Below are 576716 nucleotides of genomic sequence, written 5' to 3'. Positions count from 1 at the left end.
TCTTGCTACTCTTGTCCTTCTAGGTGGTAGAGTTTGCAGCTGCCAGGAGGTGTGTATAATACATTTTAGAAGTTAACAAAGGAAGAAATTAAATTCAGAAGACGTACCTAGAAAGAGTTTGCCCCAAACAAGACCCAGTGGAAACTGATAGGGAAGTCTAGGACCCAGATATCCTGGTTCTTGGCCTGATTTCCAGGCATTTAGCCATACATCTACCGGGCTTACAGTGAGAGTGCACTGGAAAGGCCATGGATTTTCAGTCCCTCAGTCACTGAAAACTAATTATGTTCTTATGCATCAGTGCAAAGCAGTTGTCATGTTTTACTCAGTTTCTGATTAATGTTCCTATGTTTCTACAGGTTACATTTGCAGGTGCTATTAAAAGCAAAGCAGGGTTCTTGGCCCTGGATAGTTTGCGATTCAATGACTGTGAAGTGCCACTTTTACCAGAATCCTGCCCGCCTTCAACATTCACTTGTGGAACAGGTCACTGCATTCCTATGAATTCAGTTTGCAACTTCCAGACTGACTGCTGTGACGGTGCAGATGAAGAAGACGCAGTCTGCTGTAGGTCACTCGTTTTTCTTTGGTCAGATATTATATTTTTGCTTTTTGTTGGTTTTAACATTTCAACCCATGAAAGTATGTTTGAATGCTTTTCCAGGATTGTTAGGATTAATGTAGGAAAAATCTTAAAATGTACTGGTTACATTTCCATCTCTGAATCATGCAGCCTTCTATCCACGGAAGCATTTGGAGGCAAATATTCTCCATGGGCGCATTTACTGATTCTTCTTCTGTACATTCATCCATTCATAAATGTGTTGCTCATTAATGCTTTTTATGAATTTGTTAAAAGTAATGTACAGAAAAAAGTATCGGGAATTAAATTAATTACTGAAAATTCATTACCATTATATTAATGTCGGGATATGGTTGATGCAATGGGCTTTCATCTATAGGATCTATGTTCAAATTTAATTTGGATTGCTGGAAAGCCTACTCCTATGATGGCTATAAGGGTTCTAAGCAAATAAGTTTGGTCTACCAGGCTTCTTTCTGTGCTTGTTATGGCGTGATTTTCACTTTGAATACACACCTCTGCTGTCGTAAATTCACTGTGCATATTTGAAGAGAAAACAGCTGAACTGCAGCTCAAGTCAGTTGCTCCACCTCTAGTGGGACCCATCCAGCAGGCGTTGTGGAACTGGGCTAGCACTCTGTCAACCCCAGTATAAAAAGTGAAGCCAATCTGTGTCATAATGCTATTAATTGCATTGAAACTGCTACCTCAACTGCACATATGTAAGTAGGTATACACTAATATCTGCCTGTGTATATACAGAAGTGAGTATAGGAAAATAGAACTTAGAGGACAGGAAAAGACTACACAGCCCATCCGACCAGTCCCAAAAATCATTCGCTCCCCCCCAGCAAATATCTACTTAATTTCCCTTAATTTTCCACCCCTGCCTCTCTGGGCACTCCATTTTACATGTTCACCACCCTCTGCATAAATAACTGAATTTAATGGCTGTGCACTGTCCCCTCTTCTACGTTTGAGCCTGTGTAACCTGGTTCTAGAATTTGTGGTGATCTGGAATATATAATCTCGCCCCTGAATCTTCTCTCTAGAGCAAACAATCCTAGGCTCTTTACCCTCTTCTTATAACTCATGTGTTTTAAGCAATGTATCAGTTGGTTGCCCCTTTTTACACTGCCTCCAACACCTGGATATCCTTGCTGTAGTGCTGTGGCGGAGCCACTAAGGGACTCAGACCAACTGTATATAATTCCCTTTAACAATATGTTAGCTACAGCCTGAGTCTGTATCTTTGTTTTTACTGTTTGCATGTACAGAGCGCGGTCCCTTTAAGAGCGCGGGCAAACGTGATGATGTCACGTCGTTCATCACGTGATCCCCACCGGCGGGAAAAATGTGATGACGTCATAATGCCAACCACGGGACCGCCCGAGCAGTCCTCGTGGAGCTTCCGAACTGACTAGACCTGTATACGTAGTTCTCTTGCATTTTGTTGTTAAACTCTGTTAGTTTTTCATTAAACATCGTTTGTTTGATCGCCTGAGTCGACCTCAGTCTCTTGATAGGAACTAGACATTCCTACATTGGTGACCCCGACTTTTGCGAACGTTTTTCGCAGAAGGAGCGAAGCATGGAAACAAACGCCGTTGTATTGAAGCTACCGCAATTCTGGGAACAACAAGCAGCCTCGTGGTTCATCCAGGTCGAAGCCCAGTTCACACTACGAAACATCGTTGCGGATTAGACCCGTTACCTTTACGTGGTCTCTGCGCTTGACAGCTCCACCGCCTCGCGGATCGTCAGCCTGCTCGAAAACCCCCCGGACGACGGCAAGTATGAAACGATCAAAGTGCGGTTGCTGCAGGTCTTCGGACTCACGAAGTTGGAGCGCGCCCGCCGACTGCTCGCTATGCCTGGCCTTGGGGACTCCAAGCCGTCGGAACTCATGAGCCAAATGCTCATGCTCCTTGGCTCCGAACCGCAATGCTTCCTCTTCAGGGAGCTATTCCTCAGTCAGCTACCGGAGCAGGTACAGGCTGCCCTGGCCCGGCCCGAAGTCACAGACTGCGCTGAGCTTGCAGCCGAAGCGGATAAAATTTTTGCGGTGACGCAGCAGTACTGCGCTGCCATGAGGCGACCATCCCCACAGGCGCCGCCCCAGCCCCTCAACCTGCGGGGCTGTGCTTCTACCATGCGCGGTTTGGCGCGAAAGCCCGATGTTGCCGCCCTCCCTGCAACTTCGCTCCCAAAAAAAAAAGAATCTCCAACTGCAACCCTGGCGACAGAAGAGCGGGTTTGACGGGTGCCCCGCGGCTGCGATGGCAATCGGAAATTCTGGCAAGCTGTTGTTCATCACCGATTCCATCTCTGGTCGACGATTCCTATGTGACACCGGCGCACAGTGCAGCATTATTCCCGGATTAACTATGGATGTTCAATCTGGGAGGCTCGGTATCTCACTCGAAGCGGCTAATGGCGGTGCTATCCGGACGTTCGGCAAACGGCGGGTCCAGGTGTGTTTTGGCGGCCAGCGATTTGTTTGGGAATTTGTTACGGCCAGGGTTTCACAAGCCATCCTCGGCGCGGATTTCCTGTGCGCCAACGGCCTCCTGGTTGATGTGCGGAACCAGCGGCTGGTCAACGCGGCCACTTTTAACTCCATTCCCTGTCACCGGGGCAACACCATGTCGCGCACCGTCTCCTGCGCTTTCCCAACTCCGGACGAGTTCACTCGCCTGCTCGGAGAATTTCCGGACCTGACCAGGCCTACGTTCTCCTCTACGGCCACGAAGCATGGTGTGGAACACCACATCACCACCACCGGCACCCACGCGTGGGCCCGGCGCCTCGAACCCGGCAAACTGGCGGTCGCGAAGGCGGAGTTCGCTATGATGGAACGCCTGGGAATAATTCGCCGGTCCAATAGTCCCTGGTCTTCGCCTCTCCACATTGTACCGAAACCTGGCGGCGGATGGCGGCCATGCGGCGACTATCGACGGCTTAACGATGCTACCACTCCTGATCGATACCCGATTCCCCACATTCAGGATTTCTCTGCCCATTTGGCTGGGAACACCGTGTTTTCAAAGGTGGATCTGGTCAGAGGATACCACCAGGTCCCAGTACACCCGCAGGACATGCAGAAGACTGCAGTCACCACCCCATTCAGCCTGTTTGAATTCCTGCGGATGCCCTTTGGTTTGAAGAACGCTGCCCAGGCCTTCCAGCATCTCATGGACTCTGTGCTGCGGGACCTCAAATTCATTTTCATCTATTTAGACGACATCCTCGTGGCCAGTCGGAACAAGGAGGAACATATTGTGCACCTGCGCACTCTCTTTCGTCACCTCAGCTAACACGGCCTGATTCTCAACCCGGCCAAGTGTCAGTTTGGTCCACCGCACATCGATTTCCTGGGGCATCGCATTACACCGGAGGGAGCAGTGCCTTTACAAGCAAAGGTAGCAGCGGTGACGTCCTTTCCGCGCCCACAGACCATCAAGGCCCTGCAGGAGTTCCTCGGGATGGTAAATTTTTATCACCGCTTCGTGCCCAAGGCAGCTCTGCTCATGCAGCCCCTGTACGAGGCCCTCAAGGGCAAGTCTGGCAAGGATCCGGTTTGCTGGACGGTCGACATGGACCGGGCGTTCGTGGACATGAAAGGCGCCCTCGCCAACGCGACCATGCTGGCACACCCGCTGCCAGGTGCCACCATCGCCCTCACCACCGACGCATCAGACTACGCCATCGGTGCAGTGCAAGAACAGTGGGTAAATAGTACGTGGTAACCGCTGGCGTTCTTCAGCCGTCAACTACGGCGCAACGAGCGAAAATACAGTACTTTTGACCGGGAGTTGCTAGCTCTTTTCCTGGCCATCCACCATTTCCGGTTCTTGCTAGGACGTCCCTTCACTGCTTTCGTTGACCATAAGCCCCTGACGTTCGCCATGGCCAAGACCGCCGAACTGTGGTCAGCCCGACAACAACGTCACCTTACGTTTATTTCGGAGTTCACCACTGACATTCAGCACGTGGCCGGTAAGGACAACCTGGTGGCAGATTGCCTCTCCCGCGCGACCGTTCATGCAGTCCAGTTTCATGGCTGCAGATCAAGCCTCAGATCCAGAGGTGCAAGCTTACCGGACCAGCCCCTTCAGCCTCCAAGCGGCCGACGTCCAATTCCATGCCGCGGGCACCACACTAGGAGATCCTCGCCCTATCGTGCCGGTTGCCTGGCACCGAAAAGTCTTTGACGCCATACACGGGTTGTCACACCCGGGCATGAAGGCCTCGCAACGGCTGATGTCGTCCAAATTCGTGTGTCGGGGCATGCACATGGATGTCCGCGACTGGGCCAACACCTGCGTGGTCTGCCAAAAGGCCAAGGTGCAGCGTCATGTCAAGGTTCCATTGGCCACCTTCGCTGTTCCGGAACGTAGGTTCGATCACGTGCATGTGGACCTGGTGGGGCCACTTCCACCTTCGCACAGGTTTACTCATCTTCTTACGATGGTGGACTGCACCACTAGAGGGCCAGAGGCAGTTCCTTTGTCATCCACCACTTCCGCGGACGTAGCCAGGGCATTCATCTCCACTTGGGTCGCCCATTTCGGGGTACCGGCGGACATCTCTTCCGATCGTGGGCCGCAGTTTTCGTCTGAGCTCTGGAACACAGTGGCTCAAGGGCTCGGCATCAAGCTACATCGCACCACAGCCTACCACCCACAGGCGAACGGCCTGTGTGAGCGATTTCACAGGTCGCTCAAAGCCGCACTGAGAGCCAGCCTCCAAGGCGCTGGTTGGGTGGACAGGTTACCATGGGTCATGTTGGGTCTTCGCACGGCACCCAAGGAAGTTCTTCGCTCGTCCTCGGCAGAGCTCGTCTATGGCCAGCCGCTCCGCGTGCCAGGAGATTTCCTTCCGACTCCAACAGAGACATGGTCCGCATCCAAGCAACTCATCAGCCACCAGGAGGCTGCCAGGTGTTTTGCACCAGTACCAACGTCACATCACGGCTTTCAAAGCTCCCACGTCCCAGCAGAGCTGAAGAACTCCGAATTTGTGTTCATACACCACGACGCTCATCGGGATCCGCTCAAGGCCCCTTACACTGGGCCTTTCCACGTGCTAGAGCCGGGAGACAAAACGTTCTCGTTGGACATCAGGGGTAAACCAGACCACATTTCGGTTGACCGGTTGAAGCCGGCTCACTTGGACCTTGACCGCCCGGTTGAGACCGCACAGCCGCCAAAACGTGGCCGACCGCCCACAGTCACCGTGCCAGATCAAGCGCAACCGCCCGCCAACCCGCCCGCCGTCCTACAGGTTCCACTTCAAACGTACAGAAGTCGCTCTGACAGGCTTGTCAGGCCTCCTCGCCATTTCACTTTTTCTGCTAAAGACAATTCTGGGGGGCGCATGTGGCGGAGCCACTAAGGGACTCAGACCAACTGTATATAATTCCCTTTAACAATATGTTAGCTACAGCCTGAGTCTGTATCTTTGTTTTTACTGTTTGCATGTACAGAGCGTGGTCCCTTTAAGAGCGTGGGCGAACGTGATGACGTCACGTCATTCATCATGTGATCCCCCACCGGTGGGAAAAATGTGATGACGTCATGACGCCAACCACGGGACCGCCCTAGCAGTCCTCATGGAGCCTCCGAACTGACTAGACCTGTATATGTAGTTCTCTTGCATTTTGTTGCTAAACTCTGTTAGTTTTTCATTAAACATCGTGGCCTAGAAATTCACTGGCCTTCGCGCCGCTTTTGAGGCGCTAGAGGGCCTAGCGCCGAAGTTATGGCCAGTTTAGAAATTGACAGGGGCCCTAAATCGGCGTTAGGCCGGTAGCGCTGCGCCGGCACCGATGATGTCATCGGTGTGCGCAGCGTCCCGGTTGCCATGGTAACCCGCCCGAACTCGGAAATTGAGTTGCGGCCGCCTCGCCCGTGGCAGCCGCAAGCAACGTTCTGGCCGAGGTGCCTTACAGAACTTTGCGCCGGCGCATTAAAGGCCCCGCGGCGGCCGGCCACTTTCCCGCCGGCCGCCTGGCCGCAGCTCCCTCCCCGGACTTCCCCCCCACCCCCCCCGGAACAGAAGCAAGCCCGGCACTTGTCCGAGGTGCCGGGCTCATTTTTAAAAAGATTATCGCGGGCCGTGGCCGGGTGCAGGCAGCTCCTCCTTAACGGAAGGAGGAGGCCTGCACTTCCCGAGCCTGCCGCACCGCAGCGGGCGCCGCAGCGCCGGAATAGCGCCGCAATGCAGCGCGTGGCGCCAGTTTTGAGGCGCTGAGACCCCTCAGTAGCGCCAGCAGCCGTTTGGGCGCGGCGCTACTGAATTTTTGGCGCGCGCAGGGGGACTTAGCGCCGGCACTAACTTCCGGCGCTAAAGCCCTCGCTGCGCCAAAACCGAATTTCTAGGCCCGTTTGTTTGATCGCCTGAGTCGACCTCAGTCTCTTGATAGGAACTAGACATTCCTACAGTACGATGATTGGAATTCTGTACATTACTCCAGCTGTGGCTGTACCAGTGCCTTTTACAGATTCATTAGCCCCATTTATAACTCGGGGCGGAATTTAGGTGGGTCGGGGCTGAGGCAGGTGGCAAACAGTTTTGATTTTGGCAGTGTGATGCCGAGAGATTTTAACTCCCAGGCCTTATCTGCATGCTCTTGGCCTGTTCCTATCCAAAACCAGTGGGAAGCAGGAGGCCACCACCAGAGACTGAAAGAATGGTCCCTGGCACACAGATAAGTCATGGGGAGGGTTGTTCAGGAAGGCCTCGTGATCAAAGGGGTGGGGGGAGGGGGGGTGGGGAGGCCAAGCCCAGAGCAGAGGAGGCCTCAACTTTCCTTGTGGAGCACTTGTGCTCCTTCTGTCCATATACAGAAATTTAAAAAAAGTAAAAACACTTACCTTTTTGAACCTCTTCTGGCTCCAACTCCTCTTCCAACATCCACGCTCAGGCCTAGCAGTCGATTCCTTCTATGTAATTGGAGCAGAATTTGCATATTTAAGGAAGGATTCCACCAGTTTCTGGTGGGTGACTGCTAGGCCTGAGCGCGAGTGCCCCACAAGGAAAGTTTTGGCCACCCCCCCCACCCCCCCTTCCCCCTCTTTGATCGCGAGGCCTTCTTGAACAACTTCCTGGTGGGTGATTCGCCTGATCAGAAGAGAATGTTTAAATCACAGCCTTTTGGGATTGGTGTGGGATGTCGGCAGCGAGTCTTGTAGACAGTTTTAATCGATGGTTTCCACTGGGTGGGCATGGTTAAAATTGCCCCGTTAGCTGCTTTTAAAAGTGTACCATTTCTCCTCCAAGCTTTGTCCCTCTAACTGTCTATTCCAGTCCAGCTTCATTAACTGTTTTCTCATTCCCCCAAAGTCCCACTTCCTAAAATTGACAAACTTATCATGGATAAGGGGAGAAAAATAGAGATTAACACCAAACTCAGTTATATTTCCATCTCTGTTTCCATGATGTTCCCTAACCTTAACTTGTTTAATCATTTCTGATTTGTAGCATAAAATCAGATCTAGAATTGCTTCCCCCTCCTCATGTGCTCCTTAACCATCTGGAAAAAAAGTAGTCCGTGGCAAGAAGGTGAATCTCTGCTTCTGCTCCCACTATAACTGGAAAAATTGCAAACACATAGCTATTTCAAAAAAATAAGGACAAGGATTACTAATGTGCCCATCTTTATTATCTTGCAAGCACAGCCAGATTCATTGACAGTGGTACACCTCATTAACCCCAGTGTTAGATACGTGCACCTGCAATCCAAATAAATGTATATCTTAGTTAGTACAATAGACACAATTCGCTATGTTGCTGTCAAGTTCGACTACTTGTGTAACATAAGCTGCATTAGAAAGATCGTCTTTGTTTTTAGCATTTCTGTTTGTTTATGGATCGCTACTCATTTTTCTATTGGTCATAATTTCCATTATGCAATATTTTTCATAGAATTGGTTTTTGTGTCCTTTAAAACCATCAGTAAAGTTTTTACTTGAAAGTCCCTGCCTCTTCCCAAAGGCCTGGGCTTGGCCTTGATATTTTTGCCCAGCGTGGTGACTCCTAGCTGGAAGCAGGTCCTGCAGTCTGAGCACGTGCAGTGTGCGCAATTTCCCAGAATCTATCAATAGCCTTTAAGCAAGCCAAATGAAAAAATGCATCTCTGTGACAAAATGTATTGAGTTGTTTTCCAAAATTATTTGAAGAAAAGCAAGGAGATATTTCAAAAGCTTCTTTCAGGTGAATTTATATTGCATTTCTTTTAAACAGAGAAGCTGTCTGTGTCTCAGTGAAAGAAAGAAACAAGCACAGCAGGCTGTTCTGATTGCTCTCCTGTTGTACCTTTACTTGATGCTTAAAATAGCTATATTTCTATAGTATATTTGAAATCTTACATTTGCACACACTAATTGTCATATTTTCCACAATAAATTTTTATATCTTTATTTACAATGGAAGATGCCTATTTGAACTTGTCATACTGTAATTGTACTCTCCCACCAGTAAGAGTTGCACCTCCCAGCTCTTCAGCTTATACTGCAGAAAAACTCGTATGGTCTAACCAACTCTGTTTCTGTGCTTCCCAAATTCCCATAAATGTTGCTATTTAACTATTAATGATATCAATTCAAAGTGTCATATAAAAATAAGGACTGAATGTATGATTTAAAATGGGGACTGAATTAAATTTGTGTGGCCTAGTCTAATTATCTCCTGCTCTCTCATTGTTTTTCACTTGAAGACTACATTTGGTCTTGACTCTTTGGGCAGGATTTTCATTGGGTCGTGGAGGTGGGATTGGAGGCGTGTGGGTGGTTAAAATTGCAAAAAATGGCAGGCAGGCCCGACCCCGACTCCATCCTGCCGCCAAGAAATTTTCAAAAATTTGTGTCTAATGGTCCCGACTCCGTCCCGCCTCCAACAGGCGGGATAGGCCGTAATTGCCTCTATAATGCCATTTTGAATGGCCATTGCGTTTTTAACCCTTTTCCCACGTGAAACACGCCTGGTGGGAAACACGACGGTGAAACCTGGCGGGAGCACAATTGGATTGCTGACTACCAGCTGCAGCTCAGCCATTAAAGAGGAGATTTAATCAGCCATCATTTGCAGGTGGCAGGACTTTGTAGTCTCAGGTCTGGGGGAACTTTTAGAAGGCATAACCACAGCTGTGGAAGTTTGGAGACTGACACCCATCTCCACTGTGACCTCCTAGGAAACCCCTCTCGCCACCTTCACTGAGCGCTTCCTCAACTGAGGCATCTACCAGGAGCATGGGAGCCATTTATTTCCTTCCCTTCTGGATATTAGATGAGGCCAAAAACCAGCAGCAGCAACAACAGCAGCAGCCCCAACAGCAGCAGCAACAACAGGAGCGCCAAGCTGCTGCTCACCCACCTGAAGATGCACAGGCCAGAAGGGGCCAGCGCTTGGAAGCCCGTCAGCGCAGGAGATACCCCCCAAACAGGGTCTACAGACACAGGGTCAGCTATCTCAACATGTCTGAGCAGCAGTGCCAAAGGCGGCTCTGACTTTCGCGAGAGGCAGTGGGTGACATCTGCGCAATGCTGCAACAAGATCTGCAGGCCAGAGGACCAGGTGGACAACCCTTACCAGTGGCCGACAAAGTCACCACCGCACTCAACTTTTTTGCCTCAGGCTCATTCCAGGGATCAGCAGCAGACATCAGCGGCATCTCCCAGGCGGCCGCACACACTTGCATCACGCAGGTAACTGATGCCCTCTTTGCCCTCGTGCACAATCACATCCATTTCACCAAGGATCGAGCAAGTGTCACGGCGCGTGCGGTTGGATTAGCTCATCTGGCAGGCTTTCCAAGGGTGCAGGGCATCGTTGACTGCATACATGTGGCCCTTAAGGCACCCCATCGCAATCCAGGTATTTTTGTCAATCGCAAGGGCTTCCACTCCCTTAACATTCAGCTGGTGTGTGACCACAAGAAGGAAAGTTTGCATGTTTGTGCCAAGTACTCTGGCAGTTGCCATGACTCCTTCATACTGCGCCAGTCTAGTGTGCCTCTGCTATTCAGTCCACCAGACCAACTTAACGGATGGCTACTTGGAGACAAGGGCTATCCCTGAGGATGTGGCTAATGACGCCGTTGAGGAGACCATCCAACGAAGCTGAGGAGAGCTACAACTCCAGCCACATGTTCACCAGAGCCATAATCGAGCAAACCATCGGTTTGCTGAAGATGCGCTTCAGATGCCTGGATAGATCAGGTGGAGCCCTGCAGTACTCAGCAGCCAGGGTCTCCAGAATCATCGTGGTTTGTTGTGCACTTCACAACATGGCACAGCGACGTGGCTTGCAGATTCCCGAGGACCAAGTGGCTTCTCACATCTCCTCCTCCTCCTCAGAGGAGGAGGAGGAGAGCGAAAACAATAATCCTGCAGAGGCCCATCAACCAGCGGCAGCAGTACGCAAGAACATAACTGCCCGGGATGCAAGGAATGCACTCATGTTGGCCAGATTTGCTTAGCCTAGCCGCTCAAGCACTTTTGCCTCGCATCTTCTTACCTGAGCATCGACAATGGCCATGAACCAGCTGATTCCAAGCAATTTGACCACCATACTGACAATTGCAAGTAATCCTAAGCCATCAATGTGGAAGTCCCATTTGCGAAATGACACACGTCACAACTACAGCAGTAGCCATCAGATATTTTATGTACATGATTCATATGATGGCTTTTACACACAAAACATCAAATTTCACCCAAGTGACTACCCTTGTGACTATTTGTGCAGTATCTTTCTCTTGCACGTGCTCCTGCGTGGTGCTTCCCCTGTGGCTTCAGCAGATGTAGAGGCCCCTTGCTCACTTTCCTGCTGCTCCTGTCTCGACACCTTTGGCGGGCATCCTCTGGGGTTACGAACCTGTGAGGGCTCGTCAGCAGTCTGCTGCTCCTGCGGCTGTGCAGGGGTTGAGACGCCTATCTCACTTGGGTGTGTACTCCGGTGGGTCTCTGACCGAGGGCTCTGCAGTGGCATGGAAGTGTGAGCACTTGGAGAGGAGCCCCCATTTCCTTGATGTCTGCCACCAACTTCCCTCTCATGGGTCAGGTGCCCCTCAGCGCTTGCAAGTGGCTTGAGAGCACCTTGCTGCACATCAGGGGGGCCATGGGGACCCGTATCTGCACTGGCAGTCCTACTCAGAGGGACTGCCATGAAGGTCTGGTTTCTCTGTTCAATAGTTGACCATCGCTCCTCCAGAGATGTCAGTCTATTCTGAACACTCACCATGTTTTCAGCACTCTGGCAACTTAGCTCCTCCATGGCCGTAGACATCCTCTCGTCTACTGTAGCCATCCTTTTCACGGAGGTTGCCATCCTTTCCATGGTGATGCGTTCATGCGCCAATGACTCCACAAAGGCCCTGCTTATGCTCACTATGGACTCCTCCATTCGCTCCACACTCGCAGCGACCCTGGAGACAAAACCTGCCAGAGACTCCTGCATCTTTTCCTGGAGTGCCATCACTGCTGATACTGTGGATGGACCCAGAGGCAGAGGGTCGACATGCAGCTGAGCCGAACTGGCAGAGTCCCGCGCCCTCCGACTAGGACTCTCCAATGCTGTCCCTGTCTCCACAATCTGCTGATGCTCACTTGTGAGCTGTGATACACCAGGTGACAACACTACTATATGTCCCGAAGGTCCCACCGAGGTGTGAGTGGCTGCGCTGATGCTGGGTGCGCTGAATTTTGCTGACGCTGCGCCCTCAGAGGTTGCAGCTTCCTCTGAGGAGTCTGGAGGCTCAGCCTGTTCCTCCTGGCTAGTGGGGACGGGTGCTTGCGATGGTCCTGTGGGGGAGTAAAGGAAAGAATCAGAGATTTGATGCCAAGGTTACATGCACATTGCATATTGCAGATGATCATTAGTCCATCTGTTAGAGCTTCCGAAACATTATCAGCGACTCATGCAATGTCAATGAGAGAGATGGAAAACTATTCTGTCACCAGCTTGGTGTGATGCACCCGTCTGTCCGTCCCCCACATGAGCGTCCTCCTCCACTCCTGCGATCTCCAGGACTGCCTCCTCCCGGGGGTGAGGTGGGCTACTGAGGGTGGCCCTCCTCCTGTCCTCGCTCATTCTCTTTTATTGTGAGCTCTCTTTTCCTGCAATGAGGGAGACAAGTGGAGGCTGAGTGAGAATGAAGGAGTGAGTGTAGAGAATCCATAACATAGATGCTTAGAAGGAGACAAAGATGGAGTAAGGTGGCAAGATCAAGGGCCCTGCCTGTGTGTCGTCAGTTGTTTTCATAGCATCAGAGTGGTAGGGAGTGTGAGGGCTGCATAGTCGAGTAGCTAGGTGAATGTGACCATAGAGAGAGAGGGAATAGGTAAGGGTGCATGGATGTCAGTGTCAAGTGGGATGTGGAGGAAGAGATTGCTAAAGCTGAGTGCTGGTGAGGAGAGGCAATGGGGATCAGATTGAGAGTGATGGGAAATTCATACTCACTTTGCCAGTGCGCTGAAGGTCATGCAATCTCTTCCTGCATTGTATCCAGGTTCTGCGGGTAGACGATAAGGAGTTGACCTCCTCTGCCACTTGCAGCCACACAGCCTTTGTCTGCTGGGGAGGCTTCTTCCTCCCTGATGAAGGGACGAGCACCTCCTTGTCAGCTCTTGCTCCGTCCACTAAAGCCTGCATAACAACGTCATCGAACCTGGGAGCAGCCCTAGGTCTGTCACTGGCAATTGTGATTCCAGGTTCCTCTAACAGTAAATGCCAAAAGGTTGGCAGCTTGCAGAAAAAGCAAGGCTGGATGCAGACCTTAAATGCAGCTGCAATAATGACATCATATGCGACTTTCTGACTGGAAATACTCATTTGTCAAGGGTTCCCACATGCTGGAACTCAATTGGGCAATTAAGTTAAAATTGCTGCAATCTTCCACATCGAATTAGATTTGCGTGGATAGCACGAAATGTGGATTACACGACACCAACCCGCACCTGAATGAAAATCCAGCCCTTCATGTACAATCCCACAGAAGATTAACTTGATATATATTGAAAATCTTATGTCTGTGTGCACTTCCTGTCAATTTTTTTCCATAACATATAATAATGTCAACACTTATAATGGTAGCTTCGTATGTAAACTTCTCATGCTACAATTGTAGTTCCATGGGTTTGCATCCTCCAGTTCCTCAGCCTGTACTGTACCCAAACTCTTATACTCCAACTAACTCTGCTTCCCAAATTCCAAAAACTACAAGGCCTCGATGATGGGCCTGCCAAAGCCCAGGAACATTGCCCAGTACCACCAAAACCCAGAACCACCTCCAGTGCAGCTAAAGCCCTCTCTCCCCTTCCTGGTACTGCTAAATATAAGGGATCTGATTCCAACTGCTTTATCTTGCATAACATCTTGCTGTGTAATCTCAGCTTTAGAGCGTGTTTGGGGAAAAAATGAAATACTTGGGTAAAGGAATATATCATATAGATAAAATATATATCTATATATATAAATCGGTACTTCTGTCTGTCTGTCATTCTGTCTGTCATCGCGTGTGCGTCTGTCGGGTATGCGCTCGAAAGTTACAAGGCGTACCTACGCGCGCGTTACCTCCAAAGAAAGCTTACGCTTCCAAGACGGTTTTAAGCGTATTTACGTTTCGGCCGGGCTAAAATCGCGCCCGCGGTATCCCAAAAACCTTCAACGTTCCGCTCATTAGCATCTCATTATCCGCTCATTAGCGACAGAGTGACCTCGAGCTCGACCAATCGTACGCCGGGTTGCTGGCGTGTGCCGCCGGGCCAATCGGTGCGTGTGTGGCCGGGCCTTATCGTTCTGAACCGAGGTGAGTCGCCGCCATCTTGATTCCAAACTTTTCCTTTCTTTTTCCCGCTTTCTGCGTCTTGAAAAAAAACGTTGCTTTTAAAACACATATTGTTTTAAAAAAAAATGATTTAGAAACGAATTAACTTATCTAATCTCATTAATTTTCCTACCTTTCCCCGTTTTTCCAGGTAAGCCTCGAAGCCTCGGCTTCTCCTTCGCACCCACGCCCGAGCTAGGCACCTCCCGGCCCCACTCGAAGGCTGGAGGGCCGAGCCTCAGCCCAGCGCCATTAGGGTGCGCGCGCAGCAGGAGCTGAGACGCGGCGTCTCTCTCTGGCTCGGCCGGGGGGCGGGGCTTGCTGAGCGTCAAACGTCACCCTGGCAACCGGCCCCCCGGCCGTCTCGCACAGCCGCAATTGGCGGTCTTCACCTCGGGGGGGAGGCGCGACCCTCGGGGGGGGCCGCGACCCTCTGCGGGGGCCACGACCCTCGGGGGGGCGCGACCCACGGGGGGGGCCGCGACCCTCTGGGGGGGCCGCGACCCTTGGGGGGGGCGCGACCCTCGGGGGGGGGGCCGCCAAGCGTCACCCTGGCAACCGGCCCCCCGGCCGTCTCGCACAGCCGCAATCGGCGGTCTTCACCTCGGGGGGGGCTGCGACCCTCGGGGGGGGGGCGCGACCCTCGGGGGGGGGGGCCGCGATCCTCGGGGGGGGGCCGCGACCCTCGGGGGGGCCGCGACCCTCTGCGGGGGCCGCCACCCTCGGGGGGGGGGCACGACCCACGGGGGGGCCGCGACCCTCTGGGGGGGGGCCGCGACCCTCGGGGGGGCCGCGACCCTCGGGGGGGGGTGCGACCCTCGGGGGGGGGGGGCCGCCAAGCGTCACCCTGGCAACCGGCCCCCCGGCCGTCTCGCACAGCCGCAATCGGCGATCTTCACCTCGGGGGGGGGCTGCGACCCTCGGGGGGGGGGCGCGACCCTCGGGGGGGGGGGCCGCGATCCTCGGGGGGGGGGGCTGTGACCCTCGGGGGGGGCCGCGACCCTCGAGGGGGCCGCGACCCTCGGGGGGGGCCCCCCGCCCTCCCTACCCCCCCCGCGCCCCCCTCCCCCTCCCCTTCCCCCCTCCCCCCCTTCCCTTCCCCCCCTTCTCCCCCCTTCCCTTCCCCCCCATCTCCCCCCTTCCCTCCCTCCCCCTCCGCCCTCCCTCCCTCCCCCTCCGCTCTCCCTCCCCGCCACCCTCCCTCCCTCCCTCCCCTCCCCCCACCCTCCCTCCCCCTCCTCCCTCCCCCCTCCCTCCCCCCCTTCCCTCGCCCCCTCCCTTCCCCCACCGCCCTCCCTTCCCCCCCTCGCTTTCCCCCCCCGCCCTCCCTTTCCCCCCCCGCCCTCCCTTCCCCCCCTCGCCCTCCCCCCCGCCCTCCCCCCGCCCTCCCTTTCCCCCCCGCCCTCCCTTTCCCCCCCCACCCTCCCTTTCCCCCCCCGCCCTTCCCTTCCCCCCCCGCCCTCCCTTCCCCCCCCGCCCTCTCTTCCCCCCACCGGCGCTCTCTCGCATCCCCCCAGTCTCTCTCTCTCTTCCCCCCAGTCTCTCTCTCTCTACCCCCCCAGTCGCTCTCTCTCTCTCTTCCAATAACAACATGCCCTCGAAAAAGCTTCGGCACCGCCGGGCACTTCAGCTAGTGTCTATATATATATATATATATATAATAAATATATATATAATAAATATATATATAATAAATATATATATATATATATATATAATGTGTGTGCATAATGATGATGGGTTGTCCATCATTGTCGACGATGGCCTAAAATTTATCTCTAATTAACACAGGTTGTGGGTTCTCCTATGATTGTAGAGTCCGATTCTCACGAGGAATGTTTTCCCACACACAGAACATCAGATGTCAGGTTGACCTAAGAGCTGATCTTTCCTTGATTTCCTTTGGGCTTACTTTTCTTCAGCTAGCTGGATACGACTTGTTTCAAACTTTGTCGAGTCATTGGGAATCATCTTTTGCCACTTTTTCATGTCACAAGCATCATGCTCCCATGTGTCAGTTGCGATGGCACATTTTTTGATTGGTCTTTAGACAATCCTTATATCTTTTGAATTGACCACAAGAGCATTTACCAAACTTCAGCTCACTGTAGAATACCTTCTTGGGTAATCTAGTATCAAGCATTTGGACTCAATGACCAGCCCACCTTAGCTGTGTCTTTACTCTACATTGCCTCTATGGCTGGCATATTTGTTCTTCTGAGGACCTCAGTGTCTGGAGTATTGAGCTAGTTGCTGTCGTCCAGCTTGATATATCTCAGCAGGTATAGCATCGAAACCTGGTGTCTTGCCACTGAGAGAGACTTGATAGCATTAATGGTCTCAGGCAATGAAGGTTCTTTGAGGTAGTTGATCTATGACCTAAATTTCTATGCTGTACTTCCAGTTTAGTAGATTTTTAAAATGGCTATCCCATCTGTCCAAGATTTGGGTCTTGTCAGTCAACAAGGTGGAGCCAGCAACACTCATTAGGGGAGTAATGCCTCTAGACAGGCGAACATAGATGGTTTGTACTGCCTCATAGAACTTTTTCATATCATGCATGATGGCATTCATCTTGATTTCCTCAGCTTTGTCACTTTTCTTGCATGGCTGTCAGCTTTGATTGAAGCTTACTACACTTATTTATATATGCATCTCTGTTTGATTTTGATGACATGTCTTTCAGCCATGCTTGGTGAAAGGTGCGTTTTTTTTATTATTCATCCATGGAATGTGGGTGTCGCTGGCAAGGCCAGCATTTATTGCCCATCCCTAATTGCCCTTGAGAAGGTGGCGGCGAGCCACCTTCTTGAACTGAACAGGGTAGTTAAGAGTCAACCACATTGCTGTGGGTCTGGAGTCACATATAGGCCAGACCGGGTAAGGACGGCAGATTTCCTCCATTAGTGAACCAGAGGGGTTTTTACGACAATCCAATAGTTTTCATGGTCACCATTACTGATGCCAGTTTTTTATTCCAGATTTATTTAATTAACTGAATTTAAATTCCCCAGCTGCCGTGGTGGGATTTGAACTCACGTCTCTGGCTCATTAGTCCAGGCCTTTGGATTACTAGTCCAGTGACATAACCACTATGCAATTCAATGATTTCTGTGTCGTTCTCATCAAACCAGTCTTGGTGCTTTTTTTTGTTTTGGCCCAAGGGTCTTATTGGCTGCTTAGTATAAGGCATCCCTTAAGTTGCTCCAGTCCATTGCGATGATGTCAGAATCTGTGTTGACAGTGCTGAGATAATCTGCCACTGTTTGACAGAGCTGATCTTCTACTCCCGCTACTTTAAGTTTGGTGACATTTAATCTGGTCGGGGATTTTTCACTCGGTGTGGTCTGGAGATCAAGTTTTGCTTGAATGAGTCTGTGGCCCATCCAACACTCAGCTCCCCTCATTACTTGTATGATCTTAACATCTTTGGCTACATAATGGTACAGCAGAGAGATGTCAATCAGGTGCCAATGTTTGAAATGAGGGCTGCATCCGTGTAGCTTTGTATTTGCTTGGAGTATGTTGTGATGGTCAGATGATGTTCTGCACACATCCTACAGAGCAATGTTCCATTACTGTTATACTTCCCTATGCCATATCTACCTATTACTTCCTTCGAGGACTGATGATCAGTCCATACATGAGCATTGAAGTAGCCCATGATGATGAGCTTGTTCGTTCTAGGAAACCATGAGACGACTTGCTCTAGATCTTCATATAATTCATTTTTGGTTTGATCGGAGTTTGCCATGGTTGGTACATAGCTACTAATAATGGTGGCATATTTCTTATGAGACAGTGAAAGCCTCATTGTCACCGGGTAGTCACTGACTCTTTTAGGAAGACTTCCAAGCTTAGATAGCATGTTGGATTTCACAGCAAAGCCAAGCCCAACTTCTCAATGATTCTCTTTGATGTGCCCTATCCAGAAGAAGGTGTATGCCGCACCAACCTCTTTCAACTGAACTTCTTCAACTAAATGGGTTTCACTGAAAGCAGCAAAGTCGATATTATACCATCTTATTTCCCTACTGATCAGCGCATATCTCCTTTCAGGTCTATCTGTTGACTCAGTGTCGTGGAGTGTTCTCACATTCTGAGCTGCTATATTTCGTTGTTTGGTTCTATTATTGTTTCGACCGCTTATGTGGGATTCCCGTCAGCTGCGGTAAACTGACCAGGTGTTAGTGAAGCAGGTATTGTTTAGGGTACCTTTTATAACCCCTTCCTCATGCTATGGAGGTGAGCAGCAAGATCCTAAATAGGACTGAAAATCAGCCATGATCTTATTGAATGGCAGAGAAGGCTCAAAGGGCTGTATGGCCTACTCCTGTTCCTAATTCTTATGTTCTTATGATTGCTCAGTCACTCGGGGCTGCTGAACTCAGCTGTTGCGGTCCGGTGAGCAGTGACCCTATGCCCTGAGCCGCCTGTGCCCAGATTCGTAACTATAGCTTCCAGTGAATCCCCACCAGCTGCTTCACCACTATCCCATCGTCACAGGATTTTATCACCTATATTCATCTTCTACCCTCCATAAACTTAAACCAAAACTCTGCTGCCTGTATCCTAACTCACACCAAGTCTCATTCATCCATCACCCCAGGCTTTCTGACTTACATTGGCTTCTGGTTGAGCAACATCTTGATTTTATAATTCTCATCCTTGTTTTCAAATCCCTCCATGGCCTCGCCCCTCCCTATCTCTGTAACCTCCTACAGCTCTTGAGATATCTGCACTCCTCCAATTCTGGCCTCTTGCGCATCCGCGATTTGAATAGCTCCACCATTGGCGGCCATGCATTCAGCTGCTGAGACCCTAAGCTCTGGAATTCCCACCCTAAACCCCTCCACCTCTCCATCTCTCTTTCCTCCCTTAAGATGCTCCTTAAAACCTACTGCTTTCATCTGCCTAATACCTCCTTATGTGGCTCAGTAAGAATTTTGTTTGATAACGATCCTGTGAAGCACCTTGGGATGTTTTACTATGTTAAAAGCGTTATATAAATGCAAGTTATTGGTGTTGTGGAGATGAAAATGGATTATAGTGTGAATTGGATTATAGTGAAGAACAACATGACTGGGTGCAGGCCAATCAGCATAAAAAAAAATTTTAATCCCAATTTTCATCCATGCTGCTCTGTTGCTGGTTTGTTGACATCCACATGGCAATCAGTCTAAGAGAGATTGATTACTGTTTGGGTATGACATTGTGGGATCCACTTATGGCCCTGTAACAGCAAGTAACATCTACTGGCCGTACTATAAGCAGAACTGGTGTTGTTTCGGGGGGAGCCCAACATCCCGCCAGTCTTGTCTCCAAAAATGACATCATGATGTGAGGATAAGCACCTGCTACCCACCCCGGAGATCTCATTGTCATGCTGGAAAGGGGTGGGAACCCAGGAGAAGCAGGTTCCGCCACAAATTACTGTCCCTTCACTCCCACTGCACAAATTACTGTCCCTTCACTCTCACTCTGCACAAGTTACTGTCCCTTCACTCCCACTCTGCACAAATTACTGTCCCTTCACTCCCACTCTGCACAAATTACTGTCCCGTCACTCCCACTGCACAAATTACTGTCCCTTCACTCCCACTCTGCACAAATTACTGTCCCTTCACTCCCACTCTGCACAAATTACTGTCCCTTCACTCCCACTCTGCACAAATTACTGTCCCTTCACTCCCACTCTGCACAAATTACTGTCCCTTCACTCCCACTCTGCACAAATTACTGTCCCTTCACTCCCACTCTGCACAAATTACTGTCCCTTCACTCCCACTGCACAAATTACAGTCCCTTCACTCCCACTCTGCACAAATTACCGTCCCTTCACTCCCACTCTGCACAAATTACTGTCCCTTCACTCCCACTGCACAAATTACTGTCCCTTCACTCCCACTCTGCACAAATTACTGTCCCTTCACTCCCACTCTGCACAAATTACTGTCCCTTCACTCCCACTCTGCACAAATTACTGTCCCTTCACTCCCACTCTGCACAAATTACTGTCCCTTCACTCCCACTCTGCACAAATTACTGTCCCTTCACTCCCACTCTGCACAAATTACTGTCCCTTCACTCCCACTCTGCACAAATTACTGTCCCTTCACTCCCACTGCACAAATTATAGTCCCTTCACTCCTACTCTGCACAAATTACCATCCCTTCACTCCCACTCTGCACAAATTACTGTCCCATCACTCCCACTCTGCACAAATTACTGTCCCTTCACTCCCACTCTGCACAAATTACTGTGCCTTCACTCCCACTCTGCACAAATTACTGTCCCTTCACTCCCACTCTGCACAAATTACTGTCCCTTCACTCCCACTCTGCACAGATTACTGTCCCTTCACTCCCATTCTGCACAAATTACTTTCCCTTCACTCCCACTCTGCACAAATTACTGTCACTTCACTCCCACTCTGCACAAATTACTGTCCCTTCACTCCCACTGCACAAATTACTGTCCCTTCACTCCCACTGCACAAATTACTGTCCCTTCACTCCCACTGCACAAATTACTGTCCCTTCACTCCCACTCTGCACAAATTACTGTCTCTTCACTCCCACTGCACAAATTACTGTCCCTTCACTCCCACTCTGCACAAATTACTGTCCCTTCACTCCCACTCTGCACAAATTACTGTCCCTTCACTCCCACTCTGCACAAATTACTGTCCCTTCACTCCCACTCTGCACAAATTACTGTCCCTTCACTCCCACTCTGCACAAATTACTGTCCCTTCACTCCCACTCTGCACAAATTACTGTCCCTTCACTCCCACTGCACAAATTACTGTCCCTTCACTCCCACTCTGCACAAATTACTGTCCCTTCACTCCCACTCTGCACAAATTACTGTCCCTTCACTCCCACTGCACAAATTACTGTCCCTTCACTCCCACTCTGCACAAATTACTGTCCCTTCATTCCCACTCTGCAAAAATTACTGTCCCTTCACTCCCACTGCACAAATTACTGTCACTTCACTCCCACTCTGCACAAATTACTGTCCCTTCACTCCCACTGCACAAATAACTGTCCCTTCGCTCCCACTCTGCACAAATTACTGTCCCTTCACTCCCACTGCACAAATTACTGTCCCTTCACTCCCACTCTGCACAAATTACTGTCCCTTCACTCCCACTGCACAAATTACTGTCCCTTCACTCCCACTCTGCACAAATTACTGTCACTTCACTCCCACTCTGCACAAATTACTGTCCCTTCACTCCCACTCTGCACAAATTACTGTCCCTTCACTCCCACTCTGCACAAATTACTGTCACTTCACTCGCACTCTGCACAAATTACTGTCCCTTCACTCCCACTCTGCACAAATTACTGTCCCTTCACTCCCACTCTGCACAAATTACTGTCCCTTCACTCCCACTCTGCACAAATTACTCTCCCTTCACTCCCCCTCTACACAAATTACTGTCCCTTCACTCCCACTGCACAAATTACTGTCCCTTCACTCCCACTCTGCACAAATTACTGTCCCTTCACTCCCACTCTGCACAAATTACTGTCCCTTCACTCCCACTCTGCACAAATTACTGTCCCTTCACTCCCACTCTGCACAAATTACTGCCCCTTCACTCCCACTGCACAAATTACTGTCCCTTCACTCCCACTGCACAAATTACTGTCCCTTCACTCCCACGCTGCACAAATTACTGTCCCTTCACTCCCACTGCACAAATTACTGTCCCTTCACTCCCACTCTGCACAAGTTACTGTCCCTTCACTCCCACTGCACAAATTACTGTCACTTCACTCCCACTCTGCACAAATTACTTTCCCTTCACTCCCACTCTGCACAAATTACTTTCCCTTCACTCCCACTCTGCACAACTTACTGTCACTTGCCTCCCACTGCACAAATTACTGTCCCTTCACTCCCACTCTGCACAAATTACTGTCCCTTCACTCCCACTCTGCACAAATTACTTTCCCTTCACTCCCACTCTGCACAAATTACTGTCCCTTTGCTCCCACTGCACAAATTACTGTCCCTTCACTCCCACTGCACAGATTACTGTCCCTTCACTCCCACTGCACAAATTACTGTCCCTTCACTCCCACTCTGCACAAATTACTGTCCCTTCACTCCCACTCTGCACAAATTACTGTCCCTTCACTCCCACTCTGCACAAATTACTGTCCCTTCACTCCCACTCTGCACAAATTACTGTCCCTTCACTCCCACTGCACAAATGATTGTCCCTTCACTCCCACGCTGCACAAATTACTGTCCCTTCACTCCCACTCTGCACAAATTACTGTCCCTTCACTCCCACTCTGCACAAATTACTGTCCCTTCACTCCCCCTGCACAAATTACTTTCCCTTCACTCCCACTCTGCACAAATTACCTTCCCTTCACTCCCACTCTGCGCAAATTACTGTCCCTTCACTCCCACTCTGCACAAATTACTGTCCCTTCACTCCCACTCTGCGCAAATTACTGTCCCTTCACTCCCACTGCACTAATTACTGTCCCTTCACTCCCACTCTGCGCAAATTACTGTCCCTTCACTCCCACTGCACAAATTACTGTCCCTTCACTCCCACGCTGCACAAATTACTGTCCCTTCATTCCCACTGCACAAATTACTGTCCCTTCACTCCCACTCTGCACAAATTACTGTCCCTTCACTCCCACTCTGCACAAATTACTGTCCCTTCACTCCCACTGCACAAATTACTGTCCCTTCACTCCCACTGCACAAATTACTGTCCCTTCACTCCCACTCTGCACAAATTACTGTCCCTTCACTCCCACTCTGCACAAATTACTGTCCCTTCACTCCCACTCTGCACAAATTACTGTCCCTTCACTCCCACTCTGCACAAATTACTGTCCCTTCACTCCCACTGCACAAATTACTGTCCCTTCACTCCCACTGCACAAATTACTGTCCCTTCACTCCCACTGCACAAATTACTGTCCCTTCACTCCCACTCTGCACAAATTACTGTCCCTTCACTCCCACTGCACAAATTACTGTCCCTTCACTCCCACTCTGCACAAACTACTGTCCCTTCACTCCCACTGCACAAATTACTGTCCCTTCACTCCCACTCTGCACAAATTACTGTCCCTTCATTCCCACTCTGCAAAAATTACTGTCCCTTCACTCCCACTGCACAAATTACTGTCCCTTCACTCCCATTCTGCACAAATTACTGTCCCTTCGCTCCCACTCTGCACAAATTACTGTCCCTTCACTCCCACTGCACAAATTACTGTCCCTTCACGCCCACCCTGCACAAATTACTGTCCCTTCACTCCCACTCTGCACAAATTACTGTCCCTTCACTCCCACTCTGCACAAATTACTGTCCCTTCACTCCCACTCTGCACAAATTACTGTCACTTCACTCCCACTCTGCACAAATTACTGTCCCTTCACTCCCACTCTGCACAAATTACTGTCCCTTCACTCCCACTCTGCACAAATTACTGTCCCTTCACTCCCACTCTGCACAAATTACACCTTCCAAAACTTTGGAATTTTGGAGGTTTTTTTCCAGGAACCAATCTAAAAATGCTTTATTTTTTCTGAGAGATCTCTTACAAATGTCCTTCCAAAACCTTTCAGTAGAGACATGGGGGTGGGGGGGGTGATTGTTTGCCCTAACTTCGACAGAAGAGCTACATGAACCCCAGGAAAATGGCATAAACACCGCTTACATAATTCTTCACGTGTTTTCGTGGCCCTTCTGCTGAAGTTGCAGTGGAAAATCGGGAGAACTCCCCTTGGAAGTTCACCCCCAATGAACACCACCCTCCTCCCCTCCTCCCCTCCTTCCAACAACATAACCTCTGACTTACCATGCACAATGTTGAATCCACAAGTGTTATATTACACTATTAAGACATTAAAGTTATGCCTTGTTACATTTCACATTTCTTACTTGACTGGGCTTAAACTTCAACCAATTTTAGCATGAGCACTGAAATATATGTGACACAAATGAGTGAAAAGCAGTTATGTAAATAGATGACAAGGCAGTAATTCAGTCTAGCTGTTCTAACCTTGTCAGAACCCTGAGACTAAATTACTACCTGAAACGCATTGCCAACTATTAGTTCATTATATTACAGTCCATAGTTTATTCGTCATTAGATAACACATGTTTTGTGTTTAACTTTGTACTGCAGAGCCTTGCACCACCAGTGCAATATTGGTTAATGGATAATGATATGGCATAATATTGCTGCTCATATAATATTATGAGGACCTTAGAGCTGACAAGAAATAAACTATGCCCTCTATATGATCCAATGGTACTGGAATATACAATGCTTCAAGTCTAACAATCTAATCCATGAATAAAATTTCTATCTCTCATTAAAAAATAAAAGGCAAAATTTTGTTGCATTTGTTTCATGGCAAAATTGTGTTTGTGCCACATTTTAAGGATCAAATGCTAAGATAGATGTAATTTTAATTGTTCCTCACTTTAATTTCCCATGGTCCATCATTTTTACAGTGTACCATAACAGTGGAGATGGAGACCTCCTCGGTGCAATGCTGAGAAGCTACTGAATATGTTAACGTTGTCCCATTCTCTTGCTGTTTGTTTTCCAGCCAATTATAACTTGTGCAGCTTTGAGTCAAGTTTCTGTGAGTGGAAGCAGCTGAAATCAGATGGCTCTGGGTGGATTAGAGGACAGGGCCAAACATCCTCAGGGTCAGGATTACCTATTACAGACCACACAACTAATACCAACCAAGGTGAGTACTCACTGCTATCACTTTGTTACTCACTGACATCTACTGGGAAACTGAGCATCCCAAAAGCTTGTCAGTCATATCAACACGATCACAGGTAACTCTCTGAACTACCAGTATTGTGGAACATTTCAGAGTACTTTAAAAGGAAGAGGGAATAATGGAAAGCTGGAGATGGGGAGGGAAGGGTGCGGTGATGGGAATGTTAAAGAGAAAGGGAACTAAAAACATGGTTGAGGAGATATATTTTCAAGAGACTTTTATAAGAACATAAGCAGGCCACATGGCCCCTCGAGCCTGCTCCGCCATTCAATAGACCATGGCCAATCTTCTAACTCAACTCTACTTTCCCACCCTATCCCCATATCCCTCGATTCCCTTAGTGTCCAAAAGTCAATCGATCTCCAACTTGAACATACTCAATGACTGAGCATCCGCAGCGCTCTGAGGTAGAGAATTCCAAAGATTCACAACCCTCTGAGTGAAGAAGTTCCTCCTCAGTCTTAAATGGCCTACCCCTTATCCTGAGACTATGCCCCCTAGTTCTAGAATCTCCAGCCAGAGGAAACATCCTCTTAGCATTTACCCAATCAAGCCCTCCAAGAATTTTATACATTTCAATGAAATCACCTCTCCTTCTAAACTCCAGATAATATAGGCCCATTCTACTCAAATCTCTCCTCAAAGCACAACCCTCCCATCCCAGGAATCAATGTAGTGAACAACTACAACAAAAAATTGTATTTATATAACGCCTTTAACATAGTAAAATGTCCCAAGATGCTTCACAGGAGCCACATAAGGTGATATTAGGGCAAATGACCAAAAGCTTGGTCAAAGAGGTGGGGTTTAAGATGTGCCTTAAAGGAGGAACGCAAGTATATCCTTGCTTTTGAGACTGTGACCACTGGTTCTAGACTCCCCAGCCAGGGGAAACATCCTCCCTGCATCTACCCTGTCAAGCCCTGTAAGAATCTTGTATGTTTCAATGAGACCCCCTCTCATTCTTCTAAACTCTAGAGAATATAGGCCTAGTCTACTCAATCTCTCCACATAGGACAAGCCCCCCATCCCAGGAATCAGTCTGGTGAACCTTCGTTGCACTCCCTCTGTGGCAAGTATATCCTTCCTTAGGTAAGGAGACCAAAACTGTACACAGTACTCCAGGTGTGGTCTCACCAGGGTCCTATATAATTGCAGTAAGATGTCTTTACCCTTATACTCAGATCTTCTTGTAATGAAGGCCAACATACCATTTGCTTTCCTAATTGCTTGCTGTACCTGCATGTTAACTTTCAGGGATTTGTGTACAGGGACACCTAGGTCACTCTGAACACCAATCTCTCATCATTTAAAAAATACTCTGCTTTTCTATTTTTCCTACCAAAGTGGATAACTTCACATTTCTCCACATTATATTCCATTTGCCATGTTCTTGCCCACTCAATTAGCCTGTCTATATATCCTCTTGAAGCCTCTTTGCATCTTCCTCATAACTTGCATTCCCATCTAGCTTTGTATCATCAGCAAACTTGAATATATTACATTTGGTCCCCTCATCCAAATCATTGATATAGATTGTGAATAGCTGAGGCCCAAGCACTGATCCTTGCGGCACCCCACTAGTTAGAGCTTGCCAACCCGAAAATGACCTGTTTATTCCTACTCTCAGTTTTCTGTCTGTTAACCAATCCTCAATCCATGCTAGTATATTACCCCCAATCCCATGAGTCCTAATTTTGTTTAATACCCTTTTGTGTGGAACCTTATCGAATGCCTTCTGAAAATCCAAATACACCACATCCACTGGTTCCCCCTCATCTATTCTGCTAGTTACAACCTCAAAAGACTAACAGATTTATCAAACATGATTTCCCTTTCATAAATCCATGTTGACTCTGCCCAATCCTATTATTATTTTCCAAGTGCCCTTAATAATAGATTCTAGCATTTTCCCTACTACTGATGTCAGGCTAACTGGTCTGTAGTTCCCTGTTTTCTCTCTCCCTCCTTTCTTAAAAAGTGGGGTTACATTTGCTACCTTCCAATCTGAGTGAACCGTTCTAGAATCTATGGAATTTTGGAGGATGACAACCAATGCATCCACTATCTCTATAGCCACCTCTTTCAAAACCCTAGGATGTAGGCCATCAGATCCAGGGGATTTATTGGCTTCCAGTCCCATTAATTTCTCCAGTACTATTTTTTTACTAATACTAATTTCTTTCACTTCCTCATTCTCGCTAGACCCTAATTTCTTGACTATTTCCGGAAGGTTTTTTGCGTCTTCCGTGAAGACAGATGCAAAATATTTGTTTAATTTCTCTGCCATTTCCTTATTCCCCATTATAATTTCTCCTATGTCAGCCTGTAAGGGACCCACATTTACTTTCGATAATCTTTTCCTTTTTGCATACCTATAGAAGCTTTTACAGTCTGTTTTTATGTCTCTTGCTAGTTTACTCTCATATTCTATTTTCCCATTCTTTATCAATTTCTTGGTCCTCCTTTGCTGAATTCTAAAATCCTCCCAATCCCCAGGCTTACTATTCATTTTGGCAACATAATAAGCCTTTTCCTTTAATACTAACTTTAATTTTGTTTGTTAGCCATGGTTGGACCATTTTTCCCGTGGTGTTTTTATTCCTAAAGGGAATGTATATTTGTTACGAATTATGAATTATTTCTTTAAATGTTTGCCATTGTTTTTCTACTGTCACATCTTTTAATCTAGTTTCCCAGCCTGCCTTAACCAACTCGCTCCTCATACCTACGTAGTTTGCTTTGTTCAGGTTTAGGACCCTAGTTTTGTACTTAACATTTTATGTTGAGTTTGAGAGTGACTTAGTTATCATATTATGATCACTGCTCCCCAGAAGGAGTACAGAAGGAGGCCATTCAGCCCGTAGAACCCATGCTGGCTCTCTGCCCTTTCCTTGTAGCCCTGCAATTTTTTTTTCTTCAAGTGCTTATCCAATTCCCTTTTGAAAGCCATGATTGTGTCTGCCTCCACCACCCTTCCAGGCAGTGCATTCCAGATTCTAACCACTCGCTGTGTAAAAATGGTTTTCCTCATGTCGCCTTTGTTTCTTTTGCCAATCAACTTTAATCTGTGACCTTTGGTTCTCGACCCTTCTGCCAATGGGAACAGTTTCTCTATATCTACTATGTCTAGACCCATCATGATTTTGAACACCTCTATCAAATTTCCTCTCAACCTTCTCTGCTCCAAGGAGAACAATCCCAGCTTCTCTAATCTATCCACATAACTGAAATCATTCTCGTCAATCTTTTCTGCACCTTCTCTAAGGCCTTCACATCCTTCCTAAAGTGCAATGCCTAGAATTGGACACAATACTCCAGTTGAGGCCGAACCAGTGTTTTATAAAGGTTCCTCATAACTTCCTTGCTTTTGTACTCTATGCCTCTATTTATAAAGCCCAAGATCCCATATGCTTTTTAAACCACTTTCTCAACCTGCCCTGCCACCTTCAATGATTTGTGCACATATACCCCAGGTCTCTCTGTTCATGCACCCCCTTTAGAATTGTACCCTTTAGTTTATATTGCCTGTCCTCATTCTTCCTACCAAAATGTATCACTTTGCACTTTCCTCCTCACTGTTCATTATACTTCCAAGTTTTGTGTCATCTGCAAATTTTGAAATTGTGCCCTATACACCCAAGTCCGAGTCATTAATATATATCAAGAAAAGCAGTGGTCCTAGTACTGACTCCTGGGGAACACCACTGTATACCATCCTCCAGTCTGAAAAACAACCGTTCACCACTACTCTCTGTTTCCTGTCAATTAGCCAATTTTGGATCCATGCTGCCACTGTCCCTTTTATTCTATGGCCATCAACTTTGATGGCAAGCCTATTATGTGCCTATAACCGCATTGCCCTCATTAATCCTCTCTGTTTGTACTGGTCTCACTAGATGTGCTCCTATCTAGTTATCCAGCCAGCTAAACACTCATTCAAATAATTCCTCGACAAGCGGGTTTGCTGTTTTGAAGCTTTACTTGAACAAATTTGTGAAACTGTAAACAAAGACAAAGTATGTTTTGTACATAGAACTGAGTACTATACATTAGATGTTACATAAGATATAAACATATTTATAACAACAGAATAGACTAATTGTATAACTAAATGGCACCGGACTTAAACTTCTGTAGCTAACAACTACTAACTTCTTATAAACAAAGTATTGTCAAATACTACACTGACAAAGTTGCTATCATGTTAACAAACAAAGATACTCACAGACATTGCGTCCTGCCTAATGTATGAGAAGAGATGGAACGAGATTGAGAATCTCACATGAGGGATTCTCCATAACTCTGCCAGGTTCTTCCTGGAATACTACTTCTGGGTTGAAACAGGAAGGTCAAATGACCTATTGCAGTATGCTAACACTGCTATACACTAACTACCACTAGAGGGTGCTATCTGCATGTAATAAGTCCAGAACACTCCCTGTCTGGGGTCGTTAGCGACACCACATGGTCCTAACTTTACTTGTCACTGGAGTCCTCTGGCGACAAACGAAGGACCACCTCAGAGACGTCCGTCGGTGTCGACGATAGGATGCAGCTTCTGTAGACTGCTGTGAGGGGGTAGGTTGCGTTCTGCTGCTATGCACTTCAACTCTTCTGAGTAACACTCGTGTTGGATGCTCTTCATCACAAGGATTTTGGCTCTCTTGAGCTCCTCTTCAGAGGGACTCTTACAACAGATGTGCCACCCATGGCAGCCACTCTTTTGAGTAGACTGGGAGAAAGTATGAGCTATGTGGGTTAGGCGTACTACCGTCTTTATGAGAGTGTTCTATTTGGAGAAACGCTCGAAGCGTTTGGTGCTCATCAGGTCCTTAGAGATTTGAATAATGTTCGCTGTGACTTGTGGGCATATCTCGGAGTCAGAAACAGGGTTGAGGAGGTCGAATGACTCATTGAGTTCAGAGGAGTGCAGGGACGGATCCTGAAGAAAAGCAGGTCCTGACAGCCATGTCGTGCTGCTGAGAAGGGACGCTGTTACAGATCTAGACCCATGGTCAGCTGGGTTCAGGTCTGTGGGGACGTACCTCCACTGGTCGGGGGATGTGGACTGCCGTTTACGTTGGACCCTGTTGTTCACGTATACGTAGAACCGTCTACTTTGGTTATGTATGTATCCTAGCACCACTTTGCTGCCTATATAATATGTGATGCTGTCGAACTTCAGATCAATCTCCTCTACTATGAACTCTGCAATCTCAACTGCTAATACTGCTGCGCACAGTTCCAATCTGGGTATGGTGAGGTCTGGCTGGGGTGCCAACTTGGCCGTACCAAAGACGAAGCCGACTTTGCTTTGTCCATCTTGAGTGGTGACCTTCAGATAAGCCACACCTGCAACGGCCTTAGCGGATGCGTCTGCAAAGACACAAAGCTCTTTGAATTGGGCACTTGAGGGAGAGAAGGATGTATAGGAGCGAGGTATTCGGATCTCCTGTAAGTCTTGAAGTGAGTCTCTCCATCTGTCCCACTCTGCTTCCATCTCTTCAGGGAGGGGTGAATCCCACTCTTCAGCGCGTGTGGAGAGTTCCCTGAGGAGCAGCCTGCCCTGTATGGTGACAGGGGCTAAGAAGCCGAGAGGGTCGTATAGGCTGTTGACTGTAGAGAGCACTCCTCTCCGTGTGAAGGGTTTCTTGTCATCTAAGGCTTGGAACGTGAACGTGTCTGTTGCTATGTTCCAAGACACTCCTAGGCTACGCTGTAGGGGGAGGTCATCAGTGAAGAGGTCTAGATCCTTGACGTCCTTAGCACGATCTTCAGGGGGGAATGCCTCCATCACTGCTGGTCTGTTAGAGGCTATCTTATGCAGCCTGAGGTTGGATAGTGCAAGTAGTTCCTGAGCTCGTCCAAGGGTACTGATGGCCTCTGCTTCGGTCGGGAATGACTTCAGTGCATCGTCGACATAGAACTCTCGTTCGATGAACCCTCTCACATCACTGCCAAAGTCGTCTTCTTCTTCCTTGGCAGTCCTCCTTAGTCCGTATATGGCGACAGCAGGGGACGGGCTATTCCCGAAGACATGGACACACATTCTGTAGTCCACAATGTCTCTGTTGGGGTCGTTGTTGCGATACCACAGGAAGCGGAGGAAGTCTCTGTGGTCTTCTCTCACCACAAAGCAGTGAAACATGTGCTGGATATCGGCAGTGATGGCGACAGGCTCTTTCCTGAATCTCATGAGTACCCCCAAGAGGCTGCTGTTGAGATCGGGCCCTGTGAGGAGTATGTCATTGAGAGAGACTCCCTGATATGGTGCACTGGAGTCAAACACCACGCGGATCTGTTCCGGCTTTTTGGGGTGATAGACTCCGAAGGAAGGGAGGTAACAACACTCTTGGCCTTCCTGGAGTGGAGGAGCTATCTCTGCATGATTGTTGACAAGCATTTTCTTGACAAACTCTAGGAAGTGTGCTTTCATCTTCGGCTTCTTCTCTAGTGTGCGACGGAGTAAGTTAAGACGATTACAGGCATACTCCCTATTGTTCTGCAGCTGTCGTCTGGGGTTCTGGAAGGGTAAGGGTGCAACCCAGCTGTTAGAGCTGTCACGAGAGACCTCATTGTCCATAATCTGGAGGAATCTCATGTCGTCGATCGATGGAGCAAGTTTGTGATCATTGGCGGTGCGACAGAAGACTGACTGACCCGGGTTCTCTCCAGTGAGCATCATCTGTGTGCTGTCTGTGGAGATCAGCGCTGGGGGGTTCTGAGGCTGGGCCGTATGACTGAACTTCTCTGTCACTCGGATTTGACTACTGCAGGGGTAAGGTAGCTTGGACGACCATTCTCCAAGATGGAAGTCTTGAGTGTGCTCACCTGAGATGGCTTGTGAGCACCCTTGAGGCACACGTCTCCAACAACAACCCAGCCGAGGTCTAGCCTTTGGGCGAAAGGGGCGTCATTTGGACCGTTGATCTGTTTCCTTATCTTATGTACCCTCAGGATGTCCCTTCCCAACAACAGAAGTATGTCTGCATCTGGATCAAGAGGTGGGATCTCGTCTGAAATGCGTCTCAGATGACAGTGGTGATGAGCTGCATTCGGAGTGGGAATCTCAGAATGGTTGTCGGGGATTTGATTACATTCGATGAGTGTCGGAAGGGGGAGACTAATCTTCCCATCGGCTGATTCAACAACATAACCGCAGGCCCTCCTGCCAGCTGTCTCTGAAAGTCCAGCACACGTCTTCAACGTGTAAGGCGACAGACTTCCTTTGACCTTGAAGATGTTGAAGAACTCGGATCTTGCTAGAGAACGATTGCTTTGTTCGTCTAGTATGGCATACATCTTTTCAGATTCCTGGCGACGTCCTACAGGGTACACATTAACGAGGCATATCTTGGAGCATGCTCTTGCGCTCACTCCTTCTCCAGACACCTCGGTGCACTTGGATGTAATCTCTGGACCGGCAGCTCCCTCTCTTTCCCCGCCGTGCTCTGAGGCGGGAGGAGGCGACTCTGACTTCCAAGGAGCTGGGCCTGGGTGGAGTGCTGAAATGTGCCGATCACTTTCACATCCTGTGCATTTTGCATCTACCTTGCAGTTCTTGGCGAGATGGTTCGTGGAAGAGCAGCACTTGAAACATATAGAGTTCTCTTTGAGATACTGTTTGCGGTCTTCCAGGGACATCTCCCTGAAGCCTCTGCACTTCTTTAATGGATGGGGCTTGTTGTGGATGGGGCATTGTTTGCTCATATCCTCAGATTTCTTCTGATCCCTTGTGTTCTCGGTTGAAGACACTTGCATTTTGTGGACAGATATTGGTGTCTTTCCATGTCTGTCAAACTTGCCTCTTCTGGCAAGTGCTGTGTGGGAGGAGAAGAGATTGAAGCTGGGGTCAGTCCTGGCTTTGGCTTCTTTACGGATGAATTTGGCAAACACAGAGAATGGAGGGAAGGTAACGTCGTGCTTTAGCTTGAACTCTGACCCGAATGATATCCACTTCTCCTGCAGATTGAATGGAAGCTTCTCAATGATGGGACTTACCCCTCTGGAAGTGTCTAAGTACGATAGGCCGGGTAGGTAGCCGTCCTGCTTTGCGGCTTCGAGTTCCGACAGCAGATCTCCAAGGTCGCGGAGCTTCTGGGGTTCCTTATTTGTCAACTTCGGAAAGTTCCCCAATCTGTCAAAGAGAGCCCTTTCAATGGCTTCGGGCGAGCTGTAGCTTTCTTCCAGCCTCGCCCAAGCCATCTTCAACCCCGCTGGCGGATGTCCCACATTGACCGCTTTTATCCTGCGTGCCTGTCCGGCGGACTCTGGGCCGAGCCATTTGATAAGGAGGCCGAGCTCTTCTCCTGCCGACAGGCCTAAGCCCGATATGGCAGCGTGGAAGGAGGACTTCCAAGCCCGATAATTCTCTGGCCTGTCATCAAACTTGGCTAACCCTGTAGTCACCAGCTGGCTGCGTGCGAGGTATTTGGCAAGGTCGTAGGTGCTGGGACCTGTGCCGGGGTTGCCTTGAGTAGGGCTCTAATGGGGGTCTCAAGGAAACGAAAGGGGGTCTGCTGCTGACTTTCTCTCTTCAGCGTTCTATTCCTCTGCACCGTGTCCTCTGTTTTGCAGGGGAGGGTCCTACTACTTGAGGCACGCTGTCTATTTTGACCTTTGTTGTCGACTTGGGGCATGTTATATGAAGCGATTGCGTCTGTTGAGATGTGCGGGTCTTCATCCCTCTCTCACGTAAACTGTATGTCGGCATGGTCGCTCACGTAATCTCTGGTGCGCTGTCGTCGACTCTGCCGTGGAACGGGAATTAAAGGTTTGTTAGCTGTTTCGGGATCAGCTTCCTCTAAAATTGCCTCGAATACTTGTGCCTCAGCTAATGCAGCATCTATCTCTTTTTGTTGCTGCAGAGCGTCTAATGTGGCTTGGAGATGGGCCTGTTCAGCCTGGCGTCCAACCTGGTGATGGGCCTGGTCAGCTTGGAGTTCAGCTTGGAAACAGGCCTGGTCAGCTTGGAGTTCAGCTTGGAAATGGGCCTGTTCAGCTTGGAAATGGGCCTGGTCGGCTTGGAGTTCAGCTTTGAGACGGGCCTGTTCTACTTTTATTTCTATTTCTCTGTCGGCATGCGTAGCTCTGGCTTGAGCTGCTTCTAGCTTAGCCCGTGCTTTGGCGATGGCCATGCTTACCCCAGAACCACCTGATGACTGTGAACCAGCTTGCGATCTAGAACCAGCCGATGACCGTGAACCAGCTTGCGATCTAGAACCAGCTGATGACTGTGAACCAGCTGATGACCGTGAACCAACTTGCGATATGTAGTAACCAGAGCTTATAGACTGATTATCACATTCTACAGTTTCGTCTAACTGTTTAAGGTCTTCTACTCGCTGAGTAGCGTTTTCGGTATTATCTTCTGACATGTTGATGTGAGGTAAGTGTGGTGTACAAGGTGAAGACTTAAGCTGGCTCTGTCGTGATGGCCTACTCTGAGTTCCTGCTGCTCCACTCTTCACAGCTAGCCGTATTGCTGTCTTTTCACTTTACTGGTCTCGCTAGACGTGCTCCTATCTAGTTATCCAGCCAGCTAAACACTCATTCAAATAATTCCTCGACAAGCGGGTTTGCTGTTTTGAAGCTTTACTTGAACAAATTTGTGAAACTGTAAACAAAGACAAAGTATGTTTTGTACATAGAACTGAGTACTATACATTAGATGTTACATAAGATATAAACATATTTATAACAACAGAATAGACTAATTGTATAACTAAATGGCACCAGAGTTAAACTTCTGTAGCTAACAACTACTAACTTCTTATAAACAAAGTATTGTCAAATACTACACTGACAAAGTTGCTATCATGTTAACAAACAAAGATACTCACAGACATTGCGTCCTGCTTAACGTATGAGAAGAGATAGAACCGGATTGAGAATCTCACATGAGGGATTCTCCATAACTCTGCCAGGTTCTTCCTGGAATACTACTTCCGGGCCGAAACAGGAAGGTCAAATGACCTATTGCAGTATACTAACACTGCTATACACTAACTACCACTAGAGGGTGCTATCTGCATGTAATAAGTCCAGAACACTGTTACCTCATCAAAAAACTTGATCAAGTTAGTTAAATACGATTTGCCTTTAACAAATCCATGCTAGCTTTCCTTAATTAATCCACAATTGTCCTTGATTAGTGTTTCTCAAAGCTTCCCCACTACCGAGGTTAAACTGACTGGCCTGTAGTTGCTGGGTTTATCCTTGCACCCTTTTTTGAACAAGGGTGAACATTTGCAATTCTCCAGTCCTCTGGCACCACTCCTGTATCTAAGGATGATTGGAAGATTATAGCCAGCACCGCTGCAATTTCCACCTTGACTCCGCCTCAGCATCTTAGGATGCATCCCATCTGGTGGCTTATCTACTTTAAGTACGTCCAGCCTTTCTAGTACCTCATCTTTATCAATTTTTATCCCATCCAATATCTTCACTACCTCCTCTTTCACTATAACTTTGGCAACATCTTCTTCCTTAGTGAAGATAATGCAAAGTACTCATTTAGTACCTCAGCCATGCCCTCTGCCTCCATGCGTAGATCTCCTTTTTGGTCCCTAATTAGCCCCAACCCTCCTCTTACTACCTGATGTGCCTCAATAAATCCGAGACTCAATGTTAGCGGAACAAAACAAGGCTTTTATTAACTTAGAAGGTAACACACAGTGGAGAGGTATCTTCCATCCAGAGGTCTGCTGTACTGGATGTGAGGCAGGCTGGGCCTGCTTACATAGGGGCCAGGTATGGGCGGAGCCCTACACACAATACAATACAATGGTGAGGAAACGGAACTGAGGTAAGGGAAATGAAACTGAAACCAAACCACAGTCACAGGCAGAGAATACCGATGAGTGATGAATGGCATATTTCATCACACTACCCATTTACTATTTATATGCCTATAGAAGACTTTTGAATTCCCTTTTCTGTTAGCTGCCAGACTATGCTCAACTCTCTCTTTGCCCCTCTTATTTCCTTTTTCACTTCCCCTCTGAACTTTTTATATTCAGCTTGATTCTCACTTGTATTCTCAACCTAACATCTGTCATACGCATTCTTTTTCTACTTCATCTTAATCTCTATCTCTTTTGTCATCCCGGGAGCTCTGACTTTGGTTGCCCCGCCTTTCACCCTCGTAGGAATGTACTTCGACTGTACCCGAACCATCTCCTCTTTAAAGGCAACCCATTGTACAATTACAGTTTTGCCTGCCAATCTTTGATACCAATTTACCTGGGCCAGATCCGTTCTCAACCCATTGAAATTGGCTACCCTCCAATTAAGTATTTTTACACCAGATTGCTCCCTGTCCTTTTCCTTAACTAATCTAAAGCTTATGATACTATGATCACTGTGCCCTAAATGTTCCCTACTGACACTTGACCCACCTCATTCCCCAGAACCAGATCCAGCAATGCCTCCTTCCTCTTGGGTTGGAAAAATACTGATCAAGAAAGTTCTCAACACACTTCAGAAATGTTTTCCCATCTCTGCCCTTTACACTATTACTATCCCAGTCTATATTAGGATAATTGCAGTCCCCCATTATCACTATATAGTTCTTGCACCTCTCTGTAATTTCCTTGCAAATTAGCTCCTCTATATCCTTCCCACTAGTTTGGTGGCCTATAGAATACACCTAATAGTGTAATGGCACCTTTATTATTTCTTAACTCTAACCAAATAGATTCTGTCCTTGATCTCTCCAGGACACCCTCTCTCTCCAGCACTGTAACATTCTCCTTGACCAATACTGCCTCCCCACCTCCTTTCTTTCCTTCCCTATCTTTCCTGAACACCTTATATCCAGGAATATTTAGTACCCAATCCTGCCCTTTTTTGAGTTAGGTCTCCATTATCGCCACAACATCATATTCCCATGAGGCTATTTGTGCCTGCAATTCAGCAACCTTTTTTACCACACTTCATGCGTTTACACACATGCACTATAAACCTATCTTAGACCTTCTTGTATTCTCTCTTAGTCTGACCCCACCTAATAGCTTGCTATTTTTTATTCTAGTGCTATCTGTCTCGCCCAATCCTTTGTGCACATTGTTTCTCCCTTCTAATGCTATATCCTGGTGCCCATCCCTCTGCCAAATTAGTTTAAACCCTCCCACACTGCACTAGCAAACTACCACCCCCCCATCCCGCACGAGGACATTGGTCCTGGCTCTGTTGAGGTGCAACCCGTCCGGCCTGTACAGGTTGTGAAGGAATAAGCAATATAACCTATTCAGAAAAATACACCATCCTATGAAAGAATTCTGGCCTTATTAAAACATGATAAACTGGGTCGGGAAATCTAGAAACCTAACGATGAAAAAGCTGTGATAGCATTCTGGCTATTGAGAAAAGATAAGTTGTTGACACTGAATCAATAACCTTATTGAAACAGAAGGTTAAAGGCTCCTGAAGTCTGAACCTTTGGGAACAAGACAATAGTTACCCGGTACAAGTTGTTCTAATTTACACCTCGTAAAGGAGCACATAAAAGTAACAAACATCTGCCTTCATAAAAATGATACCAAGTAAAGCGCACCTGCTGTTACGCCATTTTTTATGATAAATTTAGAACACCTAGACAGGAGACATGGTTCTGTAGTGCTACCAGCTGAGGTGACTGAGAACTGCAGGGGTCAGCAGAAAAATGACAAGATAATTAGCTTACATCAGCAGAAAACCTTAAAGGAAATACTACTGGAAAAGGGTATAAATATTGAACTCTCAAATGGGATAATAGACTCGTTTAAAGGGGCAAAGCGATTCTCGGCTTCAGAGCTAGCTCTGTAAGTCTACAACTCTTTGTACCTCGGGGATCAAGGTACTGTATTTGATTTTGGTGGATATCCTGAATAAACTTAAGAACTGTAAAACTGTAGCGAACTTAAGATTTGAGAGTAAGGATCTCTGGTAAGATTGTAAAGCTTTCTCTTTTTGGAACTGTTAATGTTGCGATTGACTCACCAACTGTAAATTATATGTCAGTGCTTTAATAAATCCATATATTTTTAGAATTGTCTCACATAATACTTCTGTATCAAACTCGCAAACTCAATCTCTGTACACTCTTTGGGTGAGGAGAATTCTGGGTGAGTTTTCCGGATCTTCATAATATCCAGAACGTTACAGTCTAGCTAAACTTATTAAAAGTGCTATCTGGAGGATGGTAACATTTTCAGGTTGTTCCTTTCCTTTAGGGAGAGATAGTCCAGACCTTTAGACCCAATTAAGAGTCTTTAGGATTCGGCTACCTCAAACTTTAGTTGAAAGTGAACATTTGAGGAATACGCCTTATCTGGGGCTAGGACTAGTAATAATCCCTTCAAGGTCCCACCTTCTCCAGAATAGGTCCTAATGTCCCAGGAATCTAAAGCCCTCCCTCCTGCACCATCTCTCCAGCCACGCATTCATCTGCTCTATCCTTCTATTTCTATACTCATGAGCTTATGGCACTGGGAGTAATCCGAAGATTACTACCTTTGAGGTCCTGCTTTTTAATCTCTTTTCTAGCTCCCTAAAATCTGTCTGCAGGACCTCATCCTTCTTTCTACCTATGTCGTTGATACTGATATGGACAATGACCTCTGGCTGTTCACCCTCCCCCCTTAGAATGTTCTACACTGCTTAGTGACATGCTTGACCGTGGCACAAAGGAGGCAACATACCATCCTTGAATCACCTCTGCAGCCGCAGAAACACTTATCTGTTCCCCTAACTATCGAATCCCCTACCACTATTGCTTTCCCAATCTACCTCCTCCCCCCACCCCACTCTACAGCTGAGCCACCCATGGTGCTTTGACTTGGCTCTGGCTGTACTCCCCAGAGGAACCATAGCCCTCACCAGTACTGGTTAGAGAGTAAGATGCACTCAAGGGACTCCTGCACTACCTGCCTGGTCCTCCTTGTCTGTCTGACAGTCACCCATTTCTTCTCTGTCTGCACACTCTTAAGCTGTGGGATGACCACCTCCTGAAACATGCTATCCACAAAGCGCTCAGCCTCACAGATGCACCGCAGTGACATCGGCCGCTGTTCAAGCTCCGAAACCTGGAGCTCGAGCTCCTCCAGCTGATGACACTACCTGTACACGTGGTCATCCAAGACATGGGAAGCATCCTGGTGTTCCAACATGGCACAATATGTGCATTCCACAGGACTGAGGTGCCCTGCCATGCCTCTATTTAATAGACTATTAACTAACTTACAGAAATAAACTTAAGACAAAGGGCTAGGAATTCATTATAGCCAAGGAATGGAGGGTATCAGTAAAAAAGTTGGAGAATTAGCGCCAGGTGCTAATGCTTTAGACTGCACACAAAATTCGTGCTCACTGCTCAAAAAAATGATTGGAATTCTAATTCAAGTCTTAAAGCCCAAGCTCATTAGCATTATACTCAAAGGGTGGACCAATATCAGGCACAGTCTAATCCCAAGTCATGATAGCCACAGACATTTTCCAGCACTTAAAGGGGAGGTTCATTGATGCTGCAGAACCTCATTCTCAACATTGCTAGCTGTGCAGCTGCCTCAGTAAGTAGAAGCAGGACAAGGAGGAGGAGCCGGAGGACTGAACCAGGTGTACACATGGCAGACCTATGCCCCAGGGAGAGAGCCTGCATATTCTGTGATGAAACATTGGAGGCATTGACTTTCGCTTTGGAGAGACGGAGGGTGGTGCTCTACCCGCCAAGTGGCAGGAGGCCTTTGCCACAAGTCTTCCACACCATGTAGAGGGAGGTAGCGCAGCACATCTCGGGCAGCACTGTGGTCCCCAGGACCCACACACAGTGCAGGAAGAAATTTAGCGACCACACTCGGGAGAGCAGGGTAAGTGAATGCTTCAACAAACACTACATACCGCCATCTGAAGCACACTCTTCACCCACTGCCCAAAACACCACACCCCAGCACTCACCCACTAACAATCTCTACCTACCAACACTCACACCCACATCTCACACTTTGTACACAATGACAGCTATTCAACTATGGGAGGAACATCACCCAAACACATTGCTCCACACTCACTCACACGCTTTCCTTTCTCTTACAGGCCAAAGTGGCTCACAACAGGAGGGAGCAGGAGTGCACAGGCAGGGACAAGCCGACACCCAAACACTGCCTGTGCTGGAGAATAGAGTGCTGCAGATTATTGGGCACCAGGTAGTGGGCACCGTGGCCACTGGCGATGTTGACCCCCTTGGGGACAACAATGGTATGTTCATCCCTACTCCTTCTCACATCCCACTTCCCCCTCACCCCACAAGCATTTCACACTTTCCAGCTAATCATGCTGTATGCATGCATTTCTCCCTTCCTGCACCCTCCCCTCACCTTAACCTGACTCTTGTGCCTTTATGCTTTCAGATAATGAGCAAGCACCTGAGCAGCCTGTCCCTGAGGGCACCGTAGAGAGCGAGGCGGAAGAAGAGGAGGACGAAGAACACACCATGTCACTGCATGTCTCTGCCGCAGGCACCAGCTCAGATACTGGCACTACGCGTCCTTTAGAGGCTAGTATAGTAGTGGGATCTGCACAGGGTGAGGCACTGGGGACGAGTGGGCTGCAGCAAGGCCAGGGGGAAAGGGTAGCTCGGGGGCCAGCTCCCCGGAGGGCGAGTTCGCGCGTGGGTTTTGCTGCATTGGACTCAAATGAGGACCTCGATGGAGAATAAGGGTGACGGGCGTGCACATGGAGATGATAGGTGTAATGGCAAGGGTTCCCGAGAGCCTCTCGGCAATGATAAGGAACGTGGAGGAGTCCGCCTTCAACATTGCACAAGGCTCTGCGCACACCATGGAGCCCATCATTTCCAGTCTGCAAAGGATGGTTGACTCCCAGAGAGACTGTGGCAACCCAGACCTGATGCCGCGTGTGATAGGTGATCTGGCAGCTTCCATTGCAGTACAGGCGGAAGTGACGCAACGTCTTAGTGCTGTAATGCAGTCTATGCTTGGTGGCATCGAGTCTCAGACTGCTCTCATGCAGTCTCAGCTTGATGCTACGATAGCTCTGACTGCTGCCATCACGGCTGTGTTTACCACCGTCGACCGGGTCTTTCATGGTGTCACAGCAAGCCAGCAATCTGTGCTCCAACAGATTGCTAGGGATGCTGAGGTGCTGCTCTGGAGGGAGTGTCAGTAAGTCAGGAACCTGCTGTCCTCTCTCAGGATGACAGCATTCCTGCTGTCCTCCACAGCCACCATTGCCCTTGTCGCTGCCTGTCATCCAGCCAGCCCAGACTGCTGCCACCCATGATGAGGTGCTGCAATCTACAGCCGGGCCTTCCAGGCCCAGAGCAGGTTGAGGGCGTCCTGCAAGGCCATCTGAAGTCTCCCGCACGGACACTCAGCAGCCTTCCACCAGCCCTGCTGCAGCCACTGGGCCAACACTTCGTAGGAGCAGTAGAGTTGGCAAAGACACAGTAATGACAGGCACTAAGGGATTGCACAAGGGTGAATAGTTAATATTTTTGTTGTAAATATGTGTTTGTTGATTTTTGATAAATTTATTAATTCACTTACCATTCTTTTGTACTGTCTATCATTTCAGCTTTGCAGTGTGAAACTGCCTGCGAGAGGGATGGAATGATGGGGATGTGGTGAGCAAAGGGAATCTGGGCTTTAAGTCTCCTGGTGTGAAGCTGAAGGTCTGTTTGGAGGAGGTGGCAGAGTTCTGTCACCACCTCTTTGGTGAGGCAGAGCCATCTAATGCACAGCTCCTTGCTTCATTGAAGGTAGGAGAAGTGCTTTCCGAATATCCTTGGAGGGTAAGGCCTCCTGGTGAGAGCCCTGATGTCCCTCCCCTCTCTGCACATGTTCCCATCATTCTCGTTGCCTATGCTCCCTCCGCTGCAGATCCTGGAGGGCAAGGTGGCATGCCAGTACAGTCCCCATTAATGTTACCAAGTGTAGCAGTTTGATTTTTTTTAAGAATAAATGTAGCTACTTTTTAGTTGCCACAACACTCCTGATACAAAAGAACCTTGAAATTACTGAATGAAACTATAGAAGTAAGTGACACTGACAAGAAACAACTGAAACTGCACTAACCTGACAGCTGCGAGTCATTACAGATGATTCCTTTAAATAACATCCCTGGAGCCAGCTTCCTGGTGCTTCACGCCAGCTCTCTCTGTCAGTGTTTACTCCAGGTGCTAAGGTAGGTGGTGACAATCAATTTTGCAGATCGGGTGCTCAGTGAGTGTTGCATACTCACTGACATCCCGATCCACCTGGCGTTGACGTTCCCGGCAATAACTCTTACCAGCGGTGTTATGGTGGGGGGGAGGGGGGTTGGATTTGGTGTGCGGCGCTGGATTCGCCTTGCCCCAGCGATACTGCTCTAGTGTCCCCTTAGCATCATCTGGTGCTAACGGGAGGTGGTAAGGGAACGAATTTCCCCCCCTAAGAGTCTTAAAAGTTGGGTCTACCTTTACCTCTGGCCGCTTCTCTCACTCTCTTAGTTAAAGTCTTTATTTAAACGATTATTTACAGTTATATTAATTAGTTTATCTAGTTAAGTTAGAGAGAAAAAAAGCTAATACTCACCCAACAATCACCTTCCTGCTGTCCTGTGACGTCACTACTTGGTTTTTTTGCTGTTCTTTTGGAATTCACCAGATTTGTACTGCCTCCTCTGGTGCCGACTCCTCTAAGGACCTTCCCCCCCCCAATCTGCCTACGTGAGTCATAGAGTCATAGAGTTATACAGCACAGAAAGAGGTCCTTTAGCCCAACGCGTCCGCGCCGGCCATCAAGCCCTATCTAATCTAATCCCATTTTCCAGCATTTGGTCCGTAGCCTTGTATGCTATGGCATTTCAAGTGCTCATCCAAATGCTTCTTGAATGTTGTGAGGGTTCCTGCCTCTACCACCCTTTCAGGCAGTGAGTTCCAGATTCCAACCACCCTCTGGGTGAAAAAGTTTTTCCTCAAATCCCCTCTAAACCTCCTGCCCCTTACCTTGAATCTATGCCCCCTTGTTATTGACCCCTCTACTAAGGAGAAAGTTCCTTTCTATCCACCCTATCTATGCCCCTCATAATTTTGTATACCTCAATCAGGTCCCCCTCAGCCTTCTCTGCTCCAAGGAAAACAACCCCAGCCTGTCCAGTCTTTCTTCATAGCTGAAGCGCTCCAGCCCAGGTAACATCCTGGTAAATCTCCTCTGCACCCTCTCCAAAGCAATCACATCCTTCCTATAGTGTGGCGACCAGAACTGCACACAATACTCCAGCTGTGGCCTTACCAGCGTTTTGTACAGCTCCATCATAACCTCCCTGCTCTTATATTCTATGCCTCGGCTAATGAAGGCAAGTATCCCATATGCCTTTTTAACCACATTATCCACCTGTTCTGCTGCCTTCAGGGATCTATGTACATGCACACCAAGGTCCCTCTGATCCTCTGTCTTTCCTAGGGTCTTACCATTCATTGTGTATTCCCTTGCCTTGTTAGTCCGTCCAAAATGCATCACCTCACACTTTTTCAGGGTTAAATTCCATTAGCCACTGTTCCGCCCATCTGACCAACCCATCTATATCGTCCTGTAGCCTGAGGCTTCCCACCTCATTTAAATATATTATACTGAGGGACAGTAGTTCTGCGTTACCTGCTTTTGCACTCACAAAGCACTCGGGGTAAGTTAGACTGAGAATTATAAAGGACAGCTGTTACTAGGATCAACTGAAACAGGCCGACGTGAGGAGTTTCTGAGCCTGAAGAGTGATTTCTGGAGCTGAGAGCAACTTTTTGCAGCGACCTTTTTTGGCATTCTGCCTACACAGACCTGAATTTGCTTCTCACTGCTTCTGTTAGTGTGAGACCACCAGGAGAATGTCACTGCACCCCCACCCCACCACACCCACCCACCCTCGCATCCCCTGCCACCCACAGTGACATCTTTTAAGAAGCAGGTTTGGCATTCCTATGGACATACTCTGGTATAAAAAAGAAAAGAAAGATAGCATTTATATAGCGCCTTTCACAGCCTCAGAACATCCCAAAGCACTTTACAGTTAATGAAATACTGTTGTAATGTGGCAAACACGACAGGCAATTTATACACAGAAAGGTCCCACAAACAGCAATGTGATAATGAACAAATAATCTTTTTTATTGATATTGGTTGAGGGTTAAATATTGGCCGGGGAGAACTCCCCTGCTCTTCTTTGAATAGTGCCATGGAATCTTTTACGTCCACGCAGACTCAGCCAAAAGACGGCACCTCCGACAGTGCAGCCCTCCCCAAGTACTGCACTGGAATGTCAGCCTAGATTTTTGTGCTCAAGTCTCTGGAGTGGGACTTGAACCTACAACCTGACTCAAAGGTGAGAGTGTTACCCACTGAGCCACTGTTGACACCATTATCATGGAAAAGGAGCAGCACCAGATGGAGCTAAGGAGAGTCAGGCAGCAATAAAGGTGGATGCACCTCACTAGATATTATTGCATCCATAGAATATACAGATAACATGTGTCGTATGAGGATCCTAGTGAAGAACTCAATTTTTATGGCATTACTCATTTCAGGCAACCACAGGAGATCTCTAATATCAGCTAGGGTGCAATATGAGAATGCATTCACTAGCTGACTGCACTTTATGAGTGCTGGTAAATTCATTGCCGTTGGCATCACAGTAAGGCAGCAGTGAGATAGTTTTACAGGGTTGCTGACTTTCCCAAGGACAAGGGTGCAACACATCACTTTGTGAGCTCCTACAGGAAAGCCCCTCAACTACTTCAACAAGAAGGGCTTCCACTCCCTGAATATATAGATTGTGTGTAACAACATGCAAAGTATCCTGCATGTCAATGCTAGATGTACTGGAAGATGTCACAGTGCATTTATCCTTCAAAATTTGGCTCCATCTGACCTTTTCAGGGAAGGCAATTATGTCAGTGGATGGTTTGCAGGTGACAATGCCCACCCTCTACTCACACAGATAATACCTCATTAAATGGCCCAAACAGCAGCCGAGGAGCACTGCAAGGAAGCACGTGGCTCTACTAGATCAGTCACCGAGAGCACTTAAAGGCATGCTGTCACTGCTTAGTCAGGTTTGGGAGGGGTTCAACAATATGCTTCAGATCGTGTCACACATACTTATAGTTTGATGTGCCCTGCACAACTTCACCATACATAAAGGTTTGAACTTGTACATTGCTGGGAAAGTGGCCGTAGCTGCTTTAGAGCCAGAACTAGAGTAACACTGTCAACCTTTGACAACTGTGTCTTACATTCTCTGTCACCTTCAAATAAAGAAAAATTCCCTCAATTTTAGAACATGACAACACATCATCACTTTTTGCCCTGACATGAGCTTGCCAATAATCATCACCTGACTGAATAAATCAGCACCAAATAAGTACACACTTTCCTGTATAGCTAACAACAACAACAACTTGTTTTTATATAGTGCCTTTAACGTAGTAAAATGTCCCACAGCGCTTCAAAGGAGTGTTATAAGACAAAAAAATTGACACCGAGCCACATAAGGAGAAATTAGGGCAGATGACCAAAAGCTTGGTCAAAGAGGTAGGTTTTAAGGAGTGTCTTAAAGGAGGAAAGAGAGGTAGCGAGGCGGAGAGGTTTAGGCAGGGAATTCCAGAGCTTAGGGCCTAGGCAACAGAAGGCACGGCCCCCAATAGTTGAGCGATTATAATCGGGGATGCTCAAAAAGGCAGAATTTGAGGAGCGCAGATATCTTGGGGGGTTACAGAGATGGGGAGGGACGAGGCCATGGAGGGATTTGAAAACAAGGAAGAGAATTTTGAAATCGAGGCATTGTTTAACCGGGAGCAATGTAGGTCAGCGAGCACAGGGGTGATGGGTGAACGGGACTTGGTGCGAGTTAGGACACAGGCAGCCGAGTTTTGGATGACCTCAAGTTTACGTAGGGTAGAATGTGGGAGGCCAGCCAGGAGCGCGTTGGAATAGTCAAGTCTAGAGGTAGCAAAGGCATGGATGAGGGTTTCCGCAGCAGATGAGCTGAGGCAGGGGTGGAGCCGGGCAATGTTATGGAGGTGGAAATAGGCGGTCTTAGTTATGCCACGGATATGTGGTCGGAAGCTCATTTCTGGGTCAAATATGACACCAAGGTTGCGAACAGTCTGGTTCAGCCTCAGACAGATGCTAGGGAGAGGCATGGAGTTGGTGGGCTTAGGGAACAGAGTTTATGGTGGAAACCGAAGACAATGGCGTCAGTCTTCCCAATATTTAATTGGGGAAAATTTCTGCTCATCCAGTACTGGATGTCGGACAAACAGTCTGACAATTTAGAGACCGTGGAGAGGTCGAGAGAAGTGGTGCTGAGTTAGAACTGGGTGACTTCTTTGACTAACAAAGCATGATATAAGTGCACATTCTATTTTATTACAACAAAGTCCAAAGTGTACACAACCCAGCCTATGGTGTCAACCTTGACTCAGTGGTAACACTCTTGCCTATGAGTCAGAGGTTGTGGGCTCAAGCCCTGCTCCAAAGACTTGAGCACATAATCTTGGCTGACACTCCTATGCAAATTGAGGTGAGTTGTACCATTGGAAGAGCCATCTTTTAGATGAAACGTTAAACCAAGGTCCCATCTGCCCTCTCAGGTGGGCGTAAAAAACCCCGAGGTACTATTCAAAGAATAGCAAAGAGTTCCCTTGGTGTCTTGGCCAACATTTATCCCTCAACCAACATCCCAAAAATAAAACAGTTTAATTGGTCTTTCATTTCATTGCTGCTTGTGGGACCTTACTGTGCACAAATTGGCTGCCACATTTCCCTACATTACAACAGTGACTACTCTTCAACAATGCTTCATTCGCTGTGAAGAGCTTTTGAGATGCCCTGAGGTCATGAAAGGTGATATAAAAATGCAAGTTCTTTCTTTCCTAGCACCATGCTGCCCTTGAGTGGCTATATGTGACTTTCTGTCACCTATTATAGTGCTTCTTCTAGGTGCAACCAGAGGGCCAGTATTACCAGAGCTGGTTGGCTGATTATGTTGTGCAATAGGGTCATGGGACTAAGGTGGCCCTTCTATCATGGAAGCTGTCTCCTGGTGGGGAGCTGCTGCTTGCTGCATCCCTGGAGCTTGTAGCTGGGCAACCAACTGTTGCCTCCTACATTCCAGTGACATGAATCTTTACCTAGGAGTCGGGTTGCGTGCGTGTGTGCCATTTAGCGGGTCGAGAACCTGAAGGTGTGAACAACGCGTTCTGCAGTGCGACTTTTACTTAATGGCCCCAATTAAACCAGTCATGCGCGTTTCCAAGCTCAATTAAATGGAGCGGGTCTGATGAAGTCATCGATGACTTGTTTCCAGCGCAGATATTTAAAACAGCCTTGCACACATCTCATTTGAAGGTTGATGTAGGAGTGAATAAGTTGGTATCCAGAGGTCTGAGTAGCATCATAAAACTGATAAAAGTGTGATCGTGGAGACAAGACAGAGGGCCACCCCAAGATTCAACGATGCCTCCCTCGATGTTCTGGTGCAGGCAGTGAGAGCACACAGGGAGGTCCTCTTCCCTGGTGATAGATGCAAAAGACCACCCAAAGATACAAAAAGGACATGGTTGGAGATCGCAGAGGAGGTCAGCAGCAGGGATGTTGTCAGGAGGGCGTGGATCAAGTGCCGCAAAAGTTTCAATTATCTCATGAGGTCAGGAAAGGTGAGTGAAATGCCACACTCACCTATATTCTGATGTGCCTGTCACCACAACCCCATCACTCTGCCTTCCCAAGCCTACTCCTGCACATTATTTCTCACACCAACATATCTTGCATGTCCACCCATCAATCTCTATCTATGTGCATACTCACATCCCCATCTGACTAACCACAATTGACACTCACCCTCATCCTAATGCAATCATAGCAAGTAACACCACAAAAGGATGCCATTTGGCAATGTCATGCCACTCGCTCATAATCACCCTCTACAGATGTAGCCCATCCATTCCTTACACTCATTCCATCACTCTCACTCAAAGTTCTCTTCTTTCCCTCCTTGCAGGAGAAGAGTGCCCAGAACAATAGGGAGAGGCAGAGAACTGGTGGTGGCCCTCCAATATTCACTCAATTGACTCCGGCAGAGGAGGAGGCCCTGGAGATCTCTGAAGTTGCAGAACTGCTGGTGGTGGGAGACGGAGACAGGGGGACATCCCGGCAACCTGGTGACAGAATTACATCTCATACAGCTACATGGTATACAGCAGTCACTCATATGGTGACTGATGCCAGCAGCCAGTGAAATGTCATCATGTGCATAATGGTAACGTTACCATTCTTAATATAACACTTCTAATTCATCTTTTTACTCTCCCACAAGTCCATCAAGTGCCGCCCCAACCCCCCTCAACTGTCCACCCAAAGGAGGAAGATGACTCCTCAAAGGAAGGTCCAGCCTCTGAGGGTGCACCGTCAGCAGACCCAAGCACAGCCAGCACCAGCACAGAAATGGACACCTCGGTGGGTCCTGTGCGAGATAGAGTAGTGTTGTCACCTGGTGTCTCTCACATCATAAGTGAACAAGAGCAGATGGTGTTGACAGGGACAGCAGTGGAGACTCCTCGCCGGAGGGTGCAGGACACTCCCAGCTCTGCTGATCTGCATGCAGACACTGAGCCTCGGGGGCCATCGAGAAAGAGGGTGATCTTGGAGGAGCAGCAACAATTGCCTGAGGCTCTGGCATCTTTTGTAGCTGTGATGTCTACAAATATGCAGAGAATGGAGGAGTCCATCTCCTACATGAGCACCACCATCTCGTAGGTGATGGCGACGATGTGCTGTTCATTGGAAAGGATGGCCACCTGCATGGAGCTGAAAATGCGCCAGTCACATGAGCACATGCTTACTGTGGACAACAGATGTCAGACGCTCACAGACCTCATCTTGAGGAGGGATATAAACATAGACTTGGGCATTCATTGCCCCACTGATGTGCAGCAAGTTGCTCTCCAGCTCCTTGCTAGCAGGGAAGTGTGGGTGGCCCATGAGAGGGGTGATGGTGAGAGGGGACATGGAAGTGGTGGCTCTTCTCTCCCATTGCATCCCCCTCAGTCAGGGCCCCACATGCTTCCTCAGATCCTGATGGCCGAGTCTGCCCCTGCACAGTCGCAGGGGGAGCAGACTTTGGTGGGTCCCTCACAGGCTCCAAAGCCCAGAGGACATTCGGCAAAAGTGTCTACGCAGTCACTGCAGGGAAGTGAACAGTCTGCCTCTACCTCTGCTGAAGCCACAGGGGTTGCACCTCGTAGAAGCACTCAGAAAAGAAAAAAGATACAATCCTAGATGCACAAGGGTATGCACATGGGTGTATGAACAAATGTTAGTGATAAGTCTCAGTTATATTTATGGCACAGATAAATTTATTTGCACCACTTTTCATGTCCATTTCTGCCTGCTACCTGGGAAGTGGCTTTGTCACTTGGAGTGAATGGTGAGTCATTACTTAACCTCGAGCACTGGGGGTTTGGGTGAGAGGGATGGCTTGGTCATTGTAGGCCTGCTTTATGGTGTTGTTGGGTGGTGGGGGGAACTTAATACAGCATGTGGCAACCATGTGGGTGCATTGGAGCAAGTTAAGTGAACCTGGCCATGATGAGGCCATCCCGGGCAGCAATCTGCACCGCTGCGGTGCCATCTCCACCTCAGGTTCCTCCTCCTCCTCCTCCTCATCTTCCACCTGCTCCTCCTCCTCTGAAGAGGCTGTGCGCTCAGAGCCTTGCTCCACCTACAGCTCCAATCCTCGCTGCTGCGCTATGTTGTGCAGTGCGCAGCAAACAATGATGATTCTGGAGAACCTGGCTGGTGCATACTGAAGGGCTCCTCCAGACCTGTCAAGGCATCTGAAGCGGATCTTCAGCATACCGATTGCTTGCTCTATGAGACATTTGGTGGGCATGTGGCTCTCATTATAACGCTCCTGGGTCTCACTACTTGGCCTCCTCAAGGATGTCCTGAGCCACGTCTTCAGTGGATAGCCCTTGTCGCCAAGCAGCCAGCTGGTAAGTCTGTTTGGAGGTGTGAAGAGCTGAGGGAGGGTGGACTGGCGCAGCACGAAAGAGTCATGGCAGCTGCCAGGGAATCTGGCGCACACATGCATGATTATCTTTTTATGGTTGCAGATGAGCTATGAGGGAGTGGAAGCCCTTGCGGTTGACAAACACTCCTGGGTGATGATGGGGTGCCCTGATGGCCACATGCGTGCCGTCGATAACACCCTGCACCTGTGGGAAGCCAGCCAGAGCGGCAAAGCCGAGTGCCCGCTCAGTAACACTGTCTTCATCAGTAACAAAGTTGACATAATTGGCTGGCTTGTCAAACATGGCATCGGTCACCTGGGTGATGCATCTGTGGGCAGCCGATTGCGAGATCCTGCAAATGTCTGCTGCAGATCCCTGAAAGGAGCCTGAGGCGAAGAAGTTGAGGGCGGTGGTGACTTTGACAGCCACTGGTAAGGCGTGTCCACCAGATTCTCTAGGCAGCAGGCCTTGTTCCAGCAGGTCTTGTTCCAGCAAGCTACAAATGTCTGCGACGACCTGCGATGTCCAGGAAGCTCATCCTCTGCCTGTATACCCTGTGTTGGGGGTATTGCCTTTGGCACGGTGCAGCCCTGTGGTGGCCTCCTCTCTTCTGTGGAGAATCAGGTCATTGAGGAGAAGGCTGCTGTTGCAGCTGCTGCTGGTGTGGCTGGTGTTGTTGGTGCTGGGGCTCATCTTGGTCCGATTCTGAGGTCCAAGGTGAAACCGCATAAGCGGCACCTATGCTGATGCAATAGATGACAGGTAAAGTGGAGATCAGAAGCCCAATCCTTCAGTGTTCTGATAGTGACTAGCAATGTGGTGAGAGTGGCTTCTGAGGTTGCAGAAATAACCTGCAAACTGCTGACTGCTAAATCTCTGCACAAAATGGAGTCAGCAAGAGCCTTTCCATTCGGCAAGTAATCAGGTGTGATGCGGGAGTATTTATGTGTTTTTCCCAGCTCTCAATTAATCCACTTGCACAATGGCCACTGAGCTTCCGCCTCCCCTTCACAGGCGAGGTTCCCGAGGTGCGTGAATCCTGTGCTCCTGAAGTTAAAGCCAAAAGCTGCTGTTAAAAAGCCCCTTAAAAGTCTCTCAACAAGCATTCAAGTACTTCAATGAGGTTGCCCTCCTCTCCTGAGCGGGTCTGTGGCGCGCTGGGAAACGCGCCCGAGTTAAATGCGGAAGTCGGCGGGATGATGGTGGGTTCCCGACGCGTGGGCAATTTCAGTGATTTTTACAGCCGACCCGCCCCCAAACCCGCATGCTCGGGACTGGGAAAATTCCGGCCATGGTGTTTCGAGGGGATAGGGCAGAAAGCTGGCATGTGATGCTGTCCAGAGTGTAGAACATCAGAGGACAGGTGTTTTTTCTAGAAGGAGGCAATGATAGCATGTGGGTGGAAATGGTTCCAGAGGTTAGAGAAAGGTTGACAATGTCAGTGAGCAGGGACCAAGGACAGGTAGTTTGTGAAATCAACAGCTGGATAGTGGGCTTACTGGAGGAAATTGCTTTGATGAGGTTGGATTACAGATTAAAGTCATAACTGAACTAATATCATCATCATCTAAATTACAAGCACATAAGTTTACAACATTGTACCCAATATTTAAAATGAGATAAAGTAAAGTTCATAAATATAACTGTATATACAATTATGTGGGCCCGTGTACAATGCTCAATGCATTTCCATGAAACTGCTCTGTTCATTATTTTAATGGAGGTGTTAATCCATTTTTTTAGATGCTCCATTAAAATACAATTGAAGGAGTTTCAGAATGCATTAAGCACACACTGATATCACACAAAGGGACTTCAAAGTCACAGGAATAGGAATAAGAGATACCTGGGACTATTATGAGGCAATAATCTCATCAAAGGGTTCAGATGGCGGAGTAGATTTTTTAATTAGTGCTGCAGGCATAGATCTTCCAGCAAAATAAATGGACAGAAAGTCATGCGGGACAGCTGAACTCCACGCTTGACTTCCCAATATGTGCTCCCATTGTGCAAAGCTATGTGCCAGAAGCTCTCATTCGTAAAATCTACCCCCAGTCTTTACACTGAAAATGTGAATACCTTTAATTTTTTACCCTAACATTAGGCCACGGGGCGAGTGTGACTATTATAAAAGTCTATGCGACTAGACTGAGCCTTGGAAAAAAAAGGAACTAGACATTATGTAATCCTGATGGATGTTCTATTTATTTTATCTGCTGTGGGAGCCAGTTTAGGATAAACTACTTGAACAGTGTCTCTTCTTTCCTCGGCTCAGCAACTTAAAACTGAACAAAAAGTTTCAGTCTACAGACACTGCTCTCAACACACTGCTGGAAAAAGATTTTATTCAGTCTGAAAGACATCTTCATAGCAATGTTTTACAATGACTGAATAAGCCAAGGTCCATTTTTATTACGTGGAATTGTGAGATTTTTTTTCCATAATTCCGTCCATTTATAATTATGGCCATTAGTTATGGTGACTGAATAAGTTAAGCTCTATTTCAATTACATGGGATTTTCCAGATTTCTACTAGGGTTTTGGGAATTGTATTCTGCAATTCCATCCAATTTTCTATGAAAATCGCAAATCAATGACCTTTGGGCCTAGAAATTCAGTATAGCCACGTTCGGGGCGCTACAGTCGGGCGGCCGCTAAAGTTTGCGCCCGGCGCAAGTTCGCGCCACCTTCGCCGATATTCAGTCGCATCGCCCCAAAAGGTTGCTGCTGCGCTAAAACAGGCGATGCATGACTATCATTAGGCGCTAAGCCGGCGGGCTGGGGCGATACCCCCGAGGGCGGGCGCAGCGCAGGTGCGGCGAGTTGCTGATTGACGGCAGACACTCTGGCGCCGGTGAGCTCTTAAAGGGGGAGGGTGGATTTGTTTGACTGCCACTCTCTCACGGCGTCTGTGAGCCCTTTGAATGCAATGGAGAAGGCCAACGTTTGCACCCATTGCAGCCCCCATTATATGTTTGCAAACAATGATATGACACTGAGGGTTAAGACAATTGGAAAGCTGTGGCCTGAAGCCACAAGTACCTGTCCGAGTGTTGAGCCAAAGCAGAAAGCTCTCTACCTTTGTCTCTCTGCAAAGATCCGTCTCTCAAAAAGAAGGAGTGCTGCAAAATGGCTGCCTTTTCTACTGCAGGAGGAGTGCCCTTTAATTTGCGCCCCCCGCGCCCCGCATCGACTGAGAACCGTTCCCCTCTACCAGTCGCTAGGGGCGCCAGGCGCACAATAGGGCGTCGCCACTGAATTTCCGGTTTGGGGCGCACAAAGGGCGTTGCACGATGAAATGACGTCAGGATCTGCGCGCGCAGCTGAGCGCGCGCAAAGACTTTGCGCCGCCGCTAAATCTTTAGTGAAGTTGGGGAGAGGCGCAGATCGCGCTGCGCCCGGCCGCTAGCCGCCTAGCGCCCAACATCTCCTCCTCCTAAGGCGCTACCGGCTGGCGCAAACAACTGAATTTCTAGGCCTTGGTGTTTTCAGTGGTTCCGGCGGATGTCATGCCCAAGTTGATGAAGTGCTGAATACTATTAGGAGTAAAATTCAACTTTGTGGGTGCAAAGCAGGCAGTGGTGGATCAGCTGCCCGTTATACACGCCACCTCATTTTCCTTTGTAATGCTGATGGGGAGGCGGGGCCTGGGTTCCTCCATTTCCCTCCCATTCGCCACCTCTTAACACCAATATCCAGGCCACCTTACGATAGTCCCTGGAGTAACAACGGGAAAGTCCCAAATTCTCCATTTCAGCCCAATCTCTCCCTTGATGAGGGCCTAGGTCTCAAAAAAAAATTAGATGTAGCCTTTGGGGATCTTCTGCCTCTTTAAGTGGTCTCCTGCCTGTTTTGGTGCCTCAGCAGTGATTCCACTGCAGCAGCAGCAGAATTATTTGCCGTGGCAGTGTCAGGCTCCCACTTGCTGATGGGGATTCTACTGGGAGCCCACCCTGCATACATAATAACCCTTGACCAAGGAAGATGGGTTGGGTTCCTGTTGGGGTCAGGGTGGCAGGCGGAAGTCCCTGGTCCTGGTGCCTAGTACAGTTTGGCACAGTTTCCCTGGTGGTGTGGGAAAGTTGCTGAAAATTCACACATCTGTATGCAAATAGAACAAATTGTACAGCATTTGGAAACTCATAAACCTTAATATTAGATACTGCTGTCTGCTTTTATTCTGGTATTATCTCTTGGTATTTGGTTCCAGATAGTGGATGAAAACATCACATTAACTCACTCACTGAATAGCAAAGAGTCAGCATTGGTCCTGGCTTTAAAATGAAGTAAGTAAATAATTGTTTTTGCATTCTCTTATATGGCAGGAATGTTCATCTATTTCAAAGCAACCTCACAACATAAAGCAAAGAATACACTTCAACTTGGCAGTCCTGTTTTAAAGAATCAATTAATCAAGGGTTTTCCATGTCAGGTAATTATGTATCAGTTATTTCTAGAATGCAATTTGTTTAACTATGAAACCTGACAAGAAGAAAATAAAACAAATTACACAAGCAATTAAGGCGCAACCAAAACACTCAAAAGTTGTAGTAATTAATAAGCCAAATCACTGCAGCATGTAGAATTTTGAAGAGTTTGTTACCTTGAGCTGGCCCTCACAGATTTTGCAGCAGATGGTGGTGGGGATCTACCTCTCATATCTTTTGCCATTCCCTCTGTTATCTGGTGCCCCAGGTCTTGTTCCCACCCCATTCATGTTGGCTATGGGTGTGAATTCCCTTGGGACTTCTCCGGTACAGCAGCCGTAACGTTGGCGGAAAATCATCCATAAACGGGGTTTCTGCTTACTTTCCGGAAAAGTTACCAAGTCAGTGCGGGCGAAGCCCCGAGCAATGTTACACCCTATGTGTTTTTCTCCTGGAGATAAATGTGCTCCATGGGATGAAGATATGTCTCCCATGATCTGTCATGAAATGAAGTTAGTCATACCAACCAACCTGTTGTACAAATTCAGTCTCCCTCTAGCACTCTGTAGACCAAATTTAAAATGGCTGTATGTATTAGGGCAATGGTCCTCAAACTTTTTCAGATTGAGCTTCACCAAATAATTTTCATTGCTTTTCAGGCCCCTCTAGTAAGTCTGCAAGCAAATATGTCTGTAATGCTGACATTGTCACTACTCTTACTCTTCTCCGTTGCTTCCTTTCTCACTGTTCTCGTTCATTTCTATTTTAATTTCTCCTTTTCTTAGCTCCTACTGTCTTTACCTCTTACCCTTGTTTATCTACAAAAATTTTCCTCTATTTCTTTTAACATTTGTGCTGCCACATGGGAAGAATGCAGAGGTGCAGAAAGGGCAGGATGTTGAAGGTTGTCAGAGACCGAGATGTTGGAGGAGTCATCAGTAGCCATCTGAAAGAAAAAAATAACAGCCTTGAAATTATGCCCAGTCTTCTTTGGCAGTCCCTCGGAACCGAGGATGACTTGCTTCCACACTAAAAATGAGTTCTTAGGTGACTGATGAGTCCAATACGAAACCTACAGTCTCTGTCACAGGTGGGGCAGATGGTGGTTGAAGGGGCGGGTGGGTGGGGTGCTGGGGTTGATGTGCGCTCCTTGCGCTGTTTGCGCTTGGCTTCTGCTTGCTTCCGGCAAAGAGACTCGAGGTGTTCGGCGCCTTCCCAGATGCTTCTCCTCCACTTTGTGCAGTCTTGGGCCAGGGATTCCCAGGTGTCAGTGGGGATGTTGCACTTTTTCAAGAGGCTTTGAGGGTGTCCTTGAAGCGTTTCCTCTGCTCACCTGGGGCTCTCTTGCCGTGTCGGAGCTCCGAGTAGAGCGCTTGTTTTGGGAGTCTCGTATCGGGCATGTGGACAATGCGGCCCGTCCATCGGAGCTGATCGAGCGTGGTCAAAGCTTCGATGCTGGGGATGTTGGCCTGAGCGAGAACACTGACGTTGGTGCGCCTATCCTGCCAATGGATTTGCAGGATCTTGCAGAGGCAGCGTTGGTGGTACCTCTCCAGTGCTTTGAGGTGCCTGCTGTACATGGTCCATGTCTCTGAGGCAGGGCGGGTATCACTACTGCTCTGTAGACCCAGTATGCCTAGTAATACTAACCTAGAAACATTTAATGTGTTTGTCTGAAATTACTCTCTTTGCTATTTTAGCAGAGGGTTCAACACATTGAGAGGATTTTGAGACAGAAGTGACGAGTGCTTGTGCACCATTATCCCACAGCACAATTTAAGAACATAAGAATGTAAGAAATAGGAGCAGGAGTAGGCCATACTGCCCTTCGAGCCTGTTCCACCATTCAATAAAATCATGGCTGATCTTCTACCTCCACTCCACTTTCCCGCCCGATCCCCATTTCAAGGCCAACTTTTTACTTGACCACAATGTGCATCAAATAAGTCATTAGAGGCTTCTAGCTAAAACACCTGTTGAGCTGTCAAATGTCTGAAGATTATATTTAAATATAAGAATAGTACAGCTGCTGGACTTTGTAATGTTATCTTATATCGTAGTATTAAGAGGCTTACGAGTAGATATCGTTGAGTACTCTTTATTACGTCTTGAGTCAGTGCCAGCTCGTGTAGTACTGCCGCATGGCCTAGATGGCTTCCTATTTATCCGACTGCCGTCAAGCAGCTGTCTTTACTACAGCTACCGTCAAGCAGCTGTCTTTACTACAGCTACAGTTATCTGTACATCTTTCCCCCCTCAACAATGACATAAACAGTAAACACCATAACATAACATAACACATAGAACACATATTAACAACATATAAAAACAGTCAGTGTAACTACTATTAATTACTATTAGCAACATGTAAAAACTGTCAGTGTAACTATACCTTGCAATAGCTGCCGGTACATATAAACACTACCCACACCCAGAAGTCCATTAGTTGTTTACAGTCTTTCCCTTGTCTACAGGTTGAGTCTAACGACAGGCTTTCTGGTGCGCTGTGACCTGCGTAGCTGAGCGGGTATTTGCTGGGCCAACCCAGTTGTGCCCATTAAGTTCATGTCTGTACCACACGGATCCCTTGTCTCATTGTCACCCCTGTGTACTTCATCACTTTGTGGCATTGCCCTCGTCTCCTCATCACTCTGTCGGATTTCCATCATCAGCTCATCAGCTCATCCTCTCTGTCCTCCTGCAGCTGATAGGTCTCGGTGGTTTTCAGTAGGTGCCTCCTGTTTCTGCGATACACATTGCCATTTTCTGTCATGACACTGTATGACCTGGGGGCTACCTGTTGTAGAACGGTGGCTTTTTGATTCCATGACCCAGGCCCTTCAATGCGAACTACATCCTTCTCCTGTAGAGGCACTAGTGCAGTGGCTGTGCGGTCATGGAGCATTTTTTGTTTCCGCTGAAGTTTCCGGGTCTTGTCTGCCCATACCTCATCTCTGTGATCAGGTGTGACATGCCTGGGAAGTCAAGTACGGATTTTGCGACCCAGTAAGAGCTCAGCTGGAGACTTGCCACTTTCCAGCGGGGCCGCCCTGTACGACATCATGGCCAGATATGGGTCAGTGTTGCTGTGTGCTGCTTTCTTTAATAGTCTTTTCACAATCTGCACCCCCTTCTCCACTTTTCCATTGGCTTGAGGGTAGAGCGGGCTGGAGGTTACATGCTTAAACTCATACCCTGTAGCAAACGACTGAAACTCATGACTGGCATAGGGAGAGCCATTATCAGAGACCAGAGTTAGAGGGATGCCCTGCCTGGAAAAGATTGACTTCAGGTGAGTTATCACAGCTCTTGACGTGGTGCTGGGTAGGAGAGCAATCTCAGGATAATTAGAGTAATAATCAATAACTAACAAATAGTCTTTTCCTTTGTAGTGAAAAATATCAGTTCCTACCTTTTCCCAAGGTTGTGATGGGAGCTCTGTGGTAATGAGGGGCTCTTTTGTTTGCTTGCAGTGATACTCCTGACATGTAGCACACTCACTGATCATCTGGTCAATATCAGAGTTCATGTTTGGCCAGTAGAGTGCCTCACGTGCTCTCCTTTTTGACTTTTCCACACCCAGGTGCCCTTCATGTATCCTGTTAAGCATTTCTCGTCGCATACATCCACGTACTTGTGTGTTATAGCATCATGCTTTATATTTGTACTGTCTTGGGGGGCACTCTGCACACAGTTCAGTTCATTAATAGTATAGACTCATTTTACCAAGCCCAAATCCACACATGCCTTATCCCCCAACAGTGACTCATGTCCTTCAGGCACTATAACAAACGTCAATGGGTGAATGCGATTTTTTACCTTAACATTCAGCCTACATGTTCCTTTTGTTTCAATACTTTGTCCATTGTACGCCTTCAAAGCCACTGTCTTGTTCAGTATTTTTGGTCTCACTTTGAGATTCCGTGCATCACTCCAGCTTATGAGGTTTGCCTTAGCACCTGTATCTAGCTTGAAGGGAACAATGGTGCCATTTACCAGCAAGGGGGCTATCCAAACTTCAGTCTTTAGTCCGACGGAATGTACTTCCTTTTCCATATCTTTACCCTGTTTTAAGTCATTTTGCACCATTCCAACATACAAAGTCTCCAATTCTGTGTCTTCAGTCTCAATAGCATGCACTGTCTTTTTACCTTCGGTTTTCTCTTCCCAAAAGCACATTTTAGCAAAGTGATTCCTGCCTTTACATTTTGCGCAGTTCTTCCCATAAGCTGGACACTGTCTTGCCACGTGTCTATTGCCGCACCCTCTGCAATCGTATGGTGTCATAGTCCTGAACTCTGTGCGCCCTCTTGTGTCCCTTCTGTGTACTACATCCACTGGTAGGTTTCCAGTCCCAGCGCTCTCACGCCCGTTGTTGTAGTTCTCCCATCGAATTTTTGCATGTGCATGGCTGAGAGTTCACTAGCATGACATATTTTTACTGCAGCATCCAAAGTTAAGTCATTGTCCCTAAGCATTCTCTCCCTCACCTTCTTGTCAAGTATTCCAAAAACAACCTGATCGTGTATCATCGATTCCTTCAAGTCTCCAAAGTTACATGTTTGTGCTTTTGTTTTTAAATCCGTCAGAAAAACATCAAAGGATTCTCCTTGCTTTTGCCCGCGGGAGTGAAAAACAAATCTCTCGAACGTTTCATTCTTTTTAGGTGTGCAGTATTTATCGAACAAATCTATCACCTGGTCCAGATCATTTTTGTCACCTTCAGCTGCGAACGTAAATGTATTATACAGCTCGATTGCCTGCGAGCCAGCCACTGTTAGCAACAAAGCTACCTTACGTGTTTCAGAGCTAGTCGTGGTGTCTGTTGCGTCCGTGTATAATAAGACACAGACTGCGGAGAACGGTACAACAGGTGTTTACTCAACATGGCTCACACTGCAACTGATCTGTACAGATTACTACTCAGGGCTATATACAGGTGTGGTCACTGCCGGTACTGCAGTATACATGAGCTGTAAAAGACAGTTCCCCACTTAAAGGTATATACATTACAATTCCTCCCCTTTTAGATTAACAGTACCATAACACTCATTTAACAATTAAATATCAAACTAATTACAATTAACACTTTTAACATGCAACATTAGCTGAAAATAGTCTATTTATATATTCAGTCTTTGGGGAGGCTTCCTGATCCTTTCTGGATAGCGCCTTTCCCGAGCGTCTTGCTCTTGGTGCGGAGGCGATTCTGGCCCCCTGTCGTCGGTTGGTTCATCAGCTTCCGATGCTACTGTTTCTGGGGTAGATGCGACCTGTACGTCGGGTTCATCACCAGGTACGTATGGGCGAGGCATGGGGTTGACTTGTTCCTGTGACTCTAGGATCTGGTCAGCATGGTGCCTCACGATGCTCTCCCCAACGTCCACTGTGTACATTAGTGGGCCCTGCCGTGTGCATATCGTTCCTCGCTGCCATTTTTCTGTTCGGTAGTCGCGGGCCAAGACTGGTTGCCCTACATTGAAGCTCCTTGTTGGCTTCTCATGAATGTGCTGGAATTGCTTACTCTCAACATCTCTTTGTACGTTTGGTCTGAGCAAATCCAGGTGAGATCTTAACCTTCGGTTAAAGAACATCATGGCTGGGGCCTGGTTGGTGACTGCATGTGTCGCATTCCGGTAGGCGAACAGGAAATTGTCCACCTTGTGCTGCAGCGGAATGTTGTCATTGTACATAGCATTTATTGCCTTCTTAAAGGTTTGTACGAACCTCTCAGCCAATCCATTTGTGGCTGGATGATACGGGGCGGATGTGTAATACCTTACCCCATTCTTTTCAAGAACCTCCGGAACTCTTCGGACACAAACTGTGGTCCGTTGTCGGAGCAAATCTGTTCTGGCAAGCCATTCCTGGCAAAAATGGTCCGTAGGACTGCAATAGTTTTTCTCCGTGGTGGTGGAGGACATTTTGATGACCTCAGGCCATTTCGAGTGCGCATCCATGGCTATTAAAAACATTGAGTCCATGAATGGACCAGCAAAATCAATATGCACCCGTTGCCATGGAGATGAGGGCCACTCCCATGGGTGTAGAGGGGCCTGTGGTGGTGCATTTTGGACTTTCTAGCATCCTGAGCAACTCTTGGTCGGGTCCTCGATTTGTTTATCGATTCCCGGCCACCACACATAAGCCCTGGCTAGGCTTTTCATTTTTACCCCTCCCAGATGACCCTCATAAAGCTCATTGAGCACTCTATCCCTTAACTTGGGTGGAATTACCACTCGGGATCTACACATCAAGGTCCCCCGGCACACTGACAGCTGTTCTCTCCTTGTCGAGAATGCTGGCAACAGTGAGTCGCCATGTGCTGGCCATCCCTTCGCCGTCAAATCATATACCTGAGACAGTGTCGGGTCATTTCGGGTTTCCTTTTCGATACAAGCGTTAGTTACCGGTAGGTATTCAACTATAGTCGAATGGAATATTTCGACAGGATCCACTGCTGGTGCTTCCTCCGCAGTAGGCAGTGGCAGGCGTGATAGCCCATCAGCATTTCCATGCTGTTTCGTGCCCTGATATTCAATCTCATAGTGGTGCGCCCCTAGAAAAAGTGACCATCTTTGTAGTCGTTGCGCAGTCATCACCGGAACGCCCTTCTTTGGATTAAAAATGGAGACAAGAGGCTGGTGATCTGCCAGCAAGGTGAATTTCTGCCCGTGCAGGTAGTGATTGAACTTTTTCACTCCCCACACTAGGCTGAGGGCCTCCCTGTCAATCTGGGCGTAGTTACGCTCGGCTGAGGTTAGTGATCATGACGCAAAGGCTATTGGCCTCTCTGAGCCGTCCGAGAATTTGTGCGACAGCACCGCTCCAATGACGTAGGGTGACGCATCACATGCCAACCGAATTGGTAATGCTGGGTTGTAATGGGCCAATACCTCTTTCGATGTGATTAGTGTTTTGCTCTTCTGGAAAGCTCATCTACATTCGTCACTCCACTTCCATGGCACCCCAGTTTGCAGTAGGGTGTTCAGTGGGTGTAGTATTGTAGACAAATTTGGCAAGAACTTATGGTAGTAGTTTACCAGCCTGAGGAACGACCTCAATTGTGACACATTTTCCGGTGCTGGAGCCTTGACTACTGCCTCAATCTTCTCTGGGGACTTATGTAACCCCTCTTTATCGATAATGTGGCCACAATACGAGATCTGTTTTCTAAAAAACTCGCATTTGGGGCGGTTAGCTCGGAGCCCATATTCCTGCAATCTAGTGAGCACCTGCTCCAGGTTGGCAAGGTGAACATTGTCATTTTCGCCCGTGACCAGGATGTCGTCCAAATAACACTGGGTCCCTGGGATTCCTTGCAGGACTTGTTCCATTGCCCTCTGCCAAATAGCCGGAGCTGATGCTACCCCGAATACCAGCCGGTTGTATTGGTAGAGACCATTATGGGTGTTGATTGTGAGGTATTTTTTTGATGCTTCTTCGACCTCCATTTGCAGATACGCCTGGGCCAGATCAATCTTAGTGAAGCGTTTCCCTCCAGATAGCGAGGCGAAAATATCTTCAATCCGCGGAAGTGGATATTGTACGGTGTGAAGGACCGGGTTCACTGTTACCTTAAAGTCCCCACAGATGCGAACCTTCCTTGGTTCCCCAGGCGTGCTGCTCAATGACTTTTTCATCACAGGGACGATGGGTGTAGCCCACTCGCTCCAGTCTACCTTGGACAGTACACCTGAACGTTCCAGACTTTCCAGTTCTGCTTCGACGGCTGGGCGGATCGCACAAGGTACCGGTCTGGCCTTTAAAAATTTTGGGCTTGCGTTTTCTTCAATTTTAATCGTCGCTGTCATGCCTTTTAGTGTTCCGAGTCCTTGCTGGAACACTTCTTTCGCGTCAGTTAGGAACTTTGACAGTCGCCCAGGTGTGACGTCGTCATCCTTTTTGTCAGCCACAGTCAGTGCCTGTATGGAATACCAATCCAGTTGTATTTTCCGGATCCATTCACGTCCCAGTAATGGTGGTCCTCCATCTTGCAATACATACAGGTCTAGTTTTGGTGTTTCCTTACCGTTATATATAACGGTCACCCTTATTTTTCCTTTGGGGTAGACTTTTTGCCCCATGTACGTCTTCAAAATAATTTTTGTGTCTCTCAAGGGTATATGTGAGAATAGCCGCTCATAGTTCCGTCGGTTTATGACTGTTAGGGCTGATCCTGTGTCCAATTCCATCTTTACCTGGACTCCTGCTATCTTGAGAGTGACCCAAATGGTTCGGTGATCCTCCGTTGTGATCACATTATGTAGTTTCAGACAACTCAGTTCCCTGCTTTCGGAGTCGTTATTACTCTTTTGTTCGCCTGAACTATTCTCCGTTATCTTATGTACCTTAGAGTCATAGAGTTATACAGCACGGATAGAGGCCCTTCGGCCCATCGTGTCCGTGCCGGCCATCAAGCCCTGTCTAATCTAATCCCATATTCCAGCATTTGGTCCGTAGCCTTGTATGCTATGGCATTTCAAGTGCTCATCCAAATGCTTCTTAAATGTTGTGAGGGTTCCTGCCTCCACAACCCTTTCAGGCAGTGAGTTCCAGACTCCAGCCACCCTCTGGGTGAAAAAGTTCTTTCTCAAATCCCCTCTAAACCTCCCGCCCTTTACCTTGAATCTATGCCCCCTAGTTATTGACCCTTCTACTAAGAGAAAAAGCTCCTCAGCATCCATCCTATCTATGCCCCTCATAATTTTGTACACCTCAATCATGTCCCCCCTCAGCCTCCTCTGCTCCAAGGAAAACAAACCCAATCTGCCCAGTCTCTCTTCATAGCTGAAGTGCTCCAGCCCTGGTAACATCCTGGTGAACCTCCTCTGCACCCTCTCCAACGCGATCACATCCTTCCTGTAGTGTGGCGACCAGAACTGCACACAGTATTCCAGCTGTGGCCTAACCAGTGTTTTATACAGCTCCATCATAACCTCCTTGCTCTTATATTCAATGCCACGGCTAATGAAGGCAAGTATCCCATATGCCTTTTTTACCACCTTATCCACCTGTTCCGCCGCCTTCAGGGATCTGTGTACTTGCACACCCAGATCCCTCTGACCCTCTGTCTTGCCTAGGGCCTTACCATTCATTGTGTATTCCCTTGCCTTGTTAGTCCCTCCAAAGTGCATCACCTTGCACTTTTCCGGGTTAAATTCCATTTGCCACTGTTCCGCCCATCTGACCAACCCATCTATATCGTCCTGCAGACTGAGGCTACCCTCCTCGCTATTTACCACCCTACCAATTTTTGTATCATCCGCGAACTTACTGATCATACCTTTTACATTCATATCCAAGTCATTAATGTAGACCACAAACAGCAAGGGACCCAGCACCGATCCCTGTGGTACCCCACTGGCCACAGGCTTCCAGTCACAAAAACAACCTTCGACCATCACCCTCTGCCTTCTGCCACTAAGCCAGTTTTGTATCCAATGTGCCAAGGCACCCTGGATTCCATGGGCTGTTACCTTCTTGACCAGTCTCCTGTGCGGGACTTTATCGAAGGCCTTACTGAAATCCATGTATACCACATCCACTGCATTACCCTCATCCACACACCTAGTCACCCCCTCAAAAAATTCAATCAAATTAGTCAGACATGATCTTCCCTTGACAAAGCCATGTTGACTATCCCTGATTAATCCTTGCCTCTCCAAGTGGAGACAAATTTTGTCCCTCAGAATTTTTTCCAATAATTTTCCTACCACTGATGTTAGGCTCACTGACCTGTAGTTCCCCGGTTTTTCCCTACTTCCCTTCTTGAATAATGGTACTACATTAGCGGTTCTCCAGTCCTCTGGCACATCCCCTGTGGCCAGAGAGGTCCTGAATATATGTGTTAGAGCCCCCGCAATCTCTTCCTTTGCCTCACACAGCAGCCTGGGATACATTTCATCCGGGCCTGGGGATTTATCCATTTTTAGGCCAGCTAAAACCGCCAATACCTCTTCCCTCTCGATGTTAATATGTTCGAGCATATCACAGTCCCCCCGCCCTATTTCTATGTCTACATCGTCCTTCTCCATAGTGAAAACAGATGCAAAAAATTCATTTAGAACCCCTCCTACATCTTCCGGCTGCACACACAGATTGCCACTTTTGTCCCTAATGGGCCCTATTTTTTCCCTAGTTATCCTCTTACCCTTAATATACTTATAAAACATCTTAGGATTTTCCTTTATTTTGCTCGCCAGTGTTATTTCATGGCCCCTCCTTGATCTCCTAATTTCTTTTTTAAGTATCCCCCTGCACTTTTTGTACTCCTCTAGGGCTTCCTCCGTCTTTAGCCTTTTGTATCTGCCAAAAGCCCTCCTTTTTTTCCTAATCCATTCTCGTATATCCCCTGACATCCAAGGTTCCCTGTGGTTTTTGGAACCACCCTTGACCTTTACGGGAACATGTTGCCATTGTATGATCTCAATCTCCCTTCTGAAAGCCTCCCATTGCTCCGATGCGGATTTTCCTACAAGTAGCTGATCCCAGTCCATTTTGGCCAGATCCTGCCTTATCCTATTAAAATCGGCCTTCCCTCAATTTAGAACCTTTATTTCCAGCCCATCCCTGTCCTTTTTCATGACCACCTTAAATCTCACCATATTATGGTCACTGTCACCAAAGTGCTCACCTACTAGCACTTTTTCCACTTGGCCGGCCACATTCCCTAGAATTAGGTCCAGTACCGCCCCCTCTCTTGTAGGACTTTCTACATGCTGGCTCAAAAAGCTCTCCTGGATGCACTTTAAGAATTCTACACCCTCTGAGCCTTTCACACTCTGACTATCCCAGTTAATATTGGGGAAGTTGAAATCCCCCATTATTATTACCCTATTATTTGTACATTTCTCTGAGATTTGCCTACATATCTGTTCCTCTATCTCCCCCTGACTGTTTGGAGGCCTATAGTACACTCCCAGCAAAGTGCTTGCCCCCTTTTTGTTTTTAAGCTCCACCCATATGGCCTCATTAGAGGAACCTGCTAATATATCATCCCTCCTTACTGCAGTAATTGACTCCTTAATTAATATTGCGACACCCCCTCCTCTTATACCTCCCCCTCTTGTAAAGTCTGTGGGTTGTACTGTTAATAAATACACAGACTTCAGGAGTAACAAACAAACAGGTCTTTACTATTCGAAGTTCAGGGCGAATCTGCCCCAGTTATCCTGCCACAACACTTATATACTGGTGTGGTCACTGTCGGTATTACAGTATACAGAAGCCAAACAAATAGTGCCACACCTAAAGTAGTTCTCTTAAAGGTGAACGGTTACATTCAATAGTTCCCTTAAAGGTAGACGGGTACATACACTACAATCCTCCCTTTTTAGCTTATTACTTACAGAGTCCCTGTTAAACATACATATCTTCAACTTCATATAAAACAATTTACAGATATAATCTCGGTGGGAACAGTTCATAGATTCAGTCTCTGATCTTGACTCGTTCCGAACAGCATCTCTTTGGTGTAGCCGGTTCACATGGCTAGCGTGACTCCTCCATAGCCTTTTTCTTGACGTAACAGCTTGAACTTTCGTCCTGTTGAACCAGCAGTGCGGACTTTTACAACCAGCTGGCTGTCTTGATAATTTCCGGTTTTTCAACTAATTTAGCTCCTTTCGTAGTGTCCCGCCTGAGATGGTAGAAGTGATAATATTTTAGACGGTTATTATCTTCTGCTTCTTCTTTTTCTTTTCTGCCTTTTTGAAACTCTCGGAGCTCCTTTCTCGGCTGCCAGCTGTAGCGCCACCAACTCTCTATGTTCCTTAGACCTTAAGTGCTTCATCCGGATTTCAGCACTTTGGGAGTTTTCATCACAAACTGAGCAGACCAGATCCTCGTAATATTCAGTGTCACTCAACAGGTCATGGTAATATTCGGGGTCGTCCTGAGTTAGGCCAGTGAGAGACCCTTCTACTTCCTTCTTATCCATCTGGACGTTAGCCGACGGTGGTTCCTTCCCTAACCATCTTTCTTGAAAAGACTTCTTCAAACATTCATATTCATCCCGCTCTTCCTGGGTTGTCTGCCATTCCTTCACTGCTGACCTCATTTGTGAGTTCAATACCTTCCCTTCCATCAGGGATTGCGTTATCAGGCTATTTAATCCTTCTACTGAAGCAGCTGTTTCAACATTCTTCTGTTCACATTGACGTGATTCAACGAACTCTTCATAGAGTAAACTGTAATACAAAATCTGTGTTGCCACCTCAGTTATTTCCGTAACTTTTGGGAGCTCCGAATTCCTTCCCTTTGAAGATTGAAGCTCGTGTTCCCATTGTGGAGTCTTGTCTCTCAGCATGTGAAGGAGTTGGCTGACCGTTAACTCTTCCACGGGGACTCTGTGGATCAGAGTCTTCTCCATTTCATCCACCTTTCCCTCCAATGCTTTCACCTTCCTTTCCTCTTGTACTTTGGTTTCAAGCGCTCGAAGAAGTTGCGCCTTGATGCTCCCTAGCTCATGTTCAGGGCCCATTCTTACAGTCTCTGTGTTTCTTACAGTTTCCTTTCCTTCCACTGAAAGGATTCCCAGTTGAATTTGTTCTTCAAGTCGTTGAACCTCGGTCATTGCCGCCTCATATTTGACTTGGGTTTCCTTCAATATTTTTATGAGTTCTTGGACATCTTGGCCTAGAAATTGAGTTTTGGCGCTGCCAGGGCTTTAGCGCCGGAAGTTAGTGCCGGAGCTAAGTCGCGCTGGTCGGGCCCAAAATTCACTGGTTTTGCGCCCAAACGGCTGCCGGCGCTGCTGAAAGCTGTTAGCGCCTGAAAACTGGCGCTATGCGCTGAATTTCGGCGCTATTCCGGCGCTGCGGCGCCCGCTGCGGTGCGGCAGGTTCGGGAAGTGCAGGCCTCCTCCTTCCCTTAAGGAGGAGCTGCCTGCACCCGGCCGCGGCCCGTGATAATCTTATTAAAAATGAGCCCGGCACCTCGGACAAGTGCCGGGCTTGCTTCTGTTCCGGGGGGGGGGGGGAAGTCCGGGGAGGGAGCTGCGGCCAGGCGGGCGGCGGGAAAGCGGCCGGCCACCGCGGGGCCTTTAATGCGCCGGCGCAAACTTGTGCAAGGCACCTCTGCCAGAACGTTGCTTGCGGCTGCCACGGGCGAGGCGGCCGCAAGTCAATTTCGGCGCTGGGGCCCGTCACCACGGCAACCGGGACGCTGCGCACACCGATGACGTCATCGGTGCCGGCGCAGCGCTACCGGTCTACCGCGGCGGAAGGGCCCCAGGCAATTTAGGCGCCGGCGCCAATTGCAGGGCTAGGCCCTCTAGCGCCGCAAAATCGGCGCTAAGGGCACTGAATTTCTAGGCCTTTGTCTTTCATGTTCTGCCATGTCTTTCACCTCTAAATTCTCATCTATGGATGGAACTTCTACCGATGAGTCTGTCTTGGCCTTGAGCTCATCAAGAATTTCCTGCAGCCTTTGGACTTCTTGCTCATGTTCAACCTTTAGTTGTTCATATGCTTCTACTGAAACTAGCTTTTCGGAGGTTGCCGAGTTAATCCCCTCCAGAATTGTAGCCTGGGCCTGTTCATACTGTTCTTTCAACTTCTCACACTCTGCTTGTAAGGAGTCGTAGAGAAGAACTGGAATAAAATCCTGGCTTCCTGAAGATTCCTCTTCATTTGCTTCTTTCGCAATTTCCTGTTGGAGTTCAGCCAAGGCTGCTATGCTATCTGCCTCTTGAAGTCTCACTGCCATCAAATCTTCTTTATTCTTGCAGTCTATCTCAGCCATTTTCCGTTTACTTTCATTTAACTGAGTGAGTAGACCCTTATTCTGGGCTGAGAGATATTGCACCTTCTCATGTAGACCATAGCACTCCTTCTCTGCTCGACATAGCTGGTTACTGCTGATTTGGTTCTGTGTTTCAAGTTCCAACATCCTTTGCTTAGCTTCTTTCAGTTTCGCCCCTATAAGCTCCTCTTGCAACATGGCCACATTATTCACATCAGGTAAAGAAGCGTTTCTCTTTTCCATGTCCAAGATTTTTTTCTGCATCTCTTTAAGTGCACACTGCGATTCAGCTTCTCTTAACCTTGCCTGCACTAGCTCCGTCTCCAATTGCAGAACAAAATCCTCAGTGTAGCGTGGTTTGCCTTTATGCTGTATCTCTAGATCATGCAAATATTCTAACTCCTGAACATCATAAGGGAGATGTGACCGGTAATTGGTCACGATGGCTCTATGGTCGCTCTCTGCTTGAGCCAGCAGGTTCTGTTGTCTTTCCAGACTCTCCCATTCGGTGCCATAGAACTTTTTCATTGTTTTCATCTCTTGTACGAGACGGTAACTTAATTGTTCTAATTGTTGTCGTACTTTGAAATAACGTTGAGTTCGAGCCCGGTGTTCCTCCGTAATGCATATGTCTGTAACTTGAACAGACTCAGAATTCTCTGTCTTTATGCACGCCATCGTTTTTCCAACCTTAGTCAGTGAGTTCATGTTAACCTTGTTTTTCATACGTGGGCTGGACTTATCGTCTTCCGGCTCAGAGTCTGAGCTGCTTGTCTGCACCGAGTCCTCACTCGTCATTGCTTGTAGGTAGTGCCATTCCATGTCTATTTTCTTGATCCACTCCCGTCCTAGAAGTGGTGGTCCTCCCTCAGGTAGTACGTACAAGTTCATTCTTGGGTGTACTTTACCCCTATCTCTCACCTTGACTCTTATTTTTCCCATGGGGTATACTTTATGCCCCGTGTATGTCTGCAATACGAACTTGGTATCTCTTAAGGGTATGTGTGGGAATAGCCGGTGGTAATCCCTTCGATTTATGACTGATACAGCTGATCCAGTGTCCAACTCCATTTTCACTTGGACTCCAGCTATTTTTAGCATGACCCAGATAGTTTGTAGGCCAGCTTCCTTACTCACATGGTGGATACTCAGACTACCCAGCTCCTGGCCGTTTGGATCTGAGTCTGGATTCTGTTCGTCTGAACTCTTCTCAGCCCCCTTGTATACCTTGTTGTACTTTTCTTGTGATGGCTTCCTTTGGTTGTTGGTCTTCTTCCCTGACCGGCATACCTTAGCGATGTGACCCAGTTTGCCACATTTCCTACATTCTTGGTTCTTAAACCAGCATTGATTCTGGTCGTATGTTGTCTTCCCACAACGATAGCATTTTGTTGTACTCGAGGTAATTTGGTCCACCCCGAGTGCCGCCGCCTTTAGTTGCATTTCCGCCGTTCCTTTCGCTGCGGCTTCATGTGATGCGGCTATAAGGACAGCCCTGTCAAGTGTAAGGTCGTTCTCTTCGAGTAGGCGCTTTTGCGTCCCTTCCTTGGACAATCCGCCTACGAACTTGTCTCGCAGTGCCTCTGTCAGATTCCCTCCGAACTGGCAGTATTTCGCTAGCCTACGCAGTTCGACCAAGTATTCTGCATTGCTTTCGTCTTTCCGTTGCGTTCTTGCATAGAATTTGAATCGTTCAGCCAACATCAACGGTGTGGGGTTCAAGTGGTCCTTCAGAACAGCCACAATCTCTTCGAAAGACTGATCCGCCGGTTTAGCTGGTGCTAGTAAATCCTTCAAGAGCCCATATGTCTTTGCGCCCATCGAGTTTAACAATGTTATCGCCTTGTCGTCTTCCTCTATTTTGTTGGCTTCACAATAGATCTCGATGCGTTCCACGTACGTGGCCCAGTCTTCTATCTCAGAATTAAAATCGTTAATATTCCCTCGCTTAGGCATCTTCCTTTCCTTGGAGCAGCACAGTATTTCTTTAAGTATTATTTATTATCTGTTTATTTCTAAAATGGCGGTTTTCCCGCGAAAATGGCAGTTTCCCGCTCTTCCCTTCTCTCTCTCTCTCTCTGCCCACTTCAATGGCAGTTAAGATGGCGGTTTTTCCCGCGAAAATGGCGGTTTCCCGCTCTTCCTTTCTGTCCCCGCCCACTTCAATGGCGGTTTCCCGCCTCTGTCGTCTTCTCCGCCTAATGGCGGCTTTCCGCGTTTCTTCCTGGTGGAAGCGGTACGCTTTCCTCACAGCGGACAGGTTCAGCCGCTGGGCTGGCTCTCGCACAGCTCCCCTTACTCGGCTCTGTCTCTCTCTCCCGCCCGCACGGCTCTACCGGCGCTGGGTACACCCCGTTAACGGAGGACAGTTCAGCCGCTGGACTGGCTCTCGCGCAGTCTCTCTCTCCGTACCCGGCTCTGTCTCTCTCTCCCACCCGCACGGTTCCTGTTCGCCTCCCAGCCCTCTCGCAGACCGGTATTTCCCTCCCCGGCTGCGGCTGGGTTTCTCTTCCCGCGCCTACTCCCAGTCTCAGCGCTTCGTGGCTGCGGTCGCTGCCCGGCTTTTCCCGCCGATCGAGGTCCGACTGTCTCGCGACGCCGTTGGACCCGACTTTCTGACCGGCTCCGTTCCCCCTCGACCGTGGTCGAGTGCACAGCCCTTATCCTCCGGATATTCTCTACACCTTCCCCTACTCACAGTCTCCGCGGCCGCCTTGTTTCCAGCTGATCGGCTCACTCCGCACCGTGGTAGAAGGGTAGTCAGTGCCTGTTGCTAATGGAAGCTTTTGTTGCTAAAGTCTTCCTCCTTCCTCCTGCTGCAGCCTCGTGTTTTCTTTCAGCAGCACGACGAGGGTGGTTGCCTCTCTTCGACGCTCTTCGTTGCTTGGGTAGTCTTGCCGCAGGGTACGATCGGACTCGTCGCCACTGTAAAGTCTGTGGGTTGTACTGTTAATAAATACACAGACTTCAGGAGTAACAAACTGATGCGCTATCAATTCTAATAAAAGGCTAGGCAGAGTTCAGAACAACAGGCTTTTATTAACTACTGAATTGCACTTCAGACAGATCAGGACTATGCCTCTAGTGGACGACCGAATGCCAGGAGCTGCCATGCGGCCGCTCTTATACTCGGTAGCCCAGGGGCGGAGTCAGCTGAGGCATAGTCAGGCACAACAGTGAAACAAGAGTGAACGACAACAACAACAACAACAACAGTGAACACAGTGAACTACAGTGGTTTACCACATTCACCCCTCGTTTAAAATTAAGTCCGGCGGGGTGAAGTGTATCAAAAGTTCGAGTAGGCGAGTCTGTCGGGCGGCCTCGTTTGCCGTCGAGATCTTCGTGGCGACGGTTGCGATGGTACAGCTTCCCACGACGCGTCTTGAGCGGGGTCCAGCACCGGCGTATCGTCCCCTTTGGTGTTGGGTGGGCGAGTGGGCTCCGGCTGGTCCTGGGGGCACGGCATGCCGTCTACTGGGGTGGAATGGACAGGGGTGAGAATTGGGTCTACTGAATTTTGGGCCGTGTCGGAGGGGGTCGTGGTGGGGGGCAATGGTGGCGGGTCAGTGGACCCCGAGGGTGCCAGATCTCTAATGGAGACTGTGTCCTCCCGCCCGTCCGGGTATGCCACGTAGGCGTACTGGGGGTTGGCATGGAGGAGGTGAACCTTCTCTACCAGGGGAGCCGTTTTGTGGGACCTTACATGCTTCCTCAGCAGGACGGGCCCTGGGGACGTCAGCCAGTGTGGTAGTGAGTTACCGGATGTGGACCTCCGGGGAAAAACAAACATTCGCTCATGGGGGGTTGCGTTGGTGGCTGTACACAGCAGTGACCGGATGGAGTGGAGCGCATCGGGTAGGACATCCTGCCAACGGGAGGTCGGAAGGCCCCTAGATTTTAAGGCTAGGAGGGCCGCCTTCCAGACCGTCGCGTTCTCTCTTTCAACCTGTCCGTTCCCCCGGGGGTTGTAGCTGGTGGTCCGGCTTGAGGCAATACCTCTCATGAGCAGGTACTGACGGAGTTCGTCGCTCATGAAGGACGAGCCCCGGTCGCTATGAATATAGCTGGGAAAACCGAACAGAGCAAAGAGGTTGTGCAGGCATTTAATGACCGTAGCAGTGGTCGTGTCCGGGCAGGGGATGGCAAAAGGGAAACGGGAGTACTCATCAACTATGTTGAGGAAGTACACATTGCGGTCAGAGGAGGGGAGGGGCCCTTTAAAGTCGATACTCAGGTGCTCAAAAGGGCGGGTGGCCTTGATCAGGTTTGCTCTGTCAGGCCTATAGAAGCGCAGCTTGCACTCTGCACAGACTGGGCAGTTCCTGGTCATGGTCCTGACCTCCTCGATGGAGTAAGGCAGGTTGCGGCCCTTAATGAAATGGAAGAACCTGGTGACCCCCGGGTGGCAGAGGTCGTTGTGGAGGCCCCGTAGTCTATCGATCTGCGCGGTGGCGCATGTGCCTCGCGATAGAGCGTCTGAGGGTTCGTTGAGTTTCCCTGGCCGGTACAAGATGTCGTAATTGTAGGTGGAAAGTTCGATTCTCCACCTCAAAATCTTATCATTTTTGATTTTACCCCTCTGCTTGTTGTTGAACATGAAAGCAACTGAACGCTGGTCAGTAAGCAGGGTAAATCGTTTTCCAGCCAGGTAGTGCCGCCAGTGGCGCACCGCCTCCACAATGGCCTGGGCCTCTTTTTCCACAGAGGAGTGTCTGAGTTCGGAGCCCTGGAGGGTTCGTGAAAAGAAGGCCACGGGTCTTCCCGCCTGGTTAAGGGTAGCGGCCAGGGCGAAGTCAGATGCATCGCTCTCCACCTGGAAGGGGATGGACTCGTCTACCGAGTGCATGGTGGCCTTGGCAATGTCATCTTTTATACGGTGAAAGGCTAAGTGGGCCTCCGCCGTCAGGGGGAAGGAAGTGGACTTGATAAGTGGACGGGCTTTGTCCGCATAATGAGGGACCCACTGGGCGTAATAGGAAAAGAAGCCCAGGCACCTTTTGAGGGCCTTGAGACAGTGGGGCAGGGGAAGTTCCATCAACGGGCGCATCCGGTCAGGGTCAGGACTGATGACTCCGTGTTTCACCACGCAACCAAGGATAGCGAGGCGGGCTGTGCGGAATATGCACTTTTCCTTGTTGTACGTGAGGTTTAGGAGTTGGGCCGTGCGGAGGAACTTATCAAGATTGGCGTCATGGTCCTGCAGGTCATGGCCGCAGATGGTCACGTTGTCTAGGTAGGGAAACGTGGCCTGTAACGCATTCTCGTCGACCATCCGGTCCATCTCCCTCTGGAAGACGGAGACACCGTTGGTGACGCCAAAAGGAACCCTGAGGAAGTGAAAAAGGCGGCCGTTTGCCTCGAAAGCTGTGTACTGGCGGTCCTCAGGGCGGATAGGGATTTGGTGGTATGCTGCCTTGAGGTCAATGGTCGAGAAAACGCGGTATTGCGCTATCTTATTAACCATGTCGGCTATGCGGGGGAGGGGGTATGCGTCCAACTGGGTGTACTTGTTGATAGTCTGGCTGTAGTCGATGACTAGGCGCTGCTTGTTGCCAGTCTTAACGACTACCACCTGGGCTCGCCAGGGGCTGGTACTATCCTCAATAATCCCCTCTTTCAGGAGCCGCGTCACCTCAGATCTTATGAAGGATCTGTCCCCGGTGCTGTATCGCCTGCTCTTTGTGGCGATAGGCTTGCAGTCGCGGGTGAGGTTGGCGAACAGGGGGGGGGGGGTGATTTTGAGGGTGGAGAGACTACAGGTGGGGCGTGGCGGGCAATTTAAAAACTGCTGGTTGCAGACAGTGAGTGGGGGAAAAGGTCCACCGTATGTCAAGGTGACACTCTTAAAGTGACAATGAAAGTCCAACCCCAGTAGAACGGCAGCGCAGAGATGTGGCAGGACGAAGAGCTTTACATTTTTATATACGGAGCCCTTCACCGAGAGGGTCACTACGCAGTAGCCGCCGACGTCTGCTGAGTGGGATTTCGAGGCCATGGAGATCCGATGGCGCGTTGGCCGGACCGAGAGAGAATAGCGGCGTACTGTATCAGGGTGTATGAAGCTCTCCGTGCTCCCGGAATCAAAAAGGCAAGTTGTGGCGCGGCCATTTACCTGGATGTCCATCGTGGACCTGGCTAGCTGATGGGGTCTGGATTGATCCAGCGTGATGGAGGCCGCTGTGGAGTCGGTAGCGTCGCTGTAGAACCCCGGTGAGGCGGCGGTGGGTGAGTCGGGGGCCTGTTGGCAGAATGGCAGACAAGATGGCGGCGTCGGAGAGGAAGGACAAAATGGCGGCGCCCATGACGATCCCGATCCCCACGAGGCTGGAGGGAGGCAAGATGGCCGCTCCCACGAATCGCACGCGGCGCTGCTGGAGGTAGGGGTCTTCTGGCTTCTGCAGACGCCAGCGTAGTGTCCCTTCTTACCGCAGGCAGAGCAGACCGCGTTTTTCGCCGGGCAGCGCGCCCTGGGGTGTTTGGTTTGGCCACAGAAATAACATTTCTGGCTCGGGCGGGACATCGCTGCAGCAGTTGAGGCCAGGGCCCGTGGCGGCGCCGCGTCCCAAGGTGGCGGCGGCTGCGGCATCCATGAGGCGGCCGCGCGGTCCGGGGAGTAGGCCTCCATGTTCCGGTGGGCTACGTCCAACGAGAGGGTGAGTGAAATCGCCTTCTTCAGGTCGAGCTCGCTACTTTCCAGCAGTCGCTGCCGTGTGTGAGTGGACCTGAGGCCCGCCACGAGGGCGTCCCGGATGAGCTCCTCCGTATGTTCCGTGGCTGTTACTTGCTTGCATTCGCAGGCTCGGCCGAGTTCCTTCAGCGCCCGTATGTATGTTTCTGTGGGTTCCCCGGGCTGTTGTTTGCGAGACCCCAGGAGGTGTCTTGCGTAAACATAGTTGACCGGGCGTGCGTATTGCTCCTTCAAGATGTCGATAGCCCCCTGGTAGCTCATAGCGTCCCGGATAAGGGCAAAAGCTCGGTGGTTTACTTTAGAGTTCAGCACCCTGAGCTTGTCGGCATTGGCGGCGGCGGTCTCGCCGGATGCAGTCAGAAAGGACTCAAAACAGTGCAGCCAGTGCGAGAACTTAGCAGTCGAGTCCGGTTCTTGCGGGTCGAGTTCCAGGCACTTGATCTTAAGAATCTGCAGCATCGTTTTTTTTTTTTTTCAGTAGTTAATAAAATTGATGCGCTATCAATTCTAATAAAAGGCTAGGCAGAGTTCAGAACAACAGGCTTTTATTAACTACTGAATTGCACTTCAGACAGATCAGGACTATGCCTCTAGTGGACGACCGAATGCCAGGAGCTGCCATGCGGCCGCTCTTATACTCGGTAGCCCAGGGGCGGAGTCAGCTGAGGCATAGTCAGGCACAACAGTGAAACAAGAGTGAACGACAACAACAACAACAACAACAGTGAACACAGTGAACTACAGTGGTTTACCACACAAACAAACAGGTCTTTACTATTCGAAGGTCAGGGCGAATCTGCCCCAGTTATCCTGCCACAACACTTATATACTGGTGTGGTCACTGTCGGTATTACAGTATACAGAAGCCAAACAAATAGTGCCACACCTAAAGTAGTTCTCTTAAAGGTGAACGGTTACATTCAATAGTTCCCTTAAAGGTAGACGGGTACATACACTACACCTCTGTCTCGCCTGAAGATTCCGTACCCCGGAATATTGAGCTGCCAGGCATGCCCCTCCCTCAACCATGTCTCCGTGATAGCAACAATATCATACTCCCATGTGTTTATCAACACCTTCAGTTCATCCACCTTATTTGCAAGACTCCTTGCATTAAAATAGATGCCATCCAGCCTTGCCCTTATATGTTTGCCCTGTCTACCAAGCTGACTTGTTTTTTTCTCTATAATTGGCAGCACATCACCCCCTATTTCAGCTCCCCTCTGTATCCCATCCCCCTGCCAAGTTAGTTTAAACCCCCCCCAACCGTGCTAGCAAACCTCCCCGCAAGGATATTTGTCCCGCTCTGGTTCAGGTGCAACCCGTCCGACTTGTACAAGTCCCACCTTTCCCAGAAGCAGGCCCAGTGATCCAGGAAAGTAAAACCCTCCCCCCTACACCAACTCTTTAGCCACGCATTCATCTGCTCTATCCTCCCATTCCTATACTCACTAGCATGTGGCACTGGGAGTAATCCAGAGATTACAACCTTTGAGGTCCTGCTCTTTAATCTGTTACCTAGCTCCCTAAATTCTTGATGCAGGACCTCATCCCCCTTCCTACCTATGTCGTTGGTCCCAATATGGACCACGACCTCTGCCTGCTCACCCTCCCCCTTAAGAATGCCCTGTAGCCGCACAGTGACATCCATGACCCTGGCCCCAGGGAGGCAACAAACCATCCTGGAGTCACGTTTGCGGCCACAGAAATGCCTATCTGTTCCCCTTACGATAGAATCCCCTATCACTATTGCTCTCTGTTAAATCTGTGAGTTATCTAGTTAATTAAGACACAGACTAATTAATAACAATCAAAAACAGGTCTTTACTGGTTGGAGGTAGGGACTATTCTGAATACAAGATTACTACACAGTGCTTATATACCGGTGTGTTCACCCCCGGTATTACATCTACAGCAGCCTGAGAAAGTAGTAGTACATCTCTTAAGGTGGAACAGGCTTAAGCTCTCTTAAGGTGGAACAGGTTACATACACAACACTCCTCCCTTCTTAGCTTTATAGTCACCCCCCCATTTAACATAACGTAATAACATATATACATATATAACTTCATGTTTAACGTAACATATCACAGATTCAGTCTCTGCGGAAAACAGTTCACAGATTCAATCTCTGTGGTGTAGTCGGTTCACGTTACTCATTCAATAGTCCTTTCATGGATTTAACAGCTTGAACTTCCGAACTGATTTGGCTCCGTTCGGAGGGACAACGTGTGTGATCTGGTAGAGGTGATAATGGTTCAGATGGGTCATCTTCTGTTTTTACTTTTCCTTTTCTGCTTCTTGGAGACTCTCTGGGCTCCATTGTCAGCTGCCACAGCTGCCAGCTGCATGCGCAGTTCCTCCTTCTCTTCCTCCTGTTTCCGTCGTAGAGCCAGCTTCTCCCGATGTTCCGTAGACTTTTGGTGCTCCTCCATGATTTCTGCACTTTGGGAGTCGAAGTTACAAGCTGGGCAGGACAGGACATCGTAATATTCGGTGTCGTCCACCAGGTCATGGTAATATTCGGTGTCGTCCTGAGCTAGACCAGTGAGAGGGTCGTCTATTTCCTCCATACCCAGCTGGACGTTAGCCAGCTCTTGTTCTAAATCCAGACATCTTTCCTGAAGAGACTTCTTCATGTGTACCTCTGCATCCAGCTTTTTCTGGGCTTTCAGCAAGTCGTTTACTAGTGACCTCATTTGTGATTTTAATACTTCAACTTCCTTTGGAGATTGATTGATCGGACTATGCAATCCCTCTACCGGAGCAGCTGTTTCAGCGGTCTGTTGTTCTACATTGACGTGAGTCAGCGTACTTTTGGCATCCAATGGCTGCTCTGTTGCAGTCGTTTCAGTCTGTGTCATCACATCAGCCATCTCAATGACTTTTGAGAGCTCCGAACCCTTTTCCTTTGAAGATCGCAGCTCGTGTTCAAGTTTTTCCCATTTCAGAGTCTTGTCCCTCAGCATATGAAGGAGTTGGCTGACCGTTAACTCTTCTGACACCAGATTATGGCACGCACCTTCAGAACCTGAATCAGCTTTGATTCGTTCGGCCTCCTCGCGCAGATGGTTGGTGTGCTCCTGCTCCATTTTCTCCATCAGTTGCTTCTGTTGCCTTTCCAGATTCTCCCACTCTGTAACAAAGAACTTTTTTATTTCATTCATCTCTTGCTCAAAACGGCAAATCATTTGTTCTAATTGCTGTTGTAGTTTGAAATGGAGTTGAGTTCGAGCCCAGTGTCCCTCAAAAATGTGCATATCAGTAGACTTGACAGACTCAGAATTCTCTGTTAAACTATGTTGTTGTTGCTCAGTGGAATTCTGTGCTGAAACTTTGTCTTTTGCACATGGGTTGGTCTTACCATCATCAGTTCTGGAGTCTGGGCTGATTATCTGCACCGAGTTCTCACTCTTTATGGCTTTTAGCGAATGCCAGTCCATATTTATGTTTCTAAACCACTCCCGGCCTAGTAGTGGTGGACCTCCCTCCGGTAGCACATATAAGTCCATTATTTGACTTCCTTCGCCCTTGTTGGCCACTGCAACCTTTATTGTCCCGATGGGGTACACTCTCTGCCCCGTGTAGGTTGTCAATATAATCTCCGTATCCTGTAGGGGAATATGTTGGAATAACCTTCTGTAATCGTTCTTATTCATGACCGACAATGCCGATCCAGTGTCCAATTCCATTTTTACTTGGACTCCTTCTATCTGAAGAGTAACCCAAATTGTCTGGAGGTCTGCACCCTTACCAACGTTGAGTACCCTTAAGCTAGCCAGTTCAATACTGCTTAAGCCAGCCAGTTCATTACTGCTAGCGTCTGAATCGGACTCCTGTTCGGCCACCTTGTGTACTTTTGCGTATTTTCCTTGCGGTGACTTCTTGTTGCTGGTCTTCTTCCCTGACCTGCATACTCTAGCTATATGTCCAAGCCTACCACAAGTTCTACATTCTTGGTTTTTAAACCAACACTGGTTCTGATCATGCGTTGTCTTTCCACAACGATAACATTTGCCAGAACTCACACCCAATTTGTGTGCACTGAGCTCCGGTGACCGTAGCTGCATTACTGCCGTGCCTCTCGCTGCGGCTTCGTGTGCTGCTGCCATAGTGACCGCCTTCTCAAGCATCAGCTCATTCTCCTCGAGCAGTCGCTTTTGTGTATCCTGTTTAAATAAACCACACACAAATTTGTCTCGTAGTGCATCTGTCAGTCCCGTTCCAAACTGGCAATATTTCGCTAATTTACGCAATTCCAGCAAATATTCAGCATTGCTTTCATGCTGTAGCTGCCTTCTGTCGTAAAATTTAAATCGTTCCGCTAGCATCAGCGGCGTGGGGTTTAGATGATCTTTCAGGACAGTAACAATCTCATCGAACGTCTTATCCGCCGGTTCATCTGGTGATAACAGGTGTTTCAATTGCCCGTATGTCTTCGCACCCATTAAATTTAATAATGTTAGTGCTTTATCAGCCTCACGAATTTTATTGGCCTTACAATAATTGTTAACTCGTTCAACATATATGGCCCAATCTTCGATGTCACTATCAAAGTTGCTAATATTCCCGTGTTTAGGCATTGTAGTACTTTATCAGATTTGCAATTTCTCAGATTTTTTTTTTTTACTGCTATCCAAGATGGCGGCTTCCCGCTCTTGCCGTCGTCCTCCGCCCACAAAATGGCGGTTTTCCCGCGCTTGGCGGTCTTCACCCGTCCCCCGACGCCGTCTCCCTTCAGCCCCCGAGTGCGGCCCTTATCTTCGCCGCGATCGCCCGAGTGCGGCCCTTATCAGCGGATGCGATCGCTGGATCGCGAAGTGGCTCCCGACCGAAGCGGCTCTCGGCCCTTATCTGGAGATGCGATCGCTCTCGCGGCTCTCGGCCCTTATCAGGAGATGCGATCGCTCTCGCGGCTCTCGGCCCTTATCAGGAGATGCGATCGCTCTGTTGAAACGCCTCCCGCTCGAAGCGGCTCTCGCGCCCTATTCCTCCGGCTCCCCCAGCCCCGTTCGTGCGGCCAACGCGGTCGACTGCCTGTCGCGTCGCTGCCCGGCTCAGACAACGGCTTACCCACCACCAAGCTGGAGAAGAAGCTGACGGTCGCCGATGGAGGCTCCGAGGTCAGGATGTCTTCCAGTGGGGTGGAGAGGGTGGAAACCTCTCTGCAACGTCCTGGCTGTGGACGAAGCTGCCGTGGAGTGACTGCCGCAGGGTCCGAATCAGACTCGTCGCCAGTGTTAAATCTGTGAGTTATCTAGTTAATTAAGACACAGACTAATTAATAACAATCAAAAACAGGTCTTTACTGGTTGGAGGTAGGGTCTATTCTGAATACAAGATTACTGCACAGTGCTTATATACCGGTGTGTTCACCCCCGGTATTACATCTACAGCAGCCTGAGAAAGTAGTAGTACATCTCTTAAGGTGGAACAGGCTTAAGCTCTCTTAAGGTGGAACAGGTTACATACACAACACTCTCCCACTCTTTTTCCTCCCTTTCTGAGCAGCAGAAGCGTCCCTGGTGCCAGGAAGCTGGTTGCTGCTGCCTTCCCCTGGTGAGTCATCCCCCTCAACAGTATCCAACTTGGTATACCTGTTTGAAAGGGGGATGTCCGCAGGGGTTCCCTGCACTTCCTGCCTGCCTCTGTTGCTCCGCCTGATGGTCACCCCCTGTGCAGCCCTACCCTGAGGCGTGAACAACTCACTAAACGTGCTATCCACGACCCTCTCAGCATCGCGCATGCTCCAAAATTCATCCACCCGCAGCTCGAGCGCCGCAATGCGGTCTACAAGTAGCTGCAGCTGGATGCATTTCCCACACACATGGTCGTCAGGGACACTGGCAGCGTCCCTGACTTCCCACATGGAGCAAGAGGAGCAGAACACGGGTCTGAACTCTCCTGCCATGACTTACTCCTTTAATTAATTAAAAAATTTATTCAATACCCCAGTTACAGGTACACTCTAGGGCGCTTTATTTACCAACTGTCCCCACTACACCACAGAGACCCTAGAAATTTAACACCACAGAATTCAAGCTTGTATTGAAAAGAGAGAAATACTCACCAACCAATCACTTACCTGCTTCCTGCTGATGTCACACTTGGATTACTTTTTACCTCTCTCCTGGAACCTGGATTGGTATGCCTCTGACTGCTCCCTCTTATACTCAGCCGCCTCGGGCTGCTCCCGCGCAGGTCTGCTGCTTCTCCGGTCTCGGGGCTGTGGGCCTCGGTGCCTCTGACTGCTCCCTCTTATACTCAGCCGCCTCGGGCTGCTCCCGCGCAGGTCCGCTGCTTCTCTGGTCTCGGGGCTGTGGGCCTCGGTGCCTCGGGCTGCTCCCTCTTATACTCAGCCGCCTCGGGCTGCTCCCGCGCAGGTCCGCTGCTTCTCCGGTCTCGGGGCTGTGGGCCTCGGTGCCTCTGACTGCTCCCTCTTACACTCAGCCGCCTCAGGCTGCTCCCGCGCAGGTCCGCTGCTTCTCCGGTCTCGGGGCTTTCCTTTGTACTTTCCTTTTGTCGGTTTCTTATTGCTGGTTTTCTTTCCCGACCTGCAGACTCGTGCTATGTGTCCTACTTTTCCACACTGTCTGCACACTTTGTCTTTGAACCAGCAATCATTCTGGTCGTGTGTTGTTCTGCCGCAGCGATAGCACTTCTCTGTTCCATATGACATTTCGTTTGTGCCATATTCTTGCGGTCTCTGTTGTATCTCTGCAGCGCCCCGTGCTGCTGCTTCATATGATACCGCAATGCTGAAAGCCTTTTCCAGCGTAAGGTCCTTTTCAGATAAAAGCCGTTTCTGGGTTCCTTCACTTTGAAGCCCACACACAAACTTGTCCCTTAAGGTATCTGCCAGTCCCGCTCCAAACTGGCAGTGTTTCAATAGTTTGTGCAGTTCTGTTAAATAATCAGCATTGCTTTCATCCTTACGCTGGTTCCGTTTGTGAAACTTGAATCTTTCTGCTATCAGCAGCGGTGTGGGGTTTAAATGTTCCTTTAGTATCGTTACTATGTCTTCAGAACTCTTTTCCATTGGCTTCATTGGGGTTACTAGATTTCGTAATAAACCATACGTCTTTGCACCCGTTAAATTTAACAATACCGGCGCTTTCTTGTCATCTGACACCCCATTTGCCTTGCAGTACACCTCTATTCGTTCGACATACATAGTCCAATCTTCGACTTCATTGTCAAATGCGGTGATACTGCCACTCTTCGGCATTTTGGGTGTGGTTTAAAATGGCGTCTCCCAATGGCTTAAAATGGCATCTCCCGCGCTTTCCTTCCTGCCCCGCTGCTGCCGATGCCGCTCCCGGCAGTTCTTGTGGCAATGGCGGCGCCCTGTAGGTTTCGCGCGCTTCTCCTGCGCTGCTGCCAACACCGCTCTCGGCGGTCCTCGTGGCAATGGCGGCGCCTCGCGGGTTTCTGCGCATCTCTCTCTCCCTCTCTCCGACGCTGCTCAGCCCCTGAACACCGGCTGCACCCTGTGCGCTCTGCCCTCTCTCTCTCTTCCCCATCGACGCTGCTCGGCCCTTTGCTGTGCCGCTCGGTCGGGCTCTAGCCCGCCACTGTCCGGGAAGGGTCTGCGCACTACCTGTTGCCAGCCCGTTTCACTGGACCACCTCGACTGGAAAGCCAAGCCTGGCTCTCGACAGCCTCCCCCGCAATTCTCGAGTCTTTGCTGGATGACTGGGCGGTTGCCTGTGGTCGACGCCCGAGTCTCTGGCCTTGACCTCCAATCCACTGATCTCCAGGAACGAATCTCCGGGAGGTGATGCAGAGTTGCAGGTAGGTTCGAACCTGCCTCGTCGCCAATGTTGCGTCCGTGTATAATAAGACACAGACTGCGGAGAACAGTACAACAGGTGTTTACTCAACGTGACTCACACTGCAACTGATCTGTACAGATTACTACTCAGGGCTATATACAGGTGTGGTCACTGCCGGTACTGCAGTATACATGAGCTGTAAAAGATAGTTCCCCACTTAAAGGTATATACATTACAGCATCGATCGCTGTGAGGTAGAGAAGAAAGCATTGTTTGAATTCGCGCCTATTTTCGTCCAGATTTCCTTCAAGTTGCAGGCTAGTCGGTGGTTTTATCCCTTCCATTGTTGTGGTATGCCCGTATCGTGCGTTCTATAAATCCTGGTACCATGTAATGTTATCTTATATCGTAGTATTTAGATGCTTACGAGTAGATATCGTTGAGTACTCTTTATTAGGTCTTGAGTCAGTGCCAGCTCGTGTAGTACTGCCGCATGGCCAAGATGGCTTCCTATTTATCCGACTGCCGTTAAGCAGCTGTCTTTACTACAGCTACCGTCAAGCAGCTGTCTTTACTACAGCTACAGTTATCTGTACAGACTTCAGCTACTTTAAGATAAAGAAGCAGGCAGTGTGGGTGAGTACTTGCTGCACAAAAGGATTGTTGAACACGTGCAAGAAGGATAGTTGTCTGTCTTGCCACTGACATCCCCAATAGTGCATTACAGACGGCCTTCCACATGCTTGTTAGCACTATTGCTTAGATTAAGTATATGGACTGCACATGCACCAAATTATCTAGTGTCAGCATTTAGCAACATGAACTAGAGTGCCCAGAGAAGGGATAGACCTAGCCACATGGCACCCTATAGATACCAGCTTTGGGCTGCATTTGCTAAACTTGTGCAAAATTCTTTTTACTTTGTTTTAGTATCTGTGCAGCCAGGGATCGTTACATTCTAAACCATGGTTTTGTTTGACCCTACCCATAATCCTTCTTCAAGCATTCGACTGGAATGGGGATGTTCTCTGCCATCATGGGCAGTAAGCTCAATCTTTGCTAAATTAGGCCTCAAGTACAGTAAAAGTGCATAACAAAACATGAGAGTAAGGGACTCTTATTAGAACTGAAAAATAAAGCTGTGCAATCTGATATGTATGAAGTGCTCCCTTCTTAAATTCCACCTTATTAACAGGACAGTTTTGGATAACAGTAGCTGTAAGAATGATAGAACTTTTCACTATTGGGGGGCAAAATTGGGTCACGCCCCCTGTGGGGCACTAACTTTGCCGGGGCGCAACCCGAAAAAGTTAGCACCCCTGCGCCCAAAATTCACTGGTAGCGCCCCAAGAGGGAGGTGGGGCACTACTGGAAAATCACCCCGCCTCCCTCTTGGGGCGCTACCAGTGAATATCGCGGCGCTACGTGCCGCAATACTGCAGGCCTTCCTCCCCAGCTGGGCCACCAAGGATTCAGAGTGCCAGCAAAAGAGCCCAGCACTCAAGAGGAGTACCGGGCTCATGGAGCGCAGCCAACACCCCGCGAGGCGGGGGCTTCACAGGAGGCTGGGGACAGCAATGGGTGCAGGTGCTGGCAGGCGGCCAGCAACAGAAATGGCCGCCCGGCACCTCCCCTTTAATTTGCGCCGCCCCGGCCGCAGGTAGGCCCCCCTGACCCTGTTGGATATAGTGTCCAGCAGTAAGTCAGGGGGCGCTTCCGAAGATCGCGGCCATGGTGCGAGCGGGGCGCCTCGCACGGCACTGATGTCATCGCCGGAGGCGCAGCTCCACGGGGTGCTAACAGTTACCGCCGCCGCAAACCTCCCACTGAATTTCGTGGGAGGTGTTAGTTGCGCTGCTCCCGGACGCGAGTCGCTTTGCGCCCTGTTAGCGCGCTAAGAGGGCGGTAACGGAAGGCGCAAATCAACCAAATTTTTCCCTTGGAGTTTTGAGTACTCTCAAACATCAAAAGTTTCCTGTTAAATAAGGTGGTGTGTTTCATTTGAAACTGATGAAACATGAAATTGACAAAATAAGAACATTCCATGGCATACTCCATCTAATATTTTTTTAACTAGTTTCAAATTGTATCTTACGATATTTGAAATCATTTTCAATCACACCTTGCAAAAAATGTCTTGGTTTTACTGTTGTCCGAGGCCAGTTTCACAGTGAGATGTACATGTTCAATGGTCTATATTAATTCTCTCCAGCTCAATGTCATGCTGCAGTAAAAATGTAATATGGACTTCATTCATATCCAACAAAAAATGACTTTTATACAAAAGAAAATCCAAATGAAAAGTTGGTTTGTATGCTGCACATGTACAATTGTAAGAAAGATTGTGGAGAAGTGAGTTCATTATAGTTTTCCAAAATAAAATTAGGGTTAGCAAGAGTAGATTTACAATGTAAGCCAATTACTCAGTATCCACGATGATGATATCAAATTATCATTACCTTATTATCACATATTTCCTGAAATATATTTTTTAGCTCTCCTGCCCAGAATCTAATACTCGATCCATAAATTTCTGAACATAATGAAACTGATTGTTTGATCTCAGTCGGCCAAAGCAAATTTTGATCCCAATCTCTTGCCAATGGTGGAATGATTGTATAATGAATGGGAAGAGAGGTACATCTAAAACGCTCAAGTCTTGGAAGGAACATTAATCAGTGATCTAGTGTAGTATGCTCAGGTTCACAAGTAAGGACATTCCTTTATACCAGATGTTCCCAATGTATTATTAATTGTAGAAACAATTACTCCAAAAAGTCAGAAGAACATGTGTTATGTGGATCAGGAATTTTTCGACACTACAATACATAATTGATTTTTTTCCCCCTTATTTATTCTAAGAATTCTTTTTCATTTTGAATCAGATAAGGTTCTGGTACCAAATGTCAGAAGGAGCTAACATGTCAGTATATACAAGGACCACAGCTGGAGGGCATATGAAAAGAGTTGCTGACCTCACTACGCCTACAAGCAGAGGTTGGACTATATTGGAGATTCCTGTGGAACCAAGTGTAGCAGAGACCATGATACCGTTCCAGGTGAGGAGATCAAGGTGGTGATAAAACAAAAATAACAGTAACTGGAATATACTATTAGTTTTCATTGCTACTGCGTTTAATGTACTGGACAATCTGAACTTTGCTTTATTTATACAATTCAAAAGTGAGGCAGTTAGGTGTAAGAAGGGAGGTCAGGTGGAATGATTTTCTACATAAAATATAATAGAGCTGTAGAATAAGGTACCAAACAAGGCCATTGAAGCAGACAGTATGTGTTCCTGAAGAGAGGAAAGATTGAGGGGTATGGTGAAATGGACTTCTTGAACCAAATTGCTTTTCCTGTTCTTATATATATATTCTTCTTAAATTTTTAATAACTTGTTGCAGCTAACAAATTTCACAAGTTCACACTAACCTTCATGCATATACCTGCATGTGTTTTTAAGTATCTGTATTGAGTGTCAGCTCAGCTCAGTTGGTAGTATTCTAGCTTCTCGGTTCAAACCCCATATCAGGGTTTGAGCTCATAATCTAAGGCGTCAGTCCAGTGCAGTACTGAGAAAGTGCTGAATTGTTAGAAATACTCTCCAGTGGATGAGACATGAAACTTGTTCCAGCTCAGGGGGTGTTAAAGGTTCCATGGCACTATTAGAAGAAGTGTTGTGGCCCACATCCCTCCCTCAACCAGTGTCACTAAAACATATTAACTGGTCATTCACCTCATAGCTGTTTAAGGAATGCTGTTAGCGCAGATTGGCTGTGGCATTTACTTACATAACAATAGTTCTTGAACTCCAAAGTCATTCATCGTACAAAGCCTTTTGAGACATGATAAGATGCTATATAAAGGCAGCTATTAATTTATTCTCTTCTCTTATTTAGTTTCTGTATCTAGCAATCTTCTCTCCAATGTAAAAAAAAACTTCAGCAACTATAGAGATTTTTAGCAGCACTTAAACACTGCTGTGTTTGTAGAAGTAACATACCACTGTATCTCTTGTAAAGAGAGACCATAAGAGCATCATTATTTTTTTAGGAACAGAGAAAGGGTTATTAGGTGCAAACAAGCTATTTTCCATTCGATAGGTCATAACTCCCAAGGTTGAGAGGAGATTTGATAGAAGTATTCAAAATCATAAGGGGTCTAGATAAAGTAAATAAAGGGAAACTGTTCCCATTGGTGGAAGGGTCGAGAACTAGAGGACACAGATTTAAGGTGATTGGCATAAGAACCAAAGGCAACATGAGGGAAAACCTTTTTACGCAGCGAGTGATTATGATCTGGAATGCATTGCCTGAAAGGATGGAGGAGGCAGACTCAATCGTGGCTTTCAAAAGGGAGTTGGATAAGTACCTGAAGGAAAAAAATTTGCAGGGCTACAAGGAAAGGGCAGGGGAGTGGGACTAGCTGAAGTGCTCTTGCAGAGAGCCGGCACGGGCTCAACAGGCCGAATGGCCTCCTTCTGTACTGTAACCATTCTATGATTCTACCTGACATATCACCATATCCCTTAGTCTCTTCTCTCTCCAGAGATGCATCCAAATGCTCTCAAATTGCTTCATTTACCTTTCCTTGTAAATTATTCCAAGGTCTCTTATCCTTTAGATTTAAAAAAAAATTGCTGCTTACTCCCTAAAGTTTAACTTGTGTTCCGAGGTATTTGCACCTTTCACCACAGTGAACAATTTGTCTAGATCAACTTCGATAATCCTATTTGTGCAAGGAAGCAGGAATCCTGTCTTGATTTTTTATTGATTTAAATGTGTAACTGGAACCAGCAAAAGGCCAAATAGATTCGATTGAACATTTGTGAATTGGGATGTGGGAGATTATTAAGAGAATTTTTTAATGAAATGCTTGAGTTGTTGCTATTGAGCCTGAACAATTTTTTTTTATTTGTTCATGGGATGGGATGTGAATGTCACTGGCAAGGCCAGCATTTATTGCCCATGAGAAGGTGGTGGTGAGCCGTCTTCTTGAACCACTGCAGTCTGTGTGGTGGTACTTCTTTGTAGCAGTTTGGTACAACTGAGTGACTTGCTAGGCCACGTCAGAGGGCAGTTAAGAGTCAACCTCATTGCTGTGGGTCTGGAGTCACATATAGGCCAGACCGGGTAAGGATGGCAGATTTTCTTCCACTACAGGACATTAGTGAACCAGATGGGTTTATTATGATAATCCAGTAGTTTCATGGTTACCATTACTGATACTAGCTTTTTATTCCAGATTTATTTAATTAACTGAAGTTAAATTCCCCAGCTGTTGTGGTGGGATGTGAATTCACATCACTGAATCATTAGTTCAGGCCTTTGGATTGCTAGTCCAGTAAAATAACCACTATGCTACCGTACCCATATTACTACACCAAAAAAAACCAGAAATGGATGACTCAGTGGACCAGGGCTCCTGCTTGCAATCCTTACTAAGTTTCCAATCTCAGTTGCATCATTCTGAAGTAGTGAGCAGTGCATCCACACAAAAGTGGGTAACAGAGAAGTGTAAAGAATAGAATAACTGAAACTTAACTGAGATGCACCTTAGCAAGTTTTATTACTTTAAAGGTGCTATATAAATGCAAGTTGTTGAATAAGGAGTTCTACTGTAAAAATTGTGATTTTGCAATTTACTGTGCTTCATAGTTAGAAATACAGGTTTGACCAATTGTTGCTTATGTTCTTTTATTATAGATTATTCTACAGGGCAGTGTCTTGGCAATACCCAATGCATTTTTTGCTATTGATGACATTAGTTTAACTCCAGAGTGTGCTGTATCTAACACAATGCTCCATACTTCCATCACAGAATGCAAAGGCAAGTATTTAAAGATAATTCATTTTAAGTATTTAATTAACAATCAAGTCGCAAAAAAAAACAGTTAAAGCTGTCATGTTTCTTTTGTTTTGACAGATTATGGCAAGCTTCTTTTCCTTGCCAAGAGCCTGCCCACATTTCAAAATGGCTTAGCAGTAGATGTCAACAATCAGGCATTAAAGGAATCAAGGACTATGGGGATAGGGCAGGAAAGTGGAGATGATGTAAAAGTTTAGCCATGATCTTATTGAATGAGCAGGCTCAAGGGGCTGTATGGCCTACTCCTGCTCCTGTTTCTTATGATCTTATTTTTGAGTCAAATCATTGATGACCCTTCTGCTGATTTTACACTTTACTCACCTGGCATATCAGAATATTACAGAAACAACCTCCCTTAAATCCACTTTAAAGAGTGACTTTTATTTATTCCATTCGCAGACGGACTCATCCACTGAAATAGAATTATTAGTCAAGCAAGCTCTATTCAGTAGCACAGATACAATTCAAGCCACATTTTGGGTACTGAAAAATAAATGTTTTGTGGGGTATGATGCCCTAGAAGCAGACAGCCTTCCAGGCCATTACATCCGACAAATACTTGCATCTTATTAGCACAGGATGATGGGTGAAAGAGTATCAGAGAGGAGTCCAGCTGGAAAATCCAACCAGGATCAGTTTTACCTTTGTTGTTTTTTCTTTCCTATTTTAGTTCCATTTTTTTTGTTCTCTATCACTTAATATTTTTTCCCATGGTAATATGCCAAATCCATTTGCTGCTAATTAATAGAGGCCTTTGAGTGATCCTTGGCCTATGCAGACTGCCGGCTTGTATATGATCTGTAGAATTCTCTGGTTATCTGCACAGCATTCCTAGATGGTTAATCAATAGGATGGTTCATCTTTGGAGAAGCATTGAACATATGAATTGGATTGCGTAATACTTTGTTCTTTGACATTTAAAAAGACAATAGGGTAGACTTTCCTTTGGAGCTAGGCCCGGTGTAACTCTAGCAAGCGGGTGGTGGGGGGAAGGGGGGGTGGAAGAAAAATCATGCGGGGAGCTGTTCTGCACCTCCCTATCACTCGACCCCACTTCTGAGATTTCAAACTGAAAGTGACATGAGCATCTGTGCAAGTGTGGGTTGACATATTGCATTGAGATTCAAATGCCAGGAATATGTCATACAACGTTTTTCCCATGATTTGTGCCATAGTAACACTGGGCGCTAGGAATGCCATCGCAGTCAATTCACCTCCCCGGCTTTCCGATTTTCATTTTGTTTTGGAGAAAATCCTCCTCTCTCTTCAGCCACTTCCCCCTACCCCCACCCCGCCTCCCCACTCCCGGAGACTACTGGCCATGAAACGCTGTGACTGGTGCCCAAAGCCCAATGCAGAAAGTCTGGGGTGAGTGGGGTCCCCCAAAAGAAACATTTAGGTGTCCCTGAGGAAATTAATTCTTTTAATTATAAATTTCTCCTTATTTCCCAATTGAATTTATTAGTAACTATCTTGTATTTATGGCCACTAGTTTTGGATTCTCTCACAAGTGCAGTGCTGAGGGAGCGCTGCACTGTCAGAGGTGCCGTCTTTCAGATGAGACGTTAAACCGAGGCCCCGTCTGCTCTCAGGTGGACATAAAAGATCCCAGGGCACTATTTCGAAGAAGAGCAGGGGAGTTATCCCTGGTGTCCTGGCCAATACTTATCCCTCAACCAGCATAACAAAAAACAGATCATCTGGTCATTATCACATTGCTGTTTATGGGACCTTGCTGTGCGCAAATTGGCTGCCGCGTTTCCTACTTTACAACAGTGACTCCACTTCAAAAAGTACTTCATTGGCTGTAAAGCGCTTTGAGACGTCCAGTGGTCAGCGCTATATAAATCCAAGTCTTTCTTTCTTTTCTTTCAAGTGGAAACATTCTCGTCATATCTACCCAGTTGAACATTTTCATAATCTTAAAAACATCTATCAGGTCACCCCTCAGTCCTCTCTTTTCTAGAGAAAAGAGCCCCAGCCTGTTCAATCTTTACTGATGGGTATAACCTCTCAGTTCTGGTATTATTCTAGTAAATCTCTCTTGCACTTTCTCCAGTGCCTCAATATCCTTTTTATAATATGGAGACCAGAACTGTTCGCAGTACGCAAAGTGTGATCTAGCCAAGGTTCTATACAAATTTATCATAACTTCTCTTTTTTCCAATTCTATCCTTCTAGAAATGAACCCCAGTGCTTTGTTTGCTTTTTTAAATTGACCTATTAACCTGCGTCGCTACTTTTAGTGATTTGCGATTGTTTGGGATTAAACACATGTCCATTCAGCTTATAAATATCATGGTTCTTACTACACAAAACAGAAGACCTTATTGGGTTCAGGTGGCTACATAAGTGCACCTGTGTTTATGCAGTAGAAAGGGGACCTAGTTGCATCCATTTTACAGAGATAAGAGAGACGCAGTAGGGCCAAACGTCCTGCGCTCCAAAGATGCATGAAAAATATCTGACCCATAATTGAGTCGGCCATTTTTCAGTCGTCCGGGGCGACCACCTAAAACAGGCATTACATTCATTGCATATGCTAACAAAGGGTCTAACACCTGCTTTAGGACACCTCTGCCAAGTTGGTCTGCTCTGAGTGCAGCAGGCATTGGGCCTGCTCTGCTCAGGTTTTCTGGACAAGGGAGGGTGCGACCGAAGCAATGGCTGCTGCCAAAAAGGTAAGTTTAATTATTTTTTTGCAATTGATGTGGAGCCAGGAGGAGCAGGAATGAGAGGAGCAGGAATAGGAGGAGCAGGAATGGTCCTCCCAGCACTCCTGCCCCCTACCACACCACCCCCCCTCCCCCCGCTGTTGACCCTACTCCCTCCCCTCCCCCCACCCAGAATTACCTGAGAGTTGCTGGCAGCCAGGCAAGTGGACCAAAATTCTTCAGTCAGGTGAGCTGCCTGTGGAAAGGCGACAGGCACCGACAGCTCCTCACGATCATGTGGGTGAGGCCTGAGGATCAATTTGTTGTGATCCTCGGGCTTCTGTCTTCGAGAGCAGGAATAATTTCCTGCAACCATTTGGCACTTTAAATCTGGCCTAAGCTAATTTCTAGGCCAAACTGTTCATGCGATGAGAGGTTGCAGTTTTTCCCTATGTTCTTCTCTCATTCCTGGTCCTCAAGTTCCAACAGTATGGCCTTGAAACTGGATCATACGGCACCTGTTTTACAGCCATAAAATAGGCACCTAAGGGTTAAGTATGATAGCAGCCTGCATGCGCTCGTTCCGAGCTAGAAGTGCGCTGCCTGCCATATTGGTAAAGGCTCCTTGCTAGACGGCTAAGGTATGTGCCTAAGACGGGCGTTAGGCCCTTCACATATGCTTAATGCCTTTTTGAGGCCCCTGTTGCAAACCCAATTGTGCGCCACTGCGTCATGTGAGTTTCTTCAGGCGCTTGGCAGCCAAATCAGTGGGCCTTAAAGGAACTGCTGGAGACTGCCACCGGAAATATAAGTTTGAACTTTTTTACTTACCTGATTGTGGAGCCGAGAGGAGTAGGAATGTTCTTTCTGGCTCCACATTAAATCCGTGGGCCGCTGCTCGCCCCCTCCCGATTGCCTCCCCCTCATTCCTGAATCCAGACACCAGCTGATCTTGCTGCCCCCCATGGTCAGATTGGGTTAACTAGTCAAATATCCAACGTGACCCCAGTCTTGGATTTGGGCTATCTTTAAAAGAAATATTGATGTTCTTCCACACAAGGGATGATTTTACGAATGTGCGCTAGCAGTGAAGAGCCTTGCCCACCTTGAACATTTTGCGAGATTATGGGCATGCTGCCAACTGTTTTCTGTCCATTAAAAATGAAGGACAGAACATTGTGGACCACACTTAGGATTTCCTGATCTTCACAGCCAGCAGTTAAGTCTCCACAGCCAACAACGCACTTTCATAAAATTAGCCCAAGGCCACAAACTGTTTTTTGTTGCATGTACAGCAACAATCTCTATTACCCATCACAAGCTTCCCCACTATCTTAACAGATGGCAGGTCAGCTGCTAGTACAGAGTTGGACTTAGACTGATTTAGGTGGGTGTCTTTTAAAACAACTTTTACTTGTCTTTTTCTTTATTCATTCACGGGATGTGGGCGTCACTGGCAAGGCCAGCATTTATTGCCCATCCCTAATTGTCCTTGAGAAGGTGGTGGTGAGCCGCCTTCTTGAACCGATGTAGTCAGTGTGGTGAAAGTACTCCCATAGTGCTGTTAGGGAGGGACATCCAGGATTTTGACCCAGCGACGATGAAGGAACGGCGATATATTTGCAATTCAGGATGGTGTGTGACTTGGAGGAGAACTTGGAGGTGATGGCGTTCCCATGTGCCTGCTGCCCTTGTCCTTCTAGGTGGTAGGTGTCGCGGGTTTGGGAGGTGCTGCCGAAGAAGCCTTGACAGGTTGCTGCAGTGCATCTTTACATGGTACACGCTGAAGCCACGGCGCGCCGGTGATGGAGGGAGTGAATGTTTAAGGTGGTGGATGGGGTGCCAATTAAGTGGGCTGCTTTGACCTAGATGGTGTTGAGCTTCTTGAGTGTTGTTGGAGCTGCACTCATCCAGGCAAGTGGAGATTATTCCATCACACTCCTTACTTGTGCCTTGTAGATGGTGGAAAGGCTTTGGGGAGTCAGGAGGTGAGTCACTCACCGCAGAATACCCAGCCTCTGAGCTGTTCTTGTTGCCACAGTATTTATGTGGCTGGTCCAGTTAAGTTTCTGGTCAATGGTAACCCCCAAGATGTTGATGGTGGGGGATTCGACAATGGCAATGCCGTTGAATGTCAAGTGGAAGTGTTACTTGCCACTTATCAGCCTAAGCCTGAATGTTGCCCGCATGCAGGTATGGACTGCTTAATTATCTGTGGAGTTGCGAATGGAACTGAACACTGTGCAGTCATCAGCGAACATCCCCACTTCTGACCTTATGTTGGAGGGAAGCATTGATGAAGCAGCTGAAGATGAATGGGCTTAGGACACTGCTCTGAGGAACTCCTGCAGCGATGTCCTGGGTCTGAGATGATCAGCCTCCAACAACCACAAACATCTTCCTTTGTGCTAGGTATGACTCCAGCCAGTGGAGAGCTTTCCCCTGATTCCCATTGACTTCAGTTTTACTAGGGCTCCTTGATGCCACACTTGATCAAGTGCTACCTTGATGTCAAGGGCAGTCACTCTCACCTCATCTCTGGAATTCAGCGCTTTGGTCCATGTTGGACCAAGGCTGTAATGACAACTGGAGCCAAGTGGTCCTGGTGGAACCCAAACTGGGCATCAGTGAGCAGGTTATTGATGAGTAAGTGCTGCTTGATAGCACTGTCGGACACGTTCCATCACTTTGCTGATGATTGAGAGTAGGCTGATGGGGCAGTAATTGGCCGGATTAGATTTGTCCTACTTTTTATGAACAGGACATACCTGGGCAATCATAGAATCATAGAATGGTTACAGCACAGAAGGAGGCAGTTTGGTCCATCGAGCCCGTGCCGGCTCTCTGCAAGAGCACTTCAGCTAGACCCACTTATTTTCCACATTGTCGGGTAGATGCCAGTGTTGTAGCTGTACTGGAACAGCTTGGTTAGAGGTGCGGCTTGTTCTGTGGCACAAGTCTTCAGCATGACAGCTGGGATGTTGTCGGGGCCCATAGCCTTTGCTGTATCCAGTGCACTCAGCTGTTTCTTGTTTGTGGAGTGAATCGAATTGGCTGAAGACTGGCTTCTGTGATGGTGGGGAACCTCAGGAGGAGGCCAAATTGCATCATCCACTCGGCACTTCTGGCAGAAGATGGTTGCAAACGCTTCAGCCTTGGCTTTTGTGCTCGCGTGCTGGGCTCCACCTTCATTGAGGCTGGGGATGTTCATGGAGCCTCCTCCTCCCATTAGTTGTTTAATTATCCACCATCATTCATGACTGGATGTGGCAGGACTGCAGAGCTTTGATCTGATCCATTGATTGTGGGATCGCTTAGCTTTGTCTATAGTATGCTGTTTCCACTGTTTAGCATGCATGCAGTCCTGTGTTGTAGCTTCCCCAGGTTGGCACCTCATTTTTAGGTACGCCTGGTGCTACTCCTGGCATGCTCTTCTACAGTCCTTATTGAACCAGGGTTGGTCCCCTGACTTGATGGTAATGGTAGAGTGAGGGATATGCCGGGTTATAGATTGTGGTGGAATATAATTCTGCTGTTGATGATGGTGCACAGTGCCTCATGGATGCCCAGTTTTGAGCTGCTAGATCTGTTCTGAATCTATCCCATTTAGCACAGTGGTTGTGCCACACAATACGGTGGAGAGTGTCCTCAGTGTGAAGACAGAACTTTGTTTCCACAGTGACTGTGCAGTGGTCACTGCGACCAATACTGTCATGGATAGATGCATCTGCGACAGGTAGATTGGCGAGGACGAGGTCAAGTAGGTTTTTCCCTCGTGTTGGTTCTCTCATCATCTGCCGCAGGCCCAGTCTGGCAACTATATCCTTCAGAACTCAGCCAGCTCAGCCAGTAGTGGTGCTACCGAGCCTCTCTTGATGATGGACATTGAAGTCCCCCACCCAGAGTATTTCTGTGCCCTTGCTTCCCTCAGTGCTTCTTCCAAGTGGTGTTCAACATGGAGGAGTACTGATTCATCAGCTGAGGGAGGGCGGTAGATGGTAATCATAAGAACATAAGAAATAGGAGCAGGAATAGGCCATTCGGCTCTTCGAGCCTGCTCCACCATTTAATGAGATCATGGCTGATCTTCTGCCTCAACTCCATTCACCGGCCCTATCGCCATATCCCTTGATGCCCTTACTAGTCAGAAACCTATCGACTTCTGTTTTGAATATACCCAATGACTGAGCCTCCACAGCCCTCTGGGGTAGAGAATTCCAAAGGTTCCCCACCCTCTGTGTGAAGAAATTTCTTCTCAACTCGGTTCTGAATTTGCCTACCCTTTATCCTGAGGTTGTGCCCCCTGGTTCTAGACTCCCAGCCAATGGAAACATTCTCCCAACATCCATCCTATCAAGCCCTGTAATAATTTTGTATGCTTCAATGAGATCCCCTCTCATTCTTCTGAATTCAAGAGAATACAGGCCTAGTTTATTCAATCTCTTCTCATACGACAGTCCCACCATCCCAGGAATCAATCTCGTGAACATTCGTTGAAACCCCTCTATGGCAAGTATATCTTTCCTTAGGTAAGGATATACTTCAGTTGGAGGTTTCCTTGCCCATGTTTGACCTGCTGCCATGAGACTCCATGGGGTCCGGAGTTGATGTTGAGGACTCCCAGGGCCACTCCTTCCCGACTGGTGGGTCTGTCCTGCCGGTGGGACAGGACATACCCAGGGATGGTGATGGAGCATCTAGGATGGTGACTGAAAGGTATGATTTTGTGAGTATGACTATGTCAGGCTGTTGCTTGACCAGTCTATAGGACAGGTCTCCCAATTTTGGCACAAGTCCCAAGATGTTAGTGAGGAAGATTTTGCAGGGTTGATTGGACTGGGTGTACCTTTGTCATGTCCGAATCCGGTGTCTAGGTCGATGCTGGGTGGTCCGACTGTTATTTTTCTTATTATTGGCTTGCCAGGCCATTTCAGAGGGCCGTTAAGAGTCAGCCACAATGCTGTGGGTCTGGAGTCAATTATAGGCTAAACCGGATGGCAGATTTCCTTCCCTAAAGGACATTAGTGAACCAGATGGTTTTTTATGACAATCGGGTAGTTTCATGGTCACCATTACTGATACTAGCTTTTCATTCCAGATTTATCTAATTAACTGATTTCAATTAATTTAATCGACTGGAATCTAATAAGGACACTCAGTTCCTGGAGGCATCAGTGTATACTCAGTCGCTTTTTGGTCTCCATTTTTAATTCTTTGAAACACTCTGTGCTGTTATGCACATTAATTATCAGCTGAGGGTGGCAGATGGTCTACCATTGGTCCTCTGCCAAAACTGCTCTGCCACTGTTAGGTTTAATTGCCTTTGTTCTTATGTACTAACTTAATTAGTTTGCCCAAGTGTAAGTACTAAGTGTAACTGCCTCGTGCTGTGTTTAGCAGGTGGTAATCTGGCCTCCATAGATCGGTCTCAACCATTCATTCCAGAACTAGCATTTGTTTATACAAATTTCACCACTGTTGTAACGTCCGACTCAATTGTGTATCATGGTTGTATGTTAAACTGAGAAACTGGATCGGGTGAAAGTGGTGGGTGCTGCCTTAAGTCAGCAAAATATTACCCATTGTATTTTTATTTGGCAATGTCTTTAACAAGAGTCTGCTTTTCTTTCCCAAAGAAATTAAGGGGTTGAATTTAGTTACTGGTTCTCCAAATCAATCACCATAACTTCGGCAGAAGATTCCCACGAAAACTAATTGTTCAAGTGACTAAAATGTGGGTTTATCTGTAGATTAGTTGGGGGTGAAATTGGACCTCTGTCCGCTTATTTTCCAGGCAGAAAATGAGGACACAGAAGTCCAATTTAGAGGGCCAACCTCCTGCACCGCTCAAGAAAACAAATGTCAGTGCGTTTAAGAAGCAAAAATGCAAGTGAACCCTAAACCGTAACACATTTTCACCTGTACTAAAAGCCATCAACGAGAATTACCATTAAATTCAAATTACCTTCACACTGAGAGTTTGCAGATCTCAGTTTAAGACTCTCTGAAGCCAGATCTGGACTTGACGTTCAAAGTAAACTGAGCAATTATTTCTACTTGAAAGAATTCTGCCAGCTCCTAGATGTCTGTATTGGTTCATAAGGGCTCCACAATTTCAAAGAAAAAGTCCTCTTTGCATTTGAGTTTCAGAATGGAAATTCTGTGCTGCAGTGTCTTACCGACTCTGAGTTTGTTGGGAAGGATCCAGAAAAAAGATTAATTTGAGAGATCATGAAATATTAAAGAGAGTTATTGTCAACTGAACAAATGTGCTGTGCTGCAAATTACAGCTCAGTGTTTGCTTAGTTTGTTTTTGAGGCGTGGCCAGAACATTTTCTATTTTCCATTAACTGTTGCACCACTTTCTGTGATGCCGTGAAGTTCAGCTGTAACAGATTTTTTTTAAACGTATAGTCGTAATGAAAAAATATTGGCCAATGTATTTTTAATAGTTTATAAACATATGATGCAATAATGTACATCCCAGAAATACTGCATCTCCATTTCTTTTATACGGTCAGTGAAACTGTGTTCACAGCATTGCATGTGGCTGATTTGGGGCCTGGGTTGCAACAACAACAACTTGTATTGATATCACACTGTTAACGTACAAAAACACACCAAAGCACATCCGAGGCACAATCAGAAAAATTGACACTGAGTCGAAAAAGGAGAGATTAAGAGGGGTGATCAAAAGCTTGGTCAAAGAGGTGGGTTTTAAGGAGGGTCTTAAGGGAAGAGAGGGAGGTGGCGAGACAAACTGATTTAAGGAGGGATTTCAAGAGCATTGGGTGTAGGTGGCTGAAGGCACAGCTGCCAATGGTGGGGCGAAAGGAGGAGGGAATGTCAGAGGAGTGGAGAGATTGGGGGGAAGGTTGTAGAACTGCAAAATGTTACAGAGATAGGAAGTAAAGAAGGGATTTAAACGTGAGGATGAGAATTTTAAATTGGAGATGTTGGGGGACCAGGAGTCAATGTAGATCAGCGAGGACAGGTGTGATGGGCAAGTGGGACTTGGTGCAGGATAGCATATGGGCAGCAGAGTTTTGGATCATGTTAAATCCGTGTATGGTGTCCTTCAATAAATCGACAGAGACTGCAGAGGAACAATCAACAGGTGTTTACTGGATGAGGGCTACTCAAAAACTAAAGTACAGATCCCTACTCGGGGTTTATATACAGGTGTGGTCACTGCCGGTACTACAGTATACAGGAGCTGTAAAAAGTAGTTCTCCCCTTAAAGGTACATACACTACAATTCCTCCCCTTTTAGATTAACAGTACCATAACATTCATTTAACAATTAACGCTTTTAACATGCAACATTAACTGCAAATAGTCCATTTATAAATTCAGTCTTTGGGGCGGCTTCCTGACCCTTTCGGGATAGCGCCTTTCCAGAGGTTCTTGTTCTTGGTGCAGAGGCGATTCTGACCCCTTTTCATCGGGTAGTTCATCAGGTTCCACTGCTACTGGTTCTGAGGTAGATGCTACCGGTATGTCGGGTTCATCCCCAGGTACTCGAGACATGGGGTTGACACGTTCCTGTGACGCTAAGATCTGATCGACGTGGCGTCTCACAATGTTCTCCCCGACATCCACTGTGTACATTAATGGCCCCTGCCTTGTACATATCGTTCCGGGTTGCCATTTCTCTGTTCGATAGTCACGGGCCAAGACTGGTTGTCCTACAATGAAGCTCCTTGTCGGCTTCTCATTGATGTGCTGGAATTGTTTGTCCTCAACATTTCTTCGCACATTTGGTCTGAGCAAGTTCAGATGAGATCTCAACCTTCGGTTAAAGAACATCATGGCCGGGGTCTGGTTGGTAACTGCATGTGTCGCGTTTCAGTAGGCTAATAAGAAATTGTCCATCTTATGCTGTAGTGGAATTTCATCATCACACATGGCCTTTATCGCCTTCTTAAAGGTTTGTACGAACCTCTCAGCCAATCCATTTGTGGCTGGATGATACGGGGCGGATGTGTAATGCCTTACCCCATTCCTTCTCATAAATTTTTGAAACTCTTCGGACACAAACTGTGGTCTATTATCAGAGCAAATCTGCTCTGGTAAACCGTTTCTGGCAAATATGGTCCGTAGGACTACAATCGTTTTCTCTGTAGTGGTTGAGGACATTTTTATCACCTCAGGCCACTTCGAATGAGCATCCACTGCTATTAAGAACATTGAGTCCATGAATGGACCAGCGAAATCAATATGCACCCGTTGCCATGGAGAGGAGGGCCACGCCCATGGGTGTAGAGGGGCATGTGGTGGTGCATTTTGGAACTTCTGGCATCCTAAGCAGCTCTTAGTTAGGTCTTCGATTTGTTGATCGATTCCCGGCCACCACACATAAGCCCTAACAAGGCTTTTCATTTTCACTCCCCACAGATGACCTTCACGTAGCTCATTTAGCACTCTCTCCCTTAACTTGGGTGGAATCACCACTCTGGATCCACACATCACTGTCCCCTGGCATACTGACAGCTGTTCTCTTCTGGATGAGAATGCTGACAACAGTGAGTCGCCATGTGTTGGCCATCCCCTCACCGTCAAATCAGATACCCGAGACAGGGTCGGATCATTGCGGGTCTCCTTCTCTATATCCGCGTTCGTTACTGGCAATCGTTCAATTATTGACGAATAAAATATCTCGATAGGGTCCACTGCTGGTGCTTCCTCCACAGTAGGCAGTGGCAGGCGCGATAGCCCATCAGCGTTCCCATGCTGTTTCGTGCCTTTATATTCTATTTCATATTGATTCGCCCCTAGAAACAGGGACCATCTTTGTAACCATTGTGCAGTCATCACTGGAACGCCCTTCTTAGGATTAAAGATGGAGACAAGTGGTTGGTGGTCAGTCAGCAAGGTGAACTTCTGCCCATGCAGATAGTGGTTGAATTTTATAACTCCCCATACTAGGCTGAGGGCCTCCCTGTCAATCTGGGCGTCGTTGCGCTCGGCTGAGGCTAGTGACCGAGACGCAAAGGCTACTGGCCTCTCCAACCCGTCTGGGAATTTGTGTGACAGCACTGCTCCAATACCATAGGGTGGTGCATCACATGCCAAACGAGTTGGTAGCGCTGGGTTGAAATGGGCCAACACCTCTTTTGATGTGATCAATTCTTTACACTTCTGGAAAGCTCGTCTACGTTCGTCATCCCACTTCCATGGTACCCCTGTTTGCAGTAGGGTGTTCAGTGGGCATAATGCCGTAGACAAATTTGGTAAGAACTTGTGGTAGTAGTTTACCAGCCCGAGGAACGACCTCAGTTGTGACACATTTTCTGGTGCTGGAGCCTTGACTACTGCCTCAATCTTTTCAGGGGACTTATGTAACCCCTCTTCATCGATGACGTGGCCACAATACGAGATCTGTTTCTGGAAAAACTCGCACTTGTGCCGATTAGCTCGTAGCCCATACTCCTTTAATCTGGTGAGCACCTTCTCCAAGTTGGCGAGGTGATCACTGTCATTTTCGCCCGTGACCAAGATGTCGTCCAAATAACACTGGGTCCCTGGAATTCCTTGCAGGACTTGATCCATTGCCCTTTTCCAGATAGCCGGAGCCGAGGCTACCCCGAACACCAACCGATTGTATTGATAGAGACCTTTATGAGTGTTAGTCGTAAGGTATTGTTTCGAAGCTTATTCTACCTCCATTTGCAAGTACGCCTGGGCTAGATCAATTTTGGTGAAGCGTTTACCTCCAGATAGCAAGGCGAAAATATCCTCAATTCGTGGAAGCGGATATTGTACCGTGTGAAGGACTGGGTTCACTGTCACCTTAAAATCCCCACAGATGCGGACCTTCTTTGGTTCCCCAGGCGTATTACTCAATGACCTCTTCATTACAGGAATGATGGGTGTAGCCCACTCGCTCCAGTCCACTTTGGACAGTACTCCTGAACGTTCCAACCCTTCCAGCTTTGCTTCGACAGCTGGTCTGATCGCATAAGGCACTGGTCTGGCCTTAAGAAACCTTGGGCTTGCATTTTCCTCTATTTTAATCGTTGCTGTTATGCCTTTTAGTGTTCCTAGTCCCTCCTGGAACACTTCTTTTGCGCCAGTTAGCATTTTTGACAGTCGTCCAGGTGTGATGTCGTCATCCTTTTTGGCCTCTACCTTCAGTGCCTGTATGGAATGCCAATCTAATTGTATCTTCCGCATCCATTCACGTCCTAGCAGTGGTGGTCCTCCATCTGGCAATACATATATATCCATTTTAGGTATTTCCTGGCCTTTATATATCACTTTCACCCTTATTTTTCCTTTGGGGTAGACTTTTTGCCCCGTATACGTCTTCAAGACAATCTCTGTAGCTTTCAAGGGTATATGTGAAAATAACCGCTTGTAGTCCCTTTGGTTTATGACTGTTAGGGCTGATCCTGTGTCCAATTCCATTTTCACTTGGACTCCGTCTATCTTGAGTGTAACCCAGATAGTCTGGTGATCCTCCATTTTGGTTGCCTTATGTAGTTTCAGACAACGCAGCTCCTTGCTTCCGGAGTCTGTGTCACTTTTCTGTTCGTCTGAACCACTGTCCATCACCTGGTGTACCTTTTTGTACTTCCCCTGTGGAGATTTCTTACTGTTGGTTTTCTTCCCAGACCTGCAGACTCTTGCTATGTGTCCTGCTTTTCCACACTGTCTGCACACTTGGTCCTTGATCCAACAATCCTTCTGGTCATGTGTTGTTCTGCCGCAGCGATAGCACTTCCCTGTTCCATAGGACATTTCATTGGTGCCATATTCTTGCGGTCTCCGTTGTATCTCTGCAGCTCCCCTTGCGGCTGCTTCGTGTGATACTGCCATACTGAAAGCCTTGTCCAGCGTAAGATCCTTTTCTGATAGAAGCTGTTTCTGGGTTCCTTCACTTTGTAGCCCACACACAAACTTGTCCCTTACCGTATCTGCTAGTCCCACTCCAAACTGGCAGTGTTTCGATAGCTTGCGCAGTTCCGTTAGGTACTCAGCATTGCTTTTGTCTTTGTGTTGGTTCCTTTTATGGAACTTAAATCGTTCTGCTATCAGCAGCGGTGTGGGGTTTAAGTGGTCCTGTAGGATTTCTACGATGCTTTCGAAATTCTTGTTCACCGGCTTCTCTGGGGTTATTAGATTGCGCAGTAACCCATAAGTTTTTGCACCCATGGAATTTAACAAAACCAGTGCTTTACTAGCATCTGGCACTTCATTCGCCCTGCAGTACACCTCAATACGTTCCACATATGTCGCCCAATCTTCGACTTCATTGTCGAACATAGAGATACTGCCACCCTTCGGCATCCCTGGGTGTGATTTAACTGTCAAAAATGGCATCTCCCGCGCTTCCCCTTCTTCTCCGCTGGCACAAAATGGTGTCTCCCGCGCTTTCCTTTCTTCCCGCGCTCGCCCTTCTTCTCCACTGCGGCTTCTAAAAATGGCGTCTCCCGCGCTCTTCCTTCTTCTCCGCGGCTCAATGGCGTCTCCCGCGCTCTCCCTTCTTCTCCCCGTGGACACTGTTCAGCCCTTGAGCCCTGGTTGTGCTCTGCGTGTTCTTTTTTTTTTTTTTCTCGACGCCACTCGGTTTTCAACCCCCGGCTGTGCCCTGTGCGTTTCACCCTCTGTCTTACCCCGTCGACGCTGCTTGGCTTTCTCTCCGCCGTTGGTCGGCTCCAGCCGCCGCTGTCCGGGAAGGGTCTGCACTGGGCCTGTCGTCAGTCTCTTGCTGATCATCGTGGCTGGGGAACCAAGCCCGGCTCTCCACAGCCTCCCCTGCGATGTTCACTCTCTGCCGGACGACTGGGCGATTGCTCATGGTCGACGCCCGTGTTGCTGGCCTCGACTTTTTTTTTTTTTGTTACACCGCCCTCCCGGAGCGACTCCTCAAAGGGAAATGCAGAGTTGCAGGTAGATTCGAATCGACACTCGTCGCCACTGTTAGATCCATGATTCTGAGAGTATGCTGTTTTTCAATAACCACACGGATGCTGTAACTTAACAATAAACAGGTATTTACTGGAGGAGGGTAGTCTCAAGACTGGGGATACAAAGGCATGCGCAAGGCTTATATACAGGTGTGGTCACTGCCGGTACTACAGTATACAGGAGCTGTAAAAGTAGTTCTGTCTTAAAGGCACATACACTACAGGCTTGCATTTTCCTCTATTTTGATCGTCGCTGTTATGCTTTTTAGTGTTCTGAGTCCCTCCTGGAACACTTCTTGTGCATCAGTTAGCATTTTGACAGTCATCCAGGTGTGACGTCGTCATCCTTTTTGGCATCTACCGTCAGTGCTTGTATGGAATGCCAATCTAACTGTATCTTCCGGATCCATTCACTTCCAAGTAGTGGTGGTCCTCCATCTGGCAATACATATAGGTCCATTTTTGGTGTTTCCTTGCCGTTGTATATCACGTTCACCCTTATTTTTCCTTTGGGGTAGACTTTTTGCCCCGTGTACGTCTTCAAGACAATCTCTGTATCTCTCAAGGGTATATGTGAGAATAGCCGCTTGTAGTCCCTTCGGTTTATGACTGTTAGGGCTGATCCTGTGTCCAATTCCATTTTCACTTGGACTCCGTCTATCTTGAGTGTGACCCAGATAGTTTGGTGATCCTCCATTTAGATTACATTATGTAGTTTCAGACAACCCAGCTCCTTGCTTCCAGAGTCTGTATCACTTTTCTGTTCGTCTGAACTACTCTCCGTCACCTTATGTACCTTTTTGTACTTCTCCTGTGGAAATTTCTTGCTGCTGGTTTTCTTTCCCGACCTGCAGACACTTGCTATGTGTCCTACTTTTCCACACTGTCTGCACACTTGGTCCTTGAACCAACAATCCTTATGGTTGTGTGTTGTTCTGCCGCAGCGATAACACTTCACTGCTCCATATGACATTTCATTTGTGCCATATTCTTGCGGTCTCCGTTGTATCTCTGCAGTGCCCCGTGCGGCTGCTTCATGTGATACTGCCATGCTGAAAGCCTTGTCCAGCGTAAGATCCTTTTCTGATAGAAGCCGTTTCTGGGTTCCTTCACTTTGAAGCCCACACACAAACTTGTCCCTTAAAGTATCTGCTAGTCCCGTTCCAAACTGGCAGTGTTTCGATAGCTTGTGCAGTTCCGTTAAATACTCAGCATTGCTTTCGTCTTTATGCTGGTTCCTTTTGTGAAACTTAAATCTTTCTGCTATCAGCAGTGGTGTGGGATTTAAGTGGTCCTGTAGGATTGCCACTATGCTTTCAAAATCCTTTTCCACTGGCTTCTCTGGGGTTACTAGGTTTCGCAGTAAGCCGTACGTTTTTGCACCCATGGAATTCAACAATACCAGTGCTTTCCTGGCATCTGGCACTTCATTCGCCTTGCAGTACACTTCTATGCGTTCTATATATGTCGCCCAAACTTCGACTTCATTGTCGAACGCAGTGACACTGCCACTCTTTGGCATCCCTGGGTGTGGTTAGACTGGCTAAAAATGGCGTCTCCCGCGCTCTCCCTTCTTCTCCGCTGGCTCAAAATGGCGTCTCCCGCGCTTTCCTTTCTTCCCGCGCTCTCCCTTCTTCTCCGCTGGCTCAAAATGGCATCTCCCGCACTTCCTTTCTTCCCCCGTGGACGCTGCTCAGCCCTTGAACACCGGCCGCGCTCTGCGCGTTTTCCTGCGCGCCTCTCTCGTTGACGCCGCTCGGTCCTGAACCCCAGCTGCGCCCTGTGCGCTTTACCCTCTCTCGTTGACGCCGCTCGGTCTTCAACCCCGGCTGCGCCCTGTGCGCTTTACCCTCTCTCTTACCCCGTCGACGCTGCTCGGCCTTTTTCTGTGCCGTCGGTCAGCTCCAGCCGCTGCCGTCCGGGAAGGGTCTGCGCCGTACCTGCTGCCAGCCCGCTGCGCTGGATTGTCGCGACTGGAGAACCAAGCCCAGCTCTCCACAGCCTCCTCTGCAATGTTCAAGTCCTCTCCGGATGGTCGACGCCCGCACTGGTGGAATCGGCCTTCTTCTGCAGAGGTGCAGGTAGGTTCGAATCGACTCGTCGCCAATGTTAAATCCGTGAATTTTGATGTATGGTGTCCTTCAATAAATCGACAGAGACTGCAGGGAACAATCAACAGGTGTTTACTGGATGAGGGTTACTCTAAAACTAAAGTACAGATCCCTACTCAGGGTTTATATACAGGTGTGGTCACTGCCGGTACTACAGTATACAGGAGCTATAAAAAGTAGTTCTCCCCTTAAAGGTACATACACTGCAGATCAGCTGAAGTTTACGAAGGGTGGCGGATGGGTGGCCATCCAGGAGTCCAGTCTGGAGATGAAAAAGGCGTAGCGGAGGGTTTCAGTGCGGGTGGACTGAGGAGGGGGCATTGTTATCGAGGTGGCAGTAGGTTGTCTTTGTAACGGAGAAGATGTGGGGTCAGAAACTCAGCTCAGGATCAACTAGAATGTCGATGTTGCAAATAGTCTGGTTCAAGCTGGGAAAGTGCCTGGGGAGGGAATTATTGCTTATGTAAGACTGGATGTTAGACAAGCAGCATGACAGCACAGGGACGGTGGAGAGTGGTGGTGGGCAGGTAGAGCTGGATGTCATCAGCGTAAATGTGGAAGCTGACTCCATGGGCTGGATTTTACCAGGTCCGAGGAGGCGGGATTGGAGACGTGTGAGGTATTAAAATCGCAAGAAATGGCAGGCGGCTCTGATCCTGCCTCCATCCTGCCTCCGAGCAATTTTCCCAGAATCGGGGTTTCAGACCCCGTTTCCATCCTGCCTCCAAGAGGCGGGATATGCCCTTAAGGTTCTTAACAACCAGTTATTTGCCTCTATAATCCCATTTTGAGAGGCCTTTCTGATTTTAGCACTTTTCCCCCGCCCTGCACGTCTCCTCTGGAACACGCCAATTAATCCTGGTGGCCTCACAAGTGGCTTGCTTTCTAACAGCTGCAACTCCACCATTAAAAAGGAGTTTTCACCAGTGATCATTTGCAGGTGGCAGAACTTTGTTGTCTCAGGTCTGGGGGAACTTTTAGCAGGCCTACTCATTGTTGTGGAAGTTTGGAGCCTGACACCCATTTCCAGTGTGACCTCCTGGGAAACCCCTTACCCCACCTTGACTGAGCACTTCCTCAACTGAGGCATATACCAGAAGCATGGGAACCATTTATTTCCTTTCCTCCTGGACATCAGATTCAGACGAAGACAAGCCGTGGCAGCAGCAGAACCATGAACAACAGCAGCACCAACAGCAGGAGCGCCAAGCAGCTGCTCACCCACCTGAAGCTGCACAGGTCAGAAGGCGCCAGAGCGCGACCACATTGCTGCCTGGGATACAAGGGACGCACTTATGTTGGCCAGATTCGCTTAGCCTGCACAATCAAACACTTTTGCCTTGCACCTTCTTACCAGAGCATAGATGATGGACAAGAACCTATGGATTCCTATCAATCTGACCACCATACTGACAATTGCAAGTCGCTCTAAGCCCTCAATGTGGAAGTTCCATTTGCAAAATGACACAGGCCACAACTTCAACAGTTTGCCATCAGAATTTTTTATCACACAAGCAACTGATGGCATTTCAAAAATAAACACAACATAACTCCCAAGTGACTACCCTTGTGACTACTTGTGCATTATCTTCCTCTTACGCATGCTCCTACGTAGTGCTTCCCCTGTGGCTTCAGCAGATGTGGAGGCCCCTTGCTCACTTTCTTGCTGCTCCTGTCTCAACACCTTTGGCAGCTGTCCTCTGGGGTTGCGAACCTGTGAGGGCTCGGCAACAGTCTGCTGCTCCTACGGCTGTGCAGTGGATGCGACGCCCATCTCAGTTGGGTGAGGACTCTGATGCTGCTCTGACCGAGGGCTTTGCAGTGGCGTGGTTGTGTGAGCGCTTGGAGAGGAGCCCCCACTTCCTTGTTGTCTGCCACCAACATCCCTCTCATGGGTCAGCCCCACTTCAGAGCTAGCAAGTGGCTTGACAGCACCTTGCTGCACTTCAGGGGGGCCATGAGGACCCGTTTCTGCACTGGAAGTCTTACTCCAGAGGACTTCCATAAAGGTCTGGTTTCTATGCTCAATAGCTGACCATTGCTCATCAAGAGATGCCAGTCTATTCTGAACAATGACCATGTTTTCAACACTGGCGACTTAGCTCCTCCATGGCCGTAGCCATCCTCTCCTCTACCGTAGACAGCCTTACCACGGAGGTTGCCATCCTTTCCGTGGTGATGCGTTCATGCGCCAATGCCTCCACAAAGGCTCTGCTCATGTTTGCGATGGACTCCTCCATTCGCTCCACACTCACAGCGACCCTGAAGACAAAACCTGTCAGAGACTCCTGCACCTGTTCCTGGAGTTCCAGCACCGCTCTCCTTCTGGATGGACCCAGAGGCACAGGGTCGACAAGCAGCTGAACCGAGCTGGCAGAGTCTTGCGCCCTCCAATGAGGACTCTCCACTGCTGTCCCTGTTTCCACCATCTGCTGATGCTCACTTGTGAGCTTTGATACACCAGGTGAAAACACTACTCTATGTCCCAAAAGTCCCACTGAGGTGTGAGTGTCTGCGCTGGTGCTGGCTGTGCTGAATTCTGCTGATGCTACGCCCTCAGAGGTTGCAGCTTCCTCTGAGGAATCTTGAAGCTCAGGCTGTTCCTCCTGGACAGTGGGGACGGGGGCTGTCGATGGTCCTGTGGGGGAGTAAAGGAAGGAGTTAGAGATGTGAGGTGAAGGTTACATGCACATTGAATTGTGCAGATGATCATAAGTCAATCTGTTAGAGCATCAGAATCATTATCAGTCACTCATGCAATGTCAGTGAGAGAGATGCCAAACTATTCTGTCACCAGCCTGCTGTGATGCGCCCGTCTGTCCGTCCCCTACTTGCGAATCTTTCTCAACACCGGCGATTTCCAAGGCCGCCTCCTCCGAGGTGGTGAGCTGGCCTACTGAGGGTGGCCCTTCTCCTGTCCTCGCTCTTTCCCTCTTATTGTGGGCTCTCTTTTCCTGCAATGAGAGACACAAGTGGAGTTTGAGTGAGAATGAAGGAGTGAGTGTAGAGAACCCATAGCATAGATGCTTAGAAGGAGACAAAGGGCCCTCCCTGTGTGTTGTAAGTTGTTGTCATTGCATCACAGTGATAGGGAGTGTGAGGGCTGCATGGTCGAATAGTTAAGTGAATGTGACCATAGAGAGAGAGGGAATGGGTAAGGGTGCAGGGATGTAAGTGTCAAGTGGGATGTGGAGGAAGAGGTTGGCAAAGCAGAGTGCTGGTGAGGAGAGGCGATGGGGATCAGATTGAGGGTGATGGGAAAGTCATACAGGAAACTTTGTGCTATCCGGCACCGACGGGACCAAGCTGTTGCCGTTCCCTCAAAACTGCCGGACACACCAGCGTTAATGTTGAAGCATACGGAGCTTTTCATCTCCGTATCTGACAACAAACACTGTTGCTTAGCAACAGCTTCAGAGAGACTTTCCAGAGCCTGACTGTTGAAAAAAAAGCCACGAGAAGAAAAAAAAGCCACGAGAAGAAAAAAAAAGCCACGAGAAGAAAAAAAAGCCACGAGAAGAAAAAAAAACTAACAAAACGGCTCCTGATTTTTGCCGGTGGCTCGAGCTTGCCGGACACTTAGCCTCCGGATAACACAAAGTTTCCTGTACTTACTTTTCCTGTGCGGAGAAGGTCATGAAACCTCTTCCTGCACTGCAGCCAGGTTCTGCGGCACATAGACATTGAGTTGACCTCCTGGGCCACTTGCATCCACACAGCTTTAGTCTGCTGAGGAGGTTTTTTCCTCCCTGAGGAAGGGAAGAACACCTCCTTATTTTATTTGCTCCCTCCACCAGAGCTTGGAGGGACGCTTCATCGAACCTTGGAGCACACTTTGGCCTACTGCTGGACATAGTTGCTGAATGAAGCGATCACAACAATGGGCATAAAGTTTAATGTTTCCAGAAGAAGCAAGGCTGCTTGCAGACCTTAAGTCCAGCAGCATTGATGACGTCATCGGAGGCAACTTTCTGTATGAAAAGACTCATTAGGCCAGGGGTTTCCACACGCTGGAAATTAAGTGCCCAATCAGGGCAAAATCGCACTTTTTTCCCACTTCACATCGGAGTCGGGGTCCTGACATGAAAACCACCTGACATGCCCCAGCCTTCCCCCAATGGCAAAATCGAGCCCCATATCTGCCGATGATGTCAAAAAGGGGTAGCATATAGAAGAGGAAGAGGAGGGGCCTAAGGATAGAGCTTTGGGGGACTCCTAAGCAATGTTCCCTCTAATTTTTTTTGTGCGCCGTCCCTTTAACTGGCTGCACAGCTTAACGGGAACGTTGCTCCTAACAGTGCAGGGGCAGAAAGAGATTTTGCGGTTCCTAATCCTCACCAATATCTCACAGCAGCCTAGACATGACAGCAATTAATACAGCTAATTTACTGAAGCAGTTTCTTACATGACTGAGACGTGCTAGACATGTTACTGATCCTGAAATGTTCAGGGGCTAAATTCGATAGCATCCGAAAACAGGTGCGGGGATCGCGATGCATGATTAACCCACGCCCGTTGGTTCCAATGCAGGCAGCACACAAACTTCATGCTGCCTGCTAATTTAAATGATTGCAGCGTGCAGCCCAGTGCTAAATGTGCTGCTGAGTGGCGGCTTGCCTCAGCAGGGAGCCCACGTTCGTGCAAGGCTAGCACCACTTAAAGGGGAGGTGCATTCTGGCTGGAGCAGGTGCTGAAAGTGGCTGGGGAAGAGAGTCTGAAGTGGAAGAAGAGTGACTAATGGTGCAACAGGGGAGAGAGCGTGCTCCAAGGTTCTCAGACACTGCACTGGAGGCCTTGGTGGAGGAGGTGGACAGGAGGAGAGAGGTCCTCTATCCACAGAGGGCCAGGAGGCTCTCCAGACAAACTCTGTGAAGGCAGTGGGACCAGATAGCCCTGGTGGTCAATGCCAGGACTCAAGCCCCGAGAACCTGGATGCAATGCTGCAAGAAGTTTAATGACCTCACACAAGTGATTAAGATCAGTGAATTCATCTTCAAATGCCATATCCCACCAACTACACCACTAACCTTACATACTGTTCAATGCACCACATCCCCATCACTTACCTACCAACAATTTCTATCAAACAGGACTCATAACTCACATTCCTAGCTTCACCTCATCCTCGCACACTTACCACTGCTGCAAGCCTCACACCCACATCTCACATCTCGCACACACTGCCAGCTATTCAACCATGACAGCCACATCACCCAAACACATTGCACCACACTCACTGACACACTTTCCTCTCTTTTACAAGACAAGTTGGCACACAACTAGAGGCAGCAGGAGCTAACCGGTGGGGGAGAGACACGCCTGCACCACCTTACCCCGACAGAGGAGACAACGGTAGCCATCATTGGAGTGGCCATCGGTGAGCCCATAGCCAGCGGCAGGGCTGAAACCATCGAAGATGGCGGTATCCTCATACCTAACCCTCCTTCTCGCATCCCACTTCCCCCTCAGCCCACAATGTCTTTTGATTTAAAAGCTGCAGCTGGTGTACGTATGCACCTCTTACTTTCCCCCACCACCCCCCGCAATGCTACCTACCCTTGTCTCTTTCCCCAATCAGACACCCAAGAACTGCAACCTGACCAGGCAGTGGTGGAAGAGCAACAGGTGGAAGAGGAAGAAGGCAGCGATGATAAAGACACAGCACGTCACTCGATTTCACACTCGCAGCCACCAGCTGAAATACGGACACTCCGTGTGATTCAGAGGATAGCCTGAGTGCAATGTCAAGGAGCATGGAGGAATCCGGCACCAACTTGGCACTGAGCTATACGCAGAGCTTGGAGCATGGAAGTGGTGGCCAACTCCATTAGCACACTTGTGGACCCAACCATGATGCAGCATCTGATGACCGATGTCTCAACTTCCATTGCAGCACAAGCAGAAGCCACCCAATGGCTGGATGCTGCAGTGGAAGCTCAGACTGCTCTCAAGCAAGCTCAGCTTACTGCCATGCAAGCTCAGACTGCTGCCATCATGATTGCGGTCACCAGTGTTAAAAGGGGCTTGCAAGGTGTCACATCAGTCCAGCAATCTGTCCTCCAACAGATTACCAGGATTCCTGAGGCTCCACCCCGGAGAAGTGGCAGTGGCTCCGTGGAGCACAAACCTGCTGTCCTCTCTCAGGATGACAGCATTCGTCCTCCCACCCCTGCCACTCCGCCAGTGCCCTTGTTGTAGCCTGTCAGATTGCCAGCCTAGACTGCTGCCGCTCATGCCGAGATGGTGCAGTCCGAAGTCTGGCCTTCTAGGCCCAGAGCTGTTCGAGGTTGTCCTTCAAGGCCTTCTGCAGTCTCCCCCACTGAAAGTCAGCAGCCTTCCACCAGCCATGCTGCAGCCACTGGGGTAGCACTGCATAGGAGCACTAGGACAGGCAAAGGCACAAGGAAGACAGGCACTAAGGGAACGCACAAGGGTGATTAGTTGACGTTTGTATGCAATATGGCATGATTTGATTTATAAATTTGGTTTGGAATGTTTATTTTGTGTTGGCTTTTATTTTTGCATTGTGGTCAAGCAGACACCGTGATGGTCAGTGACCGAGGGAAGGTAAGGTGTGAGATTGTTGGTGAATGTGGAATTGGAGTTGCATTTACTGGTATCACAGCCGGATGAATTAGTCACAGACAGCTCGGCCAGAAAGGGGCTGTCTGGGTTGCTTTCTCCCTTCCCCTTACCGCTGGCTACCGTATAGCATGGTTTGCGCACCGGAGTCATGTTGTTAATGGATAGCCCTCATCGCCCAGTAGCCACCCTCTGGTTTGTCATGGTGGCCCTTCTCCCCCTCCTCCTCCTCCCTCTTCCAGCAGCTTGTCCTGCTCTGTGTCACCTCTACTCATTCTCCCTGTCATGCCGTAGGCCAAGTCGAATGTCTACTAGTGCACCCATGTCTTGGAGAAAATGGTCTGTGCAGAATCCTTGAAGTCAGGACAAAGTCCTTCAGCACCTGCCACACCACTCTCAGTAGACTTTAGCAACTTTAAAGAACTCTAGGAACCAACAAACACTTCTACAACACAGCAAGAGCCAATAGAAGTCAATCAGCAACTAACCTGTAAGTAGTTGATGATTCCTTTAAATAGTGCTGGTGGGGGGTTCTTCCTGCTGCTGGATGCTTGTTCAGCTGTGTGAGCTTAACAGTGGTTGTTAGCTGGAGTGTTAAGCTCCAAAATGGCAGGGCTGGCGTCAATTCAGCATTACACACTGATTGCCTACTCTGCATACTTCTGGCACATGCTCACTGCACCCGCACTAATGCCCTACTCAAGATGGCGTCCAGCGCAGCCCACACCAGAAGTGTGCGTGTGCAGTGCAGGTGCCATTTTGGAACCAAGACGGCAACTGTAGCACCGAAGAAATGGGCTCTAAGGAGCCGAACTTTGTGGCCTCAGAGTCTTACAGGTACAAGGGTATATTCTTCGTTTATCTGGGGAAAGCTCAGTTCCGAGGCGCAGTGAAGCAGAAATGAGGGCAGAGACTCGTGTCAGGTTTCTGTTACCACAAAGCTGCCTAAGGATTTCTGGAAATTCTGAAAATGAGTAGGATTGCGCCTGCATTCCTTAGAACGCTAATTAAGCAGGACAATGCTTTTCTGTCTCTCCCACCTCACTTTCCTCACATTGTGCCCCTGGGATACCCAAAGGATGGATACTGTAAAAAGCTGGTGGTGAGATTTACAATGGGAATCACCACATAACCAAAGGGAGAGCAGGGGTCCTGGGACCCCCCCCATCCCCAAAGATCAAAGGAGACAGCAGGGGGATTTTCTGTAATTTTTTTGTACATCATTGATTTTGTTGGCAATGTTCTCCATTCCACAAGTGAATTCTGACTTCAGTGGCATCTTCCCACTGGCGGAGGAGTCATTTTGAACGGTTCCCTGCTGCCTGAAGCCACAGAGCACCTTCCCATTAAGGGCTACAGGCTGCCTTTAGGTGATGTCAGACAAACCCAATTTCCTGCTCCCATAAACAGACACGCAGCCAGTAAGCAGCACAGGTAACATTGGCTGCACGCCTGGTACAGGACAATGAGCTGCCAGCACCAATTTCGTGGTCCCCGTGCCCACATGAACAGGCATGTGCAGTGCGCACCCCGACCCCTGCGTACTCGATTTTCGGGTGCAATCAAATTTCTTGGCCAAAATGTAGTGGTAGGTAACACACATAGAAATAAAAATACCTACCTAATCTATATTCAAAGGTAAATCACGTTAAAACATTTTAAAATGTGATAATTAGGACATTAATCAAAATAAATCCAGGTAATTTTATATATAGTATATATTTCCTTTCATGGCTCATTCCCTGCTCCAGTACTAATAGTTCTGTATTGTACCCTTTTGGTCTTTAAAGCAAGGTTCCCGTTCTGTCCCCGTTGTACTCCCACATGGAGTAAACGGAAATTAAAAAGAATTAACCGAGTACAGTACAGTAAAAACGACTGGTGCAGTTCCGAAGAAACACGTTTCCTGTTAATCGAATGTGTTATGTTAAGCGGGGTCTGTGGCCTACAATAATCCTCCTCCTTGGATACTGGAGAAAGCAAACCTGCCAAGGACTAGAAAAGAAAAGAGGTAATGGAAAAAATTCTGCTAGGATTCAACCTGAAGTGATATGGGTAAGGAAGAATGTGTTGAACCCCTCTGTTACAATTTTTCCCTTGAATTTAGCAATTGTGATGGGGGACTTAAAGGAACTGTAAATATTATATCATAAATTGCAATAGTGGTTTGCACAAGAATATAACGTTCCTGAACTGTTTGTGTGTTGCAGCTTCTACATGTACCTTTGAAGAGAATAGCTGTGGTTGGTTTGAAAATGTATCTAATGATAACTTTGATTGGATCAGAAGCTCAAGCAGTGCTTTACCTTCAACTATCAAGAATCAGGCCCCAGCTCAAGATCACACCACTAACACAACTGATGGTAGGAGACTGGAATTCATTGTGTGAGATCTTTGAACTTTAGAGCTTTTTTGCTGTGCAATAATTCAATTGACTCATATCCACAACCCCATCCCATGTACACCCAGTAGTCTCTCAGAGCACCCACTGGACAATGCTTTGTCATTCCTCATTATTTTCACTTTTTTTCCCCCAATTGCAGCTGAACTATAGTAAAGCAGATGATAGGACCTCCCAAATTATATTCAATTAACAATCCTATGAAAGGGTAAAACCTGAGATTGTTCCACTTGTTTTCTAACCATTTTATTTTACCTGGTTTTGGAAGCCAGGTGGAGAGATGTGGCGGCTTCTTCCAAGAGTTTTGAGTTTGTCTTACGGTAAAAATTGGAAACATGACCCTTTTCCAAGTCTTGACTGAAGCAATTTCTGCCATATTTCTTTTGAACATTTTACTACGTCTTCCATATTGCTCTTGCAGCACAGGCAGAGTGTAGCTTCGGATAAAATCCTCATAGCCCTCCTCTGAGTATCAGTTGCTGTTGGAGACACAGGCTACGCTGTGGTCAGACAATTCTGATGAAGAGTTACACCCAAAATATTAATATCTTTTCTCTATAGACACTAACTTATCTGTTGTGGATTTCTAGCATTTTTGTTTTTGATTCTAAAATCAGAGTTTGTCTGTTTCTATTGGGCAACTCCAGGGTACACATATTTGAATGTGTATGGCGCACAATGGACCACATTAAGTATTACTAGGTCCTGCTCTCCTCTGCTAGAGCTGCTCACTATTCCAGGATCAGCCTGGAATGCAAAGATAAACCCTAGCCTCTTTTCTCCACTACCAACCGTTGTGTATGTACCTTTAAGAGAATAACTGGTCTCAGACTGCAGTACTGGCAGTGACCACCCCTGTATAAAAGGCGCTAGAGAGCCTCTGTTTTGTTAGATTCGTTTATGCCTTTCACCAGTAAAGTTCTGTTTGTTTCTCTCCTGCTAGTCCGTGTCTCAATCATTCACGGACTTAACACTGGCGACGAGTTAGAAACGAACTTACCTGCAACTCAGCAGCAGCTCCGACGACGTGTTGAAGGTCGGAGCCAGAAGAAAGAGAAAAAAAAAATAGGATATTGAAACTCGAGAAACGGGCGTCGACCGTCAATCATCGATTTCAAAACTTGCAGGAGAGACTGTCCAGAGCCAGGCTGGGTTCCTCGGTCCGTGGTTTCCCAGCTAATCGGGCTGGTGGCAGTTAGTGCTCTGATCCTTCCTGGGCTGCAACGGGGCCGGGCAGTGAGTCGGGAAGCAAGGAGAGAGAGAGAGAGGGTGGAGCATACAGGGCGCGGCCGGTGTTTCGAAGCTGGGCAGCGTTCAGACCTCAGAAGAGGGAGGGAAGTGTCCCAGAGGGTCCGCTCCACGACGGGAAGATAATAAAAGAAAACGAATTAATATTTAACGCGCAGGAAACCGTGGAAAGCAGCGCTAACAACAGCAGGGAAGAAGGAAAAGCGCGGGAGGCGCCATTTTGTTAAATCGGAGAAGAAGGCAAAGCGCGGGAGGCGCCATTTTAGATTTGCAAGATGCCAAAGACTGGCTGTATCACTGCTTTTGATAATACATTAGAGGACTGGACCACGTATGTGGAAAGAGTAGAGGTATATTTCGAGGCAAACGATATAGCGGAGGGGAAAAAGGCATCGGTATTGTTAAACTTAATGGGCGCTAGAACGTACGGCCTATTGCGGGACCTGATTACTCCAGCCAAACCGAAGGCGAAGAGTTTTAATGAAATTGTTGCTGTTCTACAGGAGCACTTAAACCCTGCACCGCTGTTGATAGCAGAAAGATTTAAATTCCACAGGAGAACTCAGCACAAAGATGAGAGCAATGCTGAGTATCTTACGGAACTACGCAAGCTATCAAAGCACTGCCAGTTTGGAGCAGGACTGGCAGATACCCTACGGGACAAATTTGTCTGTGGACTCCTGAGTGAAGGAACACAGAAGAAGTTACTCGCAGAAAAAGAGCTGACGCTAGATAAGGCTTTCAGTGTGGCAATGTCGTATGAAGCAGCAGCCAGGGGAGCTGCAGAAATTCAACAAAAACCAGAGGAATACGGCACCCACGAAATGACACGGGGATTTGCAAAATGTTATCGCTGCGGCAGAACTAACCATGACCAGAAGGACTGCTGGTCCAAAGACAAAATATGCAGACAATGCGGAAAGATTGCACACATTGCATGAGTTTGTAGGTCTGGGAAGAAGACCAGCGACAACAAAAAGGCTACTAAGGAACCGTACAAGAAAGTACAAAAGATGACGGACAGTAGTTCCGAAGACCAGATGAGCGATAGTGAATCCGGAAACAGAAGACTAAGCTGTCTCAAACTTCACAATGTAATCGCAAAAGAGGATCACCGAACCATTTGGGTCACTCTCACGATAGCAGGGTCCCAAGTTAAAATGGAATTGGATACAGGATCAGCGTTAACCGTCATGAATCGACGAGACTACGAGCGGCTATTTTCACACATACCCTTGAGAGAGACATCCATCGTCTTGACGACGTATACGGGGCAAAAAGTATACCCCAGAGGAAAAATAAGGGTGCCTGTTGAATACAATGGCAAGAAAATACGGAAATTGTATCTCGACATACTGCCAAATGGTGGACCACCATTATTGGGACGGGAATGGATCAGGAAGATAAACTTAGATTGGCATTCCATTCATGCAATGACGGTGGATGGTAAAAAAGATGAAGACGTCACTCCTGGACGATTGTCAACAATCTTAGCTAACGCCAAAGAGGTATTTCAACAAGAACTGGGCACGCTTAAAGGCGTAACCGCCTCGATAAAAATAGAAGAGAATGCAGTTCCCAAGTTTTTCAAAGCGAGACCGGTACCATATGCAATTCGCCCAGCCGTCGAGGCAGAGCTGGAGAATCTGGAGAAGGCGGGCGTGTTGTCTAAGGTCGACTGGAGCGAGTGGGCGACACCCATCGTTCCTGTCATGAAGAAAACGTTAACCAATAAGTCCGGAGAGCCAAGGAAGATTCGCATCTGTGGGGATTTCAAGGTGACGGTGAACCCTGTCCTTCGCACAGTACAATATCCTCTTCCAAGGATAGAAGACATCTTCGCCTCGCTGTCTGGAGGGAAGCGTTTTACAAAACTTGACCTAGCACAAGCATATTTGCAGATGGAGGTTGAAGAGTCCTCTAGGAAGTATCTCACGATAAACATTCACAAAGGTCTTTACCAGTATCATCAATTGGTATTCGGAGTAGCATCGGCTCCGGCAATATGGCAAAGAGCGATGGAACAAGTCCTGCAAGGGATTCCGGGGACTCAGTGTTACTTGGACGACATCCTTGTAACAGGTGAAGATGACAGTGAACACCTTAACAACCTAGAACAGGTGCTCACTAGACTACGGGAACATGGGCTGCGAGCCAACCGCCACAAGTGCGAATTTTTTAAGAAACAGATATCGTATTGTGGCCACGTGATTGATGAAGAGGGGTTACATAAGTCCCCTGACAAAATTGAAGCGGTTGTTAAGGCCCCAGCGCCTGAAAATGTGCTGCAGCTGAGGTCATTCCTCGGGTTGGTGAATTACTATCATAAGTTTTTGCCGAATTTGTCGACAATTCTGCACCCACTGAATGCCCTGCTACGAACGGGGGTAGCATGGAAATGGAGCGATGATTGTAAGCGTGCTTTTCAGAAGAGTAAGGACTTAATCACTTCAAAGGAAGTATTGGCTCACTACAACCCAGCACTGCCAATCAGGCTGGCGTGTGATGCGTCTCCCTACGGCATTGGGGCGGTACTGTCACATAAATTCCTTGATGGTTCGGAGAGAGGCCGATAGCTTTTGCGTCACGCTCGTTAACTTCAGCCGAGCGTAACTACGCCCAGATTGACAGAGAGGCCCTCAGCCTAGTGTGGGGGGTGAAGAAGTTCAATCACTATCTGCACGGTCAAAAATTTACTCTACTAACCGATCATCAACCTCTTGTCTCCATTTTCAACCCTCAGAAGGGCGTACCGATAATGACAGCACAACGGCTGCCAAGATGGTCCCTTTTCCTAGGGGCACACCAATATGACATCGAGTACAAAGGAACTAAACAGCATGGAAATGCTGATGGATTGTCACGTCTACCGTTGCCGATGGTGGAAGAAGAAGACCTTGCAGTGGATCCAATGGAGTTATTCCACTCGACCATAGTCGAATGTCTCCCTGTGACGAATGCAAACATAGAAAAGGAAACACGGAATGACCCGACACTATCACGGGTCTATGATTTAACGGTGAAGGGATGGCCAGCACATGGCGAACCACTGCTGCCAGCATTCTCGCCGAGAAGAGAACAGCTGTCAGTGTGCAGAGGAACCTTGATGTGTGGATCCAGAGTAGTAATTCCACCTAAGTTGACGGATAGAGTGCTCAATGAGCTTCATGAGGGTCATCTGGGTGGGGTAAAAATGAAGAGCTTAGCCAGAGCGTTTGTGTGGTGGCTGCGAATCGATAGAGAAATCGAAGAGATGACCAAGAGCTGTGCAGGATGCCAGAAGGTCCAAAACGCCCCACCACAAGCTCCTCTGCATCCATGGGAGTGGCTCTCATCTCCATGGCAAAGGGTGCACATTGATTTTGCTGGTCCCTTCATGGACTCGATGTATTTAATTGCGGTGGATGCACATTCAAAGTGGCCAGAGGTAATAAAAATGTCCTCAACCACCACGGAAAAAACTATCACAGTTTTACGAACCATATTCGCCAGGAATGGGCTGCCTGAACAGATTTGCTCTGACAATGGACCACAGTTTGTGTCTGAAGAGTTCCGGAGGTTCTTAAAGAACAATGGTGTTAAGCATTACACATCTGCCCCATATCATCCAGCCACTAATGGATTGGCCGAGAGGTTTGTCCAAACATTCAAGAAGGCTATCAAGGCAATGTGTAATGAAGATATACCCCTACAACACAAGGCGGACAACTTCTTGTTTGCCTACCGGAATGCGACACATGCGGTTACCAACCAAACTCCAGCCATGATGTTCTTCAATCGAAGACTACGATGCCGCTTGGATTTGGTTAAGCCAAACGTCCGAAGAGATGTGGAGAACAGGCAGTTTCAGAATATGAATGAAAGGCCAACCAGGAGTTTTAAGATAGGTCAACCAGTTTTGGCCCGGGACTACCGCACTGAGAAATGGCAGCCAGGAATGATTTGTACACGACAAGGACCTCTCATGTATACCGTGGACGTTGGGGAGAGCATTGTAAGACGACATGCTGACCAGATTCTAGAGTCACTGGAAAACGTCAACTCCACACCACGACCTGATACACCTGGTAATGAAATCGACGTTCCAATTGCAGCTACCGCAGACCCGATAATATTGGAAGCAGATGAACCAAACAATGACATTGATTCCGACTCAACATTGCCAGAAGAACCTGATACCCCAAAGAGGCGTTATCCAGACAGAATCAGGAAGTCTCCTCAAAGACTGAACTTATAATTGCTTAAACTTAACCAATGTATCTAGCAACAGTAATTGTGATTGTAATTCGTTATCATTAGTTGTTAAATGAATGTTATGTACTGTTTATCTAAAAGGGGAGGAATTGTTATGTATGTACCTTTAAGAGAATAACTGGTCTCAGACTGCAGTACCGGCAGTGACCACCCCTGCATAAAAGGCGCTAGAGAGCCTCTGTTTTGTTAGATTCGTTTATGCCTTTCACCAGTAAAGTTCTGTTTGTTTCTCTCCTGCTAGTCTGTGTCTCAATCATTCACGGACTTAACACCAACCATCTCCTCAAACCTCTCTTCCTTGCCCGCTCCACCCTCACCTCCAACAATGAGGAGCTCATGGACTTCTTTGTCACTAAGTTTGAGACTATTCATTCAGCTGCCTCTGCCGCATGCATCCTTTCCCCTTGCCCACTAAGCCCACCCTTCTCGACCTGTCTGCAGCCTTTGATATGGTTGACCACAACATTATTCTCCAAAGACTCTCCTCTGTTGTTCAGTCTTCGTCTGGTTCCACTCTTACCTATACAGTCTCGCCCCAGATCAGTTACCTCTGGAGTCCCCTAAGGACCTATCCTTGGCCCCCTCCTTTTCCTCATCTGCATGCTGTCCCTCAGCGACATCATCCGAAGACACAACATCAGGTTTCCATATGTATGCTGATGACACCCAGCTCTACCTCACCACCACCTCTCTTGACTCCTCCACTGTCTCTGTGTTGTCTGTTTGTTTGTCTGGCATCCAGTCCTGGCTATGCCAAAATTTTCTCCAATTAAACATTGGGAAGACCAAAGCCATTGTCTTCAGCCCGTGCCACAAATTCAACTCCCTAGCCATCAATTCCATCCCCTCCCTAGCCACTGTCTCAAGCTGAAACAGACTGTTTGCAATTTCAGCGTCCTATTTGACCCTGAGCGAAGCTGAGCGTCGACCCCATATCTTCTCCATTATTGAGACCACCTACCTCCACCTCCATGACAACGCCTGTCTCTGCCCCTGTCTCAGCTTATCTGCTGCTGAAACAGTCATTCACACTTTTGTTACCTCCAGACTCGACTATGCCAGTGATTTCCTACCTGGCCTCCCACCTTCCACCCTCCATAAAATTGAGCTCATCCAAAACTCTGCTACACATATCTTAACTCTCACAAAGTCCCACGCACCTATCATCCCTCTGCTCACTAACCTACATTGGCTTGCGGTCCACCATCGCCTCGACTTTAAAATTCTCATCCTCGTGTTCAAATCCCTCCATAGTCTCACCCTTCCCTATCTCTGTAACGTCCTACATTCCTCCGAGAAGCCTACATTCCTCCAATTCTGACTTCTTGTGAACCCCCCACTTCCTTTGCCCTACCACTGGAGGCCGTGCCTTTAGGTGTCTATACCTTAAGCTCTGAATTCCCTCCCTAAATGTCTCCTCCTCTCCACCTCTCTCTCTTCCATCAAGACGCTCCTTCAAACCTACCTCAATGAGCAAGCTTTTAATCACCTATAGAATCATAGAACAATACAGCACAGAAGGAGGACATTTGGCCCATCGTGCCTGTGCCGGCTCTTTGAAAGAGCTATCCAATTATTCCCACTTCCCTGCCCTTTCCCCATGGCCTTGCAAATTTTTCCCCTTCAAGTGTTTATCCAATTATCTTTTTTAAGTTATTATTGAAACTGCTTCCACCACCCTTTCAGGCAGTGCATTCCAGATCATAACAATTCGATGCATAAAAGAGTTTCTCCTCATGTCGCCTCTGGTTCTTTCTCCAATCACCTTAAATCAAATCAATCAAATCAAATCAACTTTTATTGTCATTGTTAGTGCACATGTGCAGTACAACGAAATGTAGGCTTGCGGCTCCCGAGAGTGTACAATTTGGATTAGGACACTTAAATATTCAAAATACATTTATACATTTGGCTTGCAGTATATTAGCATAAATATGACCATAATAAAGTGCATTGGCAGATGTGCAGGCTTTAGTGTTTATTTGTGGAGTTCAGTAGGGTGACAGCCCTGGGAAAGAAGCTGTTCCTAAATCTGGTCGTACGGGTGCGAATGCATCTGTAGCGTCTTCCAGATGGTAGGAGGGCGAACAGACTGTGGCTGGGGTGGGTAGGGTCTTTGATGATGGACCGTGCCCTCCGTAGGCAGCGTTTCTGATATATATGCTCTACTATGGTCGGTAGCCGGGTGCCAGTAATGCGTTGGGCAGTTTTGACTACCCGCTGCAGGGCTTTCCGGTCATGGTAGCTACAGCTGCCATACCATACCGTGATACAGTTTGTCAGGGTGCTCTCTATAGTGCAGCAGTAGAAGTTAGAGAGGATCAGGGGTGACAGATTATATCCCTTCAGCCTCCTCAAGAAATATAGGCGCTGCTGGTCCTTCTTCACCAGAGAGGAGGTGTTGAGGGACCAGGAGAGGTCTTCCGTGATGTGGACTCCGAGGAACTTAAAGCTGGCCACCCTTTGTGTCCTCTGGTTACCAACCTTTCTGCCATTGGATACAGTTTCTTCTCATTTATTCTATCAAAACCATTGATGTCGAGTTGAGGTCGATGATCAGCCATGATCTTATTGAATGGCGGAGCAGGCTCGAGGGGCCGTATGGCCTACTCCTGCTCTTATTTCTTATGTTCTTATGTTCATTCATGATTTTGAACACCTCTATTAAATCTCCCCTTAACCTTTTCTGCTCTAAGGAGAACAATCCAAGCTTCTCTAGTCTTACCATGTAACTGAAGTCCCGTATCCCTGGTATCATTCTAGTAAATCTCCTCTGCACCCTCTCCAAGGCCTCGACATCTTTCCTAAAGTGTGAGGTCCTGAATTGGACACAATACTCCAGCTAGGCCTAACCAGTGATTTATAAAGGTTTAGCATAACCGCCTTGCTTCAGCCCGATTTTAACTCCAGGTGAATTCTCCATTCAGGCCTGAGTTAAAATTACAGTCGGGTCTCAATGATGTCATCGGGCCCCAACATGCATATGTAAGGAAGGACCCTGTTGATTCCGGGCATGTGTCATTGCTGCCTGCTCGGGAGAGCAGGTTAAAATTGCAGATGTTGCGATTGTGGCGGCTTTCGGACAGGTAAGAGCCAGGGCGATTGTAACTGCCCATCCGCCAGGTTTCTGCTGAGTGAGTAGGGTTAAAATCGCAACTTTGTTTATAAAGCCAAGGATCCCGTATGCTTTTTTAACAGCCTGCTCTGCTTGTCTTGCCACCATCAAAGATTTGTGTGCAGCCACCCTCAGGTCTCTCTGTTCCTGCATCCCCTTTAAAATTGTCCAACTATCTCCTTCATTGGCTCGGTGTCAATTTAAAAAAAAATCTGATTAAGCGCCTGTGGAGTACCTTGGGACGTTTTACTATGTTAAAGGTGCTATATAAATGCAAGTTGTTGTTGTATTGCGTGGTCAAATAAATGATTATTTTCAAATGCAGTTTTGGAATTATCTGCCTTTTTTTGCAGGACACTTCATGTTTATTCTGAACAACGGTAGCAGCTTTTCTCAGACTGCAAAACTGAACAGCCCTCAATTCAGTCAGTCAGGAACCGGATGTACAATGTCCTTTTGGTAGGAAATAATTTCTTGTCAGAATGTGGAGATGATTTTTTTGAAAGGATTCGGCAGATGCATGGCAGATGCAGTATAATGTGGATAAATGCGAGGTTATCCACTTTGGTGGCAAAAACAGGAAGGCAAATTATTATCTGAACAGCAATAGATTGGGAAAAGGGGAAGTGCAACGAGACCTGGGTGCCCTTGTGCACCAGTCGCTGAAGGTAAGCATACAGGTGCAGCAGGCGGTTAAGAAGGCAAATGGTATGTTGGCCTTCATAGCGAGAGGATTCAAGTACAGGAGCAAGGATGTCTTGCTGCAGTTGTACAGGGCCTTGGTGAGACCACACCTTGAGTATTGTGTGCAGTTTTGGTTGCCTTATCTGAGGAAGGATGTTCTTGCCATGGAGGGAGTGCAGCGAAGATTCACCAGACTGATACCTGGGATGGCAGGAATGACGTATGAAGAGAGATTGGGTCGATTAGGCTTGTATTCACTAGAGTTTAGAAGAATGAGAGGGGATCTCATTGAAACTTATAAAATTCTAACAGGACTAGACAGACTAGATGCAGGAAGGATGTTCCCGATGGCAGGGGAGTCCAGAACGAGAGGTCACAGTCTAAGGATAAGGGATAAGCCATTTAGAACAGAGATGAGGAGGAATTTCTTCACCCAGAGAGTGGTGAACCTGTGGAATTCTCTACCACAGAAGGCAGTTGAGGCCAATTCATTAAATATATTCAAGAAGGAGTTAGATATAGTTCTTAAGGCTAAAGGGATCAAGGGATATGGGGAGAAAGCAGGGACAGGGTACTGAATTTGGATGATCAGCCATAATCTCAGTAAATGGCGGAGCAGGCTCGAGGGGCCGAATGGCCTACTCCTGCTCCTATCTTCTATGTTTTTATGTATCAGATCCCGCTACCACACTTTAAGCTCATTTTTTAATGTTGTTGGCACTCATCCTAAAGCCCGATACATTTTGAGCTTATTTTATGCACATCATTAACAAATCTATAGTAGGAGGGAGAAGCTTTAAGGGTAATTTTTTCACTTGCACACTCCCAGCTTCATCTGAAAAATGTACCCATTCATCACTGGAATAAAATTTATTGCATGGTAATTACTATAATTTTAAACAGCTATTTCTCCCAAACCAGCTTTTTTTTACTGACTTTAATCCTAATGTGATACTTGAGCCACTGCTGAGTGGATACTTTTTGAACATGTTTAACGTCTGAACAAATTACCTGCCGTTTTATATATGCTACAGGTATTATAATTATGGACAGGCTGTAGGGGCAGCGAAAATGTACCTGAAGGTCGAGGGGGCCCAAAGACGTACTGTGGTATGGTGGACTTACAACACTCAAAGCAATCAATGGCTACAAGGCTCTGTGCAGCTTGGGCGCCTAACACGACCCTTCCATCTTACACTGGTGAAAGTCAGCCTGAGCATTTATAATGGTGTGGCAGCAATGGATGACATCACGTTTGCCAACTGCTCCCTCCCACAAGCTGCAGAGAACTGCGAAGGCACAAAACGGTTTTGGTGTGAAGAAACCAGAGCTTGCATTGACCGGTTACTAGTATGTGACCTCGTGGATGACTGTGGTGATGGTTCTGATGAAGACAACTGTGGTAAGTGAAACTTGAGAACGGATGTTGTTTGCTCATCCAAGAAGTTTATGTTTAACTTGAAAAGAATATTTGTATTCATTATTTTACATACACATGCATAAATGTCCAGATTTATCATTCTTTAGCTTAATCACTATTTTCTAATGATGTTGATTAATATTGGCTAATGTGCTACTTGCCCAAAATTCTGTAAGTCAGGCAGCTGTATGGCTTATGGGTTGGAAATTAGGCCAGGATCCATATATGATATGCTGGGTCCTGGACTTTCCCACCAATTTCTGCAATTTCTCTTGTTTAGGGTAGAGCCTTCAAGCTCCCTCCAACACCACGCCCCCCTCAAAAAAAATCACTCATGTCAGAGGAGGGAGAGGACTCCCAGACCAGGAGTTTCCTCAGCCCAGCCTGGTGGCCGGTATGCTGAGCGAATGAAGATGTACCAGCCTTGCCCGTGGTTGAAGTGGGGCCCATCTGGAGATGCAAACCTAGGTCTGAACCTCCAAACACCCTGGCTGCCAGACTTCACAAATTTTGCCAACCACCACCCCCCCGCCCACCACCGCGACCATTTACAAGGGGGCTGATGGGCCTCAACCACAAAGTTTCTGGGGCTGGAGCTGCTGGAGTCCCTTGAAGCATTGAAGATCTGTCTTTAGTTTTTCCCCTATGCTATGGCACTCAAGTTGCACTCCTAATACCCTGGGCACCCACTGGTTATATTTAAGTTGGGGAACCACCTTTTGATTCCAAATACTCTGGTGGGGTCAATGGAAATAAAAATCCAGAGCGATGTATAATGGACAGCTGAATCGATATCACCCATTTTACACCATCACTCAGAGTCAAAATCACACATTTACCTATAGAAGGGCAGGAAGACACCTGCAGAACCTTTTCTCAGGAAGTTGAAGAGGTTGGGTGAAGTTCACGATAGAGTGTATTACACACAATGTGGAATGGCAGTTTCACTCTGTGCTTCCAGTGCTTTTAAGTTGCAGATGATTCCAGCCATGCCCTCTTATGCTGGCTGATATTAGAAAACAATTTTCAACTTACAAGTGTCTGTGGATGATTATACATTCAAAGATAATCAAAGATATTTTTTCCTGCCCTTGACAGCACATGATCTGCTCTGTAATTTTGAAAACGGGTCGTGTAACTGGCAGCAAGCTAAAGAAGATGATTTTGACTGGACAAGAAATATGGGACAAACATCAACAGTCAACACAGGGCCATCAAAAGACCACACATTGGGAACAGCAGATGGCTACTACCTTTACATAGAAGCATCTGACCAACAATTTGGAAATACAGCTGTTCTCCTCAGCCCAATCCTGGATGCCACAGTCAATCATGTCAACAAGACCTGTATCTTCCGTTTCCATTATCACATGTTTGGAAAACAGATTTTTAAGCTGTCCGTGCATAAAAGGACATACCGGAATACGAAGGGAGAGCAACTTTGGGAAAAATATGATAACCATGGTGACAAATGGCTAAGAGAGACTCTGTTTATTAATAGTTCTCAACCATTCCAGGTAAGCATACAGAATGATACAGAATCCTTCAGGGTAAAAAAAACAATGGATCACGTATAATCAAGTGCCTAGATATTGCTTAGTTTTAAGAATCAGAAATGAGTGATGCAGTTTTGTTATATTGTGAATTTTTGTGGCTGGAGCATGTGTATTTAATACAATACTCTTAAAAAGGCCTTTGAATTGCATCATTACCTCAGTAGAAAATCACTACCTCAAGAAATATATTGGCCCAGAACTTGGTGTCGGGGGCTTGCCGCGCGTGCAAGCCCCCGATGTGCACTCACCCTGCGCGCCGACATCTGAAACCTGGCCCGCAGTGGATTTCCTTTCAGTGGCCAGGTTCTGATGTCGGCGCGCTGTGCTAACCTGACCCAGCGGCGTAGTTAGTGCGATGTGCCGGCTGGGATCAGGTGAGCACTGTTCAGCCAATCAGGGGAGGGGAAACTTCATTCATAAGTTTGAGAGTAAGAACTGTCAAACTCATGAGAAGTACTGCACCCCAAAACACTAGTTAAACTTTAAATAAAATTTAAAAAAACATCCCAATCATTAAATTAAGTATAAATAAGTTAAAAAAAATAATTTAAACAATAATTTTTTTTTGAAAAAATAAATTTTTAATAAAAAGGGTCTAAAACTAAACTTACCTTATTGTAGATTCTTTAAAATAATAAACCTGTGGAAATTTTTTTTCTAAATTGCACTAAAACACCACTTACTTGTAAAAATAAATACTTACGTGTGCTTTTTACAAGCGTAAAGACCGGAGGCCTTTACACATGCGCAAATCCCCCAAAACAGAGGAAATCCAAGACGCACGTGCTGCCCCCTACAGCGCACGCGCTAGCCTCTTCAACTCTTGGGTTAGAGGAGAGGAAATGCCGGTTTTCAGCGCATGCGCTGTGCATGCTGAAAACCGGCATTTCCTCCGGCCAGATGCGTGAGTACCCCTTCCGTACTCACGCGTTTGGGGAGGAATTACTGCCCCAATAAAATTGTTATTAAATTAAATAAAGAGTTAATGTATACATGCTGCAGTGGTATCACTAGCTGTTTAATTGTTTTTTAATTGATTTGTCTGTATATGAGAAGAAGTGGAATATTTCAGAGCTGTCCCTATCCAGTCCGACATCATTTGTAAGATCCAACAACAACTTGCGTTCATATAGCGCCTTTAACGTGGTAAACCATCCCAAGACGTTTCACAGTAGCATAATCAAACAAAAGTTGACATCGAGTCAAAGAAAGATGCATTAGGACAGGTGATTAAAAGCTTGGTCAAAGAAGTGGGTTTTAAGGAGCGTCTTAAAGGAGGAGAGATGTGGAGAGGCAGTGAGGTTTACGGCGAGGGCTTGGGGCCCAAATAGCTGAAGGCATGGCCGTCACGGTGGGGCAAAGGAAGTGGGGTTGCACAACAGGCCAGAGTTGGAAGAACGCAGAGTTCTCAGAGGGTTGTAGGGCTGGAGGATGTTACAGAGATAGGGAGGAGCAAGCTCATAGAGGGATTTGAACATGAGGATGAGACGTTAAATTGAGACATTACTGGACCAGGAGCCAATGTAGGAGGAGTGATGGGTTAACAGGACTTGGTGCGAGTTAAGATATGGGCAGCAGAGTTTTGAATGAGCTCAAGTTTATGAAGGGTGGAAGATGGGAGGCCGGCAGAGAGAGCATTGGAATAGTCAAGTCTAGAGATAATAAATGCATGGATAAGGGTTTCAGCAGCGGATGGGCTGAGGCAACTGCAGAGACAGGTAATATTACGAAGGTGGAAGCAGGCGGTCTTGATGAGCGAGATGCAATTTTATATAATTTAAAGTCTCACAGCTATTGTGAATTTACATGGGAAAGATGCTTAATAGTCATCAAATTAATTTTTTTCATATTTTGCTTCATGAGGATATATTGACACTGGTACTGTATCACACATACCAGTTTGAACCTGATATTGCTTTCGAATGGTGAAAGGAGGCAGCACTGAGTGATACGTTTTGATTAGTTCTTGTGATGGGGTCAACACTGGCAAGGTAGTATTTATTGCCCATACCCTGGTTGCCCCAAGAGCATTAAGAGTCAATCACATCGCGGGGGGGAATTTTAACATGGGGAAGCGTGTGGGATTGGGTGTGGGTGAGGGGTTAAATGGGGAAAAGTTACAAGCGCGTCGGGAAGCCGGCTCCAACCTGCCAACTTCCGGGTTTTACCGAGGCGAGACAAGGGGCAGGCAGCCAACCCACTCCCAGGAGGCGGGTTGGCAATTTAAATATGTTAATGAGGCTGGAAGCCTCTGATTTAACCTGCTTTGCATAGTACATATTTAATATTAATGTTTAAAAGCTATACCACAGTAGTATAAAGCCTATGTAATGTGAAGTTAACTTCTTCAGGTTAGTTCACCTGAGATGGAAACTCAAACAAAAATAAGTTTGGCTTCAATTATTTTGTTACTGCTGTGAAGTGAAAACACATAAAAAATGTGCTCTATAAGACAATGTGGTGCATCAGGGGCACAAAGAACTAAAAGTATGTTGAGCTCGTTTATTTAATCATATCAAGAGTTCTACACACCATCAGGGTGACCCTCCATCTAATGCTCAGAGATCCACTATTGAACATTTTTGTTCTGCATAGCCTCATAGAAATCAACGTAAAAGATAGGAGCAGGAGTAGGCCATTCGGCCCCTCGAGCCCGCTCCGCCATTTAATGAGATCATGGCTGATCATCCAAATTCAGTACCTTGTCCCTGCTTTCTCCCCATATCCCTTGATCCCTTTAGCCTCAAGAAATATATCCAACTCCTTCTTGAATATATTTAATGAATTGGCCTCAACTGCCATGTATGGCAGAGAATTCCACAGGTTCACCACTCTCTGGGTGAAGAAATTCCTCCTCATCTCAATGCTAAATGGCTTACCCCTTATCCTTAGACTGTGACCCCTGGTTCTGGACTCCCCCACCATCGGGAACATCCTTCCTGCGCCTAGTCTGTCTAGTCCTGTTAGAATTTTATAAGTTTCAATGAGATCCCCTCTCATTCTTCTAAACTCTAGCAAATATAAGCCTAATTGACCCAATCTCTCCTCATACGTCATTCCTGCCATCCCAGGTATCAGTCTGGTGAATCTTCGCTGTACTCCCTCCACGGCAAGAACATCCTTCCTCAGATAAGGCGACCAAAACTGCACACAATACTCAAGGTGTGGTCTCACCAAGGCCCTGTACAACTGCAGCAAGACATCCTTGCTCCTGTACTCGAATCCTCTCGCTACAAAGGCCAACATACCATTTGCCTTCTTAACCACCTGCATGCTTACCTTCAGCGACTGGTGCACAAGGACACCCAGGTCTCGTTGCACTTCCCGTTTTCCCAATCTATTGCCGTTCAGATAATAATCTGTCTTCCTGTTTTTGCCACCGAAGTGGATAACCTCGCATTTATCCACATTATACTGCATTTGCCATGCATCTGCCCAATCACCCAACCTGTCCAAATCATACTGGAGTTTCTCGGCATCCTCCTCACAGCACACATGCCCACCCAGCTTTGTGTTGTCTGCAAACTTGGAGATATTACATCTAGTTCCTTCGTCTAGATCATTTATATATATATTGTGAATAGCTGGGGTCCTAGCACCAATCCCTGCGGTACCCCACTAGTCACTGCCTGCCACTCGGAAAAAGACCTGTTTGTTCCAACCCTTTGCTTCCTGTCTGCCAACCAGTTCTCTATCCAAGACAGTACCTTACCCCCAATCCCATGTGCTTTAACTTTGCACACTAATCTCGTATGCGGGACCTTATTGAAAGCCTTCTGAAAGTCCAAATATACCACATCCACTGGTTCTCCCTTATCTATTCTACCAGTTATATCCTCAAAAAATTCCAGTAGATTAGTCAAGCATGATTTACCTTTTGTAAATCCATACTGACTCTGTCCGATTCTGTCACTGTTTTCCAAGTGCTCTGCTATTACATCTTTTATAATGGACTCTAGCATTTTCCCCACTACCGATGTCAAGCTTATCGGTCTATAATTCCCCATTTTCTCTCTACCACCCTTTTTAAATAGTGGGGTTACATTAGCTATCCTCCAATCCATGGGAACTGTTCCAGAGTCTATAGAATTTTGGAAGATGACCAGCAATGCATCTACTATTTCTAGGGCCACTTCCTTAATTACCCTAGGATGTAGATTATCAGGCCCATGGGATTTATCGGCCTTCAATTCCATCAATTTCCCTAACACCATTTCCCTACAAATACTGATTTCATTCAATTCCTCCCTCTCATTAGACCCTATGTTCCCCGACATCTCTGGGAGGTTATTTGTGCCCTCCTTTGTGAAGACAGAACCAAAGTATGTATTTAATTGGTCTGCCATTTCTTTGTTCCCCATTATAAATTCCCCTGATTCTGACTTCACCAATCTTTTTCTCTTCACATATCTATAGAAGCTTAAACACAAAAGGTGTCTGTTTATCCCATTGTATCTGTGCTGGTGTTAGCTCTTTCAACCAGAGTTATCTATTCTATTGTTATTTCTCCGTGTCCTTTTATTGCCTGGAAATTCATTTTAATGGCCAAAAAATAGGGAGCACGGTGAATCTGGCTCGCTGACACCTTTGTTTGATTCTCCTATTAGCGCTCCTGTTGAACAAGAATCCAGGAGCAAAATGTTGATGTTTTAAGACTATTAGATCAGCCAAGCAGTTCACTGACAGTTATCCAGTGTAGTATAGTCACTAAGCCCAATTACATAAAGAAGGCATCTTGTGATGGACTTGGGTATTTAACACAAGATGTTAATGTGTGCAGGTATTTGCAATGTTCAATACATTGTGTGAGCATGTTACAAAGGCCCATTGAAACACTTTATTGCAGTGGGATTACAACATGAGTCTTTTCAAATTTGACGTTAATAACAGGAATATGTCCTGCAATGAAAAACTCTCAATCGTATCATTGGTGTTGCCTCAATATCACATGGTTTTGGATCACAATTGTTTCTGAGTATGCTCAGGGAATATAGGTAAGTCCAGTGCTTGGATTAAGATAGCATATAAAGGCTGAGACCGACTACCTAGCCCTTTTGTAGTTTGCATGCTCTTTGTACTCGAAAGCAGCGATGATATTGGACTTGCTATATATGTCTGTCATTTACAAATAGCTCAAGAAATTGTGTTATAGTGCAATAATAAATCTCACAGGGCAATAGCAATACAAATTGCTACGCTTGCAATGAGCACTCCTACTTCAATTTGACTGCAGTAGAAAATCAATTACAGAACAGTTTCTGTTCATCGGGAGAACAAACTCATCTGTAATGTTTCTTTGAAATGAGTCATTCTGCTCCCTATCAGATTTATTTGGAATTGCCTTTGTTCCAGTAATAGCAAATTGTGGCTCATTGTCTTATTATTTCAGTGTGATCCATGAATAACTTTATGATTACTCCTGCCCTTTCCTCTTAGGTTCAAAGAAAAAAATACATCAAGGATAAAGGGCACCCACAGTTACTACAAGATAAACCTGAGCAAATTCTGGTTAATCTTTCTGATCTAACTAATTCTTTAATTTTCAAATCTGTGCACATTAATAATATGCTTTTAAAATACATCTTACACTGAAAATACTTGCTAACTTCAGTTTACCAGTAGTTTGTTGTACAGGGGTATTGTCCAATTGAAGGGCAATTCGGACATATAATCTATCTTTTGCTGTCTATAGGACCTTGTTGTGTGAAAATTCACTGCATTGCTTGCCCACAAAACAACGACAAAAGTCATTAATTGATTGTGAAGCACTTTGGGCATCCTGATGACATGATAAGGTGCTACATAAATGCAAATCTTTTTTACCTAACCACTATCAAAAATCCCCGGGCACATACATTTTCAGATCAATCGCATTTGTACATTCCCTCCTTAATCTTGCCTGAAGTGAACAAAATTGAGTTCTGTAGTGTCATTTACAAAGTGCCATCTTAAACAAAGAAAAGAAAATTGCTTCATTCATTAGTAATTTTGGTAAGTGTATCAACAACTCTTTCCATGGTCGGTTGCTCAAATGCTACCTGATCTTAATCTATCATTATTGATCCCTTTCTAACTATTTCTAACAGTGTCCTGTAATGGTGTATCGCATACATGGTTATCTGTCTAGATATGATCAAATGATTCACTACACACAGTGTCGACAAGTATTTGGCATTACCCAAATACAGTAATGGCCCACAATGAAAGCAAAGTTCTGATGTGAAATCCTGACATTTACTATTCTAATTAAAGGTCTTTATGGTTGTTCCTGTGCTTTTGCCTTGAGCTTAATGGGGATAAAAATCCCTCAAGCAAAAGAGCACCAACAGTCTCACCAATGGTGTTGATTTCTGAAGTATCAGTGAGTGTGCGAAACAGCAGGGTATGGCTTATCTTTAGATCTGGATTTCCACAAAGGACCATGAATTGAATAATCTATTTATTCCACTCCATTTCCTCTGAGTAAAAGTATTTTTCTTCCAAGAAAAAGTTTGCTGAAATGCCATTTCTGAAGTGTGATATGTTTGTTTCCTTTACATTTGTTTTGAAGGAGAGTTAAGAACTGTAAATCAAGGGTCAATAAAGTAGTTCACATAAGAATAATGTTGGCTAAATTACCTGTAATAATACAGAGGCTGTTTTCCCAAATGTCAATAATCTCCTCTGGTTTCTTTGAATGTGTAAGGCCTATAACTGGGTCAAATGATGCCTGATCCCACAAGTTTTATCCTTGCCCCTATGTAGCAAGATTTACTGCCTGAGCACCATAGTTTTAGAAAAAGATGGCTGCAAGATAACTCCAGTGTCAGCACTTGCTCAGTGGGTAGCACTCTCGTCTCTGAGTCAGAAGGTTGTGGGTTCAGGTCCCACTCCGGAGACTCGAGCACATAAATCTAGGCTGACACTCCAGTACAGTGCTGAGGGAGCGCTGTCATGGTGCCGTCTTTCAGATGAGATGTTAAACCGAGGCCCTGTCTGCTCTCTCAGGTGGATGTAAAAGTTCCCATGGCACTATTTCGAAGAAGAGCAGGGGAGTTATCCCCGGTATCCTGGCCAATATTTATCCCTCAACCAACATAACAAAAAAAACAGATTATCTGGTCATTATCACATTGCTGTTTGTGGGAGCTTGCTGTGCGCAAATTGGCTGCCGCGTTTCCCACATTACAACAGTGACTCCACTTCAAAAAGTACTTCATTGGCTATAAAGTGCTTTGAGACATCCGGTGGTCGTGAAAGGCGCTATATAAATGCAAGTCTTTCTTTTTTTTCCTGAGGAAAGCACCAATAATTCATGAGGTATTGCAAATGTAATTCTGTAGTAGATTTATTGGGCAAGAGAAACATTGTATTGTGTGCTGTGTCATAGACCGCAGTGATAGTCAACCTGTATGATCCTTCAAAAATATGTCTGAGGAGACAAATAGAATCAAACCAAATGGAAGGTTTTTGCTAATGAAACTGATAAAGTGTCAGTGCATCAGCAGTAAAACCTTTATGAGGACAGGTAATAGCCTTCACCAGTTAGCTGCCTAAGCAGTGAATTTTGTCACATTGCGATTTAGTGGACAAGCTCCCCAATAAATACAACCCACAATTATAATCACTTGTCTGCTGTGAATCCTGTAAACTAACATGCTTAAATTAGCCACTTTGAGGCTTTGATTCATTTTGATGTGATCAATCCCTCGGGTGATAATGTTCTTCTCAACTACCCTGATATGATTTGCAGTTAACTTAAGGCTCTTCTGCAGTAGATCACGAAACAACAGCATCGGGCAGCCACTCCAAGTATTATGGGGTTTGAAGCAATGTCCCCTGTAATTTTTTTTGGTGCGTGGGCCCTTTAACTGGCTGCGTGGCCCAATCAATTTTTCGCACATGCGCAGTTATTTACATTGAAAAGCCCATGAGCAGCCTGTGCGAGACTTCCAGACCGCTGTGCGGCCACGCAGCTTAGCAAGAATAACAGAAAATGCTGGAAACACACAGAAAGCCAGGCAGCATCCGTGGAGAGAGAAACACTGGGGAGACCAAACACAGATTGGACGACCGCTTTGCGGAACACCTCCGTTCAGTCCGTAAGGGTGACCCTGAGCTTCCGGTCGCTTGTCACTTTAATTCTCTGCTCCACTCCCACTCGGACCTCTCTGTCCTCGGCCTCCTACATTGTTCCAATGAAGCTCACCACAAGCTCGAGGAACAGCACCGCATCTTTCGATTTGGCACTTTACAGCCTTTGGACTCAACATTGAGTTCAACAATTTCAGACTATAACCCCTGCCCCTATTTTTTCACATGGCAGCTGTTGATGATTCTGCCATCCCCATTTGCAACATTTAATCTCTCCTGCCTTCCACCCTATCACAGACTGCCCCTTTTATTCTTTCTTCCCCTGCCCCTTTCCCTGCCTCTGCACCTACTTAAAATCTGTTGCATCTCTAACTTTTTCCAGTTCTGATGAAGGGCCACAGACCTGAAACGTTACCTCTGTTTCTCTCTCCACGGAGGCTGCCTGGCCTGCTGAGTGTTTCCAGCATTTTCTGTTATTTCAGATTTCCAGCATCTGCAGTATTTTGCTATTATATCAGCTTAGCAGGAACTTTGGTTTGAAACCCTGAGACCTTCACTGCCCTTTGGGCTCAGTGCAGCCTAATGTAGCTGGTTTGCTCAAAGGGTGCTGGGAGCCAGCACACAAAACCGTATGCACAGCTCATTAGGACCGTGAAAAATATTAAAATGCATCTCCATCATGCGAATGGAGCACCAGAGCAGTGTCCAGGGGCATTATGGGGAGGCCACCCCTCTCTCCTTCCCCATGGTTCATTCCCAGTTCTCTACAGGCGGCCAGCAGCCCTTCAGTGGCTATCTCCACCATCTGTGTTTCAGAAGACAGGCTGTCACAGAGTTGTGCCATCTGTTGCACTATAGCCTGCACATGACATCGGGACAGCTCTTCCATCGAAACTAAGGTTACTACAGTGTGAAGCTTTCATGCTGCTGGATCCTTCCAAGCCACCCCACGAGGCACCTGCAACATTAGATGCTATTCCAGATCCTGTTTCCTCATGCTCCCAACCCATTATGAGCAATGTGTTGGGACTGTCAGAAAGATATTAGCTGGCAAGGTCAGTTCGATGTATGCAGGCGCAAATAGTGCCGGAAGGGCAACAATCCCAGTAAATGTTCACTTTTGCTACCAATCACAAAAGAATGTCTGGAATATTGAGTTTCTTCAGGTGATAGTGATAACTCTGGGGAGAAATCTAAACTTATTGCTCAGTTTTCTCAACTAGCCAGAGGTCCATGACAAAGGCATTTCTTTCACAGACACTGCTACCGACTAGCTAAGTTTAATCACTTTCTTGTAAATATTGTATATTTATTATGTTACGGACCTTGGGGTTGGTAAAACGAGCCCTGTGCAACACCGACACTAAGATCTGACCTTAGAAGCATAGTGGTTGTCCATTTCCCTGACACATGTCTGCCCAATGTGGTAGATACTTCATGGAGTGGTTGGGAAGGATCCAGCAGATTGAAAGCTTCATGCTCCAGTACCTTTCACTTCTCCAGATGCTACATGCAGGTCGTTGTGCAGCAGATCACACAACTCTATGGCGTGGCGCTGTGGAGGTGTCAAAGACATGTCAAAGTAGACGTCCCAAAGTAGTGACAGGTGAGGCCAGAACATCTCACATCTATCCATGGCCCCCCATCGCTCTCTCCTCTCTGCTCCACGGCTGTGGCCTGGTGCGGCAGGCCTTTCCTGCTGTTAAAATCGGCATGACCTCCGGGAAACCTGTACGTCCGGGATTCCCAGCCGCTGCACCTCATCCACATTCCCTCTCTGCCTCGGGGCCTTTATTCAATTATCCTTTATGACCCTCAATGAGTCCCTTGAGTGCTGCTAGTCTTGTCACAAACAAAGTTGCCTTGCTCTACCTCTTGCCACCCATGTAAGAATACATGCCTAAGATTCTCACTCCAGATTGCCATCCAGTATCTTCTACTGGAAATAGAATGAGGACATGGTTAAGCTTAACTGTGATGCCAACATGTTTAAATAGCATGCTGACACCCACTCATTTGGTTGACACATTAAGGGCTGGATTTTTCCAACCTCGGCGGGTCCGTGGTAGGCGATGTTCATGATGTGTGGGGACCACATCTGTCTTGATCTCAGCCTCCAACAAGATTTTCTATTGATTGGCCTTGTTAAGCCCACCCTGTGAGGTTCCCGGCCAATGAATAGGAAGTGGGTCTGATGACGTCATTTGATGACGCGTCATCAACCCGTTTCCTTAAAGGGGCCATGTCCACAATCATTTTGACAGTTGTGCTGTCAGTGTTCTACAGCAATGAGGTGTTGCAAACACAGACAAGCACAGCACAAAGGTGCATGGCTGCACCCCGGCTCTCCCATTACCTATGGAGGGACTCACAGCACGCAGGGAAGTTCCCTTCGTTTCCAATGGGTGGAAGGCATCTCCCCAGGAGACCAACATTGCACAGGAGGACACGAGCAGGGATGTCGTCAGGGGTCCCTGGCTGCAGTGGCACAAACCTTTCAATGATCTCAGTAGATCACGAAACATTACTGCAAAGCCTCATCTTGCTGTGCCACTCATCACATCCCCATCACTCTGCCTTCCCTACACTATTCCTGCACATCCTTACTCTCACCAACTTACCTTGCACCTCCACCCATCCCACTCTATCTACATAATCACATCCCCATCTCAATAGCCACCGCTCACACTCACCCTCATCCTTGTCCAAACATACCAACTAACAACACACAAGGGTAGGCATTTGGGTTTTATCGCCAATGTTCATGTAAAGTTTCTGTTCATGTGTTGTCAAACATTGAAATCTTTATTTTCAGCACGTTGCCTTCTTGGACAGATTTGTGTGCACCTTTGGAAGTGGCTTAGTGAGTTGCAGTGAATGGTGAGACATAAAGGAACCCCCCCCCCCGCCTCTGCCAATGGTGATGAGTGTGAAAGGAATGGCTTGGGCATTGTAGGGAAGCTTTATGGTGTTGGTGTGAGGTGGTACCAACCTGGCACATCACATGGCAGCCAGAGTGTACAGCGTCAAGTGACGTAAATCTGGCCATGATGATGCCATCCCTGGCATCCCGGGCAGCAATGTGCTCGGGCGCTGATGCCCTGTGTCCTGTGCAGCATCAAGTGATTGCGGAGAAGATTGATGTTGTTGGTGCTGCTGGTGTGCCTGGTGATGCTGGTGTGTTTGGTGCTGCTGATGTTGGGGCTGATCGTGGTGGGATTCTGAGGACCATGGGGCGATTTTTTCAAGGGCACCGATGCTGATGGAATAGATGGCAGCTGAAGTTGAGATGACAGAAGCAATCTGTCAATGGTGAGAGAGGTTGTTCCAAGGAGGTGACACTGGATAGAGAGTTTGCTCCATACACTTCAAACCTCCATAAAGCTGAAAAGTGTATTCCAAATCCTGAAGGCTCCATCTTCTAAGATTGGAAATTGAACAGCTGTGAAATGGTAGCTTTTATACCACTTTTGCAGCTATCAACTATTCACAGCAATGGAGAGTCATTGAGAACCCAACACACTTACTTGACGTGATCCCTGAGCACCAGGAATCTCGTAAAAAAACATGCAAAAATCGTTAGGACCTTGTAAAATGCTGCTTATATACCTTTAAGCAGCTTCTTAACTATCTCAATTGCCGGACCTGCTGCTTAGTGCTGGTCTGCAAACCGCAGGCAGAGCCGGCACTTGGGAAATTAACAAGGAGGCAGGTTCAGAGCGGACTCCCGCCCCGCTGTCAATCACTGCCATTTTGACAGAGGACCTGCCTCCAAACCCACCCTCTGAGCGCTGGCAAAATTCAGCCCTAAGAGTGGCCATGAGTGGGTTTGCAGAGGGTTGTCATTGTCACTATCCATGGATCCATGCCCCAGCATGAGTCAGTTCCCGGAAGAGAAAAAGACAGATTATTCAAAGGGGAGAAATGACAACAAAAGAACATTGAAGTAAAAGAAAATCGCTTTTAAGAAGATAGCATTTACATTTATCTAGCGCCTCATTACACCTCATAAACATCCCAAGTGTTCCACATACAGTAATTACCTTTTGAAACGCAGTCCCTATTCTTAGGTAGGCAAACCTTTGTTCTGATCTTTCTACAAATGAAACGCAACATTCAGTCTTAGTGAGATCTCAAACCATTCCCACTGAAATCCATTCCCTGAAATCCTAAATGTAGAGTGCTGTAGTGAGGTATGTGTTTGCGCACTTTCACTTTTCAGAGCATCAGAAATGTAGCAGCATCTATTGACCAAAGGAAATCTAATTTTGTTCCCATTCAAGCTATGTGGGCTTTCAGTGCTTGGAAATAATTAACTTAGAAAAATGGACTAATAAATTCTTAAAGTTGTGTCCTTGGTACGGGCAATTTATTGTGCAACCCCTGACTTTCAGAATCTATAAAAATAATCATCTACCATGCATTCAATATAATGTTTCATCCTTAGATGTACAAAGTGCAACTTCAAAATTAATCTGTTCAATTCTATACCATATAAACCCTTTCATGAACCTACGGTATTGCAGTGTCCTTTTGAGGTTAATGAAAAGTCACAATCAGAGGAGTAGTAAGTCTAACTACGTACAGGAAACTCTCTTTTTACCGGCACCTAAATAACCGGAAATCTCTCTTAACCGGCAAAATTCAGGAGTAGGTTCAGGTAAGTTTTTCTTTGTAGGAACGTGGGTTCCTAACTAAAAGACTGAGTTCTACTCAGGCGATCAAACAAAACGAACTTTAATGAAACAAACAGGCTTTAACAAGAAACTGCAGGATAACATCGAATGTAGGTCTGCTCTCTCTGGAGGCTCCACGAGGACTGCCCCTGCAGTCCCATGGCTGATGTCATGACATCATCACGTTTTCCCGCCAGTGGAGGATCACGTGATGAACGGCGTGACATCATCACGTTTTAGCCGCGCTGTTAAAGTAACCACACTCTGTACAGTTAAACAGCATAAATAAAGATACAGACTCAGACTGTAGCTAACATGTTGTTAAAGGAATTATATACAAACGATCTGAGTCCTTTGGTGGCTCCGCCACATGCGCCACCCCAGAATTGTCTTTAACAGCAAAAGTGAGACATCGAGGAGGCCTGACAAGTCTGTCCGAGCGACTTCGGTAACCCTGCAGAGGAAGCTGATGGACGGTGGTCGAGCTGACGGGCGGTTGTGGTTGAGCTGGCGCGGCGAATGTTGTTGATCTGGCACAGCGGCTGTGGGCGGTCGGCCACATTTCGGCGGTTGAGCGACGACGACTGGGCGGTCCAGGTCCAGGTGAGCCGGCTTCAACCGGTCCACCGAAATGTGATCCGGCTTTCCTCCGATGTCGACCGAAAAGGATTTGTCTCCTGATTCGATGACGCGGAAAGGACCAGCGTAAGGGGGCTTGAGCGGATCCCGGTGATCGTCGTGGCGGATAAATATGTACTCGGCGTTCTTCAGCTCCGCTGGCACGTGGGAGCTCTGTAGGCCGTGATTTGACGTAGGCACCGGAGCGAAGCATCTGGCCACTTCCTGGTGGCTGACGAGTTGCTGGGAGGTGGACCATGGCTCTGTGGGAGAAGGGAGGAAATCCCCTGGGACTCGGAGTGGCTGGCCATAAACGAGTTCGGCCGAGGATGATTGCAGGTCTTCTTTGGGTGCTGTACGAAGACCCAAAAGGACCCATGGGAGTCTGTCCACCCATCCCGCACCTTGAAGACTGGAATCGCTCGCAAAGGCCATTCGCCTGTGGATGATAGGCGGTGGTTCGATGAAGTTTGGTGCCAAGCCCCTGAGCTACAGCGTTCCAGAGCTCCGAGGAAAATTGTGGCCCACGATCGGAAGAGATGTCCGCCGGTACCCCGAAACGAGCAACCCAACAGGAGATGAAAGCTCTAGCGACGTCTGCCGAAGTGGTGGAAACTAAAGGAATTGCCTCTGGCCACCTAGTGGTGCGGTCCACCATGGTGAGGAGATGTGTATAACCATGAGAAGGCGGAAGTGACCCCACAAGGTCCACATGCACGTGGTCGAAACGACGCTCCAGAGCAGCGAACGTAGCCACTGGAGCTTTTACATGACGTTGGACCTTGGCCTTCTGGCAGACCACGCAGGTGTGGGCCCAGTCATGGACATCGAGGTGCATACCCTTCCAGACGAACTTCGCCGACATTAGCCGTTGGGAAGCCTTCATACCAGGGTGCGACAACCCGTGTATGGCGTCAAACACCTTCCGGCGCCATGCGACTGGCACGATAGGTCGGGGAACGCCCATGGAGACGTCGCAAAGGAGCGTGGTGCCTGCGGCCTGGAAACTGACGTCGGTCGCTTGGAAACTAGAGGGGACGGTTCTGTATGATTGGACCTCTAGGTCCGAGGCCCGATCCGCGGCCATGAGGGCGTAGTCAATCCCAAGGTGAACCGCATGGACCGTCGCGCGGGAGAGGCAATCCGCCACCAGGTTGTCTTTACCAGACACATGTTGAATGTCCGTGGGAAATTCAGAAATAAACGTCAGGTGACATTGTTGATGACCGGACCACGGTTCGGCGGTCTTGGCCATGACGAACGTCAGAGGCTTGTGGTCGACAAAAGCCATGAAAGGACGTCCTTCTAATAAGAATCGGAATTGGCTAATGGCCAGAAAAAGGGCCAGCAACTCTCGATCGAAGGTGCTGTATTTTCTTTCATTTTTCCGTAGTTGACGGCTGAAAAACGCCAGCGGTTGCCCCGTGCCGTTCACCCACTGCTCCTGCACTGCGCCGATGGTGTAGTCTGACGCGTCTGTGGTAAGGGCGATGGTGCCACCTGGAAGTGGGTGCGCCAGCATGGTTGCATTGGCCAAAGCGCTCTTGTGTTGACGAACGCCTGGTCCATCTCGGCCGTCCAGCTGATTAGATCCTTACTGGACTTGCCCTTGAGGGTCCCGTACAAAGGCTGCATTAGCTGAGCCGCCTTAGGGACGAATCGGTGATAGAAATTGACCATCCCCAGGAACTCTTGCAGGGCCTTGACGGTTGGCGGGCGCGGGAAAGAGGTAACAGCTTCCACCTTCATCAGTAAGGGGACGGCGCCGTCTGATGTTATGCGGTGTCCCAAGAAATCGATCCGCTGCAGGCTGAACTGGCACTTGGCTGGGTTGATGATTAAACCGTGCTGGCTGAGGCGTGTAAAGTGGGCACGCAAATGGCAGATGTGCTCTTCCTTGCTAGCGCTGGCGATGAGAATGTCGTCAAGGTAGACAAAGATGAAGTTTAGGTCTCGGAGCACGGAGTCCATTAAGCACTGGAAAGCCTGTGCCGCGTTCTTCAAGCCAAATGGCATCCGCAGGAACTCAAAAAGGCCGAAAGGGGTGATGACTGCGGTTTTCGGGACATCTTGCGGGTGCACGGGAACCTGGTGATACCCCCGGACGAGGTCGACTTTAGAAAAGATAGAATTTCCCGCCAAATGGGCTTAGAAATCCTGAATATGCGGGATCGGGTACCGATCAGGAATAGTGGCATCGTTCAGGCGTCGGTAGTCACCGCATGGCCGCCAGCTGCCACCCGGTTTCGGAACAATGTGGAAGGTGGCCGCGTTGATCAACCGGCGATGCCAGACATCGACGAGGAGGCCGTTGGCACACAGAAAATCCGCCCCTAGGATGGCCTGCGAGACTGTGGCCGTGACGACTTCCCAATGGAAGCGCTGACCGCCGAAACAGACTTGGACCTGCTGCTTTCGGAAAGTTTGAATGGCTGCGCCATTAGCCGCCACGAGGGAAAAGCCGTGGTTCCCAGCTTGCATATCGAGATTCAACGCAGGTAGGATGCTACACTGCGCCCCGGTGTCACAAAGGAAACGTCGACCCAATAGGGAATCGGTGATGTAAAGAAGTTTTCCCGTAGATCCGATGGCCATCGCAGCCGCGGAGTGCCCATTAGACCCGGTCCTCCTTCGCCAGGAACGCTGCAGGAGCTTTGTTTTTTATTGGGCGAAAAGCTGCAGGGACAGCGGCAGCGTCGTGCTTTCGCGACAAAACGGGCGTGGTAGGAGCACCAGCCCGCTGCAAGAGGAGCTGGAGCCACGTCTGTGGGGGATGGGCGCCTCATGGCCGCGCAGCACTGCTGGGTTACTGTGAAAATCTTATTTGCTTCGGCAGCAAGCTCAGCGCAGTCTGTAATCTCGGATCTGGCTAGGGCAGCCTGCACCTGCTCCGGCAGTTGGCAGAGGAATAGCTCCCGGAAGAGGAAGCATTCTGGTTCGACACCTAAGAGCATGAGCATTTGGCTCATGAGCTCGGATGGTTTGGAGTCCCCGAGGCTGGGCATAGCGAGGAGCCGGCGAGCGCGTTCTGACTTCGAGAGCCCGAAGACCTGTAGCAACCGTGACTTTAACGTATCATACTTGCTGTCAGTAGGAGGACTACCGAAGAGGCTGATGATCCGCGAGGCAGTGGCGCTATCGAGGGCGGAGACCACGTAGTAATAACGGGTCTCATCCGCGACGAAGTTCCGGATGGCGAACTGGGCTTCAGCCTGGATAAACCACGCGGCTGGTTGTTGCTCCCAGAACTGTGGCAGTTTCAGAGTCATGGCGTTCGTGTCCATGCTGAAGATCTTCCGCGAAAACCGTTCACGAAAGTCGGAGTCACCAATGTAGGAACGTGGGTTCCTAACTAAAAGACTGAGTTCTACTCAGGCGATCAAACAAAACAAACTTTAATGAAACAAACAGGCTTGAACAAGAAACTGCAGGATAACATCGAATATAGGTCTGCTCTCTCTGGAGGCTCCACGAGGACTGCCCCTGCAGTCCCGTGGCTGATGTCATGACATCATCACGTTTTCCCGCCAGTGGGGGATCATGTGATGAACGGCGTGACGTCATCACGTTTTAGCCGCGCTTTTAAAGTAACCGCACTTTGTACAGTTAAACAGCATAAATAAAGATACAGACTCGGACTGTAGCTAACATGTTGTTAAAGGAATTATATACAAACGATCTGAGCCCTTTGGTGGCTCCGCCACAACTTCATATTAGTGGCCGTGTAACCGGGGTTCCTGGATCTGTGGCCATGTAACCGGGGTTCCTGCACCTGTTGCCATGCAGCAGAGATGCCTGGATCTGTGGCCGTGTAACCGGGGTTCCTGCACTTAACAGGGACGCCTGGATCTGTGGCCGTGTACGGGGTTCTCGTACCTTAGTAAGTATACTTCTCTTTAATCCAGACTTTTTGATCAACCGGCACCATGCCGGTCCCGTCGATGCCAGATAAAAAAGAGTTTCCTGTAATACATTTTGAAGAGGCAGCATTATGATTAAGTCAATAGTACTAAACTAAGCTGTTTGAGAACAATAAATTGCTTGTATTAAGAGTAATTGTACCCAGTAAAAGGATGTCGCCAATTTCCATTGTGATTACATTTTGTAAACGTTGTTCCTACTGCTATTCACATCTATTAATTACAGTAATTAAAATGTGTGGCACCAGTTAACACGACCTTGGCCTCAAGTTACATAGTCATATAATTGCATAGTGAGAAGATTACTTGAATTTCAGAGAGGTTGGGGTTACTATATGTGCATATTTACATAGCATTTTAGATAGAATCACTGCCTGGAATTTCCTCGGAGCTGCTCCCGCTCTGCCGTCGCACCTTTGCCGGAAGGGTAAAGGAAACCCCGTTTACACATGTCAATGGAGTTTCTGCTGCACTTCAGGTTACAGTGGTAGAGTGGTAGAAGTTATGAGGAAATTCCGGGCCTTGGAAGTTTACACCCCTGTAGGAGGCCATTTGGCTTATTGCATTGGCTCTCTTAAAGAGCTCTCCACTTCCTCCCACCCCTACTCAGTCTTCATATCCTTTAAAGTTTTTATCTTTCAGAAATGTTATCCACTTACCTTTTAAAAACTGTTATGGATTATGCTTGTACTACTGTTCCTGGTAGGTGATTCCATGTCCTAACAAACCACTATGTAAAACATTTTTCTTAACCTCTCTCTTCATTCTTTTTGCTGATGACTTTAAATGCTGGTGGCACAGGGCTTTTCAAAATATACATTTTATTGTTTTTAACCTGGCTTATACATTAAATAGATAAACTGGATTACTGCCACACATCTGGGAGTGACTCCAAGGAAATTCCTGGCACTAGAAAAATGCCAGAGGGACAAGGGTTAGCACGTAACAACAAGGGTAAGCAGCAGCAGATGAGTGTGAGGTTGCATGCTAAGAGTGCACGTGGTGTGTTTGAGTTAAATTGAAAGAGAAAAGGAAGGGATGATCCAAAACACAAAATGCTGTGGTCCCTCTGTCTACCAGTGAGGTTGATTGCTACCTCCTCCATTGGTGTCAGGATTTGCGGTGTAGTGGGACCTTCTCTTGTTCTTGTACTCGCCCTTCGATATTGTGTCAGCTTGTCCTGCAAGAAGAGTAGAGTTTGCCCTGTTGAAGGGATTTGAAAATGCATCGGCATCTTGGCATAATGTACATACTGTGAGGAAGAAGCAAGTGTGGGCAAGGTCAGGGAGCAGTTGAGAGGGCAGATCTTGAGGTTTTGAGTGCAAGCAGAAGCAGATGTAATGATTGGAGGTGAGGCATGGGAAGCAGTGGAGGGGAGGATTGATAGTACCTGTATTGGGGCTAAGGTGGGATGATGCAGGGCTGTTGAAAAGTAAGAGATGTTTAATCGTTCCATCATTGCCGGCTGTGCTTTCAGCTGTGTAGGCCCTAAGCTCTGAAATTCCCTCCCTAAACCTCTCCACCTCTCTATCTCTCTCTCCTTCTTTAAGACACTCCTTAAAACCTACTTCTTTGACCAGGATTTTGGTCATCTGACCTAATTCTCCTTATGTGGCTCAGTGTCGAATTTTGTTTGATAACATTTCTGTGAAGCGCCTTGGGACATTTTACTATGTTAAAGGAGCTATATAAATGCAAGTTGTTGTTGTGAGATGGGAGCCGTACCATGACAATCCTTGTCAAGTTTTCCTCTTGCACTACAGCCAGTTCCTTGGAACAGTGCTGCTGGCATTCACCTGCACTGCCAGCTCTTTCCATTACTGCTGGCTAACTTCACAGAGCAGCCATCGCTCATTGGAGGAGAAGAGATCCTCCACCCTATTGCTCACTTGCTCTATGAGCACCTCCATGACTACATCAGAGATACATGGGGCCTTGGACGATGTCATGCTGCGTTCTCTTCAGACACTTTGGCCTAGAAATTCAGTATAGCCACGTTTGGGGCGCTACAGCCGGGCGGCCGCTAAAGTTTGCACCCGGCGCAACTTCGCGCCACCTTCACCGATATTCAGTGGCATCGCCCCAAGAGGTTGCTGCTGCGCTAAAGCAGGCGATGCACGACTATCATTAGGCGCTAAGCCGGCGATCCGGGGCGCTAACACCGAGGACGGGCGCAGCGCAGGTGCGGCGAGTTGCTCAATGAAGGCAGACACGCTGGTGCCGGTCAGCTCTTAAAGGGGAAGGGTCAACTTGTTTGGCTGCCATGCCCTGCACACTGCAGCCCTGAAGCAAGGCCTGACCAATGCTGGTTCATCAGTTCTACGCCCTCAACCATGGGGAAGCCCGCTATTCTTCCAAAGCCAATTGCACGCTCTTGCTGCTTGTCCAGGGTCATGGGGAAGGAGATGTACTGACGTCTCCTTCTGAAAAGGGCATTGTTCACCTGGCGGATGCAGCAATGTACCGCGAACTGGGAGATGTTGGCAATGTCCCCAGTAGCGGATTGGAAGGAGCCAGTGGCATCAAAGTTGAGAGCCACCGTCACCTTCACTGCCACTGACAGAGACGTCCTGCTCCTCAGCTGTGGCTGCAGATATCTGGGAAGCAGGTGGCAGATCTCAGTGACCACCTCCCTTCTGAATCGCATCCTCCGAACACACTGCTCCTCAGACATGTTCAGATATGAGAACTGTTGGCGGTATACCCAGGGTGGGTAAGGCCTCCTGTGCCGACGCCTGTTGGCCAATCTCCGTCTGGCCATGACTGGCACTCTCTCACGGCATCTCTGATCCCTTTGAATGCAATGCAGAAAGCCAACGTTTCCACCCATTGCTGCCCCCACTATATGTGGCGACTCAAGGCTATGGCACTGAAAGTGAAATCCAAGTGCAAAGCTCTGGCCTGAAGCCACAAGTACCTGTGCAAGCGCTGAGTCAAAGCAGAAAGCTCTCTGCCTTTGTCTCTCTCCAAATATCCATCTCTCACACAGAGGGATTGGCACAAAATGGCTGCCACTTATACTGCAGGAGGAGTCCCCTTTAAATAGCGCCCCCCGTGCCCTGCAGCGACTGGGAACCGTTCCCCTCTACCAGTCGCTGGGGGCGCCAGGCGCAAAGAAGGGCGGCGCCACTGAATTTCCGGTTCGGGGCGCACAAAGGGCGTTGCACGATGAAATGACGTCAGGATCTGCGCGCGCAGCTGAGCGCGTGCAAAGGCTTTGCGCCGCCGCTAAATCTTTACTGAAGTTGGGGAGAGGCGCAGATCGCGCTGCGCCCGGCCGCTAGCCGCCTAGCGCCCCACATCTCCTCCTCCTAAGGCGCTAGCGGCTGGCGCAAACAACTGAATTTCTAGGCCTTTCTCTCCATTGACCACCTTTGAAAAGTTCACTTACCCTTGAAGAGGATGCCGACTGCTTTTAATTAGCGGCTGCCTTGGCAATATTTTCTACCCACTCAATCGGCGAGCTTTCTATAAGGAGCGCGGTTAGCGCCGGAAGTGGGTCTGTCAGTGTGAATGATGCTTGACAGTGAAAATTGATTGGGTTTTCCACTGACTCCATCAGGCAGGCAGAGTGGACGCCCTGCTCACCACTCGCTAAATATTTTTTGGAAACGCAAATCACCCTCTAGTAATCAAGTAACCGTTGAGTAAAAGTCAATGGGCTGGATTTTCATTGAGGAGGTGGGTAGGAGGCGGGACTACAACTTTTTGTAGTCCCGCCTCCATTGAGTTCTAGCCAACCCATATGATTTTGACTTAATTGACCTTGTTGAGCCCGCCCAGCGGGCTCAGCAGGCCAATTAAGGGCCACCCGGCAACAGGTGACATCACAGATTGAAATTTCATCTGTCAAGACCTTTTGACAGATGAAATATCAGCGTTTCACAGCTGTTTGAAGCTGTCAAACACTGACAATCTGTACTCCAAGTTAATTTCTTTCTCTCAGGATGATTTAGAGATCTCCCCGGAACAGAAAGCAGAGGCTGCAAATTTTGACAGCTGGCGGCCATTCTGCTTTCTGTGCCGGTGAGATGAGGGACTCCTGAGACCTGAAGGAAGGAAGGCTGTAAAGGTAAGAAAAGGTTAGTAGAACTTCTTTAAACACTTTACACTTACCTCTGCACTCATGCACCCATCACTCACCTGAACACCGGACACCTTGACCCCTCCAAGCCCTTCATCCCGACGGCCCAGCTCGCTAACTTGTCGTGGTTTGGAGCCGTCGGGAATCCCACATTTCAACAATGAAAATAAGGATTAGGCTAAAAACTGCCTGTTAACTACCTGTTAACAGGCAGTTAATTGGCACTAATCCCCTTCCCGCCTCGGGGAAGCAGGTCCCAGTACGGGGCGGGTACCCGCCTCCTTTGAAACTGGCATGGAGGCGGGTTGGGGACGGGATGGGATTGGGACCCCCGATTTTGGGATTTTAACCCCCCACACGCCTCCAATCCCGACTCCACGGCCCAATGAAAATCCAGCCCAATGAATCTTACAATAATGAAGAACAGCGATTTACTGCAGCTCCCTGCTTGTCATTGGGAGAAATATCTGTGCCAACAATATAACTGGTTTGTGATATCTCACAAGTGCATACTAGGGTAAGTGCTCTAGATGCTCACCAGTTAACTAGGATTTCAGAAGTTAACTACTTATGAGCCATCTATTTCCCTCTTTTTTTAATGAGACACTTGGATGAAATGCCAAAGGGTTGAAAAGAATAGGAGACAAGAGAAAATAAATCAAGCAGTGGTTAGGTGCTGCCAAGCTCGTATGTAAAAGCTTGTAGATGTTGGAGGAAGTGAAGACTGATGGAGGTTAGGATTTACACAATTGAGGGTTTATGACAATACTACAGCTATAACAGAGGAAATCACCTCCCTCCATTATTGTGAAGATTGTCAAATTTGACAAACTGAATTAATATAGATCATAGTCAGTCAGAAAAGTAAAATTTATAGAGATCTCTTTTTTTCAATTGATTAATGAATGTATCTCTTTATAGTAAGATTTGGTAGTTGTAAATGAACAATGCATTCCCATGACTGATATAATAACATAGAAAAGTTGGTATCTGGATTAGTATAAGGATGATGTTTCTGTTTGTGTGTTTTGTAACAGATATTAATCGAAGGTACTGTGGGAGATAACTTAGGAGGAGACATTGGAATTGATGACCTGTCCTTCATGGATTGTGCTCTCTATAATGGTGAGTGTATTATTTATTGTTCAATTATAGAAGTAGTTTCATTGGCATTTATTAACATTGAGGATTTGACCTCCTTTTAGTGCCCCTTGCACTGTTACTCTTAGAACTGAAAGATAATATTGGAAAGAACATAACTGCAGTCTGGCGAAAGGGAGCGGGCAATATGCCATCATTCATTGTATGGTTAATGGTCAAGGAATTTATATCCCGAATAGAGACAGTGGGTAGAAAGATTGTATTTAATGCCACATAAAGCTAAAGGAAGAGTTAAGCATGGACATTGCACAATATTTCAAAAAGTAGGGTTGTTAGAAAATAAGATGTATCAATCGAAAAACCAAAACCAGATAAAACAACAACAATTTATTGCAGTTAATTGTCCCAAGGCACTTCATAGAAGAGTAATCAGACAAAAATTGACATCCAGCCAAAAGGTATTAGGGCTAATGACTAAAAACATGGTCAAAGAAGTGGGTTTTAAGGAGCATCTTAAAGGAGGATGCAGGGGGAAAAGGCAGAGAGGTTTCGGGAAGGAATTCCAGAGCTTAGGGTCCAGACAGCAGAAGAAAGTGGAGGATGTAGCATTCCCCCAGAGGCCAGAGTTGGAGGAATGCAGAGTTCCTGGAGGGTTGTAGGGCTGAAGAAGGTTACAGAGATAGGAGGAGCGAGGCCATGGAAAGATTTGAACACCAGGATGAGAATTTTAAAATTGAGGCATTGGTGGACTGGGAGCCATTGTAGGTTAGTGAGCATAGGGCTGATGGGTGAACGGGAAACATAGAAACATAGAAGATAGGAGCAGAAGTAGGCCATTCGGCCCCTCGAGCCTGCTCCGCCATTCAATGAGATCATGGCTGATCATCCAAACCCAGTACCCTGTCCCTGCCTTCTCCCCATATCCCTTGATCCCTTTAGCCTTAAGAAATATATCTAACTCCCTCTTGAATATATTTAATGAATTGGCCTCAACTGCCTTCTGTGGTAGAGAATTCCACAGGTTCACCACTCTCTGGGTGAAGAAATTCCTCCTCATCTCAGTCCTAAATGGCTTACCCCTTATGTTTAGACTGTGGCCCCTGGTTCTGGACTCCCCGCCATCAGGAACATCCTTCCTGTGTCTAGTCTGTCTAGTCCTGTTAGAATTTTATAAGTTTCAATGAGATCCCCTCTCATTCTTCTAAACTCCAGCAAGTATAAGTCCAATTGACCCAATCTCTCCTTAGACGTCATTCCTGCCATCCCAGGTATCAGTCTGGTGAATCTTCGCTGCACTCCCTCCATGGCAAGAACATCCTTCCTCAGATAAGGCGACCAAAACTGCACACAATACTCAAGGTGTGGTCTCACCAAGACCCTGTACAACTGCAGAAAGACATCCTTGCTCCTGTACTCGAATCCTCTCGCTACAAAGGCCAACATACCATTTGCCTTCTTAACCGCCTGCTGCACCTGTATGCTTACCTTCAGCGACTGGTGCACAAGGACACCCAGGTCTCGTTGCACTTCCCCTTCTCCCAATCTATTGCCGTTCAGATAATAATCTGCCTTCCTGTTTTTGCCACCGAAGTGGATAACCTCGCATTTATACTGCATTTGCCATGCATCTACCCAATCAACAACCTGTCCTAATCATCCTGGAGTTTCTCGGCATCCTCCTCATAGCACACATGCCCACCCAGCTTTGTGTTGTCTGCAAACTTGGAGATATTGGCCTAGAAATTCGGTGGGCTGCGCCACCAGTTAGCGCCTAAAGAGAGCACTCAGTGGCTTTAGCGCCACTGGCCACGCCTCCCGCGAAATTTAGCGGGGCGCTAATGGTGGTGTTAGCCTGTAGCGCTGCGCCGCCACCGATGACATCATCGGTGTGCGCAGCGCCCCGCTACCGCCCCGAACGCAATATTGGGTCACGCCCCCCCCCCCGTAGCGCCGGTCGCAATTCGCGACCGGTTCAGGGGGGCCTACCTGTGGCAGTAGTGGCGGAAATTAAAGGGGAGGTGCGGGGCGGCCATTTTTATCGCTGGCCGCCTGCCAGCACCTCCTCGCGCCACCCTCCCCAGCCTCCTAGCCGGCACTGCCCGGGCAGTGCCAGCTGTGTCCCAAGACCCCGGCACGTCTCCTCGGTGCCGGGCTCTTTTGCTGGCACTCGCGATCAGAGATCGTGCTGGTGCAGGTCCCTCCCCTTTAAGAAGGGGTGGAAGGCATGCAGTACCGCAGCGTGCCGTGCTGCAGTGTGTGGCGCTGCGGCACGTTGCGCTGCGATATTCAGTTTCAGCGTCCCAAGAGGGACGCAGGGCGCCTCGAGCAGCGCCCGCTTCCGTTTGGGGCGTTGAAACTGAATATCCCGCTGGCACTCCCGGCTCCTTCCGGGGCGGGACTTCTGGCGCCCAGGCGAACTTGGTGCCCCAAATGGGGCGCCACCGAATTTTTAGCCCATTACATCTAGTTCCCTCATCTAGATCATTAGTATATATTGTGAATAGCTGGGGTCCAAGGACCGATCCCTGCGGTACCCGACTAGTCACTGCCTACTGTTGAGTCTGAGTGTTCCAGATATGCTTAATATAAATCACGGGACACAGACAACAAGAATAACTAAAACAGGTCTTTACTAATCGAAGGTCAGGGCTGAACTGCTTAGCAAATTACTACACAGAGTTTATATACCGGTGTGGTCACCACCGGTACTACAATATACAGTAGCCAAGAGAAAGTAGTCCATCTCTTAAGGTAGTCTCTTAAGGTGGTACAGGTTACATACACAACAATTCCTCCCTTTTTAGCTTAACAGTATACATCCCAATTTAAACATAACATGGATAACATATATACAACTTCATGCAAATCTGTTCAAAGATTCAGTCTCTGAGGAGGCGGATAACATATATACAACTTCATGCAAATCTGTTCAAAGATTCAGTCTCTGAGGAGGCCTCCTGATCCGAGATGGATAACGCCTTTCAGGGGTCTCCGGTTCTCGTTGCTGGGGTGACTCATCTAGTTGATCTCTTATGGATTGGACATCATCAGATACATTGGCGTCTGAGGTAGATGCTTCAGGTTGACTAACTTCTTCCACTGGTGTCTCTGTCGCAGTCATGGGTTCGACCCTTGTTCTCGATTCTACAAGTTGGTCAGCATGACGTCGTATTACGTTTTCACCAATATCTACCGTGTACATCAGGGGTCCTTGTCTGGCACGAATTTTTCCAGATTGCCATTTCTCATTCTTATAGTCCCGGGCTAACACTGGTTGTCCTATTTCGAAACTCCGAGTGGTCTTGTTATTTATATGCTGGAACTGTTTGTTTTCTACTTCCCTCCGCACATTTGGTTTTAACAAGTCCAACCTGGACCACAACCTCCTGTTATAGAACATCATGGCAGGGCTTTGATTTGTCACTGCATGAGTGGCGTTTCGATATGCCATTAGGAAATTGTCCACCTTGTGTTGTAGTGGAATCTGCTCTTCGCTCATGGCCTTTATCACCTTTTTCAACGTTTGTACAAATCTCTCGGCCAACCCATTTGTAGCCGGATGATATGGGGCAGAGGTATAATGTTTCACCCCATTCTTCTTCATGAATTTCTGGAATTCATCTGACACGAACTGCGGTCCGTTGTCTGAACATATTCGTTCTGGCAATCCATTTCTTGCGAATATCGTTCTTAGCACTGCGATCGTCTTTTCCGAGGTAGTGGTCGCCATCTTAATCACTTCTGGCCATTTAGAATGTGCGTCTACCGCAATTAAAAACATGGAGTCCATGAATGGACCTGCGAAGTCAATATGTACACGTTGCCATGGGGTTGAAGGCCATTCCCATGGATGCAGCGGTGCAATTGGAGGTGCATTTTGAACTTTTTGGCACCCTGAGCAGCTTTTAGTCAGATCCTCTATTTGTTGGTCGATGCCTGGCCACCACACATAAGCCCTAGCAAGGCTTTTCATCTTGACTCCCCCCAGATGACCTTCATGCAGTTCCTTTAGAACTCTCTCCCTTAATTTAGGAGGAATAATCACCCGTGTTCCATACATCAATGTTCCTTGACAGACGGACAGCTGTTCTCGTCTGGCTGAGAATGCCGGTAACAGTGGTTCACCATGAGCTGGCCATCCTTTCACTGTCAATTCGTAGACCCGAGACAGTGTCGGGTCGTTCCTGGTTTCTCTTTCAATACTTGCATTGGTGACTGGTAAACATTCGATGATGGTCGAGTGAAATAACTCAACAGGGTCAACTGTCGGTGCCTCTTCCGCTGTAGGTAGTGGCAGGCGCGACAGCCCATCAGCATTACCATGTTGCTTTGTACCTTTGAATTCGATCTGATATTGATGTGCCCCTAGGAAAAGGGGCCATCTCTGGAGCCTCTGCGCTGTCATCACCGAAACACCCTTCTTAGGGTTAAAAATGGAAACCAACGGCTGGTGGTCTGTCAGCAGCGTAAACTTTTGCCCTTGCAGGTAATGATTAAATTTTCCTACTCCCCACACAAGGCTGAGAGCCTCCCTATCTATCTGAGCATAGTTGCGCTCAGCGGAGGTCAATGATCTGGATGCGAATGCGACTGGTCTTTCCAAGCCATTTGGCAACTTATGTGAGAGCACTGCCCCAATACCATATGGAGAAGCATCACAAGCTAACCGAATAGGCAGCGTTGGGTTAAAGTGAGCCAACACTTCCTTAGAGGTGATCAATGCGTTGCCTTTGTGAAAGGCCCGCTTACAGTCCTCGCTCCACTTCCATGGCACTCCCTTCTGCAAAAGAGCGTTCAGCGGGTGTAGCACTGTGGATAAATTTGGCAGAAACTTATGGTAATAGTTAATCAACCCTAGGAACGACCTCAACTGGGATACATTCTCCGGAGCGGGAGCCTTCACAACAGCTTCGATCTTGTCAGGTGAATTGTGAAGCCCCTCCTGGTCAATGACGTGACCACAGTACGATATTTGCTTCTGAAAGAACTCACATTTCTGGTGATTAACTCGAAGTCCATATTCTTTCAATCTGTTGAGCACCTGTTCCAAATTTGCAAGGTGTTCCTCATCATCATTTCCTGTAATCAGAATGTCGTCCAGGTAACATTGTGTGCCTGGAATTCCCTGTAATACCTGCTCCATGGCCCTTTGCCAAATCGCTGGAGCCGATGCCACTCCAAAAACCAGTCTATTATACCGATATAAGCCCTTACGCGTGTTGATCGTGAGATACTGGCGTGACGCTTCATCAACTTCCATCTGTAAATACGCCTGCGCCAGGTCTATCTTGGTGAAGTGTTTCCCACCAGCCAACGAAGCGAAGATATCTTCAATCCGTGGAAGCGGATATTGCACTGTGTGAAGCACCGGATTAACAGTGATCTTGAAATCGCCACAGATGCGAACCTTCCCCGGTTCCCCCGGTTTGTTACTCGATGAACGCTTCATGACGGGAACAATGGGCGTGGCCCATTCACTCCAGTCCACCTTTGACAGTACTCCGGAACGTTCTAGTCCTTCCAGTTCAGCTTCCACAGCAGGTCGTATCGCATAAGGTACCGGTCTGGCTTTGAAAAATTTCGGGTTTGCATGTTCTTCAACTTTGATGTTTGCCGTAATTCCTTTCAGTGTTCCCAGTCCCTGCTGGAACACCTCTTTAGCATCGTCCAATATTCTGGACAGTCGTTTAGGTTTGACATCTTCCTTTTTGCCGGAATCTACAGTTAGTGCTTTTAAGGAATGCCAGTCCATATTTATTCTCCTGATCCATTCCCGTCCCAGTAATGGTGGACCTCCCTCAGGTAACACATACAAGTCCATTCCTCGGCTTTCTTTATCCTTGTGGACCACCTTTACCTTTATCTTTCCAATGGGGTATACTCTTTGCCCCGTGTATGTTTTCAAAACAATCTCCGTATCCCTTAAGGGAATGTGTGGAAATAACCTTTTGTAATCTTGCTTATTCATGACCGTCAATGCCGATCCAGTGTCCAATTCCATCTTCACTTGGACTCCTGCTATCTGAAGTGTGACCCAGATAGTTTGGTGGTCTGCTGTGTTACCCACATTATGTATTCTTAGACAACCCAGTTCCTTACTGCTGGAGTCTGAATCCGTCTTCTGTTCATCCGAACTGCTCTCTGTCACCTTGTGTACCTTTTTGCACTTTTCCTGCGGTGACTTTTTGCTGCTGGTCTTCTTACCTGACTGGCATACTTTAGCTATGTGACCGAGCTTGCCACATTTTCTGCATTCCTGATTTTTGAACCAGCACTGGTTCTGATCGTGCGTTGTCCTTCCGCAACGATAACACTTTACTGCACCCAATGCCATTTGATTGGTGCTGAGTTCCGATGACCTTAGTTGCATTTCCGCGGTGCCTCTTGCTGCGGCTTCGTGCGATGCTGCAATGGTGACAGCTTTCTCAAGCGTAAGGTCCTTTTCTTCTAGCAGACGCTTTTGTGTTCCTTCTTTTAATAATCCACACATGAATTTATCTCTCAGAGCATCTGCTAGTCCTGTACCAAACTGACAGTACTTTGATAGCTTACGCAGTTCAATTAAAAATTCAGCGTTGCTTTCCTCTTTCAGCTGCGTTCTGCTGTAAAATTTAAATCGTTCCGCTATCATCAGCGGCGTGGGGTTTAAATGTTCTTGCAGGATCGTAGCAATTTTCACGAAAGTCTGATCCGCCGGTTTATCTGGTGTTATCAGATGCTTCAATAACCCGTACGTCTTTGCCCCCATTGAGTTTAATAATGTTATTGCTTTCTTATCATCTGGTACTTCATTTGCTGTACAATAAACTCCAATGCGTTCTACATACGTGGTCCAATCTTCAACATCACTGTCAAAAGCAGTGATGTTACCGTGTTTAGGCATCCTTGAATTTTTATTTTTATTTTCCCAAGATGGCGGCTTCCCGCGCTTGGCGGCTTTTCCCGCACTTGTCTTCTTCCCCCGCCGACTACAATGGTGGCTTCCCGCGCTTGGCGGCTTTTCCCGCGCTTGTCTTCTTCCCCCGTTGGCTACAATGGCTCTGACCGCGCTGTTGCCGTTCTCGCCTCCCAGCGGTTCTTACTTTCCCCCGACGCTGCTTTTGCTCGCCCGCGGTTCTCGTGGCCTCAATGCTTCCCTCATTGCTGCGCTTCTCAGCCCCAATTGCAGCCCAGCCCTTTACACCGGCTGCGGTCAAGTTCTCCGCGGTTCTCGTGGCCTTAACGCTGCCCTTGTCGCTGCGCCTCTCGGCCCCGATTGCAGCCCGGTCCTTTTCACCGGCCACGGTCGAGTTCTCCGCCCTTTTTCCTCCGGTTTCCCTCCCCTTCTCCACTGACAACGCGGCCGACTTTCTGCCCGTGTCACTAGATCGGCTTACCCACCACCGTGGTAGAAGGATGATCACTGCCTGTCGCTGATGGAGGACTTCATGGTCAGTAATTTCCCCGGGTTCTCGATGCCTCCCGTGCGAATGCGGTGCTCGGCAGGGTGATGAGGGCGGATGCCTCTTCTCGACGCCCGTTCTGGGGACGAAGCTGCCTTGGATGCAAACTGCCGCAGGGTAAGATCGGACTCGTCGCCACTGTTGAGTCTGAGTGTTCCAGATATGCTTAATATAAATCACGGGACACAGACAACAAGAATAACTAAAACAGGTCTTTACTAATCGAAGGTCAGGGCTGAACTGCTTAGCAAATTACTACACAGAGTTTATATACCGGTGTGGTCACCACCGGTACTACAATATACAGTAGCCAAGAGAAAGTAGTCCATCTCTTAAGGTAGTCTCTTAAGGTGGTACAGGTTACATACACAACACCTACCACTCGGAAAAAGACCCGTTTATTCCAACTCTTTGCTTCCTGTCTGCCAACCAGTTCTCTATCCAAGTCAGTACCTTGCCCCCAGGTGCAATGTGGTCAGAAGCAGCATAAAAATAAAGATAGAAAGCCACTGTCAAAGTAATTTCTACAAAGGTATTTTTACATATATTAATTTTGTATAAGCCATACTAATTGCATTTTCTGCTAGTAGTGATCTGCCAATTATTAATGGATAAGCTTTAGTGATTACATCCTACCACTAATTCTTCAGTGTGGATGTCATGATGGATCAATGACATAATGGCCCGTAATTTCCGGTAGGAGGCTTCCTGTGTGCAGATGCCTCCTATCGGGAAAAAATCTACGCCCTAACCTGAGGACTCCCGAGGTGTGGCCATTTCCGATCCTGGGCCTGTCCACAGTTGAAATGCGCAGGGCCCAGGTATCCCAGGGGCGCAGGCAATTCGCAAGTGTCTCTGGGACCACGTGGGCCAGGCGAGCCAATGGGAGAAGGGAATCTCCCTTCATACTTTTGACAGATAGACCTGTCAAAAGTACGAATGGAGATCACCCTAAAAGCACATCAAAACATTAAATACATTTTTAAAAAACCATCACGTTTTTAAAATGAGTTAAAATTACATTAAATTAAATATTTTAAACAAAAATTTAATTTTTTGAAAAAAATAATTAAAGTTTTTTACAGGGCTAAAAATAAACTTACCGTTTTTAAAAGTATTTTTTAAATTATAAATGAGTGAAAAAAAAATATTTTTTTTACTTTTTTAAACTCTTATGCTGGTAAAAGCAGGCCTTACACCTGCTTTTTTTTTACCAGGCGTAAGATTTTTAAGTGATTTCAGCGGGCGGAGGTTCTGCAGGAAGCGGAACTCTCCACCCACAGAGGCCCTTCTCCAGGGCAGGTGGAGGATCTGTCAAGACCATTCGTGACAGACCGGAAATGCCGGTTTTCAGCGTATGCGCTTCGCATGCCTGAAACTGGCATTTCCGATGTCCCTACGGGTGGGTACACAGCGCGTACCCACCCGTAGGGATCGAAAAATACAGGCCAATGACATTAAGCACACTGGCCATCACAGGCCTGCCAGGACCATTGCTTCCAGCAAAGAATATTATAATAGTACCCCCATTGTGAATTTCACAGTATATACCACAAATTATTCCCTCCTCAACGTTTCTCCACTTCTGGTTTTGCCAGCCATATGCTTCCCACCAAAAAAGGTTGAGTGCAGGATCCACTCTTGGACCTCTTCCGATTAACTGACTCTTAGGAAGTACAGAACTGCAGTCTAGAGCCATCCTCTGGTATCCATCGCCCTTTTCCCCAGTAGGGGAAATAGGGAACTGGCCCCTGCTCTTTCCACAATATTGCACCTGAGACAGGATTAGCTGCTTGCTATGGTGAAGTTGTATGCCATCACACTGCCACAACCTGGAGTCACTTCAAGACTGAGACACATCTTCCTATGACCGTTCTTATTGTCTATTTTTCAGCTGTCAATTATCCTTCATTAACCTATTGCCATTCAATACTGTATTGTAACCCATAAAGTTACAGATCCAATCTGTACATTTGGGGCTAGAAATTTATTATAACCCAGGAATGGACGGTATCATTAGAAAAGTTGGAGAATTAGTGGCAAGTGCTAATGCTTTAGACTGCACGCAAAATTCATTCTCACTGCTCAAAGAAATGATTGGAGCATTAATTCAAGTCTTTAAGCCCAAGCTCATTGGCGTTACGCTCAAAGGGTGGACCAATATCAGGTGCAGTCTAATTTCAAGTCATGATGCCACAGGCTTTTTCCAATTTTTAAAGGGGAGGATCATTGATGCTGCAGAACCTCATTCTCAGCATTGCTGGCTGTGCAGCTGCCTCAGCAAGCTGCAGCAGGTCAAGAAGAACGAGCTGGAGGACTGAAGCAACTGTAGTCATGGCAGACCCATGCCCCAGGGAGAAAGCCTGCAGATTCAGTGATCAAGCATGGGAGGCGTTGGTGTTTGCTGTGGCGAGACGGAGGGCGGTGCTCTACCCAGCAAGTGGCAGGAGGCCCTCGCTGCAAGTTCTCCACACCATGTGGAGGGAGGTAGCGCAGCATGTCTCGGGCAGCACTGTGGTCCCCAGGAACCACACAAAATGCAGGAAGAAATTTAACGACCTCACTCGGGAGGTCAGGGTGAGTCAATGCTTCAACAAATGCTACATGCCATCATCTGAACCACAGTCTTCACACACTGCCCAAAGCACCACCCCCCCCCAGCACACACTCATCAACAATTTCCACCTAACAACACTCACACCCACATCGCACACCTTGCACACAATGACAACTATTCAACTATGGCAGGCACATCACCCAAATAAATTGCTCCACACTCACTCACACACTTTCCTTTCTCTTGCAGGCCAAGGTGGCTCACAACAGGAGGGAGCAGGAGCGCACAGGCAGAGGACAAGCCGACACCCAACCACTGTCTGTGTTGGAGAATAGAGTACTACAAATCATAGGGCGCCAGGTGGTGGGCGCCTTGGCCACCGGCATCATTGATGATGTTCATCCCTACTCCTTCTTCTCACATCCCACGTCCCCCTCACCCCACAAGCGTTTCGCACTTTCCAGCTAATCATGCTGTAGCATGCATTTCTCCCTTCCTGCACCCTCCCCTCACCTTAACCCGACTCTTGTGCCTTTATGCTTTCAGATAATCAGCAAGCACCTGAGCAACCTGTCCCTGAGGGCTCCGTAGAGAGCGAGGCAGGAGAAGAGGAGGAGGAAGAACACACAGCGTCACTGCATGTCTCATCCATAGGCACCAACTCAGATACTGGCACTACGCATTCTTTAGAGGCTAGCATAGTAGCGAGATCTGCACAGGATAAGGCACCAGGGATGAGTGGGCTGCAGCAAGGCCAGGGGGAAAGGGTAGCTCGGGGGCCAGCTCCCCAGAGGGCGAGTTCGCGCACAAGTTCTGCTGCATAGGACCTAGATGAGGACCTCGATGGGGAGGCAATTAGAAGAAGGGTGATGGGCATGCACACGGAGATGATAGGTGCAATAAAAAGGGTTCCTGAGAGCCTCTCAGCAATGATAAGGAGCGTGGAGGAGTCCGCCTCCAACATTGCACAGAACTCTGCGAACACCATGGAGCCCATCATTTCCAGTCTGCAAATGATGGCGGACTCCCAGAGAGACCATGGCACCCAGACCTGATGCCATGTGTGATGGGCGATCTGGCAGCTTCCATTGCAGCATAGGCGGAAGTGACGCAACGTCTTAGTGCTGTAATGCAGTTTATGCTTGGTGGCATCCAATCTCAGACTGCTCTCATGTAGTCTCAGCCTGATGCCACGTAAGCTCTGACTGCTGCCATCGTGGCTGGGTCTACCACCGTCGACCGGGACTTTCACGGTGTCGCAGCAGCCCAGCAATCTGTGCTCCAACAGATTGCTAGGGATGCTGAGGTGCTGCCTCAGGGGAGTGGCAGTGGATCAGTGGAGCAGGAACCTGCTGTCCTCTCTCAGGATAGCAGCATTCCTGCTCCCACCACTGCCACTCCACCATTGCCCTTGTCGCTGCCTGCCATCCAGCCAGCCCAGACTACTGCCACCCATGCTGAGGTGGTGCAGTCTACAGCCGGGCCTTCCAGCTCCAGAGCTGGTCAAAGGCATCCTACAAGGCCATCTGAAGTCTCCCGCATGGACACTCAGCAACCTTCCACCCGCCATGCGGCAGCCACTGGGCTAACACTTCGTAGGGGCACTAAAGTAGGCAAAGGCACAGTAACGAGAGGCACTAAGATTGCACAAGGGTGAACAGCTAATATTTTTGTTGTAAATATGTGTTCAATGATTATTGATAAATTAGTTAATTCAGTTTGGATTATTTTGTGGTGTATCTCATAATCCAAACTGAATTAATAAATTTATCAATAATCATTGAACACATATTTACAACAAAAATTCTACAGATTCTGGAACAGTTCCCATGGATTGGAGGGTAGCTAATGTTACTCCAATATTCAAAAAAGGTGGTAGAGAGAAAACGGGGAATTATAGACCGGTAAGCCTGACATCGGTAGTGGGGAAAATGCTAGAGTCCATTATAAAAGATGTAATAGCAGAGCACTTGGATAACAGTGACAGGATCGGACAAAGTCAACATGGATATACAAAAGGTAAATCGTGCTTGACTAATCTACTGGAATTTTTTGAGGATGAAACTGGTAGAATAGATAAGGGAGAACCAGTGGATGTGGTGTATTTGGACTTTCAGAAGGCTTTCGATAAGGTCCCGCATAAGAGATTAGGGTGTAAAGTTAAAGCACATAGGATTGAGGGCAAGGTACTGACTTGGATAGAGGACTGGTTGGCAGACAGGAAGCAAAGAGTTGGAATAAACGGGTCTTTTTCCGAGTGGCAGGCAGTGACTAGTGGGGGACCGCAGGGATCGGTCCTAGGACCCCAGCTATTCACAATATATATTAATGATCTGGACGAGGGAACTAGATGTAATGTCTCCAAGTTTGCAGATGACACAAAGCTGGGTGGGCATGTGTGCTGTGAGGAGGATGCCGAGAAACTCCAGTCTGATTTGGACAGGTTGGGTGATTGGGCAGTTGCATGGCAGATGCAGTATAATGTGGATAAATGTGAGGTTATCCACTTTGGTGGCAAAAACAGGAAGGCAGATTATTATCTGAACAGCAATAGATTGGGAGAAGGGGAAGTGCAACAAGACCTGGGTGTCCTTGTGCACCAGTCGCTGAAGGTAAGCATGCAGGTGCAGCAGGCGGTTAAGAAGGCAAATGGTATGTTGGCCTTCCTAGCGAGAGGGTTCGAGTACAAGAACAAGGATGTCTTGCTGCAGTTGTACAGGGCCTTGGTGAGACCACACCTTGAGTATTGTGTGCAGTTTTGGTTGCCTTATCTGAGGAAGGATGTTCTTGCCATGGAGGGAGTGCAGCGAAGATTCACCAGACTGATACCTGGGATGGCAGGAATGACGTATGAGGAGAGATTGCGTCGATTGGGCTTATACTCGCTGGAGTTTAGAAGAATGAGAGGGGATCTCATTGAAACTTATAAAATTCTAACAGGACTAGACAGACTAGATGCAGTAAGGATGTTCCTGATGGTTGGGGAGTCCAGAACCGGGGGTCACAGTCTAAGGATAAGTGGTAAGCCATTTAGGACAGCGATGAGGAGGGATTTCTTCACCCAGAGAGTGGTGAACCTGTGGAATTCTCTACCACAGAAGGCAGTTGAGGCCAATTCATTAAATATATTCAAGAAGGAGTTAGATATATTTCTTAAGACTAAATGGATCAAGGGATATGGGGAGAAGGCAGGGACAGGGTTCTGAATTTGGATGATCAGCCATGATTTCATTGAATGGCGGAGCAGGCTTGAGGGGCCGAATGGCCTACTCCTGCTCCTGTCTTCTATGTTTCATTTCAGCTTTACGCTGTTATATTGCCTGCGACAGGCATGGAATGATGGGGATGTGCTGAGCAATGGAGATCTGAGGTTTAATTCATTCGAACCGCAGTCTGATGAGGCAATCATGGACCTCCCGTCTGGAAGGTCGATTGAATGGCTGCCTTCTCCCTCACTCCTGTTCTTCCTCCTCCTCGTCCTCCTTGTCGTCCTCCACCTCTCCCTCTTCCTCCTCTTCCTCCTCATCCTCCTCCTCCTCTCCCTCTTCCTCCTCCTGAGGTGGTCCCGCAATCCCTGGTGGCAAAGGCTGGGCCCTCATGATGGCCAGGTTGTGGAGCATGCAGCAGACCACGATGAAATGGGACACCCACTCAGCCAAATCCAGAGCGGTCAAGGCAGCAGAACCTTTGCTTCAGCAGCCCGATGGTCTTCTCAAAGATGTTCCTGTTGGCAGCATGGCTCTTGCCATGAATCAACTGAGCGGCCTGCCGGTGGCGCTGTCCAGGGAGAGTATAAATACTCGGGCACGGGCTCAGCTTGCGCAGGACATTCTTAACAGGAACTAGTGAAGGACACAACTAGACCTCCATGTTGTAAAACAGTTGATTAAAGCTTTGTTTAACGCTTAGACCAAGTGCCTAGTAGTTTTTTTACATCAACTCTCATTATATGAGTGCTGGGCAGGAATTTTGGTGTTCCGGAGGGGAGTCATGAGCCAGGTGGAGAGCGGATAGCCCTTGTCACCGAGCAGCCAGCCATGAGCTTGACGTGGTGGCTGGAAGAGTGCTGGCACACTGGTCTGGCGCAGAATGAAGGCATCGTGGCTGCTGCCAGGATAGCGGGCATTGACATTGAAGGTTCACTGTCTGTGGTTGCATAGCAACAGCACATTAAGTGAGTGGTAGCCTTTGTGGTTACGGAAGATCTCAGGATTGTTATGAGGTGCCCGCAAAGCCACGTGGGTGCAGTCAAAGGCGCACTACACCATGGGGAATGCCGCTAACCTAACAAAGTCATGTACACGCTCGTCCTGCTTCTCTCTGGTGATGGGGAAGGAGATGTAGTCCCTTCTCCTAATGTAGAGAGCCTCTGTGACCACCCGGATGCAGCGATGGACGGCGAACTGTGAGATGTTAGCTATGTCTCCTGTTGCAGACTGGAAGGATCTACTGGTGAAGAAATTGAGGGCGACAATGACCTTGACTGCTACTGTGAGAGCAGTGCGCACCCTGATCTGAGGCTGGAGGTCTTGTTGCAGGAGGTGACAGAGTTCTGTGACCACCTCCTTGGTGAAGCGGAGCCTTCTAATATACTGCTCCTCACTTAATTGAAGGTAGGAGAAGTGCACAGAGGGTTTGGCCTCCTGTTGAGAGCCCTGATAGCCCTCCTCCTCCCTCTGGGCACATGTTCCAGTCTTTCTCGCTGCATCTGCTCCCTCCACCATAGATCCTGGAGGGTGAGGTCAACTGCGAGTACAGCCCCCATTAATGTAATCAAGTGTAGCAATTTGAATTTTTTAAGAATAGATATAGGGGGAAAAATTTGGTATCGCCCCATTTGGGGCGCCATTATCGGCTGTGTGCAAAGTTTACCGCCTGGTGCTAATTATCGCCTCCGACAGCAAACTTGGCTTTTATTGCCCCTGGAGGTGATTGGAGCGCTAAATCAGGCGCTTCACACCTGTCTTAAGGTGCAAAGGCCGAGGAGCGATGCGTTACCTCACAGTGCTGGCGAAGCAAGGAAGGACAAATCAAAATAAACCTGCAAAGTGCTGCTCAGTACTCAAAACTCCTTCACACAGTGTTGAATCTCTCCAGAAGTCTCTCTCTCTCTCTCAGAATGCGTGGTGCAAAAATGTCACCGACAAAAAAAGGCAGGAAGCGGTCGCCTTTAAATAGCGCTCCCCTAGTCCCTTTCTGACAGCATAACGTTCCCCTCAACCTGTTGTTGCTAGCGGTAGGCAGTAAGGCAGGGGGCGCCACTCAATATCCCGTCCGGGGTGTTAACGGGGCATTGCGCACTCGACATCGCCGCGCCCGGGCACTAGTTGCTTTGCGCCCCATTAGCGCCCTCTTAAGGCGCTAACAGGAGGCGCAAACAACTGCATTTTTCCCCCATAGCTACTTTTTAGTTGCCACAACACTCCTCATACAAAATAACCTTGAAATTATTGAATTAAACTGTTGCACTACATGAAACTTTTCCACTGAAACTTGACTAACCTGACAGCTGTGAGTCATTACTCGTGATCCCTTTAAATAACGTCCCTGAAGCCAGCTTCCTGCTGCTTCACACCAGCACTCCCTGTCAGTGTTTACTCTAGGCACTAAGATAGGTGGCGGCAATCAATTTCGCAGATCAGGCGGTAAGTGAGCACTGCACACTCACTGACATCATGATCCAGCTGACGTTGAGGCTCCTGGCGATAACTATTAGCGGCAGCGCTATGGGGTGGGGGCGGGATTTAGCGTGTGGCGTGCGGTGTTGGATTCGCCTTGCCCCAGCGATAATGCTCTAGCTGCTGCCATCTGCTGCCGCTAACAGGAGGCGCTAATGTACCGAATTTTTCCCCATTGGTGCATGATTGTTACTTGACTCTCACAGAATAAAAAAAAGTCAAGATTAAAAAAACTCAGATTAATCAATTTACCACTTAATTAATGTTGAATGAAGGCATCATCATTATGTGTCCTATATTATAACATTTTTAAACTACATGGCTCTTTCATAATAATTTTTCCAAAACACAAATTGAAATCTATTTACTAATCTCTCATTAAACAAAAAATCTCCCAAGGAAATTTTTACCTCTTCTGCAATGTTTGCAAATGATTTTTAGTTTCAGACTTTGCTCATGCACGAGATTAAGGTTTGTGCTTTATATCACTTCAGCTGTCAGTCATTGTGAAGTGTGGACTGGTCTGGAACATGTGCTTCAAACATGACTGTGAATGTCAGAATGAAAATCAAGGTTTTAACCTTCAGTGTGGAATTAATAAGACGAGTATAATAAATATAAAGAACTGAGATGGCAGCAGTGAGAGAGAAGATCACTGAATCTGACACTATTCAGAGGCAGTTTGCAGGCCTTTGAAGAGCCTGTGTTATTCCATCAGCCACCTTGAGCTATTGGGTAATGTCTGGAACAGGCTGGAATGACAAAAATAACAACAAATTGCATTTATATGGCACCTTTAATGGACAAAAGAATCCCAATGCGCTTTACAAAGGCGTGAGGAAAATGTGCAGTGAGCCAAAAAGAAAAGATCAGGAGGGTGTCTAAAATTCTGGGGTTACTGTATCAAAACAAGCAGAGCAATTTTTAGAGTGAACCAGGTTTGCAACCCCATATAGAAACATAGAAACATAGAAGATAGGAGCAGGAGTAGGCCATTCGGCCCCTCGAGCCTGCTCTGCCATTCAATGAGATCATGGCTGATCATTCAAACTCAGTACCCTGTACCTGCCTTCTCCCCATATCCCTTGATACCTTTAGCTCTAAGAAATATATCTAACTCCTTCTTGAATATATTTAAAGACTTGGCCTCAACCGCCTTCTGTGGTAGAGAATTCCACAGGTTCACCACTCTCTGGGTGAAGAAATTCTTCCTCATCTCTGTCCTAAATGGCTTACCCCTTATCCTTAGACTATGACCCCTGGTTCTAGATTCTCCGACTATCGGGAACATTCTACCTGCATCTAGTTTGTCCAGACCTGTCAGAATTTTATAAGTTTCGATGAGATCCCCTCTCATTCTTCTAAACTCCGGCGAGTATAAGCCCAATCGACCCAATCTCTCCTCATACGTCATTCCTGCCATCCCAGGGATCAGCCTTGTGAATCTTCGCTGAACTCCTTCCATGGCAAGAACATCCTTCCTCAGATAAGGTGACCAAAACTGCACACAGTACTCAAGGTGTGGTCTCACCAAGGCCCTGTACAACTGCAGCAGGACATCCTTGCTCCTGTACTCAAACCCTTTCGCTATGAAGGCCAACATACCATTTGCCTTCTTCAGCGACTGATGCACAAGGACACCCAGGTCTCGTTGCACTTCCCCTTCTCCCAATCTATTGCCATTCAGATAATAGTCTGCCTTTCTGTTTTTGGCCAAAAAATCCAATGCCATGATACATTATAAATAAAAATGCTTAATTTTTGTCACACAGTCCCTGCAACACCTGTCTGTTTTCTTCCAACTCTCATCTTCTGGTATCAATAGAACACCGTTATGTTGAAAGTTAATATGAGTTCTCAACAAAGACATGTCAATGGTTTGTTGAAGAAGAACTCTAAGCGGATCACGGTTTTGCATGTATTACCGTGCTTCTCTTTTCACCTGGCATTGTTCAATGACTGCTCAGACTTGGTGACTGCCAGAAAGTTTAACGGTGTTCTTTATTCCAGAGCTAGAATTCTGAGATGTAGAAACAGAGAAAACAGAAACAGTAGTTAACAGATATCCAGTGTATGGCCAGGATAGGATGGGATTCAGAGGGGCGCGGAGGGGGCTTCTTTCTTCTATGCAGTTTACACATAAATCCATTTCAGAACCAGGATAACTGTAACTATCGATCTTGTTCAGGTGATTTACCAGCAGCAGTTCTAACAACACCTTCAGGACCACCACGACCTTCCACACTTCCGCCCAATAACTGCACAGTGAATGAATTTATTTGCAAAACGAACGGGGAGTGTGTTGACATCATCACGAAGTGTGATTTCAGGGAAGATTGTTCTGACAAGACAGATGAATTGCTCTGTGGTAAGCATTCCATTTGTTTTCTATACATAAATTATATACAGAAAGATAACATGGGAGAATTGAACAATAAAATGTTAACCTCAGAAAATGCATTTAAAATGGAGAGTTACAAAAATACAGATGATAGCAAAATAATATTTTGAGACAGAAATCAGATGATGTCCATATCAACAAATTCATCAGCACTTAGATTAATACTGTTGGAATCTCCTATATAAACCAGCTTACTATTTTTCCCTGTTATGAAAATTTGAATGTAAACAGGTTTTCCATACGATTTTTATTCTCTGCTCTTTCCCTTAGTCTCACACTGATTTTTATCTTTTTCTTTCTTGTTCCTTTCACTCTATTTGTCTTATTATTGTTACGTCCGTGTGTAATTGAGACACGGACTGCAGGAGTTGGTTATAACAGGTGTTTACTGAATGGAGACAAAACTGGAACTACTATACAAAGTTACTGCACAGGCTTATATACAGGGGTGGTCACTACTGGTACTGCAGTATACAGGGGCTGCAGAATATAGTTCCTTCTTCAAAGTACATACACTACAATTCCTCCCCTTTTAGCTAAACAGTACATAACATTCGATTAATAATTAAATAACATATTTACAATTACAGTTGCTATATACATTAGCTGAAGTTAAGCAATTATAAATTCAGTCTTTGAGGAGGCTTCCTGATTCTGTCCGGATAACGCCTCTTTGGGGTATCAGGTTCTTCTGGCAAAGTTGATTTGGGATCAACGTCGTTGTTTGGTTCGTCTGCTTCCAATATCACCGATTCTGAGGTAGATGCAATTGGTACTTCGGTTTCATCACCAGGTGTATTGGATCGTGGTGTGGATTTGACGTTTTCCAGTGACTCTAGAATCTGGTCAGCATGGCGTCTTACAATGCTCTCTCCAACGTCCACGGTATACATTAGAGGTCCTTGCCGTGTGCAGATCGTTCCTGGCTGCCATTTCTCTGTGCGGTAGTCCCGGGCCAAAACTGGTTGACCTACCTTAAACCTCCTGGTCGGCCTTTCATTCATATTCTGAAACTGCCTGTTCTCCACATCTCTTCTGATGTTTGGCTTAACCAAATCCAAGCGGCATCTTAGTCTTCGATTGAAGAACATCATGGCTGGAGTTTGGTTGGTAACCGCATGTATCCACCTTGTGTTGTAGGGGTATGTCTTCATTACACATTGCCTTGAAAGCCTTCTTGAATGTTTGAACGAACCTCTCAGCCAATCCATTGGTTGCTGGATGATATGGGGCGGATGTGTAATGCTTAACACCATTGTTCTTTAAGAACCTCCGGAACTCTTCAGACACAAACTGTGGTCCATTGTCGGAGCAAATCTGTTCAGGCAGCCCATTTCTGGCGAATATGGTTCGTAAGACTGTGATACTTTTTTCTGTGGTGGTTGAGGATATTTTTATTACCTCTGGCCACTTTGAATGTGCATCCACCGCAATTAAAAACATCGAGTCCATAAATGGACCAGCAAAATCAATGTGCACCCTTTGCCATGGAGATGAGGGCCACTCCCATGGATGTAGAGGGGCTTGTGGTGGGGCGTTTTGGACCTTCTGGCATCCTGTACAGCTCTTGGTCATCTCTTCGATTTCTCTATCAATTCCCGGCCACCACACAAACGCTCTGGCTAAGTTCTTCATTTTTACCCCTCCCAGATGACCCTCATGAAGCTCATTGAGCACTCTATCCTTCAATTTGGGTGGAATTACTACTCTGGATCCACACATCAAGGTTCCTCGGCACACTGACAGCTGTTCTCTTCTCGGCGAGAATGCTGGCAACAGTGGTTCGCCATGTGCTGGCCATCCCTTCACCATTAAATCATAGACCCTGGAGAGTGTCGGGTCATTTCGTGTTTCCTTTTCTATGTTTGCATTCGTCACAGGTAGACATTCGACTATGGTCGAGTGGAATATCTCCACAGGATCCACTGCAGGTGCTTCTTCCACTGTCGGCAACGGTAGGCGCGACAATCCATCAGCATTCCCATGCTGTTTAGTTCCTTTGCACTCGATGTCATATTGGTGTGCCCCTAGGAAAAGGGACCACCTCTGTAACCGTTGTGCTGTCATTATCGGGACGCCCTTCTGAGGGTTGAAAATGGAGACAAGAGGTTGATGATCAGTTAGTAGAGTAAATTTCTGACCGTGCAGGTAGTGATTGAACTTCTTCACCCCCCACACCAGGCTGAGGGCCTCTCTGTCAATCTGGGCGTAGTTACGCTCGGCTGAAGTTAACGAGCGTGATGCAAAAGCTATCGGCCTCTCTGAACCATCAAGGAATTTATGTGACAGTACCGCTCCAATGCCATAGGGAGACGTATCACACGCCAGTCTTATCGTTAGTGATGGGTTGTAGTGAGCCAATACTTCTCTTGAAGTGATTAGGTCTTTACACTTCTGAAAGGCCCGCTTACATTCATCGCTCCATTTCCATGCTACTCCAGTTTGTCGTAGGGCGTTCAGTGGGTGCAGAATTGTGGACAAATTCGGCAAAAACTTATGGTAGTAATTCACCAATCCGAGGAATGACCTCAGTTGCGACACATTTTCAGGCGCTGGAGCCTTAACTACCGCTTCAATTTTGTCAGGGGACTTATGTAACCCCTCTTCATCAATCACGTGACCACAATACGATATCTGTTTCTTACAAAACTCGCACTTGGGGCGATTGGCTCGTAGCCCATGTTCTCTTAGTCTAGTGAGCACCTGCTCTAGGTTGGCAAGGTGTTCACTGTCATTTTCACCTGTCACAAGGATGTCGTCCAAGTAACACTGAGTCCCCGGAATCCCTTGCAGGACTTGTTCCATCGCTCTTTGCCATATCGCCGGAGCTGATGCTACTCCGAATACCAGTCGATTATACTGGTAAAGACCTTTGTGAGTGTTTATCGTGAGATACTTCCTAGAGGATTCTTCAACCTCCATCTGCAAATATGCTTGTGCTAGGTCAATTTTTGTAAAACGCTTCCCTCCAGATAGTGAGGTGAAAATATCTTCTATCCTCGGGAGAGGATACTGTACTGTGTGAAGGACTGGGTTCACCGTCACCTTGAAGTCCCCACGGATGCGAACCTTCTTTGGCTCCTCAGACTTATTTTTTAACATTTTCTTCATGACAGGAACGATGGGTGTCACCCACTCGCTCCAGTCTGCCTTAGATAACACGCCTGCATTCTCCAGATTCTCCAGCTCTGCCTCGACGGCTGGGCGAATTGCATACGGTACCGGTCTTGCTTTGAAAAACTTGGGAATTGCATTCTCTTCTATTTTTATCGAGGCGGTTACGCCTTAAAGAGTTCTCAGTTCTTGTTGAAATACCTCTTTAGCGTTAGCTAAGATTTTTGACAATTGGCCAGGTGTGACATCGTCATCCTTTTTACCAGCCACAGTCAGTGCCTGAATGGAGTGCCAGTCTAAACTTATCTTTCTGATCCATTCACGTCCCAATAACGGTGGTCCACCATCTTGCAGTATGTACAGATAAAATTTCTGTATTTCCTTGCCGTTGTATTCGACAGGCACCCTTATTTTCCCTCTGGGGTATACTTTCTGCCCCGTATACGTCTTCAAGACAATGGATGTGTCTTTCAAGGGTATGTGTGAGAATAGCCGCTCGTAGTCTCGTCGATTCATGATGGTCAGGGCTGATCCGGATCCGGATCAGTCATGGCCCTGTGGGTAGCGGAGTGGGCCCTGGGGCCATGTAGCCTGATCCTGCTCCTATTTCGTGTGTCTAATTCTGTTAGATTCAGGAGATGGTTCTGTGATAGTGGATTGGCGGTTAGGATCAGATCAGCCATGATCTTATTGAATGGCGGAGCAGGCTCGAGGGGCCGATTGGCCTAATCCTGCTCCTTTTTCTTATGTTCTTATGTTCTTATGTATCCAATTCCATTTTGACTTGGGACCCTGCTATCGTGAGGGTGACCCAAATGGTTCGGTGATCCTCTTTTGCAATTACGTTGTGAAGTTTGAGACAGCTTAGTCTCTTGTTCCCGGATTCACTATCGCTCTTCTGGTCTTCGGAACTACTGTCCGTCATCTTTTGTACTTTCCTGTACTGTTCCTTAGTAGCCTTTTTGTTGTCGTTAGTCTTCTTCCTGGACCTGCAAACTAGTGCAATGTGTCCCATCTTTCTGCATTGCCTGCATATTTTGTCCTTGGACCAGAAGTCCTTCTGGTCATGGGTTGTTCTGCCGCGGCGATAGCATTTTTCAAATCCCCGTGTCATTTCATGGGTGCCGTATTCCTGTGGCTTTTGCTGTATTTCCGCATCTCCCCTTGCTGCTGCTTCGTATGATACTGCCACGCTGAAAGCCTTATCTAGCGTCAGCTCTTTCTCTGAGAGTAACCTCTTCTGGTTCCTTCACTCAGGAGTCCACAGACAAATTTGTCCCGTAAGGTATCTGCCAGTCCTGCTCCGAACTGGCAGTGCTTTGATAGCTTGCGTAGTTCCGTAAGGTAATCAGCATTGCTCTCATCTTTATGCTGATTTCTCTTGTGGAATTTAAATCTTTCTGCTATCAGCAGCAGTGTAGGATTTAGGTGTTCCTGTAGGATATCAACAATTTCGTTAAAACTCTTCGCCATCGGTTTGGCTGGAGTGATCAGGTTCCGCAATAGGCCGTACGTTCTTGTGCCCATTAAGTTTAGTAGTACCGATGCCTTTTTCTCATCGGCTACTTCGTTTGCCTTGCAACATACTTCGACTCTTTCCACATACGTGGTCCAGTCTTCTATTGCATTATCGAAGGCAGTGATATTGCCAGTCTTCGGCATCTTGGAGATCTAAGATGGCGCCTCCCACGCTTTGCCTTCTTCCCCGATTGAACAAAATGGCGCCTTCCGCGCTTTGCCTTCTTCCCCGCTGGATTAAGATGGCGCCTCCTGCGCTTTCTGTCTTCACCGCTGCTGCTAGTGCTGTTGCTGGTGTTTTTATGCCTTGATAGCGACGCCCTATGGTCTTCGCGCACTTCCCCCCTGCGCTGCTGCTAACGCCGCTCTCCGCGGTCCCCGTGGCAAACTGCAGCTCCTCGCGGCTTTCTGCGCTTCTAATTTCTTTTATTTTAATTACTGTTCCCGTCATCAGAGCAAACCCTATGGGACACTTCCCTCCCTCTTCTCGGGTCTGTACTCTGCCCGACTTCGTAGCACCGGCCGCGCCCGGTGTGCTCCACCCTCTCTCTCTCCTCTTCCCGACAACGCTGCTCGGCCCCGTTGAAAAGCCACCCGATCGAGCTCTAGCCCGCCACAGCCCAGGAAGGATCAGTGTACTACCTGCCACCAGCCCGATTAGCTGGAACACCATAGACAGGATAACCAAGCCCCGCTCTCGACAGCCTCTCCTGCAAATCTTCGAATTCGATGAATCAGAGGCGGTTGCCCACGGTCGATGCCCGTTTCCTGTGTTTGTTTTTTTTTTCTTCCTTCTGGCCTCGACCTCTAACAACTTCGCTTCAGGGATGGATCCCCATGAGGTAGTGCAGAACTGTAGGTAAGTTTGGATCTGTTCGTCGCCAGTGTTACGTCCGTGTGTAATTGAGACACGGACTGCAGGAGTTGGTTATAAAAGGTGTTTACTGAATGGAGACAAAACTGGAACTACTATACAAAGTTACTTCACAGGCTTATATACAGGGGTGGTCACTACTGGTACTGCAGTATACAGGGGCTGCAGAATATAGTTCCTTCTTCAAAGTACATACACTACAGTTATGCCTAAATTATTTTTTTGCTTTAACTTTCTTTTCCCCACTCCATTTTTTAAAACTTATTTTACATTCTCACTTCCCTTTTTTCTTCCATTTATTTTATTGTCCCCATAAACTTCAAATCTTTGTGATCTGCTTTCTCCATCAAATAGCTATCCCTGTATTCTCCCAGCACTGTGAAAATTGGCTTAATGGGGTAGAAAGTGGTATGCATTACACCCATTTTTCAGGTGTAAAACGGGTGCAAAGCATACCGATTTAGCAATGGGAAGGCCTGAGGTAAATCTGTGCAGGCGTTGGTCCAACTGCTAAATTCATGGGGGCCTTTTTTTAGGCGTCCCAGGCAAACGCCTATAACAAGCTTTATGCCCCTTAAACATATAAATTAGAGACTTAACACTTATTGAAGGACCCAATCAAGAAGTATGTTGTCAATATGCGTCGGGCCTGCCTCGCTCAGGATTCTTCAGTGGCCTCCGCGCCACCAATGAAAGGTAGGTTTAAAGCAAAAAAAATATTTTTAAAAAACACTCCCATAGAGCTCGGAGGAGCAGGAGCTTCTCTGATTCCACAGTAGTTGCAATGACCCCCTCCCCCCCAACCCCCTGTATGCCTTCCGGGACTTGCCTGACATTGATCTCTTTGCTCGGGTGAGCTGCCTGTGGAAGCGCATCCAGCGCCTGCAGCTCTTGCCCAGTATGCTGACCAGGCCCGAGGACCAATTTACATCGATCCTTCAGCCTCTCGGTTCGGGCACACGCTGATTCTAGGCCCAAAAATCTACTCCTATATGTCTTTACTGCCCCTGTTATACCGCAGGTATCTGCTTAATACTGGTACGTACTTTTAAAAGTGTTGCAAACCTGTAACACCGAGTTGTACTGATGGTTTTGCACTGCTTTAGTGAGGGAAAATGAAGCTTTGGGCATGTATACTTACACACATATGCAAAGCTTCACTCACCAGCATCCCACCTGTTGTGACCTTTTTACTGTGTAAAAGTCAGTTATTTCCTAACATTACCAAGGTTGAAAATAAAGTTTAATATACACTTCACAGTTGTGTGAAATCAAAACAGTGGGAGACTGCTTCCTCGCGGTAGTTTCATACTGCTTTTGCTGAAGTGAATCATACTGAGATTGCTCCACAAATCTACAGCGCGACTAGATTTATTCCAAAATCTACGATAGGATCCTGCAGAATGTTGCAATTAGCTGCATTAGAAATATTTTTGTAAGCTACAATGGAAAAATTCTGATATTTTCTTTCTACAGTTAGTAAGTTCTGTGATTTCGATAATGCGATCTCATGTGGTTGGAAGCAGCAGATAGATTCGTCAGAAACTGAAAATATCTTTCAGTGGTTCACAGGACAAGGTTCTGCTATACATCCAGGAGAAGAGGGTAACAGACCATCTGCAGATCACACAACGTATGGGCTATATTTTGTTTTGGCTTAACATTGATATGAAACCCGATTCCATGCTTTGATATTTTTATTTTACTCAGAAACCTAAGTAAAGACCAAAGCCAATAGTGCACCAGCGTTATAAAGAGCAGGAGAGGACACAAGGTACCAGCAACAAGTTGCACTTATATGGAATGTAGGAAACTGTCTCAGAGTACTTTACAAAAGAGCTGAAAGAGGACTCGAGCAGGAAGTGGAGAATATTGGGGTTGATAGGTTCCCGGGACTCTGTCAGAGAAAACAAAGACTAACTGCAATTTGTGGAGCAAAATGGAGGGGATGCAGCGCAGAAAAACATTTGAGAAATCAAATCTTGAGGCAATGAGGACACGCATGAGAGTTTTAATAGTAGAAGGAGACATAAACATTGGCACAAGCAGCTGATGGAAAACTGGAGTCCATGTAAGTGGCTAGACATGTCAGCACACTGACCTCAATGCTCCACACCGACCTCAATGCTCCACACTGACCTCAATGTTCCACACTGACCTCAATGCTACACACCGACCTCAATGCTCCACACTGACCTCAATGCTCCACACCGACCTCAATGCTCCACACCAACCTCAATGCTCCACACCGACCTCAATGCTCCACACTGACCTCAATGCTCCACACCGACCTCAATGCTCCACACCAACCTCAATGTTCCACACCGACCTCAATGCTCCACACCGACCTCAATGCTCCACACCGACCTCAATGTTCCACACCGACCTCAATGCTCCACACCGACCTCAATGCTCCACACCGACCTCAATGCTCCACACCGACCTCAATGCTCCACACTGACCTCAATGTTCCACACTGACCTCAATGCTCCACACTGACCGCAATGCTCCACTGACCTCAATGCTCCACACTGACCTCAATGTTCCACACTGACCTCAATGCTCCACACCGACCTCAATGCTCCACACCGACCTCAATGCTCCACACGGACCTCAATGCTCCACACTGACCTCAATGCTCCACACTGACCTCAATGCTCCACACTGACCTCAATGCTGCACACTGACCTCAATGCTCCACACCGACCTCAATGTTCCACACCGACCTCAATGCTCCACACCGACCTCAATGCTCCACACCGACCTCAATGTTCCACACCGACCTCAATGCTCCACACCGACCTCAATGCTCCACACCGACCTCAATGCTCCACACCGACCTCAATGCTCCACACCGACCTCAATGCTCCACACCGACCTCAATGCTCCACACCGACCTCAATGCTCCACACCGACCTCAATGCTCCACACCGACCTCAATGCTCCACACCGACCTCAATGCTCCACACCGACCTCAATGCTCCACAGCGACCTCAATGTTCCACACCGACCTCAATGCTCCACACGGACCTCAATGCTCCACACCGACCTCAATGCTCCACACCGACCTCAATGCTCCACACCGACCTCAATGCTCCACACCGACCTCAATGCTCCACACCGACCTCAATGCTCCACACCGACCTCAATGCTCCACACCGACCTCAATGCTCCACACCGACCTCAGTGTTCCACACCGACCTCAATGCTCCACACCGACCTCAATGCTCCACACCGACCTCAATGCTCCACACCGACCTCAATGCTCCACACCGACCTCAATGCTCCACACCGACCTCAATGCTCCACACTGAACTTAATGTTCCACACCGACCTCAATGCTCCACACGGACCTCAATGCTCCACACCGACCTCAATGTTCCACACCGACCTCAATGCTCCACACCGACCTCAATGTTCCACACCTACCTCAATGCTCCACACCGACCTCAATGTTCCACACCGACCTCAATGCTCCACACTGACCTCAATGCTCCACACCGACCTCAATGTTCCACACCGACCTCAGTGCTCCACACCACCCTCAATGTTCCACACCGACCTCAATGCTCCACACTGACCTCAATGCTCCACACCGACCTCAATGCTCCACACCGACCTCAATGTTCCACACCGACCTCAATGCTCCACACCGACCTCAATGTTCCACACCGAACTCAATGCTCCACACCGACCTCAATGCTCCTCACCGACCTCAATGCTCCACACCGACCTCAATGCTCCACACCGACCTCAATGCTCCACACCGACCTCAATGCTCCACACCGACCTCAATGCTCCACACCGACCTCAATGTTCCACACCGACCTCAATGCTCCACACCGACCTCAATGCTCCACAACGACCTCAATGCTCCACACCGACCTCAATGCTCCACACCGAACTCAATGTTCCACACCGACCTCAATGCTCCACACCGACCTCAATGTTCCACACCGACCTCAATGTTCCACACCGACCTCAATGCTCCACACCGACCTCAATGCTCCACACCGACCTCAATGCTCCACACCGACCTCAATGCTCCACACTGACCTCAATGCTCCACACCGACCTCAATGCTCCACACCGACCTCAATGCTCCACACTGACCTCAATGCTCCACACTGACCTCAATGCTCTACACCGACCTCAATGTTCCACACTGACCTCAATGCTCCACACTGACCTCAATGCTCCACACTGACCTCAATGCTCCACACTGACCTCAATGCTCTACACCGACCTCAATGTTCCACACTGACCTCAATGCTCCACACTGACCTCAATGCTCCACACTGACCTCAATGCTCCACACTGACCTCAATGTTCCACACCGAACTCAATGCTCCACACTGATCTCAATGTTCCACACCGACCTCAATGCTCCACACTGACCTCAATGCTCCACACCGACCTCAATGTTCCACACCGACCTCAATGTTCCACACTGACCTCAATGCTCCACACCGACCTCAATGCTCCACACCGACCTCAATGCTCCACACCGACCTCAATGCTCCACACTGAGCTCAATGCACCACACCTCTCGGCTAAGGAGGTTTCCAGAGCTGGAGCTGGAACCCGACACCTGTATCCATTATATCCGTTTTGCTTCTATTTAACTTAAGAACATTTAAACTCATCTAAGACTTGATGGGGGCAATTTTCAACTGTTGGCCACCCGTTTCTTGCCTGTAAAGTAGAGGGCCAGCACTTGAAGATCGTGGGGCGGGCAGTTTGGCCACCCCATTAATGCCCAAGGCCTGCCCATTGTAAATGTATGAGCAGCCCGCCTGCCCATCTGAAAAGCTGGAAGGCTGCTTAAGTACACCAGTTGTAGGACTCCAATTGCAATTTTCAAGTCCAAATGGGAAGAGCAGTTTTACTGTGCACATTTTGCCCATTTGTACCAGACAGTGAGCGGCCTAACTAGCGATCCATAAAGGGTCCACTGAAGCCCATACAAAATATAGCCCAGGAAGCCTGTAATTTTGTTTGTTTTGTTGCCCCAGAAGAAGCAGGATTTCTCGTCCTGAGCCTCCAAAGATAAACCCAGCCAACTGCTGGTCCATTCAAGGCCCACAAAAGTATTGCCTCTCCCCTCCCTCCCCCAGTCTGACCTGCTGACTGGTTCAGCATATGAGCCAGACAATTTCTCATGCTCCCAGAACCAGAACTGCAGTGGGGCAGCTGTTTGGCACCCGCAGCTTGCCACTAAGGCATACCACTGAGGCCTGGGCCGCTAAATGGCTTGGGCGTCAAGCCGGCACAAATGGAAGGGCGGAGCAGCTGCTCCACTGACTTTGAGCCCATTTCAGGTGCTACTTTAAATTCACCTTGATATCTGACTGACAGCTGGATAATATGGTAACAGCCTTGGAATTAATGGTGGTGACAATCAGGTATAGTTGGGTATAACAACAGAAAATGCTGGAAAAACTCAGCAGGCCAGGCAGCATCCGTGGAGAGAAAAACAGAGTTAACGTTTGTTGTTATTTCGGATTTCCAGCATCCGCAGTATTTTGCTACGGTATAATTGGGTGTTGTCTGATAATGCTTCTGGACAATGTCACTGACCGGTAGCACGTAGAAGATAAATAAAAGGGAGGGGAAAAGATGGAACCCTGGGGAATGATGCAGGGGATTGTATGGATGTAGCAGGAGGAACCATTCAAAGAAATGTAATAGCAATATTGGGACAGATAGATGGGAAAGAAGTATTGATTGTAAGATGAAGGGAAGACTTGAGAAAGGTAAGGTGTTTAACAGTTTTGAGGTCCTGTGAAAAAATGGGTTAGAGTAGAGATATGTTGAAAGATAATACAGGTAGACTATCCTTTATCCGAAAACCTCGGGACCAGCCGTGTTTCGGTTTTCGGAAAATTTCGGATTTCAGAAGGTATTTTATAAGACTGGGAAATTTGTCGGGGGTGGGGGTCAGGGTCGGCAGGGGTCGGGGCGGGGGTCGGCGGGGGGGTCGGGGGTCGGCGGGGGGGTCAGGGGTGGGGGTCGGCGGGGTCGGCGTCGGTGGGGGGGTCGGGGGCGGGGGGCGGCGTTGGCGGGTGGTCGGGGGCGGGGGTCGGCATCGGCGGGGGGGTCGGCGGGGGGTCGGGGTCGTGCACACGACTTACGCTGAATGAAAAAACTTTTGGTTTTCAGAGGATTTCGGTTTTCGGAAGTGCGGATAAAGGATACACTATCCCTTATCCGAAAGGGTGGGGGTCGGGGGGGGAGAAAAGAATATCGGACAGGCCGTTGCAGCTATCGGACAGGCCGCTGTATTGTTGGGTTCACTCTCCCGGTACCTCCTTCACACTGCCCGGCTCGGCCTGCAATCTCCTACCCAGGAGGGAACTCAGTGACCCTCTGCCCTGCTCAGCGTAAGTCGTGCGCCACTCTGGTCATGTCGTGCGCACGACTTACGCTGAACGAAAAAACTTTCGGTTTTTAGAGTGTTTCGGTTTTCGGAAGTTCGGATAAAGGATAGTCTACCTGTAATAATAATGTGGATTGAAAATATCAACCATATGGCTCTGACTACTTCCCATCACCAGTAATCTGGTAAATAAAAGCTTGGTTAAGAAGTAACAGCCATTTTCTAACTCATCGAATGGCCTGTTCCAATAAGATAAGGAGTGATTCTACTGCAGCAGCATACTCGGCAAAGGCCCAGATGCTATCAAGTTACCAGCAAATTTACAAAAATCCATTTCCCAATTATTTGACTGGAGTCTAGAGGTTCTCAATTTGAAATGATTTTTTCAGTCAGTAATTGCTTCATAGCTTCCTTTTGTCTGCTGGAGCAATTCCAGTAGCCACAAAACCTCCATGAATATAAATGTTAGTGAGCTTATCGTGATCAGCACATTGAAGGGTAATTTCAGGTAGTGTACTTCCTGCATTTCTCTAATTGAAGAAATCTGTTGTTGTTTTCTGAGTCTCAGTATGATGAGATGAACTGACTTGCCAACCTGTAAGTTGCACATTTAAAAGGGCTATACTGAGAGGCATTTTGGGATCACTAGGTGGACCCTTCCACAATGATATTTACTTTGGACATATCTTATTATAAGTCCTATTCAGTTTTGACCTCTGGCAAACTAACATTCATAATTTATCACTGAAGAAGCAAGCTGAAATGTTGAAGCTGTCCCAGCTCACTAACCTTCACAAATGTCGAAGGAAAATGTGGTATCTTTGAAAAAATTGTAATTCTCTTGTTTCCATTAGGATGCTTTGCATAAGGCAATTATAATGATGTCATATATATTTATAAAGCATCTTTGAAACTGTTTGGCACTGAAATAAATATAACTGTTCAAGGACTAAAGGGTTTTTTAAGTTTTACGTTCAAAAGACACTGTTGTGGCGGAGCCACCAAAGGACTCAGAGCGGTTGTACATAATTCCTTTAACAGCAATGAAGTTACAGCCTGTGTATGTACCTTTAATTACACTGTTTAACTGTACTATGTCTAGTTACCTTTACAGCGCGGTTTCAACGTGATGAATTCATGACGTCAGCTTTCGGACCAGAGGAGCGGTCCTCGTGGAGTCTTCAAAGAGAGCAGACCTGTATTCGATGTATTCCAGCAGTTTCCAGTTAAAACCTGTTTTGTTCCATTAAAGTTCGTTATTTTGATTGCCTGAGTCAAACTCAGTCCTTTCGTTAGGAACCTCCATTCCTACATTGGTGACCCCGACTTTCGTGAACAGTTTTCACGGAAGATCTTCAGCATGGACACGAACGCCGTGACTCTGAAACTGCCACAGTTCTGGGAGCAACAACCAGACGCCTGGTTTATCCAGGCCGAAGCCCAGTTTACCATCAGGAACATCGTCGCGGATCAGACCCGTTATTACTACGTGGTCTCCGCCCTCGACAGCGCAACTGCCTCACAGATCGTCAGCCTCCTCGGTAGTCCTCCTACTGACAGCAAGTATGATACGATAAAGGCGCGGTTGCTACAGGTCTTCGGGCTCTCGAAGTCAGAGCGCGCTCGCCGGCTCATGTCGATGCCTGGCCTCGGGGACTCCAAACCGTCCGAGCTCATGAGCCAAATGCTCACACTCTTGGGTGCCAAACCGGAATGCTTCCTCTTCCGGGAGCTTTTCCTCTACCAAATGCCGGAGCAGGTACAGGCTGCCCTAGCCAGATCCGACATTACAGACTGCGCCGAGCTTGCTGCCGAAGCCGATAAGATTTTCACTGTAACCCAGCAGTGCTGCGCGGCCACGAGGCGCCCATCCCCCACAGATGTGGTTCCAGCTCCTCCTGCAGCGGGCTGGTGCTCCTACCACGCCCGTTTTGGCATGAAAGCGCGACGCTGCCATTACCCCTGCAGTTTTTCGTCCAAAAAAAAAACAAAGCTCCTGCAGCGTTCCTGGCGAAGGAAGACCGGGTCTAACGGGCGCTCCGCGGTTGCGATGGCCGTCGGATCTACGGGGAAACTTCTTTATATCACCGATTCCCTATTGGGTCGACGTTTCCTTTGTGACACCGGGGCGCAGTGTAGCATTCTACCTGCGTCGAATCTCGATATGCAAGCTGGGAACCACGGTTTTTCCCTCGTGGCGGCTAATGGTGCAGCAATTCGAACTTGGCGGGTCCAAGTCTGTTTCGGCGGTCAGCGCTTCTGTTGGGAATTCGTCACAGCCACAGTCTCACAGGCCATCCTAGGGGCGGATTTTCTGTGTGCCAACAGCCTCCTCGTCGATGTCCAGCACCGCCGGTTGATCAACGCGGCCACCTTCCACTCGATTCCGTGCTACCATGGTACCACCATGGCGCGCTCTATTGCCTGCGCTTTCCCTCCTCCGGATGACTTCACTCGGCTCCTCGGAGAGTTTCCGGAGCTGACAAGGCCCACTTTCTCCTCCTCGGCCACGAAGCATGGTGTTGAACATCAAATCGCCACTACTGGCTCCCGGTTTATGCGCGGGCTAGAAGGCTCGAACCTGGCAAGCTCGCGGCTGCAAAAGCGGAGTTCGACACGATGAAGCGGCTCGGGATCATTCGCCGATCCAATAGTCCCTGGTCTTCACCTCTCCACATTGTTCCGAAACCGGGCGGCGGCTGGCGGCCATGCGGTGACTACTGCCGCCTGAATGACGCCACCACTCCTGATCTGTACCCGATTCCGCATATTCAGGATTTCTCGGCCCATTTGGCGGGAAATTCTATCTTTTCTAAAGTCGACCTCATCCGGGGGTATCACCAGGTTCCCGTGCACCCGCAAGATGTCCCGAAAACCGCAGTCATCACCCCTTTCGGCCTCTTTGAGTTCCTGCAGATGCCGTTTGGCTTGAAGAACATGGCACAGGCTTTCCAGCGCTTAATGGACTCCGTGCTCCGAGACCTAAGCTTCATTTTCATCTACCTTGACGACATTCTCATCGCCAGTGCTAGCAAGGAAGAGCACATCTCCCATTTGCGTACCCTCTTTCCGCGCCTCAGCCAGCATGGTTTAATCATCAACCTGGCCAAGTGCCAGTTTGGCCTGCAGCAGATCAATTTCTTGGGACACCGCATAACATCGGACGGCGCTGTCCCCTTAATGACGAAGGTGGAAGCAGTTTATCTTTCCCGCACCCGCCAACCGTCAAGGCCCTGCAAGAGTTCCTGGGGATGGTCAACTTCTATCACTGATTTGTCCCTAAGGCGGCTCAGCTTATGTAACCCTTGGACGGGGCCCTCAAGGGCAAGTCCGGTAAGGATCCAATCAGCTGGACAGCCGAGATGGACCAGGCGTTCGTCAACACCAAGAGCGCCTTGGCCAACGCAACCATGCTGGTGCACCCACTTCCAGGTGCCACCATCGCCCTTACCACAGATGCGTCAGACTACGCCATCAGCGCAGTGCAAGAGCAGTGGGTCAACGGCACGTGGCAACCGCTGGCGTTTTTCAGCCGTCAACTACGGAAAAATGAAAAAAAATACAGCACCTTCGATCGGGAGTTACTGGCCCTTTTCCTAGCCATTTGCCATTTCCGGTTCTTATTGGAAGGACGTCCCTTCACGGCTTTTGTCGACCACAAGCCTCTAAGGTTCGCCATGGCCAAGACCGCCGAACCGTGGTCCACTCGTCAACAACGTCACCTGACGTTTATTTCCGAATTTACCACGGACATTCAACATGTGTCTGGTAAGGACAACCTGGTGGCGGATTGCCTCGCCCGTGCGATAGTCCACGTGGTTCACCTGGGGATCGACTACGCCCTCATGGCTGCAGATCAGGCCTCGGACTCCGAGGTCCAATCATACAGAACCGTCCCCTCTAGTTTCCCAGCGACCGACATCACTTTCCAAGCCGCAGGCACCACGCTCCTTTGCGACGTCTCCATGGGCGTTCCCCGACCTATCATGCCGGTCGCATGGCACTGGAAGGTGTTTGATGCCATACACGGGTTGTCGCACCCTGGGATGAAGGCTTCACAACGGCTTATGTCGGCGAAGTTCGTCTGGAAAGGTATGCACCTCGATGTCCGTGACTGGGCTAATACCTGCGTAGTCTGCCAGAAGGCCAAGGTCCAGCGTCATGTTAAAGCTCCAGTGGCTACGTTCGCTGTTCCGGAGCATCATTTCGACCACGTGCATGTGGACCTTGTGGGGCCACTTCCGCCTTCTCATGGTTATACGCATCTCCTCACCATGGTGGACCGCACCACTAGGTGGCCAGAGGCAATTCCTTTGGTTTCCACCACTTCGGCAGACGTCGCTAGTGCTTTCATCTCCTGTTGGGTTGCCCGTTTCGGGGTACCAGCGGACATCTCTTCCGACCGTGGGCCACAATTTTCCTCGGAGCTTTGGAACGCTGTAGCTCAGGGGCTCGGCACCAAACTTCATCGCACCTCCGCCTATCATCCACAGGCGAACGGCCTTTGCGAGCGATTCCACAGGTCGCTTAAAGCCGCCCTTCGGGCCAGTCTTCAATGTGCAGGATGGGTGGACAGACTTCCATGGGTCCTTTTGGGTCTTTGTATGGTGCCAAAGAAGACCTGCAATCGTCCTCAGCCGAACTCGTCTACGGCCAGCCTCTCCGAGTACCAGGGGATTTCCTGCCTTTTCCCACAGAGCCATGGTCCGCCTCCCAGCAAGTCGTTAGCCACCAGGAAGTGGCCAGATGCCTCGCTCTGGTGCCTACATCAAATCATGGCTTACAGAACTCCCACATGCCAGCGGAACTGAAGAATGCTGAGTATGTATTCATCCGCCACGACGCTCACCGGGATCCGCTCAAACCCCCTTACACTGGTCCTTTCCACGTCATCGAACCAGGAGACAAATCCTTTTCGGTCGACATCGGAGGAAAGCCGGATCACATTTCGGTGGACCGACTGAAGCCGGCTCACCTTGACCTGGACCGCCCAGTTGTCGTCGCTCAACCGCCGAAACATGGCCGACTGCCCACAGCCGCCATGCCAGATCAACCAAAGCCGCCCGCCAACTCGACCACACTCGCCGCGCCTGCTCAACCGCCAGTCATCAACTTCCTCTGCCAGGTTATCGAAGTCGATCAGACAGACTTGTCAGACCTCATCCTTCTCTCACTTTTTCTGTTAAAGACAATTCTGGGGGGGCGCATGTGGCGGAGCCACCAAAGGACTCAGAGCGGTTGTACATAATTCCTTTAACAGCAATGTAGTTACAGCCTGTGTCTGTGCCTTTAATTACACTTTTTAACTGTACTATGTCTAGTTACCTTTACAGCGCGGTTTCAACGTGATGACGTCATGACGTCAGCTTTCGGACCAGAGGAGCAGTCTTCGTGGAGCCTTCAAAGAGAGCAGACCTGTATTCGATGTATTCCAGCAGTTTCCCGTTAAAACCTGTTTTGTTCCATTAAAGTTCATTATTTTGATTGCCTGAGTCAAACTCAGTCCTTTCGTTAGGAACCTCCGTTCCTACACTGTCACAGTTTCCTTTGTATCACAGAATCATAGCTTCCTGATCATAGCTATCTCATCTAATCTCATTTCCTTGCAATTTCCCCATGTCATGTAAAAACATAGTACTGAGCCTAACTAACTGTTGGAGTCATTGGGCTGGATTTTCATTGGGCCGTGGAGTCGGGAATGGAGGCGTGTGGGGGTTTAAAATCTCAAAATTGGGGGTCCCGACCCCATCCCGCCCCCAACCCGCCTCCATGCCAGTTTCAAAGGAGGCGGGTACCAGCCCCGCACTGGGACCCACCTCCCCGAGGCGGGAAGGGGATTAGTGCCAATTAACTGCCTGTTAACAGGTAGTTAACAGGCAGTTTTTAGCCTAATCCCTATTTTCATTGTTGAAATGTGGGATTCCCGATGGCTCCAAACCACGCCAAGTTAGCGAGGTGGGCCGTCGGGATGAAGGGCTCGGAGGGGTTGAGATGTCCAGTGTTCAGGTGAGTGATGGGTGCATGAGTGCAGAAGTAAATGTGTTTGGTCTGTGTAAAGTGTTTAAGAAGTTCTACTAACCTTTACTTACCTTTACAGCTTTCCTTCCTTCAGGTCTCGGGAGTCCCTCATCTCACCGGCACAGAAAGTAGAATGGCCGCCAGCTATCAAAATCTGCAGCCTCTGCTTTCTGTTCTGGGGAGATCTCTAAATCATCCTGAGAGGAAGGAATTAACCTGGAGTATAGATTGTCAGTGTTTGACAGCTTCAAACAGCTGTGAAACGCTGATATTTCATCTGTCAAATGGTCTTGACAGATGAAATTTCAATCTGTGACGTCACCTGTTGCCGGGTGGCCCTTAATTGGCCTGCTGAGCTCGCTGGGCGGGCTCAACAAGGTCAATCAAGTCTAAATCACGTGGATTGGCTAGAACTCGATGGAGGTGGGACTGCAACCCCAAAAGCTGTAGTCCCATCTCCTCAGCAAAAATCCAGCCCATTAGGTCAATATGGGCATTGAATGAAGCTCTCCTTGGGTCCAGGAGTATTGGGAGATGGATGTCATCCAAAGCAAAGCATTCAGTAGGCAGCTCCTCTCTTCCTTCATGAAAATTATATTTTAAAAACATAGCTGTAGAAGCATTCTGATAGCACCAATGCAAATTCTTAACTTCAATTACTGGAGTAATTGTGGCCCCACCAGTCCAATGATGGGTGCATCTTGGGATTATTGCTGAGATGTGTCTATTGCAACATTCCACCAGTGGCCCTGGGGCACTTTCCAGGTTCAAGTGGAGGTTTCCTGATTTGGGTCTCAGTATTGAGCACCCATACCACTAGGGGTACATCTGGGATGCACCCCGTCCCCCAAAGACGCTGGGAAGATGGCCGAACATGGTTTGGCTGTGGCGGGGGAGGGGGGGTTGCCAGAGAGGTGCGTTAAAATGTTAAAAGAATTGGCTTTCTTCTTCTGTGGTCCAGGACACAATCATGAGCTGGACTTCCAAGTGGTCCCCACATCCCAGACTGTGAAGGCTCGAGGTGTGGGACCTCCTGACATAGGGAGTCCCCACCTCAACCCCACCCACCCATGAGAATGTCCAATGTTCCTCCCCAACAAGCCATAGAGAAATCCCCAATGTAAGACTGGAACCCAGCATAACCAGCTCCCTGCCTAGTTTGCAGCCATTCCAACAGGCTCCTGCAGAAGAATGGGAGATGATCCAGAAGAATGAGAGGTGATCTTATTCAAACATATAAGATACTGAGGGGGCTCGACAAGGTAGATGCAGAGAGGATGTTTCCCCTCGTGGAGAAATCTAGAACTCGGGGGCATAGTTTTAGAATAAAGGGTCGCCCTTTTAGAACTGAGATGAGGAGGAATTTCTTCTCTCAGAGGGTCGTAAATCTGTGGCATTCTCTGCCTCAGAGAGCCGTGGAGATAGACAGATTTTTGCAAGATAAGGGAGTGAAGGGTTATGGGGAGTGGGCGGGGAAGTGGCTTTGAGCCCAAGATCAGCCATGATCTTATTGAATGGTGGAGCAGGCTCGAGGGGCCAAGTGGCCTATTCCTGCTCCTATTTCTTATGTTCTTATGTAAGTTACATTAAAAGGGCCACAGATTTACAGGGCTACAATCCAAGGTTTTGAAGTAGCTCCAGCGCTAATTTGGAGCAGCACCTGCATGGTTGCAAGTAAAGGTATATTTACGCACTAGATCAGAGATTAATAGACACATTGCACATGTCCTTATTTTATGACACTGGGAAAATATAGAAAGTTCAGAACTTTATTATTTTGGGTGCGTTGCAAATATACACCTGCAGGCTTCCCGTGATATATCATTGCAACGATTGATTTTTATGGTCACAAGGGGGTTGTAGTTCCTCTTTTGATAAAATATGGGAGAGGTGCTTTTTAAAAAAATTATCATAAACTGCTAATGAAAACATGGGAACATACAAACCAGAACCGTGCAGTTCCTGTGAGAAAGATTTTGTGAATGGTAATGAACAAATGTTAGCCATTCACAATACTCCTGCACTAATGATCCTTTAGCACTTCTCAAGCAGCTATATGAGTCACTTAAGTGAACTGGCACTCTCCAATTTGTTAATCCAGCTGTGAAATAGTCAATTGTGTCAGAAAATGGTTAACGTGCAAGTAAAAATAAATGGTGTTTCACTGACAATGTGCTGCAAGCACAGTAATGGAGCATCACAATGACATTTTGCTGGGAAAGAAGGGTTCCAAATATGCAGAAGAGATGTGAAAGTGTGAGGGACAAAAAATGTATGTATTCAGCTAATGCTGGAGGTCCCATTAAGGTGGAGTGCAGGTTGGGTTGGAGAAATGCTAGCCCGATATTAACACGGGGGACAGGAACGGGGCAGAGGGGGCGCCGATAGTGGGCAATGGACGCACAACATCGTGGGCCATTTCAAGGGGGATGCCTTATTACTGTTTTACTTCCGGGTTTCGCACCTCCAATGCGCGTGAGCGGGCATGACATGGACCCATATGACGCGATTTCACCTCGACTGTTTAAAGGTCCAGTTGACAGATGCAATGGAGGAGGAGGTTTGAAGGTTGCAACTTTGGATTTGAGGGACCAATGTAAGAGCCATGGATAGAAAGAGAGCAACGGCTGTGCACATGTTTAATGTGCTGCCCCTGGATGTTCTGTTGTGTGTGGTAAGGGTCGGGAAGGAAGCCCTCTATCCTAGCAATGGGAAAAAGAAACCTCCTGCCACCACAAGGAAGGCATGGCTGGAGGTGGCCCAAGAAGTGAGCAGCAGGAGTGTGATAATGAGGACCTGGATCCAGTACAAGAAGCATTTTAATGGTCAGGAAAGGTGAGCAAAGTTGCCGATTCACCTATAACCTGTAGTGCACCCCTCTCTCTCTGTCTTATCAAACGTTTACCATTTTCCATTCACATCATTCCTCACACCCATTTCACTTTCAGCAGCACCCATTGTTCCATTTCAATCCACGTCCTCACCTCCCCCTTTCTCCATCCACCACTGGCGGTCGCCCCAATCCTCATGTAATGTGATACCACCAGCTTCCTCGATTCTCAGCACACATCCTCAAATGGCACTGTCAACACGTTCCTCAAATGCATGCCAGTCCCACTCGTGACGCATCTACCGGATTGTCACCCTCCCCGAATGCACTACATCCATCGGATGCACACGCTAGCAGGAGAAGAGAACACAGAATGCCAGGGAAATGGCACGAACCTGAGGCTGACCACCACAGATTATAGAGCTGAACCCAGCCAAAGAGGAGGCATTGGAAATAAGTGGAATCTCTGCCTCCCTCAGCATCAGAGATGGTGAGATTGGTCGTGCATTGCAGCAGGGTGACAGCATTAATCTCTCAGACCCATATCTCCCGCAAGGCAAAGTCGCCTTGAGTGGTCTTCAGCAATTAATGAAATATGATCACCTTAATCATATGCATTTCAACATTTTTACAGTCCCATGTGTAAATCATATCCGTCTCTCTCCTCTAGGGCCATCACACGAAGAAAGCAAGCCCCTGCCCAGAGATGAAGAGGGCTCCTGAGAGGAGCTCATTCCTGCTGAGGGTGCGCCATCACAGAACTCATGCGTTGCAGGCACCAGCACAGATATGAGCATATTAGTGGGCCCTCTTAGATAGTTACGTGGGATGTCACCAGGTGAATCGCATGTCAAGCAGAGAGTAGTGATAGGGACAGCTGTGGAGAGTCTACATTGGAGAGCACTGTCCTCTCCAAGCTCTGCTCAGCTGGACAGAGATGCTGAACCCAGAGGGCAATCAATGGAAAGGAAAATGATAGAGGGTCAGCAGAAATTCTGCAAGGTACTGGCAGTCCTGAAGAACACACTCTCCACAATGGCACAGAGGATGGAGGAACTAGCTCAAACATTTGTGGAGTGATGTCGCAGGGCCTTTCGAAGATACAATGTTCCATTGAGAGTCTGGCCACCTCTAAGGAACTTGAATCATGGCGCACAAATGAGTCTTTGCAGGCCCGACGACGGCACTGCAAGCTTTGTCCGCCGACATTTCTACCAGCTTCCACATGCTGGCAGATAGATTAGACGTGGGCTTTCAAGATGTCACTGAGCTCCTCCATTTTCTTTTCTCTCTTTATTCAATTTCTTGGAGATGCTTCTACTCCCAATAATATTGTGAAGCAGGCAGCATACTATAATTTTGCTAATCACCTCTGCCTGCCCCACTCCTGACCTTTCTAAGCAACTCACATATCTGCTAAATAAGACTCCTGGTTCACACACGTAATGTTCTCCACTGAGGTATAGGGGATTGTGCAGCGATGTCATTACCCGTGGTTGCATTACAAAACACATATCGCCATGGAGATGGACACATCCCTATTTCTTCCTTGAAAAGCTTCCTGTTACATCTGATTGCCTCAGAATGAAAGCATGATGAGCACCCCCGGGAAACGTTCATTGACATGCATTATATTCTGACAGAAAAAGCACATCATTTACATTGATGGAATAATGTAGGAATGCCATAGGATTGATGATAGGCACATGAATGGTTACACTGACACGGCCAATGATGCTCTGTACCTTGGTGAAGTCAACAATTTAGAACAGTTGCTGTGTGTGCAGGTACTGGTCATTGCTGAGATGTATGCAGGTGGATGCATGGTTCAATACACAGCAAACTGGTCAGGAGCAAACACAGAAAAATCCTTCTTGCTGTACAATTCCATGGCATCTGTAATGACACTTTTACAGATCTCCATTAACTAGCTTCACAGAAACCACAATGCTATGTAATTGTGCAGAAGCTTTTCATTACTGGCCTTTAGGGAAGCTGTAAAAAGCACAAAACATGTTTTCCAAATTGCTAACATTTAATAATCCATTTTTGAAAGGGATCGTACCCCTCACAAATGTATTAAACCAATATCCAAATAGGCTTTTAACTCTTTCTTTGCAGATTCCACCACGCCCCACTCGTGCCTACATTTTTATTAGTTCAACAAAATCCCAAAGTACTTCGTGTAATCTTATCTGCAGTGCTGTGGTCAGGTTTTCAGTTTATCCAAATTCTAATTTAGATATAAAATATTGTGTAACTGTATTGTTTTACAGTTCAAAGTCAAAAGGTATTAATTGAACCATTAGATAATAATGGGAAATTATAATGCAGCATCTGTATTGTATACCAGAACCATTGATCAATTTATGTTATATGAAAATGGATTTATGTCATAGAAAAAACACTTAAAAACGCATGACAGTGGAAACTTTGAGCAAACTAGCATTAAACATTTAACTTACACCTGCAGGGACACAGAAAAAGGCTGGTACCTTTACGCTGATAGTTCAAATGGAAAATTTGGTCACACAGCTGACATCCTCACTCCAGCAATATCCCTTACCGGTCCAAAGTGTAAATTGGTCTTTTGGTATCACATGAATGGAGTTACCATTGGGTCATTGCAGGTATTACTTTTCTTACTGTAATAAATCATTCTTTTTCTTCAATATTGTTTCCAGAGTACAGCTCAGCTGTTCTAGAATTAAATTCCTAAATGCACAGATCCAGAATTAGGTTTGTTCTTTAACTTTTTCTAGTTTATATTTATTAAAAGGGCAAAAGAGTTGGGATTTATTTAATTAAACTAAAGAAATTCAGCAAAGGTCAAAACGCAGACTTCCAACAGCATGCATATTCTGGATACCTTAAACGTTCAGTTTTGGAAGAATTACCTATCTGCAGTTTCTCAATACACAGGAAGCCTAAATGGTGCAAAACAATAAGGAGTTGTTGATTTCAGTCATAACAAAAACCTTCTAAATCAGACCATAGTGCCAATGGTTGCAATTTTGTTTCCCTTAAGGTCTTCAGTAAATATGGAAATTCGACACAGTTGCACTGGTCGCAAAGTGGTAGCCAAGGTAACCATTGGAGGCGGGGAGAAGTATTTCTTGGAGTTCAATCTCATTTTCAGGTCTGCTATGATGGTTTTCTTTTTTTAATGCAATGATGTACAGTAAAGGAATAATGCCATTCTTCACAGATGTGCTTGTTGATTGAGCAGAAATGTTGTAATCTTGTTCTGTTTCAGGAAATCCTACAATAATCCACATTTGTGTAACACATTCATTTATCAACAAAATTGTTCTACTTAACGACCAAAAGCCAAAACACCAAGACATCATAAAAAATGTATTTCGTTTTCACTTTGTTTGCCAAATTAGAAACACAGGTGTCTCTTGCAGGACATAATGAAGAGACTGGCTGTGATTAAAACTATGGCTTCTAAAATATTCATATGTGCAAACTGTTCAAAAAGAGTATATCAGACAGATGTTTGGAACCAAATACAGTAATACAATTAAGAAGAATGAATGAGAGTGGTCAGTAAATATGGGATATCTTAAATTGTATTCAAGTAATCAAATGATTAATTCTTAGAATCATAGCATAGAAACATAGAAGATAGGAGCAGGAGTAGGCCATTCGGCCCCTCGAGCCTGCTCCGCCATTTAATGAGATCATGGCTGATCATCCAAACTCAGTACCCTGTCCATGCTTTCTCCCCATATCCACTGATTCCTTTAGTCTTAAGAAATATATCTAACTCCTTCTTGAATATATTTAATGAATTGGCCTCAACTGCCTTCTGTGGTAGAGAATTCCACAGGTTCACCACTCTCTGGGTGAAGAAATTCCTCCTCATCTCAGTCCTAAATGGATTACCCCTTATCCTTAGACTGTGACCCCTAGTTCTGGACTCTCCTGCCATTGGGAACATCCTTCCTGCATCTAGTCTGTCTAGTCCTGTTAGAATTTTATAAGTTTCAATGAGATCCCCTCTCATTCTTCTAAACTCTAGCGAATATAAGCCTACCCGACCCAATCTCTCTTCATATGTCATTCCTGCCATCCCAGGTATCAGTCTGGTGAATCTTCGCTGCACTCCCTTCATGGCAAGAACATCCTTTCTCAGATAAGGTGATCAAAACGGCACACAATACTCAAGGTGTGGTCTCACCAAGGCCCTGTACAACTGCAGCAAGACATCCTTGCTCCTGTACTCGAATCCTCTCGCTACGAAGGCCAACATACCATTTGCCTTCTTAACTGCCTGCTGCACCTGCATGCTTACCTTTAGCGACTGTTGCACAAGGACACCCAGGTCTCGTTGCACTTTCCCTTTTCCCAATCTATTGCCACTCAGATAATAATCTGCCTTCCTGTTTTTGTCACCAAAGTGGATAACCTCGCATTTATCCACATTGGGCAGATGCATGGCAGATGCAGTATAATCACCCAACCTGCCCAAATCATACTGGAGTTTCTCTGCAACCTCCTCACAGCACACACACCATTCAGCTTTGTGTCATCTGCAAACTTGGAGATATTACATCTAGTTCCCTCATCATTTATATATATATTGTGAATAGCTGGTGTCCTAGCACCAATCCCTGTGGTACCCCACTAGTCACTGCCTGCCACTCAGAAAAAGACCCGTTTATTCCAACTCTTTGCTTCCTGTCTGCCAACCAGTTCTCTATCCAAGCCAGTACCTTACCTCCAATCCCATGTGCTTTAACTTTGCACACTAATCTCGTATGCGGGACCTTATCAAAAGCCTTCTGAAAGTCCAAATACACCACATCCACTGGTTCTCCCTTATCTATTCTACCAGTCACATCCTCAAAAAGTTCCAGTAGATTAGTCAAGCATGATTTACCTTTTGTAAATCCATATTGACTTTGTCCGATCCTGTCGCTGTTTTCCAAGTGCTGTGCTATTACATCTTTTATAATGGACTCTAGCATTTTTCCCACTACCGATGTCAGGCTTACCGGTCTATAATTCCCCATTTTCTCTCTACCACCTCTTTTAAATAGTGGGGTTACATTAGCTACCCTCCAATCCATGGGAACTGTTCCAGAGTCTATAGAATTTTGGAAGATGAGCAGCAGTGCATCTACTATTTCTAGGGCCACTTCTTTAGGTACCCTAGGATGTAAATTATTAGGCCCTGGAGATTTATCGGCCTTCAATCCCGTCAATTTCCCTAACACCATTTCCCTACAAATACTGATTTCATTCAGTTCCTCCCTCTCATTAGACACTATGTTCCCCGACATCTCTGGGAGGTTATTTGTGTCCTCCTTTGTGAAGACAGAACCAAAGTATGTATTTAGTTGGTCAGCCATTTCTTTGTTCCCCATTATAAATTCCCCTGATTCTGACTGCAAGGGACCTACGCTTGACTTGACCAACCTTTTTCTCTTCACATATCTATAGAAGCTTTTACAGTCAGTTTTTATGTTCCCTGCAAGCTTGCTCTCATACTCCATTTTCCCCACCTTAATTAATCCCTTTGTCCTCCTTTGCTGAAACCTAAACTGCTCCCAATCCTCAGTTTTGCTGCTTTTTCTGGCCAAATTATATGTCCTCTCCTTGGATCTTATGCTATCCTTAATTTCCCTTGTTAGCCACAGTTGAGTCACCTTTTTTGTTTTATTTTTATGCCAAACAGGGATGAACAAATTCTTTAGTTTATCCATGTGCTCTTTAAATGTTTGCCATTGCCTATCCACCATCAACCCTTTAAGTAACGTTCCCCAATCCATCCTAGCCAATTCGCGCCTCATACCATCGTAGTTTCCTTTATTTAAATTCAGGACCCTAGTCTCTGAGTCAACTACTTCACTCTCCATCTTAATGAAGAATTCTATCATATTATGATCGCTCCTCCCCAAGGGGCCTCGCACAACAACATTGCTAATTAATCCTTTCTCATTGCATAATACCCAATCTAAGATGGCCTGATCTCTAGTTGGTTCCTCGACATATTGGTCCAGGAAACCATCCCGTATACACTCTAGGAATTCCTCCTCCACTGTATTGTTATTAATTTGGTTAGCCCAATCTATATGTAGATTAAAGTCACCCATGATAACTGCTGTGTCCTTATTGCACCCATCTCTAATATCCTGTTTAATGCCATCCCCAACCTCAGCATTACTGTTTGGGGGTCTGTATACAACTCCCACTAACATTTTCTGCCCCTTTGTATTTCTCAGCTCTACCCATATAGATTCCACATCATCAGAGCTAATATCCTTCCTTATTATTCTGTTAATCTCCTCTTTAACCAGCAATGCTACCCCACCTCCTTTTCCTTTTTGCCTGTCCTTCCTGAATATTGAATACTAATTCATCCACCTTATTACGAATGCTCCTCGCATTAAGGCACAAAGCCTTCAGGCTTGTTTTTTGAACACTCTTATTCCTTTTAGAATTATTATTTACTGTGGCCCTGATTGATTTACACCCTTGATTTCTCTGCCTTCCACTTTTGCCTTTCTCCTTCCTGTCTTTTGCTTCTATCCTTGCTTCCCTTTCCTCTGTCTCCCTGCACAGATTCTCAACCCCCTGCCATTTTAGTTTACACCCTCCCTAACAGCACTAGCAAATACTCCCCCTAGGACATCGGTCCCGGTCCTGCCCAGGTGCAAACCATCCAGTTTGTACTGGTCCCACCTCCCCCAGAACCGGTTCCAATGTCCCAGGAATTTGAATCCCTCCCCCTTGCACCATTCCTCTAGCCATGTATTCATCTGAAATATCCTTCTATTTCTACTCTGGTTAGCACGTGGCACTGGTAGCAATTCTGAGATTAATACTTTTGAGGTCCTATTTTTTAATGTACCTCCTAACTCCCTATATTCAGCTTTTAGGACCTCATCCCATTTTTTACCTATATCGTTGGTACCTATATGCACCACGACAACTGGCTGTTCACCCTCCCCCTACACAACAGAGACCTTAAAAACTATAAACCACAAAAATTAAGACCTTCTAACCTTTATAAACTATTAACCTTAACTGTCAAACTATAGAGTGGTATAAATACTCACCTGGCCGTACTCACCCAATCAGCTGCTTCCTCTTGCCCGCGTCACTTTTTAAATCTGGAACTCCGCCACCGGTCTGTGAGATTGGTAAGCCTCTGAGACATAGAAGGAGGCCATTTGGCCCACAAGTCAGCACTGACTCATTCGAAGAGCCATCCAGTTAGCCCCACTCCCCATATCCCTACAATTATTAAGTATTTATCCAATTCCTTTTTGAAGTCTACTAGTGAATCTGTATCCATCACCCTATCAGGCAGTGCATTCCAGATCCTAACCACTCGTTGCATAAAGTTTTTCCTCATGTCGCCTCTGGTTCTTTTGCCAATCACCTTAAATCTGTGCCCTTCAACCATTGGAAACAGTTTGGCAGGATTTTCATTGGGCTGTGGAGGTGGGATTGAAGGCGTGTGGGGGGTTAAAATTGCAAAAACTGGCGTGCGGGCCCAACCCCGCCCCCATCCCGCCTCCAAGCAATTTTAAATAATTCGTGTCTAATGGTCCCATCTCCGTCCCGCCTTCAAGAGGCGGGATAGTCCGTTAAGGCCCTTAACAAGCACTAAATGGCCTCTATAATGCCACTTGGAAAGGCCTTTGCGATTTTAACCCTTTTCCCACGTGAAACACGCCTGTTCTGAAACACAATGGTGAAACCTGGCGGGAGCACAATTGGATTGCTGACTGTCAGCTGCAGGTCAACCATTAAAGAGGAGATTTGATCAGCCATCATTTGCAGGTGGCAGGACTTTGTAGTCTCAGGTCTGGGGGAACTTTTAGAAGGCATAACCACAGCTGTGGAAGTTTGGAGCCGGACACCCATCTCCAGTGTGATCTCCTGGGAAACCCCTCTCGCCACCTTCACTGAGCGCTTCCTCAACTGAGGCATATACCAGAAGCATGGGAACCATTTATTTCCTTTCCTCCTGAACATCAGATGAGGACGAAGACCAGCCGCGGCAGCAGCAGATCCATAAACAACAGCAGCACCAACAGCAGCAGCAGCAACAGCAGGAGCGCCAAGTTGCTGCTCACCCACCTGAAGCTGCACAGGCCAGAAGGCACCAGCGCGCAACCACATTGCTGCCCAGGATGCAAGGAACACACTCATCTTGGCCAGATTTGTTTAGCCTAGCCAATCAAGCACTTTTGCCTCGCAGCTTCTTACCTGAGCATCGACAATGGCCAAGGGCCAGTAGATTCCTAGCAATTTGACCACCATACTGACAATTGCAAGTAATCCTAAGCCCTCAATGTGAAAGTCCCATTCACAAAATGACACACGCCACAACTACAGCAGTAGCCATCAGATTTTTTATTTACATTATTCATCTCATGGCCTTTTCACAGAAAACATCAAATTTCACCCAAGTGACTACCCTTGTGACTATTTGTGCAGTATCTTTCTCTTACGCGTGCTCCTACGTGGCGCTTCCTCTGTGGATTCAGCAGATGTGGAGGCCCCTTGCTCACTTTCCAGCTGCTCCTGTCTCGACACCTTTGGCGGGTGTCCTCTGGGGTTGCGAACCTGTGAGGGCTTGGCAACAGTCTGCTGTTCCTGCGGCTGTGCAGGGGCTGAGACGCCGATCTCAGTTGGGTATGGACTCTGGTGGGGCTCTGACTGAGTGCTCTGCAGTGGCATGGAAGTGTGAGCGCTTGGAGAGGAGCCCCCACTTCCTTGATGTCTGCCACCAACTTCCTTCTCATGGGTCAGGTCCCCCTCAGCGCTTGCAAGTAGCTTGAGAGCACCTTGCTGCACATCAGGGGGGCTATGGGGACCCGTATCTGCACTGGCAGTCCTACTCAGAAGGACTTCCATGAAGGTCTGGTTTCTCTGTTCAATAGATGACCATCACTCCTCCAGAGATGTCATTCTATTCTGAACACTCACCATGTTTTCTGCACTCTGGTGACTTATCACCTCCATGGAGGTTGCCATCCTTTCCATGGTGATGCGTTCATGTGCCAATGACTCCACAAAGGCTCTGCTCATGTTCGCTATGGACTCCTCCTTTCGCTCCATACTCACAGCGACCCTGGAGACAAAACCTGCCAGAGACTCCTGCATCTGTTCCTGGAGTTCCAGCACCGCTGATCTTATGGATGAACCCAGGGGCAGAGGGTCAACATGCAGCTAAGCCGAGCTGGCAGAGTCCTGCACCCTCTGACTAGGACTCTCCACTGCTGTCCCTGTCTCCACAATCTGTTGATGCTCACTTGTGAGCTGTGATACACCAGGTGACAACGCTACTCTATCTCACGATGGTCCCACCGAGGTGTGAGTGTCTGCGCTGGTGCTGGGTGCGCTGAATTCTGCTGACGCTGCGCCCTCAGAGGTTGCAGCTTCCTCTGAGGAGTCTGGATGCTCAGGCTCTTCCTCCTGGCTAGTGGGGACGGGTGCTTGCGATGGTCCTGTGGAGGAGTAAAGGAAAGAGTCAGGGATGTGATGCCAAGGTTACATACACATTGCATATTGCAGATGATCATAAGTCCATCTGTTAGAGCTTCAGAATCATTATCAGCGACTCATGCAATGTCATTGAGAGAGATGGAAAACTATTCTGTCACCAGTTTGCTGTGATGCACCCGCCTGTCCATCCCCCACTTGTGCATCGTCCTCGAGTCCCACGATCTCCAGGACCGCCTCCTCCCAGGGGGTGAGGTGGGCTACTGAGGGTGGCACCTCCTCCTGTCCTCGCTTTTTCTCGCTTATTGTGAGCTCTCTTTTCCTGCAATGAGGGAGACAAGTGGAGGTTGAGTGAGAATGAAGGAGTGAGTGTAGAGAATCCATAGCATAGATGCTTAGAAGGAGACAAAGATGGAGGCCTAGAAATTGAGTTGACGCCGCGCCAGGGCTTTAGCGCCGGAAATTTAGCGCCGGCGCTAATTCCCTTGCGCGCGCCAAAAATTCAGTAGCGCCGCGCCCAGACGGCTGCCGGCGCTACTGACGGGCGTGAGTGCCTCCCAATGGGCGCTGAGTGCCGCATTGCGGCGCTAATCCGGCGCTGCGGCACCCGATGCGGTGCGGCAGGCTGGGGAAGTGCAGGCTTCCTCCTCCCGTTAAGGAGGCGCTGCCTTCACCCGATCGCTGGCCGTTGGATTTTTTCAAAAATGAGCCCGGCACCTCGGACAAGTGCCGGGCTTGCAGGCCAGACGCATCTGTTCCGCGGGGGGGGGGGGGTGGAGGAGTCCGGGGAGGGAGGTGCGGGCAGGCGGCCGGCGGGAAAGTGGCCGGCCGCCGCGCGACCTTAATGCGCCGGCGCTAACTTGTGTAAGACTCGGTTGCCAGAGTCTTAGTTGCGGCTGCCACGGGCGAGGCGGCCGCAACTGAATTTCGGCGTTCGGGCGCGTTGCCACGGCAACCGGGACGCTGCGCACACCGATGACGTCATCGGTGCCGGCGCAGCGCAACCGGCTAACGCCGATGGCAGCGCCGAAGTGAATTTCAGAAACGGCTTTCATTGCGGCGCTAGGCCCTCTAGCGCCGCAAAATGGGCGCTAACCCTACTGAATTTTCAGCCCGGAGTGAGGTGGCAAGACCAAGGGCCCTCCCTGTGTGTTGCCAGATGTTTTCATAGCATCACAGTGATAGGGAGTGTGAGGGCTGCATAGTCAAATAGTTAGGTGAATGTGACCATAGAGAGAGAGGGAATGGGTAAGGGTGCATGGATGTCAGTGTCAAGTGGGATGTGGAGGAAGAGATTGCAAAAGCTGAGTGCTGGTGAGGAAAGGCAATGGGGATCAGATTGAGGGTGATGGGAAATTCATACTTCCAGTGCGCAGAAGGTCATGAAATCTCTTCCTGCACTGAAGCCAGGTTCTGCGGGTTACTGACAACGAGTTCACCTCCTGGGCCACCTGGACCCACACAGCCTTGGTTTGCTGGGGAGGCTTCTTTCTCCCTGAAGAGTGGAAGAGCACCCCTTTATGTGCTCTTGCTCCCTCCACTAAAGCCTGCAGGGCAACGTCATTGAAGCAGGGTGCAGACCTAGGTCTCTGGCTGGCCATTCTTACTGTAGGTGCCTCTCACTGCAAAGGCCAAAAGGTTGGCAGTCTGCAGAAGAAGCAAGGCTTGTTGCAGACCTTAAATGCAGCAGCAATGATGACATCATCGGAGGCGACTTTCAGACTGGAAAAACTAATTGGCCACACGTTGGAACTCAATTGGCCAATTAAGTTAAAATCGCATCATTCTCCCACATCGATTTACAATCGGGTGGCTAACACGCAATGTGTATTACACGACCCCAGCCCGCCCCAGTATCAAAATCCAGCCCAAAGCCTCTATTTATAATCTCATGCGTTTTATTAACTGCTTTGTTAACCTGTCTTGCTCCCTTCAAAGATTTGTGCACAAACACCCCCAGGTCTCTCTGTCCTTGCACCCTCCTTAAAATTGTACCATTTAGCACGTATTGTCTCTTCTCATTCTTCCTACCAAAATGTATCACCTCACACTTTTTGCATTGAATTTCATCTGCCATGTGTCTGCCCATTCCACCGCCATGTGGTGTCCATGGGTGCTGTATGATCTCCAAACACTTCCCACAGATCAGTCCTCATGGCTGTGCCTTGATAGTGCTATTTCACCACAGGGGCATCACAGCTGATCACAATCGTGTCCTCACCAGATGTACACACAAACACTCTCTCAGCAGAGATTCTGGATTGTAATCATGGGGCAGGAAGCATGGATGATTTACCCTTCCATAAGCCAGGGGCAGTGAGCCCATTGTAGCACTCCTATCACTATGCTAACTGAGATCAGCATTATCCTGTGATTGGCCCAGGGACCTTCCTCATCTGTATGGCTCAGCAACTAACTACTTTAACCTACTGAGCTGCCAGGAATGGACAGATTTATTTTCTTGAAATAGCAGAATAGCAATTTTGAATTACCATTTAAAGTAATCAATGATCAAATATCCCTTCATAGCATGCAGATTGAATTTTAAAAATCTTTAACAAACTAAGATACATTAGATGGAAAGGCTGTGAAATATCACTTTGATTTCTAGTGGATAATGACTGGTTAGTTGATACATTGTTAATTTATCAAAGAGTTTATCAGAATGCAATTATCATGGGCTAATGAAAATACAAGTGTCGATAGTTCAAATTATGTGCTTGGACACAGACTTGGATAGACCCAAAATTTCTTCTTTACCTACCTTTTTATGCCAATTTTCTTCACACCACCCCCCCCCCCATCCCCCAAAGCTACGGTACAGTCCCAGGATGAAATGCTCTGTGGTACCTTGATCAACTGGCCATTCTTCTTGTGCAGGCCACAATAATAAAGGTCTCATTCCTCTTGCCACTCTTTTTAAATCCTCATTGTAGACTACCCACCAAGCCCCACCCTAAGTTTCTCCCTGGGTTATCTTCCTTCCTCAGCCTCTGCACTGAGCACCTCTTCAGCTCAGCTCTCTCCTTCGAATTCACTGCCCTCCTCTCCCTGATCCACTCCTCCCATTTAAAACACATCTATCCATATTCATGATCACTCCCTTGACCTCGCCATCTCCCATAACCTCTCTATTCTCATGGTCTCAATCAATGATAAGGCCATCTTTGACCATTAGCTTGTATCTCTCACCACCCACATCCTCCTACTCCCTTTGAATCACACATCTTTCTATGTCTTCCCCTGGGAAAAAAACTCTCCTCCATGTCAGTTACAACTGAACTTTCAACCTCCCAATTGCCTAGCCTTTGGCCCTCCATTTGCCACAGTAGTTGATTTACTTAACCACTCTCTGACCTCCACCTTCGATGTCCTTGTTCCAGCAAAACCTTGCCTTTCTCCCATCACAGTTGTTCTTGCGATACAGCTGCCATCTTCATGACCTCAAGTCCAAGGGGAGCAGACTTGATGGTATCTGGTACACAACTGGCTGAGACATCCATCGCCAGATCTGGCTGAACCACATGAAGCTTTACCAGGTCACTCTCTCCCCTGCCAAAACCACCCACTTCTCTAGGATCACCTTGGAGAGCACAACTAACTGCAGACTTCTTTTCTCCACTATCAAATATCTCCTTTAACACCTCTCTCCTGCTCCCTCCACCCTTACCTCTAACAGCAAATGCAAAGAGATCATGACTTCTTTGTCACCAAGTTGATTTAGCTGCCTCCGCTGCTTCCTCCTCTTACCTTTGTCCACAAAACGAAACCACCCCCGCCCTCCCCCCCTCCCCCCCCCATAGCCCTGAACACTCATCTCTCCCTAGTTTTTCTCCCCTATCCCCCCATCCCATTTCCTTTCTGAGGAAATCGACCTCCTGCTTCCTCAACCACATGCCCATTAATCTTCTGACCACCCAACTTCCCAATGAACCCCCAAGGTTGCCAGCACTTGCTGAAGATGAAGAAGAAAAGAGGCAAATACTGGGGGGGAAAAAGTGCACAAGTACAGTTGCCAATAGTAAACATAGCCGATACATTTTGAAAGAAAAAAAGAAAACAAAATTAATTTGATACAGGCATCTTATATGTCATCATGGATTAAAATAATATCTGACTGTTTGTTAAATCTTTACAGGTTTTCTTAAGAGCCAAGAGGGGTGTGAGTTACATGGGTGATATTGCTGTGGATGACATTTCCTTTGAAAATTGTGCTCCTCTTCTGATCCCAGACAGACAGTGCAACTCTGATGAGTATTCATGTGCCAACAAGTATTGTATCCCTAAAGACAGGCTCTGTGACTTCATCAATGACTGTGCTGATCATTCTGATGAGCATCCAGTCATCTGCAGTAAGTAATGAATCAAGCTTGGGTGAACCACGCAGATTTAATCTTCAGTCAGTTGTAAAAAGCCAAGTTCACTGGATTTCCAGATACTATTATTTTGATAACTGTGATACACAGAGAATTTATTGTTTTGTTTTATGTCTTGAGAATAGAACAAAAGAAACTCTGCCAAATGACATCACTCTGTTCACAATGAATATTGCCCTGATGACAAGACCAGTAGTGTAGTGATTACGCTGCATGAGCTTACCTGACACTTACACCTTCAGCTATAGTTCTGATGATTTTGTTCGGTGTTCAGCTCTTGTGTGTATAACTAAGCCAACCTTGATTTATATTCTGATCACTTCAGTTCAATCCAAACTAATCCAAGTCTATTGTATCCAGAGCCCAATAGAAACTACTACTAACATTGGAGTTTAAATCAATAGGACAAGTAAACATTTGATACAAGTCCAATTCTAGCTAGCTTGGACTTTGGATTTCTTGTAGATTGGGTAATTCCTCTAGTCCATACAAAGCCGAGTCTGAGACAAGCAAAACAGGGATCTGGGACTGTACGATGAAACTGAGTGTGCTGGGGTTTTGTTGAAATTTATGTTTGTGTTCACCCTCATTGAGCTGCTTGGTGGCATGGGACATCTTGGGTGGAGACACAGGAAGATGCGCCCCACAGTAAGCACACCTTCCTTTGTTTGAGCACCATGTGGATACTATGAAGTGGACATCTCATTTCACTTCTACTGCTGAAGGAGGTTAACTGCAGGCTAAAATCCTTGAGATACAAAAATGTATATCTGAAAACACATTCTAATATAACAATCTAAGAGTGACCATCTTATTGAATTCTGTTCAAGTATAACACTCATTGGAGCTTCTATTTTAACAATAAATCTGGTTTGTTTAAAATCAAGATGAGACAAAAACTAATTTTGAACTTTATTATTAGTAGCTTATATAATTAATTAATTATCTGAGATTAGTAACAAACAAGTAATGATTACCACAAATGTCTCAGGTTCAGGGTGATGCCTAAATGTGGTTCAGTTCTTTAAAGAAGAATTTTTTTCTCCTCCTTCACTTTGGAAGGTGCTGACTGGGAAATGCACGTAACAACTGAGCTTTGGAGAGATCTTAGAAGATCTTTTTAAAACAACAATAAAGTAGATTGGTGACACTTAAAAGCATGTTCATTGACAGAATTACCTCTAATTTGATTGCTGTCTCTGCAGCCATAAACTGCTCGTACTGTAAAAAGAAAGAAAGGAAGACTTGCATTTATATAGCGCCTTTCCCAACCTCAGGATGCCCCAAAACATTTAATGTCAAGTGAGCTGAAAATCCACAGGTCCAACATCCCGAAGTAGGTGCCAGGATGTGTCTACTGGGAACGTCTGCCACTAACCTCGCCAGACTCACTGGGTTCAGGGTTGGTTCCCTCATCAGAAATTCAATGATGGGCACTTATACCTTTAAGTGCACATCTTTTGCATCCTTCAGACAAGAAAGGGGGCAGGAAGTGCTAGCCAACTGTTCCCCACCCTGCCAGAATCATTGGCACAGAAGACGGCAAAGAATGGTAGCCCCATAATTCAAGCCAGGGGTGTGACGGAATGCCCTGAAAATAGGCCAGGACACAAATATTCTGCCAGTCTCTGTAGGACCCTGGCCTGGGTGGAGCAAAAGAAAGGTGAGGGTGGGTGAGTATCCTGGAACGCCTTGATTAGCTTTGATGATCAGGGAGTACCTCGGAGATTAAAGTGGTGTTTTTCCTACTTCGCAATTCTGGTAGAGAGCAGAGACCAGAAATTCGGGTGTGTGCCACTTATAGTTTACCAGCCATTTATTTAAATATCGGAATTATTGGAAGTTTGAACATACTCTGCACCAACCTTTCATTAAATAGTAAGAATTTACAATAAACGCTTTCAGTGGGTAAGTGCCCTCCTGAATCATGAAGTCAGAATGTCAGCCCTTGAATGTGTGTGATGGAATCCATAACTAGGTAGAATGTAAATGGTCTGTGGAAAAAGTAGGCTTAGTGCGATAAATGGCTTTTTCTTGATTTAAGTGTTTTTATGTTCTAAATCTTATAAATATGATTAAGAACATAAACATCTAGATTTCAATTAAATAGAATCTAAAGAAATTCTTAACTCATATTGTAAAAGCCAGTCATAAAGGATATTATAATACACAGTATGAATTTACAACACAATATTAAAAATGGCATTGTACTAACACATCTGTATTCAGTAAAAACAGTGAAATTATTACAAAAATGTAACAGGACTTATTTCATTTACAGGTACAATTTTGGGGCACTGTGATTTTGAATTTGATATGTGCTCCTGGAGGCAGTGGAGAAATGATAACTTTGACTGGACCCTTAAACTGGGGAGTACACCAACATTGGGTGCAGGCCCAACAACTGACCACACACTGAGAAATCCAGCTGGCCATTACATTTATATCGAAATCCCATTCCCACAGCTACCTGGACATGTAGCAAGGATTTCTGGTCCATTCATTAGCAAGAGAAGCAAAGACTGTAAGGTACTAAAGGTTTTATTGGCTGATCTTCTTGGGTATCACCCTAATGTGATGGAGATAGTTTCTTAAGCAATATTGTAACATAAGGCACCATTAGAAAATCTAGCTTTTGCCATTAATTTTTTTCTCATTCTGGCAGTTGATGAATGGTGGGTATCAGCTGTGGCTCAATTGGTAGCATACTCGCCTCTGAGGCAGAATGTTGTGGGTTCAAGTCCCACTCCAGGGACTTGAGCACAAAAATCTAGGCTGACAGAAGCAACACTGAGGGAGTGCTGCACTGTCGGAGTGTCTGCTCTCTCAGGTGGACATAAAAGATCCCATGGCACTATTTTGAAGAAGAGCAGGGGAGTTATCCCCGGTGTCCTGGCCAATATTAATCCCTCAACCAACAAAACAAAAACAGATTATCTGGTCATTATCACATTGCTGTTTGTGGGACTTTGCTGTGCACAAATTGGCTGCCGCGTTTTCCACATTGCAACAGTGACTCCACTTCAAAAGTATTTCATTGACTGTAAAGCACTTTGAGATGTCCGGTGGTCATGAAAGGCGCTATATAAATGAAAGTCTTTCTTTTTATTTTTTATCATAATATTTGTGCAAATATCTTTATGGTTAATGCGAAACAGTTTGTAGAAATTACAGCATGAATTTAATAGACTTCTTTTAATGGATCTTTCCCTCCAACTCCATCCCCACCCCGAAGAACAACTCACACCCACACCACCTATAGTCAGATAACTCAATGGATGCCACTACAGAAACCAGTTGCTCAGCTCACCAGGAGGTATGATTAAGTGATACAGAAAAGGATTCTTGCCTGGTTCATTTTCCCTTCTTGTCTGGGGAAAGCCTGAGAATAAATATCAGTTGAGGCTGGGATTCAAACTCAAGTATTTCAGTTGGGAGGCACACACTAGCTTTGTAGCTACTGGGCTGCCTACGAAAACAAATCCTGATACAATATATAGACAGCAATGAAGACATCAACCCTAAGACCTCCACAAATATAGAGGCTTAGGAACTCGTATACAGCTACTATGCTGCTTCTAAAAGGACTTGCATGTTGGGCATGAATACCAGCGTTACACTAAAGTGCCAGCTGCGACATTATAAAAAAAAACTCCAGAGATCTGTTTGTGTGTGTCTGCACATACGGTGTGTGGTTTGATTGTTTATCTAGGTCTGGAAATGGTTTATTTTGACAAGCTGTAAATTTATTTTGACTTTCTTCTTACAAGAACAATAATAACTTGTATTTAGCACCGTTAACACAGTAAAATATCCCAAGGCGCTGCACAGGAGTATTAAAAGAAAAAATAAATTTGACACGGAGCCACATAAGGAGAAATTAGGGCAGGTGACCAAAAGCTTGGTCAAAGAGGTAGGTTTAAAAAAGCGCCTTAAAGGAGGAAAGAAAAGTAGCGAGGTGGAGAGGTTTAGGCAGGGAATTCCAGAGGTTAGGGCCTAGGCAACAGAAGGCACGGCCACCAATGGTTGAGCGATTATAATCAGGGATGCTCAAGAGGGCAGAATGAGAGGAGCACAGATATCTCGGGGAGGTTCTGGGGCTGAAGGAGATTACAGAGATAGGAAGGGGTGGGGCCTTGGAGGGATTTCAAAACAAGGATGAGAATTTTGAAATCGAGGCGTTGCTTAACCGGGAGCCAATGTAGGTCAGCAAGCATAGAGGTGATGGGTGAACAGGACTTGGTGCGAGTTAGAGCAAGGGCAGCCGAGTTTTGGATGACCTCAAGTTTACGTCGGGTAGAATGTGGGAGGCCGGCCAGGAGTGCATTGGAATAGTCAAGTCTAGAGGTAACAAAGGCATGGATGAGGGTGTCAGCAGCGGATGAGCTGAGGCAGGGGCGGAGACAGGCAGTCTTAGTTAAGCTGCAGATATGTGGTCGGAAGCTCATTTCAGGGTCAAATATGACACCAAGGTTGCGAACCGTGTGGCTCAACCTCAGACAGATGTTAGGGAGAGGGTTGGAGACAGTGGCTAGGGAACAAAGTTTGTGGTGGGGACCAAAAACAATGGCTTTGGACTTCCCAATATTTAATTGGGGGAAATTTCTGCTCATCCAGAACTGGATGTCGGACAAGCAGTCTGACAATTTAGAGACCGTGGAGGGGTCGAGAGAATCATAGAATCATAGAAAGTTACAGCACGGAAGGAGGCCATTTTGGCCCATCGTGTCCGCGCCGGCCAACAAAGAGCTATCCAGCCGAATCCCACTTCCCAGCTCTTGGTCCATAGCCCTGCAGGTTAGAGCATCCCAAGTGCACATCCAAGTACTTTTTAGATGTGGTTAGGGTTCCTGCCTCTACCACCCTTTCAGGCAGTGAGTTCCAGACCCTCACGACCCTCTGGGTGAAGAAATTTCCCCTCAAATCCCCTCTAAACCTTCCCCCAATTACTTTAAATCTGTGCCCCCTGGTTTTTGACCCCTCTGCTAAGGGAAATAGGTCCTTTCTATCCACTTTATCTATGCCCCTCATAATTTTATACACCTCAATAAGGTCTCCCCTCAGCCACCTCTGTTCCAAGGAAAACAGACCCAGCCTATCCAGTCTTTCCTCATAGCTAAGATTCTCTACTCCCAGCAACATCCTTGTAAATCTCCTCTGTCTCTGTACCCTCTCTAGTGCAGTCACATCTTTCCTGTAATGTGCTGACCAGAACTGTACACAGTACTCTAGCTGAGGCCTAACTAGTGTTTTATATAGTTGAAGCATAACCTCCCTGCTCTTGTATTCTACGCCACGGCTAATAAAGGCAAGCATTCCGTATGCCTTCTTAACCACCTTATCTACCTGGCCTGCTACCTTCAGGGATCTGTGGACATGCACTCCAAGGTCCCTTTGTTCCTCTACACTACTCAGTGTCCTACCATTTAATGTGTATTCCCTTTCCTTGTTAGCCCTCCCCAAATGCATTACCTCACACTTCTCCGGGTTGAATTCCATTTGCCACTGTTCTGCCCACCTGACCAATTTATTGATATCTTCCAGCAGTCTACAGCTTCCTTCTTCAGTATCAACCACACTGCCGATTTTAGTATCATCTGCAAATTTCTTAATCAGACCCCCTATATTCAAGTCTAGATCATTGATATATACCACAAAAAGCAAGGACCGAGTACTGAGCCCTGCAGAACCCCACTGGAAACAGCCTTCCAGTCACAAAAACACCCATCAACCATTACCCTCTGCTTCCTGTCTCCGAGCCAGTTTTGAATCCAACTTGACACTTTGCCCTGGATCCCATGGGGTTTTACCTTCGTGACCAGTCTGCCATGTGGAACCTTATCAAAAGCCTTGCTAAAGTCCATATACACTACATCAAACGCACTACCCTCATCCACCCTCCTTGTTACCTCCTCAAAATATTCAATCAAGTTTGTCAGACACGACCTTCCCTTAACAAATCCGTGCTGACTATCCTTGATTAATCCGTGTCTTTCTAAATGAAGATTTATCCTGTCCTTCAGAATTCTTTCCAATAATTTTCCCGCCACCAAGGTTAGGCTGACTGGCCTGTGATTACTCGGTCTATCCTTTCGTCCCTTTTGAAGTGGTAGCAAGGTAGAGCTGGGTGTCGTCAGCGTACATGCGGAAACTGATGCTGTGTTTTCGGATGATGTCGCCAAGGGGCAACATGTAGATAAGAAATAGGAGGGGGCCAAAGATAGATCCTTGAGGGACACCAGTTAAAGTTACCATTGCCTTGAATTTTTTGACACTGTATTTTTCCAGGCAGCATCAGTTAACCATTGTCACATTAGTCAGGCAGCTCAAGATTTCATAAAGAAATCCCGCCTCACCACTACCCCAAGAATCTGAGGGTCTGTGAGCCATAGTGCACAGGGGAGAAGAAACAAGTAGCAATGGCAGAGGAGGAGTGGGACCCAGCAGTTCTGTATATTTTGAACACTTAGTGAACTTTTCTGACACCTCAACTTACCCTTTAGTTGCAGGCTGTGGGCTTTTGAAGAGTTGCTGGACTTTCCACTCCCCGGTCAAGTGCGCTACAGGCATAACTTTCTGTTCAAGCTTTTCATGTGTCAATAGCCTATTCAAATTAGAGGCAAAGACTCCCAACAGGCTATTCAATCCAGGCCACCAGGAACCTGCACCATAAGCCAGCTCAAGCCCATTTTGCTGGGCTAGGAAATTTAGAGCTATGGAGCTTCCCTTAAGCTACTCCCAAGTGGGCAAAGAGGTGCTCAGCATGATCCCATCCAATATGGATGGAAACATAAGAACATAAGAAATAGGAGCAGGAGTAGGCCATATGGTCCCTCGAGCCTGCTCCGCCATTCAATAAGATCATGGCTGATCATCCACCTCAACTCCACTTTCCCGCCCGATCTCCATATCCCTTGATTCCCCTAGAGTCCAAAAATCTATCACAGCCTTGAATATACTCAAAGACTCAGCATTCACAGCCCTCTGGGGCAGATAATTCCAAAGATTCACAACCTCTGAGTGAAGAAATTCCTCCTCATCTCGGTCTTAAAAGGCCTACCCCTTATCCTGAGACTATGCCCCCTAGTTCTAGACACTCCAACCAGGGGAAACAGCCTCTCAGCATCTACCCTGTCAATCCCCTTCAGAATCTTATATGTTTCAATGAGATCACCTCTCATTCTTCTAAATTCCAGAGAGTATAGGTCCATTCTACACAATCTCTCATCATAGGACAGCCCTCTCATCCCAGGAATCAATCTAGTGAACCTTTGTTGCACCGCCTCCAAGGCAAGTATATCCTTCCTTCTTAGATAAGGAGACCAAAACTGTGCACAGTACTCCAGGTGTGGTCTCACCAAGGCCCTGTACAATTGTAGCAAGACTTCCTTACTCTTATACTCCAACCCCATTGCAATAAAGGCCAACATGCCATTTGCCTTCCTTATTGCTTGCTGTACCTGCATGCTAGATTTCTGTGTTTCTTGCATGAGGACACCCAAATCTCTCTGAACACCAACATTTGAAAGTTTCTCACCATTTAAAAAACATTCTGTTTTTCTATTCTTCCTACCAAAGTGAATAACCTCACATATCTCTTACATTATACTCGGTATCTGCCACCTTACTGCCAACTCACTTAATCTATCTATATCCCTTTGCAGACTCTTTGGCCGCAATTTTGCAAATGGATGTGGCTTGGGAGCGGGTCAGCTGGTTTCCAGCTTCCAGTCCCGCCCCCAACTGCATCCGGCCCACGGACGTGATTTTACGTCGATTGGCTTTGTTAAGCCCACCCTGCGGGCTTGCCAGCCAATTAAGAGAATGTGTCATCTGCCAGTTTTCTTAAAGGGACCATGCACAATTTTTCTTTGACAGCTCATTTCTCAGTATTTGACAGCATCGAGGTGCTGCAAACACTGACAATCACTGTACAAAGGTGAGCTCTTGCAACCAGGCTCTCGAATGACTCCCTCTATAGGCTAGAACAGGTGGCAGCTGCAGGTGAGGTTACGGGAGCGATCTGTCACTGGTGAGAGAGGTTCTCCCAATGAGGTGGAAATAGACAGCCAATTCAAAACTTGTTACCTAAAGAAAATTGTAAATGCATTAAAAATGATTTTCCCAACATTTTCTTACCTCTGAAACTTACCAATGCACCATTGGCTCCTTCACACCACTTCTGCAGCTGTCATCAATGCAGAAACATTACAGCAGACTCACAAAATGCCACATTTACCTGGCACCACATCGGGGAACCTGAGGCAGAAGCGGCTAAATTGAAAAAGAGCCTGTTAACAAGTATCAAGTACCTGCTAACAGCCAGTTAAGTGGCTATAATCCTCTTCCCACCGCTAGGTGTTGGGTCCATGCGCAAATCGGGGACCCAACACTTGGGAAGATTGATTGGAGGCAGATTGACTGCGGGTTTCCTACCTGCTGTCAATCTTTGCGATTTTGATAGTGGTCCCGCCTCCAATCCTGCACTCCGAGGGCAAAATTCTGGCCTTTGTGTTCTCCTCACAGCTTACTGTCCCACCTAGCTTTGTATCATCAGCAAACTTGGATACATTACACTTGGTCCCTTCATCTACGTCATTAATATAGATTGTGAATAGCTGAGGCCCCAACACTGATCCTTGCGGCACCCCACTAGCTACAGCCTGCCAACCTGAAAGAGATCAGTTTATCCCTACTCTCTGTTTTCTGTCCATTAACCAATCCTCTATCCATGCTGCTATATTACCCCCAACCCCATGAGCCCTAATCTTGTGTAATAACCTTATATGTGGCACCTTATCGAATGCCTTTTGGAAATCTAAATATACTACATCCACTGGTTCCCCTCTATCTACCTTGCTAGTTACATCCTCAAAACTGTACTATACTTATTTAAAATGTATTATAAGGCTAGTTTTGCACTCTCATGCACCCAACGGGGGAGCTGCTTGATAGGAAATGGAAAATCACGAGCTGCGCATCATTCTTTCTTACTATGTGCTCCCTGCAAGCGACCATCCCCCATCGATGTGCAGAATCCATCCTTATATTTAAATGAGCACATTAGGCCTCCCTAAAAGGCTGGCTGGAAGATTACGCTCAACACAACTGGTATAAATCTAGCCACGTAAATCTGTAGCCTCTGATTGCCCGTTCTGTTCCTGCACCAAAGGCCATGGCAACCAGAAAATACATGCTTAATTTGCTTCAGGTAAAAAATGGTGAGGGAAGACATTGTTCGTAGCATGTTCTTTTAAAGATATACAACTTTAGGTCAGATATTTGTTCAATAAATTTTTGAAAGTTTGCTGTTCTTTCTCACGCAATTTCAGAGCCTTGCTTTGTGAAAAGGCAAAAACTGAAAAAAACTGAAAAACCAATATATTAAAAAAGTGCCGCTTCTAATAATTGCTGAAGGATTGTTTGTTATGCAGTGGACAGTGATTGATTATACCCGACAGTGATTGAGTACAGCTGACAAATCTACTTGCATGACAGGTCCAGATATTTGTTAATGTGTCAAATGAACAAAATGTGTAATATCTCTTGTTCAACTGATGCAGCAATCTTTCCCTAAATTCTATGTATGGTCAGGTTTACAATCAGGCAGCTTCCAGCCCTTTTCAATAGATTGAAGATAGAGTGCAGAAGATCTTCAAATACATATTCACTATGAGACGTACAGTCGTTCTGGATCATGGGTCTATTTATAGCATTGTGAACTTGCTGTCAACCGTGCTTTGCAGAGATAACATATGACAGCATTAGTAGCATTTACCTCGTTGTTCTGAAAGTACTGGGGCTTTTGACCTTGTTATTTGATGGTTTTACTTAGCAGCAAGCAGAACAAACTTTAGGCATCTGTGAATTCTGTGGTCGTAGAGGAACCCGAACTCAAGAGGAGCCAGAGCAGAGGTTAAAGTAGACAAGGTCTAACACCTGGTCAATCTTTGGTGGGGAATGGGTGCAAATTGAAGCAAGTCTCCCATAGCTGTAAACACTAGGGTGAGGAATTAGTAAGACATGTTCCCTCCACCCTCACCCGCCCCGTCGCAAATGTTTACCTCATCGGTTCCCCCCTTAGTCAATGATAATCACAAAGATAATTACAGATGAGTGATGCAATTCAATCCATCTAGCTCACCCTTCCATAGAAAGTTGCAATTAATCCCATCACAGCATTTAATTGTCTCCTGAATGACAACGTTTTTTTCTTCCATTATCCTTCCTGGAAGATCATTGGCAATATTAATCACTCTTTGTGTGAAGAAATGCTCCCTGACCTCACTCCTGAATTTGCTTTTTACCAGTTCATATCAGTGCCTCCTTGTCATTGTAGTCACAGTAATGACACAAAAGAGAATAAGAGGTAATGAGGTGAGTGAAGCCTCCATAATTTATGTAATACATACATTGGAAACAGTGTCTTGACTTGCCTTGGCCACCCTTGTAAGGTTATTGGACTTCTTCCTGCACTGTGTAGCAGTTTTACATAGGATTACATAGGATATACAGCACAGAAACAGGCCATTCGGCCCAACCAGTCCATGCCGGCGTTAATGCTCCACACGAGCCTCCTCCCATCTTTCCTCATCTAAATCTCTCAGCATAACCCTCTATTCCCTTTTATTCCCTTCTCCCTCATATGTTTGTCTAGCCTCCCCTTAAATGCATCTATACTATTCGCTTCAACCACTCCCTGTGGTAGCGAGTTCCACATTCTCACCACTCTTTGGGTAAAGAAGTTTCTTCTAAATTCCCTATTGGATTTCTTGGTGACTATCTTGATGGCCTCTAGTTTTGCTCTTTCCCACAAGTGGGAACATTCTCTTTGAATCCACGCTAGCAACATTTTTCATAATTTTAAAGATCTCTATTCGATCACCCCTCAGGCCTTTTTTCAAGAGAACAGAGACCCAGCCTGTTCATCCTTTCCTGATATGTATACCCTCGAATTTCTGGTATCATCCTTGTAAATCTTCTCTGTACCCTCTCCAGTGCCTCTATATCCTTTTTATAATATGGCGGCCAGAACTGTACACAGTACTCTGTGGTCTAACCAAGGTTCGATACAGGTTTAGCATAACTTCCCTACTTTTCAATTCTATACCTCTACAAATAAACCCTAGTGCTTGGTTTGCTTTTTTTATGGCCTTGCTAACCTGTGGTGCAACCTTTAGTGATTTGTGTATTTGTACTCCGAGATCCCTTTGTTCCTCTACCCCACCTAGACTCACACAATTCACAATTCAAATCGCTTTATTGGCATGATAAGGTACGTCTTATGTTGCCAAAGCATCAAAATACATTTATGGTTGAACACATAAACGCGGTTCTATTCATACAGTTTATAAATATACATTCGCCTTGTTTGTATATATTCTTGTCTTAGTTTACTGGTTGTCCCTCTGTTCATGGCAAGCTGTAACATAGTGTGCCGCCAGTGTTACACAGCTTCTCTCCTCCCCCAGTAGGAAAGGGAGTTTTTGGTTGTCATTCAGATTTCTGAATTCAGGGCATATTTGGGAGAATTTTTGGTAGAAATTCTCTCTGATGTCCTGATATTTTCCACAGGCTGTGAGGAAGTGCATCTCTGTCTCAACTACTCCCAGACTGCAGTGAGAGCATATCCTGTCTTCTCTTGGCAGCCTGGTTTGCTTGTGTCTGCCTTTTTCGATCGCTAGGCTATGTTCGCTAAGTCTGTACCTTGTCAAGGTTCTTCTCAGTTTGTTATCCTTTACCATGGTCAGGTAATCAGCCATGTTGTATTGTCTGTTTAGGGCCAAGTAGCAATTGAGTTTGCTCTGGGCCTTTGTTGTTTCTGCCCAATATGTCAGATATTTTTCCTTTTGCTTAGCGACGATTGTGTTGGGTCGAATTCTTTGTGTTACCCTGTCACTGTCCTGGGACTGGTTATTGTTAGTGTTGTTAGTAGTTACTTCACTGAGTCCCAGGACTAGTTGACTGAGGGTATTTTTCTTTATGGTCAGCTCTTGGCATTTCAGGGCGTCGTAGTGATAGCATTGGGGGTTGCTCATTTGTAGGTGATTCCAAAATTTGGTGGCTCTTTTTTGGATAGTGATTATTAATGGATATTGGCCTAGTTCCGCCCTGCATGCATTGTTTACTGTTTTCCTTTGAGTCCGGAGGATACTTTTACAGAATTCTGCATGTAGGATCTCAATTGGGTGTTTGTCCCATTTTGCAAATTCTTGTTGTGTTAGCGGTCCCCATACCTCACTGCCATAGAGTGCAATTGGTTCAATTACTCACACCCTCCAAGTGATAAGTGACCTCCCTATTCTTCCTACCAAAATGTAATACCTCACATTTATCTGTGTTGAACTTCATTTGCCAATTATTTCTTGGGGTGGTGGAGATGACACTGACTGCTTCAACAACTGCTGCTTCCTGCCCTCAATCCCCCAAAGTCTTTCCCTTCTAGCCCTTATTTCAGCCAGTAAAACATCAACAGATATATTTGAGAATCTGGGAGCCTTATCTACTGCTGTCCCCTCCTCCCCCGAGGCTGCTGCTCTCCAAAAAGACAGGTCCCCCTTTAATTAGCTGCAGCACCACCACTCTAGTTCCCTCAACCCCAGTGGTGCTAACACAAAGAAGAAATGGTATTACTGTTCTTAGCACACTCCAAAGGCCTAATTAGGAATACCACAAGAAGAAAACCAGCAAGTTAACAGCGTAGTCACGTGAGCTGGCAAAGACCCTCCTCACCACTAGTCTGCCAGTGAGAGGAGAATCACGGCCACTTGCCTGAATGAGTGCAGCTCCAACAACACTCAAGAAGCTTGACACCATCCAGGACAAAGCAGCCTGCTTGATTGACACCCCATCCACCACCTTAAACATTCATTCCCTCCACCAGCGGCGTACCATGGCTGCAGTGTATACTATCTACAAGATGCACTGCAACAACTCACCAAGGCTTCTTCGGCAGCACCTCCCAAACCTGCGACCTCTTCCACCTAGAAGGACAAGGGCAGCAGGCGCATGGGAACACCACCACCTCCAAGTTCCCCTCCAAGTCACACACCATCCTAACTTGGAAATATATCACCGTTCCTTCATCGTCGCTGGGTCAAAATCTCAGAACTCCCTCCCTAACAGCACTGTGGGAGTACCTTCACCACACGGACTGCAGCGGTTCAAAAAGGTGACTCAACACCACCTTCTCAAGGGCAACTAGGGATGGGTAATTAATTTAAATTAATTAAAGGGTAAGTCAAGGCAGGACAGCTCGACCCCGTGGCATGCTCCTCCTGTGCTATGTGGGAAATCAGGGACACTTCCTGTGTCCCTGACGACCATGTGTGCGGGAAGTGTATCCAGCTGCAGCTACTGACAGACTGCATTGCAGCACTGAAGCTGTCAATGGATACATACTGGAGCATTTGCGATGCTGAGGACATTGTGGATAGCACGTTTAGGGAGTTGGTCACACCGCAGGTAAAGGCTGCACAGGCAGGAAGGGAATGGGTGACCACCAGGCAGAGTAGTAGGCGCAGGCAGGTAGTGCAGGGGTCCCCTGTGGCCATCCCCCTCTCAAACAGATATACCACTTTGGATATTGTTGAGGGAGATGGCTTATCGGGGGAAGGCAGCAGCAGCTAACATCCTGGCACCAGGGGTGGTTCTGCTGCACAGGATGGGAGGAAAAAACTGGGAGAGCTATAGTGATAGGGGATTCTATTGAAAGAGGAATAGATAGGTGTTTCTGCGGCCGCAAATGAGACTCCAGGATGGTATATTGCCTCACTGGTGCAAGGGTCAAGGATGTCTCAGGGTGGCTGCAGGGCATTCTGGAGGGGGAGGGTGAACAACCAGTTGTCATGGTGCATATAGGTACCGACAATATAGGTAAAATACGGGATGAGGTCCTTAAAGCTGAATATAGGGAGTTAGGAGATAAATTAAAAAATAGGACCTCAAATGAAGTAATCTGAGGATTGCTACCAGAGCCACGTGCTAGTCAGAGTAGAAATAGAAGGATATTTCAGGTGAATTCATGGCTAAAGGAATGGTGCAAGGGGGAGGGATTCAAATTCCTGGGACATTGGTACCGGTTCTGGGAGAGGTGGGACCAGTACAAACTGGACAGTTTGCACCTGGGCAGGACCGGGACTGATGTCCTAGCTGGAGTGTTTGCTAGTGCTGTTGGGGAGGGTTTAAACTAAAATGGCAGGGGGTTGTGAACCTGTGCAGGGAGACAGAGGAAAGGGAAGCAAGGATAGAAACAAAAGACAGGAAGGAGAAAAGCAAAAGTGGAAGGCAGAGAAATCAAGAGTGTAAATCAAACAGGTATAAATAATAATTCAAAAAGGACTAAGAGTGTTAAAAAAACAAACCTGAAGGCTTTGTGTCTTAATGCGAGGAGCATTCGTAATAAGGTGGATGAATTAGCTGCGCAAATAAAAGTAAACGGATATGCTGTAATTGGAATTACGGAGACATGGCTCCAGTGTGACCCAAGGCTTGGAATTCAACATCCAGGGGTATTCAATATTCAGGAAGGACAGGCAAAAAGGAAAAGGAGGTGGGGTAGCATTGCTGGTTAAAGAGGAGATTAACACAATAGTAAGGAAGGATATTAGCTCTGATGATGTGGAATCTGTATGGGTAGAACTGAGAAATACCAAGGGGCAGAAAACTTTAGTGGGAATTTTATACAGACCCCCAAAGAGTAATGCTGAGGTTGGGGATGGCATTAAATGGGAAATTAGAGACGTGTGCAATAAGGGCACAGCAGTTATCATGGGTGACTTTAATTTACATATAGATTGGGCGAACCAAATTAGTAACAATAATGTGGAGGAGGAATTCCTAGAGTGTATACGGGATGGTTTCCTGGACCAATATGTCGAGGAACCAACTAGAGATCAGGCCATCTAAGACTGGGTATTATGTAATGAGAAAGGATTAATTAGCAATGTTGTTGTGCGAGGCCCCTTGGGGAGGAGCGATCATAATATGATAGAATTCTTCATTAAAATGGAGAGTGAAGTAGTTGACTCAGAGACTAGGGTTCTGAAATTAAACAAAGGAAACTACGATGGTATGAGGCACGAGTTGGCTAGGATGGATTGGGCAATGTTACTTAAAGGGTTGACGGTGGATAGGCAATGGCAAACATTTAAAGATCACATGGATGAACTAAAGAATTTTGTACATCCCTGTTTGGCATAAAAATAAAACAAAAAAGTTGGCCTAACCGTGGCTAACAAGGGAAATTAGGGATAGCATAAGATCCAAGGAGAGGACATATAAATTGGCCAGACAAAGCAGCAAACCTGAGGATTGGGAGCAGTTTAGGATTCAGCAATGGAGGACAAAGGGATTAATTAAGAGGGGGAAAATGAGTATCAGAGTAAGATTGCAGGGAACATAAAAACTGACTGTAAAAGCTTTTATAGATATGTGAAGAGAAAAAGATTGGTCAAGTCAAGCGTAGGTCCCTTGCAGTCAGAATCAGGGGAATTTCTAATGGGGAACAAAGAAATGGCAGGTCAATTAAATACATACTTTGGTTCTGTCTTCACAAAGGAGGACACATAACCTTCCAGAGATTTCGGGGAACATAGGGTCTAATGAGAGGGAGGAATTGAATGAAATCAGTATTTGTAGGGAAATGCTGTTAGGGAAATTGATGGGAATGAAGGCCGATAACTCCCCAAAGCCTGATAATCTACATCCTAGGGTACTTAAGGAAGTGGCCCTAGAAATAGTAGATGCATTGCTGGTCATCTTCCAAAATTCTATAGTCTCTGGAATAGTTCCCATGGATTGGAGGGTAGCTAATGTAACCCCACTATTTAAAAAAAGGTGGTAGAGAGAAAACGGGGAATTATAGACCGGTAAGCCTGACATCGGTAGTGGGGAAAATGCTAGAGTCCATTATAAAAGATCTAATAGCAGAGCACTTGGAAAACAGTGACAGGATCGGACAAATTCAACATGGATTTACAAAAGGTAAATCATGCTTGACTAATCTACTGGAATTTTTTGAGGATGTAACTGGTAGAATAGATAAGGTAGAACCAGTGGATGTGGTGTATTTGGACTTTCAGAAGGCTTCCGATAAGGTCCCGCATAAGAGATTGGCGTGCAACGTTGAAGCACATGGGATTGGGGGTAAGATACTGACTTGGATAGAGAACTGGTTGGCAGACAGGAAGCAAAGAGTTGGAATAAATGGGTCCTTTTCTGAGTGGCAGGCAGTGACTAGTGGGGTACCGCAGTGATCGGTGCTAGGACCGCAGCTATTCACAATATATATTAATTGACGTAATAAAACTCACTACGCACTTGGTTTGAGCATAAAGCAAGGCTTTAATCAACTTGTTTCAGAACATGGAGGTCCAGTTGTACTTCACTAGTTCCTTGTCTTACAAAATGCCCCTGGGAAGCTGGGGCCGATACCCGAGTATTTATACTCCTTGGACGGCGCCACCAGCTGGCCGTCCAGCGTATTTCACAAATAGTTTCTTGATGAATGATGAGATTTATAACATTAATGATCTAGACGAGGGAACTAGATGTAATATCTCCAAGTTTGCAGATGACACAAAGGTGTGTGTGTGTGCTGTGAGGAGGATGCAGAGAAACTCCAGTATGATTTGGACAGGTTGGGTGATTGGGCAGATGCATGGCAAATGCAGTATAATGTGGATAAATGCGAGGTTATCCACTTTGGTGGCAAAAACAGGAAGACAGATTATTATCTGAATGGCAATAGATTGGGAAAAGGGGAAGTGCAACGAGACCTGGGTGTCGTTGTGCACCAGTCACTGAAGGTAAGCATGTAGATGCAGCAGGCGGTTAAGAAGGCAAATGGTATGTTGGCCTTCATAGCGAGAGGATTTGAGTGCAGGAGCAAGGATGTCTTGCTGCAGTTATACAGGGCCTTGGTGAGACCACACCTTGAGTATTGTGTGCAGTTTTGGTCACCTTATCTGAGGAAGGATGTTCTTGCCATGGAGGGAGTGCAGCAAAGATTCACCAGACTGATACCTGGGATGGCAGGAATGACGTATGAAGAGAGAGTGAGTCGATTAGGCTTATATTCGCTAGAGCTTAGAAGAATGAGAGGGGATCTAATTGAAACTTATAAAATTCTAACAGGACTAGACAGACTAGATGCAGGAAGGATGTTCCCGATGTTCCCGATGGCGGGGGAGTCCAGAACCAGTGGTCACAGTCTAAGGATAAGGGGTAAGCCATTTAGGACTGAGATGAGGAGGAAGTTCTTCACCCAGAGAGTGGTGAACCTGTGGAATTCACTACTATAGAAGGCAGTTGAGGCCAGCTTGTTAAATATATTCAAGAAGGAGTTAGATATATTTCTTAAGGCTAAAGGGATCAAGGGATATGGGGAGAAAGCAGGGACAGGGTACTGAATTTGGATGATCAGCCATGATCTCATTAAATGGTGGAACAGGCTCGAGGGGCCGAATGGCCTACTCCTGCTCCTATCTTCTATGTTTCTAAATGCTGACCTTGCCAGCGACGCCCACATCCCATGAATGAATTTAAAAAAATCAAAGGGCTATCCAACTTCCACTAGGGATGTCACTTCCTTAACAATGGCAGAGTTCGGTTGGGCATGATCTACCGTTATGAAACCATGTAGGCTGTCACTTCCCAGGTTATTTTCAGACAGGTAATTCTAAACTTTCTTTCTAATTATCAATTTCATTAATTTGCCAGTTATTGATGCAAGATTATTGGGTCTGTAGCTACCCAGGTTAGTTTTATTGCCTTTCTTGAATATTAGTTACAATATTAGCTTGTCTCCAATCCAGTGGGACCTCCCCTATATTGTCTCATGATTTGTCCCCTATATGTCACCAGCTATTTTTCCCCAGTCTCACTTAGCACCCTTGGGTGTATATCATCTGTCCATGGGGAGTCACTGGTTTTAAGCTCTTTGAGACGATTTAAATTGTTCATTTAAGTGCCATCAACCTCCTATAATTGGTGGCATGCTAATAGCCAGCTAATATTCTCAAGTGATATCTCAAGGATCTAATTGTTTGGTATATATCTGTTAACTATTTTGGCTCAGTTTTAACCCTATATGCATCCTTAAAGGATCTCAATCCTCCTTCACTAACCCTCTTGCTGTTAATACAGAAATATTTCTTACTCTCATGATTGGCTTCCACAGCTATGCTCATTTCTAGGGCCCTCTTTGCCTTCTGCCTTTTGTACTCTATTTTTAGAGATTTCCGTGGTTTCCCACATTTTTCTCTCCCCCAGACTTTGGCCCAGAAATTCGGGTCGGGGGCTTCCCGCGGGTGCAAGCCCCCGACCTACACTTACCTAGCGCGCCGGCAGTTGACCTCTTGGCCTGCGTGGAATTCCTCTCCGAGGCCTGTCCTAGAGGCCGGCGCGCTGTGCTGGCGTGTCCCAGGGGCGTAGTTAGTGCAATGCATCCCCTGGGATCACGTGAGCAACAGGCAGCCAATCGGAGCAGGGAATGCTCCATTCATAAGTCTTGACAGATAGACCTGTCAAACGTATAAATGCTGAAGCTGTAAAACTGTACTTTACCTTCAAATAATTCTTTTTTTAAATCACACTTTGTAAATAAGCTATAAATGACATTAAATAACTATTTTAAACAAAAATTTAAATTTTTGAAAAAAATAATTTTATAAAAAAACGGGGCTAAAAATAAACTTACCTTGCTTTAAAGTATTTAAAAGTAAAAAACCTGTGGAAAACAGTTTTAATTTTAAATAATTGACCACTTACCTTTGAAAATGAAGTCCTTACGGCTGCTTTTTACATTTCTAAAATGTACAGATTTACCCGCACATTAAAACCTGTAAAAAAAAAGGAAGTTCAACGCGCACGCGCAGACTCCCGCGCGCACGCGTTCGACCTCTGAACCCCTTGGTTCAGAGAATCGGAAGTGCCGGTTTCCCGCGCATGCATCGTGCATGCAAGATTCCAGCACTTCCATCGGGTCCACGCGTGAGTACTCCGTCCGTACTCACGTGTTGGGACCCGAATTTCTGGGCCTTCGTTTTTCTTACTTGCTTTTATTTTGTCTTGTCTTACTTTTACTGCCCTATATCGACTTCTAGAATTGAGTAAGTCAGGGATTTAACAATAGCATCCCCTTGTGATAAGGACACAGATATTCATGTTTCTTGCATATGTATTGCTTGAATTTCTCCAATAGCGGGCTGAGGTGAGGCGAGGCTTAAATTATGAAGGGATGGAACTGACTGTTTCCAGTGATTGAGGGGTTTAGAATGAGGGGACATATAGGGGGTTATTTTGTGAAAGGGTGAAAACAGGCGGTAAATGGGTGCTGTGCTAATAAGACACGTCTGTTTGAAAGTCTGGTTTTAGCTCACAATCTTGGACCTAATTGCTGATTACCATAATTTGAACTTGCCTGGAGGTGCTAAATCAGACACCTGCAGGTTTAGCACTCAAGCGCTGATTAGACACAATATTCGTGCAGCAGTATATGTGGGCTCCACGCACCCACTTTCACTGAAGGTGTGGACCGCGATTTTGACAGCGCTCAGCGGACCCGATTGGTGGCGGGTCAGCTGTGAAATTTAATATGATTGACAGCGGGCCGGGAACCTGCTGTCAAAATGCGCACACCTGCATTTCCTGATGTCGGGTCTGCCAGCAGCGGGGAACCCAATTCAAATCATTAGTGGCTTATTTACAGCCACTTAACAATGCTTTTTTTCCCAGCTTTTTAACTTTCACAGGTCACCCACGGGTTTCCCGCTGTGCTTAGACCTTGTCAGTGAAGCTGAAGTGGGAGGTCAGTGGCCATTGAATCAGCTGATAAGTTGACAGCTTCAAATGTCAATTCAAAGCTCCTAGCTGATTGAGAAATGTTCCCTTAGCCACTAGCTTCTCGAAACTGCATTTCCACTACCGATTCAGAATTCGATAAGTCTCCATGCGGTCTGACCTCATTACCCCTCCCACCATTGACAGATCGCTTCTGTCATCTCTACTTCACCTGCCATCTATTCCATCAGCACGGGTGCACTTTATACTCTCTCACCTTGGTCCTCAGAATCAGACCACAATCAGTGCCAAAATCAGCACCACCAAGCATACCAGCAGTACAAACAACAATACCAACCTTCTCCGCAATCAATTGATGCTGCATAGGACACAGGGCATCAGCACCCGACCACATTGCTGTACGGGATACCAGGGATGGCATCACCATGGCCACATTTACTTAACTTGATGCTGCACAATCTGGCTGCCATATGATGCGCCAGATTGGCACCACCCCACACCAACAACATAAAGCATTCCTACAATGCCCAAGCCATTCCTTTCACACTCACCACCATTGTGTGGGGTACCGTTATGTCTCGCCATTCACTGCAACTCACGAATTCACCTCCAAAGGTGCACACAAATCTGTCCAAGAAAGCAAAATGTTGAAAATAAAGATTTCAATGTTTGACAGCACATTAACAGAAACTTCACATGAACATTGGCTAAAACACCCAAGTGGCTACCCTTCTGTATTGTTAGTTGGTATGATTGGACTAGGATGAGTGTGAGTGTGAGGGGTGGCTAGTGGGATGGGGATGTGATAATGTAGATAGAGAGGGATGGGTGGAGGTGTAAGGTAAGTTGGTGTGAGTAAGGATGTGCAGGAGTATGGTAGGGAAGGCAGAGTGATGGGGATGTGATGAGTGGCACAGCAGGATGAGGTTGAGTGTGGCTTGGCAGTAACATTTCGTGATCTACTGAGATCATTGAAAGGTTTGTGCCACTGCAGCCTGGTCCTCCTGACCACATCCCTGCTTGTGTCTCCCTGTGCAATGTGCAACCAGGCTCATACCGGCTCTCTGCAAGAACACTTCAGCTAGTCCCACTCTCCTGCCCTTTCCCCATAGCCCTGCACATTTTTTCCTTCAGGTACTTAACCAATTCCCTTTTGAAAGCCACGATTGAGTCTGCCTCCACCACCCTTTCAGGCAGTGCATTCCAGATCCTAACCACTCACTGCGTAAAAACGTTTTTCCTCATGTCACCTTTGGTTCTTCTGTCAATCGCCTTAAATCGGTGTCCTCTGGTTCTCGACCCTTCCGCCAATTGGAACAGTTTCTCTCTATCTACTCTGTCTAGACTCCTCATGATTTTGATAACTTGTTTACTCCCAATCAGCTGGTCGCTGTTAGGAGAGGGCGTTAGTTCAAATGCTAGCCACAAAAATGCTGTGTAGCCTCCTTAATGAGTGCTAGCAGGCAATCTAAGTGGCAATCAGCCCTTTAACACTGCTTCAGGTGGCCATTCCTAGCACAAGCTTCAACTCCTTTACCAAGATGGCGTTTTGCGCTAAATGCAGGCTAAACTGGCGCTTCAGCTTAAGACCACATCTTGGCCACCTCGGAAGCTATTTAGCATCTAAATTATCTGGGGAAAACCACCCCCAAAAGATTAAATGTAAGAGATCTAGAATGGAGAGTAGGAGAAATCTTTTTACACAGAGTTGTGAGGCTGTGGAATGCATTTGCAGTTAGTGATTGAAGCAGAGATTATGTCCACATTTAAGATAGGTGGTTGAAGGAAAGGGGAGTAACAAAATATGGGAACAGGTTGGGCTCATGATTACTACTCACGTGAAGCATAAACATTAACATGGACTGGATGGGTCAAATGGCCTGTTTCTGTGCTGTAACTTCGATCTAAGTTTATCTAAGTGAACATACAGAACAACATTTACAATCAGATTTTCTTAGTTCAATTGGTACAACTTATCTCTGCATTAGGAATTTCCTTGAGTACTTCCTCCAGTTGATTTGTTCTGTCATGTCTTGAAGTTGGCCCTTTAAAAGTTATATGCCTGAGTAATAGTTTACAAAATTGGTTTATCCCAGACTATCTTAAATTGAATCTTGTTATGGCTACTGTTACACACTGGTGCCATTACTTTCATTCTCAGCATGCTAGCTAGGTCACTTGCCATTACCAGGTCAATGTGTGAGGTACCTTTTGTCTAATGCAGTAGGTCAGAAAGCAGTCATGCATTACATTCACTAGTTTAGTTGCTAGGCTGCATGGCATTCCCAATTTATATTAGGTCTATTATAGTCCTCCATAAGTCTGACCTTTCTGTTCACATAGGCCATCCTTATCTCCTCTTAGAGTCTTTATATTTATTTTGACCTAGTGCTCCCTTTGCACAACATACTTCCAGTGAAGAAATCTTGCTCGAAAACTTGCCCTGCACCAATGGAAGTAATTCCTTTATCTTCCAGATGTTTCTGACATACAGAGCTATTCCACCTTTTTTCCTGACTACTCTGTTCTTCCTGAACAGTCAAAACCCTTGTATTCTGTACTCATCTCCACCAGTAAGGGCTAATTGTGTTTCTGAGATATCTATTACATCATAGTTCCCAGTACCTCAACGACCTTGAGTTCAGTCAGCTTGTTGGTTTAACATTTTCTTCACAGGTTTACTTTCCTTATTTGATCTTTCTTATTAATTTCCTTTCTTTTTTGATCAGTTTTGTTTCCCCCTTGCCGTACTACTTTAAATTATTTCTGCAAGAACATTGGGACAATCTAGTTCGGTTGAAGCTGGTCTCGTCCAAACACCTTCACCTCGCTCAGTTTGAAACTGTCCCATCTACACCATCTCTCTAACCAATCGTTGACGTATCTAAACCTTTTTTGCCCGTTTGATCCAGTGCATGGCACCAGGAGAAATCCTGAGATTGCTACCTTTGAGGTCTTGCATTTGAACCTAGAATTTAACTCCTCAAATTTCCTCTGCAAAACCTCTATATCTTTGATTCCTAAATGAACTGGATTTTGGCTGTTTATCTTTCTTTTCTAGAGGTTTATACACTTGACATCAGGAAGACAACACATTTAGGATTCCTAATCATGGCTGCAAATCAAGCTATTCTGATTTGGAGCAATGACCAGGTGTCAGCCTTGGCTCAGTGGTAGCACATGTTTCTGAGTCAGAACATTGTGGGTTCAAGATCTACTCCAGAGACTTGAGCACATAACCGAAGCTGACATTTGAAGCGATGAAATTTTGTTATTGGGGTCTAATTGTGTGGCTAACTGTAATGTATTGCTCTATTGCTCGAAACTTGTAAGCAAAATTAAAGCCATGGGATTAAAGGGACAGTGGCAGCGTGGATACGTAATTGGCTAAGGGACAGAAAGTAGAGAGCAGTGGTGAACGGTTGTTTTTCAGACTGGAGAAAAATATACAGTGATGTTCCCCAGTGGTTGGTATTAGGACCACTGCTCTTCTTGATATATATTAGTGACCTGGACTTGGGTATAAAGGGCATCATTTCAGTGTTTGCAGATGATACGAAACTCAAAAATATAGTAAACAATGAGGAGGAGAGAACACTCCAGTGCAGTACTGAGGGAGTGCTGCACTGTCGGAGGTGCCATCTTTCGGATGAGACATTAAACCGAGGCCCCATCTGCTCTCTAAGGTGGACATAAAAGATCCCATGGCACTATTTTGAAGAAGAACAGGGGAGTTATCCCTGGTGTCCTGGCCAATATTTATCCCTCAACCAACATCACAAAAACAGATTCTTATTCTTAGGCAGTCCCTCGGAACCGAGATGACTTGCTTCCACACTAAAAATGAGTTCTCAGGTGACTGATGAGTCCAATGCGGGACCTACAGTCTCTGTCACACGTGGGGCAGATGGTGGTTGAAGGGGCGAGTGGGTGGGGTGCTTAGGCTGATGTGCGCCCCTTCCGCTGTTTGTGCTTGGCTTCTGCTTGCTCCCAGCGAAGAGACTCGAGGTGTTTGGCGCCTTCCCGGATGCTTCTCCTCCACTTTCTGCGGTCTTGGGCCAGGGATTCCCAGATGTCAGTGGGAATGTTGCACTTTTTCAAGGAGGCTTTGAGGGTGTCCTTGAAATGTTTCCTCTGCCCACCTGGGGCTCTCTTGCCATGTCGGAGCTCCGAGTAGAGCGCTTGTTTTGGGAGTCTCATATCGGGCATGCGGACGATGTGGCCCGTCCATCGGAGCTGATCGAGCGTGGTCAAAGCTTCGATGCTGGGGATGTTGGCCTGCGCAAGAACAATGACGTTGGTGCGCCTATCCTGCCAATGGATTGGCAGGATCTTGTGGAGGCAGCGTTGGTGGTACCTCTCCAGTGCTTTGAGGTGCCTGCCAGATTATCTGGTCATTATCACATTACTGTTTGTGGAAGCTTGCTGTGCACAAATTAGCTGCTGCATCTCCTATATTACAACAGTGACTACACTTCAAAAGTACTTAATTGGCTGTAAAGCGCTTTGAGACGTCCGGAGGTGGTGAAAGGCACTATATAAATGCAAGTCTTTCTTTCTTCTTTCTTTCTGACAGACTTCAGGAGGACATAGGCAGACTGGTGAAATGGGCAGAAACATGGCAGAGGCAATTTAATGCAGAGAAGTGTGAAGTGATACATTTTGGTAGGAAGAATGAGGCAAGACAATATAAACTAAATGGTACAATTTTAAAGGGGGTGCAGGAACAGAAAGACCTGGGGGGTGTATGTTCACAAATCCTTGAAGGTGGCAGGACAAGTTGAGAAGGCTGTTAAAAAATCATATGGCTTTATTAATAGAGGCATTAGAGTAAAAAAGTAAGGAAGTAATGCTAAACTTTTATAAACCACTGGTTAGGCCTCAGATGGAGTATTGCATTCAATTATGGGCACCACATTTTAGGAAGGATGTTAAGGCCATGGAGATGGTGCAGAAGAGATTTACTAGAATGGTACCAGGGATGAGGCACTTCAGTTATATGGAGAGACTGGAGAAGGTGGGGTTATTCTCCTTAGAGCAGAAAAGGTTAAGGGGAGATTTGAAAGAGGTGTTCAAAATCATTAATGGTTTTGATAGATTAAATAAGGAGAAACTGTTTCCAGTGGCAGAAGGGTTGATAACCAGAGGACACAGATTTAAGGTGACTGTCAAAAGAATTAGAGGCAACATGAAGAATTTTTTTTTACACAGTGAGTTGTGATCTGGAAAGCACTGCCTTAAAGGGTGGAGAAGCTGATTCAATCGTAATTTTCAAAAGGGAATTGGATAAATACTTGAAGGGAAATTTTTTTACAGGGCTATGGAGAAAGCAGGGGAGAGGGACTAATTGGATAGCTCTTTCAAAGAGCTGGCACAGGCATGATGGGCTGAATGGCCTCCATCTGTGCGGTAGCATTCTATGATTCTAGGATTCTATGATGACCTTTCTCCACATTAAAAATGGAAACTGTACCACTATATAAAAAAGAGTGCGTGTTAGCCTGTGTCAGGATTGTGTGTGTGAGAGTAGTAAGTGAGAAAATGTGTGAGATAGTGAGTGTAAAAAGATTTTGAAAGAATCTGTAAGAGAATTGTAATTGTGTCAGATTGGGTTTGCAAGAGCAGGGTGCATGGCCGAATTTATAGGCCATGAGGTCCAAGGACACCTGTTCCTTCCAAGCGTGCTACACTTACCACATGTCCTGTCTCAAATTACTCAGATACGGTATTCCAAACTGTTGTTTTCTGCAAGAAATCTATCGAATTTGCATTTGAATGAATCAATACTAACTGCTTCCACCTTGGCTCTAGGGAGTCTGTTCCATAGATTGACCACTTGCTCACTGAAATATTGTTTCTGCAGATAAGTTTTAAATTTACCCCTTTTCAAACATAGGCTGTGAGGGCTGATTTTACTGTTCTGGAAAGAAAGAAAGACTTGCATTTCTATAGCGCCTTTCACGACCACCGGACGTCCCAAAGTGCTTTACAGCCAATGAGGTACTTTTGAAGTGTAGTCACTGTTGTAAAGGAGGAAACAGGGCGCGAATTACAGTATGTAAATTGTGCTGCCGTTGCACATGTTGCTTTATATGCAAAAATTGCGGACATCCAGAAGATGCTATTGAATTTCATTATTTTCAAATATTTACTGCCTGTTCCAGCTGAAAAGTACAGTATGTTATTAATCATTATGCAAGATCTCAAACTCATTGTTCACAAAGCTCTCCAGTTGACAATGTCATTGCTTTATCTTGCAGATTCTTTTCTATTACCATATGGCAGGAGATATTATTGGGTCATTGATAGTATACCAAGTGATCTTACCAGATTATCGCACATTACTTTTCAACTTAACTGGGGACCAAGGCCATTACTGGAAGCGAGCTGAAATCCTTCTCAGTGCTGATGAGGACTTTGAGATAATGTTCGAAGGATGGGTCGGGAAGGGGTCAAAAGGAGTCATATCACTTGATGACATCACCTTCACAAAGGAATGCATCAGTTCCTCCATTGCATTTCATAAGGAACCCACTCCACTTCCTCCAACAGGTATGTGATAGCCAATTAATTAAATTATGTTTAAACAAGATTTCCATGTTAATTAAAACAAGTCAGCTAGCATAGGCATTCAGAATATCTGGCTCATATTAAAATTGGACTGCAGGACCAATGGGCTGCCCAGTGCTTTCAGTGAAAAGAACTGGATTTGAAGAGGTCTTTTTTACTTCATGTATTGTGAAACTTTTTTGTCTTTGGATTTGTAGAAACCTTACAAATAATAAAGTCATGAGAAACACATAAATATTAATAGCACAAAAACTAAAAATGTTAGTTTATTTGATTATTCATGATGTGGAGCTTGATTTTGACTATTTGCCTCTTGATTTTTTAGTGCCTTTGGACCTAATTTTCAAGTTTCTAGGTTGAGAAGGATGGCTGTGCTCCTCAGTGAAGGTGCAGATGTGCCAGCACAAATAAAAGCATTAATATTAACATTGCAGCTTTAAAGCATTCTTGCAAACCCACCTCATACTTAGCCTAAAAAATATAGGGGGAGAACTTCGGTATCCAATTATCGGCCGGGTGCAAAGTTTAGCGCCTGGTGCTAATTATTGCCTCCGACTGCAAACTTGGTTTCTATCACCCTGGAGGTGATTGGAGCGCTAAATCAGGCGCTACACACCTCTCTTAAGGCGCTAATGCCGAGGAGCGAGGCGCTACCTCAGAGCGCTGGCGAAGCTCATGTGATGTCAGTCAGCAAAGGAACACAGACACAATGGCGCCGGCTGGTTCTTAAAGGGAAGGGTTGATCTTGCTCTCCACCGCACCCTGCTCTTTACAGCCTTGAATCTCGGGCTGGAGAGACCTGTACATCAAATCTGCTGGAAAGAACAATGGAGAGGCCCAGGGAAAGAGCTCAGAGTGCAGCCCCCACAATCTCTTCTAAATCGATGCAAGGAAGTGCAAATCAAAATGAACCTGCAAAATGCTGCTCAGTACCCAAAACTCCTTCACACAGCGGTGAATCTCTCCAGAAGTCTCTCTCTCCCTCTCAGAATGCGTGGTGCAAAAATGTCACCGACAAAAAAAGGCAGGAAGCGGCTGCCTTTAAATAGCGCTCCCCCAGTCCCTTCCCGACTGCAAAACGCTCCCCTCTACCTGTCATTGCTAACGGTAGGCGGTAAGACAGGGGGCGCCATTCAATATCCAGTCCGGGGCGCTACCGGGGCGTTGCACGCTCGACTGATGTCATGATCTGCGGGCGCAGGAGATCATGGCAGTAGTGTTTGGCGCCGCCGCAAAATGTCTGGTCAATTTCGTGAGCGGCGCAAACATTGCCACGTCCGGGCGCTAGTTGCTTTGCGCCCCATTAGCGCCCTCTTAGGGCGCTAATGGGAGGCACAAAGCAACTGAATTTTTCTCCCATAATGTCATGGTAGGAAGCCATCACTCTATATAGCACAATAGATTTTTACAAAAGATGCATCCCAAGAGATGTACAATCCCATAGATCTGAAGCATGCTTCATAATGAAGTACTATCAGGGGGCTGTGTGCATAAAAATGCAGATTTCATTGAAGTGCAAGTGCCCAATTGTCTAGAATTTCAAAAGTGTCCTGCCATAATCCATCCTGTGACCTGATTTATTGTGGTTTAAATAACTTCAGGGCTAACTTTTTGCCCTCTGCTCAATTTAGCGGAAAAGTGGATGAGTTACAAAGTGGTGTACAATCAGGAGGAAGTGCCAACGGACTACCTGTTAGTGTTTGGTGCTGCTCTGAGGATTCTTCCCCCTCCAAGAAAGGAATAAAAAGATTAAGTAAAAAGTGTGAAAAGGTTTCTTTTTTTCCTTGTTAAAGTCATAAATGATGAACCCATAGCTGAAAACAAATTGAAAAGCGGATGTTTTACTGCAGGTCAGACTTGCCGTTAGTGAGATTAACAAAGTGGTAGATTTTGAAGTATCAGATGCAACAAGGTCCAATTTCTACCACGTGATGTGTTCGAGCACCAGAATTTTTCTTTGGTATCACTGGGGAATAGCCCTGATGTTTAGCGGTACCAGGATGGGGTTCTGCAGCACTGGACTGGGGGTGCTGGGGCTTGGCAGCATGGTGAGTTGTTGGGCAACACCGTGGAGAGGAAACCTAGAATGTGGCATAACTGGGGGTGGAACATTGGGCTGATTCATTTATTGATGGGTTCATGGAGGGTGATTTTTGTGGTGTATGTGCCTTTAAGAGCAATTGTGGTGTATGTGCCTTTAAGAGCCCCAGGTGTGCGTAATGCCGGTAATTGCCACTTGGGCTATATAAGCCTGTGTATTGTGTATATCCTTTAGAACCCCCCCCAGACTTGCTTAGTAAATACCTATGAACCAACTCCTGTCTTCATCGACACATGGACACCACAGTGGCGACGAAGTGGAAACGGACTTACCTGCAATTCGGCAGCACCTCAAGGACATCGATTCCTCCAGCGTCCAGAAGACTCAAGGAAGTAATAGAAACTGTGGTTTCACCAGCTGGCCAAGCTGGTGGCAGGTACTGCGCTAATCCTTCCTGGGCGTCAGGCTGGGGCTCCAGTGTCGGGCTCTACAGCTGAGACAGGCAGCGAAATCGGAGGCAAGCAATAACGGACTGGGAGGGTGCACTCGGGAGACGGCCGGCGCGGCAAGCAGGTCAGCGTTTAGACCTCCGTCGGGAACGAGTCTCCAACAGTGAATAAACGGAAACCACAGTAAAACAGCGTTGTTATCGGTAGCAGCGGCGGGAAAGCGCAGGAAGCGCCATATCGTTGCTACAGAGAGAAAAAAAAAAGCGCGGGAAGCGCCATATTTTTTTTTTGAAATGCCTAAGTCTGGCAATATTGATGCTTTTGATAACGAAACAGAGCCTAACTTTGGCAATATTGATGTTTTTGATAACAAGATAGAGAATTGGACCACATATGTAGAAAGAGTGGAGGGGTTTTGCACCGCAAATGGAATAGAAGATGAAAAAAAAGCTTCAGTGCTTCTGGATCTAATGGGCGCAGAAACATACAAGCTGTTACGCAACTTAATCACTCCAGCCGAACCGATGGACAAGAATTTTGAGGAGATTGTTGATACCCTACACTGCCAATTCGAGGCAGGACTGGCAGATTCTCTGCAAGACAAATTCATCTGCGATCCCCTAAGTGTAGAAACACAAAAAAAGGTATCTTCTGGAAAAGATTTAACACTGGACAAGGCTTTCAGTGCAATAGGAGCGGCAAAGATACAGCAAAGGCCACAGGACTTCGGCACCCATGAAATGACACGGGGTTTCAAGAGATGTTATCGCTGCGGCAGATCCAACCATGACCAGAGGGATTGCTGGTTCAAAGAAAAAGCATGCAGGCGATGCGGAAAGATGGGACACATTCCACGTGTATGCCAATCTGAAAATAAAAAATCCACTAACGGGAAAAGAATCAATAAGGAAAAGCACAGAAAGGTACAAATGATGACGGACAGTAGCTCCAAAGACCAGAAGAGCGATAGCGACTCCGGGAACAAGAGACTAAGCTCTCTCAAATTACATAATGTAATTGCCAATGAAGATTACCAGACCATTTGGGTTACCCTCATAATAGCAGGGTCCCCAGTTAAAATGGAGCTAGATACAGGATCAGCTCTAACCGTAATAAATCGACGCGATTACGAGAGGCTATTTTCGCATATACCTCTAAAAGACACATCCATTATCTTAAAAACATATACGGGGCAGAAAGTATACCCCAAAGGAAAAATAAAGGTGCCTGTGGTATACAATGGCAAAGAAATACAAAAGTTGTATTTATACATTCTACAAGATGGTGGTCCACCGTTGTTGGGACGTGAATGGATAAGGAAGATACGTTTAGACTGGCACTCCATTCAGGCACTGACGGTGACCAGTAAGGAAAAAAACAAGGATGACATCATACCTGAACGATTAAAAGACATCTTGGCCAACGCCAAAGAAGTGTTTCAAGAGAAACTAGGAACCTTGAAAGGCATCACCGCCTCAATAAAAGTGGAAGATGCAGCAATTCCAAAAATTTTTAAGGCAAGACCGGTGCCATACGCAATACGTCCGGCAGTCGAGGCAGAGCTGGAGAATTTGGAAAAGGCAGGCGTATTATCCAAAATAGATTGGAGCGAATGGGCAACACCCATCGTTCCAGTCATGAAAAAAGCATTGAAAAATAACTCTGAGGAACAGAGAAAAATTCGCATCTGTGGGGACTTTAAGGTGACTGTAAACCCGGTCCTTCACACGGTACAGTATCCTCTTCCGAGGATAGAAGATATTTTCGCCTCACTATCCGGAGGAAAACGTTTCACAAAAATTGACTTGGCACAGGCATATCTACAGATGGAGGTTGAGGAGACCTCGAAAAAGTATCTCACAATAAACACACACAAAGGCCTGTACCAGTACAATCGACTGATTTTTGGAGTAGCATCAGCTCCAGCTATCTGGCAAAGAGCTATGGAGCAAGTCCTGCAAGGGATTCCGGGGACTCAGTGTTACCTAGACGACATCCTTATAACAGGAGAAAACGACAACGAGCACCTTGCCAATTTGGAGCAGGTGCTCACTAGGCTGAAAGAACGGGGCCTACGAGCAAATCGCCCCAAGTGCGAATTTTTCCGAAATCAGATATCATATTGTGGCCACATAATTAATAAGGAAGGGTTGCATAAGTCACCTGAAAAAATTGAAGCAGTTATAAAAGCCCCAGCACCTGAAAATGTTTCACAATTGAGGTCATTTCTGGGATTAATAAATTACTATCATAAATTTTTACCGAACTTATCAACTATTCTACACCCTCTTAATGATCTTCTACACACAGGAGTGATTTGGAAATGGAACGAAGACTGTAAACGTGCCTTCCATAAATGTAAAGACTTAATCACATCCGAGAAAGTTTTGGCTCATTACAACCCATCACTACCAATCAGACTGGCGTGCGATGCATCCCCTTACGGCATAGGAGCGGTATTGTCCCATAGATTCCCTGATGGCTCGGAACGGCCGATAGCTTTTGCGTCACGCTCATTGAACTCAGCTGAGCATAACTATTCCCAGATAGACAGGGAAGCACTCAGCCTGGTATGGGGAGTGAAGAAATTCAACCATTACCTACACGGACAAAAATTTACCTTGCTGACTGACCATCAACCCCTCATCTCCATATTCAACCCTAAGAAAGGTGTCCCCATTATGACGGCACAAAGACTACAGAGGTGGTCCCTTTTTCTAGGGGCACACCAATACAACATTGAGTACAAAGGGTCAAAACAGCATGGGAATGCTGACGGTTTATCGCGCCTGCCGTTGCCAACGATAGAAGAGGCACCTACAGTAGACCCAGTAGAGATATTCCACTCTACCATAGTGGAATGTCTACCGGTGACAAATTCTGCCATTGAAAGGGAGACCAGAAATGACCCTACTCTCTCACGGGTCTACGATTTAACAATGAAGGGATGGCCAGCACATGGCGAACCACTGTTGCCAGCATTCTCGCAAAGAAGAGAACAGCTGTCAGTGTGCCGAGGAACCTTGATGTGTGGATCCAGAGTGGTGATTCCACCCAAACTCCAGGATAAAGTGCTAAAGGAGCTTCACGAGGGGCATCTGGGTGGAGTGAAAATGAAGAACCTAGCTAGGGCGTTTGTATGGTGGCCAGGTATCGATGGAGACATCGAAGACATGACCAAGAGCTGCCTAGGATGCCAGAAGGTCCAAAATGCTCCGCCACAGGCCCCTCTACATCCATGGGAGTGGCCCTCATCTCCCTGGCAAAGGGTGCACATCGACTTTGCTGGTCCATTTATGGACTCAATGTTCTTAATCGCAGTTGATGCACACTCCAAGTGGCCGGAGGTAATAAAGATGTCCTCCACCACCACGGAAAAAACCATCACAGTATTAAGGACCATATTTGCCAGGAATGGGCTGCCAGAACAGATATGTTCTGATAATGGACCGCAATTTGTGTCCGAAGAATTCAGAAAGTTCTTAAAGAACAATGGGGTAAAGCACTACACGTCCGCCCCATACCATCCCGCCACCAATGGATTGGCTGAAAGGTTTGTCCAGACCTTCAAGAAGGCCATAAAGGCCATGGGTAATGAAGACATAAAACTTCAGCACAAGGTGGATAACTTCTTATTTGCATATAGGAATGCAACACATATGGTTACAAACCAAACTCCCGCCATGATGTTCTACAATAGAAACCTAAGATGCCGGCTGGATTTGGTCAAGCCCAACATCCGAAGGGACGTGGAGAACCGGCAGTTTCAGGGCATGAATGAAAGGCCAATTAGGGCCTTCCAGATAGGCCAACCGGTTTTGGCCCGGGACTACCGTACCGAGAAATGGCAGCCTGGAACTATCTGCACACGACTAGGACCACTGATGTATACCGTGGACATCGGAGAAAGCATAATAAGGCGCCATGCTGACCAAATCATCAAGTCATCCGAAAAGGGACAACCTACACCACCACGCTATACATCTAACGATGAAGTAGAGATACCCATATCTACCTCCGATCCGGTGATACTGGAACCCGATGAACCCGACACTGGCCTTCAAGCCGAATCAGCCTTGCCAGAAGAACCTTCTACACCACCAGAAACTACTACACCCCCGAGGCGTTATCCGGACCGAGTCAGGAAGCCTCCTGAGAGACTAACTTATAATTAATTAATACAGCAATGTATATTATTTTGCATATAACATGTAATTAATAATTACTTAAAATATGATGTACTGGTTAGCTAGAAGGGGAGGAATTGTGGTGTATGTGCCTTTAAGAGCAATTGTGGTGTATGTGCCTTTAAGAGCCCCAGGTGTGCGTAATGCCGGTAATTGCCACTTGGGCTATATAAGCCTGTGGATTGTGTATATCCTTTAGAACCCCCCCCAGACTTGCTTAGTAAATACCTATGAACCAACTCCTGTCTTCAGTGTCTTTATCTACACACGGACACCACAATTTTCAATTGTCAGCCATCACATTTACAGTTGTCTGGCAGTTGAAAATGGTAGGGAAGCAGTGGCCACACCTTGGACACCCAAGGCCCACCTGGTGCAATTTTCAGGTGGGCCTGTAGATGAATACAAGAATGAGAGGCCTAGAAACTCCCAGTGATGACATTATACGGGTGTGGCCTGCCTCTGACCTGTGACCAGTAACACAGAGGAAAACTAGTTCCAGGTCGCAGTGATGTCTCTTGATTCCTGATTTGCATGGAAACACCTCTCAGAAGCACAATGAAACAGGCTCCCAGTGTCAAAGCATTGCCCAATTTTTCCTCCGATGTATGCCCATAAAATAGGTGTATTTGGGACATCCAGAGCAGGACAATCACCTGTAATAGCTTTTATATGAAGCCTACTCAAATTTATCATCCAGTTTGTATTCAAATCATTAAAAAAAAGACAAATTTAAATATTTTATGCATTGTTTGCCTTTAATGCTCTTGCTCCCTCCAAATCACTCACTGTCTCCCACCTTTGTCATTCCCCAGCATAGTCTCCATGTTCTTTCCATCAAGTCAGAGCGCCCTAAATTTGAGCATTCCTGGCACTATTGGTCCAGTCATTCATCATGACATTTGGCTTAACCATGTCATGTATTACTGTGTCTTGCTCTCTTCATCCAAAACCGTCGAATACTCCACGATCACCCTGGAGGACAAGGACAAACCAAAGCTCCTTCTCTACGCAACTAGCCAGCCTTCTGAACCTCCTTTCCTCCACCCTCGTATCGGAAACAAAGTGCAAAGGGCTCTTCATCTCAAACACTGAGAGCATCAGTGCAGACAAGGCCATAACCTGGTGTATTTAGGTCCTGAACAAATTTCTGCCCTATCCACTGCATTCCAGAATGACTTGCACCAGAAGTGCACCACCAGGGTGTGGATTTCCAGAGGCCAATTTTTTTTCCATTTGAGTTGAACATAAACCAAAGTTGTAAACAGTGTCATATTTGTCATAATTGAACTCTGTCTCTGTCTGTTTCTCTCTTTCTCTCTCTTTCCCACACACATACGTACACACACACACACATATGTACACACACACACACACATGCGTACACACCCACACACATAAGTACGTACACACACACACACATACGTACACACACACACACATACGTACACACACACACACACATACATGCATGGTCACAAAGAGAGCCAAGAACTTTGGAGAGGAGAGGAAGTTTGGAGATGGGTTGATTGTTAGTGAGGTCAGAAAGGTTTCTGAGGTAATGCATTTGGGGAGGGCTAACAAGGCAAGGGAATACACAATAAATAGTAGGAAACTGAAAAATGTAGAGGAACAAAGGGACCTTGGAGTGCATGTCCACAGATCCCTGAAGCTAGCAGGACAGGTAGATAAGGTGATTAAGAAGGGATATGGAATACTTTCCTTTATTAGCCAAGGCATAGAATATAAGAGGTTATGCTAGAACTGTATAAAACATTAGTTAGGCCGCAGCTAGAATACTACGTACAGTTCTGGTCACCACATTACAGGAAAGATGTGATTGCACTAGAGAGGGTACAGAGGAGATTTACGAGGATGTTGTCAGGACTGGAGAATCTTAGCTATGAGGAAATATTAGATAGGCTGGGCTGTGTTTTTTTGGTACAGAGGAGGCAGAGGGGAGATTTAATTGAGGTGTATAAAATTATGAGGGGCCTAGATAGAGTGGATAGGAAGGACCTATTTCCCTAAGCAGAGAGGCCAATAACCAGGGGACATAGATTTAATATAATTGGTAGAAAGATTACATAGGATTACATAGGATATACGGCACAGAAACAGGCCATTTGGCCCAACCAGTCCCTGCAGGCGTTTATGCTCCACTCGAGCCTCCTCCAGTCTTTCCTTATCTAAATCTATCAGCGTAACCCTCTATTCCCTTCTCCCTCATATGCTTGTCTAGCCTCCCCTTAAATACATCCATACTACTCACCTCGACCACTCCCTGTGGTAGCGAGTTCCACATTCTCACCACTCTTTGGGTAAAGAAGTTTCTTCTGAATTCCCTGTTGGATTTCTTGGTGACTATCTTATATTGATGGCCTCTAGTTATGCTCTTCCCCACAAGTGGAAAAAATCTCTCTGTATCCACTCTATCAAATTTTTTCATAATTTTAAAGACCTCTATTGGGATTAGAGAGGAGTTGAGGAGAACCTTTTTCACCCAGAGGCTGGTGAGGGTCTGGAACTCAATGCCTGAAAGGGTGGTAGAGGCAGAAATCCTCATTGCATTTAAAAGTACTTGGATATGCACTTGAAGTGCCATAACCTACAAGGCTACAGACCAAGAGCTGGAAAGTAGGATTAGGCTGGATGGCTCTTTTTTGGCCGGCACGGACACAATGGGTTGAATGGCCTCCTTCTGTGCCATAAACTTCTATTCTATGATTAAGATGTTTATTTTGGTGGATGATGATGGTGGCTTTGAAAGAGTAGGGAGAGGGAACTATTTACCATATCAATTAGCATGGGAGCCAGGAAGGGAAGTTGGATGATCAGTTTGGAAATGGGGTTGAGGGAGCAGGAGGTGGATCTCATGAACATAATTCGCTTGGCGAGGATGGGAGGGGGAGATAGGGAGAAGCTAGAAAGACAGGGGAACCAAGGCTAGGGTGTGTAGGGGTTGTTGGTTGGGTGGTCGGTTTGGCCCGGGCCTGACCCAGTGGACGTTTTCGAGGCGTCCCCACACTCCCACTTAGTTCTGACACTGGGATCTTACCAGGCAGCTGATGCGCAGAATAACAAGCTCGAGACAGACAAGCAGGTGAAAGGTTAAAATAATAATGGTTTTATTGAGAGAAAAATAAAACAAAACAAGCAAGCAGAGAAATTAATTGGTTCAACGATACTAAACCAAGGCTACACTCTATACACTTTAAAAAGAAAAAAAAAGGAATACTATATATTCAAAACAGAGGGCACGCGAGTGCAGGAAGGAGTACGACACATCGAGGGGTATCACACATTAACACTCCCCTTAGCCTTATCCCCACCTCCTACACTATCCCTAACCTAGGTCGAACTAAAGGGGGGGTCAGACTCTCATGCTCACCCAACGCATTGGAACAAAGGCCTTTAGGTTGTCCTGGGACTGCAGCTTTAGTTGGTCTGGCCTGGTAAAGTTCAGTGTGCACTGGTCACACACTCTCCCGTCAGTCAGGTAGTGGATCTTCCTCCTTGGCTGGGTGAAAAGGCTTCCCTCCTGGGTCGGGCTGCGCCATTTAGCGAGGCCCGCTTTGGGCTCCGGTCCGTACCGGGATGGTGCACTCCGTCCCGTGTCTTCCTGGTTCCACTCTGAATCCCTGCCTGAGGTGGTGGGCACGGGGTGGGGGGGAACAGTCAGGTTTAAATCGGGAGGCAGTACGGACCGGGAGCGTCGCCTGCTTACCAAAGCATGGGCCTGCTGCGCATAGCCTTCCCCGTTTTGGAGACTGCTTCTCCCAGTAGAGTCCTCGAAGTTTCCCTTTTGCAGTGAAGTCCCAGGATGAAATCGAAGTGAAGTGTAGAAGCTGTCTCTCCCGAAGTGTGTTCCAAGTCGAAGTGTCTCGAACTGCTCTTTCTGTCTGCTTGCTAAAAACAGTTATACTCTCTCGATCTGCCTTGCCTCCCCCAGATCGAGAGGTGTCCCAGGTTACTTCGTTAACTGTAAATGGCTGCAAAACGGCCGATTTCCCACTAACGGCCTTATCACTGGCCCTCATTGTTTTTGGTTTCAGTCACACAATGGTGTCTCTGGTGCCTAGTCCTCTAAAACGGTTTCTGATATGATTGGATCTGTTAGGATGGGCCCGATGATGGTTTTAACTAGCTTAACCCTGATTGCAGTGCAACCAGGTTCATTGTTCTTACCGGCCTACTGGCGACTTGCTATTACATATTCAATTCCATGTCTGGCCTGCAATCCACATAGGGACTGTGGAATTCCAGGCCCTGTCTCCAGTCTTGCTGCTGGGGAGAAAAATGACTCGCTTCCAGCAGCTTTCTGGTCACGTGTCCCAGAACTCCATTTTGTACGCTTAAAAAGTGGCCAACTTTGTTTGATTCGGAAAGCAGGCGAGGTGGGGGAATTTTGCAAACTCCCTACACATGAACATAATTCACTTGGCGAGGGTGGGAGGGGGAGATAGGGAGAAGCTAGAAAGACAGGGGAACCAAGGCTAGGGTGGGAAAGGGACAGTGGGGATGGTTGTTAGGAGGCAAGCAAAAGGGAGAAAGCTGCAGAAGCTGAAGGGATGGTCTTGATCTTGGTGACAAAGAAATTTTTGAGCTCCTTCCATGTGTTAGAGAGGAGGACGGAGGGACAAGGGAGACAGTTTTAGGAGGCGGTTAGCAGTAGAGCGAAGGAGCCTGGGTTATCTTTGGCCTCCAGGATGTTGCTGTTTTACTTTGAGCCAATCAACAAAGTGTGATGTCAAAAAGTAACATTACAGGAAGTAAGTGTTGCATAACAGGCAGTACATGCAGATATAAGACTTAATAGATAATATAAATAGATGTAGTTGTAAGAATATGGGATGAAATTCTGTAGATCTTCTCCTGATTGTCTGCTATAACTTTGGTGGAAAAGCCCCAGAAATTGCGGAAAAGCAGAGTACACACTATTTACTCTGTTTTTCGTGACTCTTCCACTGGGATTATGATGGACCAACGGGAGAACCCCCACAGAAATTTATTCCCCCTAATTAACTAACTTGAAAATAATTTAATTATGGCTTAATTTAAGCATATTCACGTTAATAAATCCCCAAATCAGTAGAACCATGGATGTTTAAGATTAGCTGTTTTTCTGACAGTTAATCAAGGAGAAATGTATTATAATGAATCGAGTCATAATGGCACAGAAGGAGGCCATTCAGCCCATTGAGTCTGTGCCAGCTCTCGGTAGAGTGAGCCAGTCAGTCACATTCCCCCGCTCTATCCCCGTAGCCCTGCAAGTTTATTTCCCTCAAGTGCCTATCCAGTCTCCCCTTGAAAACATTGAGGCTTAGAAATTCAGTAGAGACCCGTTTGGGGCGCCAGCCTCACCAGGGTGCCAAAAGTAGCACCCCGGAAGTAGTCGCGGCCGCCTGCCGGAAATTCACTTTACGCGCCCCAGAGGGAAGCGCGGCGTTACTGGAGGCACCCCGCATCCCTCTTGGGGCGCTGCAGCTGAAGATCGCTGCACAACGTGCCGCAGCGCCACATGCTGTGGCACGGTGCGCTGCGGTACTGCAGGCCTTCCTCCCTTTCTTAAAGGGGAGGGGCCTTATGCAGCGCGATCAAGGATCGCGAGTGCCGGCAAAAGAGCCCGGCACCAAGGAGAAGTGCCGGGCTCTTGGAACGCAGTCGGCACTCCGCGGGGGGGGGGGGGCAGTGCGGAGAGGTGCTGGCAGGCGGCCAGCAAAAAAAATGGCCGCCCCGCACCTCTCCTTTAATTAGCGCCTCTACCGCCGCAGGTAGGCCCCCTGAACCATTCGCAAATAGCGTCCGGTGTTAAAGCAGGGGGCGCAACTAAATATCGCGATCGGGGCGGTAGCGGGGCGCTGCACACACCGATGACATCATCGGTAGCGGCGCAGCGCTAACGGCTAGTGCCGCCATTAGCGTCCCGCTAAATTTAGTGGGAGGCGTGGCCAGTATCTTCCGACCCACTTAGCGCCCTCTTAAGGCGCTAATGGGTGGCGCAGCCCACTGAATTTCTAGGCCTGAGTGTCTCCGTTTCCATCACTTCCGTCGGCAGCGAGTTCCAGGTCCTCACCACTCGCTGCGTAAAAAGGTTTTTCCTCACATTTCCCCTTAAATCTATGTCCCCTAGTCCTTGTACCATCAACTAATGGGAACAGCCTTTCCCCGTCTGGGCTATCCAATGCTAACATAGTGGTTGTTTTGACATTTGGCATTATATGCTTTATACAATGGTGATATGTTTCCACATATTCTGGTACATCTAACTCATAGAAAACCAAACTCTATTTTACTGACATTGGGAACAGTTCTGTTTACACTGGTTATTGTTTTTCTAATGTTGTGGGTTAACTGTTTTACTTAGGATGTTAGTAAAGTAGAATCAGTGTGAGTGAAGAGGTTGGTGCTGCTTTAAATGCCCACCTGGGGCACTCCAACATATTGAGAACTGTGATAAACGAAATGTTAATATTCAGAATGAATAAAAATCAGCTGCAGGCTGGGAAGGGTTAGCTTCTCTGGAGACCGTCGCAGTATTCATCCAGTTAATCTGTTCTCAAAAGAACAAGATTTCATTCTGTTGTCCATAGAAGCATGTGTGTAAAAATATGTGGGTTTGATATACTCCTGTGCAAATTGTGTTACTGTTGTTAATGGCTATTAGATTGCAAAAAACAAATTCCATAGGCCTAGAAATTCAGTGGGCTGCACCACCCATTAGCGCCTTAAGAGGGCGCTAAGTGGGCCAGAAGCCACTGGCCACGCCTCCCGCTAAATTTAGCAGGACGTTAATGGCGGCGCTAGCCGTTAGCGCTGCGTCGCTACCGATGACGTCATCGGTGTACGCAACACCCCACTACCGCCCCGATCGCGATATTTAGTTGTGCCCCCTGCTTTAACGCCGGACGCTATTTGCGAACGGTTCAGGGGGCCTACCTGCGGCGGTAGAGGCGCTAATTAAAGGAGAGGTGCGGGGCAGCCATTTTTTTTGCTAGCCGCCTGCCAGCACCTCTCCGCGCTGCCGTCCCCGGCCTCCTGAGCCCCCCCCCCGCGGAGTGCCAACTGCGTTCCAAGAGCCCAACACTTCTCCTCGGTGCCGGGCTCTTTTGCCAGCACTCACGATCCTCGATCGCGCTGCACAAGGCCCCTCCCCTTTAAGAAGGGGAGGAAGGCCTGCAGCACCACAGCACACATGCTGCTGCACGTTGCGCAGCGATCTTCAGCTGCAGTGCCCCAAGAGGGATGCGGGGCGCCTCCAGTACCGCCGTGCTTCCCTCTGGGGCGTGCAAAGTGAATTTCCGGCGGGCGGCCGCGACTACTTCCGGGGCGCTACTTTTGGCACCCTGGCGAGGCTGGTGCCCCAAACAGGGCGCTACTGAATTTCTAGGCCACAGTGCCTTTCATCTTGGCATTATTGAATTCTGTCTTATCCTTTGTAAAACATTCTAAGGAAAGGCTGAATATTTATTGATATGGGGGAATATTATAAGAGGCACTTTTCAGGTTATACTGAGCTCTAGATGATTTGTAAACCCAAAATAAAATGAAGTACGACAGCAACAGTAAAACCCCCTGGTGGAAAGCCTGATTGAGATTGGCATTGACCATGTAAGGTCATGGGTCAGATCTGATAGGTCAAATCCTTTCATGTATAAGCTACTAGAAGTCTGTTGCTGGGAAGAGTAGTCAATTCAAGCTGAGGGTGACAAAACTGCAGCATTTTTAACTCTCGAAAGGCAGATAGTAATTTTAGCACATAGTATGGAGGAGGTTCTGGTTAGATGTACAACTACCTCTTCTTGTTCAGTTGCAGTATTAACTAGAAAAAAATGTATTTAAAAACAGCAAAAAAATTGGAAATATTTTAAAGTCCAACTAATATCCCGTCAATAAAGATGGGGAGATGAACATTATGGTAATGCTTAGAGGACTCTAAACTGTAATATGGCAATTGATAGTGGAATGAGTAATTCACCACCTATTTACAAGTTTATACAGAAGCTTCTAGATCATGCTTAAGGCTCAAGTATTGAATTTTGTACGATGTCAGAAAATCATAATCAGAAGAAATTTTGATCCATGTTCATGTGGTTGTGGATGATGCACAGAGCTGATTGTGTCCCGCTATGTAAATTTGACTGCTGGTATGATGCGGTAGAGTTGCCCAATTGTAAAATTACAGCTAAAATTTCCAAGCCTAATTTTAAACAAATTATGAATAAGTTTGGGATCATTGTTTTCAGCATTATCTCCTTAATAGATGGAAACACAGGATCGGCAAAATAGATATCATTATGAATTTATTTAAATTTGTGCAGCAAAAGTAAGATATTTTTATGTTTTATATATAATCATTATGCATTAAAACATTGTGCACAGTAAAACTGGAGAGGAGATTTAGAAAATGGGAATGTCAAATGACCTGTTATATTGGTGTGCTGTTGGGCATGAAAAAAACTTCAATTAAAAAGAGCAAAACATTGAATTGTTCAAGAATGTTAATAAATGATCCATGATTTTTATTTTTAAAATGTATCTAACTTATTATGAGAAAGATTCCTCTTTGTTGTGGCTGGGGTTGGGGAGGCGGGGGGGCAGAGAACTGTTATCAGAGAACCTGTGGTGTGGAGATGCCGGAGGTGTGATTAATGGCAGTTGGAAAGGTTACCTGTAAACATCTGACATGATTCTCTGACTATATAAGCTGTGTCTTTATGCATTTCTCCACTTCACCTGAAGAAGGAGCAGCGCTCCGAAAGCTTGTGATTTCAAATAAAGCTGTTGGACTATAACCTGGTGTTGTGTGACTTTTTACATCAGAGAACCTGGCATTGGGGCGAAGACTGGGACTTTCCGTGGACCTGGGGGTTTGCGGGGATCCTGGGGCAACCTGAAGACACCTAGAGGCAAAATACAATTTCAAGATTCCCCTCCCCCCGGATGAGGGGCTCAGAGCCTCAAAAAAAATGTACATGAAACTAATTTGATCCTTCTCCAGAGAGTACTGTACAAACTGTAAAGTCTGTGGGTTGTGCAGTTAATTATGACACAGACTTCAGGAGTAACATACAACAGGGCTTTACTATTCGAAGGTCAGGGCGAATCTGCCCTATAAATCATGCCACAGCACTTATATACCGGTGTGGTCACCGTCGGTATTACCGTATACAGAAGCCAAACAAGTAGTGCCACACCTAAAATAGTTCTCTTAAAGGTGAACGGTTACATACAATAATCTCTTAAAGGTAGACGGTTACATACACTACAATCCTCCCTTTTTAGCTTACAACATACTATTTCTCATTAACGTACATATATTCAACTTCAGGTAAACAATTTACAGATATAGTCTCTGTGGGAAACAGTTCACAGGTTCAGTCTCTGTGGGAACAGTGTATAGATTCAGTCTCTAGTCTTGACTCGGTCCGAACAACATCGCTGTGGTGTAGCCGGTTCACATTGCTAGCGTGACTCCTCCACTAGTCTTCCCCTTGACGTAACAGCTTGAATTCCCGTCCTGCTGAACCAGCAATGCTGACTTTTACAAACAGCTGTATTGCCTTGGTAATTTTCCTTACTTTCCAACTGATTTATCTCCCTTTGTAGGGCCCACGTGCATGATCTGGTAGGAGTGATAATGATTTTGATGGTTATCATCTTCTGCTTCTTCTTTTTCTTTTCTGCTTCTTGGAGACTCTCGGGGCTCCCTTATCAGCTGCCAGCTGTAGCGCCACCATCTCTCTATGTTCCTTAGACTTTAAGTGCTTCATCCTGATTTCTGCACTTTGGGAGTTTTCATCACAAGCTGGGCAGACCAGATCCTCGTAATATTCAGTGTCACTCAACAGGTCATGGTAATATTCGGTGTCGTCCTGAGCTAGTCTAGTGAGAGGGCCTGCTACTTCTTCCGTACCCAACTGGACGTTAGCCGACTGTTGTTCCCTCCCTAGACATCTTTCCTGAAGAGACTTCTTCATGCGTTCATATTCATCCCGCTCTTCCTGGGTTTCCTGCAAATCCTTCACTAATGACCTCGTTTGTAATTTCAATACTTCCCCTTCCCTCGGGGATTGATTGATCAGACTATTCAATCCTTCTACTGGAGCAGCTGTTTCAACATTCTGCTGTTCACATTGACGTGATTCAGCGTACTTTTGGCATCCCTGTAAAATCTGTGTTGCAACCTCAGCTATTTCCATAACTTTTGAGAGCTCCGAACTCCTTCCCTTTGAAGATTGAAGCTCGTGTTCAGATTGTTCCCATTGTAGAGTCTTGTCCTTCAGCATATGAAGGAGTTGGCTGACCGTTAACTCTTCCACGGGAACACTGTGGGTCAGAGTCTTCTCCATTTCATCCACCTTTTCCTCCAATGCTTTCACCTTCTTTTCCTCTTGTACTTTGGCTTCCAGCGCTCGGAGAAGTTGCGCCTTGATGCTCTCTAGCTCATGTTCAGAGGCCATTCTTACAGTCTCTGTGTTTCTTATAGTTCCCTTTTCTTCCACTGAACGGATTCCCAGTTGAATCTGTTCTTCAAGTTGTTGAATCTCGGTCATTGCCGCCCCATATTTGTCTTGGGTTTCCTTTAATATTTTTATGAGTTCTTGTACATCTTGTCTTTCAGGTTCTGCCATGTCTTTCACCTCTAATTTCTCATCTATGGATGGAACTTCTACTGATGAGTCTGTCTTGGCCTTGAGCTCATCAAGAATTTCCTGCAGCCTTTGGACTTCTTGCTCATGTTCAACCTTCAGTTGCTCATATGCTTCCACTGAAACTAGCTTTTCGGAGGTTGCCGAGTTAACCCCTTCCAGAATTGTAGCCTGGGCCTGTTCATACTGTTCTTTCAACTTCTCACACTCTGCTTGTAAGGAGTCGTAGAGAAGAACTGGAATAAAATCCTGGCTTCCTGAAGATTCCTCTTCATTTGCTTCTTCCTGCAAATATTCTAACTCCTGAACAGCATAAGGGAGATGTGATCGGTAATTGGTCACGATGGCTCTATGGTCGCTCTCTGCTTGAGCTAGCTGCTTCTGTTGTCTTTCCAGATTCTCCCATTCGGTGTCATAGAACTTTTTCATTGTTTTCATCTCTTGTACGAGACGGTAACTCAATTGTTCTAATTGTTGTCGTAATTTGAAATAAGTTTGAGTCCGAGCTCGGTGTTCTTCCGTCATGGATATGTCCGTAACTTGAACAGGCTCAGAATTTTCTATCGAACTAGGTTGTCGTTGTTCGGTGGAGTTCTGTTCTGAAACTTTGTTCTTCTCTGGAGCATAAGCCTTTATGCATGCCTTCGTTTTTCCAACCTTCGTCGGCAAGTCCATTTCAGCCTTGTCTTTCATATTTGGGTTGGTCTTATCGTCATCCGTTTCAGAATCTGAGCTGATTGTCTGCACTGAGTCCTCACTCGTTATGGCTTTTAGATAGTGCCATTCCATGTCTATTTTCTTGATCCACTCCCGTCCTAGAAGTGGTGGTCCTCCCTCATGTAGTACGTATAAGTTCATTCTTGGGTGTTCTTTACCCCTATCTCTCACTTTGACTCTTATCTTTCCCATGGGGTATACTTTATGCCCCGTGTATGTCTGCAATACGAACTTGGTATCTCTTAAGGGTATATGTGAGAATAGCCGGTGGTAATCCCTTCGATTTATGACTGATAGAGCTGATCCAGTGTCCAACTCCATTTTCACTTGGATTCCAGCTATTTTTAGCATGACCCAGATAGTTTGTAGGTCAGCTTCCTTACTCACATTGTGAATTCTCAGACTACCCAGCTCCTGGCCGTTTGGGTCTGAGTCTGAATTCTGTTCGTCTGAACTCTTCTCAGCCACCTTGTGTACCTTGTTGTACTTTTCCTGTGATGGCTTCCTTTGGTTGTTGGTCCTTTGGTTGTTGGTCTTCTTCCCTGACCGGCATACCTTAGCTATGTGACCCAGTTTGCCACATTTCCTACATTCCTGGTTCTTAAACCAGCATTGGTTCTGGTCGTGTGTTGTCTTCCCACAACGATAGCATTTTGTTGTTGTCGAGGTAATTTGATCCACACTTAGTGCTGCTGTCTTTAGCTGCATTTCCGCAGTTCCCTTCGCTGCGGCTTCGTGCGATGCTGCAATAAGGACAGCCCTGTCAAGTGTAAGGTCGTTCTCTTCGAGTAGTCGCTTTTGCGTTCCTTCCTTTGCCAACCCGCACACGAACTTGTCTCGCAATGCCTCTGTCAGATTCCCTCCAAACTGGCAGTACTTCGCTAGTCTACGCAGTTCGACCAAGTATTCTGCGTTGCTTTCGTCTTTCCGTTGCGTTCTCGCATAGAATTTGAATCGTTCCGCCAACATCAACGGTGTAGGGTTCAAGTGGTCCTTCAGGACAGCCACAATATCATCGAAAGTCTGATCCGCCGGTTTAGCTGGTGCGAGTAGATGCTTCAAGAGCCCGTATGTCTTTGCGCCCATCGAGTTCAGCAAGGTTATAGCTTTGTCATCTTCTTCTATTTTATTGGCCTCACAATAGATCTCAATGCGTTCCACGTACGTGGCCCAGTCTTCTACCTCGGAATTAAAATCATTGATGTTACCACGCTTAGGCATCTTCCTCTCTTTGGGAACAACACAAGTATTTCTTTAAATTATTATTTCTTTTTTTTTCTAAGGTGGCGGTTTTCCCGCGAAAATGGCGGTTTCCCACTCTTATCTTCTCTCCCCGCCCACTTCAATGGTGGTTTCCCGCTTCTGTCTTCTTCCCCACCTAATGGCGGCTTCCCGCGTTTCTTCCCTGGCGGAAGGGGTACACTTTCCCCACGGGCGACGGCCGCTGGCTTTCAGGTTCACAGCCTGCGCGTCGGCTTCAAGGCTTTCCCTTTTTTTTTTATTTTATGGCAGGGCGACCGGCTCTGGGTACCCCGTTGACGGCGAACAGGTTCAGCCGCTGGGCTGGCTCTCGCACAGTTCCCCTTGCTCGGCTCTGTCTCTCTCCCGCTCGCTCGGCTCTACCGGCGCTGGGTACACCCCGTTGACGGAGGACAGTTCAGCCGCTGGACTGGCTCTCGCACAGTTCCCCTTGCTCGGCTCTGCCTCTCTCCCGCTCGCTCGGCTCTACCGGCGCTGGTTACACCCCGTTGACGGAGGACAGTTCAGCCGCTGGACTGGCTCTCGCGCAGTCTCTCTTGGTCGGCTCTGCCTCTCCCGCTCGCTCGGACCCCAATCGCGCCTCCCAGCCCTCTCGCAGTCCGGTGCTTCTCTCCCCGGCTGCGGCTGAGTTTCTCTCTTCCCGCGCCTACGCTCCCGGTCGCAGCGCTTCGTGGCTTCGGTCACCGCCCGGCTTTTCCCGCCGGTCGCGGTCTCTCACGACGCCGTTGGACCCGACTTTTTGTCCGGCTCCTTTTCCCCCTCGACCGTGGTCGAGTGCCCAGCCCTTATCCTCCGGCTATTCTTTTCACTTTCCCTTACTCACAGTCACCGTGGCAGAAGGGACAGTCAGTGCCTGTTGCTGATGGAAGTTTTTGTCGCTAAAGTCTTCCTCCTTTCTATTGCTGCATCCTTGAGTTTTCTCCCAGCCGAATGACGAGGGCGGTTGCCTCTTTTCGACGCTCTTTCGTTGCTTGAAAATATTGTTGCCGCAGGGTACGATCGGACTCATCGCCACTGTAAAGTCTGTGGGTTGTGCAGTTAATTACGACACAGACTTCAGGAGTAACATACAACAGGACTTTACTATTCGAAGGTCAGGGCGAATCTGCCCTATAAATCATGCCACAGCACTTATATACCGGTGTGGTCACCGTCGGTATTACCGTATACAGAAGCCAAACAAGTAGTGCCACACCTAAAATAGTTCTCTTAAAGGTGAACGGTTACATACAATAGTCTCTTAAAGGTAGACGGTTACATACACTACACAAACGTGTAACTATAAAGTAACATTTGTGAATAAGTGCACAACATGGTGTTGCTTTAGAGATGCGGAAGGTCCCAGGTTTGATACGTGGTATATGCTGAGTTACTAAGATTAGCCTCTGTGTCCCAAGGTTAGAAACCATTAAAATCAACTAAGGGCCCTACACCGATGCCTGCTGGAACGTATCAGCAATAGATGAGGACTGGATCAGGCTTGGCTGGTTTTAACTCTGTAGTCAAATAGCCTGACAATGCTTATTGCCAAGGAAAACTTTCACATTGGTGAGGTACCAGAAGCTTGATGTTAAACCTTGAACTCAACCAAACTCACTGCTCGAGTAGAGCGGAGGAGCCTGCCATTTTAGGTGTTGTCTAGGAGGGCAGTTTGGTTATATTGCAAATTTGTGGGTGGCAAGCAGAATTTCCTGTAGTTGCTGTCCCTTTCATTTCTATGAAAGTAAAAATTCCAAGCCAAGTTTGTTTAATCTAAATGGGTCATTGTAACTTTTTATCATAAAGTGAAAGAATTGAGCTAGCAGTTTGGAATTTTACATTCTTAAGTCACAGTACATTTTTTTAAGTCGTGATATGTGTACACAATAAAGAAAATGTTGTGGTAAGAAGTTTTAAAGATAACACCGTGAATCAGAATTTTCCTTCAGAAGGCATTCAATGGAATAAAGAGCCCTGAACAATAATAGATGTTTCAGTGGAACCAACCTCCACTGAAGGCTACCACAGACTAACATCTGTTGAGAGTAAGTGACACTTCAGTGATCCCTTCATATCCTGTTTAAACTTATTCATGGGAATTCCTCTTTTTTTGCAGGATCCTGCCCACACAGTTATTTGGAATGCCAGAATGGAAATTGTTACCAACCAGAACAGAGTTGTGATTTTGTAAATGACTGCAGTGACAATACAGACGAGAAAGAATGTGGAACATCCTGCACCTTCGAGGCCGGGCAATGTGGTTGGAAAAATTCCTTGGCTGATAACTTTGATTGGATCTTGGGACAGGGTTCATTTCAGAGTCTACGGCCTGCAAGCGATCAGAGCCTAGGAAATGAGAATGGTAATTCAGTAACTTATGTGGCATTCTAATATACTACACTAGTATAAAGGAAGGAAATAACTGTTTGAACCCTGTCGTTATTGGATATGTTTGGCAAACCTTTTGCATTTGTTTGCCAAACACTTGATGTGATGACACAATTTATGCCAAAACTTGTTGTGTCACAATAATATAAGAGCTATTTGTTGGAATGTCACTGTAACAAAAAGTGATGTCTGACTGTTCTTCCTCTCAACAATGTCGATGCCATTTGAATATTCACCTACAAATTTTTATCATATCAGAACATGATAGTTAATGAAACAAAAACATTTAAATACAACATAGAAGGTTGGGTTTAATATGATAACTAGTGACGGGAATTGCAAGTCAACAGACAAGCTCAAGGATATTTTTTGGTAAACAAAACTAGCTATGATATTCTTATCATTGTTAGTACCTCTACTATTAACAAAAAAAGTTTCACCCCATGTTTTCAATAAATCGCTACTCAGAACCTAAATGGCAATTATTTCAATTTAAATATGGCCAAATGAATTCTCATCCAACCAAATTTTCATAAAAATCTCTAAAGCCAATAATCATGACCTAGAAATTCGATGGTGCCACACCCATTTTTGCAGGCACTAAATGAGTGCCTAACCCTCTAACATAGTGGGCAGAAAGCGAACGTGTATTACGATCTGGAAGTGCACCATCTGCCATATTGGTATAGGCAAAAAAATAGGCATCCAGGGTCCATGCTTGAAACAAGCATTAGGCCCTTTCCATATGCAAATAAGGGGCCTAACACCTGTTTGAGGCCCTCTCTGCCATAGTGGTTTGCTTTGAGGCAGCCAGCGCTGGTGCTGGCTGCATTCAGAAAAACGAGGTCTGTATGCAGCCGAACAGGTGGTTCTTAAAGGAACTGCTGCAGACTGCCACCAAATAGGTAAAATGCTTGCCTGAATGTGGAGCTGGGAACTGCAGCAGTGTCCCTCCTGGCTCCACATTCAAACCATGGTTTACAGCTGGCCACTGCTCGACACCCCCTTTCCCGATCACTGCCGCTGTCACACCTGATCCCGGACACCTCTAACCTCCCTCCACACTCCCATTCATCCCTCACTCCCCACTTCCATTCGTCCCTCTCCCGGTCCCCTTTAAGGACTTACCTTTGACGATAATGAGGCCCAATATTTGCACCTTGGGCCTAAGCATTCTGTGTGCCCGTTTTGGGTGCGAACACATTTTCCAATCTATGTATCAAACCAAATGAAATTGCCTTAATATTTATTTTTACTACTATGGCAAGCCTCATCATTCTTCTGCCATAAACTCCATCAAATGAGCAACTAGCAGCTGAACAAGATACTGAATTCTAGACCTGCTCTTTGAGATGCAATGTAAACCATTTATAAGCAAACTGCGTCGTGCATAGGTGTTACGTGTGATATAAACAGCTGTTTGAAATATCCCTCTGGGGGTGTGTTAATTAGAATAAGAAAGATGATTAAACGTTCCTTAATGCAAAACAGATGCTTCTGATGCAGTTGCAAGCTGCCCCTTGAAATATGCTCCTGTGCTATTGAGAAGATCATGCTTCAATAGACAGGTCATGGCTGCCTTAACAAGCTCTGTGTTGCTTAGGTTGCAGAGTCAAGCAGCTCCTGCTGCAGCTTTCCACCTCCAACTGTTAGAGCCACCAATCGATGGGGCTTGGTGTGTGTCCATGCTCTGGGCAGGAGGATGGTAGCAGTGCTCTGTGCTGTTAAGCTGTAGGGTTTTAGCTGGTTCAACTCCTGCAGTCACTTGAGGATTCCTAATCCTTGGCTGTGCCAATCTAGGCGTAAGCTCTCTGGACTTAGGTAAGTTGTGTTTTCTATACAGGGAGAGGGCAAAGAGGAACTTGTTTTGAAGATTCTTAAACATGCAAATGGTTTTTGCATATATCAGACATGTGATGAACCAAAACAAAAAATAAAATCATGTAGATTAGGGAGGATCCCATTACAGCCATGATCCACCCACTTTGAGTACTGAGGAGAGAGTAGATTGTGTGCTGAATGTAAAAACAACTGATTACTGTGCTAGCTGTTTAGCAAACGCTGCACTCACCAGCACAGCACAGGATCAGACTTCAACAGGCTGCATCGAGACTGCAACGAGATGCTCTGCCTTACATTTAAAATCATGAGCTAGGTACAATAATCTGCTTTCTGGTTACAGTCAACTCCATCATTTTTCTCCATTTAAATTTATTAACGTCTTGTCTGAATAACTGAATAACTGATCATTCAGTGTAAGTGCAGCCAAGTATAGTTGTGCTTTCTGCCTTTCCATTTTTTCTGAACCCTTGTGCCACATGATCAATGGGGCAGGTGGAGAGCCTGCTCTCAGGCCTCTAACAATCCCGCTGTGTATCTGTGTACAACTATGACCCAAGATGACTCTCCTGGATTGCTGTCCCTTCCTTTATGGAAGTGCCTGGCTTATTGGCTGATTCATAACAATTCCCAGGTCCAGTGAAAGTGCTGCATTGCCTGTTGCTTCAGGCTGTGAGGTAGGCCTTTGAATGAATCTCCATCTATTTTCTAAGTTGGATGGTGATTTTGAGATTGACTGCTGTCACCTACGGCTGTAAAAGATTGTATACTTATCAAAAGCTTAATTAAAAGAATCACTCACTGCACAGAGAATGTTTGCCGTATGACTGACAGCGCATTTCCATTGATCTGTGAAGTGCTCTTTATGCGCTGAGAAATGGAACAAAGTAATGAGTTGGTAACAGTTTCACAACACAAGTGTCATTCAGATGTATAGCCTAGGAATTGAGATATTTGATATATGCATTATATAAATAGTTTCACTACATCTGAATTTACCTAGGCAGGTTCCTCTGTGTATAAGGAAGGATAAAGTAAACTTTTGGATTTCTACTATGCACCTGATAGTTTGTTCGGATAGATTTGTTTGTCTGTAAGTATGGTACAGTTTTCTAGACTATAATTTTGCTTCTATCCATACCTCAGCCCTTCTGCTTTGAAAACCCTCATCCACACCTTTGTCACCTCCAGACTTGACTATTCCAGCACTCTCCTTGGGCTGTCTCCCATCCTTCAGCTTTTGTCAACCTCAGTTCATCCAAAACTCTGCTGCCCATACCCTATCCTGCACCAAGTCCTGTTCCCTCCTCACACCTCACTGAACTATATTGGCTCACTGCCCCCCAATACCTCAAATTTTATATTCCCATCCTTGTGTTTAAATCATGGAATCCACCGACACCCCCCGCCCACCCCCCCCGCCCATATCCGTAACCTTCACCAGTCCTATTACCTGCCTTACCCTGAATTCTCCATTCCTCTGGCTTCTTGTGCGTTCCCCACTCCCTCCACCCCACCATTGGTGGCCGTGCCTTCATCTACCAAGACCTCAAATTCTGGAATTCCCTCCTTAAAGTTCTCCACCTTTCCACCCCACTCTCCTCCTTTAAGACTCTCTTTAAAACCCACCTCTTTGACCCAACTTTCGGTAAACCTTTCTAACCTTTCCTTCTTTGGCTCAGCATCCAGTTTTTCCTTACCCCGCTGTGATGCATCTTGGGACAATTTTTGTTGTCATTGTGGAGTCTGAACACAGAACTGGAGGACATAGTTTGACAAAGCTAACATCTGTCCTGTTTAATGCCATAGGAATCGTTGTACTATTAACTCTTCCCGCTCTATGGGAATGGAGCAGGCAAGCAGTTCAAATGATGCAGCTCCATTTCCTGCTGATTTCCAATTTTAATGCCACTAGTTTTGTCTACAGATGAGGCTCCTGCCAGACTCAGGTGGGAGCTTTGTGCATAAATGCTCATTGGAGTCCATTGGACCCCGCTGGCATTTATCCTCGTCGCTACAATGGAGTTTAATTGGACTTCCAGAGGCCTTTGACAAGGTCCACATACAAAAAGTACTAATCAAGCTCAAATCAATGGGACTATCTAAAGGTAATCATCACAGGTGTGTGAAAAATATTGTTCCACAGCAGAAGTATTTAATGGCATTAGGGGGGAAAGCTAGCCCAGGAAAGCTTACAGATTAGCTGCTCGACAAAGGCCCATATTTTCATCTCTGTGAGAAGTTTAATGAGAAAGAAGTATGTGTAAATTTGTGAGGAAGGCTTTGAGCTAATGCTAATGAACCTTTCTTCCATTATTAACCAGTTCGCCTTCTGTGCTTAAAAATTATTAGAAATATAAAGGTAAAGGTCTTTGCCTTGTTGATCTTCACAGAAACATTGAAGATTCCTCTGCTGGTGGCAAAACAATAAGTTATTCTATTTACTTACAGCAGGCCTGTAAGTAATGCTCAGATGGGCAAGCTGTGGACGTTTCAACACTGCACCACACTAACAGAGAGGTGGCAGTTTCAAGGAGAATGCATTGGATATGGCAGCATCTCCCCTGTTAACCTGCCTCCAAAAAAAATGCAGCATAATTGAGCCATAAAACCAATAAGTCTTCTGAGTTCCTCCTTTTTTGTATAATTTTTATACTAAAGGAATAGCTGCAATTTGGCCAAGGTACAGAATGGCTTATTAAGGGAAATGCAAAAGCATCGAAGGGCATTTGAAAGGCATCTTGTAGGTTTTTTTTAAATAACCACTCAAAATAACAATCCAGAACAATTTTTATTGTGATTGCAACAGTATGACAGTAATCACATCTTTCATTAATGAAGCAGCAGAACAACAGACAATCCCAGCCATGCAGTAGCACTAATACATCTCCAGCATTGATGTCAAAGGCAAGAGTGTGTCCCATAGAATCGCAGCACGGTTGATGCACTAGATGAAAGAATGAATACTACTTCCTAGAAAGTTCTATACTGAGTACACGGCAAAGTGGTAATGCAGGACAAATGTATCTATTACAAAAGCAAAATACTGCGGATGCTGGAAATCTGAAATAAAAACAGAAAATGCTGGAAATACTCAGCAGGTCAGGCAGCATCTGTGGAGAGAGAAACAGAGTTAACATTTCAGGTTGATGACCCTTCGTCAGAATTCGGGGGGTCCCGACACCATCCCGCCCAAAACCCGCCTCCACGTAAGTTTCAAAAGAGGCGGGTACCCGCCCCGCACTGGGACCCGCCGACCTGAGGCGGGAAGGGATTAGTGCCAATTAACTGCCTGTTAACAGGTAGTTAACAGGCAGTTTTTAGCCTAATCCCTATTTTGAGGGGTGCCGTGTGGGATTCCATACGGCTCCAAAACACGCCAGGTTAGAGCAGGCAGGCCGTCGGGTTGAAGGACTTGGAGGGGTCGTGATGTCGGTGTTCAGGTGAGTGATGGGTGCGTGAGTGCAAAGGTAAGTGTGTTTGGTGTGTCTAAAGTGTGTAACGAAGTTTAAATTACCTGTACTTACCTTAACAGCCTTTCTTCCTCTAGGTTTCGGGAGTCCATCACTCAGCCGGCACTGAAAGCAAAACGGCTGCGAACTGTCTAAAGTGACAGCCTTCAGCTTTCAGTGCCGGTGAGAGTTCTAACAGTCTGTGTAGAAGGACTCAGGTTAGAAGTCAGACTGTCAGTGTTTGACAGCTTCAAACAGCTGTGAAACACTGATATTTCATCTGTCAGCACCTCTTGACAGATGAAATTTCAGTCTGTGACCTCACCTGTTGCCGGGTGGCCCTTAATTGGCCTGCTGAGCGGGCTCAACAAGGTCAATCAAGGGAAAATCACGTGGATTGGCCGGACGTCGATGTAGGCAGGACTAAAACCCGAAAATTGTAGTCTCGCCTCCTTCCCGACTGCTGAATGAAAATCGACCCCGTTAACTCTTTCTCTCTCCACAGATGCTGCCTGACCTGCTGAGTATTTCCAGCATTTTCTGTTTTTATTTTTGTATCAATTACAAAACTGCTTTGTTTTTTTTAATAATTATTTTTGAAATAACTAAATGATTCTCTTTTGCAAAAAAAACACACAGTACAAATTTAAAGTTAAACCTGTTAAAGCTGATTTTATAAAAAAGTAAAATGAATGGAAAGAAACAGTGGAGATTGTGTGCCTGAATTCCCAATATATGATCCCGATGGGCAATGCTCCCCGCTGGGAACATGCTTTTGTAAAATTTGCTGAAATGGGCACGATATTTAGCTGGAGCTCCTGGCATAACTCCAGGAGAATGTGCCGGCAAATCCTTTGGGAACCTTTCTGCGAGCTTCCCGTTATCCTGCGCCACTTCTGGGATTTTCCTCCCGGCGTGACAGGAGATCGACAATGCCTCCATCCAAATATGGGTGGGCATATTGTAATGATATGCACGTGAGAATACATTAGCAAATATATTTTCTGTCGTTTGAGCCATAGCGACGATGCTGGTTGCTATGAATGGCGCTGTGTTCCAGTTTTGCGACGGTGGTAGGAGGAATTTATAAATTAATGGCTGCCTCAGTATATGATCGTATAGGCAAAGGCATTATTTTTAAAAATAAGTTGTTCATTTGGGGGCTATCGTGTGACAAGTGCCTGAGGCCTGCTGCAGTCATTCTGTAACTACTTTCAGTTTACCTTACCTCCTAAAATATGGAAAATAGCCGTACCCTAGAAAATAGGCTGTTGTCAATAGCCAGGACATTGTGGTCCCAAATAAGACGTGTGCCAAAGCAGAAAATCCCACCAATAAGTTTACAAAATTGGTTAGCAACATTTCCTAACCTAACTCTTTGACCAAGCTTTAGGTCACTTGTCTTAATGTCTCCTCCTTTGGCTCAGTGTCAGTTTTTGTCTGATTATACTCCTGTGAAGCATAGAGTCATAACGGCACAGAAGGAGGCCATTCGGCCCATCAAGTCCTTGCCGGCTCTCTGTAGAGCAATCCAGTCCGTCCCATTCCCCCGCTCTATCCCCGTAGCCCTGCAAGTTTATTTCCCTCAAGTGCCTATCCAGTCTTCCCTTGAAAACATTGAGTGTCTCCGTTTCCATCACTTCCGTCAGCAGCGAACTCCAGGTCATCACCTCTCGCTGCGTGAAAAAGTTTTTCCTCACGTTCCCCCTGTATCTCTTGCCCAAAACCTTAAATCTGTGTCCCCTAATCCTTGTACCATCAACTAGTGGGAACAGCCTTTCCCCGTCTAGCCTATCTAAACCCGTCATAATCTTGTACATTTCTATCAAATCACCCCTCAACCTCCTTTGCTCTAATGAAAACAAATCCAACTTCTCCAACCTGTCCTTGTAACTAAGATCCCCCATCCCCGGAACCATTCTGGCAAATCTCCTCTGCACCCTCTCAAGGGCCTTCACATCCTTCCTAAAGTGTGGTGACCAGAACTGGACGCAATACTCTAGTTGTGTCCTAACCAGCGCTTTATAAAGGTTCAGCATGACTTCCCTACTTTTGTACTCAATACCTCTATTTATGAAGCCCAAGATCCCATATGCTTTGCTAACCACTCTCTCAATATGTCCTGCCACCTTTAGTGACCTATGCACATTAACTCCCAAGTCCCTCTGTCCCTGCACACGCTTTAAAACTGTGCCATTAAGTGTATATTGCCTCTCCCTGTTCCTTCTGCCAAAATGCATCACCTCACACTTCTCTGTATTAAATTCCATCTGCCACTTGTCTGCCCATTCTGCTAGCCTTTCTATGTCCTGTTGCAGTCGATTGGTATCATCCTCACTGTTCGCCACACCCCCAAGTTTGGTGTCATCGGCAAATTTAGAAATTCTACTCTGTATTCCAATATCCAGGTCATTTATATAAATCACAAAAAGCAGTGGCCCCAGCACTGACCCTTGGGGAACACCACTGTCTACCATCCTCCAGTCTAAATAATAGCCATTTACCACAACTTGCTATTTTCTGTCCTTAAACCAGTTCCTTATCCAAGCTGCCACTGACCCACCTATTCCATGGGCCTCAATTTTGTTAACCAGCCTTCTATGTGGTACTTTGTCAAATGCCTTCCTAAAATCCATGTAGACAACATCCATTGCATTCCCTTCATCAACCCTCTCTGTTACTTCATCAAAAAATTCAATTAGATTAGTCAAACATGATCTGCCTTTTTTAAACCCGTGTTGGCTCTCCTTAATTAGCTTAAACCTCTCCAAATGCCTGTTAATTTTTTCCTTGATTATTGTTTCTAAAACTTTACCCACCATTGATGTTAAATTGACTGACCTGTAGTTACTAGGATTGTCCTTACACCCTTTCTTAACAATGGTGTCACATTTGCCACTTTCCAATCCTCAGGCACCTCCCCCGCATCTAGGGAAGATTGGAAAGTTATGGCAAGCCTTTCCGCTATCTCCTCCCCCAATTCCCTTAGCAACCTGGGATGTTTTACTGTGTTAAAGCTGCGATATTGTTGTTGTTGTTGTACATCCTCAATATGTTCAAATCAAAATTCATCACACCATCTCCTACTTTAACTGCTTCTTTCCTAGTACTTCAAAACTACAACTCATTACCTCAGTCTTCACTTCCCTCGACAATCTACAGGCTTTTAAAGTACAAGCCTGCTGTTACCTAGGTACTATTTCTTAATTTGTCTTACTCGTTTCCTCCTTGGTGCTGTCTTGCTTTACATGCCTTTATTATTCACCTTGGTTCTTCAATTAAAAAAGAAGCAATCCCGAGTACAAAGTACTAAGAGTCATGAAGTTATGATTAAAGTTAATTTTAATTTATTTTTTTCAATTAAGTTCATTTTTCTTTCTCTATTTCCTAACTGAAATAAATTCAACGTCTACCTAATGATACCTGTTTCTTTGCATCATTTATTCTTATAGATGTAATTAAAATCTCTGACGTACACTTAAAAATAAATCAAAAACCATTTACAATGCACTTGGAGTGAGTGAGACTCCATTTAAGATGCTCCTTAAACCTACCTCTTTGACCAAGCTTTTGGTCACTTACCCTAATTTATCCTTATGTGGATCAGTGTCAAATTTTGTGCCTTAAAATATTCCTGTGCAGTGCCTTGGGACGTTTTACTATGTTAAAGGTGCTATACAAATACAAGTTGTTGTTGTTGTTGATAGAGAGAAAAAATCCAACATCCCAATCAATAATTAAAGTGAAAGGGGAATTACAGGAAACTTTCTGATATCCGGCACTGACGGGACCGAGCTGGTGCCGTAACATCAAAAGTGCTGGACATACCAGAGTTAATGTTCAAACATACGGAACTGAGAAGCTCCGTGTGAATCAACAAACCCAACAGCTTCAAAACAGTCGGCTGCAGCTGCAAGCGTCTGTAGCTGAAGCTGTTGCTATAGCTACAGACCTTGCAGTGCTTGACTGGGAAAAAAAAAGCAACGAGAACTAAAAAAACATATAGAAAATGGCTCCTGATTTTTGCCGTTAGATCGAGTATTCCGGACATATAACCTCCGGATAAACCAAAGTTTCCTGTATTCCAGAATATAAAAATATGACAAAAAAATAAATGACTAAAAGGCAATACAGGTTTCAATGCTTGTGACATCCTGAGTACACCCTCTTGACGTTTATGAAGCAGGTTTATGCTGAGGAAGGAGTTTAACACCATTACTCAGTGGGCTCGATTTTCAGTGTGCCGTGGAGTCGGGATTGGAGGCGTGCGGGGGGTTAAATTCCCGAAATCGGGGGTCCCGACACCATCCCGCCCCCAACCTGCCTCCATGCCAGTTTCAAAGGGGGCGGGTACCCGCCCCGCGCTGGGACCTGCCTCCCCGAGGCGGGAAGGGATTAGTGCCAATTTACTGTCTGTTAACAGGTAGTTAACAGGCAGTTTTTAGCCTAATCCCTATTTTTAAGCTTGAACTGTGGGATTCCCGACGGCTCCAAATTATGTCAAGTTGGAGGAGTCGGGCCGTCGGGTTGAAGGGCTTGGAGGGGTCAAGATGTCGGTGTTCAGGTGAGTGATGTGTGCATGAGTGCAAAGGTAAGTGTGTTTGGTGTGTCTAAAGTGATTAAAGAAGTGTAAATTACCTTTTCTTACCTTTTCAGCCTTCCTTCCTTAAGGTTCGGGGAGCCCCTCATCTCACCGGCACAGAAAGCAGAATGGCTGCGAGCTGTCAAAAGTGACAGCCTGCAGCTTTCTGTGCAAGAGAGATTTCTAACTGAGTCTGTGGTGAAGAACTCATGTTAGAAGTAAGACTGTCAGTGTGAAACACTGAAATTTCATCTGTCAAAATCTCTTGACAGATGAAATTTCAGTCCGTGACGTCACCTGCTGCTGGGTGGCCCTTAATTGGCCTGCTGAGCCCGCTGAGTGGGCTCAACAAGGTCAATCAAGTTAAAATCGCATGGATTGGCTGCATCTCAATGGAGGCGGGACTACAACCCCGAAAGTTGTAGTCCCGCCTCCAACCCGACTCCTGAATGAAAATCCAGCCCAGTGTGTTCGAATGGTACAGGGCATTGATACGCACTGACTTTTTCTTGTTTTCTTATGATGCAGCTGTAAGCTAGGCTGGGTGGTCAAATTGTCTTTTCTCATTCATGAAATTCATGTTCTTTTTTATGTATGACACAGACACTCAGATATGCTAAATTAATGTTGCATTCCCTACAATGTAGTATTGTACCAACACAGTGCGCCATTGTGGGCAAAGATTCCTAACTCCAGTCTCACGTGCTAGTTCCCTAATCTTGGCCAGGTTACTAAGATGAGGTGCAGAATGGAAGCTGGACACTTCCTGACTGTGGAGAGGTAAAAATTCAAATCGAGCGACTGTTGGACATCCTCACTTACCAGCTTGTTAAAGAGTGACCCTTGCGGGAGTCTGAGCACAAGTTTCCTAACTGTCCTGTGGGTCAAGAAATTGTAAGTGGTGATGTGAAAGGACCAAATGGGGGAGGGGGAGAAAATTGAAGGAGGGGTAGAAGACCTAATTGTACTGTTTGCTGTTATATATCACAACCCTACTACTGGAAGATAACTATTATATTTACTTTTACTCACCAGAAAAACTTGTCAATCTCCTAATTGTTAAAAATATATTCTTTGCAGGTCACTTTATGTATCTTGAAGCTATTCCTGGAGGTTTGAAGGGTGACAAAGCCCATATGAGCAGTTCATTGTGGAAGGAATCAAGTGCCAAATGCACTCTTTCATTCTGGTATTATATGTCGCAAAGAGCTACAGGCATTATAAGAGTTCTTATTAAGGTAAGGGTATGGCCGTAGTAAGGAAAGTGAAAGTGGACATGGAATTTGACCAATACTGTTTAGATTGCAGTGTTTCATGACAATGAGCGTTATACCTAATAGTGATTTATCCAACACTGCAATCCCAATAGTGCTATCATAAATGGATTTCAGTTCCACGGTACAACTTGTAATTCACTAACAGATCAGGGCCATGAAATTCAATGGAGCCACAACTGTTTCTCGGGCATAAAATGGGTGCCTAAGCATCCAATATGGAGGGTGGGGCTCAATGTGCACCAGAAGTGCGCCACCCTCCACATTGATGAACGCAGAAAAAGAGGCGTCCAGGGTCTGCACCTGAAACAGGAGTTAGGCCCTTTGCATGTGCAAATAGGGGGCCTTCAGCCTATTTAAGCCCCCCTTTGTAAAATTTGGCTACCCTGAACACAGCCAGCGCCAGACCTTAAAGGGATTCCTGCAAGCTGCCACGACGAAGGCAAATTTTTAAAAAATACTTCCTGGAATGTGGAGCCGGGAGATGCAGGAATGCTCATCCTGGTTCCACATTAAAACCATAAGCTGTTTCCGGCTACCACTCACCCACCTCCCGAATGCTCCTCTCCCTCTCCCGATCTCTGTCTCACGCCCTCTCCCGATCTCTGCCTCGCTCCCTCTCCCGATCTCTGCCTCGCTCCCTCTCCCGATCTCTGTCTCACTCCCTCTCCCATTCACTGCCTCACTCCCTCTCCCATTCACTGCCTCACTCCCTCTCCCGATCTCTGCCTCGCTCCCTCTCCCGATCTCTGCCTCGCTCCCTCTCCCATTCACTGCCTCACTCCCTCTCCCAATCGCTGTCTCACTCCCTCTCCCGATCTCTGTCTCGCTCCCTCTCCCAATCGCTGTCTCACTCCCTCTCCCGATCTCTGTCTCACTCCCTCTCCCATTCACTGCCTCACTCCCTCTCCCGATCTCTGCCTCGCTCCCTCTCCCGATCTCTGTCTCGCTCCCTCTCCCAATCGCTGTCTCACTCCCTCTCCCGATCTCTGTCTCGCTCCCTCTCCCGATCTCTGCCTCGCTCCCTCTCCCGATCTCTGTCTCACTCCCTCTCCCATTCACTGCCTCACTCCCTCTCCCGATCTCTGCCTCGCTCCCTCTCCCGATCTCTGTCTCACTCCCTCTCCCATTCACTGCCTCACTCCCTCTCCCGATCTCTGCCTCGCTCCCTCTCCCGATCTCTGTCTCGCTCCCTCTCCCATTCACTGCCTCGCGCCCTCTCCCGATCTCTGCCTCGCTCCCTCTCCCGATCTCTGCCTCGCTCCCTCTCCCATTCACTGCCTCACTCCCTCTCCCAATCTCTGTCTCGCTCCCTCTCCCGATCTCTGCCTCGCTCCCTCTCCCAATCGCTGTCTCACTCCCTCTCCCATTCACTGCCTCACTCCCTCTCCCAATCGCTGTCTCACTCCCTCTCCCATTCACTGCCTCACTCCCTCTCCCGATCTCTGTCTCGCTCCCTCTCCCGATCTCTGTCTCACTCCCTCTCCCATTCACTGCCTCACTCCCTCTCCCGATCTCTGTCTCGCTCCCTCTCCCGATCTCTGCCTCGCTCCCTCTCCCAATCGCTGTCTCACTCCCTCTCCCATTCACTGTCTCACTCCCTCTCCCGATCTCTGTCTCGCTCCCTCTCCCGATCTCTGCCTCGCTCCCTCTCCCAATCGCTGTCTCACTCCCTCTCCCAATCGCTGCCTCACTCCCTCTCCCATTCACTGCCTCACTCCCTCTCCCATTCACTGCCTCACTCCCTCTCCCGATCTCTGCCTCGCTCCCTCTCCCGATCTCTGCCTCGCTCCCTCTCCCGATCTCTGCCTCACTCCCTCTCCCGATCTCTGCCTCGCTCCCTCTCCCGATCTCTGCCTCGCTCCCTCTCCCAATCTCTGTCTCGCTCCCTCTCCCATTCACTGCCTCACTCCCTCTCCCAATCGCTGTCTCACTCCCTCTCCCATTCACTGCCTCACTCCCTCTCCCGATCTCTGCCTCGCTCCCTCTCCCAATCTCTGTCTCGCTCCCTCTCCCATTCACTGCCTCGCTCCCTCTCCCAATCGCTGTCTCACTCCCTCTCCCATTCACTGCATCGCTCCCTCTCCCAATCGCTGTCTCACTCCCTCTCCCAATCGCTGTCTCACTCCCTCTCCCGATCTCTGCCTCACTCCCTCTCCCGATCTCTGCCTCGCTCCCTCTCCCGATCTCTGCCTCGCTCCCTCTCCCAATCACTGCCTCACTCCCTCTCCCGATCTCTGCCTCACTCCCTCTCCCGATCTCTGCCTCGCTCCCTCTCCCGATCTCTGTCTCGCTCCCTCTCCCGATCTCTGCCTCGCTCCCTCTCCCAATCTCTGCCTCGCTCCCTCTCCCGATCTCTGCCTCGCTCCCTCTCCCGATCTCTGTCTCGCTCCCTCTCCCGATCTCTGCCTCGCTCCCTCTCCCAATCGCTGTCTCACTCCCTCTCCCGATCTCTGCCTCACTCCCTCTCCCGATCTCTGCCTCACTCCCTCTCCCGATCTCTGCCTCGCTCCCTCTCCCGATCTCTGCCTCACTCCCTGTCCCGATCTCTGCCTCGCTCCCTCTCCCAATCGCTGTCTCACTCCCTCTCCCATTCACTGTCTCACTCCCTCTCCCGATCTCTGCCTCGCTCCCTCTCCCGATCTCTGCCTCACTCCCTCTCCCAATCGCTGTCTCACTCCCTCTCCCAATCGCTGTCTCACTCCCTCTCCCAATCGCTGTCTCACTCCCTCTCCCAATCGCTGTCTCACTCCCTCTCCCGATCTCTGCCTCACTCCCTCTCCCAATCGCTGTCTCACTCCCTCTCCCGATCTCTGTCTCACTCCCTCTCCCATTCACTGCCTCACTCCCTCTCCCGATCTCTGCCTCGCTCCCTCTCCCGATCTCTGTCTCGCTCCCTCTCCCGATCTCTGCCTCGCTCCCACTCCCGATCTCTGTCTCACTCCCTCTCCCATTCACTGCCTCACTCCCTCTCCCGATCTCTGCCTCGCTCCCTCTCCCGATCTCTGTCTCACTCCCTCTCCCATTCACTGCCTCACTCCCTCTCCCGATCTCTGCCTCGCTCCCTCTCCCGATCTCTGTCTCACTCCCTCTCCCATTCACTGCCTCACTCCCTCTCCCGATCTCTGCCTCGCTCCCTCTCCCGATCTCTGTCTCACTCCCTCTCCCATTCACTGCCTCACTCCCTCTCCCGATCTCTGTCTCGCTCCCTCTCCCGATCTCTGCCTCGCTCCCTCTCCCGATCTCTGTCTCGCTCCCTCTCCCATTCACTGCCTCACTCCCTCTCCCGATCTCTGCCTCACTCCCTCTCCCGATCTCTGCCTCGCTCCCTCTCCCATTCACTGCCTCACTCCCTCTCCCGATCTCTGTCTCGCTCCCTCTCCCATTCACTGCCTCACTCCCTCTCCCGATCTCTGCCTCACTCCCTCTCCCGATCTCTGCCTCGCTCCCTCTCCCATTCACTGCCTCGCGCCCTCTCCCGATCTCTGCCTCGCTCCCTCTCCCGATCTCTGCCTCGCTCCCTCTCCCATTCACTGCCTCACTCCCTCTCCCGATCTCTGCCTCACTCCCTCTCCCAAGCTCTGTCTCGCTCCCTCTCCCGATCTCTGCCTCGCTCCCTCTCCCAATCGCTGTCTCACTCCCTCTCCCATTCACTGCCTCACTCCCTCTCCCGATCTCTGTCTCGCTCCCTCTCCCGATCTCTGTCTCACTCCCTCTCCCATTCACTGCCTCACTCCCTCTCCCGATCTCTGTCTCGCTCCCTCTCCCGATCTCTGCCTCGCTCCCTCTCCCAATCGCTGTCTCACTCCCTCTCCCATTCACTGTCTCACTCCCTCTCCCGATCTCTGCCTCGCTCCCTCTCCCGATCTCTGCCTCGCTCCCTCTCCCAATCTCTGTCTCGCTCCCTCTCCCATTCACTGCCTCACTCCCTCTCCCGATCTCTGCCTCGCTCCCTCTCCCAATCGCTGTCTCACTCCCTCTCCCATTCACTGCCTCACTCCCTCTCCCGATCTCTGCCTCGCTCCCTCTCCCGATCTCTGCCTCGCTCCCTCTCCCAATCGCTGTCTCACTCCCTCTCCCGATCTCTGCCTCACTCCCTCTCCCGATCTCTGCCTCGCTCCCTCTCCCGATCTCTGCCTCGCTCCCTCTCCCGATCTCTGCCTCGCTCCCTCTCCCAATCGCTGTCTCACTCCCTCTCCCGATCTCTGCCTCACTCCCTCTCCCGATCTCTGCCTCACTCCCTCTCCCGATCTCTGCCTCGCTCCCTCTCCCGATCTCTGCCTCACTCCCTCTCCCGATCTCTGCCTCGCTCCCTCTCCCAATCGCTGTCTCACTCCCTCTCCCATTCACTGTCTCACTCCCTCTCCCGATCTCTGCCTCACTCCCTCTCCCAATCGCTGTCTCGCTCCCTCTCCCGATCTCTGCCTCACTCCCTCTCCCGATCTCTGCCTCGCTCCCTCTCCCGATCTCTGCCTCGCTCCCTCTCCCAATCTCTGTCTCGCTCCCTCTCCCATTCACTGCCTCACTCCCTCTCCCAATCGCTGTCTCACTCCCTCTCCCATTCACTGCCTCACTCCCTCTCCCGATCTCTGCCTCGCTCCCTCTCCCAATCTCTATCTCGCTCCCTCTCCCATTCACTGCCTCGCTCCCTCTCCCAATCGCTGTCTCACTCCCTCTCCCATTCACTGCCTCGCTCCCTCTCCCAATCGCTGTCTCACTCCCTCTCCCAATCGCTGTCTCACTCCCTCTCCCGATCTCTGCCTCACTCCCTCTCCCGATCTCTGCCTCGCTCCCTCTCCCGATCTCTGCCTCGCTCCCTCTCCCAATCACTGCCTCACTCCCTCTCCCGATCTCTGCCTCACTCCCTCTCCCGATCTCTGCCTCACTCCCTCTCCCGATCTCTGCCTCGCTCCCTCTCCCGATCTCTGTCTCGCTCCCTCTCCCGATCTCTGCCTCGCTCCCTCTCCCAATCTCTGCCTCGCTCCCTCTCCCGATCTCTGCCTCGCTCCCTCTCCCGATCTCTGTCTCGCTCCCTCTCCCGATCTCTGCCTCGCTCCCTCTCCCAATCGCTGTCTCACTCCCTCTCCCGATCTCTGCCTCACTCCCTCTCCCGATCTCTGCCTCACTCCCTCTCCCGATCTCTGCCTCGCTCCCTCTCCCGATCTCTGCCTCACTCCCTCTCCCGATCTCTGCCTCGCTCCCTCTCCCAATCGCTGTCTCACTCCCTCTCCCATTCACTGTCTCACTCCCTCTCCCGATCTCTGCCTCGCTCCCTCTCCCGATCTCTGCCTCACTCCCTCTCCCAATCGCTGTCTCACTCCCTCTCCCAATCGCTGTCTCACTCCCTCTCCCGATCTCTGCCTCACTCCCTCTCCCAATCGCTGTCTCACTCCCTCTCCCGATCTCTGTCTCACTCCCTCTCCCATTCACTGCCTCACTCCCTCTCCCGATCTCTGCCTCGCTCCCTCTCCCGATCTCTGTCTCGCTCCCTCTCCCGATCTCTGCCTCGCTCCCTCTCCCGATCTCTGTCTCACTCCCTCTCCCATTCACTGCCTCACTCCCTCTCCCGATCTCTGCCTCGCTCCCTCTCCCGATCTCTGTCTCACTCCCTCTCCCATTCACTGCCTCGCTCCCTCTCCCGATCTCTGCCTCGCTCCCTCTCCCGATCTCTGTCTCACTCCCTCTCCCATTCACTGCCTCACTCCATCTCCCGATCTCTGCCTCGCTCCCTCTCCCGATCTCTGTCTCACTCCCTCTCCCATTCACTGCCTCACTCCCTCTCCCGATCTCTGTCTCGCTCCCTCTCCCGATCTCTGCCTCGCTCCCTCTCCCGATCTCTGTCTCGCTCCCTCTCCCATTCACTGCCTCACTCCCTCTCCCGATCTCTGCCTCACTCCCTCTCCCGATCTCTGCCTCGCTCCCTCTCCCATTCACTGCCTCACTCCCTCTCCCGATCTCTGTCTCGCTCCCTCTCCCATTCACTGCCTCACTCCCTCTCCCGATCTCTGCCTCACTCCCTCTCCCGATCTCTGCCTCGCTCCCTCTCCCATTCACTGCCTCGCGCCCTCTCCCGATCTCTGCCTCGCTCCCTCTCCCGATCTCTGCCTCGCTCCCTCTCCCATTCACTGCCTCACTCCCTCTCCCGATCTCTGCCTCACTCCCTCTCCCAATCTCTGTCTCGCTCCCTCTCCCGATCTCTGCCTCGCTCCCTCTCCCAATCGCTGTCTCACTCCCTCTCCCATTCACTGCCTCACTCCCTCTCCCGATCTCTGTCTCGCTCCCTCTCCCGATCTCTGTCTCACTCCCTCTCCCATTCACTGCCTCACTCCCTCTCCCGATCTCTGTCTCGCTCCCTCTCCCGATCTCTGCCTCGCTCCCTCTCCCAATCGCTGTCTCACTCCCTCTCCCATTCACTGTCTCACTCCCTCTCCCGATCTCTGTCTCGCTCCCTCTCCCGATCTCTGCCTCGCTCCCTCTCCCAATCTCTGTCTCGCTCCCTCTCCCATTCACTGCCTCACTCCCTCTCCCGATCTCTGCCTCGCTCCCTCTCCCAATCGCTGTCTCACTCCCTCTCCCATTCACTGCCTCACTCCCTCTCCCGATCTCTGCCTCGCTCCCTCTCCCGATCTCTGCCTCGCTCCCTCTCCCAATCGCTGTCTCACTCCCTCTCCCGATCTCTGCCTCACTCCCTCTCCCGATCTCTGCCTCGCTCCCTCTCCCGATCTCTGCCTCGCTCCCTCTCCCGATCTCTGCCTCGCTCCCTCTCCCAATCGCTGTCTCACTCCCTCTCCCGATCTCTGCCTCACTCCCTCTCCCGATCTCTGCCTCACTCCCTCTCCCGATCTCTGCCTCGCTCCCTCTCCCGATCTCTGCCTCACTCCCTCTCCCGATCTCTGCCTCGCTCCCTCTCCCAATCGCTGTCTCACTCCCTCTCCCATTCACTGTCTCACTCCCTCTCCCGATCTCTGCCTCGCTCCCTCTCCCGATCTCTGCCTCACTCCCTCTCCCAATCGCTGTCTCACTCCCTCTCCCATTCACTGCCTCACTCCCTCTCTTAATCACTCCCTCACTCCCTCTCCCAATCGCTGTCTCACTCCCTCTCCCAATCGCTGTCTCACTCCCTCTCCCAATCGCTGCCTCACTCCCTCTCTTAATCACTCCCTCACTCTCTCTCCCGATCTCTGTCGTGCTCCCTCTCCCAATCGCTTAACCGCTCTTCTGGTTGCCCCCTCCCTCCCAGCCATTCCCTCCCTCCCGATCTCGCAGTCACTCCCTCCCTCCAAATTGCTTTCCACTCTCTCCCAGTCACTCCTTCCCTTCTGATCACTGCCCCTGTCCTCCAGGACCGACCTGAGGGCGGCTATCAGTGACACAGTAGGTTGCAGAAAGAAAGAGAGAAAAATATGCATTTCTGAAATATTAACTAAGGCAGAGTGTTCATAATTAAAATCGTGTTGAGTACAAAGATTACCCATTTATCACCAACTGACCTGAAAAATTATTAAAATGCCAAACAGCAAAATCATAATTTTTTAAACTATATTAAAGTGCACCAGAATCTTCAACTTCCCACCAATCTCCAGACACACTTGTGTCTCTGTGAAAATGATTAAAGAATTATAAAAATGATCCTGATAGGTATAATTTTTATGTGATTAATCAGTTAATTTGGTTTGCTGACAGTGAGCTGATAAGAAACTGATATAATTATCCTCTAAATCCTTATTCCTGTTCTAGTCTCTACACTTAATCAACATCTGGGTGTTCCTTTTTTAATTAAAGCATGTTCCCTTTTATTACCCAACAAACTGAGATCTACTGGATGTTTTTTACGTCAAACAATATTTATTTTTTATTGCTGTGAAGTATCATTTACACTGATTGCTAAAAGTTGCTTTATTAGGTGAAATGTTAGAGCAAGTAATAAAAGTAGAAATTAATACAATTCTTCTGTGATACCTTATAACATCGACTGTTACTGTACAATATCAGCCAGGAAACTTAAGCATCAAGATATTGTTTGACAAACCTACTGGAGATTTTTGAGGATGTAACTGGTAGAATAGATAAGGGAAAACCAGTGGATGTGGTGTATTTGGATTTTCAGAAGGCCTTTGATAAAGTCCCACATAAGAGGTTAGTGTGCAAAATTAAAGCACATGGGATTGGGGGTAATATACTGGCATGGATTGAAAATTGGTTAACAGACAGGAAGCAGAGAATAGGAATAAATGGATCTTTTTCGGGGTGGCAGGCGGTGACTAGTGGGGTACCGCAGGGATCAGTGCTTGGGCCCCCAGCTATTCACAATATATGTCAATGATTTGGATGAGGGAACCAAATGTAATATTTCCAAGTTTGCTGACGACATGAAACTAGGTGGGATTGTGAGTTGTGAGGAGGATGCAAAGAGGCTTCAAGGCGATTTAGACAAGTTGAGTGAGTGGGCAAATACATGGCAGATGTAGTATAACATGGATAAATGTGAAGTTATCCACTTTGGTAGGAAAGACAGAAAGGCAGAGTATTATTTAAATGGTGATAGATTGGAAAATGTTGATGTAAAAAGGGACCTGGGTGTCCTTGTACACCAGTCACTGAAAGCAAACATGCAGGTGCAGCAAGCAGTTAGGAACGCAAATGGTATGTTGGCCTTCATTGCAAGAGGATTTGAGTACAGGAGCAAGGATGTCTTACTACAGTTATACAGGGCCTTGGTGAGACCACACCTGGAGTACTGTGTGCAGTTTTGGTCTCCTTACCTAAGAAAGGATATACTTGCCATAGAGGGAGTGCAGCGAAGGTTCACCAGACTGATTCCTGGGATGGCAGGACTGTTGTATGAGGAGAGATTGGGTCGACTAGGCCTGTATTCACTAGAGTTTAGAAAAATGAGAGGGGATCTCATTGAAACGTATAAAATTCTGACAGGGCTAGACAGACTGGATGCAGGGAGGATGTTTCCCCTGGCTGGGGGGGTCTAGAACGAGGGATCACAGTCTCAGGATACGGGGTAGGACATTTAGAACAGAGATGAGGAGAAATTTCTTCACTCAGAGGGTGGTGAACCTGTGGAATTCTCTATCACAGAAGGCTGTGGAGGCCAAGTCACTGAATATATTTAAGGAGGAGATAGATAGATAGATTTCTAGACGCAAAAGGCGTCAAGCGGTATGGGGAGAGAGCGGGAATATGGTATTGAGATAGAGGATCAGCCATGATCATATTGAATGGCAGAGCAGGCTCGAAGGGCCGTATGGCCTACTCCTGCTCCTATTTTTCTATGTTTCTATTGTTATAGTAAAATTAATCGAGTTATTAGTTGAGAAATTTGACTATTTTTATTCATTCCCGGGATGTGGGCATCAGTGGAAAAGTTGGCATTTATTGCCCATCCCTAGATACCCTGAGAAGGTGGTGGTGGACCACTGCAGTCTATGTTTGCAGCAGTTTGATACAGATGAATGGCTTGCTAGGCCATTTCAGAGGGCAATTCAGAGTCAACCACGTTGGTGTGGGACTGGAGACACATAATAGGCCAGACAAGGTATGAACAGCAGGTTTTCTTCCCTAAAGGATAGTAATGAGCTAGTTAGGTTTTTACAGCAATCCAACTGTATCATGGTGACAAAACAAACGCAGAACAGGCGGGGCGGTAGCTCGGTCGGCATCAGGCTTCATTTAAATGCCACCGCCGAGCAGCAGGCAGCGAATGGGCATCCTGCCGCAGCTCGCCAATCGGGAAGGGCGGGAAAGCACTGTGCCGACCAACGAGCAAGTCGGGCCAGGAGGGGAGGGGCAGCAACCCCAGGGGGAGGCCTCGCGGTGTCTTTATGTTGCTCCAGAAGGAACACTGGTGTCTCTTGTGTTAATTGTATTCAGGTATTAATTGGGGACTATACTATTATTTTTATATATATATGAGAGAGAGAGAGAGAGAGAGAGTCGGAAGCTTATCTTGGGGGTGCACGGTATGTAATGTGTGACTGAAGACAAGGCTCTGGTATTCAATCCGTCACCACCTGGCTATCCGACTTTTACATCCTGGGCCCGCAACAATATAAACTCAAAATTTCATGGGACCTTTTTTTGAGTGGCGTCCAGCAGTCACTTTAAAGATCGCTGGTTAGGTCACTCAACACCTGGCACAAATCTTCCTATTTGTAACTGAGTTTCGTATTCAGGGTCCTACAACCGCCGTACGAGCTCTAACTCTAAACATTTGCATATTTATGGGACATAATGCCTGTTAGGTGGCTGGCCTGGATATTAAGAGGCACCCGAGCCAATATGGCCTCCAGCGCACGTTGGCCATAGCAGGTGCTTACATAAAATTAAGGCCGCGAAATTGGGAGCTGTAGTGCCGGCCATTAAAGCCAGTTTTGCTGGGGGGGAAAAAAGGCAGCTGCCTCGCTTCTGGCACGGAACGGGGTGGCCACCATTTTGGGCAACTTGGCAGTGCTGCCATTGCCTATGCTCGCTGCCCATATTTAAATGATGCAGATCATGACATCAATCAGCGTGCAATGCCTGAATTGACACACGACTGTGATTTTGGACATGGCCGCTCTTGATACCACCCTCTCCAAACCACACATGGAAGAACACATCTTTCAGGTAAGCTTCGATCTTTGATTCTGGACTGGACTTTTTATATTTTATTGGAGTAGTGGCTTGGTGCAATACATTAATAAAATTGTTCAAGTATGCAGGGAGTGCTGCTGGATGTTTGCAAGGCTTTGGGGTTAAAGGAAGGTCTCTGAGAACACCACTTACTCACAGTCCTGGAGGCTCTAGTTGCAGTCCCCCTTGGGCTGCAACATCACATGGAGATGAAGCAGAGGCAACAAAGGAAACAAGCTGCTCGCAGATGGAAGAGGAGGAAGCGGAAGAGGAGGAAGCGGAAGAGGAGGAAGCGGAAGAGGAGGAAGCGGAAGAGGAGGAAGCGGAAGAGGAGGAAGCAGAAGAGGAGGAAGCGGAAGGAAGGAGGCAACCCAGACAGCCCCTTTCTGGCCGGAATATTCGGGATTGAATCATCCGCCTGCAGCACCAATGAATACAATCCCAATTCCCCTTTCAACATTAGTCCCACACCTTACCTTCCCTCTGTTACTGACCATCACAACGTCCTCTTGGCCACGATGCTGAAATAACAACCAACACAAAGCAAAATTTTGAATCCAACTTTATCCATATACTAGCTGGGGGGGCCCGGCGTTGCCAGGGCAGTTTAGAGGGCCGCGCAGTTGACGGCCGGCTGCTGCCGCTCCCCCGCTCTGTGTCTCGGGCCAAGCTCCTCAGTACAAAGAAGGTTCACTCGGTTAATCCCGGGGATGAGGGGATGGACATATGAGGAGAGGTTGAGTAGATTGGGACTCTACTCATTGGAGTTCAGAAGAATGAGAGGCGATCTTATTGAAACATATAAGATTGTGAAGGGGTTGGATTGGGTGGATGCAGGGAGGATGTTCCCGATGATGGGTGAAACTAGAACTAGGGGGCATAGTCTTAGAATAAGGGGCTGCTCTTTCAAAACTGAGATGAGGAGGAACTACTTCACTCAGAGGGTGGTAGATCCATGGAATATGCTGCCCCAAAAAGCTGTAGAAGCTACATCATTACATAAATTTAAAACAGAAATAGACAGTTTCCTAGAAGTAAAGGGAATTAAGGGTTACGGGGAGCGGGCAGGAATTTGGACATGAATCTAGGTTCGGATCGGACATGGCCCTGTGGGTAGCGGAGCAGGCCCAGGGGCCGTGTAGCCTGATCCTGCTCCTATTTCGTGTGTCTAATTCTGTTAGATTCAGGAGGTGGTTCTGTGATAGTAGATTGGCGGTTAGGATCAGATCAGCCATGATCTTATTGAATGGCGGAGCAGGCTCGAGGGGCCGATTGGCCTACTCCTGCTCCTATTTCTTATGTTCTTATGTTCTTAAGCGGTTGTCAGGCTCAGCCCGAGTGACCCCAACTCACCTCCCGCTCCGGCGGACCGACGCAGCTGCCCCGCTCGCTGTTGAGGAAAAGCAGGGGAAAAAATGGCGGCCACATTTCGGGAGGCTGCAGGATTAGGTCCCGCCCGTGATGCACCGATTGGTCAACCATCAGGTCACTGAACTGTAGGATTGATCAACCATCACGTCACTCAACGCTAATGAGCGGTAGGATTGGTCAACCGCTAATGAGCGGATTTTTGAATGTTTTTTGTATACTGTCCGAACAATTTTTGTCTGACCAAAAAGTAAATATGCCTATGACACTCCCCTGATCATCAGCTTTCTTTTGATATAACATATGTGTAGGTACGCTCTATAACTTTTGAGTGTATAGTGGACAGACAGACAGACGGACAGACAGATGGAGAGACAGACGGACAGATACCACTATCCTTTTATTTATATATATATAGATGTATCCAATATTGAAGGGATAATTACTAGTCCTAGCCCTTTTCGGGCTACCCCAGATCAGACTTATTCCCCAGCCGTTCACCTTCAACTAAAGTTAGAGATAGCCGAATTCTATAAGACGCTTAATTGGGTCTAACGGTCCAGGCTATCTCTCTTGAAGATGTTACCGTCTTCCAAATAGCAATTTTAATAAGTTTAACTAGACTGTAACCTTCTGGATATTATGAGGAATACTCCCCCAGAATTCTGTAACTCCTCACCAAAGAGTGTACAGAGATTGAGTTCGCGAGTTTGAAATACTCTGTGAGACAATTCCAAAAATATATAGATTTATTAAAGAACCGACATGTAGTTAACAGCTGGTAAGTCAATCGCAACTTTAATAGTTCAAAACACAAATAGCTTACATTTCTTATTCTCAGAGATCCTTATTCTCAAATCTTAACTTCGTTACATTTTTACATTTCTACTTATTTTTAATCCAGGATATCCACCAAAATCAAATAAAAGCACCTTTTTGATCCCCAAGATTCAAAGAGTTAAAATCTTACAGAGCCTGCCTCTGAAGTTGAGAATCACTTGCCCCTTCCAGTGACTTCTGACTTTCTATCTGAAAGTTCCATATTTTATACCCTTTTTATGGTGGTATATCCTTTGAAGTTTTCTGCTGATGTAAGCTAATTATCTCTAGTCATTCTTTCTGTTGACTTCTTTCTAATCTTACTGTCAGTTCAGCTGTTAACTTGCAGAATTCTGTCTCTATCTTTAGGTGTTCAAATGTTATCATAAAAAATGGTTATGACTGATGTATCTATTTGATGTCATTCTTACGAAGGCCTTCCATTAAATTTTTAAATCACCTTAGCTGTTTGTAAGCAGACACGTGTCTCCTAACTGTTCCATTTTCAACACAAACACAATGTGATTGCTTGGTGCATCTATTGATGTCATATTTACAAAGTCTTCTATTTGTACCTTTTACAATATGTAAATCAAAAACACTTCAACTAGGGTGTTCTACGCATTTCTTAGCTACTTCAATGGTTATATCACAGACGTCGTGTCTGCTTTTTTCATTTGATGTGATATTTATGAAGGCATATCGTTCTTTAATGTTCTGAGTTTCTGTTCGAAGTGTTAGCTTTTAACACTTTAAACTGGATATAGCTATTATGTTTTTTCCAAACTGGAGACTTCTTGGAAACTCCAAACCTTTGCTTCAATAGGACCGTTGTTTTAGTATTAACAACCAATTCCCATTTCAAAAGCTTGTATGGTATTTATAGCTTTGTGTCAACAACCCTTCATCTTATCTCAGAAGCCTGTATTCTGTTTATAGCCTGTGTCTTTGAGGCTTTGACCCAGTTTTCATGTTTTAATAAAGTCAATAATTCCGTTCATAGGATGGTGTATCTTTCTGACATATGGCTATTCCTTTACAATATTACATCAAAAAATCAACTAATCACCCTTGTGCATTCCCTTAGTGACTGTCTTGTGTGTGCCTTTGCCTGTCCCATTGATGTCACGCAGTGCTACCCCAGTGGCTGTAGCATGGCCGGTGGAAGGTTGTTGACTTTCAGTGGGCGACACTGCAGATGGCCTTGCAGGACGACCTCGAGGAGTGGATGGCTGGGAGTGTGAAATCAAGTGACGGTGTTTCTTCTTCTTCTTCACTCTCCTCTACGTCGTCTTGGTCACCCACTGGCTGGGAAGGCTGGATTTCTTCGGTGTCTGAAATGAGGAAGGCACAAGAGTAGGGTTGTAGTGAGGGGAGGGTGGGAAAGCAAGAGGTGCATACTTACACCATGTGGAGCTTGTACATCAGAAGATATTGTGGAATGAGAGGGAAGTGGGATGTGAGAAGGAGGCTAACGTATGAGGATACCAGCATTTTGTATTCTTTCAGCCCTGCCGCTGGCCAAGGGCTCAGCCATGCTCCTGCCAAGAATGGTCAGCACCGTCTTCTCAAGGGGATGAGCTGAAACTAGGAATGAGAGGTGTGCCTCATGTTTGGTAGACATTGTTGGTAGATGGGGAGGTCATGCATTGAGAAGTGCGTGAGGCTAGTGGTGCAGTTGGTAGGAGATGGCTTTTGAAGATGCATTTTTTTTTCATTCATTCCTGGGATGTGGGCGTCGCTGGCAAGATCAGCATTTATTGCCCTTGAGAAGGTGGTGGTAAGCCGCCTTCTTGAACCGCTGCAGTCCTTGTGGTGAAGGTACTCCCACAGTGCTGTTAGGGAGGGAGTTCCAGGATTTTGACCCAGTGACGATGAAGGAACCCTGCTGCCCTTGTTCTTCTAGGTGGAAGAGGTCGCGGGTTTGGGAGGTGCTATTGAAGGAGCCTTGGCGAGTTGCTGCAGTGCATCTTGTAGATGGTACACACTGCAGTCATGGTGTACCGGTGGTGGAGGGAGTGAATGTTTAAGGTGGTGGGTGGGGTGCCAATATGTAAGGGGTCGTTTTAACGAGCTTATGGTGTGCTAGATTGGTTTTGATTTCGCACTGCTCGTGAGCGGTTCCGAAGCGCTCCCCCCTCACCGGTTCTAGACATTGGGCTTATTGCCAGACAACCTTGATGTGTGGCCCAACTTGTGACTCGGAAGACAAATGGATCAGGTGAGACAAGGTGAGTTTTAAATCAGAAATATCTTTATTTTCAAGGAGAATAAACACAGAGAATGCAAGAATCAATTTAGACAAAAATCAGTAGCACGTCTCCCAATGGGAACTAAAATTTGACACACAAGGAATAACTTTGACTATCTTAAATCATACAACAATTCTTAATCAGTGGTATACTAAAACGGGGGTGGGAAAAGCGCACGGACACATCGAGGGATAAATCACACTCCTGAATTACAAAACCCTTAATGTTACAAACCCTCCCGTTGCTAAAATATACCTCAACTATGTCAGTTAGGTAGAGTTGGGCCTTTATACTCACCAGAATTTAAAAACCCTCCTGGACCTTGGTACTCCTTGTTACGTCCAGGATCTCGAATCTTCCTTATGGGACCAGCTCCTGGACCCGCTCTCCTGCACAAACTTGGAAGTCCTCCGAATTCCTCGAGCCGTCTCCCCTTCCGCACGGTCTTCGAACTCCTGATGGTATCTGGACTTGGACTTCACTGCTTCTGGTGAATCTTGTGGATCTGTCTGAGTCTGGCTGAATCTCTCTCCTGCACAATCTTGAAAGTCCTCCGAACTCCTCGAACCGTCTCCTCTCCACTCGGCCTTCGAACTCCTGATGGTCTTGGACCTGGACTGAACTTCTGAATCTGCTCTCCTGCACAATCTTGTGGGTCCTCCTCCCTCTGTCCTTGACCTTGTGTCTGTGTGAATCTGTGATGGATCTGTCTGAATCTCACTGAATGACAGAAAAAAGTCTTGCTGTCGATTTTCCCTCCACAGTTCTACTGTTTCCTTGCCCTTATCTCGGTGCCAAATCAGGGGTTTTCTTTTGTCAAGGTAATGGGCAGGCTGCTTTGACAAAAGCAAGTACTTTATTTTAATGTCTTGTAAATGAAACTGATGGGATCTGTCCTGTGTCCCTCTGAGTTTGGTACAGATAATGTTTTTTTTTCTGTGCTCAGCGATTTCAGAGATGGGTTTGCGTTTTGCTAGCAATTAGCGCACCCCAGGTGCAAATACTTTTGTTTACGAGTTCGTTACTGCTGTAACCATATTATCATATCAATAGCAGTAAGTTCTGGAATCTTCTAATCGGTGATGACTCAGGCTGCTGTAAGATACTGCTGGTGTGTCCTTTTGAACTGAGCCATGAGAACTGCCAACTCCATTTTGTGTTCTCACAATGTGGCCATTTCAGGGGTTTTACCAATCTAGGCTGTATTTTCTGGATTTTGCGAATCCTACAAATCAAGCAGGCTGCTTTGACCTGGAGCTTCTTGAGTGTTGTTGGAGCTGCACCCATCCAGGCAAGTGGAGAGTATTCCATCACACTCCTGACTTGTGCCTTGTAGATGGTGGAAAGGGAGTCAGGAAGTTCATTGATGAAGCAACTGAAGATGGTTGAGCCTAGGACACTGCCCTGAGGAACTCCTGCAGCGATGTCCTGGGGCTGAGATGATTGACCTCCAACAACCACTACCATCTTCCTTTGTGCTAGTTATGACTCCAGCCAGTGGAGAGTTTCCCCCCTGATTCCCATTGACTTTGATTTTACTAGGGCTCCTTGATGCCACACTCAGTCAAATGCTGCCTTAAGAACATAACATAAGAAAAAGGAGCAGGAGTAGGCCATTTGGCCCCTCGAGCCTGCTTTGACATTCAATAAGATCATGGCTGATCTTTTACCTCATCTCCACTTTCCTGCACTATCCCCATATCCCTTGATTCCCTTAATATTCAAAAATCTATCGATCTCTGTCTTGGATATACTCAACGACTGAGCCTCCACAGCCCTCTGGGGTAGAGAATTCCAAAGATTCACCACCCTCTGAGTAAAGAAATTTCTCCTTATTTCAGTCCTAAATGGCTGACCCCTTATTCTGAGACTCTGACCCCTGGTTCTAGACTCCCCACCAGGGGAAACATCCTCCCTGCATCTACCCCGTCAAGTCCTGTAAGAATTTTGTATGTTTCAATAAGATCACCTCTCATCCTTCTAAACGCTAGACAATATAGGCCTGGTCTACTCAATCTCTCCTCATAGGACAATTCCCCCCATCCCAGGTACCAGTCTGGTGAACCTTTGGTGCACTCCCTCTATGGCAAGTATACCCTTCCTTAGGTAAAGAGACCAAAACTGTACACAGTACTCCAGGTGTGGTCTCACCAGGGCCCGATATAATTGCAGTAAGATATCTTGGGGGAAAATTCAGTTGTTTGCGCCTCCCGTTAGTGCCTTAAGAGGGCGCTAATGGGGCGCAAAGCAACTAGCGCCCGGGCGCGGCAATGTTTGCTCCGCTCGCGAAATTAACTAGACATTTGCGGCGGCGCTAAACACTACCACCACGATCTCCTGCGCCGGCAGATCATGACATCAGTCAAGTGTGTAGCGCCCCAGACCGGATATTGAGTGGCGCCCCCTGCCTTACCGCCTGCCGCTAGCAATGACAGGTTGAGGGGAGCGTTTTGCTGTCCGAAAGGGACTAGGGGAGAGCTATTTAAAGGCGACCGCTTCCTGCCTTTTTTTGTTGGTGACATTTTTGCACCACGCATTCTGAGAGAGAGAGAGAGACTTCTGGAGAGATTCACCGCTGTGTGAAGGAGTTTTGGGTACTGAGCAGCACTTTGCAGGTTCATTTTGATTTGCCCTTCCTTGCTTTGCCAGCGCTCTGAGGTAGCGCCTTGCGCCTCGGCCTTTGCGCCTTAAGACAGGTGTGAAGCGCCTGATTTAGCGCTCCAATCATCTCCAGGGACGATAAAAGCCAAGTTTGCCATCGGAGGCGATAATTAGCGCCAGGCGCTAAACTTTGGGCACGGCCGATAATGGCGCCCCAAACGGGACAATACTGAATTTTTCCCCCCTTTACTTTTATATTCAAATCCTCTTGTAATAAAGGCCAACATACCATTTGCTTTCCTAATTGCTTGCTGTACCTGCATGTTAACTTTCAGTGATTCGTGTACAAGGACACCCAGGTCCCTCTGAACACCAACATTTCCCAGTCTCTCTCCATTTAAAAAATACTCCGCTTTTCTATTTTTCCTACCAAAGTGGACATCTTCACATTTCTCCACATTATATTCCATTTGCTATCTTCTTGCCCACTCACTTAGCCTGTCTATATCCATTTGAAGCCTCCTTGCATCCTCCTCCTTACATTCCCACCCAGCTTTGTATCATCAGTAAACTTGGATATATTACATTTGGTCCCCTCATCCAAATCATTGATGTAGATTGTGAATAGCTGAGGCCCAAGCACTGATCCTTTCGGTACCCCACTAGTTACAGCATGCCAACCCAAAAATGACCCGTTTATTCCTACTCTCTGTTTTCTGTCCATTAACCAATCCTCAATCCATGCTAGTATATTACCCCCAATCCCTTGAGCCCTAATTTTGTTTAATAGCCTCTTCTTTGGCACCTTATCGAATGCCTTCTGAAAATCCAAATACTGTACACCACATCCACTGGTTCCCTCTTACCTATTCTGCTAGTTACTACCTCAAAAAGCTTGATGTCACAGGCAGTCATTCTCACCTCACCTCTGGAATTCAGCTCTTGAGCACTCGTCTGAGGTCATGAAACTTCTTTAGGCGCTGGAACCAGGTTCTTGGGTAGACATTGCTGGCAGTGACAGCGCCGGCGATCTGATCCCACATCCTTCTTTCTGGAAGGCCTCCTGGTCCCCTGTGGGTAGGGGACCTCTGTTCCAGTGTTGAACCCCTGCACAAAGCTGGAGTGCTGCGTCCGAGACAGTGGGTGCCCTTTCCCTGGCCTGTTGAGCAATTTGTGTTAGTGCTGAAGCACTTTTACCATTTTTATGTGCAGAAGGCAGTTTTGCTTTAAGAGTTGCAGACTGCCGAGCGCTGAAGGATTTTTAAATTTTCTTCTGCAGAAGGCAGTTCTGCTTTAAGAGCTAGAGACTGCCTTGAAAAGGAGCAGGCTAGCATTGAGTAAAGCCAGCCTCACTCCAGCGACGCGAACGTGGGTCCCCTGCCGAGTGCACAGCCTGTCAGCAGCGTGTTAGTCACTAGGCTGTGCGCTGCTATCATGATAATTAGCAGGCAGCACCAAATTGACGTGCTGCCTGCGCTTTCTGAACAGGCGAGAGCAAATCTCACAACGCGGCGCTGGCGCCCGTTTGTGGGCCTTATCGATTCTCACCCCCTAAGAGTTCTAACGATGAGAAAATGGATGACTGTGAGTTGAATTTCTCCCCCACTATGTTCTGACTTTAGATTTGTAATGTAACAGTTTTTTTGATTGAACCCAGAAATACATTACACATAATGATTGGTCTTTTTGTAAGTTTTTTGATTACATTGAAATGAAAATGTATTTATTTTGGGCCATTCCACTTATTTGACGAAATCCCAATGCCATGTTCAATGTTGGCATAACTCTAATAAAGAGCCATTTACACCTTGCCACCCAGGTGTCTGTGGTGGAGTAACAGAACCCGCCTGGTGCCAAGTCATGTTCTTCCTTTGGTTTAGTGTGAACTGTTTAGCCATTTTGCGAACATTTATATTTACTTTGGATTTCTACTGCAGTAGCTACAACCTAGAATCTAACTGATGTATTGATGCCTCCATAGATTGTTTAATCACATCGTGAATAACACTCTCGTTACTGCTTTTTTGACTTGAAAGGATGGAACTATGTCCAGACGATCAATATGAGGTTACTGAAACACTATGACATAGGACTAAAGAACATCATGGTCTCAAAGATTATATTTACTGACTTGGAACCAGTAAAACAATCCTTCTTTAGCTCCTGTAGCCAAAACAAATTTTAACTGGTGTCAATACAGTATTAGCTCCATCGATCTGGTTTGGCAGTGAAGGGTATTTACCCTTCCTCCACAACACACACACATATCAAAAGTAACCCAGTGGCATAGGCAGGATTTCAGCTATCTCCGAATGTGAGGTAAATCTGGCTCTTGAGGTTGCTCTAATGCTAACACCAGATTGAAATCTGGGTAGCATTTTGTAGTTCTATTTGAAAATCTTACGCAATATGGTGCTGAATATGCTTCTAATTTCCTGTCATCATTGTCAGAGCAAACATGTATAATATTAATATTTTGAAACTTGTGTTTCATAGAAAGCATCTGGACATTTTTATGGTGCAATTGTGCATTGTTTTTTGGAAGTTGAACTGAATTTTCAAGTTGTTTTACTGTAATACAGAATCTGAGCAGGAAATGCTGTACAACCATCACTTCTTTGGACTTTTTGACCATCTTGACTGAAAGGATTTGTTTTTTTTTAAGCAAATTGTATTCACACAAGTTTAAAAGATAGCACTGAGACAAAAGTTGGTTAAAATTCAAATGGATTATGTATTGAAGTTGTTTCCCCAAATACCAAAAGCAATACACAGGCCATTAGACTATCTCAGTAGTCGATAAACACCTCGTACCCGTTGTGTTAGCAAGTTTCTGTTCCTGGGTACTCAACAGGGCTTGTCTGGTATAGGCTCTCTGGTTGTGAACACAGGGAGATATAATAAGGACAGTAACAGACACTGAGGCCGCGATTTTGCCGACTGAGGCGGGTCTGGCGCAGCTGGGGTCGGTGTCGCGGTTCCAGCCCGCTGCCTACTACAACCAGCGCTCTCCAAGCGATTGTTGTTTTTTGATTGGGCTTGTTAAGTCCGCCCTGTGAGATTCCCGGCCAATTAATAGGAAGCGGGTCTGATGACGTCAATTGATGACGCGTCATCAGCCGGTTTCCTTAAAGGGACCATGGCCACATTGATCTTGACAGTTCTGCTGTCAGTGTTCTACAGCATTGAGGTGTTGCAAACACTGACAAACACTGCACAGAGGTGCATGGCTGCACCCAGGCTCTCCCATGACTCCCTTCATATGCTTATGGAGGGAGTCACAGCATGCAGGGAGGTTCTCTTCCCTTCCCATGGGCGAAAGAGAACTCCCCAGGAGATCAATGCAGCCTGGTTGCACATTGCACAGGAGGGCACAAGCAGGGATGTTGTCAGGAGGACCAGGCTACAGTGGCACAAACCTTTCAATGATCTGAGCAGATCACGAAACATTACTGCCAAGCCACACTCAACCTCATCTTGCTGTGCCACTCATCACATCCCCATCACTCTGCCTTCCCTACCCTACTCCTACACATCTTTACTCACACCAGCTTACCTTGCACCTCCACCCCTCCCTCTCTATCTACATTATCACTTCCCCATCTCACTAGCCACCCCTCACACTCACACTCATCCTACTGCAAGCATACGAACTAACAACACACAAGGGTAGGCACCTGGGTGGTTTAGCCAATGTTCATGTGAAGTTTCTGTTAATATGTTGTCAAACATTGAAATCTATATTTTCAACACTCTACCTTATTGGACAGATCTGTGCTCACCTTTGGAAGTGTCTTAGCGAGTTCCAGTGAATGTTGAGACATAACTTCCCCCCCCCCCCCCTGCAAATTGTGATGAGTGTGAAAGGAATAGCTTGGACATTGTAGGGATGCTTTATGGTGCTGGTGTGGGATGGTGTCAACCTGGCACATCATGTGGCAGCCAGGGTGTACAGTGTCAAGTGAAGCAAATCTGGCCATGGTGATGCCATTGCTGGCCACCCGAGCAGCAATGTTGTCGGGTACTGATGCCTTGTGTCCTGTGCAGCATCCGGTGATTGCGGAGAAGGTTGTTATTGTTGTTGGGATGTTGGTGTGCCTGGTGGTGTTGGTGCTGGGCATGATCGTGGAGGGATTCAGAGGACCAAGGTGAGATTTTTTTCAAGGGCACTGATGTTGCTGGAATAGATGACAGCTGAAGTTGAGATGACAGAAGCGATCTGTCAATGGTGAGAGAGCTTGCTCCAAGGAGGTGATGGTGAATAGAGAGTTTACTCCAAACACTTCCTGTTAGATCCGTGTATCTTAATGTTGTGTCCTTCAATAATCAGGCAACATACTGCAGGGAACGATTCAACAGGTGTTTACTGAATGAGGGTTACTCTAGAACTAACTGTACAGATCACTACTCAGGGTTTATATACAGGTGTGTCACTGCCGGTACTACAGTATACAGGAGCTGTAAAAAGTAGTTCTCTCCTTAAAGGTACATACATTACAATTCTTCCCCTTTTAGATTAACAGTACCATAACACTCATTTAACAATTAAATATCAAACTAATTACAATTAACACTTTTAACATGCAACATTAGCTGAAAATAGTCTATTTATAAATTCAGTCTTTGGGGAGGCTTCCTGATCCTTTCTGGATAGTGCCTTTCCCGAGTGTCTTGCTCTTGGTGCGGAGGCGATTCTGGCCTCCTGTCGTCGGTTGGTTCATCAGCTTCCGATGCTACTGTTTCTGGGGTAGATGCTACCTGTACGTCGGGTTCATCACCAGGTACGTATGGGCGAGGCATGAGGTTGACTTGTTCCTGTGACTCTAGGATCTGGTCAGCATGGCGTCTCACGATGCTCTCCCCAACGTCCACTGTGTACATTAGTGGGCCCTGCCGTGTGCATATCGTTCCTGGCTGCCATTTTTCTGTTCGGTAGTCGCGGGCCAAGACTGGTTGCCCTACATTGAAGCTCCTTGTTGGCTTCTCATTGATGTGCTGGAATTGCTTACTCTCAACATCTCTTCATACGTTTGGTCTGAGCAAATCCAGGCGAGATCTTAACCTTCGGTTAAAGAACATCATGGCTGGGGCCTGGTTGGTGACTGCATGTGTCGCATTCCGGTAGGCGAACAAGAAATTGTCCACCTTGTGCTGCAGCGGAATGTTGTCATTGTACATAGCCTTTATTGCCTTCTTAAAGGTTTGTACGAACCTCTCAGCCAATCCATTTGTGGCTGGATGATACGGGGCGGATGTGTAATGCATTACCCCATTCTTTTTCAAGAACCTCCGGTACTCTTCGGACACAAACTGTGGTCCGTTGTCGGAGCAAATCTGTTCTGGCAAGCCATTCCTGGCAAAAATGGTCCGTAGGACTGCAATAGTTTTCTCCGTGGTGGTGGAGGACATTTTGATGCCCTCAGGCCATTTCGAGTGCGCATCCACGGCTATTAAAAACATTGAGTCCATGAATGGACCAGCAAAATCAATATGCACCCGTTGCCATGGAGATGAGGGCCACTCCCATGGGTGTAGAGGGGCCTGTGGTGGTGCATTTTGGACTCTCTGGCATCCTGAGCAGCTCTTGGTCAGGTCCTCAATTTGTTTATCGATTCCCGGCCACCACACATAAGCCCTGGCGAGGCTTTTCATTTTTACCCCTCCCAGATGACCCTCATGAAGCTCATTGAGCACTCTATCCCTTAACTTGGGTGGAATTACCACTCGGGATCCACACATCAAGGTCCCCTGGCATACTGACAGCTGTTCTCTTCTGGATGAGAATGCTGGCAACAGTGAGTCGCCATGTGCTGGCCATCCCTTCACCGTCAAATCATATACCCGAGACAGTGTCGGGTCATTTCGGGTCTCCTTCTCTATACCAGCGTTAGTTACTGGCAAGCATTCAATTATAGTCGAATGAAATATTTCGACAGGATCCATTGCTGGTGCTTCCTCCGCAGTAGGCAGTGGCAGGCGTGATAGCCCATCAGCGTTTCCATGCTGTTTCGTGCCCTTATACTCAATTTCATATTGGTGCGCCCCTAGAAAAAGGGACCATCTTTGTAGCCGTTGCGCAGTCATCACCGGAACGCCCTTCTTTGGATTAAAGATGGAGACAAGTGGTTGGTGGTCAGTCAGCAAGGTGAACTTCTGCCCGTGCAGATAGTGATTGAACTTTTTCACTCCCCACACTAGGCTGAGGGCCTCCCTGTCAATCTGGGCGTAGTTACGCTCGGCTGAGGTTAGTGATCGTGACGCAAAGGCTATTGGCCTCTCTGAGCCGTCCGAGAATTTGTGCGACAGCACCACTCCAATGCCACAGGGTGACGCATCCCATGCCAACCAAATTGGTAATGCCGGGTTGAAATGGGCCAATACCTCTTTCAATGTGATTAGTGTTTTGCTCTTCTGGAAAGCTCGTCTACATTCGCCACTCCACTTCCATGGCACCCCAGTTTGCAGTAGGGTGTTCAGTGGGTGTAGTATTGTAGACAAATTTGGCAAGAACTTATGGTAGTAGTTTACCAGCCCGAGGAACGACCTCAGTTGTGACACATTTTCCGGTGCTGGAGCCTTGACTACTGCCTCAATCTTCTCTGGGGACTTATGTAACCCCTCTTTATCGATAATGTGGCCACAATACGAGATCTGTTTTCTAAAAAACTCGCATTTGGGGCAGTTAGCTCGGAGCCCATATTCCTGCAATCTAGTGAGCACCTGCTCCAGGTTGGCAAGGTGATCACTGTCATTTTCGCCCGTGACCAGGATGTCGTCCAAATAACACTGGGTCCCTGGGATCCCTTGCAGGACTTGTTCCATTGCCCTCTGCCAAATAGCCGGAGCTGATGCTACCCCGAATACCAGCCGGTTGTATTGGTAGAGACCTTTATGGGTGTTGATCGTGAGGTATTTTTTTGATGCTTCTTCTACCTCCATTTGCAGATATGCCTGGGCCAGATCAATTTTAGTGAAGCGTTTCCCTCCAGATAGCGAGGCGAAAATATCTTCAATCCGCAGAAGTGGATATTGTACGGTGTGAAGGACCGGGTTCACTGTTACCTTAAAGTCCCCACAGATGCGAACCTTCTTTGGTTCCCCAGGCGTGCTGCTCAATGACTTTTTCATCACAGTGACGATGGGTGTAGCCCACTCGCTCCAGTCTACCTTGGACAGTACACCTGAACGTTCCAGACTCTCCAGCTCTGCTTCGACGGCTGGACGGATCGCATAAGGTACCGGTCTGGCCTTTAAAAATTTTGGGCTTGCGTTTTCTTCAATTTTAATCATCGCTGTCATGCCCTTTAGTGTTCCGAGTCCTTGCTGGAACACTTCTTTCGCGTCAGTTAGGATCTTTGACAGTCGCCCACGTGTGACGTCATCATCCTTTTTGTCAGCCACAGTCAGTGCCTGTATGGAATGCCAATCTAGCTGTATCTTCCGGATCCATTCACGTCCTAGTAGTGGTGGTCCTCCATCTGGCAATACATATAGGTCCAGTTTTGGTGTTTTCTTGCCGTTATATATAACGTTCACCCTTATTTTTCCTTTGGGGTAGACTTTTTGCCCCGTGTACATCTTCAAGACAATCTTTGTATCTCTCAAGGGTATATGTGAGAATAGCCGCTTGTATTCCCTTTGGTTTATGAATGTTAGGGCTGATCCTGTGTCCAATTCCATTTTCACTTGGACTCCTGCTATCTTGAGCGTGACCCAGATAGTTTGGTGATCCTCCGTTTTGATCACATTATGTAGTTTCAGACAACCCAGCTCCTTGCTTCCGGAGTCTGTATCACTCTTCTGTTCATCTGAACTACTCTCCGTCACCTTATGTACCTTCTTGTACTTCTCCTGTGGAGATTTCTTGCTACTGGTTTTCTTTCCCGACCTGCAGACTCTTGCTATGTGTCCCACTTTTCCACACTGTCTGCACACTTTGTCCTTGAACCAGCAATCATTATGGTCGTGTGTTGTTCTGCCGCAGCGATAGCACTTCACTGTTCCGTATGACATTTCATTTGTGCCATATTCTTGCGGTCTCCGTTGTATCTCTGCAGCGCCCCGTGCTGCTGCTTTGTGTGATACTGCAATGCTGAAAGCCTTGTCCAGCGTAAGATCCTTTTCTGATAGAAGCCGTTTCTGGGTTCCTTCACTTTGAAGCCCACACACAAACTTGTCCCTTAAAGTATCTGCAAGTCCCGTTCCAAACTGGCAGTGTTTCGATAGCTTGCGCAGTTCTGTTAAATACTCAGCATTACTTTCATCTTTATGCTGGTTCCTTTTGTGAAACTTAAATCTTTCTGCTATCAGCAGCGGTGTCGGGTTTAAGTGGTCCTGTAGGATTGACACTATGTTTTCAAAATCCTTTTCTACTGGCTTCTCTGGGGTTACTAGGTTTCGTAGTAAGCCATACGTTTTTGCACCCATTGAATTCAACAATACCAGCGCTTTCTTGTCATCTGGCACTTCATTCGCCTTGCAGTATACTTCTATGCGTTCGACATATGTCGTCCAATCTTCGACTTCATTGTCGAACGCTGTGATACTGCCACTCTTCGGCATTTTTGGGTGTGGTTAGACTGGCTTAAAATGGCATCTCCCGCGCTTTCCTTTCTTCCCCGCTGCGGCTTAAAATGGCGTCTCCTGCGCTTTCCTTTCTTCCCCGCTGCGGCTTAAAATGGCGTCTCCCGCGCTGCTGCCAACGCCGCTCTCTGCGGTCCTCGTGGCAATGGCAGCGCCTCGCGTTTTCCTGCGCGCCTCTCTCCCCCATTGACGCTGCTCGGCCCTTGAACATCGGCTGCTCTCTGCTCTCTCTCGTCTCTCTCCCCCGTTGACGCCGCTCGGTCCTGAACACCGGCTGCGCTCTGCTCTCTCTCGCCTCTCTACCCCCGTTGACGCTGCTTGGCCCTTGAACACCGGCTGCACTCTGCTCTCTCTCCCCCGTTGACGCCACTCGGTCCTGAACACCAGCTGCGCCCTGTGCGCTCTGCCCTCTCTCTCTCCCCCGTCAATGCTGCTCGGCCTTTTTCTGTGCCGCTCGGTCGGGCTCTAGCCCGCAGCTGTCCGGGAAGGGTCTGCGCAGTACCTGTTGCCAGCCCGTTTCGCTGGACCACCATGACTGGAAAGCCAAGCCTGGCTCGCGGCAGCCTCCCCTGCGATGCTCAAATCTCCGCTGGATGACTGGGCGGTTGCCCGTGGTCGACGCCTGTGCTTCTGGACTCGACCTTCTTCCACTGTTCTCCAGGAGCGAATCCCTGGGAGGTGATGCAGAGTTGCAGGTAAGTTCGAACTTGCTCGTCGCCACTGTTAGATCCATGTATCTTAATGTTGTGTCCTTCAATAATCAGACAACATACGGCAGGGAATGATTCAACAGGTGTTTACTGAATGAGGGTTACTCTAGAACTAACAGTACAGATCACTACTCAGGGTTTATATACAGGTGTGGTCACTGCCGGTACTACAGTATACAGGAGCTGTAAAAAGTAGTTCTCTCTTTAAAGGTACATACATTACACTTCCAAACTGCATACAGCTCAAAAGTATCTTCCAAGTCCTGAAGGCTCAAGCTGCTGACATTGGAAAGTGACCAGCTGTGAAGTGGCAGCTTTCATATCACTTTTGCAGCTGTCACCTATTCACAGCAATGGGGAAACATAGGGAACCTGACCTACTTACCTGATGATCTCCGAATGACATGAACCCCATTAAAAAAGTGAGAAAATAGAAATAGGTTGGCAAAATAGTGATTAACAAGCATTTAACAAGCAGTATCTTAAATGCCTCCCCCTCCGCTTGGTGTCGGATCCGTTCTGAAATCGCAGACCCGACACTTTCGAAACTTACATGGAGGTGGGTTCAGAGTGGGTTCCCAGCCCGCTGTCAATCATTTCGATTTTGACAGCGGACCCGCCTCCGAACCCGCACTCTGAGCGCTGGCAAAATCGCAGCCTGACAGTCTTCTTTTCTGCTTCCTAGCAATACCCAACTCCCATCTTTGGGTGCCTCTGCCTGGTTCTTCACTTGAAGTCTACATTCCTGATGTTCTCAGTTCTAAGCCCTATTCCAACCCTCCCCCATGCATTGTACCTGTGTTACACAAGAGTTGCACTACTGAACCACCAATGGCTCTTTAAAAGATCCGATCCTGTATTGGAGACAATTGGCGGGTGGGAGTTCTGTTCCACAGCACTGAACTGGGCCCCTAAAATTTCCAGGCCAAGGTTTAAGCACCCACATGGAGAATAACCACTTGGTGAGGTAGCTGAGACCCAGGGAACCACACCCCAGTACTTTTAGAAGGGTTGGGTGGGGTGGAATCCATATTAGTGATCTTCGTGGGTCAAGTTTGCACCAGTAACGGTGTGAGTCTGCCATTTCACACACATATGCTCACTGTCTTTTCATGTACATACAACAAACATGCATACATTTCGCATTTACAGCATACATTTTGCCATAATAAAGTTTGTCATTTTGATCACAATATAAGCCTTAAGATGCTTTCTAAGCTTAACAACTTGACTAAGCGATATGTCCAGGTTTTTCAATCTCTCTCATAACTAGCCTTAAGCTAAATGTCAGTTTGGTTGGTCTTTTCTGCACAGCTTCCATTGCTTCAATATTCTTGCTATAGTACGATGAACAAATGTGTACACCGTAGTGCAGGGGTGGCCACGTACAGGCTCATTATCAACTCCTGGGATTTGTGCTGTATCCATCTCACTTTTCTGAGTGCTGCCGTACCCTGTGCTGTTGGTTTCAGTGAGCTATCCATCAATACCCACAGACCCAATTCTCATTTTGTGATCTGCAGTCTAGAGCCATTTTGTTTATATTCCCACTGTTTATTTCACTTGGAAATATTGGAATATATAAACAAAACAAACTGAATTCCAATTCTCAAAATTTTGTGTCATATTGGACTTAATATTATGATTACAAATCGCAGGGTGGATTTTCTGATCAACTTCATCAGTTGTCCCAGTTTGCATTGGACAAACCGAGACCAGGAAACCAGGCAAACAGACCGTATCCAATTTCTTGCCCGATTCTAAGAAAGTGTGATTGTCCTGTTGACAGGCTTTCGAATCTGAGCGTGCTCTCGTGCTCTTTTGCTTTTAGTTTTTGCAGTTTGGGTGGGGGAGGGTGCAGAAATTTGACTTTTCTTTTGCATCTCAATATTTCTGGGAGTTGCAATTTTTCTTTGCAGCAACCTAAATCTGAAGATGTGAATTGCTCTGGCTGTTCCCTTTTTAACTCAAGCGATTTGGATGAGGAAGGAGATTATGTGAGGAGAGCTCAGTAGTAGAATTGTTTGCACTAGATCTGGTCTACCTACCATTACCCAAAGAGCTGTGTTTATGGAGCAAGGCACTGATATCTGGGTATACCAGGGGAGATCTTCTTTCATTGCCTCCCTGGTGAAACAGGCTGTCGCAGAATTAAATTGTCTCCTGCAGTTGGACCTGCAGACAACTTCTATGATGGCGGCTCTTGGTAATGGCTCTAAATATGATTACATCTTTGAACCTTTATAACACCAGGTCATTTCATAGCACCTGAAATACCAATTGAGTCAATCAGCAGTGCATCGATGCAATCAACAGGAGACAGGTACATTGGGCTGGATTTTAACTCGGGTGCGGGCTGTTGTCGTGTTATCCGAATTTCGTGTTTCCCACACGAATCTAAATGGATGCGGGAGAGTCATGCAATTTTAACTCAATTGGCCAATTGATTTCCAACGTGTGGGAAGCCTTTGCAAATGGGTTTTTCATGACAAAGTCCCCTCCGATGACGTCATCATTGCTGCTGCATTTAAGGTCCACAGCAAGCCTTGATTCTTCTGCAGGCTTCCAAGCTTTCTCCATTTGGTGTCAGAGGGACCTGCAGGAAAGATGACAAGCGGGAGGGCAAGATCAGCTCCTCGCTTGGACGAGGCGGCACTGCAGGCATTAGTCGATGGGGCTAGGGCCAACAAGGAGGTGCTGTTCCCCTCATTAGGGAGGAAGAGGCCTCCCACTCAGACCAAGGCAGTGTGGATGCAGGTGGCTGAGGAGGTCAACTCCTTGGGAGTCACCCACAGAACCTGGATACAGTGCAGGAAAAGATTTCATGACCTTCAGCGCACTGGAAAAGTGAGTATGAATTTCCCATCACCCTCAATCTGATCCCCATTGCCTTTCCTCACCAGCACTCAGCTTTAGCAATCTCTTCCTCCACATCGCACTTGACACTGACATCCATGCACCCTTACCCATTCCCTCTCTCTCTATGCTCACCTTCACATAACTATTCACCATGCAGCCCTCACACTCCCTATCACTCTGATGCTTTGAACACAACTGACAACACACAGGGAGGGCCCTTGGTCTTGCAATCTCACTCCATCTTTGTCTCCTTCTAAGTATCTATGCTATGCAATCTCTACACTCAATCCTTCATTCTCACTCAACCTCCACTTGTCTCCCTCATTGCAGGAAAAGAGAGCTCACAACAAAAGAGAGCAAGCCAGGACAGGAGGAGGGACAGCCTCATTAACCCACCTGACCCCCTGGGAGGAGGCCGTCATGGAAATCATGAGCATTGAGGATGATTCACGCATGGGGGATGGACAGACGGCTGCAACACAGCAAGCTGGTGACAGAAAAGTTTCCCATCACTCTCTTTGACATTGCATGAGTCGTTGATAATGATTGTGAAGCTGTAACAGATGGACTTATGAGCATCTGCAAAAAGCTATGTGCACGTAGCCTTTGCATCACATCTCTGACTCTTTCCTTTACTCCCCCACAGGACCATCACAAGCATCTGTCCCCCCTAGCCAGGAAGAAGAGGCTGAACAGCCAGACTCCTCAGAGGAAGCTACAACCTCTGAGGGCACAGCGTCAGCAGAATTCAGCGCACCCAGCACCAGCGCAGACACTCACACCTTGGTGGGATCTTCAGGACATAGAGTAGTGTTGTCACCTGGTGTATCACAGCTCACAAGTCAGCACCAGCAGATTGTGGAGACAGGGACAGCAGTGGAGAGTCCTAGTTGAAGGGCGCAGGACTCTGCCAACTCGGCTCAGCAGCATGTCGACCCTCTGTCTCTGGGTCCATCCATAAGATCAGAGGTGATGGAACTCCAGGAACAGATGCAGGAGTCTCTGGCAGGTTTTTTCTCTAGGGTCACTGCGAGTGTGGAGCGAATGGAGGAGTCCATAGCGAACATGAGCAGAGCCTTTGTGGAGTCATTGGTGCATGAACGCATCACCACGGAAAGGATGGCTACCTCCGTGGAAACGATTGCTACCTCCGTGGTAAGGCTGGCTACCGTACAGGAGAGGATGGCTAAGGTAGAGGAGAGGAGGGCTACAGCCATGGAGAAGCTTAGTCGCCAGGGTATGGAAAACACGGTCATTGTTCAGAATAGAATGACATCTCTTGAGAAGCGATGGGCATCTATTGAACAGAGAAAGCAGACCTTCATGGAAGTCCTTCTGAGTAGGACTGCCATTGCAGATACGGATCCCCATGGCCCCCCGATGTGCAGCAAGGTGCTCTCCAGCTACTTGCAGGCACTGAGGGGGAATTTACCCATGAGAGGGAGGTTGGTGGCATACCTCAAGGAAGTGGGGCCTACTTTCCAAGTGCTCACACTTCCATGCCACTGCAGAGCCCTCGGTCAGAGCCCCACTGGAGTCCACACCCAAGTGAGATAGACGTCTCAACCCCTGCACAACCACAGGAGCAGCAGACTGTTGACGAGCCCTCACAGGCTTGCAACCCCAGAGGACGCCCGCCAAAGGTGTCAAGACAGGAGCAGCAGGAAAGTGAGCAAGGGGCCTCCACATCTGCTGAAGCCAAAGGGGAAGCACTACGTAGGAGCACGCGTAAGAGGAAGATAAAGCACAAGTAGTCACAAGGGCAGTCACTTGGGTGGAATTTTGTGTTTAGTATAAAAATTCCATCATGTCGTAATTGTACATAAAAATTCTGATGGCAAATGTTGCAGTTATGGCGTCTGTCATTTCGCTATTGGGACTTCCACATTGAGGCCTTAGGAATACTTGCAAATGTCAGTATGGTGGCCAAATTGCTAGGAATCCTCTGATTCTTGGCCATTGTCAATGCTCTGATAAGAAGCTGCGAGGCAAAAGTGTTTGATTGACTAGGCAAAGCAAATCTGGCCAGGATGTGTACGTTCCTTGCATCCCGGGCAGGAATGTTCTCACGTAATGCTGCCTCTGGTTGATGGGCCTCTGCAGGATGTTTGTTTTCGCCCTCCTCCTCCTCCTCCTCCTCATCATCATCTGAGGAGGATATGTGAGGAGCCACTTGGTCCTCAGGAATCTGCAAGCCACGACGCTGTGCCATGTTGTGAAGTGCACAGCAAACTACGACGATTCTGGAGACCCTGGCTGCTGAGTACTGCAGGGCTCCACCTGATCTATCCAGGCATCTGAAGCGCATCTTCAGCAATCCAATGGTTTGCTCGATTATGGCTCTGGTGGACATGTGGCTGGAGTTGTAGCTCTCCTCAGCTTCATTGGAAGGGCTCCTCAACGGCGTCATTAGCCACGTCTTCAGGGGATAGCCCTTGTCTCCAAGTAGCCATCCATTAAGTTGGTCTGGTGGACTGAATAGCGGAGGCACACTAGGCTGGCGCAGTATGAAGGAGTCATGGCAACTGGCAGGGTACTTGGCACAAACATGCAAAATTTCCTTCCTGTGGTCACACACCAGCTGAACATTAAGGGAGTGGAAGCCCTTGCGGTTGACAAAAATACCTGGATTGCGATGGGGTGCCATAAGGGCCACATGTATGCAGTCAACGACGCCCTGCACCCTTGGAAAGCCTGCCAGATGAGCTAATCCAACCACTCGCGCCGTGACACTTGCTCGATCCTTGGTGAAATGGATGTGATTGTGCGCGAGGGCAAAGAGGGCATCGGTTACCTGCGGGATGCAAGTGTGTGCGGCCGCCTGGGAGATGCCGCTGATGTCTGCTGCTGATCCCTGGAATGAGCCTGAGGCAAAAAAGTTGAGTGCGCTGGTGACTTTGACGGCCACTGGTAAGGGTTGTCCACCTGGTCCTCTGGGCAGCAAGTCTTGCTGTAGCATTGCGCAGATGTCAGTCACTACCTCTCGCGAAAGTCGGAGCCGTCTTTGGCACTGCTGCTCAGACATGTTGTGATAGGTGACCCTGCATCTGTAGACCCTGTTTGGGGGGTATCTCCTGCGCCGACGGGCTTCCAGGCGCTGGCCCCTTCTGGCCTGTGCAGCCTCAGGTGGGTGAGCAGCAGCCTGGTGCTCCTGCTACTGCTGCTGTTGCTGGTGCTGCTGTTGTTCCTGGTTCTGCTGGTGCCGCGGCTGGTGCTCGAGCTCTGCCCAGATGGGAAGGAAATAAATGGCTCCCATGCTTCTGGTATATGCCTCCATTGAGGAAGCGCTGAGTGAAGGCGGCGAGAGGGGTTTCCCAGGAGGCCACACTGGAGATGGGTGTGAGGCTCCAACGTTCCACAGGTGTGGTTAAGCCTTCTAAAAGTTGCCCCAGGCCTGAGACCACTAAGTCCTGCCACCTGCAAATGATGGCTGATCAAATCTCCTCTTTAATGGTTGACCTGCAGTTGATAGTCAGCAATCCAATAGTGCTCCCGCCAGGTTTCACATTCGTGTTTCCCACCAGGCGTGTTTTACGTGGGTAAAGGGTTAAATTTGCAAGGGCCTGTTAAAATAGAATTATAGAGGCTATTTAATGGTTATTAAGGGCCTTAAACACCAGTCCCGCCTGTTGGATGCGGGACGGAGTCAGGACCATCAGGCACGCCTGAGTTAAAATTGCTCGGAGTCGGGAACCAGGAGGGGGCGGGGTCCTGCCCACCAGTTTTTGCGATTTTAACCCCCCGCACACCTCCAAGCCCGACTCCACGGCTCAATGAAAATCGAGCCCAATATTGTGTTGCCAGGGCAATGTCTTTCATCACTTCCCCCCATGGAAAGCCACCAGAAGAAACTGCAAGGATTTTAGACTATCTTTTCTTGTTTTGAAACAGACAGACCAGTCCTTGGCTGAAATTTTCATCCTCACTACCTGGGCAGTAAGCTGGCGGAGCGGAGTGCCCACATGTTGTAGAAGCTGTTAGATTTTTATTCCATTGATTTTCCTGTCCCTTTAGAAAAAAAACATCTGCACAGAGCTTGTGGAACAGACTACCGCCCAGCATAGTGAATATGGATTCAGTTCAAATATTTATCAAAGAAAAAAATGTCTTAAATCAATATGGAGGAGAGGAACAGAGGATTGGTGCCAAAACCAGAGAGAGAATAAGGTTTATGCATGTCCTGAGCTTGGACCTAAGCAATGGGCAAGTTAAATGACCTGAGCGGTCTTTTCGCACTCCTACATTCTTTTCGTTCCTCTTTTAATTTTTCACTGACAAAATGAGACTTGACAGGCCATATGTAAAGCAAAATGTGATGTAGGACCACTGTCTGTTTCTAACAGACCGTGACTTTCCTTGCAAAGCATTTAGCATGGATATCTTGCACGGATATAAAATATGGACATATTAAATGCAGAGCATATTCTTGTACATACAATAAAGGAAACTGATCAGCTGCATGAGTGACTGTGTAATTTGAGACCCATTGTAATTTCTATTAATGGTGTCGGCTCATGCTGAAAGGATTGTAGTGCAGCTGTATCATGCTGTGAATAACAAAAATAAGCAAATTTATTGTTCCACACAATGATGTTTAACATAATCCCAAGTCCCATGGCACTAAAAACCTATTTTACTCCGTATCAAAATGTTGGAGGTCAGCAGAGTGGCCTCACACAGCACAAGAAATTTATGGAGCCACTTCTTCCTTCTGACCATGGGATCAAAGCCTTGAAAGGACTGTCAGTGTGAAGCATGACGCTGGGAACACTGAGCAACAGGGGGCAGCATTGTCAGGCATCTGATAAAGCGCTCACTTAACGCATGCTTCCCGACACAAAATCACAAAAAATGAACAGCGAGCACTGTTGCACTCAAATTGTGCGGAACGTCAATTAAGGGGCCAGAGTAGATATTAAAGGAAGCAGGCCCACACTGCTTCAGTAACACATTGTTGGTGTGATGTGTCAACCTTGCCCAGATAGAACAAACATAAACGGAGAGGATGCACAGAGAAAACGGGAGCCTTCATTTAAAGGTAAATCGATTTAATATATTTCGTAATTTTCTAGGTTTTTGACCACTATAGAGATTGTATTTGTTGCTCCAGGACGTGGCAGAGAAAAACCAACAAGACCAGGAAAGGACTGCCCCTGATGCCAGGTGGAACATGTCATATACTGTCATGTACTGCCACTCTGCTACACAGTCAGCCACCCACACCAGGCGCAAGTGCTTGGTGATGACAGTGGCGATGTGCCTAAGAGGTTTTGGAGGGGGTGTCAACAGAGCTGTGTCATCTCCTTCTGGAATACCTCCACACAGCATGTAAAACTTGCACAGCACATCCTGACTATTGAAGTCAGCATGGCAATCAATGTATATGCCTCAGTCTTCTTCCAGCCTAGCACATGGGGTGGGGGGAATTTGCTGTGTCAGCTAATTTGCTGTCCAAAGGTCACAAAATAATTCTGGATGAGGAAAACCATTTGGCCCATATTAGTTTAGCACCCTGAAGTCCCCCCAATGCTGCATCCAGTTGTTTCTTAAATGAATCTAGAATTTTCATGGCCCAAGGGTAGCATCCTTACATCTGACTTCGAAGCCCTACTCCAGGTCTTGGAGCCATAACCTAGGCTAACACTTCCATGCAGTACTGAGAGAGTGCTGCTTTGCTGGAGATGCCAATTTTCAGATAAGATGTTAAAGGCTGAAGATGGAGTTCCCTGCTGCCCAGGCTAACATTTATCCCTCAAACCAACACCATCATAAAAAAGAGATTCACTGCTCATTCATCTCATTGCTGTTTGTGGACCTTGCTGCAGAGAAATTATCTTTTTTTTTATTCGTTTATGGGATGTGGGCGTCGCTGGCAACGCCAGCATTTATTGCCCATCCCTAATTGCCCTTGAGATGGTGCTGGTGAGCCGCCTTCTTGAACCGCTGCAGTCCATGAAGGTACTCCCACAGTGCTGTTAGGTAGGGAATTCCAGGATTTTGATCCAGTGACAATGAAGGATCGGCGATATACTTCTAAGTCAGGATGGTGTGTGACTTGGAGGGGAACTTGGAGATGGTGGTGTTCCCATGCGCCTGCTGCCCTTGTCCTTCTAGGTGGAAGAGCTTGTGGGTTTGGGAGGTGCTGCCGAAGATGCCTTACATAAGAACATAAGAACATAAGAAATAGGAGCAGGAGTAGGCCAATCGGCCCCTCGAGCCTGCTCCGCCATTCAATAAGATCATGGCTGATCTGATCCTAACCGCCAATCTACTATCACAGAACCATCTCCTGAATCTAACAGAATTAGACACACGAAATAGGAGCAGGATCAGGCTACACGGCCCCTGGGCCCGTTCCGCTACCCACAGGGCCATGTCCGATCTGAACCTAGACTCATGTCCAAATTCCTGCCCGCTCCCCGTAACCCTTAATTCCCTTTACTTCTAGGAAACTGTCTATTTCTGTTTTAAATTTATGTAATGATGTAGCTTCTACAGCTTTTTGGGGCAGCATATTCCATGGACCTACCACCCTCTGAGTGAAGTAGTTCCTCCTCATCTCAGTTTTGAAAGAGCAGCCCCTTATTCTAAGACTATGCCCCCTAGTTCTAGTTTCACCCATCATCGGGAACATCCTCCCCGCATCCACCCGATCCAACCCCTTCACAATCTTATATGTTTCAATAAGATCGCCTCTCATTCTTCTGAACTCCAATGAGTAGAGTCCCAATCTACTCAACCTCTCCTCATATGTCCATCCCCTCATCCCCGGGATTAACTGAGTGAACCTTCTTTGTACTGACTCGAGAGCAAGTATGCCTTTTCTTAAGTATGGACGCCAAAACTGTATGCAGTATTCCAGGTGCGGTCTCACCAATACCTTGTACAACTGAAGCAATACCTCCCTATTTTTATATTCTATCCCCCTAGCAATGAAAGCCAACATTCCATTGGCCTTCTTAATCACTTGCTGCACCTGCATACTAACCTTTTGAGTTTCGTGCACCAGGACCCCCAGGTCCCTTTGCACTTCAGTACTTTCCAGTTTCTTGCCATTAAGATAATAACTTGCTCTACGATTTTTCCTGCCAAAGTGCATAACCTCACACTTTCCAGTATTGTATTCCATCTGCCAAATCTCTGCCCACTTACTTAGCCTGTCTATGTCCCCTTGCAGGTTTTTTATGTCCTCCTCACTCACTACTTTCCCGCCCATCTTAGTATCATCTGCAAACTTTGCTATGTTACACTCGGTCCCTTCCTCCAAATCGTTAATATAGATTGTAAAGAGTTGGGGACCCAGCACTGACCCCTGTGGAACACCACTAGTTACTAATTGCCAGTCGGAGAATGAACCATTTATCCCAACTCTCTGCCTTCTGTTAGATAGCCAATCCTCTATCCATGCCAGAATATTACCCCCAATCCCGTGATTTTTTATCTTAAGCAATAATCTTTTCTGTGGCACCTTGTCAAATGCCTTTTGGAAATCTAAATACACTACGTCCACTGGTTCCCCTTTATCCACCCTATATGTTACTTCCTCAAAGAACTCCAGCAAATTTGTCAAACATGACTTCCCCTTCATAAAACCATGCTGACTTTGTCCTATTAAATTATGATTATCCAAATGTCCTGTTACTGTCTCCTTAATAATGGACTCCAAAATTTTACCTACCACAGATGTTAGGCTAACCGGTCTATAGTTTCCAGCCTTCTGTCTACTGCCCTTTTTAAATAAGGGTGTTACATTAGCAGTTTTCCAGTCTGCCGGGACCTTTGCTGAGTCCAGGGAGTTTGGGAAAATTATTACTAATGCATCCACAATCCCTACCGCCACTTCCCTCAAGACCCTAGGATGTAAGCCATCAGGTCCAGGTGATTTATCTGCCTTGAGTCCCATTATTTTACCGAGTACCACTTCCTTAGTGATTTTGATCGTGTTTAGCTCCTCCCCCCCTATAGCCCCCTGTTTGTCCAGTGTTGGGATATTCTTAGTGTCCTCTACTGTAAAGACTGATACAAAATATTCATTCAGTGTTTTTGCCATCTCCATATTTCCCACCATTAATTTCCCGGTCTCATCCTCTAAAGGACCAACATTTACTTTAGCCACCCTTTTTCTTTTTATATAACTATAAAAACTCTTACTATCTGTTTTTATATTTTTTGCTAATTTACTTTCATAATCTATCTTCCCTTTCTTAATCAATCTTTTTGTTATTTTTTGCTGTCTTTTAAAGTTTTCCCAATCCTCTATCCTCCCACTAGATTTGGCTACCTTATATGCCCTTGTTTTTAGTTGAATACTATCCTTAATTTCTTTACTTAGCCACAGATGGCTGTCTTTTCTTTTACACCCTTTTCTTCTCAGTGAAATATATATTTTTTGGAAGTTGTAAAATAACTCCTTAAATGTACACCACTGATCATGTATCGTCTTACCCTTTAATCTATTTTCCCAATCCACTCTACTCAATTCCGCTCTCATACCTTCATAGTCTCCTTTATTCAAGCTTAGCATGCTTGTTTGAGATCCAACCTTCTCACCCTCTAATTGAATATGGAATTCAACCATGTTATGGTCACTCATTCCAAGGGGATCCTTTACTAGGACATTTTTTATTAATCCTGTCTCATTACACAGGACCAGATCTAAGGTTGCTTGCCCCCTGGTCGGTTCAGTTACATACTGCTCAAGAAACCCATCCCTAATACACTCAATGAACTCATCCTCAAGGCAGCCCTGCCCAATTTGATTTGTCCAATTAATATGATAGTTAAAATCCCCCATAATTATAGATGTTCCCTTATTACAAGCCTCAACTATTTCCTGATTGATACTCCGTCCAACAGAGTTGCAACTGTTCGGAGGCCTATAGACTACGCCCACTAGTGTTTTTTTCCCCTTATTATTCCTTATCTCCACCCAAACTGTTTCATTATCCTGATCTTTTGACCCAATATCATTTCTCTGTATTACAGTGATTCCTTCCTTTATTAGCATAGCCACCCCACCTCCCCTTCCTTCCTGCCTGTCCTTCCTGATCGTTAAATAACCTGGTATGTTTAATTCCCAGGCATTGTCACCCTGCAGCCATGTTTCTGTAATGGCCACAAGATCATACCCATATGTAGTTATTTATGCCATTAACTCGTCTATTTTGTTACGAATGCTACGTGCATTCAGATAGAGAACTTTCAAATATGTTTTGTGACACTTAGTTCCTGCTTTTGCCCTTTTTATTACTCTACCTTTTACTCCATACCTTCTGCCCCTTCCTGACACGCTCTAGTTTTTAATATCCCCACTGCTACCTAAGTCTATGACCTTCTCTGTTGTCATTTTTATTATTTGCTCTCTAGGAACCTCCCCCCCACTAGTTAGTTTGCTGCAGTGCATCTTGTAGATACAGCCACGGTATGCCGGTGTTGGAGGGAGTGAATGTTTAAAGTGGTGGATGGGGTGCCAATCAAGCGGGCTGCTTTGTCCTGGATGGTGTCGAGCTTCTTGAGTGTTGTTGGAGCTGCACTCATCCAGGCAAGTGGAGAGTATTCCATCACACTCCTTACTTGTGCCTTGTAGATGATGGAAAGGCTTTGGGGAGTCAGGAGGGGAGACACTCGCTGCAGAATATCTAGCCTCTGACCTGTTCTTGTTGCCACAGTATTTATGTGGCTGGTCCAGTTAAGTTTCTGGTCAATGGTAACCCCCAGGATGTTGATGGCGGGGGATTCAGTGATGGTAATGCCGTTGAATGTCAAGGGGCGGTGGTTAGACTCTCGCTTGTTGGAGATAGTCATTGCCTGGCACTTCTGTGGCGCAAATGTTACCTGCCACTTATCAGCCCAAGCCTGAAAGTCGTCCAGGTCTTGTTGCATGCGGGCATGGACTGCTTCATTATCTGAGGAGTTGTGAATGACACTGAACACTGTGCAGTCAGCAGCGAACATCCCCATTTCTGACCTTATGTTGGAGGGAAGATCATTAATGAAGCAGCTGAAGATGGTTAGGCCTAGTACACTGAGGAACTCCTGCCGCGATGTCCTGGGGCTATGATGATTGACCTTCAACCACCACAAACATCTTCCTTTGTGCTAGGTATGACTCCAGCCAGTGGTTGCACTTCAAGGTAATTGATTAGAACCTCTGAAGGACATGAAATGCTCTATATAAATACCTATTTTTTTTTCTCCATTTTTCTACTGGGCAGTCTATTCTAAGTGTTGATTACTGTCTGCATCAAGAAGAACTTCCTGACATCAGTCCTAAGTTTACCCTTTACTAGTTTGAAGCTGTGTATCCTTGTCCTAATCTCACAATTTAATTTGAACTAATTTTCCAGCTTTACTTTATCCATACCATTTATACCGCTATTCAAGAAAGGAGGAGCGAGCAAACAGGGAACTACAGGCCAGTTAGCCTGACATCAGTTGCCGGAAAAATGCTGGAATCCATTATTAAGGAAGTGGTAACAGGGCACTTAGAAAATCATAATATGATTAGGCAGAGTCAACATGATTTTATAAAAGGGAAATCGTGTTTGATAAACCAGTGGATGTAGTCTATTTAGATTTTCAAAAGGCATTCGATAAGGTGTCACACATAATTGTTAGTCAAGATAAGGGCTCATGGGGTTGGGAGTAATATATTAGGAAGGATAGAGGATTGGTTACAGGATGGAAAACAGAGTAGGAATAAACTGGTCATTTTCAGGTTGGCAGACTAGTGGGGTGCCGCAAGGATCAGAGTTTGGGCCTCAGCTATTTAAAATCTATATTATTGACTTAGATGAAAGGACCGAGCGTAATGTATCCAAGTTTGCTGATAAGACAAAGCTAGGTGGGAAAGTAAGCTGTGAGGAGGACACAAAAGGCTAGATTTTCAGTGTGCCGTGAGGCAGGCTTTTAGGCGTGCGGGGGGCAAAAATCCCGAATTCGGGGTCCCGACACCATCCCGCCCAAAACCTGCCTCCACGTAAGTTTCAAAGGAGGCGGGTACCCACCCCGCACAGGGACCCGCCGACCCGAGGCGGGAAGGGATTAGTGCCAATTAACTGCCTGTCAACAGGTAGTTAACAGGCAGTTTTTAGCCTAATCCCTATTTTGAGGGGTGTCGTGTGGGATTCCCGACGGCTCCAAACCACGCCAGGTTAGAGCAGGCGGGCTGTCGGGTTGAAGGACTTGGAGGGGTCGAGATGTCGGTGTAAAGGTGAGTGATGGGTGCATGAGTGCAAAGGTAAGTGTGTTTGGTGTGTCTAAAGTGTGTAAAGAAGTTTAAATTACCTGTACTTACCTTAACAGCCTTTCTTCCTCCAGGCATTGGGAGTCCATCACTCAGCCGGCACTGAAAGCTGAATGGCTGCGATCTGTCAAAAGTGACAGCCTTCAGCTTTCAGTGCCGGTGACAGTTCTAACTGAGTCTGCGTAGAAGGACTCAGGTTAGAAGTCAGACTGTCAGTGTTTGACAGCTTCAAACAGCTGTGAAACACTGATATTTCATCTGTCAAAAACTCTTGACAGATGAAATTTCAGTCTGTGACATCACCTGTTGCCAGGTGGCCCTTAATTGGCCTGCTGAGCCCGCTGGACGGGCTCAACAAGGTCAATCAAGGGAAAATCGCGTCGATTGGCCAGACGTCGATGGAGGCGGGACTAAAACCCGAAAGTTGTAGTCCTGCCTCCTTCCCGACTGCTGAATGAAAATCCAGCCCCAAGAGTCTGCAAACAGATATAGATGGGTTAAGTGAGTGGACAAGAAGGTGACAGATGGAGTATAATGGGGGGAAATGTGTGGTTATTTACTTTGGTAGGAAGAATAGAAAAACAGAATATTATTTAAATGGTGAGAAACTATTAAATGTTGGTGTTGAGAGGGATTTGGGTGTTCTTGTATATGAATCACAGAAAGTTAACATGCAGGTACAGCAAGCAGTTAGGAAGGCAAATGGTATGTTGGCCTTTATTGCAAGGGGGTTAGAGTATAAGAGTAAGGAAGTCTTGCTGCAATTGTACAGGACCCTGGTGAGACCACACCTGGAGTACTGTGCACAGTTTTGTTCTCCGTACCTAAGGAAGGATATACTTGCCTTCGAGGGGGTGCAACAAAGGTTCACTAGATTGATTCCTGGGATGAGAGGGTTCTCCTATGAGGAGGGCTCGAGTAGAATGAGCTTATACTCTCTGGAGTTTAGAAGAATGAGAGGTGATCTTATTGAAACATAAGAGGGCTTGATATGGTAGACACTGAGAGGTTGTTTCCCCTGGCTGGAGATTCTAGAACTAGGGGCCATAGCCTCAGGATAAGGGGTTGGCCATTTAAGACTGAGATGAGGAGAAATTTCTTCACTCATATGGGTTGTGAACCTTTGGAATTCTCTACCCAGAGGGCTCAGTTGTTGAGCATATTCAAGGCTGATTTTTGGATTCTAAGGGAATCAAGGGATATGGGAATCAGGCAGGAAAGTGGAGTTGAGGTCAAAAGTTAGCCATGATCTTATTGAATGGCAGAGCAGGCTCGATGGGCTGTATGGCCTATTCCCACTCCTATTTCTTACGTTCTTACTATCTTGTGTACCTTTATAAGATCGCCTCTCGGTCACCTCTTTTCCAGGCTAAAAAGCCTGAGTCACCAGTTTTCATCATAACTCAGGCCCCAGATGCTGGGGATCAGTCTTGTGGCTCTTCTCTGCAGTGCATCCGGTGCTCAGCGATCAAAACGGAACACAATGGCTGCGAATTTGCCGGCGCTCAGAGGGCGGGTTTGGAGGCGGGTCAGGAGTAAAAATCTAAATGATTGACAGCGGGTTGTGAACCCACCGCCATCCCGCCTCCATGCTACTTTACCAAGTGTCGGGTGACGTAAGAAAACTACTAGGCATTTGGTCTGAGTATTAAACAAGGCTTTAATCAACTGTTTTTCAACATGGAGATCTAGTTGTGTCCTTCACTTGTTCCTGTTAAAGAATGTCCTGAGCAAGCCGAGCCCATGCCTGAGTATTTATACTCTCCCTGGACAGCGCCACCAGCAGGCTGCCCAGTATCATTTCATAAGTCATTTCCACATGAATGACAAGATTCATGTCATTGGGTCTACGAGTCCCAATCAGATCCGGCACCAAATGGCAGAAGATACACTTAAGGCAGTTAACAGCTTGTTACCTGCCTTGCTAATCTTATTTTAACTGCCTATTCCGATTTTGGAGCATTTTCAGCGTGTTGCCCGTCGTCCGACAAACACACCAGCTGCATTGTGCCGGGTTTAGTAAGGAGCTGAATTGTTGGCCACTGAGCAGCTTAAAAGTGGTCCTACAACAAAGCTGAGTTTGAGATGGCACAAGTTAGTGCTTTGAGGTTTTGGCAAACATTTTGCAACTCTATTGATCTTGTGAGTGTTCAAGCTGAGATCCATCTGCAGTGTGACCTCATTGGAATATCCTCTGGCCACTTTGACTGAGTGCTTGCAACCTCTATTCTTCAACTGAGATATATATCAGCGGACTGGGAACCATTTATATCCTTGTCAGATTCAGAGGAAGAGCAGTCACGGCAGCAGCACAACCAGCCACAACAGCAGCACCAACAGCAGGAGCACCAGCTCCTCAGCCACCTGATGATGCACAGGGCAGAGGGCGTCAGCGCAGGGCTGCACCGCGCCGCAGGAGATACCCCCAATACAGGGTTTACAGGCTGAGGATGAGCTTCCTCAACATGAGCATCAGTGCCAAAGGAGGCTGAGACTTTTGCGAGAGGTAGTCGCAGACATCTGCATAATGCTCCACCAACACCTGGAGCCCAGAGGATGTCAAACTCGCCACCACACTCAACTTTCTTTGCTTCGGGCTCCTTCCAGGGATCAGCAGCAGACATCAGCAGCATCTCCCAGTCGGCCACACACACTGCATCACGCAGGTTACCGATGCCCTCTCATAATCATCATAATCATAATCAACTTTATTGTCATTGTTAGTGCACAAGTGCAGTACAACGAAATGTAGGCTTGCGGCTCCCGAGAGTGTACATTTAGATTAAGACATTTAAACATTCAACATTCATTTGGCTTGTAATACATTAACATAAACATAATAAAGTGCATTGGCAGATGTGCAGGCTTTAGAGTTTATTTGTGGAGTTCAGTAGGATGACAGCCCTGGGAAAGAAGCTGTTCCTAAATCTGGTCGTTCGGGTGCGAATGCATCTGTAGCGTCTCCCAGATGGCAGGGGGGCGAACAAACTGTGGCTGGGGTGGGTAGGGTCTTTGATGATGGTCCGTGACCTCCGTAAACAGCGTTTCTGGTATATGTGCTCTATGGTCGGTAGCCGGGTGCCGGTAATGCGTTGGGCAGTTTTGACTACCCGCTGCAGGGCTTTCCGGTCATAGTAGCTACAGCTGCCATACCATACTGTGATACAGTTCGTCAGGATGCTCTCTATTGTGCAGCGGTAAAAGTTAGAGAGGATCAGGAGTGACAGGTTACATCCCTTCAGCCTCCTTAGGAAATATAGGCGCTGCTGGGCCTTCTTCACCAGAGAGGAGGTATTGAGGGACCAGGAGAGGTCTTCCGTGATGTGGACTCCGAGGAACTTAAAGCTGTCCACCCTTTCCACCACAGCCCCATGGATGTGGATGGGGGTGTGACTTCTGCCTTTAGACTTCCTGAAGTCCACAATGATTTCTTTGGTTTTCTTGCAAAGGTGCACAATTACATCCACTTCTCCACGGATGAAGCAAGTATAACCGCGCGTGCAGTTATGGCAGGCTTCCCAAAGGTGCAGGGCGTCGTAGACTGCACACATGTGGCCATTAGGGCACCCCATCACAACCCAGCTGTATTTGTCAACCGCAAGGACTTCCACTCCCTTAACGTCCAGCTGGTGTGTAACCACAGGAAGAGCATAATGCATGTTTGCACCAAGTACCCTGGCAGTTGCCATGACTCGTTCATCCTTCGGCAGTCTACTGTGCCTCAGCTCTTCAATCCGCCAAGACAATGTTCCAGATGGCTACTTGGAGACAAGGGCTATCCCCTGAAAAAGTGGCTAATGACACCGATGAGGAGGCCATCAAACGAAGCTGAGGAGCGCTACAATGTGAGCCACATTTCCACCAGAAGCATCATGGAGCAAACCATCGGCTTGCTCAAAATGCGATTCAGATGCCTCGACAGATCAGGAGGAGCCCGACAGTACACCCCAGCCAAGGTCTCCAAAATCATCGAGGTCTGCTGTGTCCTGCACAACATCGCAGAGCAGCGTGGCTTAGCGCTGCCTGAGGAACAAGTGACTCAGCACACAGCCTCCTCAGAAGAGGAGGAGGATGAGGAGGAGGCGAAGGAGGAGGTGGCAGATGAGGGATACCTTGCGGGGGCAGATGTGCCAATTCCACCAGCATGTGACCACATTGCTGGCTGTGAAGCAAGGGATGCACTCATCCACGCCAGATTCGCGTAAGTTTACGCATCAACCACATGTGGCTGGCACATGGAAATGAATGTCTGGACGACCTTCTTAACACACCATACATCATCTGTACAATAAACTGTGGTTTCCTATCTCGCCACCATCATTACACATAAAAGGCGCCCTGACCCCTCACTGTGCAACTTCCATTTCTGAGCACACATAGGCCAAATCTTCGATTCTTTGCCATCACTTTTGTTTAATAAAGTTACAATCAGGATGACAAACTTTACTCTGTAAGATAAGAAAACACGCAAGTGACTACCCTTGTGACTATTTGTGTGTTAACTTTCTCTTACGCGTGCTTCTATGTGGTGCTTCCCCTGTGGCTTCAACAGATGTTGCTCACTTCTATGCTGTGCCTGCTTAGATGCCTTTGGCGGGCGTCCTCTGGGTTTGGGAGCTGAGAGGCCTCCGCAACAGTCTGCTCTTCCTGCGGCTGTGCAGGGGCTGAGACAGCCATCTCAGTTGGGTGCGGAATCTGGGGCTCTGACCGAGGGCACCGCAGTGACATGGTCGTGTGAGCACTTGGAGAGGAGCCCACGCTTCCTTGTTGTCAACCACCAACATCCCTCTCGTGGGTCACCCGCACTTCACTGCTAGCAAGGAGCTGGAGAGCACCTTGCTGCACATCAGTGGGGCCAGGATGACCTGTCTCTGTACTGACAATCCTCATAACGGGGACGTCCATGTACCTCTGGTGCCTCTCCTCAATAGATGCCCATCTATCCTCCATAGCAGACCATCTATTTAGAAGAGTCACCATGCTCTGTTGAGTCTGGCGATTTATGTCCTTCATGGAGGTTGCCATCCATTCCATGGCGGCACCTACGTTCGCCATTGCGTCCACCACGGCAGTGCTCATGTTTGAGATGGACTCCTCCATTCTCTGCACACTCGCAGTTACCATGGATGCAAACCCTGTCAGAGACTCCTGCACTTGTTCCTGGAGCTCTAGCACTGCTCTCATGGCCCAGAGGCACAGCATCTACATGCAGCTGAGCAGAGCTAGGAGCATCCTGCGGCCTCCGACAAGGACTCTCCACTGCTGTCACTGTCTCCACCATCTGTGTGGAGTTTGCACATTCTCCCCGTGTTTGCGTGGGTTTCCTCCAGGTGCTCCGGTTTCCTCCCACAGTCCACATCAATGGGGCGGAGGTGGAAAGGGTGGCCAGCTTTAAGTTCCTCGGAGTCCACATCACGGAAGACCTCTCCTGGTCCCTCAACACCTCCTCTCTGGTGAAGAAGGCCCAGCAGCGCCTATATTTCTTGAGGAGGCTGAAGGGATGTAATCTGTCACCCCCGATCCTCTCTAACTTCTACCGCTGCACTATAGAGAGCATCCTGACAAATTGTATCACGGTATGGTACGGCAGCTGTAGCTCCCATGACCGGAAAGTCCTGCAGCGGGTAGTCAAAACTGCCCAACGCATTACCAGCACCCGGCTACCGACCATAGAACATATATATCAGAAACGCTGCCTACGGAGGGCACGGTCCATCATCAAAGACCCTACCCACCCCAGCCACAGTCTGTTCGCCCTCCTACCATCTGGAAGACACTACAGATGCATTCGCACCCGTACGACCAGATTTAGGAACAGCTTCTTTCCCAGGGCTGTCATCCTACTGAACTCCACAAATAAACACTAAAGCCTGCACATCTGCCGATGCACTTTATTATGGTCATATTTATGCTAATATATATGTACAAATGTATGTTGAAATGTTTAAGTGTCCTAATCCAAATTGTACATTCTCGGGAGCCGCAAGCCTACATTTCGTTGTACTGCACTTGTGCACTAACAATGACAATAAAAGTTGATTTGATTTGATTTGATTTGATGATAAATTGACCCTTAGTGTTAGGGGGATTAAATACGTGGGGTTACGGGGATAGGGTGGGATATGTGTTGGTGTAGGGGTTACAGGGAGCGGGTGGGATATGTGTCGGTGCAGGCTCGATGGGCCGAAATGGCCTCTATCTGCACTGTGGGGTTTCTGTGATTTCTGTGATTCTGTGATTTGCTAATGCACACTTGTGAGCTGTGATACACCAGGTGACAACACTACTCTATGTCACGAAGGTGTGCGTATCTGCGCTGGTGCTGGGTGCGCTGAGTTCTGGTGACGCTGCTCCCTCAGAGGCTGCAGATTCCTCTGAGGAGTCTTCTGGCTCTTCCTCCTGGACAGTGGGGAGGGGGCTCTCAATGGTCCTGTGGGAGAGTAAAGGCATGAGTTAGACTTCTGATATTTAGGTAGCAGACACATCCTATTGAGCAGATGAACAAAAGTCAATCTCTATGAACATCAGATGCCATTTCAGTCAATCATGAAATCTAACTGAGAGGGTTGAAAATCTATTCTGTCACCAGTTCCTCTACTGCGCCCGTCTCTCCGACCCCCACTTCCAGCTCCTCGCCACCTCCCACGATGTCATGAGCAGCCTCCTCAGCGCTTGTCAAAGTTGCCAGGGATGGTGACCCTCCTCCTGTCCTCCCTCTCTCCCTCTTATTGTGGGCTATCTTTTCCTGCAAAGAGGGACACAAGTGGAGTTTCAGTAAGATTGATGGAGTGAGTGTGAAGAATCCATAACATAGAAGCTTAGGGGGAGACCAAGATGGAGTGAGGTGCCAAGACCAAGGCGCCTCCCTGTGCGTTGTTAGTTGTTGTCATTGCATAACAAAATGAGAGTGAGTGTGAGGGGTGCATAGTAGGATGGTGAAGTGATTCAGTACATAGAAAGAGAGGGATAGTTAAGGGTGCAAGTAAGGATAAGTTGGGATGTAGAGAAGCAGGCTGACAATGCAGAGTGCTGGTGATGAGAACAGATGAGAAGCAGATTGAAGGTAAGTGTGATGTGATTCTCACTTTTGCTGAGCGTAGCAGATCATTGAACCGTTTTCGGCACTGCACCCAAGTGCGTGAGCATTAGCACCTTGCGCTGACCTCCTCAGCAACTTGCAGCCAGGCTGCCTTTGTCTGCTGAGGAGGCTTCCTCAAGCCATCGGGAGGGAACAGAATCTCCCTGCGCCCTCTTACTCCCTCCACAAGAGTCTTCATCAAAACAAGGAGCAGCCTTTGCTCTTGCAGCAGTCATGGTGACCTGGGCCGATTTCCCGAGCAGCACAAACATAATGAGAAGCTAAGGCTACATGGACCCCTTAAAAACTATTGAATAAATGACGTCAGCAGAGGCGAGCAGCAGACCTGCTCCCCTCATTGGGCCGGGTAGCGTGCATTGCGGGCTTAATGAGCCCATTTAATCCAAAATCGTTTTTTGGGAGCGGGTGAAACCGGCAGCAGGACCAGAACCCGCCCATCAGGGAACCTGACTCCAACCCGCCTCCTCCAATAAAATCGCGGAAGAGGTGTGACACAAGGTGTGATCTGACTGTGTATTGTACATTTTAATCACAATTTCATCGGACTTAAATTCTATTGTTTTAGCTCTGTTTAACATTCTATTGGCTTTATTATTTGCTGCTCTGCACTCCTTGGGTATGTTTAGTGTCGAGTCCATTAAGACTACGAGGCCACTTTCCACTTCATCCGTAGCTATTTTGACACCATTAATGGAGTATTTCTGTTGTTTATTTCTCCTTCCTATGTGCAGTACTCTGCATGTGTCTGCATTAAATGTCATCTGCCATTGATTAGCTCACAAACTTTGTTTGTCGTTCTATAATTTCAGAGCTGCTTCATCCAAATCCACTGCCTCTCCAGTTTAGTTTCATCAGCAAAATTGATCATTTCTTTATTGAGTTTCTGAACCTATGTAAATGAGAAACAGCAGTGCTTCCACTAGCCCTGAAATAACTCCTGTGACAAGTATTTATTGCTTTCTACCCTTCAGTTAGTTTCTTATCCATTCTCAGGGTTTTCCTGAGTTCCCTCAACTTTGAATTTGACTTATAGCCTTTCATTGGCCTATATTCTCTGGCGTTTAAAAAAATGAGAGGTGATCTCATTGAAATGTACAAAATTCTTAGAGGGCTTGACAGGGTAGATGCTGAGAGGCTGTTTCCACAGGCTGGAGAATGTAGATGTAGGGGTCATAATCTCAGGATAAGGGGACGGCCATTTAAGACTGAGATGAGGAGGAATTTCTTCACTCAGAGGGTTGTGAATCTTTGGAATTCTCTACCCCAGAGAGCTGTGGAGACTCAGTCGTTGAGTATATTCAAGACAGAGATCGATAGATTGATAGTGCTGCTGAAGTAACCTTGGTGAGTTTTTACAGTGCATCCTATAGATAGTATATACTGCAGCAACAGTGCACCACCGATGGAGGGGGTGGATATTGAGTGCAGTGGCAGTGTCATCGATTAAGCAAACTGCTCTGTCATGGAATGGCGTCGAGATTCTTGAGTGTTGTTGCAGCTGAACCAATTCAGGTGAGTGTTGATTATTCCATCACATTCCTGACTTGAACTTTCTAGATGTTGGAGAAGCTTTGAGGGGTCAAGAGGTGAGCCACTTGTCGCAGAGTCTCCAGCTCCTGCCCTTTTCTTGTAGCCTCGGTGTTGATATAACTGGCCCAGTTCAGCTTCTGCTCAATAACAATCCCCAAGATGCTGATGATGGGAGACTCGATGATAGTGGTGCCTTTGAAGGTCAAGGGGAGACGTCTGGGATTTCTCTTGTTCAAAATGGTCATTACCTACAATTATGTGGTGTGAATGTTACCTGCCATTGGTCAGTCCTGGATGTTATTCAGGTCCTGCCATAGGTTGGTACATTAACAAAGAAGTTGTGAGTGGAACTGAACACTATGCAATTGCCAGCAAACAGCCCCACTCCTGACTTTATAACAAAGGAAAGCTCATTGATGAAGCAGTCAAAGCAGTGGCCAAGGACACTGGGGAACTCCTGCTCTGATGACTAACCTCATACAAAGACAACCATCTTTTTTTCCCTTTCACCCCCACTGACTTCAGTTTTTCTAGTACTCGTTGGTGCTCTACTTGGTTGAATGCTGCTTTGATGTCAAGGGCAGGTACTCTCACTTCTCTGGCATTCATATTTTGAATCCATGTCTGCATCAAGGCTATAATGAGCTGGAGTTGAGTGGTTTTAGCAGAACCCAAATTGAGTGTCAGTGAGCAGGTTTTTGTGATTAAGTATTACTTGATGGCACTATTGATGACTCATTCCATCAGTTTATTGATGATTGGGAGGATAGGGCAGTAATTCGTATGGTTGGATTTAACCTGTTTTTTATAAATAGGACATATTTGGACAATCTTCCACATTGTTGGGTTGATAGCATCTTAGCTGTACTGAATAGTTTGGAGCAGCAAGCTCTGGCGCGCAAATTTTCAGTACTACAGTCAGGATGTTGTCAGGGCCGTGGCCTTTGCTGTGACCAATGCTTCTTAATGCCGTGTGGAGTGAACCGAATTGGTAGGACTCTGGTACAATGTTCCCTGTGAGCTGCGCTTTGTTCTGCGTGGCCTGTTTCTTTTAGTGTGCGGTCCCTTTAAATCTCTGCTCAGGCGCGGTATTTACAATGGAAAAGCCGGTCAGCGGTCTGCGCGGGACCTTTCTCAGCTTAGAGGGAACATTGCTCTGGTATCTCTGATGGTGGGGATCTTGGGAGGAAGCTGAATAGGATCATCCACTTGCCACTTTGATTGAAGACACTTGCAAACACTTCAGCTTTGCCTCTTGCACTCACATGCTAGACTCCACCATGGTTGAGGATTGGGATGTTCATGGGGCCTCCTCCAGTTAGTTGCCTGGTTGTCTACCACCATTCTCAACTGGATGTGGTAGGGCTCTGATTTATTAGTTGTGAGATTATTTAGCTCCATCTATCAGCATACTGGGTTTGGTGTTCAGCTTTCAGGTTGCCCTGTGTAGGAGCTTCATTAAGTTCATGCCTTATTCTAAGGCGGTGTTGTCCAATATGTTAGCCGCTAGCCACATGTTGGTAATCCAGATGTGGTGAATTGCATTTCAGATTAGTAAATAAAAATAAGTAATAGACACCGGCATTGGCATGTGATCTCAAAACATATTCGCACACATATGTATGTGTACTTTACATTTTTTTGCATTTGTTGGTAAAAACATAACGAAAAGCAGAGTGTATGAGTGTTTTTTGATCATTGTGTGTGCTTTACCTCCTTGGTTACTGGATGGTGGTAGATGTTTGTTAAGTAAATATACACATGTGAAGTACATGTACCTGTATTGTCTGAGTGTATGTTTAAGATATTTTCAACTAAAATTATTGTATGTGATTAAAACGGTGTCACTGTAGTCAGCAGTGGACAACACTGTTCTAAAGTATGTCTGGTGCAGCTTCTGGCACACCCTTATACAGAGGATTGGTCTCTTGGCTTGATCGTGATCAAGGAGTGAGGCATGTGCCAGGCCGACACAGGATGTCCTTCAGGACTTGGTCAGTGATGGTACTACCAACCCACCTTTGGTGGTAGACAATGAATTTCCACAGTCAGCATATGTTCTATGCCCTTGCTTCCCTCAGGACTTTCTCCAAGTGATATTCAACATGGAGGAACACTGATTCATCAGTTCAGGTGTGGTGGTAAGTGTGGAGCAGCAGGAGGTTTCCTTGATCTTGTTTGGCCTAAAGCTATGAGACTTCATGAAATTTTGCTCCAGAGGTTTTAGCACATGGTTTGTAGTCCACATACTCAGGAATTCTAGTCAGTACAGTAGGCTATCTCATATGTGTATAAGAACCCTCTTGTTCAGACGGAGCAAATATTTTGTCATTCATCATAAAATGTAAAATTCATTAATCAAGTTCACAATTATATATTTTAAGTTCTTACAGATGTGAGAGACCTGTGCTGAAATAAATAGTAATGCTATAAATAGATGAAGATGACTGTTCCCCACGGATCAGTACTTGGACCACTGCTTTTCTTGAGATATAAGATTTGGACTTGGGTGTACAGGGCACTATTTCAAATTTTGCGGATGACACAAAACTTGGAAGTATAGTGAACAGTGAGGAGGATAGTGGTGGACTTCAAGAGGATATAGATAGACTGGTGGAATGGGTGGACACGTGGCAGATGAAGTTTAATGCAGAAAAATGCGAAGTGATACATTTTGGTAGGAAGAACGAGGACAGGCAATATAAACTAAAGGGTACAATTCTACAGGGGGTGCAGGAACAGAGAGATCTAGGTGCACAAATCGTTGAAGGTGGTAGGACAGGTTGAGAAAGCGGTTAAAAAAGCATACGGGATCCTGGGCTTTATAGAGCACAAAAGCAAGGAAGTTATGATGAATCTTTATAAAATACTGGTTGGCCACAACTGGAGTATTGTGTCCAGTTCTGGGCACCGCACTTTAGGAAGGATCTGAAGGCTTTAGAGAGAGTGCAGAAAAGATTTAGAAGAATGGTTCCAGGAATGAGGGACTTCAGTTACGTGGATAGACTGGAGAGGCTGGGGTTGTTTTCCTTAGAGCAGAGAAGATTGAGAGGAGATTTGATAGAGGTGATCCAAATCATGAGGGGTCTAGGCAGAGTAGATAGAGAGAAACTGTTCCCATTGGCGGAAGGGTCGATAACCAGAGGACACAGATTTAAGGTGATTGGCAGAAGATCCAAAGGCGACCTGAGGGAAACCTTTTTTATGCAGCGAATGGTTTGGGTCTGGAATGCACTGCCTGAAAGGATGGTGGAGGCAGACTCAATTGTGGCTTTCAAAAGGAAATTAGATAACTACCTGAAGGAATAAAAAATGCAGGGCTACAGAGAAAGGAAGGGGGAGTGGGACTAGCTGAAGTGCTTTTGCAGAGAGCCGGCACGGGTTCGACAGGCTGAATGGCCTCCTTCTGTGCTATAACGATTCTATAATTGAAGTTGAAAGTCAATTGGCACAAAATTGGACTCTGTAGTACCCGTTGTTTGGGCACTACGGGTGCCGTTCGGGGACCAAAATGGCGTCCGATGAGCATACGCCCATCTCCGCTGCGAATCACGCCGAACGCCATCTTAGTGAGGGCATGAGTGTGCGCGCAGCTAACATATGCCACAAACGTTGCATGCTGATTTGACACCAGCGGTGCCATTTTGGAGGTCAACACTCCAGCCGACACCCTCTCTTAACCTCGCACAGATGAACACACGTTAAGCAGCAGGAAGGATTCCCCACCATCGCTATTTAAATGGATCGTTAACTACTTGCAGGTCAGTTGCTGGTTGACTTCCTCTGGCTGTTGCTATGATTCTACAAGTGTTTGGTGCTTTCCATAGCTTTTTTAAGTTGCAAAAGTCTACAGGGAGTGGTGAGGCAGGTGCTGAATGACTTTTTGCTGACTTCAAGGCTTCTGCACCAACCAGTTGCTCCCAGACATGGGTGCACTAGTAGGAATTCCCCTTGGAATACAGCATGACTGGGAGAATGAGCAGAGGCCACGCAGGGCATGACAAGAAGCTAGGAAAAGAAGGAGGGGGAGAAGGGATCACAGCAGGAAGCCATGTCTGCCCAGGGTGTTCAGGGAGCAATTTTCCTACCTGAACCTCAGCGAGGAACAATGGGGGCGATTTTCCCATTGGAGGCGGAATGGAGGCGGGTTTTGGTTTGGGTGGGTTCCAAACCCGCCTCCACTGATAGTTTTCAAAAAATTGCGATTTCCCCCTAATTGGCCAGTTGATTTCAGAGGTGTGGGTTGCCCTTGGTCAATTAGTGTTTTGGGCCTGAAACTCACCTCTGCTGACATCACTTTTCCAGCCTATTTTAAGGGCTGCTTGCTGCCTTGGATCATTCCACTGGATTTCTGCTGATGCTGCACCACCTGCAACATATTTTGAGAAACCACTATGTCCAATTCCAAGGCAAGGGCCTCCCCGAGGTTCTCGGATGAGGCGCTGCAAATGTTGGTTGAGGGGGTGAGAGCTAGTATGGAGGTGCTCTTCCCCCCCATCTGGGAGGAAGAGGCCTCCCAAAGAAACCAAGGCTGTGTGGGTCCAGCTGGCAAGGGATATAACCTCCAGATCTGTGTGCAGATTGGGTGAATGTTTGTTTATGTGTATTGATGAAATGCCATCCCTGTTGGAAAGCATTAAAATGATTTAATGCCAAAATGTTGGCATTATGGCATCTGTTCTTTCACTTTAGGCAGCTCCACATTGCGGGCTCTGCGACACTTGCGTTGTCAGGTTGGTGGCCAGCGTGAAAGGAGGCCAGAGAGTCATGTCCATTGTCCATTATGTCTTGAGATGGAGCCAAGGACATGTGCCAACTTGGGCAACCTATGCAAATCTGGCCAGGATAAGTTCATCCCTTGCATCCCGGGCAACCATGTGCTCATGTGCTGCCGCTGCTGCTGGCCAATACACCGGCGCTCTGACCTCCTCCTCCTCCAGATCCTCCAGATCCTCCTCCTCCTCAACCTCCTCATCCTTTTCATCCTCATCTGAGGTCCATAGTGAAAGAAACTGAATGGTTCCCATGCTGCTTGCAGATGCCTCCGTTGGGGAAGCGCTCATTGCAAGCGGGGAGAGGTTCTTCCAAGGAGGTCCCACAGTTGATAGATTCAAGCTACAGCACCTCCGACTTCGGAAGGCCTGCTAAAACTACTCAAAGACCTTTTAAAGCAAAGATCTGCAACTAATCCCTGATGAAATAAATGATTTAATGTTGGACCTGCAGTTCTGAGGAGACCACCCACTTGTCAACCCGTCAGGTTTAGCTGGCGTGGTTTAGGAGGGTCGTGGAACACGCCGAAATGGTCGAAAAATCACATGGGCCTCTCAAAAATAGGTTTAGAGAGGCCCTTAACGAGCATTTAAGCCTCTTAACAAGCTCTCTGGCCAGCTGGAGGTGGGACCGTTTCACACCCTGCAAAATCGGCACCGGCCAAATCCCGCGGAGGCGGGTTCCGAACACACACTCATTTTTTCCGATTTTCCCGCCTTTCCCACCTCCAAACCCACTTCCTCGGGCCTCAGAAAATCGTCCCCAATGTGTGAGACATCTGCGCTTCAGTAAGGACGTCCTCACTGAAACCTGCCACCTGCTGCAGTCACAGCTGCAACCTCAGAGCAGGGCAAGGACCGCTTTGCCAAGGCTGTGAAGCTGATAGTGCGATTAACTTTTATCGTCTGGCTCCTTCCAGGCTGGAGCAGGGAGACAGTTCACAGTTTGCCATCCACTGTTGCGTAAGGGAGGTCACTGTGGCTTTCTATTCAAAGAGAGCAGGTGCAGCGAGCATGCGGCTTTGCTAGGATTGCCGGCTTCCCCATAGTGCAGGGTGCCATTGACTGCACGCACATCGCTTTGCGGGCGCCGCATGTCAACTCTGCCATATACCGGAAACAAAAAGGATTCCACTTCCTCAATGTCCAGCTAGTGTGTGACCACAGGCAGCCAATGCCTGGTATCATGACAGCTGTCATGATGCCTTCATTCTGCGGCAGTCCGCTGTGCCAGATGCATTTGAACCACTAGGGCAAACCAAAGGGTGGGTACTGGGCAACAAGGGTTATCCACTGATGACATGGCTCATGACTCCAGTGCACAACCCACACACACGTGCACAGCAAGTAAGCTGACCTTGCATTACAGCAGTCTGAGCTTGCACTGCAGCACTCAGACATTGGGTGGCTGCTGCTTGTGCTGCAATGGCAGTAGCACCATTGGCTATCAGATGCTGCATCATAGTTGGGTCCACAAGTGTACGAATGGAGTTGGCCACCGCTTCTATGCTGGAAAGAATGGGCTCCAAGCTCTGCACAAAGCCTTGTGCCAAGTTGATGCTGGACTCCTCCATGCTCTTTGACATTGAATGCGGGCTTTCTGGCAGGCTTCCCAATGCACCAAGTATTTTGTTGTGCATATCCATCAGCCTTCTTCTGTAGTCCTCTGCAGCAGAACCCGTCTGTGACCTTGCCCTCCGGTGAGCTGGCACTTGCACGATCCTTGCCCCCTGCCCTGGCTGCAGTGCACTTGTGCCCAGTGTCTCGCCACATGCAGATCCCACCTCTGATCTATCCTCTAAGCTACACATAGTGTCAGTATCTGAGCTGGTGGGTGCGAGTGTGAAATCGAGTGACGGAGCTGTCTCCTCATCATCACTCTCTTCTTGGTGTTCCTCCACTGCCTGGCCAGGTTGCACCTTTTAGGTATCTGAAAGGAAAAAGGTACAAGGGTAAGGTTGTGGTGAGGGGAGGGGGGAAAGTAAGAGGTGGATGCTTACACCACCTGCAGCTTGTAAATCAGAAGCAATTGTGGGATGAGGGGGAAGTGGGATGTGAGAAGGAGGATCAAGTATCAGGATACCGTCATCTTCGATGGTTTCAGCCCCGCTGTTGGCCACGGCCTCGGCAATGGCTGTTCCAATAACAGCCAGCACCGTCTCCTCCATGGGGGTTAGGACATGCAGACGAGCCTTTCCCCTTCTGGTTAGCTCCTGCTGCCTCCGGTTGTGTGATCTGTTGGGTGATGAGGCTGTCGTGGTTGAATAGCTGGCAGTGTGTGCAAGTTGTGAGATGTGGGTGTGAGGCTTGCAGCAGTGCTAGGTGTATCAGGGTGTGGTGGAGCATATGAATGTTTGGATTGAGTCCTGATTGATAGAGATTGTTGGTAGGTGAGTGATAGGGGTGTGGTGACTTGAGCAGTGTCTGAGGCTAGTGGTGCAGTTGGTAGGATGTGGCATTTGAAAATGCATTTATTGACCTTGACCACTCATGTGAGGTCATTGAACTTCTTGTGGCACTGCATCCAGGCCCTCTTATCTTGACACCTGCATTGACCTCCACGACTATCTGTTCCCATGGCTGTCAGCTGTGGCTCAGTTGGTAGCACTCTTGCCTCTGGGTCAGAACCCATTCCAGGGACTTAAGCACAAAATCTAGGCTGACACTCCAGTGCAGTACTGAGGGAGTATTGCACTGTCGGAGGTGCCGTCCTTTGGATGAGACGTTAAACCGAGTACCCGTCTGCCCTCTCAGGTGAACGTAAAAGATCCCATGGCATTATTTCGAAGAAGAGCAGGGAAGTACTCCCCAGTGTCCTGTTCAATATTTATTACTCAATTACCATCAGAAAAACAGATTATCTGGTCATTATCACATTGCTATTTGTTGGAGCTTGCTGTGTGCAAATTGGCTGCCGCGTTTCCTACATTACAACAGTGACTACACTTCAAAAGTACTTCATTTGCTGTAAAACGCTTTGGGACGTCCTGAGGTTGTGAAAGGCGCGATATGAGTGCAAGTCTTTTTTTTTCACTGCCTTATGACCGTGTGTCTGGAGGGCCTCCTGCCAACCCCCCCACCCCCCTTGTGGATACAGGGCATCTGTCCTCCTTTCCATATCCTCCAACAAGACCTGCAGTGCAACATCCGAAAACCTTGGAGCCCACTCTCTCCATTGTTGTGACATTTCTCACAGTTTCCCAGGACAGATTCCTGCATGACTCCCAGCACCTGCTCCAGCCACAATGCACCTCCTCTTTAAGAGGTGCAGGCTAGCTTTAAGTGGTGATAGGAGGTTACAATTTTGGGTCCCCTGCTGATGTGTGCAGCCAATGAACAGTGCAGTTAGTGCTGGCTGCACGCTGAAATCATTATAATGAGCAGGCAGCACAAAGTTGGCATGTTGCCTGCATTTCAATCAACGGGCGCAGGTTAATCGCACACTGCGATCCTCGTGCCTGTTTTTGGGGAGCTATCCAATTTAGCACCCAATAATTGTTACATAGCTGAATACATTCAATATTTCTACCATTTATAATAAAACCAGAAAATTCAATGTATCAATTTTTAAAGCGGTAGTCACACAGAATCTGCCATGTTAAGTGCATATTACTGTTTATTCAGAGGGTACGAATATATATCTATTGTCATTTACAATGCTTCAGTGGGCAAAAAAGACATCACTTTTCTTTCCAGAAAGCATTGACTCTTACTGGCATACAGTGCCATTAGAGCTGGCACCTTTTTGATACTTTACCCAAGGGCCCTCTCTTCATATGTTAGCCTAGACAGTGACTGGTGGTGAGTTATTCAACCAAATAAGGCACAGAGCTGAACCTGACCTGATTCTGCCCACCTACAACATCCACGCACATTCACTTCTCATAGGAGTCACCAGGTAGGATTTAGGAGTTGGAGCCCTGGCAGTTTTTCCCCTCCGTAGCCAAGGTACACTGAGGCCAATTGTAGGGCCCTTGCTGCCACCCCAGTTGAGTTTAATTTCAAAGACTGGCAGTACGTTTAATTTCTAAACCACTATGGAAGTCATCAGTGTTCTTAATGCAGAAGACAACAGAACAAATGAGAGCTGATTCTGAGTGGTCCCTGTGGAGCAGGTAAATGGCCACTCGCTCTTCCTATTGAACTTTTCTTTATAGTCTCCATTTTCAAAGCTTTTCAAAGGGCTGGGAAAAGAAATCTCACCTTGGGATAGGGGCTATTTGGCGGTTCGTAAAGGGAGCTTACTCTTTTTTTAATGCAGTTAAACTTTTTGTTCAATACTGCATATAACTAATTAATTATCTGAGCCATGCAATGAGAACAATCAAAAGGCCCATTGCTGTATGAAAGTGGTTTGCGCCATAATTCTGAATAAAAAAGTGAATATTGTGGTTATACCCTAAGAAGTCCTACAGTTCCTTTTAAAGGCTTCCTAAAACCTATTATTGTGAAATCACCGTGCTCCTATTGGTGAATATGACCAGATGTGAAAGAATTGGGGGTGAATTTCCAACAGTTTCTATTCTCTTTGTCGCAGTATGATGGGTCGCAGTCAGGAAAAAGGGAAGCCTCTGAGGACAAATAGTTCCTCAGGAGGCTTTTGCAATTAGTTTTGTTACTACGGTGGTCTGACACGATTGAATATTCTGGAGGCATTCAAACAGGCAGCAGCAGAGCAGGTTTTTTCCCCATTGCCCATAAAAAGAATCACTTTGTTATATTCATGATTAAGTCATTTGAAAATCCCTTGCATTTAATCACTTCACAACTCATCAGTTATGGTTTAAGGATCTTACTCGGGTCATCACACACGCCTAGTCACGTGCTAAGTTGCAGTAGCGACAAATCACGTGGAGAAGCTGAGGTAGAGACTAGGCTCCAGACACTGAAATACCATTTATTTTTTCATAATGTTCACTTTTGTTGCTGAATTTCAGAGGTGTCCTGTGACAATCTGTCATCCAGGAACCACACAGCTGCTATAACCGAGCATTTCACTACTGTAGATTATCTGTGCAAATTTACTAAAGGGATTACGCAAAGGTTCCGAGACTGACCTTTTTCCCTTCACAGATAAAAATAGACTTAATGGGAGCCTAGTTAACTGGGTCAGCCTTTGGTTTGCCTTTCCCTTCACTCTTTTTATAGTGCTTCAGATTTTAGAATCTGCTTGAATTAAATGCAAAATCTACTGAGAAATATGAAAAATTGAACTGCAATTTCAAATATCTATGCGCTTAACTTCATCCTACAAAACAATTGAATATTCCTGATTGCCTGTAACAAATGAATAGAGTTTAACAAAAGCTTGGGTTGGGAAATCTGAAGTACCAGAGCATAGCACACGCTTTCTTCTGAGGTTAAAGATAAATTGTCAGGCCATTTCTTTGTACTATAAATAGTAAAGTAGAGGCTTATGTGAGAAACCCTCCACAATTCACATTTATTGCTGCTGGTGTGAATATAAATTGGACAATTAAAGTGGATATTCATTTGATAACAGTGACCCACAGCACACACAAACTTTATAGATAGGATATTTACCTTTGTTTCTGTATTTCAGCTATTTTACCAAATTTGTTCAGATAACAAACAGATCTACTGTTGAACTGCAGATCATGATTTTTGTTTCACAGACGTAACAAAGACTAAGGCTGTTTTCCTCTGCTCTAGCTTCCAGACCATCTCTCACCTAGTTTACCTCAGTACCAGCTCTCCCACCTGCTGGGAATTTGGATTTGTAAACCTTAGGCTCCCGTGCATTGTAAATGTAATTTAGTATGTCAGAATCAGAGATGAAGCACTTTGGTGCTCAAGGTTTCAGCAATTAATTTGCAAAGTTACAAAAATATATTGGAGTGCTTGTGCAAATCACTAGTCCTTAGATCAGCTCTCTCCTAGTTTACCTCAGTACCAGCTCTTCATCCTTTTGGGAATGAATAAATCTCTGCTTTGCACGCCTGACTTGTATATTAAGCAAGAATTTTTTTGGTACCCAGTAATGTGTAGATATGATGTTACGCATCCTTTGCTTGTATCAGTTGTTATATTATTGCTGCTAAATACCCTTTGTTGGTGATGGCTATTTCTTCTTCTGCTGTAGTTCTGATATCATTAGTGAATAGCAGGAGCCTGCCTAGTCAGCCAGGGGAATGTTTGCTTCTGTGAGCAGTACTGCTACAGACGTGTACAAAAACACCACTTATCATGCAGTGCAACACATTAAACACAGAGATCTGAAGCCTTGGCGCTCAAGGTTACAGAAATTCAGTTAGATTGTTATGAAATTATGCTGGATGCTTGGTCAAATCACTGACGTATAACTGGAATATTCAATAAATAATGTCAATATTTAAAGAATAGCAGTAGCAAAGTAAGTTTCTGCTTTCGGCGCATTCAGTGATCCGGCCGTAAATTGCGCCCAAAATTGCTCCCGTTTGGTGAAGTTTTTTTTTCTCACTCGAGTTTCAGCTCACTCATTTGCATATTGCTGAATGCAAACTCTTCCATCAATCAGCACAATCGGGCAGCCTTTTAAAATGTAACTTCTTTTTAAAAAAGAATTTTGCTTTAAAAAAATATTCCTTGATCTATTTAAAAGTGGTAACTTGGTGCAGTTTGAGTAATACAGCTGAAAATGGGTTTATCAGAAAAAAATAAGCATTTTAATCACAGTGTCAATCCACCACCTGTGAGTAACCCGGTTTTAAATGACTGAAAATTACTTTAAAAAAAATATTCACAACCATTTGCTAGATATATTGGGGTACAGTAGTCAATTTCTTACTAAATTAACAAAAAATTACATTCAAAACCTTTTAAAATGTACCTATTAATGTTCTTGCACCCAAAAGAATCAGCTTAATGTTTGGAGCCTCCTCAAAGGCCTGCAAATGAATGCAATTAGTGGAAACTCCCAATGGTGATTAATTTAACCTGGGGGCATGGCCAGTTTTGTGGGCGGGGCTGGCTTCTAGCGTGATGTTTTTTAAACTAGTGCTAAAGATTGAAGACACTCGATTTGCGATGAACGTAATTTGTGCGTCAAATTCTGCGATCTTATGCGCCAGTTATACCGATTTTGGGAGAATTGCACCGAAGAAAACTGCTGTAACCGAGCGGAAACTCTACCCCCTCGTTCTTGTATCTTAAAATCACCATTTCAGGTTACAAAATAATTCTCTTTTTTTCTTACAAGGGAATTCAATGAGAGGAAGGGGCACTGTAGTGGAGGGTGTACTGAGGTAGGCCCAATTTTTTTGGAGGCTAATGTTTTGGCTCAAATCACACAAGTTCAAGACTATAGGCAGCCATCAATTTATGAAGGTCATAAGGTTCTGTGCAGTTATGTAATTAAGAGCTATTTTTCTGCTATATCATTATATTAGCAGTAATTTGTTTTGAGACCAAAGCTGAACAATTACTGTAACATTAGCAGATGTATGCTTTACTCGTTTGAATGACAATTCTTTATCCGTTTCTTTAATAAAGGTGATAACTTGTTGAAGATAAATGTGTTAATGTTGGCATTAAAACAACAGTCAGAAATATCAGACTAACATATCAGCAACAGTAATTTCTAGATTCAAAACTGTATAGTTGTGTAGTAAGAAACAAGAGCCAAGAAAAAGGTATATTTTGTTCAACACAGTTTTTTCAGACCAGCTTAGTGGGGCATATTCTCTCATCAGGAAACTTTTTATACAAAGTCTATTCCAAAATCTTGGAAAATGCACCAAATAAAATGGTAAACGCCACCATTTTCTTCAGGTGTGACATTTACCCAGAACTACCCCACCCCGAAAAAATTCATAGATCTGTTTGCCACAACAGCACTGCGGTAATTCTTTTTACATGAGTTATGATGTTACCTTTCAATTTTCAGCATATTTTTACATTACATTCTTTGCAGTTTTGAATCATTTTTCTTATTTCATACAGTTCATACACAAGAAGACATGCAGCTGACACACTTGAACATGCCTCCACCATTTCCAGTTCATAAATCAACTCATCTGTGGTACAAAAACATGAGCAGCGTACTGAACTTTTGTCTGGTTGTTTTAAGGACCAAAAGTAAAATTAAATGGAAAATATGTCCTCCAACAGCTCCTGCCAATTTTCTCCTTGCCATCACTTTGGGTGTTACTTTACTTTATCAATTTTTTAAAATTTGCTTCTGGGATGTGGGCATCCCTTATTTATTGCCCATCCCTAGTTGCCCTTGAGAAGGTGGTGGTGAGTCACCTTCTTTATCCGCTGCAGTCTGTGTGGTGAAGGTACTCTCACAATGCTGTTCGGTAGGGAGTTCCAGGATTTTGAGCCAGCGACGATGAAGGATCGACGATATACTTCCAAGTTAGGATGGTGTGTGTGACTTGGAGGGGAACTTGGATGTCGTGGTGTTCCCATGTGCCTGCTGCCCTTGTCCTTCGAGGTCATGGTTTGGGAGGTGCTGCCGAAGAAGCCTTGGCGAGTTGCTGCAGTGCATCTTGTAGATGGTACACACTGCAGCCACAGTACACTGGTGGTGAAGGGAGTGAATGTTTAAGGTGGTGGATAGGGTGCCAATCAAGCGGACTCCTTTGTCTTGGATGGTGTCGAACTTCTTGAGTGTTGTTGGAGCTGCACTCATCCAGGCAAGTGAAGAGTATTCCATCACACTCCTGACTTGTGCCGTCTAGATGATGGAAAGGCTTTGGGGAGTCAGGAGGTGAGACACTCATCGCAGAATACCTAGCCTCTGACCTGCTCTTGTTGCCACAGTATTTATGTGGCTGGTCCAGTTAAGTTTCTGGTCAATGGTGACCTCCGGGATATTGATGGTGGGGGATTCGGCAATGGTAATGCTGTTGAATGTCAGGGGCAGTGGTTAGATGCTCGCTTGTTGGAGATAGTCATTGCCTGGCACTTGTGTGGTGCGAATGTTACCTGCCACTTATCAGCCCAAACCTGAATGTCATCCAGGTCTTGTTGCATGCAGGCATGGACTGCTTCATTATCTGAAGAGTTGCGATTGGCACTGAACTCTGTGTCATCATCAGCGAACATCCCCACTTCTGACCTTATGTTGGAGGGAAGGTCATTGATGAAGCAGCTGAAGATGGTTGGGCCCAGGACACTGCCCGGAGGAACTCCTGCAGCGATGTCCTGGGGCTGTGATGATTGACCTCCAACCACCATAATCATCCTCCTTTGTGCTAGGTATGGTTCCAGCCAGTGAAGATTTTCCCCCCGATTCCCACTGACTTCAGTTTTACTAGGGCTCCTTGAAGCCACCCTCTTTCAAATGCTGCCTTGATGTCAAGGGCAGTCACTCTCACCTCACCTCTGGAATTCAGCTCCTTTGTCCATGTTTGGATCAAAGCCTGGAGCCAAGTGGTCCTGGCGGAACCTAAACTGGGCATCAGTGAGCAGGTTATTGGTGAGTAAGTGCTGCTTGATAGCACTGTCGATGACACCTTCCATCACTTTGCTGATGATTGAGAGTAGACTGATGGGGTGGTAATTGGCCGGATTAGATTTGTCCTGCTTTTTGTGGACAGGACATACCTGGGCAGTTTTCCAAATTGTCGGATGGATGCCAGTGTTATAGCTGTACTGGAATAGCTTGGCTAGAGGCGCAGCTAGTTCTGGAGCACAAGTCTTTAGCAAAACAGCTGAGATGTTGTCGGGGCCCACAGCCTTTGCAGCATCCAGTGTACTCAGCCACTTCCTGATATCATGTGGAGTGAATCGAATTGGCTGAAGACTGGCTTCTGTGGTGGTGGGGACCTCAGGAGGAGGCCAATATGGATCGTCCACTCAGCACTTCTGACAGAAGATGGTTGCAAACGCTTCAGCTTTGAACTCACGTGCTGGGCTCTACCATCATTGACGATGGATATATCCATGGAGCCTCCTCCTCCTGTTAGTTGCTTAATGGTCCACCACCATTCACGGCTGGATGTGACAGGACTGCAGAGCTTTGATCTGATCTGTTGATTGTGGGATCGCTTAGCTCTGTCTATAGCATGCTGCTTCCGCTTTTTAGCATGCATGTAGTCCTGTGTTGCAGCTTCCCCAGGTTGGCACCGCATTTTTAGGTATACTTGGTGCTGCTCCTGGCATGCTCTTATACACTTCTTATTGAACCAGGGTTGGCCCCCTGGCTTGATGGTAACGGTAGAGTGAGGGATATGCAGGGCCATGAGGTTACAGATTGTGGTGGAATACAATTCTGCTGCTGATGATGGCCCACAGCGCCTCATGGATGTCCAGTTTTGAGCTGCTAGATCTGTTTTTGAATCTATCCCATTTAGCATGGTGGTAGTGCCACACAACACAATGGAGGGAGGCCTCAGTGCAAAGATGGGACTTCGTCTCCACAATGACTGTATGATGGTCACTGCTACCAATACTGTCATGGACAAATGCATCTGCGACAGGTAGATTGGTGAGGACGAGGTCAAGTAGGTTTTTCCCTCGTGTTGGTTCTCTCACCACCTGTCGCAGGCCCAGACTGGCAGTTATCTCCTTCAGGACTTGGTCAGCTCAGTCAGTAGTGCTGCTACTGAGCCACTCTTGGTGATGAGCATTGAAGTCGCCCACCCGGAGTACATTCTGTGCCCTTGCTACTCTCAGTGCTTCTTCCAAGTGGTGTTCAACATGGAGGAGTACTGATTCATCAGCGGTAGGCCATAATTGTAGTGTATGTGCTTTAAGTCAGAACTACTTTTTACAGCTCCTGTATACTGTAGTACCGGCAGTGACCACACCGGTATATAAGCTGTGCGCATGCCTCTGTACCCCAGTCTAGAGATTACCTTCCTCCAGTAAAGACCTGTTATTTGTTTATGTACAGCATCCGTGTAATTATTTATCCACTGAATCACGGATCCAACAGTGGTGACGAGTGTTGATGCGAATCTACCTGCAACATAAAAAAAAAAAAAATTTAAATAGTGGAGTCCAGGAACACGGGCGTCGACCGCGAGCAACCGCCCAGCAGTCAGGCAGCGATCCAACTTCGCTGGGGAGGCTGTGGAGAGCCGGGCTTGGTTCCCCAGCCACAACGAGCAGTAAGAGACCGATGACAGGTTCAGAGCAGACCCTTCCCGAGCAGCGCCAGCTGGAGCCTACCGACGGCAGAGAGAGAGAGCCGGGCAGCGTCGACGGGGTAAGAAAGAGGGTGAAGAGAGCAGGGCGCAGCCGGGGGTTGATTACCGAGTGGCGTCGAGGAAAAATACTGCAAACTGGAGAGAGAGAGGGTAAGAAACAGCCGGGTTCTAGACTGAGCGGTGTCGACAAATATCAAGAGAAGAACGCGCAGAGCACAGCCAGGGATCATGGGCTGATCAGGGTCCGCGGGGCGAAGCAAGGGGAGACGCCATTGAGCCGCGGAGAAGCAGGGAGAGCGCGGGAGACGCCATTGAGCCGCGGAGAAGCAGGGAGAGCGCGGGAGGCGCCATTGAGCCGCGGAGAAGAAGGAAGACATTTTGCGAAGCCGCAGCGGAGAAGACGGGCGAGCGCGGGAAGGAAGGAAAGCATGGGAGACGCCATTTTGTGCCAGCGGAGAAGAAGGGGAAGCGCGGGAGGCGCCATTGGTGATAGTTAACGCACAACCAAGGATGCCGAAGAGTGGCAGTATCTCTACGTTCGACAATGAAGTCGAAGATTTGGCGACATATGTGGAACGTATTGAAGTGTACTGCAGGGCGAATGAAGTGCCAGGTGCTAATAAAGCACTGGTTCTGTTAAATTCCATGGGTGCAAAAACTTATGGGTTACTGCGAAATCTAATAACCCCAGAGAAGCTGGTAAACAAGAATTTTGAAAGCATAGTAGAAATCCTACAGGACCACTTAAACCCCACACCGCTGCTGATAGCAGAACGATTTAAGTTCCATAAAAGGAACCAACACAAAGACGAAAGCAATGCTGAGTACCTAACGGAACTGCGCAAGCTATCAAAATACTGACAGTTTGGAGCGGGACTAGCAGACACGTTAAGGGACAAGTTTGTGTGTGGGCTACAAAGTGAAGGAACCCAGAAATGGCTTCTATCAGAAAAGGACCTTACGCTGGACAAAGCTTTCAGTATGGCAGTATCACACGAAGCAGCCGCAAGGGGCGCTGCAGAGATACAACGGAGAGCGCAAGAATATGGCACCAACAAAATGACCTATGGAACAGGGAAGTGCTATCGCTGTGGCAGAACAACACATGACCAGAAAGATTGTTGGTTCAAGGACCAAGTGTGCAGACAGTGTGGGAAAACAGGACACATAGCAAGAGTCTGCAGGTCTGGGAAGAAAACCAACAGTAAGAAATCTCCACAGGAAAAGTACAAAAAGGTACACCAGGTGATGGACAGTGGTTCAGACGAACAGAAAAGTGACACAGACTCCGGAAGCAAGGAGCTGGGTTGTCTGAAACTACATAATGTAACCAAAATGGAGGATCACCAGACTATCTGGGTTACACTCAAGATAGACGGAGTCCAAGTGGAAATGGAATTGGACACAGGGTCAGCTCTAACAGTCATAAATCAAAGAGACTACAAGCGGCTATTTTCACACATACCCTTGAAAGCTACAGAGATTGTCTTGAAGACGTATACGGGGCAAAAAGTCTACCCCAAAGGAAAAATAAGGGTGAAAGTGACATATAAAGGTCAGGAAATACCTAAAATGGATATATATGTATTGCCAAATGGAGGACCACCACTGCTAGGACGTGAATGGATCCGGAAGATACATTTAGATTGGCATTCCATACAGGCACTGAAGGTGGAGGCCAAAAAGGATGACGACGTCACACCTGGACGACTGTCAAAAATGCTAACTGACGCAAAAGAAGTGTTCCAGGAGGGACTAGGAACACTAAAAGGAATAACAGCAACAATTAAAATAGAGGATAATGCAAGCCCAAAGTTTCTTAAGGCCAGACCAGTGCCTTATGCGATCAGACCAGCTGTTGAAGCAGAGCTGGAAGGGTTGGAACGTTCAGGAGTACTGTCCAAAGTGGACTGGAGCGAGTGGGCTACACCCATCGTTCCTGTAATGAAGAGGTCGTTGAGTAATACACCTGGGGAACCAAAGAAGATCCACATCTGTGGGGATTTTAAGGTGACAGTGAACCCAATCCTTCACATGGTGCAATATCCGCTTCCACGAATTGAGGATATTTTCGCCTCGCTATCTGGTGGTAAATGCTTCACCAAAAATTGATCTAGCCCAGGCGTACTTGCAAATGGAGGTAGAAGAAGCTTCGAAACATTACCTTACGATCAACACCCATAAAGATCTCTATCAATACAACAGGCTGGTGTTTGGAGTAGCCTCGGCTCCGGCTATCTGGAAAAGGGCGATGGATCAGGTCCTGCAAGGGTTTCCAGGGACCCAGTGTTGTTTGGACGACATCTTGGTCACGGGCGAAAATGACGGTGATCACCTCGCTAACTTGGAGAAGGTGATCGCCAGATTAAAGGAATATGGGCTACGAGCTAATCGCCACAAGTGCGAGTTTTTCCAGAAACAGATCTCGTATTGCGGCCACATCATCGATGAAGAGGGGTTACATAAGTCCCCTGACAAGATAGAGGCAGTAGTCAAGGCTCCAGCACCGGAAAATGTGTCACAACTGAGGTCGTTCCTCGGGCTGGTAAACTATTACCACAAGTTCTTACCAAATTTGTCTACGGTATTACACCCGCTGAACACCCTACTGCAAACAGGGGTACCATGGAAGTGGGATGACGAACGTAGACGAGCTTTCCAGAAGTGTAAAGAATTGATCACATCAAAAGAGATGTTGGCCCATTTCAACCCAGCACTACCAATTCGTTTGGCATGTGATGCATCACCCTATGGCATTGGAGCGGTGCTGTCGCACAAATTCCCAGACGGGTTGGAGAGGCCAGTAGCCTTTGCGTCTCGGTCACTAACCTCAGCCGAGCGCAACTACGCCCAGATTGACAGGGAGGCCCTCAGCCTAGTATGGGGAGTAAAAAAATTCAACCACTATCTGCATGGACAGGAGTTCACCTTGCTGACTGACCACCAACCACTTGTCTCCATCTTTAATCCTAAGAAGGGCGTGCCAGTAATGACTGCACAGCGGTTACAAAGATGGTCCCTGTTTCTAGGGGCGAATCAATATGAAATAGAATATAAAGGCACGAGACAGCATGGGAACGCTGATGGGCTATCGCGCCTGCCACTGCCTACCGTGGAGGAAGCACCAGCAGTGGACCCTATCGAGATATTTTATTCGTCGATAATTGAACGATTGCCAGTAACAAACGCGGATATAGAGAAGGAGACCCGCAATGATCCGACGCTGTCACGGGTATATGAATTGACGGTGAGGGGATGGCCAACACATGGTGACTCACTGTTGCCAGCATTCTCATCCAGAAGAGAACAGCTGTCAGTATGCCAGGGGACAGTGATGTGTGGATCCAGAGTGGTGATTCCACCCAAGTTAAGGGAGAGAGTGCTAAATGAGCTACATGAAGGTCATCTGGGGGGAGTGAAAATGAAAAGCCTAGCTAGGGCTTATGTGTGGTGGCCGGGAATCGATCAACAAATCGAAGACCTAACTAAGAGCTGCTTAGGATGCCAGAAGGTCCAAAATGCACCACCACATGCCCCTCTACACCCATGGGAGTGGCCCTCCTCTCCATGGCAACGGGTGCACATTGATTTTGCTGGTCCATTCATGGACTCAATGTTCTTAGTAGCAGTGGATGCTCATTCAAAGTGGCCTGAGGTGATAAAGGTGTCTTCAACCACTGCAGAGAAAACGATTGCAGTCCTACGGACCATATTTGCCAGAAACAGGTTGCCAGAGCAGATCTGCTCTGATAATGGACCACAGTTTGTGTCCGACGAGTACCAAAAATTCATGAAAAGGAATGGGGTAAGGCATTACACATCCGTCCTGTATCATCCAGCCACCAATGGATTGGCTGAGAGGTTCGTACAAACCTTTAAGAAGGCGATAAAGGCCATGTGTGACGAGGAAATTCCACTACAGCATAAGATGGACAATTTCTTATTAGCCTACCGAAACGCGACACATGCAGTTACCAACCAGACCCCGGCCATGATGTTCTTTAACCGAAGGTTGAGATCTCATCTGGACTTGCTCAGACCAAATGTGCGAAGAAATGTTGAGGACAAACAATTCCAGCACATCAACGAGAAGCCGACAAGGAGCTTCAATGTAGGGCAACCAGTCTTGGCCCGGAACTATCGAACAGAGAAGTGGCAACCCGGAACGATATGTACAAGGCAGGGGCCATTAATGTACACAGTGGATGTTGGGGAGAACATTGTGAGACGCCACGTCGATCAGATCTTAGCATCACAGGAATGCGTCAACCCCATGTCTCGAGTACCTGGGGATGAACCCGACATACCGGTAGTATCTACTTCAGACCCAGTAGCAGTGGAACCCGATGAACTACCCGATGAAAGGGGGTCAGAATCACCTCTGCACCAAGAACGAGAACCTCCGGAAAGGCGATATCCCGAAAGGGTCAGGAAGCCGCCCCAAATGGACTTTTGTTATTGAATGTACATGTAAAAATGTAATTGTTATTTGAATGTTAAGGGGGTATTATTAATCTAAAAAGGGAGGAATTGTAGTGTATGTGCTTCAAGTCAGAACTACTTTTTACAGCTCCTGTATACTGTAGTACCGGCAGTGACCACACCGGTATATAAGCTGTGCGCATGCCTCTCTACCCCAGTCTAGAGATAACCCTCCTCCAGTAAAGACCTGTTATTTGTTTATGTACAGCATCCGTGTAATTATTTATCCACTGAACCACGGATCTAACAGTAATCAGCAGGATTTCTTGCCCATGCTTGACCATGGGGTCCTGAGTGAATGTTGAGGACTCCCAGGGCCACTCCTCCCCGACTGTATACCACTGTGCCACCACCCCTAGTGGGTCTGTCCTGCAGGTGGGATAGGACATACCCAGGGATGATGATGGAGGAGTTTGGGACATTGGCTGAAAGGTATGATTCTGTGAGTATGACTATGTCAGGCTGTTGCTTGACTAGTCTGTGGGACAGCTCCCCCAATTTTGGCACAAGTCCCCAGATGTTGGTGAGGAGGACTTTGCAGGGTTGACTGGGCTGGATGTGCCGTTGTCATGTCTGTAGTCGGTGCCGAGGTCGATGCTGGGTGGTCTGTCCGGTTTTATTTTTGTTTGTCGCAGCAGTTTTTTACAACTGAGTGGCCACTCGGTTAATCAACCACATTGCTGTGGGTCTGGAGTCACATATAAGCCAGACCAGACCAGGTAAGGATGGCAGATATCCTTCCCTTTAAGGACATTAGTGAACCAGATGGGTTTTTACGACAATCTGGTAGTTTCATGGTCACCATTACTGATGCTAGCTTTTTATTCCAGAATTATTTAATTAACTGAATTTAAATTCCACAGCTGCCGTGGTGGGATTTGAACTCATGTTTCCGGATCATTAGTTCTCTGGATTACTAGTCCAGTAACATAAACACTATGCTACCATTCCCGTAGGTTCCAATTATGATAATTATGACTCCACTCCTAACAAGCATTTACATTTTCTAAGACTGTACAATGCTGTTGTTCTATGAATGTTCACCAATGACCACTGTCAACCAAAGTACTAGATACATAAGTCTCACATCAATACCAAATAAAATAATGGACCCATTGCTTGGGTCTGTTTTGTTACATTTTGGAAAATATGGTAGGTCATCAACGTTTCAATCTACTGGGACTGTAGGTTCTTTCTAGATGACCTAGAATAGGTAAACTTGCCATAATAATTCATATCTATTTTGTGATGTGATCGTGTGAATATGAAAATATATTTTGAATATATATACAGAATGTAGGCAAGCAGTCAGCTATTTTATATCTACTTCATGATATATGTAACTTGTAGTTTACATAGCTAATTATTGAAAGCATATTATGTATGTTAAGGACCATGTCTTAGATTGGAGACAAATTGAATCCTTTGTATTTGTCTAATAATCTTACCAACAATATACAGCCTGACTGACAGTAACATTAATCAGATCTGCCAGGACCAATTTTAGCGAGCAGAATTTGCTTTTCAGAATATGTTCCCAAGCAGAACTTCTAGAAGTGATTGCTAAAGTTCTCTGCAGAAACTTCAGTATTTGATTGCCTGATTGGCCAGGAAAATCTCTGGAGCTGCTCTCATCTTCCAGCGTTACTCCATCAGAAGTTCAGTGGAAACCCGTTTACACATATAAAATGGAATTCCGCTGCACTGTAAGGAATTTCTTGGCCATTGTTTTTCATTATGAAACCGTGTAACTGGGGATAGATTTTCTTGAGGTTAGTGTCCAATTAGCACCAATTTCCGGGCCACAACAAATGGAAACATTGGGTACTATCCCACTGTGCCTGTTTATTGCCCCAGTAGCACTGCCTAAAGCAAAACATGGCCTCAGTTGTTGGTGCTGTTACTGTATAATTCCGATGATGTCATATTGACCTGCAATCTTTTTGTTTGTACTTCCGTGGATCATAAGTCAAGTGCTGCTTGGCCCCAGGTACATTGAATGCTATGAGGCAAGAACATTATCCTTTTAGCCACTAACATTCAGGAAGCCACTCTGGTTTGGAACTTCATTATTTTGAGGCAAATTTAAACCAAATCTTTACTTAAAAGGCTGTTGAGGGGTTATAGGAGGCCAGTTACCTTTCAACCTTATAAGTCAGCAATCAGAAACTGCTCAATGAGTGTGCCATTTAGGGTAGCACCATACTTGTGCTACCTGGAGAAGAGAAGAAGGAGGAAGATAAAAAGGGAGGCCATGATCAATGCAAGGGAAGAGAGGCAGCGCCAGAGGAAGGGGTGCCATGTTTGTAATTATCCTTGAAGCAGGATGTACATGTCCTGGCGGAGATTCTTGTACCTGTCAGAGGAACAATGCATCTGTAAACTGAGGGTTACCAGGGAGATGATAACGGAGGGAGGATCTGCAGCCTCAGTGCAGCACTGGCACCATTCTTCCTGTCACTGTGAAAGTTTGCTGTGAACTTTTTTGCTACAGGAACTTTTCAGGAAGTGACACAGGGCACGACAAACATCTCCCAGTCAGTGGTGCACTTATGTATTGGCCAGGTCACAGATGCACTGTTTCAAAGAGCACACAGGTTTTTCACCTTCAAAATGGATGCCCAGGAACAACAAGCTAGAACTTTGGGCTTGTGCCAAATTTTTGGATTCCCAAGGGTGAGGGTGCAGTAGAATGGAACAAAGTCACACTAAGAGCCCCCATGACTGGAGTGCACCCAACATAGATAAGAAGGGGTTTCTTACTATAAATATTTTACTGTGCACAATCACCACCATAAGATTAACAAGGGCAGCTCACACGATGCCTTCACCCTGAAGCAATCCACTCACCACCCCCCCCCCCCTTATTCCAATGCAGGGATTAAGAGATGCCTGCTGGAAAACCAGACGTTTCCACTCATGCCATGACTGATGACCCATCTTTGTAATTCCACCTCCACTGCAAGAGAAAGTACAATGAAGTGCATGCATCAACCAGGTTATGCATTGAGAATACCATTGGGATCCTTAAACAGAAATGTCCATGCCTTGACTGGTCTGGAGGAGTTTTACAATATTGGCTCATTAGGATGTCCAGGATAATTGAGGCATGCTGTGTCCTCTATAATATTACCATTGACAAAAGCCCCAACTCAGAATAACTATCAATAGAGTAGCTGGAAAAAGACCATGAAGATTCAAAGCAGAGCTGTGGTATCTTGAGGTGGCCATAGATGGAGACGGACACCGGTTAAATCCTTAACATGGTTTAATCAACACTTGCACATAAAAGCTTCTGCCATGAGGCAGCAAAAACAAAGAGTACAACCAGTACAGATCAGACTTAACTCAGGAGAGCAATTGCCACAGCACCACCTGGTGGATCAGGTTACTCATAACCTCCCAGGTTACTACACTCCTCCCCGCTTAAGATTGCCGTATGCAATTCTTAAACAATAACCCTTACTAGGTACTATGTTTTAATTAACCAGTATGCTCTAACCATGGTTAACCCCTGACTAATTTAACAGGTTTGTATAAGTCTTTCTGGTTGCTTGCGAATCCTTTGTGAACGTCTTAATTCCACTTGTGGTGGACTCTCAGATTCATTCGCACTTGAGATTGGAGTAGTCACTGATGTTGGTTTTACTCTGTCCCGCTGTGGCCTGGCAGTACCAGTGTCCACTGGCACCGTATAAGCCGTGCTGGGTCCTGGAACAGCCTCCTCTACTGCCCTTTGTTCCATCTGAGGCAGTTCCCCCTGCTGCCGGCTGAAAAGCTGATCCACATGCCGACAAACCCCTCGACCATCCCCTAGTAACACGGAGTATGACACAGGTCCTGTAATGTCCTGGATTAGTCCTGGTATCCATTTAGGTCCATAACCGAAGTTCTGGGTGTACACAGAGTCCCCTATGGCGAAATGGCGAGCTTTAGTATGTTTGTCATGGTACGCTTTTTGGTTTGTTTGTTTTGTCTCAACCTTGCTTTTGAGATCTGGGTGTATCAGGTCTAACGTGCACCGCAACTTTCTCCCCATCATCAACTCAGCCGGAGAAAGCCCTGTGGTAGCTTGGGGTGTTATACGATAACTAAACAAGGCTCTATTGAGCTTGGTCTCCAGGGTGTCACCTGAGCTCTTCCTCATGAGCTCCTTAAAAGTCTGCACGGCTCGCTCGGCTAACCCATTTGAGGCTGGGTGATATGGAGCTGAGGTGACATGTGTGATTCCATTCCTTACCATGAATTCTTTGCTCCCTTCATTAACAAAACACTGTGCATTGTCGGATACAATCATTTCTGGAATACCATGCGTGCTGAAGCTGTTCCTGAGACAATTCAGTGTGGCATCAGTCGTTGCAGAGGTCACTGGATAAACGTCAATCCACTTTGAGTGAGCGTCAACCAGCACCAAAAACATTTTGCCCATAAAAGGTCCCGCATAGTCTATGTGAATTCTCTTCCAGGGTTTGCTGGGCCACTCCCAGGGATGGAGTGGTGCCCCGGCAGGTGCTTTCCTCTGTTCCTGACATATAGTGCATGACTTTACCTTTGACTCAATTTCAGCATCCAAGTTAGGCCACCACAGGTAGCTCCTAGCCAGTCCTTTCATTCTAGTCATTCCTGGGTGTGATTGATGCAACTGTTCCATCAAAGTAGAGCGTCCCCGCTCTGGGACTATGATGCGTGCTCCCCATAGCACACATCCATCTTGGACACTGAGCTCGTGCTGTCTCTGTCTGTACGGCGCGAACTCCGGTCCCTCACGGTGACCTGGCCAGCCTTTCAACACATACTCACGGACCCTTGACAGAACGGGGTCCTTGGCTGTCCAGCCCTGGATTTGTGCTGAAGTCATCAGGGGACTGATCTCCTGATCCAGCATCAGGACGTGCTCCTCCGGGGAAGTACTGCGAGGAGATTTTGAGAGGGGCAGGCGGCTGAGAACATCCGCATTCCCGTTTTCCTTGCCGGCTCTGTACGTGATCACATATTCATAGGCTCTTAGTATTACTGCCCATCTCATTATTCTCTGTGATGCCATTTGAGGTACCGCTTTCATCTCATTCAGTAAGCTAATAAGAGGCTTGTGGTCAGTACTGATTACAAACTTCCTCCCATATATGTACTTATGGAATTTCTTTACTCCAAATATAATGGTCAACCCCTCTTTATCAAGCTGTGAATAGTTCTTTTCCGCAGCTGTGAGCGTGCGTGAAACAAACCCGATGGGCCTTTCCGCTCCATCTGGCATGCGGTGGGCCAACACTGCCCCCACTCCATTGGGTGATGCGTCGCAGGACATTATCAGCTCCTTCTTCTCGTCGTAATGCACTAACACCCTGCTGGACTGAAGTAGCTCCTTTGACTGCTGAAACGCTTTCGCTTGCTCTGGCCCCCAACGCCATGGCTCCTCCTTTCTCAGCAGTTTGTGCAGGGGTGCCAGCAGCATCGATAAGTTTGGAAGAAACCGGTTATAATAATTCAGGAGCCCTAGATAGGCTTTCAGTTCAGTCACTGAGGTGGGTGCCGGTGCATCCTGCACTGCCCGCACTTTCCCTGGTAATGGATGGAGGCCTCTGGCATCCACGCGATGTCCCAGGAATGTAACTTCCTTCTCCATGAAACTACACTTACTCCATTTCAGGCGTAGCCCCACCTCTTCCAGCCGCTGTAGCACTTTGTCCAGTGTTTTTAAGTGATCCTGATCGTCACTTCCTGTTAGCAGAATATCATCTAAGTGCACGGCCACCTTTGGAATGCCCTGCAGAATGCCCTCCATAGTCCGTTGGAATATTGCTGGGCTAGAACTGACACCAAATGGTAACCTGGCATACGTGAACAGCCCCTTGTGCGTGTTCACCGTGACAAACTTTTTTGATTCTTCATCCAGCAATATCTGCTGATACGCATGACTCATGTCCAGTTTGCTGAATCTTTCTCCCCCAGCGAGCGATGTTAACATGTCCTCCATTCTTGGAATGGGGTACTGTTCCAGTGATGATACTCTGTTCACTGTTAACTTATAGTCACCACACACCCTTACGTTACCGTCGGGCTTCAATAGCGGGACTATTGGTGCCGCCCAGTCTGAAAATTTCACTGGTTCTATTACTTTGTCCTTTAGCAGGCGATCTAGTTCCGCCTCAACCTTGGTTTTCATTGCAAAAGGTACCGACCTTGGTTTAAAGAAACGAGGCGTGGCATCACTGGCTACATGAATCTTGGCTGTGGCTCCCCTTAAGGTGCCCAGTTCGTCCTTGAACACTAACTCATGCTTCATCAGCACTTCTTGCAGTGCCTGTGTACTGTCCTCCATTTTATTCATTGCCTGCCAGTCCACACTCAACTCACTGATCCACCCTCGCCCTAACAGGTTTGGCCCTGACCCTGCTACCACTACCACCATAAGCTCTTTGGTGACTCCTTTGTGTTCCACTTGTACTTCGGCCACCCCCAAAATGTCCACCTTCTGTCCTGTGTAGGTTTTGAGACTAATGGGGCATGTACCTAGCTCTGGTACTTTTGCTTCCCCCCATAGCTTGGTGTACTCAGTCTGCGACATTATGGTTACACTACATCTGGTGTCAATCTCAAACTTTACTTGACCTCCGTTCACTATCAAATACTGAGTGAGAGGGGGTACGTTGGGCCTTGAAGTATCTATACTGTATATAGTGAAAACCTCCTCACTAGACTCACTAGACTCTTCCTCTTGTATGTAATTTGCCCGCTTTGTGTACTTCTCCCTCCCCCCTTTAGCATGCTTTGCCCCTTTAGCACTGCTTCTCTCACTCACTGCCCTTTTACAGACTTTCTTTAAGTGCCCTATTTTTCCACAATTGTGGCACTTTGTCTTTGCAAACCTGCAGTCCTTTGCATAATGGCTCGTCCCGCCACATCGGTAGCAATCCCCAACCCCAACTGGTGGACTTTTCGCGCCAGCTTCCATCTTGAAAACAGCTCCTCCCACTGGTTTATTCCATTTCTCCTTGCTCATACTGTTTAAATCCTTAATGTCCTTGTTAGCCATCTCCATGGCTTGTGCTTTTTTAAGTGCCGTCTCAAACGTTAATCCTTCTTCTGACAGCAACCTTTGCTGTATACTGTCGTCGTTAACTCCGCATACTAGTCTGTCCCTTAACATGACTGTGAGCACATTTCCAAAATTACAGTCCTGTGCGAGCTTCCGAAGCTCCTCCACATACTCAGTAACGCTTTCTTCCGGCCTCCTAATCCTCGAATTGAATTTCCATCTCTGTACTATTTCACTAGGTTTCGGATTGAAATGACTCTTTAGTAGACTCACCAACTCGTCAAAAGATTTTTCTCCTGGCCGCTCCGGGCTCACCAGATTCCTCATCCGTGTATAGGTTTGCGCTCCCACACAACTCAGTAAAATGGCCCTTTTCTTTTCAGCACTGTCCACCTCGTTTGCCATAAAGAAATGGCTCAGTATTTCACAATACTCCTCCCAAGACTGCGACTTGCTGTCAAAAGGTGCCACGGAGCCTACCGTTCCTGCCATCCTTGGAGTCCGGTCACTTCAGCCAAAACATCAAACTCCGTTTCGACTCCCGCGGCCTAGCCTCGTGCTTTTCCGACTAGTTTGCTAACCAACCCGAGCACCTCTTCCGAATACTCCAAAACTCTTCCGTCCTTTATTCTCGTCGCCATATGTGGTATCTTGAGGTGGCCATAGATGGAGACGGACACCGGTTAACTCCTTAACATGGTTTAATCAACACTTGCACATAAAAGCTTCTGCCATGAGGCAGCAAAAACAAAGAGTACAACCAGTACAGATCAGACTTAACTCAGGAGAGCAATTGCCACAGCACCACCTGGTGGATCAGGTTACTCATAACCTCCCAGGTTACTACAAGAGCAATGAGAGAGCCCCTATACAATCAGGAATAACTACCAGGCAGACAGTCATCGCAAACACTTTTTCCTGAATATATCCATCCACTTATTAACATTTCAATTTCCCACCAAATTAAATAGAGCCCTGCAATTGAAAACTACAGAAAATCAAATAATAGAACAGAATAAACTCACACAAGTAATTCCAGTGCATGAATGCTATTTATTAAACATAAAACCTACCAGTAAGCCTGCACTGTGTCATCTTCCCCTGGTACCTAGCCTTCCTATAATTTTATGGTTGATGTGCTCTACGATCTATTCTAGTGCTCCTTCTTACTGCATCCCCTGTGGCAGAAGCAGGGCAAGAGGCAGGCAACCTATGATATAAAAGATTGGATAGGCTGGGGTTGTTTTCTCTGGAACAGAGGAGGCTGAGGGGAGACCTAATTGAGGGGCCTAGATAGAGTGGATTAGAAGCACCTATTTCCCTTAGCAGAGAGGTCAATAAACAGGGGGCATAGATTTAAAGTAATTGGTAGAAGGATTAGAGAGGAGTTGAGGAGAACTTCTTTCACCCAGAGAGTTCTGGGGGTCTGGAACTCACTGCCTGAAAGGGTGGTAGAGGCAAAAACCCTCATAGCATTTAAAAAGTACTTGGATATGCACTTGAAGTGCCGTAACCTACAAGGCTACGGATCAAGAGCTGGAAAGTGGGATTAGGCTGGATTGCTCTTTTTTCAGCCGGCATAGACACGATGGGCCGAATGGCCTCCTTCTGTGCTGTAAATTTCTATGATGACAACGTTTTGCATATTTATAGCGTAGAGTAACATCCTGAGGCGTTTCGCGGAGTTATGGGGAAAAATGGACACCGAGCGAAAGAAGAAAGAGAGCCTACCATCAGAAGAGGGCTCCTGGGAGAGACGTGGCTCTCAATGTATCTGTGCTTGGGACCTAGACAGCCCTGTTTCAGGCTGCAGTCACTTGAAGGGAGAAGATGGAGTCTGCGGCAGTGGTGCCAGCTGGAGAGCATTCAGCGTTCATCATGGAACCCTTGTCTCATCCCAATGGCAGCCTCCATGCCACATTGCAAATTCAACAGTGTGAAAACTGATCCCCACAGCAGAGTGACACTACTGAAGCCTGACAGCATGCCCCCTTCTCATTTGTTTCAGTTCATTCACAGCGGAGGAAACACTGCATTGTATCAGTCTGAGCATTCATAAGAGATACCCAGACTGGCATTATTACATCAGAGACTACACTACAGATGGATCCAGGAGCTGACACTCCAAGGTAGTCGGAGAGCCCTGAATGCCTTGACGTAGAGCCCCTCACATTTAGCTGGTAGATTCCTCCACACTTGTCCACCCTGTATTGAAGACTGTGAGGAACATCCCTCAAAGACTGCAGTAATCTGTGGTGCTCTAAAAGAATTCTTCATTTGAATACAGAGCCCTGGGGATCTGGAGCCCGACATATCCGGATTTTGGCCTAAATTCCCGTCCTGCTGGTGCAATCGTTAACAGTAAGAGTGCGCTGGAAGGGCTGTGGATATTTGGCCCCAATATGTCTTTAACTTACATTGATGTCAAACATATACTGAAAATAGCTTTTACAGCAAGGGAGCCTATAAACATCTGTTCCATGAAGTAAATGCACATCAGAAAAGTTTTCATTTTCTAGACTTTCAGCGTCCCACCATCACTCATCCACATTGTGCTGATAAGGCAGGGTTGCTGATGGTTCATTGCCGCATGCTACAACTTAATCCCAAGTGAGCTACTTGCTGCCACTGCTTCTTGTCCATAATCTGAGGAGTGATGTAAAAATTCCCTCAATGAAGTTTTGTATTGATTCTTATCAAGTAATTGTTCCTTAAAATTAATGTGTAATGTACTCTTGTGTCTCTGCGGGATAGGTTTTGAAAAATTATTATTTGTTAATATAAACAGACAACATTAGAAGTACACAGCTGTCAGCAGCTGAAATGAAAAACAGATGATGGCCCAGAAATTTGGGTCGGAGGCTTCCCGTGGGTGCAAGCCTCCGACCTGCACTTACCTAGCACGCCGGCCATTGAGCTGTGGGCCCGCATGGGATTCCGATCCTGGGCCTCCTCCAACTGCCGGCGCACAGTGCTTGCGTATCCCAGGGGCGCAGTTAGTTCGATGCATTCCCTGGGATCACGTGGGCCACGGAGAGCCAATGGTAGCAGAGAAATGCCCATTCATAAAATTGACAGGAAGAACTGTCAAAACTATAAATACTATAAGCCCCAAAACATCACTAAAACTTCAAATACATTTTTTTTTAAATCACATTTTTAAAATAACTATAAATTACATAAAATAACTATTTTAAACAGTAATTTAAATTTTTGAAAAAATTAATTTTATTTTCTAACGGGGCTAAAAATAAACTTACCTTTCTTTAAAGTATTTAAAAATAATAAACCTGTGGAAAAATTTTTAAATTTTAATTAATTCACCACTTACCTTGTTAAAAGCAGGCCTTGCGCCTGCTTTTTAAAAGTGTAACTCCTGGAGACTTATCCTCCCGGAGAAACCTGCAAAAAAAACGTAATTTCAATGCGCACACGCTGCCTCTCCGGCACACGTGTTCCACCTCTGAACCCCTTCTTTCAGGGGAACGGAAGTGCCGGTTTCCCGCGCATGCGCAGTGAAAAGGACCTCTGAAACACATCGGGAGACTTTCTGGGACACTTTGTCAAGACTTCACCAACACTCGAGCAACATTTATTCTGCATATTCTCTGAGCACTTCACCAAAAAAGAATAAGTGCTGTGCTACTTCACCTTATAGGAATCACCAGGAGAAAAGGAATGCTTGGCTACGGGCATCTTGCTAGAAGTTCCCTTGGTCTGGACAAGGTCATGAGGCCAGGAAGAGCAACACCAGCTGCTGCAGGAGAGAGGGACAGGAGGGTGAAATGGCATCCTTCCCCCCCCCCCCTGTGGGTACAGGACATCCCTCCTTCTCTGGACCTCCTCCACCAAGACCTCCAGTGCCGCATCTGATAACCCGTGCACCCTCTCCCTTGGTCCCTGAGCCAACCTGCAACATGCCACTGTGTGCCAGCCAGAGCACTCTGCAACTTCAGTGGAAGTGGGTGCGAGGAGCACACGCCTAATGCTCCACAAAAATTGTATCTAATCAGCACTTGAGTGCTAAACCTACAGATTTCTGTTTAGCTCCTCCAGGCAAGTTCAAATTATAGCAATCCGCAATTAGGACCAAAATTGTGTGCTAAATCCAGATTTTCGAACAGGCTAGTCTTATTAGCACTGCACCCATTTAGCATCTGTTTCAATCCTTTGGCCATTACTTTGTGCTGGTAGATAAACAGAATCTGATTGCAAACAGTCAGATGTGTGCAGCTGTTGTTCCATGAGCCCATCCACATGCACACAGTGGCCAAAACTAATAGCAGGAATCCATTTGCCATGATGGTTTGTGACCGACTTGAAAGGGCATCAATGATGTGACAACAGTGACAAATAAAATATAATGCCCTAGAAATTCAGTGGGCTTTGCGCCCACTTAGCGCCTAAAGAGGTCTTCTGCGCCGGCGGGGTTGGTAGCGCGGAAATTGAGTGCAGCGTTAATGGCGGCGGTAGCCGGTAGCGCTGCGCCGGCACCGATGACGTCATCGGTGTGCGCAGCGCCCCGGTTCCGCCCCGATGCCGGCCCGACGCCCATATTCAGTTGCAGCCGCCTCTTCCGCAGTGGCCGCAAACAACGTTCGTGAAACACGGCCTTCATGCAGTGTTAGTGGGGCGCATAAAGGTGGAGGTGCGGCCGGCCGCTTTTTCGGCGGCAGCCTGCCCGCACCTCCCTCCCCGGCCTCCTACACCACCCCCCCCCCCCCGCGGCATTGGTGGCTGATTCCCGCGAGCCCGGCACTTCTCCATGGTGCTGGGCTCATTTGCCGGTAGAATCCAGCGGCGATCTCACGGCTGCAGGCAGCTCCTCCTTAAGAGAAGGGGGAGGCCTGCAGTACCCCAGCCTGCCGCACCGCATCGGGTGGCGCAGCGGCAGCTGGAGCGCTGAAATTCACTTTCAGCGCCCCAAGCGGAGGCGGGCACACCCTGGAACAGTGCCCGGTTCCGACTTGGGGCGCTAAAAGTGAATTTCTGGCGGGCGCAACGGGCTCCAGGCGCTGCGCAAACTTTTGGGCGCAACTGAGCTGGCGGGGCCATACCTAATTTCTAGGCCAATACTCCTTTTAAATTGTATAGGTGCATACAGATTACTATGTTTCCTAATGACAGATACTCGTAAATAAATGTTTCTGACAATGATTGCTTGTTCCATGGCATTGTTTCCTGTGTATTTGTTTCTCCCAATTATCTACACACTGCTCCCCTTTACTTTTGAATGTGACTCATACATGAGCACAGTTCTACAGGCATCAATAACCATCCAATGAACTTGGGCATTGAGTGTTAGCAGCCTATTGCAACCCCGCTTAGTCTTATCCTTGCCCAGTGGCTATAGGTGCATCATTTGCAGCAGGAATCACTGGATAGTGAACTGGAGTGGCCACTGTAAGGGGTGGTGTGTGTGGTTAGCTTTACCTCTGACTCCCTTGAGTGGTTCGAATCACTCCCACTCCCTTGGTTCTAGACTTTGGACTTATTTGGGGGTTGTAATGAAATTGCAACAGACACCTGGGTTGGTCAAAAGAATTGAAATCTTTATTTTGAGACAGGAAAATATACAATACAATAAAACTTATACTCTAAAAGGGTGGGGAACACTCGGAATATGCAAGGGAGAATTACAATAGACAAAATCCCTTACCCTCCCAACCCCACTATCCTAACTAGGTTGAAATCCAGAGGACCAGGAAATGCTCACCAAACGACTTTCTTGACAGATTGTAGAGGTTTGCGATTTCGGGGTTCTCCTTAGTTGTGGCGGTTGGGGCCTGCTGTACCCCAGATGTGGTAGAAGGCTGCACCTGCATTGGGTCTTCAGTTTGGGTTTGTCCGCTGATGCGGTTAGCTGCGTAGTTGGATGTATTGGATAAGAACCCAATTTTCTTTGGCTAGGTAAAGTTTTTAGGGTCTTTTGTGTCAAAATCTTGCCCAGGGGTAAGTCAGATTAGCCTGTAGAGTGGAAACAAGTTTTGATTTTCGAATTTTCGGTGGTTGGTTTCTTGTTGGTCGCGGTGGCCCAATATTACCTGGTTGGTGGTAATATTGGTAGTTGTTGGTTTCTTGAAGCCTTTGGTTGCCGCGATCGCCGTTTCCTCCTTCTTCCTTCAAGTCTCCGATTCTCCCGTGCTGTCACAACAGTGGTGTTGGTCTCTCCTGTACTAAACTTGACGTGCCTTCTATGTGCTCTGATGATGAACTTGAACCAGCGTCTCGACTGACTGTTTCACTGAACAAGCAGGCCTCAATTATACTAGTTTGAGGCCTGGCTTATTTGACCACCAAATCTCTGGTTCCTTTGTTAAATTTGGCGGGCTCGTTATTTTTAATAGGTTTTAAAACTTTAACGCGCTTCGGGAATGGCCCATCTATTCTTAATTGGCCTTTAACTGGTTTCGGGATTGCCTGGAACCAGTTTAAAATGTAAAATGTTTTGGAAATCCCTCTGATTGGTTTTGAACTGCTGTTTGATTGTTGTTTCCTGCAGGGCCATGTTCTTTTGTTTTGCTGTGGGCATGTACTGTTTTATTCATGTACTTGGTGGCTCTGCGAGTTTCGGTGGGAACAGTTTTTATTGTCTTTATGTAAAGGTTGGGGTGGCCCAAACATTCCCAGATGGCCCAATATTCAAACTGTCTGTTTCGGGAGGCCCATCCCACCTCCCCTTTGTCACAGTTTTTTTTCCACAAGCCTGAACATGCCTTTTGAACCAGCCAAAACTTCCTGGGGTTTTGATTTTTTTAAATCCCTTTGGCCCAATATTTCCTTCAAACAGTCCAATATCTCTTCTTTCTTACTTTGGGGGAAATGGTGTAATTTTGCGAGCCTTACACCACCCTGGATAATTTCATTTCCACCTCTTTATCCTGGGAACACTGACACCAACTGTAGTGCCCCTTTCCCTCCCACTGCCCAGCTGAGATCAGCTAATTCAGCAGTGAGCATAGATCAAACATAGGGGCCGAGAAATGCCATTAGGCCAGAAAACGACCAGTACCGCCCTGGGCCAAGGTTAACAGCCGCCCGCAAAAAGAGTGCAGGCAGCCCCGGTATTTTGGATTTACATGAGCAGAGCCCAGAATCTCTTGTGCAATGTGCTCTTTCCGCCGGTGAGCTCAGCAGGAGGCCAAAGGTCGCGTCTGAAGGAACGGTGCGGCATTCTCAGGCAATGTGTTGTTTCGGATCATTTGTTGATGGCTCCTGGGTTTTGCTGGGTCAGGAGGTATCGAGTCCACTGATGGCCCTTGTAGGGCTGGAGCATTGTCCGTTGTGGCACATTAGGAGGCACCTGTTTGTCCATGGCTCCCCTCTTACTTTCTCGGACATTTGTCTGGGTCTTGTGTGGGGTCCACAAAGGGGTACCAGACTGCCTGGTACTCCCACCTTCACTGGCTGCTGTGGGTCCACAGATGTTTCACCCAGATATTTGCTGTGTGGAGGTTTTTGTTTCACCATGGTGCTGGAAGGGGAGGGGGATGGGGATGCACTGTCTTGCAGCTAGCGGTGACAGTGCACGAGCCAGCAGATCACACAGGGCATTCACTCCCTGGTGAGTGGCTCTTAAAGCACAGGCTCAGACTGTAAACACCACATAAAGATTGTGGCATAGATGTCATTAAGCCGCTGCATGAGAAATCAATTAAAATACATTTTATGAAAGGGTAACATGAACCTCTTGGTCAGGAGTTTACTGGTGGAAATTGTGCAGAAGAGAGTTCAATTCAATTTTTATCAACTGCAGACTTTTGAAAAACTTTTGGTGAGAATACGGTGTTAAGCCTTTTAAAAACAGACTTCCAAACTTTGCATATTAGTTTATCAGTTCCTAAACAGGAAAACCTAATGTATAAAATTTAATGAAATGCAGCTTTGATTTTTTTCCTGAGATTCTTACAACTGATGTGCAGTATAGTTTATTTTAAAGTATTTGCCTCCTGTAATGTTTGACTGACCAGGGGGGAGATTTGATGCACCTCATTGGAAGCAGTGTTCACTCCAATTACATAGTCTGAGCTCTCCAGTTACCCGGCTCTACATGCTGTCAACGGTTGCACGCAAGGGAGAGGGCGGTAAGAGGAGCGGCAAGCTCCAAAATGGATGAGCGTGCGTTAATTCAGCGTTGCATGCCGATTGACATCACGCTCCTGGTAATTAAAATATTGCGGCGGCAACAGCAGCGCTGCCGACCTGCCCAATATGGCGGCTGCCACGTTCCGCGCCAGAAGTGGGCAGCCGCCATTTTTTCTAGAAAACCGGCCTTAACAGTCGGTGTTAAAGCATCGAATTTCTAGGCCAGGACCTTTCTGTACTGTGTGGCTCAGTAACACAAGGAGCTTCATGTTATTTTTATAGGTTTCAGTTGCTGGCTTTCTTACCTTGGGGTCATGCAATGTATAAAATACTCAAGTTCTGGCATTATGCACTTTGACTATAAATACATGTGCAGACCCTGTCAATTTACTACTAGACTTGTCCAGTCTAGACCCCAGATGGCCGAAGAGAAAATATGCACCACTTTAAAAGTCAACTGCAGTGATGGAATTAGTTTAGAAAGGAGGCTATATACAATTTACTGAAAGAACTGTCCTTCCATAACATGTGATCCAAGTTTAAAACATCTATAGGATGAACAAGTGTTCAACCCGTACAGATCACGCATTTCATCCTGGGAATCAATAACCTGTACAGAAATTAAATAAAGGTGCCTGGCAATGAGTTGCAACATGATTAGTTAACTGAGCAGTCAGTTGCCCAAGATTTAATTATATCCTTAAATTTAAAGGGGCGAAATTTGTGTGTTTAGCACCACAAGTTAGTGCCATGAGATGGCGCTAAAATGGCGGTTGGCACTCCGACAGCTGATGGTGGTTCTAGCAGCGCACGCCATATCCATGTTGCCAGTAGCGCTGCCACAAAACTCGCTGAGCAGGGACATCGCAATCACAGAGATCATGACATCAGTGAGGGTGCAACGCTCACTTGACGCCTGATCTCCCAATTTCGTTTTGGCCATTGCAGTTACTTGCTGGAAAAAGCAACGACAGGTAGAGGTGGCAGCAGCAGCAGGAAGCCGGCTCCAGCAATGATATTTAAAAGGATTATCACCAATCACTCGCACCTGACAGGGTTTTGAAGTTTGAGTGGCTGTGTGCTGTTAAGTCTGTGTGTTATATTGAGAATTAATACACAGACCACAAGAGTAAACTTTAACAGGACTTTACTGTTCGAAGGTCAGGGCGGAACTGCCCAATAAATCATTACACAGCAGTTATATACTGGTGTGGTCACCACCGCTATTACAGTATACAGCAGCCAAGATAAAGTAGTGCAACTCTTAAAATAGTTCCCTTAAAGGTAGAACGGTTCTCTTAAAGGTGGAACGGTTACATACACTACAATCCTCCCTTTTTAGCTTAACAGTATATGTTCCCCATTAAACATAACATCATAACATATATACACAACTTCATGTGAAAACAGTTCACAGATTCAGTCTCTGCGGTGGCGCCTCCTGCGCTTCCTGATTCGGTCCGGATAACGCCTCGGTGGTGTAGTAGTTTTCGATGGTGTAGTAGGTTCTTGTTGCTGGGGTGACTCATCTAATAGTCCTTCACTGGACTTAACAGCTTGAACTTCCGTAGCTTCAGAACCAGCTTGAACTTCCGTAACTTCAGAACCAGCATTGCTGACTTCTAAAAGCTCGAGTACCTTGGGAAGTTTTTCTACTTCCAAACTGATTTGACTCAGTTCGGAGGGACCACGTGCGTGACCTGGTAGAGGTGATAATGGTTCAGATGGGTCATCATCTTCTGCTTCGTCTTTTCCTTTTCTGCTTCTTGGAGACTCTCTGGGCTCCACTCCCAGCTGCATGCACAGTTCCTCCTCCTCTTCCTCCTGTTGCCGTAGTAGCGCCACCATCTCCCGGTGTTTCTTAGACTTTTCGTGATTCTTCATGGTTTCTGCACTTTGGAAGATTTCCCCACAAGCTGGGCAGAACAGGTCGTGGTAATATTCGGTGTCGTCCTGAGCTAGGCCAGCGAGAGGGTCTTCTATTTTCTCCATGCCCAGCTGGACGTTAGCCAGCTTTTTTTCCAAATCCAGACATCTCTCCTGAAGAGACTTCTTCATGTGTTCAGCTTCATCCAGCTTTTTCTGGGCTTCCTGCAAGTCTTTTACTAATGACATCATTTGTGATTTCAATACTTCAACTTCATTCGGAGATTGATTGATCGGACTATTCAATCCCTCTACTGGAGCAGCTGTTTCAGCCTTCTGTTGTTCTACATTGACGTGAGTCAGCGTACTCTTGGCATCCAAGGGCTGCTCTGCTGCAATCTTCTCAGTCTGTGTTGCAACCTCAGCTATTTCAATAACTTTTGAGAGCTCCGAACCCCTTTCCTTTGAAGATTGAAGCTCGTGTTCAAGTTTTTCCCATTTCAGAGTCTTGTCCCTCAGCATATGAAGGAATTGGCTGACCGTTAACTCTTCTGACATCAGACGTTTCCCAGTATCGTCGTCATGTGTTTTTGACGTATAGGCTGCAGGGCTGTTTGTAACCTTGCACTGGGGCTCCTTTGCTGCTTTTAATTTGCCATCATCCGCAGCCTCCACCATTCGAATTTCAACAAATGAATCGTCCGGTGATGCTGCACCCAACTTCAGTAGGAGCTCGGAATTCATGGCAACCAAATCAGCCTTTTCTGCCTGCAACCTGCTAACAAGCGCCTTCAGTTGCTGAACATCTTGCTCCACCAGATTAGAGCACGCACCTTCAGAAACCGAATCAGCTTTGATTCGTTTGGCCTCCTCGCGCAGACGGTTTGTGTGTTCCTGCCCCATTTTCTCCATCAGCTGCTTCTGCTGTCTTTCCAGGTTCTCCCACTCTGTGTCAAAGAACTTTTTCGTTGCATTCATCTCTTGCTCAAAACGGCGAATCATTTGTTCTAATTGCTGTTGTAGTTTGAAATGGAGTTGAGTTCGAGCCCGGTGTTCCTCAGAAATGTGCATGTCTGTAGACTGGACAGACTCAGAATTCTCTGTCAAACTATGTTGTTGTTGTTCAGTGGAATTCTGTTCTGATACTTTGTTCTCCTCTGAAGCATAAGCATTTATGCACTCCTTCGTTTTTCCATCATTAGTCTGCAAGTCCGTTTTAGACTTGTCTTTTGCACATGGGCTGGTCTTACCATCATCAGTTCCAGAGTCTGAGCTGATTGTCTTCACCGAGTTCTCACTCTTTATTGCTTTTAGGGAGTGCCAGTCCATATTTATTTTCCTGATCCACTCCCGTCCCAGAAGTGGTGGACCTCCCTCAGGTAGTACATATAAGTCCATTCCTTGGTGTTCTTTGCCCTTGTGCCTCACCTTGACTTTTATCTTTCCGATGGGGTATACTCTTCGCCCCGTGTATGTCTGCAATACAATCTTGGTATCTCTCAAGGGTATATGTGAGAATAGCCGCTTGTAGTCCCTTCGGTTTATGACTGTTAGGGCTGATCCTGTGTCCAATTCCATTTTCACTTGGACTCCGGCTATCTTGAGCGTGACCCAGGTAGTTTGTAGGTCAGCTTCCTTACTCACGTTGTGAATTCTTAGACTACCCAGTTCCTGGCTGTTGGAGTCTGAATCCGCATTCTGTTCATCCGAACTCTTCTCAGCCACCTTATGTACCTTTTTGCACTTTTCCTGCGGTGACTTTTTGTTGCTGGTCTTCTTACCTGACCGGCATACGTTAGCTATGTGACCAAGCTTGCCACATTTTCTACATTCCTGGTTTTTAAACCAGCATTGGTTCTGATCGTGTGTTGTCTTCCCACAACGATAACATTTCATTGTACCCAAAGCCATTTGATCTACGCCGAGTACCGCTGCCTTCAGCTGCATTTCCGCCGTGCCTCTCGCTGCGGCTTCGTGCGATGCTGCAATAGAGACAGCCTTATCAAGTGTAAGATCATTCTCTTCGAGCAGTCGCTTTTGTGTTCCTTCCTTTGACAACCCACACACGAACTTGTCTCTCAGTGCCACTGTCAGGTTTTCCCCAACTGACAGTATTTCGCTAGCCTACGCAGTTCAACCAAGTACTCCGCATTGCTTTCCTCTTTCAGTTGCATTCTCGCATAAAATTTAAATCGTTCCGCTAACATCAGCAGTGTGGGGTTCAAATGATCCTTCAGGACAGCAACAATATTAGCGAAAGTCTGATCCGTCGGTTTAGCTGGTGATAGAAGATGCTTCAATAGCCCGTATGTCTTCGCACCCATTGAGTTTAGTAAGGTTAGTGCTTTATCATCATTTGATATTTTATTTGCCTTACAATATATCTCTATGCGTTCTACATACGTGGCCCAATCTTCCACATCGGGATCGAAATCGTTGATGTTACCACGCTTAGGCATCTTCGCAATCTTTTTGAGAAACAACAACGAAATTTTTCTTTAACTTTTTTTTTTCAAAAATGGCGGTTTCCCGCGCTTATCTTCTTCCCCGCCTCCGAGAATGGCGGTTTCCCGCGCTTGTCTTCTTCCCCGCCTAAATGGCGGCTTCCCGCGTTTCTTCCTCTGGCGGGAGGGGTGAAGCTTTGCCCTCGGGCGACGACCGCTGGCTTTTGGGGTTCGCAGCCTGCGCGCCAGCTTCAGTTTATTCTGAAAGCGCGAGAACAGCTGATTGAGTTCCTTGTTCCCTTTCCCGACAGGGGCAACCGGGCGCTGGGGACAACCAGTTGGCGGCGGACAGTTCCAGCTCTTGGTCCTTTGCGGAAAGCTGCTGTAAGCCGCTGGGCGGAAATCTCGCTCGGTCTCCCTCGCTCGGTCCCGTTCTCCCTCGCTCGCTCGGTCTCCCTCGCTCGCACGGTCTCCCTCGCTCGCTCGGTCTCGTTCTCCCTCGCTCGCTCGGTCTCGTTCTCCCTCGCTCACTCGGTCTCCCTCGCTCGCTCGGTCTCTTCTCTCTCCCGCTGGCTGTAACGGCGATTGCCGTATTGCTGCGTTCGCCCTCCCCAGCGGTTTTCAATCGTGCCTCCCAGCCCCTCTTGCAGTCCGGTCCTTTCACCCCCCCGGCTGCGGCTGAGTTCTCCGCGGTTTTTTTTTTTACTTATTTTTTTTTTTAATTTATTTTCTCCCGTGCCTTGCTGTCCCGGTCGCTGCGCCTCGCGGCCTCGGTAGCTGTCCGGCCTTTTTCACCGGTCGCAGTCGAGCTTGCTCTCGACGCTGCTGCGTCTCCCAGCCCGCTTGCAGCCCGGTCTCTCACACCGGCTGCGTTTGCATTCGCTGCGGTCTCTCACACCGGCTGCGTTTGCATTCACCGCGGCTTCCGTGCCTACGCTGCCCCAGTCTCAGCGCCTCTGGCCCCGACTTCTGTACGGCTCTTTTCCCCGGCCGTGGTCGAGTTCTCTGCCCTTATATCCTCCGATCTTCCCTCCCCTATTTCACAGCCAACGTGGCCACCTCGCTGTTCGTCGCTGATCGGCTTACCCACCACCGTGATAGAAGGGATGATCCTGCCTGTTGCTGATGGAAGGCTTCGTGTCAGAATTCTTCCTTCTTCCTTTGCTCTGCAGACCCGAGTCTTCTCTCCGCAGAATGATGAGGGCGGATGCCTCTTCTCGACGCCCGTTAGACTGCCTTGGATGTATCTCTGCCGCAGGGTAAGATCGAACTCGTCGCCACTGTTAAGTCTGTGTGTTATATTGAGAATTAATACACAGACCACAAGAGTAAACTTTAACAGGACTTTACTGTTCGAAGGTCAGGGCGGAACTGCCCAATAAATCATTACACAGCACTTATATACTGGTGTGGTCACCACCGGTATTACAGTATACAGCAGCCAAGATAAAGTAGTGCAACTCTTAAAATAGTTCCCTTAAAGGTAGAACAGTTCTCTTAAAGGTGGAACGGTTACATACACTACATGTGCTACTTCCTGCAACTGGCAACTGCAAGAGTTTTCTTTAGTCATTTCAAGGTTAGTTGGTATTAGGGAGTATTCTGGCAAGTACAAAACTCCCTAATTATTTTTGAAACGCTGCAAACTACGACACTTGCTAAATGTCATGTGGGCTGTACTGGCAGTCGACTTCGCCCTCCAGGATCTACAGTGGGGGGAGCGGAAACAGCGAGAAAGACAGGAACATGTGCGCAGAGGGAGGAGGAGGGCCATCAGGGCTCTCAACAGGAGGCCTTACCCTCCTAGGGTCTTCTGACAACACTTCTCCTACCTTCAATTAAGCAAGGAGCTGTGTATTAGGAGGCTCTGCTTCACCAAGGAGGTGGCCACAGTACTCTGCCACCTCCTGCAACCAGACCTCCAGCCTCAGACCAGGGCGACCATGTCTTTCCCACTGGCAGTCAAGGTCACCGTGGCCCTCAATTTCTTCACCAGTGGATCTTTCCAGTCTGCAGCAGGACTTAATGTGCAGATGGTGTGTGACCACACACAGCAAATCCTCAATGCCAATGCCCGCTTCCCTGGCAGCAGCCACGATGCCTTCATCCTCTGCCAGACCAGTGTGCCAGCACTCTTCCAACCACCACGTCAAGTTCGAGGGTAGCTGCTCGGGGACAAGGGCTAGCCACTTTCCACCTAGCTCATGACTCCCCTCAGCAACCCCAACACTCGTATAATGAGAGCCATGCTGCCACCAGGAACATCATTGGCCTACTATAGCAATGGTTCCGCTGCCTTGACCGCTCGGGAGGAGCCCTCCAGTACCTGGCTGAGCGGGTGTCCCATTTCATGGTGGTCTGCTGGATGCTCCACAACTTGGCCATCATGAGGGCCCAGCCCTTGCTACCAGGGATTGCGGGACCACCTCAGGAGGAGGAACAGGAAGGAGGGAGGAGGCAGCCAGACAATCAGCCTTCCAGACCGGCTGTCCATGACTAGCTTATCAGACTCCAATTCGCATGAATGAAAGCGCAGATCCTTGTAGCTCACCTCATTCCCATCATACCATCCCTGTCTCACACTGTATCACAGTGTCCTCCTGGGTGCAAAGCTGAAATGAGAGACACCGCAATTTATCTATAATCATCTGACACATATTTACATGAATACTATTAACTAATCACCCTTGTACAATCCCTTAGTGTCTGTCTTTCGTGTGTCCTTTCCTACTCTAGTGCTCCTACGCAGTGCTCCCCCAGTGGCTGCAGCACGGCTGGTGGACGGCTGCTAAGTTTCCATGCGGGAGACTTCAGATGGCCTTGCAGGATGATCTTGACCAGCTGTGGACCTGAAAGGCCCGACTGTAGACTGCACCACCTCGGCATGGTTGGCAGCAGTCTGGGCTGGCTAGCTGACAGGCAGCGGCAAGGGCAATAGCGGAGTGGCAGTGGTGGGAGTAGGAATGCTGTCATCCTGAGAGAGGACAGCAGGATCCTGCTCCATGGAGCATTTGACACTCCCCTGGGGCGGCGCCTTAGCATTCCCAACAATCAGTTGGAGCACAGATTGCTGGGCTGCTGCAACACCATGAAAGCCCTGGTCGACAGTGGTAAACCCAGCCACGATGGCAGCAGTCAGAGCTTGGGTAGCATCATGCTGAGACTGCATGAGAGCAGCCTGAGCTTCCACTGCACTAAGGCATTGGGTCGCTTCCACCTGTGCTGCAATGGATGCTGCAACATACCTCATCATGCGTGCCATTATGTCTGGATCGCCACGGTCTCTCTGGGAGTGTACCATCAGTTCGAGCCTGGAAATCCTGGGCTCTGCACAGAGCCCCGCCCAATGTTGGAGGTGGACTCCTCCATGCTCCTTGACATTGCTGAGAGGCTCTCGGGCACCCTTGCCATTGCACCTATCCTTTCCGTGTGCATGCCCGTCACCCTTCTTCTGAAGGCCTCCCCATCGAGGCCCTCATCTGAGTCCTGCGCAGCAGAACTTGCGCGCGAACTCGCCCTTCGGGGAGCTGGCCCCCGAGCTACCCTTTCCCCCTGGCCTTGCTGCAGTCCACTCGTCCCCGGTGCCTCACCCTGTGCCGATCCCACCACTACACTAGCCTCTAAAGAACACGTAGTGCCAGTATCTGAGCTGGTGTCTGCGAGTGACAGATGCAATGGCACGGTGTCTTCTTCCTCCTCCTCTTCTCCCCCCTTGCTCTCTTCGGTGTCCTCGGGGACAGGTTGCTGGGGTGCTTGCTCATTATCTGGGTTATGGTGAGGGGAAGGGGGTGAGAAGCCAGAAATGCACGCATACAGCATGAGTAGCTTGAAAGTGAGAAAAGGTTGTGGGCTGAGGGGCAAGTGGGATGTGAGAAGAAGGATTAGGAATGATCACACTGTTGTTCTCCCCAAGGGAGTCAACATCGCCGGTGGCCACGGTGCCGACAACCTGGCACCCAATGATCTCCAGCACTCGACTCTCCAGCTGGCTCAGCTCTTCAGTGTTGGCCTGGCCCTTGCCTCTCCGCTCCTGCTCCCGGCTATTGTGAGCGGCCTTAGCCTGCAAGGGAAGTGTGTCAGTGAGTGTGGTGCAATGTGTTTGGGTGATGTGCCTGCCATCGTTGAGTAGCTGTCATTGTGTGCAAGGTGTGAGATGTGGGTGTGAGCGTTGATAGGTTGAGATTGTTGGTGGGTACGTGCTGGGGTTGTGGTGCATTGAGCAGTGTGTGAAGCTTGTGGTACAGATGGTGGTATGTAACATTTGCTGAAGCCTTCGCTCATCCTGACCACCCGTGTGAGGTCGTGTAACTTCTTCCTGCACAGTGCCCCATGACGTGGTCCGCAACCTCCCTCCACATAGTGCGGCAGACTTGTGGCGAGGGCCTCCTGCCAGTTGGTGGGTACAGGACCACCCGCCTTCTCTCCACTGCGAAAACCAATGCCTGAAGAGCTCCATCGGAGTCCCTACGGGATCTTTTCCTCCATCTCTGGCCTGCCATGGTTCCTACGGATGTCTTCTGACTAGTGTTTGTTTTGCCATTGGGGCAGCTGCACACCCAATAATCCTGACAATGAGGTGTTGCAGCTTCAATGAACCTGTACTTTAAGTAGTGGAAAAAGCCTGTTGCAATTAGACTGCCCCCGATATTGGTCCAACTTTTCAGCCAATGAGCTTGAGTTTTTAGACCACAATCATGACTACAGTCATTTTAATAAGGAGTTAGCACGAATTTGGCGTGAATCCTAGACGATTTTCAGGTGGCGCAGCTTAACCTTTTTTAGTCTAAACGCTGCCCATTTGTTGGCTATAACAAATTTTCAAACCAATGAATAGGCTAATTTTAAATAAACACAATTATTACAATTCACTACTAGGAAATAGGATAATTAGTGTCTGTCATTTCGTCTAATCATCCCTCCATCCAACAAATCATCAACCTGCCTACCTACCTAGTCTATTATCCCGCTACCACCCTGTTTTTAAGCTCAAACTGAGTGGTAGGGACACAAACATCATCCTTATATTTTGTATCATTCATGTATTTTATGTAAAATAAGCACGTTTTCAAGCTTACAATTGTGTCTTGTCTCATTGGAGTGCTTTCCAATCTGTCTTCTGTAAAGAAAGGAGAATGCACATGGTGGCATGTGCACGATTTACAGTAACTAGTGCACACAACAGTTCTATATTATGATCCCTGGGTTTAAACTATTGTTTAACTAAATATTGAGCAGTAAATGTTCAGTATGGATTGTGGGTTAAAATATCCCAGGCCTCCTTTCAGGAGCATCGAGTGTGTTTCTAACTCACACCTGCAGCTCACCCGCCGAAAACTGGCCCGGAATTATAATTGGGGCCCTAGTGTTTATTACAAGGAGCTTTTCAACAAAATAAAGTGAGGGTGACCACTCCTTTTCATATTGTAACTTTATGCCGAGTTAAATTGGATGGATATCAGTGTGCTGCAGTGTAGCACGTTGCTTTTGAAATTGTTTATTGCACTATTAATTTGATGCTTTTTAATTACTTTTTTTGCAGACAGATAAAGATCTGACTGAAGTATGGAATAAAACTGAGAACCAGGCTGGTAGGTGGAACAAGGCAGTGGTACATTTGAGAAAGATGCGTAACTTTAAAATTATATTTGAAGGAATCCGGACCAAGAATTTTGGAGGTGGAGCAGCTATTGATGACCTTCAGTTCAAAAACTGCGCCCCAGGTCTGTAACAGAACTCTCTATAAACTCTAAAGTTTTAGTCCCAATTAGAAGTTAAAGATAAGATTATGAGCCTGTTCATCGAGCAGGATCTAAACAGTTCATGTTGTATCCCACTGAAAAATGTTGCTTTAGACAGAAAACCCTGCAATCTTTCAAATAGTACTTTACTATTTCAGATGGTCTTCAGGGCTTCCATGTGAGCGTGATATTCAACCTTTATAGAGCAGCAGCCCAGAGATCTGAGTCCGCAGGCTCAGGGGCCAGAAGCTGACTTCAATACAGCGTCCACCCCCCACTGTCACATCCCACATTCACCTTTGACTCCTCTGGCTCTGTGAAGGTATTGAATGATGGAGTTCCACACATATACAGAGACTACAAGTAAGGGCCAGGGGGAGCATGGAGCTTACCTTGGCTGCTCGGATGAGGTTGATAAACTTCTTCCTGCATTGCAAAAGAGTTCTAGAGTTAAGGAGCTGACACTCACTGCCACAGCCACCTCTCTCTTCAAAATGCGCACCACATTCTTGGTGGGTTTCTAGCCCCACCCAACCCCAAACCTCCCTCCTGCTCCATACCGTCATTAGGAGGACATGCAGGTCTTGAAGTTGTCCACTTATTTCTTCGAGTTGGCTGCCATCCTTGTCTTCCTCCAGTTCTGTCATTGCCCATTGAAGTAGCAGCAGGTTTTGTAGCCTAGTGTTGCACCGGAACTCTGCCTGTCCTTTAGGTATTTATACAGCCTACGTGCCTCTGGCTATCTAAATTGCCTGACTCTGCAACTTACAGTGGGATCAGTGCCACAACCTCAAGGCCGTGGAAGTTCCGCACTGCCTCAGCAATGAGGCCTTCAGAATTTCAGCACAACAACTTGTTTTTATGTAATGTTGTTACTATTAAAAAAAAAAGTCCCAAAGTGCTTCACAGGGACATAATCAGAAAACAAATGGACACTAAAACAAAAAGGGAGATACCTGTATTAGGAGGGATGAACAAAAGCTTGATCAAAGAGGTGGGTTTTAAAGGAGGGTCTTAAAATAGGAGAAGGAGGTGGAAAGATGACGGGGTTTGGGGAGAGAATTCCAGAGTGTGGGGCCAAGGTGGTTGAAGGCACCGCCACCAATGGTGTGGCGAAGGGAGGGGAAATACACAAGGAGCCAGTTAATCCTGTGTCTGTCAATTTTATATTCAAGCCTTTAGTTATGCACTTATAGTTTGTGTTAAATAATGGGGTAGATTTTTGTCTACACCGCCACAACAGTAATCTGGCAGAGCTGATTGCTCGTCCTTTATGAAATTGACCTGATTTTCATGCCATTATACACAACAGGAGGCTTGTACACTGACATTTATTTATTAAAGAAATTACTTTAAATGGACGGAAGATCAGGTAAGGTTGGTTATGCACATGCTATTCTCCCTGCCCCATTATCCTTTATGCCCACACAATCCTTTACACACACGTGCATTAAGAGGAATATCTGTCCTGTTGTGTGAGAGAACTGTTGAGATACCAGGACATATTTTCCTCATTTGCAGAGGAAGGAAGAAAACCCTATTTTTTTTATAGATTTAAATAATTGCCTATTAAAATGGCTTTTGAGTGCGATCTTCCTGCAGGCAATGTTGTGAAATACCAATTCATTATTATGAATAACAGAAAAATAGCCAATCAGCTGTAATGGTCCACAAAAATATTCCTTTCAAAATTCTGAAACCGCTAAATTGCAAACAGCTAAACAAAATTTCTGTACTCCAGCTTCGCAGCACTCAATACTTTAGCATAATGGCTCACAAAATGGAGAAAATCACAATTTACCCATAACATCCAATATTCAGTGATGCAACCACTAACAATCATGTTCAGGACACCGAGTGCACTTGTGAGGACAGGGCATTAGGACAAAGATGGCTTATGAACTCCCCAACAGCTTCACCATTCTATTGCACCATGGGTTAATATTTTAGTATAATAATCTACTTACTGATGACAAACTGCGTTAATGAACTCCAATGCACAGCACACTGGTTTATTTCAATCTCTGAATTTGTTTATTGGTGAGGGGGCGGGAGGAAGTTAAGGGTGGGGTAATTAACAGCAGAGTAGGGACAATACAGAGATTGAGTGGATAGTTAAAGAGAAGAGGTAAGAGTAGTAATGGGAGTGCGGAGGTGATAGGAAAGAGAATGGGAAGGTGGAAGGGTACACCACTAGAGGAGCATCTAGGATTGCTGCCACACTGAAGGGGTAATTACAAGTCCTAGCCCTTTTGGGCTACCCCAGATCAGGCGTATTCCCCAGACGTTCACCCTCAACTTAAGTTAGAGATAGCTGAATTCCATAAGACGCTTAAATGGGTCTAAAGGTTCAGGCTATCTCTCCCGAAAGAAAAGGAACAACTGAAGATGTTACCATCCTCCAGATAGTACTTTTAATAAGTTGAACTAGATTGTAACCTTCCGGATATTATGAGGGTTCAGAATACTCCCCCAGAATTCTGCAACTTCTTACAAAAGAGTGTACAGAATTTGGGTTCGCGAGTTTATACCGAATTACTCTTTGAGACATTTCTAAAAATATGGGCCTAGAAATTCGGTTGGTAGCGCCAGCTATTAGCGCCTAAAGAGCCCGAGAATTGGGGCATTACCCAATTGGCGGGCGCAGTGAATATAGCGCCACCTCCCATATTGAGTATCCTTTTAGCGCCGGCGCTAACTCTTATCGCTCGCCCGCGGGCGCAGGCAGATCATGACGTCATTTCAGTGTGCAACGCCTTTTTGGCGCCCCGGACCGGATATTCGGTGGCGCCCGCAACATTTTCGCCTGGCGCTATTAGTGACAGTTGGATGGAGCGTTCCCAGGCCCTTCTCGGACTCAGGGGGCGCTATTTAAAGGGGACAGCACTAGTATAAAAGCTGCAGCCATTTGGCCTGGCCATTCTGATCGTTGCTGGAGAGAGTTGCTGACCTTCTGTTGGACAGTAATTTTCTCATTGAGCCTTCGGAGGCACTGGCAGCTTGAGGGCCCGGCTCCCGAGCTGGTGATGCAGCATCTGAAAGCAGGGAGGCGGAAGAGTGGCTTTAGCAAAAGGACAGCTTGGCAGCAAGGGATGCCAGATTGCGGCAAGGCTATGACATGGGTCCACAGTGAGAAAGCATGCTGGCGGGGGGAACAAGTGGAAGGAGACAGTTGTAATAGGTGAGAACCATACCATCACTGTTGACAATGGGGTCGGCAGCTGCAGTGGTCACAGGACCACTCAGACGTCCTCCAAGAATCTGGTGGACTCTCTCCTCGAGATCCGTGAGAGTGACCACTTGTGGAGGTCCTCCACCAGTGCGAAGCTGGTCTTTGCCAATCCTCGCCAGCTTGGACTGCAGGGGAATGGAGGGGAAGTTATGTTACATGATGCCCTGAGTGATCACCTCATGTCCCCCATGGTGCAAGAGCCCTTACATGACGCCTTGAGTCAAATGTGCATGTGTGCCCAGAAAGGGCCATGGGTACTTGCTGGCAGATGGCCAATGGGGCACAGCCCACCCTGTAGCCATAAAGTCAGGTGCAAATGAAGGGATGCAGAAGTTTGCAGAAACAACACTCACCCTCACGACCCGAGTGAGGTCGTTGGATTTCTTTCTGCATTGGACAGTGCTCCTGGTCACCATGCTGCTGGAGTTGACCCTCTGGCATACATCCCTCCAAGCTCGTCGGTAGTCCTTATGATTCGGCCTCGTGCCATTGTCTGGGTAGAGAACATCTCGCCGGCGCTCCACTGCGGCCACCAATTGCTCCAGAGCCTCATTGGTGAAGCACTCTGCTCTCTGTCTCACCTTCTCCATCTGGCCCAAGTTTTTAGCACCAGAGAAGGGCCTGCGCCGATTCTGAGGCCTGCAAGGTGAAGAGTGTGCATGCTGAAGCTGACTGACCCACCCCTTTAAGAGCTGGCCGGCGCCTGGAAGCCTCGTGGTCATCAGTAATAGAGCACCTGCGCTGCGCCCGTCCGCTCCGATATTGGGTTGCACCGGAAGATTAGCACCTTAGGAGTCCCGTGTAATGCCTGAATTTGCGCCTCAATCCCCTTTAGGGGCGATGCAACCCAATATCGCGCCAGGCGGCGATAAGTTTCATCTGGCTATAAACTTTGCGCAGCGCCAGTTCTAACGCCTCAAGCGGGGCTATACCCAATTTCTAGGCCATATAGTTTTATTTAAGAGCTGACATTCAGTTAACAGTTGTTGAATCAGTCGCAACATTAACAATTCAAAATACAGATAGCTTACATTCCTTATTTCTCAGAGATCCTTATTTTCAAATATTTACTTTGTTACATTTTTACATTTCTTACTTATTTCTAAATCTAGACTATCCACCAAAATCAATTACTTTGACTTCCCGAGACTCATAGTTAAAGACTTACAGAGATGCCTCTGAAGAGTTGAGAAACGCTTTGCCTGTTCAGCGAGTTCTGCCTTTCTGTTGAAAAGGTCTATGTTTTATACACTTTTGGCAGTGGTTTCTTCTTTGAAGTTCTCTGCTGATGTCAGCTAATTGTCTTTATTGAGACCTCTTTTGAATGCTTTCTATTCTTGCTGTCAATTCAACTATTGCATGCATAATTATGTCTCTACCTTTAGGTGTTCCAAAAACCATCATAAAAACAATGACAGCTATGGTTTCTGTTTGATGCCATTCTTACAAAATGCTTTCATTCAATTCTTAATATTGGCTTAATTGGGTTTTAGCAGACACCGAGTCTCCTTACTGCTCCAAGTTCAATACAAACACAATGCAATTGCTTGGTGTCTCTATTGAAGCCATATCTTCAAAGTGTTTTTGTTGGTATATTTAAATCAAAACCACTTTAACTGTGTGTTTACTTGTTTTCTAGCTATCTCAATTGGTTATATATCTTATGGTTCCTGTCTCCCAAGTTTAACATAAAAATTATTTGACCAGCAGGTGTTTCTTTTACTTGATGTGGCCTTTTCAAAGGCACATGGTTCTTTTAATGTTTGTGTTTCTGTTTTATGTGTTAGTTCTTAACACTTTAAACTGGGCATTCTCATTGTGTTCGTTGCAAACTGTAGACCTTTCAGAAGCACCAATGGTTTGCTTCAGTCTTTCATTGTTTTAGTATTTTTAACTAATTCCCATTTCAAAGCTTGTTTACAACTTTGTTATCAACTGATCTTTATCTCATAAGCCTGTTCTCTGTTTACAGCCTGTGTCTCCAAGGCTTTAGATTTTTAAACCCAGTATATCATTTAATAATATCAGGATTCTGTTCATATTATGGTGTATCTGTCTGAAATATGGCGTATTCCCTCACAACACAGGGTAGGCCAGAAAGTCCACTGGAAGTGCCCAGGTGGCGGGGTTGTTGGGGTCCTGCTGGAAACAAGGTATAGCTGTCCCTGTGGCCCCTTTGTAGGAGTGTTGCTTTAAAAATAAAATTTAAACTGTTCCCAAATATTCGGGGTCCAGGACAAAATCCAAATCTGAAACACGATCCCTTGTAGTTAGAGAGTGATATCTGGACTGACCATGTGCACTCTGCCCACTATTGCCAGGTACTAGTGAAGGCCCAGGGCAAAGGAACTCCCAACATAGGGAGAGCCCAACCCCCTCTACGATGGTGGCCATATTTGGGGTAACAGAAGTTATGCATCCAACAAGCTTTCAAGGATACTTCCACGCAAAGCCAGGACCTGGCATATCTAGGTCGTGGCCTTGTTGCTGGCCATTCTAGCAGGCGTATGCCTGAATGGATGTAAATTAATAGTTAAAAGGTAGTGCTGATTAGAGATGAAAAAGGATCCTCCACTCATGCAGGATGAAAGAATGATGAATATTCTAAATGAGTACCTGCCTTTGTTTTAACAAAAGAATGCGATAGTGGGAAAGAAAAGATGTTAAGAGGAGGAGATGGAGCAATTAGACAGAATAGCAATAGATAAAGAAATAGTACTGAAAAAGTTGGTGTAACTCAAAGTAGAAAAAACACTGATCTCTAACGACATGCATAGAATCATAGAATTGTAGAATAGTACAGCACAGAAGGAGGCCATTGGCCCATCGATTCTGTGCCGGCACTTTTGAAGAGCGATCCAGTTAGTCCCACTCCCCCGTTCTTTCCCTGTATTCCTGCAATTTATTTTCCTTCAAGTATTTATCCAATTCCCTTTTGAAAGCTACTATTGAATCTGTTTCCACAACCCTATCAGGCAGTGCATTCCGAATCCTAAACAAAAAAAGATTTTCCTCGTGTCGCCTCTGGTTCTTTTGCCAATCACCTTAAATCTGTGCCTTCTGCTTATCGACCCTTCAGCCATTGAAAACAGTTTTTCTTTATTTACTCTATCCAAATCCTTCAATGATTTTAAACACCTCTATCAGATCTTCTCTTTAGCCTTCTTTGCTCTAAGGAGAACAACCACAGCTTCTCCTGTCTATCCACATAACTGTAATACCCCATCCCTGGAACCATTCTAGTACCGTCTCCAAAGTCTACACGTCCTTCCTAAAGTGTGGTGTGCAGAATTGGACACAATTGGACGCAGTTCTGATGAAAGGTCATCAAACTGAGACGTTAACTGTTTCTCTCACCACCGATGCTGACTGACCTGCTGAGTATTTCCAGCATTTTCTGTTGTAATTTCAGATTTCCAGCATCCTGCAGTATTTTGCTTTTGTATTGGACACAATGCTCCAGCTAGGGCAGAACTAGTGTTTTATATAGGTTTAGCAGAACCACCTGGCTTTCGTACTCTATGGGCTGAATTTTAACAGCCAAAACATGAGTGGGTTGGGGTCAGGACAGATGTTAACATTTTTAAAATCTGAAACCCAACCCCAACCAGTCTCCAACCCGCCCATTTCCGGGTTTAATGGAGGCGGGACAAGGAGTGGGCAGCCTACCCACTCCCAGGAGGCGGGTTGGCAATTTAAGTATGTTAATGAGGCTGGCAGTCTCTGATTTAACAGTGGGCGGCCAGGTTTCCCAGGCCTCGGGAAACCCGGCAGCTGAAGGGAGGCAAGGAGAAGGTAAGTGCCTTTACAGCACTGCTTGTTGGCCAGGACGGCAAGAGTGCTTACCCCCGCCCCCCAAGATCCTCCCCCCCCTGCCCCATCAGGCTCAAATCCCCCATACAAAGACCCTCATGATCAGACCCCACCACCCCCCCCCCCCGCCCTGGGCTTGTGGATCGGACCTAGCTGCTCCTGCGGCCTGCTCCGGAGTCCTTCCCGCCTGACAGGAAACAAAGCCTGTCAATAAGGCTGACTTCCAGGCGGGGAACCTGTCAATGACAAAAGACACATGCTGGGACTTCTGGGCTTCCTGTCTGAAACTCCGCACCCCTGCCTACATAACCTGCCCCGTTAATATCCAGGCCTATGTCTCTATTTATAAAGCCCAGGATCCCATGGGCTAAAAATTGAGAATTGGGGCGCTAACTTCGCTGGGGCACTAAAAGTAGCGCCCCGGAAAAATTAGTGTCCCCACGCCGGAAATTGAGTGGTTGCATCCCAAGATGGAAGCAGGGTGCTACTGGAAGCGCCCCGCATCCCTCTTGGGGCGCTGTGAGTCAATATTGTGGCGTTATGTGCCGCAGTGCCATACGCTGTGGCACATTGCGCTGCGGTATTGCAGGCCTTCCTCCCCTTCTTAAAGGGGAGGGGTCTTGTGCAGCGTGACCTGGGACCTAGCTGGGCCCCCGGGGATCGGAAGTGCAGGCAAAAGAGCCTGGCACTCAAGAGAAGTGCCAGGCTCTTGGAGTGCAGCCAGCACTCCGCGGGGGGGGGGGCGTTTCAGGAGGTCTGGGGCGGGAGCGCAGGCAGGTGCTGGCAGGCGGCCAGCAACAAAAATAGCCGCCCCGCACCTTGCCTTTAAATTGTGCCTCCCCAGCCACAGGTACGCCCCCCTGACCCCGTCGGACATAGCGTCCGGCGGTAAGTCAGGGGGCGCTCCTGAAGATCGTGGCCGGGGCGTGAGCCGAGTGCTGCGCACACCAATGACGTCATCGCCAGTGGCGCAGCGCCACAGGGCGCTACTGGTTAGCGCCACCACTAACCTCCCGCTGAATTTTGCGGGAGGTGTGGGCAGTACCGCGCCCGGGCACTAGTTGCATTGCGTCCCATTAGCGCCCTCTTAAGGCGCTAAGGGGAGGCGCAACCAACTGAATTTTCCCCCCCATATGTTTTATCAACAGCGTTGTTGATCTGTCCTGCCACCTTCAAACATCTCCATATCTCTTTGTTCTTGCACCCACTTTAAAACTGTACCATTTATTATGTATGGACTCTCCTCATTCTTCCTACTAAAGTGTATCACCTCACACTGTTCTGTATTGAATTTCTTCTGCCATGTGTCCACCCATTCAACCAGCCTCTTGAAATATATTACTATCTTTCTCACTGTTTGCCACACTTCCAAATGTCGGGTCATCTGTAGATTTCGAAATTGTGCCCTGCACCCCCAATTCCAAGGGGAAAATTGGGTATCACCCATTTTGGAGCGCTAATATCGTCCGGGCGCAAAGTTTAGCACCCGGCGCTAATTATTGCCTGCGACTGCAAAATTCGCCTCTGATTTGAGCTACACACCTCTATTAAGGCACTAACGTTGGGGAGCGATGCACTACCTCAGAACGCTGCCGAAGCTCAGGTGATGTCAGTTACCATGGAAGTCTGACAGACTGGCGCTGTCCAGTTTTAAAGGGGAGCGGCCATCTTGCTGGCCAGCCACTCCCTGCTCATTGCAGCCTTGAATCTCGGCCTGGAGAGATCTCAAAATCAATTGTGTTGGAAGCACTAATGGATAGGCCCAGGGAAAGAGCTCGGTGCTTAGGAACCTCAAAAGTGGTGCTGAGGGCCAATACTCCTTAGGATAGCGTTAAATCTCTCCAGACGTCTCTCTCCCTCTCAACCTGCCTGTACCAAAACTTTTGCCGACAAGAAAAGGCAGGAAGCACCCACCTTTAAATAGCACTCCCCCAGCCCCTTCCCGATTTGAAAACGTTCCCCTTTACCTGTCTTTCCTAGCGGCAGGCGCTAAGGCAGGGGGCGCGACTCAATATCCGGTCCACGCCGTTGTACGCTCGACTGACATCACGATCTGCAGGCGCAGGAGATCATGGCGGTAGTGTTTAGTGCCACCGCAAAACGACTGGTCAATTTTGTGAGCAGCACTAAAATCGCTGCGCTCGGGCGCTAAATTCCTAGCACCACGTTAGCACCCCCGGAGGCGCTAACGGGAGGTGCTAACCAACCAAAATTTCCCCCCCAAGTCATTAATGGATATCAAAAACAGCAGTGGTCCTAGTACTGAACCCTGGGGAACACCACCACCTCCAGTCCGAAAACTAGCCATTCACCACAACTCTCTGTTTTCTATCACTTAGCTAATTTTGTATCCATGCTGCTACTGCCCCTTATGGGCATGGACTGCTTCATTATCTGAGGTGTTGCGAATGGCACTGAACACTGTGCCAAGGAAGATGGTTGTGGTGATTGAAGGTCAATCATCACAGCCCCAGGACATCGCGACAGGAGTTCCTCAGGGCAGTGTCCTAGGCCCAACCATCTTCAGCTGCTTCATCAATAACTGTCCCTCCAACGTAAGGTCAGAAATGGGGATGTTCGCTGATGACTGCACAGTGTTCAGTGCCATTCACAACTCCTCAGATAATGAAGCAGTCCATGCCCGCATGCAACAAGACCTGGACGACGTTCTGGCTTGGGCTGATAACTGGCAGGTAACATTCATGCCACAGAAGTGCCAGATAATGACTATCTCCAACAAGTGAGAGTCTAACCACCATTCCCCTCCAAGTCACACACCATCCTGACTTAGAAGTATATCGCCGATCCTTCATCTTCGCTGGGTCAAAATCCTGGAACTCCCTACCCAACAGCACTGTGGGAGTACCTTCACTACACGGACTGCAACGGTTCAAGAAGGAGGCTCACCGCCACCCTCTCAAGGACAATTAGGGATGGGCAATAAATGCTGGCCTTGCCAGCGATGCCCACATCCCATAAAAACAAATTTAAAAAGAAGTCATCAGTGAACATCCCCATTTCTGACCTTATGATGGAGGGAAAGTCGTTGATGAAGCAGCTGAAGATGATTGGGCCTAGGACACTGCCCTGAGCGATGTCCTGGGGCTATGATTGACCTCCAACCACCACAACTATCTTCCTTTGTGCTAGATATGACTTCAGCCAGTGGAGAGTTTTACCCCTGATTCCCATTGACTTCAGTTTTACTAGGGCTCCTTGATACCACTGTCGGTCAAATGCTGCCTTGATGTCAAGGGCAGTCACTCACACCTCACCTCTGGAATTCAGCTCTTTTGCCCATGTTTTGACCAAGGCTGTAATGAGGTCGGGTGCCAAGTGGTCCTGGCAGAACCCAAACTGTGCATCAACGAGCAGGATATTGGTGAGTAAGTGCCGCCTGATAACACTGTCGACAACACCTTCCATCACTTTGCTGATGATTGAAAGTAGACTGATGGGGCGGTAATTAGCTGGATTGGATTTGGCCTGCTTTTTATGGACAGGATATACCTGAGCAGTTTTCCACATTGTCGGATAGATGCGAGTGTTGTAGCTGTACTGGAACAGCTTGGCTAGAGGCATGGCTAGTTCTGGAGCACAAGCCTTCAGCACGACAGCCGGGATGTTGTTGGGTCCCATAGCTTTTGCTGTATCCAGTGCACTCAGCCATTTCTTCATATCACATGGAGTGAATCACATTGGATGAAGACTGGCCTCTGTGATGGTGGGGACCTCCTATGTTCAACATAGGAGAAAGAGTTAACTTGGTTAACTATAAACCAGTGAGTCTAACATCAGTATGGTTAAACTTCTAGTGACCATAATACAGGATAAACTTAATGCAGAATTAGAAAGACACAGGTTAATTAAGAACAGCCTATACAGATTTACAAATACCCAGTTAAATCTTAGACAAAGCTGCTTTGTTTTGTCACAGATGAATCCTATTATATTCAATAGGTATAAGCACAGCATTGTGTAATAAAGCACCATTGTTTGCTCCTTGGGGTTTTTTGTGATTTCAGCTCCTGCAGCAGCCTGTTTTAAGAAAAAAAAGAAAGAACTTGTATTTATATTGCACCTTTCATGTCTTCAGTATGTCCCAAAATGCTTGAAATCATTTAAAAGTGCAGTCACTGTTATTGTGTAGGGAAACACAACGGCAAGGTCCTACAAAGAACAACAAGATAAATGATCTGTTAATTTATTTCAGGGATATTGGTTGAGGAGTAAACATTGGCTAGAATACTGAGAGAACTCCTCTTCCCTTCTTCAAATCATGCCATGGAATCTGTAATGTTTACTTAAGTTGAAAGGGTCTTGATTTAAGGTCCCATCCCAAAGACAGCACCACCAACAGGACAGCATTGAAGTGTCATCCTCGATTATGTACTTGAGTCACTGGAAAGGAGCTTGAAGCATTGATTCAGAGAAAAGAGTGCTACCACTGAGCCAAGGCTGACACTTTACTGTCACCCTCTACATATTAGCAAGGCAGTAGACATTAAAGAATAAACTCATTGGGCAGGATTTTCATTGGGCCGTGGAGGCGGGATTGGAGGCATGTGGGGGGTTAAAATTGCAAAAACTGGCAGGCGGGCCCAACCCTGCCTCCATCCCGCCTCCAAGCAATTTTCATTCATTCGTGTCTAATGGTCATGTCTCCATCCCGCCTCCAAGAGGCGGGATAGGCCGTTAAGGCCCTTAACAAGCACTAAATTGCCTCTATAATGCCATTTTGAAAGGCCTTTGCGATTTTAACCCTTTCCCACATGAAACACGCCTGTTCTGAAACACGACGGTGAAAACTGGTGGGAGCACAATTGGATTGCTGAATATTAGCTGCAGCTCCACCATTAAATAGGATATTTGATCAGCCATCATTCACAGGTGGCAGGACTTTGTAGTCTCAGCTCTGGGGGAACTTTTAGAAGGCATAACCACAGCTATGGAAGTTTGGAGCCTGACATCCATCTCCAGTGTGACCTCCTGGGAAACCCCTCTCGCCACCTTCACTGAGCGCTTCCTCAACTGAGCCATATACCAGAAGCATGGGAGCCATTTATTTCCTTCCTTTCTGGACATTAGATGAGGACGAAGACCAGCCGTGGCACCAGCAGAACCAAGAACAACAGCAACACCAACAGCAGCAGCACCAACAGCAGCAGCAACAACAGGAGCGCCAAGCTGCTGCTCACCCACCAGAAGCTGCACAGGCCAGAAGGGGCCAGCGCTTGGAAGCCCGTCGGCACAGGAGATAACCCCCAAATAAGGTCTACAGACACAGGGTCAGCTACCTCAACATGTCTGAGCAGCAGTGCCAAAGGCAGCTCCGACTTTCGCGAGAGGTAGTGGGTGACATCTGCGCAATGCTGCAACAAGACCTGCAGGCCAGAGGACCAGGTGGACAACCCTTACCAGTGGCCATCAAAGTTATCACCGCACTCAAATATTTTGCCTCAGGCTCATTCCAGGGATCAGCAGCAGACGTCAGTGGCATCTTCCAGGCGGCCGCACACACTTGCATCACGCAGGTAACTGATGCCCTCTTTGCCATCGCACACAATCACATCCATTTCACCAAGGATCAAGCAAGTGTCACGGCGCGTGCGGTTGGATTAGCTAATCTGGGAGACTTTCCAAGGGTGCAGGGCATTGTTGACTGCACACATGTGGCCCTTGAGGCACCCCATCGCAATCCAGGTATTTTTGTCAACCGCAAGAGCTTCTACTCCCTTAATGTTCAGCTGGTGTGTGACCACAAGAAGGAAATTTTGCATGTTTGTGCCAAGTACCCTGGCAGCTGCCATGACTCCTTCATACTGCGCCAGTCTAGTGTGCCTCCGCTATTCAGTCTGCCAGACCAACTTAACGGATGGCTACTTGGAGACAAGGGCTATGCCCTAAAGACGTGGCTAATGACGCCGTTGAGGAGCCCAACCAACGAAGCTGAGGAGAGCTACAACTCCAGCCACATGTCCACCAGAGCCATAATCGAGCAAACCATCGGTTTGCTGAAGATGCGCTTCAGATGCCTGGATAGATCAGGTGGAGCCCTGCAGTACTCAGCAGCCAGGGTCTCCAGAATCGTCATGGTTTGCTGTGCACTTCACAACATGACACAGAGTCGTGGCTTGCAAATTCCTGAGGACCAAGTGGCTTGTCACATATCCTCCTCACATGAGGAAGAGGAGGAGAGTGAAAATGAACATCTTGCAGAGGCCCATCAACCAGCGGCAGCAATACACGAGAACATTGCTGCCCGGGGTGCAAGGAACGCACTCATCTTGGCCAGATTTGCTTAGCCTAGCCAATCAAGCACTTTTGCCTCACAGCTTCTTACCTGAGCATCGACAATGGCAAAGGACCAGCGGATTCCTAGCAATTTGACCACCATACTGACAATTGCAAGTAATCCTAAGCCCTCAATGTGAAAGTCCCATTCACGAAATGACACACGCCACAACTACAGCAGTAGCCATCAGATTTTTTATTTACATTATTCATCTGATGGCTTTTTCACAGAAAACATCAAATTTCACCCAAGTGACTTAACCTTGTGACTATTTGTGCAGTATCTTTCTCTTATGTGTGCTCCTACGTGGTGCTTCCCCTGTGGATTCAGCAGATGTGGAGGCCCCTTGCTCACTTTCCTGCTGCTCCTGTCTCGACATCTTTGGCAGGCGTCCTCTGGGGTTGCAAACCTGTGAGGGCTTGGCAACAGTCTGCTGCTCCTGCGGCTGTGCAGGGGTTGAGACGCCAATCTCAGATGGGTGTGGACTCTAGTGCGGCTCTGACCGAGGGCTCTGCAGTGGCATGGAAGTGTGAGCACTTGGAGAGGAGCCCCCACATCTTGATGTCTGCCACCAACTTCCCTCTCATGGGTCAGGTCCCCCTCAGCACTTGCAAGTGACTAGAGAGCACCTTGCTGCACATCAGGGGGGCCATGGGGACCCATATCTGCACTGGCAGTCCTACTCAGAAGGACTTCCATGAAGGTCTGGTTTCTCTGTTCAATAGATGACCATCGCTCCTCCAGAGATGTCATTCTGTTCTGAACAATCACCATGTCTTCTGCACTCTGGCGACTTATCACCTCCATGGAGTGGAGATGCCAGTGTTGGACTGGGGTGGACAAATGTAAGCAGTCACACAACACCAGGTTATAGTCCAACAGTTTTATTTGACATCACAAGCTTTCGGAGCGCTGCTCCTTCGTCGGGTGAAGTGGAGAGCTGCCTATAGACACAGATTATATAGTCAGAGAATAATGCCAGATGATTACAGGTAATCTTTCTAACTGCCATTTATCACACCTCGGCAGAGAGATAATCACAGCAATCAAAGGTGTGAATGGTATCCAAACAGGTCAGTCAGGATAACATTACATCAAAGAACAGTGAGGTGGGGTCACAAGGGGTAAAATGTTGCAGATGCTGGAGTCTGTATGAAAAACAAAAAACAGACAAAAAACATTTTCTTTGCAGGTCCGGCCGCATCTGTGTAGAGAGAACAAGCCAACAACAACTCGAGTCTGGATGACCCTACATCAGGTGGGGTTACATGTAGCGTGACATGAACCCAAGATCCCGGTTGAGGCCGTCCTCATGAGTGCGGAACTTGGCAATCAGTTTCTGCTCTACGATTTTGCGTTGTGTGTCTCGAAGGCCGTCTTGGAGAATGCTTACCCGAAGATCGGAGGCTGAATGTCCTTGACTGCTGAAGTGTTCCCCGACTGGGAGGGAACAGTCCTGCCTGGCGATTGTTGCGCGGTGTGCGTTCATCCGTTGTCGCAGTGTCTGCATGGTCTCGCTCTGGGGCATCCTTTCCTGCAACGTTTGAGGTAGACAACGTTGGCCGAGTCACATGAGTATGTACCATGTACCTGGTGGGTGGTGTCCTCACATGGTGATGATGGTATCTGTGTTGATGATCTGGCCTGTCTTGCAGAGGTTGCCGTGGCAGGGTTGTGTGGTGTCGTGGTTGCTGTTCCCCTGAAAGCTGGGTAATTTGCTGCGAACGATGGTCTGTTTGAGGTTAGGTGGCTGTTTGAAGGCGAGTAGTGGAGGCGTGGGGATGGCCTTAGCGAGGTGTTCGTCGTCATCGATGACATGTTGAAGGCTGCGAAGAACATGGTGTAGTTTCTCCGCTCCGGGGAAGTACTGGACGACGAAGGGTACTCTGTTGGTTGTGTCCCGTGTTTGTCTTCTGAGGAGGTCTATGCAATTTTTTGCTGTGGCCCGTCGGAACTGTCGATTGACGAGTCGAGTGTCATATCCCGTTCTTACGAGGGCATCTTTCAGCATCTGTAGGTGTCCATCGCATTCCTCCTTGTCTGAGCAGATCCTGTGTATTCGCAGGGCTTGTCCATAGGGGATGGCTTTTTTAACGTGGTTAGGGTGGAAGCTGGAGAAGTGGAGCATCCTGAGGTTGTCCGTGGGCTTGCGATAGAGTGAAGTGCTGAGGTGTCCGTCTTTGATGGAGATTCGTGTATCCAAGAATGAAACCGATTCTGAGGAGTAGTCCATGGTGTGTTTGATGGTGGGATGGAACTTGTTGATGTTATCGTGTAGTCTTTTCAGTGATTCTTCGCCGTGGGTCCATAGGAAGAAAATGTCGTTGATGTATCTGGTGTATAGTGTTGGTTGGGGGTCCTGTGCAGCGAAGAAGTCTTGCTCGAACTTGTGCATGAAGATGTTGGCGTACTGGGGTGCGAATTTGGTCCCCATGGCTGTTCCGTGTGTTTGGGTAAAGAACTGGTTGTCGAAGGTGAAGACATTGTGGTCAAGGATGAAGCGGATGAGTCGTAGGATGGCATCTGGAGATTGGCTGTTGTTGGTGTTGAGTTTTTGTTTTTCATACAGACTCCAGCATCTGCAACATTTTACCCCTTGTGACCCCACCTCATTGTTCTTCGATCGACAGTTCCGACAGGCCACAGAAAAAAATCGCATAGACCTCCTCAGAAGACAAACACGGGACACAACCAACAGAGTAACCTTCATCGTCCAGTACTTCCCCGGAGCGGAGAAACTACGCCATGTTCTTCACAGCCTTCAACATGTCATCGATGATGACGAACACCTCGCTAAGGCCATCCCCACGCCTCCACTACTCACCTTCAAACAGCCGCCTAACCTCAAACAGACCATTGTTCGCAGCAAATTACCCAGCTTTCAGGAGAACAGCGACCACGACACCACACAACCCTGCCACGGCAACCTCTGCAAGACATGCCAGATCATCAACACAGATACCATTATCACACGTGAGTACACCGCCCACCAGGCACATGGTACATACTCATGTGACTCGGCCAACATTGTCTACCTCATACGTTGCAGGAAAGGATGCCCCTGAGCATGGTACATCGGCGAGACCATGCAGACACTGCAACAACAGATGAACGGACACTGCGTAACAATCGCCAGGCAGGAGTGTTCCCTCCCAGTCGGGGAACACTTCAGCAGTCAAGGACATTCAGCCTCCGATCTTTGGGTAAGCATTCTCCAAGGCGGTCTTCGAGACACACGACAATGCAAAATCGTAGAGCAGAAACTGATAGCCAAGTTCCGCACTCATGAGGACGGCCTCAACCGGGATCTTGGGTTCATGTCACGCTACATGTAACCCCACCTGATGTAGGGTCATCCAGACTCGAGTCATCGTTGGCTTGTTCTCTCTACACAGATGCGGCCGGACCTGCTGTGATTTCCAGCAAAGAAAATGTTTTTTGTCTGTTTTTTGTTTTTCATACAGACTCCAGCATCTGCAACATTTTACCCCTTGTGACCCCACCTCACTGTTCTTTGATGTAATGTTATCCTGACTGACCTGTTTGGACACCATTCACACCTTTGATTGCTGTGATTATCTCTCTGCCGAGGTGTGATAAATGGCAGTTAGAAAGATTACCTGTAATCATCTGGCATTATTCTCTGACTATATCATTTGTGTCTATGGGCATCTCTCCACTTCACCTGATGAAGGAGCAGCGCTCCGAAAGCTTGTGATTTCAAATAAAACTGTTGGACTATAACCTGGTGTTGTGTGACTTCTTACACCTCCATGGAGGTTGCCATCCTTCCCATGGTGATGCGTTCATCCACCAATGACTCCACAAAGGCTCTGCTCATGTTCGCTATGGACTCCTGCATTCGCTCCACACTCGCAGCAACCCTGGAGACAAAACCTGCCAGAGACTCCTGCATCTGTTCCTGGAGTTCCAGCACCGCTGATCTTATGGATGGACCCAGAGGCAGGGGGTCGACATGCAGCTGAGCCGAGCTGGCAGAGTCCTGCGCCCTCCAACTAGGACTCTCCACTGCTTTCCCTGTCTCCACAATCTGCTGATGCTCACTTGTGAGCTGTGATACACCAGGTGACAACACTACTCTATATCCCGAAGGTCCCACCGAGGTGTGAGTGTCTGCTCTGGTGATGGGTGCGCTGAATTCTGCTGCCGCTGTGCCCTCAGATGTTGCAGCTTCCTCTGAGGAGTCTTGAGGCTCATGCTGTTCCCCCTGGCTAGTGGGGACGGGTGCTTGCGATGGTCCTGTGGGGGAGTAAAGGAAAGAGTCAGAGATGTGATGCCAAGGTTAAATACACATTGCATATTGCAGTGATCATTAGTCCATCTGTTAGAGCTTCAGAATCGTTATCAGCGACTCATGCAATGTCAATGAGAGAGATGGAAAACTATTCTGTCACCAGCTTGCTGTGATGCACCCCTCTGTCCGTCCCCCACTTGTGCATCTTCCTCCACTCCTACGATCTCCAGGACCGCCTCCTCCCAGGGGTTGAGGTGAGCTACTGAGGGTGGCACCTCCTCCTGTCCTTGCTTTTTCTCGCTTATTGTGAAACATAGAAACATAGAAACATAGAAGATAGGAGCAGGAGTAGGCCATTCGGCCCTTCGAGCCTGCTCCGCCATTCAACGTGATCATGGCTGATCATCCAAATTCAGTACCCTGTCCCTGCCTTTTCCCCATATCCCTTGACCCCTTTAGCCTCAAGAAATATATCCAACTCTTTCTTGAATATATTTAATGAACTGGCCTCCACCGCCCTCTGTGGCAGAGAATTCCACAGGTTCACCACTCTCTGGGTGAAGAAATTCCTCCTCATTTCAGAGCTCTCTTTTCCTGCAATGAGGGAGACAAGTGGAGTTTGAGTGAGAATGAAGGAGTGAGTGTAGATAATCCATAGCATAGATGCTTAGAAGGAGACAAAGATGGAGTGAGGTGGCAAGACCAAGGGCCCTCCCTGTGTGTTGTCAGTTGTTTTCATAGCATCAGAGTGATAGGGAGTGTGAGAGCTGCATAGTCGAATAGTTAGGTGAATGTGACCATAGAGAGAGAGAGGGAATGGGTAAGGGTGCATGGATGTCAGTGTCAAGTGGGATGTGGAGGAAGAGATTGCTAAAGCTGAGTGCTGGTGAGGAAAGGCAATGAGGATCAGATTGAGGGGGATGGGAAATTCATACTCACTTTTCCAGTGCGCAGAAGGTCATGAAATCTCTTCCTGCATTGAATCCAGGTTCTGCGGGTTACTGATAATGAGTTGACCTCCTCTGCCACCTGGATCCACACAGCCTTGGTCTGCTGGGGAGCCTTCTTCCTCCCTGAAGAAGGGAAGCGCACCTCTTTATGAGCTCTTGCTCCCTCAACTAAAGCCTGCAGGGCAACGTCATCAAACCTCGGAGCAGACCTAGGTCTCTCGCTGGTCATTCTGCCTCCAGGTCCTTGTAGCATGAAAGGCCAAAAGGTTGGCAGTCTGCAGAAGAAGCAAGGCTTGTTGCAGACCTTAAATGCAGCAGCAATGATGACGTCATCGGAGGCGACTTTCAGACTGGAAAAACTCCTTTGCTATGGGTTCCCACACATTGGAACTCCATTGGCCAATTAAGTTAAAATCGCATCAATCTCCCACATCGATTTAGATTCGGGTGGATAACACGAAATGCGGATTACACGACCCCAGCCCACCCCTGAATTAAAATCCAGCCCATTGATTATGTCGCTCAAAGGATCAGCAGGAGGGCCGGAATGAGATAGGGCTCCACACCGTAGCACTGATTCCTTGACCTGCACTTAATGGGAGTGCTTTTCCAGGAATTAAATTCATATCTTATAGCTACTACAGCACAAATCTTTAATAAATTGTTTATCTCGGCTTTTCTGGGAAAATGCCGGAATCCATTATTAAAGAAGTGGTAACAGGGCACTTAGAAAATCATAATATGATTAGGCAGAGTCAACATGGTTTTATTAAAGGGAAATCATGTTTAACAAATTTATTAGAGATTTTTGAGGATGTAGCTAGCAGGGTAGATAAAGGTGAACCAGTGGATGTAGTATATTTGGATTTCCAAAAGGCTTTCGATAAGGTGCTACATAAAAGGTTGCTACGCAAGATAAGGGCTCATGGGGTTGAGGGTAATATATTAGCATGGATAGAGGATTGGTTAACAGACAAAATACAGAGAGTCGGGATAAACAGATCATTTTCCAGTTGGCAGGCTATAACTAGTGGGGTACTGCAAGGATCAGTGCTTGGGCCTCAGCTATTTACAATCTATATTAATGACTTCGATGAAGGGACTGAGTGCAATGTAGCCTGACTGAAGATACAATGGAGTTATTGTACAGATAATCATTTCATCTTGCATCCATTGGTTTGCACACAAGATAAAAGGTGTGATTTTCCTCACTGCCTCTACGATGGTGCGATTTTGTTAGGGTGGGAATTCCTCCTACCACAGGGCTGATTTCCTGGGGTCTGGCTCATTTGAATATTTTCATTGGGATTACAAATGCCTGGCAGCCTCTGGGGAAGAGGGGAACATTTTTTCTGCAAGCCTTGGGAGACTGCAGCTACGTAACTTGGGGCAGAGGGAGTGTATTGACAGCCCTGTGATTGACTACACTCCCTGGGAACCCTAGAATTTAAACCACTCCTCCACATGCCATAGTAACGCTATACATGGGAACATACAGCATTTTGAGCATGTAGCATTGCTGTGATACAAATAACACGAAATACATCATATGACATATACCAGTCATTTGCACCTTGTCACAATACATCCGCTCATGTTTGGGTAGATGAATTGGATGCTTGTTGTTACTTCCGGTGGGAAATCCCAGAATGGGACCTAGAAGAACAACTCCTCACCCAATTTCTCTCCCCATCAACATAACTCCTAAGGAAATTCAGTCCCTTTGGGCTGGATTTTCTCAATGGAGACGTGATGGAGGCGGGACTGCTGCTTGCCGGGGCTATGTCCCGCCTCAATCAGCCTCTGGCCAACCAGCGGGATTTTCCCCTGATTGACCTTGTTAAGCCCACCCTGTGGGCTCAGCAGGCCAATTAGGGGGAAGTCACTGACAGAGCACGTCAACGTCTGACGTGCCATCTGTCAAGACTTCTTGAAAGAAGAAATATCAGCATTTGACAGCTCTGTGAAGCTGTCAAACACTAACTTTCTGTGTAGTTTGATGAGCCTTTGTGTTCAGGACTCATCAAACCTTTCTAGTTTGTAGAAATCAGATGACTGTTGGTTCGGAGGATCCAACAGCCAGTCTGTGAAATCTACAATGAAGATGTCGGGAGTCTGGAACCACCGCGGCTGAAGGCTGTAGGCAGAAACAAAGGTAAGTGAACATTTTATAACACTTAGCACTCACCTTACATACTTAACACTCCACACTTGTACCCATCACTCACCTCTACATCTCACTTTCAGACCCCTCCAACCCCCGCAGACCTCCTTCACATCTCCTCCATCCCGGCGGAGTTCTCCGAGGTCAGGAAGCCTGCATTTGAAAAGGTAAAATGGGACTAATCCTTTTTTCTGCTTGTTAACTACATGTTAACTGGCAGTTAAAAGGATTTAATCCCTTTCCCGCCTCGAGGAGACGGGATCCAGGGCAGGAGGGCTTCCCGCCTCCTGGCAAAAGGGCACGGAGATGGGATGGGGGCAGGTTTGCCAGCCGCCCCCACATTCTGCAAGTTTACCGGCAGTCCCGCCTCCTCGGGGCTGACAAAATCCAGCCCATCGTGTTTTTCCAGAAGCATTAGCTTTAAGACTAAACCCCTTTAAGTGAGAGTAGTTAGGATTTGGTGACTATTTGCAGACACATTTAAATTTGGTGAATCTTGATTTAACTGTGTTTATTTACAATGTTTCAGATGGCAGCTTATCAGGCTTTTGCCCAGCTGTCACCGATTACATCTGTCAAAATGCCAAGTGTATTGAGTCTGACCTGGTCTGTGACTACAAGTCAGACTGTGAAGATGGATCAGATGAATTTGACTGCTGTAAGTAGGTTTACCATTCAAATAATTTATTTTATTCTCAGTTAATTTTCAATATAACCCAATACTTAGCCAAGACAGAGAACATGATGTATACATATCAATTATTTTGGGCACGAATGGCTGATGTCTCCCCCCTTTGCTCTTCAATAAGTCTTCCTGTTGTTCTGTAATATGAATTCTGAGCCATAATGTCAAAACTCTTCTAAATAAACCAGCCACACTTTTGAAGAAAGGATATCTATGTAATAAATTGTGACCGCTGTCTTGCTTCTGAAGTTTTCATTAGTGGATATAAATTTTCAATTTTGATTTTCAGATGATTTTTCAACCTCATACACTCCATTGACTCTACATTTGAACATGTGCATATGACATTGATGTGAAAAATATATAAAGACAGCTTCAATTTTTGTGCACTGGGATCAATTACATATTCAGATATTATTGATGGCAACTTCTAACTTTGATGAAACCACATCTCATGTACTTAAATTATTAAAATAGGAGCAATTTGACTGATTCTATTAAAATAAAAGCTTTCCTCTCTGGCTTTATCAGATATATGATACTATTTAATATATTCCTGTGCCACTTTAGAGCCTTGGTGCAAAAGGATATAGTATTTCACCATTGCACAGACGTGCCTTCCAATATCTGAGTGAAGAACCATTGCAACAGTCTGATTGAATGCATGTGTACATTTATTGGAAATTACACATTTACAGCACAAAGACATCATTAAGAGGAGAGGCCCCACTGGCAAGCTATAGGGATTCTCCCTTGCTGTTTACCTATTCCTGTTTATACCTTTGTGCCAAAAATGGTTGGGACATTGGAATGGACTTTGACCTTCAGCTTTGATTTTGTTTTGTTTTAAATCATTGACATGTAAGATGGCAGGTCATTTAATGAAAAACATGGGCATTGTAGTTTTACCATTGTATGAAATATTTTATCAAAGGGTGTACTAAATTGCATTTTTTGTCAAAATTGGCCGCAGCCTGCATCCTTTTTTGTCATTGTTATTGAACCTTGTAGAACTAGAGCAATGATCAAATCAGTTAACAACTCTACCTTGGAAGTTTACACACTGATGGTAATTAACATTTTTAGCGATAGTATAAAACAGGTGATATCGGATGGAAATGAATGGAAAGAAAAATCAGGTGGGGTGTATAATGGGCAGCCCATCTGATCTCGCCTGTTTTACTAACCCTAACCCTAAAATGACCCCCACAATATTTACAGTGACTTGGACACTTTCTAAATTCTGTATTAGCTCTCTCCCATCTAGAAATTTTACACATTTCTATTGTTTTCATGAAGAGCATTTTGAGTTGATAAATCAGGGGTATTTGCTGCCCCCAAAAAACACGGGTCAGAGAACTGGGGTACAATTTTGTAGCCCAATCCATGATCCCTGCTACTTCTGAGTGCAGTTCCCTGCTGGGAGCTCAGGATCACATCGCCATAAGCTTCGAGTGCAGCTTATGAAAAGTCATCATCCTTTGCTAAAGCTGCAGGGAGGGTGTGTAGAAGAAATACCAGGTACAAATGAACCAAAAGGAAGTACGATTGGGGGCATGAAATGGAGTCTTGTACCTTAACCTCTAATTGATGGCTGGCAAAGTGGACACACTACTGCATGAGCTGGGTCTGGGGAAGATCATTTGGCAACCAGGACACCCTGCCGGAGAATAGCAATGCACCTTGCCTGGCACAGGATGACAGTCAGGCTCAACAATCCTTACAGTACATGAGTGCCATCTACAATGTTTTGCACTGTTAGGGTCCCTGCAACCTGGAAAAAGCTCTGGGCCATGTCGAGCTGATGCCTCCTTTCCACAAGGAAAGTGATAAATATGTTGCCCTGCATTAACAGAATCTGTGTCACTTGATGCTTCTGGGAACTGATTGGGCAAATATCACCAATTTAATGCAGTAATGACCTTCACGCCCATGGGAAAAATGGTCCCTTTTAATTAATTTTGAATATGGGAACATTATTTTTATTTCAGTTGTGTTAAACATTTATTTATTTGGGGATTTCTCATTAGCTTATGGGGATTCCATTTGTAAATGGAATCCCCATAAGCTTATGAGGAATCCCCCTTTCAATTGGTTGGCCTGGCCCACGTGATCCCAGGGATGCTTCCAAACCGCCTGCATCCCTAGGATCCGTAGGCCTTTACGCAGACATACGCCTGCAGGCCCAGGACCCGAACACTCTGAAGCCCGGGAGCCAGCAGATACGTTGGTATTTTTTTTTCAGGTTGGAGGCGTACGCTTCCGACCGCAAATTTTGGCCCAATATCTACATTAATGATTTAATTTAATACAATTCGGTTGACCAATGTTTTTCCACTCAAATGGCACATGCATACATGGACTCCAAAAACATATAAACCCTTTTTTCAAATGTTGGGCTTTTGTGCAATGGCTGTAACCATCCTTGCCAGCTGCTGCTTTATGAACAAAATAAAAAAAAAAATTTACAAACAAGGACAAGATTTGTTAAGTGCAGCTGCTTTAATGATAAGGCACCACCAAGGGAATGGTTTGGGATTAGGAAATGAGTTTTTAATATATAATAGATACATATGAAATTAAATGACCAGGATCCAGTCTGTATTACTACAAAGTTCTGGGTGAAAAATGGGGTTTTCGCCCACAAACGCGAACAGTGTCCTGACTTACCCAGTTTTCCCCGCGATTCCTCCAGCTTCTGTATCTGGTTCTCCAGGAGTAGCATCGCAATCACAAATGCCACAACCGCTAGAAGCTGCAATTTGGGTGGCATGATAATTCTTAGAAGCCCCTTGAAAATATCAAGACGTAACGCAAGTGAAAAAAATAAAGAAAATCGAAGAGTGGCTGGGGGGGTGGGGGCTGAGAGTGAAGTCACACACATGTGTTAGAACTAAGGAGAAATCAGAAGCACGAAGAGAACATAAACACACGTAGAATTTTACCAACTGATTTGACGCACATAATCATGTCACTGGGGAAATAAGGGATGAAGCTTTGTCACCGCCTCTCTCTCTCTCTCTCTCTCTCTCTCTGGTACCGATGCTCAGTGCTGTTGACCGGGCAAAGACTCAACGGCCCCGATTTTCTGCCAGCCATCGGGCGGCTTTTCGGGCGGGCGGGGGCCGAAAATTGCCGAAATAGGGGGTCGCGGCTCCCCCCGCCTGATTCCCCACCCCATCCGACTTTCAGACCGCCGTTTCTCCGCGAGCCGATTCAGTCCCGCCCACCGCTGGCGGGACTGGCTGTCGGAACCCTAATCAGCAATTATTGGTGTTGTGTCTGTGTATAATAAGACACAGACTGCAGGAGAAACGGTACAACAGGTGTTTACTCAACGTGGCTCACAGTGGAACTGCCTGTACAGATTACTACTCAGTGCTATATACAGGTGTGGTCACTGCCGGTACTACAGTATACATGAGCTGTAAAAAGTAGTTCCCCCCCTTAAAGGTATATACATTACAATTCCTCCCCTTTTAGATTAACAGTACCATAACACTCATTTAACAATTAAATATCAAACTAATTACAATTAACACTTTTATCATGCAACATCAGCTGAAAATAGTCTATTTATATATTCAGTCTTTGGGGAGGCTTCCTGATCCTTTCTGGATAGCGCCTTTCCCGAGCGTCTTGCTCTTGGTGCGGAGGCGATTCTGGCCCCCTGTCGTCGGTTGGTTGATCAGCTTCCGATGCTACTGTTTCTGGGGTAGATGCGACCTGAACATCGGGTTCATCACCAGGTACGTATGGGCGAGGCATGGGGTTGACTTGTTCCTGTGACTCTAGGACCTGGTCAGCATGGCGTCTCACGATGCTCTCCCCAACGTCCACTGTGTACATTAGTGGGCCCTGCCGTGTGCATATTGTTCCTGGCTGCCATTTTTCTGTTCGGTAGTCGCGGGCCAAGACTGGTTGCCCTACATTGAAGCTCCTTGTTGGCTTCTCATGGATGTGCTGGAATTGCTTACTCTCAACATCTCTTCGTACGTTTGGTCTGAGCAAATCCAGGCGAGATCTTAACCTTCGGTTAAAGAACATCATGGCTGGGGCCTAGTTGGTGACTGCATGTGTCGCATTCCGGTAGGCGAACAGGAAATTGTCCACCTTGTGCTGCAGCGGAATGTTGTCATTGTACATAGCCTTTATTGCCTTCTTAAAGGTTTGTACGAACCTCTCAGCCAATCCATTTGTGGCTGGATGATACGGGGCGGATGTGTAATGCATTACCCCATTCTTTTTCAAGAGCCTCCGGAACTCTTCGGACACAAACTGTGGTCCGTTGTCGGAGCAAATCTGTTCTGGCAAGCCATTCCTGGCAAAAATGGTCCGCAGGACTGCAATAGTTTTCTCCGTGGTGGTGGAGGACATTTTGATGACCTCAGGCCATTTCGAGTGTGCATCCACGGCTATTAAAAATATTGAGTCCATGAATGGACCAGCAAAATCAATATGCACCTGTTGCCATGGAGATGAGGGCCACTCCCATGGGTGTAGAGGGGCCTGTGGTGGCGCATTTTGGACTCTCTGGCATCCTGAGCAGCTCTTGGTCAGGTCCTCAATTTGTTTATCGATTCCCGGCCACCACACATAAGCCCTGGCTAGGCTTTTCATTTTTACCCCTCCCAGATGACCCTCATGAAGCTCATTGAGCACTCTATCCCTTAACTTGGGTAGAATTACCACTCGGGATCCACACATCAAGGTCCACCGGCACACTGACAGCTGTTCTCTCCTTGTCGAGAATGCCATGTGCTGGCCATCCCTTCACCGTCAAATCATATACCCGAGACAGTGTCGGGTCATTTCGGGTTTCCTTTTCGATCCAAGCGTTAGTTACCGGTAGGTATTCAACTATAGTCGAATGGAATATTTCGACAGGATCCACTGCTGGTGCTTCCTCCGCAGTAGGCAGTGGCAGGCGTGATAGCCCATCAGCATTTCCATGCTGTTTCGTGCCCTTATATTCAAACTCATAGTGGTGCGCCCCTAGAAAAAGTGACCATCTTTGTAGTCGTTGCGCAGTCATCACCGGAACGCCCTTCTTCAGATTAAAAATGGAGACAAGAGGCTGGTGATCAGTCAGCAAGGTGAATTTCTGCCCGTGCAGATAGTGATTGAACTTTTTCACTCCCCACACCAGGCTGAGGGCCTCCCTGTCAATCTGGGCGTAGTTACGCTCGGCTGAGGTTAGTGATCATGATGCAAAGGCTATTGGGCTCTCTGAGCCATCCGAGAATTTGTGCGACAGCACCGCTCCAATGCCGTAGGGTGACGCATCACATGCCAACCGAATTGGTAATGCCGGGTTGTAATGGGCCAATACCTCTTTCGATGTGATTAGTGTTTTGCTCTTCTGGAAAGCTCATCTACATTCGTCACTCCACTTCCATGGCACCCCAGTTTGCAGTAGGGTGTTCAGTGGGTGTAGTATTGTAGACAAATTTGGCAAGAACTTATGGTAGTAGTTTACCAGCCTGAGGAACGACCTCAGTTGTGACACATTTTCCGGTGCTGGAGCCTTGACTACTGCCTCAATCATCTCTGGGGACTTATGTAACCCCTCTTTATCGATAACGTGGCCACAATACGAGATCTGTTTTCTAAAAAACTCGCATTTGGGGCGGTTAGCTCGGAGCCCATATTCCTGCAATCTAGTGAGCACCTGCTGCAGGTTGGCAAGGTGATCACTGTCATTTTCGCCCGTGACTAGGATGTCGTCCAAATAACACTGGGTCCCTGGGATCCCTTACAGGACTTGTTCCATTGCCCCTCTGCCAAATAGCCAGAGCTGATGCTACCCCGAATACCAGCCGGTTGTATTGGTAGAGACCTTTATGGGTGTTGATTGTGAGGTATTTTTTTGATGCTTCTTCTACCTCCATTTGCAGCTACGCCTGGGCCAGATCAATCTTAGTGAAGCATTTCCCTCCAGATAGCAAGGCGAAAATATCTTCAATCCGCGGAAGTGGATATTGTACGGTGTGAAGGACCGGGTTCACTGTTATCTTAAAGTCCCCACAGATGAGAACCTTCCTTGGTTCCCCAGGCGTGCTGCTCAATGACTTTTTCATCACAGGGACGATGGGTGCAGCCCACTCACTCCAGTCTACCTTGGACAGTACACCTGAACGTTCCAGATTCTCCAGCTCTGCTTCGACGGCTGGGCGGATCGCATAAGGTCTGGGCTTAAAAAAATTTTGGGCTTGCGTTTTCTTCAATTTTAATCATCGCTGTCATGCCTTTTAGTGTTCCGAGTCCTTGCTGGAACACTTCTTTCGCGTCAGTTAGGATCTTTGATAGTTGCCCAGGTGTGATGTCGTCATCCTTTTTGTCAGCCACAGTCAGTGCCTGTATGGAATGCCAATCCAGTTGTATTTTCCAGATCCATTCACGTCCCAGTAATGGTGGTCCTCCATCTTGCAATACATAAAGGCCTAGTTTTGGTGTTTCCTTACCGTTATATATAACGGTCACCCTTATTTTTCCTTTGGGGTAGACTTTTTGCCCCGTGTACGTCTTCAAAATTTTTGTGTCTCTCAAGGGTATGTGTGAGAATAGCCGCTCATAGTCCCGTCGGTTTATGACTGTTAGGGCTGATCCTGTGTCCAATTCCATCTTTACCTGGACTCCTGCTATCTTGAGAGTGACCCAAATGGTTCGGTGATCCTCCGTTGTGATCACATTATGTAGTTTCAGAGAACTCAGTTCCCTGCTTTCGGAGTCGTTATCACTCTTTTGTTCGTCTGAACTATTCTCCGTCATCTTATGTACCTTCTTGTACTTTTCTTTGGTAGGTTTCTTATTGCTGGTTTTCTTTCCCGACCTGCCGACTCGTGCTATGTGTCCTACTTTTCCACACTGTCTGCACACTTTGTCTTTGAACCAGCAATCATTCTGGTCGTGTGTTTTTCTGCCGCAGCGATAGCACTTCTCTGTTCCATATGACATTTCGTTTGTGCCATATTCTTGTGGTCTCTGTTGTATCTCTGCAGCGCCCCGTGCTGCTGCTTCATATGATACCGCAATGCTGAAAGCCTTTTCCAGCGTAAGGTCCTTTTCAGATAAAAGCCGTTTCTGGGTTCCTTCACTTTGAAGCCCACACACAAACTTGTCCCTTAAGGTATCTGCCAGTCCCGCTCCAAACTGGCAGTGTTTCGATAGATTGCGCAGTTCTGTTAAATAATCAGCATTGCTTTCATCCTTATGCTGGTTCCGTTTGTGAAACTTGAATCTTTCTGCTATCAGCAGCGGTGTGGGGTTTAAATGTTCCTGTAGTATCGTTACTATGTCTTCAAAACTCTTTTCCATTGGCTTCGTTGGGGTTACTAGATTTCGTAATAAACCATACGTCTTTGCACCCATTAAATTTAACAATACCGACGCTTTCTTGTCATCTGACACCTCATTTGCCTTGCAGTACACCTCTATTCGTTCGACATATGTAGTCCAATCTTCGACTTCATTGTCAAATGCGGTGATACTGCCACTCTTCGGCATTTTGGGTGTGGTTTAAAATGGCATCTCCCAATGGCTTAAAATGGCGTCTCCCGCGCTTTCCTTCCTCCCCCGCTGCTGCCAACGCCGCTCCCGGCGGCTCTCGTGGCAATGGCGGCGCCCTGTAGGTTTCGCGCGCTTCTCCTGCGCTGCTGCCAACGCCGCTCTTGGCGGTCCTCGTGGCAATGGCGGTGCCTCGCGGGTTTCTGCGCGTCTCTCTCTCCCTCTCTTCGACGCTGCTCGGCCCCTGAACACCGGCTCTGCCCTCTCTCTCCCCCGTCGACGCTGCTCGGCCCTTTGCTGTGCCGTTCGGTCGGGCTCTAGCCCGCCGCTGTCCGGGAAGGGTCTGCGCACTACCTGTTGCCAGCCCGTTTCGCTGGACCACCTCGACTGGAAAGCCAAGCCTGGCTCTCGACAGCCTCCCCAGCAATTCTCGAGTCTCTGTTGGATGACTGGGCGGTTGCACGTGGTCGACGCCCGAGTCTCTGGCCTTGACCTCCAATCCACTGATCTCCAGGAACGAATCCCCGGGAGGTGATGCAGAGTTGCAGGTAGGTTCGAACTTGCCTTGTCGCCAATGTTGTGTCTGTGTATAATAAGACACAGACTGCAGGAGAAACGGTACAACAGGTGTTTACTCAACGTGGCTCACAGTGGAACTGCCTGTACAGATTACTACTCAGTGCGATATACAGGTGTGGTCACTGCCGGTACTACAGTATACATGAGCTGTAAAAAGTAGTTCCCCCCTTAAAGGTATTTACAGTACAATTGGCATGTTTAATACCATTTTAGGGTGCCCTTGCGATTTTCAGGGGTTCCCCATGCTAAACACGCCTGCGGGGAACCCCGCTGATGAAACCTGGTGTGAAGCTTGCCGGCTTGCTTGCTCTCAGCTGCAGGTCATTCGGGAAAGCTGCGATTTAAAGGGACAGCATTTGTATGTTGAAGGACCTTGTTGTTACAGGCTTGGGGCTATTTCTTCAAGGCTTAGGCACAGCTGTGGAAGGTTGGAGCCTCACACACTTCTCCAATGTGATCTCCTGGGAAGCCACTCTCGCCACCCTCACTCAGCGCTTCCTCAGCGGAGGCATCTACCAGAAGCATGGGACGCCTTTTCTTCCTTCCCTTCTTGCCAATAGAGGATCTCCAGCAGCAGAGGCAGCAGCAGCAGAACCAGGAACAGCAAGATGAGCACCAGGAGCACCAGGCTGCTGCTCACTCACCTGAAGCTGCACAGACCAGAAGGGACCAGCGCTTGGGAGAGGCTTGAGAGCACCTTGCTGCACTTGAGGGGGCCATGGGGACCCGTATCTGCACTGGCAGTCCTACTCAGAAGGACTTCCATGAAAGTCTGGTTTCTCTGTTCAATAAATGGCCAACGCTCCTCAAGAGATGTCATTCTCTTATGAGCACTCACCATGTTTTCCGTACCCTGGCGAGTTATCTCCTCCATGGAGGTTGCCAACATTTTCATGGTGATGCGTTCCTGCGCCAATGACTCCACAAAGGCACTGCTCGTGGTCGCTATGGACTCCTCCATTCGCTCCGCACTCGCAGCGACCCTGGAGACAAAACCTGCCAGAGACTCCTGCAGCTGTGCATGAAGATCCATCACCTCTTCTCTTGCGGATGGACCCAGAGGCAGAGGGTCGACATGCAGCGCAGCTGAGCTGGCAGAGTCCTGTGCCCTCCAACAAGGACTCTCTACTGCTGTCCCTGTCTCCAGAATCTGCTGAAGCTCACTTGTGAGCTGTGAAACACCAGGTGACAACACTACTCTATGTCCCGAAGGTCCCCCCGAAGTGTGAGTGTCTGCGCTGGTGCTGGGTGCGCTTACTTCTGCTGATGCTGCGCCCTCAGAGGTTGGAGCTTCCTCTGAGGAGTCTGGCTGCACAGCCTCTTCCTCCTCCACAGTGGGGATGGGGGCTCTGGATGGTCCTGTGGGGGAGTAGAGGAAAGAGTTAGAGATGTGATGCCAAGGTTACATGCACATTCGAGTTGACATCTGCTGACACCTGCATCCATGAAGCCTTGGTCTCAGTGGGAGGCCTCTTCCTGCCTGACCTAGGGAAGAGGGCCTCCCTGTGGGCCCTAACCCCATCCAATAATGCCTGCAGTGAAGATTCGTCAATTTTGGAGGCAGCTCGGGGTCTGGCACTGGCCACAGCTGCTGCAGGCTCCTTTGCCATCCTGTATGGTTCGTTTGGAAGCCAACAGAGGAAGCAATGCTTGCTGTGGACCTTGAAAGCACCACAAAAGATGACATCATACTGTGGGGCTTCCTGCCTGGAAATGGACAATTAGCAAGGCTGCCCACACACTGGAAATTAATTGGCCACTTGAGGGAAAATTGCGTGCAGCTGGCTGACCCTTTTTTTGTGTGTCAGAACCCCACATTTGGGGAATCCGACCATTTCCCACACAATCCACAAAATCGGGCCCAACGTCTTTCTTATCCAAGCTGCTTAATTGAATGCTGCCTATCTCTCTCATATGCCATCACCTAGTAAAATAGCTTGATGTTATTAGGAATTTTAGTAATATTACTGTATGTGACCTATTTCATATTAATGAGTGTTGTGTGCAACGGGGGTCTGGCAGAATCTTGCTTTGATTTGCCTTGATTATGTCTGTCCAAAGAGGCTTGGGTGATTTGATTCCCATCAGTTCTTCATTAGATGTGAGGTAGCTATCAGCTGCTTGACTTCAGTCTCACACGAGTACGCCAAGAATTTGCTTGGGAGATCTCCCGATTGGCCGCTGTAACTTCAAAAGGAGATTGGCGGAAATCCCATTTGTGCATGTATCTGGGCTTTCTGCCAATCTTTCATTGAGGTTACGGTGGCCAATTGGGAGAAGTCCCAAGGAAATTTGCAGCGATATACTACATAGAAAGTAGGCGGCCAGAGTGTTCTTAGAATGGTTGGCTCCTTGTACACAAGTTTTAAATGGTTTGGTGTCAATTCCACAATGTAATGTATTAAAATGAGTTTTTGTTTTTGTTTCTTTAGCACAGTTTGTTAATATTCCAGGAAGCTGCAGCTTTGATGGTTCAACTGAAAGGTCTTGGATCACTAACTGTAGCTTAATGCAAAACAAAGATGATGACTTTGACTGGACTACAGGAAACAAAAGCATCACTGCAGGATCTGGTCTGGTAACTGATCACACACCTGGTAAATACATATGCTTTATCGATCACAGAGCAGCATTTCAGAGCAAATTGTAATATTTGTTTCCATTCACTCACTTTAAGTGAAGAATAATCCATTTTAACACATGTATAATTTTCTGCAATTAACCTTTCCTTAAAATGAAAGCGAATCAATGTCCAAGTACTTTTCCTACCCATTACTGATTGGTAATGGCTATTTTACTGTTACTGTAGCTGTTACTTAATCCAAGGCTGCGGTCTGGTTTCCTTCTTTGTGATAAGTGCTCTGACCAGCAATTTAACGAGACAAATCTATGATTTAATCATAATGGTCAGACAAGCGGCAAGCAGAACTTAGGCTTTTTTTTATCATTCCACGTGCAGAGAGCATCACTTGGTCATATTTGTAGCACATAGGTGGTTGCACATTTCATGTAATACCTCATCAAGATCTCAAATAATTACTCTAATTCATATAACGTACCTAATGTCAAAATTTTCTGAGTTTATTTACTGGAATTACACTGAAGTAATTGAGAGCTCATTTAAAACAAATACTGGAGAGATGGTGAAAGCTGCTAGTACCTTCACAAATTAATTGTCTTACAGTGTTCAGTTTGTAATCAGATTTCTTGAGCATTTTCTGTTGTGTGAGCTTCTGGTTTGGCTTCAGGCCTACTTTTTGAATTTCTCAAGTACTTTTTAGGTTGGGAGGCATCTTCTATGTCTGTGGCTTGTTGGCAGCTGCAATTTAAGTTGCTGCAACCACAATTAAGAAGCTAGATATCCGGATAGTTGGCATACCTATTTACTCATTTGGGAAAATAAAAAAGAGAACCTGCACAGAAATGAGAGGGAAATGCATTTACAACTGAGTCAGGCTATCCTCACCTGTCTATACCTAACCACCTGTGTCTACAGGTGAAGGGGCAACTCCCTAGACATGGATAGTGAAATTTGATTCTTCGCCTATGCTTCACCAGTCATGGAATTACAGAGCCAAAACTATAGACAAAATTCTACTATTAGGGACAGATAGTGGCTGTCAAGTTTCTTAATTTTTATGCATACTGGATCATTTGGGTATGGGATATATACCCAAAAAAATTAATCAGAATTGCATCGCTGCATAAAACAGGTGACAGATAGAAAAAACATAGCATTTATACAATAACTTTCATGGCCTCAGGATGTCCCAAAGTGCTTTCCAACCAATGGCTCATTTTTGAAGTGCAGTCACTGTTGTTATGTGGGCAAAGATGGCAGCTAACTTGTGCATTGGAAGGTCTCATAAGCAGCAAATGATCTACTTTGTGTGGTGTTGGTTGAGGGAGGAGATTTGGTCAAGATAATTCCCTGCTCTCTTCCAAATAGCACCATAGAATATTATTTCCAACTACACAGGCAGACAGTGGCCTGACTTTTCTCCAGAGAGGCGGGTTGGGGGCGGGGGCCCTCCAAAGTGGGCAGGAAACCTGGGAGGCTGAGTTTCCCGCAGGCCCTGCCAACTTTAACGGCAGGGCCTGATTTGCATGTGAGGCCTTAGACTCCCGCCCATAGCCAACCAGATTGAGAGGCAGGCTGGCTGGCTGCGGCGGGTAGACCTGCAGATGCAGAGAAGGAGCGAGGGCTTGGTCCGGGGTAGGGATAGCGGGGCGGGAGGGGGGGGTGTCGGGATCAGCTGTGGCTCATTTGGGGATCGCAGGGACAGGGTCAGGGATTAGCGGGGAGGATTGGGGATCGGGAAGGGGCTTGGGGATCGGCAGGGGAGGATCAGGGATGGAAGGGGGATCGGCGGGGGCGGGGGAGTCGGCCCAGGATCGGTGGGGGCTAGAGAGGATCGGGCCGGCCACCAGAGGATTGTGGCTGGCCTCAGCCTCATCGATGGTAGGGGTGGGGAGGCCTCGTGGTGGGGATCGGAGGCCGGGGAGGCGATCGGAGGCCTAGTGGTGCAGTCTCCAATCGTGGGGGGCGGGTTAGGTAGTGACGCTGGATCCAGAAGGTAGGTATAAAGCCACTTACCTCCTGGATACAGCAGTCCCCGCCTCGGTTTAATTGCCAGTTTCACAAATTCAAAATGAAGGTTAATAAAGAGGCTTCCAACCTCATTATAATATTTAAATTGACGTACCGCCCCCCTGGGGGCGGGTTGGTCCCCCACACCACCAACCCCCCCCCCATCCCACCTCCATTAAAACTGGAAGTGGGTGGGATCAGGTTGGGAATCCCATTTTTAATCAGGTTGGGAATCCCATTTTTAATCATTTAACTGCCACCCTGATAACACTTTAATTTCTGCCACCATTATTTGAAGGCCCAAGAAGACTAAGCCATGGCTCACAAGACTAAGAACATCCTCTTCGACCCTGGCTTATGACCTATTTGCTGAACGCTCACACCTCACAAGAAACAGAAAACAACAGTGTACATTCATGAAGTAAAAATGTAAACAGAGCAGAACTTTGGCCTGCTAAAGAAATTTTCCAGTACCTGGAGTGCTCTGCTGTTGCTGTGCAATAGCCTGGGGCAAGTTGACAAAATAGTTGCTGAATGTTGCATGCTGCACAATATTACTATTGAAAGAGACATAGTTTTGCTTGGCAAAGCACAGCTGTAACAAGGCAGACCTCAGCAAGACGATGATAGGTAACATGAACCCCCTGCAGCGAGAGGCCACTGGAGTTCAAAGGCCAGAACGTTAGCCTTGGCAGGAGTGATTGAAGCATAAGTACTGGAATTTTCACACATTTATGTTATTATATTTTAAGTTTAATTTGCTTTATTTTACTTCATTTTAACAGTGCAGAAGATTTTGAAGAAGGAAGTGTAACAGCGGAAGTCATGGTTCATGTTGAATCCAATGGCATAGGAAGAAATAGAATTGAGGTCCTGAAAAGGGATTTTCAGCAATTAAGAGATAGATTAAAGAGGAAGACTATGAGGATAGTAATCCTAGGATAACCCACAGAGAAGATGAAACTTTTTTATAAAGAGCTATTAAACTCACATTTTTTGTGATGGGGATAAGAGTGCTCTCATGCTATTTACAACTGGCCATCTTACGCAATTTTATGGGTGAATGTAGAGCCTATGGGGGAATTTTTTCAGGTTTGGTGGTGGGTCAGGTGGGAATTTTTTTTTTGGACTACAGGTAGGGAACCCACTGTCAACCTGCCACCACATTAGTTTCCCAGATGTCGGGTCTGTCATCACTGAACAGATCCGACACCAAGTAATGGGGTGGCAATTTAGATGATTAAGAGCTTGTTAACGGGCACTTAAAAACTATTTTAAGCTCACCTTTAAATTTTAAGAGGTCGCCCACGGGTTCCCCGCTGCTCATGGATCACGTCAGGTAAGCAGGTCGGGAGTTGTGTCAGCATGGGACTATTTCTTAACTTGACAGCTGAAAACATGCTATAAAAGTTCCCATCTTACAGCTGTTCACTTTCCAAGGTCAGAAGCTGTTGCTTACTGCATTTGGAAGACAGATTGAGCTTTATGCAGCTTGCAAGTGTGTGGCTCAAACTCTCTATCCAGTGTCACCTCATTGGAACAACCTCTCTCACCATTGACAAATCACTTCTGTCATCTCAAGTTCACCTGCCATCTATTACATCAGCATTGGCGCCCTTGAAACTATCTCACCTTGGTCCTCTGAATCCCACCACACTCAGCCCCAACACCAGCAGCACCAACAACACCAACCTTCTCCACAATCAACTGATGCTGCACAGGACACAGGGCATCAGCATCCAAACAGATTGCTGGCCGGGAGGTCAGGGATGGCCTCACCATGGCCAGATTTACATCACTTGACACTGTACACCCTGGCTGCCACAAGATGCGCCAGGTTGGCACCACCCCACACCAACACCATAAAGCATCTCTACAATGCCATTCATTTCACACTCATCAGCATTGCGGGGGGTGCCGTTATGTCTCACCATTCACTGCAACTCAATAAGCCACTTCCAAAGGTGCACACAAATGTGTCCAAGAAGGCAAAGTGTTGAAAATAAAGGTTTCAATGTTTGACACCACATTAACAGAAACTTTACATGAACATTGGCTAAAACACCCAAGTGCCTACCCTTGTGTGTTGTTAGTTGATATGATTGGACTAGGATGAGGGTGAGTGTGAGGGGTGGCTAGTGAGATGGGGAATGTGATTATGTAGATAGAGAGGGATGGGTGGAGGTCTAAGGTAAGTTGGTGTAAGTAAGAATGTGCAGGAGTAGGGTAGGGAAGGCAGAGTGATGGATGTGATGAGTGGCACAGCAGGATGAGGTTGAGTGTGGCTTTGCAGTAACGTTTTGTGATCTACTGAGATCATTGAAAGGTTTGCACCACTGCAGTCTAGTCATCCTGACGACATCCCTGCTTGTGTTGTCCTGTGCAATGTGCAAGCAGGCTGTGTTGATCTCCTGGGGAGGGCTCTTCTGCCCATTGGAAGGGAAGAGAACCTCCCTGCATGCTGTGACTCCCTCCATTAACATATGGAGGGAGTCATGGGAGATCCTGGGTGCAGCCGTGCACCTCTGTGCAGTCATTGTCTGTGTTTGCAGCACCTCAATGCTGTAGAACACTGGCAGCACAACTGTCAAAATAAATTTGGACGTGATCCCTTGTAGGAAACCGGCTGATGACGCGTCATCAAATGACATCACCAGACCCGCTTCCTTCAATTGGCCGGAAAACTCACTGGGCGGGCTTAACAAGCCCAATCAGCATAAGATCACTTTGGACAGTGGGCTGGAGCCACCAGCAGGGTCGCAACCTGCCACCAAACCCAGCCGCACTGGACCCGCCGAGGTAGGGGAAATCGCGGCCTAGGTTTTATTAATGTTTCCAAGAAGGTGCCAGATTTTCTTATTTAGAGTTGGTGAACTTGGTCACAGTCTTTGTCCTTCCGACACGGCGCACCTGGCCAGCTCCCCAGGCAGCAACAGGTGCACGGCCGTCGGAATCTCCCTGGAGGTGATGGTCAAGCACTTGTTGTAATGAGCCAGATGGGATGCCTCAGAGGTGATGCTATTTACTGTGAAGATGTTAATTAATTAACGAAAAACTGGAGCAGTGTTACTAACTTGTTGTCAAGGGATCCCAATCTCAATCAGGAGATTGAGGAGAAATTTCTTTACCAGTTAGAATGTGGAACTTGGTTTCACAGAGAGTAGTTGAGGTGAACAGTCTTTAAGGGGAAGCTAGGTAAGAACATGAGGGAGAAAGGAATAGAAGGATATGTTGATAGAGTGAGATGAAGTAGGGTGGGAGAAGGCTCATGTGGAGCATAAACATCGGCATAGACCAGTTGGGCTGGATGGCCTGTTTCTGTGCTGCAAATTCTAAATAATTCATTCAGTGTATTTCTCAAGGGCCACTCTGAAGAAAATTGAAACATACTGGACCACAGAGCAATGAGACATGAATTCCCAAACAGCGAGCTCATGAATTCAATTGTTCTATTGCAAGCAGTTGCCAAGTTGAGCCGAGACACTTCACCAAAGAAGAGAAAAAAAATTCTTCAGGACCAATAGTTCTATTTAAATAGTCCAGCTGGGTGGGACTGCACTCACCTTGTTCCATTTTTATCTATCTAATCACAGCCAGAGAATCACCTGCAATGGCTTCTCTTCCCGCTCTCGCACCGTTACCTTTGGTGTCCCTCAAGGATCTTTCCTTGGCCCCCTCCTATTTCTCATCTATATGTTGCCACTCAACGACATCATCTGAAAACATAGCGTCAGTTTCCACATGTAAGAAAGAAAGAAGACTTGCATTTTTATAAAGCACCTTTCACGACCACCAGACATCTCAAAGCACTTTACAGCCAATGAAATACTTTTGGAGTATAGACACTGTTGTAATGTGGGAAACGCGGCAGCCAATTTGCACTCAGCAAGCTCCAACAAACAGCAATGTGATAATAACCAGGTAAACTGTTTTTGTTATGTTGATTGAGGGATAAATATTGGCCAGGACACCGGGGATAACTCCCCTGCTCTTCTTTGAAATAGTGCCATGGGATCTTTTACATCCACCTGAGAGAGCAGACGGGGCCTCGGTTTAACGTCTCATCTGAAAGACGGTGTAGTGATCAATAACATGTCATTCTGTGGTGGACACTAGGTGGAGCAGTAGAGCTGTATATAGCTGTATGTATAAAACTACACTACCCAGCTATATATATATTAAGACTACATTACCCATGAGGCTAGGCTACCCACAAGGCGGCAGTCAAGATGGAAGCCTCTACAGATACTGTACCGGTCCACATGTGCTCAATAAAAGTAACTAGCAAAAGCTATCTGTGTTCATAATAAGAATGTCAATTTATTAATGAACATAACATGGTACCAGGGTGGTGAAGATCTGCTGAAAATTGTGAAAAGCGACATGGAGAATTTGAAGCCACCAGAGCGTTTGAATCTCACAGAAAAAATCGACTGCAATTGGCAGACTTTTAAACAGGAATTCGAACTCTACATTGCAGCCATCGGATTCGGTACGAAGCCAGACGCAAGGAAGATAGCGTTGCTGCTCACGGTTGCAGGCCCACAGGCGATAGAGGTATTTAATACATTTGTATTTAATCCAGAGGAGAACAGAGGAAAATTAGAAGATGTGCTAAAAAAATTTGATGCACATTGCTCTCCCAAAAAGAATGAGACGTATGAAAGATACATCTTCCATTCTCGGACACAGCAACAAAATGAGACTTTTGATAGCTTTATAACTGACCTGAAACTGAAAGCACAGACATGTAATTTCTCTGAGCTCAAAGCATCCATGATTCGTGACCAGATTGTGTTTGGTATTCATGATAAAAAAAAGTCAGGGAACGTCTGTTGAGAGAAACCGAACTAACATTGGAAAATGCTGTGACAATATGCAAAGCCAGCGAGCTAGCTCAAAAGCATGCGAAGACTTTCAGTGAAATCAATAATGATGCGATTGTAGTAAGTGCTGCTGTCGGTGCTGTGTCCTACAAGGGGAAGAAACGTGGGCAGAACAGAAATGAAAAGCAATCGGAGGATGAAATTTTTAATTGTAAATGCTGTGGTTACGAACACCAGTTAAGACAATGCCCAGCGTTTGGAAAAATGTGCACAAAGTGTAATGGAAAAAATCACTTTGCCAAACAATGCTTTTCAAAAGTAAAAACAACGAAAGGGCAACAAGTTAATGTGATTGAGGACACTGATTTAAGTGAGACATTTTTTGTAGGAATGGTGTCATGTGACGATATCAAAAAAGATACAGAAAATGTGCAGCCCTCAGAAATAGACAATGCTGAACATAAAGTTAATGCAGTAAAAGAGGACAAATGGATGATCCCACTGCAGATAAATGGAGCATTAGTTACATTGAAACTGGACACTGGGGCAAAAGCAAACTTAATCAGTATGAGTGACATTAACAATATGAAAGAAAAGCCCAAAATACAGAAAAAGTCAGTACTACTGAAGGACTATAATGGACAGAAAATAGATAGCTTAGGTGTATGCAGACTTAAAGTGACAGTCAAAGACAAAGTGCATCATCTCATGTTTTCTGTTGTGGCTAAAAGACTTGATTCACTATTAGGTGACAAAGCTTGTGAGGACTTAGAACTGGTCAAAAGAGTTTACCGTATAAACTGTGCCATAAGCAGACCAGATGACTCAGGTGATGAAGCAGAGAGTCCATCAAGGATGAAAAGGCCAAAGGGTATCCATGTCTTCAAAAAGCCTAGTTTCTCCAAGAAGAAAGAATAAGACTTTAAGGTCAAAGAGAAGCCAAAAGAAGAAAAGCACAAAGAGGAAAAACACAAGGAGAAAAAGTCCAAAGATATAACCGCAGCAGATGTTGTTAAGCAGTGGAAAGAGAAAAAGAAAAAGAAGAAGCCTGCACCAGAGCAGGAAGCAGTTCCGGTGGATACTCCTTCTTCCCTCAGGCCAATCTTTGGTGTTCCATTAGTCGAGGCTGCTGAGAGGACTATGCTGTATGATGGGATCCAGCTGCCAGCAGTTTTTCGAGAGTGCATTGACTACATTGAGAGTTATGGCATGAAGAGTGAAGGAAACACTGAAACCCTCTCCAAGCAAAGATCGCAAGGAGACTTCGATCTATACAAGAGCAGATTGATGACAATGCCGCAACTGCATCTTGTCATTCACCGCCAGAACAATCTCATGAAGACACATCAGACTTACCCGTGTTGAGAAGATCCACACGTGAAGTAAAAGAGCCTGATAGACTTAATCTTTGAGTACAATGTAAAGCTTTGAAAATGTGTTGACTGTTTTGAAAATGTTTATGTTTATAGAGCACTAACAAAAGTGTTACTGATATTAGTAATGGAGTTTGCACATTCTCCCCATGTTTGCGTGGGTTTCCTCCGGGTGCTCCGGTTTCCTCCCACAGTCCAAAGATGTGCGGGTTAGGTTGATTGGCTATGATAAATTGACCCTTATTGCTAGGGGGATTAAATACGTGGGGTTACGGGGATCGGGTGGGATATGTGTCGGTGCAGGCTCGATGGGCCGAAATGGCCTCTATCTGCACTGTGGGGTTTCTGTGATTTCTGTGATTTCTGTGATTATCTTTATTGTTTTCTTGAAAGTTGATTGATATTGATTTTGTTAAACCTCCAAAGAAAGGGGGATGTAGTGATCAATAACATGTCATTCTGTGGTGGACACTAGGTGGAGCAGTAGAGCTGTATATAGCTGTATGTATAAAACTACACTACCCAGCTATATATATATTAAGACTACATTACCCATGAGGCTAGGCTACCCACAAGGCGGCAGTCAAGATGGAAGCCTCTACAGATACTGTACTGGTCCACATGTGCTCAATAAAAGTAACTAGCAAAAGCTAGCTGTGTTCATAATAAGAATGTCAATTTATTAATGAACATAACAGACGGCACCTCCGACAGTGCAGCATTCCCTCAGCACTGCACTGGAGTGTCAGCCTAGATTTATGTGCTCAAGTCCCTGGAGTGGGACTTGAACCCACAACCTTCTGACTCAAAGGCTAACAACTGAGCCACAGCTGATACTTGTACGCTGATGACACCCAGCTCTACCTCACCACCACCTCTCTCGACACCTCCACTGTTTCTAAATTGTCAGACTGCTTGTCTGACATCCAGTACTGGATGAGCAGAAATTTCCTGCTACTAAATATTGGGAAGACCAAAGCCATTGTCTTCGGTCCCCACCACAAACTCCGTTCCCTAGCCACCGACTTCACCCCTCTCCCTGACAACTGTCTGAGGCTGAACCAGACTATTTGCAACCTTAGTGTCATATTTGATCATGAGATGAACTTCCAACCACATATCCACGCCATCACTAAGACCGCCTATTTCTACCACCGTAACATCGCCCGTCTCCGCCGTTGCCTCAGCTCATCTGCTGCTGAAACCCTCATCCAAGCCTTCGTTACCTCTCGACTTGACTATTCCAATGCACTCCTGGCTGGCCTCTCACATTCTACCCTCCGTAAACTTGAGGTCATCCAAAACTCTGCTGCCCGTGTCCTAACTTGCACCAAGTCCCGTTCACCCATTACCCCCGTGATCACTGACCTACATTGGCTCCCGGTTAATGCCTCAATTTAAAAATTCTTATACTTATTTTCAAATCCCTCCATGGCTCACCCCTCCCTATCTCTGTAATCTCTTCCAGTCCCACAACCCTCTGAGATATCTGTGCTCCTTTAATTCTGGCCTGTTGAGCATCCCTGATTTTAATCGTTCCACCATTGGTGGCTGTGCCTTCAGTCTCCAAGACCCTAAGCACTGGAATATCCTCCATAAACCTCTCTGCCTCTCTACCTCTCTTTCTTCCTTTAAGACGCTCCTTAAACCTACCTCTTTGACCAAGCTTTTGGTCACCTGCCCTAATATCTCCTTATGTGGCTCGGTGTCAAATTTTGTCTGATAATGCTCCTGTGCAGCGCCTTGGGACATTTTACTATGTTAAAGGTGCTATATAAATACAAGTTGCTGTTGTTGTTGTACTTTAATAAGACCCTTTAACTTGCGGTATGGTAACTAAGATAACCTTGCATTTTCATAGCATTGCATTTCTTCTCTGAGTTATTGCTATAGTCAAAATACCAGTGTCATCACGCTTCAAATATAGCTTCATAGACACAGAAAGCAACAAATCTGCTGTTGGGCACAGGTTAAGGAGAGGGGGATGGCCAACTCATGCCCTCTGAGCTATATTATTAACAGAACACTAAACTAGGGCAACTGGATGGTAAGCAATACAAAGAAGAAAAAAATTCAGTCTAATATATTCAGGCACTAAAAATGATTTTGTTTGCTAGCGTACAAATGAAATTTTTCCAAAATGTTGTAAAGAAAACACAGCCGGTTACCTTTCGTCGATATTCTAAACACGACTGTGCTGTGTTCCACAAGACAGGGAAAATACATTAATCTGTATGATTTCCATTAATGTGGGAATTCATATGTCAAATTCTACCTTTTCTGGTGAAGTGGATAATTATTCTTTTCAGTGCGTTCCCTAGCTCATAATGCAAGGCACAGATTAATGCTTTTATGAGGCTCATGTGAGTGATGTCTTTTTGCTGTTGATATAAACATGAAGGCAACGTATTATGTAATATCGGCATGCAAGTCAACATAACTGCATAAATTTGCGCTGCTTGTGATCTGCCAATTGTTACTTTCCAGCTCTACTGATGCTGAGAAATTCAATAAAATACATAATGGTATTTGTTTCTTTTGAAGGGGTTGGAGGAATGTTTCTGTACATTAATTCTGCAGCCCAGCGTGAAGGTGACATTGCAAGAATAGCCACCACCCATTCATTCCCGGCAAGTGTTGGAGTCTGTCACCTGCGTTTCTGGTACTATATTTGTGGCTCAAAAGAAATGGGAACTCTAAAGGTAAGGAAAACAATGCAGAAGTACTGTTGCTGTCTGATCCTAAAACTAAATTCAACAAGTACTAATATCCTTAAACTCCCGTAGGTAGTTGGGTGGCGCTGTGGGTTAGTGCATTCTTCATTCACCACAGTGACCTGGTTACCAGCTATTCCAGGTGAACAAATAAGTCTTCTGTCTCTGTTAACTGTAGCCCTCCTGCCTCTGTTAGTTGTAACCACTTTTAGCTGGGACCGTGTCAACCAGCTCCTAATGTGTGAGAATCCACAGGACAAAGCTCCTCGTTTTTTGACACTAATTGATACTAGATTCAAAGTGATAGGTCACAGTTTTGTCATATCTGTCTAAGTAACACTATTTCATGACACTTACCTATAATAGTCTACTTTTGAGAGAAAAATCTGGAGAGGGACAGAATGGAACTTAGCAAACAATTGATAGCAAAATGCAAAATTGCCTTAAAAAGCTTTTTTCAATCGTTCCTACATTGCAGAAGAAATTAATGTTATCAGCTCAGTTTTTACACTTTCCTGTAAGTCACCATTATGGGTCTTGTACTTACCACACAGCCACTCGGCTGTCATCAACTAGTGATGCCTATTGGTGAATGGTTCCATAGGTGTAGCTCAGACAGAGTTAAAATAATAAAATAAAATGGTTAATGCTGGTAATTAAGACAGATTTGCAGGCATTCATCATTCCAAAAGAACTCTGGTCAAGATCCTTGAAAGTAACATGTGTTATGAACTAGAAGCATTCGAAAGAAGTACAACAAAATCAGAAAATGTGGTGGAATGTCATCCCCAGGAAATGTATTTGTGTCCTAACCCTATGGATCCAGTGGCCACCTTTGCCTAGTCCAAAGCTGGGCAGAGCAGGACAGGTAAAATAACTACAGGCATAAAATAAACACGCGGGGCCCAAACACTGCGGGGCCGTAATTCCAGCGTAGGTGTGACAGATCGGTCATCTTACAAAATTAGGTCATTATAGAAAATTTTTGAGGGACCCATGCTGGACCACCCCCCTCAGGTGGGCCCCACATCCATCAGCCAGGAGGTCTTTATGCAAGATTTCTCTCAGCATGTGGACTGTTCAATAGATCCTAGACCAGGGCGAAAGCAACATCTGGTAAAGGAATCCCCTCCCCCTGGCCAAACTACCAACTAATGCAAGGTTTCAATCAGATGGAGAATCTGCTGCAAAAAAGCGTCCAGAAAACAGGAACTTTTCTTGAACAACTCACTTCAGATTTTATTAACAGTTAACTGCAATAATTAAGAATCACCCTTGTGCAACCCCTTAGTGACTGTATGTGTGCTTGTTTGCCTATCCTAGTTTGCCTATGAGGTGTATCCCCAGTGGCTACAGCTTGGGAGGTGGAAAGCTGCTGAGCTTCCATTGAGAACACTTTAGATGGCATCGAACAGATTTGGGCCTTGAGGGCCTGGCTACAGACTGTAGCATCTCAGCGTGGGCTTGGGCAGTCTGGCCCACTTGGCTGTGTGGCACTAACAAGGGAACTGGTGGAGTGGGTAGTGGAGGAGAAGGCATGTTGTCACCCTGAGAGAGGGCAGCAGGTGCCAAGGTCCCATGGAACCAAGGCCACTCTCCTGGGACTGCATCTCAGCAATCCTACGGCTCTGCAAGAGAACAGAGTGCAAGAGTGATATAACCTCTGGAAGCCCCTATGAACACTGGCCTTCAGAGCCAAGGTGGCAGCCGTCTGGGCTGTGCGAGCAGTGTGAGCTGTCGTGGAAGCTGTCGGAGCTATTAGCAGAGGCACCATCATGGTGGATGCAACTGTCGTGTTGATGGAGCTGACCACTCGCTCCACGTTAACTCTGTTGCTCTCTCCACAGATGCTGCCTGACCTGAGTATTTCCAGCATTTTCTGGTTTTATTCCAATTTCACAATGGTCTCTGCGCCCACATGAACAGGCGCGTGCAACAATTGCACGGCTCCTTGTGTGTCCATTTACAGATGCAATCGAATTTCTAGGTCAGACTATCCAAGCTTTGTTGTCATCACTGGGGAAAAGTCATTACCCTCAGTGGTTGTGCTGCTTTTGGCTATAGCCAAAACAGATAAATTATGCCCCAAAGCTATTAAACGTTGTCAGAGCAAGAACCCTAAGGTAGATTTGCCGAGTCCTTGCCTGCTACCAATGTGTCTCAAAAAAATCATGGGCATCAACCGCAATTGTCCAATATGTGCCGGCTGCACTGGAGGACTCTGGAAAATCTATCCTCTGTCTCAACTTCCTAATATCAGTAAATTTTATTTCAAAACAAATTTAGAAGCCTACTTTTCTGGACCTTAGAACCCATTTGCTTATAATTCACAGGCTGCTTTTCTTTTGTGATGAGGTAAATTATTTCTATTTTCTATTGATTTTAATGGTTGAGATATTGGGGTGCCATGAATTGGATGCACTCACTGATCTGTGCTTCTGTCAAGTGAGACTCTATCAGGAGCGGATTCTTACAATGTTGAGGCTAAGGTTTAAAAGTAAACACTGGCCCAGAAATTCGGGTCGGGGGCTTCCCGCGGGTGCAAGCCCCCGACCTACACTTACCTAGCGCGCCGGCAGTTGAGCTCTGGGCCTGCGTAGAATTCCTCTCCGGGGCCTGGCCCAGAGGCCGGCGCGCTGTGCTGGCGTGTCCCAGGGGCGTAGTTAGTGCGATGCGTCCCCTGGGATCCCGTGAGCCATGGGCAGCCAATCGGAGGAGGGGAAAGCCCATTCATAAGATTGACAGAAAGACCTGTCAAAACGTATGAATGCTGAGGGCCCAAAACAGTAGTTAACCTTCAAATAATTTTTTTTTTAATTCACACTTTTTAAATAAACTATAAATTACATTAAATAACTATTTTAAACAATAATTTAAATTTTTGAAAAAGATAATTTTATAAAAAAACGGGGCTAAAAATAAACTTACCTTGCTTTAAAGTATTTAAAAATAATAAACCTGTGGAAAAAATGTTTTAATTTTAATTAATTGACCACTTACCTTTTAAAATGCAGTCCTTACGCCTGGTTTTTACATTTCTAAAATCTAAAGACTTACCCTCACGGAAAACCTGTAAAAAATACGTAAGTTCAAAGCGCACGCGCAGACTCCCGCGCGCACGCGTTCGACCCCTGAACCCCTTCGTTCAGAGGATCGGAAGTGCCGGTTTCCCGCGCATGCGTAGTGCATGCAAGAAACCGGCACTTCCATCGGGTCCACGCGTGAGTACCCTGTGCGTACTCACGCGTTGGGACCCGAATTTCTGGGCCAATATCTTTTTGAAATGTTGGCTTCCCCTAAAATAAGCAATAAAGCAATACATAGCAATTGTATTATATTTTCTTGGACACAAAAGTATAATGGGTAAGTGTTCAGATTCACAACTCCCAGGTTGATACCTCCCATAAAATGTGACTGGTAGCTCTTTTGATGTTTCAGAAAAGCTTATTTCTGAAGCAAGCAGCTCCGAAGCAAGAAAAACTGTGTATACCAGTGACCCAAAAATGAAAAATGAGATCTATTCTGCTTTCTGTCAGCTCGGTAATGTTTTGGGAAATATTTCTCTCTTCCAGGTATACAGTGTTGGAGAGCGCGGAATGCCCCTGTTGATGTGGTCAGTGACTGGGAACAAGGAGGACAACTGGATTTATGCCAATGTAATTGTCTCCAACAACTATCCATTTGAAGTTATGTTTGAAGCTGAAGTGGGTGGAGATGACCTCACAGACATTGCAATTGATGACATCTCTTTTGGCCTGGAATGTGTTGCTGGAGGTACTGTACTATGAAACCTGCTCTTCCGTGTACATTAATGAGTCTCAGCAGCAGCACAGAGAGTTTGCTGACATGAGACACTTACCCCCTTATCACCTTTTTTTGAGAGGGCCAGAGGTTCTGTCTGCATTCTAACCTTCAATTAGACTCGACTTATATGGATGAGTTTTCAAATTAACCCCTAGGCTGCCAGCGGGTCCAAGGATTCCAGTCTCCCTGCACTAAACATTAAAAAAATCTTCAACACACAATCTATAGCACTGAAACAAATCCCATATTACAGTAATAAAGGTACTTGAAATGTCAGGAGTAATTATATTTTAACTCCCATATTAATGTTTCCAGGTCTGCAACAGTAATGTAAAAGTGTAAAAAGAAATGTATATTGTAGTTGTTTTTCTCCCTTTGTTTTTCTCCCCTCATTCTTCCTGTCAAGGAGACAGTGGTTCATGTTGGGACCTGGTTCCACAAGGACTGCTATCAAGTGGCGCTTTTAAGCATGTCAAATAACCTATTCTATGAATGTAGGTTGCCATGTCCAGTCTGAGAGGCAGTCAGCAACTACTGCCTCCTGTGGGACTACCACTACTTGTAGGTCATAAGTGTACGTGAAGGTAGATTTTTATCAATCCTGTTACAAAGGCTTATTTACTGCAATTATTTTCAGGCTTGCAAAAGCTGCTGAATGTGCTGTTGACAGTAAGTCTAGACCTAACACAATCAGGCATTGTTGGGATTCAGGTTTTGTAGTGGTCACTGTGATAGGCAGCTTTAGACATTATTTATTCGGACACCTATTACCTACACACATACAGTAATTACGATTGCCCTTAAAATTTCTGCCGCATTTCCCAAAAGATTAACCCTCACTTTCCTAACAGTGCTTTTCAAAGGCCCTTGGCTCTGTTCACTCCTTCTTCCTTGGCTCTCAATGTGAAATAGCACAGGAGAACCCAGTTGGCACTTGAGTCTGCAGCCTTTTGTGCAATCATTTGCCATGTACAAGGAACAGCTCTGAAAGCAACGAGAGAGTAGCAGCTGCAGCAAAGGAGACACCTGGAACTGTTACTGGTCCATGAAGATTAGTCACAGATCCAGGTGGAATGCCTTCCATATCTTCTCCAGCTCACCAGTGAGCTATGCACCCACCCACCAATGCTAATCTCTCAGCTAAGGGAGCACTCAATAGGGCATATCCACAGCTAAGACAGAGAAATTCATGGCACGTGCAGAAAACACATTGTGGGAAAAATTGGGTTGCTTTGCGCCTCCCGTTAGTGCCCTAAGAGGGTGCTAACGGGGCACAAAGCAACTAGTGCCCAGGCGCGGCACCGCCTATGCCGTCCGCAAAATTCAGCAGGAGGTTAGCAGCAGCAGTAACTGGTAGCGCCCCGCGGTGCTGCGCCACCGGTGATGACATCATCGCCGTGCGCAGCATCGCGCTCCAGCCGCGATCTTCGGGAGCGCCCCCTGACTTACCGCCGGACGCTATATCTGATGGGATCAGGGGTGCCTACCTGTGGCCAGGGAGGTGTTATTTAAAGGCAAGGTGCGCCTGCCATCACCTGCCTCTGCTCCCGTCCCCGGCCTCCTTACCCGTCCCTCCCCACCACTCCACCCTCCCCGCGGAGTGCCGGCTGCGCTCCATGAGCCCAGCACTTCTCCTGAGTGCCGGGCTCTTTTGCTGGCACTCCCGATCCCCAGGGGCCTAGCTGGATCCTGGGTCGCGCTGCACAAGGCCCCTCCCCTTTAAGAAGGGGAGGAAGGCCTACAATACCGCGGCGCGACGTGCGCGGCGGCACATAGCGTCGCGATATTCCCTCGCAGCGCCCCAAGAGGGAGGCGGGGTGCTTCCAGTTGCACCCCGCTTCCCTCTTGGGGCGCTACCACTCAATTTCCGTCGCGGGGCGCTAATTTTTCCGGGGCGCTAACCCAGCGAAGTTAGCACCCCAAAGGGAGCGCTACTCCATTTTTAGCTCATTAAGCATATTCACAACTAGTACACAAAACTGAATCAAATTAATTCACCTTCATATCTCTTGCAGTCTGTTATTCTTTCACTATGTAGAAATTAAAGTGTTTGTCCAAAAACTAAAAAGAATAGTCAACTGCAGTGATATCCTGTGAGTATCTGAAAAGTCCCTGTAGCAAAGAGGCTGATGGCAGTTGTGGGGGGTGGGGGGCATCCATTGTAGATGGTTGACTGTTCCCGGAATGTCTTCCTGTTACAGGTGGCACACTTCAGCCACAACTTCAATGGTGAGTCTTAGCATCCTCATGCTATACATAGTAGCTGGGTCTTATTGTGGTACACCTGTTACCTTGGATAGTACTTGCTGCAAGTCATATGCCTCCTATGCTTTCTGTATTCTGGAATCATACTTTTACTCTCCTACTCCTACTTCACTACAATATATCTGCCAGTGGATGGCTAAAAAGAGATAAAAGAAATATTAAAACTAGTGAAGGATAATAAATCCATAAATGGTTCTTCAACATTTGTAAGTTGTTAACAATGGCACACACAAGACTCCTTTTCCTGTGTTGCGTGTAATTCCAAATTCCTCAGATTACCAGACTGTATAAATGGGCCACTAACTGACTAGATCATCACTACAGGGTTGATTCTGCCATCGGGCACAGCTGGCACAGGATGACAATTGTTTGGGAGCACTGGTTGGGAAATTAGGGGCCCAACTAACATTCCCTATGAATGATGCTTTGCACCAGGATGGTCTGATCATGGAAACAGAGCTTACATCTGGAAACCTAAGTTGTTGGGGATCAATTATGAGAATGATGCTTCTATAGTCAAATAGTCTGCTGACACTCACTGACTTTGCACAGCCCAAATTCCATACATTAGCAGATCAACATAAACATATTGATGATGTTATCAGTGGCAAATCATTTTGTGATATATTGTTTGTTTTATTTGTACCACAACTTATTGTAACCTTCATCCCTACGAAACAGTTGTAATCTCAGAGTGCTGAAATGTTTGTGAAGACGGAAGTGCATTGCCACTAGCTCACACAGTATTTTGTTGATTATCAACAGGAGAGTGATCAGAAATCCCTTCACTTTAGTGATTCCTCCATTTGTCTGTTGAGCAACCACTTAATATTAGATTCAAGCTTTCCTGTTTGCTAGCACATCTAAGGTTTTTGATAGTTGTGTCTCAACATTAGCAACCTATGCCCAATCACACATTTGCCATCTTTGTATTGTGGCCTCAAACCCGTCAAAGCACCCAAGAACCAATACCCACAACCTCATGTTATGAAAGGACGCATAAATCTCTTTTGAAGATTAATTATAGCATTCCAGCTTTTAAATTATTGAAAATGTACAGAGATTACTTTACTGCTTAATTTAAATAATTTCTGCAGGGTGTGAAAGTAAAAAATGAGTTGTTGGAGTGAATATTAAAATTTCTAAATTAACTTTTATCCAAACTCTATCTATTCCCCTCCCCCAACCAGAAAACATGGATATTCAGAGTAGGCCTACAGATTGGATAGGCCAATTATATGTGCTATCGTATAACTAGATTCCATGCAAGGGTAATGGGCGGCGCAATCATAGAGTCATACACTTTTACATTACAGAAGGAGGGCATCCAGTTCACCACTCCTGTGTTAGGGTGCATGGGTCATAGATAAGGTAACAAGACTGTAGAATTGATTCACTGACCCACATTCCCTTCAATCACATCTTCCGACTGAGAGCACAGGGATAGTGAATTAACCTTTAAAGCCTTTCAATGGACCGGTAAACAGGTTTTTAAAACTAGTTTTCAGCCAATATGGACCTAGTTTTTTTAAAAAGTTGCTCCTATCTCCAAAATGGACAGTGGGATTCATGAATAAGAAGAAAATAGCAAAAGGTAGTAACATTTGAAAAAAAAAATAGAATAGCTAGATTAGGTGATAATAATTGAAGAAAAAATATTGGCCAGGACACTGGGACAACTCTGCTGCTCTTCTTTGAATAGTGCCATTGGATCTTTTATATCTACCTCAGAGGACAGATTAGGGGCAGGATTTTCATTGGGCCATGGAGGCGGGACTGGAGACGTGTGGGGGTTTAAAATCGCGAAATTGGGGGGCACGAACCCATCCCGCCCCCAACCCGCCTCCATGCCAGTTTCAAAGGAGGCGGATACCCGACCTGTGCTGGGACCCGCCTCCCCAAGGTGGGAAGGGGATTAGTGCCAATTAACTGCCTGTTAACAGGTAGTTAACAGGCAGCTTTTAGCCTAATCCCTATATTTATTCCTGAAGTGTGGGATTCTCGACGGCTCCAAACCACGCCAAGTTAGCGAGGCAGACCGTCGGGCTGAAGGGTTTGGAGGGTTCAAGATGTCCAGTGTTCAGGTGAGTGATGGGTGCATGAGTGCAGAGGTAAGTGTGTTTGGTGTGTATAAAGTGTTTAAAGAAGTTTAATTACCTTTACTTACCTTTACAGCCTTTCTTCCTTCAGGTCTCGGGAGTCCCTCATCTCACCGGCACAGAAAGCAGAATGGCCGCGAACTGTCAAAAGTTACAGCATTCAGCTTTCTGTTCTGGAGAGATCTCTAAATCAGCCTGAGAGGAAGGAATTAACTTAGAGTACAGATTGTCAGTGTTTGACAGCTTCAAAGAGCTGTCAAACACTGATATTTCATCTGTCAAAAGCTCTTGACAGATGAAATGTCAATCTGTGACGTCACCTGTTGCCAGGTGGCCCTTAATTGGCCTGCTGAGCCCGCTGGGCGGGCTTAACAAAGTCAATCAAGTGAAAATCGCGTGGGCTGGCCACAACTCGATGGAGGTGGGACTACAACCCCAAAAGTTGTAGCCCCGCCTCCTACACGCCTCCAGTATCAAAATCCAGCCCAAGGTCTCAGTTCAATGTCTCATCCAAAATACAGCACCCCCTACAGTGCAGCACTGAAGTGTCAGCCTAGATCATGTGCTCAAGTCTTAACTGCCACCCATCGTTCACACTGATTATTTCACATAAACACCAGACTAATACCCAATTTGTTTTACCATGAGACATCAGCAGGCTATTGCCCCATTTGATTTACTGCTGATGGCAGCCCTCATTTCAGTGGCAGGATGGCAAAGTAAACAAAGCAGTACTGCTACCTCTTGAGGTTCCAAGGTTAAAAAACTTAAGGCACATGATATTAAGAAGAATGTAACATATGGATAGAAGGATGGCTAGAGATAAGAAATAAAGGTGTAGGGTAAATTTATGTTTTTCAGATTGGAGGGAAATGAGTAGTGGTTTGCCTCGTGGATTTTGTTTCCCACTTATAGAACTGATTGGGACATAAGCAGAAGGCAAATAACATCAGAATTTGTTGTTGGTATCAAATTTGGGCTGCAGAAAACTGAGGGAAAAAATGTGAAAGAGTGCCACAAAACATAAACAAGTAAACAGAGAGGGCAGATAGATGGCAGATGCAGTTCAATACAGAGAAATGTAAAGTAGTATATTTTGGAGAAAAGAATAAAGAAAGGAAGACTCTTAAAGGTAAGACTCTTAACACAGTAGAGAAACCAAGAGATACAACATAGCACTTTAAAAGTAGGAGTACAGAAAGAAAAGGTCATAAAAAGACAAATGGGTTCTGGGTTTTATACATAGGAGCAATGAGTCTAACAAGAAGAAAGTACTGCTGACTTTGTACAAGACGTTGATTAGGTCAGAGTTGGAATTCTGCATGTGGTTCTGGACACCCCGTCATAGGAAAAATATTAAAATCATGGAAAGGGTACAGCAAAGATTCACTAGAATGATATTGTTATGAAAAAAGACGGAAATTGTGGATTTTTTCACTAGAACAAAATGAAGAAGGGATCTCATAGAGATTTTCAAAATTGTATAAGGTATTGAGCAAGTAAATAGTGAAAGATTGTTTCTGTTAGTTGCTGTATCAATAATAAGGGGACTTAAATCCAGATTACCACTAGGAGAATGAAGGGGGAAGTTAGAAGAATTGCTTTTCACAAAGAGTATTACTAAAACATGGAATTCTTTACCACAAGTGAGTTTGAAGCAGAAGTCTAGATTTTATGCTCGGATAAAATTTGTGGAGGAAGTAAGGAGGAGTGCGATTTGCACCCATTTATTGTGAAATAGGGTGACCCCACTGTAATTTCAGGGTGAGCTCCAGACAGCAAAAATACCACTGTGTGGAGCTTGATCCTTGGTCAGCAGGAACTAGTGTTCCAGTGTGATTTAAAAACCTGCAGCAAATGAGAAAAAAGGGGTACATCTTGAATTTGTGTGATAGTGTGAAATGGGTGCTGGAAATCGACAGCCTGTTTTACATCTCTCCCAGTTTAATTTCCATTGAAGTCAATGGCCAGTGGTCAGGTATGGCAATCAGGAGGAGGTCCCCTGCATCAGTGTGGCAAGAATATGTTCTGCTGCTGACAATAGGTTGTTCTACAGCATTCTATTCATGCTATTTTTGCTCCTATTACTGATCTCCTTGCTGCCCATGGAGACTTTCATCCTCCAGGACTTCCATAAGGAGATTTTGTTGTAAAACAAAGCTAAGCACTATGCAGCACACCGCCAGGATCTTTGAGACCATAGACACACTATGAGCTCTGCACATGGCCCAAGAGTGATGGAGCCGATGGTGACAGCTTCGATAGGAACTCAGACTGCTGTCATCTTGGCTATGGGGCACAGTGTTGTGTATGTAATATGTGTGCTACTTTGAACCTATGGACAGGACTGCACTACTTGTAGGGCGTAGTGATACGCAGTACCACTCCTGGCCATAGGGGTATAAATAGTACTGTGGGTACTGATCTCCCCTCAGTTCCCGCCTGTGGGCATGAAGTAAAGACCTACGTGCAGTCCCTACCTCCAACCAGTAAAGACCTGTTTGAGTTATACGTTTAAGTCTTGTGTTAATTGTTCAATACAATACACATACTTAACACTGGCGACGAGTCAGGTTCTTACCCTGCGGCAGTTGAAGAGAGGTTTCAAACCTCACCACCCCACTAGAAGCGACAGGCTTAGGACTCTGAAGCCTCCATCAGCGACTGAGCACTGGAGTGCAGCAGCCATCCTGACAGCTTCCAGCGACTGACAGAAGTCTTTCTGCAGTTTCCTTGTTCAACCTAGGTGGTGGGGTAAGCCGTGCAACGTTGGCTGCAAAGACAGGGCTGGGGAAGTCGGAGCAGATAAGGGCCATCGATCGCGATCGGAGATAAGGCCGGGCCGCCTTCAAGTGCGAGGCGCAGCGCGGGCCAGCGATCGGGACCAAAGATAAGGGCCGCACTCGGACTGAAAGGCGCGGCGGCTGCAGAAGCTCAAGGTGCGAGAGCCGCGGTGCACAGCGCGGGCTATCGATCGCACAGAAGATAAGGGCCGAGAGCCGCTTCGGTCGGGAGCCACTTCGCGATCCAGCGATCGCATCCGCTGATAAGGGCCGCACTCGGGCGATCGCGGCGAAGATAAGGGCCGCACTCGGGGGCTGAAGGGAGACGGCGTCGGGGGACGGGTGAAGACCGCCAAGCGCGGGAAAACCGCCATTTTGTGGGCGGAGGACGACGGCAAGAGCGGGAAGCCACCATCTTTGATAACAAGTAAAGAAAATAAAATCTGAGAAATTACAAATCTACAATGCCTAAACACGGAAATATTAGCACCTTTGATAGTGACCTCAAAGATTGGGCCATATATGTTGAAAGAGTAAAAAATTATTGTAAGGCCAATAAAATTCGTGACCAAGATAAAGCTCTAACATTATTAAATTTAATGGGTGCGAAGACATACGGGCAATTGAAACACCTGTTATCACCAGATGAACCGGCGGATAAGACGTTCGATGAGATTGTTACTGTCCTGAAAGATCATCTAAACCCCACGCTGCTGATGCTAGCGGAACGATTTAAATTTTATGACAGAAGGCAGCTACAGCATGAAAGCAATGCTGAATATTTGCTGGAATTGCGTAAATTAGCGAAATATTGCCAGTTTGGAACGGGACTGACAGATGCACTACGAGACAAATTTGTGTGTGGTTTATTTAAACAGGATACACAAAAGCGACTGCTCGAGGAGAATGAGCTGACGCTTGAGAAGGCGGTCACTATGGCAGCAGCACACGAAGCCGCAGCGAGAGGCATGGCAGTAATGCAGCTACGGTCACCGGAGCTCAGTGCACACAAATTGGGTGTGAGTTCTGGCAAATGTTATCGTTGTGGAAAGACAACGCATGATCAGAACCAGTGTTGGTTTAAAAACCAAGAATGTAGAACTTGTGGTAGGCTTGGACACATAGCTAGAGTATGCAGGTCAGGGAAGAAGACCAGCAACAAGAAGTCACCGCAAGGAAAATACGCAAAAGTACACAAGGTGGCCGAACAGGAGTCCGATTCAGACGCTAGCAGTAATGAACTGGCTGGCTTAAGCAGTATTGAACTGGCTAGCTTAAGGGTACTCAACGTTGGTAAGGGTGCAGACCTCCAGACAATTTGGGTCACTCTTCAGATAGAAGGAGTCCAAGTAAAACTGGAATTGGACACTGGATCGGCATTGACGGTCATAAATAAGAAAGATTATGGAAGGTTATTCCAACATATTCCCCTACAGGATACGGAGCTCATATTGAAAACATACACGGGGCAAAGAGTGTACCCCATCGGGAAAATTGAGGTCACAGTGGTCCACAAGGGCGAAGAAAGTCAAATAATGGACTTATATGTGCTATCTGAAGGAGGTCCTCCACTACTAGGACGGGAGTGGATTAGGAAAATGAATATCGACTGGCATTTCCTACAAACAATAACGAGTGAGAACTCGGTGAACATAATCAACCCAGACTCTGGAACTGATGATGGTAAGACCAACCCGTGTGCAAAAGACAAAGTTTCAGCACAGAATTCCACTGAGATAGAGAATTCTGAGTCTGTCCAGTCTACTGACATGCACATTTCTGAGGGACACCGGGCTCGAACTCAACTCCATTTCAAACTGCAACAGCAATTAGAACAAATGATTCGCCGTTTTGAGCAAGAGATGAATGCAACGAAAGAGTTCTTTGATATAGAGTGGGAACATCTGGAAAGACAACAGAAGCAGCTGCTGGAGCAAATGGAGCAGGAGCACACAAAACGTCTGATGTCAGAGGAGTTAACGGTCAGCCAACTCCTGCATATGCTGAAGGACAGGACTCTGAAATGGGAAAAACTTGAACACGAACTTCAATATTCAAACGAAAGGGGTTCGGAGCTCTCAAAGGTTATTGGAAGAGCTGAGGTGGCAACACAGACTGAGATGACTGCAACAGAGCAGCCCTTGGATGCCAAAAGTACGCTGACTCACGTCAACGTAGAACAACAGACCGCTGAAACAGCTGCTCCGGTAGAGGGATTGAATAGTCCGATCAATCAATCTCCAAAAGAAGTTGAAGTAGTAAAATCTCAAATGAGGTCATTAGTAAATGACTTGCTGAAAGCCCAGAAAAAGCTGGATGAAGAGGTACGCATGAAGAAGTCTCTTCAGGAAAGATGTCTGGACTTGGAACAAAAGCTGGCTAACGCCCAGCTGGGTATGGAGGAAATAGAAGACCCTCTCGCTGGCCTAGATCAGGACGACACCGAATATTACTATGTCCTGTCCTGCCCAACTTGTAACTTCGACTCCCACCATACAGAAATCATGGAGGAGCACCGAAAGTCTACGGAACATCGGGAGAAGGTGGCTCTACTACGGAAAAAGGAGGAAGAGAAGGAGGAACTGCGCTTGCAGCTGGCAGCTGACAGTGGAGCCCAGAGAGTCTCCAAGAAGCAGAAAAGGAAAAGTCGAAACAGAAGATGACCCATCTGAACCATTATTACCTCTACCAGATCACACACGTGGTCCCTCCGAACGGAGCCAATTCAGTTCGGAAGTTCAAACTGTTAAATCCATGGAAGGACTATTGAATGAGTCACTCCAGCAACGTGAACCGACTACACCACAGAGATTGAATCTGTGAACTGTTTTCCGCAGAGACTGAATCTGTGATCTGTTTTGACATGAAGTTATCTATGTATCTATGTTATTCTGTTATGTAAACCTGAAGTTATATATGTATATATGTTATTACGTTATGTTAAATGGGGAGATGACTGTAAAGCTAAGAAGGGAGGAATGTTGTGTATGTAATATGTGTGCTACTTTGAACCTATGGACAGGACTGCACTACTTGTAGGGCATAGTGATACGCAGTACCACTCCTGGCCATAGGGGTATAAATAGTACTGTGGGTACTGATCTCCCCTCAGTTCCCGCCTGTGGGCATGAAGTAAAGACCTACGTGCAGTCCCTACCTCCAACCAGTAAAGACCTGTTTGAGTTATACGTTTAAGTCTTGTGTTAATTGTTCAATACAATACACATACTTAACACACAGCATCTCCTCAGACTTACAAAGCCTTAAGAGTGTGGATAGGGGCTTCAAGAGTCACCCAGCATGCCTGCACTCTGTTCTCTGAGTGGCATTGGCTCCACGTGAGAGGCGTAGCTGTCCTCTCGCAGGATGATGGCTCGTTTTCTCCCCTGCCTGCCTCTCACCCAGTGCCCTTGTTGGTACCAGACATACAGCTGGGCCAGACCGCCTCGACCAGATCCAAGTCCCAGCAGGCTGCAGCCGGGTCGTCAACAGCCAGAGCTCCTTGAGGTACCCACCCTCTCAAGTGCCCTCAGTGGAATTTCAGCAGCCTCCCACCTCCCAAGCTGGAGCCACAGAGGAACCATTACTCTGTGCAGCCCTAGAATAGGTACACAAACACACAAGACTGGCACTAGGGGTTTGCACAAGTATAGTTTGTAGTTATTCATGATCAATTTAACCATTTGTCAAATCACGACTGAAGTATTTTAGAATAGTGAAGTAAACTGGGTTTTTCTAAGATTGCTATTGTTCAGGTGGAAGGAGGGAGTGTTGGTGCCCCTGGGAGGGGAGGGATTGTTCAGGAGAATCTCTCCTCAATAATTGGCAGCTTTACAGCTGTGGCAGCTCAAAGCAATGATGAGCCATGTTCTTCCTCTGCATCTTCTGGTTCCTCCTTCACTTCTTCTTCTGGTTCCTCCCACCCTCACCCCACCTTGTCACTTACCTTGTCAGGGACAGTTCCGTTGGGTCCTCGGTGGCAGCCCGCTTCCGAGCGATTTCCCACTCCCACCCGCTGACCGGCGCGTTATTCCTGTCGGCTTCAGGCGGGAGTCCGATTTGAAACACGGTGATGAGATCTAGGGGTTAAAATGGCTCAGGCATCTTGTCAGCATTGCTGTGCGAGCTTGATGCTCCGACCAATGCCCGCCCACCTCACCCACGCTGCACTCCTGCCCCGAGTTAAAATCAGGGCTGTCGTTTTTGGCAGAACAGCATTGAGCAGCAAATCTAACAACACAATCCTTAAACAAGGAGATACTTCCATAATGCAGCTTTTAGGGTGCAGAAGATCCAGCGAGTATGTTGATATAATGCAAAGCTCAGATGAAAGCGTATCTACAAAGTAAAAGTGAGATAATGCACAATTGGTTAATGTGTGCATGAACCTTGGAAGCTGTTGCTATTAATTTGTAACAGGAATGCTTTGAGCACAAAAGGGTCTGCATGGATTAGCTGAGACCAGCTTTGAATGTTAGGTGGCTGCGGTTCTATTCATTTTCTCTTGACTTTCTGCCATTTTTTCCCCTGATGTTCAGCATTGCCTTCTCTGATCCCAGCACAATCTCTAATGTAAACAGCACAGTTCTAAAAAGGCATTATAAACATTACAACCAAAGATACAAAGCCAGTCCCACTCTAAGAACTTTATCAGACATGAATGTTCCCTCGTGCCCATTCAAAATGGGCTTTAAAGGCAAATAGTACAATGCCAGCATAAAAGCCAGGATATTGCATCAAGTATTCATTTAAATATATTTTGTATGTGTTCTGGAGTCTTAATGAGGCTATGGCATGAAATGTGAACAAGTAGTCCAGCATACGAGATGCACCTGGCCAGAAATTACAGGCAGAAGGAATTGGGCAAAAATCTGTCAAAGACTTGCTCGCTCAATTTTGCTATTCCCACTGCATCCATTCTGTACCCACAGTTATTTGGAAAAACTACCCTCGGATGTATTATAGGCACTGCCACCGTTATGAGAAATACATAGAAGTTACAACACATGCATGCTCCAACTACTTCTGACTTCAAATGGCAATTGGAGTCCTAGAGCCCCAATTTGCATAATAAGAGGAGATTACCCCCGAAACAGGGAGGCGCTTTGGGCACTTAATGGTAGGACCTTTTCAAAATAGCAGTGGCCCTATCGTCGGGTTAACAGAGCGTTAAGGTTACCAACCCCATTTTGAGTTTGTCACTGCTCCGTTAATGCCAGGAGGTTACAATTGACCCCTCTGTGAAAACATTTTGCCTGCCCTCAGTTCTAAATCTCTTAGATTTAACCATGTATCTATGGCCCCTCATTCTTGAAGGGATTCTGCTCCCTCACTATTCAGAAAGTGGAGTCATTTTAACTTTGGGCGATGGTGTAAAATGGTCGATATCGATTCAGCCGCCCATTATATATCTCTCCCGATTGAAGTCAATGGAAATGGAAATCAGGCGAGATGTATAATGGTGGGCTGAATCGATATCACCCATTTTATACTATCACCTAAAGTCAACATTACCCCCATGGATTCTTGTTACGCATGGTAATCCCTATCTTCCCCAACTATCTGGTTAAAGATTTCTTTAGTGGTTGCTAGGGAACACAATATAAGGAAAATGTTTAAATCCAGGGCAGCTTTACAAACTCTTGCAGTTCCTGATGGTGTTTCCCCCTCACATAGGACCACTTACACCTCGACCGGCGACCTGTTCCCCAGACTCCTTCCAGTGCTTGCATGTGCAGGAGTGCATCCAACAATCATGGAAATGTGATGGTGAAGAAGACTGCGCAGATGGAAGCGATGAATCAAACTGCCCAACTACAATTCCAGGCACCCTGCCTCCTCAGGATCAATGTGGAGATAAAGAATTCCAATGTTCTAACAGAGAATGTATTCCATCACTGCTCAGGTGTGATGGAGTCCCAGACTGTTCTGCTGAAGAAGATGAATTTGGCTGCTGTAAGTCCCATTTATTTGCCCATTATGATGTATTTTAAAGTCACCACACATATGTTGCTACTAAATATTAGCTTTCTTTCAGCTATGTCAAAAAAATGTGGCCTAAAAATTTACTGTGTGCAAGAAATGATCGCTGTACTTGAACTAGGCCCGATGTGCATCCGATATTAGGCCTCATTTAAATGAGACCGACAAGCTGTGGACACCGGCTCGGCATCCCCAGGCAGTTCGCTGGCAAAGAGGCTTTGAATTTTGTGCCATTGCGACCCTCAGATAGCTCATTAAAGGGGAAGGCGATGCAATCAGGAGGGGCTGGGGTGGGGGGTAGGTGACCAGGAAAGGAGGGCAAGTTTGTTCTCAGGCCTTATAACACTGATATTTATTTTCTTTTTGCCTGGAGAATACTCAGTTCCATGGGGCAAAGGAGTGGAAAAAGGAACCGAGACCCATGATGCTCAGTCTCTGCTCCCTTTACATTTCCCTGGAAGGGGGTGGATTGCCTACATCTACAACAGGCGCAGGCATAGAAATTACTTGGAAATTAGGGGAGGGGCCTAATGGAACCTGGGAAGGCAGGTTGGGCACCCATTTGAATAGAATCATTGGGTCTTTGGGGCTAGAGGCCTTCTGATGCTGTTTTGTATAGCAGACAGAGGGCCCAAACAGCAAGAGTCATTCCACTGCTGTAGGCCTGTCAGATGTAGGGCAATGACTGTATTTCCACCTCTATTTCTAGACGTGGGGGTGGGGTGCGGTGCTGCACTGGTGACACGTCGGAGACATGATAATGACCTGAGTTCTGAAATGCAGGTGTGTTTGGATATTTAAAACAGAGCAGCATTTGTGTGCCTGCTTGGTACCCCTGTAGGTGGGCAGAGGGTGGCAAAGGAAAGCTTCTATAACATCTTTGTATGGCATAGTGCCACACCATCTGATACATTTGCCCAATGCCCACTGAACTATTGCAAAGATCTGTAGCTAACTGTGACACATGTAAGCAACAGGTATACCCTGGGTTTTATCAATGCAGTCCTGGTGCAAGTATACATTTGTATGTCTTCTGTTTTATGAGCCTTTATGAATACAGTTCAATTGAATGTTTATGGTATTCACCTTTATTTCTGAATGTGTGACAGTACCATTTTAACAAAATCCTTACACTCAAATGTTTAAATTTGTTCTGTAACACTTAACAGTGTATCTCTGCACCAAATGTGACTCATTATTGGATAGGTACCTTTTACTTGAATATTTTCACTGTTGAATCCAACTAGCAGCCCAATTGCTGACTTGCTACCAATCTTTCCCTCCTCTGTATATTGTTATCTTGTTGAAAGATCGATCCAATTACAGATTCATTGTGCTCTGCTGTTTCCAGATGCTAGCGTTCATACAGTTGTTCTAGATAAGGACACTGTAACCCTTCTAATATAAATACACAAAATTACATGTTACAAAGAGAATGAAAGGCATCATCAAAACACTGATAAACTCTGAAAAATTAGCTCATAATGGCACTTCTGCAGATAATGAGCCACATTATCTAACACTATATGATAGCAATCAAGCAACAGCAAATATCCAAATACAGTTCTTCAGAACGTTGCAACAGAACTATCCCAAGGAAACATCCTATTGAGTTGTGTGTTGCTGCCGTATCATGCAACAGAAAACAACTGAGTTCATATAGTTTCAAGTTAATTTTACTTGTTTCTTCCTGTCTTATTGCCCAGCTTCAAATAAACATTTTGTGGAGGTCCCATGAAAGGAATTAGGTGGCTGACAAACTATGAAGGGATCTGAATGTGAAGAGGATTATAAGTCTTTTGTGACAAATTAAGCCAGTAAATGTTGTCAAGGATGGAGGCGATGAAAGTGTGGGTGAGAACCCAAGCCGGAGCATTTGAAATGAGGTGTGGTTTATGGAGAGTAGAAGTAGGGAGGCTGACAGAGCTTTTTCCATAAATCAAGCCTCAAAAATGGAATGGTTTAGGTTTTCAGCAGACATGGGGGAGAAAGAGGGGCAGAGGCAAGCAATCTTTCAGAAGAGAAACAAAGCAACCTTGATAATGGTTCATATGTGGAGGACAAAACTAAGTTTGAGGTGGAGCAGTACCACAAGGGACCCACCTTCAGCTTAGCCTGAGGTGGCAGTTGAGAATCTTGATGGAGTAGAGATCGAGGCATGCGGTTTTGCCAATGTTTAGCTGAAGGAAGTTTTGGGCTTATCTAGGGCTCAATGTCAGACAAGTTGGCAATAGTCCTGAATCAATGGAGGAGATGTAGAGGTAAAGCTGAATGTCATCATTTTATATATGCATAAACTAATGCCATACTCCTGGCTCATGTCACAAAGAGATAGAATGTAAATAGGTGAGTAAGCTGTAAGATATCAAATCTTAGGCAAGGCAGTTAAAGAAAGCATAAAGGAGAACACAAAGGGTTAAATGATTTGTGAAAATTAGGAGGAGGACGAAGATTCTAAAAGTAAAGTTAAAGATCCTGAACAGATAATCGGAAACAAAAAGAAAAATTGAAAAGTAAATTGTGATGGATATTAGAGAAAATGAAAATACTTTTTGGGGATATATATTAAACGAAGAGCAGGATGTGTGAGGTGACATAGAAACATAGAAACATAGAAGATAGGAGCAGGAGTAGGCCATTCGGCCCCTCGAGCCTGCTCCGCCATTCAATGAGATCATGGCTGATCATTCAAATTCAGTACCCTGTCCCTGCCTTCTCTCCATATCCCTTGATCCCTTTAGCCTTAAGAAATATATCCAACTCCTTCTTGAATATATTTAATGAATTGGCCTCTACTGCCTTCTTTGGTAGAGAATTCCACAGGTTCACCACTCTCTGGGTGAAGAAATTCCTCCTCATCTCAGTCCTAAATGGCTTACCCCTTATCCTTAGACTGTGACCCCTGGTTCTGGACACCCCAACCATTGGGAACATCCTTCCAGCATCTAGTCTATCTAGTCCTGTTAGAATTTTATAAGTTTCGATGAGATCCCCTCTCATTCTTCTAAACTCCAGCGAGTACAAGCCCAATCGACCCAATCTCTCCTCATACGTCATTCCTACCATCCCAGGCATCAGCCTGGTGAATCTTCGCTGCACTCCTTCCATGGCAAGAACATCCTTCCTCAGATAAGGCGACCAAAACTGCACACAATACTCAAGATGAGGTCTCACCAAAGCCCTCTACAACTGCAGCAAGACATCCTTGTTCCTGTACTCAAACCCTCTCGCTACGAAGGCCAACATACCATTTGCCTTCTTAACCGTCTGCTGCACCTGCATGCTTACTTTCAGCGACTGGTGCACAAGGACGCCCAGGTCTCGTTGCACTTCCCCTTCTCCCAATCTATTGCCATTCAGATAATAATCTGCCTTCCAGTTTTGACACCAAAGTGGATAACCTCGCATTTATCCATGTTATATTACATCTGCCATGCTTCTGCCCAATCACCCAACCTGTCCAAATCATTCTGGAGTTTCTCGGTATACTCCTCACAGCACACACGCCCACCCAGCTTTGTGTCATCTGCAAACTTGGATATATTACATCTAGTTCGTTAATATATATTGTGAATAGCTGGGGTCCTAGGACCGATCCCTGTGGTACCCCACTCGTCACTGCCTGCCACTCGGAAAAAGCCGTTTATTCCAACTCTTTACATTCTGTCTGCCAACCAGTTCTCTATCCAAGTCAATACCTTGCCCCCAATCCCATGTGCCTTAATTTTACACGCTAATCTCTTATGCGGGACCTTATCGAAAGCCTTTTGAAAATCCAAATACACCACATCCACTGGTTCTCCCTTATCTATTTTACCAGTTACATCCTCAAAAAATTCCAGTAGATTAGTCAAGCACGATTTACCTTTTGTAAATCCATGTTGACTTTGTCCGACCCGTTCACTTTTTTCCAAGTGCTCTGCTATTACATCCTTTATAATGGACTCTAGCATTTTCCCCACTACCGATGTCAGGCTTACCGGTCTGTAATTCCCCGTTTTCTCTCTACCACCCGTTTTGAACAGTGGGGTAACATTAGCTACCTGCCAATCCATGGGTACTGTTCCAGAGTCTATCGAATTTTGGAAGATGACCCGCAATGCATCTACTATTTCTAGGGCCACTTCCTTAAGTACCCTAGGATGTAGATTATCAGGCCCTGGGGATTTATCGGCCCTCAATCCCATCAATTTTCCTAACACCATTTCCCTACAAATACTAATTTCTATCAGTTCCTCCCTGTCATTAGACCCTATGTTCCCCAACATCTCTGGGAGGTTATTTGTGTCCTCCTTTGTGAAGACAGAACCAAAGTATGTATTTAATTGGTCTGCCATTTCTTTGTTCCCCATTATAAATTCCCCTGATTCTGACTGCAAGGGACCTACGCTTGACTTCACCAATCTTTTTCTCTTCACATATCTATAAAAGCTTTTACAGTCAGTTTTTATGTTCCCTGCAAGCTTACTCTCATACTCTATTTTCACCCTCTTAATTAATCCCTTTGTCCTCCTTTGTTGAATCCTAACCTGCTCCCAATCCTCAGGTTTACTGCTTTTTCTGGCCAATTTATATGTCCTCTCCTTGGATCTTACGCTATCCCTAATTTCCCTTGTTAGCCACGGTTGAGTCACCTTTTTTGTTTTATTTTTATGCCAAATTGGGATGAACAAATTCTGTAGTTCATCCATGCGATCTTTGAATGTTTGCCATTGCCCATCCACCGTCAACCCTTTGAGTGTCATTCCCCAATCAATCCTACCCAACTCGCACTTCATACCATCGTAGTCCCCTTTATTTAAAATCAGGGACATTTTGCAAGACAGGAACTAGTGAAGTACAACTAGACCTCCATGTTCTGAAACAAGTTGATTAAAGCCTTGCTTTATACTCAAACCAAGTGCGTAGTGAGTTTTATTACATCAGTCTCTAAGGAGGACAATAGAGTGATCAGGAAGGCATCTAAATGTATGGCAGAATGAGTACTCCACTAGGAAAAGGTCTTTAGGAAGCTGGAGAGTTTTGTGATCTTATGATAGAGTGCTAAAAAAAAACTAGAGTAAAACACGAGATGCGACAGCAGCATTTGTGATAGGCTCAAGGAATATAGGAACATACCGGAGGATTGAGAGATTGCTAACAATCTACAGCTTAGCAAAGGTCACATGTATGATGAGGGTAGTGCATTTGATGTAGTGTATATGGACTTTAGCAAGGCTTTTGATAAGATTCCACATGGCAGACTGGTCACGAAGTTAAAAGCCCATGGGATCCAGGGCAAAGTGTCAAGTTGGATTCAAAACTGGCTCGGAGACAGGAAGCAGAGGGTAATGGTTGATGGGTGTTTTTGTGACTGGAAGGCTGTTTCCAGTGGGGTTCTGCAGGGCTCAGTACTAGGTCCCTTGCTTTTTGTGGTATGATCTAGACTTGAACATAGGGGGTATGATTAAGAAGTTTGCAGATGATACTAAAATCGGCTGTGTGGTTGATACTGAAGAAGGAAGCTGTAGACTGCAGGAAGATATCAATAAATTGGTCAGATGGGCAGAAGAGTGGCAAATGGAATTCAATCTGGAGAAGTGTGAGGTAATGCATTTGGGGAGGGCTAAAAAGGAAAGGGAATACACATTAAATGGTAGGACACTGAGGAGTGTGGAGGAACAAAGGGACCTTGGAGCGCATGCCCACAGATCCCTGAAGGTAGCAGGCCAAGTAGATAAGGTGGTTAAGAAGGCACACGGAAAGCTTGCCTTTATTAGCCGTGGCATAGAATACAAGAGCAGGGTGGTTATGCTTCAACTGTATAAAACACTGAAGGGGGAGGGTGAACAGTCAGAGGTCGTGGTTCACATTGGGACCAATGACATGGGTAGGAAGAGGGATGAGGTCCTGCAGCAAGAATTTAGGGAGCTAGGTAGCAGATTAAAGAGCAGGACCTCAAAGGTTGTAATCTCTGGATTACTCCCGGGGCCACGTGCTGGAGAGTATAGGAATAGGAGGATAGAGCAGATGAATACGTGGCTAAAGAGTTGGTGCAGGAGGGAGGGCTTTAGTTTCCTGGATCACTGGGCCTGCTTCTGGGGAAGGTGGGACTTGTACAAGTCGGGCGGGTTGCACCTGAACCAGAGCGGGACAAATATCCCTGCGGAGAGGTTTGCTAGCACTGTTCGGGGGGGGTTTAAACTAAAATGGCAGGGGGTTGGGAACCTGAGCAGGGAGACAGAAGAAAGGGAAACAGGGATAAAAGCAAAAGATAGGAAGGAGAAAAACAAAAGTGGCAGTCAGAGAAATCAACGGTTTAAATCAAACGTGGCCACAGTAAATAATAATTCTAATAGGTCTAAGAGCGTTAAAAAAACAAGCCTGAAGGCTTTGGCCTAGAAATTCAGTTGTTTGCGCCAGCCGCTAGCGCCTTAGGAGGAGGAGATGTGGGGCGCTAGGCGGCTAGTGGCCGGGTGCTGCGCGATCTGCGCCTCTCCCCAACTTCATTAAAGATTTAGCGGCAGCGCAAAGCCTTTGCGCGCGCTCAGCTGCGCGCGTAGATCCTGACGTCATTTCATCGTGCAACGCCCTTTGTGTGCCCCAAACCGGAAATTCAGTGGTGCCGGCCTATTGCGCGCCTGGCGCCCCTAGCGACTGGTAGAGGGGAACGGTTCCCAGTCACTGCGGGGCACGGGGGGCGCTAATTAAAGGGCACTCCTCCTGCAGTAGAAATGGCAGCCATTTTGCAACACTCCTTCTTTGTGAGAGACGGATCTTTGCAGAGAGACAATGGTAGAGAGCTTTCTGGTTTGGCTCAACACTCGCACAGGTACTTGTGGCTTCAGGCCACAGCTTTGCACTTGTCTTTAACTTCAGAGCCATAGCATTGATTGGAAACATATAATGGGGGCTGCAATGGGTGCAAACGTTGGCCTTCTCCATTGCATTCAAAGGGCTCAGAGACGCCGTGAGAGAGTGGCAGTCATGGCCAGAGGGAGAAGGGGCAACAGTCGTCAGCTAAGGAGGCCTTACCCACCCAGGGTATACCGCCAGCAGTTCTCATATCTGAACATGTCTGACGAGCAGTGTGTTCGGAGGCTGAGATTCCAAAGGGCGGTGGTCACTGAGCTCTGCCACCTGCTTCGCGGAGATCTGCAGCCACAGCTGAGGAGCAGGACGTCTCTGTCGGTGGCAGTGAAGGTGACGGTGTCTCTCAACTTCTATGCCACCGGCTCCTTCCAATCCGCTGCTGGGGACATTTCCAACATCTCCCAGTTTGCCGTACATTGCTGCATCCGCCAGGTGACCAATGCCCTTTTCAGAAGGAGACGTCAGTTCATCTCCTTCTCCATGGCCCTTGTCAAGCAGCAACAGCGTGCAATGGGCTTTGCAGCATTAGCGGGCTTCCCCATGGTGCAGGGCGCCATTGACTGCACGCATGTGGCTTTGCGGGCACCTCTAGAGCATGCCGAGGATTACCGCAACCGGAAGGGCTACCATTCGCTCAACGTGCAGTTGGTGTGTGACCACAGGCAGATCACCCTAGCTGTCAATGCCCGCTTTCCAGGCAGCAGCCATGATTCCTTCATCCTGCGCCAGACTTCTGTGGCAGACATGTTCCAGGCCCAGCCTCACCCACGAGGATGGCTTCTCGGGGACAAAGGCTATCCTTTGTGCACCTGGCTGATGACCCCGCTCCGTGCGCCCAGCACCCCTGCTGAAGAGGGATACAATGACAGCCATCAAGCAACCAGGAACCTCATTGAGCAAACAATCGGCGTCCTGAAGCAACGGTTCCGCTGTCTGGATCGTTCCGGAGGAGCCCTACAGTACTCGCCTGAGCGAGTCTCCCATTTCGTGGTCGTGTGCTGCATGCTGCACAACCTGGCTATCCGCAGGACTCAGCCACTGCCACCAGACATTGGAGGACCACCAGAGGAGGAGGAGGAGGAGGAGGAGGTGGAGGATCAGCACAGGAGGGAGGCAGAAAGTGCAAGGGCCGCCCGTCGGCGGCTTATTGAACGTCGGTTCTAGGCCCCCTCTCAGGGAATGGCTTGTGCCAATGGCACAAGATGAATGTAGCCGCTCCACAAGCCCTCAGCCGAGCAGGGCAACCAGGACTTCCAAAAGAAAGCACGGACAGTGCGATTTAAGAACATTTATTACTTTGATACCTCTGTGCCCTTCCCACATAACAAACTAATGGAGAGAAGCCCCCCCCAAAAACACAAATCGAGCAGTCTCGGCCTTTCAAAAAACACAAATACACCAGTCTCAGCCTTTCAAAAAAAACAAATCCACCCTCCCCCTTTAAGAGCTCACCGGCGCCAGAGTGTCTGCCGTCAATCAGCAACTCGCCGCACCTGCGCTGCGCCCGCCCTCGGGGGTTTCGCCCCGGGCCGCCGGCTTAGCGCCTAATGATAGTCGTGCATCGCCTGTTTTAGCGCAGCAGCAACCTCTTGGGGCGGTGCCACTGAATATCGGCGAAGGTGGCGCGAAGTTGCGCCGGGCGCAAACTTTAGCGGCTGCCCGGCTGTAGCGCCCCAAACGTGGCTATACTGAATTTCTAGGCCTTTGTGTCTTAATGCGAGGAGCATTTGTAATAAGATGGACGAATTGGCTGCGCAAATAGAGGTAAACGAATATGATTTGGTTGGGATTACGGAAACATGGCTCAAGGATGGCCAAGACTGGGAACTCAACATCCAGCGGTATTCGATATTCAGGAAAGATAGGCAAAAAGGAAAGGGAGGTGGGGTAGCATTACTGGTTAAAGAAGGGATTAATACAATTGTAATGAAGGATATTAGCTCTGATGTATGGATAGAATTGAGAAATACCAAGGGGAAAAAAACATTAGTGGGAGTGGTATATAGACCTCCCAACAGTAAGGCGGAGGTTAGGGATGGCATGAAAAGGGAAATTAAAGAAGCGTGCAATAAGGGCACAGCAGTCATCATGGGTGACTTTAGTCTACATATAGATTGGGCCAAACAAATTAGTAACAATACTGTGGAGGAGGAATTCCTGGAGTGTTTACGGGATGGTTTCCTGGACCAATATGTCAAACAACCAACCAGAGATCAGGCCATCTTAGACTGGGTATTATGTAATGAGAAAGGATTAATTAGCAATCTTGTTGTACGAGGCCCCTTGGGTCGGAGCGATCATAATATGATCGAATTCTTCATTAAGATGGAGAATGAAGTAATTGACTCAGAGACTAGGGTCCTCAATTTAAATAAAGGAAACTACGATGGTCTGAGGAGCGAGTTGGGTAGGATTGATTGGGGAATGGCACTCAAAGGGTTGACGGTGGATAGGCAATGGCAAACATTCAAAGACCGAATGGATGAGCTACAGAATTTGTTCATCCCAGTTTGGCATAAAAATAAAACAAAAAAGGTGACTCAACCGTGGCTAACAAGGGAAATTAGGGATAGCATAAGATCCAAGGAGAGGACATATAAATTGGCCAGAAAAAGCAATAATCCTGAGGATTGGGAGCAGTTTAGGATTCAACAAAGGAGGACAAAGGGATTAATTAAGAAAGGGAAAATAGAATATGAGAGTAAGCTTTCAGGGAACATAAAAACTGACTGTAAAAGCTTTTATAGATATGTGAAGAGAAAAAGATTGGTGAAGTCAAGCGTAGGTCCCTTGCAGTCAGAATCAGGGGAATTTATAATGGGAAACAAAGAAATGGCAGACCAACTAAATTCATACTTTGGTTCTGTCTTCACAAAGGAGGACACAAATAACCCCCCAGAGATGCCAGGGAACATAGGGTCTGATGAAAGGGTGGAACTGAAAGAAATCAGTATTTGTAGGGAAATGGTGTTAGGAAAATTGATGGGACTGAAGGCCGATAAATCCCCAGGGCCTGATAATCTACATCCCAGGGTACTTAAGGAAGTGGCCCTAGAAATAGTAGATGCATTGCTGGTCATCTTCCAGAACTCGATAGACTCTGGAACAGTACCCATGGATTGGAGGGTAGCTAATGTTACCCCACTATTCAAAAAAGGTGGCAGAGAAAAGGCGGGGAATTATAGACCGGTAAGCTTGACATCGGTAGTGGGGAAAATGCTAGAATCTATTATAAAAGATGTAATAGCAGTGCACTTGGTAAGCAGTGACAGGACCGGACAAAGTCAACATGGATTTACAAAAGGTAAATCATGCTTGACTAATCCACTGGAATTTTTTGAGGATGTAACTGGTAAAATAGATAAGGGAGAACCAGTGGATGTGGTGTATTTGGACTTTCAGAAGGCTTTCGATAAGGTCCCACGTAAGAAATTAGCGTGCAAAATTAAGGCAGATGGGATTGGGGGCAAGGTATTGACTTGGATAGAGAACTGGTTGGCGGACAGAAAGCAAAGTGTTGGAATAAACGGGTCGTTTTCTGAGTAGCAGGCAGTGACTAGTGGGGTACCGCAAGGATCGGTCCTAGGACCCCAGCTGTTCACAATATATATTAATGATCTGGACGAGGGAATTGGATGTAATATCTCCAAATTTGCAGACGACACAAAGCTGGGTGGGAGGGTAAGCTGTGAGGAGGATGTCATGAAACTCCAGTACGATTTGGACAAGTTGGGTGATTGGGCAGAAACATGGCAAATGCACTATAATGTGGATAAATGTGAGGTTATCCACTTTGGTGGCAAAAACAGGAAGGCAGATTATTATTTGAATGGCAATAGATTGGGAGAAGGGGAAGTGCAAAGAGACCTGGGTGTTCTTGTGCACCAGTCGCTGAAGGTAAGCATGCAGGTGCAGCAGGCGGTTAAGAAGGCAAATGGTATGTTGGTCTTCGTAGCAAGAAGGTTCGAGTACAGGAACAAGGATGTCTTGCTACAGTTGTACAGGGCCTTGGTGAGACCGCACCTTGAGTATTGTGTGCAGTTTTGGTCGCCTTACCTGAGGAAGGACGTTCTTGCCATGGAAGGAGTGCAGCGAAGATTCACCAGGCTGATACCTGGGATGGCAGGAATGACGTATGAGGAGAGATTGCGTCAATTGGGCTTATACTCACTGGCGTTTAGAAGATTGAGAGGGGATCTCATCGAAACCTATAAAATTCTGTCAGGCCTGGACAGACTAGATGCAGGAAGGATGTTTATGATGGCCGGGGTGTCCAGAACCAGGGGTCATAGTCTAAGGATAAGGGGTAAGCCATTTAGGACTGAAATTAGGAGGAATTTCTTCACCCAGAGAGTGGTGAACCTGTGGAATTCTCTGCCACAGAGGGCGGTGGAGACCAGTTCATTAAATATATTCAAAAAAGAGTTGGATATATTTCTTAAGGCTAAAGGGATCAAGGGATATGGGGAGAAGGCAGGGACAGGGTACTGAATTTGGATGATCAGCCATGATCTCATTGAATGGCAGAGCAGGCTCGAAGGGCCAAATGGCCTACTCCTGCTCCTATCTTCTATATTTCTATGTTTCTATGTAATATATAGTTAGGCCTCAGCTAGAGCACTGCGTGCAGTTCTGGTCACCACATTACAGGAAAGATGTGATTGCACTAGAGAGGGTACAGAGGAGATTTACAAGGATGTTGCTGGGAGTAGAGAATCTTAGCTATGAGGAAAGACTGGATAGGCTGGGTCTGTTTTCCTTGGAACAGAGGAGGCTGAGGGGAGACCTTATTGAGGTGTATAAAATTATGAGGGGCATAGATAAAGTAGATAGAAAGGACCTATTTCCCTTAGCAGTGGGGTCAAAAACCACGGGCACAGATTTAAAGTAATTGGGGGAAGGTTTAGTGGGGACTTGAGGGGAAATTTCTTCATGCAGAGGGATGTGGGGGTCTGGAACTCACTGCCTGAAAGGGTGGTAGAGGCAGGAACCCTAACCACATTTAAAAAGTAATTGGATGTGCACTTGGGATGCTCTAACCTGCAGGGCTATGGACCAAGAGCTGGGAAGTGGGATTAGGTTGGATAGCTCTTTGTTGGCCGGCGCAGACACGATGGGCTGAAATGGCCTCTTTCCGTGCTCTAACTTTCTATGATTCTATGATCCCAACAAATATAGGGCTTTTATGTGAGATCTCCCCAACTCTTTACAATCTATATTAACAATTTGGAGGAGGGGACCGAGTGTAACATATCAAAGTTTGCAGATGATACTAAGATGGGAGGGAAAGTAGTGAGTGAGGAGGACATAAAAAACCTGCAAGGGGACATAGACAGGCTAAGTAAGTGGGCAGAGATTTGGCAGATGGAATACAATACTGGAAAGTGTGAGGTTATGCACTTTGGCAGGAAAAATCGTAGAGCAAGTTATTATCTTAATGGCAAGAAACTGGAAAGTACTGAAGTACAAAGGCATCTGGGGGTCCTGGTGCATGAAATTCAAAAGGTTAGTATGCAGGTGCAGCAAGTGATTAAGAAGGCCAATGGAATGTTGGCTTTCATTGCTAGGGGGATAGAATATAAAAATAGGGAGGTATTGCTTCAGTTGTACAAGGTATTGGTGAGACCGCACCTGGAATACTGCATACAGTTTTGGTGTCCATACTTAAGAAAAGACATACTTGCTCTCGAGTCAGTACAAAGAAGATTCACTCGGTTAATCCCGGGGATGAGGGGATGGACATATGAGGAGAGGTTGAGTAGATTGGGACTCTACTCATTGGAGTTCAGAAGAATGAGAGGCGATCTTATTGAAACATACAAGATTGTGAAGGGGTTGGATCGGGTGGATGCGGGGAGGATGTTCCCGATGATGGGTGAAACTAGAACTAGGGGGCATAGTCTTAGAATAAGGGGCTGCTCTTTCAAAACTGAGATGAGGAGGAACTACTTCACTCAGAGGGTGGTAGGTCCATGGAATATGCTGCCCCAAAAAGCTGTAGAAGCTACATCATTACATAAATTTAAAACAGAAATAGACAGTTTCCTAGAAGTAAAGGGAATAAAGGGTTACGGGGAGTGGCAGGAATTTGGACATGAGTCTAGGTTCGGATTGGTCATGGCCCTGTGGGTAGCGGAGCGGGCCCAGGGGCCGTGTAGCCTGATCCTGCTCCTATTTCGTGTGTCTAATTCTGTTAGATTCAGGAGATGGTTCTGTGATAGTAGATTGGCGGTTAGGATCAGATCAGCCATGATCTTATTGAATGGCGGAGCAGGCTCGAGGGGCTGATTGGCCTACTCCTGCTCCTATTTCTTATGTTCTTATGTTCTAACACGCAAATCCATTATAAAGCAGTGATTAAAGGGCATCCAATAAGAGTTAACACACTCAGTCAAACCCAGTAGAGGGGGTAGAGGAATATTGAATTGTTGCCAAGGCAGCATGGAAATGAGTATGGTCTGAGCGAGTCTGGTATATTACTTTAAGGTCAGTTAGAGCAGTAGAACAAGACAGCACAAATTGAAATAAGTAAATGGTAAATTGAAAAGAGATTTTAGATAGAAATTCTTTACTCAAACATTTGGAATGATCTGCCAGGTAATATAATCAAATGTGTTCGGGCACAAGATGCAGTTTGGATACTAGGCAGGGGGAATTGAAATGCTCTTGTACAATCTTTTTCACCTGCAGGGGGAATAAAGAAATGATCCAATATGATTTAAGTGCAATCCCATGAGACAAGGGCCAATAATCAGTAATTATTTGCTTCAAAAAAACTGGACAAAAATTAAAAGGGCAAGAGATACATTTTCACCTGGCATATGCTTCTAAAAGTGCAACAGATAATGTAGCACAAAGGTGAGGCAAGATATATTTTCATTTCATTTACATGCTGCTTCACATTACTCCACAACATACCAAGCACCAACATTAAAATGTAGTTATGCACCAGAGTGTAATAAACTAGCACTGATTGTCAACCAGCTGAATGTTAATGCAAGTTTCCAGCAATATGTTTTAACGCTTTTAAGTCTACAATAGCAATTCTATACCAAAATAACCAAGTAAAATAAAATATAATAAAAATGTACAATAAGAGCTCATTGCTTTAATTAGTTTGCTTAGAACAATGTGGACATGGACAGATTCACAGCTTCATGGAGTTCTCCAATTCCACTTGATTATATTCAGCGAGAATGATTTACCAACTCATTTCAGCTGCCTATGCACATTTTTAAAGCTACAAAGAAGATCTGTTGTTTGAAGGTTATGGCTACAAGAGCCATAAGATAAATTTGATATGAGGAACTCAGGCTGGCAGACAATACAACTTTGCATATGTTTGTACCAATGAAATAGGATTAGATAGAGGTTAGTTAGAGGATTAACCTCTCCCTCAATTCCAAGTCTGCACATCTTCATATACAAATAAAACTGTTACATTGAATAATCATGCAGCAATAATAAAGCACATTTGCATGATTGAATTTTAAAAGAAGGCCATATTTTTTCTTTCAATTAGTAGCTTTATTATGCTCAGCATTATTGAAATAAATGGCATGACCCATTCTGTGGTGAAACCCTTCTATTGATACATTTTTTGCTTTTCATTTAGTCTGGCTGCTGCTGTAGGATGGTGTGTGTAGACAACATGTTATCATGCTGCACTCTCCCATAAAGGACATCACAACCTGTATTAGTACTGTACAGCACTTTGCTTTTCTTTGTATCTACTCAGTGTCAGAAATTGCAGTCATCGTTTGCATGGGATTGTGAGACTATAGTGATTATCACTCGTCTTCTTACATGTAGCAAGCAGGCGACTATTTTTGTTAGTTTTTAATGTTACAGTATGACTATGAATAATTAAATTAGTCACTGCATATTTAAAGTGCATGTTCATTATTCAAAACTCAATTTTTTTTAAACTCATTTGAGTAATCTGTATTTTGCATTATAACGTTTGAGGATCAGGGAGTATCTATGATGGCTGTTGCCTTTTGCCAATGGGTAAAGAGAATCCACAATAGAAATCGTGAGGTTCTACTGCTGGTGCAGAGCCTCCCCGGTCATGAGTGTGGGTCAAAGACAGGACTACAACATCGCAGCTCAGATTCTGCCCTTACACCTAACGAGGCTCAGTGTCAGAGCTTCACAATTTCTGCCCTGATATGTAGAAGGAATGGGCTTGAAGGGACAAATGGGCTTGAAGGGACAAATGGGCTTGAAGGGACAAATGGAATTATGGTACTCCATGCTTTCTTATTTTATTAATAGAAAATATTGTCCTGCTGTGCCACAGTAAAATTAAGACTAATTCTCCTTTTACAGCTACAGTACTTTGCTTCAATGGTTCTTTGCTCTGTGGGTCCAGTGGACAGTGTATCCCAGTAGCACAGCGATGTGACGGCAACGTTGACTGTGGAGATTTCAAACCAGATGAATCTAGTTGTTCAGGTAGGAAAGCAAATCAGAAACCATTTAATTACAAAGTTGTTTCATTCTGTTTTTTAATACTTAATTTAATTTTATCTCAAACATACTTTGGTGTTTAGTTTATTAATGACATTGGCAATTTTACTCTCTTGTTGCAGAATGTCCTACTGCCTATTGTAAAAATGGAGGAACATGCATCATTGATGACAGAATTGCATTGTGCAAGTAAGTGTTTGTGTAAACGTTACAGGACACTTTATAAATGCCTAATGAGAAATTTAAAAATTCATGCTTTGTCTCTTTCTGTCATTTATGCAGATTGTCAGAGTAGAGCAAATTGCAGAATGCTGTGAAGCCATCTGTTCTTCTCATTACAAATCCAAATGTTTGTGGTTTGTATTCTTAAGCTGCCATAATGTTGCAGATGCCATTTGAGAAAGGAGCCCATTTTGACAATTATGCAAGCAGGCAACACTGAGTTATACTGACAACTCTGCACCATTGTCAAATCAAGGGAAAATAGATCTTTGGGCATGCATACATTAAGATTATGCTGGTAACATTTATTATGTCAACATGGAAGCCAGCTGTTCTGTCTTTACTAATGTTAGAAGCTTTAAAAGCACCAAGCAAACAAACTTGGGGATTCTTTAAACTTTCAATTTAAAGGTTTTTTTTTAATCAGAGTTGCTTTCATGTAGGTTACAGTTATACAGCAGCCAGTGTGTACCCAAGTGGTGTGAGAGACTTTGGCCTAGAAATTCGAAGGCCTAGAAGTTGAGTTTGCGCTGCGCCAGGGCTTTAGCGCCGGAAGTTAGCGCCGGCGCTAAGTCCCTTTGCGCGCGCCAAAAATTCAGTAGCGCCGCGCCCAAACGGCTGCCGGCGCTACTGAAGGGTTTTAGCGCCTGAAAACTGGCGCAACGCGCCGCATTGCGGCGCTATTCCGGCGCTGCGGCGCCCGCTGCGGTGCGGCAGGCTCGGGAAGTGCAGGCCTCCTCCTTCCGTTAAGGAGGAGCTGCCTGCACCCGGCCGCGGCCCGCGCAAATCTCTTCAAAAATGAGCCCGGCACCTCGGACAAGTGCCGGGCTTGCATCTGTTCCGGGGGGGGGGGGGGGGAGAAGTCCGGGGAGGGAGCTGCGGGCAGGCGGCCGGCGGGAAAGCGGCCGGCCGCCGCGGGGCCTTTAATGCGCCGGCGCAAACACATGTTGGACTCTGTTGCCAGAGTCTTAGTTGCGGCTGCCACGGGCGAGGCGGCCGCAACTGAATTTCGGCGCTGGGGCCCGTCGGCATGGCAACCGGGACGCTGCGCACACCGATGACGTCATCGGTGCCGGCGCAGCGCTACTGGTGCAACGCCGCTTTAGGGCCCCAGGGAATTTTTGAACTGGCCATAACTCTGGCGCTAGTCCCTCTAGCGCCTCAAAAGCGGCGCTAAGGCTAGTGAATTTCTAGGCCGAAGTGTTTGCGCTGGTCATTAAGGCCTGTTTTGGGGGGAAAAATGGGGGTACCTGTGACGGCCGCCATTTTCAGCAGACTGGCAGTGCTGCAGTTACCTGCGCCTACTGAAAGTATTGTAATTAGTGAGCGTGACGTCAATCGGTGTGCCATGCTGAGTTGCCGCCCACTCATCCATTTTGGCTATCGCTCCTCTTGCCGCCCTCTCCAAAGCACGCCTGTGTGTGCAGCTGCTAAAAGCACTTCAGCAGCGGAAACAGCCATGATGATGCTTCAAGTGACAAATGTAAGACAGCCAGGACTATTATCTCCACATAGCAGTGTTTATATTAATCGCAAGCCGAGGTCTTGATAGCTAACCCTTGACATTTGTAGCTAAAGTTTAATTTTTTTTCGGTGGTTTGCTTATTTGAAACTGTCCTGCCTGAGATTGTAATACTGAATGTAACAAATGGGAAGATGCAGAATATTGCAAGTGATTACTTCTGAGTGACTAGAAGAGTAAGCTTGAGGTTTGGATTAGGAATCACCTATGGATGTTCATTGTTTTGATCTCTGAAATCTGAAGTGTGAATTCAAATTATTTACATCATCAGATCTGAGTACTCTGTCATCGCCTTGGAACAGTAAAATCCCCTCAGTTGTCAGACCCTCCTAAGCCAGTGACTAAAGTGACCTCAGCATATCAGTGAAATGAAGACTACAGTATAACGGTCTCAAAAACTACAAAGTGCTGGATTTGATTATTCCTGTCCTATGTCTTTTTGTTCCTGCTTCATGAAAATTTAAACAAGCATTTAAAATAAAGAGCTTGGCTTAATCTCTATTCCTTTAGAATGAGATGTGTGGGTAAAGTGATGGGGGGGGGGGAGAGTCCTTGAAAGCATTAAATGGGCCTTCTTGGCTCAATGTCAAAAAAAATGAACTGCGTTCCCTTTCAACAACACTGAATGCTGCATGCCTTCTTCAGTGCAATGAGAGGTACAGTCTTCCGATAATTAGTTTGACCTGTTGTACACCCACACCCTCCCCCTTTCTCCTCCGATCCCGTAAAACACGAAGTCTGATCAAACCACAGACTTCCCTGGCGTAGTCGACAGACTCCCTACAAATGCATAAACAATTTGCCAAACCCTTTTTCCATCTGCAGAAATTTTGTGAGCCGCAGCCTGAGCTGATTTAAAAGATGACATCCATAGATAGGTTCTGAAGCTTTGCTTGCATCACTTTGATGTGCTTTAAACAAGTGAGAGCTTTCTCCACAAAAGCTGAATGCAATGCTGTAACATTGATTGGTGAGCGGGTGGCCGGTAAATTGTTGTACTGTAGGAATGGTCAAATTCCTATCCAGAGATTGAGTTCGACGCAGGCAATCAATCAAAAAGGTTGTTAATGTCAAACTAACGAGTTTAAACAGATTGATGCAAGAGAACTATGTATACAGGTCGTAATTGGCTGGAAGCTCCATGAGGACTGCCTGGGCGGTCCCATGGATGGTATCATGACGACATCACGTTCTTCCCACGTTTAGGGTGATCACATGATCGGTGGCATGACGTCATCGCGTTTGCCCTCGCTATTAAAGGGCCCGCGCCCTGTACATGCAAACAGTATATACAATGGTACAGATTTAGTCTGTAGCTAACACATCGTTAAAAGGAATTATGTACACTTGTTCAGAGTCTCTTAGTGGCTCTGCCATATGCGCCCCCTGATGCGCTATCAATTACTCATAAAATACTGAGAGTTAAGAGAGTAACTAAAGGCTTTTATTAACAAAAGAATGAAGGTCTGCCTCGAGTGGTTGACCAGTCCAGAATACAAAGGGGCTGGGGAGCAGTCACCTTTATACTAGGACTTGTGGGAGGAGTCAGCCGAGGCATGTCCAGGCATGTACACAGTGGAATACAAACAGTGGTTTACCACATTCACCCCTTGTTTAAAATTGAGTCCGGCGGGGTGAAGTGTATTAAAAGTTAGTGTATTGGAGTCTCTCCGGAGGTCTTGTCTGCCGCTGTGATCGGCGTGGCGACGGCAGGGGTAGTGGAGCTTCCGGCGGCGAGTCCCGCGTAGGCTGTGGCACAGGCGTGTCGTCCTCGTAGGTGTCGAGCGGGTCGCTGGGCCCAGGCCTGCCGTCTGCTGGGACTGGATATCGGATCGTGGGGGGGGGTGGTAGTGAGTAGTGGGTTACTGCGGCCCCCGAGGGTGCAAGGTCTCTTATGGAGACTGTGTCCTCCCGCCCGTCCGGGTATGCAATGTAAGCATACTGGGGGTTGGCGTGGAGGAGGTCGACCCTCTCGACCAGGGGGTCCATTTTATGGGTCCTCACGTGCCTTCTCAGTAGGACCGGCCCTGGGGACATCAGCCATGGCGGTAGCGATGTCCCCGATGTGGACTTCCTTGGGAAGACAAACATTTTCTCATGAGGGGTGGCGTTAGTGGCAGTGCAGAGCAGTGACCGAATAGAGTGGAGCACATCGGGGAGCACATCCTGCCAGCGGGAGGTTGGAAGGCCCCTAGACTTTAAGGCTAGCAGGGCGGCCTTCCAAACTGTCGCATTTTCTCTTTCCACCTGTCCGTTCCCCCGGGGGTTGTAACTGGTGGTCCTGCTTGTGGCAATACCCCTAGTTAGCAGGTACTGACGGAGTTCGTCGCTCATAAACGATGAGCCCCGGTCGCTATGGATATAGCTGGGGAAACCGAACAGGGTGAAGAGGTCGTTCAGACATTTAATGACCGTGGCACTGGTCATGTCCGGGCAGGGGATGGCGAACGGGAAACGGGAGTACTCATCAATAATATTGAGGAAGTACACATTGCAGTCGGAGGAGGGGAGAGGCCCTTTAAAATCAACGCTCAGGCGCTCGAAGGGGCGAGTGGCTTTTATCAGGTGGGCCCTGTCTGGTCTATAAAAGTGCGGTTTGCACTCAGCGCAGACTTGGCAGTTCCTGGTCATGGTCCTGACCTCCTCAGAGTAAGGCAGGTTGCGGGCCTTGATGAAGTGGAAGAACCTGGTGACCCCCGGGTGGCAGAGGTCATTGTGGAGGGCCCGCAGTCTATCGATCTGCGCGCTGGCGCAGGTGCCACGCGATAGCGCATCCGGGGGTTCATTGAGCTTCCCGGGCCGGTACAAGATCTCGTAATTGTAGGTGGAAAGTTCGATTCTCCACCTCAAGATCTTGTCATTTTTGATTTTGCCCCTCTGCTTGTTGTTAAACATGAAAGCAACTGAACGTTGGTCAGTGAGCAGGGTAAATCGTTTTCCGGCCAGGTAGTGCCTCCAATGACGCACAGCCTCCACAATCGCCTGGGCCTCCTTCTCAACAGCGGAGTGTCTGGTCTCCGGGCCTTGGAGGGTTCGTGAAAAGAAGGCCACGGGTCTCCCCGCCTGATTGAGGGTAGCGGCCAGGGCAAAGTCGGACGCGTCGCTTTCCACCTGGAAGGGGATGAATTTGTCCACTGCGTGCATGGTGGCTTTGGCAATGTCTTCCTTGATATGGTGGAAGGCTAAGCGGGCCTCTGCCGTCAAGGGAAAAGAGGTGGACTTGATCAGCGGATGGGCCTTGTCCGCATAGTAGGGGACCCGCTGGGCATAATAGGAGAAAAATCCTAGGCACCTCTTCAGGGCCTTGAGGCAGTGGGGCAGTGGGAGTTCCATAAGGGGACGCATCCGGTCGGGGTCGGGGCCGATGACTCCGTGTTCCACAACACAGCCAAGGATGGCGAGGCGGTTTGTGCGGAATATGCACTTCTCCTTGTTATATGTCAGGTTCAGGAGTTGGGCGGTGCGGAGGAATTTTTCGAGGTTTGCGTCATGGTCCTGCAAGTCACGGCCGCAGATGGTCACATTGTCCAGATATGGGAAAGTGGCCTGCAACGCATTTTGATCTACCATCCGGTCCATCTCCCTTTGGAAGACGGAGACCCCGTTGGTGACGCCAAAGGGAACCCTAAGGAAGTGATAGAGGCGGCCGTTTGCCTCAAAGGCAGTATACTGGCAGTCCTCAGGGCGGATAGGGAGCTGGTGGTACGCTGATTTCAGGTCAATGGTCGAGAAGACGCGGTACTGCGCGATCTGGTTGACCATATCAGCTATGCGGGGGAGTGGGTAGGCGTCCAGCAGGGTGTAGCGATTTATTGTCTGGCTGTAGTCGATGACCAGGTGCTGCTTCTCGCCGGTCTTAACGACCACAACCTGGGCTCGCCAGGGGCTGGTGCTGCCCTCAATAATCCCTTCCTTCAGGAGCCGCTCCACTTCGGTTTTAATGAAAACCCTGTCCCCGGCACTGTATCGCCTGCTCTTTGTGGCGATGGGCTTACAGTCGGGGGTGAGGTTAGCAAACAGTTGGGGGGGGGGGTGACTCTGAGTGTGGAGAGGTTGCACCTGGTGCGCGGCAGGCAATTTGGGAGCTGCTGGCTGCAGACTGTGAGTGGGGGTAGGGGTCCACCGTACGCCATCGTAACACTTTTAAGGTGGCACTGGAAATCTAATCCCAGCAGGACGGCAGCGCAGAGGTCGGGCAGGACCAGAAGTTTAAAATGATCGTACACGGTCCCGTCTACTACGAGTGTCACTACGCAGTAGCCGCCGATGTCCGCCGACTGGGACTCAGAGGCCATAGAAATCCGCTGGTGCGCAGGCAGGACTGGGAGAGAGCAACGTCGCACCGTGTCGGGGTGGATGAAGCTCTCCGTGCTCCCAGAGTCAAAAAGGCAGATTGTATCGTGGCCATTTACCTTAATGTCCATTGTGGAGCTGGCCAGCTGGTGCGGTCTCGCTTGGTCCAGTGTAACGGATGCCAGCGTAGGGGTCGGTGTGTCGCTGCGGGTATCAGATGAGGCGGTGTTGGGGGCCTGCTGCGTTCCGGCTGTCGTCCAAGATGGCGGCGTCCATGATCCCCATGTGGCTGGAGGCGTCCAAAATGGCTGCTGTACCGGTGGTTCGCACATGGCCGGGGAGGCCCAAGATGGCGGCCCGCATGGCCCACATGCGGCGCTGCTGGGGTTCGGGGTGGCTTTGGCCCTGCAGACGTTAGCGTAGTGTCCCTTCTTCCCGCAGCCCGAGCAGATCGCGTTTTTCGCCGGGCAGCGCCGGGTGTTTTGCCTGGCCACAGAAGTAGCATTTCTGGCCTTGGGGCACTGCTGTCTGGCCTTGGGACACTGCTGCGGTAGTTGGGCCGTTGCTGGGGTGTGGCTGGGGTGGCACGGCGCTATGAGGCGGTCCTACCGTGTCCCAGGCTGTCATTCCCCGTGGCGTCCACGGTGCAGAGGAGTAGGCATCCATGCCCCGGTAGGCTGCATCCAGTGATAGTGCAAGTTCAGAGGCCTTGTTGAGGTCGAGGTCACTCTGCTCCAACAGTCGCTGTCGGGTGTAATTGGATCTGTGGCCTGCTACAAAAGCGTCCCGGATAAGTTCCTCTGTGTACGCGGCGGCCTTTACATCCTTACAACCACAGGCCCGGCCAAGCACAGACAGTGCCTGAAGGTATTCCACGGTCGATTCCCCAGGTTATTGTTTACGACTCCCCAGAAGGTGCCTGGCATACACTTCGTTCACTGGGCGCGTGTACTGGTCCTTGAGGAGCTTGATAGCGTCCACGTACGAGGTCGCGTCTTGGATGACCGAGTACACTCGGTGGTTCACTTTGGAGGTCAGGACATCCAGTTTGTCCTCGTCCGATTTGATTGCTGCGGAGGCGGTCAGGAATTTTTTGAAACACTTAAGCCAGTGAGTAAACTTGGTGGATGAGTCCGCCTCCCGATGATCTAAGTCCAGGCATGCTGGTGTGAGGATCTTCTCCATTATAAAAATTTTGTTAATAAAATTGATGCGCTATCAATTACTCATAAAAGACTGAGAGTTAAGAGAGTAACTAAAGGCTTTTATTAACAAAAGAATGAAGGTCTGCCTCGAGTGGTTGACCAGTCCAGAATACAAAGGGGCTGGGGAGCAGTCACCTTTATACTAGGACTTGTGGGAGGAGTCAGCCGAGGCATGTCCAGGCATGTACACAGTGGAATACAAACAGTGGTTTACCACACCCCCCCAGAATTGTCTTTAATGAAAAAAGTCAAACGGTGAGGGGGTCTGACGAGCCTGTCAGAACGAGTCTTGTATTCCTGAAGCGGAAGCTGTTGGACGGCGGGCAGTCTGGCGGGCAGTTGCACTTGTTCCGGCGTGACGATGGTGGGCGGTCGACCTCGCCTTGGCGGCTGTGCAGTCTCGACGGGTCGGTCAAGGTCCAGGTGTGCTGGTTTCAAACGGTCAACCGAAATGTGGTCCAGTTTGCTACCGACATCCACGGTGAAGGTCTTGTCTCCTGCCTCTATCACGCGGAAAGGACCAGTGTATGGGGCCTTGAGTGGATCCCGGTGAGCATCTTGGCGGATGAACACGTAACCGGCGTCTTTCAGCTCTGCTGGAACGTGAGAGCCCTGAAACCCGTGATGCGATGTGGGAACCGACGCGAAACATCTGGCTGCTTCCTGGTGGCTGATGAGCTGGCTTGAGACGGACCATGGCTCCGTTGGTGTTGGCAGGAAATCCCCCGGCACTCGCAGAGGCTGACCATAAACAAGCTCTGCCACGGAAGAGCGAAGATCTTCCTTGGGGGCCGTGCGAAGGCCCAACAGGACCCACGGCAGCTTGTCTGCCCATCCGGCATCTTGGAGGCTGGCCCTCAGTGTGGCTTTAAGCGATCTGTGAAACCGTTCACACAGACCGTTCGCTTGTGGGTGGTAGGCTGTGGTGCGGTGCAATTTAACCCCAAGTCCCTGAGCTACCCCATTCCAGAGCTCGGAGGAAAATTGCGGTCCCCGGTCCGAAGAGATGTCATCAGGCACCACAAAACGGGCGACCCAGGAAGAGATGAATGCCCTGGCCACATCCGCCGAAGTAGTAGATGACAGGGGAACCGCCTCAGGCCATCTGGTGGTGTGATCTACTATGGTCAGGAGATGCGTAAAACCGTGGGAAGGTGGAAGTGGTCCTACCAGGTCCACGTTGACGTGGTCAAACCGTCGCTCCGGAACTGCAAAGGTGGTCAATGGAGCCCTGACGTGGCGCTGTACCATGGACCTTTGGCAGACCACGCAGATGTTGGCCCAGTTGCGGACATCTTTATGCATGCCCCGCCAAACGAACTTAGATGACATTAGCTTCTGAGAAGCCTTCATACCTGGGTGTGACAACCCATGTACAATGTCAAACAACTTGCGGCGCCAGGCGACCGGCACGATAGGACGAGGGTCCCGAACGGAGACGTCACAAAGCAGCGTGGTACCAGCCGAATGAAACCGGACGTCGGCCACTTGGAGGCTAGTGGTGTTGGTGCGGTAAGCCTGCACTTCGGGGTCTGAGACTTGGTCCACTGCCATGAGGACGTAGTCGATGCCCAGCTGGACCGTATGCACAGTCGCACGGGAGAGGCAGTCTGCCACCAGGTTGTCTTTACCGGCCAAGTGCTGAATATCCGTAGTAAATTCGGAGATATATGTTAACTGGCATTGTTCCCGGGATGACCACAGTTCGGCGGTCTTGGCCATGGCAAATGTCAGTGGCTTATGGTCGATGAAGGCAGTGAAAGGACATCCTTCCAACAAGAATCGGAAATGGCGGATGGCCAGAAAAAGGGCTAGTAACTCCCTGTCGAAAGTACTGTACGCCCGCTCGTTGCGCTGTAATTGACGGCTGAAGAATGCCAACGGCTGCCATGTCCCGTTCACCCACTGCTCCTGTACAGTGCCGATTGCGTAATCTGATGCGTCGGTGGTGAGAGCAATGGTGGCTCCTGGAAGCGGGTGCGCCAGCATGGTCGCATTGGCCAAGGCGCTCTTAGTGTCGGTGAATGCCCGATCCATGTCAACTGTCCAGCTTACCGGATCCTTGCCAGACTTGCCCTTGAGGGCCTCGTACAGGGGCTGCATAAGCAGAGCTGCCTTAGGCACGAAACGGTGGTAAAAATTTAACATTCCGAGGAACTCCTGCAGGGCCTTGATGTTCTGCAGGTGCAGAAAGGATGTCACTGCCTCTACCTTTGCTTACAAAGGCACCGCTCCCTTCGAGGTAATGCGATGTCCCAGGAAATCAATGTGGGGCAGACCAAACTGACACTTGGCCGGGTTGAGAATCAGGCCGTGTTGGCTGAGGCGCCGAAAGAGGGTGCGTAGGTGCACGATGTGTTCCTCCTTATTACGACTGGCAACGAGGATATCGTCTAAATAGACGAAAAGGAACTTGAGGTCCCGCAGCACAGAGTCCATGAGGCGCTGGAAGGCCTGGGCGGCGTTCTTCAACCCAAAAGGCATCCTCAAAAATTCGAAAAGGCCGAATGGGGTGATGACTGCGGTCTTCTGAATGTCCTGCAGGTGTACCGGGACCTGGTGGTAGCCTCGGACAAGGTCAACCTTGGAAAACACGGTGCTTCCTGCCAAATGGGCAGAGAAATCCTGAATGTGGGGGATCGGGTATCGATCAGGAGTGGTGGCGTCATTTAGTCACCGATAGCCGCCGCATGGCCGCCATCCGCCGACAGGTTTCGGTACTATGTGGAGAGGCGAAGACCAGGGACTATTTGACCGGCGAATAATCCCCAGGCGTTCCATCATTGCAAACTCCGCCTTCGTGACCGCCAGCTTGCCGGGGTCGAAGCGTCGGGCCCACGCGTGAACCGGGGGGCCGGTGGTGGTGATGTGGTGTTCCACACCATGTTTCATGGCTGTAGAGCAGAACGTAGGTCTGGTCAGGTCTGGAAATTCACCTAGCAGGCGAGTGAACTCATCCGGAGTTGGGAAAGCGCAGGAGATGGCGCGCGACATGGTGTTACTACGGTGGCAAGGAATAGAGTGAAACGTGGCCGCGTTGATCAGCCGTCGGTTCCGCACATCGACCAGGAGGCCGTTAGCGCACAGGAAATCCGCACCGAGAATGGCGTGTGAAACCTTGGCCGTAACAAATTCCCAAACAAATCGCTGGCTGCCGAAGCACACCTGGACCCGCCATCTGCCGAAGGTCCGAATAGCGCCGCCATTAGCCGCTTCGAGGGGAAGGCCATGCCTCCCATGAGGGCTGACGCAGGTAGGATGCTGGAGTGCGCTCCGGTGTCGCAGAGGAACCGACGACCGGAGAGGGTATCCGTGATAAAGAGCAGCTTGCCTGCGTTGCCAACTGCCATTGCGGCCGCGGGGCACCCGGTAGACCCGCTCTTCATTGGACGGAGTTGTCGGTTTCTTTTTGAGAGAAGCTGCAGGGAGGGCAGCAACATCTCGCCTTCGCGCCAAACCGGGCATGGTAGAAGCACAGCCCCGCAGGCTGAGTAGCTGGGGCGGCGCCTCGTGGCAGCGCAGTACTGCTGCGTAACTGCAAATATTTTATCTGCCTCGGCAGCGAGCGCTGCGCCGTCTTCAACCTCGGACCTTGCCAAGGCCACTTGCACCTGCTCCGGCAATTGGCTGAGGAATAACTCTCTGAAGAGAAAGCATTGCGGTTCGGAGCCGAGGAGAGTGAGCATGTGGCTCATCAGCTCGGAAGGTTTGGAGTCCCCGATCCCGGGCATAGCGAGCAGTCGACAGGCGCACTCTGATTTTGTGAGCCCGAAGACCTGCAGCAACCACGCTTTGAGGGTTTCATACTTGCGGTCAGTCGGGGGTTTTCCAGAAGACTGACGATCCGCGAGGCGGTGGAGCTATCGAGAGTGGAGACCACATAGAAGTATCGGTCTGATCCTCAATTATGCCTCTCAGGGTGAACTGGGCTTCAGCTTGGATAAACCAGGAGGTTGCCTGTTGCTCCCAGAACTGCGGCAGCTTCAATGAGACAGCGTTGTTCTCCATGCTGTGTTCCTTTTGCGAATACTGTTCACAAAAGTCGGGGTCACCAATGTAGGAATGGTCAAATTCCTATCCAGAGATTGAGTTCGACGCAGGCAATCAATCAAAAAGGTTTTTAATGTCAAACTAACGAGTTTAAACAGATTGATGCAAGAGAACTATGTATACAGGTCTTAACTGGCTGGAAGCTCCACGAGGACTGCCTGGGCGGTCCCGTGGATGGCGTCATGACGTCATCACGTTCTTCCCGCGTTTAGGGTGATCACGTGATCGGCAGCATGATGTCATCACGTTTGCCTGCGCTCTTAAAGGGCCCGTGCCCTGTACATGCAAACAGTATATACAATGGTACAGATTTAGTCTGTAGCTAACACATCGTTAAAAGGAATTATGTACACTTGTTCAGAGTCTCTTAGTGGCTCTGCCACAGTACCAAATATGGCAACTGTTCTGTACATGGCCAACAGGTTCACTCGTTTCTTCCTCGTTCTCCTTAACTGCCAGCAGAACACAGACACAACCATCGGATTCCTGCTGAGCTTAGTGCCGGGAAGAGCACATTAAATCACAAATTCTCTGCACCGTTGATGTTAATTAGCAGGCAGCACCAAAATACCGGTGCTGCCTGCGCACTCTCTGCGGGCACTGTTACTGGCAGGTTTCTGGCCTACTCGAATTTCTAGGCCATTATCTCCTCAAATAATAGTTCTCATACTTGAAGTCGAATACTGATGCCTGCATATTCCGCATGAAAAGTTAATTCTAGTTCACAGTAACAGCAAAATGGATATGGGCATGGTAGTGTAGTGGTTATGTTATGGGACTAGTAATCCAGAGGCCATATAGTCATAGGGCTGGATTTTCATTGAGGCGTCGGGTAGGAGGCGGGACTACAACTTTCGGGGTTGTAGTCCCGCCTCCATCGAGTTCTAGCCAACCCACACGATTTTGACTTGATTGACCTTGTTGAGCCCGCCCAATTAAGGGCCACCCGGCAACAGGTGACGTCACAGATTGATATTTCATCTGTTAAGACCTTTTGAAAGATGAAATATCAGCATTTCACAGCTGTTTGAAGCTGTCAAACACTGACAATCTGTACTCTAAGTTAATTCCTTCCTCTCAGGATGATTTAGAGATCTCCCCGGAACAGAAAACTGAATGCTCCAATTTTTGACAGCTCGCAGCCATTCTGCTTTCTGTGTCGGTGAGATGAGGGACTCCCGACACCTGAAGGAAGGAAGGCTGCAAAGGTAAGTAAAGGTATGTAAAACTTATTTAAACATTTTACACACACCAAACACACTTACCTTTGCACTCATGCACCCATCACTCACCTGAACACTGGACATCTTGACCCCTCCCAGCCCTTCATCCCGACAGTCCGCCTCCTCTAACTTGGCGTGGTTTGGAGCCGTCAGGAATCCCACACTTCAACATTAAAAATAGGGATTAGGCTAAAAACCGCCTGTTAACAGGCAGTTAATTGGCACTAATCCCCTTCGCCCCAGTGCGGGTCGGGTACCTGCCTCCTTTGAAACTGGCATGGAGGCGGGTTGGGTGCGGGATGGGTTCATGCCCCCCGATTTCAGGATATTAACCACCCACATGCCTCCAATCCCGCCTCCACGGCCCAATGAAAATCCTGCCCATAGAGTCATAACGGCACAGAAGGAGGCCATTCGGCCCATCAAGTCCGTGCCAGCTCTCTATAGAGCAATCGAGTCAGTCCCATTCCCCAGCTCTATCCCCGTAGACCTGCACGTTTATTTCCCTCAAGTGCCTATCCTGTCTCTCCTTGAAAACATTGAGTGTGTCCGCTTGCACTACTTCCGTCGGCAGCGAGTTCCAGGTCCTCACCACTCGCTGCGTAAAAAAGTTTTTCCTCACCCCCCCCGCCCCCGTATCTCTTGCCCAAAACCTTAAATCTGTGTCCCCTAGTCCTTGTACCATCAACTAGTGGGAACAGCCTGCGCAAACCCGTCATAATCTTGTACACCTCTATCAAATCACCCCTCAACCTCCTTTGCTCTAATGAAAACAAATCCAGCTTCTCCAACCTGTCTTTGTAGCTAAGATCCCCCATCTCCGGAACCATTCGGGTAAATCTCCTCTGCACCCTCTCAAGAGCCTGCACATCTTTCCTAAAGTGTGGTGACCAGAACTGGACGCAATACTCCAGTTGTGGCCTAACCAGCGCATTATAAAGATTCAGCATAACTTCTCTACTTTTGTACTCAATACCTCTATTTATGAAATCCAAGATCTCATATGCTTTGCTAAACACTCTCTCAATATGTCCTGCCACCTTCAGGGACCTATGCACATTAACTCCCAGGTCCCTCTGTCCCTGCACACTCTTGAAAACTGTGCCATTAAGTGTATGTTGCCTCTCCCTGTTCCTTCTGCCAAAATGCATCAACTCACACTTCTCTCTATTAAACTCCATCTGCCACTTGTCTGGCCATTCTGCTAGCCTTTCTTTGACCTGTTGCAGTCGATTGGTATCATCCTCACTGTTTGCCACACCCCCAGGTATGGTGTCATCAGCAATTTTAGAAATTCTACTTTGTATTCCAATATCCAGGTCATTTATATATATCAAAAGAAGCAGTGGCCCCAGCACTGACCCTTGGGGAACACCACTGTCTACCATCCTCCAGTCTGAAAAACAGCCATTTACCACAACTCAGTTTTCTGTTCTTAAGCCATTTCCTTATCCAAGCTGCCACTGACCCACCTATTCCATGAGCCTCAATTTTGTTAACCAGCCTTCTATGTGGCACTTTGTCAAACACCTTCCTAAAATCCATGCAGACAACATCCATTGCATTCCCTTCATCGACCCTCCCTGTTACTTCATCAAAGATTCAATTAGATTAGTCAAACATGATCTGCCTTTTACAAATCCGTGTTGGCTCTCCTTAATTAGCTTAAACCTCTCCAAGTGCCCGTTAATTTTTTCCTTGATTATTGTTTCTAAAACTTTACCTAACACTGATGTTAAACTGAACGGCCTGTAGTTACTAGAATTGTCCTTATACCCTTTCTTGAACAATGGTGTCACATTTGCCACTTTCCAATCCTCAGGCACCTCCCCCGCATCTAGGGAAGATTGGAAAATTATAGCAAGCCCTTCCGCTATCTCCTCCCCCAATTCCCTTAGCAACCTGGGATGCAAGCCATCTGGACCAGGCGACTTATCCACTCTAAGCATACCCAGCCTTTCCAATACATCCTGTCAATCAATTTTCACCCCTTCCATTGCTTCTACCTTTTCCACTGCTACCGATATTTTGTCAGCACCCACTTCCTTAGTAAACACCGATACAAAGTACTCATTGAGTATTCTAGCCTTGCCCTGCGCCTCTAAGCATATATCACCTTCTTTGTCGCTAATAGGCCCCACCCCACCTCTTACTACCCGCTTACTGTTTATATGCCGGTAGAAGATTTTTGGGTTCCCTTTTATGTTAACTGCCACTCTACTCTCATTCTCTCTTTGCCAATCTTATTTTCATCTTCACTTCCCCTCTCAATTTATTGTATTTGGCCTGGTTCTCCCTTGAAGAATTCACCTGACATGCATCATACATCCTCTTTGTTTGTTTCATCATCTTCTCTATCTCCCTCGTCATCCAATGAGCCCTTATTTTGGTTCCCTGACCCTTCACTCTTGTTGGAATGTACCTAGCCTGTACTTGGAACATCTCCTCCTTAAAGATCTCCCATCGTTCTGTTACAGTTTTTCCTGTTAGTCTTTGGTTCCATTTTACCCTGGCTAGATCCTTTCACATCCCATTAAAGTTAGCCCTATTCAAGTTTAGAAGTTTCACTCTAGATTGTTCCTTGCTCCTCTCCATTGCTAATCTAAATCTTGTGATGTTCTCCCACAGACACTTGGTCGACCTGGCCCACCTCATTCCCCAGCACCAGATCCAGCAATGCCTCCTTCCTAGTTGGGCCAAGAACATACTGGTCAAGGAAATTCTCCTGAACACATTTCAGAAATTCCTCCCCCTCCTTTCCCTTTACCTGAGTATTATCCCAGTCAATATTTGGGTAATTAAAGTCCCCCAATATCACAGCTCTATAGCTCATACATACCTCTGCAATTTCCCTGCAGATTTTCTCCTCTACTTCCCTCTCACTATTTGGAGGGCTATAGAATACCTACAATAGCGTGATCATTCCCTTTTTGCTCCTCAACTCTAACCAAATGGATTCTGTCCTTGTCCCCTCAAGAACATCCTCCCTTTCCAACACGACAATGTCTTCCTTAATCAGCACTGGCACCCCACCTCCCTTTTTCCTTCCCTATCTTTTCTGAACACCTGTACTCTTGAATATTAAGTGCCTAGTCCTCAACATTTTCAAGTAACGTTTCCGTTATTGCCACATCATATTGCCACACGGCTAATTGTGCTTGTAGCTCACCAACTTTATGCGTTTACGTACATGCATTCTAAACCCATTTTTGAATTTTTCATAGTTTTTCTTGGTTTGCTCCTATCTACTATGGTACTACTTCCGCCTCTAGTACTATCCAACACACTCACTCTTTCATGCACCTTATTCCGCTTTTCTACTCCCATATGCTGGTGCTCATCCCCCTGCCAAGCTAGTTTAAATCCTCCCGAACAGCACTAGCAAATCTTCCCGCAAGAATATTGGTCCCGGCTCTGGACCAATAATCCGGAGAATCGGACACGCAGGCGCTGCATGTGTCTGTTCACATGGTCCCAGATAATATGTTAGATTTGTGCTGGGACCTCATTAAAATGATTCTGGCATTTGAGAAAGGAGTCCACTTTGACAAACATGCTATTCATTAGCTGCATCTTTATTTAGTGTGATGGGGGGAGGGGGGAAACGAGCACCTCTTAAAGGAAAGATGCACTCTGGCTGCAGATCACCAGAATGAAGAAGCTGACAGGAAGAGGTCCAGACAGGGCACACTTGTTCTCTGATGCTTTGTTGATGACCTTGGTCCCGGTGGTGGACAAGAGGAGAGAGATTCTTTCCTTCCAGGGAGCAGAAAGCCCCTGCTAGCAGTGGGAAGAAATTGCAGAGGAGATCAAGGCCTAGATCTTAGCTGCCAGGGCATGGCAGGAAAAAGTTTAATGACCTCAACAGAAGTGTCAAGGTAAAAATACTGCTGTTACTCTCTGCTCCACCACTCCTAGCCTCGCTACTCATAATACTCCCCTCTTTCGCTTTCTTCAGCTCTCCTACAAGCACTGCACCACATTTCACTCTACCGCCTTCTGCTACTCACACAACACACATCCTACACACTGCACAACTCACATCCTACACACTATTAGAGAATTACAGGCACATTCTCTAACACTAACATATTCCCTTCTTTCTTGAAGGAGAAGATTGTGCACAACCTGCACCAAGAGGCTTTCACCGGAGGAGGCCAAGCCCACCTGCACACCCACTCCTCTGTGGAAGAAAGCATCGTGGGCAGGGGCTTGAGTCAAGGTTGTGGTGATTGGCAAAGCTGGAAGAGATGTCAAGCAGGGTTTCTTCACACCTTATCCTCGTTGTCCCTTCTCCCTTCCACCTCACCCTCCACACTCTGCATGACAAACTGCAGAAGCTTTCACCAGCCATTCATCTCTCTCTGCTCACCCTTTACACTAAAAGCTAATCCTTGTTCCTCTCTATCATTTCAGATGCTGATAATATTGAGATACCTCAGGCAGAGGAGGCTAGCTTACCTGAAGCTGTAGTGTCAAGCGATCTGACTCCAGCAAGCACCAGCTCAGAGACTGGCGCTGCACGCACTTTAGAGGCTAGGGTAGAGGAGGGGTCTCCATTTTTTTAATTTGTTCCTGGGATGTGGGCGTCGCTGGCAAGGCCAGCATTTATTGCCCATCCATAATTGCCCTTCAGAAGGTGATGGTGAGCCACCTTCTTGAACCGCTGCAGTCCGTGTGGTGAAGGTACTCCCACAGTGCTGTTAGGGAGGGAGTTCCAGGATTTTGACCCAGCGACAATGAAGGAAAGTTGATAGATTTTCAAGTCAGGATGGTGTGGTCAATCACCGGGCACAAGAGTGCAGGATTTCAGGCCTGATGCAACAAGGTGCAGGGGATAGGATGCCACAGGTGCCAGCTTGCCAGAGGACAAAATCGCATTCCAGCTCTGCTGCAGAGGACTCGGATGCAGACTTTGAAGGCCCAGGCTACTGAAGAAGGCTGATGGGCATACACCAGGACATGCTAGATGCACTGGGCAGCCTGCCAGCGAGCTTGCACACAATGGTTCAGAGCATAGAGGAGTCCTGCTCCAACTTGTGTCAAGGCTTCACACAGAGCACGGGGACCATTCTGTCCAACGTGATCCAAGCAGTCAGCTCCAGCAACACGACAGTAGAGCCCACCGTGATGAAGCCTCTGCTGACAGCTTACATGGCACCTCATGCTGCTAAACCTCTCCACCTTTCTATCTCTCTATCTCTCTCTCCTCCTTTAAGTCGCTCCTTAAAACCTGTCTCTTTGACCAAGCTTTTGGTTATCTGCCTCAATATCTCCTTGTGCGGCTCGGTGTCAAATTTTGTCTGATAACGCTCCCGTGAAGTTCCTTGGGACGTTTTAATACATTTTAGAGGGTGGGGGAGATAAACACCAGCATTTATTTTTATGATTGACAGCAATATTGTCCACTCACAGAGCATGTCAGGGCTTCCTATTTTTAAGTTACATCCCTCTGTCCAGTTTAGCCTTAATAGAAGATGGCAGCCCAGGGCCAAGCTGTGACCAGGAATCTGAGAGCTGAGGAGAATAAACAAGCCACTCCTTTGAAACATGATGACTGGAAACCACAAACATGTGGTCGAGACAGCAGCGTTGTCATCCTGTGTGAACTATGGCACCTTACAACATGTAAACAGTAAATCAAATAGTCATTGTGTAATTATAATACAAAACACAAATCATAAGACAAATACAAAATGTATTTAATCGGAATACAAATGCAGCATATTACACTGGAATACAATACATTGATTTAACAATGAATGTTATATTATCTCATCTATTTGTTACTGCTCCAAATTTCCTTTCCAACAACGGTGTCTGACCCCTTCTCCATCCCAGCATCAGGCCTCATCTATCACTTTCTTCGAGTGTCAGCCACCAGTTTTCATTCTCTCCTAACATCAGTCTCCCATCCTCCCATGCCCACTTTTTCTTCCATCTGCGTATATTACATCAATTCCCAGATGGCTCTCCTTCTCCCACCTGAACACAGTCTGCATATCCAGCACCATCATCTGTTGGTCGCTCTCGTGCTATATAACTTGGCCTTTAAAAATAGTGAACAATACCAATTGAGTAAATCAATAAGGCAACATGTGCCACAGACATACAGTAAGAATGGGAAATGTGGAGACCAAACAGTGGAAATGCTTACACAGATAGGAAGAGTGAAAGAGTGGGGAAAAGATTCGGACACAAACAGAGAGATGCGGAGGTATCATCCCCAATTTTAACTTGTGGCCTGAATCAGGCAAGTGGGGAATGGGCTGAGCGGGAAACCCCCACGACATCGCCAGCAGGAGGCCCAGGCAATTTTAACTCCGGGGCCTCATTCAGTATGATTGATGGGCTGCCCATTTGATGGCGTTGGAAAATGGGCAGCCCACCCACTTGCTGCATGCAATTTCCTGCAGGCCTCCTGAGGCCCAGTTAAAGCGGGAATGCGCCACTTAAAGCGAGGTTGCATTCCCTGAAGCCAGATTTAATTCCAACACTGTGCACGCAATTCTGGTAGCAATCATGAGTTGGAGGGCTGCCCCCCAAGTTTTCTAATGCACGGAGGTCCTCGCAGTGGGGGGTCAAGGTAAAGAGGGAGGTAATACCCCCCAACCCTCAGATGGCCTGGACAGAGGTGACTGAGTGGGTCAGTGCATCACCACCAGCACCTGACTTCAGTGTAGGAAGAGGTTCAATAACCACACAAGAAGAGCAAGGGTGAGTGCATCTCTTCATCTTTCCGTTCCCCTCAACAACAACTGACAATAAATACTCCTTTCATTCACTATTCTAGCACTCTCAACAATTCCCTCCCCTCCATCACATCCTTCAACATTCAATCACAAGGGCGCTCTGTAACACCTCTCTTTCTCATTCCAAACACACTTGCATCTTCCTTTGCTGTCTGCAAACCACACACTAACAGTGCTTTCTTCTCACATCTGAGCACTTGTGCAACCACCAGCTTCTCCTAGCACTCTCCTCATTTCACATTCCACACACTTGGCTTTACATTCATCACATCCCTGTCCTCATTCCATCTTGCTTCATCTGAAGCTCTCACCACGTGTACTATATGCACATGCCCTACACCATCTCTTGGAGAGACTGCTGGAGCAGAGGGATAGGGGCTTCCAAGGCATCACTCATCTTCTGCAGTCTGCTCTCCTGCCGATCAGGGGAAATGATGAGCCCAGCCCCATGAGAGTGATCGTGGTACAATGGGAGGGTTATGTGTTGCTCTCTCTCTTGGGATGTCGGCACTTCTGCTCCTTCACCAACCCCTCAACTAATACCCGCCATGGTGCCAGAAAGTCAGCTGGGCCAAAATGTCCCGACAGCAGCCGAGGTGCAGCAGTCTGCAGCCGGTGCGTCTTGGGCACCCAGAAGTAGCCAGCCCCAAGCAGCTCAAGGGTCTCAAAATGATCAATAGCAGCCTTCCACCATCTTTATTGAGGCCACTAGGGGAGCACCTTGTAGGTAGTAGAGACAGGAAACCTTCTTATAAGAAAAGGCTCCATGAGCTGACACTTGGATGAGAAATGAATGTAAGGCAATTATTGAGTTAGGAATTAAATTCATCACCTCTATTACATTTGGTACTTCGATCTGCAGTGTGGTTTTGAGTCAGCGTTGTCAGTATGTCTTTAACATAGAAGTTGGCTGAATAGTTTCAATGTTCTTTAATGCAGGTTTAAGGGAGTGTTGAAGGATGTAGCAAGGATCGATAATGCAGAGGGGCTTTGTGTAAGTTTTCAGGGCCAGGGAATGAGCAGGTCACCAGAATTGCTGAGCAATTAACTCATCCCTCACATCTTTTGCTGCAAGGGGTTGAGGTGGCCCTCCTTCTTCTGCTGCTTCCTCGTCTTCCCCGTGGTACTCCTTGTCTGATGAGGACTGTTCCTGCTGTGCCTCCCCCAGATGCAGGCCTCTCTGTATGGCGAGGTAGTGCGGTATTCCACTATGATGCATGAGATACTTTCTGAGAAATATTTTAGGGAACCCACAGGCCTATCAAGACACCTGAACCTCTGTTTCAGCAGCCCTATAGCGTCCTGAATAATCATGCTGGTAGTCCTCTGGCTCAGGTGTGGTAATGTTGCGGGGGGGGGGTGGTGGCGGGTGATGGTGTCATGAGCCACGTGTGTAGGGGGTGTCCCTTATCCCCCAGCAGCCACCCAGTCATGTTCTTGGCAGCACTGAATATTGGGGTGATGGTAGACTGTCACAGGATAAATGCAATGCGACATCTGCCTGGGTACCTTTGACAAGCTTGTATGATCCTGTTTGTGTGATGGGAGACTACCTGGAGATTAATGGAGTAGTAGCCTTTTCTATTCAATAATGTTGCTGGATGGTTGTCTAGTGCCCTGATGGCAATGTGTGTGCAGTCATTGATGCACTGGATTGAAGGGAAGCCAGCCGCTGCTGCAAATCCCCAAGCTCTCTCATGTTGATTGTTGAGGTCAATGAGGAAGGTGATGTATTGCTCATCCCTAGAGAACAGGGCGTCGATGACATGCTTAATGCAGCTGCACTGCAGACTGGGAGATCTGGCTGATGTCCCCTGCCAGACTACAAGGAGCCAGTGTTGAAGAAATTTTATTTTTATTTATTCATTCACGAGATGTGGGCGTCGCTAGCGAGGCAAGCATCCATTGTCCATCCCTAATTACCCTTGAGAAGGTGGTGGTGAGCCGCCTTCTAGAACCACCGCAGTCATTGTGGTGAAGGTACTCCTACAGTGCTGTTAGATAGGGAATTCCAGGATTTTGACCCAGTGACGATGAAGGAACAGTGATATATTTTCAAGTCAGGATGGTGTGTGACTTGGAGGGTAACTTGGAGGCGGTGGTTTATCCCATGTGCCTGCTGCCCTTGTCCTTGTAGGTGGTAGAAGTTGCAGACTTGGGAGAACATAATAAGAAATAGGAGCAGGAGTAGGTCATATGGCCCTTCGTGCCTGCTCTGCCATTCAATAAGATCATGGCTGATCTTCAACTTCAACTCCACTTTCCTGCCCGATCCCCATATCCATTGATTCCCTTACAGTCCAAAAATCAATCGATCTCAGCCTTCAATATACTCAACGACTGAACATCCACAGCCCGCTGGGTAGAGAATTCCAAAGATTCTCAACCCTCTGAGTGAAGACATTTCTCCTCATCTCCGTCCTAAATGGTTGACCCCTTATCCTAAGACTAGGCCCCTACTTCTAGACTCTCCAGCCAGGGGAAACAGCATCTACCCTGTCAATCCCCCTCAGAATCTTTTTAAAAAATTTGTTTATGGGATGTGGGCATCGCTGGCAAGGCCAGCATTTATTGCCCATCCCTAATTGCCCTTGAGAAGGTGGTGGTGAGCCACCTTCTTGAACTGCTGCAGTCCGTGTGGTGAAGGTACTTCCACAGTGATGTTAGGGAGTTCCAGGATTTTGACCCAGCGATGATGAAGGAACGGCGATGTACTTCCAAGTCAGGATGGTGTGGAAGGGAACTTGGAGGTGGTGGTGTTCCCATGTGACTGCTGCCCTTGTCCTTCTAGGTGGTAGAGGTCGCGGGTTTGGGAGGTGCTGCCGAAGAAGCCTTGGCAAGTTGCTGCAGTGCATCTGGCAGATGGTACACACTGCAGCCACGGTACGCCGGTGGTGGAGGGAGTGAATGTTTAAGGTGGTTGATGGGCTGCCAATCAAGCAAGCTGCTTTGTCCTGGATGGTGTCGAGCTTCTTGAGTGTTGTTGGAGCTGCACTCATCTAGGCAAGTGGAGAGTATTCCATCACACTCCTTACTTGTGCCTTGTAGATGGTGGAAAGGCTTTGGGGAGTCAAGAGATGAGACACTCGCCACAGAATACCTAGCCTCTGACCTGCTTTTGTTGCCACAGTATTTATGTGGCTGGTCCAGTTAAGTTTCTGGTCAATGGTGACCCCCAGGATATTGATGGTGGGGTATTCGGTGATGATAATGCCATTGAATGTCAAGGGGCGGTGGTTAGACGCTCGCTTTTTGGAGATAGTCATTGCCTGGCATTTGTGTGCTGCAAATGTCACCTGCTATTTATCAGCCCAAGCCTGAACGTCGTCCAGGTCTTGTTGCATGCGGGCATGGACTGCTTCATTATCTGAGGACTTGTGAATGGCACTGAACAATGTGCAGTCATCTGCAAACATCCCCATTTCTGACCTTATGTTGGAGGGGAAGGGCCCAAAAATTCGGTGGGCTGCGCCACCAGTTAGCGCCTAAAGAGGGCACTCAATGGCTTTAGCGCCACTGGCCACGCCTCTCGCGATATTTAGCTGGAGCGCTAATGGTGGCGTTAGCCTGTTGCGCTGCGCCACCACCGATGACGTCATCGGTGTGCGCAGTGCCCTGCTACTGCCCCGATCTCGATATTCGGTAGCGCCTGCCTCTGTAGCGCCGTTCGCAAATCGCGCCCGGTTCACGGGGCCTACCTGTGGCGGCAGTGCGGGGCGGCCGTTTTTTCGGCGGCCGCCTGCCAGCACCTCCGTCCCCGGCCTCCTGATCTCCCCCCGTGGCATTGCCGGCTGTTTTCTGGAGCCCGGCACTTCTCCTCGGTGCCGGGTTCTTTTGCCGGCACTCGCGATCTCCGATCGCGCTGGTGCAGGCCCCTCCCCCTTAAGAATGGGAGGAAGGCTTGCAGTACCACAGCAGGCCGTGCCGCAGCATGTGGCGCTGCGGCACGTTGCGCTGCGATATTCAGTTTCAGCGCCCTAAGAGGGACGCGGAGCGCCTCGAGCCTTGCCCCGTGTCCCTCTTGGGGCGTTCAAGCTGAATTTCCGGCGGTCACAACTGCTCCGATCGCTGCGCTAATTCCGGCGCCCAGGCGAGCTTGGCGCCCCGTTTGCAGCTCCATTGAATTTCTTCCCCCAGGTCATTGATGAAGCAGCTGAAGATGGTTGGGCCTAGGACACTGCCCTGAGGAACTCCTGCAGCGATGTCCTGGGACTGTGATGATTGACCTTCAACCACCACAACCATCTTCCTTTGTGCTAGGTTTCAGTGAGATCACCTATTGTACTTCTAAACTCCAGGGAGATCATAGACTCAGTCTACTCAATCTCTCCTCATAGGACAACCGTCTCATCCTAGGAATCAATCAAATGAACCTTTGTTACCTTAGATATGGAGACCAAAACTGTGCGCAGTACTCCAGGTGTGGTCTCACCAAAGCCCTGTGCAATTGTAGTAAGTCTTCCTTACTCTTGTACTCCAACAACCTTGCAATAAAGGCAAAGATACCACTTGCCTTCCTAATTGCTTGCTGTACCTGCCTGTTAACTTTCTGTGTTTCTTGTACAAGGACACCTAAATCTTTCTGAACACCAACATTTAATAATTTCTCACCATTTAAAATGTTTTCTGTTTTTCTACTCTTCCTACCAAAGTGAATAACCTCACATTTCTCCACATTATACTCCATCTGCTACCTTCTTGCCCACTCATTTAACCTCTCCATATCCCTTTGCAGACTCTATTGAGATGTTGTTGAAGAAGTCACGATGAGTTGTTGCAGTGCATCTTGTAGATGGTACACACTGCATCCACGATTTGCAGGTGGTGAAGGGAGTGAATGCTTAAGGTGGTGGATCGGGTGTTGATCAAGCGGGATGCTTTGTTCTGGAAGGTGTCGAGCTTCTTGAGTCTTGTTGGAGTTGCACTCATCCAGGCAAGTGGAGAGTATTCCATCACACTCCTGACTTGTGCCTTGTAGGGGTGGAAAGGCTTCGGGTGTCAGGAGGTGAATCACTCGCCACAGAATACCCAGCCTCAGACCTGCTCTTGTTGCCACAGTATTTATGTGGCTGGTCCAGTTAAGTTTCTGGTCAATGGTGATCCCCAAGATGTTGGTGGTACGGGATCTGATGATAATAATGCCATTGAATGTCAAGGGGTGGTGGTTAGGCTCTCTCTTGTGGGAGACGGTCATTGTCTGGCATTTGTGTGGCACGAATGTTACTTGCCACTTATCAGCCCAAGCCTGGATATTGTCCAGGTCTTGCTGCATGTGGGCATGGACTACTTCATTATCTGAGGAATTGTGACTGGAACTGAACACTGTGTAATCATCAGCAAACATCCTCACCCCTGACCTTACATTGGAGGGAAGATCATTGATGAAGCAGCTGAAGATGGTTGAGCCAAGGAGACTGCCCTGAGGAACTCCTGCAGCGATGTCCTGGGGTTGAAATGATTGGCTTTCAACAACCACAACCATCTTCCTTTGTGTTAGATATGACTCCAGCCAGTGGAGAGTTTTTCCTCTGATTCCCATTGACTTCAATTTTACTAGGGTTCCTCGGTGCCACACTTGATCAAATGCTGCCTTGATGTCAAGAGCAGTGACTTTCACCGCACCAAGGAATTCAGCTCTTTTGTCCATGTTTGGACCAAGGCTGTACTGAGGTCTGAAGCCAAATGGTCTTGGCGGAACCCAAACTGAGCATTGGTGAGCAGGTTATTGGTGAGTAACTGTCGATGACACCTTCCATCACTTTGCTGATGATTGAGAGTAGGCTGATGAGGTGGAAATTGTCCAGATTGGATTTGACCTGCTTTTTGTGGACAGGCCATACCTGGGTCATTTTCCACTTTGTCGAGTAGATGCCAACGTTGTAGCTGTACTGGAGCAGCTTGGCTAAAGGGAAGGCTAGTTCTGGAGCACAAATCTTCAGCACAACAGCCAGGATGTTGTCGGGGCCCAAAGCCCCATAATTAAAGGCTGTGCTAACTTTGACAACCAATGGCAAAGTATGGTCCCCTGGTTGAGCAGGCAGCAGGTTGTCAGAGTTCTGCAACAGCCTGCCTGGAGAACCGCAGCCTCCTGAGGCACTGCTCTTCAGGTAGGTCCAAGATGCTAACTCTTGGCCTGTACAACCTGTGTGCTGGGTATGGTCTCCTACCAGCAGCCCCACCTGTCCTGCTGCTGCAAGTGCTGGTTGCTGAGGCTGCTGTTGTTCCACCAACCATTCCTCCATCCAAATGAAACTCAATGATCGCTCCCATGATAAGCAGGTAGAGCTTACTGTGGGTAAGTATGGCGAAAGAAGCGATCTTGAAGCTGGCAACTTTCCTGGCAATAAAACAACAACAACTTGCATTTATATAGCGGCTTTAACATTAGTAAAATGTCCCAAGGTGCTTCACAGGAATAATTATCAAACATAATTAGATGCAGGTGTTGTAGCTGTACTGGAGCAGCTTGGCTAGAGGCAAGGCTAGTTCCCATAAGAGATAAAGGCCCAGAAATTCGGGTCTCCACGGGTGAGTACGCACGGGGTACTCACCCACAGGCCCAATGGAAGTGCCGGTTTCCTGCATGCACTGCGCATGCACGGGAAACCGGCACTTCCGTTCCCCTGAAAGCAGGGGTTAAGAGGTCGAATGCGTGCGCAGGAGAGGCTGCGCGTGCGCATCGAACTTATGTTTTTTTTGCAGTTTTTCCTGGGAGGGTAAGTCTCCAGAAGTTACACATTTAAAAAGCAGGCGTAAGGCCTGCTTTTTACAAGGTAAGTGGTGAATTAATTAAAATTAAAACATTTTTTCCACAGGTTTATTATTTTTAAATACTTTAAAGCAAGGTAAGTTTATTTTTAGCCCCGTTAGAAAATAAAATTATTTTTTTCAAAAATTTAAATTATTGTTTAAAATAGTTATTTAATGTAATTTATAGTTTATTTAAAAAATGTGATTTAAAAAAAATTATTTGAAGATTTAGTGATGTTTTGGGGCCCGTAGTATTTATAAGTTTTGACAGCTCTTCCTGTCAAACTTATGAATGGAGCATACCCTGCTCCGATTGGCTCCCCGTGGCCCACGTGATCCCAGGAGACGCAGCGAACTAACTGCACCCCTGGGATATGCAAGCACTGCGCGCCGGCAGTTGGAGCAGGCCTAGGATCGGAATTCCACGGGGGCCCACAGCTCAACGGCCGGCGCACAAGGTAAGTGCAGGTCGGGGGCTTACACCCGCGGGAAGCCCCCGACCCGAATTTCTGGGCCATTGAATACAAAAGAAACAGATCCTATGATATAAAATATGACAGTACTGGATGAGCAGAAATTTCCTCTGACTAAATATTGGGAAGACCAAATATTGGGCATTGTCTTCGGTCCCTACCACAGACTCCGTTCCCTAGCCACCAATGTCACCCCTCTCCTTGGCAACTGTCCGAGGCTGAACCAAACCGTTTGAAACCTTGTTGCCGTATTTGACCCTGAGATGAGCTTCCGACCATATACCCGCTCCATCACCAAGACCGTCCGACTCCACCCTTGCCTCAGCTCACCTGCTGCTGAAACCCTCATCTATGCCTTTGTTACCTCTAGACTTGACTATTCCAATGCTCACCTGGCCGGCCTCCCATTTTCCACCCTCCATAAACTTGTGCTCATCCAAAACTCTGCTGCCCATATCGTAACTCGCACCGAGTCCCGTTCACCCATCACCCCTGTGCTCGCTGACCTACATTGGCTCCCACTCCTGCTTCAATTTTAAAATTCTCACCCTTGTTTTCAAATCTCCCCATGGCCTCGCCATTCCCTATCACTGTAACCTCCTCCAGCCATACACATCTCTGTGCCCTCCAATTCTGACCTCCTGCGCATCTCCGATTTTAATCACTCCACCATTTGCGGCCATGCCTTCAGGTGCCTAGTCGCTCAGCTCTGGAATTCCCTCCCTAAGTGAAAGACAAACAAAGATTGAGAGAGGAAGACAAAAAGAATTAGGGAGTGCTAGATAAGCAGAAATACCCTTATAAAAAGTTGAGGCACAATCTTTTTGCTGTGAGCCGTAACGCTGGAGATCTACTTGTGTATATATTTTATACATAAAGTAAAAACCATTTATCTTGTGACATATTGAATTATTGTTGTAAGATTTATTTTAGATGCAATCACCAAGCAATTGTGAAAAAATAGCCCCTTGGAGTTTTTGCAATCTAAAAGCACGAGGTTTCCCTGGCATTCTGCTGTAATATCAATGACACTTCCACAAAAGCATCTGGGGAGATTAAAATAAGGCATTAATATTCATTCAGAGATGCTAATCTTCTCTTTACAAATCTAAAAAAAATTGATTTCTCGCACAGGATGCTTTGAATTTCCTTTAGTGTGTTTTTTTGCCATTGTATTCACCACTCTCCAGTTGAGAAATTGAAGTTACCATTGTCAGAATTTCAGGCATAAAATGGTTGCTGGGCCTCCTGCGCCTGATTTGCTCTGCAAGTAAGCTAGTCGAGATATTTACAGCGGACCCCTTATAGGCGTTCGGTGCTCTTGCATATGCAAATTTGGGTCCCAACATCGGTTGTAAATTTGGGTTTAAAAATGGGCAGAACTTGTGTCATGCAAGCTCGGCCTAGTTGTAGCAGGTCTTGAGTGGCCTAGCTGGTAATCCTTAAAGGGAATGCTGGAGAACGCTCAAGAAATGGCGACAAAACTTTTTAAACGATACATTTCTGTCACGCCAGGAGAAGCAGGAGTGCTCCTCATGGCTCCACAAGACACTGCTGGCCCTGGCTCACCCCTCGGCTTTGCCTCCCCCCTCAGTACCTACCTGTGGGCCGGATCGACATCGGAGTCATCTGGAATTTGTCCTCCACAGGCCGAGATAGTGCTAAGCTTTTATTCAACTATTTACTAAAGGTACAAGTCTAGTGATGTCTTAAAATAACATTCACACATTTGTGCATATTTTTATAAAGCATAAACTGGGGGTAGGTTTTCACTGGCACCACTGAGCTAAAGCAAAGAAGTTGTGTCCCTAAAATGGTGAGAAAAAGCTTACCGCCCCATTCCCACTCTGGATCTGGTCGGCACCAACTTCATAGAGGGGCCTACTGCTAAAAGGGCGGACTGCCCGCCCGAATCAGGCAGTAGGCCCTGTTAATATGGAAATCAGGGTCCTATGACATACAGAGGAACCCAGTTGCCACCTTAGGACAGCACTGGGTGGAGCATACGCTGTGAGCATTGCTCACGGTATCAGCTGGTGGTATAGCTGAAGAGGAGCCCAGCTGGGCCACCCAATATGGCGGCAGCCCGTTGTTGGTGACTGCTCCGGGGCACTTGTTCTCTGGTTGTAGCCCGCCGGCACACTACTAACGAGACCTGGCCCTTAAAATGGACAGGGCCTCTTATCAGGACTATTGGGCAGCTGGCAGGCACACTCCACTGGTCAGCCCACTGTTGTAAGGCGTGTTAGTAATAGTTTTGTACAGTTTATTTGGCTGCACCACAGAGTCCGGCAGTTCTTGATCTGCTGTGACTGAACTCATACAACAACAAAGTCCGCATTCATTTAAAAAGTATTCAACAGAGAGAAAATCTCAATCATTTAATTTATTGAGAACATTGAAAAACATTCCTTCTTGACATCACTTAAAACATCCAAATTTAGACATATTGTGGCGGAGACCACATAGGGACAGTAACACAATTCACTATGTATAGCCAATGTTGTTATCGCTCCACATTACGTACGGAACTTGGTTGGGTTATCGGGGCAGGGTCCCTTTAAGAGTCGTCGATTGTGTGATGACGTCATAGCCCTGCGACGAGGCCGAGTCCCTCAGTCCATGTGGAGAGTTAATAAAGCTAACACGCGTTTTTCTTTGCTGCTATGAAAGTCTCGCAGTCTGTTTATTTCCAGCGACTCCTACATTGGTGACCCCATTTCTCTTTTGGACGTTTCCAAAGACTTTATCCGAGATGGCGACGAACGCCGTTTCTCTCAAATTACCGGAGTTTTGGGAACGACAGGCTGCCGCTTGGTTCGCCCAGGCCAAGGCTCAGTTTGCACTCCGGGACATCACCGCAGACGACACGAAGTATTATTACATCGTCTCTGCTCTCGGCAGCTCCACCGCGGCCAGAGTCGTGAGCCTGCTCGAGGACCCCCCGGAGCACCACAAATTTGCGACTCTGAGAACGCACCTCCTAGAGACTTTTGGACTAACTGAACCCGAGCGCGCACGCCAGCTTCTCTCTCTACCCGGGCTTGGCGACTCCAAGCCCTCAGAACTGATGGACCACATGTTAACCCTCCTGGGCAAGCACAAGCCGTGTTTCATCTTCAGAGAACTGTTCCTACAACAGCTGTCAGGGCAGGTACGGTCGGCTTTAGCCAACTCTCATATTAGCGATTTCCGCGCCCTGGCCAAGGAGGCCGACAAATGTTTCTCCGCCGGGCAACAGTACTGCGTGGCCATGCGGGGCCCTGCCCCCACTGCCACAGCCCAACGGCGGCAGCACCCAAGCATGTGCTTCTACCACGCGCAGTTCGGCCCCAACGCTAAGAAGTGCCGGCCCCCGTGCAGCTTTACCGCGTCGGGAAACGCGAAGGCCCACTCATTAGCTACGATGGCTGTCGGCCGTTCAGGTAATCTGTTATTCATTACGGACACTGGCTCTGGACGTCGTTTCCTCTGCGACACAGGTGCCCAGGTGAGCGTCCTGCCCGCGTCAACCGTAGACATACATACCCGGACGTCTAGGCCTACAGGACGGCTGTCACGGGCCTTCAGTTAGTGGACGTCACGTTTGACGATGCCGGCACCACGCTCCTGTGCGACGTCTCCGCTGGGCAGCCACACCCCATCGTGCCCGACGGGTGGAGACGGCAGGTTTTCGACACCGTCCATAGCCTTTCCCACCCGGGCAGGAAGCCATCACAGAAGCTGGTGGCGGCTAGGTTCGTCTGGCATGGGCTCAAGAAGGACGTTCGCGACTGGGCCAATACCTGCGTGGTATGCCAGTGCCCAAAAGTGCATCGCCATACTAAGGCCCCGTTGGCGCCTTTCGCGGTGCCCGAGAGGCGGTTCGACCTTGTTAACGTGGACCTGGTGGGGCCCCTGCTGCCCTCCCATGGGTTCACCCACCTCCTCACGATGGTCGGTCCAGATCCAGGTGGGCCGGCTTAAGACGGTCCATGGAAATGTAGTCCGGCTTACTGCCGACATCCACCATGAAGGCCTTGACCCCGGCTTCCAGGACGCGGAATGGTCCGTCGTAGGGTGGGTGAAGAGGTCCCCGGTGGGCGTCATGGCGGACGAAAACGTACTCCACCGCACGAAGGTCGGGCGGAATGTGGGACTGAGGGAGACCGTGCTGCGACGTGGGCACTGGCGCGAAAACCTTGGCGTTGTCCAGGAGGGCGGAGGGCGGACCGCTGACGGGCTGCGGACCAAGGGTCCGTGGCGTTGGGGACGAAATCCCCGGAAACCCGCAGTGGCTGCCCGTAGACGAGCTCGGCGGACGAGGACTGGAGGTCCTCCTTGGGGGCGGTCCTGAGTCCCAGCATGACCCACGGGAGTCTGTCGGTCCAACTGTCGTCCCGGAGGCTGGCCCGGAGCGTGGCCTTCATGGAGCGATGAAACCGTTCGCACAGCCCGTTAGCCTGAGGGTGATATGTGGTGGTGCGGTGGAGTCTCAACCCGAGGCCTTGGGCGACAGCGTTCCAGAGCTCCGACGTGAACTGGGGCCCCCGGTTGGAGGAGACGTCAGATGGGGTGCCGAACCGGGCGACCCAAGTGTTGATGAATGCCCGAGCCACATCGGCGGACGTTGTTGACGACAGCGGGACGGCTTCCGCACCCTCAGTCCACCATTGAGCACCCGGCGACCCTCCTGTGACCACCCCCCCCCCGGTCCCTGCCCCGGACTTAAGGAGCCGTTTCGGCCGTGTGATCCGGGCCCCTCAACGACTGACATTGCCAGTTCTAGTGAATTCTGGGGGGACGTATGTGGCGGAGACCACATAGGGACAGTAACACAATTCACTATGTATAGCCAATGTTGTTATCGCTCCACGTTATGTACGGAACTTGGTTGGGTTATCGGGGCAGGGTCCCTTTAAGAGTCGTCGATTGTGTGATGACGTCATAGCCCTGCGACGAGGCCGAGTCCCTCAGTCCATGTGGAGAGTTAATAAAGCTAACACGCGTTTTTCTTTGCTGCTATGAAAGCCTCGCAGTCTGTTTATTTCCAGCAACTCCTACAATATAAAATTTTTCAGGCTTACAGCAAGTGCCCTGTTTAAAAATGACAGATGTTGCAGTTTAAAAAAAAAATTAAAAATATAGATTTAATGCAACATATTATTCAATTGTAAACATTCATGAACTGCCGCTTCTTAAAAATATATACTTTATCCAATTTCTTAGAGTTGTATAGGTCTCTATAGATATCCCTGATTGAGATGGTGTCTAGGTGATTAGTATGATTTCAAGTTTCTGCCAGTACTGGTCTGGAGTCACGAATAGGAGGTGCTCATAATTGGTGTGAAGTCATATCCGTTCTTCCCTTCTTCTTGCACCTTGCACAGGAGCCGTGCTCATAAAATAACTATTTTTACTTGATATTCCTTGACTCCCCCTACTTATACACACTAACCAGAAGTGAAAATGGTGACTTGTCACCCAGACTGCTACTGGTTCCGCTCTGTACACTCAGAGCTCAGGCCTAGTGCCGCCATAATACACACCAGAATAAAATGAGCAATTCCAAAAGCACAGAGGAGTAGACTTTGGTCGGGGCTCGTTTTCAAGCCCAGACTCTGCACTGCGCCGCAAGCATGCACCCAACCCAAGAAGCCCGAATATTGATGGAAATTGGTCCTCAAACCTCATCAACATACTCGAGGTGATCTGCTGGCACTGGCTGCAACACCTGGCTCCACAGCAAGTTTTTTTTTAAATTAAACTTATTTAAACCGGTGCTTGCCACACTCATCAGTGACTAATTTCAGCAAGGGGCCCTTCAACAGGCTTTAGGCCTGTAATTTAATATATATGGAGTCTAACACCTGTTTTAGGCATCCGCCTGGGACACCAAAAAAAAGCAGCCCATGAATTTAGCAGTGGGACCAACGCCTGCACAGATTGGGTGCAGGCGTTGGTCCTACTGGTGTCGAGCTTCTTGAGTGTTGTTGGAGCTGCACTCATCCAGGCAAGTGGAGAGTATTCCATCACACTCCTGACTTGTGCCTTGTAGATGGAGGAAAGGCTTTGGGGAGTCAGGAGGTGAGACACTTGCTGCAGAATACCCAGCCTCTGACCTGCACTTGTTGCCACAGTATTTACGTGGCTGGTCCAGTTAAGTTTCTGGTCAATGGTTACCCCCAGATGTTGATGGTGGGGGATTCAGCGATGGTAATGCCATTGAATGTCAAGGGGCAGTGGTTAGACTCTCGCTTGTTTGAGATAGTCATTGCCTGGCACTTGTGTGGCGCGAATGTTACCTGCCATTTATCAGCCCAAGCCTGAATGTCATCCAAGTCTTGCTACATGCGGGCATGGACTGCTTCATTATCTGAGGAGTTGCAAATGGAACTGTACAATCATCAGCGAACATCCCCACTTCTGACCTTACGATGGAGGGAGTCATTGATGAAGCAGCTGAAGATGGTTGGGCCTAGGACACTGCCCTGAGGAACTCCTGCAGTGATGTCCTGGGGCTGAGATGATTGACCTCCAATAACCACAACCACCCTCCTTTGTGCTAGGTATGACTCCAGCCAGTGGAGAGTTTTCCCCCTGATTCCCATTGACTTCAATTTTACTAGGGCTCCTTGATGCCACACTCGGTCAAATGCTGTCTTGATGTCAAAAGCAGTCACTCTCACCTCACCTCTGGAATTCAGCTCCTTTGTCCATGTTTCAACCAAGGCTGTAATGAGGTCTGGAGCCAAGTGGTCCTGACAGAACCCAAACTGAGCATCGGTGAGAAGGTTGTTGGTGAGTAAGTGCTGCTTGATAGCACTGTTGACAACACCTTCCACACTTTGCTGATGATTGAGAGTAGACTGATGGGGCGGTAATTGGCCGGATTGGATTTGTCCAGCTTTTTGTGGACAGGGCATACCTGGGCAGTTTTCCACATTGTCGGGTAGATGCCAGTGTTATAGCTGTACTGGAACAGCTTGGCTAGAGGCACAGCTTGTTCTGGAGCTCAATTGTAACTCAATTGTGTGAAAGAAATGGTATGACTGAAAAACTTATTGTCATGGGTTTGTTAGAATAACAGTAAATAGAAGTAAAAACAGAAAATGCTGGAAATACTCAGAAGGTCAGGCAGCATCTGTGGCGGGAGAAACAGAGTTAACGGGCGCAATTTTCCCAATGGAGGCGGGTTGGAGGCGGATTTCGGCTTGGATGGGTTTCAAACCTGCCTCCACTGAGAGGTGGGAAAAATTAGTGATTTTCCCCTAATAGGCCAGTTGATTTCAGAGGTGTGGTTTCCCCTGGGTCAATTAGTCTTTTGGGAATGAAACTCACCTCTGCTGACGTCACTTATCCAGCTTCATTTAAGGGCTGCTTGCTGCCTTGGCTCATTCCACTGGTTTTTTGGTCGATGCTGGACCACCTCCAAGCTGTTATCTCATTGAAGAATGGCCAGCTCCAAGGCAAAGGCCTCCCCGAGGTTCTCGGATGAGACACTGGGAATGCTGATTGCGGGAGTGAGAGCTAGCAGGGAAGTGCTCTTCCCCTCATCTGGGAGGAAGAGGCCTCCCAAAGAAACCAAGGCTGCGTGGGTCCAGCTGGCAAGGGAATATAACCTGCAGATTGGGTGATTGTTTCTGTTTTTTGATGAAATGCCATCCCTGTGGGAATGTATTAAAATTAGGTGATGGCAAACCGTTGGCGTGATGGCATTTGTTATTTCAGCTTAGGCAGCTCCACAATGCGGGCTCCGCGACACTTGCATAGTTAGGTTGGTGGTCAGAGTGAAAGGAGGCCAGAGAGTCATGTCCATTGTCTATCATGTGTTAATAAGGAGCCAAGCACATATGCCACAATGGGCAACCTATGCAAATCTGGCCAGGATGAGTGCATTCCTTGCACGAGGTGCTTCCATGCGCTGGCGCCTTCTGCCCTGTGCAGCATCAGGTGGGTGAGCAGGAGGTTGGCGCTCCTGCTGCTGTTGCTGCTGAGCTGCCTGGTTCTGCTGCTGCCGTGGCTGCTCCTCATCAGAATCTGAGGTCCATGATGAAAGGAAATAAATGGTTCCCTTGCTGCTGGCAGATACCTCCATTGGGGAAGCGCTCAGTCCAAGCCGGGAGAGGGTCTTCCAAGGAGGTCCCACAGTTGAGAGATAGAAGCTGCAGCACCTCCGACTTTGGTGGGCCTGCTAAAACTGCTGAAAGACCTTTGGAACAAAAGTTCTGCCACCTGCAACTGCTCACTGATGAAAGCTCCGTTTTAATGGTGGAGCTGCAGCTGTGAGGAGGCCACCTACTTGCCAACCCGCCAGAATTAGCTGGTGTGGTTTAGGAGGGTCGTGCAACACACACAGAATGTGGTAAAATAACGAAGGCCTGTCAAAATAGGATTATAGAAGCCCTTAACTACTATTTAAGGGTCTTAACTACCTCTCCCAACTGATGGAGGCGGGACCGAATCGCACCCATCAAACCCGCCTCCGGCAAAATTGCGCGGAGGCGGGTTAGAGGCGGGTTCCGAACCCGCCCTCAGTTTTTGCCATTTTGCCAACTGACCCACCTCCTCGGGGCTGGGAAAATCGCCCCGAACGTTTCAGGTCGATGACCTATCATCAGAACAGGAAAAAGTTCGAGATATAGCAGGTTTTAAGCAAGTACAGAGGCAGGAAAAGAGGGGAGGGGAGGGGAGGAAAGAACAAAAGGGAAGGTCTGTGATAGATTGGAAGACAGGAGAGACTAAATGATAAAAGGGATGAGGACTGAGATGAGGAGAAATGTCTTCACTCAGAGGGTGGTGAATCTTTGGAATTCTTTACCCCAGAGGGCTGTGGAGGCTCAGTCGTTGAGTATAATTGATAGATTTTTGAATATTAAGGGAATCGAGGGATATGTGGATAGTGCAAGAAAGTTGAAATGAGGTAGAAGATCAGCCATGATCTTACTAAATGACAGAGCAGGCTTGAAGGGCCAAATGGCCTACTCCTGCTCCTATTTCTTATGTTCTTATGGTGGTGCAAGGTAAAGGGGGGTGGAAATGGGACAAGTAAAGAAACAGAAGATGGGTCTAGAGGAGGTGTAAATGACAATAGCAGAACTATTACCAACAACTGCTGTCTGAAAAAATGGGGGCAGTGGTTATGATCTAAAATTGTTGAACTCAATGTTGAGTACAGAAAGCTGTAAAGTAAATGTGGTATCTTGAGGTGGCCATAGATGGAGACAGACACAGGTTAACTCCGTAACATGGTTTAATCAACACTTGCACATAAAAGCTTCTGCCATGAGGCAGCAAAAACAAAGAGTACAACCAGTACAGATCAGACTTAACTCAGGAGCCCAATTGCCACAGCACCACCTGGTGGATCAGGTTACTCATAACCTCCCAGGTTACTACACTCCTCCTCCCTTAAGATTGCCGTATGCAATTCTTAAACAATAACCCTTACTAGGTACTACGTTTTAATTAACCAGTATGCTCTAACCATGGTTAACCCCTAACTAATTTAACAGGTTTGTATAAGTCTTTCTGGCTGCTTGCGAATCCTTTGTAAACGTCTTAATTCCACTTGTGCTGGATTCTCAGATTCACTCGCACTTGAGATTGGAGTAGTCTCTGATATTGGTTTTACTCTGTCCCGCTGTGGCCTGGCAGTACCAGTGTCCACTGGCACCTTATAAGCCATGCTGGGTCCTGGAACAGCCTCCTCGACTGCCCTTTGTTCCATCTGAGGCAGTTCCCCCTGCTGCCGGCTGAAAAGCTGATCCACATGCCGACAAACCCCTCGACCATCCCCATGTAACACGGAGTACGACACAGGTCCTGTAATGTCCTGGATTAGTCCTGGTATCCATTTAGGTCCATAGCCGAAGTTCCGGGTGTACACAGAGTCCCCTATGGCGAAATGGCGAGCTTTAGTATGTTTGTCATGGTACGCTTTTTGGTTTGTTTGTTTTGTCTCAACCTTGCTTTTGAGATCTGGGTGTATCAGGTCTAATGTGCACCGCAACTTTCTCCCCATCATTCAGTCAGCCGGAGAAAGCCCCGTGGTAGCTTGGGGTGTTATACGATAACTAAACAAGGCTCTATTGAGCTTGGTCTCCAGGGTGTCACCTGAGCTCTTCCTCATGAGCTCCTTAAAAGTCTGCACGGCTCGCTCGGCTAACCCATTTGAGACTGGGTGATATGGAGCCGAGGTGACATGTGTGATTCCATTCCTTACCATGAATTCTTTGCTCTCTTCACTAACAAAACACTGTGCATTGTCGGATACAATCATTTCTGGAATACCATGCGTGCTGAAGCTGTTCCTGAGACAATTCAGTGTGGCATCAGTCATTGCAGAGCTCACTGGATAAACGTCGATCCACTTTGAGTGAGCGTCTACCAGCACCAAAAACATTTTGCCCATAAAAGGCCCCGCATAGTCTATGTGAATTCTCCTCCAGGGTTTGCTGGGCCACTCCCAGGGATGGAGTGGTGCCCTGGCAGGTGCTTTCCTCTGTTCCTGACATATAGTGCATGACTTTACCTTTGACTCAATTTCAGCATCCAAGTTTGGCCACCACAGGTAGCTCCTAGCCAGTCCTTTCATTCTAGTCATTACTGGGTGCGATTGATGCAACTGTTCCATCAAAGTAGAGCGTCCCCACTCTGGGACTATGATGCGTGCTCCCCATAGCGCACATCCATCTTGGACACTGAGCTCGTGCTGTCTCTGTCTGTACGGCGCGAACTCCGGTCCCTCACGGTGATCTGGCCAGCCTTTCAACACATACTCACGGACCCTTGACAGAATGGGGTCCTTGGCTGTCCAGCCCTGGATTTGTGCTGAAGTCATCAGGGGACTGATCTCCTGATCCAGCATCAGGACGTGCTCCTCAGGGGAAGTACTGCGAGGAGATTTTGAGAGGGGCAGGCGGCTGAGAGCATCTGCGTTCCCGTTTTCCTTGCCGGCTCTGTACGTGATCACATATTCATAGGCTCTTAGTACTACTGCCCATCTCATTATTCTCTGTGATGCCATTTGAGGCACCGCTTTCATCTCATTCAGTAAGCTAATAAGAGGCTTGTGGTCAGTACTGATTACAAACTTCCTCCCATATATGTACTTATGGAATTTCTTTACTCCAAATATAATGGCCAACCCCTGTTTATCAAGCTGTGAATAGTTCTTTTCCGCAGCTGTGAGCGTGCGTGAAACAAACCCGATGGGCCTTTCCGCTCCATCTGGCATGCGGTGGGCCAACACTGCCCCCACTCCATAGGGTGATGCGTCGCACGACATTATCAGCTCCTTCTCGTCATAATGCACTAACACCCTGCTGGACTGAAGTAACTCCTTTGACTGCTGAAACGCTTTCGCTTGCTCTGGCCCCCAACGCCATGGCTCCTCCTTTCTCAGCAGTTTGTGCAGGGGTGCCAGCAGCATCGATAAGTTTGGAAGAAACCGGTTATAATAATTCAGGAGCCCTAGATAGGCTTTCAGTTCAGTCACTGAGGTGGGTGCAGGTGCATCCTGCACTGCCCGCACTTTCCCTGGTAATGGATGGAGGCCTGTGGCATCCACCCGATGTCCCAGGAATGTAACTCCCTTCTCCATGAAACTACACTTACTCCGTTTCAGGCGTAGCCCTGCCTCTTCCAGCTGCTGTAGCACTTTGTCCAGTGTTTTTAAGTGATCCTGATCGTCACTTCCTGTTAGCAGAATATCATCTAAGTACACGGCCACCTTTGGAATGCCCTGCAGAATGCCCTCCATAGACCGTTGGAATATTGCTGGGCTAGAACTGACACCAAATGGTAACCTGGCATACGTGAACAGCCCCTTGTGCGTGTTCACCGTGACAAACTTTTTTGATTCTTCATCTAGCAATATCTGCTGATATGCATGACTCATGTCCAGTTTGCTGAATCTTTGTCCCCCAGCGAGCGATGTTAACATGCCCTCCATTCTCGGAATGGGGTACTGTTCCAGTGATGATACTCTGTTCACTGTTAACTTATAGTCACCACACACCCTTACGTTACCGTCGGGCTTCAATACCGGGACTATTGGTGCCGCCCAGTCTGAAAATTTCACTGTTTCTATTACTTTGTCCTTTAGCAGGTGATCTAGTTCCGCCTCCACCTTGGTTTTCATTGCAAAAGGTACTGACCTTGGTTTAAAGAAACGAGGCGTGGCATCACTGGCTACATGAATCTTGGCTGTGGCTCCCCTTAAGGTGCCCAGTTCGTCCTTGAACACTAACTCATGCTTCATCAGCACTTCTTGCAGTGCCTCTGTACTGTCCTCCATTTTATTCATTGCCTGCCAGTCCACACTCAACTCACTGATCCAACTCGCCCTAACAGGTTTGGCCCTGACCCTGCTACCACTACCACCGTAAGCTCTTTGGTGACTCCTTTGTGTTCCACTTGTACTTCGGCCGCCCCCAAAATGTCCACCTTCTGTCCTGTGTAGGTTTTGAGACTAATGGGGCATGTACCTAGCTCTGGTACTTTTGCTTCCCCCCCTAGCTTGGCGTACTCAGTCTGCGACATTATGGTTACACTACATCCGGTGTCAATCTCAAACTTTACTTGACCTCCGTTCACTATCAAATATTGAGTGAGAGGGGATACGTTGGGCCTTGAAGTGTCTATACTGTATATAGTGAAAACCTCCTCACTAGACTCACTAGACTCTTCCTCTTGTATGTAATTTGCCCGCTTTGTGTACTTCTCCCTCCCCCCTTTAGCATGCTTTGCCCCTTTAGCACTGCTTCTCTCACTCACTGCCCTTTTACAGACTTTCTTTAAGTGCCCTATTTTTCCACAATTGTGGCACTTTGCCTTTGCAAACCTGCAGTCCTTTGCATAATGGCTCGTCCCGCCACATCGGTAGCAATCCCCAACCCCGACTGGTGGTCTTTTCGCGCCAGCTTCCATCTTGAAAACAGCTCCTCCCACTGGTTTACTCCATTTCTCCTTGCTCATACTGTTTAAGTCCTTAATGTCCTTGTTAGCCATCTCCATGGCTTGTGCTTTTTTAAGTGCCGTCTCAAACGTTAATCCTTCTTCTGACAGCAACCTTTGCTGTATACTGTCGTCGTTAACTCCGCATACTAGTCTGTCCCTTAACATGACTGTGAGCACATTTCCAAAATTACAGTCCTGTGCTAGTTTCCGAAGCTCCTCCACATACTCAGTAACGCTTTCTTCCGGCCTCCTAATCCTCGAATTGAATTTCCATCTCTGTACTATTTCACTAGGTTTTGGATTGAAATGATTCTTTAGTAGACTCACCAACTCGTCAAAAGATTTTTCTCCTGGCCGCTCCGGGCTCAGCAGATTCCTCATCCATGTATAGGTTTGAGCTCCCACACAACTCAGTAAAATGGCCCTTTTCTTTTCAGCACTGTCCACCTCGTTTGCCATAAAGAAATGGCCCAATATTTCACAATACTCCTCCCAAGACTGCGACTTGCTGTCAAAAGGTGCCATGGAGCCTACCGTTCCTGCCATCCTTGGAGTCCGGTCACTTCAGCCAAAAAATCAAACTCCATTTCGACTCCCGCGGCCTAGCCTCGTGCTTTTCCGACTAGTTTGCTAACCAACCCGAGCACCTCTTCCGAATACTCCCTAACTATGACTGATCCACCAAAACTTTTCCGTCCTTTATTCTCGTCACCATATGTGGTATCTTGAGGTGGCCATAGATGGAGACAGACACAGGTTAACTCCGTAACATGGTTTAATCAACACTTGCACATAAAAGCTTCTGCCATGAGGCAGCAAAAACAAAGAGTACAACCAGTACAGATCAGACTTAACTCAGGAGCCCAATTGCCACAGCACCACCTGGTGGATCAGGTTAATCATAACCTCCCAGGTTACTACAGTAAATAGAAATGATTTTTGGTTAACCCAGAGTCTTTCATTCACCAACAATTAGTAGTGATTTATAAAGTCTGTCCAATCCATACAATCAAACAAGCTCTCATCGATATATAACAGTGGGACTTTCTAACTTTTACTTTGTTTCAGACCAAGTTAATTCAGTAGACTTTCAGAAAGCATGGCTATTATAGCTGTGTTTTCTTTGCAATTGTGTTATTTTGAAGAGATTAAGAATTCCTTAATTTGGAACTGGGGACCCATAAATAATAGAATCCCTGGATCCATGGGCAGATCCACAAGGAGTAGTTGAGGTGAATAGCATCGATGCATTTAAGGGGAAGCTAGATAAATACATGAGGGAGAAAGGAATAGGTTGTGCTGATAGGGTTAGATGAAGTAGGGTGGGAAGAGGCTTGTGTGGAGCATAAACACTGGCAGAGACCAGTTGGGCCAAATGGCCTGTTTCTTTGCTGTACATTCTATGTAATTCTATGTAATTTCCCCTCATGCTTTATAAATGAATAGAATATTCAACTCTATCACCCCATTCTACTACTGAGCTGAGAAGAACTGTAATAACCAGTGTTGGAGAAGCTCAATGGCATCACACAACTCCTGCGCCCTGCGCCAGTGCTGCTACTTATAATATAGCAGGTCAGATAATGTGTGAGCATTGCTTGCAATACTAATTCATTTTGTTATTATTGTGTTGTCCTGTCAAATTACTGCAATAACAATTGTAATCCTTAAGAAGTATTCTCTTTCGGTCAGTGCTGGCCCAAGCATATTTTTGTTTGTACTACAGTATTTGTTTTCTAAAATTTTAAAACCTTTTGAAAAAGTGCAGTAAAACTTGACAGAGCATACATTAGTCTCCCTGCTTTTATTTGACACTTAGAATTTATAATTATCTGCGTTTTTAATGAATGGGATTTTGAGAGTCCACGGCCTAGAAATTGGGTTTTGGCGCAGCGACGGCTTTAGCGCCGGATGTTAGTGCCGGAGCTAAGTCGCGCTGGGCGGGCCAAAAATTCAATAGTTCTGCGCCCAAACGGCTGCTGGCGCTGCTGAGAGCTGTTTGCGCCTGAAAACTGGCGCTACGCGCTGAATATCGGCGCTATTCCGGCACTGCGGCGCCCGCTGCGGTGCGGCAGGTTCGGGAAGAGCAGGCCTCCTCCTTCCCTTAAGGAGGAGCTGCCTGCACCCGGCCGCGGCCCGCGAAAATCTTTTTAAAAATGAGCCCGGCACCTCGGACAAGTGCCGGGCTTGCTTCTGTTCCGGGGGGGGGGGGGAAGTCCGGGGAGGGAGCTGCGGCCAGGCGGCCGGCGGGAAAGCGGCCGGCCGCCGCGGGGCCTTTAATGCGCCGGCGCAAAGTCATGTAAGACTCTGTTGCCAGAGTCTTAGTTGCGGCTGCCACGGGCGAGGCGGCCGCAACTGAATTTCGGCGCTGGGGCCCGTCGGCATGGCAACCGGGACGCTGCGCACACCGATGACGTCATCGGTGCCGGCGCAGCGCTACCGGTCTACCGCGGCGGAAGGGCCCCAGGCAATTTCGGCGCCGGCGCCAATTGCAGCGCTAGGCCCTCTAGCGCCGCAAAATCGGCGCTAAGGGCACTGAATTTCTAGGCCCACGTTTCTACTGATGCGTATTTCCAATAATTACTGGAGCTTGTTGCTGCCTCTGAGTTTACAAGCTGAGTGGCTGAAGAATGCAATCTGATTGAAGGGCAACCGTCCAACAATGCTCCCTTTCCTTTAATGTTCTGAGAATCTTGCAGTGCTATTATTCCACCTTTCACAGAACTCTCTCATTACAACATTGCTCGTGCACCTTTTTTTTCAAATGTGCACATAAGCAAAACATAAAGGAGGTGGGCTACAGTGCATCTATTTGATTTAGTCCTGTTATATTAGCCGGACAGAACAAAAGGCATATTGTGTGATATAATAGCAAAGACACTGCTCTAAGACAGTGGGGAAAAAAAGGCCTCTTTTGTAACTAGGCTATTTATAAAAGAAGAGTGTGCCTTTGAGTATTGTATTTTGAGTTTCCAGATAATGCTCTTATTATTTTCCTCTGCCTGCTTTCCAGGTGTACGAGCCAGTGGAGAGGAAATCGATGCCATCTTAAGGTCAAACCAGCAGCATCTCTTAGTCCTGCTCCTGCATCAAATAAAGATGGTAATGGTAAAGAAAAAGAACCAATGTTTATATAATTGTCTTCTATAGCCTCCTGCTATTACTAATAATTTTTTTTTTCTTTTCATATCCAGTGTCCATATGGGTAGGACTGGGCGTTGGCTTGGGTTTAGTTGTGCTCGGCCTAGTAGCTGTTTTGGTCATACTCTCTAAAAAGAAAACAAGCAAGTACGTAACACCGTGTGTGTTTTTACTGTTTTACTTTGATGAGCATGTTGGACTTCCTGCACATAAACCTGATGAAATATACAAACTTAAAAAAGTACGAAGTAAGAAAAGGCATTTGGTCAGCTGAGCTCTTCCATTTCAACAGACCATGTATAATTTGGTCTCTAAGTTAATTCTGCAAGAAAGGTAAATAACCAGAGGCAAAGCATCCAAGAAGATAAAGTTAAGTGAAATATCTCTCTCATCAACATGATTGATTAGAAACTCTAGGTTGTCAATATTACATTAGAGAAAGACTTGAATCTCTATCGCACTTCAGTAATTCTCAAAAAAATCTTTAAAATATTTCACATGCAATTAATTAGTTTGACATGCAGTGCCTGTAGGCAAACATATTGGCCATGCTAGGCACAGCAAGACCCCACAAACAGCAATGAGATGAGTGTTGATTAAGGGAGGAATGTTGGCCAAGACACCGCGACATGACTTTAGTTATTCAGCCCTGACAGATTGCATTCCACAGATGGCATTATCACATTTCTCAACTACCCAGGAATAAAATTAGTCACAAAAAACACCCAGTTTGATTGAGGTGTAATATGTTTGTTGACAGCCAGCAAAATCATGCCAGGGATAATTTTCCAACTTCACAGTCCTGACAAGGAGCCTTGCACACTGGGACTGCATACCAAAAATTCAGCACATGGATCTTTCCAAGCATTAGGAAAACTATGTGCACCATGCACCCAATTTCTACTATGTGCTCCAACATATTCTAGCCAATATGCAGACTGATAAATAATCAAGCCTGGAAATGTGCCAGTGGAAGTGCAGTGGGACAGAATTTCCACCCGCTGCTCTGACCTGGCTGTGATTCCATCCCAAATCCCAGGGCCGGAAACATTTTAAATAATGGGAACAAATGCTCACACCTGTAGCAGCGCAATAGGAATGGGCACCCTGCCCACGGTACCCTGCCGCTCAGAGAGGAAGCCGGAAGCTGCTCGGGCCAAAGACTTAAAGTGCTGCAAAGCCCTCAAAGAATGTCCCTTGCTGGTCAGTCTACATCATAGATCTACTGCTGCACAAACATTCTTCACTCTTATTGGAGTGAACCAATATGCTGATGGTGGGTTCTGCTTCTGCCCTAGAATGGAATTCACACCTGCTTTCCAGATTACTTCCCAAGTTAATAGGAAGGAAAGGAATATTAGGGAGCTCAATATTGACTGAGGGTTGTTTTCAGGAAGAAGGTTTCCATTTTGTAGGGCATTGACACCAATTCTGGCGAAATGGAAGCTATTCTGCAAGGATGGGCTACATCTGAAGTGAGATAATCTGCTGGCAAAGTGATTAAATAGGGAAGTGAATATCCATTTAAATAAGGAAAGAAGGGGGCGGGGAAAATTAAAGCAATCAAAATGTGCAAATAGAAATGGTAATAATAGAAGAGGTAAATATACAAATAAAGAGTAATTTAGCAAAAAGGATAGCGTGAAGAAGGAATAAAGGGAGTGGAGGAGGAAAATCAAATCAGCCAGTTATAAGCAGGGAAAAGACTGAGATAAAGAAACAAGTGTAAGCTTGAACAAAAAATCAAGCGAAGAGGAGTAATTTTAAATATGAACAAAAAAGATAAAGTGCTTGTGCTGCAATGCCAGAATGTGGGAAATAAACTGGAGGAATTGGAAGCAATTATGCCAGTTATGTCGGGGAGATATAGATATCAATAACACCAACAGAAACTTGGCTGTAAACTGGACAGGAGTGGAAAATAAATATCTGAGGTATATTTTTAGGAGGGACAGAACAGGTAAGAAAGCCATATTGGTGAAGGAGGGAATAAATGTTGCAGAGAGGACTGATGTGCACAATAAAGAATTTCAGACAGAGTCAATATGGTTAGAGATCAAAGATAAAAAAGGGATTGTAACATTAGTGGAATTGTACTACTAATTGCAGGAGAGAAATGGAAGGTGAAATCTATAGACAGATCAGGGAGATGAGTTATTGTTCGAGGAGATTTTAATTACCCACTCATTGATTGGGGCAAAGAGAAAAGGGAATGAAATTCCTAACATATGTGTAGGATTTCTTCTTTATGCATTATGTTCATTTACCTACAAGGAAAGAGGCATTGCTAGATGTAGTTATGAGTAATTAAATGGATCAAGTAGATGAAGTAAATGTGAATGAGCACCTCAGCTGCAGTGGCCATAATATGATGAGGTTTAAGGTCCAAATAGAAAGGGAAAAGGCTGGTACAAAAGCAGATTTTAGAAAGATGAGAAGTGAACTAGTTGAGTTGAGATGGAGAGAGAAATGGTCACAGAGGATTATAGATCAACAATGGGATAATTTTAAAAAGTAGATTACAAAGTTGCAGAATAAAGCATGGCATTAAAAAAGTAGACTACTTCAAGTTTCAAAATGCTGTGGATAAATAAAGAAGTTAGAAACAAACTCACATTATAGAAGAGACCACATGGGGCCTACAGGTATAAAAAATGATTTTTAAAAAAGAGAAATACAAGAAAATAAGGAGAGATTAGGAGAGAGATAAAGAAATCATGGAGATAGTATGAACAGAGAATCTCAAAACATATTAAAAAAAGAACTATAATGTTTCTACAAATATATCAATAAAAAGAGAATTATCAAATGTGAGATGGGATCCCTGAGAGGATAGTGAATCAGTAGAGGATAATTGGAAATATGTCGCAATAAATAACAGTTGCTTTGCTACAGTGTTTACAAAAAAAAGAATATTGAGGACAAGGCAAATCGTGAATTGGTTGAAAGTGAGATCTGAGAAATTATAATAAATTTATAATTTATAATGGGGGCCCTAGAAATTATATTTCAGGGTTCCACTGAGAGTAGCTGTGTGCTGGAGAACAATGTAATACCTATTTTCAAAAAGTGAGACACAGTTAATCCGGGTCATTATAGGCCAGTTAGTTTTACATCTGTGGTAGGGAAAAAGTTGCAATATTTAATTAAAGATGAATTTACTAAATAACTGGAGAGAAAATAATTAGAAACAGTCAACATATATTTTAGAAAGGAAGATTGTGCTTGGCAAACTTGAATGAGTCTTTGAGAAGAAGATATGGTGGATGGGAAAAATGCAGCGGATATGATGTACATGGACCTTCAGAATGCCTTTGACAAGGCATCACACAGGAGACTACGGAGAAGATTAAGGGGTATTAGGAGGACGTTAGCAAATTTTACTAAAAACTGGTTAGAAGGGAGGAAACAGAAAGCAGGAGTTGAGGGCAATTTCTCAGAGTGGCTGGAAGTGGGTAATGGTGTCCCGCAAGGTTCTGTTCAGGAACTGGTTCTGTTCACTGCATGCATCAATGATTTGGATATAGAACTAGAGGGAGTGATATCCAAATTAGCAGATGATACAAAAATAACAGACATAGTGGATGATTGTGAGAACCAAAGGAAGCTGTAAGGGGATATTGATACGATGATAAAATGGGTAAAATAGTGGCAGATGGAATTCAATGTCAGTAAATGTGAGGTGGTACATTATGGTACAACAACTAAAGATAATAATCATACTGGGGGGGGGGGGAGAGCTGGGTAATGTGGAAGAGCAGAGCAATTTGGAGTTTCAGGACTACAAGACCTTTAAAAATAAGGTAATCCCATAGAAATACTGTCATTTATGGAGATGTATAGAATATAAAAGTCGATATGTCATGGTGAATCTATATGAAATCTTAATAAGACCACAATTGGAAAACTGTGTGCAGTTTTGGGTTCCACACGATAGGACGGATATTGAGGCAATGGAGAGCACACAGCACAGATTCACTAGGAGTCTGCTTGGTCCGAGGAAATATAAACATAAAGAAAGACTTGAAAAATTAGGACTGTTTGCATTAGAACAAGGGAGACTATGGGGTGATTCGATAGAGGTGTCTAAAATTATGAGGGAATGGGACAGAGTAAATAGTTACAGATGGGTGAAAATTGGTTATGGTCCGACGGCCGCACGCCAAGAGGCCAGAAATTTGTCCTCTGGCCTCATTTCAATAATTGAGACAAGCTGCTTGTAAAGTCTGTGGGTTGTGCAGTTAATAAATACACAGACTTCAGAAGTAACAAACAAAACAGGTCTTTACTATTCGAAGGTCCGGGCGAATCTGCCCCAGCAATCCTGCTACAACACTTATATACTGGTGTGGTCACTATCGGTATTACAGTATACAGAAGCCAAACAAATAGTGCCACACCTAAAGTAGTTCCCTTAAAGGTGAACGGTTACATTCAATAGTTCCCTTAAAGATAGACGGGTACATACACTACAATCCTCCCTTTTTAGCTTATTACTAACAGAGTCCCCGTTAAACATACATATCTTCAACTTCCTATAAAACAAATTACAGATATAATCTCGGTGGAATCAATGTCATATAAAACAATTTACAAATATAATCTCGGTGGAAACAGTTCACAGGTTCAGTCTCTGCGGAAACAGTTCATAGATTCAGTCTCTGATCTTGACTCGTTCCGAACAACATTTCTTTGGTGTAGCCGGATTACCTGGCTAGCGTGACTCCTCCATAGCCTTTTTCTTGACGTAACAGCTTGAACCTTCGTCCTGTTGAACCAGCAGTGCGGACTTTTACAACCAACTGGCTGTCTTGACATTTTCCAGTTTTTCAACTAATTTAGCTCCTTTCGTAATGTCCCGCCTGGAATGGTAGAAGTGCTAATATATTAGACAGTTATTACCTTCTGCTTCTTCTTTTCCTTTTCTGCCTTTTTGAAACTCTCGGAGCTCCTTTCTCGGCTGCCAGCTGTAGCGCCACCAACTCTCTATGTTCCTTAGACCTTAAGTGCTTCCTCCGGATTTCAGCACTTTGAGAGTTTTCATCACAAGCTGGGCAGACCACATCCTCGTAATATTCAGTGTCACTCAACAGGTCATGGTAATATTCGGGTTCGTCCTGAGTTAGGCCAGCGAGAGACACTTCTTCTTCCTCCTCACCTGTCTGGACGTTAGCTGACGGTGGTTCCTTCCCTAAACATCTTTCTTGAAAAGCCTTCTTCATGCATTCATATTCATCCCGCTCTTCCTGGGTTATCTGCCATTCCTTCACGACGGACCTCATTTGTGAGTTCAATACCTTCCTTTCCATCGGTAATTGCGTTATCAGGCTATTTAACCCTTCTACTGAAGTAACGGTTTCCACATTCTTCTGTTCACCTTGACGTGATTCAACGTACTTTTGGCATCCTTGTAAAATTTGAGAGCTCCGAACTCGTTCCCCCTGAAGATTGAAGCTCGTGTTCAGATTGTTCCCCTTGCAGAGTCTTGTCCTTCAGCATATGAAGGAGTTGGCTGACCGTTAACTCTTCCCTGGGAACACGGTGGATCAGAGTCTTCTCCATTTCCTCCACCTCTTTCTCCAATACTTCCACCTTACGTTCCTCTTGAACTTTGGCTTTCAGCGCTCGGAAAAGTTGCGCCCTGATGCTCTCTAGTTCATGTTCAGGGACCATTCTTACAGTGTCCTGTTCTTCCACTGAAAGGATTCCCAGTTGAATCTGTTCTTCAAGTTGTTGAACCTCGGTCATTGCCGCCTCATATTTGTCTTGGGTGTCCTACAATGTTTTTATAAGTTCTTGGACATCCTGTCTTTCATGCTCTGCCATGAATTTCACCTCTAATTTCTCATCTATGGATGGAGCTCCTACCGATGAGTCTGCCTTGGCCTTGAGCTCATCAAGAATTTCCTGCAGCCTTTGGACTTCTTGCTCATGTTCAACCTTTAGTTGTTCATATGCTTCTACTGAAACTAGCTTTTCGGAGGCTGCCGAGTTAACCCCCTCCAGAATTGTAGCCTGGGCCTGTTCATACTGTTCTTTCAACTTCTCACACTCTGCTTGTAAGGAGTCGTAGAGAAGAACTGGAATAAAATCCTGGCTCCCTGAAGATTCCTCTTCCTTTGGTTCATTCTGTAAATATTCTAGTTCCTGAACAGCATCAGGGGAATGTGATTGGTATTTGACCACGATGGCTCTATGGTCGCTCTCTGCTTGAGCTAGCTGTCTCTGTAGTCTTTCCAGGTTCTCCCATTCGGTGTCCCAGAACCTTTCCATATTTTTCATCTCTTGTACGAGACGGTCACTCAACTGTTCTAATTGTTGTCGTACTTTGACATAAGTTTGCGTCCGAGCTCGGTGTTCTTCCGTCATGGATGAATCCTTTGCTTGAACAGGCTCAGAATTCTCTGTCAACCTGGAGTTCTGCTCTGCAGCTTTATTATTCTTGGTACCATAAGTCCTTCTGCATGTCTTCGTTTTCTTTCCCATCGTCGGCAAGTCCCTTTTAGCCTTGTCTTCCATATTCGACTTGGTCTTATCATCATCCATTTCAGAATCTGAGCTAATAGCTTGCACCGAGTCCTCCCTCATTATGGCTTTTAGGTAATGCCATTCCATGTCTATTTTCTTAATCCACTCCCGTCCTAGAAGTGGTGGTCCTCCCTCAGGTAATACGTACAAGTTCATTCTTGGGTGTTCTTTACCCCTATCTCTCACCTTGACTCTTATTTTCCCCACGGGGTATACGTTATGCCCCGTGTATGTCTGTAATACGAACTTGGTATTTCTTAAAGGTATGTGAGAGAATAGCCGGTGGTAGTCCCTTCGGTGGATGACTGATAGAGCTGATCCAGTGTCCAGCTCCATTCTTACTTGGACTCCAGCTATTTTTAGTATGACCCAGATGGCCTGTAGATCCGTTTCTTTACCCACATTGTGGATTCTCAGCCTGCCCAGCTCCTGGCTGTTTGGGTCTGAGTCTGAATTCTGTTCGTCTGAACTCTTCTCAGCCACCTTGTGTACCTTGTTGTACTTTTCTTGTGGTGGCTTCCTTTGATTATTGGTCTTTTTCCCGGACCAGCATACCTTCGCGATGTGACCCAGTTTGCCACATTTCCTACACTCTTGGTTCTTAAACCAGCATTGATTCTGGTCATGCGTTGTCTTCCCACAATGGTAGCATTTTGTTGTGCTTGAAGTAATTTGGTCCACCCCGAGTGCCGCCGCCTTTAGTTGCATTTCCGCCGTTCCTTTCGCTGCGGCTTCGTGCGATGCAGCTATAAGGACAGCCCTGTCCAGTGTGAGGTCGTTCTCTTCCAGCAGTCGCTTCTGCGTCCCTTCTTTGGACAATCCGCATACGAACTTGTCCTGCAGCGCTTCTGTCAGATTCCCTCCGAACTGGCAGTATTTCGCTAGCCTACGCAGTTCGACCAAGTATTCCGCATTGCTTTCGTCTTTCTTCTGCGTTCTTGCGTAGAATTTGAATCATTCAGCCAGCATCAGCGGTGTGGGGTTCAAGTGGTCCTTCAGCACAGTCACAATCTCTTCGAAGGTCTGATCCGCTGGTTTATTTGGTGCTATTAGATGCTTCAAGAGCCCGTATGTTTTTGCCCCCATCGAGTTTAGCAATGTTATCGCCTTGTCGTCTTCCTCTATTTTGTTGGCTTCGCAATAGATCTCTATGCGTTCCACGTACGTGGCCCAGTCTTCTATTTCAGAATTAAAGTCGTTAATATTCCCTCGCTTAGGCATTTTTCTTCCCTTGGGAGCAGCACCAGTATTTCTTTAAGTATTCTTATTTATTTGTTTGTTTCTAAGATGGCGGTTTTCCCGCGAAATCGGCGGTTTCCCGCTCTTTCCTTCTCTCCCCGCCCACTTCAATGGCGGTATGTCAATCAAGATGGCGGTTTTCCCGCGATAATGGCGGTTTCCCGCTCTTCCTTTCTCGCCCCGCCCACTTCAATGGTGGTTTCCCGCTTCTGGCGTCTTCTCCGCCTAATGGCGGCTTCCCGCATTTCTTCCCGGTGGAAGGGGTACGCTTACCCCACAGCGGACAGGTTCAGCCGCTGGCTGGCTTCCGCACAGCTCCCCTTACTCGGCTATGTCTTTTCCTCCTGCCCGCACGGCTCTACTGGCGCTGGGTACACCCCATTAACGGAGGACAGTTCAGCCGCTGGACTGGCTCTCGCGCAGTCTCTCTCTCCGTACCCGGCTCTGTCGCTCTCTCACCCGCACGTTCGGTGCTACCGGCCCTGGGTACCCCGTTGGTGGAGAACAGTTCAGCCGCTGGACTGGCTCTCGCGCAGTCTCTCACCCCGTTTTCGGCTGTGTCTCTCACCCACTCCCGCACGTTCGGTTTTGCCGGCTCTGAGTACCCCGTTGGTGGAGAACAGCTCAGCTGCTGGACTGGCTCCTCGCAGTCTCTCTCTCCGCACCCGGCTCTCACCCGCACGGTTCCCGATCGCCTCCCCAGCCCTCTCGCAGACCGGTGTTTCCCTCCCCGGCTGCGGCTGGGTTTCTCCTCCCGCGCCTACTCGCAGGCTCAGCGCTTCGTGGCTGCGGTCGCTGCCCGGATTTTTCCCGCCGATCACGGTCCGGCTGTCACCCGACGCCGTTGGACCCGACTTTTGGCCGGCACAGCTCCCCCTCGACCGAGGTCGAGTGCTCTGCCCTTATCCTCCGGATATTCTCTACACCTTCCCCTACTCACAGTCTCTTCGGCCGCCTTGTTCCCTGCTGATCGGCTCACTCTGTACCGTGGTAGAAGGGTAGTCAGTGCCTGTTGCAGACGGAAGCTTTTGTTGCTAAAGTCTTCCACCTTTCTCCTGCTGCAGCCTCGTGTTTTCTTCCAGCAGCACGACGAGGGCGGTTGCCTCTCTTCGACGCTCTTCTTGCTTTGGTAATCTTGCCGCAGGGTACGATCGGACTCGTCGCCACTGTAAAGTCTGTGGGTTGTGCAGTTAATAAATACACAGACTTCAGAAGTAACAAACAAAACAGGTCTTTACTATTCGAAGGTCCGGGCGAATCTGCCCCAGCAATCCTGCTACAACACTTATATACTGGTGTGGTCACTATCGGTATTACAGTATACAGAAGCCAAACAAATAGTGCCACACCTAAAGTAGTTCCCTTAAAGGTGAACGGTTACATTCAATAGTTCCCTTAAAGATAGACGGGTACATACACTACACTGCTGGCACCTCTTTGTCCCTCCAAAGGCAGCTCACCTATTTGGAGCAGGTAAAATTCGGGCCGCTTGCTTCTCTGGAAGCAGCTTTCAAGTAGACCCTGGAGAGGGTGGAAGAGGACAATGGGTGGTGGGTGGGGGGTTCAATTGCAGGTCGGTAGCACCCCTCTGGAGTGCTGTGGAACCATGAGAAGTATTCTTGCTCCTCCCTGCTCAACATCAACCTTAAAAAAAACCTGAGCAACCATTTTGGTGGCGATTGCTTGCTAGGCCGAAATCCTTGCCCGGAAAACCTGCGCAGAGCAGACCAAATGTGTCCTCAGCTTAGGGCAGCCCATTTTATTGGCGGGCATCTAAAAAAGGCATTAGGCCCCTCATTAGCATACGCAAAGTGCCTAGCGCCTGTTTTAGGAGGCTGCCCGGATCCTTGAAAATTGTCTGATGCCAATATGACATGAAACATTTTTCAGACGTCCTTGGGGGACAGGACATAGCCCTGCACAAGTGGTAATTTTTGCCCCTGCTTTCCAGATGGAAAATGAATGCAATGTTGACCAATTTCTACTCCACTTAATCACCATGGCGTACTTCTGGTGGATATCAGGGACAAAAGATTCCCACACAAATTTTAGTAGGCCTAGTGCCCATTTTACAAGTGCTAAATGCAAGTTCAAAATCATGTAGATGAAGAAGAGGAGATGCACAAGGACAGATCGAGTGGAGCATAATCACCGGCATGGACTGGTTGGGCCGAATGGGCTGTTTCTGCGCCATATATCCTATGTAATCCTAGGTCCTTAGGGAAATCCTGAGTTACAGGGGCTGGAAAAGAAACCATTGCTGGAAATGCTCTGGCTACAAACGAATAGTTAAGGGTGGAACCAAGCAAAAGGAATCCTCCTGAGCTTCACAAGGGAGGAAAGTACTTTGAAGAGGATGGTGTGGTCAATTGCATCAAAGGCTGCAGGGAGGTCGAGGAGGATGACAAGGAATGTTCCCCTAAAAAATAGGTGGGTTTGGAGAGTGGGGGCAGTTAAATTGTTAAAAATGGAATTCTCGACCTGATCCTGCCTCCAACCTGCTCAATTCCGGTTTTAATGGAGGCGGGGAGGGGGGGTGGGGGGACGGGGGCGGGCAATCATCCCGCTCCCAGGGACGGTACCTTAATTTAAATATTGTAATGAGGCTGGAAGCCTAATTTTTAACCTCCGTTTTGAATTTAACTGCCTGTGGACGGGTGTCACACAATTCATGAAACCCGGCAGTTAAACAGAGGCAGGGACTGCTGAATCCAGGATGCAAGTGGATTTATACCTACCTTCTGGATCCAGGGTCCCTTACTAACCCACCCCCTGCAATCGGAGACCCTATCATGAGGCCTCCGATCACCTTCCCAGGCCTCCCCACCAGGCCTCTGATCCCCACCATGAGGCCTACCTCCCCCCCCCCCAACCCCCACCCCTACCAATGATGCTGAGGCCAGCCACATTCCTCCGATGGCCCCGCGATCCTCTCTCCACCCCGCTGACACCCCACGATCCCCGACCATTCCGACCCTCGAACCCCCCCACGATCCCCGACCCCCTCCCCATCTATCCCCAACCATACCAACCCTGCGATTCCTCCCCCGGACCGACCCCTCACATCGGAGGCCTACCTGCCCGTAGCCAGCCAGCCTCTCAGTCATTAAAGTCGTCCGGGCCTGCGGGAAACCCAGCCTCCCGGGTTTCCTGCCTGCCTCGGAAGCCCCCCGCCCACAACCCACCTCCCTTGAGAAAATTCCGGCCCATGTCATTTGTGACTTTGGTTAGTGCCATTTCAGTGCTGTGGCAAGGACGGAAGCTGATTGGAGAGATTCAAACACGGAATTGCAGGAAAGACGGGCACAGATTTGGGAGGCAACATCACATTCAAGGAATTTGGAGAGGAAAGTGAGGTTGGAGATGGGGCAATAATTTCCAAGGACGGAGGGGCCTTGGTGGGTTTCTTTGAGGAAGAGGGATGTTCACAGCAGTTCTGAAATAAAAGGGACAGTACCTGAGGAGAGGGAAGCATTAATGATGTCCGCTAGCATGGGGGCCAGAAAGGAAAGTTGGTTGGTCAGCAGTTTAGGTGGAATAAAGTAAGGCAAGCAGGAGGCAAAGGTGAAGGTCACTATGAGAACCAGAAGCAGTAGAAAAATGGACTTCGACCCAGAACCCACACATCAGAAAAATAAAGTTGAGAAATCAGCAGTGCACTGAAGTTCTTTTTATTCGCTTATGGGATGTGGGCGTCGCTGGCAATGGCAGCATTTATTGCCCATCCCTAATTGCCCCTGAGAAGGTGGTGGTGAGCCGCCTTCTTCAACCGCTGCAGTTCGTGTGGTGAAGGTACACCCACAGTGCTGTTAGGTAGGGAGTTCCAGGATTTTGACCCAGCGACGATGAAGGATCGGCGATATACTTCCAAGTCAGGATGGTGTGTGACTTGGAGGGGAACTTGGAGGTGGTGGTGTTCCCATGTGCCTGCTGCCCTTGTCCTTCTAGGTGGAAGAGGCCGCGGGTTTGGGAGGTGCTGCCGAAGAAGCCTTGGCGAGTTGCTGCAGTGCATCTTGTAGCTGGTACACACTGCAGCCACGTTACGCCGATAGTGGAGGAAGTGAATGTTTAAGGTGGTGGATGGGGTGCCAATCAAATGGGCTGCTTTGTCCTGGATGGTATTGAGCTGCTTGAGTGTTGTTGGAGCTGCATTCATCCAGGCAAGTAGAGAGTATTCCATCACACTCCTTACTTGTGCCTTGTAGATGGTGGAAAGGCTTTGGGAAGTCAGGAGGTGAGACACTCGCTGCAGAATACCTACCCTCTGACCTGCTCTTGATGCCACAGTATTTATGTGGCTGGTCCAGTTAAGTTTCTGGTCAATGGTGACCCCCAGGATGTTGATGGTGTGGGAGTCGGCGATGGTAATGCCGTTGAATGTCAAGGGGAGGTGGTTAGACTCTCACTTGTTGGTGATAGTCATTGCCTGGCAATTCGGTGGTGTGAATGTTACCTGCCACTTATCAGCCTAAGCCTGAACGTCGTCCAGGTCTTGTTGCATGCGGGCATGGACTGCTTCATTATCTGAGGAATTGTGAATGGCGCTGAACACTGTGCAGTCATCAGCGAACATCCCCATTTCTCACCTTATGTTGGAGGGAAGGTCATTGATGAAGCAGCTGAAGATGGTTGGGCCTAGGACACTGCCTTGAGGAACTCCTGCAGCGATGTCCTGGGGCTGTGATGAGTGACCTTCAACCACCACAGCCATCTTCCTTTGTGCTAGGTATGACTCCAGCCAGTGGAGCGTTTTCCCCCCGATTCCCATTGACTTCAGTTTTACTAGGGCTCCTTGATGCCACACTCAGTCAAATGCTGCCTTGATGTCAAGGGCAACACTCTCACCTCACCTCTGGAATTCAGCTCCTTTGTCCAAGTTTGGACCAAGGCTGTAATGAGGTTGGGAAACGAGTGTTCTTGCCGCGACCCAAACTGGGCATCAGTGAGCAGGTTTTTGGTGAGTAAGTGCCGCTTGATAGTACTATCGATGACACCTTCCATCAATTTTCTGATGATTGAGAGAAGACTGATGGGGCGGTAATTGGCCGGGTTGGATTTCTCCAGTTTTTTGTGGACAGGACATACCTGGGCAATTTTTCACATGTTGTCGGGGCCCATAGCCTTTGCTGTATCCAGTGCGCTCAGCCATTTCTTGATATCACGTGGAGTGAATCGAATTGGCTGAAGACTGGCTTCTGTGATGGTGGGGACTACAAGAGTAGGCTGATATGGATCATCCACTCGGCACTTCTGGCTGAAGATGGTTGCAAACGTTTTAGCCTTGTCTTTTGCACTCACGTGCTGGGCTCCACCATCTTTGAGGATCGGTTATTCATGGAGCCTCCTCCTTCCTTAGTTGTTTAATGGTCCACCACCAATCACGACTGGATGTGGCAGGGCTTTGATCTGATCCGTTGATTGTGGGATCGCTTAGCCCTGTCTATAGTGTGCTGCTTCTGCTTTTTAGCATACATGTAGTCCTGTGTTGTAGCTTCCCCAGGATGGCACCTCATTTTTAGGTATGCCTGGCATGCTCTTCTACACACCTTATTGAACCAGGGTTGGTGCCCTGGCTTGATGGTAATGGTAGAGTTAGGGATATGCCGGGCCATGAGGTTACAGATTGATGGCCCACAGCGTCTCATGGATGCCCAGTTTTGAGCTGCTAGATCTGTTCTGAATCTATCCCATTTAGCATGGTGGTAGTGCCACACAACACGATGGAGGGTGTCCTTAGTGTAAAGACGGGACTTTGTCTCCACAATGACTGTATGGTGGTCACTGCTACCCAATACTGTCATGGACAGAAGCATCTGCGACAGGTAGAGGTCAAGTAGGTTTTCCCCTCGTGTTGGTTCTCTCACCACCTGTCGCAGGCCCAGACTGGCAGTTATGTCCTTCAGGACTCGGCCAGTAGTGGTGCTACGGTGCTACCGAGCAACTCTTGGTGATGGACATTGAAGTCCCCCACCCAGAGTACATTCTGTGCCCTTACTACTCTCAGTGCTTCTTCAATCATGGAGGAGTACTGATTCATCAGCTGAGGGAGGGCGGTAGGTGGTAATCAGCAGGAGGTTTCCTTGCCCATGCTTGACCTGAAGCCATGAGACCCGGAGTCAATGTTGAGGACTCACAGAGCCACTCCTTCCCGACTGTATACCACTGTGCCGCCACCCCTGGTGGGTCTGTCCTGCCGGTGGGACAGGACATACTCAGGGATGGTGATGGAGGAGTTTGGGACATTGGTTGGAAAGGTATGAGTCTGTGAGTATGACTATGTCAGGCTGTTTTGCTTGACGGCTCTTTCAATTTTGGCACAAGTCCCTCAGATGTTGGTAAGGAGGACTTTGCAGGCTGGGTTTGCCGTAGCTGGTGCCAAGGCCAATCCGTCCAGTTTCATTCTTATTATGTTTCGTAGCAGTTAGTTACAACTGAGTGGCTTGCTAGGCCATTTCAGAGGGCAGTTAAGAGTCAACCACATTGCTGTGGGTCTGGAGTCACATATCGCCCAGACCAGGTAAAGACAGCAGATTTTCTTTCCTAAAGGACATTGGTGAATCAGATGGGTTTTTGCATCAGTTTCGATAGTTTCATGGTTACTATTACTGATACTAGCTTTTTAATCTAGATTTATTTAATTAACTGAATTTAAATTCCCCAGCTGCTGTGGTGGGATTTGAACTCCCATATCCTGGATCATGAGTCCAGTGACATGACCACTACGCTGCCGTTCCCTTTATTAGTACAGGCATAAGCTGAGCAGGTAACAGCATCAGGTGAGGGATGGACTGTAGACTAGACAAAGTTACCTTAAAACTTGAGGCGATTGAATAGCAGATCAGAGTCAGAGTAGTTGAGTCTTACACTGTAGTAGAGCAGCGTAGTCCTGATGGCAGAGGAATCCAGGAGTTGGGAAGTCAAATTAGAGCAGAGTTCCTGCAGTTGAAAGAAGCAAAGTGAAAAAGAACAAGCAGGGTCGGGAAATGGGCAGTGTGCTTTGTCCAGGTAACTTCAAAATTGTAGCTTGAATTGGTAGTTTGGGCTGAAATGTATTCACTCTTAGAGACGGGGAACTTAAACGGTGGCAGAGAGGAGATTGGGGGAGAAACGGCAGAGTGGCGACAGATGACCAAGGATACAGTGCAAAGGAGCTCGGTAAGGAGCTGCCAGCCCAGGAGCCATCTCCTCCCTAATCATTACCTAGAGCAATGTATTTTCAGTTTAATCAATCCTGTAAGCCTCTGCCAGTGCTGTAACTGGTGAAGGTTAACAGTGGACATATCACTTACTGAGTACAAACGTTATTCCAAATATCTTTATTTTTAAACTTTTTCTCGCTAGTTTAAACTGATAGAAACTCAGCCAAGATTTAATACTCAAGCAGTGTCCATTAAGAGATAGAAGGGAGAGCTAAACATAGAAGATAGGAGCAGGAGTAGGCCATTCGGCCCCTCGAGCCTGCTCCGCCATTCAATGAGATCATGACTGATCATCCAAATTCAGTACCCTGTTCCTGCCTTCTCTCCATATCCCTTAATCCCTTTAGCCTTAAGAAATATATCCAACTCCTTCTTGAATATATTTAATGAATTGGCCTCTACTGCCTTCTGTGGTAGAGAGTTCCACAGGTTCACCACTCTCTGGGTAAAGAAATTCCTCCTCATCTCTGTCCTAAATGGCTTACCCCTTATCATTAGACTGTGACCCCTGGTTCTGGACTCCCCGACCATCGGGAACATCCTTCCAGCATCTAGTCTGTCCAGTCCTGTTAGAATTTTATCAGTTTCGATGAGATCCCCTCTCATTCTTCTAAACTCCAGCAAGTACAAGCCCAATCGACCCAATCTCTCCTCATACGTCATTCCTGCCATCCCAGCTATCAGCCTGGTGAATCTTCGCTGCACTCCTTCCATAGCAAGAACATCCTTCCGCAGATAAGGCGACCAAAACTGCACACAATACTCAAGATGTGGCCTCACCAAGGCCCTGTACAACTGCAGCAAGGCATCCTTGTTCCTGTACTCAAACCCTCTCGCTGCAAAGGCCAACATACCATTTGCCTTCTTAACCACCTGCTGCACCTGCATGCTTACTTTCAGCGACTGGTGCACAAGGACGCCCAGGTCTCGTTGCATTTCCCCTCTCCCAATCTATTGCCATTTAGATAATAATCTGCCTTCCTGTTTTTGACACCAAAGTGGATAACCTCGCATTTATCCACGTTATATTGCATCTGCCATGCTTCTGCCCAATCACCCAACCTGTCCAAATCATACTGGAGTTTCTCGGCATCCTCCTCACAGCACACACGCCCACCCAGCTTTGTGTCGTCTGCAAACTTGGAGATATTACATCTAGTTCCCTCGTCCAGATCATTAATATATATTGTGAATAGCTGGGGTCCAAGGACCGATCCCTGCGGTACCCCACTAGTCACTGCCTGCCACTCGGAAAAAAAGCCGTTTATTCCAACTCTTTGCTTTCTGTCTGCCAACCAGTTCTCTATCCAAGTCGATACCTTGCCCCCAATCCCATGTGCCTTAATTTTACATGCCAATCTGTTATGCGGGACCTTATCGAAAGCCTTTTGAAAATCCAAATACACCACATCCGCTGGTTCTCCCTTATGTATTTTACCAGTTACATCCTCAAAAAATTCCAGTAGATTAGTCAAGCACGATTTACCTTTTGTAAAGCCATGTTGACTTTGTCCGAGCCGGTCACTTTTTTCCAAGTGCTCTGCTATTACATCCTTTATAATGGACTCTAGCATTTTCCCCACTACCGATGTCAGGCTTACCGGTCTGTAATTCCCCGTTTTCTCTCTACCACCCTTTTTGAACAGTGGGGTAACATTAGCTACCCTCCAATCCATGGGTACTGTTCCAGAGTCTATCGAATTTTGGAAGATGACCAGCAATGCATCTACTATTTTGAGGGCCACTTCCTTAAGTACCCTAGGATGTAGATTATCAGGTCCTGGGGATTTATCGGCCCTCAATCCCATCAATTTTCCTAACACCATTTCCCTACAAATACTGATTTCTATCAGTTCCTCCCTTTCATTAAACCCTATGTTCCCCGACATCTTTGGGAGGTTATTTGTGTCCTCCTTTGTGAAGACAGAACCAAAGTATGTATTTAATTGGTCGGCCATTTCTTTGTTCCCCATTATAAATTCCCCTAATTCTGACTGCAAGGGACCTACGCTTGACTTCACCAATCTTTTTCTCTTCACATATCTATAAAAGCTTTTACAGTCAGTTTTTATATTCCCTGCAAGCTTACTCTCATACTCTATTTTCCCCCTCTTAATTAATCCCTTTATCCTCCTTTGTTGAATCCTAAACTGCTCCCAATCCTCAGATTTACTGCTTTTTCTGGCCAATTTATATGTCCTCTCCTTGGATCTTATGCTATGCCTAATTTCCCTTGTTAGCCTGAGCTCGGCTCAAACTCGTATACCAAACATACAACAACTGCATAAAATTCACACAACCCACCCCTCCCTATTGGATGATTGCTGGCGAGGATGCAGCCAGACTAACGTGCTCCTGTAAATTATTTGATCTTTCCTCCGGTCCAACCTAGACAGCATTCCAGGATACCACGAAGACCATAACCAACACTGAGGTCCCTCGGCCCATTTCTATGTTTGCTAAACCTGTCCTGAGGGGTGCAAGGGCTGCCTGAGATGCACAGTCTAGCACATCTCTCCCTGCATTCCGTCAATATGGTGGCAAAGCTGTGCCCCCTCCACAACCATGTGGATTAAGCACCTGTGAAACACATGCCAGTCAGAGCAAGTGATGTACGGCTCTGCATAGCATTGGAAAAGTGCCAGGTAACCCGAAACACTTTCCTAGAGACCCATACAGGTCCCTGCTCACCAGCATTACTCCCTCACGGAAGGGCTGACTAATCCGAGATGATAACAGAAGCTCACCACTACCACTCTCTCTCAAGTGCACAACAGTGACCTAATCAATAATGCCCGCATAAAAGATAAATCTGTGCACTAATGTCCAAGTCCCCCTTCCATAGCTGCCCAAGCCCTCAAGTGTGTAAAATGATTGTACAAATATGCACAACTCTGCACCCTCCTGTAAATGCTGTGCTGAGAAAACATACTAGAAGCACACCAATATATAAACCAGGGGGCAATCTTCCTTTAAAGAATTTTCAAAAATATGTTTGACTGTGAATGGTTAAATGTTTGACTGTTTCCTGTTTGAATTTGTAATGGCTGAATTCATAAAGGGATTGTTGCAAATAGCTAGAAAGGATACAGTAGTGAAATACAGAAACTGCTGACTGGCTAGTGCGTGCTTGCAGTACTTGGTGCACAGCACTGACACCACCAGGGTTGAAAAGATCAGGGAGCGGCTTCACTTCACTTGATTTATTACATTGCATTCCAAAACACAAGCTCGACATCCATTTAGCTGCTAAAAGCAGTCTGAATATTACCTTTGGCTTCAAACATTTTTCTGTTTCCTTCTAAAGCTAGTTAGGCAATAATATACTGTATGTGTTACATAAGAACATAAGAACATAAGAAGTAGGAGCAGGAGTAGGCCATATGGCTCCTCGGGCCTGCTCCGCCATTCAATAGGATCATGGCTGATCCAAATCTAGACTCACGTCCACTTCCCTGCCCTCTCCTCGTAACCCCTAATTCCCTTATCTGCTAGGAAACTGTCTATCTCCATTTTAAATTTATTTAATGTTGCAGCTTCCGCAGCTCTCTGGGGTAGCAAATTCCATAGATTTACTACCCTCTGAGTGAAGAAGATTCTCCTCATCTTAGTTTTGAAAGGGCAGCCCCTCATTCTTAGATTATGCCCCCTAGTTCTAGTCTCACCCATCAGTGGAAACATCCTCACCGCATCCACCCGATCAAGCCACCTCACAATCTTATATATGTCGATAAGATCGCCTCTCATTCTTCTGAACTCCAATGAGTAGAGTCCCAACCTACTCAACCTTCCCTCATACGTCAACCCCCTCATCTCCGGAATCAACCGAGTGAACCTTCTCTGAACCGTCTCGAGAGCAAGTATATCTTTTCTTAAATATGGAAACCAAAACTGCACGCAGTATTCCAGGTGTGGCCTCACCAATACCCTGTATAACTGCAGCAAGACTTCCCTATTTTTATACTCCATCCCCCTCGCAATAAAAGCCAAGATTCCATTGGCCTTCCTGATCACCTGCTGTACCTGCATACTAACCTTCTGTGTTTCATGCATCAGGACCCCCTGACCCCTTTGTACTGTAGCACTTTGCAGTTTCTCTCCATTTAGATAATAACTTGCTCTTTGATTTTTTTCTGCCGAAGTGCATAACCTCACACTTTCCAACATTATATTGCATCTGCCAAATCTCTGCCCACTCACTTAGCCTGTCTATGTCATTTTGCAGGTTTTTTATGTCCTCCTCACTCACTGCTTTCCCTCCCATCTTTGTATCGTCGGCAAACTTGGATATGTTGCACTCGGTCCCTTCCTCCAAATCGTTAATATAGATTGTAAAGAGTTGGGGTCCCAGCACTGACCCCTGCGGAACACCACTAGTTACTGATTGCCAGCCCGAGAATGAACCATTTATCCCAACTCTTTGTTTTCTGTTAGATAGCCAATCTTCCACCCATGCCAGTATATTACCCCCAATCCCGTGATTTCTTATCTTGATCAGTAATCTTTTGTGTGGAACCTTGTCAAATGCCTTTTGGAAGTCCAAATACACTACATCCACTGGTTCCCCTTTATCCACCCTGCATGTTACATCCTCAAAGAATTCGAGAAAATTTGTCAAACATGACTTCCCCTTCATAAAACCATGCTGACTCTGTCCTATTAAATTATGTTTATTAGATCAGAGCTTTGAGGATATGCCAGACAGCTGGAAAGAAGATCACTAATGGAGTCTTTCAATCGACTGATTTTCCCTCAATTCCTTGCTTCTGTATGTGCATAAGTACATCATTGTTATTCAGTATAACTTTAAGGTATTGAAAGAACTAACTAGTGTTAATCATCAATAGATGCCCCATATAGATCAGGAAGGTCCCAGGTTTTGATTCGCAGCCTGTGCTGAATTAGCTGATTTCTGCTGGGCAGTGGTAGGAATGCTACAATTGGCCAGCTGAAATCATTGGGTTAGGAAGCAGAAAATTGGTCAGGAGTCCCGCTCATGGGCCGCGATTTTGCCTACCTGGGCGGCTTCGAGGCGGGAGAGGTCGGCGGCGGGGGGCGACCCCACTGCTGCGTGGATCCCGTCGATAAATTGAATCTTGCCCTAATGGGTCCTGGTGGCTGTCAAAGTCACCAGCACCCTCAACTTCTTCACCTTGTTAGGCCCGCCCTGTGCGTTTCCCGGCCCTGTGCTGATGCCTTCTGCACTGTGGAGCATCAGGTGGTTGAGGAGCAGGTTGGTGCTCTTGTTGCTGCTGCTGCTGGTGTGGCTGGTTCTGCTGCTGCTGTGGCTGATCATTATCAGATTCGGAGGACCAAGGAGAGAGAGCATAAATCGTGGCCATTCTGATGATTCATATGGCAGGTGAAGTTCAGATAACAGAACCAATCTATCAAGGGTTACATATGATGTTGCAAGGAGGTGACAGTGAATAGAGAGTTTACTGCAAATATTTCCCAAATGCATAAAGCTTAAAAATCAGTTCCAAATACTCAAACCTGAAGCTTCTGAGGGTGGAAAGTGACCAGCTGTAAAATGGTAGGTTTTAAACCACTTTTGCCGCTGTCACCTATTGAAAGAAATGGAGAGTTGTTCAGAACCCGACATACTTACCTGGCGTGATCCCCGAGCGACGGGAACCTTGGGGAAAACTTGGGGAAATAATTTGTGCCTGGTAAAATGGTGATTAAATTGGTTTAAACAGCCTCTCAGCTAGCACAATTGAATGAGCAGCCGCTTAGTACTGGGTCTGCAAAGCGCAGGCAGAACCGGCACTAGGGAAAGTCACAAGGAGACTGGTTTAGAGCGGGATACCGCCCTGCTGTCAATCATTTGGATCTTTATTGGACAGATCTGTGCTCACATTTGGAAGTGCCTTAGTGAGTTCCAGTGAATGTTGAGACATAACTTCCCCCCCCCCCCCCCTCCAATGGTGATGAGTGAGAAAGGAATAGCTTGGACATTGTAGGGATGCTTTATGGTGCTGCTGTGGGGTGGTGTCAACCTGGCACATCATGTGGCAGCCAGGGTGTACAGTACCAAGTGAAGTAAATCTGGCCATGGTGATGCCATTGCTGGCCTCCCGGGCAGCAATGTCTTCTTAGGCAGTCCCTCGGAACCGAGGATGATTTGCTTCCACATTAAAAATGAGTTCGCAGGTGACTGATGAGTCCAATGCGGGACCTACAGTCACTGTCACGGGTGGGGCAGACGGTGGTTGAAGGGGCGGGTGGGTGGGGTGCTTGGGTTGACGTGCGCTCCTTGCACTGCCTGTGCTTGGCTTCCGCTTGCTCCCGGCGAAGAGACTCGAGGTGTTTGGCGCCTTCCCGGATGCTTCTCCTCCACTTTGTGCGGTCTTGGGCCAGGGATTCCCAGGTGTCGGTGGGGATGTTATACTTTTTCAAGGAGGCTTTGAGGGTGTCCTTGAAGCGTTTCCTCTGCCCACCTGGAGCTCTCTTGCCGTGCCGGAGATCCGAGTAGAGCGCTTGTTTTGGGAGTCTCATATCGGGCATGCGGACAATGTGACCCATCCATCGGAGCTGATTGAGCATGGTCAAAACTTCGATGCTGGGGATGTTGGCCTGAGCAAGAACACTGACGTTGGTGCGCCTATCCTGCCAATGGATCTTGCGATGGCAGCGTTGGTGGTACCTCTCCAGTGCTTTGAGGTGCCTGCTGTACATGGTCCATGTCTCTGAGGCATACAGCAGGGCGGGTATCGCTGCTGCTCTGTAGACCATGAGCTTAGTGCCGGGTTTGAGGTCCTGGTCTTCAAACACTCTTCCTCAGGCGACCAAAGACTGCACTGGCACACTGAAGGCGGTGTTGGACTTCATCATCGACGTCTGCCCTTGTTGACAGTAGGCTCCCGAGGTATGGAAAGTGGTCCACATTGTCCAAGGCCTTGTCATGGATTTTGATAATCAGGGGGCAGTACTGTGTGGCGGGGGCAGGTTGGTAGAGGACCTTTGTCTTACGGATGTTTAGTGTAAGGCCCATGCTCTCGTGCACTTCGGTGAAGGTGTTGACGATGGTTTGGAGTTCGACCTCCAAGTGAGCGCAGATGCAAGCGTTGTCTGCATACTGTAATTCGACAACAGAGGATGGGATGACCTTGGATCTGGACTGGAGGTGACGGAGGTTGAATAGTTTCCCGTTTGTTCTGTAAATTAGCTCCACTCCAGTGGGGAGCTTACTGAGGGTGAGATGGAGCATTGCAGCAAGGAAGATCGAGAAGAGCGTTGGTGCGATGACACAGCCTTGCTTGACCCTGGATCATACGTGAATTGGGTCTGTGGTGGAACTGTTGGTCAGGATCACGGCTTGCATGTCGTCGTGAAGCAGGCGGAGGATAGTGACAAACTTTTGAGGGCAGCCGAATTTGAGGAGGGCACTCCATAATCCCTTACGGTTGATGGTTGAAGGCCTTTGTGAGATCAAAGAAGGCCATGTACAGCGGTTGGTGTTGTTCCCTGCATTTCTCTTGTAATTGACACGCGGTGAAGATCATGTCCATTGTGCCTCTTAGTGGGCGGAATCCGCATTGCAACTCTGGGAGGAGCTCTTCGGCCACTGGGAGAAGGTGATTGAGGAGGATTCTTGCGATGATTTTTCATGTAGCAGACAGCAGGGAAACTCCTCTGTAATTACCGCAATCGGACTTGTCACCTTTCTTGAAGATGGTCACAATTACGGCGTCTCTGAGATCCCCTGGCATGCTCTCATCCTTCCAGATAAGAGAAATGAGTTCATGAATTCATGCCAGTAGTGCTTCTCCACCATGTTTTAGTGCCTTGGCGGGGATTCCATCTGCTCCTGAGGCCTTGTTGTTCTTCAGTTGTCGGATGGCCTTTTCAACCTCATGCCGGGCTGGGATTGTGCTGAGATGGTGGTGGGTAGCATGCTGTGGGATGGAGTTGAGGACACTCGTGTCGAAGACAGAGTCGTGGTTAAGGAGATCTTCGAAGTGCTCCTTCCAGCGGGCACTGACTGCCTCTCTGTCCCTGATGAGTACCTCTCCGTTCTTGGCCCGCAGTGGGGTAGGACCTTGGGTGCTTGGGCCATAGATGGGCTTGACTGCACTAAAGAATCCATGCACGTGGTTGTCGGCTAGCTGCTGGATCATCTGCACTTTCTCCACCCACCATCTATTCTTTAGGTCGCGAGTTTTTTGTTGGACCTCGGCCTTCAGGCTTCTGTAGAGCTGTTTTCTTGCTCTCGAGTTCTGTTGCTGTTTCCAGATCAGGAATGCCTTGCGCTTGCAGCTTATTAGCTCCTGGATCTCCTGGTCATTCTCGTCGAACCAGTCTTGGTTTTTCCTGGTTGAGTGACCGAGCGTCTCTTCACAGGTGCTGATTATGGAGGCCTTGAGTGCAGACCAGGCGCTGTGGGCACTCTGTGCCTCTGCATCACTGGGAGTTGTCAGGTTGCTTGTGAGGCACAGGCTGAATAGGGCTTTCTGAGCAGGGTCTTTAAGTGCTCCAGCGTTAATTTTCCTGCGGCATTGTTTCTGTTGCCACCGCTGTTTTGGGGCTACATTGATGGAAATGACAGCGCAGATTAGGCGGTGGTCTGTCCAGCAGTCATCAGCTCCTGTCATGGTGCGGGTGATGCGGATGTCCTTGCAGTCCCTCGCTCGGACGATGACGTAGTCCAGCAGGTGCCAGTGCTTGGAACGAGGGTGCTGCCATGAAGCCTTGTACTTGTCTCTCTGACGGAACAAGGTGTTGATTATGACAAGGCTATGTTGTAAGCATTTCGACAGGAGGAGGGTACCGTTGGAGTTGGCTTTCCCTACCCCCTCTCTGCCAATCACACCTCCCCAGAGGTCTGTGTCCTTTCCAACTCTGGCGTTAAAGTCACCAAGGAGTATCAGCTTGTCGCCCGTTGGTACTCGGGACAGGGATTGTTCGAGGCTGGAGTAGAATGTGGTCGGGTGTTGATGCCCTGTGTCCTGTGCAGCATCAGGTGATTGTGGAGAAAGTTGGTGTTGTTGTTGGTGCTGCTGGTGTGCCTGGTGCTGCTGGCGTTGGGGCTGATCGTGGAGGGATTCAGAGGGTCAAGGTGAGATTTTTTCAAGGGCACCAATGTTGCTGGAATAGATGGCAGTTGAAGTTGAGATGATAGAAGCGGTCTGTCAATGGTGAGAGAGCTTGCTCCAAGGAGGTGACAGTGGATAGAGAGTTTACTCCAAACACTTCCAAACTGCATACAGCTCAAAAGTGTCTTCCAAGTCCTGAAGGCTCAAACTTCTGACATTGGAAAGTGACCAGCTGTGAAATGGTAGCTTTTATACCACTTTCGTAGCTGTCACCTATTCACAGAAAAGGGGAGACATAGAGAACCTGACACACTTACCTGACGAGATCTCCGAACGTCATGAACCTCGCTAAATAAGTGGTAAAATATAAATAGGCTGGCAAAATAGTAGTTAACAAGCATTTGACTATCTTAAATGCCTCCCCCGCTGCTTAGTGTCGGGTCTGTTCTGAAATCGCAGACCCGACACTTTGGAAACTTACATGGAGGCGGGTTCGGAGCGGGCTCCCAACCTGCTGTTAATCATTTCAATTTTGACAGTGGACCCGCCTCCAAACCCGCTCTCTGAACGCTGGCAAAATTCAGCCCTTTGTGTTTTAAAGGGGCACTGCCTCAATCACTGCAGAAGACAAAGAGAAGTCCTAGCCGTGCATCGTGTTTATCAGGATGATGTCACAACCACCTGATGGGATAATGACTCAGCAAAAAAAAGTATTTTAAAGTTGATTCGTCACTTTTATTAATGTTTTGCAAACAGAGAGAGAAAAAACAATTTGCTGAACAGTTTTCAATAAAGACCTCTATAAACCCGTTCCAGTAACTCAGACTGCAAGGAGTGCAGCATAAGAGAGACAGCAGGAATCAAAACAGAAAAACACCTATTTGGCCCATCAAGCCTGTTCCTTCCATGCATCATTACATAGAATATACAGCACAGAAACAGGCCATTCGGCCAAACTAGTCCGTGTTGGTACTTATACTTCACACAAATCTCCTCCCATTCTATTTACCTCATCTCAGCCTTTCAGCATCTTTCTATTCCCTTTATTCTTATGTACTCATAGAGTCATAGAGTCATAGAGTTTTACAGCACAGAAAGAGGCCCTTCGGCCCATCGTGTCTGCGCCGTCCATCAATCCCTGTCCAGTCTAATCCCATTTTCCAGCATTTGGTCCATAGCCTTGTATGCAATGGCATTTCAAGTGCTCATCCAAATGCTTCTTGAATGTTATGAGGGTTCCTGCCTCTACCACCCTTTCAGGCAGTGAGTTCCAGATTCCAACCACCCTCTGGGTGAAAAAGTTCCTCCTCAAGCCCCCTCTAAATCTCCTGCCCCTTACCCTGAATCTATGCCCCCTTGTTATTGACCCCCCTACTAAGGGGAAAAGTTCCTCTTTACCCTATCTATGCCCCTCATCATTTTGTACACCTCAATCAGGTCCCCCCTCAGCCTTCTTTGCTCCAAGGAAAACAACCCCAGCCTGTTTAGCCTTTCTTCATAGCTGAGGCGCTCCATCCCAGGTAACATCCTGGTGAATCTTCTCTGCACCCTCTCCAAAGCAATCACATCCTTCCTATAGTGAGGCGACCAGAACTGCACACAGTACTCCAGCTGTGGCCTCACCAGCGTTTTGTACAGCTCCATCATAACCTCCCTGCTCTTATATTCTATGCCTCGGCTAATGAAGGCAAGTATCCCATATGCCTTTTTAACCACCTTATCTACCTGTTCCGCTGCCTTCAGGGATCTATGTACATGTACACCAAGGTCCCTCTGACCCTCTGTACTTCCTAGGGTCCTACCACTCATTGTGTATTCCCTTGCCTTATTTGTCCGTCCAAAATGCATCACCTCGCACTTTTCAGGGTTAAATTCCATTTGCCACTTTTCCGCCCATCTGACCAACCCGTTTATATCGTCCTGTAGCCTGAGGCTTTCCTCCTCGCAATTTACCACCCCACCAATTTTCGTGTCATCTGCGAACTTACTGATCATACCTTTTACATTCTCATCCAAATCATTTATGTATATCACAAACAGCAAGGGACCCAGCACCGATCCCTGAGGTACCCCACTGGGCACAGGCTTCCAGTCACAGAAACAACCTTCGACCATCACCCTCTGCCTCCTGCCACTCAGCCAGTTTAGGATCCAACGCTCCAAGGCACCCTGGATCCCATGGGCTCTTACCTTCTTGACCAGTCTCCTATGCGGGACCTTGTCAAAAGCTTTACTGAAGTCCATGTAAACCACATCCACAGCATTTCCCTCATCCACACACCTAGTCACCCCCTCGAAAAATTCAATCAGATTGGTCAGACATGATTTCCCCTTGACAAAGCCATGCTGACTATCCCCGATTAATCCTTGCTTCTCCAAGTGGAGACTAATTTTGTCCCTCAGAATTTTTTCCAATAATTTCCCTACCACAGATGTTAGGCTCACTGGCCTGTAATTCCCTGGTTTATCCCTGCTACCCTTCTTGAATAATGGTGCTACGTTAGCTGTTCTCCAGTCCTCTGGTACATCCCCTGTGGCCAGAGAGGTTCTGAAAATTTGTGTCAGAGCCCCTGCAATCTCCTCCTTTGCCTCACACAACAGCCTGGGATACATCTCGTCCGGGCCTGGGGATTTATCCACTTTTTGGCCTGCTAAAACCGCTAGTACCTCCTCCCTCTCGATGCTAATATGTTCAAGTATGTCACAGTCCCCTTGCCCGATTTCTATGTCTACATCGTCTTTCTCCATAGTGAACACAGATGCAAAAAATTCATTTAAGACCCCGCCTACATCATCTGGCTCTACACACAGATTGCCACTTTGGTCCCTAATGGGCCCTACCCTTTCCCTGGTTATCCTCTTGCCCTTAATATACTTATAAAACATCTTAGGATTTTCCTTTATTTTGCTCGCCAGTGTTATTTCATGGCCCCTCCTTGCCCTCCTAATTTCTTTTTTAAGTATGCCCCTGCACTTTTTATACTCCTCTAGGGCTTCCTCCGTCCTTAGTCTTTTGTAACTGCCAAAAGCCCCCCTTTTTTTCCTAATGCATTTTTGTATATCCCTTGTCATCCAAGGTTCCCTTTGCTTGTTGGTCCCTGTAAAGTCTGTGGGTTGTATAGCGAAGTAATACACAGACTACAAGAGTAACTTAAACAGGACTTTACTATTCGAAGGTCAGGGCGAATCTGCCCAATAAATTCTGCCACAGCACTTATATACCGGTGTGGTCACCGTCGGTATTACAGTATACAGCAGCCAGGATAAAGTAGTACCACACCTAAAATAGTTCTCTTAAAGGTGGACGGTTACATACAATAGTTCTCTTAAAGGTAGAACAGTTACATACACTACAATCCTCCCTTTTTAGCTTACAACATACTTATTCCCCATTAACATAACATCATAACATATCCAACTTCATGTTACAACAGTTCACAGAGGTAGTCTCTGCGGAAACAGTTCACAGATTCAGTCTCTGCGGGAAACAGTTCACAGATTCAGTCTGTGATCTTCTTGACTCGGTCCGGACCACGCCTCCGTGGTGTAGTCGGGTCACCTTGCTAGAGGGACTCACCCCATAGTCCTTCCCTAGACTTAACAGCTTTACTTCCATCACTTCTGAACCAGCATTGCTGACTTTTTTAAAACAAACAAAAAACAGTTGGATTGCCTTGGGAAATTTTCCTGCTTTCCAACTGATTTGGCTCCGTTCGGGGGACCACGTGTGTGATCGGGTAGAGGTAATAATGGTTCAGATGGTTATCATCTTCTGCTTCGTCTTTTCCTTTTTTGCTTCTTGGAGACTCTCGGGGCTCCATTGTCAGCTGCCAGCTGTAACGCCACCATCTCCCTATGTTCCTTAGACTTTAAGTGATTCATCCTGATTTCGGCACTTTGGGAGTTCTCGGCACAAGCTGGGCAGACCAGGTCCTCGTAATATTCAGTGTCACTCAACAGATCATGGTAATATTCGGTGTCGTCCTGAGCTAGGCCCGCGAGAGGGTCTTCTATTTCCTCCTTACCCAGCTGGACGTCAGCCGACTTTTGTTCCAAATCCCGACATCTGTCCTGAAGAGACTTCATCATACGTTCAGATTCATCCTGCTTTTTCTGGGCTTCCTGCAAGTCTTTTACTAATGACCTCATTTGTGATTTCAATACTTCAACTTCATTCGGAGATTGATTGATCGGACTATTCAATCCCTCTACTGAAGTAGCTGTTTCAGTATTCTGTTGTTCTACATTGCCGTGCGTCAGCGTACTTTTGGCATCCAAGGGCTGTTCTGCTGCAGACTTCTCAGTCTGGGTTGCCACCTCAGCTCTTCCAATGACTTTTGAGAGCTCCCTTCCCTTTGAAGATTGAGGCTCGTATTTAAGTTTTTCCCATTTTAGAGTTTTATCCCTCAGCATATGAATGAGTTGGCTGACTGTTAACTCTTCTGCCATCATCCCTTTTCCATTAACTACAGGGCTGTTTATAACCTTGCCCTGGAGGAGTTGGCTGACTGTTAACTCTTCTGTCCTCATCCCTTTTCCATTAGCTGCAGGGCTGTTTAGAACCTTGTCCTGGGGCTCCTTTGCTGCTTCTACTTCGCCATCATTCGCAGCCCCCATCATTCGAATTTCCACAAATGAATCGTCCGGTGATGCTGCACCCAACTTCAGTAGGAGCTCGGAAGTCATGTCGACCAACTCAGCTTTTTCTGCCTGCAACCTGCTAACCAGCGCCTTCAGTTGCGGCACATCTTGTTCCACCGGATTGGAGCACGCCCCTTCAGAAGCCGAATCAGCTTTGATTCGTTTGGCCTCCTCGTGCAGACGGTTTGTGTGCTCCTGCTCCCTTTTCTTCCCCAGCTGCTACTGTTGTCTTTCCAGATTCTCCCATTCGGTATCATAGAACTTTTTCATTGCTTTCATCTCTTGCTCGAGACGGCAATTCAATTGTTCTAATTGCTGTCGTAATCTGAAATAAGTTTGCGTTCGAGCTCGATGTTCCTCAGTAATATATATGTCTGTAACTTGAACAGACTCAGAATTCTCTGTCAAGCTATGTTGTTGTTGTTCAGAGGAATTCTGTTCTGAAACTTTGTTCTCCTCTGGAGCATAAGCCTTTAGGCCCACATTCGTTCTACCAACCTTAGTCAGCAAGTTCATTTTAGACTTGTCTTTCATGCTTGGGCTGGTCTTATCGTCATCCGTTTCAGAGTCTGAGCTGATTGTCTGCCCCGAGTCCTCACTCATTATTGCTTTGAGGTAGTGCCATTCCATGTCTATTTTCTTGATCCACTCCCGTCCTAGAAGTGGTGGTCCTCCCTCAGGTAGTACGTATAAGTCCATTCCGGGGTGTTCTTTGCCCCTGTCTCTCACCTTGACTCTTATCTTTCCCATGGGGTATACTTTATGCCCCGTGTATGTCTGCAATACGAACTTGGTATCTCTCAAGGGTATATGTGAGAATAGCCGGTTGTAATCCCTTCGATTTATGACTGATAGGGCTGATCCAGTGTCCAATTCCATTCTCACTTGGACTCCGGCTATTTTTAGCATGACCCAGATAGTTTGTAGGTCAGCTTCCTTACTCACATTATGAATTCTCAGACTACCCAGTTCCTGGCCGCTTGGGTCTGAATCCGAATTCTGTTCATCTGAACTCTTCTCAACCACCTTGTGTACTTTGTTGTACTTTTCCTGTGATGGCTTTTTTTTTTGGTTGTTGGTCTTCTTCCCTGACCGGCATACTTTGGCTATGTGACCCAGTTTGCCACATTTCCTACAGTCCTGGTTTTTAAACCAGCATTGGTTCTGGTCGTGTGTTGTCTTCCCACAACGATAACATTTCGTTGCACCCGAAGTAATTTGATCCACACTGAGGACCGCTGCCTTCAGCTGCATTTCCGCAGTTCCTTTCGCTGCGGCTTCGTGTGATGCTGCAATAAGGACAGCCCTATCCAGTGTAAGTTCGTTCTCTTCGAGCAGTCGCTTTTGCGTTCCTTCCTTCGACAACCCGCACACGAACTTGTCTCGCAATGCCTCTGTCAGATTTCCTCCAAACTGGCAGTATTTCGCTAGCCTACGCAGTTCGACCAAGTATTCCGCGTTGCTTTCCTCTTTCCGCTGCGTTCTCGCATAAAATTTGAATCGTTCCGCCAACATCAGCGGTGTGGGGTTCAAGTGATCCTTCAGAACAGCAACAATATTATCGAAGGTTTGATCCGCCGGTTTAACTGGTGCTAGAAGATGCTTCAATAGCCCGTATGTCTTCGCCCCCATCGAGTTTAGCAAGGTTATAGCTTTATCATCATCCTCTATTTTATTGGCCTCACAATATATCTCAATGCGTTCTACATACGTGGCCCAATCTTCTACCTCGGAATCGAAATCGTTGATGTTACCACGCTTAGGCATCTTCACCTCCCTGATAAACAACAACGAAATATTTCTTTAACTCTTTTTTTTCCAAGATGGCGGTTTCCCCGCGCTTATCTTCTTTCCCCGCCCCTTTCAAAATGGCGGTTCCCGCTTCTGTCTTTTTCTCCGCCTACTGGCGGCTTCCCGCGGTTTCCCACGCTTATCTTCTTTCCCCGCCCACTTTCAAGATGGCGGTTCCCGCTTTTCTTCCCCTGGCAGGAGGGGTAAGCTTTTCCCTCGGGCGACGGCCGCTGGCTTTCAGGGTTCGCAGCCTGCGCTTCGGCTTCAGCGCGTTCCCTTCTCTCGGCCGGGCAACCGGCTCTGGGTACAACCCGTTGACGGCGAACAGTTTCAGCCGCTGGGCTGGATCTCGCTCAGTCTTCCTCGGGCTCTGTCTCTCCCGCTTGCGCGGCTCTTGCTCGCTCTCTCTCGGGCTCTGTCTCTCCCGTTCACGCGGCTCTCGCTCGGGCTCTGTCTCTCCCGCTCGCGCGGCTCTCAATCGCGCCTCCCAGCCCTCTCGCAGTCCGGTGCTTCCCTCCCCGGCTGCGGCTGAGTTCTCCGCGATTTATTTATTTTATCTCTTCCCGTGCCTTACGATCCCGGTCGCAGCGCTTCGTGGCCTCGGTCACTGTCCGACCTTTTTCACCCAATCGCTCCTCCCAGCCTCTCGCAGTCCAGTGCTTCCTCCCCGGCTGCGGCTGCGTTCTCCGCGGTTTATTTATTTTTATCTCTTCCTGCGCCTTACGATCTGGTCACAGCGCTTCGTGGCCTCAGTCACTGTCTGGCCTTTTTCACCCCAATCGCGCCTCCCAGCTTCTCGCAGTCCGGTGCTTTCCTCCCCGGCTGTGGCTGAGTTCTCCGTGGCTTATTTATGTTTATATCTTCCCGCGCCTTACGATCCCGGTCGCAGCGCCTCGTGGTCACGGTATTTGTCCGGCCTTTTTCGCCGTCGCGGTCTAGTCGTCTCACGACGCTCCCCCGCCCGCTTGTACCGCGGCTTCTGCTCCACGCTGCCCCAGTCTCAGCGCCTCTGGGCCCGACTTCTGTCCGGCTCCTTTCCCCCTCGACCGTGGTCGAGTGCACTGCCCTTATCCTCCGTTTATTTGTTTCTATTTTCCCTTTACTCACAGTCACCGTGGCCGACTTGCTTCTCGTGTTGATCGGCTCACTCACCACCGTGGCAGAAGGGACAATCCGTGCCTGTTGCTGATGGAAGACTTCGTGTTTGAAATCTTCCTCCTTTCTTGTTCTGCAGACTCGAGTTTTCTCTCAGCAAAACGACGAGGGCGGGTGCCTCTTCTCGACGCTCGTTTACTTCTTCAGAAGTATTGTTGCCGCAGGGTAAGATCGAACTCGTCGCCACTGTAAAGTCTGTGGGTTGTATAGCGAAGTAATACACAGACTACAAGAGTAACTTAAATAGGACTTTACTATTCGAAGGTCAGGGCGAATCTGCCCAATAAATTCTGCCACAGCACTTATATACCGGTGTGGTCACCGTCGGTATTACAGTATACAGCAGCCAGGATAAAGTAGTGCCACACCTAAAATAGTTCTCTTAAAGGTGGATGGTTACATACAATAGTTCTCTTAAAGGTAGAACAGTTACATACACTACAGTCCCGCCCTTGACCTTTACAGGAACATGTTGGCGTTGTACTCTCTCTATTTCCCTTCTGAAAGTCTCCCACTGTTTTGATGTGGATTTTCCTATAAGTAGCTGCTCCCAGTCCACTTTGGCCAGATCCTGCCTTATCATATTAAAATCGGCCTTCCCCCAATTTAGAACCCTTATTTCCGGGCCGTCTTTGTCTTTTTCCATGACCACCTTAAATCTCACCGAATTATGGTCACTGTCGCCAAAATGCTCTCCTACTGACACTTCCACCATCATCTCGTTTCCTTTTGAAAGCATCTAAGCTATTTGCCTCAACCACTTCCTGTGGTAGTGAGTTCCACGTTCTAACCACTCTCTGAGTAAAGAAATATCTCCTTATTTCTCTATTGGATTTATTAGTAACTATCTTGTATTTATGACCCCTAATTTTGGATTCTCCCACAAGTGAAAACATTCTCCCCACATCTACCCTGTCCAGCACCTTCATAATTTTAAAATCCTCTATCAGGTCTCCTCTGAGACTTCTCTTTTCAAAAGATAAAAGACCCACCCTAATCAACCTTCTCCAATAGCTGTAATCTCTCTGTTCTGGTACCATCTTTGTTAATCCTTTTGGCACTTTCTCCAGTGCTTCTATGTCCTTTTTATAGTATGGAGACCAGAACTGTGCACAGTACTCTAAGTGCAGCCTGACTGGGGTCCTTTACAAGTTTAACATAACTTTACTACTTTGAATTCTATACCCCTAGAAATAAATCCCAGGGCTTTGTTAGCATTTTTAATTGCTTTGCTGACCTGTGATGCTGCTTTTAATGATTTGTTCACCTGTATCCCTAGATCCCTTTGCTCTTCTACCCCATTCAGTTTCTTATTTTCTAAGGTGTAGGTAATATTTCTGTTTTTCCTACAAAAGTGCATCACCTCACAATTATATATATTAAAGTTCATTTGCCACTTAACTGCCCAATCTGCAAGTTTTCTAATGTCTTCTTGTATTATGTTGCATTCTTCCTCGGTTTTGGCTATACTCCCCCAGTTTGGAAATTTTGATATTCAGTTACTTGTTCCTAAGTCCAAATCATTTATGTAAATTAATGATCCCAGCACTGATCCTTGTGGAACACCGCTTTCTACCTGCCTCCAATCTGAATAACTACCCTTTGTCCCTACACTCTGCTTTCTATTTTTTTTTTGCCAATTTGCTATCCATTGAGGTTTTTGTCCCCTGACTCCACATGCCCTAAACTTTGTCATGAGCCTACCGTATGGTACCTTATCAAAGGCCTTTTGAAAAGCTTTATACAGGAAACTCTCGATTTACCGGCACCCAAACAACCGGAAATCTCGGTTAACCGGCAAAATTCAGGAGTAGGCTCAGTTAAGTTTTTCTTCATATTAGTGGCCGCTCCTGGATCTGTGGCTGTGTAATCGGGGGTTTCTGCACTTGTTGCTAAGCAACGGGTACGCTTGGTCTGTGGCCGGGGTTCCTGCAGCTGTTGCTAAGCAACAGAGAAGCCTGGATTTGTTGCTGTGTACGGAGCTCTTGTACCTTTTAACTATAACTCTCTGTAATCCGGACTTTTTGATAAACCGGCACCACGCTGGCCCCATCGGTGCTGGATAAAAAAGAGTTTCCTGTACAATATATATCCTATCATTGACCCATTTAACCTTCTGGGGCATAAATTTTGCCAAAGATAATCAAACAAATCTCACATCTCTGCTGTTCAACCCTGGCCTGCTGTCCTTCAAACAACATCTCCCCCAGCAGCACAGGAATTGTTTACTGTTTGTCTTAGAGTATTTGATCATCTCAGTCTATAACTGTCCCTTTAATCAGCAATCCCATTTCCAATCTGATATTTACCCAATTGCTTATTAAAATAATTAATCATCTCAGAAATTGCTGGGAGCCTGCAGCACACATCCACTACTTTGTGGAGGGGAGGGGTGGGGGGGGGGGATTCCTTCACATCTTTGATCCATTAGATTGTATGATGAACTCTAGGAGGAGGACAGAAACTGGTTCCTGAAACTGTAAACAGCAGGATCATAGAATCATAGAAATTTACAGCACAGAAGGAGGCCATTCGGCCCATCTTGTCCATGCCAGCCGACAAAGAGCTATCCACCCTAATCCCACTTTCCAGCTCTTGATCCATAGCCTTGTAGGTTAAGGCACTTCAAGTGCATATCCAAGTACTTTTTAAATGTGATGAGGGTTTCTGCCTCTACCACCCTTTCAGGCACTGAGTTCCAGACCCCCACCACCCTCTGGGTGAAAATATTTCTCCTCAAATCCCCTCTAAACTTCCAACCAATTACTTTAAATCTATGCCCCCTGGTTATTGACCCTTCTGCTAAGGGAAATAGCGCCTTCCTATCCACTCTATCTAGGCCCCTCATAATTTTATTCACCTCATTTAGGTCTCCCCTCAGCCTCCTCTGTTCCAAAGAAAACAACCCCAGCCTATCCAATCTTTCCTCATAGCTAAAATTCCCCAGCCCAGGCAACATCCTCGAAATCTCCTCTGCACCCCCTCTAGTGCAATCATATCTTTCCTGTACGCAGTATTCTAGCTGCGGCCTAACTAGTGTTTTATATATTTCAAGCATAACTTCCCTGCTCTTATATTCTATGCCTCGGCTAATAAAGGCAAGTATCCCATATGCCTTCTTAACCACCTTATCTACCTGTCCTGCTACCTTCAGGGATCTGTGGCCATGCACTCCAAGGTCCCTCTGATCTTCTGCACTTCTCAGTGTCCTACCATTTATAGTGTATTCCCTTGACTTGTTAGCCCTCCCCAAATGCATTACCTCACACTTCTCCAGATTGAATTCCATTTGCCACTGCTCTGCCCACCTGACCAATCCATTGATATCTTCCTGCAGTCTGCTGCTTTCTTCTTCATTATCAACCACACGGCCAATTTTTGTATCATCTGCAAACTTCTTAATCATACATTCAAGTCAAAATCATTGATATATACCACAAAAAGCAAAGGACCCAGTACTGAGCCCCGTGGAACCCCACTGGAAACAGCCTTCCTGTCACAAAAACACCCTTCGACCATTACCCTTTGTTTCCTGCCTCTGAGCCAATTTTGGATCCAACTTGCCACTTTGCCTCGGATCCCATGGGCTTTTACTTTCGTGACCAACCTGCCATGCGGGACCTTATCAAAAGACTTGCTAAAATCCATATAGACTACATCAAACGCACTACCCTCATCACCCCTCCTTGTTACCTCCTCAAAAAATTCAATCAAGTTAGTCAGAAATTACCTTCCCTTAACAAATCCATGCTGACTGTTCCTGGTTAATCCTTGTCTGTCTAAATGAAGATTTATCCTGTCCCTCAGAATTTTTTCCAATAATTTTTCCACCACCAAGGTTAGGCTGACTGGCCTGTAATTACTCGGTCTATCCCTTTCTCCCTTTTTAAACAACGGTACCACATTAGTAGTCCTCCAGTCCTCTGGCACCACACCTAGGATAAATGGTACTCATGGTATAGAGCATCTAGATGAAAAGCACAGTATGGCTAATTCAAAAGTAACAACACGTTGAGAATCTTGCTGTAATTAACTTTCAAGGCAAAACAACCAAATTTAAATAAAAGTGGCACAAGCAGAATACCAATGGGGTCTCCCATTTTCTACAAGATGGGCAGGATTTTCATTGGGCCATGGAGGTGGGATTGGAGGCGTGTGGGGGGTTAAAATCTCAAAATCGGGGGGCACAAACTCATCCCCGAGGCGGGAAGGGGATTAGTGCCAATTAACTGCCTGTTAACAGGTAGTTAACAGGCAGTTGTTAGCCTAATCCCTATTTTTATTGCTGAAGTGTGGGATTCCCGATGACTCCAAACCACGGCAAGTTAGCGAGGCGGACCGTCGGGCTGAAGGGCTTGGAGTTCAGGTGAGTGATGGGTGCATGAGTTCAGAGGCAAGTGTGTTTGGTGTGTGTAAAGTGTTTAAAGAAGTTTTACTTACATTTACTTACCTTTACAGCCTTCCTTCCTTCAGGTCTCGGGAGTCCCTCATCTCACCGGCACAGAAAGCAAAATGGCCGCGAGCTGTCAAAAGTTGCAGCATTCAGCTTTCTGTTCTGGAGAGATTTCTAAATCAGCCTGAGAGGAAGGAATTAACTTGGAGTACAGATTGTCAGTGTTTGACAGCTTTAAACACTTGTCAAACGCTGATATTTCATCTGTCAAAAGCTTTTGACAGATGAAATGTCAATCTGTGATGTCACCTGTTGCCAGGTGGCCCTTAATTGGCCTGCTGAGCCCACTGGGCGGGCTCAACAAGGTCAATCAAGTGAAAATCGCGTGGGTTGGCCACAACTCGATGGAGGCGGGACTACAACCCCGAAAGTTGTAGTCCCGCCTCCTACACGCCTCCTCAATCAAAATCCAGCCTGCTGCATTGGCTCAAGATCCAGTCCATTATACCACACCATAACTTTGGTTTCGTGAGTTCTGTGACAGGCACTTGGGGAATAAAAAGGGGACAGCTCATTAATAATGAAAATAAAGTTGCTGAATCAGAAATCCAGCCAAAGCTGCTATAGTTATCATTACCTCTGTGACTGCACATCACCATTTGTTTAGTATTTAATCAAATAAAGCCTTACATTATGTAAAAAAAAAAGTAAATATTGTGCTACATCCCATTAACTGCATTCTGTTCCCTAAGAAGGGCCCTCAAAGTTTATAGATTTTCATCGGAGTATTTGAGCTGTAGAAATTGAAAACTGTTTTGATGCCAAATACAGCACTATGCTTTTGACTTTTAAATGGATCAAAAAAATCGAAGAGCACATGTGTGCGTTTTTCTAATGTTGTTTTTACCTGTTCCCTTCCCAAATATACAACAAAACTTCAGCACAATAAGAGTGTACAAATTATATATGCAAAATGTATGTTTGGAGTAATTTTATGAGCTCACACTGTCAGCTCAGATAGTCTTGGACAGCAGGCACCCTAATTTCCAACGTGTACTGCCAGCAGCATGGCCTCGTAAAATTACTCTTGCTATGTCTGTTTTTTACATGTTGTGAAGTTTACCTTTTTTTATCTCCAAACATATTTTTGAAAATATTTCTCTCGGAGTATAACTTTTGAACGTTAATTTATAATTTTTAATTTTTGTGAGCAATATCAATATTATTCCTCAAAATTGAACATTTCTGCACCTTTTTGACACCCAGAATCCTTATCAAGCAGGTCAGGTATAGCATGGTCAAATCACAGTGTTCCTTCTGCCCTCTGCTAATGATGTGCCTCATAAAAGCATTCCCTTTTGTACTGATAATGAATTTCCTCAGTCACCTTCGGCTTCTCTGAGTGATATTGCCAATCTTATGCCAACATATCAGTAAAATGTGGACAGTTTTGTGCTGTAGCCCTGAACACTAGCAAATGAATTCAGGTCCCTTACAACAAGCAGAAGAAGACCTTTGCCCTATCAGCCTAGGCTGAATTAAACCCCAAAAGACAGAAGTGAAGGATTAGTGTACTACATTATTTCACCACTCATTCTCCCATTATCATTTTATAGCTTTGCCCTAGAGGCGTGTTACCTGATAATGGTCTCACTTCAGCATTTGTAACCACGCACAGACACACACTTTGATTTTTATGAAGATCTACAAGTCAAAAAGCATTACGACTTTTCTCCTAATTATATTAGATGCTGAACTAAAACTGCCCTTTAACTATTCACGATTGGTAAAAAAAAATTATTTGTGGAATGAAAGTCACGCAATCTTCATGGTACTTTTGTGCTAGTGATGTTGTTCACAAGTGATACAATGATATACAATGTGACATGATTTAACTTGCAAACAAACAGAGTAAACATTGACAGACATTTTTTTTCAATTACATGTGTGCATGTTAACAATTAAAGCTGTGTTGTAAGTCTGTAGTTAAAAATATTGGCCCGGATTTTCAAGCAGAAGAAATTTGTGGGTAAGGTGTTCTGAACTCAAAAATTACCTATGTTTGGGATGTAACTTAATATTGAAGAGTTTCATATTTGTAACTTTTCGGATTACTTTTTTTAAAGGACACCTTTGTCGGGAACCAAGTGTGGTCCAATATCCAATATTCTGTATGGTGATCAAACGGCAGATCTGACTGCAGAGGTAAGTACCATTTTACAAGAGCTCTTGCGTCTATAAGAACATAAGAAATAGGAGCAGGATTAGGCCACTTGGCCCCTCGAGCCTGCTCCGCCATTCAATAAGATCATGGCTGATCTTGGACTCAAAGCCACTTCCCCGCCCACTCCCCATAACCCTTCACTCCCTTATCTTACAAAAATCTGTCTATCTCCACCTTAAATGTATTTAATGACCCAGCCTCCACAGCTCTATGGGGCAGAGAATTCCACAGATTTACGACAATCTGAGAGAAGAAATTCCTCCCCATCTCAGTTCTAAAGGGATGATCCTTTATTCCAAAGCTGTACCCCCCGAGTTCTAGATTTCCCCACAAGGGGAAACATCCTCACTGTATCTACCTTGTCGAGCCCCCTCAGTATCTTATATGTTTCAATAAGATCACCTCTCATTCTTCTAAATTCCAGTGAGTATAGGCCCAACCTGCTCAACCTTTCCTCATAAGTCAACCCCCTCATCTCTGGAATTAGCCGAGTGAATTGTCTCTGAACTGCCTCCAATGCAAGTACAGTATATCCTTCCTTAAATAAGGAGACCAAAACGGTACGCAGTACTCAAGGTGTGTGTTGAGTCTGTGTGTCCCAGTTATGCTTAGGATCAATCACTGGACACAGACAACAAGAATAACTTTTAGCAGGTCTTTACTATTCGGAGGTCAGGGCTGAACTGCCCAGCAGATCCCTACACAACACTTATATACCGGTGTGGTCACCACCGGTATTACAGTATACAGCAGCCAAGAGAAAGTAGTACATCTCTTAAGGTACTTCTCTTAAGGTGGAACAGGTTACATACACCACAATCCTCCCTTTTTAGCTTAACAGTTATATCCCCATTTAACATAACATAATAACATATATATATATACAACTTCATGCAAAACAGTTCAAAGATTCAGGCCTAGAAATTCAGTCGCGTTTGCGCCCACTTAGGGGCGAAAGAGTGGGTTGCGCCGGAAGTTTTTTAGTGCCCGAAATTAAGTTGGTCCCTAACAGCGGCGTTAGCCGGTAGCGCTGCGCCGGCACCGATGACGTCATCGGTGTGCGCAGCGCCCCGGTTCCGACGCGATTCCGTGCCGAAGGCCAAATTCAGTTGCGGCCGCCTCGCCCGCAGCGGCCGCAAACAACGTTTGAAAAACGGGGCCTTGCAGCTCCGAGAGGCCGGCGCATAAAGGTGGAGGGGCGGCCGGCCGCTTTCCCGGCGGCCGCATGGCCGCACCTCCCTCCTCGGACTCCTGCACCACCCCCCCGCGGCATTGCTGTCTGACTCCCGCGAGCCCGGCACTTCTCCGTGGTGCCGGGCTCATTTGCCGGGGGAATCCAGCGGCGATCTCACGGCTGCAGGCAGCTCCTCCTTAAGAGAAGGAGGAGGCCTGCAGTACCCCAGCCTGCCGCACCGCATCGGGTGGCGCAGCGGCAGCTGGACGCCTGAAATAGACTTTCATCGCCCCAAGCGAGGCGGCCAAACCCTGCAATAGCGCCCGCCTCCGTCTTGGCCCGTCGCAACTGAATTTCAGGCGGGCGCTACGGGAATCCGGGCGAGCGCTAACTTTCGGGCGCTAAAGACCTGGCGGGGCCTTACTGAATTTCTAGGCCTCAGTCTCTGAGGAGGCCTCCTGATTCGAGTTGGATAACGCCTTTCAGGGGTCTCTGATTCTCGTTGCTGGGGTGACTCATCTAGTTGGTCTCTTATGGATTGGACATCATCATCAGGTACATTCACTTCTGAGGTAGATGCTTCAGGTTCACTAACTTCTTCCACGGTTGTCTCTGCCGTAACCATGGGTTCGACCCTTGTTCTCGATTCTACCAGTTGGTCAGCATGACGCCGTATTACATTTTCACCAATATCTACCGTGTACATCAGGGGTCCTTGTCTGGCCCGAATTGTTCCAGATTGCCATTTCTCATTTTTATAGTCCCGGGCTAACACTGGTTGTCCTATTTCGAAACTCCGAGTGGTCTTGTTATTTATATGCTGGAACTGTTTGTTTTCAACTTCCCTCCGCACATTTGGTTTTAACAAGTCCAACCTGGACCGCAACCTCCTGTTATAAAACATCATGGCAGGACTTTGGTTTGTCACTGCATGAGTGGCGTTTCGATATGCCAGTAGGAATTTGTCCACCTTGTGTTGTAGTGGAATCTGATCTTCGCTCATGGCCTTTATTGCTTTTTTGAACGTTTGTACAAATCTCTCGGCCAACCCGTTTATAGCCGGATGATATGGGGCAGAGGTATAATGTTTCACCCCATTCTTCTTCATGAATTTCTGGAATTCTTCTGACACGAACTGCGGTCCGTTGTCTGAACATATTTGTTCTGGCAATCCATTTCTTGCAAATATCATTCTTAGCACCGCGATCGTCTTTTCCGAGGTAGTGGTAGTCATCTTAGTCACTTCTGACCATTTAGAATGTGCGTCCACCGCAATTAAAAACATGGAGTCCATGAATGGACCAGCAAAGTCAATATGTACACGTTGCCATGGGGTTGAAGGCCATTCCCATGGATGCAGCGGTGCAATCGGAGGTGCATTTTGCACTTTTTGGCACCCTGAGCAGCTTTTCGTCAGATCCTCTATCTGTTGGTCGATACCCGGCCACCACACATAAGCCCTAGCAAGGCTTTTCATCTTGACTCCCCCCAGATGACCTTCATGCAGTTCCTTTAGAACTCTCTCTCTTAACTTAGGAGGAATAATCACCCTTGTTCCATACATCAATGTTCCTTGACAGACGGACAGCTGTTCTCGTCTTGCTGAGAATGCCGGTAACAGTGGATCACCATGTGCTGGCCATCCCTTCACTGTCACTTCGTAGACCCGGGACAGTGTCGGGTCGTTCCTGGTTTCTCTTTCAATACTTGCATTGGTGACTGGTAAACATTCGATGATGGTCGAGTGAAATAACTCAACAGGGTCAACCGTCGGTGCCTCCTCCTCTGTAGGTAGTGGCAGGCGCGACAGCCCATCAGCATTACCATGCTGCTTTGTACCTTTGAATTCAATCTGACATTGATGTGCCCCTAGGAAAAGGGACCATCTCTGGAGTCTCTGTGCTGTCATCACCGAAACACCCTTCTTAGGGTTAAAAATGGATACCAACGGCTGGTGGTCTGTCAGAAGCGTAAACTTTTGGCCCTGCAGGTAATGATTAAACTTCTTTACTCCCCACACAAGGCTGAGAGCCTCCCTATCTATCTGAGCATAGTTGCGCTCCGCGGAGGTCAATGATCTGGATGCGAACGCGACTGGCCTCTCCAGGCCATTTGGCAACTTGTGTGAGAGTACTGCCCCAATACCATATGGAGAAGCATCACAAGCCAAACGAATAGGCAGCATTGGGTTGAAGTGAGCCAACACTTCCTCTGAGGTGATCAATGCCTTGCTTTTGCGAAAGGCCCTCTTACAGTCCTCGCTCCACTTCCATGGTACTCCCTTCTGCAAAAGAGCATTCAGCGGGTGCAGCACCGTGGATAAATTTGGCAGAAACTTATGGTAATAGTTAATCAACCCTAGGAACGACCTCAACTGGGATACATTATCCGGAGCGGGAGCCTTCACAACAGCTTCGATCTTGTCAGGAGACTTATGAAGCCCCTCCTGGTCAATGACATGACCACAGTACGAGATCTGCTTCTGAAAGAACTCACATTTCTGGCGATTAACTCGAAGTCCATATTCTTTCAATCTGGTGAGCACCAGTTCCAAATTTGCAAGGTGTTCCTCGTCATCACCTCCTGTAATCAGAATATCGTCCAGGTAACATTGTGTGCCTGGAATTCCCTGTAATACCTGCTCCATGGCCCTCTGCCAAATTGCTGGAGCCGATGCCACTCCAAAAACCAGTCTATTATACCGGTACAAGCCTCTATGCGTGTTGATCGTGAGATACTGGCGTGACTCTTCCTCAACTTCCATCTGTAAGTACGCCTGCGCCAGGTCTATCTTGGTGAAGTGTTTCCCGCCAGACAACGAAGCGAAGATATCCTCAATCCGCGGAAGCGGATACTGCACCGTGTGAAGCACCGGATTAACAGTGATCTTGAAATCTCCACAGATGCGAACCTTCCCCGGTTCCCCCGGCTTGTTGCTCGATGAACGCTTCATGACGGGAACAATGGGCGTAGCCCACTCACTCCAGTCTACCTTAGACAGTACTCCTGAACGTTCTAGCCCTTCCAGCTCAGCTTCCACAGCAGGTCGTATCGCATAAGGTACCGGTCTGGCTTTGAAAAATTTCGGGTTTGCATGTTCTTCAACCTTGATGTTTGCCGTAATTCCTCTCAGTGTTCCCAGTCCCTGTTGGAACACCTCTTTAGCATCGTCCAATATTCTGGACAATCGTTTAGGTTTGACATCTTTGTTACCGGAATCTACCGTTAGTGCTTTTAAGGAATGCCAGTCCATATTTATTTTCCTAATCCACTCCCGTCCCAGTAGTGGTGGACCTCCCTCAGGTAGCACATATAAGTCCATTCCTCGGCTTTCTTTGCCCTTGTGGACCACCTTTACCTCTATCTTCCCGATGGGGTATACTCTTTGCCCCGTGTATGTTTTCAATACAATCTCCGTATCCCGTAGGGGAATATGTGGGAATAACCTTTTGTAATCTTGCTTATTCATGACCGTCAATGCCGATCCAGTGTCCAATTCCATCTTCACTTGGACTCCTGCTATCTGAAGTGTGACCCAAATTGTTTGGAGGTCTGCTTCCTTACCAACATTGTGTACTCTTAGACTACCCAGTTCATTACTGCTGGAGTCTGAATCTGACTTCTGTTCGTTCGAACTGTTCTCTGTCACCTTGTGTACCTTTCTGTACTTTTCCTGCGGTGACTTTTTGTTGCTGGTCTTCTTTCCTGACCGGCATACTTTAGCTATGTGACCAAGCCTGCCACATTTTCTGCATTCCTGATTTTTGAACCAGCACTGGTTCTGATCGTGTGTTGTCTTTCCACAACGATAACATTTTACTGTACCCAAGACCATTTGATTGGTGCTGAGTTCCGGTGACCGTAGCTGCATTTCTGCCGTGCCTCTCGCTGCGGCTTCTTGCGATGCTGCAATAGTGACAGCTTTATCAAGTGTAAGATCATTCTCCTCAAGCAGTTGCTTTTGTGTTCCTTCTTTTAACAATCCACACACAAATTTATCTCTCAGCGCATCTGCTAGTCCTGTTCCAAACTGACAGTACTTCAATAGCTTACGCAGTTCAATTAAAAATTCAGCGTTGCTTTCGTCTTTCAGCTGCGTTCTTCTGTAAAATTTAAATCGTTCCGCTATCATCAGCGGCGTGGGGTTTAAATGATTTTTCAGGACAGTAACAATATTCGCGAAAGTCTGATCCGCCGGTTTATTTGGTGATAGAAGGTGCTTCAATAGCCCATATGTCTTCGCACCCATTGAGCTTAATAAGGTTAGTTCTTTCTCATCATCTGGTACCTTATTTGCTTTACAATAAACTTCCATGCGTTCTACATACGTGGTCCAATCTTCGATATCGCTATCAAAGGTATTAATGTTCCCATGTTTAGGCATCCTTGCAAGTTTTTAAATTTTTCTTTTTCTCAAAATGGCGGCTTCCCGCGCTTGTCTTCTTCTCCCGCCTACTAAAATGGTGGCTTCCCGCGCTTGGCGGTCTTTCCCGCGCTCGTCTTCTTCCCCCGCCGACTACAATGGCGGATTCCCGCGTTTGCCTTCTTCCCCCGCTGGCTGCAATGGCGATTGCCATGCTGTTGCCGTTCTCGCCTCCCCAGCGGTTCTCAATTCCCCGATGCTGCTTTGCCTCGCAGCCCCGCTTGCAGCCCGGTCCTGTACACCGGCTGCGTTTGAGTTCTCCGCGGCTCTCGTGCCTTAAGCTGCCCCAGTCGCTGCGCCTCTCGGCCTCAATTGCAGCCCGGCCCTTTTTACCGGCCGTGGTCGAGTTCTCCGCCCTTATTCCTCCGTTTTCCCTCCCCTACTCCACAGCCAACGCGGCCGACTTTCTGCTCGTGTCGCTGATCGGCTTACCCACCACCGTGGTAGAAGGGATGATCACTGCCTGTCGCTGATGGAGGGCTTCGTGGTCAGAATTTTTCTTTTTAACCCGGGTTCTCGATGCCTCCCGTGCGATGGTGCTCAGCAGGATGATGAGGGCGGATACCTCTTCTCGACGCCTGTTCTGAGGACGAAGCTGCCTTGGATGTAAAACTGCCGCAGGGTAAGATCGGACTCATCGCCACTGTTGAGTCTGTGTGTCCCAGTTATGCTTAGGATCAATCACTGGACACAGACAACAAGAATAACTTTTAACAGGTCTTTACTATTCGGAGGTCAGGGCTGAACTGCCCAGCAACTCCCTACACAACACTTATATACCGGTGTGGTCACCACCGGTATTACAGTATACAGCAGCCAAGAGAAAATAGTACATCTCTTAAGGTAGTTCTCTTAAGGTGGAACAGGTTACATACACCACAGTGTGGTCTCACCAATACCCTGTACAGTGTAGTGGGACTTCTCTGCCTTTATACTCCAATCCCCTTGAAATAAAGGCTAACATTCCATTTGCCTTTTTGATTACTTGCTGTACCTGCATGCTAACTTTTTGTGTTTCATGCACAAGGACCCACAGGTCCCTCTGAACTGTAGCATTTTGTAATCTCTCTCCATTTAAATAATAATTTGCTATTTTATTTTTCCTGCCGAAGTGTATAACCTCACACTTTCCCACATTATATTCCATCTGCCAAATGTTTGCCCACTCACTTAGCCTGTCTATATCCCTTTGCAGATTCTTTGAGTCCTCTGCACAACTTGCTTTCCCACCCATTTTTGTATCATCTGCAAACTTGGCTACATTACACTCAGTCCCTTCATCCAAGTCATTAATGTAGATTGTAAATAGTTGAGGCCCCAGCACCGATCCCTGTGGCAGCCCACTAGTTACCGTTTGCCAACCGGAAAATGACCCATTTATCCTGACTCTCTGCTTTCTGTTAGTTAGCCAATTTTCTATCCATGCTAATATATTACCCCCAATTCTGTGAGCTCTTGTCTTATGCAGTAACCTTTTATGTGGTACCTTATCAAATGCCTTCTGGTAATCCAAATACACCACATCCACTGGTTCACCTTTGTCCACCCTGCTCGTTACATCCTCAAGGAACTCCAGCAAATTTGTTAAACATGATTTCCCTTTCATAAAACCATGCTGACTTAGCTTGACTGCATTATGATTTTCCAAATGCCCTGCTACTGCTTCCTTAATGAAGGACTCCAGCATTTTCCTAATGACAAATGTTAGGCTAACTGGTCTATAGTTTCCTGCTTTCTGTCTCCCTCCTTTCTTAAATAGGGGTGTTACATTTTCTAATCTGCTGGGACCTCTCCAGAGTCCAGGGAATTTTGGTATATTGCAACCAATGCATCCACTATCTCTGCAGCCACTTCTTTTAAGACCCTGGGATGCAGGCCACCTGGCCCAGGGGACTTGTCATCTTTTAGTCCCATTATTTTACCAAGTACTATTTCCTTAGTGATAGTGATTGTCTTCAGTTCCCCCTCCCTGTGGCCCCTTGATTATCCATTATTGTGATGTTGTTAGTGTCTTCTACCGTGAAGACAGATACAAAATATTTGTTCAGTGTCTCTGCCATTTCCCCGTTCCCCGTTATTAATTCCCCATTCTCATCCTCTAAGGGACCAACATTAACTTTAGCAACCCTCTTCCTTTTTATATACCTGTAGAAGCTCTTACTATCTGTTTTAATGTTTCTTGCCAGTTTACTCTCATAATTTATCTTCTCTCTATTTTTTTTTAGTCATCCTTTGCTGGTTTTTAAAAATTTCCCAATCCTCTGGTCTCCCATCAATCTTGGCAACATTGTATGTCTTCGTTGTCAATTTGATTCTATCCTTTACTTCCTTAGTTAGCCATGGATGGTGCTCCCTTCTCTTAAAATCTTTCTTTCTCACTGGAATATATTTTTGTTGAGAGTTATGAAATATCTCCTTAAATGTCCACCACTGCATTTCAACTGTCTTACCATTTAATTTATTTTTCCAGTCCACTTTAGCCAGTTCTGCCCTCATGCCATTGTTTAAGATCAGGACACTGGTTTGAGATACAACTTTCTCACCCTCCAACTGAATTTGAAATTCAACCATGCTATGATCACTCTTTCCTTGAGGATCCTTTATTATGAGATCATTTATTAATTCTGTCTCATTACACAGTACCAGATCCAAGATAACCTGCTCCCTAGTTGGTTTCATTACATACTGTTCTAGGAAACCATCCCGGATGCACTCTATGAACTCTTCCTCAAGGCTACCATGGCCAATTTGATTTGTCCAATCAATATGGAGATTAAAATCACCCATGATTATTACCATACCTTTTTTACAGGCCTCCATTATTTGTTGATTTATACCCTGTCCAACAGTATTGCTACTGTTCGGGGCCTGTAAACTACGCCCACCAGACTTTTTCCCTTTATTATTTTTTATCTCCACCCAAACCGATTCTACATCTTGATCTTCTGAGCCAATATCACTTCTCACCGCTGCACTGATCCCATCCTTTACCAACAAAGCCACCCCACCTCCCTTTCCTTTCTGTCTATCCTTCCGAATTGTCAAATACCCTGGAATATTCATTTCCCAGCCCTGATCACCTTGCAACCACATCTCTGTAATGGTGATCAGATCATACCCATTTGTATCTGTTTGTGCCGTCAACTCATCTACCTTGTTACGAATGCTGTGTGCATTCAGATATAGAGCTTTTAACTTTATCTTTTTACCATTTCTCCTTGTTTTGGCCCCATTTTCTGTTGCACTCTAATTTTTAAACATTCTGGGGGAAAAATTCAGTTGGTAGCGCCACCCATTAACGCCTTAAGAGGGCGCTAAGTGTGGCGCAAACCAACCAGCGCCCGGGCGCGGCGACATCTGCGCCTCTCGCAAAATTGACCGGACATTTTGCGGCGGCGCTAAACAATACTGCCATGATCTCCTGCGGCGGCAGGTGCATGGGGAGGAAGATGGAGTGTCACACAGCCAATTAGGGTTGAGGCTGGTGGTCCCATTCCAAAAGTTAAAGCTCTCCAGCTGATGGCTCCCTTTTATAAGAAGGCCAATCAGAAATTGGTAGGCAGCAATTCCAAGGTCTTCCACTCCATGATCTCGGCAGTTCCCACTTCTGTCGCAGCAATGGTATCAACAACAACAAATTACATTTATACAGCGCCTTTAATGTGGTAAAACATCCTAAGGTGCTTCACAGGAGCGTAATCAGACAGAATTTGACACTGAGCCACAAAATGAGATATTAGGACAGGTGACCAAAAGTTTGGTCAAAGAGTTAGTTTGTAAGGAGCGTTTTAAAGGAGGAGGGAGAGGTAGCGAGGCGGAGAGATTTAGGGGGGGAATTCCAGATATTGCTGGGCAGAAGTGAGGTGTGAGCCTTGGGGATTTCAGCAGAGAGAGCAGCCTCACTGTTGAATTTGCCCAAGGGGTCCTTGTGACATCAGTGCCATGTATGGAGTGGATAGAAGTTCTGCCTGCCCAGGCCCCATTGGAAAATCTTAGTCGCTCCTCTTCTGGATGGAGACCTGGAATTTCTGGGTTCCATCTGATTTCCCTCTCCAACAGGTACCTTGGACCTGCTTTACCCCCCCATTTCACTCCGCGCCGCAAGGAAATTTGGGGCCTGTTTTGTTTTTATGTTGATTTCGTTAAATATTTTTGTTTGAACACTCGGGTAAGAAAGTCCTCTGTGTGCTATTTTAAAGTAATTAGTTAGTGTGTTCAGGTGAAATTTCTCTTTAATAAAGTTGCTACCCCATTTACTTGAAATGGGTTGTCAGCTTTGTTAAAATGGTAAATGTTGAAATTTCTGTCCCAGGTGCGATGTCATCATTGACTGTGTAAGAAAGTTAAATGAATGTAAGCAGATAGACAATGAACCCAGTGACTGTCATTTCAGCTGTTTATACTGATTCTGCTTCACAATGTTGGGATCAGTACTTCATCAAGGCAGTTCTCCTGCTGATTATGTCAACTTAACTCAATATTTAAAATAAACAATGTTTTTAACAATAAACTTTGTAAAACCAATTATAGAAATTTGGGGGTTTAGTGTCGGCTGCTATGGCCAGTTTTGATGAAAAAAATGGCGGCTGACTCGCTTCCGCCCGCTACCGGCGGGTCCCACGGCGGCTGCCATTTTTGGCAGTTCGGCAGCGCTGCCATTGCCAGCGCTCGCTAGAGAATGAAAATCAGGCAGATCAGGATGTCAATGCGTGTGCATGCTGATTTGATGCATGATCTGCCATTTTCGATGTCGCCGCTCCCCTTACCGCCCTCTCTTAATCACGTCCAGCTGATCGAATGTTCAGCAGCAGGAAGGAGCCCCCAGCAGTGCTATTTAAAGGGATCATCAACAACTTGAAGCTGACATTGTTTCTCAGTTTGACTGGCTCTGTCTAGGTTCCTGCAACACTTGCAGCTTTCTAAACTTGTTTAAAGTTGCTGAGGTCACAGGTAATGTTGCTGCAAGTGGAGAACTCCTTCATTCTCATTTAAAGGCTTCTGCTCACACCACTTGCTCACAGTCATAGGTGTAGTCTATGTACCTTTAAGGGGAGAACTACTTTTTACAGCTCCTGTATCCTGTAGTACCGGCAGTGATCACACCTGTATATAAACCCTGAGTGGTGCTCTGTACAGTCAGTTGCAGTTTGAACCTCATTCAGTAAACACCTGTTGATCATTCCCTGTAGTCTTTGTCTGATTATTGAAGGACACAACATTAAGCTACCCGGATCTAACATTGGCGACGAGAAGATTCGAACCTACCTGACCTCCCAGGGATTCGCTCCTGGAGAACAGTGGAAGGAGGCCGAGTCCAGAAGCACGGGCATCGCAGGGGAGGCTGTCGAGAGCCAGGCTTGGCCTTCCAGCCATGGTGGTCCAGCGAAACGGGCTGGCAACAGGTACTGCGCAGACCCTTCCCAGACAGCGGCGGCTAGAGCCGACCGAGCGGCACAGAAAGGGCCGAGCAGCGTCGACGGGGGAGAGAGAGGGCAGAGCGCACGGGGCGCAGCTGGTGCTCAAGGGCCGAACAGCGTCAACAAGAGAGAGCAGAGCGCAGCCGATGTTCGGGACCAAGCGACGTCAACGGGGGAGAGAGGTGAGAGAGAGCAGAGCGCAGCCGGTGTTCAGGGACCGAGCAGCGTCAACGGGGGAGAGAGGCACGCAGGAAAACGCAAGGCGCTGCCATTGCCACGAGGACCGCAGAGAACGGCATTGGCAGCAGCGCCGGAGCAGCGCGCGAGGCCCACAGGGTGTCGCCATTTGCCAGGAGGACCGCTGAGAGCGGCATTGGCAGCAGCGCGGTAGATGCCATTTTAAGCTGCTGCGGGGAAGAAAGGAAAGCGCGGGAGATGCCATTTTAAGCCACAGCGGGGAAGAAAGGAAAGCGCGGGAGACGCCATTTTACGACGCAGTGGGGAAGAAAGGAAAGCGCGGGAGATGCCATTTTAAGCCAGTCTAACCACACCCAGAAATGCCGAAAAGTGGCAGTATCACAGCATTCGACAATGAAGTCGAAGATTGGACGACATATGTCGAACACATAGAAGTATACTGCAAGGCGAATGAAGTGCCAGATGACAAGAAAGCGCTGGTATTGTTGAATTCAATGGGTGCAAAAACGTATGGCTTACTATGAAACCTAGTAACCCCAGAGAAGCCAGTAGAAAAGGGTTTTGAAAACATAGTGTCAATCCTACAGGACCACTTAAACCCCACACCGCTGCTGATAGCAGAAAGATTTAAGTTTCACAAAAGGAACCAGCATAAAGATGAAAGTAATGCTGAGTATTTAACGGAACTGTGCAAGCTATCGAAACACTGCCAGTTTGGAACGGGACTAGCAGATACTTTAAGGGACAAGTTTTTGTGTGGGCTTCAAAGTGAAGGAACCCAGAAACGGCGTCTATCAGAAAAGGATCTTACGCTGGACAAGGCTTTCAGCATTGCAGTATCACATGAAGCAGCCACACAGGGCGCTGCAGAGATACAACGGAGACCGCAAGAATATGGCACAAATGAAATGTCATACGGAACAGTGAAGTGCTATCGCTGCGGCAGAACAACACACGACCATGATGATTGCTGGTTCAAGGACAAAGTGTGCAGACAGTGTGGAAAAGTAGGACACATAGAAAGACTCTGCAGGTCGGGAAAGAAAACCAGCAGCAAGAAATCTCCACAGGAGAAGTACAAGAAGGTACATAAGGTGACGGAGAGTAGTTCAGACGAACAGAAGAGTGATACAGACTCCGGAAGCAAGGAGCTGGGTTGTCTGAAACTACATAATGTGATCAAAACGGAGGATCACCAAACTATCTGGGTCACGCTCAAGATAGCAGGAGTCCAAGTGAAAATGGAATTGGACACAGGATCAGCCCTAACAATCATAAACCGAAGGGACTACAAGCGGCTATTCTCACATATACCCTTGAGAGATACAAAGATTGTCTTGAAGACGTACACGGGGCAAAAAGTCTACCCCAAAGGAAAGATAAGGGTGAACGTTATATATAACGGCAAGGAAACACCAAAAATGGACCTATATGTACTGCCAGATGGAGGACCACCACTGCTAGGACGTGAATGGATCCGGAAGATACAATTAGATTGGCATTCCATACAGGCAGTGAAGGTTGAGGCCAAAAAGGATGACGACGTCACACCTGGACGACTGTCAAAAATGCTAACTGACGCACAAGAAGTGTTCCAGGAGGGACTCGGAACACTAAAAGGCATAACAGCAACGATTAAAATAGAGGAAAATGCAAGCCCAAAGTTTCTTAAGGCCAGACCAGTGCCTTATGCGATCAGACCAGCCGTCGAAGCAGAGCTGGAAGGGTTGGAACGTTCAGGAGTTCTGTCCAAAGTAGACTGGAGTGAGTGGGCTACACCCATCGTTCCTGTAATGAAGAGGTAATTGAGTAGTACGCCTGGGGAACCAAAGAAGGTCCGCATCTGTGGGGGTTTTAAGGTGACAGTGAACCCAGTCCTTCACACGGTACAATATACGCTTCCACGAATTGAGGATATTTTCGCCTCGCTATCTGGAGGTAAACGCTTCACCAAAATTGATCTAGCCCAGGCGTACTTGCAAATGGAGGTAGAAGAAGCCTCGAAACAATACCTCACGATCAACACTCATAAAGGTCTCTATCAATACAACCGGCTGGTGTTCGGGGTAGCATCGGCTCCAGCTATTTGGCAAAGGGCGATGGATCAAGTCCTGCAAGGGATTCCAGGGACCCAGTGTTATTTGGACGACATTTTGGTCACGGGCGAAAATACAGTGCTCACCTCGCCAACTTGGAGAAGGTGCTCACCAGATTAAAGGATTATGGGCTACGAGCTAATCGCCACAAGTGCGAGTTTTTCCAGAAGCAGATCTCGTATTGTGGCCACGTCATCGATGAAGAGGGGTTACATAAGTCCCCTGAAAAGATTGAGGCAGTAGTCAAGGCTCCAGCACTGGAAAATGTGTCACAACTGAGGTCGTTCCTCGGGCTGGTAAACTACTACCATAAGTTCTTACCAAATTTGTCCACGGTATTACACCCACTGAACACCCTACTGCAAACAGGGGTACCATGGAAGTGGAATGACGAACGTAGACGAGCTTTCCAGAAGTGTAAAGAATTGATCACATCAAAAGAGGTGTTGGCACATTTCAACCCAGCACTACCAATTCGTTTGGCATGTGATGCATCACCCTATGGTATTGGAGCGGTGCTGTCGCACAAATTCCCAGATGGGTTGGAGAGGCCAGTAGCCTTTGCGTCTCGGTCACTAACCTCAGCCGAGCGCAACTACACCCAGATTGACAGGGAGGCCCTCAGCCTAGTATGGGGAGTAAAAAAATTCAACCACTATCTGCATGGGCAGAAGTTCACCTTGCTGACTGACCACCAACCACTTGTCTCCATCTTTAATCCTAAGAAGGGCGTTCTAGTGATGACTGCACAACGGTTACAAAGATGGTCTCTGTTTCTAGGGGCGAATCAATATGAAATAGAATATAAAGGCACGAAACAGCATGGAAACGCTGATGGGCTTTCACGCCTGCCACTGCCTACTGTGGAGGAAGCGCCAGCAGTGGACCCTATCGAGATATTTTATTCGTCAATAATTGAACGATCGCCAGTAACGAATGCGGATATAAAGAAGGAGACCCGCAATGATCCGACACTGTCTCGGGTATATGATTTGACGGTGAGGGGATGGCCAACACATGGCGACTCACTGTTGCCAGCTTTCTCATCCAGAAGAGAACAGCTGTCAGTATGCCAGGGGACAGTGATGTGTGGATCCCGAGTGGTGATTCCACCCAAGTTAAGGGAGAGAGTGCTAAATGAGCTTCATGAAGGTCATCTGGGAGGGGTGAAAATGAAAAGCCTTGCTAGGGCTTATGTGTGGTGGCCGGGGATCGATCAACAAATTGAGGACCTAACCAAAAGCTGCTCAGGATGCCAGAAGGTCCAAAATGCACCACCACATGCCCCTCTACACCCATGGGAGTGGCCCTCCTCTCCATGGCAATGGGTGCACATTGATTTTGCTGGTCCATTCATGGACTCAATGTTCTTAATAGCAGTGGATGCTCACTCGAAATGGCCTGAGGTGATAAAAATGTCCTCAACCACTACAGAGAAAATGACTGCAGTCCTACAGACCATATTTGCCAGGAACGGCTTGCCAGAGCAGATTTGCTCTGATAATGGACCACAGTTTGTGTCCGAAGAGTTTCGGAAATTTATGAGAAGGAATGGGGTCAGGCATTACACATCCGCCCCGTATCATCCAGCCACAAATGGATTGGCTGAGAGGTTCGTACAAACCTTTAAAAAGGCGATAAAGGCCATGTGCAACGATGAAATTCCACTACAGCATAAGGTGGACAATTTCCTATTAGCCTACAGAAATGCGACACATGCAGTCACCAACCAGACCCCGGCCATGATGTTCTTTAACCGAAGGTTGAGATCTCGTCTGGATTTGCTCAGACCAAATGTGCGAAGAAATGTTGAGGATAAACAATTCCAGCACATCAATGAGAAGCCGACAAGGAGCTTCAATGTAGGACAACCAGTCTTGGCCCGTGACTACCAAATAGAGAAATGGCAACCCGGAACGATATGCACAAGGCAGGGGCCATTAATGTACACAGTGGATGTCGGGGAGAACATTGTGAGACGCCACGTCGATCAGATCTTAGCGTCACAGGAACGAGTCAACCCCATGTCTCGAGTACCTGGGAATGAACCCGACATAACGGTAGCATCTACCTCAGAACCAGTAGCAGTGGAAACCGATGAACTAACCGACGAAAAGGGGCCAGAATCGCCTCCGCACCAAGAACAAGAACCTCAGGAAAGGCGCTAGCCCGAAAGGATCAGGAAGCCGCCCCAAAGACTGAATCTATAAATGGACTATTGTTGTTTAATGTACATGTTAAAGTGTTAATTGTTATTTGAATATGATGGGTACTGCTAATCTAAAAGGGGAGGAATTGTAGTGTATGTACCTTTAAGAGAGAACTACTTTTACAGCTCCTGTATACTGTAGTACCGGCAGTGACCACACCTGTATATAAGCCTTGAGCATGCCTCTGTACCCCCAGTCTTGAGACTACCCTACTCCAGTAAATACCTGTTGATTGTTAAGTTACAGCATCCGTGTGGTTATTGAAAAACATCATACTCTCAGAATCACGGATCTAACAAGAGCAGTCTGCACTTCCACTGCAGCAATGAGACGTTGGGATGCTGCTGCCTGTGCTACAATGGAAGCTGCAAGATCGCCCATCACACCCAGCATCATCTGTGGGTCCACAAGGTCGCTCCTGGAGTTGTCTGTCATTTCCATCCTGGAAACCACGGTCTCCAAGCTCTGTGCAAAGCCCCGTCCAATTTTGGAGCCGAACTCCTCCATGCTCCTTGACACTGACAAGAGGCTCTCTGGCAGGCTTGCCATTGCATCTAGTTTTTCCGTGTGCATGCCCATCACCCTTGTTCTGAAGGCCGCACCATCGAGGTCATCAGCTGAATCCTGTGGAGCAGAACTTGTACACGAACCCACCCTCCGGGTTGTTGGCACCGAAGCTACCCTTTCCCACTGGCCTGACTGCAGCCTACTCGTGCCTGGTGACTCACCATGAGCAGATCCTGCCTCTATACTACCCTCTAAATTCCACGCAGTGCCATTTTCTGAGCTGGTGTCTGAGTGTCAAATGTAGTGCCGATGTGTCTTCTTTTTAGTCTCTTCCTTCAGTTTGCTCAACATGAGGGACAGGCTGGCCTGCTGGCAGTTCTTGGGTATCTGAAAGCAGAAAGGCACAAGGGTTGGGTTGTGGTGAGAGGAGGGGAGAAGCAAGATATCCAGGCATACACCACCAGCAGCTTGTAAGTGAGAAGAGATTGTGGGATGAGGGGGAAGTGGGATGTGAGAAGAAGGATTAGGTATGAGCATAACGTCATCATCAGCAACGGCTTCAACTTCTCCGCTGACTCCGGCACCTCCCCTCCAATAATTTCAAGCCCCGATTTCTCCGGGTCAGTCAGGTTCTCTCTTGAGGTTTGGCTGACTCCTGTCTGCCATTGCTCCCTCCTGTTATGAGCCACCTTTGCCTGCAAGAGAAAGGAAGTGTGTCAGTGAGTGTGATGCAATGTGTTTGGGTGATGTGCCTGCCATGGTTGAATAGCTGTCAGTGTGTGCAAGGTGTGAGATGTGGGTGAGTGTTGCAGCAGTGGTAAGGTTGTGAGGGTGAAGTGAAGTCATGATTGTGAAGCCTGAGTGGTGATAGCTAGAGATTGTTGGTAGATGAGTGCTGGGGGTGTGGTGCATTGAGCAGTGCGTGAGACTTGTGGTACAGATGGTGGGATATGGCATTTGCTGAAGCCTTCATTCATCTTGACCTGCCACGTGAGGTCATTAAACTTTTTTCGGCATTGGATCCTGGTCCTTGGGCCCACACTGGTGGCCGTGACGGAGTCAGCAATCTCCTCCCACAACCTTCAGCAAATGGCCTTGTATGGCCTCCTGCCACCCTGCGGGTACAGGGCAGGACCAAGGCCTCCCACTTTTGTTGCACCGCCAGGACCAAGGCCTCCATTGCAGCATCTGAAAACCTCCTTGCTCGCGCCCTTGGTTGCTGTGCCATGTCTTGCTCTACAATGACAATGAGGTGCTTCTGCAACAAAGCACCTCCTCTTTATGTAGTGCAGAGAGCCTAGGCCAAACTTTATTGTAGACTGCACCCGATATTGGTTCCCCCCATTCAACGCTAAGCCAATCAGCAATGTGTTTAGCGCTGAGATCAGCACTCTAATCATTATAATGAGCAGACAGCATGAATTTCACGTGCTGCCTACACCACTTTGAGCGGGTGCAGGCAAATAGTGCTGGCCCGTGACAACGCCTGTTTTTGGGCCATATCCAATTTCTACGCCATAGTTCTTGGTTAATGGCTTGAATTAAAAGAAAAGACTCCCGAGGTGGATACAGGCACTGCTTGCTGTATTGCGAAGTCCTATAAACCAGAGATCTCGGGTTTGATTTTTGCTTTCTTCTGAACCTGCATTTGGGTCTCTACAATTGGTCCTTATTGGGGCCCTGGTTTAGGGAAAGAAAAAGATCAGCCTGGCTTCCAGTTTCTGATCACTGTCCAGTAACCCCTGCTGGAATGTGAACGGGCATGGATGCTGTACGAGGACAGGATGAGAGTCTGCTATGATGCCATCCATGCTCAATAGGAACATGTCAGTCACTGCCTAGGCTTCCATATGAAGAATGGTCACATGGTAGCAGAGGGCTGTCAGCTAAGGAAGTACCCATGCCTTCAGGAGAGGAAGGGAGAAAATTGATAAGAAAAAACAGGTCCCTGAAAATAAAACATGCTCTTTAAATATCATTGGGCTGTATCAGGCGAACAAAAGAAAATCTATTCATCCTTACTTTTAATCAATATCTGCAGGATACAAATAACCCTAATTATATTTGGCAGGATACATGGAAAAAATACCAAAAAAGTCTTAGTTAAGACTTGTTAAATTCACAAGACAAATGTTTCTTTCTGTATGAATGGTATCCCGGGACTTGTCCAGTTTTATTCAATAAAAATGTAATTAGTCATGTTGTTCTGTGGTGTTTGTTTTCCTAACAGTTCTCAGTGTGGAACTGTGCGATGTAACTGACTGTTTGCCAAAGCAGTGCCGTGCTACTGTGCTTTCTTTTTCAGTATGCAATGGAGGACCTTTCGACTAGTCCGGCTATCAGTGTTTACCCCTGGCACACTCTGTGTAAGGTAAGGTCAGATCGAGCTATTGATAAAAAATAGTTTTACTAAATTGGGGTAAATAAACCATCCCAAAATTTACCTCATTACTGAGACAGTGGAACAATAACAAAGTTAAATATTTTTGTTGCGTTATCTGTTCTGAAACAAATATTAAAAATTAAACTAAATTCACTGGGCTTAGCAAGAGGAGCTAAATGTTACCACAAATTCCTGAATATCTCAGATCCATAAATCACTTCATTGTGAAACAAAAAGAGGTTCCCAATATGTTTTCCTAAGATTTCACAAAATGCAGGAAAAATGGGCTGGAATTTGAATTTGGAGGCGGGTAGGGAGCGGGTGTGCTGGAAAGCAGTCGGGAAACCTGAGAGAACGGGTTTCCCTCAGGCCCTGCCGAATTTAACAGCGGGGCCTGATTAGCATTTCAAAGCTCTGTTTCCTGCTCGCAGACAGCCAGATGGAGAGGCTGGCTGGCGAGCGGGTAGGCCAGCGGTACTAGGCCACAGAGAAGAGGGAGGCAGGCATCGGGCGGTGTGGTCGGAGGCCGGAGGAGGATCGGGGCCAGAGGATCGTGGCCGGAGGAGGATCAGGGGGCGGGGGGAGGGGGGGGGAGGGGGGGTGGTTGGAGGCTGAAGGAGGATCAGGGCTGAGGGAGGAACAGGAGTGGGGGGGGCGGTGCTGGTCGGAGGATCAGGGCCGGGGGAGGATCCGGGCCAGAGGGGGGAAGTCGGGAAGGTGATCGGGGGCCAGAGGGAAGATTGGTGCCGGTGGCCAAGGATCAGAGGCCTCGGGGGGCTAGGAGGCCTTGGGTGGGGGAGGGGCGGGAGGAGGTCGGAGGCCTCGAGGCAGGGAGGTTGGAGGTCAAGGGCGAGATGGGAAGGTGCGGGGGGTGGGTGAGGCAGGGATGCTGGATCCAGCAGATAAGTGCAAAGGCATTTACCTCCTGGATCCAGCAGTCCTCGCCTCCCTTTAGCTGGCGGGTTCCCCGAGGCCAGGGAAACCTGCCCACCCAGTTAAATTTGAAATGGTGGATCACCATGAGGCACGCCAGCCTCATTATAATATTTAAATGAACGACCCGTCTCCTGGGAGCGGGTTGGCTGCCCGCTCCTCGTCGCATCTCCGTTAAAACTGGAAGTGGGCAGGTTGGGGTCGGGATTCAGTTTTTTAACTCTTTAACCTCCCACCTGACTCCAACCCACCCGATATTTAGGGTTAAAATTCCCCTCGTACTGTCTACAAAAGTTGATGGTACTGATTTTGCCTACAATAAATGAGTTACGACATCATGAACTCATTTCACTTACCAAAAGACAATTCTGTCAGTGAAATCCGGATTAGCATTTGACGTTTTGTCATTGTTCATCCCACAGATTCACTTAATTTTGTGTTTTTAGCTGTACTTGTGGTCTGGAGCTGCAGAGTATGGGGTGTGAGCACACTTGGACCTCGAAATTCACTGCCGGCGCAAACTCAGTACAGGAAACAATCCCTGCCCGAGGCTCAATATTAGGTGGGGGAGCCGCAGACACCTGCTGGGTGTCCCGAGGCAGCTCGCCAGTGGAGATGTCTGGAATTTCTCTAGACTGTTATGGATACGGTAAAAAGTGATGACTATCCTATTTACCTATCTGGATGAAAATGTTAGCTAAGATAATTAGCACATGAAAGATCACAGCCAAAGTCATAGGGATTTTATAAACTGGAAGAATCATTTTCCTCAAGTCTAATCACATAATGAATATCAAAACTTGGAATATTCAACCTTCCTGGATTACAGCAAATGGAGGGAAGCTCATGAAAAAAAATACAGATTTTAGGTGTAACAGACTGTCCCTACATTGGCTCAGGCCAGAAGATAATTCAAGAAAAAATGTTTTTAAGTAATAAGTTTGGCATTTCTTGTTCATTTTTACAGGTGTTTTCTAACGTATCAAATGCGCCCATTTCCTTTTCCAACCCTCTGTATGAAGCTAAAACAGGGAACAGGACGGCACCAGCAGAAGGAATTTCTGGAACGTTGCAAATATAATCAAATGAAATCGAGAAACACTTAAAATCCTAAGATCCACAAACAGGACTGCCCTGGTAGACCCATCGTTTCAGCCTGTTCTTGCCCCACGGAACTTATCTCTTCCTATCTCGAGTCTATCTTTTCTCCCCTTGTCCAGTCTCTTCCCACCTACATCCGCGACTCTTCTGATGCCCTCCGCCCCTTTAACAGTTTCCAGTTTCCTAGCCCCAACCGCCTCCATTTCAGCATGGACGTGCAATCCCTCTACACTTCCATCCCCCACCAGGATGGCCTGAGGGCGCTCCACTTCTTCCTTGAACAGAGGTCCAACCAGTCCCCATCCACCACCACCCTCCTCCGCCTGACTGAACTTGTTCTCACATTGAACAACTTCTCCTTTGACTCCACTCATTTCCTCCAAATTAAAGGTGTTGCTATGGGTATCCGCTTGGATCCTAGCTATGCCTGCCTTTTCGTGGGATATGTGGAACACTCTTTGTTCCAGTCCTACTCGGGGAGTCCCCTCCCTCACCTCTTTTTCTGGTACATTGATGACTGTATCGGTGCCATTTCCTGCTCTCGCCCTGAACTAGACAATTTCATTCACTTTGCCTCCAATTTCCACCCTTCCCTCACCTTCACATGGTCCATCTCTGACTCTTCCCTTCCCTTCCTCGACTTCTCCGTCTCCATCTCTGGGGATAGGTTATTGAACAACATTCACTACAAGCCCACTGACTCCCACAGCTACCTGGACTACACTTCCTCCCACCCCGCCTCCTGTAAGGACTCTATTCCATTCTCCCAGTTTCTCCGTCTCCGCCACATCTGCTCTGACTATGCCACCTTCCAAACCAGTGCTTCCGACATGTCTTCCGTTTACCTCAACCGAGGATTCCCCTCTACCGTGGTTGACATGGCCCTCGATCGTGTCCGTTCTATCACCCGCACTTCTGCCCTCACACCTGCCCCTCCCTCCTGGAACCACGATAGGGTTCCCCTTGTCCTCACCTTTCACCCCACCAGCCTCCACATTTAATGGATCATCCTCTGCCATTTCTGCCACCTCCAAATGCATCTTCCCCTCCCCTCCCCTTTCAGAGTTTTGTAGGGACTGCTCCCTCTGAGACACCCTAGTCCACTCCTCTATCACCCCCAGCACCCCTTCCCCTTCGCCCGGCACCTTCCCGTGCAAGCACAGGAGATGCAACACCTGCCCTTATACCTCCCTCCTTCCCACTGTCCAGGGCCCCAAACACCCCTTCCAGGTGAAATAGCGATTTACTTGTACTTCTTACAATCTAGTATACTGTATTCGCTGCTCACAATGTGGTCTCCTCTACATTGGGGAGACCAAATGCAGATTGGGTGACCGCTTTGCGGAACACCTCCGTTCAGTCCGTAAGGGTGACCCCGAGCTTTGGGTCACCTGTCATTTCAATTCACCGCTCCATTCCCACTCAGACCTCACCGTCCGCGGCCTCTTGCATTGTTCCATGGAAGCTCACCGTAAGCTCAAGGAACAGTACCTAATCTTTCGATTAGGCACTTTACAGCCTTCCGGACTCAATATCGAGTTCAGCAATTTCGGATCATAACCTCGGCCCCTATTATATTTTTATATATTTTTTATCCACACCTTTGGTTTGTGCCTTTTCCTTTTTTTTCTCTCCCCAATGTCTCTCATTCTGCCAGCGCATTTCACACTTCATCTAGATCAATCTTTTGTCTCTTACCTGTCCTATTACCATCTCGTCTCATCTTGAATACCTCTTAATGTCTCTTCACTTCCCTTTTGTTCTTTCAGCCCCTCCCCCATTTCCCAGCCCCTAAACTGGCCTTTTAATCTGTTTCATTTCCTGCCTTTTTTTCTCAGTTCTGACGAAGGGTTTCGACCTAAAACGTTGACTCTGTTTCTCTCGCCATGGATGTCGCCTGGCCTGCTGAGTTTTTCCAGCATTTTCTGTCGTTGTTTAAAATTGAATACACTTGCCTATCAAATTGTGACTCTCAGAACTAAGTTTAAAAAGGGATGCTGATGTTCGAAAATGTTTGTATGATTCTTACTACAATAAAAAACAGTAATTGCCTTTCTGACAACAACCGTAGGAATGTTTATTCTGACTAAATAAATAAAGTTTTTGGTAAACTTCTCTACTTGAAATAGCTACTTAGGGAAATTATGCTTTGTGCTCAGCTATGCAGTAGGCTCTGTGACTATTTAATTACATTGACTGTAAAGGCTTCCCTTGCTGATCATAAATTGAGCTGATGTCATGTTTAATGTGAGCATTAAAGAGGACCATGTGCCGTGGTACATATGGAATGCATCATTAAGATAGAGGCTAGAGTAAAATAAAACTGTCCAGTGACGTAATTCTGAAAAATTATATAATTAGATGTATTCAAGGTGAAGCCGATTGTTTAGCAATGTTACAAAATCAGCATATTTCTCAATTTACTGCAATGTGTCAAATCATATTGTCACTTAAGGTGCCCCATTAATGCATCAACAGCTCCTTGGCACTAATTGTATGTGTATTTGGCCATTTTCAATACTCATAGTCAACACACAGACTCACCCATTTTACCTTGTTGTCTTTTCTATCCTTCTGCCCATTTTATGACCTGCTTGGGCAGCTTTATATTCATCATTATCATTGCATGTCCTTCCCACTTCAGTATTTTACTGATACTGCCTGCCCCTTCTTCATCTTCTACTTTCTCTGCTTGTTTTTTCTGAAGCTCCTGTTGCAAACACTTGGTCCACAATTTCAACCCAACCTGACCCAGCAGGAATGGGGCTGGCCATGAGTGATTAAAAACATGAAAATGACTTAACACCCCATTCCTGCCGGAAACTTGCCGACCGCCATTTTGACTCCAGAGCTTACTCAGGTGGCAAACTCACCCACCGGAAACAGGCGGAGGGCATCATGAATAAATTTAAATCAAGGTCTTATGATATCATTAGGACCCCAACGCGATTTTAACTGGGCAGTCAGATGTCCCGCCAAGCAGCAAATCCCATCAGTAAAGCCTAGCAGGATTGGCTTCAGAAACTGAGTGACTTGACTGCTGTTAGATCCGTGATTCTTAAAGTGGGATGTTTCCCAATAACTACACGGAGGCTGTAACTTAACAATCAACAGGTGTTTACTAGAGTAGAGTAGTCTCAAGACTGGGAGTACAGAGGCATGCTCAAGGCTTATATACAGGTGTGGTCACTGCCGGTACTACAGTATACAGGAGCTGTAAAAGTAGTTCTCTCTTAAAGGTACATACACTACAATTCCTCCCCTTTTAGATTAGCAGTACCCATAATATGCAAATAACAATTAACACTTTAACATGCACATTAAACAGAAATAGTCCATTTATAGATTCAGTCTTTGGGGCGGCTTCCTGATCCTTTCTGGAAAGCGCCTTTCCTGAGGTTCTTGTTCTTGGTGCGGAGGCGATTCTGGCCCCCTTTCATCGGTTTCCACTGCTACTGTTTCTGAGGTAGATGCTACCGGTATGTTGGGTTCATCCCCAGGTACGCGAGACATGGGGTTGACTCGTTCCTTTGACGCTAAGATCTGGTCGACGTGGCGCCTCACAATGTTCTCCCCGACATCCACTGTGTACATTAATGGCCCCTGCCGTGTGCATATCGTTACGGGTTGCCATTTCTCTGTTCGGTAGTCACGGGCCAAGACTGGTTGTCCTACATTGAAGCTCCTTGTCGGCTTCTCATTGATGTGCTGGAATTGTTTATCCTCAACATTTCTTCGCACATTTGGTCTGAGCAAATCCAGACGAGATCTCAACCTTCGGTTAAAGAACATCATGGCCGGAGTCTGGTTGGTGATTGTATGTGTCGCATTTCTGTAGGCTAACAGGAAATTGTCCACCTTATGCTGCAGTGGAATGTCGTCATCGCACATGGCCCTTGCTGCTTTTTTAAAGGTTTGTACAAACCTCTCAGCCAATCCATTGGTGGCTGAATGATACGGAGCGGAGGTGTAATAGCTTACCCCATTCATTTTCATAAATCTTCGAAACTCTTCGGACACAAACTGTGGTCCGTTATCAGAGCAAATCTGCTCTGGCAAGCCGTTCCTGGCAAAGATGGTCCATAGGACTGCAGTAGTTTTCTCCGCGGTGGTGGAGGACATTTTGATCACCTCAGGCCATTTCAAGTGCGCATCCACAGCTATTAAAAACATTGAGTCCATGAATGGACCAGCAAAATCAATATGCACCCATTGCCATGGAGAGGAGGGCCACTCCCATGGGTGTAGAGCGGCATGTGGTGGTGCATTTTGGACCTTCTGGCATCCTGAGCAGCTCTTAGTTAGGTCCTCGATTTGTTGATCAATCCCCGGCCACCACACATAAGCCCTAGCAAGGCTTTTCATTTTCACCCCTCCCAGATGACCTTCGTGAAGTTCATTTAGCACTCTCTCCCTTAACTTGGGTGGAATTACTGTAAAGTCTGTGGGTTATATGGTGAATTAATACACAGACTACAAGAGTAACTTTAACAGGGCTTTACTATTCGAAGGTCAGGGCGAATCTGCCCAATAAATCCTTACACAGCACTTATATACCGGTGTGGTCACTCCCGGTATTACAGTATACAGCAGCCAAGATAAAGTAGTGCAACACCTAAAATAGTTCTCTTAAAGGCGGACAGTTACATACAATAGTTCTCTTAAAGGTAGAACGGTTACATACACTACAATCCTCCCTTTTTAGCTTACAACATACTTATTCCCCATTAAACATAACATATATCCAACTTCATGTAAAAACAGTTCACAGATGTAGTCTCTGCGGAAACAGTTCACAGATTCAGTCTCTGCGGGAAACAGTTCACAGATTCAGTCTCTGCGGAAAACAGTTCACAGATTCAGTCTCGGTGTAGCCGGTTCACGTTGCTGGAGTGACTCATCCAATAGTCCTTCACTGGACTTAACAGCTTGACTTCCGTCACTTCTGAACCAGCATTGTTGACTTCTAAAAGCTTGAGTACCTTGGGAAGTTTTTCTACTTCCAAACTGATTTGGCTCCGTACGGAGAGACCATGTGCGTGACCTGGTAGAGGTGATAATGGTTCAGATGGTCATCATCTTCTGCTTCGTCTTTTCCTTTTCTGCTTCTTGGAGACTCTCTGGGCTCCACTGTCAGCTGCCAGCTGCATGCACCGTTCCTCCTTCTCGTCCTCCTTTTTCCGTAGTAGCGCTACCATCTCCCGATGTTCCTTAGACTTTAGGTGATTCTTCATGGTTTCTGCACTTTGGGAGTTTTCATCACAAGCTGGGCAGAGCAGGTCATCGTAATATTCGGTGTCGTCCAACAGGTCATGGTAATATTCGGTGTCGTCCTGAGCTAGGCCAGCGAGAGGGTCTTCTATTTCCTCCATACCCAGCTGGACGTTAGCCAGCTTTTGTTCCAAATCCAGACATCTTTCCTGAAGAGACTTCTTCATGCGTTCAGTTTCATCCAGCTTTTTCTGGGCTTCCTGCAAGTCTTTTACTACTGACCTCATTCGTGATTTCAATACTTCAAATTCATTGGGAGATTGATTGATTGTATTATTCAATCCCTCTACTGGAGCAGCTGTTTCAGCATTCTGTTGTTCAACATTGACGTGAATCAGCGTACTTTTGGCATCCAAGGTTTGCTCTGCTGCCATCTTCTCAGTCTGTGTTGCAACCTCAGCTATTCCAATAACTTTTGGGAGCTCCAAACCCCTCTCCTTTGAAGATTTAGACTCATGTCCAAATTGTTCCCATTTCAGAGTCTTGTCCCTCAGCATATGAAGGAGTTGGCTGACCGTTGACTCTTCTGACCTCATCCGTTTCCCAGTAGCTGCAGGGCTGTTTATAACCTTGCCCTGGGGCTCCTTTGCTGTTTCTACTTCGCCATCATCCGCAGCCTCCACCATTCGAATTTCCACAAATGAATCGTCCGGTGATGCTGCACCCAACTTCAGTAGGAGCTCGGAATTCATGGCGACCAACTCAGCCTTTTCTGCCTGCAATCTGCTAACAAGCGCCTTCAGTTGCTGAACATCTTGCTCCACCAGATTAGAGCACGCACCTTCAGAAACCGAATCAGCTTTGATTCGTTTGGCCTCCTTGCGCAGACGGTTTGTGTGCTCCTGCTCCCTTTTCTCCCTCAGCTGTTTCTGTTGTCTTTCCAGATTCTCCCACTCTGTGTCAAAGAACGTTTTCATTGCTTTTATCTCTTGCTCGAGACGGCAACTCAATTGTTCTAATTGCTGTTGTAATTTGAAATGGAGTTGAGTTCGAGCCCGGTGTTCCTCAGACTTGTGCATGTCTGTAAACTGGACAGACTCAGAATTCTCTGCCAAACTATGTTGTTGTTGTTCAGTGGAATTCTGTTCTGAAACTTTGTTCTCCTTTGAAGCATCAGTATTTATGCACTCCTTCGTTTTTCCAACCTTAGTCAGCAAGTCCATTTTAGACTTGTCTTTCGCACCTGGGCTGGTCTTGTCGTCATCCGTTTCAGAGTCTGAGCTGATTGTCTTCACCGAGTTCTCACTCGTTATTGCTTTTAGGTAGTGCCATTCCATGTTTATTTCCCTGATCCACTCCCGTCCCAGAAGTGGTGGACCTCCCTCAGGTAGTACATATAAGTCCATTCCTTGGTGTTCTTTGCCCCTGTCTCTCACCTTGACTTGTATCTTTCCCATGGGGTATACTTTATGCCCCGTGTATGTCTGCAATACGATCTTGGTATCTCTCAAGGGTATATGTGAGAATAGCTGGTTGTAATCCCTTCGATTTATGACTGATAGGGCTGATCCTGTGTCCAATTCCATTTTCACTTGGACTCCGGCTACTTTTAGTGTGACCCAGGTAGTTTGTAGGTCAGCTTCCTTACTCACATTGTAAATTCTCAGACTACCCAGTTCCTGGCCGTTCGGGTCTGAATCCGAATTCTGTTCATCTGAACTCTTCTCAGCCACCTTGTGTACCTTGCTGTGCTTTTCCTGCGGTGACTTTTTTCTGTTGTTGGTCTTCTTTCCTGACCGGCATACTTTAGCTATGTGACCAAGCTTGCCACATTTTCTACATTCCTGGTTTTTAAACCAGCATTGGTTCTGGTCGTGTGTTGTCTTCCCACAACGATAACATTTTGTTGTACCCGAAGTCATTTGATCCACGCTGAGTACCGCTGCCTTCAGCTGGATTTCCGCAGTGCCTCTCGCGGCTGCTTCGTGTGATGCTGCAATAAGGACAGCCTTGTCAAGTGTAAGATCGTTCTCTTCGAGCAGTCGCTTTTGTGTTCCTTCCCTCGACAACCCGCACACGAACTTGTCTCTCAATGCCTCTGTCAGATTTTCCCCAAACTGGCAGTATTTCGCTAGTCTACGCAGTTCGACCAAGTATTCCGCGTTGCTTTCCTCTTTCCGTTGCGTTCTCGCATAAAATTTGAATCGTTCCGCCAACATCAGCGGTGTGGGGTTCAAATGATCCTTCAGGACAGCAACAATATGAGCGAAAGTCTGATCCGCCGGTTTAGCTGGTGATAGAAGATGCTTCAATAGCCCGTATGTCTTCGCCCCCATTGCGTTTAATAAGGTGAGAGCTTTATCATCATCTGCTATTTTATTGGCCTCACAATATATCTCGATGCGTTCTACGTACGTGGCCCAATCTTCCACCTCGGAATCGAAGTTGTTGATGTTACCATGCTTAGGCATCTTCACTATCTTTTTGAGAAACCACAACGAATTTGTTCGTTACTTTTTTTTTTCCAAAAATGGCGGTTTCCCGCGCTTGTCTTCTTCCCCGCCCACTTTCAAAATGGCGGTTTCCCGCTTCTGTCTTCTCCCCCGCCTACTGGCGGCTTCCCGCGTTTCTTCCCCTGGCGGGAGGGGTAAGCTTTCCTTCGGGCGACGACCGCTGGCTTTCGGAGTTCGCAGCCTGCGCGCCGGCTTCAGTGCGTTCCTTGTTCCCTTTTCTCGGCCGGCAACCGGCGCTGGGGACAACCCGTTGGCGGCGAACAGTTCCAGCCGCTGGGCGGAATCTCGCTCGGTCTCCCTCGCTCGGTCCCGTTCCCCCTTCACTCGGGCTCTGTCTCTCCCTCAGCGGCTTCCAATCGCGCCTCCCAGTCCTCTCACAGTCCGGTCCTTTCCTCCCCCGGCTGCGGCTGAGTTCTCCGCGGTTTTATTTATTCTTATATCTTCCCACGCCTTACGATCCCGGTCGCAGCGCCTCGTGGCTTCGGTAGCTGCCCGGCCTTTTTCGCCGGTCGCGGTCTAGCTGTCTCACGACGCTGTTGCGTCTCCCAGCCCGCTTGTAGCCCGGTCTCTCACACCGGCTGCGTTCCCGCTTGTACCGCGGCTTCCGTGCCCTACGCTGCCCCAGTCTCAGCGCCTCTGGGCCCGACTTCTGTTCGGCTCCTTTCCCCCGACCATGGTCGAGTTCACCGCCCTTATCCTCCATTTCTTTTTATTTTCCCCCTACTCACAGTCAACGTGGCCGACTTGCTTCTCTTGGCTGATCGGCTCACTCACCGCCGTGGCAGAAGGGACAATAACAGCCTGTTGCTGATGGAAGGCTTCGTGTCTGAATCCTTCCTTCTTCCTTGCTCTGCAGACTCGAGTCTTCTCTCAGCCGAACGACGAGGGCGGGTGCCTCTTCTCGACGCTCGTTAACTGCTTCGGGTGTGTTGCTGCCGCAGGGTAAGATTGAACCCGTTGCCACTGTAAAGTCTGTGGGTTATATGGTGAATTAATACACAGACTACAAGAGTAACTTTAACAGGACTTTACTATTCGAAGGTCAGGGCGAATCTGCCCAATAAATCCTTACACAGCACTTATATACCGGTGTGGTCACTCCCAGTATTACAGTATACAGCAGCCAAGATAAAGTAGTGCAACACCTAAAATAGTTCTCTTAAAGGTAGAACGGTTACATACACTACAATTACCACTCGGGATCCACACATCACTGTCCCCTGGCATACTGACAGCTGTTCTCTTCTGGATGAGAATGCTGGCAACAGTGAGTCGCCATGTGTTGGCCATCCCCTCACCGTCAAATCATATACCCGAGACAGTGTTGGATCATTGCGGGTCTCCTTCTCTATATCCGCGTTAGTTACTGGCAATCGTTCAATTATTGATGAATAAAATATCTCGATAGGGTCCACTGCTGGTGCTTCCTCCACAGTAGGCAGTGGCAAGCGTGATAGCCCATCAGCGTTTCCATGCTGTTTTGTGCCTTTATATTCTATTTCATATTGGTTCGCCCCTAGAAAAAGGGACCATCTTTGTAACCGTTGTGCAGTCATCACCGGAACGCCCTTCTTTGGATTAAAGATGGAGACAAGTGGTTGGTGGTCAGTCAGCAAGGTGAACTTCTGCCCATGCAGATAGTGGTTGAATTTTTTTACTCCCCATACTAGGCTGAGGGCCTCCCTGTCGATCTGGGCGTAGCTGCGCTCAGCTGAGGTTAGTGACCGAGGCGCAAAGGCTACTGGCCTCTCCAACCCGTCTGGGAATTTGTGCGACAACACCGCTCCAATACCATAAGGTGATGCATCACATGCCAACCGGATTGGTAGTGCTGGGTTGAAATGGGCCAACACCTCTTTTGATGTGATCAAATCTTTGCACTTCTGGAAAGCTCGTTTACATTCGTCATTCCACTTCCACAGTACCCCCATTTGCAGTAGGGTATTCAGTGTGTGTACTACTGTAGACAGATATGGTAAGAACTTATGGTAGTAGCTCACCAACCCGAGGAACGACCTCAGTTGTGACACATTTTCCGGTGCTGGAGCCTTGACTACTGCCTCAATCTTTTCAGGGGACTTATGTAACCCCTCTTCATCAATAATGTGGCCACAATACGAGATCTGCTTCTGGAAAAACTCGCACTTGTGGCGATTAGCTCGTAGCCCATATTCCTTTAATCTAGTGAGCACCTTCTCCAGGTTGGCGAGGTGAGCACTGTCATTTTCGCCCATGACCAGGATGTCGTCCAAATAACACTGGGTCCCTGGAATCCCTTGCAGGACTTGATCCATTGCCCTTTGCCAAATAGCCGGAGCCGATGCTACCCTGAACACCAGTCGGTTGTATAGATAGAGACCTTTATGAGTGTTGATCGTGAGGTATTGTTTCGAGGCTTCTTCTACCTCCATTTGCAAGTACGCCTGGGCCAGATCAATTTTGGTGAAGCGTTTACCTCCAGATAGCGAGGCGAAAATATCCTCAATCCGTGGAAGTGGATATTGTACCGTGTGAAGGACTGGGTTCACTGTCACCTTAAAATCCCCACAGATGCGGACCTTCTTTGGTTCCCCAGGCATATTACTCAACGACCTCTTCATTACAGGGACGATGGGTGTAGCCCACTCGCTCCAGTCTACTTTGGACAGTACTCCTGAACGTTCCAACCCTTCCAGCTCTGCTTCGACGGCTGGTCGGATCGCATAAGGCACCGGTCTGGACTTAAAAAACTTTGGACTTGCATTTTCCTCTATTTTAATCGTTGCTGTTATGCCTTTTAGTGTTCCGAGTCCCTCCTGGAACACTTCTTGTGCGTCAGTTAGCATTTTTGACAGTCGTCCAGGTGTGACGTCGTCATCCTTTTTGGCCTCAACCTTCAGTGCCTGTATGGAATGCCAATCTAATTGTATCTTTCGGATCCATTCACGTCCTAGCAGCGGTGGTCCTCCATCTGGCAATACATATAGTTCCATTTTAGGTATTTCCTGGCCTTTGTATATCACTTTCTGCAGTGTATGTGCTTTAAGTCAGAACTACTTTTTACAGCTCCTGTATACTGTAGTACCGGCAGTAACCACACCAGTATATAAGCTGTGTGCATGCCTCTGTACCCCAGTCTAGAGATTACCCTCCTCCAGTAAAGACCTATTATTTGTTTATGTACAGCATCCGTGTAATTATTTATCTACTGAACCACGGATCTAACACTTTCACCCTTATTTTTCCTTTGGGGTAGACTTTTTGCCCCGTGTACGTCTTCAAGACAATCTCTGTAGCTTCCAAGGGTATATGTGAAAATAGCCGCTTGTAGTCCTTTTGCTTTATGACTGTTAGGGCTGATCCAGTGTCCAATTCCATTTTCACTTGGACTCCGTCTATCTTGAGTGTGACCCAGATAGTCTGGTGATCCTCCATTTTGGTTACCTTATGTAGTTTCAGACAACCCAGCTCCTTGCTTCCGGAGTCTGTATCACTTCCCTGTTCGTCTGAACTACTGTCCATCACCTTATGTACCTTTTTGTACTCCTCCTGTGGAGATTTCTTGCTGTTGGTTTTCTTCCCTGACCTGCAGACTCTTGCTATGTGTCCTGCTTTTCCACACTGTCTTCACGCTTGGTCCTTGAACCAACAATCCTTCTGGTCGTGTGTTGTTCTGCCGCAGCGATAACACTTCCCTGCTCCATGACATTTCCTTGGTGCCGTATTCTTGCGGTCTCCGTTGTATCTCTGCAGTGCCCCGTGCAGCTGCTTCATGTGATACTGCCATGCTGAAAGCCTTGTCCAGCGTAAGATCCTTTTCTGATAGAAGCTGTTTCTGGGTTCCTTCACTTTGAAGCCCACACACAAACTTGTCCCTTAACGTATCTGATAGTCACACTCCAAACTGGCAGTGTTACGATAGCTTGCGCAGTTCCGTTAAGTACTCAGCATTACTTTCGTCTTTATGCTGGTTCCTTTTGTGGAACTTAAATCTTTCTGCTATCAGCAGCGGTGTGGGGCTTAAGTGGTCCTGTAGGATTTCTACTATGCTTTCGAAATTCTTATCCACGGGCTTCTCTGGGGTTATCAGGTTTCGCAGTAAGCCATAAGTTTTTGCACCCATGGAATTTAACAAAACCAGTGCTTTCCTAGCATCTGGCACTTCATTCACCCTGCAGTACACCTCAATGCGTTCCACATATGTCGCCCAATCTTCGACTTCATTGTCGAACGCCGTGATACTGCCACTCTTCGCCATCCCTGGGTGTGATTTAACTGTCTAAAATGGCGTCTCCTGCGCTCTCCCTTCTTCTCCGCTGGCACAAAATGGCGTCTCCCGCGCTTTCCTTCCTTCCCGCGCTCACCCTTCTTCTCCGCTGCGGCTTCTAAAAATGGCGTCTCCCACGCTCTCCCTTCTTCTCTGCGGCTGCGGTTCAGCCCTTGAGCCCTGGCTGTGCTCTGCGCGTTCTCCTGTGCGCCTTTCCCGTTGCCGTCGCTCGGTCCTGAACCCGGCTGCTGCTTTACCCTCTCTCTCTCTCTCTGTTTGTTTTTCCTCGACGCCGCTCGGTTTTCAAGCCCCGGCCGCACCCTGTGCACTTCACCCTCTCTCTTACCCCGTCGACGCTGCTCGGCTTTTCTACGCCGTCGATCGGCTCCAGCCTCTGCTGTCCGGGAAGGGTGTGCGCTGCACCTGTTGCCAGCCTGTTGCTGGATCGTCGTGGCTGGCTCTCAACAGCCTCTCCTGCGATGTTTACTTTCTGCCGGATGACTGGGCGGTTGCTCGTGGTCGACGCCCGTGCTTCTGGCCTCGACTTTCTTCCACCGTCCTCCCGGAGTGAATCCTTGAAGGGAAATGCAGAGTTGCAGGCAGATTCGAATCGACCTCGTCGCCACTGTTAGATCCGTGATTCTTAAAGTAGGATGTTTCCCAATAACTACACGGAGGCTGTAACTTAACAATCAACAGGTGTTTACTGGAGTAGAGGAGTCTCAAGACTGGGAGTACAGAGGCATGCTCAAGGCTTATATACAGGTGTGGTCACTGCCAGTACTACAGTATACAGGAGCTGTAAAAGTAGTTCTCTCTTAAAGGTACATACACTACAAGTGCAAGCTGCATTTAAAGGGGCACTCACCATCAGGCACTTAGAGTCATAGAGTCATAGAGTTATACAGCACAGAAAGAGGCCCTTCGGCCCATCGTGTCTGCGCCGACCATTAATCCCTGTCCAGTCTAATCCCATTTTCCAGCATTTGGTCCATAGCCTTGTATGCAATGGCATTTCAAGTGCTCATCCAAATGCTTCTTGAGTGTTATGAGGGTTCCTGCCTCTACCACCCTTTCAGGCAGTGAGTTCCAGATTCCAACCACCCTCTGGGTGAAAAAGTTCCTCCCCAAATCCCCTCTAAACCTCCTGCCCCTTACCCTGAATCTATGCCCCCTTGTTATTGACCCCCCTACTAAGGGGAAAAGTTCCTCTTTATCTACCCTATCTATGCCCCTCATCATTTTGTACACCTCAATCAGGTCCCCCCTCAGCCTTCTTTGCTCCAAGGAAAACAACCCCAGCCTGTTTAGTCTTTCTTCATAGCTGAGGCGCTCCATCCCAGGTAACATCCTGGTGAATCTTCTCTGCACCCTCTCCAAAGCAATCACATCCTTCCTATAGTGAGGCGACCAGAACTGCACACAGTACTCCAGCTGTGGCCTCACCAGCGTTTTCTCCAGCTCCATCATAACCTCCCTGCTTTTATATTCTATGCCTCGGCTAATGAAGGCAAGTATCCCATATGCCTTTTTAACCACCTTATCTACCTGTTCCGCTGCCTTCAGGGATCTATGTACATGTACACCAAGGTCCCTCTGACCCTCTGTACTTCCTAGGGTCCGACCACTCATTGTGTATTCCCTTGCCTTATTTGTCCGTCCAAAATGAATCACCTCGCACTTTTCAGGGTTAAATTCCATTTGCCACTTTTCCGCCCATCTGACCAACCCGTTTATATCGTCCTGTAGCCTGAGGCTTTCCTCCTCGCAATTTACCACCCCACCAATTTTCGTGTCATCTGCGAACTTACTGATCATACCTTTTACATTCTCATCCAAATCATTTATGTAGATCACAAACAGCAAGGGTCCCAGCACCGATCCCTGAGGTATCTCACTGGACACAGGCTTCCAGTCACAAAAGCAACCTTCGACCATCAGCCTCTGCCTCCTGCCAGTCAGCCAGTTTAGGATCCAACGCGCCAAGGCACCCTGGATCCCATGGGCTCTTACCTTCTTGACCAGTCTCCTATGCGGGACTTTGTCAAAAGCTTTACTGAAATCCATGTAAACCACATCCACAGCATTTCCCTCATCGACACACCTAGTCACCCCCTCGAAAAATTCAATCAGATTGGTCAGACATGATTTACCCCTGACAAAGCCATGCTGACTATCCCCGATTAATCCTTGCCTCTCCAAGTGGAGACTAATTTTGTCCCTCAGAATTTTTTCCAATAATTTCCCTACCACAGATGTTAGGCTCACTGGCCTGTAATTCCCTGGTTTATCCCTGCTACCCTTCTTGAATAATGGTACTACGTTAGCTGTTCTCCAGTCCTCTGGTACATCCCCTGTGGCCAGAGAGGTTCTGAAAATTTGTGTCAGAGCCCCTGCAATCTCCTCCTTTGCCTCACACAACAGCCTGGGATACATCTCGTTCGGGCCTGGGGATTTATCCACTTTTTGGCCTGCTAAAACCGCTAGTACCTCCTCCCTCTCGATGCTAATATGTTCAAGTATGTCACAGTCCCCTTGCCCGATTTCTATGTCTACATCGTCTTTCTCCATAGTGAACACAGATGCAAAAAATTCATTTAAAACCCCGCCTACATCATCTGGCTCTACACACAGATTGCCACTTTGGTCCCTAATGGGCCCTACCCTTTCCCTGGTTATCCTCTTGCCCTTAATATACTTATAAAACATCTTAGGATTTTCCTTTATTTTGCTCGCCAGTGTTATTTCATGGCCCCTCCTTGCCCTCCTAATTTCTTTTTTAAGTATGCCCCTGCACTTTTTATACTCCTCTAGGTCTTCCTCCGTCTTTAGTCTTTTGTAACTGCCAAAAGGCCCCCTTTTTTCCCTAATGCATTTTTGTATATCCCTTGTCATCCAAGGTTCCCTTTGCTTGTTGGTCCCACCCTTGACCTTTACAGGAACATGTTTGCGTTGTACTCTCTCTATTTCCCTTCTGAAAGTCTCCCACTGCTTTGATGTGGATTTTCCTATAAGTAGCTGCTCCCAGTCCACTTTGGCCAGATCCTGCCTTATCATATTAAAATCGGCCTTTCCCCAATTTAGAACCCTTATTTCCGGGCCGTCTTTGTCTTTTTCCATGACCATCTTAAATCTCACCGAATTATGGTCACTGTCGCCAAAATGCTCTCCTACTGACACTTCCACCACTTGCCCGACTACATTCCCTAGAATTAGGTCCAGTACCGCCCCCTCTCTTGTAGGACTTTCTACATGTTGGCTCAAAAAGCTCTCCTGGATGCACTTTAAGAATTCTGCACCCTCTAAGCCTTTCACACTCTGACTATCCCAATTAATATTGGGGAAGTTGAAATCCCCCACTATTATTACCCTATTATTTTCACACTTCTCTGAGATTTGCCTACATATCTGTTCCTCTATCTCCCCCTGACTGTTTGGGGGCCTATAGTACACTCCCAGCAAAGTGCTTGCCCCCTTTTTGTTTTTAAGTTCTACCCATATGGCCTCATTAGAGGAACCCGCTAATATATCATCCCTCCTTACAGCAGTAATTGATTCCTTAATTAATATTGCAACACCCCCTCCCCTTTTACACCCCCCTCTGTCTCGCCTGAAGATTCTATACCCCGGAATATTGAGCTGCCAGTCCTGACCTTCCCTCAACCATGTCTCCGTGATAGCAACAATATCGTACTCCCATGTGTTCAACAACAACTTCAGTTCATCCACCTTATTTGCAAGACTCCTTGCATTAAAATAAATGCCTTCCAGCCTTGCCATATTCCCTTTTGCCTTCACATATTTGCTCTGCCTTCCCAGCTGACTTGTTTTTTCCTCCGTATTTGGCTGTAAATCACCCCCTACTATAGTTCCACTCTGTATCCCATCCCCCTGCCAAGTTAGTTTAAACCCCCCCCAGCAGTGCTAGCAAACCTCCCCGCAAGGATATTGGTCCCCCTCTGGTTCAGGTGTAAACCGTCCGACTTGTACAAGTCCCACCTTTCCCAGAAGAAGACCCAGTGATCCAGGAAACTAAAGCCCTCCCTCCTGCACCATCCCCTTAGCCACGCATTCATCTGTTCTATCTTCCTATTCCTATACTCACTAGCATGTGGCACCGGGAGTAATCCAGAGATTACAACCTTTGAGGTCCTGCTCTTTAATCTTCTACCTAGCTCCCTAAATTCTTGCTGCAGGACCTCATCCCTCTTTTTACCTATGTCGTTGGTACCAATGTGGACCACGACCTCTGGCTGTTCACCCTCCCCCTCCAGAATGCCCTGCAGCCGCTCAGTGACATCCTTGACCCTGGCACCAGGGAGGCAACAAACCATCCTGGATTTACGTCTATGGCCACAGAAACGCCTATCTGTTCCCCTTACTATAGAATCCCCTACCACTATTGCTCTCCCACTCTTTTTCCCCCTTCCTGGGCAGCAGGAGCACCCCCAGTGCCAGGAAGTTGGCTGCTGCTGTCTTCCCCTGGTGAGTCATCCCCCTCAACGGTATCCAAAACGGAAAATCTGTTTGAGAGGGGAATGGTCACAGGGGTCTCCTGCACTACCTGCCTGCTTCTATTGCTCCACCTGGTGGTCACCCATTTCCTATCTTCCTGTGCAGCCCTTACCTGCGGTGTGACCAACTCACTAAACGTGTTATCCACGACCCTCTCAGCATCGTGAATGCTCAACAACCCATCCACCCGCAGCTCCAGCGCCTCAATGTGGTCTGCTAGTAGCTGCAGATGGATGCATCTCCGGCACACGTGGTCATCAGGGGCACCGGCAGTGTCCCTGAATTCCCACATAGAGCAAGAGGAGCATATCACGGGGCTGGGCTCTCCTGGCATGACCTTCCCTTTAATTAATTTAAATTAATTTACTATCACCAATTAAAGATATCTCTAAGGCGCTTGTATAGTCTACCAACAGTCCCTGCTATACCAGAAAAGACCCTAGTAACTATAAACTACAGAGTTAAAGTTTAAAAAAGAGAAATAGTGAACGGTAACTGTGGTTTACCACAATACTCACCAACCAATCACTTACCTGCTCCCTGGTGACGTCACACTCTGATTACTTTTTACCTCTCTCCTCTGCTGTTGATTTGGTAAGCCTCGCTGCTCCCTCTGGCCGGGCCTCGTTGGTGGAGCCGGTTTTTATACCGGGCTCCGCCTCACCTCGCCTCGCTGCTCCCTCTGGTCGGGCCTTGTTGGTGGAGCCAGTTTTTATACCGGGCTCCGCCTCACCTCGCCTCGCTGCTCCCTCTGGTCGGGCCTCGTTGGTGGAGCCGGTTTTTATACCGGGCTCTGCCTCACCTCGCCTCGCTGCTCCCTCTGGTCGGGCCTCGTTGGTGGAGCCGGTTTTTATACTGGGCTCCGCCTCACCTCGCCTCGCTGCTCCCTCTGGTCGGGCCTCGTTGGTGGAGGCATTAGGATCTGTATGTCATTGTGACTGGTGCATATCCAAGGCAGCTCTGAGCTTCCAGTTTGCTTCTTTCTCATTTATTTTCCCATTACTTACCCTCATTAAGCACTCACTGCTTATCATGACTTCTGTTGTTGCTTCACTAAGATTGAGACCATCCATTCAGCTACCCCTGCTACGTCCCTCTCTTCCCCTTGCCCACCAAGCCAAGCTTCCCCAAGATTCCCCCCTATTCTCAACCTATTCACACTAAACCTCTGACCATCCAACTTCCCTTCCAGGCCCACATGCTAACTGACATTGAAAACAGCTCCCTCTCCTCAGGTACTGTTCCCCTCCTCTTCATCACCCCCTTCTCAAAAAACCCACCCTTGATCAATGTTCCCTGTAATTTTTTTTCAGGCTGCTCGGTCCCTTTAAGGGGCCGTGCGGCCCATTCAGAATGCCGCTAATGCACGGTTTCTCTATTGAAAAGCCGGATATCCAGCTGCGTGGGACCCCTGGAGCATTGCCATTGACCTCATCCAAGAATTAGTTTAAAGGTGAAGGAGAACCACAAGAAGGAGGGACACAACACATTGTAGTTAGAGAGACCAGGGAGCAGTTAACAGAGTTGTGCTTTTGGTGACCTCCTCAATTCCTTTACCTGGCAATGCAGAAGAAAACCCTCAGCATCAACAGTCCTTGTTCACCCTTCACTACTCCCTTCATTCTGCAATGAAGAAGACTGAAACCATTCAGCCAACCTATATATCAATGACAGTCTAACAATGCAGACTAAGAAGCTATAATTAAATAAACTATAGACCTAAGTGCCAAATGTGATAAAGGTGTTGATTTTAATTCCAGTTACAATGTTGTAGTGAATTATTTTGCCATCCAAGGACTCAACCCATAATGCTTTTCTTAACAGAAGCTTTAATCACTCTACTACCCCTATGAGGGACCCCCCAATGGCTTCAGCAGAGTTGGTGGAAGGTTGCTGTTGCTCACACCGAAATGCTCATTACTGGTAACTTCTGGGAGCTTGAGCCTCTGAGGGCCTGGCTGCAGATGGCTGCACTTTGGCTGGTATCAGGGCAGGCTGGCCCAGCTGGCTTTCTGGTACCATGTTTGGTACTGCTTGAGGGGAAGGCAAGGGAGCAGACATGCTGCCATCCTGAGAGAGGGCAACACATAAACCTTCCACTGTACTGCTGCCACTCCTGTGTGGCTGGGCTTTTCAGTTCTACTGTTCTGCAGGATGGCAGACTGCAGAAGATGAGTAACACCTTGAAAGCACCAGTTCATGTGTTCCAACAATCTCTCCAAACTGGACATCTGTCTCTCCAAGGCAGAGCACAGGTTTGAGCCCAGAGTCTGCATGGCAGATGTTTAAGCTTCCACCAGAGCTGCAAAGGCTGGTGACACTGACTCCGGTTCTGAGGACCCGGCTGCAGCGTCCCTGGAGGTGGCCACACTCTAAGGTAAACTGCAAAGTGCTGATGCCATGGGGGAAAGCAGACTTCTCATGCGTTCACAGTGGTGAAACTGACCTTCTCAGCAGAATTGGGAGAGGACCGCACACTCTGGTTAGATAGCTCCTGGACTGTTAACCTGGGATGGCAGGAATGATGTATGAGGAGAGATTGGGTCGATTGGACTTATATTCGCTAGAGTTTAGAAGAATGAGAGGGGATCTCATTGAAACTTATAAAATTCTAACAGGACTAGACAGACTAGATGCAGGAAGGATGTTCCCGATGGTGGGGGAGTCCAGAACCAGGGGTCACAGTCTAAGGTAAGGGGTAAGCCATTTAGGACTGAGATGAGGAGGAATTTCTTCACCCAGAGAGTGGTGAACCTGTGGAATTCTCTACCACAGAAGGCAGTTGAGGCCAATTCATTAAATATATTCAAGAAGGAGTTAGATATATTTCTTCAGGCTAAAAGGATATGGGGAGAAAACAGGGACAGGGTACTGAATTTGGATGATCAGCCATGATCTCATTAAATGGCGGAACAGGCTCAAGGGGCCGAATGGCCTACTCCTGCCGTATCTTCTATGTTTCTATGTTTCTGCCACCAGTATCTGCTGCTGCTAACTAGTGTTGTGTGCTTCACCATGTGCAGAGCCCTCTAACTCACTCTCCAACCCAACTGGGGAGCAAGTGTGAGGAGAGGGGTCCTGGAGTCCAGCAGGACGAGAGCAAGGATTCTGGAGGTTTGGGAGGGCAGAGTCTGGCAGTACTGGGGTGATCCTAGGATGTTGCAGTATTGGATAGAAGCATGGTCTTGGAAAGAATGGGACCCAAACTGTCCTTGGCCCCTTTCGGACCATCAAGTGCTGCCTTCCCACCACATTCCCACCCTCCTGCAGGCCCTGTTGCACCCTCTACCCCCTTATATATTCCAACAGTAACTACACTTCAAAAGTACTTAATTGGCTGTAAAGCGCTTTGGGATGTCCCGAGGTTGTGAAAAGGGCAGTAAAAATGCAAGTTTTTCTTCATGTTTTACACATCATCATCAGTGGTCCTGATTATCAGCCCTGGCTACAGAGGAAATGGATAATCATCTCAGGGGGTCCTACTATAAGGAGAAGAATCCTAGCAGAACATCAGGCACATAGGTTCTGAATGGCTTCTCCCAAGATGTGGAGCAAATGGCTGAGATAACAGTGGAATCCAATGCCCTGCTGTGTGCCAACATCCAAGAGGGTTTCAACACATTGAAGAGCAACCTGGAGAAAGTAACAGCTGCAGGAGTATTTGCAAACCTTTCCCCGCTTCATGAGAGATTCAGGCAAGTAAGTCAACTCATTGTGGAGGCACTGAATAAAGGACAGCAGGTCTTGGGGGCACTACCTGGAGAGTTCAATGTCAATCGGATTCCACAGTATGCAGGGCAGCATCTCAGAGGGACTAATGGATATTCGGTTGACTGTCTCAGGGATTTAAGGATCTTTCTGATTCTGTGAGGTCCATTCTCCCACTGAACGCTGGTAACCAGAATCATATTCCCAGCACCAGTGGAGAAGCTGGTGTGCTTGCTTCAGAAGCTGCTTTCCCCCACAGCAGCAGCACAGTGGACAATGCCATCAGCTCGCCACAGAAGTCCTTATTTTTGCAGGACAAGGCTGCCAAGGAGGCCATAACAAAGATTCAGCCGGTCCCACGTCCATCCCAAGACATAGAAGGGCCAACTCCATCTCAGGGGGCTCATAATATTTTGTAACAGCCGTCTACATCTCAGACCCCAGGCCCTCAGGTGGCACGAAAGGGGGAATTCTAACACGGAGAAACGCGTTGGTTTGGGAGTGGTTGCTGAGTTACAGCCGGTGCAATTGAAAGCGCGTCAGGAAGCCGGCTGCAACCTGCTGACTTCCAGGTTTCACTCAGTCCAGGCCTGCTGAAGAGTAGCCCTGGGAATGCTCCTGAGGGTTGGGGAGCAGTGCCTCCCTCTTTACCCTGACCCCACTCTGCGAGGACCTCCATGCATTAGAAAACTTGGGGGCAGCCCTCCAACTCATGACTGCTACCAGAATTGTGTGCACAGTGTTGGAATTAAATCTGGATTCAAGGAATGCAACCTTGCTTTAAGTGACGCATTCCCACTTTAACAAGCCCAACAAGAGAGGGGCGGTTCTGGATTTAGTTTTAGGGAATGAAGCTGGGCAGGTGGAAGGGGTATCAGTGGGAGAGCATTTTGGTGGTAGTGATCATAATTTAGTTAGATTTAGCATAGTTATGGAAAAGGACAAAGATAGACCAGGTGTAAAAGTTCTCGACTGGGGAAAAGCCAATTTTACTAAGCTGAGATGTGATTTAGCAGGTATGGACGGGAAACAGCTACTAGAAGGTAACTCAATGTCAGAGCAGTGGGAGGCATTCAAGGAGGAGATAGTGAGGGTCCAGAGTAAATATGTTCCCACAAAGAAAAAATCTAGAGCCTCCATAAGTCAAGGAGCATACAGGGTAGGATAAGGAAAAAAAGGGAAGCTTTTGTCAGATACCGAGAGCTCAAAACTACAGAAAGCCTAGAGAAGTATAGCAAGTGCAGGGGTGAAATTAAAAAGGAAATTAGGAAAGCAAAGAGAGGGCATGAAAAAATATTGGCCAGTAAAATCAAGGAAAATCCAAAGATGGTTTATAAATATATAAAGAGCAAGAGAATAACTAAGGAAAGAGTAGGGCCTATTAGAGACTAAAAAGGTAACCTATGTGTGGAGGCAGAAGACATGGGTATGGTTCTTAAGGAATACTTTGCGTCTGTCTTCACAGAAGAGAGGGACGATGCAGACATTGTAGTTGAGGAGGAGTGTAGAATATTAGAGGGGATAAACATAGAGAGAGAGGAAGTATTAAGGGGTTTAGCATCTTTGAAAGTAGACAGAGTCAGCATGGTTTTATGAAGGGGAAATCATGCTTGACAAATTTGCTCGAATTTTTTGAGGACGTAACAAACAGGGTGGATAAAGGGGAACCAGTGGATGTGGTGTATTTGGACTTCCAAAAGGCATTTGACAAGGTGCCACACAAAAGATTACTGCACAAGATAAAAAATCACGGGATTGGGGGTAATATACTGGCATGGATGGAAGATTGGCTATCTAACAGAAAACAGAGAGTTGGGATAAATGGTTCATTCTCGGGTTGGCAATCAGTAACTAGTGGTGTTCCGCAGGGGTCAGTGCTGGGACCCCAACTCTTTACAATCTATATTAACGATTTGGAGGAGGGGACCAAGTGCAACGTATCCATGTTTGCCGAAGATATAAAGATGGGAGGGAAAGCAGTGAGTGAGGAGGACATAAAAAACCTGCAAAACGACAGACAGGCTAAGTGAGTGGGCAGAAATTTGGCAGATGGAATATAATGTTGGAAAGTGTGAGGTTATGCACTTTGGCAGAAAAAATCAAAGAGCAAGTTATTATCTAAATGGAAAGAAACTGCAAAGTGCTACAGTACAAAGGGATCTGGGGGTCCTGGTGCATGAAACACAGAAGGTTAGTATGCAGGTACAGCAGGTGATCAGGAAGGCCAATGGAATCTTGGCTTTTATTGCAAGGGGGATGGAGTATAAAAGCAGGGAAGTCTTGCTTCAGTTATACAGGGTACTGGTGAGGCCACACCTGGAATACAGGAAACTTTGGTTTATCCGGAGGTTGTATGTCCGTAAACCTCGATCTAACGGCAGAAATCAGCAGCCATTTTGGTTAGTTTTTTTTTCTTATCCTAGCATTTTTTTTAACAGTCAGGCTCTGGAAAGCATCTCTGTAGCTTAGCAACAGCTTCAGAGACGCTTCCAAGGTACGGGCCGAGTGTTTACAAGCTGTTGCTAAGCAACAGTGTTTGTTGTCAGATACGGAGATGAAAACCTCCGTATCCTTCAACATTAGCGCTGGTCTATCCGGAAGTTTTGATAGATCGGCAACAGCTCGGTCCCGTCAGTGCCGGATATCGTGAAGTTTCCTGTATTGCGTACAGTTTTGGTTTCCATATTTAAGAAAAGATAGACTTGCTCTCGAGGCAGTTCAGAGAAGGTTCACTCGGTTGATTCCGGAGATGAGGGGGTTGACTTATGAGGAAAGGTTGAGTAGGTTGGGCCTTTACTCATTGGAATTCAGAAGAATGAGAGGCGATCTTATCGAAACATATAAGATTGTGAGGGGGCTTGATCGGATGGATGCGGGGAGGATGTTTCCACTGATGGGTGAGACTAGAACTAGGGGGCATAATCTTAGAATAAGGGGCTGCCGTTTCAAAACTGAGATGAAGAGAAACTGCTTCACTCAGAGGGTAGTAAATCTATGGAATTTGCTACCTCAGAGAGCTGTGGAAGCTGCAACATTAAATACATTTAAAATGGAGATAGACGGTTTCCTAGCTGATAAGGGAATTAAGGGTTATGGGGAGCGGGCAGGGAAGTGGATGTGAGTCTAGATTCGGATCAGCCATGATCCAATTGAATGGCGGAGCAGGCCCGAGGGGCCGTATGGCCTACTCCTGCTCCTACTTCTTATGTTCTTATGTTCTAATAAATCACCAGGCCCGGATGAAATGTATCCCAGGCTGTTAAGAGAGGCAAGGGAGGAAATAGTGGAGGCTCTGACCATCATTTTCCAATCTTCTCAGACTACAGGCATGGTGCCAGAGGACTGGAGGACTGCTTGTGCAAACAACCAACCACCCCTTTCACACGCTCCCCCCATTGGTCGCTGTCAATTCATCATCAAACAACTTAAAAGGCCATATGCCAGCCAGCAACCAAGAATGGGCAAATAGTGCAAAAGAATAATATTTATGTGCGTCAAGTAAAGAACAGAAACTTAACATAAAAATGTCTAAGACATCCATGTGTATACGCTTGTGCAACTACAAATCTTTAATCTTCCTTTTCCTAGTTATCCTACATAGTGCAACCCTTGCAGCTTCAGCAGAGATAGAGACAGGCTGCTCAGATCCCTGCTCTGACAGTTGAGATGCTCTTGGCTGATGTCCTCTGGGTTTTGGAGCCCATGAGGGCCCTGCCAAAGACTGCTCCACCTGTCTGATATTTAATTGTGTCACCAGGTAGCTGGGAGCTCCCCATCTCCGACGGCCAGACACACCGAGACTCCACTGATCTCCAGCGCCTCCTCCTCTGCACTTGTGAGTTGCGAGATAGCTGGAGGACCACCTCTGGTTTTCTGCCTCTTCCAGGTATTCTGTGCTCTCTTTTCCTGCAAGGGGGGACCTGTGAGTGAGTGTAATGGCTTCTGTTCATCCAATGGATGGAGAGCATTTGGTGAGGGTGAGTATCAGGGTCAGGGCATGGCATTGCATAAGGATGAGGGTGAGTGTCAGTGATGAATGGATAGATGGGGATGTGAAGAAGTGCATAGACAGAGAGGGATGGGTGCACCTGCATGGTAAGTGGGTATGAAGAGTGATGTGATGGAGTAGATTGAAAAGGCAGAGTGAGAGGGTGGGGTGAGGCGCACAGCAGCGTGTAGGTGGATGTGCCTCTGTACTCACCTGTCCTGACATGGTTAGGTCATTAAAGCACTTCCTGCACTGCATCCAGGAGTGTGGCACAACGCTCCTGCTGCTGATCTCCTCGGCAAACTCCAATCACACATTCCTGGCCTCTGCCACAGGTTTCTTCCTCCCATTGCTGGGGAATAGTATCTCCCTCCGGCTCCTCACTGCCTGCAGCCGCACTGGGCAGGGAGGCATCATTGAAAGGGGCCACAGCCTTTGCACATCTCACTTCTATTCCTCAACTTCCTCCTTTCTTCTCTTGAACTCCAAATTGCATTTTTGCATTGCCTTTGTAAATACTGGAGTTGAGGGTCCTCATCACAGCCACTGCCGCGCATTGGACAGGAAACCCAGAAGTAAAATGATAATGAGGTAGCTGCGTTAAAAAGCCACCGACAGACACGCTCAACATATTTCCGGGTTTCCCATACAGTATCGGACCCCCCGCTCCCAACGCATCGCCCAGATAAGATTGGGACCAAAGCATAGTGGTTAGCACTGTTGCCTCACAGCACCAGGGACCCGGGTTCGAATCCGGCCTCGGGTGACTGTGTGGAGTTTGCACATTCTCCCCGTGTTTGCGTGGGTTTTCTCCGGGTGCTCCGGTTTCCTCCCACAGTCCAAAGATGTGCGGGTTAGGTTGATTGGCTATGATAAATTGACCCTTAGTGTTAGGGGGATTAAAATATGTGGGGTTACGGGGATAGGGTGGGATATGTGTTGGTGTAGGGGTTACGGGGATCGGGTGGGATATGTGTCGGTGCAGGCTCGATGGGCCGAAATGGCCTCTATCTGCACTGTGGGGTTTCTGTGCTTCTGTGATTCTATGATAAAGCACAGAAATCCAGTGTGGTACAAGAGATGTCTATGGTGACAGAACCAAAATTATGTTTTTGTACACAGTTGTAATAAATCAGTAGAATATTTGATGTAAGGACTGCTCAGTGTTTGGTTCTTGTGTGGCAATTGGGAACAGGTAATGTGCTGTAGATGAGGTCCAGGATTAGGATGTGCTGGTCATTTGTGAGGATCAAGGATCTTCAGATAATAATACGCTATTCATCTGTAAAGGATGCCAAATCAGTCTGTCTCTGAGCTGTCCAACAGCTGTTGTCACTGCAATTATTTCAAGTTCTACATCAGCAGTGTGAGCATCAGGTTCTCTGGGTATAGTAATCTGGGATGTAATGTTTAAGTTATCCACCAGATGGAGCCAAAGATTAAGGGATCATATTCACCAGTGTTTAAGGTAATGTCCTGGTACACCAGTTAGTATGGTAATGTGGCATTGCATTATGGGTATGACTCAGAGGTGAATCCTCCATCTTGGCTCATGCAGTTAGAAATACTGTGTTTTGCTTGCAGCCTGTAAGAGATGTTTCTCTGCTATACCATGTAATAAACAGTTGGGTTTTGTTCCTTAAGATCTCGCTTATCTCAGTTTCGGACGTTACCACTCGGATATTACACTGGGACGTTTAGTATCAGTCCTTTCCTGATTGCAAATGTGTGAAGCATACGACACGCTGCCATAATTCGCAAGACCGTGCTGGACACAGACAGCAAGGCACCCCTAAGCATATCCAGACACTGGAACCTTTCTTTGAGCTACCTAATGGCTTGCTCAATTCTTAGCCTTGTCTCCATCTGCAGCACTGGTGGTTCTACAAAAAGGCATCATGAGCCATGGAGTAGCAAGTATCGCTAATCACGCAGCAGCCATTCTAACTGTTGTCCCTGCTGTTGAAAATAGAGCTGAGACACTGGGCTTATGGAGTATAAAAGCTCCTGACATGTCATGAATTTATCTGAAAGAAGCAATTCTTGTCACTGCAAGTGAGCCGCACATTTAGGGAATGGAAATCTTTGCAGTTCATATAAATATGGGGTTGATATTAGGGGCAATGCCACATGGGTGCAATCAATAGCCCCAAAAACCATGAGGAATCAAGCAATTCTGAAAAATTTGATGGCCCTCTCAGTCTTCTATGTGGGCGCACTGTTGAATTGTAGAAATTGAGCTGCCCAGCAAAATATCATTTGCGACTTGGTTTATAGAAGAGTGTTCAGCGAATTGGCTAATCTGACATAAGTCCCATGTGGCTCTCTGGAATGAGCCTGTGGCATAAAAATTGAGAGCTGCCATCACTTTCTCTGTCATAGGCAGAGCTGTATGTACAGTGGAGCTTGGTTGCAGATCTGGCTGTAACAATAAGCTTCACGACTGAGCCGCAGACTCCTGAGACGGAGCTCCTGGGAAGGTTCGAGAAAGTGCGCCTGGATTGATACACCCTGCTGGATGGGTACTGCCTGATTAATCTGGCTTCCCTTACAGCCTCCTGGTGCTCCACTTCCTCCTCCTCCTCCTCTTCCTCTGGCAAATAGATCATCCTGCAGAACATTAACCCCCTCAGAAATTCCTGGCCCCATAAAACTGTATGCCCTCCTCCAACCCAGGAATTTTGGGGTAGTTTATTTACAGCAATTACGCACTTTACAATCTCTTTTCAAAACAACAAAGACTCTTATCCTGCACTAACTCTCCACATAAAATTGATCGTAGAAACACAATCGCTCACTTCTTCTGTGGTGAAATTCTATCAAGGAGTCTCTGCCTAGCTCAATATCTCTGCTGGCTTCCGACTGACTGCCCAGCGACATAAAATCAGCCATAGATAACTCATTCCAATCCTTTGAAGGTGTGCTGAAACAAAGGGTATAAGGCAACTGTATTTCTCGGCTTAACAGCCATTCATAGGCTGGCACGTTACAGAAGATATTTGTCCACACAAGTACATCTGCTAGTTACAGTAAAGTTCAAAGCCTCCCTCTCATGTTGACCACATTGAAGAGAATCATACCTAAGCAGAAAGGTGGCTGGAGATGCTCCTAAGGAATAATGTATCTGAAGTTACCCCATTGCATCCCAGACACAGACACATAGAAGTTGGAGCAGGAGTAGGCCATTCGGCCCCTTGAGCCTGTCCCACCATTTAATGAGATCATGGCTGATCATTCAAATTCAGTACCCTCGCCCTGCTTTCTCCCCACATCCCTTGAGCCCTTTAGCCTTAAGAAATATATCTAACTCCTTCTTGAATATATTTAATGAATTGGCCTCAACTGCCTTCTGTGGTAGAGAATTCCACAGGTTCACCACTCTCTGGGTGAAGAAATTCCTCCTCATCTCAGTCCTAAATGGCTTACCCCTTATCCTTAGACTGTGACCCCTGGTTCTGGACTCCCCGGCCATCGGGAACATCCTTCCTGCATCTAGTCTGTCTAGTCCTGTTAGAATTTTATAAGTTTCAATGAGATCCCCTCTCATTCTTCTAAACTCTAGTGAATATAAGCCTAATCGACCCAATCTTTCCTCATACGTTATTCCTGTCATCCCAAGTATAAGTCTGGTGAATCTTCGCTGCACTCCCTCCATGGCAAGAACATCCTTCTTCAGATAAGGTGACCAAAACTGCACACATTTGCCTTCTTAACCGTCTGCTGCACCTGCATGCTTACCTTCAGCGACTGGTGCACAAGGACACCCAGGTCTCGTTGCACTTCCCCTTCTCCCAATCTATTGCCGTTCAGATAATAATCTGTCTTCCTGTTTTTGCCACCGAAGTGGATAACCTCGCATTTATCCACATTATACTGCATTTGCCATGCATCTGCCAAATCACCCAACCTGTCCAAATGATACTGGAGTTTCTTTGCATCCTCCTCACAGCACACATGCCCACCCAGCTTTGTGTCATCTGCAGACTTGGAGATAGGGTCGATTTTAACTCAGGTGCGGGGAGTTGGCGGGTTCCCCGAATTTAGTGTTTCCCACACAAATCTAAATGGGTCTGTGAGATTGATGTAGTTTTAACTCAATTGGCCAATTGATTTCCTACGTGTGGGAAGCCTTGGCAATTGAGTATTTCAAGTCAGAAAGTCACAGAATATGATGTCATCATTGCTGCTACTTTTAAGGTCCACAGCAAGCCTTGCTTCCTCTGCAGGCTTCCAAACTTCACCATTGAGATGGCACAGGAGCCTGCAGGAGCAACGGCCAGCAGGAGGGCAAGAGCTGCCCCAAAATTGAATGAGGCTTCACTCCAGGCATTGCTGGATGGTGCTAGGGCCCACTGGGAGGTCCCGTTCCCTTCTTCAGGGAGGAAGAGGCCTCCCAGTCAGACCAAGGCTGTGTGGCTACAGGTGGCTGGTGAAGTCAACTCCTTGGGGCTCACACGGCACACCTGAATGCAGTGCAGGAAAAGATTCCATGACCTTCATCACACTGGAAAGGTAAGTACTGTATGAAGTTGCCATCACCCTCAATCTGATCCCCATTGCCTTTCCTCACCAGCACTCATCTTTAGCAATCTCTTCCTCCACATCCCACTAGACACTCACATCCATGCACCCTTACCCATTCCCTCTCTCTCTATGCTCACATTCACATAACTATTCCACCATGCAGCCCTCACACTCCCTCTCACTCTGATGCTTTGAACACAACTGACAACACACAGGGAGGGCCCTTGGTCTTGCAACCTCACTCCATCTTTGTCTCCTTCTAAGTATCTATGCTATGCAATCTCTGCACTCACTCTTTCATTCTCACTCAACCTCCACTTGTCTCCCTCATTGCAGGAGAAGAGAGCTCACAACAGGAGAGAGCAAGCTAGGACAGGAGGAGGGCCGCCCTCATTAGCCTAGCTCACCCCCTGGGAGGAAGGCGTCCTGGAGATTGTCGGGGCTGATAGAGATGCGGAAGTTGGGGAAGGAGAGACAGGTGCATCCCCGCAAGCTGGTGACAGAATAGTTTTCCATCTCTCTCATTGGCATTGCATGAGTCGCTGATAATGATTCTGAAGCTACATCATATGGACTTATGATCATCTCCCCCACAGGACCATCGAGAGCCCCCGTCCCCACTCTGCAGGAGAAAGAGCCTGAGATGCCAGACTCCTCAGAGGAATCTGCAACCTCTGAGGGCGCAGCGTCAGCAGAAATAAGCGCACCCAGCACCAGCGCAGACACTCACACCTCGGTGGGACCTTCGGGACATAGAGTAGAGTTGTCGCCTGGTGTATCACAGCTCACAAGTGAGCATCAGCAGATTGTGGAGACAGGGATAGCAGTGGAGAGTCCTCGTCAGAGGGCGCAGGACTCTGCCAGCTCGGCTCAGCTGCATGTCGACCCTCTGCCTCTGGGTCCATCCGTAAGATCAGAGGTGATGGAACTCCAGGCACAGATGCAGGAATCTCTGGCAGGTTTTGTCTCTAGGGTCGCTGCGAGTGTGGCACGAATGGAGGAGTCCATAGCGAACATGAGCAGAGCCTTTGTGGAGTCATTGGCGCAGGAACGCATGAACACGAAAAGAATGGCTACCTACGTGGAAATGATTGCTGCCTCTGTGGTAAGGCTGGCTATGGTAGAGGAGAGAAGGGCTACGGCCATGGAGAAGGTTAGTCGCCAGGGTATGGAAAACATGGTGAGTGTTCAGAATAGAATGACATCTCTTGAGGAGCGATGGGCATCTATTGAACAGAGAAACCAGACCTTCATAGAAGTCCTTCTGAGTAGGACTGCCATTGCAGATACGGGTCCCCATGGCCCCCCTGATGTGCAGCAAGGTGCTCTCAAGCCACTTGCAGGCACTGAGGGGGACCTGACCCATGAGAGGGAGGTTGGTGGCAAACCTCAAGGAAGTGGGGGCTCCTCTCCAAGCGCTTACACTTCCATGCCACTGCAGAGCACTCGGTCAGAGCCCCGCCGGAGTCCACGCCCAACTGAGATAGACGTCTCAACCCCTGCACAGCCGCAGGAGCAGCAGACTGCTGACGAGCCCTCACAGGCTCGCCACCCCAGAGGAAGCCCGCCAGAGGTGTCGAGATAGGAGCAGCAGGAAAGTGAGCAAGGGGCCTCCACATCTGCTGAAGCCACAGGGGAACCACTATGTAGGAGCACGCGTAAGAGGAAAATAAAGCACAAATAGTCACAAGGGTAGTCACTTGGGTGAAATGTTGTGTATTCTGTAAAAATGCCATCAGTTGTTTGTTTTGCATAAAAATTCTGATGGCAACTTCTGCAGTTGTGGCGTGTGTCATTTCGCGAATGGGGCTGGAGGTCCTCTAATGCCAAGAAGGGAAGGAAAAAAAGGCCTCCCATGCTTCTGGTAGATGCCTCAGTTGAGGAAGCGCTGAGTGAGGCTGGCGAGAGGGGTTTCGCAGGAGGTCACACTGGAGAAGTGTGTGTAACTCCAACCTACCACAGGTGTGGTTAAGCCTGGTAAAAGTTGCCCCAGGCCTGAAACAACAAAGTCCTGCCACCTGCAAATGAGGACTGATCAAATCTCCTCTTTAATGGTTGACCTGCAGCTGATAGTCAGCAAGCCAATAGTGCTCACGCCAGGTTTCACAGGCGTGATCCCCACCAGGCGTGTTTTACGTGGAAAAAGGGTTAAACAGGCAAGGGCCTGTTAAAATGAGATTATAAAGGCCAATGAGTGCTGTTTAAGGACCATCAGACACGCCTGCTTTAAAATGGCTAGGTGTCGGGAACCAGGCGGGGGGGTCCCAACCACCAGGTTTCGCGATTTTAACCCCCCACACGCCTCAAAGCCCACCTGACGGCTGAGTTAAAATTGAGCCCATTACAGCTAGTTCCCTCGTCTAGATCATTTATATATATTGTGAATAGCTGGGGTCCTAGCACCGATCCCTGCAGTACCTCACTAGTCACTGCCTGCCACTCGGAAAAAGACCCGTTTATTCCAACTCTTTGCTTCCTGTCTGCCAACCAGTTCTCTATCCAAGACAGTACCTTACCCCCAATCCCATGTGCTTTAACTTTGCACGCTAATCTCTTATGCGGGACCTTATTGAAACCCTTCTGAAAGTCCAAATACACCACATCCACTGGTTCTCCCTTATCTATTCTACCAGTTATATCCTCAAAAAATTCCAGTAGATTAGTCAAGCGTGATTTACCTTTTGTAAATCGATGTTGACTTTGTCCGATCCTGTCACTGTTTTCCAAGTGCTCTGCTATTACATCCTTTATAATGGACTCTAGCATTTTCCCCACTACCGATGTCAGACTTACCGGTCTATAATTCCCCGCTTTCTCTCTACCACCTTTTTTAAATAGTGGGGTTACATTAGCTATCTTCCAAACCATGGGAACTGTTCCAGAGTATATAGAATTTTGGAAGATGACCAGCAATGCATCTATTATTTCTAGGGCCACTTCCTTAAGTAGCCTAGGATGTAGATTATCAGGCCCTGGGGATTTATCGGCCTTCAATCCCGTCAATTTCCCTAATGCCATTTCCCTACAAATACTGATTTCATTCAACTCCTCCCTCTCATTAGACCCTATGTTCCCCGACATCCCTGGGAGGTTATTTGTGTCCTCCTTTGTGAAGACAGAACCAAAGTATGTATTTAATTGAAATAACAACAGAAAATGCTGGAAAAACTCAGCAGGCCAGGCAACATCCGTGGAGAGAAATTAGAGTCGACGTTTCAGGTGAACCCTTTTTCAAAACTGGAAAGGAAATGAAATAGATCGAAGGCAGGGCTGCGATAGAACAAAAGAAGTAAAGAGACATTAAGAGGTATTCAAAACCAGACAAGATGGTAATAGGACAGTGGAGACAAAGACGGCTCAGATTAGGTGTGAAGTCTACTGGCAGAATGAGAGACAGCTGCCATGTGGGAGAGAGAAAAAAAAGGAAAGTGGGGGAAGGGAAAACCCAAATCAAAGGGGTGGAAAAAAAATAAGTAAAAATGTAATAGGGGCCGAGGTTATGATCTGAAATTGTCGAACTCGATATTGAGTCCGGAGGACTGCAAAGTGCCTAATCGGAAAATGAGATGCTGTTCCTCGAGTTTACGTTGAGCTTCCGTGGAACAATGCAAGAGGCCAAGGACAGTGAGGTCCGAGTGGGAATGGAGCGGTGAAGTAAAATGACAGGTGACCGGATTGGTCTGCCATTTCTTTGTTCCCCATTATAAATTTCCCCGATTCTGACTGCAAGGGACCTATGCTTGACTTCAAACTTTTTCCCTTCAGATATCTATATAAACTTTTACAGTCAGTTTTTATGTTCCCTGAAAGCTTACTCTCATAATCTATTTTCCCCCTCTTAATTAATCCCTTTGTCCTCCTTTGCTGAATCCTAAACTGCTCCCAATCCTCAGGTTTGCTGCATTTTCTAGCCAAATTATATGTCCTCTCCTTGAATCTTATGCTATCCCTAATTTCCCTTGTTAGCCATGGTTGAGTCACATTTTTTGTTTTATTTTTATGCCAAACAAGGATGAACAAATTCTGTAGTTCATCCATACGATCTTTAAATGTTTGCCATTGCCTATCCACCATCAAGCCTTTAAGTAACATTCCCCAATCCATCCTAGCCAACTCGTGCCTCATACCATTGTAGTTTCCTTTATTTAAATTCAGGACCCTAGTCTCTGAGTCAACTACTTCACTCTCCATTTTAATGAAGAATTCTATCATATTATGATTGCTCCTCCCCAAGGGGCCTCGCACAACAAGATTGCTAATTAATCCTTTCTCATTATATAATACCCAGCCTAAGATGGCCTGATCTCTAGTTGATTCCTCGACATATTGGTTCAGGAAACCATCCTGTATAAGTTCTAGGAATTCCTCCTCCACAGTATTGTTACTAATTTGGTTAGCCCAATCTATATGTAGATTAAAGTCACCCATGATAACTGCTGTGCCCTTATTGCACGCATCTCTAATTTCCCATTTAATGCCATCCCCAACCTCAGCATTACTGTTTGGGGGTCTGTATAAAACTCCCACTAACGTTTTTTGCCCCTTCGTATTTCTCAGCTCTGCCCATACAGATTCCACATCATCAGAGCTAATATCCTTTCTTGCTATTGTGTTAATCTCCTCTTTAACCAGCAATGCTACCCCACCACCTCTTCCTTTTTTCCTGTCCTTCCTGAATATTGAATACCCCTGGATATTGAATTCCCAGATTTGGTCATCCTGGAGCCATGTCTCCGTAATCCCACTTATATCATATCCGTTTACATCTATTTACACAGCTAATTCATCCACCTTATTACGAATGCTCTTCACATTAAGAGACAAAGCCTTCAGGCTTGATTTTTTAACACTCTTAGTCCTTTTAAAATTATTATTTACTGTGGCCCCTCCCACTCCAACTTCTTCTCCAGCCACGAGGAGATGTCTTTAACCCTGGCACCGGACAGGCAACACAACCTTCGGAACTCTCGGTCGCGGCTGCATAGAACAGTATCTATCCCCCTGACTATACTGTCCCCTACCACAACTACATTCCCTTTCACTCCCCCAACTTGAATGGCCTCCTGCATCATGGTGCCATGGTCAGCTTGCTCATCCATCCTGCAGGCTTTTCCCTCATCCACGCAGGCAGCAAGAACATTGAAGGGGGAAAAATTGCAGGGCTTTGGGGAAAGAGCAGGGGAGTGGGATTAATTTGATAGCTCTTTCAAAGAGCCGGCACAGGCACGATGGGCTGATTGGCCTCCTTCTGTGCTGTAAAATTCTATGGGGGAAAAATTCAGTTGGTTTGTGCCTCCCGTTAGCGCCTTAAGAGGGTGCTAATGGGGCGCAAAGCAACTAGCGCCCATGCGCGGCGATGTTTGCGCCGCTCACAAAATTAACTAGACATTTTGCGGCGGCGCTAAACACTACCGCCACGATCTCCTGCGCCGGCAGATCGTGACATCAGTCGAGTGTGCAACCAGACTGGATATTGAGTGGCGCCCCCTGCCTTACCACCTGCCGCTAGCAACGACAGGTTGAGGGGAGCGTTTTGCAGTCAGGAAGGGACTGGGGGAGCGCTATTTAAAGGCGACCACTTCCTGCCTTTTGTTGGTGACATTTTTGCACCACGGATTCTGAAAGAGAGAATTCTGGAGAGATCCAACGCTGTGTGAAGCAGTTTTGGGTACTGAGCAGCACTTTGCAGGTTCATTTTGATTTGTCCTTCCTTGTATCGATTTAGAAGAGACTATGGGGGCTGCACTCTGGGCCTCTCCATTGTTCTTTCCAGCAGATTTGATGTACAGGTCTCTCCAGGCTGAGATTCAAGGCTGCAATGAGCAGGATGTGGATGGAGCGCATGATCAACCCTCCCTTTGAAGAACTGGCCGGTGCCATTGTGTCTGTGTTCCATTGCTGACTGACATCACATGAGCTTCACCAGCGCTCTGAGTTAGCGCCTCGCTCCTCGGCCTTTGCGCCTTAAGAGAGCTGTGTAGTGCCTGATTTAGCACTCCAATCAACTCCGGGGGCGATAAAAGCCAAGTTTGCAGTTGGAGGCGATAATTAGCGCCAGGCACTAAACTTTGCGCACGGCCAATAATCGCGTCCCAAACGGGGCGATACTGAATTTTTCCCCCTATGATTCTATGATGCACAGGCTCCCAGGACAGCATCACTCTTTGATTCTTCAGGTGTCTTTGAATATTGCTTTATTCGATTAACTGCTGAGAATTATTTTATAAATTTACCCAAAATTGCACTGCATCATGCCACCAACTTATCAATGTATTCAGAAAATGCTTTGATCTGTGTTTTAACAAATCAAGCCTCCAAGTCAAAGAGAAATGGATTGGTGGAGTTGTGATGACATGGGGAAAGGATTGCTCTGGCCACTGCATGCAATTAGATTGTAAATGCATTCAAAAAATAGTTTATGATGCTGCTGCATATAGCAACTAGACCAATTCCCCTCCCATGGCTATTCTAACTCACATGAAAAATAATACAAAGGCACAGGAGTGCAGTCGGACATTGCCAATAAATAATAATCATAAAACTTATTGCAATGCTGCAGTTTTTTTATATGTTTACGGGCTGTGGGCATTGCTGGCAAAGCCAGCATTTATTGCCCATCCCTAATTGCCCTGAGAAGGTGGTGGTGAGCTGTCTGCTTCAACCGCTGCAGTCCGTGTGGTGAAGGTACTCCCACAGTGCTGTTAGGGAGGAAGTTCCAGGATTTTGACCCAGCGACGATGAAGGAATGGCAATATATCTCCAAGTCAGGATGGTGTGTGACTTGGAAGGGAACTTGGAGATGGTGGTGTCCCCATGTACCTGCTGCACTTGACCTTCTAGGTGGTAGTGGTCGCAGGTTTAGGAGGTGCTGTCGAAGAAGTTTTGGCGAGTTGCTGCAGTGCATCTTGTAGATGGTACACACTGCAGCCACGGTACACCGGTGGTGGAGGGAGTGTATGTTTAAGGTGGTACATGGGGTGCCAATCAAGCGGGCTGCTTTGTCTTGGATGGTGTTGAGCTTCTTGAGTGCTGTTGGCGCTGCACTCATCCAGGCAAGTGGAGAGTATTCCGTCACACTCCTGACTTGTGCCTTGTAGATGGTGGAAAGGCTTTGGGGAGTCAGGAGGTGAGACACTCGCCACAGAATACCCAGCATCTGACCCGCTCTTGTAGCCACATGTGGCTGGTCCAGTTAAGTTTCTGATCAATGGTGACTTCCAGGATGTTGATGTTGGGGGATACACCGATTGTGGAGGAACCAACCAGAGATCAGGCCATCTTAGACTGGGTATTATGTAACGAGAAAGGATTAATTAGCAATCTTGTCATACGAGGCCCCTTGAGTCGGAGCGATCATAATATGATCGAATTCTTCATTAAGATGGAGAATGAAGTAGTTGACTCAGAGACTAGGGTCCTAAATTTAAATAAAGGAAACTACAATGGTCTGAGGTGCGAGTTGCGTAGGATTGATTGGGGAATGTCACTCAAAGGGTTGATGGTGGATACGCAATGGCAAACATTCAAAGATCGCATGGATGAACTACAGAATTTGTTCATCACAGTTTGGCATAAAAATAAAACAAAAAAGGTGACTCAACCGTGGCTAACAAGGGAAATTAGGGATAGCATAAGATCCAAGGAGAGGACATATAAATTGGCCAGAAAAAGCAATAATCCTGAGGATTGGGAGCAGTTTAGGATTCAACAAAGGAGGACAAAGGGATTAATTAAGAAGGGGAAAATAGAATATGAGAGTAAGCTTGCAGGGAACATAAAAACTGACTGTAAAAGCTTTTATAGATATGTGAAGAGAAAAAGATTGGTGAAGTCAAGCGTAGGTCCCTTGCAGTCAGAATCAGGGGAATTTATAATGGGGAACAAAGAAATGGCAGACCAACTAAATACATATTTTGGTTCTGACTTCACAAAGGAGGACACAAATAGCCTCCCAGAGATGCCGGGGAACATAGGGTGGAACTGAAATAAATCAGTATTTGTAGGGAAATGGTGTTAGGGAAATTGATGGGACTGAAGGCCGATAAATCCCCAGGGCCTGATAATCTACATCCTAGGGTACTTAAGGAAATGGCCCTAGAAATAGTAGATGCATTGCTGATCATCTTCCAACATTCGATGGAATCTGGAACAGTACCCATGGATTGGAGGGTAGCTAATGTTACCCCACTATTCAAAAAAGGTGGTAGAGAGAAAACGGGGAATTACAGACTGGTAAGCCTGACATCGGTAGTGGGGAAAATGCTAGAGTCCATTATAACAGATGTAATAGCAGAGCACTTGGAAAACAGTGACAGGATCGGACAAAGTCAACATGGATTCACAAAAGGTAAATCGTGCTTGACTAATCTACTGGAATTTTTTGAGGATGTAACTGGTAAAATAGATAAGGGAGAACCAGTGGATGTGGTGTATCTGGACTTTCAGAAGGCCGTCGATAAGGTCCCGCATAAGAGATTAACGTGTAAAGTTAAGGCACATGGGATTGGGGGCAAGGTATTGACTTGGATGGAGAACTGGTTGGCAGACAAAAAGCAAGGAGTTGGAATAAATGGGCCTTTTTCCGAATGGCAGGCAATGACTAGTGGGGTACCGCAGGGATCAGTCCTTGGACCCCAGCTATTCACATTATATATAAATGATCTGGACAAGAGGGCCTAGAAATTCAGTTGCGTTCGCCAGCCGTTAACGCCATAAGAGGGGTATATTTCCAGCGCTAGGCACTTAGCGCCCGGGCGCAGGCCGATCTGCGCCTACGCCCAAATTCAGTAGACATTTAGCGCCGGCGCAAAGTGTTTGCGCCCGCTCAGCTGCGCGCGCAGCTTATGACGTCATTTCGTCGTGCAACGCTATTTGTGCGCCCCAAACCGGAAATTCAGTGGCGCCCGCCCAATGTGGGCGTGGCGCTGTTAAGAACTGTGAAGTGGAACGCAACAGAGGCCCTGTGGGCCTCGGGGAGCGCTAATTAAAGGGCACTTACACTGACCTATAAAGCCCAGCCATTTTGCTGCAATGACTTTACTGCTTTGGATTTCTGGACAGAGACCAAGGAACAGAGCTTACTGATTTGGGACAACATAGGAGAGGTATTTTTGGCTTCTGGCCAGAGCTTTGACATTTGAATCATTGTGATTTCACTGTTTGCAAGTTTATTATGGGGGCCGTATGGGGTTCCAACCCTCAGTTGCAGCATTATGTGCGAAGGGCTCGCAGACGCTGTGTGAGAGGGCCAGCCATGCCTAGACGCAGAGGGGCCATCAGGCGTCGGCAACGTAGGCCTTACCCACTCAGGCAATACCGGCAGCAGGTGTCCTATCTCACCATGACTGCGGCGCATTGTGTTAAGAGGCTGCGCTTCAGAAGGGAGGTGGTTGCAGAGATCTGCCAGCTGCTTCACAGAGATCTGCGTCCACAGCTGATGTGCAGGACGTCTCTCTCAGTGGAAGTGAAGGTCACGGTGGCTCTGAACTTTTATGCAAGCGGCTCCTTCCAAGCCGCTGCTGGGGACATAGCGAACATCTCCCAGTTCGCCGCACATCGCTGCATCCGGCAGGTCACCGATGCACTTTTCGCGAGGAGACACCAATTCATCTCCTTCCCCATGACCCTAGAGAGGCAGGAGCAGCGTGCAGTCGGATTTGGCAGGATCGCGGACTTCCCCATGGTGCAGGGCGCCATTGACTGCATGCATGTGGCTATGCGGGCACCTATCGACAATGCCGAGGATTACCGCAACCGGAAGGGCTATCATTCCCTCAATGTACAGCTGGTGTGTGACCACAGGCAGCGCATCCTAGCTGTCAATGCCCGCTTTCCAGGAAGCAGCCACGATGCATTTATCCTGCGCCAGACTACTGTGGCTGACATGTTCGAGGCACAGCCTCCACCAAGGGGATGGCTTATTGGGGACAAGGGCTACCCTTTGTGTACATGGCTCATGACCCCGCTCCGTGCGCCCAGGACCCCAGCGGAGGAGGCATACAACGAAAGCCATCAAGCCACAAGGAACATCATAGAGCAAACGATTGGCGTCCTCAAGCAACGGTTCCGCTGCCTGGATCATTCCGGCGATCTCTACAGTATTCGCCGGATAGAGTCTCCCAGTTCGTCGTCGTGTGCTGCATGCTGCACAACCTGGCTATCCGCAGGACTCAGGCATTGCCACCTGACGTTGCACCACCACCTCAGGAGGACGAGCAGGAGGACCATGAGGAGGAGGAGGAGGAGTACCAGCCCAGGAGGGAGCCACAAGGTCCAAGGGCCGTCCGCCGGCGGCTTATTGAACGACACTTCTAGGCCCCCTGTCAGGGAATGGCCTGTGGCAATGAACGCACCTGAATGCAGCCGCTCCGCAAGCCCTCAGCCGGTTAACGCAACAACCACTTGAAACATGACACCTGGACATGCTGAATAAATAAAAAGCTTTATTTTACAAACTCAGGGCCCTTCCCACATGAAACAGAAAAACAGACGAGACCCCCAAAAAACAGTCAAAAACATCTGTCACTCCCACAACCTGGGGAGGAATAACAAAACTTGCCCATCCAATTGGCCTTCATCATCGGCCTTACAAAAATAAGCCCCCCCCTCCACAACACAAACACCCCCATAAAAACAAAAAATGCCTTCATCTTCGGCCTTACCAAAATAAGCCCCCCCCAGAACACAAACACCCCCATATAAAAAAAACCGCTATCACCACACTCTACTTGGTGTGCCGAGAGGGCGAGTCCTTGTGCAGGCTTCTCCGGCCCCTGCCCGACCTGCTGCTCCGCCTCAACCTGGGCCCTGTGGGTGTGGCAAGGCTGGGGGAAGGCTCATGAGGGCCACAATGCGTGACGGCAGATGCCCTTGGGGGTCGGCCTAGACGAGGCCCGGCCCGGGAGGGGCCGGCTGCTGACTGCTGCAGCTGTGGCTGGCCAGCATCAGTCTCAGCAGCAGCTCGTCGCACCTTGGCTGGGGGAGTGGCAGTGTCGGCTGCACCAATGGGGGCAAGCTGGCTGATGCCAGGCGCACGCTGTTCGCCAGAGACACTGGCACTCGGCCGGGCTGGCAGTGCAGCAAGCGCAGCAATCTGGTGGAGGCCAGACCGCTGTGCTGCAGCAGGGCGGCGGGTGCCCTGCGATGCTTCCGCGCCACAGCGAGTGTGGCAGAAGTGAGTGCCCGAACTGCCCTGGTATGTGCCCGCATCAGATCTGCCAGTGTCTGGACGGCACCACTCATGGACTCGCGACTCGCGTCCTGCGCTGCCGCGAGTTGCTGGACACCCCTGTCCTGCGCTGCCGCGAGTTGCTGGACACCCCTGTCCTGCGCTGCCGCGAGTTGCTGGACACCCCTGTCGTGTGCTGCTGCGAGTTGCTCGACCCCCCTGGCCTGTGATTCCCCGAAAGCGACCACACTATGAGCCAGGGACTCAATGGCCTGAGGCAACTGTCCCACAACCCCCATGAACTCCTTGTGGCGCCGCTCCGAAGCCGCGGACATCTCATCAAGGAGGCGCACCTCCTGGGCGAGGACCGTCTCCGGACTGGAGGGCGGACTCTCCCTCTGGGGAGAAGGCCGCCGAGCTGCCCGACCCTTCCCGCGTGCCTCGACCCCACTGGGCCCAGGAACTGCCCTCCCCTGCAACACTTCCCCCCTCTGGGGAGAAGGCAGCCGTGCTGCCCGACCCTTCCCGCATGCCTCGACCCCACTGGGCCCAGGAGCTACACCCCCCTGCAACACTTCCCCCTGCCTCTCCTCCAGGCCAGACGTCTCCCCTCCATTGCCATCCCCTGGCGCGGATGAGGGTTCCCCCGATGTGCCGCCTTCCTCCTGGTCCTCGTCGTCCTCCTCCTCCAAGGGCCTGGCACTCTGAGCTTCAGGGACCACCTCCTCCTCACCAGCTGAAAGCAGGAAGGCACAAGAGCAGCTTTAGAGTGAGGACAGGGCGTCAGCGAGGGAGGCATGAGTGGTGGCATTATGCGCATTGGTCGGACAGTGGGAAAGGATGTAGATCTGAAGCGCAAGGGCAACGAGAGAGGTCCAACCGGTCATGTCCTTACCAGTGGGTCCCAGTACAGGGTCCGCATCTCCAATGGCAACAGGGCCAGTCACCCGGCCACGCATGAGTCGAGCCACGCTCTCCTCCAGCTCACTGAGCGCCTGGTACTGGGGACGGCCTCCCCCGGTGGCAGACTGGCTCCTCAAATTCCGCGCCAGCTTGGCCTGCAAGAGAAAGGACGGCCTCTAAGTACAGTGTGGTGCCCTGTTGCTGTGTGCACTGCCTCCCATGGTCGAATAGCTTGGCCAGTGTGGTGCCCTGTTGCAGTGTGCACTGCCTCCCATGGTCAAATAGCTTGGCCAGTGTGGTGCCCTGTTGCTGTGTGCACTGCCTCCCATGGTCGAATAGCTTGGCCAGTGTGGTGCCCTGTTGCTGTGTGCACTGCCTCCCATGGTCGAATAGCTTGGCCAGTGTGTTAAGTGCAGAAAGTGCTAGTGATGATCATGCCAGTGCCATAGCTGCGGGAGGAGGGCTGGCCATTAGGCCTTTGAGGTCCCTTTGCCCATAATGTGAGGTGCACATGCAAGGATGAGGAGGACACTGGAAAGGGTACTCACCTTCACCATCCGAGTGAGGTCGTTGTACTTCTTGCGGCATTGGTCCGCACTCCTGGGGACATCGCTGGTGGATGACACCTTGTGGGCAATTTTCTTCCAGGCTCTCCTGTACTGCCTCCTGGGAGCCTTCTTGCCACTGTCCGGGCACAAGATCGCTCTTTTCTTTTCCACACCATTAACCAGCACCCTCAAAGCATGCTGGGAGAAGCGCTGCGCTCGTTCACGGGCCTTCTCCATGGCTTCAGGCGCTATTTGGGTCCACCAGCAGTGTTGAGGCCTAGCTGCAGGGCTCCACTATGCAGGGCGTGGCAGCAGTCAAAGTCGACCCTTCCCCCTTTAAGAGCTGGCCAGCGTCAGGGTGTCTGCTGTCAATCAAAACATGACCGCACCTGCGCTGCGCCCGGCCTCGGCGTTATCAGTCCGCATCGCCGGCTTAGCGCCTGAAGATAGCAGTGCAACGCCAGTTTCAGCGCTCGCCCAAACTCTTGGCCAAATCTACTGAATTTCGGCGAAGTGGCCTACACTTTCCGGCGGGCGCTAACTTTAGCGACCGCCCGACTTTACCGCCCCAAAAGTGGCCAGACTGAATTTCTAGGCCGAGAACTAGATGTAATATTTCCAAATTTGCAGACGACACAAAGCTGGGTGGACGTGTGTGCTGTGAGGAGGATGTCGAGAAAATCCAGTATGATTTGGACATGTTGGGTGATTGGGCAGAAACATGGCAGATGCAATATAACGTGGATAAGTGTGAGGTTATCCACTTCGGTGGCAAAAACAGGAAGGCAGATTATTATCTAAATGGCAATAGATTGGGAGAAGGGGAAGTGCAACGAGACCTGGGTGTCCTTGTGCACCAGTCACTGAAGGTAAGCATGCAGGTGCAGCAGGCAGCTAAGAAGGCAAATGGTATGTTGGCCTTCGTAGCGAGAGGGTTTGAGTACAGGAACAAGGATGTCTTGCTGCAGTTGTACAGGGTCTTGGTGAGACCACATCTTGAGTATTGTGTGCAGTTTTGGTCGCCTTATCTGAGGAAGGATGTTCTTGCCATGGAAGGAGTTCAGTGAAGATTCACCAGGCTGATACCTGGGATGGCAGGAATGACGTATGAGGAGAGATTGGGTCGATTGGACTTGTACTCGCTGGAGTTTAGAAGAATGAGAGGTGATCTCATTGAAACTTATAAAATTCTGACTGGACTGGACAGACTAGATGCAGGAAGGATGTTCCCGATGGTTGGGGAGTCCAAAACCAGGGGACACAGTCTAAGGATAAAGGGTAGGCCATTTAGGACAGAAATTAGGAGGAATTTCTTCACCCAGAGAGTGGTGAACCTGTGGAACGCTCTACCACAGAAGGCGGTGGAGGCCAGTTCATTAAATATATTCAAGAAGGAGTTGGATATATTTCTTAAGGCTAAAGGGATCAAGGGGTATGGGGAGAAAGCAGGGACCGGGTACTGAATTTGGATGATCAGCCATGATCGCATTGAATGGCGGAGCAGGCTCGAGGGGCCGAATGGCCTACTCCTGCTCCTATCTTCTATGTTTCTATGTAATATCAAGGGGCAGTGGCTAGACTCTCTCTTGTTGGAGATGGTCATTGACTGGCACTTGTGTGGCACAAATGTTGCTTGCCACTTATCAGCCAAAGCCTGAATGTTGTCCAGGTCTTGCTGCATGCAGGCATGGACTGCTTCATTATCTGAGGAGTTGTAAATGGAAATGAACACTGTGCAATCACAGAATCATAGAAAGTTACAGCACGGAAGGAGGCCATTTCGGTCCTTCATGTCCACGCCGGCCAACAAAGGGCTATCCAACCTAATCCCACTTCCCAGCTCTTGGTCCGTAGCCCTGCAGGTTAGAGCATCCCAAGTGCACATCCAAGTACTTTTTAAATGTGGTTAGGGTTTCTGCCTCTACCACCCTTTCAGGCAGTGAGTTCCAGAACCCCACAACCCTCTGGGTAAAGAAATTTCCCCTCAAATCCTCTCTAAACCTTCCCCCAATTACTTTAAATCTGTGCCCCCTGGTTTTTGACCCCTCTGCTAAGGGAAATAGGTCCTTTCTATCCACTTTATCTATGCCCCATATAATTTTATACACCTCAATAAGGTCTCCCCTCAACCTCCTCTGTTCCAAGGAGAACAGACCCAGCCTATCCAGTCTTTCCTCATAGCTAAGATTCTCTACTCCTGGCAACATCCTTGTAAATCTCCTCTGTACCCTTTCTAGTGCAATCACATCTTTCCTGTAATGTGGTTACCAGAACTGCACACAGTACTCTAGCTGAGGCCTAACTAGTGTTTTATACAGTTGAAGCATAACCCCCCTGCTCTTGTATTCTATGCCACGGCTAATAAAGGCAAGCATTCCGTATGCCTTCTTAACCACCTTATCTACTTGACCTGCTACCTTCAGGGATCTGTGGACATGCACTCCAAGGTCCCTTTGTTCCTCTACACTACTCAGTGTCTTACCATTTAATGTGTATTCCCTTTCCTTGTTAGCCCTCCCCAAATGCATTACCTCACACTTCTCCGGATTGAATTCCATTTGCCATTGTTCTGCCCACCTGACCAATTTATTGATATCTTCCTGCAGTCTACAGCTTCCTTCTTCAGAATCAACCACACAGCCGATTTTAGTATCATCTGCAAACTTCTTAATCATACCCACTATATTCAAGTCAAGATAGT

The 576716-nt window shown here is 47.3% G+C and overlaps 1 protein-coding gene across 1 annotated transcript; it reads left to right on the top strand.

The window, feature by feature from the left end:
- Positions 1-126257: 126257 nt before the first annotated feature.
- On the top strand, positions 126258-534762 carry malrd1 (MAM and LDL receptor class A domain containing 1). Its single transcript, XM_085987833.1, has 24 exons — positions 126258-126659; positions 149107-149194; positions 167036-167215; positions 174231-174387; positions 190455-190611; positions 191010-191120; positions 201588-201801; positions 204107-204354; positions 227889-228180; positions 249600-249845; positions 260825-260982; positions 356031-356211; positions 377468-377596; positions 388141-388305; positions 399043-399200; positions 402785-402986; positions 415840-416118; positions 431329-431454; positions 431592-431658; positions 473915-474003; positions 474096-474189; positions 512153-512231; positions 530581-530646; positions 532559-534762. The coding sequence occupies exons 1-24, from the start codon at positions 126324-126326 to the stop codon at positions 532670-532672; spliced, it is 3936 nt and encodes a 1311-aa protein (XP_085843959.1). The 5' UTR covers positions 126258-126323; the 3' UTR covers positions 532673-534762.
- Positions 534763-576716: the final 41954 nt, after the last annotated feature.

This window comes from Somniosus microcephalus, chromosome 5 (assembly GCF_052327205.1).
Source record: "Somniosus microcephalus isolate GS21.2 chromosome 5, FLI_Smic_1.0, whole genome shotgun sequence".
Taxonomy (NCBI): domain Eukaryota; kingdom Metazoa; phylum Chordata; class Chondrichthyes; order Squaliformes; family Somniosidae; genus Somniosus; species Somniosus microcephalus.
Note: the sequence above shows the minus strand (reverse complement) of the source record. Positions and strands in the feature narration are given on the sequence as shown.

What these genes read in the sequence shown, in the direction of transcription:
- malrd1 (XM_085987833.1), top strand. Translation starts at nt 126,324, where the DNA reads ATGGGACAAACATCAACAGTCAACACAGGGCCATCAAAAGACCACACA. An exon ending in GAGTTCAATCTCATTTTCAG is followed by an intron (nt 191,121 to 201,587) that starts GTCTGCTATGAT and finishes AAATCTTTACAG; the next exon opens with GTTTTCTTAAGAGCCAAGAG. An exon ending in AGAAGATGAATTTGGCTGCT is followed by an intron (nt 416,119 to 431,328) that starts GTAAGTCCCATT and finishes CTCCTTTTACAG; the next exon opens with CTACAGTACTTTGCTTCAAT.